Source organism: Capra hircus, chromosome 5 (assembly GCF_001704415.2).
Source record: "Capra hircus breed San Clemente chromosome 5, ASM170441v1, whole genome shotgun sequence".
In the NCBI taxonomy this organism is placed as follows: Eukaryota; Metazoa; Chordata; class Mammalia; order Artiodactyla; family Bovidae; genus Capra; species Capra hircus.
The window spans coordinates 55,305,830-55,869,682 of NC_030812.1; the positions used below are offsets into that span (position 1 = coordinate 55,305,830).

General features: G+C 47.8%; 19 protein-coding genes, 1 long non-coding RNA gene, 1 other non-coding gene and 5 pseudogenes across 43 annotated transcripts; 15 read left to right on the plus strand and 11 right to left on the minus strand.

Annotated features, from left to right (window-relative positions):
- ARHGAP9 (Rho GTPase activating protein 9) lies at positions 5,374-12,592 on the plus strand. Of its 2 annotated transcripts, XM_018048025.1 has the most exons (17): positions 5,374-5,885; positions 6,158-6,381; positions 7,368-7,592; positions 7,783-7,896; positions 8,099-8,200; positions 8,434-8,495; positions 8,619-8,709; positions 8,894-8,989; positions 9,153-9,251; positions 9,668-9,809; positions 9,886-9,993; positions 10,340-10,438; positions 10,577-10,654; positions 10,798-10,851; positions 11,104-11,238; positions 11,595-11,700; positions 12,305-12,592. In XM_018048025.1, exons 1-17 carry the CDS (start codon positions 5,555-5,557, stop codon positions 12,474-12,476), a joined length of 2,238 nt encoding a protein of 745 aa, XP_017903514.1. In that variant the 5' UTR covers positions 5,374-5,554; the 3' UTR covers positions 12,477-12,592. The 2 variants fall into 2 exon arrangements, with proteins under 2 accessions (XP_017903514.1, XP_017903515.1); XM_018048026.1 differs by lacking the exons at positions 5,374-5,885; positions 6,158-6,381 and adding an exon at positions 7,227-7,268.
- On the minus strand, positions 12,744-23,125 carry GLI1 (GLI family zinc finger 1). 3 transcript variants are annotated; one of them, XM_018048020.1, is made up of 13 exons: positions 22,992-23,125; positions 20,269-20,436; positions 19,746-19,894; positions 19,446-19,538; positions 18,986-19,181; positions 18,587-18,731; positions 18,163-18,252; positions 17,936-18,073; positions 17,472-17,621; positions 16,580-16,744; positions 15,856-16,086; positions 15,061-15,328; positions 12,744-14,678 (listed from the first exon to the last, which is right to left on the minus strand). In XM_018048020.1, the coding sequence occupies exons 3-13, from the start codon at positions 19,843-19,845 to the stop codon at positions 12,937-12,939; spliced, it is 3,318 nt and encodes a 1,105-aa protein (XP_017903509.1). In that variant the 5' UTR covers positions 19,846-19,894; positions 20,269-20,436; positions 22,992-23,125; the 3' UTR covers positions 12,744-12,936. The 3 variants fall into 3 exon arrangements, with proteins under 3 accessions (XP_017903509.1, XP_017903511.1, XP_017903510.1); XM_018048022.1 differs by lacking the exon at positions 19,746-19,894; XM_018048021.1 differs by having other exon boundaries at positions 19,746-20,436.
- On the minus strand, positions 24,885-27,220 carry INHBE (inhibin beta E subunit). Its single transcript, XM_005680287.3, has 2 exons — positions 26,619-27,220; positions 24,885-26,368 (listed from the first exon to the last, which is right to left on the minus strand). The coding sequence occupies exons 1-2, from the start codon at positions 27,010-27,012 to the stop codon at positions 25,620-25,622; spliced, it is 1,143 nt and encodes a 380-aa protein (XP_005680344.1). The 5' UTR covers positions 27,013-27,220; the 3' UTR covers positions 24,885-25,619.
- On the minus strand, positions 29,332-42,243 carry INHBC (inhibin beta C subunit). Its single transcript, XM_005680288.3, has 2 exons — positions 41,755-42,243; positions 29,332-32,171 (listed from the first exon to the last, which is right to left on the minus strand). The coding sequence occupies exons 1-2, from the start codon at positions 42,065-42,067 to the stop codon at positions 31,426-31,428; spliced, it is 1,059 nt and encodes a 352-aa protein (XP_005680345.1). The 5' UTR covers positions 42,068-42,243; the 3' UTR covers positions 29,332-31,425.
- On the plus strand, positions 50,829-213,291 carry R3HDM2 (R3H domain containing 2). Of its 13 annotated transcripts, none has more exons than XM_018048042.1 (28): positions 50,837-50,970; positions 82,448-82,568; positions 98,108-98,170; positions 168,077-168,276; positions 174,586-174,627; positions 176,636-176,722; positions 177,239-177,365; positions 178,361-178,439; positions 179,090-179,149; positions 179,706-179,846; positions 180,274-180,382; positions 183,128-183,223; positions 183,669-183,740; positions 186,104-186,135; positions 186,234-186,287; positions 190,822-191,054; positions 193,187-193,356; positions 198,148-198,249; positions 199,931-200,173; positions 200,510-200,636; positions 200,870-201,030; positions 201,491-201,645; positions 203,161-203,261; positions 208,422-208,591; positions 209,019-209,166; positions 210,835-210,932; positions 211,215-211,366; positions 212,251-213,291. In XM_018048042.1, exons 4-27 carry the CDS (start codon positions 168,112-168,114, stop codon positions 211,344-211,346), a joined length of 2,904 nt encoding a protein of 967 aa, XP_017903531.1. In that variant the 5' UTR covers positions 50,837-50,970; positions 82,448-82,568; positions 98,108-98,170; positions 168,077-168,111; the 3' UTR covers positions 211,347-211,366; positions 212,251-213,291. The 13 variants fall into 13 exon arrangements, with proteins under 13 accessions (XP_017903533.1, XP_017903531.1, XP_017903520.1 ...); XM_018048031.1 differs by having other exon boundaries at positions 50,844-50,970; positions 211,282-211,366; XM_018048032.1 differs by lacking the exon at positions 82,448-82,568 and having other exon boundaries at positions 50,844-50,970; positions 211,282-211,366.
- LOC108636012 (histone H3.3-like) lies at positions 104,835-105,506 on the minus strand. Its single transcript, XM_018048046.1, has one exon. The coding sequence runs from the start codon at positions 105,395-105,397 to the stop codon at positions 104,987-104,989; it is 411 nt and encodes a 136-aa protein (XP_017903535.1). The 5' UTR covers positions 105,398-105,506; the 3' UTR covers positions 104,835-104,986.
- Positions 215,111-221,434, plus strand: STAC3 (SH3 and cysteine rich domain 3). Of its 2 annotated transcripts, XM_005680302.3 has the most exons (12): positions 215,136-215,465; positions 216,188-216,248; positions 216,509-216,776; positions 217,013-217,110; positions 217,325-217,397; positions 218,266-218,363; positions 219,702-219,768; positions 219,945-219,994; positions 220,251-220,336; positions 220,523-220,574; positions 220,665-220,802; positions 220,973-221,434. In XM_005680302.3, the coding sequence occupies exons 2-12, from the start codon at positions 216,189-216,191 to the stop codon at positions 221,069-221,071; spliced, it is 1,089 nt and encodes a 362-aa protein (XP_005680359.1). In that variant the 5' UTR covers positions 215,136-215,465; position 216,188; the 3' UTR covers positions 221,072-221,434. The 2 variants fall into 2 exon arrangements, with proteins under 2 accessions (XP_017903534.1, XP_005680359.1); XM_018048045.1 differs by lacking the exons at positions 220,523-220,574; positions 220,665-220,802 and having other exon boundaries at positions 215,111-215,465.
- NDUFA4L2 (NDUFA4, mitochondrial complex associated like 2) lies at positions 227,778-230,156 on the plus strand. Its single transcript, XM_018048048.1, has 4 exons — positions 227,778-227,948; positions 228,317-228,405; positions 229,220-229,280; positions 229,404-230,156. Exons 1-4 carry the CDS (start codon positions 227,892-227,894, stop codon positions 229,458-229,460), a joined length of 264 nt encoding a protein of 87 aa, XP_017903537.1. The 5' UTR covers positions 227,778-227,891; the 3' UTR covers positions 229,461-230,156.
- On the minus strand, positions 230,123-235,488 carry SHMT2 (serine hydroxymethyltransferase 2). 2 transcript variants are annotated; one of them, XM_005680306.3, is made up of 12 exons: positions 235,344-235,488; positions 234,141-234,332; positions 233,392-233,471; positions 233,013-233,213; positions 232,628-232,709; positions 232,420-232,542; positions 232,144-232,283; positions 231,649-231,814; positions 231,351-231,450; positions 231,104-231,259; positions 230,915-231,022; positions 230,123-230,796 (listed from the first exon to the last, which is right to left on the minus strand). In XM_005680306.3, the coding sequence occupies exons 1-12, from the start codon at positions 235,374-235,376 to the stop codon at positions 230,669-230,671; spliced, it is 1,509 nt and encodes a 502-aa protein (XP_005680363.1). In that variant the 5' UTR covers positions 235,377-235,488; the 3' UTR covers positions 230,123-230,668. The 2 variants fall into 2 exon arrangements, with proteins under 2 accessions (XP_005680363.1, XP_013819384.1); XM_013963930.2 differs by having other exon boundaries at positions 234,141-234,347; positions 235,344-235,459.
- NXPH4 (neurexophilin 4) lies at positions 238,297-247,858 on the minus strand. The gene is made up of 2 exons (XM_018048049.1): positions 247,695-247,858; positions 238,297-239,859 (listed from the first exon to the last, which is right to left on the minus strand). Exons 1-2 carry the CDS (start codon positions 247,749-247,751, stop codon positions 238,990-238,992), a joined length of 927 nt encoding a protein of 308 aa, XP_017903538.1. The 5' UTR covers positions 247,752-247,858; the 3' UTR covers positions 238,297-238,989.
- On the minus strand, positions 251,687-332,223 carry LRP1 (LDL receptor related protein 1). Of its 2 annotated transcripts, none has more exons than XM_018048051.1 (89): positions 331,697-332,223; positions 323,181-323,303; positions 320,438-320,575; positions 318,251-318,370; positions 316,387-316,515; positions 316,004-316,267; positions 307,109-307,271; positions 306,793-307,015; positions 305,603-305,792; positions 305,048-305,191; positions 303,660-303,896; positions 302,284-302,464; positions 300,921-301,143; positions 299,590-299,791; positions 299,117-299,242; positions 296,421-296,561; positions 296,198-296,323; positions 295,660-295,776; positions 294,792-294,872; positions 293,027-293,194; positions 289,559-289,741; positions 288,980-289,180; positions 287,719-287,964; positions 287,321-287,518; positions 285,484-285,688; positions 285,150-285,314; positions 284,387-284,631; positions 284,096-284,227; positions 283,576-283,803; positions 283,213-283,387; positions 283,026-283,120; positions 282,586-282,735; positions 282,329-282,469; positions 281,894-282,028; positions 280,264-280,395; positions 279,909-280,043; positions 279,587-279,716; positions 279,337-279,463; positions 278,841-278,992; positions 278,624-278,748; positions 277,974-278,351; positions 276,535-276,724; positions 272,412-272,616; positions 271,865-272,057; positions 271,141-271,266; positions 270,828-270,956; positions 270,472-270,591; positions 270,137-270,250; positions 269,712-269,861; positions 269,512-269,634; positions 269,087-269,203; positions 268,781-268,909; positions 268,403-268,525; positions 268,182-268,322; positions 267,890-268,080; positions 266,877-267,060; positions 266,675-266,760; positions 266,415-266,534; positions 265,839-266,026; positions 265,499-265,704; positions 264,766-264,954; positions 264,055-264,203; positions 263,554-263,647; positions 263,316-263,432; positions 263,042-263,161; positions 262,568-262,690; positions 262,288-262,413; positions 261,685-261,801; positions 260,882-260,988; positions 260,668-260,800; positions 259,906-260,025; positions 259,632-259,754; positions 259,149-259,289; positions 258,929-259,063; positions 258,731-258,850; positions 257,527-257,795; positions 256,888-257,066; positions 256,310-256,416; positions 255,921-256,037; positions 255,294-255,470; positions 255,014-255,154; positions 254,730-254,903; positions 254,346-254,507; positions 253,784-253,958; positions 253,467-253,568; positions 253,261-253,325; positions 253,090-253,180; positions 252,832-252,976; positions 251,687-252,693 (listed from the first exon to the last, which is right to left on the minus strand). In XM_018048051.1, exons 1-89 carry the CDS (start codon positions 331,761-331,763, stop codon positions 252,553-252,555), a joined length of 13,635 nt encoding a protein of 4,544 aa, XP_017903540.1. In that variant the 5' UTR covers positions 331,764-332,223; the 3' UTR covers positions 251,687-252,552. The 2 variants fall into 2 exon arrangements, with proteins under 2 accessions (XP_017903540.1, XP_017903539.1); XM_018048050.1 differs by having other exon boundaries at positions 259,143-259,289.
- Positions 336,950-337,022, plus strand: TRNAG-CCC. Its single transcript has one exon. It is a non-coding gene; the product is annotated as a tRNA-Gly (tRNA).
- On the minus strand, positions 341,018-347,431 carry LOC102180828. Of its 2 annotated transcripts, none has more exons than XR_001295688.2 (3): positions 347,322-347,431; positions 345,076-345,191; positions 341,018-342,794 (listed from the first exon to the last, which is right to left on the minus strand). It is a non-coding gene; the product is annotated as an uncharacterized LOC102180828 (long non-coding RNA). The 2 variants fall into 2 exon arrangements; XR_001918070.1 differs by lacking the exon at positions 347,322-347,431 and adding an exon at positions 346,787-346,866.
- STAT6 (signal transducer and activator of transcription 6) lies at positions 347,379-360,835 on the plus strand. The gene is made up of 22 exons (XM_005680308.3): positions 347,379-347,632; positions 350,556-350,692; positions 351,105-351,243; positions 351,507-351,590; positions 351,991-352,129; positions 352,232-352,284; positions 352,457-352,605; positions 353,183-353,314; positions 353,441-353,629; positions 353,965-354,052; positions 354,179-354,301; positions 354,945-355,037; positions 355,372-355,578; positions 356,768-356,862; positions 356,959-357,095; positions 357,416-357,562; positions 357,786-357,849; positions 357,955-358,065; positions 358,590-358,682; positions 359,467-359,532; positions 359,643-359,771; positions 359,862-360,835. Exons 2-22 carry the CDS (start codon positions 350,577-350,579, stop codon positions 360,049-360,051), a joined length of 2,544 nt encoding a protein of 847 aa, XP_005680365.1. The 5' UTR covers positions 347,379-347,632; positions 350,556-350,576; the 3' UTR covers positions 360,052-360,835.
- NAB2 (NGFI-A binding protein 2) lies at positions 361,372-367,573 on the minus strand. 2 transcript variants are annotated; one of them, XM_018048052.1, is made up of 7 exons: positions 367,123-367,573; positions 364,785-365,658; positions 364,217-364,350; positions 363,821-363,872; positions 363,595-363,727; positions 363,204-363,395; positions 361,372-362,220 (listed from the first exon to the last, which is right to left on the minus strand). In XM_018048052.1, exons 1-7 carry the CDS (start codon positions 367,203-367,205, stop codon positions 362,111-362,113), a joined length of 1,578 nt encoding a protein of 525 aa, XP_017903541.1. In that variant the 5' UTR covers positions 367,206-367,573; the 3' UTR covers positions 361,372-362,110. The 2 variants fall into 2 exon arrangements, with proteins under 2 accessions (XP_017903541.1, XP_017903542.1); XM_018048053.1 differs by lacking the exon at positions 363,204-363,395.
- On the plus strand, positions 376,735-394,500 carry NEMP1 (nuclear envelope integral membrane protein 1). The gene is made up of 9 exons (XM_005680310.3): positions 376,735-376,864; positions 384,605-384,729; positions 385,887-386,106; positions 387,461-387,533; positions 388,770-388,863; positions 389,341-389,455; positions 390,157-390,382; positions 391,171-391,344; positions 392,089-394,500. The coding sequence occupies exons 1-9, from the start codon at positions 376,738-376,740 to the stop codon at positions 392,270-392,272; spliced, it is 1,338 nt and encodes a 445-aa protein (XP_005680367.1). The 5' UTR covers positions 376,735-376,737; the 3' UTR covers positions 392,273-394,500.
- Positions 400,149-424,944, plus strand: MYO1A (myosin IA). Its single transcript, XM_005680314.2, has 28 exons — positions 400,149-400,386; positions 401,948-402,126; positions 402,230-402,345; positions 402,601-402,695; positions 402,892-402,996; positions 403,189-403,235; positions 403,365-403,428; positions 403,629-403,727; positions 409,246-409,349; positions 409,467-409,614; positions 410,090-410,208; positions 410,288-410,374; positions 412,109-412,174; positions 412,334-412,438; positions 414,414-414,476; positions 414,678-414,878; positions 415,049-415,275; positions 415,844-416,044; positions 416,306-416,399; positions 416,861-417,010; positions 417,119-417,187; positions 417,838-417,912; positions 421,969-422,103; positions 422,961-423,067; positions 423,455-423,587; positions 423,711-423,863; positions 424,040-424,167; positions 424,449-424,944. Exons 2-28 carry the CDS (start codon positions 402,013-402,015, stop codon positions 424,573-424,575), a joined length of 3,132 nt encoding a protein of 1,043 aa, XP_005680371.2. The 5' UTR covers positions 400,149-400,386; positions 401,948-402,012; the 3' UTR covers positions 424,576-424,944.
- TAC3 (tachykinin 3) lies at positions 429,883-436,570 on the plus strand. The gene is made up of 7 exons (NM_001287572.1): positions 429,883-430,020; positions 430,572-430,690; positions 432,848-432,956; positions 433,148-433,177; positions 433,669-433,722; positions 434,106-434,180; positions 436,298-436,570. Exons 2-6 carry the CDS (start codon positions 430,577-430,579, stop codon positions 434,177-434,179), a joined length of 381 nt encoding a protein of 126 aa, NP_001274501.1. The 5' UTR covers positions 429,883-430,020; positions 430,572-430,576; the 3' UTR covers position 434,180; positions 436,298-436,570.
- On the plus strand, positions 449,379-457,227 carry ZBTB39 (zinc finger and BTB domain containing 39). Of its 3 annotated transcripts, none has more exons than XM_018048055.1 (2): positions 449,379-449,491; positions 450,975-457,227. In XM_018048055.1, exon 2 carries the CDS (start codon positions 451,019-451,021, stop codon positions 453,140-453,142), a length of 2,124 nt encoding a protein of 707 aa, XP_017903544.1. In that variant the 5' UTR covers positions 449,379-449,491; positions 450,975-451,018; the 3' UTR covers positions 453,143-457,227. The 3 variants fall into 3 exon arrangements, with proteins under 3 accessions (XP_017903544.1, XP_005680374.2, XP_005680375.2); XM_005680317.3 differs by lacking the exon at positions 449,379-449,491 and adding an exon at positions 449,674-449,961; XM_005680318.3 differs by lacking the exon at positions 449,379-449,491 and adding an exon at positions 449,674-449,925.
- On the minus strand, positions 459,315-461,431 carry GPR182 (G protein-coupled receptor 182). Its single transcript, XM_018048056.1, has 2 exons — positions 461,301-461,431; positions 459,315-460,777 (listed from the first exon to the last, which is right to left on the minus strand). Exon 2 carries the CDS (start codon positions 460,759-460,761, stop codon positions 459,580-459,582), a length of 1,182 nt encoding a protein of 393 aa, XP_017903545.1. The 5' UTR covers positions 460,762-460,777; positions 461,301-461,431; the 3' UTR covers positions 459,315-459,579.
- On the minus strand, positions 467,796-469,594 carry LOC102189557 (annotated as a pseudogene).
- LOC102183297 (retinol dehydrogenase 16) lies at positions 481,981-486,906 on the plus strand. Its single transcript, XM_005680319.3, has 4 exons — positions 481,981-482,293; positions 484,581-484,839; positions 485,689-485,852; positions 486,393-486,906. Exons 1-4 carry the CDS (start codon positions 481,981-481,983, stop codon positions 486,608-486,610), a joined length of 954 nt encoding a protein of 317 aa, XP_005680376.1. The 3' UTR covers positions 486,611-486,906.
- Positions 494,195-508,192, plus strand: LOC106501747 (annotated as a pseudogene).
- Positions 511,406-517,596, plus strand: LOC102189837 (annotated as a pseudogene).
- On the plus strand, positions 519,363-534,724 carry LOC102190108 (annotated as a pseudogene).
- Positions 562,224-563,853, plus strand: part of LOC102183574 — a 4,080-nt pseudogene continuing 2,450 nt past the window's right edge.

Here is a 563,853-nt window from a genome sequence, read left to right on the forward strand (position 1 = left end):
TTCGATCCCTGGATCGGGAAGATCCCCTGAAGAAAGAAATCGTAACCCACTCCAGTATTCTTGCCTGGAAAATCCCATGGACGGAGAAGCCTGGTAGGCTACAGTTCACAGGGTCGCAAAGAGTCGGACACGACTGAGCGACTTCACTATGTGCTTAGTCACTCAGTCGTGCCCGAATTACTTACGTTAGGGACACTAACTTAACGTTAGTGACAATTAAAATTTTTCATTGTCTTATTAACAAAAGAGAACGTGACTATTAAATACTGATTTAATACCAGTCTGAAGCGCATATGCACACTGGCAATCTCACTAAAGGGAAGGGAGCTTGCGTATAGAAAAGTAGATTGAGGGGACTATGAAGGCTAAGAGTTGGGCAACTGTTGTTTAGTTGCTAAAAGTGAAGTCGCTCAGTCGTAGTCGTGTCCGACTCTTTGGGACCCCATGGACTGTAGCCTATCAGGCTCCTCCCTCCATGGGATTCTCCAGGTAAAAATACTGGCATGGGTTGCCATTTCCGATTCCAGGAGATCTTCCTGACCCAGGGATCGAACCCAGGTCTCCCACATTCCAGGCAGTTGCTTTAACTGTTGAGCCAACTGTCTGTTTAGGCAGTAAGTGATGTCCAACTAAGAGAATGTGACTATTAAATATTGATTTAATACCAGTCTGAAGCGCATATGCACACTGGCAATTTCATTAAAGGGAAGGGAGTTTGCATATAGAAAAGTAGATTGAGGGGACTATGAAGGCTAAGAGTTGGGCAATTGTTGTTTAGGCGCTAAGGGATGTCCAACTCTTGTGACCCCACAGACTGTAGGCTGCCAGGCTCCTCTGTCCATGGCATTTCTCAGTCAAAATACTGGAATGGGTTGCCAGTTCCTTCTCCAGGAGATCTTTCCAACCCAGGGTTGGAATTCATGTCTCTACATTGTCAGGTGGACTCTTTACCATCGAGCCACCAGGGGCAATAAGTATATTCTATTCTAGGAAACACGTATCAGTAATTGAGAAAGGGACCTTCTTAATCATCTTTGAATCCCTTTAAAATTAATTAATACCTAATAGGAGTACTTATGAAGTTGGCACTGTTTATATATGTATATATATATATATATATTTCTCAAACTAATTTGTTTAAATGGAAAAAAACCCACATTTTTAATTTTCAAAAACCTCTGTGGTGGTTCTGGGCCTTTTGAAGCTAAGCCATAAGAAGCCTTGCAGCTTCTGCCCAGGCCTCTTGGCACACTCTGATAGCATTGAACTGCCAGGTAAGAAGTCTTACTATGAGATTGCCATGCAGGAGTGGTGTCATGTTGACATGCTGGTTGACAGTGCCAGCTGATCCCAGCATTCCATCCATCCTCATCAAGGTGTCAGGTATGTGAGTGAAGCTTTCCAGATCAAACCATCTACCTGATTGCTGAATATCACCAAGTGATCCTAGTCAACACTACATGGGACAGAAGAATCGCCCAGCTGAGCCCTGCCCAAGCCTCCGCCCCATAAAATCATGGGCTCTAAGAAAATAATTGTTATTTTTTAAATTACAGACTGTGTGGTAGCTTCTGTCATTCTCATTTTTCAGATGAGGAAAACTTTCTACCCCACAGAGAGGTTACTTTGAGCTATATAAAGCAATGAAGATACAGTTGTTCACAAAATAGGCTTCTACCTTAGCAGAGCTCACAGACTCTCTGGGCAGTCAGAAAAGTCAAATAACCTTAAAGTGTCATGAAAGTTATGAGGAAATGTAAAGCTTGCTGTAGGATCTCCTAGTTAGGGGCCCTACTTGACTGTAAGGAGTTAAGAGAGATTTTCTTGTACAAATGACCTTTCAACTGAGATCTAACTAATGAGTAAGAATTAGTCTGATAAAGATTGGTGGAAGTGGAGAGAGGAAGTGTTTCAGGCAGAAGGAACAACTTATGCAAAGGACCAGAGACCTCAATGCATTTTAGGAATGTGAAGAATTAGTATGTAGCTGGAATATGGAGTTTGTAGTGGGAAGTGTGAAAATGCTAGGCTAACAGGAGAAAGTCTCTGTAAACCATACTGTAAAATCTGGACTTTACTCTGAGGAAAATGGGAACCCTTTGAATGGTTAAGTCAGGGGAGTGGCAGGGCATTTTTATGTTTTGGAAGCATCACTGTGCCAGGAATGGACTGGAGAGGAACAGAACTATATGCAAGGAAACCAGTTCAGAAATTATATTATCTGGGCTTAAAAAGGCAGTACTTATAGGGATTAAAGGAAGTAGATTGCAAAGATTTAGCAATCAGCTAAATATGAGTGCTGAAGAAACAAGACAGTTAGGGTTGGCTGCTAGATTTCTGGCCTGGGCTATTGGGTACACCCTCTATGTGCTCCAACAGATGATAGTATTTCCTCTTTCATAGTGATTATCACACTGTATTTTAATCGTTAATGAGAGGGTAACAATTTTATTTTTGACTACACATCACAGCATGCAGAATTTTAATTCCCCAAACAGAGATGGAAGCCCTCCCTCCTGCAGTGGAAGGGCTGAGTCCTAACCACTGGACCACCAAGGAATTCCCTAAAAGAGGGCATCTTAATTGATAATGCCTGGCATACAGTTCTTGCCCTGGTATGTATGATAGTAAGCATTCAATGAATATTTATAAATTTAAATTTAACTTGGGAGTTCCCTGGTAGCCTAGGTTTTGGGATTCTGGGCTTTTACTGCCATGGCCCCAGTTCAATCCCTGGTCGGTGAAGATCTAGCAAACCGCTTGGTGTGGCCCCCCAAAAAAATTAATTAATTAACTTACTAGTGGTACTGCGAGAGAAACAAGTTTATGGGGGAAGCTGACAAGTTCAATTGAGAACATACTATGTTTGTGGTACCTGTGAAAAACCCAAGTGGAGTTTTTCAGTGGACAACGGATTAGACTGGAGCTCCAGAGAAAGATCTGGACTGGAGATACAGTGCCAGTGACATATGGAGGTCATTTGAGCTGGGGAGAGAATAAGACCACCAATGGTATATAGAAGGTAAAGGGCACAGGATCTTAGACAGACTTCTGGGGTTTAAGAAACAAGCAAAGTTCTTCCTTATGCAACAGAGAAGAAGTGAAGTAGCTCAGCCGTGTCCGACTCTTTGCAACCCCGTGGACTGTAGCCTACCAAGCTCCTCCCTCCGTGGGATTCTCCAGGCAAGAATACTGGAGTGGGTTGCCATTTCCTTCTCCAATGCAACAGAGAAGGAATTGCTAAAATAAAATAAAATAAAATAAAGGCTAAGAAGGACACCAGCAATGTTTGTAGGAGAGAAGGTTCAACTGTGTTGGCTGTTGCTGAGATGTCAAGCAACATAAGGACTGCAGAGTGTCTGTGAAGAGGCAGGCCACACCCTATGAGGAGTGAACTTGCAAAGGTGAGGGAATGAGGGAGAGGAAATAGAGACCTCCATGTGTAGGCACCTGTTTCAAGAAATTTGACTGTGAAAAGGAAGAGAGAGATAGGGTAGCAACTAGAGAGTACAGTAAATGAAGGGGAAGTTTGTCTAAAGATGGGAGAGACTTGGATATGTTTAAAATCTAATGGTAGGGTTTCCCTGGTAGTACAGTGGATAAGAATCTGTTAGCCAATGCAGGGGAGACAGGTTTGATCCCTGGTCTGGGAGGATTCTAAATCCCTCAGAGCAGCAAAGCCCATGTGCCACAACTACTGAGCCTGTGCTCTAGAGCCAGGAGCCACAGCCACTGAGTGCTGCATCTACCGAAGCTCATGGACCTAGAGCCTGTGCACCAAGAGAAGCCACTGCAATGAGGAGCCCATGCACTGCAACGAAGAGTAAGCCCTGCTCACTGTAACTTTGAAAAAGCTTGAGTGCAGCAATGAAGACTCAGTGCAACCAAAAATACATTAAATAATAAAATAAAAAAGAAATGCATTAAAAAAAATAAAAACTAATGGTAAGGAGTCAATAAAGAGGAAAAAGTGCAGGAGAGAAGGCAGACTGGAGAGGACTGCAGAGGAGCAGTCCCTGGGGACAGTTAGAGGATGAGATTTGAGCAGTTAACAACCACCAGATGAATGAATAAATGAATAAGAAAAAAAAGTGTTAGTCGCTCAGTCATGTCCAAGTCTTTGTGGCCCCGTGGACTGTAGCCCTCCAGGCTCCTCTGTCCATGGGATTCTCCAGGCAGGAATACTGGAGTGGGTAGCCATTTCCTTGGTCACTATTTTGGAAGTGGGAAGGGAGAGTGGAGGGGCAAGTTTCTCCACATGTTGAAAGTGGAACAAACTAAGGAGAGATCACCAAGGCAGACTCCCAGTACTGGCAACCCAGGCCTCAGATCAGGTGTCAGGGGAGGAGACCTGGCTCTCTGATGTCACCAAGAGGGTGGGGCTCTCCCTACTCCAAGTCTCCAAAGCCAGAGAGCAAGCCTGTGACTTGCAGTAGAGAAACAGAGAAGGGGAGAAGAGGAGTGATCAGGTAAGGAGGAAGCACTAAGTTCTGGGGCTTAAAGTTCTGGCAATAGACAGTGGGGGTCAGTTCCCATTTTCCACTAGGGAGAAACTGAGATCAATCCTCCATCCACCCCCATAAGCTGTCAAAACATCCTGTGCTATTTGTCCATAGTCCCTGATTCAATTGTAATTAATACATTTATTATGTCATTAGTTGATATCTGCCTTTAAGCTTTGAGAGGGCAAGGGCTATGTCTGTCTCCTTCCCTTCTCTCATCTCTAGTAGCTGACACTGTTCTTTTCACACAGGAGGTGGTCAGCCAACCCTTGTTAAGAGCATGAATTAATGAACCCACACACTAAAGTAGGGTCCCACCCAAGAGACTTACGTACCAAGGATCATATCAGTGTTTCTCAGCTCCCCAAAATACATCCTAAATTGATTTTACCTTTTCCTCAAACTGAGCACCTCTGTGTTTCTCCTAACCACTCTCTCTTTCTCTCCAATTTGATCTTACTATTTCTCTGGCTCTGTTTCTCTGTCTTAATGTTCTTCTCCATCTGCACAGGAAGCACACAGCTGCAGGTCTGTGGCCATCAGTAATGGAAATATTGGTCCTTGTGTAAATTTAATAAAGGGTCACAAATTTTTGTATCTTTGTCATCCATTAACTCTTTGCCTGTGTTCTGCCTCAAAACTGATTCTTTCTCTTCATCTTCCTGTGTCCATCTCAAGAGTCCCACCACCATTCAGGGCCAGCTCCTCCTGTCCCTAGAACTTCTGTTAGGCCCCAGAAAGTACTTGGAGGAAAATCACCCAATTAGACCCCCTCCTCTGACTTCCTGCCGTGCTGGTCTTGAAGCCCTGCTGACCACATCCTCTCTCACCTTACTTATGTACTTCCTCATTAGACACATCACCCAGGACTTCTCAGACCCCAAAACCTCTTACTGACCCCATTTGGGTCTTCTGCCTTACCCTCTCCTCTCATGACAGGGTTTCTGTTCTTATCTTCTGCCCCAAACTGCTCTCAGAACCATGTCTCTCTGCCTGCGAGCTGTCAGTCCTGTCTTTTTCTGGATCTCCATCACCCCATTTTCCCATAGGTGATGGTATTGACAACAATGCTATCGGGCCGGTGGTGGCCAAGCACCTGGGGAAACTTAGGGCTGGGGTCCCGAAGCCCTTCTCGGGGATCCCAGCTCTGTGCTCTCTATGCCTTCACTTACACTGGGGCAGATGGCCGGCAAGTGTCTTTGGCTGAAGGAGACAGATTCCTACTGCTTCGAAAGACCAACTCAGACTGGTGGTTAGCAAGGCGCCTGGGAGCACCATCCACGTCTCGCCCCGTCTTTGTCCCAGCTGCCTACATGATAGAGGAATCTAGCCCTTCCCACAGCCCAATGACCATCACCCCCAGCCAGTCTCTCTGGACTCCTGGTGAGTAGGTCCTCCCCCATCGCCTTCCTGCCTCCCTGGCTTCTGGGAATTATTGGAAAGATCTCCTTCCCCCAAGCTTCTGCTGACCCTCGACTCCTACTCCTTCTCCCCTCCATGGTGTCCCCATTGCCTCTCCTTCCTAGTCTCAAGCCTCCTAGATCTCATGTAATTTTCCACCTGCTGTTTTCCTGCTCTTTTCCTCAGGATGGGGGACCTAGCCAAGAACCCTGGGGGGACCCTGCCTCCAACTCTTCCCATTTCTCTGCTTCCAGGGCCAAAGTTATTTCCTGGCTCCCTGGAGGAGATGAACCAGTGTCAGGAACCCCCAGGCAGAGCCCAGGCTACATCGGAGCAGCCTCCTCCCCTTCCCCCTAAAATGTGTAGAAGTGTCAGTGTTACCAACTTGAGGCCCAGCCTCCTGAAGCCCTTCCGGGCAGGACCAAGTGGAAGATCCCTTTCCCAGGAAAACTTGCTGACAGAGACCGATGCCAACATGGTGAGTCATAGCACCTCTTTGGAGCAACTGTCACTGCTGGGCTCAGTTCTAGGCACATTGGCAATCAGGACAGACAGAATCTCTGCCCTCCAGGGATTCCCATGGGGATGATGAACACATAAATAAGAAAGCCTTTTAAACTAATAAGCACTACCAAGAAGCTAGATGTGGTGAAGGATGACTGGTCTAGGGAGGCCTCTCTGAGGAAATGACAAGGTTGAATCTGAATAAGGAGAAACAGCCCTGAAATAAACGAGACGAGAGATGGAATTCTAGCTCTAGGACAGCAAGTAGCAAAGATCCTGAGGGTATGTGGAAACTACGAAATGATAGAGGGACTGAAAGGCCTGCTCAGCTTTGCTTCTCTTGTCTCAGCCTCCTGACTCCTGGCCCAGTGCAGGGTTGTTTTTTTTTTTTTTTTTTTTTTTTTTGCTGTGTTCTGTCTTGCTAGCTCAGGTTACCAGCAAGTTTCCTCTAGAGATGTAACTTCTTTCTCTAGAGATGTAACTCCTTTGATCTTCCTGAAGATTTGGCTCCTCACCTCTCTCTTACTTACTAATGGGTGAAAAATGGCCCCTCCTCTCTCATACTCTGCCAGCTAGCAGGGCTCTCTGACCGCTCTCCATCTCCTTTTACTCTGGAAGATATGAGGGTGGGACGCTGCCCCTCCCTCCACACCGAGAAAAGCCTGTTCCCCTTTCCTGAGGTCCTCCGGTGGGGGCAGGGTGGGGGAGGAGGGAAGTTGGCAACAGGAAGTGAGGAGAAAAGCAAAGACTGTGAGGGAGGGAGTCAAAGAAAAAAAAAAAAAAAACCGTAAGAAAAAAAACAACCACTGGGGACTAGGGTTTCCTCCTCAGTACCTGGGTCAACCCAGTCAGGAGCTGGTGGTGAGAAAATGGTGGTGGAGAGAGGAGGGGGTGGTTAGAGAGGAGACTGGGGAGGGGCCCAGCAGAATAACAGGCTCTTTCTTCCCCCTTTCCTTGCAGGCGAGACCCCAGACCCTCATGTCAAAGGCCCCTGTGTACTGCAACCTGGTGGACCTTCGCCGCTGTCCCCGGTCCCCGCCCTCAAACCCTGTGTGCCCCCCACTGCAGAGGCTGGACGCCTGGGAGCAGCACTTGGACCCCAACTCTGGACGCTGCTTCTACATAAATTCACTGACTGGCTGTAAATCCTGGAAGCCCCCACGCCACACTCGAACCCGAGAGACGGTGAGACCTTCCCTCCTGCTTGTCCCTTGTCCCTTGAGTCTCCTCCTTTCCCCTCTTGATCCCCAAAGTAGTATGTTTTCTCACTGGGACTCTCGGAAGATTACAAGAATCAAAAAATTGTGAGAAGGGCTTTGAGAGCCAACGGAGGTGGCATCTCGATGGGTGCAGTTTTACCTTTTCCTTCCCCTAGAACCCTGGCTCCATGGAGGGGACACAGACCTTGAATAGGGACAATGGTATCCTGCAGCCTCAGGCAAAGGACGAAGAATCTGGTCCCAAGACATCAGAGATTTTTGACTCCCAGGTGAGATCCCTTCCTCCTCCTGATCACATTCAGAAAAGCTATCTTTTTTGACTTTCTCTTTTACTTGAGATATTCTCTTTACTGGAGACATTACCCCAGCAACCCCCTGCCTCACACCCACATCCACATCCCTCTTCGCCCTACAGCCAGGGACTCCTAAGTTAAAGGTTTCCCCACCTGTTTCTCCAATTCCCTCCCTCAGGGTTCACCCTACCTCTGCAGACGCACCTCCCAGCTGGACCCCGGCAAGCCTTCATCTTTGCAGTGCCCTCGGCCCCTGCCGACGGTCCTAGATGACCCCCACGTAAGTCTCTGTTTTCCTTGTGAACGCCAAGATCCTCCCTTCCCCAGCCCCCAGTTCCTGCTCCTGCAGAAAGGCCTTCCTCTTTCTGAGTGATCTCTGGGTACTCTCTCTCACCGAGCACCCATCCGGTCAAACCTTAAAGGACCTCACTCCTGAGAGATCCCCTGGGGGAAAGCCATGGTGACTGTGGGGGCGCTGGGTGACTTATTGAGGCCCTTCCTGCCACTTCCCAGGAGGTGGAAAAGTCGGGCTTGCTCAATATGACCAAGATTGCTCAGGGCGGGCGCAAGCTCCGGTGAGAACTGGGAACACAGCCCGGGCTGGGGCTGGAGGGTTCGCGGGTAGCGCGGAGGGTTGGGAGAGGCCCTCCTCTATGTGACTCTCAGTGACCTTTGCTCTATTACCACCGCCCCTGCAGGAAGAACTGGGGCCCCTCTTGGGTGGTATTAGCGGGTAACAGCCTGGTGTTCTACCGAGAACCGCCGCCGACCGCCCCCTCCACTGCCTGGGTGAGTGTGAGGGAGGGGCGCAGGGGGAAGCTGGAGGGGTTCCGGCACCCTTTCTACTCACCTTAGGCCAGCTGCGGGGGCGGAGGTGGGGCGGGCGAGGTCACCAGTCCTCGCAGGCCTCCGGGTGAGAGGGAGGCAGTGAGGGGAGCAGCGCCCTGGCCTCAGTTTCCCCCCTCGTTGCCAGGGACCAGCGGGTAGCCGGCCCGAGAGCAGCGTGGACCTGCGGGGGGCGGCCCTGGCCCACGGCCGTCACCTGTCCAGCCGCCGCCACGTCCTGCACGTGAGTGCCCGCCCTCTCATTCCCCCCTTCCCCCCCACCCAATGCGCACTAGCCCCGAGGGCGCGCCCCTAATTTCCCACTCGGGGGTTTCCCCGCTCGGCCTCCCTGCTTTTCTTGCTCCTTCCCACTGACCCCCTCCTGCTTTTCCCCGCGGGCCTCTCAGATCCGCACGGTCCCGGGCCACGAGTTCCTGCTGCAGTCTGACCAGGAGGCTGAGCTTCGAGCCTGGCACAGCGCGCTGCGGGCGGTCATCGAGCGCCTGGTGAGACGGGTGGGAGTGGGCTGGCAGAAGGAGTGGAGGAGGAACTGTAGGATGCAGGGGTCATGGATGAGGGACACAGTGGCCTACTGGTAGAGGGTAGGCCTGGGAGGTAGGGGACCCCAGCAGCCGGGTCGGCGGTGTAGATGGCTCTCTCCTGGCTCTCTTCCCACGTCGGATTCGGCCCATCTTGCCGTGCGGCTTCCCTGGTGGCACAGACAGTAAAGAATCTGCCTGCATTGCAGGAGATCCGGGTTCAATCCCTCCTTTGGGAAGATCCCCTGGAGGAGGGCATGGCAACCCACTCCAGTATTCTTGCCTGGAGAATCCCAAGGACAGACGATCCTGGCGGGTTACAGTCCATGGGGTCGCAAAGAGTCGGACACGACTGAGCGACTAACACTGCGGTGCGGATCTAGGATCGAGAGAACCCCCTGGAGGGGCGTCTGTCAGGCTCGGGACCTGCGGAACTGGAGGAGCTGAGCGCCGGGGAGGACGAGGAAGAGGAGTCGGAACCAGTGTCCAAGTCTCTGCTGCGGATCGGCGGCCGCCGGAGCTCCAGTAAGGGGCGGGCCTGGGGGCTTTTCCCCCTCTCCCTCGAGCCGCCGCCGCTCTCACGCTGCACTTGGTGCCGCAGGTCGGTGTCCCGAAACAGCGGAGCAGAACCGTGTGAGGAACAAACTAAAGCGGCTAATCGCCAAGAGACCGCCCTTGCAAACCCTGCAGGAGCGGGGTCTGCTCCGAGGTGAGGGGGGCTGGACCGCCTGGGACCCTTCCCCTTCGTTCGTGCCTGCTTCAGTGTTTCTGCAAGCACTTTTATTTACATTCCGGATCTGGGCATCAGCTTGTCCTGGATGAGAAAACTTCGGCGAAGCTCAGGGTAGAGCTTCCCAGAACTAGATCAGCGGTCTTCTGAGACCAATACTTCCCCTCGGCTTGCTCCCTACAGCTGATTGTTGCGGGGAGGGGGTGTACTTCCTTGCTCAGGCAGGCAGGAGAGCCAGCCCAGCTTTGGGATGAAGACCTGTGCTGGAAAGAGCCCGCATGGGTGACACAGTCACTGGCTTCCACCTCATTCTGTGTCTCCCCAGACCAGGTGTTTGGCTGCCAGTTGGAGTCACTGTGCCAGCGGGAAGGAGACACCGTGCCCAGCTTTGTGCGGCTCTGCGTTGCTGCTGTGGACAAGAGAGGTCACTTTCCCAGAGTCTCCTCCTTCTAACCGGCCAAAGTCCCACCTCCCCCACCCTTGTGTGCCCTTTGTTTCTCCACCCTCACCAGCACACATTTTAGATCAAGAATCTTTATCTGCTTCCTGCCTCATCTCCCAGGTCTGGATGTGGATGGCATTTACCGGGTGAGCGGGAACTTGGCAGTGGTCCAGAAGCTTCGCTTCTTGGTGGACAGAGGTGAGAAGGCTGTGGGCAGGTGGTGGTACTAAGAACTTCATGTCTCAGAACCCAAAGGTCCGAGTGAGAGAGCTGGCAGAACCGGGGAGGTCTTCTAGCTGGAGCTACATGTCTTAGCTCTTGATTTCTTTTACTTGTTGTAGAGCGGGCCATCACTTCCGATGGGAGGTACATGTTTCCGGAACATCCAGGACAAGGTACTTCCATGGAAGGCCCCTCCAACCTTTAAAAGTCTTCCATACCATCCCTGCTCCCTGTGGACTCCCCCATGTCCTGGTCCTGGGGTGGAGGGTTGTTCTCATCCCGATCTCTGCCCCACTGTGGACCCCCCTAGGTGCTCCATGGTGTGTCTTCACTGGATCTTTCCCTAAACTCCTGATCTCTTAGTCTCTGGGTCCCTGTAACCCTTCTTGAGCCCTGAGCCCCTCTGTACCTCCTTTTCCTTCCAGAAGGCCGATTAGATTTGGACAGTGCTGAATGGGATGACATTCATGTGATCACGGGAGCCCTGAAACTTTTTCTGAGGGAGCTACCCCAGCCTCTGGTGCCCTCACTACTGCTGCCTGATTTTCGTGCTGCCGTTGGTAAAGGATGGGAGCTTTGGGCAATAGCCTTGACACGGGGTGGAGGGCGGGGGGGAGGCATGAGTGATAAAAGAGTAGAGTAGAGGTTTCCTTCCACTCCTCTGTCCCAGCCTGAATACAGAGATGGAAATTAATTTTCAATTAATGTGCCCACTCCAGTTGTGTATGTGTGAGTGTTTAGAGGGCTGAGTTAAAAAAGAATTCTAAGATTGTAATTGGACTCAGTGAAAAAGAAAGCCATGATCGATTAATGATGTCTTCCCCAAGCACCAGAAAGGATACTGAGGTTACCCACTCTGCCTTAACACCTTTCCTAACCTCACTCCCATGCCCTTCCTGTCACTCTTTCTCTCTAGCCCTCACTGAATCAGAACAGTGCCTCTCTCAAATACAAGAATTAATAAGCTCAATGCCAAAGCCCAACCATGACACTCTGCGGTACCTCCTGGAGCATTTATGCAGGTCAGGAAGACTGAATATCTTTGTTCATGTCAGGGGAGGGTGGGGTGGGGCCTGCAGCCGGGACTCTGTGTTCAGATGGGGTGAAGGCAGGGAAACACCGAAAGTTAGTGGGTCATTGAGGAAATAGGCACTCTGTGCCGAGGATCGAAAACCTTTTTTTGCTCAGTCAGCATCAAATGAGGAACTAGGGAACAAGACAAGTCTAGGGATGATGTGAGAGAAATAAGGAAAAGTCTAACCTTCCTTCTGCCTTTGTCTTTCACTGGGACAGTGGGGATGACATTTGGCAGAACTGGGCAGTGACCTCTGAGAGAGGATAGCCATCTGAATGAAAACCTCCCAGATGATGATCAGAGAGGACTCTAGGGGCAGTCTCTGAAGTCGGGAAGAGGCGGGTATATCCTAGGTTGCGTCCTGAAGGTTGAATCCTGAAGGTTTCTCCGCTGGTCTCAGTTCTGTCCCCCTGGTTCTTTCCTTGGTTTTCTTCAGCTACTGCATGGAAGGCCCCCAAAGTGGATTCGTCCTCAAACTTTTGATGGGTTAGATTTATTTGAAGTGGCAAAGCTGCTATACTATGGTCCCGTCTCTTGGCCTTTACCCACAGGGTGATAGCACACTCAGACAAGAACCGCATGACCCCCCACAACCTGGGAATTGTGTTTGGACCAACCCTATTTCGGCCGGAGCAGGAGACATCGGATCCAGTGGCCCATGTCCTTTACCCTGGGCAGGTCGTCCAGCTGATGCTCACCAACTTCACCAGAGTCTTTCCCTGACTGGGGCAAAGAAGAGAAAACGTATTTCCTGCGATCTCTGTGGGGTAGCCTTTGGTGGGGGCGAGGGAGGGGGTCGTTCTGTTTTGAGGACATCCCTTTAAATCCTGTCTCCCAGATGGCCGTCTCCACCTTTGTGAGTCTGAGCTGAGGGCCTGGGTTAGGATGAGGAAACTTCTCTAAAGAGGAAGGTGGCTGGATTAGCCCCTGCTTCTCTAGCTTCTGGCCATCACCCCTCCCCCAAGATAGTCACAGTATAAAGCAGGGCTCTTTCTGATGCAGTTCCTTTATTATCAGGAAACAGTGTCATTATCAAATTCCTCCCCAAATATATTTAGACTGTGTACAGCCCCAGCCCACCCCCCCATCCCTGGGGCATCCCAGGGGGCTATGGCTCCTCCTCCGGACTTCCTCGTGGGGATGGAAACCTCTCAGGAAATGTGGATCTGTGGTCCCCCACTCCTTAAGCACTAGAATTGAGGAACTGTGTCTCCCCAGGCAGGGATCCCAGTAACACACTCATGTTGCCCACAGCCATGTTGGGGGTCCCAGAGGGAGGTGGGGTGTGTTCAGAGCTGTCCCTCTGATCGTGAGAAGGGGGAGGACTCAGCCCCTGGGCCTCATCCAGAATAGCCACAAAGTCCAGCTGCGTGTTGTCAAGATCAAGAGAGTCCAGAGGGTTACATACCTGCCCTTCAGGAGGAGGGTACAAGGCAGGGCCCCCTCCCAGCCTGCCCACCTCAGGATGGCCACAGCTGGGGTTGGTGCCCCCTGCCTTGAGGGGCCCATAGCAAGCTGGTAGTGGGGGTAGAAGTCGGGGTGGTGCTGCTGCCCTATGGGAAGCTTTGTTGGCCCCTACTGCAAAATTTTCATGGCATGAAGGGGTAGGATAGGCGCCCGGCTTGTGATTGGGCATATTAGGTGCAAAGCCAGGTCCATATGTGGCCACTGGGGCCTTGGCAGGGCTTGAGCTGACCTGGGAACCCCCCAGAAACTTGGGACTCTGATAGAGAGGTTCTTGGACTGGGGGGTCTCCCCTGCCCCCACCCTCCCACAGCAGCTCCTGTTGAGATTGAACATAATTACACACAAGCTGCGCCTTGAGGTGTCCTGTAGAATGAGTGGGGGACTCGAAATCCAGGCCGGGCCTGGCTTCTGAAGGCAGATAATCAGGAGGTGGCTGGGTATAGGAACCTGACTGGGGATACTGGGGAGGGGGAGGCTGTGGGTAGTGGGAGAACAGAGGCTGTGAGCGTGGAGGCCCCTCACTGGGGTGGGCATTGAGGCAGGGTGCCAGTCCTGTGGTGTCAGAACCCACGGGGCACCCCTGTTCTGGCTTCACTTGCACTTGTCCATAATGTTCAAGACGAGGACACTGGCTGTAGGCTCCAGCTGGAGCCTTGGGGCCTGAGTAGAGCCCAGAGTGGGACGGGAACTCACTCCATGTTTCTGGGGTTGGTTCAGAATAGGGAACCTGCGGGGGACAGGGGCTGGGGCCATAGTTGGTGGGTGGGCCAGGCCCAAGAGGCAGGGAGCCGGGCCCTCTAGCTCCATAAGGCTCAGCTGCTGCCGCCTCAGGCCCTCCATATCCCAGAGTATCGGCAGGTGGGAAGTCCATATAGGGGTTCAGACCACTGCCCATCATGGAGGTCCCAACCTCTGGCTCCTCCCGTAGCCCTCTGGTATCCAGGGAGACATTCTCAGTGATGCTGGGGGGCTGTGGTGAGTAGACAGAGGTTGGGAGTTGGGGATCGAAGTTCTGTCCTCCTCCTACCACTGTAGGGGGGCTGTGGACACAACCCAAACTCTTGAACCGCTGGACTCTGGCTGGGGCAGGGCGGTCAACCGACCGGGCTGGGTCACTGGCCCTCCGGGTGACCCCTACATTGGGGTTGTATCCTGGATACTCAGCTCGGCTTCTCCAGGGAGGTGCAGGAAGAGCCCCCGTCCGATCCAGGCTGGGTGCTGCAGTGGGAGGGGTACCACCTCCCCTGGCTGAAGCATATCTGGCCCGGAGCAGGTAGTGCTGGGCAGGCATGAGGCCAGGCAGGGAGGATGCCCCATTCTCTGGTGGGGAACCAGGGGGGAAAGGGGAGGCAAGGGAGGAGCGGCGGCTGACAGTATAGGCTGAGCTGACACTGCTGGAGCTGCTGCTGCGGTGGTCAAGAGATACCGGGGGGCCCAGACGGCGAGAGCCAGGAGTGCCTGTAAGAAAAGACAGGCTGGCCAGGGAGCCCTCTGAATTTCACCCTGCCTCTCCCAAGGGGAAGCCTTGTCCAGAATTCCAGGGAAGGCTCCTTAACTCTAGCCACTCAGTTCTCTCCCCTCCTTCTCCCATTCCCTTTTTGCTTCTGGGTCATCAGACATTCAGGGTCGCTGTGAACAGTCCTACAGATTGTACACTGCACAATCAAAGGGGACAGCATTCAAAAGACAACAATTTTCTGATAGAAGGAAGAAAAGTATCTTGAGGAAAGGGGACCTTTTTCTAATTGTACAGCAGCCCTGAAAGGTGAAGTCTTCCTTCCAGTCTCAGAGAAGGGCCAGATCTCAGCCTTGCAACCATGCCCCACACCCATCCACTCACCAGTGTGGGTCAAGCTGGGCAGTTTGAGGCCCCGGGGCCCCATCGGCCGGAACTGATGTAGCTGGTCCAGCCTGAGGTTCTCAAGGCGGCGAAGAGTAGACAGCCCAGTTCCCGCAAGGCAAGGCCCCTCGTCCAAGCTGGACAGGTCCTCCGTGCTGCCCCCTGCATTTCCAGTCATTTCCACACCACTGTCTGTATTGGCCGCGCTGCCTGCTGGGGAGTGGTCACTGCTGCAGGACGACTGGGCCCCAGGGCTCGGCTGTGGCTTCTGTGGGGAAGAGCAGGGCTGAAGGCGGCGCCCATCCTCCTTCCCCACAGCTCCTTGAACTTGGTGAGTGACTAGAGCCTGTGTCCCAGTGACTGTTTACAGGTGTAGAGAGGGCTGATCCAGTGAAAGACACAGGTGAACTGGGGGAAAGTTCCTAGAAAAGAACCTAGACTACCTCAGCTCCAATTTCTCCTCTGTAACCTTGGACAATTTCTCTGAGTTTCTTCATCTGAAAATGACAAGAGTAAGTTCCCTTCTCATGAAGTTGTTTTGAGGCGTACCTGAAATTATACTGGTAGAAGGCCTCAAATTATACAGTAATTTCTATATGAGCTGGTTGGACCCAGGCACTAATGAATTACAGTAAAATCCCTAGATTTGAGGTAGCCTAAGGAGCAACACTCGGATAAGGGACTGGGGACCAGCCACAGAAGAGAGATGAGCATAGAAGGAGATGGACCAGTTGGAAGGGGCTAGAAAGATGTCGGCAGGGCAGGCAGAGGTATGGAGGCAGGGCATTGCCTCACCATGGCACCCTCCGGCACAGTCAGTCTGCTCTCCTCCCTAATGGGGCCTCCATCCCGCTCCCTCTTGGGCTCCACTGAGGAAAGAGCCGGTGCCCGGGGCAGGGGGCCGTCTCCTCGGTGCCGCTTGGTCACGTGAGCATCAGGACCGTGTACTGTCTTGACATGTTTCCTGAGCGAGCTGGGATCTGTGTAGCGTTTGGTGCAGCCAGGGAGCTTACACACGTAGGGCTTCTGTTGAGTGGAGAGTGAAGACAGCAGGCAAAAGAATCAAACCGGGACAATGCCAGGAAATGGGAAAAAGTGGTGGCGTTAAGTGAAGACAAGGGGACTCAGGGAGGAACGCATAGCACCCAAGGAAGGAAGGAGAGTAGGGCCCTTGGAGTAAAGGATGAACGGATCAAGGGGAAGATTAGGAAAACGGATAGGCCTGGGAAAGGGGAGGGAATGAACCCAGGGCTGTAAGGCCTCATAAATTCAGGGGTTGAAGGTACCCTAGTTAGAATGGGTCTATTTTAGCTTAGCCCTTTGACTGGTTAGAGGTGGGGGAGGGATAGTAAGTGGAAATTCTTGGTTTCAGAAAGACAATCTCTGGGTGAATTATGCAGGTGGAGGGGAACTCACCTCTGTGAAGTGGGTGCTGAGCTAAGGGGTTTCTTATGGGGGAAGCTCCCAAGTAGGTGGCGTCTGTAAGTGGGGAGGAGGGTCTCCTGAGTGGGGCATTCACCTCATTGGAGTGGGTCCGATTCTGATGCTTGGCTCGGTCACTGGCATTGCTGAAGGCTTTACTGCAGCCCTCGTGCTCACACATGTATGGCTTCTCACCAGTGTGTGACCGCAGGTGCGTCTTCAGATTTTCCAGGCGTGAGTATGACTTCCGGCACCCCTCAAACTAGGGGATATGGGGTCAAAGGATGGCTCTCAGATAGAAGGACATGGAGATTAGCGGAACCCTGAATCTCAAAAGGGACATACATCAGAGAATATAATTCAAGCGTGGGACTTCCCTAGTGGCCTAGTGACTAAGACTCGGTGCTTCTGATGCAGGGGACTTGAGTTCAATCCCTGGTTGGGGAACTGAGATCCCACATGCTATGCAGTGTAGGGGAGGACGGGAGAGATGGGAGAGTGCTGGGACTATAGAATTCCCAAAATTCAGGGACAATGGTAGGCAAAAGCGGAGGGGACAGAAGTAGCTGGAGGCACTCTGCCTGCAGGGATGTGGAGATGAGGCAGTGAGTGCTCTGGATCAAGTCAGAGCACATCTCCCTGCCTGGGGAGCCCAGACTGTTAAGATGGGGTCATCCTGGTGTGTGTCCTCAGTCCAGGACTTCTCCATTAACCCAAGTTGCGAGCACAGTGCCTAGGTCCACTGTACTGTCTGGTGCCCACAAAAATGTTTTAATTTCTTTTAAAAAAAACAAGGGGGAAAAAGAAAGTGTTCTAACATGTAACGTCAATATGTTCATCTTTATACCAATGCGGTCTATACAACACAATTTTTAAATGTTTGTTTGTGGAGGAAGGGACCTGTGATGGCAAAAGTCAGATTGGCCCCTGCCTTTGTGGGGAGCCTTGATTTAGGAAGGGACCCTGAGCTTGGGGAGGGGGTGCCTCACCGTGCACTTATGTGGCTTCTCGCCCGTGTGTCTGCGCATGTGCACCACCAGCATGTACTGGGCTTTGAAGGGCCTCAGCTCCCTGGAGCAGCCCCCCCAATGGCACACGAACTCCTTCCGCTCTCCATGGATGTGCTCACTGTTGATGTGCTGAGGGAGAAGATGCAGAGGCTCTCCGAGGTTCCCTATGCCCCTGAGATCCAGAACAGACCTTCTCTTGACCTCCCCACCCCACCATATCCCTCCATGACTTCCTGTCATGGGGAAAGAAAAGGCAGGAAGAAGATCAGAGCCCACATCTCCGTTCCTCCCCGTTTCTAAACAAAGCTACAGCTCCTCTGAGTTTCTGCCTACCCACTGGGTATTCCATCTTTGACCCCCTGCCCTTAGCCTGACTCCACCATGTCCCACCCAGAATGCCCTACAGGCTCCAGCCAGCATTCCTGTTACCCCCAAGGGCTCACATGCACCAGCTGCTCCTGGGAGTCAAATTCCTGACTGCAGCCATCCCAGCGACAGTCAGTCTCATACACAGAGTCAGGCTCAGGCTTCTCTTCTCTCTCTAGGTCCTCCCGCCCATCCAGCATCCCCAGCAGTGGATCCTAGGGTAGGAGAGAAAACCCTAGGGTCACCTGGTGACAGCTTTTGTTTCATTCAGGTTCCAGAAGTAAAGCTCCCCGCTCCCCATTACCTGTGTGCTCGTGGAGTTGGGACTGGACATATCACCTTCCAAGGGCTCCTCCGGGCACTTGTTAACCAGCACACCCAGCTCAGACTTCAGCTTTCCCAAAGGAAGGTGAGGATGACGAAGACAGAAGTGGGAGGAGGAAAAGGGACCCCAGCCAAGTCTTCCAGCCCTGAGTGTCCCACCCTAGCAGCTGCAACCCCTGAGTTTGACTTCCTCCTTAGACTGCACTGGTGAATGGGGTGAGAGAAAGGTGGGATCTCACTTGGAAGAGACTGACAGAACCTCAAGGAGTCAACCCCCGGCATCCATATTCCTTTATTTTTCTGGCACTGAAAACTTTGACCTCCTCTATTCTTTCGCCTTTCCTCTAAAAGAAAAAGCCCACCACCCATCCACCCTGAACTGAGGGAAATCAGGTGATTCTCACCTGGCAAGTTGGGAGGGGTCCCTGGGACTGAGGATGCGGCATCATCCCACCCTGCATGGGGTCATGGGGACCACAGGGCTGGACCCCAAAAGAAGGCGAGGTCCCTTTCTGGTGGTTCATCTGGGGTGAGAATCCCAGAGATGGGCTGTGGAGGAGGAGGAGAGGCAATCATTTAGGACTGTCGTCTCAGAAAGCCTCAGGAGTTCCTGGGCTCTTTGGAAGGTTTCTGGAAGACAGTATGGGAAACAGTGGAGACAGCCCAGGGAAAGTATTGAAGAGGACTTCCACACCTTTGAAATGATAAGGATTCAAAGAGGATCAGGTGGTTTGGAAGGCTTTGAGGCTTCTAATGGGGTTTGGCAGGGTCTTAGGGGCCTCTTAGCTCGAGGCTGTCTGCACCTCATGGTGCCGATGGAGAGGTGACCATAGGAACCCCCCGGAGATGCACAGCGTGAGTTGATGAAGGCCACGAGGGAGCTGGGCGAGGTGCGGATAACTGTCTGCAGGTCCAGGCTGGCGTCTGACAGAGGGGAGATGGAGAGTGCCCGCTTCTTGGTCAACTTGACTGCACTCCGGGGAGGAGGAAACAGTGGCGCTGGGGCAGGAAACAGGGGAGGTAGATACGATAAAGGAGTAGGCCCCTCATGCATCCAACCCATGAGGACTGACTCTCAGCAAAAAGAAACAACACTAGACTCTACCCTGTTGACCTCATCTGTGACCTTCTGATCATGCTCTGACTCCTTAATCCCATCTCTAGGCATTTCCTTTTCCAAGGTAGATCCTCTGCCCTCCACACTCTCCCTCAGGACAAATCCCAAAGGGGCAGAAACGAAAGACAGGTTGCCTGAGGCCTCACCCTCTGCGCAGCTGTTGGCTTCTCTGGCTGGCCCATAACTGTGGGGGCCGGGCATGAGGGTGGCCTGATGGCAGAAGGGCAGGCCTGGCAGTCCTAGGAAAGAGATACAGCTGGGATGGGGCATGGGAATGAAGGGCACATACAGTCCACCTTGAAACCCCAAGTAAGGCCCAGTCCCATATGGCATGGGACCTCAATTCTTTTTGTGTATGGGAAACGAATTGGATAGAAGAGGGACCCCTGGGGCTGGGTGAGAGATCTGCCAGTAGTCAAAGTCCAGGGACTGGTGTATGTACTGACCTTCTGTCCCCATACTGGGGGCCCCCTGACTGGGGAGGGGCCGGAGACAACAGGGCTCGCCAAAGCTACTGACTGGTGGTGGGGTCATCGAGTTGAACATGGTGTCTCAGAGGAGAATGTGGGGGTCACTGCAGGAGGGGAAGGGAGACCTGCAAGTTACAAAGGCAGGAGGGAAATATGGAAGGTCAGATAAGTCACTCAGGCCCAGAACCCTGGGCAGATTACCTCCAAGACATCTGCCATGGAAAATCAAGTTGAAAGGAGTATCGCTCAGCTAGGGGAGGTTATGGAGAGAAGTCCCATAGAGACAGAGGCAGTCCTGGAGATCTTTTTAGGACTCCTTTTTAGGGAGGAGCTCTGCCTGGATGGAGTGTGTATGTGAGTGTGTGTGTGTTGGGGGAGTGTTGTGGACCAAAATTGTGACTAGGAGCTTCAAGTGCTTTTTATACCATGGGTCCTGTTCTGACCATGGGGCCAGCCTTCAGGGATGGGATGGGGGGACTCAGGAGGAGAAGTGACTGACCTCAAGCTCTGGGCTGGCTGATCAGCCTGAGCCCCTCTCCCTTTCCTTCATCTGTTGCTCGTGGACAGCCCGTCTACAACCTCTCCAGTGTCCAGCAGAGGGAGCCCTCGCCACAGCCCAGACAGGCTCACGGGGCCCGGAGGGAGCCTAGATGATCTGCCCTTTGCTCTGTAAGGCAGAAAACTGTGTGTGGAAGGAGAACAAGTTTCTGAGGAGAGCCTCCCAGGTCTGCTGGTGCAAAGGATGGAAGCTGGTGTTACTCAGGGGTGGTTTCAATCTGGGCGCTGACTTAACTCTTTTGGTTTGTTTTGGAGCAACTGGAAAGGAACTGTGAGGAAAAGCTTTGGGAGAATAAACACACACATTCGTGGGCGCACTCACACACAAGTCATCATCCGTTAGAGAGGAGAGAGGTAGTGAGGGAGAGGAGGGTGCCGCTGTCCACTTTTCTCCTCAGGCTCCAGATTTTGCTCCACCCCGGGTTTTCCGGTCTCCCGGGAATGAGGGTGGGGTGGGGCGGGGTAGGGTGGAGAACGACCGGGAGCGGGCCGGCCGGCGCGGTGGGTGATCCCGGGATGCTGGGATTTAGGGTGAGGGCGGGGTAAGATGGGGAGCGGAACCTGGACCCCAGGACCCAGCCGATCCCCGCAGCCAGGGCTGTACCCTTCCTAACTCCTCCTTTACTAGCGGAGATCCGGATCCTGCAACCAAGACCTCCCAAATCGACCTTGGCATTACGTTGGGGGGGGGGGCGGGCACAGCTGGCTGGCAGCTGGATGGGGGGACACTTCTCCCGCCTCCTTCCTCTATGACTCATCCAAGGAGGCGGGGGCTAGCAAACGACCCCCCAAATCTAAAGAGACTCCCCCAAACATGCCTACCCAGTCATCTTTCAGCCCCAATGTCCAGCCACAAGGGAACCGAGATGGAAATGGGGCGATATCCCTCCTCACCCACGCGTGCCACAGCCCACCCACGTCTCCCCTTCACGCTGGTGAAAGGAATATTTAGCTAACTTTTCCAGCTACAGAAAATGAAGGTTGTCGGCTGGAGCCCTGAATCATCTGTGTCTCCCAGTTTTCCAGAGTCCCCCCTTGCACCCCCGCTCCCCAACTCCCAGGAGTCGGCCCCGCCCCCTTCTCCCGGTCCCGCCTTCCCCGCCCCCGTGCCTCCTCGGCCCACCCAAGTCGCCGCCGCAGGCTCTGGCTGCAGACAGCTCCGCTTCCCCCGCCCGCCCCGGGAGCCTAGTCGAACGAGCCGCTGCGGAGTGGAGGGGGGGTTTGGATTGAGAGGCGGGATACATTCTTCCCTCCTCCCCTCAGTGTATCCAGAGAGCTGGCATTGGCGCCTGTGGCGGAGGTGGGGGGGGGGCACTGTTAGAGAATGGGAGTCCCCTTGGTGGGTGGAAAAGAAGAATCCAGAAACTATACGGAGAGAAAGTGACTAGGGTAAATAAGGTGTGTCTGGGGAGGGGAGGGGCCTGGACACCTTAGGTTCCCGGGTATCCCCGCTGGCTTCCTAAGGGTTAACCCCTCCAGACCCCCGGGAACCCCCTAGTGACGTCAAGGGCGGGGTCTATACTCCCTGGTAGGGGATGCCTGGGAGATAATGGGGGGGAGGGTATCTCGACCCCGCCTCCAAGAAAAAACCAACCTTGTGCTGGCCCTTACAAGTTCTCTCTGGGAAATTGTCCTGCCTTCTCCCTCTACTGGACCATAAGGGCCTATCCTATGAAGACCCCAGTTCTCCAGCGCTCTGAAACCTTGAGTCCCCAGTCCACGGGATTCCCTTTCCCTAATCCTGTCCCCAAAGCTAGGTGCCCAGGGCGGATTGTTTCGGGGTCACGGGGCCTGAAAGAGGCTTCAGAGCGGGGAGCAAGGGCAGGCAGGGTGGTCTGAGCCAGAGGAGGGGCCTCAGTCCCCAGCTCCCGTTTGGGAGGGGGGCCAACGGGGATGTACAGTCAGGCAGCGGCCAGTGGTCCCGCCCCGTCCCAGTAGGGGTCTCCTGGTGGTTGCCCTCGGCTGCCCTGGTGGTCCTGAGGTCAGAGGGTCAGGATAAGGTCTCCTCAGTTCCTCCTTAGCACCCTGCTTGCAGCCCTTGGGACCCAGGAGTCCACGTTCCTTGGAGAATCTTTCTCGGGCCTAAACTAGAGACTGACTGCCCCAGTCCCCTTCCGACCCCAGAAGACAATTCCTTTCCCTCAAAACACATGCACCAGCAAACACATCTGTCACAAGACAGGTCAGAGGTTCAAGCCCAGCCGCCCCCCAGTGGTCTTGTCACCTCACACACCCCATCTAGGACTCTCTCCAGAGCTGTTCCCTCCTTTCAGAAACACTGATGTCTTCCTGCCCAGCGCTCATAGTTACACCTGGGGTTCGCTCTCTACCACGCAGACCTCCAGCTAACCGTCCTCCCAACTTTTTCATCCCAACCTCATTAAAATGAGATGTTTCCAATATATGGGAGAGGCGGAGACAGACAAAGAGATCCACGGTTGTCTGAGACAGGGACACAGACTGTCAGAAGGAAAAAAGATAGAGAAAGGGAGATACATTTGAAAAAAGTCTCCAAACTTTCTAGTATCTTATCCCAGACTCTCCCACCTCTATTTTGCCTCTGGTCTCCCCCTCGGCAGGGCAGAGTCCCTCGCAAGTAGAGCATCCCCTCAGGTCCCTTCCCCCACTGCTCCCAGGTGGTCCCCCCCCTGCCCCCCTTCTCACCTCCGTCTGGGCGCAGGGCTCGGGATGCACGGTCCAGAGCTGGAGTCTGGGCTGGGGGGTGTGCGGTGGGGAGGGGGGGCGGACAGGGCAACAGCAGCGCAGCCTCAGGGCCACCCCCACCCCCCCCAACCTGGCCCCCAGCCCTCCCGCCGGCCCAGCCCGCCGGGCCGCGAGCCGGGACCACCCGTGAGAAGCGCAAACTTTTTTTTTCCCTTTTGCAAAAACTTTTTCTCGCTCTAGCCGCTGGCGCGCCGCCGCTCTTCCCGTTCGCCCCTCACCTCCCTCGTATGTCCCTCCCTCTTGCCGTTCCGGAGGATGAGGCGGGGTAGCTGGAAGCAAGAGAGGGGGTGCCGGGCTTATTGCACCCCCAGGACCCCCAGGATCCTCCCCCTCCCTTGAGGGACCCTATACTGCCTACCCGCCCCCCCCCCCCCCCCCCGCTGAACACGCTGCTGGTAGTGGGTAGTAAATCCCGGCCTGGATTCCTGGATGGGCTGCCCACCAAGAGGTCCTGAATCAGAGCCAGAAAAAACAAATTGAGAAATAGATTGGGGGGCGGAGAGAATGACCAAAAAACTCACTCAGGAAAAAGAATATTGGAAGTAGGGGTCGTCGACTTTAGTTGGTGCTAACTGAGCATTCCACAATCCTGTGGTTTTTCTGCTGGCCTCACCCTTTGGATCGAACATGAAGGGGTTGGGACAGAGTTCGGATGGAAACAAGGTTGGGACAGAGGTGGGTTGGGAGCCCTGGGCGGAAGGTAAGGGGTCCAGGCAGTATAAAAGGGAGGAGTTAGCGGCTGCGGCCCTGGATGTAGGGCAGGGTTTGTGTTCACAAAATTACTAAGGAACTCTGAGACGGAAGCTCTGTTCCCAGAGAACTGCTTTTCTTCACATCGAAGTTCTGGAGGCTGGGGCCACCTCTGCACCTCTACGCTGCCTGCACTCTTGCTGCTCAGCAAAGCTGCCTGCTCCCTCTGCTGGTCCTTCTGGTACATGACACCTTCTCCGAGTCTGATTGGAGGCAGATGAGAATGGGGGAAGCTTAGATTCCCCCCACCAAAGCCCAGCTGGGAGCCCATGGAAGGGTTATATAAGCCCAAAGAAACAGAGGGGTACACTGGCGGAGGCTCCTACTTCAGAGTGGTGGTGTCTGATAGGGGATTGCCCTTTCTTTAGGATTTGTGTTGCCATGGTTACCGGATGCAGGGGAAGGGGCAGCTATTTTAGTCTCTCTGACTTTTCTTTAGGAGAAAGGGGAGAAGACATGGGTTGGGGGAAGGAGCCTCTTCCATCACCCCTCAGATAGACCTCCCACATCTTAGTTCTGCTTCCAAGAACCACCCCTCCTTGGATTTGGAGGGTCAATTAGTTAACTCTTCAGTCTGAGGGTCAAGGGGAAAGGTGAAACTAGGGAGAGGTCTGAGGCCTGACAAATATATGTAGTAACTGTGGGAGGACAGATAAGGAGCCCTATTTTAACCTCCCTCCCCCACATGACTTTGACCCAGACACTAGTTAAACCCAGAGGGTCAGGCGAGATCAATGATGATTGGAGGAGGGACCATGCAATGTTCCTTCCAGTGGAGTTCTTTCAGAGTACACTGCTTTCTCCTCCCCATCCAAGACTCTAGATCAGCGATTCTCAATTTGCTTTCAATATCCCTTTACACTCTTAAAAATTATTGAGATTCTGTTTATGTGTTTATATCAACTTACCATGCTAGACATTAAAACTGAAAAAAAAGTTGTAACCCAAGAATACACAAGCACACATCCCACTAACAAAGATGTCAGAAAGATGACATAATCACATGTCCTCTGGCTTCTGGAAAACTCCACTCTAGACTATTGAGATGTTGAAAATGAAAAGGCAAGTACCATCTTAGTTTTATTGTGAAAATAGTTTTGACCATGTGAAAGGGTCTCAGGGACCTCCTGTGAGTTCCCAAGCCACACTCTGAGAACTGTTATTTTGGACCATCATCCCAGCCCTTCGTGATTCACACTTGATTTTTTTTCTTCATTTTTATTAGGAAAGTACAAACATTTGCCTCCCCAATGGGTCCTGTCCCAGAGAAAAACCAGAAAACTTTTCAGGCTTAGCACCGCTCTCTCTGGACTCCCATTTCTGGGGCTTCCCTAAACACCTCCCCTTAGCCCCTTGCCCAGGTCCCTGTTGAGCCTCCCTTCTATCACTTCCACAGCCCCTACCCTTGGCCAGACTGTCTCCCCCATCCCAAGGTTGCTGGGCTCTTGGTTGCTCCTTCCTTCCCTTACTTGAGGACTTTCTCTTCTCTGGAGAGACTAAGTGATTTTTCTCTGCCCTTTCCTTCCCACATTCCCTCCCATCTTCTTGGACAGTTTAGGGTAGGAACTCACTTTCTGGATAGACTCCTTTACAGGACATACTTTCCCCGTCTCCCCCACATATCAACCAGCCTGAAATGGGCCAGAGACTGGACACAAAAGTGCCCATTTGGGTCTCAGAGGGGTCAATCCAGTCATATTGCCAGATGACCCATGGGGTGGAGGTGTGGGTCAGGAACCTGATGCCTCCAGCCACAGAGGCCCTCTGCCTGGGGACCCCTAGGTTGATCTCTTCACTCCAGACCCCCAGGTCCTCTTGCTAGCTGCAGCCACAGGCCTCTACCACCATATCCGGCACATCTGTCTTGACCACGTTGCCATCACGGTCAAGGTAGAGGAGAGAGAGAGGCCTTCGGGCAGTAGGGACACAGCAGGAAGTACCCAAGGGCCAAGGGTTGTTGGCCTTGAGGAGGCTGAAAACAGCGGAATGGAAGGAGGCGGCAATGCCGGGGCTGCCAGCCAGGTGGGGGGGACACTGGCCACTGCAGAAATTCAACCGGTACCCCTCGGGTTGCAGGATCCAATCCCGCCATCCCAGCTCCTGGAAGTCTACATAATGGTCTCGCCGACAGCATAAGGGGGTCGCCGGCTCACAGCTGGGGGTCCTCCTCCTGGCCCGGGCTGCTCCAGGCCATTTGGGCCGAGTCTTAAGTTCCAGGAAGGGCCGCTGCTCTCCCGCTGAGTCCAGGAGCTGTGGGGCGACAGTGCGGTTGCCTTCTAGGGAACTGCAGTCCAGTCGGAGTTTCAAGACACCAGACTCCTCACGCTTCAGGCCGCTAGAGGGCAGAGTCAGGGCGTGCCAGCCCGGGGTTGTCAACTGGTGCTCAGCCAGAAAGACGCGGGACCCTCGGCCTCTCCTCCTGCCCCCCCATCGGAAAATCCTCAGGGAAAGAGGGCCGGGAAGGGTGGGGAGCACGTGCAGCCAGAGGCGAGCATGATACAGGTGATGGGACCGAGGAGTGGACAGGTGGAAGGTGAGCGTGGAGCTGCAGGTGGCGGTGGAGGAGTCTGCCAGAAAGATGGAGAAGGGATTGGAGAATGTGAGCGGAGATGATGCTGTCCCCTGAGACTCCCAAGAGCCCTGCCCGCCGCTCTCGCCAGCTCCCAACTTCGGAAGAAGCAGGGACTCCGAGGCCAGTCCGGCTCCAGTTCCTCCTCTTCCTTCCAGACCCGACTCCCTCTGCTCCTGCTATCATTGTCAAGTTCCCCTTCTGCCTCCCTGCCCTGTCAGCTCTCTGCCTGTCTCTCCCTCACCCACCTGTGAGGACTGCAAAGCTGATGACCTGCTCCCCATTCGCTGGAGCCGCTCTTCCCCGCTGCAGTCTCCGGAGAGCTCTGGTGAGCACAGCCTGGGGTGGAGGATGAGTCATCCGGGGACGACTGGTCAGCTGTAGTCCCTCAAGGATTTGCTGCTTGGCCAGCTTGAGGACCAGAGCTCGCTCTGCTTGGGGTGCCAGTGTGGGGCCCCCACAGGACGGACACGCAGACCCTGCCACCTGTGCCCACACCAGTGCCCACAGCAGCACCAGTTGGAGCTGGACCTTGTGGAGTCCCATGGCCCTGGTGAACAGCCCAGGGTCAGGTCGGGGGCCTTGGAGGACCGTTGCTCCTCCTGTGGAGTCTGGCTGCGTGGAGGCCAATGAGGAGGACATGGCAGCTGCAGCCACCAGTGCCACACCTACCCTTGGCCAAGGGTAGAGCCACCTGTCTTCTGTTGCCTGGAACTCAGGAAGGCAGACAGTGGATGGTCCAATGGGTAGCGATGTTCAGTGCAGTCTGCCAGTTCGACCCTCACAGCTCATGTCTGACTACTGACCGGGGCCTCTCTGGAGCCAGCAGCCTAGGGCTCCCTCACCTAGTGGTCAGCAGGCAGACCTACCCTCTGAGCCCCAGGATTGGCCAGCTGTGCTGCCCATCAGGCCCCTGCCGTGGGTGGAGGTTCCCCCCTGGAGCTCAGGTTTCACCATCTGGCCCTGGTCACGGAGCTTGAGGTAGGGGTGGGGGGGGTGGGGGGCGATGTGGACACGTATGATGCAAGAAGGAGGAGGATTTCACAGGCTCAATCCCCAAGGTCTGGGGCTCGGGGGAGGGAGCTCCATGTGAGCAAGGAGGGAAGGTCACTTCCCCCCATACCTCCAGTCTGTCTAGCTCCTGGCCTGCACTGTTGCAGCAGTTTCCATGAGGCAGCTGGGAGTCTCAGTGGTTATTTTTCTGGGCTAGAAGGAGAACTTGGTTCTTTTTTATTTCTAGCAATGGGGCTGGGACAAGGGCGAGAGGCCGGGGGGCTGGCGGTAGGAATGGAGTCCTCTTGCCCAGGCCAAGGTGGCAGTGTCATGGGGCACAGAAGTTACCTCCTGACCTTGCCTGTGCTGGCTGCCCAGAGTCCAGTTGGACCGGAGCACAACGTGGACGAGGGCTGGAGCCTGGGCGGGGGATGGCATGTCACTGTGATGTCTGGGGAAACCTGGAGAGGTGGGGGTGGTGGTGATGCAATATTACATCAGGGCAGAGTTCATCAAGAATGGCAGAAGGGTATGAGACTTGGAAGGGCCTGTCCCAGACATTGGTTCTCTTTCAGGGGACTCCAAGAGCTGCCTAGATTTGGGGTATCCTAGGAGTGGTGCCAGCCTCGGTTAATGGTGGGACATTGAAGATTTATGGGCTTTTAAGAACAAAACATAGCTAGTATAGCAACCTGAGTCCCAACCCCAGCCTTCCTTATCACACTCCTCACTGCCTTTAAATGGGAGGACCAAGGCCTCATGTCATCAGCCTTTCTCCTTATGCCCCAGTTTCTTCAAGAAGCTGGGAGGAAGTGAGTGTGTTTTGGGAAATGGGCCCCTGTTCCAGTTCGTTAATCTCCCGGCTATTCAGCCATTGGGGGCTCTCAAGATAGACTGCTAGACTCTGGCACAGGGGAAGAGAGGTGGCACTTTGGGGGCCGGGACTCAGTACCGCCAGTGTCCACCATGTGGCAGTGCTGAGCCGCTGGACAGCAGAGGGCTTAGCGCTGGCCAGCTTCCCAGGGAAGGGGCTGCTCTGGGATGTGGAGAAATTCAGAGGGCTTGCTTCCCCACCTCTCCCTCTGGGGACCCTGTCTCTACACAAGAAGAATGAGAAGCTGGTGCCTCAGCTCTCTCCGCTTGCCACTGCCGGAAAGCCGAGGCTGTCATCAGGACCACATCACTGCTACCTTCAGTTCGGTTTTGGACCTCATCCCTGACATGTGACAATGGAGGGCAGTGATGGGTGCCATGCTACAGCACCTGTGGTGGGGAGGGGGCCAATGAGACTTTTAGACCCTCTCTCCACCCTGCCTTTCTCCCTAGATCTTGAGTCATATTCAAGTCCCTCTGGCCAGGGCTCTCCCCAGCTGCCAGGGCCCTCTCTGTTGGTCAAGCTTGTGAGTAACAGCCCTCTCACCCCCTGGGGTCTGGACCCTAGAACTGCAAAGCTGAGGTTTCTGCCTGTGGCGCTGTCTCCGAGGGCTAACCTGTGGGTGAGCCTGAGTCAAGGGAGCCTCCAGAAGTGACTGCAGGAGTCACCAACCCCATTCCTCCCCTGCCCTCTCTGTCAGGTGCCCCCAATTTCCAGCTCTTCTTACCCTCTTGCTGCTGTGCATGGCCTGCCCCTACCTCCCCAGTGACACTTACGTCAGAACCCAGCTATAAATATGCTCTTAGCATCTTAGTCACTTTTCCCAAGAAGTGCTCCCAGGTTATAAATACCCCAGCCATCTGCCTCACAGGCCCGCCCTACCACCAACCTGGCTGGGGGCTGGGGGGTAGCGACAGGCTTGAGAGTGGGTGAGGAAGTAGAAGGAGCCTGAGTGAGTATCTTGCCCTACAGAGAAAAGCCTGAGGAGCCTAGTGTCAGGGGCCAGGGAGCGCTGGAGGCAAAGGTTGGGAAGAGGACAATTCCACTGTTTCTTTGTCAAAAGCAGAGCCAAAAAAGAGAAGGAATAGTACTGATTCCTGTTACATTTAGTTTATTTTAAAATTTGCTATTTTGTTCATCTCGGATATTTTTGCATTGATTTTTAAAAAAATATTGCATTAAAATATTATTTATCTTGACTGATGGAATTTTTGACATCCCCTTAAAATTCTGTCTCCAAGGCAAGTACCTCACTTCACCTCACCTTAGTCTTGACCCTGGGGACTGAAGCTATAGTTGGAAGGAGGGCGGTTAGATGTGGGAGGAGGTGGATTTGGGGTGGGAGACAGTGGTGGAAGAGGGCAGCCAAGCACCAGAAGGCTTCCTTAGATTCTCTCCTTAGGTTAAGATCTCATAAAGTCAAAGGACAGAGAACTTCTGAGCGAGTAAGCATTTGCTCACGAAGCCCGCAACTCAGATTTGCCTTTCTCCAGGAGGTCTTTCAGACTCTATCCTTTAGGGTGCCTTTTCCAGGGACCTCAGACCTGGATAGGAGGGGGTTATATGCTGAACAAACACAGACAGCACGTTTCCCAAAGGACACATGGGTTTTGCACAATCTCAGCCTTGGGTTGCAGACAATATCGACCCAATGGTTCAGGGCTGTCCAGCTAACAAGGGTGGGGGGGCGATGGTGGGGGAAGAGGGCAAAGGTCTGGAGAGGACCCAGTCTCAGAGCAAATACCTCCCTCTCCTCTCCGCAGACTTTCCTTTTCTTCTCCCCATCCTACTCAAGTGGCCCTTGGCCAGTTCCATCTCCCAGACAGGACTCCTGGCTGGAGCCCTGAGGATCAGTGAAGGAAGGCTGCCTCGTCTCTGCCTCCCACCATGTGTGTGCCCACAGGTTGTCACCTACTTGCTGGCTGAACAGTGATCTGTCTCATCTCTCAGACCGAGGACAGAGGGAGGAGAGGAGCAAGTAAAGCCCAGGTCTTTATTATCTGGAAGACCAGTGAAGATGGTTCTAGGAAGTAGGATGGGGCCTAAGAAAGGAGGCAGCCTAGGGAAGGAGGAGTCATGATGTGTGGGACAGACATAAAGTTCAGCCCTAAGGAGACTGTGAGGAGAGAAAAGTGGGCAGGGCAGGCAGGCTCTGTGTCATCGGGGGTACCAATCAGGGTCCTGGCAGGAAATAAAAGACCCACTCAGCTGTCTATGTTGGCATCACTAAGAAGACTCAATGAAGGACCTCTTTTCAGAGGTATGGGCAGGGTTAAGGGAACTGAGGAGGGATGTTGAAGCACCCAGGAACTAGCAAAAGGCAGATCAAAGGCTAAGAGGAGACAGAGGCCAGCGTGTTTCTTATTCCTTTCCCTCTGCCTAGGTTCCATGGTTCTGTATGACTATGGCTATGCCTATATCCCTACAACTCCTGTCCAGCTCCCCACCCCCTCCACAGCTCCAGCTCTGCCTAAGTTCTGATATCCTTGCTTCCACGCTCTTGGCTTGTAAGAGCTTTCCATTCTTGCTAGTTTGCTAAGCCAAACTCGGCAGGAAGCCAGAGGCCAAAGGAACTCAGGTGAGTCTGCCCCCAAGGGTACAGAGCCGGACGGAGAAGGACAAAGAGTGAATGAAGGCATGCCAAGAGAGGCTTCAGCAACCCACTGGGCAAGTCAGAGGGAAAAGGGCTCAAGACATAAAGAGGATGTAATGTTTGGTGAATCTAAGGGAGGGACTCACTGGAGATCCAGAAAAGCAAGGAACAGGGCTGGCCAATTCATCCTGTAGTGGGGGATGTGCAGTAGAAAGGGCAGGGAGGCACCGTGGATTGTGGGCGGGATTGCAGTGGGGCTGTGGGTGTCTGTCTGGGACTCAGATGGCACTGCTCATGGTAGGAGATGGATCAGAGTCCCTGGGGTGGCAGTTGAGCACATGGGGCTTGCTGAATGGACTCTGCCCCAGAAAGGGGCTAGTCATTATGAAGATGGTACCGTGGGTCTCCTTAGATGTGATCTAAGGTCTCCTCACATCAAAGTGGGGATAATTTCCCCAAGTTGCTCAGGAAGAGGGTGTCCATCTTCTGGACAGAGGCAGTAAGAGGGCCACACCCTACTATCAAGGAAGAGCACCTCCGTCAGGGCGTGTTTGCCTGTCCCCCCTTCCCCCCAGCTGCCTGTGCCACACACAGACTAACTGCACCCACAAGCCTCTACCACCATGTCAGGTATGTCAGTCTTGACAATGTTGCTGTCCCTGTCATAGTAGAGCAGAGAGAGGGGGCGCCGGATGGTGGGCACACAGCATGAACTCCCTCTGGTGGTGCCTGCAGCTGTGTTGACCTTGAGAAGATTAAGCACCGAGGTGTAAAAGGAGGCGGCGATGCCAGGCATGCCTGCCACATGCAGGGGGCACTGTCCTGTGCAGAAGTTCATCGCATAGCCCTCAGGCTGGATGATCCAGTCATGCCATCCGATCTCCCGGAAGTCCACGAAGAACTCCTGTCGACAGCACATCCTGGACCTGCCCTGGCAGTCGATGCCTCGACGACGAAGCCGGTGCTTGCCCCCGACCCTCACCCGAGCTGTCACGAAGGGCCTATGTGCAGCCCCAGCCAGGATGACTGGGCTCCAGGCCTCCTGTCCTTCGGGGGCCAGCTCCAGGGCCAGGTGCCCCTGGCTATAAGCAGTCTGAGCTTCAGGCCCCAGGAGAAGCTGGTGCCAGCCGCTGTCGTTTACCTCCAGCAGGTGCTGAGTGGCCGAAGTGAGGTTGGTGTCACGTGGGCTGAGCTCAAGGACCCTCACCTTCAGAGGGCAGGTGGTATTGGGAGGGAGCTGTACAAAGAACATGAGGCTGGCCTGCTGGACCTCCAAGCCACTCGCTGAGCTGTCAGAGGAGAAGTGGAAATCCAGACGAGTCTGGGTGGTGTTGCAGAGGCCTGTGGACACAAGAAGCCCCAGTCACTGTGGCCTTCTGAGTGTCAGTTCTACCTGCTACCTCCCTGTGAGTTCCTTCTCAACCACAGTCCTGGCACTGTTAAGAACCCTTTCCTTCTTAAAAATCTCTTCTCACAACTCTCTTAGGAGTCTTCCTTAATTTTCTTTACTGGCTTTTCTTTCTCTGACCATCCCTCCAGTACAAGAGTTCTTTGGTCTGTCTTTGACCTTCATTTCCTCTTTTTTTTTAACCCTTATTTCCCCAACCAGGGATTGAGCTTGCCCACCCCCATGCAGTGGAAGCTCGGAGTCTTAAGCACTGGACCCCCAGGGAAGTCCCATTTCCTCTTACTCTACACTGAGGGGAGCCCTGACCCACAGTTGTGGGCAGCCAACACAAATCTTATACTGGTGATTCCTGAATCTGACAGTCCAGTCCAGACCATTTTGCACCTTGGGAATCACCAAGCTTCAGGCCTGAACTTCTAACTGCTTAATTTTGCCACATTCTATGGAAATGTAGAAATCATGATTTTCCTCCCTATATATCTCTCTTTCTGTTCTTAGAATTGGTGGCACCATTACTTTGCTTATCATCTTTAGAAACCCTAAGATCACCTCCCTTATTCTCCACATCCAGTTCTTCACCAGAGTGGTTCTAACGACTGGCATAAGGACTTACCTGGCTGTCCAGGGGATAAGACTCCATGCTTCTAGTGTGAGGGGCATGGGTTCAATTCCTGGTCAAGGAACTAGGATCCCACATGCTGTGGAGCTCAACCGAAAAAAAATGGCTCTGGATTTCTTCTTGTGCCTATCACTGCTGCCCGATTCCCCCTCTTCATCTCTCGCCTGACCTACTGAAACACATGAATTGGATTTCTGCTCCCTCCACTCCTGCTCCTGTCAGGATCACTAACACCTTCCACACTGCCATATCCACATGGTTTCATCTCTATATTGGTTGGCCTTACCTGAACTTCAAGCAGGTGTTTGAGGCAGTGGACCGTTCCCTCCTTCTGGAAATACTTCCTCCTCTTGGCTTCCATGACTCTGGCCACTGTATCTTGGGCTCTTTGGCTGACAGCTCCTCTTCCTCTGCCTGACCTCTAAATGTTGGAGGTCCTCAGCTCCCTTCGTTTCTCTACCTGCACTCTCTCCCAGAAAGATCCCATCAATTCCCTTGGCTTTCAATTTCATCTATATGTTGATAACTCCCCAGACACCTCTATCTGTGGCCCTGACCTCTCCCTGAGCTTCAGTCTTGTATAACCAGCCACAGATCTGATATTCCACTAGGATATCCAATGCTATCTCAAACTTTTCAAGTTCAGAGAACTCCAGGTTTATCCTCCCCGACCCCCAACTCAAACCTGTTCCTTCTTCAATCTTCCCTTTCCCTATAAAGGTATTGCTTAAACCAAAGTCTTGCTTGCCCTCATTCCCTTCTTTGAAATTATCTGCAGACCTGTCAACTATATCTCCAGTTCATAATGTAATTTCACTTAACCCTACCTCCTCTACCATACATTAGTTCAACCCACAATCATCTTTTTCTTGAACTATGGCAATAGCTTGCCAAGTGGTTGGTTCACTCTTGCCCCCAAAACCATTCTTCACACATTAGTCAGAGTAATTTTTTCCCCCCCTGGCTGTGTTACGTGGCATATGGGATCTCAGTTCCCTAACCAGGGATCAAACTCACACCTACTGCAGTTGAAGCACAGAGTCTTAACCACTGGACCACCAGGGAAGTCCCAGAGTAATTTTTTTATAGCATAAATCTGATCAGCTTAATATCCTTCAAAATTTTCCCATTGCTATTTGAATAAAATCTAAACTCCTTAACAGGGACTTCCCCGGTGGTCCTGTGGTTAAGAATCCACCTTCCAATGCAAAAGACATGAGTTCAATTCCTGATCCTTGGGGAACTAAGATTCCACATGCTGTGGTGCAGCTAAGCCCTAGTGCCACAACTAGAGAAGCCTAGTCACCACAAGGAAGAGCCTGCACACTGCAATGAAGACTCAGAACAGCCAAAATTAGAATACATAAACCCCTTAACATCCTTGCCTAGAGAAATCCATGAACAGAGGAGCCTGGCGGGCCATAGTCCATGGACATTCAGAGTCAGACACAACTGAAGCAACTTAGCACACACACACAGCATAGAAAACTTGTATGACTGGGCTTTCTGCCACTTAACGACTATATTCTACCTATACTGCTGTTTTTCTGTTCCTTGAACTCTTACAAAGCATGGACCCACCTCATGGCCTTTGCATTTGCTATTTCCCCTGCCTGGAATGTCTTTCCAAGAATGTTGAATGACTGGCTCCTTCTTGCTATTCAGTTCAAATTCGCTTCTTTAGAGGGGCTTCCCTGACTGACTTAGCTAAAACAGCCTTCAACTTTACCCTCATCTCTTTAATACACTATCCTGTTTAACTGGTCTTTATATCCACTGTCGTTCTCTGTAATCATCTTGGCTTTTCTGTTCGTTTGTTGACTATATACTTCTCCTTCCCTCTTCTTCCCCCATCCCCACTCCCAGCCAGGATGTACACTCCACAAAGGTACAGATTGTGTCTGTGTGGCCCACCACTGTATCCCTAGCACCTGGTACATTATAGGCATTCGATAAACACTTTTTCAGTGGATGGCTTTTCATTCTTTTTTTTTTTTTTTTAATTCATTTTGTTTTTGAATGGACCAGTTTTAAAGTCTGTTTTGAACTTGTTACAACATAGCTTCTGTTTTATGCTTTGGTTTTTCGGCCGCGAGGCATGTGGGATCTTAATTCCCTGACCAGGGATTGAATTCCCACCTCCTGTGTTGAAAGGTAAAGTCTTAACCACTGGACTGCCAGGGAAGTCAGTTCTTTCATTCTTATTTTATGCTGACATCAGAATTATTTTCCAAAAGGTTAGGTCATAAAATTCATAGTTTAAAAAAACTTATTGATGAATACACCTGTTTTAGGAGGCAATTAAATGCCATTATGCTTTGGCCTTAGTGACCCTTTTTTATTTAAGGAAAGAATGCTTTATTGTGGGAATGTCACTGATACGCTCATGGGTGTAAAAGAGCAGAAACAAATTCAACTAGACTTGGTGTGAATCGTAAAGCCCGGAATCTGGTTGCTCTAGACAGCTCTGAAAGCCTGCAAGAGCTCAGTGACCTCAGTCTTCCTGTATGAGTCTACTCCCTTCTTCTCTTTCTGTGGATCCACCTCTTCTGCCTCCCTGTGAGCTTCCTCGGGTCCCTGAATGGTGGCCCCAGCTCCTGAGTCTACAGAGCTTTTGACTTAGCTCTTCCTAGCTAAGTGACCTGATTCTTCAGTGTTCCAATTCCAAAATCTTTAAAGAAGAGTCTAATTGGTCCAGCTAATCTTTTCTGGTTAGGTCGCTAAGCGCTCTTACCTTTTAGAACCTCGTAAGTCACCCCAGTTATAGCAGGCAGACACAGGACCAGCAGGGGCTGTGGTAGCCTTCTACATTGTTGACCATCAGTGAACAACACCTCCCAATATTCACGGTTTTGTGCAATCCCTTCCTATATTAATTCTGGGCTTGGCATGTGACTTGATTTGGCCAATGAGAGGTAGGCAAGCACGGTGCAAGTAGATGCTTAATAAGTACTTAATAAGTACTTTGAGGCTTCCTCCTCTTGGAAGGAAACTTTTATTTTAAATTGTTTTTTTCATTTGGCCGCATGTGGGACCTTAGTTCCCTGACTGGTTATTGAACCTGTGCCCCCTGTACTGGAGGTGTGGAGTCTTAACCACTGGACTGCCAGAGGAGACCAGGAAACCTCTAAATGCTTTAAAGAAACTTGGGCTAGACTACTGAATGATGAGGAGCCATGTGGAGAGAGACTTTGGAAGATCAGAGGCCATCCTAGAGATTTCAGCCCCATCTGAGAATGCAATTGCTTGAATGACCTCAGCGATCCCACATCAAGTGAAGGAACCGTCCAGAATAAGTCCAGTCAAACTACAAAATCACAGAAAATACTGATTTTTTTTTTTTTTTTTTGCTCTAAGCCTCAGTGTTTGAGCTGATCTGCTATATTAACGGATAACTAAAACAGAAATAAGTGTCCAAAGTGGGGTACACCATAGCAAAAGCTTAAAATATGCAGTACAGGCTTAGGGACTGGGTGGCAGACAAGGGATGGAAGGACAGCAGGGAGGCTGTTAGTGAAGGCAGGAAGGACAGTGAAGAAATCGCTGTTGGAAGCTAGAGAAAGGGGAACCTGTATTATGTATTGGCTATCGTCTCTGGTAACTTGGAAGCTAGAAATGGTATCTAACAAAGTTGTGAATTTAGCTAAAGATATTTCCAGGCAGAATGTTGAAAGTGCCAATTGGCTTATTTTAGCTGCCTATGATAAGGCATCTCAAGAGTGAGATGAACTAAAAAAGGAACTGTTCAATGTTCAACCAGAATTTAAAGAAAAACTTTCCAACAGGACTTGTTAAATTGAACAATAAAATATTTTTTCATTCCTCAACTCTGTCTGGCAAAAGGTTCTCAAACTAAGAAATGGTCTCAGGGCAAAAATCAACCCCAGGACACTGCAGGTAACACATGGCTTCAGAGTTATGATCAAAACAGTAAAGGGTAAGCTCTAAGACCTTTTGTTAGGATCTAACATCTTTGTTAAGATCTTTTTTTTTTTTCGGTCACACTAATTCCCCAGCCAGGGATGGAACCAGTGCTCCTGCAGTGGAAGCATGGAGTCTTAATCACTGGGCCACCAGGGAAGTTCAAAGATCTAAAATGTAAGATGTTTTTCTATAGATTCTCTCAACTAGACAGAAGGGCTTCTAAGAATCTTATCCCCCAACACCCTGACTTGTAACCTAAAGACAGGCATCTGTCTTGATAGAATGGAGTGCCTTTTGTCTGATTGAGTAGACTATAATTTATTATTGAGAAGGCTCACAGAGTGTTAAAGAGAATTTTAATAGTGAAAGAAGCACCAATTTGGACTAAAAGAGATAGAGATGACTCAGAATGAAAAGAAGTCTCCAGGTCTCCAGGCCCCCAACTTTTTTGGGCAGATGCAGGCTGAGAAAACTACTCTGCTGCAAACACAGGCTGCTTTTTATTTAAAAGGAAAGACATCTGGGGCTGGCACTAAGGGTCGAGAGAGCAGACCTAGAAGCCTAGGAGAGCAATGGTGGGCTCTTCTTACGAGGAGAGGAAAGTCGCAGAAAAAGGCCTTAATCAAAGGAGTTCCAGACTTAGGGTAGAATTTTCATAAACCAGTGACTGTTCTGCGTCTTCCTCCCCTGTCTCCCATTTTGAACAGGTGTATCTATTATGTCCCATTCCTGTCTCAGCATTGTACGTTAGGTATGTGGGAAGCAGATAACTTGAATTTTTAGGTCAAAGGCAATGTTGTGCTGGTAAATATTTAACAACTGGATTCCAGAGTGGGGGGAAAAGGCTCTGATTAATAGTGTTAGCCAATTTCTGAGGAATACATTCTCCTATATTGGCCAATTTCAGACTACCAATGTGATACCACTGAATACACAGTTGGCAGATGTTCACCATCAGGCCTCAGGAGCCAGTCTGAGCCAGTGTCAGGACACCACTGGAGGTTCTTCCCTGGCTTCTCCAGGGCCCCAAGCTCTTTCTCTTTGTATCTCCAGCAAGAACAATTCTCAGATCTTCTCTTTCACACAATGGTGGAGATGATAGCTTAAGCTGGAATGAAAACTTGAAACTAAAATATTTAAATGTAAAAGATAGGATCCAGGGATCAGTCATTCTCATCTCCAAAGTTCATTTTGGGTCACACCCCCCTCCAGCCTGAATGTTGTATTCATTCATTGATTAGCAAATATGGAAAGTATATAGACTTAAAGTCAGAGAGAATGGTGTTTGAATTCTGCCCTTTGTAAGCTGTATGACCTTGCTGCTACTGATAAGTCACTACAGTCGTGTCCGACTCTGTGTGACCCATAGACGGCAGCCCACCAGGCTCCCCGATCCCTGGGATTCTCCAGGCAAGAACACTGGAGTGGGTTGCCATTTCCTCCTCCAATGCATAAAAGTGAAATGTGAAAGGGAAGTCGCTCAGTCGCTTCCGACTCTTTGAGACCCCATGGACTGCAGCCTACCAGGCTCCTCCATCCATGGGATTTTCCAGGCAAGAGTACTGGAGTGGGGTGCCATCGCCTTCTCCGTGTATGACCTTGGCCACGTAAATTATCTTCTTTGAGTTTCAGTTTCTGCATTCTTAAGATGGGAATGATAAAATGTTAGTCGCTCTTTGCGACCCCATGGACTGTAGCCTGCCAGGCTCCTCTGTCCATGGAATTCTCCAGGCTAGAATAGTGGAGTGGGTTGCCATTTCCTTCTCCAGGGGGTCCTACTGGGGATCTTCAGGGGATCTACTCCAGGGGATCTCCAGGGGATCTTCCCGACCCAGGGATCGAACCCAGGTCTCTGGCATTGCAGGCAGATTCTTTACCGTCTGAGTGACCAGGGAATGATAAAGTCTACTTTATGCAAGGATTAACTGAGAGGAGGCAGGTACAATAAATACCTGGTAATGGTCATTACTGCCACAGTGTGCCAGGAACTGGGCTAAGCATCAGGGATACAAAGGTGAAAAAAACCAACCAGGAGGCACAATGGTAAAGAATCCACCTGCCAATGCAGGGGACATGGATTTGACCCGTGATCTGGGAAGATCCCACATGTGAGGAGCAACTAACCCCATGAGACGCAGTTACTGAGCCCACACTCTGGAGCCCATGAGACACAACTACTGAGTTCACGCGCTGCAACCACTGAAGCCCACATGCCTAGAGCCTGTGCTCTGCAACAAGAGAAGCCACAACAATGAGAAGCCTGTGCACAGCGATGGAGACCCAGTGTAAAAAAAGTAAAATAAACATTAAAAAATAAATTAACAAGGCTTGGTTGCAGATAGGATGGTGATAAATCATTATAAAATATTATAAAATCATTATAAAACAACCAGGATTGTGGTGTTCAAAGGACTCACGGCTTCATGGCCATTGTCCACCCTGTGTTCATCCACTCCAAACTACCTTCAACTCCAAATGCAGTCCGTTTCTTCATATTTTTGCTCATGTTTTTCCATATAGGATGTTGTTTACCATTCTTTACCCATTGAAGTCAAACTTCCTGTACAATCTAGCCTGTTTATAACCTTCTGAAAGACTTCCCCGTCCCGTCAGGTCCCAGTGACTGACTTTTGGCCATGAGGTGCTTGTGTCCTCATCCAGCATTAATTTCATTCTGCCTGTATTCTAGGTAATTTATTCCTAGCAGTAACAAACTCTTCATGGGCAGAAGCTGAGTCTTCTAAGTTCCCTCCCACCTTCTCCTTTCTAAGTGAAAGAAAGTGAAAGTGTTAGTCACTCAGTCCTGTCCAACTCTTTGCAACCCATGTACTGTAGTCTGCCAGGCTCCTCTGTCCGTGGGTTTCTCCAGGCAAGGATACTGGAGTGGGTTGCCATTCCCTTCGTCAGGGGATCTTCCCGACCCAGGGATTGAACCTGGGTCTCCTGCATTGCAGGCAGTTTCTTTACTGTTTGAGCCACCAGGGAAGCCCATGCTTTCTAAGTACATTAATTAGTTCACTTAATTCTCTCAACTATCCTCTCATTATCTCTGTTTTGCAACTGAGAAAACTATCAACAACCCAGGACATATATTAATAAGTAGCTGAGCAGGAATTTGAGCCCGGTTTATCTGGCTCCAGAGTTTGTGTTCTTAATTATGAGCAGAAACCCTTTTCTGAGCTGGAATAGGGTCTCATTCATCACTGGGGACTCTAGACATGGTCAAGCTGACCTGGTTTGGTTGGTTGTCAAGCATCTACTCTGTTTGCAAGAGGCAGAGTGGTATAATGGTCAAGGTCAAGGACTTGAGACTCAGGCTGTCTGGTTCCACCACTTACTGGTCATATGACTTTGAGCTAGCTACTCAACCTCTTTGAGCCTCAGTTTCATCACTTCTAAAATACAGACAACAATAGTATTTGCCTACCTGACTTGTGAGGCTCTCAAGGAGTTAGTATCTGTAAAAGGTTTAGAACACTGTAAACATTGTATGTGTGCGTGTTCAGTCGCTTCAGTCACGCCTGACTCTTTGTGGCCCTATGGATTGCAGCCTTCCAGGTTTCTCTATCCATAGGATTCTCCAGGCAAGAATACTGGAGTAGGTTGCCATGCCCTCCTCCAGGGGATCTTCAGGACCCGGGAATTGAACTCGAGTCTTGTGTGTCTCCTGCATTGCAGGCAGGTTCTTTACCACTGAGCCATTTAGGAAGCCCAAATATTGTATAAGTGTTAGTTATTTCTACTATATACTAGTCTCTGGTGACAATGTGAGGAATAAATGACAGTTCCTGAACTCAAGGGGTTGAATTCTATGGGAATACAGACTTCATAGAAAACCTGGAAACAGGCAGTTCCACAAGGAAGGTCCAGGTTCCGGGAGAGGGTATGCGAGCTTTAAGAGAGGGAGCCCCTCGGCCTCAAGTCAGGGTGGGTGTTTTCAGGATAGGGGTGCTGGGCCTTGAAGGGAGTAGATGCTGACTCAAGGAAAGGGACCAGGATTGGGGAGGGCCTTCTAAACCTAAGACAAAACTTTCAAGAAGCTCAGAGGCAAGAGAGACCACTTGTTTATGTTCTGTTTCTCAGATCCTGTCTCTGAAATTTTTTTTTTTGGCCCCGCCTTGAGGCTTCTGAGATCTTAGCTCCTCAACCAGGGATTGAACCTGGGCCCTCAGCCATGAGGGTGCAGAGTCCTAAACCGCTGGCATGCATGCTTAGTCACGTCCCACTTTTTGTGACCTCATGGACTGCAGCCTGCCCTCCAAGCTCTTCCATCCATGAAAATTTCCAGGCAAGAACACTGGAGTGGGTTGCCATTTCCTACTCCAAAACCACTGGACCACTAAAGAATTCCCTTGTCTCTGAATTCTTGATATTCTCTCCAGTTGCCCACTAAATTCTCTACCCCACCCTTGTTCTTTATTTATCCTTTAAATATCCTTCTGAGCCCCATTTTGACCCTGTTCTGATGTGGGGACCCAAGGTAATCAAGGCAAGAGGACAGGAGTCAGTGGAGCGAAATTGTAATTGGAGTGTTTCACTTCTCTACCTTTTACCCAAATGAGGTATCTGGGGAGGATGGGGTACAAAGAGGCTGGATCCTGGGGCCAGAGGAGGGACAGACTCTCTAGTTCCCAGACCCTGAGTCCAGGCTCAGGGAGTGGTTGGGGTCACATCACAGCCTGTGGAAGTGTGTGGGGCCTGCCGAGAGAGGAACCAGGGGAGATAGGGGTAGGCAGTCTCAAAGAAAAGTGAAAGGTACCCACTTCTCGGGTGCCCATTGGTCAAGTCTAAATTTATAAGGGAGCGCTTGGGTGGGTGGGGGTTGAGAGCCTGGGATTAGGAGACTATAGGCTGTGAGAGGCCAGAGTTGGGATGGTTTTGGGGAGAAAGTCAGAGGTTAGATATCGGGGAGGAAGCTTTTTGTTTCCTGAGGAGATCGAGTTTGGGGGAAGATCTACAGGCCAAGAACCCACCTGTCTCGGCAAAGGTGATGATCTCATACTCCTGTCCCCCATCGGCTTCCGGAAGCACCCCCTGTGGAGGCCCGTGGAGGCGCTGCAGGGCAGCCCGCAGAGCAACTCGGGACACAGGCCGGCCCAGGGTGGGGCGCTGGCTGAGGTGCAGCTTGTCCAAGATGCTCCTCTTGGCCAGGTTAAGCAGCAGCTCCCGGTGGCTCTCCACGTCCAAGGCAGGCTCCCCGCATGCTGGGCACTGTCTGTCAGCTCTGGGAGTGGCCACCATGGCTGCAGGCAGGACCAGGAAGGCAAGGAACAAGGAGCAGATCATTGCCAAGGGGCTTCCTTGAGCTATGCACCTGAGATAGAGCTGCAACCCCGGGGTTCAGGGTCTCAACAGCTGTGGTCTCAGCGCCTTTCTTGCTGGCTGCCAGGGGCCCCGGAAGGAGAGTGTGTCCAGCTGGCATGACTCCTGGTTGTAGGGGGTAGAGCAGTCAAACATCCAACTTGAGAGATGAAGTCAGTTACAGGTAGAATCTGGCAGAAGCCACATAGTCAACGAAAGTACAGAGTGGGGGATGTGAGGCGAGGTTGGTTGGGTTGTCCCTCGGCCAACTTTGGGAGAGGGTGGGTTACCCATGTGAGCTGCCAGGCCTGGGGACAAAGGTCAGAGATGAAATTCCTCTTCGGATTGATAGCCTTGCTCGGAAGCCTGGCAGTAGGGGGTGGGAGTGGGGTGTGGAGATCAGAGGTTTAAAGATAGAATGTTAAAACATGACTTTCAAACGTGAGGGGGTCATTGGCAGGACACTGTAGGTCATTGTCATGTAGGTTGTTGAGAGTTCATTTTCCCCTGCCTGGTCCTTCTCAAAGCCCTACCGCCCTTTCCTCCCTCCCAGAGGCTCACAGTCCAGACTCCTTTGTAGCCCTGGGTTGGGTTTTGCCCTGTGGGGCTTAAAATCACATCCAGTTGGAAGGTTAAAGAAGGGGAAGGGAACTGTTCTAGCCAGGTCTTCTGGGTCCTCAGAGGGAGGTCTGAAATGCAGAAGGAACTTGAGATATAGATTTCCTCAGACTTGGAGGTTTCTCCTCTTTAGGAAAATACATTCTGAGATTTCTCAGAATTCCTGGTGTTCTACCCCAAAGGTCCTGAGGAGTAGGTCTCCAAGGACGAGTCTCTGCATCTACAGCTGGGATTTACCTGGCAGGGTTGGGCAGGTGGAATTAGGAATATAGGTTTTTAAGCCAGATGGCCTGGGTTAAAATTCTGTCCCTTCCTTTTATAAACTGTATGACTGTGGGCAAGCAACTTGACCTCTCTTACTTCAATTTCCTCATCATAGAAATGGGAAAAATGATTATTTATGATTCCAAAATCCAAAAAACCTTGTAATCCATACTACCTTGGAGGTAGATCATATGGTAGCTGAACCTGACCTGAAGAGAAGTGTGGTTACTCGTGGTCTTTTAAAAACTCATACTGGAGACCATTTATACATTTTTACTCCAGAAGTATTATTTGATTATGCATGATATATATGTACCATTTTACTTTTCTATTTTTATTTTTTGGCCATGTACCCCATGGCTTGTGGGATCTTAGGTCCTGGACTAGGGATTGAACCTGTGTCCTTGGTAGTGCAAGTTCAGGTCAGTTCAGTTCAGTTCAGTCACTCAGTTGTGTCCGACTCTTTGTGACCCTCACGTCCATCGAGTCGGTGATGCCATCCAGCCATCTCATCCTCTGTCGTCCCCTTCTCCGGTAGTGCAAGTGCAGAGTCCTAATCACTGGACTGCCAGGGAATTCCGCATTTTACCTTTCTGAAAACTGAAATTTCCTGAACTCTGAAACATGTCTGGTCCTACAGATTTTGAATATGGAATTACAGATCTTTAATGACTTTCTGAGAGTTTTGAACTTTAAATAATTTTATAAAGTACTTACACTGGCTAGCACAGATAAGAGCTTAATTAAAGTTTTTGGTTTTTTTTTTTTTTTGCTTAAAACAACAGAAATTTATTCTTGCACAGGTCTGAAAGACAGAAATCCAAAATCTGTATAGTTGTTGTTTAGTCACTAAGCCATTTCTGACTCTTTGTGATCTTACGTAATGTAGCCTGCCAGGCTCCTCTGTCCATGGGATTTCCCAGGCAAAAGTACTGGAGTGGGTTGCCATTTCCATTTTCATAAAGTTTTTGTTGTTGTTGTTGTTGTTAATATTTGTTTTATTTATTTGACTGCACTAGGGTGTTTTTGTTTCATTGTTTTGGTCACCTTTTGTGTCATGTGGGATCATAGTTCCCCTCCCAGGGATCAAACCCATGCCCCCTGCAGTGGAAGCACAAAGTCTTAGCCACTGGATCACCAGGGAAGTCTCTTAATTAAAGTTTATTATCATTCTTGCTACATACTTTTCTAAAATATGATATTTTAACTTTGCATAGGGTAAAGTTTTTTTTAAATTTTATCTATTTTTGGCTGTGCTGCCTTGCTGCGTGGGGGCTTTCTCTAGTTGTGGTGTGTGGGCTTCTCTTGTTGCAGAACAAGGGCTCCAGAGCACAGGCTTAGAAGTTGTGGCATATGGTCTTAGCTGCTCCAAAGCATGTGGGATCTTCCCGGACCAGAGATCAAAACTGTGTCATCTGCATTGACAGGCAGATTCTTAACCACTAGATCACCAGGGAAGTCTGCTACATAGATTTGTTCGTGGGCCAGACTACCCTCACCTCTAGAGGTGCTGAAGAAATTCTGCCAATATTTGCCCTCCTGGACTCTGCTTTCTTAGATGCCATGCCCCCATTCACCATCTGTGGTGCAGTCACTTAACAAGTCATCTCTGCTGCCATTATATTCTTAGCACTGCACACAGGACCTATAATATAGGTGGTTAAAACACTTATTGGATGAATAAATGCTAGTGTACAGGCTGGTTATCAGAAATCACACGACTGAATTTTTGTGTCACAGTTTATTAGCTCTTCAACAGGGGCTCATCTTTTCTTCTTCTTTTTTTTTTTTTTTTTTTTGGCCATAAAGTATATGGGAATTTAGTTTCCCGATCAGGAATGGAACCTTCACCCCCTGCATTGAAGCACACAGTCTGAACCACTGGACTGCTGGGGAAGTCCCTCTTCTTCTTTTTTCATACCTGTGATAGAAGTAGATTTATTATTTAATTTCTAGTATATAGGCTTATTTATTTATAAAATAAGGGTTTTATTGAATTTTAATAAAAAATTCACATAACATAAAATTCAGCCTTTAAAGTATATAATTCAGCAGTTTTTAGTACATTCACAGAGTTCTGCAAAAATCACCGTTATCTAATTTGAGAATCATTTCATAATTCCCCAAAGAAACCCTGTACCTATTAGTAGTCATATTCTAGTAATCTTCCAACCTGTAGGAATTGGTCTTATATCTAACATTTTAATATTCCTAATTTCATTCTTGGGTATAACTTTCCCTGGAGGTTGGGAGAAATAGTTACATTGCTATTTGTTTCATGTCTTAACTACATTATGTACTTCCCAGACCCCCTCAGACTCTAAGATGATTTCAATTGCTTCTCTTCTCTCTGACAAATAGTTGGGAAATAAGAGGTTAGCAAAAGCAGGAGAAACAGAGCAGGGTTTCTCTTAGGGGTGGATGCTTCATGTTTCTGCCTTAGATGTTCTTCAATGACTGTATTTGTCCCTAAAAGACCCTACTAATTCACTCTGCATTATGAAACGTAGGTCCTTTGAAACCTGCCCTTTTTAGTTACATTTCTTGTTTTTAAATTTTATTTTATTATTAAAGTATAACTGCTTTACAACACTGTTAGTTTCTGCTGTACAATAAAGTGAATCAGCTTTGTGTATACATACATCCCCTCCTTCTTGAGTCTCTCCCAACCCATGCCACCACTCTAGGGCATTACAGAGCACTGGCCTGAGCTCCCTGTTCTATACAGCAGCTTCACACTGTTTTATATATGGTAGTGTATATACGTCAATGCTGTTTTCCCAGTTCACCCTACCTTCCTCTCTCCCCCACTGTGTCCAATTGCATTTCAAACAGTGTAGTGATTAAGAGCAGTTTACGAAGATAAAATGTCTCAGTTCAAAATCTGGGACTTTGTTGCCCCAGGGTTTCTTATCTTTTTTTTTTTTTAACTAGAGTTATTTTTCTCTTTCTTTATTTTTGGCTGTGCTAGGTTTTCACTGCTTTGGGGAAGGCTTTCTCTAGTTGCAGGGAGCAGGAGCTACTCTTCGTTGCAGTGCATGGGCTTCTCACTGCAGTGGCTTCTCTTGCTGTGGAGCACAGGCTCAGTAGCTGTGATACACGGGCTTAGTTGCTCCGCAGCATGTGGAATTTTCCCGGACCAGGGATTGAACTGGTATCTCCTGTACTGGCAGGCAGATTCTTACCCATTACACCACCAGGGAAGCCCAGGGTTCCTTCTCTTATAAAGTGAGTACGAGGGCAATAGCTACTGTTTTGAGGATTAAATTGAAATAACAGATGTAGAATACTACATATCCTATACTCCATGTGCATATATTGCTGTTGTCTAGTTGCCTTAGTCCCTAAGTTGTGTCCAATTCTTTTGCAACCCCATGGATTGTAGCCTGCCAGGATCCTCTGACTGTGGGATTTCCCAGGCAAAAATACTGGAGTGGATTGCCATTCCCTTCTCCAGGGGATCTTCCCGAACCAGGGACAGAACCTGCACCTCCTGCATATGTCTCCTGCATTGGCAGACAGAGTCTTTACCACTGAACCACCAGGGAAGTCCTATATACATACATACATACACAACATTAATACAAATATTAGTTATTATTTCCTCCTGGCTGTCACTGCCTCCTGCCTCCAACTTGAAAACCTGGAAATTGCTGATTTTTGAAGGAAAGGAGAATTTCTTATCTTTACAGCCTTGTTGGTTATCCATTGCCTCTCTGATGAACTCCAACTTATATTCTTCAAGGTTAGCTGAAATTTCACCTTTAGCATCTCTGTAGCTCATTTGATCTCTCTTACGTCTAAGAACTAAATGCTCCTTCTTGTGTTTCCACAGCACATTGAACACCTATTATAGCATGTGTTTGTTGTTGTTCTTTAGTCACTAAGTCATGTCTGACCCTTTGCAACCCTATGGACTGTAGCCCACCAGGATCCTCTGTCCATGGGATTTCCCAGGCAAGAACAGGCAAACGGGTTGCCATGTCCTCCTCTAGGGGATCTTCCTGATCCAGGGATCTAACCTGCATCTCTTGCATTGGCAGATGGATTCTTTACCACTGAGTCACCAGAGAAGCCCCATATTATGTGTGTATGTATATATATACACACACATATATAATATTAATACAAATATTAGGTGTTTGTCTCTTGAATCTCCTGCATTGATGGGTAAGTTCTTTACCACTAGCACCACTACATAATAAATATTTAATGACTGAATTCTATCCATGTACAACTACAATGCTTTGAGGGAATTAGTAAAGACATGATGCAAATACATGTAATCAGTAACTAAATTGATTCTGCCTAGGATGGACAGTGTGGGGGAAGTTGTAAATTTAAGATGCTCTTTTAAAAAAGAATTGTGTGTTAAAGGGTGGTGGTGTGAAGCAGTAAAACCTACTTTTAGTTCAGTTCAGTTCATTTCAGTCATTTAGTCATGTCTGACTCTGCGACCCCATGGACTGCAGCACGCCAGGCCTCCCTGTCCATCACCAACTCCCGGAGTTTACTCAAACTCATGTCCATTGAGTTGGTGATGCCATCCAACCATCTCATCCTCTGTCGTCCCCTTCTCCTCCTGTCTTCAATTTTCCCCAGCATCAGGGTCTTCCCTTCAGGTGGCCAAAATATTGGAGTTTCAACATCAGTCCTTCCAATGAATATTCAGGACTGATCTCCTTCAGAATGGACTGGTTGGATCTCCTTGCAATCCAAGGGACTCTCAAGAGTCTTCTCCAACACCACAGTTCAAAAGCATCACTTCTTTGGTGCTCAGCTTTCTTTATAGTCCAACTCTCACATTCATACATAACTACTGGAAAAACCATAGCTCTGACTAGACCGTTCTTGGCAAAGTAATGTCTCTGCTTTTTAATATGCTGTCTAGGTTGGTCATAGCTTTTCTTCCAAGGAGCAAGCATCTTTTAATTTCATGGCTGCAGTCATCATCTGCAGTGATTTTGAAGCCCCCAGAAATAAAGTCTGCCACTGTTTCCACTGTTTCCCCATCTATTTGCCAGGAAGTGATGGGACCAGATGCTATGATCTTAGTTTTCTGAATGTTGAGTTTTAAGCCAGCTTTTTCACTCTCTTCTTTCATTTTCATCAAGAGGCTCTTTAGTTCTTCACTTTCTGTCATTAGGGTAGTGTCATCTGCATATCTGAGGTGATTGATATTTCTGCCAGCAATCTTGTTTCCAGCTTGTGCTTCATCCAGCCTGACGTTTCACTTGATGTACTCTGCATATAAGTTAGATAAGCAGGGTGACAATATACAGCCCTGATGTACTCCTTTCTTGATTTGGAACCAGTCTGTTGTTCCATGTCCAGTTCTAACTGTTGCTTCCTGACCTGCATACAGATTTCTCAAGAGGCAGGTCAGGTGGTCTGGTATTCCCATCTCTTGAATTTTCCAGAGTTTGTTGTGGTCCACACAGTCAAAGGCTTTGGCATAGTCAATAAAGCAGAAATAGATGTTTTTCTGGAACTCCCTTGCTTTTTCAATGATCAAATGGATGTTGGCAATTTGATCTCTGATTCCTCTGCCTTTTCTAAATCCAGCTTGAACATCTGGAAGTTCATGGTTCACGTACTGTTGAAGACTTGCTTGCAGAATTTTGAGCATTACTAGCAGGCCAGGAAGCAGAAGTTAGAACTGGACATGGAACAACAGACTGGTTCCAAATCAGGAAAGGAGTACATCAGGGCTGTATATTGTCACCCTGCTTATTTAACTTATATGCAGAGTACATCATGAGAAACGCTGGGCTGGAAGAAGCACAAGCTGGAATCAAGATTGCCGGGAGAAATATCAATAACCTCAGATATGCAGATGATACCACCCTCATGGCAGAAAGCGAAGAGGAACAAAAAAGCCTCTTGATGAAAGTGAAAGAGGAGAGTGAAAAAGTTGGCTTAAAGCTCAACATTCAGAAAACGAAGATCATAGCATCCGGTCCCATCACTTCATGGGAAACAGATGGGGAAACAGTAGAAACAGTGTCAGACTTTATTTTGGGGCTCCAAAATCACTGCAGATGGTGACTGCAGCCATGAAATTAAAAGACGCTTACTCCTTGGAAGAAAGGTTATGACCAACCTAGATAGCATATTCAAAAGCAGAGACATTACTTTTCTGCCTAAGGTCTGTCTAGTCAAAGCTATGGTTTTTCCAGGGGTCATGTATGGATGTGAGAGTTGGACTGTGAAGAAGGCTGAGCGCCGAAGAACTGATGCTTTTGAACTGTGGTGTTGGAGAAGACTCTTGAGAGTCCCTTGGATTGCAAGGAGATCCAACCAGTCCATTCTGAAGGAGATTAACCCTGGGATTTCTTTGGAAGGAATGATGCTAAAGCTGAAACTCCAGTACTTTGGCCACCTCATGCGAAGAGTTGACTCACTGGAAAAGACTCTGATGCTGGGAGGGGTTGGGGGCAGGAGGAGAAGGGGACGACTGAGGATGAGATGGCTGGATGGCACCACTGACTTGATGGACGTGAATCTGAGTGAACTCCGGGAGTTGGTGATGGACAGGAAGGCCTGGCGTGCTGCGATTCATGGGGTCGCAAAGAGTTGAACACGACTGAGCAACTGAACTGAACTGAACTGAGCACGTGAGATGAGTGCAACTGTGCAGTAGTTTGAGCATTCTTTGGCATTGCCTTTCTTTGGGACTGGAATGAAAACTGACCTTTCCCAGTCCTGTGGCCACTGCTGAGTTTTCCAAATTTGCTGGCCTATTGAGTGCAGCACTTTCACAGGAGCAGCATCTTTTAGGACTTGAAATAGCTGAATTGGAATTCCATCACCTCCACTAGCTTTGTTCACTAGTGATGCTTCCTAAGGCCCACTTGACTTCACATTCCAGGATATCTGGCTCTAGGATGGTGATCAGACCATCATGATGATCTGGGTCATGATGATCTTTTTTGTATAGTTCTTCAGTGTATTCTTGCCATCTCTTCTTAATATCTTCTGCTTCTGTTAGGTCCATACTATTTCTGTCCTTTATTGTGCCCATCTTTGCATGAAATGTTCCCTTGGTATCTCTAATTTTCTTGAAGAGATCTCTAGTCTTTCCCATTCATTGTTTTCCTCTATTTCTTTGCACTGATTGCTGAGGAAGGTTTTCTTATCTCTCCTTGCTATTCTTCCGAATGGTTGTCTGAGGAGGCCTTACAAACAGCTATGAAAAGAAAAGTGAAAGGGAAAGGAGCAAAGGAAAGATATACCCATTTGAAACCTACTTTATGTCGAGTTAAATTTTTACATCAAAGAAAAAATGGACATTTACCTACTACCTGATCTTTATCCATTTATACTACAAGTATGTACTCCATATATCCTGTTTTGGGAGCAGGAGTTACAGTCCTAGGTGAAAGGCTATTTTGAAAGTACTCTGTAAACTTAAAAATTTCAGTTATTAGTATCATGTTTAAATCAAGGGTAACTCTGACAGGCTTGATCTGTTTCGGGTGAACTAAGGGGCGCAGTGGATCTGGATTGGCGGCTGAAGGCATAGGTAACGGAGCGGAAGCGACAGAGTTGAGAGCGTGAGTGAGCGCACGGGGTAGGTGGGTGAACACGCGGGGGGGGGGGTCTGCAGGCGTGGAGACAGGCACACAGGAAGCACAGAAGCGCCGGGCGCAGGACGCGGTGACGACTACGCCGGACGTGGTGACGTAGGGCGCAGGCCGCAGCGGGGGGCGGACTCTGGGCCTTTCTTCCCCTTCTGATTTTCCCCCTCCCCCCTTTTCTCCCTTTCCGGGTTTGGTTTCCCCCTTTTCTCCCCCTCTCCCCCTTCCTTCCCAAGCCCCTTTCCCCTCCCCCGCCCCAGTCCCCCCTGCTCCCCCGCCCTGGGTCCTGGGGAAACCCCCGCTGAGAAGAGCCCGCCCCCAGAAGCGCGCCGCCGCCGGCCGTCGGGGCCGAGCCGCAGCCGAGCGGCCGTGGGCCCGGGCGGCGGGCGGAGACGCTGGCGCCCTCCCCGCTACGGCCCGCGTGAGGTGAGGCCACCTCCGGGCCGAGGGGGCGGGCGACGCGGGCGGCCCGTGGGGAGGGGGCGTGGCGGCCGCGCGGGCGGGTGGGTGGCTGGGCGGAGGCCCCCTGGCCTGGGTTCCCCGCGCTGGCGCTGCCCGGACCCACGGGCGGTGGGTCGACCCGAGCCTCCGGTGAAGGACGGCTCGGAGGCCAGAGACGCCCCGGGTGTGTACCGGGAGCGCAGGCGAGAAGCGAGGGGCGCGGGGCGGGGGGTGAGGGGACTGGGGCCACCTGTGGCCTGTGCGGTGGGACCTAAAAACTTGCGCCCTTGTGCTCCAGGGTGACTAGTCCTATGTGTTTCTTGGATCTCCGTTTTTCTTCGAGCCTTGGAAAAATGGGAGGGAAAGATGTTGGAGTGTTTCAGATCTTGGTGGTGCCCGAGTTTATTAGAGGGACAGAGATTTGATTTGGAACATACAAGGAGATGTTTCTGGAGCTTAAAAGTTGGGCCTACGCTTCTTTTGCAGCTAACTCTTGAGGCTTTGAAAACTCTTCTCGGTTTTGATTATCTCTGGAGCCCCAAATTGCAACATTTAGCCTAGTAACTCCACAGAGTATTTATTCATTCAAAATGAATTGTTCTTGGATAATGATGAAAAATGACCGAATAACAGTCCCAGAGGTTCATTAAACCAGAGACCGGTGTGGAAAAATTTAAATTCAGCTCTCAGTTGGATGGATGTCCTTCTATGTTATTTTTTCCAAATAGACTTAACTAACATTGGGAAGCTTGAGCCCTGTGTTGTTGGTACGCAACATGGTGACTGGTGGAGGGAGGTGACAGGTTCCACTTGAGAACTTGCACAAATACCTAGCTTTTTTTAAAAAAATTGTATTTTTGGATAGTCAGATTGACATTTGACTCAGTTGCTTGTGCTCCTCTTTCTTCTTAATGCTTTTTTTCCCCCCTCGTTTTATTTCTCTTATCTCCCCGCCCTGAAGAGTCTGGGGCATCAAGACTAAAATGGCTTAAATAGTGGTAGAAAGTGCTAGTCAGTTCAGTTCACTTTTAGTTGTATTTTTCCTTCCCTTTGCATTTCTCCACAGGGCTGAGAGAACGGAGAACCTTTCTTGAGGGTCTGATGAACTCTCAGCAAAAGTTGTACTACTAATTTTCACTAACAGTTAATAATATTTTACAGTGTTATTTTTCAGTGGTTAAATTCCAGTTAAGTGTCCACTGTATGATTTACACTATAGATCTTCAGTTTTAAAACAAAATTTTAAAAACTTGCGCATGTAAGAATAGGATGCCTGATTTTTTTAAATCGAAAGGAGTCTGAAGAGATGGCTTCCTTCCTGTATCAGAATAAAACCCAGAGACTTTACAGTCGTCTTTAAAGTCCAAGAACTGTAGCAGCCTTACCTGCTGCCCCCTTCTTCCGCGCAGCAGCAAAGGCACTGGTCTCCTCACTGTTGCTTGAGCACTTAGGCACATCTGCCTCAGCAGCTGTGCTGGTGAGCCTTCCTGGATCACCTTTTTCTTATAAAGCTGCATAACGCTGTATCCTCACCTCCTTTAGGTCTTTACTCAAAAGTCACTCTAACAGTGACATTTCCTAGACATCTAAATTGCAAAGCCCTTCCTCCACATAGTTACATAACTTTCTATCCCACTTTGCTTTAATTTCCTCCTTACTCATCAACAGATAACATATATGTTTAGTCTCACCCTTTAGAAAATAAGCTTCATGAGGTTTAGATAATCTTTATCAGTTGCTGTATCCTCAGCTCTTAGCATAGCCCTTGACCTGCAGCAGGTGCTCGACAAATTTATTGACTAACTAGGTAGAGTAGTTTTATTCTTGAACGCTCTCATTGTCATAAATGAGAGACATGGATTTCCACTAGGCTTTTATAAGCTATTTATTGGAAGAACTTGAGATTTTTTTTCTGTCAGTTCTTACCACGTTTCTGTTTTGACAGAAGTCTTGTGTTTTCAGGTTTTTGAGTGAAAGCAGAGAGGACGGAGTGTGGTGTCTTAGAGGAAGATTATCTCAGATCTCATGTGGTCAGAATTTTTACTGTTTCAGGCTCTTCCTGGAGATTGGTTCACATCCTCGAAGAGACAGATATCACCATCCTTACCTCTTTGGCCTCAGAACTAAGTAGGCTGGTTCCACTGAGTTTTTCAATAGACTGAAGATGTTACTATTATAGTCTGGGCTGTATGGGTTAGATTCCGCTCCCCCCCCCCCCCCCCCCCCGCCCATTAATGTGGAGACAGTTGAGCTTGAAAACTTGTAAGAAAACCCTTCTCTAACAATGGTGGAGTGTTTGATTGTAGGGAACATCTGATCCTTCTTTGCACAAACCCATTTTTGGGGTCATTTTTAGCAACTAAATTAAGTCTGAGGATAAAGGAGCAGGCCCCCTGAGTTCTGTGGATTTTCTGTCATTTATTTTTTCCTTTCTTATTTCTTGATTGGTGTATTTGTTATCTTCATTGACCTTCTGGCTAAAGTGGCCTGGATGAGATTTCTCTCTGGGGGCAGCCCTGGCTACTGTTTTTCAGCTTAGGAAGGTGAAAGGGGTGAGAGAGTGCTTTTAACACTTTGTAAGAATGCTGGTTGCAAAGCTGTTTTTATTTAAATTTTTATCAGGACATTGAAAGCTTCCAATCCTATGAGAGAAAGGTTTGAGTTGGGGGTGAGAGTATGGGAGAATTGGGGATCATGTGTATATTGGATTGGGTCTGATGCTGTTATTATTAATGTAGAGAGGTATATTCTCGTTTTGTGAATACTTTCTGGTAAAATTTTGGCACATTGATAAAAGCTTCTACCACATTTGTTCATTTTAAAGTCCTTTCACAAAGTTTCTAGGAAGTCTGTCTCAGTACCTGGAGATACTCAAACATCTTACATTCTCACCTCTTCAGAGATAAATACTGTACTGAGTACTGATGTTTTAGTATAGGTAATGGTTTCTGAATGAGGTATTGCTTGTTCTATGCCAGGTCTCTTCATGAACTCGAGGAAAGCTTTTAGGAGAAAGCAGGTTTTGAGGAAGGGATGAAAGTGCTGCGTTTTCATTACATGGCTCCGGGAAGTACAGAGGAGAGAATTTTATGAAAGTCTGTGTGTGTGCAGATGGGTGTTGTTTTTATTTTATTTTTCCTTCTGTGTCTACTAGTGAGATGGGATAAAGGACTCTAACTGTCCCTCTGTGAAATGTGCTGCCAACTTACAAGTAGGGAAAATAACTGGACTCATGGCTTGAATATGTGTGCATGAATACAGTTGGTGGGTCTAATTTTAGAGACCGTCTTCATACACAGTGGCTTTAGTATTTTCCTCCTGCTGTATCCTTTCACCCTTTGTAGAAAACATTCCACTTCATTGTCTTTTCTGGTTACCTTTTGTTCTTACTATGGTTGCCACTTTGGTAAAGTAGCACTTGTTGCATCTCTCTGATGAAGTTATTCTGTCTGTTCCTTCTTAAATTTGAGTTTATTTCTGAAAACAGATATAGATAGGAAAGATTTCTTAACCTTGATCTGTTTTAATTCCTTTTTGAGTTCCCTTAGATTTCCTTAGCATGTGTGTGTTTTCTCCAACTCTTAAAAAAATAGGTGTTGAAAGCCCTAATTACAGTAATCTGCAGTGCTTCGATCATTTTTACTTGGGCTGTATGAAAGGAAAGATTTGGGGATGTTTTGTAAATCCAGGCACTTTTTGCTTTTCTGCAAGATCTGTTGTGAGTTGTTCAATCCAGTTGTTTGATGCTATACTGGGAAAACCGTTCTGCTTTCTAGTTTTTGTTTTTTTAATTAATTAGTTAATTTGGCTTCATCGGGTCTTAGATGCATCACGCGGAATTTTTCACTGTGGCGCTCAGACTCCAGTTGCGGTGAGCAGGCTTAGTTGCTCCAGCATCTGGGATCTTCTTGCCCCTGATCAGGGATCGAAACCTATATCCCCTGCATTGCTAGGCGGATTCTTAACCATTGGACCATCACAGAAGTCCTGTCAGCTTTCTAGTTTTGACAGTAAGTTTCCTGGAATGTCTTAAAAAAGAACTAATCAAATTGGGAACCCCAGCCTGGAGATGAGAGAGGATAAGGAGAAAAGGTAAAGAAAAAAACAAACACCCTAAAGCTCAGGCAGTCATGTCTCCAGTAGTCAAAACACTTCTGGTAATTTTTAAAAGACTTTATTCTATCCCTCCTTAATTTGTATACCACAAGGGACAAAAAAAATCTTTGCAGTCTCTTTAACTGCTAGGAGATGATTTTTAAACCTTTCTGGGTATTTTCTTGGGGGAACAAAATGGAACAAAATGAAGCCAGTTGTTAAGTGTTCTTCTAAGGTCTCTTCCCTGACTTAGACCAATGCACTAAAGGTGTAGTTTTGTTTTGCAGCTTGTGTTTGCTTTTCATTGAAGACTTAAGACTCTTTTGCAGGCAAGTAAAAACTGTAGTTTTATACCCATACAATTACTTTGAGGTCCCAAAATATCTCAGCTTGAGTCCTTATCCTGTAGAGCTAGAAGTGTAAAGATAAATGAGGTAATCAGCAGGGTTTAAAATAATCAGTCCAGCGATTAGGACTCTGTGCTTTCGCTGCTGAGGGGCTGCATTCAATCCCTGGTGGAGAAACTAAGATCCCGCAAGCATCGTGGCGTGGCCAAAAAAATAAAAAAATGAAGCTCTATAAGTTAAAAAAGAAACAGTTCAATTTCTTTTTTCTTTTTTAAATTAATTTTTATTGGAGTATAGTTGATTTACACTGTTGTGTTTGTTTCTGCTATATAGCAGAGCGAATCAGTTATACATATATCCACTCTTTTAGAATTTTCCCCATATAGCTCATTACAGAGTTATTAATTAATTACAGTTTATTTATTTATTTTTGGCTGTGCTGGATCTTCATTGCTGTGCAGGCTTTTCTCTGGTTGCAGCAAATGGGGGCTACTCTCTAGTTGTGGTGCTCACACTTCTCATTGCGGTGGCTTCTCTTGTTGCTGAGCAGGGGCTCTAGGGGGGTGGGCTTCAGTAGTTGCAGCACATGGCTCAGTAAATTTTTATTTGTGAGCCTGTGCTCTGGAGGATAGGCTCAGTAATTGTGGCACATGGGCTTAGTTCCTCTGTGGCAGGCATGTGGGATTGTCCCTGATCAGGGATCAAACCTGTGTCTCCTGCATTGACAGGCATATTTTTTATCACTGAGCCACCAGAATGCCCTTTAATTAATTTTTATTAAGGTATAGTTGCTTTGCAATGTTGTGCTAGTTTCTGCTGTATAGCAGTGAATCAGCTATGTGTGCACGTGTGCCAAGTCACTTCAGTCGTGTCAGACTTTCTGCAACTCTGTGGACTATTATAGCCTGTCAGGTTTCTCTGTCCATGCGATTCTCCAGGTAAGAATGCTGGAGCGGGTTGCCATGTTGTCCTCCAGGGGCTCTTCCCAACCCAGGGATCGAAACTGTGTTTCTTGCGTCTCCTGCATTAACGGCAGACTGCTGCTGCTGCTGCTGCTGCTGCTGCTGCTAGTTACCGCTGTTTACCATTAGCGCCACCTGGGAAGCCTGAATCAGCTATCAGTTCAGTTCAGTCGCTCAGTCATGTCCGACTCTTTGCAACCCCATGAATTCAGACTCAAATTGAAGAAAGTAGGGAAAACCGCTAGACCATTCAGGTATGACCTAAATCAAATCCCTTATGATTATACAGTGGAAGTGAGAAATAGATTTAAGGGCCTAGATCTGATAGATAGAGTGCCTGATGAACTATGGAATCAGCTATACATACACATATATCTCCTCTTTTTTAGATTTCCTTCCCATTTAGTTCACCACAGAGCATTGAGTAGAGTTCCCTGTGCTATCTAGTAGTTTCTCATTAGTTGTCTATTTTATACATAGTATCAATAGTGTGTATATGCGGATCCCCATCTCCCAGTTCATCCCACCCCTGAAATACTCGGAAACCCAGATTTCAGAGTATTGATTCCCTGTGCTGTACAGTAGGTTCTTACTGTTGTGTTGTTGTGTAGTTGCTAAGTCATGTCCAACTCTTTGGTGACCCATGGACTGTAGCCTGCCAGGCTCTTTTGTCCTTGGAATTTCCCAGGCAAGAATACTGGAGTAGGTTGATATTTCCTTCTCCAGGGCATCTTTACCACCCAGGGATCTAACCTGTGTCTCCTGCATTATTAGCAGGTGGATTCTTTTACTAATGAGCCACCTGGGAGGCCCAGATTCTTACTAGTCATCTATTTTATATATAGTAATGTGAATATGTCAATCCCAGTTTCCCGGTTATTCCTCACCCCCTACCCCTTTGGTAACTGTAAGTTTGTTTTCTATTTTCATGACTTTATTTCTGTTTTGTAGATAAGTTCATTTGTACCATTTTTTAAAAATTCTACATATAAGCAATATCATATAATATTTGTCTTTCTCTGTCTGACTTAGTTCATTCAGTATGATGATCTCTAGGTCCATCCTTGTTGCTGCAAATGCTATTTCGTTCCTTTTTGAGGCTGAATAATATTCCACTATATAATGGATCTTCCTGGTGCCTACAATGCGGGAGACCTGGGTTCAATCCCTGGGTCGAGAAGATCTCCAAGAGAAGCAAATGACAACCCACTCCAGTATTCTTGCCTGGAAAATCCCATGGACGGAGGAACCTGGTTGGGCTACACATATATACACACATATATATGTATCACGTCTTCTTTATTCCTCTGTTTATGGACATTTAGGTTGCTTCCATGTCCTGGCTATTGTAAATAGTGCTGCTCTGAACATTGGGATGCAGGTATCTTTTTGAATTATGGTGTTCTCCTGGTTTATACCTAGGAGTGGGACTGCTGGATCATGTGGTAGTTCTGTTTTTACTTTTTTAAGGAACCTCCATACTGTTCCCTGGGGCTTCCCTGGAGAAGAATCCGCTTCTGGGGCTCAGTGGTAAAGAATTGGCCCACCAATGCAGGAGATGCAGGTTTGATCCCTGGGTTGGGAAGATCCCCTGGAGAAGGAAATGGCAACTGACTCCAGTATTCTTGCCTGGGAAACCCCATGGACAGAGGAACCTGGCACACTACAGTCCATGGAGTTGCAGAGTTGGACATGACTTAGTGACTAAACAGCAAACAAATAATACTGTTCTCCATAGTGGCTGTACCAATTTACATTCCCTCCAACAGTGTGGGAGCGTTTTCTTTTCTCTATACCCTCTCTAGCGTTCATTATTTGTAGATTTTTTGATGATGGCCTTTTGACCAGTATGAGGTGATACTTCATTGTAGTTTTGATTGCCTTTCTGTAGTAAGGCAAATGTTGAGGATATTTTCATGTGCCTACTGGCCCTCTGTATGTCTTATTTGGAGAAATATCTATTTAGATCTTCCACCCATTTTTTGATTGTTTTTTTTTTTTTTAATTGGGCTTCATAAGCTGCTTGTATATATTTGGAGCTTAATCCCTTGTCTGTTGCTTCATTTGCAAATACTTTCTTTCATTCTGAGGGTTTCCATTTTGTTTATGATTTCCTTTGCTGTGCAAAAACTTTAATAAAATAACTTAGTTTGTTTCTAATTGGTATTTGTTGATTGTGCATCTGTGAGGCAGTGGGAAAAGAAAGAGAAAAAAGTGACTTGCAGACCAGTCAAGTTCTCACTTGATCCTAGTATTTATTTGTCTGTTTTTGGCTGTGCTGGGTCTTCATTGCTGTGTGGGCTTTTCTCTAGCTACAGCCAGTGGGGTCTGCTCTTTGTTACGGTGCGCAGGCTTCTCATTTCCATGACTTCTCAGTCTCTAGGGCGTGCGGACTTCAGTAGTTGTGGTTCCTGGGCTTGGTTGCTGTGCAGCATCCCTTCCCGTACCAGGGATCAAACCATGTCTCTCCTTGGCAGGTGGATTCTAACACTGAGCCACCAGGGAAGCCCTGGAGGTAATTTCTTTAAGTTAATTTTTATTGGAATATATTTGCTTTGCAATGTTGTGTTTCTGCTCTACAGCGAAGTTAATCAGTTATGCAAACACACGTATATTTATATGTAAATCCCACCCTTTTTAGATTTCCTTCCTGTTTAGGTCACCACAGAGCTCTGAATAGAGTTCCCTGTGCTATACAATAGGTTCTCATTAGTTTTCTGTTTTATATGTAGTAGTATATATATGTCAGTCCCAATCTCCCAATTCATCCCATCCACCCCCTTCCCCTTTGATATCCATAAGTTTTTTCTCTACATCTGTATTTCTGCTTTGCAAATGAGTTCATCTGTACCATTTTTCTAGATTCCATATAAAAGCATTAATATATGGTATTTGTTTTTCTGTTTGACTTAACTCCACTCAGCATGATGATCTCTTAATTCTGTCCATGTTGCTGCAAATGCACTATTTCATTCCTTTTCATGACTGAATAATATTCCACTGTATATATGTTTCACATCTTCTTTATCCATTCCTTTGTTGATGGACATTTAGGCTACTTCCATGTCCTGGCTATTATAAGTAGTGCTGCAGTGAATGTTGGGATGTATGTATCTTTTTTTGTGTGTGGGGGAAATATAATTGCTTTACAATGTTATGTCAGTTTCTGCTGTACAACAAAATGAATTAGCTATTTGTATACATACATCCCCTCCCTCTTGAACCTCTTTCTCTCCCATCCCACCCCTTCCTTCCACCAATGTAGGTCATCACAGAGGACCAAGCTGGTCTCCCTTGTTACACTGCAACTTCCCACTAGTTATTTTATACACATTAATGTGTGTGTATACATTATACATTATGTAGATTATTACATATACATACGTACATTATATACATTACATACAATGTATATATGTCAGTCCTGCATTGCAGTTTGTCTTAACCCTCAGCTTCTTCCCCATGTGTCCACAGTCTGTTCTCTATGTCTGTGTCTTTAATCCTGCCTTGCAAACAAACTCATCTGTACCATCTTTCTAGATTCCATACATATGAATTAATATATGATACTTGTTTTTTTCTTTCTGACTTACTTTACTCTATATGACAGACTCTTGGTCCACCCACATCACTGCAGATGACCTAGTTTTATTACTTTTTTATGACTAATAGTTCAGTGTATATATGTACCACATCTTTGTCCATTCATCTGTCAATGGATATTGAGGTTGCTTCCATGTTCTGGCTATTGTAAAGAGCGCTGCAATGAACATTGGGGTACATGTGTCTTTTTGAATTATGGTTATTATGGTTTTCTCAGGGTATATGCATAGTAGTGGGATTGCTGGTTCACATGTTATTTCTGTCTTTTGTGGTTTTTAAAAATATTTATTTATTGTTGTGCTAGGTCTTCGGTGCTGTGTGTGGACTTTCTCTAGTTGGGGAGAATGGGAACTACTCTCTAGTTGCGACGCATGGGCTTCTCATTGCGGCGGCTCCTCTTGTTGTGGAGCACAGGCTCTAGGCATGCGGGCTTCAGTAGCTGGACCACACAGGCTCAGTAGCTATGGCGCACTACTCTGCCGAGGCACGTGGGACCTTCTTGGACCAGCGGTCAAACCTGTGTCCCCTGCACTGGCAGGCAGATTCTTAACCTGGACCATCAGGAAAGTCCCTCTTTTTACCCTTTTAAGGAACCTCCATACTGTTCTCCGTTGTGGCTGTACCAATTTACGTTTCCACCAACAGTTTAGGAGGGTTTTCTTTTCTCCACACCATCTCCGGCATTTATTGTTTGTGGATTTCTTTCTTTCTTTCTTTAAAAATTTTCTGTGTGTGTGTGTGTGTTTTATTATTTTTAGATTTTTTTGATGATGGCCATTTTGGAGGTAATTTTGCTCCCACTGCTAGTCTATATAATTCTCGTCTAGTGTACAGCATAGAGGTAAACTTTTAATTATTAACTTGTTTCCTTTGCCACTTGATTCATTATCTACCTTATGTGATGTTTTTTATGTGTTTCATGTTGATAACATTTGTGCTGCAGTGTTTATTGTTAATAATGATCAAAACCATATTTCATATTTGCAAAGCATTTTCTTTTTCCTAAAAGCTCATCAAACCTTAAAGTGGTCAACATTCATATTAAAAGATAGATTTTCCAAGGATGCAGTTCATATTTTTGTGGGGGCAGTTTTTTTTGTTGCATGTGCCAGTTGCAAGGACTTTTGTCAGTTTTTAAGAATTTGTACATGGTTTTGACACATGGGCAACACTATGGGCGTTCTTTGTGCCTTGGAGAAGAGTGGTTCAGACTTCTGTAAGCTTTGTAACAGAACAAGGAGGAAAGTAATCAAGGCAGTGACAGCTCACACTTAATAAGTGATATATTTGAAATATAGTTTTCTTCCTATGCTCAGCAAATTATGTTGTCTCCTTTGTGATTCTGTGGGAAAAGGGAGAAAGATCTAGGACAGTGACCAGCTGATAACTTGCAGGAAGCAATGTGCTATGACTGTGTAGAAGGCGAGTGGCCACTTAGTGTTTCTAAACCATTGGTGGGGCTGCTCCCAGCAGCAGTCAACATCAGTGGGAAGAATATGGTGGGCCTTGTTAATTTAATGGATTTCTTTTCATCTTTAATTCAAGTTTTCTGGAGCATTTGTCACTTTTGACCCTTCTCTTTCTTAAAATGTTTTAGTGATACTACTTTCTTTTCCACTTGCATTCCTGGCCCTTTGTCCCCTGCTTATCCCTTAAATATGTATTTTCCTTAAGGTTACTATTGTATTCTCTCTCTTTACCTCTGATTCTTAAACCTAATGCCATAGCATCTCTTGGAGAATTTAGGAATGTGACTTACAAAAGCCTTCATGATCTCACCACTGCCAGCTGCTGTGAGTTAACTTGTGCCTCATTTCCCTGTTCTTACTATTCCTTCATTACAGTTCTGTTTTATTTGCTCCATAGCACTTACCACTATCTTAGTTATCTTGTTTGTTTTCTTGTCTATAGTCTGGCCATAGCCAAAACCTCAAACCTGTAAGTACAGGGGTCTTGTTTATTTTGTAACTGCTGTATTCCTTGTGCCTAGAATGGTCTTTCAGGACACATTTATGGAATGAATGAATGGGTGAAACATGGGTTCCTGGGCTTATGCCCAGGGGTTTTGACTTAGTGGTCTTGGGATGGAGCCCAGGAATTTGTGTATTAGCAGACATTCCAGATGTTTGTTATGTCTCTGGTCAGTTGTCTTGGATAACATTTAGAAGAATATTGACCTACATAGTTTGTCACATATCCACCCGGATAGCTTCACGTGGCATCTGTTATAAGCTGGCAATTTGTAATTCTCTGTGTCCAATTTGATATTTTACCCGAGGTGCTGCTGCTGCTGCTGGCTAAGTCGCTTCAGTCATGTCTGACTCTGCGACCCCACAGACAGCAGCCCACCAGGCTCCCCAGTCCCTGGGATTCTCCAGGCAAGAACACTGGAGTGGGTTGCCATTTCCTTCTCCAATGCATGAAAGTGAAAAGTGAAAGTGAAGTCACTCAGTCGTGCCCGACTCTATGTGACCCCATGGACAGCAGACCACCAGGCTCCTCCGTTCACAGGATTCTCCAGGCAAGAGTACTGGAGTAGGGTGCCATTGCCTTCTCCATTTACCTGAGCACTAGGTTCATTTATTCAGTGATCTTTTGAACATCTCCATATGACTGCCACACAGCATCTCAGACTCAGTATGACCAAAGCATAAATGAATTCTTTTTTCTTTGAATTATACTGCCTAGTTGTGTAAGCTAGAAACCTGGATATCATACTTTAGTCATTCTTACTGTTTGATATTAAGTAATCATGCAGTTAGGTAGCCTCTTATCTGCTCAATTTCTGATGAATCTTTTTAATTTCTCTCCATCAGCATTGCTACCATCATCTCTTATTCGGATAAGTGTAATGGCCTTTAACTGGCTTCCTTGCCCTAGTCTTATTCCTTCTAATATTTCATTTAGTTTTACCCTTCTGCCAAAGAAAACTGAAGTCTGTTGTTTTCTCCAGCTTAATTTTAAATGTCATCTTGCTCCCAGTACAAAGGCTCAGCCAAACACACACATACAGGGATTTCCCTGGTGGTCTAGTGGTTAAGGCTCTGTGCTCCTGATGCAGGGAGCATGGATTTGACCCCTGGTTGGGGAACTAAGATCACATGCTGAATGGCCAATAAATAAAATAAAGCATCTATATATGTATAATTTATTCATCTGTGCCAGGTCTTAGTTGTGGCATGTAGAATCTAGTTCCCTGATAAGGGATTGAACCTGAGCCCCCTGCATTGGGATCGTGGAGTCTTACACAGACACATACACACACGCACCCCTAGCTTGTTTTATCTTACCTACCTTATATTTTGCTCTTTTTCACTTTGCTTTCAGGGTTAAGCTTCAGCTACAGATGAATTCCTTGTTCATATACCTTCCCTGTTCTCACACCTTGCCACCCTTGGGTATACCATTGTTTCAACAGGGCACCTCTGCACCCCAAAACAACAGATGCCCTCCTTCGCTTAGGTGTAATGTTCTGGAACCCTTCGGGGCATCCCAGACTTCTCATTTTGTCTGCCTTTTTTGAACCAATTTTCACAAATCTGGATTCCTCCTTGTCTTTACCATATTTCCCTCTGTACATTCCAGTCTGAGTTTCCTGCTCACACAGAAGTTAAATTTTCTAGAATCGTCATCTCTCAAGTGCCAAAAGAGCTCTCTAGAGCATGTGATTTTTGTCTTATTCCTCTACTAGGTGTAAAGGAAAAGAGAAGAAAAATAATTAGATAATTTGAGGTATATGTTCTAGAGGTCTGTTGTCTAGATTGTGATTTGGCCAGTTTGCTGTTTTTTGGCTGTGCCACTTGGGATCTTAGTTCTCCAACCAGAGGTTGGATTGAACCTGTGCCCTTGCAATGGAAGCACATAGTGCGGTGGTGGCATTAGCACTTTGCGGTGCATCTCATTGATTTGCTGAGCATATTTTTCAGATGTAATGGTTTCCGCTGGATTCAGAAAGCAGTTGTGAATCAGACTGGCAGCAGACCCCCAAACAGTGACCAAGACCTTTTTTTGGTGCAAGTTTGGCTTTGGGAAGCGCTTTGCAGCTTCTTGGTCCTCCCACTGAGTTGGTCATCACTGATCGTTGTATACAATCCACTTTTTGTTGCCCGTCACAATTTGATCGAGACATGGTTCATCGATACGAGAAGATGACACTTGAAAAGGACGCTTTTTTGATTTTCAGTCAGCTTTTGAGGCACTCACTTATCAAGCTTTTTTACCTGTCCAGTTTGCTTCAAATGCTGAACAAATGGTCGACATTGAGTTCTTTGGCTGCTTATCGTGTAGGTATAAGAGGATTAGCTTTGATGATTGCTCTCAGTTGGTCATTGTCAACTTCCAGGGGCCGGCACAGTGCTCCTCATCTTCAAAGCTCTCTCTTCCTTTGCAGAACTTGAACCGCCACCTCACTATGTGTTCATTAGTAGTTCCTGAGCCAAATGCGTTGTTGTTGGTGCAAGTTGTCTCTGCTACTTTCCAACCCATTTTGAATAAGAAAATCACTCGAATTTGCTTTTTGTCTAACATATCCTTAGTCTAAAGTAAGTATAAAATAAATGGCAAATAATAAGTCATTAGCAAAAAACATAAAGCAAGAAATGCATAACATAACCACATTTATTTAAGAATGTATTCCAATATCAAACGGCAAAGTTCAGCGGTACAAAACCACAATTGCTACTGTACCAACCTAATATTTAAGCATTAGATGAGTTACTATTGTTAAAACACTCCCCTGCTCCATATTAGACAAGAGTTTCCTTCATTGCATGTAGACAAAGCGGGCTATAGGCAGGATAAACACATACTAGTCTAATATATTGGAGAAGGCAATGGCACCTCACTCCAGTACTCCTGCCTGGAAAATCCCATGGACAGAGGAGCCTGGTGGGCTGCAGTCCGTGGGGTCACTAAGAGTCGGACACGACTGAGCAACTTCACTTTCACTTTTCACTTTCATGCATTGGAGAAGGAAATGGCAACCCACTCCAGGGTTCTTGCCTGGAGAATCCCAGGGACAGAGGAGCCAGGTGGGCTGCCGTCTGTGGGGTTGCACAGAGTCGGACACAACTGAAGTGACTTAGCAGCAGCAGAAGTAGCAGCAGCAGTCTAATATATCACTGTGTCCTGTGAAACCTAGTCAGCATTAGTGGATTTTTACTAACAAATGAACCCTCTTTCAGATTCATGACACACACACACGGTTTATTCAGATAAACTTGTCTGCTCATACATTGCTGCTGCTGCTGCTACGTCGCTTCAGTCCTGTCCGACTCTGTGCGACCCCATAGATGTCACTGGGATTCTCCAGGCAAGAACACTGGAGTGGGCTGCCATTTCCTTCTCCAATGCATAAAAGTGAAAGTGAAGTTGCTCAGTTGTGTCCGACTCCTAGCGACCCCATGGACTGCAGCCCACCAGGCTCCTCCGTCCATGGGATTGTCCAGGCAAGAGTACAGGAGTGGGTTGCCATTGCCCTCTCCGGCTCATATATTGACCAGTGAGTAAAATAAGACATCTCTTCATAATGTCTTTTTACATTATAATTAGCTTTCTCTCCCAACATTGATTGTAAAATTTTCAAGCATACTGAAGAGTTGAAAGAATTTTACAGTTAATGTCCCTAATTGGCCTCTAAGAGCCAGTAATTAGTATTGTGCTCCATTTGCTATAGCACATATCCTAGCAGTATTTTTAACTGTAAAAAAACCAGGAAGGCAAAGAGGGTGTGCCCTTAGAGTATTTTCCCTAAATGGTAATGCAAAAATATTTTTTCTTTTTTCTTAATTAAGTGAATGTGATGGCTGAAAAATTAAGTGTAATTGTTAAGATAGGATGACTGAAAGGAGTCAAACCTGTTTAGTTTCTGTGTAGGGTTTGTGAGGGAGTAAAATCAGAGCCAGTGCTTGAGACTTGAATTTTTAACCTTATTTGAGGTTCTTCGAGGCTTTTCTGTGTTTACCCTCGTGAACTCTGCTGAATCAGTGTCTTTATATGTAAAATGGAGTTGATGGTCTGTTGCCTTTTAGGTTACAGGAAAATTGACTTTTGGAGGTATCTTAAGGTTAAGTATGATAATACTTCTTGATACATCTACTGATTTAAAATGTAAACACTTGAGATTGAAGGTGCCCTCAATGAATTCTTAGGCTAGCTTCAATATTGTACTTCACCTATAGTTAGTAGGTGATACAGAAGAGAGACAAAGAGGTATCTACAGATATCAGTGAGCATACTTTCCATGTACCTGGGATGTATTTACATCTCTCGGTGGCCACAGTCAGCAAGCATAGCCTACCTCACAGAAGGGTGAAAGTGAAAGTCGCTCACTTGTGTCCGACTCTGCGACCCCATGGACTGCACAGTCCATGGGATTCTCCAGGCCAGAATACTGGAGTGGGTAGCCTTTCCCTTCTCCAGGGGATCTTCCCACCCCAGGGATTGAACCCAGGTCTCCCCCATTGCAGGCAGATTCTTTACCAGCTGAGCCACAAGGGAAGCCCGAGAATACTGGAATGGGTAGCCTATCCCTTCTCCAGGAGATCTTCCTGACCTAGGAATCGAACCAGGATCTTCTGCATTGCAGGCAGATTCTTTGCTAATTGAGCTATCAGGGAAGCCTTCATAGAAGGATAGTTTATATTAAATATGATCAAATTACTAGTCTCTAAATGACGTTCTCTAGTGCTACTGAATAACAGAACAGCATTGAAGTTAATATTTGCAAAGATAAAATGGTGCTTTATTTCCATGCTTTGTTTTTTTTCTTTTTCTTCCTTTTTCTCTTTGGAATTAACATTGCTTTCATAACTGTTTTTCTGCCTATTGTAGACTGACTGGATTCAGCTATAGTACCTATTCAGATCCATAATGTGTTCTGAAAGAACAGACTCAGCTGTTCTTCTGTTCTTTCTGTTCTATCTTGTCCTTTATTGTAGACTTGTGCTTTGTTCATTTCCCAAAGTAGGGTACACAGATTTAGCCACACACATACATGTGCACACACAGTGCCACCTGAGGCCCTCTGAAAAGATTACAGATTTTATTTTTCTAAGTCTATTTATTTTTAAAAAATCGTTTTTGGCGGTGCTGGGCCTTTGTTTCTGCACAGGGGCTTTCTCTGGTTGTGGTGTGTGGGCTTCTCACTGCAGTAGCTTCTCTTACTGTGGAGCACACGCTCTGGTCACCTGGACTTCAGTGGTTGCAGCGTGTGGGTTCAGTAGTTATGGCTCATGGGCTCTAGAGCTTAGGCTCAGTCGTCGTGGCTCATGACGTTAGTTGCTCTGTGGCATGTGGAATCTTACCAGACAGGGATCGAACTGATGTCCCTTGTATTGCAAGGCAGAGTCTTAACCACTGGACCACCAGGGAAGCCTGGTTATAGATTTTCAATTAAGAATTACCAGCATTCACTTGCTACTGTTTCATCTTACAAACCCAGCTTTTCCTTTGGTATACCAAGAGCCTAGTACATTTCTAAGCTACAGTATTAGCTTAGAAATCAGAAGAACTCAGTTTACTATTGGTCTTTGTTAGAATAAACATCACCCATATGTTTTCTGTCCAGGTTAATTCTTTCTTAGAAGGTATTCTCTTAGTTTCTGGTTCTTCTCTATTTTTACAATAGAAAGAGTGATCTTCAAGTCAGGTTTACAGAACTGCTTCCAAAGTAATGCATCAAGAAAATTTATGAAAAGAACAACTCATTCATTTACTCAGCTGTTTAACAGGTACCTGTGATAGATTATATACTAACGATAAGATAGATGCGACATCATCCTTATTGTCAAGGATTGTCATCATTCCCTATTGTCCCTATTTCATGTTTTATTTTTATAGATTAAAAAAAAGTAAATAAACTACAAGGTCATGAGTGTTACAGTTCAGTTCAGTTGCTCAGTTGTGTCTGACTCTTTGCAACCCTATGGACTGCAGCACGCCAGGCCTCCCTGTCCATCACCAACTCCCAGAGTTTACCCAAACTCATGTCCATCCAGTTGGTGATGCCGTCCATCCATCTCATCCTGTCGTCCCCTTCTCCTCCTGCCCTCAATCTTTCCCAGCATCAGGGTCTTTTCAAATGAGTCATTTCTTCGGATCAGGTGGCCAAAATATTGGAGTTTCAGCTTCAGCATCCAATGTTTAATATCCACATGCCACAGAGCAACATCCAGTGTTCTTTCCAGTGAACACTCAGGACTCATTTCCTTTAGGATGGACTGGTTGGATCTCTTTGCAGTTCAAGGGACTCTCAGGAGTCTTCTCCAACACCACTGTTCAAAAGCATCAGTTCTTTGGTGCTCAGCTTTCTTTATAGTTCAACTCTCACATCCATACATGACAACTGGAAAAACCATAGCTTTGACTAGATGGGCCTTTGTTGGCAAAGTAATATCTCTGCTTTTTAATATGCTGTCTAGGTTGGTCAAACTTTTCTTCCATGGAGCAACCGTCTTAATTTCATGGCTGCAGTCACTATCTGCAGTGATTTTGGAGCCCAAGAAAATAAAGTTTGCCACTGTTTCCACTGTTTCCCCATCTGTTTGCCGTGAAGTGATGGGACCAGATGCCATGATCTTAGTTTTCTGAATGTTGAGCTTTAAGCCAACTTTTTCACTCTCCTCTTTCACTTTCATCAAGAGGCTCTTTAGTTCTTCTTCACTTTCTGCCATAAGGGTGGTATCATCTGCATATCTAAGCTTATTGATATTTCTCCTGGCAATCTTGATTCCAGCTTGTGCTTCTTCCAGCCCAGCGTTTCTCGTGATTTACTCTGCATATAAGTTAAATAAGCAGGGTGACAATATACAGCCTTGACGTACTCCTTTCCTGATTTGGAACCAGTCTGTTGTTCCATGTCCAGTTCTAACTGTTGCTTCCTGACCTGCATACAGATTTCTCAAGAGGCAGGTCAGGTGGTCTGGTATTCCCATCTCTTGAAGAATTTTCCACAGTTTGTTGTGATCCACACAGTCAAAGACTTTGACGGAGTCAATAAAGCAGAAATAATTGTTTTTCTGGAATTCTCTTGCTTTTTCGATGATCCAGTGGATATTGGTGATTTAATCTCTGGTTCCTCTGCCTTTTCTAAAACCAGCTTGAACATCTGGAAGTTCACTGTTCATGTATTGTTGAAACCTGGCTTGGAGAATTTTGAGCATTACTTTACTAGCGTGTGAGATGAGTGCAATTGTGCGGTAGTTTGAGCATTGTCTTTCTGGTTCCATCACTTCATGGCAGATAGATGGGAAAACTGGAAACAGTGGCAGACTATTTTCTTGGGCTCCAAAATCACTGCAGATAGTGACTGTAGCCATGAAATTAAGACGGTTGCTCCGTGGAAGAAAAGTTTGACCAACTTAGACAGCATATTAAAAAGCAGAGACATTACTTTGCCAGCAAAGGTCCGTCTAATCAAAGCTATGGTTTTTCCAGTTGTCTTTGGTATTGCCTTTCTTTGGGATTGGAATGAAAACTGACCTTTTCCAGTCCGGTGGCTGCTGCTGAGTTTTCCAAATTTGCTGGCATATTGAGTGCAGCACTTTAACAGCATCATCTTTTAGGATTTGAAATAGCTCAACTTGAATTCCATCACCCCCACTAGCTTTGTTTGTAGTAATGCTTCCTAAGGCCCACTTGACTTCACATTCCAGGATGTCTAGCTCTAGGTGAGTGATCACACCATCATGATTATCTGGGTTGTGAAGATCTTTTTTGTACAGTTCTTCTGTGTATTCTTGCCACCTCTTCTTAATATCTTCTGCTTCTGTTAGGTCCCTACCATTTCTGTCCTTTATTGTGCACACCTATGCATGAAATGTTTCCTTGGTATCTCTAATTTTCTTGAAGAGATCTCTAGTCTTTTCCATTCTGTTATTTTCCTCTATTTCTTTGCACTGATCACTCAGGAAGGCTTTCTTATCTCTCCTTGCTCTTCTTTGGAACTCTTCATTCAAATCGGTATATCTTTCTTTTTCTCCTTTGCTTTTCGCTTCTCTTCTTTTTCACAGCTATTTGTAAGGCCTCCTCAGACAGCTGTTACAAGGTGGTAATAAAATGTAATATGAGAGCAAGGAGAAAGAATGCTTAATTCTAAATGACAGGTTCAGAATCAACTTTTCAGAGAAGGTAAAATTTGAATTAGTCTCAGTGGACTCATTAATTCAACCAGCGTATAAATAGCTACCGGGTTAGGTGCTGCTGCTGCAGCTAAGTCGCTTCAGTTGTGTCTGACTCTGTGCGACTCCATAGACGGCAGCCCACCAGGCTCCCCCGTCCCTGGGATTCTCCAGGCAAGAACACTGGAGTGGGTTGCCATTTCCTTCTCCAATGCATGAAAGTGAAAGGTGAAAGTGAAGTCGCTCAGTCGTGTCTGACTCTTCCCGACCCCATGGACTGCAGCCTACCAGGCTCCTCCGTCCATGGGATTTTCCAGGCAAGAGTACTGGAGTGGGGTGCCATCGTCTTCTCCGGGATTAGGTGCTAGAGGTGTTAAAAAACAAGACGTAGTCCTTACCTTCAAACAGCATAGACTGAGAAGTCAGTATACTGCAGCCTGATGAACTCTGAGCTAGAGGAATGCACAAAATGTTCTGGAAGCACAGTAAAGATGTGGAAAGACTTCCTGTCAGAGAGTTAGGAATCTTGAAGGGGTGATAGGTAGTTAACCTGAAGGAGTTAACAAGGTGGACAGGTACTTAACGAGGAAGAGAGTCCTAGGGGAAGAACTACGTACATAAAGGGTGGGGGTGTAGAGCTGAACAGCATACTGCCTTTGTCCAACTTCAAGGACAGGTATGTGCCTTCATATGGGATGTTTATGGGGATTGTTTAGAGAAGAGGCTAGAGAGGTAGGTAGGGGCCTGATCTTGAAGGCCTTATTCATAGGCTGAAATGAATTTTGTGTTACAGTATGAAAACTATTGAAGGACTGTATTTTTAAAAGATTGCATGTAGCAATGTGGGAACTAGATTGAAAAGTAGACTAGAACCAGGGAGTCCAATTTAGGGGCTAATATATAATAAATAATCCAGATAATAGATTGTGAGGCTCTAACGTGGTCCTGCAAATGCATAGAGATGTACAGATTCAAGAGATGTTTAAAAGGTAGAATCTTTTAGACTTGGAAGTGTGTGTGTGTGTTGTGTACGTATGTGAGTATAGTTGTAAGTGAGAGGGATGAGCTCTTGAATGATTCCTAGTTTTCTGGATTCCATGCCATGGTGGATGGTGACCATCATGAGTTAGGGATGGATGTTTGGAAATAAAGGTGAGGTGTTTGGTTTTGGACTGGTTGAATTTGAGGTATCTGTAGAACCCTGTGGAAATGCGTAATAGGAAATTACATGGTTCAGTCTGGAATTGAGAGAAATCAGGGCTGGAGAGAGATTTAGGAGTCAACATCATATACATTGTAGTTGAAGGGATAGGTTTGGTTCCTCCAAGGATCATGTTAAGCCTGAAGGCCTAAAGGCTGAGAGAGCCTTGGAGGACACTGACAGTTAAAGATGTGATCGGTGGCAGGAGCCCTGGAAGAAAATTGAGGAAGCCAGGAAGGTAGAGGGGAATCCAGTAAAGTGCATGGTAGGATTTTAGAGGAGAAACTTTCAAAGAGGAGGAAGGTAATTGTGTTTGTGTGTAGTGGAAATGTCAGGTATAAAGACAGAAAGGACGTGAAAGTGTTGGTGTTGGTCAGTTGTGTCTGACTCTTTGTGACCCTATGGTTTGTAGCCCACCAGGCTCACCTGTCCATGGGATTTCCTAGGCAAGAATACTAGAGTGGATAGCCATTTCCTTCCGTGGGGGATCTTCCCAACCCAGGGATTGAACCTGCGTCTTCTGCATTGCAGGCAGATTCTTTACCATCTGAGCCACCAGGAAGCCCTTACTTGCTGGATTTAAGTCATTGTTGACATCAGTGAGAGCAGGATCACTGGAGTGATGAGAGCAGAGGCAAAATTGCATTGAGTTGAGGAATAAACAGAAGATGGAAAGAAGTAAACCATTTTTCAGAAAGATTACAAAGAGATGGAGAGAGGACAGTAGTGAGAGTAGGTGGAGTTCAGAGAAGAGTTTTTTTTTAAAATTAATCAACTTATTTATTTTTGGCCATGCTGCATGGCATGTGGAAGCTTAGTTTCCTCACCAGGAATTGGGGTGAGGATTGGGGTGAGGGATTGAACCTGCACCCCCTGCATAGGAAGTGTGGAGTTGTAACCACTGGATTGCCAGGGAAGTCCCAAGGAAAAGTTTTTTAAGGTGAGAGACTTGAGCATATTTAAAGTTGTTCAGAGAATGAACAAGACATTAGAGAGTGGTGATAATGGAGTGAAGTCCTTGAGTGTGAAGAGAAGATAAACTCCAGAGCAGTTCAGTTCAGTTGCTCAGTTGTGTCCGACTCTTTGCAATACCATGGACTGCAGCACTCCATGCTTTGTCCATCACCAACTCCCAGAGCTTATTCAGACTTAGGTCCATTGAGTCGGTGATGCCATCCAATCATCTGGTCCTCTGTCGTCCCCTTCTCCTGCCTTCAGTCTTTCCCCGCATCAGGGTCTTTTCCAGTGAGCCAGTTCTTTACATCAGGTGGCCAGAGTATTGGAGCTTCAGCTTTAGCATCAGTCCTTCAGTGATTATTCAGGACTGATTTCCTTTAGGATTGACTGGCTTGATCTCCTTGAAGTCCAAGGGACTCTGAAGAGTCTTTTCCAACACCAGAGTTCAAAAGCATCAGTTTTTCGGTGCTCAGCTTTCTTTATGGTCCAACTCCCATATCCATACATGACTATTGGAAAAATCATAGCTTTGACTAGATGGACCTTTGTTGGCAAAGTAATGTCTCTGTTTTTTAATATGCTGTCTAGGTTGGTCATCGCTTTTCTTCCAAGGAGCAAGTGTCTTTTACTTTCATGGCTACAGTCACCATGTGCAGTGATTTTGGAGCGCAAGAAAATAAAGTCTGCCACTGTTTCCATTGTTTCCCCATCTATTTGCCATGAAGTGATGAGATCGGATGCGATGATCTGTTTTGTGAATGTTGAGTTTTAAGCTAGCCTTTTCACTTCCATCAAGAGGCTCTTTAGTTCCTCTTCGCTTTCTGCCATAAGGGAGGTAGAATTATTTTTATGTCTTTCATTAAGATAGAGGAAAAGGTCAAGAAAGGGATGGGGACAAATGCTTGGTCACTGAACAAAGGAGTTTGAGGGAGCTTCTGACTTTAGGGCCTTGCTATTCCTTGTGATGGAGGAGACTTATCCTTTTGGGTTAGGGGGCTGGTATGTTCTAATAAGAGAGTCGGTAAAATAGAGTCCTTGAGAAGAGACATAAATTTGAATAACTGTTGAGAGAATGGGAAGGATAGTTGCAAAGGGTTTGTTTGGCTGGGATGGCAAAGGTAGGGTGAGGTGGTATAAAGGTGGGAATACATTTCAAGCAAATAGAATAGCCTGGGCAAAATCCCAGGACTGTTAAAGACTATGGTGTGTACGGAGAGGTAGCATTATTTTGATTGACTGGAGAGAATATCTGTAGAGCCTAATTTCATGGTAGGCTTTAAGAGTTATATTAAGGAATTTGAAATATTTTGAGGCAAAGAGGAACCTCTGAAGATTATCATCAGAGAAATGGAATGATTATTTTACAAGGGTAACTCTGGTACCAGTTTTGAAAAATACAGTGGCTTAAGAGTAAAGGGAGAGACATTTGTTAGGGGGCTATTGTAGTCATGCAGAAGATGTTGAAATCAAGATAGAGATGGGTATGGTGGTAAGAAACAACCCTCAGATCTAAATAGCTTGAAACAGCAGTTTATTTCTCACACTGCATGTTCATCAGGATAGATTTGAATTTTAGTTATTCAGGGATAAAGGCTAAAAGGCCAGCAGAGGCGCCACCATGGGAACATTGCCAGCTGCTTTGCTGGAGGAAAAAAAGAACTCTGGAGGTCTTGTCCCATTAACTGATTTCTCTGTCTATATATGATAGAAGTGGAGAAGAAGGGACAGGAGCTAAGACGATCAGATGGATCGAGGAGATGGTACCAGAGTTTGGAAATTAGTTAAATATGGGAGGAGAGAGAAGTAATTGTGAACAGATGACTCTCAGTTTCTGTCTTAGGTGACTGGGCGGTGTTAACAGAGATAAGAAAGGGGGCAGGTTTTAGGAGTATCTAATTATATAAAGTAAGTATTAACAGACCTAAAGGGAGAAGTAGACAGCAATACAGTAATAGGAGACCTTAATTCCCCACTTTTATCGGTGAGTAAGTCATCAAGACAGAAAATCAACAAGGAAACGTTGGCCTTAAATTACAAATTAGACAAGATAGACTTAACAGACATGTATGGAACATTCTATCCAAAAGCAAAGGTATATCCAAATACACATTCTTCTCAAGTGCATTTGGAACATTTTCAAAGATCATATGTTAGGCACAAAACAAATCTTAAAAAGTTTAAGATTTGAGTCATATTAGCAATCTTTTTGACCACAGTGGTATAAAACTAGAACTCAGTGACAAGAGGAAAACTGCAAAATTCATAAACATGTAGAGCTTAAGCAACATGCCACTGAATAATCAATGGGTCAAAGAAGAAATAAAAAGAAAAATTAATAAATACTCAGAGACTAATGAAAATGCAAATGCAGTGTACTAAATACAAAACCTATAGAATGAAGCAAAAGAGAAGTTCATTGAGAAAATGCCAAAGTTAAGAAACAAGGCAGATCTTAAATAACCTACCTCTGCACCTCTAGGAACTAGAAGAACAAGATGAATCTAATGTTAGTAGAAGAAAGGAAATAAATATCAGATTAGAACTAGAGTAACAATAGAAAAGATCAATGGAAGTAGGAGCTAGTTTTTTTAAAAAAGATAAACAAAATAGACAAACCTATAGCTAGACTTACTAAGGAAAAAAGAGGACTCAAATAAGAAATCAAAGAGGAGACGTTAATACCTCATACCTCAAGAGACTACTGTGAACAATTACATGCCGACAAATCGGACAACGAAGAAGAAATAGATAAATTCTTAGAAACATACTGCCTACCAAAACTATATCATGAAGAAATGGAAAATCTGAACCAAACCCCATTAGAGGTATACCTCATTTTTTTGAGATTGACTTTACTGTGCTTCACAGATACTGTGTGTGTGTGGTTTTTTTTAAAACAAATTGAAGGTTGTTGTGGCAACCTTGCATTGAGCAAGTCTCATGGTCCTGTTTTTCCAGTAGCATTTATTCACTTTGTGTCTTTGTGTCACAAATCGGTAATTGTTACAGTGTTTCAAGCTTTTTCATGATTATTTGTTTTGGTGATCTGTGTTCAGTAATCTTGTGTGTTACTATTATGTTATCCTGCCATTTTTTAGCAATAAAATATTCTAAAATTAAGGTATGTACATTGTTTTTTTAGACAAAATGGTATTGCACAATTAATAGACTACAATATAGTATAAAAGTGCTTTCATACGCACTGAAAGGCCAAAAAATTTATGACTTGCTTTATTTTAATATTTGCTTTATTACAGTGTTCTGGAGCCAAACCTGTAATATCTCTAAGGTATACCTATATTAGTAAAGAGATTGAATCTGGATCAAATAATCTTGATTATTGAGTAATCAAAAAACTTCCAACAAGCAAAAATCCAGGACCAGATGGCTTCACTGGTGAATTATTTAAAGAAGAACTATTACCAATTCTCAAACTCTTCCAAAAAATAGAATGGGAGGGTACACTTCAAACTCATTTTATGTGGCTAGCATAACCGTGATACAAAAAACAGACAAGAGCACTGGAAGTAAAGAAAATTACAGGCCAGTATCCCTGATGAATATGATGCAGAAATTCTCAACAAAATATTAGCAAACTAAATTCAACAATACATTAAAAGGCGCATTCACCATAATCAAGTAGGATTCATTCTGGAGCTGCAAAGGTGGTTCAGCATCTGCAAGTCATCAGTGTGATACATCATATTAACAAAATGAAGGATGAAAATCATACGATCATCTCAATGGTGCAGAAGAAGGATCTGACAAATTTGACATCCATTATGATACGAACTTTGAACAAAGTGGGTTATAGAGGGAGTGTACCTCAACATCATAAAGTCCATATTTTTTAAGAAACTTTTTCTTCTATTAAAGCAACTCTTTAAGTCAGAATTCTTTGCAAACTCCTCCTATGGATAAAAACCATATATTATAAGCCCTCAGCTAACATACTCAACTGAAGCTGAAAGCTTTTCCTTCCCACTTTTATTTGACATAGTTTTGGTGATCCTAGTCAGTGCAGTTTAGCAAAAACCAGGCAAATAATAAATTATTACAAAGGAATGAGGCATTCACATCAGGAGGAAAGAAGTAAAACTGTCACTATTTGCAGATGACATGATATTATATATAGAAAATCCTAAACACTCACTGTTAGAATTAATGAATGAATTCAGTAAAGTTGCAGGATACAAAATAGGTATACAAAAATCAGTTGTGTTTCTATATGTTAATAACTCAGAAATTTTCAAAATAATCTCACTTTCAATTGTAGCATAAAGAATAAAATACCTAGAAATAAATTTGACCAAGGAGGTAAAAAACATTTACAGTTTATTGAAAGATCTGTTAAGACATCAGTGAAAGAAATTGAAGACACAGATTAGTGGAAACATATTCTCTGCTGATGGATTGGGAGAATTAATATTGTTTAAAAGTCCATCCTGAAAAAGGTCCATACCACTGAAACCAATTTACAGATTCAGCCCCTATCGTATTTCTCATTACATTTTTTACAGGGAACAAACAATCCTAAAATTTGTGTGGAACCACAAAAGACAGCAAATAGTCAAAGAAATCTTCAGAAAGAAGAGCATAACTGATGGTATCATGTTTCCCGATACCAAACTATATTACAAAGCCATAATAATTGGAGCAATATGGTATTGGCATAGAAACAGATAAGTAGATTAATAGAACAGAATAAAGAGCCCAGAAATAAACCCATGCACTCATGGTCAGTTCATTTATGGCAACAGAGCCAAAAATGTACAGTGGGCAAATGATGGTCTCTTCAATAAATCGTGTTGGGAAAACTAGACTACTGTATTATACCAGACACAAAAAATGGTTCAGAATGGTTTAGAAACTTGAACATATGACCTGAAGCTATAAAACTTCCAGAAAGAAACATAGGGAGTAAGCTCCTTGGCATCAGTATTAGGATTCTTTGGATTTAACACCAAAAGCAAAGGCAGCAAAAGTAAAAATGAATTAAGTAGAACTACATCAAACTAATGGAGAAGGCGATGGCACCCCACTCCAGTACTCTTACCTGGAAAATCCCATGGACGGGGGAGCCTGGTAGGCTGCGGTCCATGGGGTCGCACAGAGTCGGACACGACTGAGCAACTTCACTTTCACTTTTCACTTTCATGCATTGGAGAAGGAAATGGCAACCCACTCCAGTATTCTTGCCTGTAGAATCCCAGGGACGGGGGAGCCTGGTGTGCTGCTGTCTATGGGGTCGCACAGAATTGGGCGCGACTGAAGCGACTTAGCAGCAGCAGCAGCAGCACCACATCAAACTAAAAAGCTCTGCACAGAAAGTGAAAGTGAAGTCGCTCAGTCGTGTCTGACTCTTAGTGACCCCATGGACTGCAGCCTACCAGGCTCCCCGGTCCCTGGGATTCTACAGGCAAGAATACTGGAGTGGGTGGCATTTCCTTCTCCAGTACATGAAAGTGAAAAGTGAAAGTGAAGTCGCTCAGTAAGGGAAGCGATCAACAAAATGAAAAAGCCTGCTATATGGGAGAAAATATTTACTTATCATATACTTGAAATGGCGATGGCACCCCATCAGTACTCTTGCCTGGAAAATCCCATGGACAGAGGAGCCTGGTAGGCTGCAGTCCATGGGGTCGCGAAGAGTCGAACACGGCTGAGCGACTTCACTTTCACTTTTCACTTTCATGCATTGGAGAAGGAAATGGCAACCCACTCCATTGTTCTTGGCCTGGAGAATCCCAGGGACGGGACAGCCTGGTGGGCTGCCGCCTATGGGGTCGCACAGAGTCGGACACGACTGAAGCGACTTAGCAGCAGGAGCATACTTGAAAGAGGTATAAATGATTATATATATAAGTTATAAGGATTTATTGGTACAACACAGGGAATATAGCCAGTATTTTAAGGTAATGGAATATAACCTTGAAAAATTATAAATTGTTATATTGTACACTTGTAGCTTAGGTAATATTGTACATAAACTATACTTCCAAAAAATTCATAATATTTGAAGAAAGGTTCGTATCCGAAGTGTACTCATGCAACTCAGTAGAAAAAAGACCAACCTGATTTTAAAATGGGCAGAGGAGTGTTGGTAGGAAGTTCACTTTTGGAAATATAATTGTCTGAATCTGGAGCTTTTCAGAGGGGCAGAGGTATTTAGATTTTGAAGTACTCTGTACATGAATGTTGTTCAATCATTTGAACAACAAGGTTATGATTTAACATGAATTTTGGGAGGATACATTCAGACCATTGCAGAGAGGTTAAGTTAGGTTATTCATTGTGCAGCCAGGACAACCCACTTTCATGCTGAAGAAATAGGGTCATGGAGACAAACTTACAGAATGATAAGAGAACTGAGAGGAAACTCCAGGAAATACCAGAATTTAAGAGGCATTTCTGGCCTGAGGGCATTGGATTTTAATGTAAAGATTAATATTTTGGGGACCAAAGCAGGCTAAATATGTTTCTGATATAGAACCCTTTCATGAGGAAGGAGCAGATGTAAGCTGTGAAAAGCTGCTGCTTTAACATGGTAGAGTATATTTGTGTTAATGGTGGACTTATTTTTATTGGTCCTTAGAGGGAATGCATTTTAATTTTTTATTTGAATTTGGATATATTTGGCAATTCACAAAATTTTAGTAAAGTTTTAGTAAAGTTATTATGGTAAATTTTAGTAAAGTTTTTATATTAATAGCTCATAAGCTAGTTGCCAGGACAGAAAAAGGCTAAGAAGTGATCTAGTCTCCCCATATACTTAGAAGGATTATAAGTGAACAGAGAATGTGATATCACAGAAGTATAATAGTAGCACATATTAGATGATTTAATTCTTAGAAGATAGTCCCTGTGGATCAGTACTATATTATCCCTATTTACAGGTGAGGTTCGGGGAGTGTCTTTTTCTGTTCAGGGTGCTATAACAAAATACTGGGTGGCTCATCAACAGAAATTTATTTCTCACTGTTCTGGAGGCTGAGAAGTTCAAGATCAAACATGGTCTGATTCTGCTGAGGACCCTTGTCCTGGTTAATAGCCTGCATCTTACTGTGTCCTTTCGTGGTGAAAGGAGCTAGCGATCTCTCTAGAATCTTTCAGTGTAAGACAGTAAGTTCATGACCTAACCACCCCAGAGGCCTCACCTCTTAATATATTTGGAGCTTAGGATTTAACATGAATTTTGGGAGGATACATTCAGACCATTGCAGAGAGGTTAAGTTAGGTTATTCATTGTGCAGCCAGGACAACCCACTTTCATGCTGAAGTCTGCACTTGTAAGCATCACCTGGAATTTCTTTTTATTAATAGAACACAGCAAAATTTATACTGTATAGGCAGGAGCTTGGGTTAAAGTTGCTGCTTGTCCTTTTTTACCTCTATGTTTTTATGTGTAATTCCAAACCTGCAGAAAAGTTGAAGGAGTGATACAATGAGCACCCGAATGATTTTACCTAATATTTACTGAATATTGTGTCACATTTGTGCTTTTACACCTTCTTTACCCACTTCCCTCCCTCCCTCCCTCTCTCTCCCTCTCTGTCACATTCCACTTCTCACTTCTGCTTCCCTCCCTATACATATACACATTATTATTATTAATTTGTTTTTACTGTGTATTAGGAAATTTCAGACATCAGGAAACTTCACCCAGAATTTCTTAAGCATATGTCACCTAGGAACAAGGTATTTTCCTATATTACTACAATATTGTTATAAAATTCATTATCTTATTTAAAATACTTTACAGTGATGTAATAATTATAGTGTATGCTCAGATTTCCTCAATCATATTAATAATTGAGATACTGTTTTATAGCTGTCCTTCTAATCTTAGATTTATTCAAGGATCATGAATTCCATTTAATTTTCATATCTTTATAGCTTTTTAGTTCAGAGCAGTTCTTTCCATTTTTGTGTCTTGGGTCATTGATACTTTTGGAGAGTTTAGGCCAGTTGTGTTGAAGAATGTTTCACAATTTGGATTTGTCATGATTATGTCGATTTTATTAAACAGTTTTGACAAGAATGCTGTTTAGGTAATGTTGTGTGCTTCTCTGTGCACATGATGTCATTTTGCTGCATTATTGGTGATAAGGTGATTACTTAGATGAATTGATACAGGCTGCATTTTTTCTTTGTAAAAGTGCCTTTTTCCCTTTGTATTTAAGAAAATATCTGTAGGATGGTGCTGTTAAGATTGTATGATTCTTTTTCTCTACGTTTTACCCAGTGGTGTTAGCATTTGTTGGTGATCCTTGCCTGAATTAATTATTACATTGGTGGTTACAAAATGTTGATTTTGTCATTCCTTCTCCATTTACTAGTTGGTGTTATTCTATAAAGGAGAATTTTATTTCCCCTGTTTTAATTCAAATGTTGCAGTCCTTTATCAATGTATAAAATACTGACAGTATTTAGTATTATACATACAACAATTGTTGTCAGTTTGGTCAATTGGAGCACCTTCAAACTAATTCCTATGCTTTTTTGACTTGTCCTGGTCAGGTTCTGAGAACTTCTTTACATCCTGCCACAACAAGGTATTTGGGGTTCACTCTGTACTTTACTTGCTCCAAACCTGGAATCAGTCCTTTCTGCAAGGAACCCTGATTCCTTTAGTGGGGAATGGTTCCTTTAAAGGGGAACTGCTCATATTTAATTATCTGTCCTTTGCTGTCTTTATGGGGTCAGATATTTCCAGTACAAAAAAATGAGTGGATTCCAGACCTAAGACCCTTCTGTGTCTTCCTAGAAGTACTCATTAATAAAGTGTCTAAATTGAATTATTTCTCAGAATGAAGTGAGTTACAGGCAATGTCGGTGACTTGCCATGGGAAATAATTGGATGTTGTTTAGAAAATTGGCATTGTATTTTTTTTCCCTCTAACTTGGTGGTGACATGTGAAGGTGAAAACAAGTATTTGTATCCTTTTTCCTCTTATATAATCCATGCTTTTTTTCCTGTGGTGTAGTGACTTAAGAGTTGTTTCCCTCTTTGTTATTTTCTGCTCTCTGAATTAAAATCTCCTTAGGTAGGGAAGCTTGTAATCCAGCTCTTTAATACTTTGTATTTTGAACCAGCATGTTGTATTCATCTGCACATACACTTTACACATTGGTTTGTGAACACAATCTACGAAACTCACATGAATTTAGGGTGTTTATTGTATTGAACATTTATGCTGGAGCCTGGTTTTATGGCTCCTTATGAGGTCTGATGTTTCAGAAAATCCAAAATAGATTTGGCCTGAGAATTGAGATCTTGTACACCCTAATGGCTAATGGTCCAACAACTTGAGAATGTCCTGCTATGGGACTCTATGTGAAATGAGACATGTCAGTCCTTTCTACAAAACTTTTTTTCCTTGATTTTAAAAAATTGAAGTATAGTTGATTAACAGTGTTGCGCTAATTTGTGCCATACAGCAAAGTGTACAAAAAGGTTTTGCATTGAAGGTGAAACTCCTTAAACCTATCTATATATTCCTTTGAAGTGGGAACAAATAAATAAGTTGTGAGGAAATTGCTATTAACATTAAATTTTTTTTTGGCCATGGCATGTGGGATCTTAGTTCCCGGACCAGGGATTGAATTGGTGTCCCCTGCATTGGCAGCATGGAGTCTTAACCGCTGGACTGCCAGGGAAGTCCCATGTTTTGTTGAAATATTTAAAACTCTCTCCCTGTGGAAGAAACATGGAATATATTTTTGGAGGAGTGATGGTGATCACTTCCAGAAGTTATAGGTAGTAAATATTTTAATTACATGGCTTAGGTATTTGTTCTTTTATATGTGGATGACTAGTCTAAGAGTACTTTAAAAATTAGCTGCCTGGCAACATAAACGTGCAGATATTAAAATGAATTGCATGCCTTCCAACTATTTCTGTTAACTTGGCTAAATTTAGAACCCTGTAGAGCTTCTGCAGAATTGAAATCTCAGGGGATTTTAATAGTGAAGACAGAAAATATTTGGCTCTTCGAAATAAGGTAGAAAAAGAATAGCTTCAAATTAATTTTTGCACTGTCACCTGGGCTACTTAATTAAGGCACTGAGGCCAGTGAAAAGTCAAACTGTTCTGAGAATTTTATTTGACTATTGCTGAAAATTTGTTGGCGTTTAGATTCTGGGTGGTGAAAGGGATAATTTTTTTCCTCCTCCTAGGTGAATTGCTGGAGGCTATCCACTCTCCTTTCTCCAATGTCTCTTCAGATTATGCTTGATAAGTGCAGTTCTTTATACTTCACCAGGATGGATGAGGCAATACATCTGAGTTAGAGATCAGGTGAGCATTATGGTTGGGTACTGGTGGGTGAGTTTTATGACACTAAAATTGTTTCGCTTATGTGTGGATTCAGACTAGTCTAGGATATTTTGAGGAGAAACTTATTCAGTGTATATTTAACTGTACATGAAATAAAAATCTCTTGGTGGAGTTGGATAGACATAAAAAGTAGCAAATAAAAGGAATGGTAGTTTGAGTAACTAATTTAAATGTAAGTTAAAATAGGGACAGATTTTATAGAGAGTGTATATGATGTGTTTACTACCTGACTTGGCAATTGGAAATGTAAGGCTTTGGTGCTACTATGGTAAGAAATTTTGTGGACATTAGAAAAATGCCCCCAAATTATTGTAAACCAAGAAAATTCCCAGAGTGGAATGTGGGGTTTTTTATTTTCTGGCCCTGAATTTATACAAATGGTGAAATGTAAAAAAATTGAAAGAGAAATCTGCATCTTATCTTCATTGTCAGCCCATGTGCCTTTTTTTCTTCCTGCTTTCAAAACCCTTACTGTTCAGTAAGACAAATGTCATGAGGAGGTAGTAGGGTGGTTTTTCTGTTATTTTTTTTGCTTATCTCTTCATAAATAACACGGATTTCTCTTACGATGAGATGGAAAAGTCAGTTATTTTAAAACATTTTTAAAAAGGATAAAGGGGCTATAAATCAACTCTTGATACTTGTAAGTACGCTGATAGACTTGTTTTCCAGTACTCTTGGATTCCAGTTAGGTGGTGAGTTCTTTTTTCCTGGGCTTTGTGACTATTTCTTTGGGCAGACTTTCTTTATATTATAGCTGAAAATTTGATTAAATAATTTCAGTGTGTTTAATCAACCACTTAGATAATAAACTTTCTATTTAAGCCTAGTAATGTATAATTTTGTTTTTGTGAAAGAGTATAAATACTCAAGTTTCCATTTGAATTCTGGGAGGAAAGCTTGTGCTTATTATCTTGCCCTAGCTTTCTGGAGACTTACCATTCTGATGTTCTAAAGGGAAACTCAGTTAAATTTGAAAAAGACAATATTATATGCTTTTACTAGAGTAAAATTTTAGTACTCTTTGGGGTGACAGGGAAGACTGAAACCCTAGGTCCCACGGATTTTCAGAGACACCTTGAGTATCAGATAAGGTATTTGGGACCATTAGAAAAGTCTTGGGACCATTTTAAGGCTGTGGGATCAAAAAAATTTTTATGTGCATTAAAAGACCTTACTGGCTAGCTGTGGAGATAAACTTGATAATTTATGAACAAAACAACAATAGATAGAGTAGGTTAGATTCTATAGTATAGATGGAATGTTGTAGAATTTAGTTGTATCTAACTGTGCAGTATGCTGCTGCTGCTGCTAAGTCACTTCAGTCGTGTCTCACTCTATGTGACCCCATAGACGGCAGCCCACCAGGCTCCTCTGTCTCTGGGATTTTACAGGCAAGAACACTGGAGTGGGTTGCCATTTCCTTCTCCAATGCATGAAAGTGAAGTCGCTCAGTCCTGTCCGACTCCTAGTGACCCCATGGACTGCAGCCCACCAGGCTCCTCCATCCAACAAATATAAAAGAAAAAAGATAGAAATCAATGTAGGAAGTAGGGATAGAGGTAGGAATTGAACTGGGCTTCAATAAAAGATTAATATATAAAATTTATTTCATTTCAGTGGGTATATTTCAAATATTTATATCTTTCTGAGAGTTGCTTATTTAAGTAACTTTACTATGGAAAATTTCAAACATGTGAAAGCAGTGGAATAGTTAGATGAACTTCCATATGCAGTTGTTAGCTTTTGGCTACTCTTATTTCATCTATAATTCTATCCCCTTTTCTGACTGTCTTGAAGAGAATCTGGTGTATAATTTCACTCTGAATATTTTAGTATATATCCCTAAATAATGACTTTAAAGACATAATATCAATACCATTTATACTTCTAAAGTAATTAACAGTAATTCCTGAATATTAAATATCTGGTGTTCATATTTCCCTGACTGTATCATATTTTCTAAATAGCTTGTATGTTTAGTCAAATAAAGTCTGTATCTTGTAGTTGGTCAGTATATGTTTAACAGCCACTTAATCCGAATAATTTCCCCTCTCCTTTTTTTCCCCCCCTGTGTATTTGTTGAAGAAACTTGGTTATCTGTCCAGTAATTTCCCACAAAGTGGATTTGATCAGATTCAGATTCAGTGTTTTTGGCTAGAATACTTTATAGTGTACTTCCATTAGGAGGAAGTGTGTGATGTCTGTTAGTCCAATTTTCATGATGTCAGCAGCCATTGATGAACCTTGTCTATGTCTTTTATTGAATTTCATTAGTGGTTATAAAATGATGATATTCAATTTGTATTATTTAAAAATTTATTTTAGCTGGAATTTTTTTTAGCAGTTTTATTTTTTAAAATTCATTTGTTCTATTTTTGGCTACTCTGGGTCTTCATTGCTGTGCGTGGGCTTCCTCCAGTTGAAGTGAGTGGGAGCTACTCTTTAGATGTGGTGTGCAGGCTTCTCATTGTGGTGGCTTCTTGTTGCAGAGCACGGGCTCTAGGGTGCACGGGCTTCAACAGTTGTGATGCATGGGCTTAGTTGCCCTGCGGCATGTGAAATCTTCCTGGACCAGGGATCGAACCCATGTCCCCTGCATTGGCAGGTGGATTCTTAACCACTGGACTACTAGGGAAGTCCTGGAATACTTTTATAAAGGGATACTTCCCTCATTATTTACTTGGTTACTTTCAGGTGTATCTTATACAGGAAAGGTGAGACAGTTGCTTTGAATCTTTATTTTAATTAATGAATCTTTATTTTCAAAATAGTTTGTTCACTAATATCCTGCAAAGGTGACTGATAAGTTTTTTGAATTGTCATTATGAACTCATCAATTTAAATATATTGATGTGTTTCAGTCTCATTTCTTTTTGATTCTTATTGATATCTCATTGATTAACTCATAATGGCAAATGGGAACCTCTTTAAGTTGGCTTTAGTGTCTGTTTGGCTGCAAGTTTTGTGGGATCTTAGTAGATTGAACCTGGGACCTTGGCAGTGAGAATGGAGTCATAATCACTGGACCGCCAGGGAATTCCCTCCAGTGTTCTTTTCATGTGACCCTCCTAGTTTCTTTGTTTTCTGGTCTGACCTGATATTCAGAGATCCTCTTTTCCATTTCCATTCATGGGCATGTAACAGCCATTGCCCCTTTTTTGGGAAATGATGTTTAGAAGCTACAGTCTGGGTGCAAGAGGCACTACTGCTTAGTGGATTGTTCGTTATTTCTTGCTGTTTTTAGTGAAGAAGGCTAGGAAATAAGGTTTCTGTCTGTTTTTTTTTTTTGAAAGAAAGTGTATTACAAGTTTGTATCAGTATTTCCAATTCAAAGACAGGACTATAGATTTTTAAGTTCAGTATCTTTAATCTTATGGATTTGTATTTTTCAAATTGTGAAGGTAATAATGTAGTTATCATAAGACATTTAAATAATTCAAAAAATGTGAAAGGTGAAGAACCTGACTCTACCCCAGAAACATTAGTTCACTACTTAACACAATTAATTTAAAGCCTTCATAGTGGGTGTTTTTTTCTTTTTTTAAAATTGAAGTATAGTTGATCTACATTATTAGTTTCAGGTGTACAGCATAGGGAGCCAGTATTTTTACAGATTATACTCAGTTAAAAGTTATTACAAGATAGTGGCTCTAATTCCCTGTGCTATATAGTATATCCTGTTGCTTATCTATTTTATATGTAGTAGTTTGTATCTGTTAATTCCATACCCTTAATTTGCTCCACACCCCTTTCCTCTCAGCTTTGGTAACCACTAGTTTGTTGTTTTATATCTGTGAGTCTGTTTCTTTTTTGTTTGTATTTTCATTTGTATTATTCTAATTTTTCCTTATTTTTCCTTTAAAATTTTTACTTATTTACTTTTAATCAAAGTGTGGTTGACTTACAATGTTGTTAGTTTCTGGTGTACAACAAACTAATTCAGTTATATATGTATATATATTCTTTTTCATACTCTTTTTCATTATGGTTTTTTATAAGATACTGAATATAGTTACCTGTGCTATACAGTAGGACCTCATTGTTTATCCATTCTATATATAATAATTTGCATTTGCTAGTCCCAAATTCCCAGTCCAACCCTCCCCTGCCCCCTATTGTATTATTTTTTAGATTCTGCATATAAGTGATACTCAGTATTTATCTTTCTCTGTTTGACCTATTTCACTAAGCCTAATATTTTCTGGGTTCATCCATATTGCTGCAGATGGCAAGATTTCATTCCTTTTTATGGCTGAGGAATATTTTTTGTGTAGTGTGTGTGTGTGTGTTTATCTCAGTCTCACATCTTCTTTATCCATTCATAGGTTGATGAACATCTTGTAGTGGTGGTTTAGTCGCTAAGTCATGTCCGACTCTGCAAGCCCGTGGACTGTAACCCACCAGGGTTGTCTGTCCACGGGGATTCTCCAGGCAAGAATACTGGAGTGGGTTGCCATTTCCTTCTCCAGGGGGTCTTCCCAACCCAGGGATCGAACCTGGGTCTCCTGCATTAGCAGGCAGATTCTTTACCATCTCAGCTGTGAGAGAAGCCATGAGCTTGGTTACTTCCTTATCTTGGCCATTGTAAATAATGCTTCATGGATATTGGGATGCATGTATTTTTTTGAATTAGTATTTTCATTTTCTTCAGATATATGCCCTGGAATGGAATTGCTGGATCCTCTGGTATTTCTATTTTTAGTTTTTTTTTTGAGGAAATGTCATATTGTTTTCTATAGTGACTCTTCCAAATTATTTTTCTCTGCATCCTTTCCAGTGTGAAGTAAGTCAGAAAGAGAGAGACAAATACCATATGATACCACTTACATGTTCATAGCAGCACTATTCACAATAGCCAAAACAATGAATACAACCTAAATGTCCATCAACAGATGAATGGATAAGGAAGATATGGTACATATCTACAGTGGAATACTACTCAACCACAAAAAGAACAAAAAAATGCCACTTAGAGCAACATGGATGCAACTAGAGATTATCATACTAATTGAAGTAAGTCAGAAAGACAAATACCTTATTATATCACTTATATGTAGGATCTAAAATATGGCACAAGCAAACCTGTCTACAAAACAGAAACAGTCTTGTTGACATTGAGAACAGACTGGTTGCCAAGAGCCAGGGAGAAGGATAGACTGGGAGTTTGAAATTAGCAGATGCAAACTATTATTAGGTTGGTGCAAATGTAATTGCGGTTCTGGACCATGAATTTTAAATACATATAACTAGGCTCAAAGAGTCAGACACGACTGAAGCAACTTAGCACACACGCAAGTATGTCTTTACTAATCAAGATAGGAACCGTTATAATCAACACATTTTTAAATTTTATTTTATTTTTCAATCAACACATTTTTGCCAGTGAAAAATGTTTGTTTATTCCTGTAGCGTGGATATCTGTGCTTCAGGATTCGACAAACTCTTGGAAAGCATTTTCTGCCTCCTGCTGGTTGTGGAAGCATTTTCCCTGCAAAAAGCTGTTAAGATGCTTGAAGAAGTGGTGGTTGGTCAGGTAAACGTGACAGATGAGGCAAAACTTCGTAGCCAATTTATTCAACTTCTGAAGCGTTGGTTGTCCTGGAGAAGAATTGGGTCCTTTCTGTTGACTGATACCGGCTGCAGGCATTGTAGTTTTCAGTGCATCTCACTGATTTGCTGAGCATACTTATCAGATGTAATGATTTCGCTGGGATTCAGAAAGCTGTAGTGAATTAGACTGGCAGCAGACCACCAAACAGCGACCATGACCTTTTTTTTTGGTGCAGGTTTGGCTTTGAGAATGCTTTGAGCTTCTTGGTCCATTCACTGAGCTGGTTGTTGATGACTGTCATATAAAATCCACTTTTCACGTCATGAGCCAGTTGCATGTCATGATCCAGTCAAGAAGTGGTTTGTTGTTATTGCCTAGAATAAGAGAAGATGACAATTCAAAAGGACAATTTTTTTGATTTTTGATTAGCTCATGAGGTACCCACTTATTAAGCTTTTTACCTTTCCAGTTTGCTTCAAATTCCAGATGGTCGATGTTGAGTTCTTTAGCAACTTCTGTAATTTTAAGAGGATCAGCTTTGATGATGGTGCTCAGCTGTCGTCGTTACCTTCCGATGACTGACCACTATGCTCCTCATCTTCAAGGCTCTCGTCTCCTTTGCAAAACTTCTTGAGTCACCACTGCACAATGTTCGTTAGCAGTTCCTGAGCCAAACGCGTTTTTGATGTTATGGTTGTCTCCTCTGCTTTTTACAACCCATTTTGAACTTGAATAAGAAAATCACTTGAATTTTCTTTCTGTCTAACATCATTTCCATAGTCTGAAGTGTGTATAAAACAAATAACAAGTAATGTCATTAGCAAAAAAACATAGAACAAGAAATACACATTAAAATGATGTATAACATAACTATATTTATTTAAGAATGTATTCCAGTATCATGACAAATTTCAACAGTGCAAAGCTGCAATTACTTTTGCACCAGCCTAGTGTGTGTGTGTGTGTGTGTGTGTGTGTGTGTGTGTGTGATAAACAACAAGGTCCTACTGTAGAGCACAGGGAACTATATTCAGTATCCTGTGATAAACCATAAGGGAAAAGAATATGAAAAAATATATAGTATGTGTATAACTGAACCACTTTGCTATACAGTAGAAATAAACATGACATTGTAAATCAACTATGCTTGAAAAAAATAAAAAATTTTAAAAAGACATTAGGGATTAACATTTTCTGAGGCTGGAAAAAGAAAGATGAGAAGTTATTCCTAACGTGAAAAATTACATATTTTTAGATTTGCTCCTTGAATTGGTGTCACATCTATATGGTATAAGGTTCTACTGAAAGAAAAAAGTAGAGTGAAATTTTCTTGTTCCTACAACATAAACCAGTTAGTTCCTCTTTCCAGGGGCAAGTAGGGTTACCAGTTTTTGTGTATCCTGTGCACTTACAAGCATGAAATATACACATACATGAAAATGTTTCTATGTTCTTTTCTTCCTTTTTTAAAAAATGATTGTCTCGCACTTTTCTTACACATACATCAAGTTGTACGTGTTGTTGTGATTCAGACTTAGAACATAACATCAAAAATTTCCTCATTCTTGTTTGCATCTGTACAGTATTATGGGCTGTGTATGAAGTTTCTATCATTTACAATATTTATGGTTATTATTGTGCTGTGTTACCAGTAAGGTTTTTAAGGCAAATCTCTACAATTTAAAATGCTTTTAGGGGAAGAGTTGAGCACAGGGGCGAATCAGGAGTAGTTATGTGTGTTTCTTATTTAAGTAAGTTACATACATTTTTGTAAGCATTTTCCCTACTCTTTTCATAGTGACTTGTAACTCCTCAAAAAACAAAGCATTTTGACTTTTTTCTCAGTTATAAACAGTGCTGCATGAATAACTTTGTACATATGTTATTTTGCATATTTGTAATAATTATTAAGATAATTTTCTAAAGGTATATACTTTGCAGTTTTTATAAACATTGTAAAATTGACTTGCAGATATATATGAAGTTTACATTTCCACCAGTAGTTGATTCAAAATTTGAAAGATAGGATTTAGTCATGGTGGACCATATAAAATAACCACTTTGAAATGTTTCCACACATGTATATTTGGTGTGCATTCAGCTTAGCCTAGTTCATTCAACACAGTTAACTGAGTGCCTCTGAACCAATGTAGTCTTTGCTCTCAGAAGCAACTATAGCTGATTAAGCTATCAGGAAAGGCTTTCTGCAAGAGCAGAGCCTTGAAGGACAAGTGGGGCAGGGGAAATTCTAGATCAGCAGTTCTCAAATCTTAGTCTGACTTTTTAACTCTTTAAAAAATTATTACAGACTCCAAAGAACTTTTATTTATGTGGGTTATATTTGCCAATATTTACTATTTAGAAATTAAAACTAAGGAAACATTTAAATATTTATTAATTCATTAAAAATAGTAAATTCCTTCATATTAATGTATGATACACTCTAATTTTTTATATATAATTTTAAATTAAAGATTGCACTTCATTTGCAGTTACTAAAAATATTGGCTATATTCCCTGCATTGTGTAATACATCCTTATATCCTATTTTATAACCAAAGAAATGCAAAAAAGCAAAATGGCTGTCTGGGAAGGCCTTACAAATAGCTGTGAAAAGAAGGGAAGCGAAAAGCAAAGGAGAAAAGGAAAGATATACCCATTTGAATGCAGAGTTCCAAAGAATAGCAAGAAGAGATAAGAAAACTTTCTTCAGCAATCAATGCAAAGAAATAGAGGAAAACAACAGAATGGGAAAGACTAGAGATCTCTTCAAGAAAATTAGAGATACCAAGGGAACATTTCATGCAAAGATGGGCACAATAAAGGACAGAAATGGTAGGGACCTAACAGAAGCAGAAGATATTAAGAAGAGGTGGCAAGAATACACAGAAGAACTGTACAAAAAAGATCTTCACAACCCAGATAATCACGATGGTGTGATCACTCACCTAGAGCCAGACATCCTGGAATGTGAAGTCAAGTGGGCCTTAGAAAGCATCACTACGAACAAAGCTAGTGGAGGTGATGGAATTCCAGTTGAGCTATTTCAAATCCTGAAAGATGATGTTGTGAAAGTGCTGCACTCAGTATGCCAGCAAATTTGGAAAACTCAGAAGTGGCCACCGGACTGGAAAAGGTCAGTTTTCATTCCAATGCCAAAGAAAGGCAATGCCAAAGAATGCTCAAAGTACTGCACAATTGTACTCATCTCACACACTAGTAAAGTAATGCTTAAAATTCTCCAAGCCAGGCTTCAGCAATACATGAACCGTGAACTTCCAGATGTTCAAGCTGGTTTTGGAAAAGGTAGAGGAACCAGAGATCAAATCGCAAACATCCGCTGGATCATTGAAAAGCAAAAGAGTTCCAGAAAAACATCTATTTCTGCGTTATTGACTATGCCAAAGCCTTTGACTGTGTGGATCACAATAAACTGTGGAAAATTCTTCAAGAGATGGGAATACCAGACCATCTAACCTGCCTCTTGAGAAACCTATATGCAGGTCAGGAAACAGCAGTTGTAACTGGACATGGAGCAACAGACTGGTTCCAAATAGGAAAAGGAGTACGTCAAGGCTGTCATGAGAAACTCTGGGCTGGAAGAAGCACAAGCTGGAATCAAGATTGCTGGGAGAAATATCAATAACCTCAGATATGCAGATGATACCACCCTCATGGCAGAAGGTGAAGAAGAATTAAAGAGCCTCTTGATGAAAGTTAAAGAGGAGAGTGAAAAAGTTGGCTTAAAGCTCAACATTCAGAAAACTAAGATCATGGCATCCGGTCCCATCACTTCCTGGCAAATAGATGGGGAAACAGTGGAAACAATGGCTGACTTTATTTTTCTGGGCTCCAAAATCACTGCAGATGGTGACTGCAGCCATGAAATTAAAAGATGCATACTCCTTGGAAGAAAAGTTATGACCAACCTAGACAGAGATATTAAAAAGCAGAGATACTACTTTGCCAACAAACATCCATCTAATCAAAGGTATGGTTTTTCCAGTGGTCATGGATGGATGTGAGAGTTGGACTATAAAGAAAGCTGAGTGCCGAAGAATTGATGCTTTTGAACTGTAGTGTTGGAAAAGACTTGAGAGTCCCTTGGACTGCAAGGAGATCCAACCAGTCCATCCTAAAGATCAGTCCTGGGTGTTCAGTGGAGGGACTGATGTTGAAGCTGGAACTCCAATACTTTGGCCACATGATGTGAAGAGCTGACTCATTTGAAAAGACCCTGATGCTGGGAAAGATTGAGGGCAGGAGGAGAAGGGGACAACAGAGGATGAGATGGTTGGATGGCATCACTGACTCAATGGACATGGGTTTGGGTGAACTCCGGGAGTTGGTGATGGACAGGGAAGCCTGGCGTGCTGCAGTTTATGGGGTCGCAAACAGTCAGACATGACTAAGCGACTGAACTGAACTGAGTTTCTGCCTCCCACTCTCCTACCCCTATGTTGCCTGCTCGTGCCCGCTCCCCACCCCTCCCCCTAGTAACCACTGATTTGTTCTCTGTATCTGTAAGTCTGCTTTTCTCTGTTCATTAGTTTTTTGTATTTTTTAGATTCCACATATAAGTAACATCACATAGTATTTGCCTTTCTCTCTTTGTCTTATTTCACTTAGCATAATGCCCTTCAAGTCTACCCATGTTGCTGCAGATGGCAAAATTTTGTTCTTTTTATGGCTGAGTAGTATTCCTGTGTGTGTGTGCACACGTGCCTACATGTATGTGTGTATATACACACCCAGTAGTAGTGCTGGGTCATATGGTAGTTCTATTTTTAGCTTTTTGAGGAGCCTTCCTACTGTTTTCCACAGTGGCTGCTCCAGTTTACATTCCTGCCAACAATGTATAAGGATTCCCTTTCCTCCTCATCCTTGCCGACATTTATCATTAATGTTCTTTTTTCTTATAACCATCCTGTGAGGTGGTGTCTCATTGTGTTTTTGATTTCTATTTCCAGTGATGTTGAGCATCTTCTCCTCTGCCTGTTGACCATTTGCATTTCCTCTTTGGAAAATTACCTATTCAATTCTTCTGCCCATTTTTTATAATATACTTTTTAATGAAAACACTAATTTTTTAAAAAAATTTATTTTATTGAGTATAGTTGATTTACAATGTTGCTTTAATTTCTGCTGTACAGCAAAGTGATTCATTATACAGAAACACACACATATATGTACTTATTCATATTCTTTTCCATTATGATTTATTACTAGATGCTAAATATAATTCCTATCATCCTGTATATGATAGTTTGTATCTGCTAATCCCAAACTCCAAATCTGTCCCTCCCCCACCCCCCTGACCTTGACAACCATAAGTCTATTCTCTGTGAGTCTGTTTCTGTTTTGTAGATAAGTTCATTGTGTCTTTTTGTTGTTGTTGTTTTAATTTTTGGCTATGCTATGCTGCATGTGGGATCTTCCCTGATGAGGGGTCAAACCCATACCTCCTGCATTGGAGGTGCAGAAACTTTTTTTTTTCTGGAGGTGCAGAGTCTTAACCAAGGACTGCGAGGGAAGTCCCCATTGTGCCATATTTTAGATTTCTCATACAAGTGATATCATATGGTATTTGTCTTTCCAACTTACTTCACGTAGTATGATAATTTCTAGGCCCATGTTGCCTCAAATGGTGTTATTTCATTCTTTTTTATGGCTGAATAGTATTTCATTGTGTGTGTGTGTGTGTGTGTGTGTGTGTATACCACATCTTCTTTATCCATTCATGTGTCAGTGGACATTTAGGTTGTATCTGTGTCTTGGCTTTTGTAAATAGTGCTACTTTGAACAAAAGGGTGCATGTGTCTCTTTGGATTACAGTTTTTTCCAGGTGTATAGCCAGGAGTAGGATTGCTGGATCATTTGGTAATTCTACTTTTAGTTTCCTGAGGAACTTCCATACTCTTTTCTGTAGCGACTGCACCAATTTTCATTCCTACCAACAGTGTAGGAGTGTTCCCTTTTCTCTACACCCTATTCAGCATGTGTTATTTGTGTGTATATATATATGTTTAGGTGCAAGGTCATAGTTATTGCACACAGGGTCTTCACTCTGTTGCAGCATACCAGATCTTTAGTTGTGGCATGTGGAATCTAGTTCCCTGACCAGGATCGAACCCTGATTCCCTGCGTTGGGAGTGGACCACCGGAGAAGTCCCTGAGCTCCACTTCCTGATGGGAATTGCTGCAAATAATCTATGGCCATGTTTAACCTATAACACTGGGCCTTCCTTTTCCTTGTTCCTCTTCTTTTTGTCGTCTTGCTCTTTCTCCCTCCTTTTCTCACCTCCCTTCCTTCCTTCAAGTTAAGTGGATAGTTTGTGGATTTTTAAAATTACCTTGCCTTGCCTTTTTCTTGAAATTCATGTTAGAACAAAGCTTACTTGGTTAAAGGATTTCTTCTGTGATTTCTTGGTGTGGCCAAGGACCAGATATTTTTAGGTCTTGACTTTGTAGTTTCTTTTCAAATTACCTTAATGATACCAAATATCTCTTAATGCAGGAGAGATTAGTTTTTTCTTCAGGTGATTTTGATCTTTTTAAAAAATCCTTTTATTTGTAATTGCTAAGGTTTAACATTCTAGTCCTTTTATGGTCTCTGTTCCCAGCCATTCAGTCATTCAGAAGTTACTTGTTAGTCATCCAGAGTTCCTGAAGTGGGGCTGAAATGGCAGCTTTTTTCCATGGCGCTCATTGAAGTCAAGAAAGGAAGGGTTCCCTATCAGGAGAAGGTGTCTGGATTGCAGTTGTCTTCAGTGGACAGTGTTTTTCACATGTGAAATCAGTAAGAATGTTGGGTAAGGTGCAGATGTCAGTGACCTGTCAGCCCATCAGGATAAATCAGCTCAAGTCCTAAATGAGGTGATAATGTCAGCACAGTGAGCCCCTTGCCCTGAGTTTATTGGGCCTCTAGTTAAGGTAGCTGTCAGAGCCCTTATTTTAAAGAAAAGTCAGAGTATTTGTTCAAGATTCAGCTGACTTTAAACATTATTTATTTTGGAGGGGGAAGGTCACTTTCAGTATAGATGTACCATTGAAAGTGACGTGTGGCTGTTCTTCAGATTATAGCCATTTTCATGTGCCCAAGTGTTACAGTTGTTTGCATCTTTTAAACTTGTCTCCAGGTGACTAGAGGCAACAGGTGACTGTTTCTCTGAGTAAGTTTAATTAATTGCCTTGGGTCCCAGACAAGTAGATTTGTTAACTGTAGTTTCTGATTTATCTGTTGCCCAAACTAGTGATAATTTGATAGGAATAGGAACTCAGAGGTGGCATTTTATTGTGAAAGATGGATATTGGTTGCTAAATGCAGCTGATTGGAAGGCTGGGACAAAGTATCTGTTTTCCTGGTGACAGGGTCATTATTTAGGCTTAATAGAATGTGCCACTAGTCTGATGACTAAACTAAATCTCCCTACTCCTGTGAGGAGTGCTTCACAGAACTCTTATCAACTATGATACTCTTACAAGGATTTGCAACTTGGTTCAGATTAGCCTGGTTGTTCTGCTCTTCCTCAGTGCAGTACTAGTGGCCAGATTTTTGGTACTTGCTGCTGCCTGAGAACGTTGGATCTGAACCCCAAAGACCTAGAGAACTGTGTTGCCAGATAAGATTGCATCTATTTTTTGAGTGCAAATTTTACTTTCAGAGGTACCTTCTCTCTTCCAGAAAGGAAGAGAGCTTTTTGAGAATACAGGACAGATTGTTAGAATGAAGAGAACATAGGGTTTTGAAGCCTGGTTGGTTTTTTGGCTGTAGAAATAACTTTTAAAAAGCCGAACACCTCAGAGATAGTACCTGGCTTTGTAAGTGAATCAAACAACTAGAAAACTGTTCCAGTGTTTATTGTGTGTCAGACACTATTTGGCATTGGAGGTACAGATATGAAAAAGACACATAAGACTTCTGCCTTCAGAGAGCTTACATTTCCTTGTTTGAGAACTTTGATAAAGAAGAAAATAAAGATATAAGATAATTAGAGAGTATAGTGCTGAAGAAAATTGATATGGTGATGTGATTTGAGAGTAAGAGGATACTTTAAATTGTGTGGTCAGATCTCTTCATAGTGACATATGAACTATTATTTGAAGGGGGGTTAGAACCAGCATTTCCTGATGGAAGGTTACTGTTCTGAGCAGGAGGAACAACAAAAAAAGGACTTATGGGGAGTATGTGGTTTGGTATGTTCAAGAATAGGCAGGGCCAGGTTTTACAAGGCTCTGTAGACCTTTCTTGGGATGATGGAAAGCCATTAATGGAAGGAAACTGGTTGAACAAGGAAGCTAAGTGATCTGATATACATGTTAAAAAGATCACTCATAACACATTGTAGATCAACTGTACTTCAATTAAGAAAAAAAAAGATCACTCTTGATTCTCTGGGAAGAACAGATAGCAGACTGCCCAGTACAGAAGTAGAAAGATCAGTTGAGAGGCTATTAGTGTAGTAGTATAGTATAGTGTTAGTCGCTCAATTGTGTCCAGCCCTTGATGAGCCCATGGACTATAGCCCTGGGCTATAGTCTGTCCATAGGATTCTCCAGGTAAGAATACTGGAGTGGGTAATCATTCCCTTCTCCAAGGGATCTTCTAGACCCAGGGATCAAACCCTGGTTTCCTGTATTCCAGGCAGATTCTGTTGCATTTGATTAAAAAATTACAATTATATGGAGGTTGAAGTGGATGGATAGCAAAAAAGAATTCAACTTCTTTTAGAAAGTATTTCATTTTTAATTTTGATAGATTACAGTTTGGGCAAGAAAACCATCATAGCAGTAAGTACTAGTGTGGGCTTTGAATTGTGTTGCTCTTGATTCTCTGACTCAGAGTTGGAAAGTGACTTTTTGGTGTGGCAAGGCTTCAACTTGAATCTCCTTTGCTCTCTTAAGAATAAGATACATCTGGGCGTGTCTTGAGGACCTTTAGGGAAAGGCAACCAGTAATTTCTTTGCATGAGGAAGAACAAGACATTTCGTGGGGAAAAAATTCACTGTGCAGGTAATTTTTCAGGACCAAGATTGGCGATGGGAAGGGCAGTATCCTCCAGTCATGCCTCCCAATCCTAACCAAACCACCACACATCTAATGCCAAAAGTCTGAGGGGAAGGGACTGTACAGAAACTGGAAGAGCTTTTTCATGGAAGTCTGTGTAAGATACTGAGAAGGTAGACTTAGTGATGTGATATTCATAAAATAGAGTTATAAAACAAAATGATGAATTGGAGATACTCCTCACTGTATAGATCTTAGGAGCGCTTAGGTTTTTTTGTTTGTTTGTTTGTTTTTGTTTTTTAGGGCTTAGGTTTTGGAGACAGGCTGGCTTGAGCATATTAAGGGTTCTGGTGGTGACACTCAGCACCCTGGGTTCCTAAAGTGGATTCAGCAGCAACCAGCCCTCAGAGTCCTGTAATAACAATAATAATAAATACTGCAGTTGAAGTGAGGAGATACTAAATTCTGTGTTTGTGATATTATTTCTGCTCAGAGAAGAAATTTTTTTCTCTGGCCACTCTACTTTTGCTTCGCATCTACCAAGACAGATGCTATTCTGCTAGCTCAGTTTCTAGATTTGTCTTGTGTAGAAGGATAATGGGTAAAAAAACAGCTGAAGTTCAAGGAGTAAGGCTGGATGAAAGTGGACGTTATTAGAAAGTAGACTAAGAACTGCTTATAAGTAGAAGGGATCAGCAGTGGGGGAGGAGCCAAATGACCAGTGTTTTATTGTGAATTAAAATAGGGGTAGATACCAAGAGTTCAGGGCAAAGTGAGGGTTATAAGAAATATTGTGAGCAAAAAGAATTGAGAAATAAAATATTAAGAAGTTGCTATGGATTTTTAAATAGATCTCTTTATTTTCTTTGAGAGTCTCAGTATATTAAGACTGAAATATTGCTTTTAACTTATCTTTTTTTTTTTTTTTTTCGAGATTAGACTTGTTACTTATATGTGACACCATTCCAGCACTGAACTCATGGAGGCTGAACATTTATTCAGGTAATAATAGTTAACATTTATGAAACACTTTTTATGTGCCAGGCAACAAAGTAAGTGCTTACCCATGATCTCATTTAATCCTCACACAACCTGGGAGTGTTATCGTACCCATATAATGGGTGAAGAATTTGAGACTCATTGTATATCAAGATTGAATTCATCTGAATTTTAATTTTTAATTTTTCATTAAAAAAATTCAAAAAGGCTACTGCAAAGTCAAAGTGAGAGATGTAGTAGCTTGGATTGGATGATGTTGTTATTCATTATCTGACATGAATATGAATATAAAATGGTTTTGATTGACTGTATAGTTCACCCTCATCTCCATAACTTTTCTCCATTGCTCAATACATCATACTTTCTGTTTGTCTTTAAAACAGTGAAAATATCTTTTGGTAAAGAAAAATTCAGTTTAGGATTTTTAACCTTAAAGCTTTTAAACTTTTTTTTTAAGTAGGTAAAAAGTTTATATTTTTTGATTAAATGTCTATAAAAGGTAAAAATCTATAATTGGGGAGTTCTTAAGAGGTGATAATACAGATTATAGTCTTTTTTATTGATTTTATCACACTTGGGGTACTATTCACAGATGTTTTCAAGTTTAAGGAACCTTATTAGAATTTCTTGTAGGAGCTTTTTTTGGTGTATCTAAATGCTTATTTACAGATTATATTAACTGTGTACTTGCCAGAACTGACAGTTTCTAGCAGTACCGACTGAAGATCTGTCAAAATTGAAGATGGAACATGTCTGAAAATATAATATAGGTTAATGGAAGTGTTTTTCCGTTTACAAAAATTCAAATGTATATGCTACTTTGAGTGGTTCTCTCTGTTTAATTTTGCCAAGAGTTGCCTGTACACTGAGCAAGGGAAAGTAAAACCACTCTATTAATGCCTTATCAATTATTGAGTGGCCAGCAGGAACACATTGTCCTCTCATAGTTTTTAAAAAAGAGCTTAATTAAGGTTTTTAAAAATTGACATACAGTAAACTACATATGAAAATACACAATTTGTTAAGTTTTGACGTGTGCTTATCATGAAACTGTTACCACAGTCAAGGCGTAATGAATATATTTAATCACCCCTCAAGTTTTCTTATCCCCATTTGTAATTCTCCCAACCTCTGTGGTCTTTGGACAACCACTGATCAGTTTTCTGTCAGTATAGAATAGTTTGCAGTGCCTAGAATTTTATGTAAATAGAATCATAAGTGTACGCTCTCATATTTAATTATTTTTGGTTTGGCTTTTTTTTTTAAGTTAATTATTTTAGATTCATATATGTTGTATGTATCAATAGTTCATTACTTGTTATTTCTGAGTAGTGATCTTTTATATATTACTTGTTATTTCTGAGTAGTGATCTTTTGTATAGCTGTAGCACAATTTGTTCATTCATGTACTTACTGACAGACATTTGGATTTATTCCAGTTTTCAGCAGTTACAAATAACGCTATGCTGTGAATATTTGTATACAAATCTTTGTGTGGACTTAGACTTTATTTTTCCCTCTAAGTTAATTTCTTCCTTTTTTTTTTGAAGTGAGTTCACATAGCATACAATTAACAATTTTAAAGTGTACAATTAATGGGTATTTAGTATATTTACAGTGTTCTGCAATCACTAACACTTTCTAGATTCAGAACTTTGATTATTCCATGAACCACCCCAGCCTCATTAATCTTTTCCCATTCTCTTTTCCCCCCATCCTTTGGTAACTTCTAATCTGCTTTCTGTTGTTATGGATTTGCCTAGTCTGGACATTATAATATGAAAGGAATCAGACAGTTTGTGAACTTCTGTGGCTGGCTTCTTTAATTTAGCATAATGTTTTTATGGTTCAGGTTTCCCTGATAGTTCAGTTGGTAAATAATCCACCTGCACTGTGGGAGACCTGGGTTTGATCCCTGGGTTGGATTCATCCAATTTGTAGCATGTATCAGTACTTTGTTTCCTGTTTAGGCTGTGCCACATGGCTTTTGGAATTTCAGTTCCCTGACCAGGGATTGAACCTGAGCCACAGCAGTGAAAGCCTGAAATTCTAACCACTAGGCCACAAGGGAACTCCCAATACTTTGTTCTTTTTTATGACTGAGTGATATTCTGTTGTGTGGTGAATATATCCTATTTTGTTTTTCCATTCATCGGTTAGGGGACTTTTAGGTTATTTTCCACGTTTTGGGTGGAAATATGAATAATGCTGCTACGAACCATTATATACAAGCTTTTGTGTGGAAATATGTTTTCATTTATCTTGGCTATATACCTCAAAGTCTTATTTGCTGAATCATAATGGCAACTCACTCCAGTATTCTTGCCTGGAAAATCGCATGGACAGAGGAGCCTGGCAAGCCACAGTCCATGGGGTTGCAAAGAGTCAGAGACAGCTGAGTACATGTGCACCACAGTAACTCGACGTTTAACTTGTTAATGGACTGTCGGATTGCTTTCAAAGTGGTTGCACTATTTTACCTTCCCACCAGCAGTTTATGAGAGTACCAGTTTGTCTGTCCTTATCAAACTTCTTATCTGACTTTTTGAGTCTGGCCATCTAGTGGATGTGAAATAGAATCTCAATGGTTTTGATTTGCATTTTCCTGATTACTAGTGATGTTGAGCATCTTTTCACTTACAGGTTGGCCATTTGTATATCTTTTTTGGAAAAATGTATATTTAAATTCTTTGTCTTTTAAAAAATTGGATAACTTGTCTGTTTTTTACTGAGTTGTAAGAGTTCTGGGTACAAATTCCTTATCAGATGCATGATTTGCAAATAGTTTTTCCATGGGTTTTGTTGCATTTTCTTGATGGTATTGTTTTGTTTAAAATATTTATTTATTGCTGCATTGAGTCTTAGTTGCAGCACATGGGACATTCATTGTGTCATGCAGGAGCTTTCGTTGCAGCACACAGACTCTCTAGTTGTGGCATGTGGGCTCTGGTATGTGCGGGCTCAGTAGTTGTGACGTGGGCTTAGTTGCTCTGTGTCATGTGGGATCTCAGTTCCCCAATCAGGGATCTAATCCACGCCTCCTGCATTCTTCACCACCACCACCAGGGAAGTCCCTTGATGGTATTGTTCATAGACAAGTTTTAAATTTGATTAAATCCACTTAATCTATTTTTTTAATTTAAATTTATTTTAATTGGAGACAATCTATTTTTTTGATTAAGTGGATCTTAATCTATTTTTAGCTCTTACATTTAGGTCTGTGATCCATTTTGAGTTAATTTTTGTGTATGGTGTGAAGCATGGTTCTAACTTTTATGTATAGATATCTACTTGTCTCATTACTGCTTGTTGAAAAGACTCTTGATCAGTTGTGTTCAACTCTTTGCAACCCTATGGACTGTAGCCCACCAGGCTCCTCTGTATGTGAGTATTCTCCAGGCAAGAATACTGGAGTGGGTTACTGTGCCCTCCTTTGGCCTGTTGGATTGATTGTCTTGGTACCCTTGTCAAAAATCAGTTGACTGTACATGTAAGGATTTATTTCTGGACTTTCAGTGCTATTCCACTACAATACTGTCTTGATTACTATAGCTTTGTGTAGTTAGTTGAACTTGGGAAATGTGAGTCCTCCAATTTTGTTCTTTTTTTTTTAAGATTATGTTGTTTGTTCTAGGTTCCTTGCATTTCCATATGAATTTTAGGATCAGTTTGTCAGTTTATGAATAAAAAAGCCAACTAGGATTTTGATAGGGATGCTTTGAATCTGTAGATCAGTTTTGGGAGTGTTATCATCTTGACAGTAACATACATTCCTTGGTATGTAAAACATGCCTGCTGCACAACGCTTCAGTTGTGTCCGACTCTGCAACCCCACGGACAGCAGCCCACCAGGCTCCTCTGTCCACAGGATTCTCCAGGCAAGAACACTGGAGTGGGTTGCCATTTCCTTCTCCAAAACATACATATCATCAAGGTAAGTCGCTTCAGTCATGTCTAACTCTTTGCAACCCCATGGACTGCAGCACGCCAGGATCCCCTGTCCTTCACTAGCTCCAGAATTTGCCCAGATTCACGTCCAGTGAGTCAGTGATGCTATCTGACCATTTAATCTTCTGCTGTCCCCTTCTTTTGCCTTCTATCTTCCCCAGCATTAGGGTCTTTTCCAATGAGTTAGCTCTTTGCATCAAGTGGCCAAAGTATTGAAGCTTCAGCTTTAGCATCGGTCCTTCCAGTGAATATTTAGAGTTGATTAAGTTTACATCTAAGTATTGTTTTTAAAAATGCATTTATTTTTGGCTCTGCTGGACCTTTGTTGCTGCACGGGCTTTTCTCTAGTTGCTATGCTTGGGTTTCTCATTGCCGTGGCTTCTCTTGTGGAGCATGGGCTCTCTAGGGCAAGTGGGCTTCAGTAGTTTCAGTTCCTGGGCTCTAGAGCACAGCCTCAATAGTTGTGGTGCACGGCCTTAGCTGCTCCACGGCATATGGGATCTTCCTGGAACAGGGGTCAAACTTGTGTCTCCTGCATTGGCAGGCGGATCCTTTACTGCTGAGCCACCTTTTTTATTTTTAATTTGAACTTTATTTGGCCAATGTGTCCAATTCCAATATTGTGGTAGAAATACCTGAAGAACTGTCACCATGTGATTCAGCTCAAATATCCTTGGCTGTCTCCCACCCTGGAAACGAAGGGTCCCGGTTCTGCCTGGCACAGGCCTCAGGCCACCCTGGACATCACAGAGCAATAAGGGCCCTGGCTTGGGGAAGGAGGGGCTGCTGGGCTTATCCTGGCTTGTCTTATTTTTCTTACTACTGTAAATAATTTTTTCCCTTAACTTCACTTTTGGGTTGTTCATTGCTTGTGTATAAAATGCAATCAAGTTTTGTATATTAACCTTGTATCTTGGAACCTTGCTAAACTTGTTGACTAGTTTTTAGTGGATTCCTTAGGATTGTCCGGATACAAGATCATGTTATCTGCAAATAGAGATAGTTTTTACTCCTTTTCCAATCTGGGTGCCATTTCTTTCTTCTTAATGTCTTATTGTCCTAGCTAGAACCTCCAGTGCAAAAGTGGATGTCTTTGTCTTGTTACTGAGCTTAGGATAAATGCATTCCATCTGTAAGTAGGATGTTATGTATGAGGTTTTGCAGATTTTTTTTTTTTAATGAAATTGAGCTATTAGGATTGCTCTGAGGATTATAGTTGACATCTTAATTTATAACAGTGACATCTTAATTAATACCAACTCAATTACAATTGTGTGCAAAACTTTGTTCCTGTTCAGCTCTATTCCCTCCCCTCTCTTTTGTGATATTACATGCAAATTATATCCTTTTATATTGCATGCCCATCAACAGTTTTATAATTATAGCTTTATTTGGTTTTCTTTGAAATTAGATAGACAAAGAGTTACATACAAAGCGTTTATACTATGTTTTATATTTACCTATATAGTTACTTTTACCAGTACTTTAAAGTTTTTTGTTTGGATTTGAGATATAGCCTAGTATCCTTTTCTCTCAGGCTGAATGGCTCTCTTTGGTATTTCTTATAGACTAGATTTGCTGGTGATGAGTTCTTTCATTTTTATCTAGGAATGTAATTTCTTCTCTGATTTTGAAGGGTGGTTTTGCTGGATATAGAATTCTTGCTTGATAGTCTTTTTCTTTTAGGACTTTGAATAAATCTTCGCATTGCCTTCTAACTCCCATGGTTTCTGATGAACTTCTTGGATATGCAGATTTAGTGTTTTAAATCACATTTGAGAAAAATTTGGATACTATTTCATTAAATATCATTTCTTTCCCTTTCTCTCCTATCATGGGACTCCCAAAATGAATTGTTATGTTTTGTGCTAAGACTTTGTTACTTTTTCTTTATTTTTTTTCTTTCTGTTCCTCCAAATCTAGCCTAATGGACCCATCTTAAAGTTTGTTGATTATTTCTTCTTGCTCAGATCTCATGTCAAACTCTCTACTGATGTTTTTAATTTCCATTATTGTAATTTCCAACTCCAAAATTTTCATTTGTGGTTCCTTTTTGTAATTTCTTTCATTCAGTATTCTGTTTTTGATGAGACATTGTTCTCATAGTTTTTCTTTAGTTTTTTAGTCATAGTATTTTTCCCTCCCTCTTTCCTTTTTGATCTTATTTAAAATGGCTAATTTAAAGTCTAATACCGAAATATAATTTAAACAATTTTTTTGAAAATTAAAAAAATATATCTAAGTCCAGTGTTTGGGCTTGCTAAGTAAGTTTCTCTTGACTGTCATTTTTCTTGTGGGCCATACTTTCTGCTTCAAGGTAATGTTATATTGTTAAGAACTTTACAATACTGAACCTCTGTTTCTTCCCTCCTGGTCATACATTTACTTGTATATATAAATTGTATAATATATTTTAATTATCCTTGCTTTGAATAATTGGTTATTTTAAAAAGGTATTTAGGTAATGAAGGAATAATTTTTTATATTTACCCACATTGTTACCACTTCTGGTACACTTCACTCCTTTGTGTAGATCCAGATTTTCTTTTTTTTTTTTTTTTTTCCAGAAAAATTTAACAGGTTTATTTATAATTGTTATAAAGTTGAACTGCTGAAACTTGTTCACTGAAACATTTTGACTTTCATTAATGCTTTATGTCCCCGCATTTATATTAAAAATTCACACACAAATGAAAATGGAAAAACTGCCAATACCTGATTTCTGTCCCCTATTTTCCACTTGCAATCATATACTTAGGTACCTTTTGACCCCATGGAAAAAAAATATCTAACGTTCAGAACTACCAATAACAGGAAGAAGAGATTTTTTTTTTTTTTAAAGAATGAAATGTTTCCCATCATAGTGGATTCTTAAGCACGTTCTCCACGTATGCGGCGTGCTAGCTGGATGTCTTTTGGCATAATTGTTACACGTTTGGCATGGATAGCACACAGGTTGGTGTCTTCAAAAAGGCCAACCAGATAGGCCTCACTTGCCTCCTGCAAAGCACCAATAGCTGCACTCTGGAAGCGCAGATCTGTTTTGAAGTCCTGAGCAATTTCCCGCACCAGACGCTGGAAGGGACGTTTGCGAATCAGAAGTTCAGTGGACTTCTGATAACGTCTAATTTCACGGAGTGCCACAGTACCAGGCCTGTAACGATGAGGTTTCTTCACCCCTCCAGTAGAGGGCGCACTCTTGCGAGCGGCTTTTGTAGCGAGTTGCTTCCTCGGTGCTTTACCACCGGTCGATTTGCGGGCAGTCTGCTTTGTACGAGCCATGGTATAGAGACCTCCTTACTTACCCCCCTTCTCCTTCGGCTGGAGCTCGGCGAGCTAGAGGCGGCGCTGGCGTTGGAGAGCGACGGCGGCGCGGCGGCGGCTGCGAACACAATTCCAGATTTTCATGTTTATACTCATTCATCCTGAAGGACTAGTACAGGTCTGCTGGTGATGAATTCTTTTAGTTTTTGTATGTCTGAAAAAGTTCTTATTTTGTTTTCATTTTTGAACAATATTTTCTGTGAATTTAGTATTCTTGGTTGGTAGGGTTTTTTTGTTTTGTTTTTTAAATTTCAGTCTTTTAAGATACCACTCCATTGTCTTCTGACTTGAATAGTTTCCAGTGAGAGTTCTGTTGTTATCTTCATCTTTGTTCCTCTATAGATAAAAAGTTCTTTTTCTTTGACTACTTTTAAGATTTACTCTGTATTACTTGTTTTAGATAGTTTGTTAATAATGTGTCTATTTTGTTCTTTGAGCTTCTTGGATATGTGTGTTTATAGTTTAATCCAATTTAGAAACTTGTAAGTAATTTCTTTAAATATTTTTTCATTTTCTTTGGAAATACCACTGACACATACATTAGTTAATTTTACATTATGCCACAGTTCACTGTGTTCATTTTAATTTTTTCTTCTGTTTTTGGTTAGTTTCTAGTCCTGTGTTCTCAAGTTTTTTCTCCTAATTTATTCTGTTAAAAATTTTAATCTGTTGTTAGTCTTACATAGTGTAGTTTTATTTCTAATATATCAGAGATTTTTTTTTTTTACTACTTCTTCTAACATGCTTAGTTTCTTCTTTAGATTTTTGCATATATCAGTTCAGTCACTCAGTTGTGTCCAAATCGTTGCGATCCCATGGATTGCAGCATGCCAGACTTCCCTATCCATCACCAACTCCCGGAGCCTACTCAAACTCATGTCCATCACGTTGGTGATACCATCCAACCATCTCATTCTCTGTCGTCCCCTTCTCCTCCTGCCTTCAATCTTTCTCAGCATCAGGGTCTTTTCCAAAGAGTCAGTTCTTTGCATCAGGTGGCCAAAGTATTGAAGTTTCAGCTTCAGCATCAGTTCTTCCAATGAATATTTGACTGGCTTGATCTCCTTGCAGTCCAAGGGACTCTCAAGAGTCTTCTCGAACACCACAGTTCAAAAGCATCAATTCTTTGGCGCTCAGCTTTGTTTATAGTCCAACTCTCGCATCCATACACTACTACTGGAAAAACCATATCTTTGACTAGACAGACCTTTGTTGGTAAAGTAATGTCTCTACTTTTTAATGTGCTGTCTAGGTTGGTCATAGCTTTTCTTCCAAGGAGCAGACATCTTTTAATTTCATGGCTGCAATCACCATCTGCAGTGATTTTGGAGCCCCCAAAAATAAACTCTGTCACTGTTTCCACTTTTTTGCCATCTATTTGCGGTGAAGTGATGGGACTGGATGCTATGATCTTAGTTGTCTGAATGTTGAGTTTTAAGCCAACTTTTTCATTCTCCTCTTTCACTTTCATCAAGAGGCTTTTAGTTCTTCTTCGCTTTCTGCCATAAGGGTGATGTCATCTGCATATCTGAAGTTACTGATATTTCTCCCAGCAATCTTGATTGCAGGTTGTGCTTCATCCAGTCCAGCATTTCTCATGAGGTGCTCTGCATATAAGCATCTGAATGCAGAGTTCCAAAGAATAGCAAGAAGAGATAAGAAAACTTTCTTCAGCAATCAATGCAAAGAAATAGAGGAAAACAACAGAATGGGAAAGACTAGAGATCTCTTCAAGAAAATTAGAGATACCAAGGGAACACTTCATGCAAAGTTGGGCTCAATAAAGGACAGAAATGGTATGGATCTAACAGAAGCAGAAGATATTAAGAAGAGATGGCAAGAATACACAGAAGAACTGTACAAAAAAGATCTTCACAACCCAGATAATCATGATGATGTGATCACTAATCTAGAGCCAGACATCTTGGAATGTGAAGTCAAGTGGGCCTTAGAAGGCATCACTATGAACAAAGCTAGTGGAGGTGATGGAATTCCAGTTGAGCTATTTCAAATCCTGAAAGATGATGCTGTGAAAGTGCTGCACTCAGTATGCCAGCAAATTTGGAAAACTCAGCAGTGGCCACCGGACTGGAAAAGGTCAGTTTTCATTCCAATGCCAAAGAAAGGCAATGCCAAAGAATGCTCAAACTACTGCACAATTGCACTCCTCTCACATGCTAGTAAAGTAATGCTCAAAATTCTCCAAGCCAGGCTTCAGCAATATGTGAACCGTGAACTTTCTGATGTTCAAGCTGGTTTTAGAAAAGGCAGAGGAATCAGAGATCAAATTGCCAACATCTGCTGGATAATGGAAAAAGCAAGAGAGTTCCAGAAAAACATCTGTTTCTGCTTTGTTGACTATGCCAAAGCCTTTGACTGTGTGGATCACAATAAACTGTGGGAAATTCTTCAAGAGATGGGAATACCAGACCACCTAACCTGCCTCTTGAGAAATCTGTATGCAGGTCAGGAAGCAACAGTTAGAACTGGACATGGAACAACAGACTGGTTCCAAATAGGAAAAGGAGTACATCAAGGCTGTATATTGTCACCCTGCTTATTTAACTTGAATGCAGAGTACATCATGAGAAATGCTGGACTGGAAGCAACACAAGCTGGAATCAAGATTGCCGGGAGAAATATCGGTAACCTCAGATATGCAGATGACACCACCCTTATGGCAGAAAGTGAAGAGGAACTAAAAAGCCTCTTGATGAAAGTGAAAGAGGAGGGTGAAAATGTTGGCTTAAAACTCAACATTGAGAAAACGAAGATCATGGCATCTGGTCCCATCACTTCATGGGAAATAGATGGGGAAACAGTGGAAACAGTGTCAGACTTTATTTTTGGGGGCTTCAAAATCACTGCAGATGGTGATTGCAGCCATGAAATTAAAAGACACTTACTCCTTGGAAGAAAAGTTATGAGCAACCTAGATAGTATATTCAAAAGCAGAGACATTACTTTGCCGACTAAGGTCTGTCTAGTCAAGGCTATGGTTTTTCCTGTGGTCATGTATGGATGTGAGAGCTGGACTGTGAAGAAGGCTGAGCCCCGAAGAATTGATGCTTTTGAACTGTGGTGTTGGAGAAGATTCTTGAGAGTCCCTTGGACTGCAAGGAGATCCAACCAGTCCATTCTGAAGGAGATCAACCCTGGGATTTCTTTGGAAGGAATGATGCTAAAGCTGAAACTCCAGTACTTTGGCCACCTCATGCGAAGAGTTGACTCATTGGAAAAGACTCTGATGCTGGGAGGGATTGGGGGCAGGAGGAGAAGGGGACGACTGAGGATGAGGTGGCTGGATGGCATCACAGACTCGAGGGACATGAGTCTGAGTGAACTCTGGGAGTTGGTGATGAAAAGGGAGGCCTCGCATGCTACGATTCATGGGGTTGCAAAGAGTCGAACACGGCTGAGCAACTGAACTGAACTCCGCATATAAGTTAAATAAACAGGGTGACAATACACAGCCTTGACGTACTCCTTTCCTGATTTTGAACCAGCCTGTTGTTCCATGTCCAGTTCTAACTGTTGCTTTGTGACCTGCATACAGATTTCTCAGGAGGCAGGTCATGTGGTCTGGTATTCCCATCTCTTCAAGAATTTTTCATAATCTGTTGTGATCCACACACTGAAAGGCTTTGGTGTAGTCAATAAAGCAAAAAAAGATGTTTTTCTGGAATTCTCTAGCTTTTTCAGTGTTCCAGTGGATGTTGGCAATTTGATCTCTGGTTCCTCTGCATTTTCTAAATCCAGCTTGAACATGTGGAGGTTCATGATTCACATACTGTTGAAATCTGGCTTGGAGAATATATTTGCATATATAGTTATAATAATTTTCTAAATGTCTTTCTTTACTAATTCTATAGTCTACATTGTTTCTTAGTCATTTATCTTTTCATTAGGAAATAAGTGTAATTTACAAGAAGTTGCACATGTTCCATGTGTTTTTCACACAATTTCTCCTAGTGGTATCAGTTTGTATATTTATAGGAGCATATCAGGCTAGCAAATTGATATTGGTATAGTCTGCAGAGTTTATTCATACCTGATCAGCATTTTAGATCTATTCCCATGTGTATGTTTGTGTGCATGTAGTTCTTAGGGAATTTCGTCACATGTGAATTTGTGGGAGTACAGAACAGTTTTATTCCCACAAGAATTTTTCGTGTTGCCCCTACTGTTTTTCTTTTGGCTGCACTGTGCAGCATGTGGGGTCTTAGTTCCCCAGCCAGTTCCCCATGCCTTCTGCATTGGGAACGTGGTGTTAACCCCTGGACCATCTGGGAAGTCCCTGTTGCCCTTTTAAAACCACCCCTACCTCCCTCCACCCCACTCATAAACCTGAAACCCTGACAACCAATATCTGTTCTCCATCTCTATAATATTGTCAACTCAAAACTTTTCTTTCACATTTGCCACTTTTTAATGATTTTGGCTTTGCTGGGTCTTCGTTGCTGCTCATGGCCTTTCTCTAGCTGTGGTGAGCAGGGCTACTCTTCGTTGTGGTGTGAGGGCTTCTCACTGCAGTGGCTTCTCTTGTTGCAGAGCACAGGCCCTAGGTGCATGGGCTTCAGTTGTTGTGGCTCTCAGCCTCTAGAGTGCAGGCTCAATGGTTTTGGTGCATGGGCTTAGTTACTCTTGAGGCATGTGGCATCTTCCCCAAGCAGGAATCAAACCTGTGTCCCCTGCGTTTGCAGGCAGATTCTTATCCACTGCGTCATTAGGGAAGTCCTCAGAATGTTATTTAAAAGGAATCATACACCATGTAACCCTTTAAGATTGACCTTTTTTCCCCCTTACTCAGCATAATTCCCTTGAGATCCAAAAAAGTTGTGTGTATCAGTAGTTCCTGTTGCTAAGTAGTGTTCCGTGGTATGGCTGTCCCAAGTCTGTTTAAACATTCATGTGTTGAAAGATTTTTGTGTTGGCTCCATTTTTAGGCTATTGTGAATAAGGCTATACATTCATATACATGTGAACATTCATATACATGTTTTTGTATAATTTTTTATTTTTCTGAAATAAAGGTCCAAATTATAATTGCTTAATAGCATGGTAACTGCATATTTCATTTCATAAGAAACTGCTCTACTTTCTTCCAGAGTGGCTGTGCCATATTATATTCCTACCAGTGATCTAGTTTTTCTGCATCCTTGCCAGCATTTGGTATTGCCAGTATTTTTTATTTTAGCCATTATGATAGATGTGTAGTAATATCTCACTATGGTTTTAATTTGTATTTCCCTAATGGTTGATTTTCAATATGTCCGTTCATGTCTACTACCCATTTTTAAAAAAATTTGTTTGTTTCTTTACTGTTGAGTTTGAGAATTCTTTATATATTCTGTATACAAGTCTTTTGTTGGTTATGTGGTTTGCAGATTTTTTTTTTCCAATCTGTGGCTTACTCTAACTCTAGACTCCCTTGCTCTCTCAGGCTCTCACTCCTGTGTTCTCCACTTAGGAAGTCTGTAGGAATATGCCTAGGTTTCCCTTAGACTCTTTCTTCCTTTTGATATTTCTTGAAAACTCTCTAGGCATTAAACTTAGGTAATATAGAGCTTGGTTGGGGCTTCCCAGGTGGCTCAGTGATAAAGGATCTGCCTGCCAACACAGGAGTCACAAAAGGCACGGAATCGATCCTTGGTTTGGGAAGATCTCCCTTCAGTAGGAAATGGCAACCCACTCCAGTATTCTTCCCTGAAAAATCCCGTGGACAGAGGAGCCTGACTGGCTACGGTCCATAGGGTGCAGAGTCAAACATAGACTGAGCACGCAGTATAATACAGAGCTCACCTTATTTTTTCCTCATCTCTCAGGAATCATTGTCCTTCACTGCCTCATGTTCAGTGTCTTAAACACCAGTGTTTTGCACATTTGTCTGATTTTTTAAATTATTTCTGCCAGGAATATAAATATCATTCCTGTTATTCCAAGTTAGTCAGAAGTGAAATCCCCATCCCACCCTCAGAATTTTCAATAACACTAGGAACATCCATTGTTATTAACTACTGTCCAAAAATTCCTTCCTTTCTCAGGTTGTTTTAAAAAGGGTGGGCATGAGGTGGGAATGGAGGCTAAATATAACTCAGACAAAAGATACTTCTGATGTTGTTCAGTGTCTCTTGAAGCTCAGGTCCTTTCAGAAGTTTGCGAATCAATCAGATACAGGTTTAGAGCTAGAAATAGGTCAGCTACCATAGAACACAATGATGATGTGAAAAGATTTTTGTGACACTTGTGTGTGATGATATATCCTTTCTTGTTCAGGTTTCTATTTGGATGTAATGCTAGATTCTGGATATTTTCGAATATCTTTATTCTTATCCTTACAGTCCTTTTCTTGAAAGAATGACCATATATTTAAGATCATAGTTTCTTTTATCTAAAGGGTAGAGTTAACCAGTTTAAGAAGCTGCTTTTTAAGCTTAGGTGCATCTAGCTGGGTAATTCTCCTTTGACCTTTATTATTAGTTTTGGAGCTTATATCAGAGCTTTTGATGTTTTAATATGTATACAAGTGTTTCTTAAAGAGTGTGCTCTGCATTTCAAAACTGCACTTGCCTATATAAAATTCAAAGAGATAAGCATCACCACAGGATCATGTAGCTATCAAACACTTGAAGGAAATGCTTCTTTGGAGTTATTTTGTGGAATGAGGACACATTTCAGCAATTAGGTAACTGAGCTCTGGAAATCTGCTAGAGCCACCTTTAGAATAGAGCTGTCTCTGCTTATGCTAGTCTCATTAGGAAAGTTTTACTTCTATTCCCAGTCTATTGCCTCTGCTGATGTACAGGGGCGTAGCTTGGTATATTATTAGTCAGCTGATTTTCCTCAGTGTGTATCATGGATGCATTGCACAGAATGGTTACTCAGTGAGTGAGTACTTGTTGCATGAGTGAATGAATGCCTTTTCATTGAGTCATCTTTCCTTTTCTTTCTATCTCTACCCTTTTGATCATTTTTTCGGTCTGCATTTCCTCTAGAGGGTGGAGAGAGAAGGCAAAAAAGATGAACCAGAAATCATTGTTGTTTGTAAATAACTCAGATAAGGAAAGAGTACTGTATGAGAAGAAATTGAAACTCCTGCCTAAAATGAGGTTTTTGAATTAATACTGGATTTCACTTCTCTATTTTCTTGCCGTTACTAATGCTGAACTGGTGTTTTGCTTTTCTTCAGCATCCTGAGCAGCTTTTTTCTCTTTAGTTTATCGCTGGTGATAAGAGAACTCCATGGACTGTATAGTTCATGGGGTCGCAAAGAGTCAGACATGGCTGCGCGACTTTCACTTTCACCTCACTTTCACATGCTGCTTTAGTTTTCATTTTTATTTCTAATTTTTGTAACCTTTTCTTTTCTATGTGGAGTTCTCTTCTACTTCTTTATTCCTTACATATTGGTGTATCCTGAAACCTCTGCTCACCTTTCTGGGCTTTTCTGCTGTTAATCTGCCAGTGTTCTCACCATGCACTCTCCCTTTAAAATCCAAGGTTTCAGCTCTGTCACAATCTGGTGGTCTAGTTATCCAGTTCCATCAGTGTAACTGCCTACTGGGCACTTTGTCAGTATATCACATATACCATGTTTTAAGTAGAGCTTTATTCTTTCTTTCTTTCTTTACAGACTGACTATTCTCCTTCAATATGCATATCTTAGAATACTGAGAAGTGTCTGTCTACCCAGGTTGTTCTCAAACTTTTTGGTATTATAATGTCTTTACAAGCTTAGAAATTATCAAAGCCTCCAAAAGAGCTTTTTTTTATGTAGGTTATATCTATCAATATTAATGTATTAGAAATTAAAACTGAGAATTTTAAAACACATTAGTTCATTTAAGTATGGTAATAAATCCACTACATGTTAACATAAAAGTGAACTAAATATTTTTCCCCACAACAGCAACAACATTTATAAGAAATGTGTCATTGTTTTTAATTTTTCCAAATAATTTAGTGTTGGGGTTAATAGAATACAGATGAGTCTCATATCTGCTTTTCATTCAATTAGTTGTGATATTATATGTCATGTAGCTTTCGGAAAATGCTCTTGTGTATCTTTGAGATACACGAAAAGGGTGAATAAGGTTTAACATGCTTATAAAAATGGTTTTGATCTTGCATATTCCTTCAAAAAGTCGTAGGAATTCCCAGGCCACACTTTGAGAGCTGCTTTTGTCTCTGGCTGCCTGGATGTCCTCTTTGACTTCTCCCTATCATCACACTTATCTCCTGTGTCACCATGTCTTAATGATTCTGCCTCCTTAATGCTTCTTGGATCAGAGTCCCTTCATTCTCCAGCCAGAATGCTTATCTCGTCTTTTCCCTAGTTAGTGTCTCTGCCTCTAGTTTATCTGCTTTCTTAACCCATTACTTTTGTAGCAAAAGTAATCTTTTTAAAATAGAAGTATAATCATGTGTCTCCTTTCTGGATGTCCTTTATAAGTTTCCCATTGCTTTAGTTAGTATACCAGATTTATGTACATATATATATATGTACATATATATATGTATATATATATATTTGGTTGTGCTGGGTCCATGTAGGATCTAGTTCCCTGCCCAGGAGTTAAACCTAGGGCCCCTGTATTGGGAGTGTGGAGTCTTAGCCAGAGGACCACCAGGAAGTCCCGCTGCACAAGATATTTCATGAGCCTGTTTCCGCTAACCTCTAAGTTCTTTTGTAGCCACTTTTCTGTGAGTGTCTTACGGTATAGCTTTTTTTATGCAATACTTGCAGTTCTGAGAAAGCATCATGGTGACCCATATATCTTTGTTAATGATATTATTGTTTGTTGGGTTCACATTATGTTCCTGGCATTATTCTTTGCATGTATTATCTCATTTAATCTTCACACAATCTTCCAAATGAAGTACTTTAACCATTTCATTTTATAGATGAAGAAACTGGAGTTTAGAGAGATTAAGTATCTGGCTTCACATCATCCAGCCATTAAATATGGAATCTAGATCTGTTTCTCCATTTCCTCTGTTTTGCTGTTTTTCCTTGAGGATTAGGCTTAAGCATCGCCTCCTTCTGAAAGCCTTCCCTCCAGTGTGATTTAGATGACTGCTTCCTCTATTCCCATTTAACCTTGTGAGCAGCTCTAGCTAGCACTTAGCACATGAGAATTTACTTATTTGTCTCCTATACCATTAATTTTCCTAATAGGTACAGGAAGGGAACTTCATTCTTCTGGCATAGGATAATTAGTCTGCATCCCAGAATATTTATCTCTAAAAGGAGAATGCATATTGAGGGCCTTAAAACCTAATGTCAGTCTGGACCTACTTAACTCTGTTCATTCTATACCAGCAAGGCCCTCAATTTCAGAGAAACCGTAAAACAGTTAAGAATATTTCTATTTTAATTCTTCCAAATTTAAAAAATAGTGTCCCTGATCTTAGTTTTAGTTTTTGTTGTTTAGTTGCTAAGTCTTTTTCAACTCTTTTGCGCCCCAATGGACTGTAGCCCACCAGTCTCCTTTGTCCATGGGATGTCCCAGGCAAGAATACTGGAGTGGGTTGCCATTTCCTTCTCCAGGAGATCTTCCTGACCAGGGATCAAATACACATCTTCTGCTTTGGCAGGCGGATTCTTTACCACTGAGCCACTCAGGAAAGCCCTAAGGGAAACTGAGGCACCAAGAAAATAAGGAACTTATCCAGCATCACACAGTTTTTAAGTGGCAGGTGTGGAATTAGAAATCTCTAAAAACTATACTGTACAGAATACTGAATCCTTTTTACCCAGGATCTCATAGTACAGTCATTGTTAGGATAAAGGTAAGTGAGGAATAGAGGTAAAATTATATGGTGCAACTCTACTGTCATGATCTTATAGAAAGTGATGATTTACTATAGATTTTAAAAAATGTGTTTTCTTTCTAAAGCACCATCTTTTTAGTATGAATGAAAGGTTCTTTCATGTTATCTTTATTACAAAATTAATATCAGTCTGAGCTTCCTGCCCAATTTAATTCTTACTTTCCCAGTGAATAATAGCAACAAGAAGTCTCACATTTTAGTTGAGACTTAGAAAGCTGATAATCATTTTTCTTCTCCTAGCAACTTACATTAGGTAATTCCAGAATCCTATTTTCTTAATTTATTTGAGAGAGACATCTCCCCAACCACCCCCCCCCCCAATCCTTTAAGCATTGCTGTGGATGTTTAATTTTGAGAATGCTAATTAGCTTCAGTAATCACACACCTTGAGGCATGTCTAGACATTTATAGCTTTGTATTTTTGGTTTGGAATAGGATGTGTTGGAACTTTTTGCCTTTTGTGTCTTTTTTTTCTTTTTTCAAGAAAGCTTTGAATTTAGTTCATGGAGGAGCTTGTTAATCTAAATTCAGTCATGGAATTTAGGGCTATTGCAGATTTATTTAGCCAGTATCCAGGAATATGATACTTATTTTTTGCTAATAGTATTTTGAAGTCACCAAAAGTAGTTCTTTAAGATGATGCCTTATGTTGTAGGTGGGTTTTGGAATCAGACCAATATGGAGAATGTAATTTTATTAAATACCCAGCCTAGTTTTAGGGTTTGGAATCCGAAAGCACATCCACAACAGGTCCCCTTTGTTGACACGTTTTTAATTCTCAGTTATTTAGGGTATACTGCTACACTATCTTTTTACCAGCCTGCCTTCTGTTTCTCTGAAAGTGTTAGGTACAATGTTGTCAAAGTTTTAGTCTGTTTCGGAATAGATTTGTTTCCAAATTACCTGCTTCTGCTATAATATTTTAACCTTTAGTTTGAAAATGAGCATTCACCAAAGAGATAAGTGGATTGGTTTAAGAAAATTTGAAAGTCATAATGTTTCTTAGGAAAGATTTTGTTTATTTATTTGTGACTGCGCTGGGTCTTCATTGCCAGGCAGGCTTTCTCTAGTTGTGAATGGGGGCTATACTTCGCAGTGGTTGCATGGGCTTCTTACTGCAGTGGGTTCTGTTGTTGCAGAGCACAAATATAGGGGTGTGGGCTTAAGCAGTTGCAGCTCTTATGGGCCCAGAGTACGGGCTCAGTAGTTGTGACAAATGGACTTGGTTGCTCCATGGCATGTGGAATCTTCCCAGACTAGACCTGTGTCCCCTGCGTTGACAGGCGGATTCTCAACCACTAGACCACCAGGGAAACCCCCATAATAATGTTTTTGAGAATGTGATGGGGTGCAGGATATGGTTTGTAGACTTACTTTGAGCTCTTTAAGAGCTGATAGGATTGGCCTTGGCAAGACACAGCGGGCTTAGGGAGAAAAGCATGAGACATGCAGAAAGGTGCTTTTTCCCTAAACTGCTCTTTTGGATATCTTTCTACTACATCCCATCATATTTGGAGCTTAAAATAAGAACTTCAGCATAATTTAGTTAATTAGATTATACTCTCTGGTAGGATTACATGTGAAGTTACTGAGTATTTTTAGTATCCCTGTGCAGGAAGGTGAGGCATCAAGTTAAGGAGGACAAAATTGTCCTTATACATACTCTACAGTTTCAGTTAGTTTCATTTTTAAGGAAACTGTTCTGAAATTAGAGGAAGCAGCTAAGTGAAACAGCCATATATAAATAATTCATTTTCTGGTTATGCCAGACTTGCTTACATGTGATATTGATGTTGAGGTATCAGGTAACCATTCCATACTCACTTTTTGTAGTCAATGGTTTATTAACAATGGTTTATTTGTTACGCCAGGAACTGTCTGAGAGTAAGGAATATAACAGTGAAAAGAAAAGGAAAAATCCTTGCCCTTGTACAGCTTACATTTCCCCCCCCAGTTTTATCTAGACACAATTGATATGCACCGCTGTATAAGTTTAAGATGTACTGCATGATGACTTGGAATAAGAAAGGAATACTGCAGAAAGTTTTATTAACATTCATCTCTTTGTGTAGTTTTAAAAATTAGAGCTTAACATTTTACTGGGAGAAATGATCAGCGCCATCAAACTTCCATGGAATTAACGCAGAATTCCTTAAAGTATACAGATGGTGGTGTTTTGGTTGTAGTTTCTCTGAAAATTGGCCCTACTTTTTTGTCTTTGGTACCTATTTTGCCCTTCCAGGGAGAAGTGTGATGGCAGAACGTGTAATAAATGATAGTTTCAGTTTGTCACAGATTTGCTGAGCATCAGGTGCCCTGTAAAATAATTTAAAAAATTATTTAATTGCATTAAAATCCTACAGTGGCATTTTTAGCTTGCTTATTTTACAGATCAGTTAAGTGAGGGTTATAGAGGTGGCTGCTACTCAGATCACACAGCTGGTGTGTGATGTAGCTAGGTAGACCTGTTCCTAACAGTTTTAAGTCCCAGGTTGAAAGTGTGAATGGAAGCATATATTCCATGTGTTTAGATATTTAAGTTATAAATCAGAATTTTATTTATTTATTTGGCTGCTTCTGGTCTTAGTTGCAGCACACAGGATCTCCACTGCGTCACGTGGGATCTTTCATTGCGGTGCACGGACTCTAGCTGTGCTCAGGCTCAGTAGTTGTGGCCTATGGGCCTAACTGCTCTGTGACATGTGGGATCTTAGTTCCCTGACCAGGGGTCAAACCTGCATCCCCTACATTGCAAGGCAGATTCTTAACCCTGGACCACCAGGGATTCCTGAAATCAGAATTTTAAACACAACTTTGGGGAAAAAAAATTGTCCTCCTGCTTAGATACATTTTCATAATGTCCTGGAAGGCCGGAATTCTTGGACTTCTCAAAGTTCTGAGACAGGAAGGGATGTCCTCTTAAGTCTAGTCTCTGTCTACATCCGTCTCGTCATCTGTCCCTTGCCCACCGTTCAGACCATGGGATGTGAACAACAAGTATTGTCTGCTGAGAACGGAGTTTGGGGAGAGACCCTCTGAAGGCCCTGGAAGTAAATTTGAGCCTTGGGCAGAGCATTCTAGAATCTAGAGACTATAGTTGGTGGTGGTAGACTCAGAGGCTTCTGGTAGGGCTGGCCCCTTGGTCCTATAAGCATCTTGCCCTGAGGGAATAGACAGGTCAGAAGAGCATCAGAGTGGATCCGTCTAAAATACAAGACTCAGAATAGGCTTTCTTTATAACAGCTAAGGGTGGTACTAGCACCAGGACTCAAACTTGGGTATATTTGACTATACTGTCCTTTGTCAACAGTGAGAAAGCGTGGATTTACATAGAGAGGACATGATTGTTTATTGTTTGGTGAGTGCAGCAGGTATGGAAAACAGCTAATTTGACCATGTTATGTCATGCTTGGAGAAGTGCTTTGAAGTTGTGTGTTTTTTTTTTTCTTTTGATATGGACCTTTTTTTTTTTTTTAAGTTTTTATTGAATTTGCTACAGTATTGATTCTGTTATTTATGTTTTGGTGTTTTGGCCAAGATGCACATAGAACCTGTACCCCCTGCATTGGAAGGCGAAGTCTTAACCACTGAACTGCCAGGGAAGTCCTGGAGAAGTGCTTTGAATGGAGCATGTTTTCAATAAGCCAGTCTGTTTTACCTTTTAACACACTATTAGTATTTAATCTTAGATTCTAGAGTATTTAAGAGTGGGAGAAAAAAAAACAAATGAAACTTGTTCCAAGTGTGTTCTGATCTTTCTGCAGTTTAAGCTGAATGACAGTTATGAGGAGACATAACCAATTTTTCTTCTGAAGATAGGTGAGGCAGAAACATATTGGTCTGTTTATGTATTGGTCTGGAGTCTGTGCTGAACAAGAATTTCTTCAGTACTGCTTGCTTTGCTTAGTTAGAGTGAAACATTTATAAAAGGACAAGATTATGGTTTCTGTTATATTTTATATTATACTTTAAAGGTAGATTAGGCATCATTATATAGTCTTAAAATTCTCAGTTGTCTGAAATTGATCTTAGAATTAGGAAGAGAGAGTGGTGTTTTGGTGGCTGTGAAGAATTGCTATTTGGATGTGGAATATTAGTTTTCATTATACAGATTGTTGAGTTTGTAGAATACATCTGGGTTCTAGTCATTCTTTGATTAATAGTCCACAGGATACCAGTCTTAAGATTGTCCAGCCACACTATTCATCAGATCCCATTCTTGAAGCATTCTTGAGTAGATTGAAACCTGGAAAATCTACATGAACCTATGATCTTGGATTATCCTCATCTAATTATAAATTTGTCCTTTTTTTTTTTTTTAATTGAGTTGCAAGGCTGACAGGATCTTAGTTTCCTGACCAGGATGGAACATGGGCCCTTGACAGTGAAACTGTTGCATGCTAACCACTGGACTGCCAGGAAGTCCCAAATTCATCAGTTTTATCAGACTTAGAGTTTAATTTAAATGTGGGAATAATATAGTTGTGGCTTCTGTTCAGTTTTCAAGGTGCTCTTTCTATTTTAGCAGGTGGTGTTTGCATGTGTTGCATGATCAGATCGGTTAGTGGTGGAAAACTGAACAGAAAAATCTTGAGTGCTGTGTACTCTCAATTTTAGAGGTATAGTTATTAGTAAGTCTAGATTGATGTTATACCTAGAATGTAGTGGTATGAAAAATAGAATTTTAATCCCCCTTCTAATTTTTTTCTTAAGAACATGTCTTCCCTATGTCATTTGGATTTGCTTTTTTTTTTTTTAATGATACCTACTATTGCCAAATAGTACTATTGTTTATTACCTGTCTTGTCACCAGCTTTGCCAAGTTCTTGGAAAAAGTACTTGTTTTTTGAAAAAACACATTAGATTTCTGGCATCTGTTTTGAGTGACAATTTCAGCAGCATCCTGTATTGCAGATGGCTTGGGAATTGTTGACATAAATCATTTTCTCTGACTCCTGATTCTTCCACCTAAGCTCTATTTTTAAGCCTTGCTGCTGTGCTCTATATTGCGGCAGTTCTTTTCCTGAATTATTTATCATTGTTTGGAGCTGAATGGAGCAGTATGTTTTTTCGCCACTGCTCATTAGAACCCACGTGTCTCTCTTCGACTTGGTTGACAGATTTGGTTCATGTTAAATCCCACTGGCTCATCCTCAGAAGGCTGCAAGGCAGTGTGGGTACAGGCCACAATCTGTGATGGCATTGTAAGATCATTCAGGCTTTTAGATTATTGTTATTTTGTTTTGGCAGCAATGGGAAAGATAGAACTATGCCATGTTCTTCCGTTAGTCTCTTTTAAAAGAGCGATTATTATGCTGATTTTTGTTACGGAGCTTATTTTATGTTTTTATAGTTATACTTTCAGGAGAGATGAGGAAGGAATCCCTACAAAAAGCATGACATTGAACCAAGATTCAAATTTAGTTGTAAATATGACCCAGATACTTGGGGGCATTTTGAAATTCTTTGGTCTTGGCATATGGGTTGTAGGGAATTAATTTGTTTTGTTTGAGAGTATTTCTTCTCATTGCCTATTCTTTCACCTTCTTAGAGATTCTGGACTTGGAAGAAGGGTAGCAAAATCTATTTTGACAGTTATTTTGAATGTTTCTTCCCTTTTCTGTTTTCCAGTGCATCAGAATTGGGTTTCTCTTTTGTCTCTGTCCTGTGTTTTTCCTTCATCTTTTTTATTCCTATTTGATATAGGAGCACACTACCATATGCATCTTCTTTACTTTTTAAAATATTTCCCCCTTTTATATCATTATAAACAGAAAGTACAGGTAGCTGTCACTCGCTTGGGCCAAAGAGAAACCTTGTTTGTCCCCACTGCCCTATTGTCTATCTCTGAGTTTGCTTTGGGCCTTTTTAGCAAAAGTAATAGTATAGATTTGGTTCCCATTCTTGGAGTAATGAAATGCTTTTATATTTTGAACTAGAACAAGTTTTATAGCCTTCTGTTGCTTCTCACTGCTCAGTGATTATAGGTTTTATCATTATTATCATTTTGGTACCCTGTGATAGTAGTTCTCAGTTGCATAAATCCAACATATCTCAGCAGGACCTAAGGACAGCCCCACTCACAGACTGTTCTGACATTTCATTAAATTCCTTTCTTTGGACTGTGTCAGCCAAGTTAAACAAAACTAAATTTACTGTCTTTCTCCATGTGCTTTTGCTCTCCTCTGACTTATGTTGACTAGCTCTCTCAATACATTTCCATGACTTCTTGAAAAATCCAGTGCAGAATTATGTTAAGGAACTTGCCATGGTTCAAACTACTCAGCTCTTATTAATTTGTATGTACTTCTAGTTTTTGTATTTATTCTATTTTCAAGTTGCTGATCATGTAAAGCATAGTCCTTGCACTCTAGGAAGTCTTTATCTTAGGAGGGAATCAGGGATGAATGCACTTACTTTTCTAATTATTTTTAACTTCTTTTGGTTTTAAATTTCACATATATATTTTTAAATTCTAGTTTTCACTTGTAAGAGCAGGAGCAAGTATCTTGTTTTCTCTAGAAAGAATCTTATGGACTGTTCCTGCTGCTCTTAGCATGTGGTGGACAGCCACTTGCCTTAACACAGGGCAGTCTCAGTGAATAATAATAGTTATCAGTGCAGGGAAAGAGGGATCCTAAATTCTGAATATTCTCTATTTTGTATCTTTTATAATGATAAGAAGACTAAGACTTTACAGTCTTACTTGGAATTATATTTTGGAAACTACAATGACACAGATTACAGATTGAAAGTCCAAAAGATATGCTTGGTTTCTGAAGTAGCTATCCAAGTTTTGTCTGCATAATGAAGTTAAAGCATATTTATTACTGGCATGCTAGAAGGATGGCTTACCTGAGCAAAAGGTCTATCCCTGACAGTCTGATGGTATAATTGTACATTCTTAATAGATTTGAATTCATCTTAGTTTACTGTGAAAGTCTTTTAGGTGACATTCAAAACTAGAAATGCATATTATCTGCAGAGCCATGATAGTTTACATGCATGAGTTTACCTTAGAAATCTTAATTCAGAGCTAATATCCCTGACCTTTTGAGAAGCGGAGCTGTGTTTCATTTTCCTAGCGCTTCTTAGATCACTTGATGATGTTAAGGTGCTTGGGTAGTAGGAGGGGGTAGAAAAAGTGAGATTTGGCAGGATGAAATTTCCTGAGTGAAGACTAGAAGGAAAGCTACCTGAGGACACGTATTTGCCTAATCCTTTATATGAAGTCAAGCTCCTGACTACTTATGCTGCCTTCTTAGCCCCACCAGCTGAATTCTCAGTCCCAGTGCTGTTGACTTTGTGCAGAGTTAGGGAATGGTCTCCAAACCTGCCCTCACTTCTGGCACCAATTTCAGAGTTTGAGGATCTCCAAGACCACCTTTGGGGTTCAGTAATTTGCTAGAAGGACTCACAGAACTCACTAAAAGCTGTTCCATTGAAAGTTATGGTTCATTTCAGCAGAAGGACACAGATTAAAATCAGCCAGTGAAAGAGACACACAAAGAGTCCAGGAGGGTTCTAAAACTGAGCTTCTAGTTGTTCTCTCCCAGTGGAGACATGAAGAGCATTAACTCTTCCTGGCAATGACGTTCGACAGTACACAAGGGCAGCTGCCAATCCAAGAAGCTCACCCAAGCCTTGGTGTCCAGAGTTTTTATGGGGACCCCATCATCCCCTGGATATGGTTGATTGCTTGGGTAGACAGCCTCAGTCTCCAGCCCCTCCTCAGATGGAGCTGATACTGTGTGACTCAAAGTTCCTGCCATAAATCACATTGTTAGGCTGTTTGGCACAGCTCATGGTCCCCTAGTAAACAAAGACTCTTATCAAACAAGATATTCCAGCAATTTAGGATTACTTCTAGGGTTCTAGAGGCAAAAACCAGAGCTTTTTTAGAGGCAAAGTTAAATTTTTTGCAACATACTATGCTAGTTCAGACCTTAGGCCCAACCAAGCAAAAGGGGAAGGGAACTAGTTGAGGTGTTTTTTTTTTTTTTTTTGCCACATGGATGTGGGATCTTGGCTCCCCGACCAGGGATTGAACCTGTGCCCCCTACAGTGGAAGCGTGGCGTCTTAACCGCTGGACAGCCAGAGAAGTCCCTAGTTTACATTTTTTGAACCACATATATTTATTTTCTGGTCAAAAAGCTAGAAAAATATAAACTGAATTTTTAAAAAAGTAGGTCCAAGTTGTTAGAGCTCCTAGGTACCTGAGAGAAGCAAACTCAGATCACCTATGGTGGAATATACCCCAGCTCTAGCTTCAAAGAATTTACAGAGATGGATTGTTAACAAATATGAGCTCATAATCATATAACCAGCAAACAAATTACTGTGAATAACTGTTAATAGAAACAATTGATTCAGGTCCACAGAAACTTCAGATATTGGGATTATTTGATAAAGAACATAAAATAAGTATATTTAATGAAATAAGAGTGTGAATAAAAACCATGAATAACAAAGAAGAGAAAAAAGCAACACTAGTTGATTTCTAAAACAAGCCATTAAATATTTTAAAAGTAAAAAAAATATTAATTCAGAGTTAACTCGATGCAAGAGAATGTATGCTTCTGGTCATGATGGAATAACAAGAAGTTGTTTTATATATGCTCTTCCCTTAAGCAGATAAATAACTGTCCAAAATCTCAGAAACTGCTTTCAGATATTGGACAAAGGGTAGCACAGAGTAGTGTTACTTGAAAGAAGGGAAAAAGATAAGTTGAGCCCTCTCCTGTTCCCACTTTTGCAGCTAAAGAGAGTTCCCAGACTACAGCACCTAGTATGGAAAGGGGTACCTAAACAAAGCTGGCAGTCTCCTTGAATTGAGACAGAGGTAAAAGTTCAGGGAAGCCACTGCAGCTAATTTGTGGGCAGAGGGTTTCATAGGAAAGAGGACTCCAGAGATTTGCAGAGGTTTCCCCTAAACCTTCATGGCCCAGTACTGTAGCTACTAACCACTTGTAGATATTTAAATAAAAATTCAGTTCCTTGGGTTCATTAACCACATTTCAGATACTTAGTACCAACAATTTCATCACCACAGTAACTTCTTTTATTGCCTTAATCTCTTTAGCTGAGTGTCAGTTCTTGATTAGTGAGGAAGCTAACCCAAGACCAGGAAAAGATTATTAGAAAGCATTAGTTAGAACTGGAATCTAGGGTCACAAATATTTTGATTCCACTAACCAGTGCAGAAGCTGCTCTGACATCTGGGACATTGAATAGAGTGCTCAAAAGGGCATTGCCTCAGTAATGGTGCCAGATTTGCTGCAGTTTAAAGGATTTGACTAACAAAGTAGAAAGCAAGCCTCAAGAAGGATCAAATTATTTCAAGTCACTGATTCATAAAACAAAGCTCAAAGTTAAAGAAATTTAAAGGAAAACCCTAGCAGCTAACAATGCAGAATTTACAGTGTTTGACATCCAATCATGAATTATCAGGCCATACAAAGAAGCTGAGACTACATAGTTCATTTGGAAGAAAAAGTATAGTCAGTAGAAATAACAGATGACAGACTTAGTAGACAATGATATTGTAGCTGTAATAACTATACCATAGGTTCAAAAGCTAGAGGAAAGATTAAGCATGTTAAGTAGAGACGTGGAAGATACAAAAATAACTCAAAATTCTTGAAGATTGCAGTGGCTAAAATGGAAAAATATAGTGGACGGGATTAACAGCAGATAGGTATTGCAGAAGAAAAAAATAGTGAACTTTAAGATACAGCAATAGAAGCATCCAGAATGAAACATAAGAAAAAGACTGGTAGTATAAATATACAGTGATAAGTGAATAATGAATAAGTGACATCAGAAAGTCTAAGAATGCATAATTGTAGTCTTAGGAATGTGGGCATGGGGACAGAAAAAAAATATTTGAAAAATGATGGCTGTGTGTTTTCTAAATTTATTGAAAACTAAGCTCACAGATTCAGAAGGCTCATTTAAGATTTTCTTTTCATCCTGATTTTAAGCAATTTGATTATGTTATGCTTTGGCCTCTCTTCATGATTTTTCTGTTTTGTGTTCTTTGAGCTGCTTGGTTCTGTGAGAACCCAAAATAGAAAAATCACAAAGAGAGCTGTACCAAGGCACATCTTAATCAAATTGAACAAAACTAGTGAAGAGAGAAAGTCTTCAAAGGAGGCAGGAACAAAAAAACCAAAACCCCCAAAACACTATATACAGAAATATTATGGGCTGAATTCAGTTCAGTTCAGTTGCTCAGTCGTGTCCGACTCTTTGCGACCCCATGAATCGCAACACGCCAGGCCTCCCTGTCCATCACCATCTCCTGGAGTTCACTCAGACTCACGTCCATTGAGTTGGTGAAGCCATCCAGCCATCTCATCCTCTGTTGTCCCCTTCTTCTCCTCCTCCCAATCCCTCCCAGCATCAGAGTCTTTTCCAATGATTCAACTCTTCGCATGAGGCAGCCAAAGTACTGCAGTTTCAGCTTTAGCATCATTCCTTCCAAAGAAATCCCACGGTTGATCTCCTTCAGAATGGACTGGTTGGATCTCCTTGCAATCCAAGGGACTCTCAAGAGTCTTCTCCAACACCACAGTTCAAAAGCATCAATTCTTCAGTGCTCAGCTTTCTTCACAGTCCAACTCTCACATCCATACATGACCCCTGGAAAAACCATAACCTTGACTAGACGGACCTTTGTTAGCAAAGTAATGTCTCTGCTTTTGAATATACTATCTAGGTTGCTCATAACTTTTCTTCCAAGGAGTAAGCATCTTTTAATTTCATGGCTGCAGTCACCATCTGCAGTGATTTTGGAGGTTAAATAGAGGTTAAATGATGGTTAAATAGAGCCTTTTAAAAATATATGAGTTGATAGAATTAATCACCATCAAACTACCATTATAAGAAACGTTAAAGGCAGAAGAAAAATATGCCAGTTGGAAATTTCAATCTACGTAAAAGTATGAAGAGGAGCAAAAATCTATATAGAAAATATGAGAATTCTCTTACTTGAAAAAAAAACACAACACTTAAAAGATAATTGACTATTTAAAACAAATGATAAAACTGTATTATGGGATTTATGACATGTGTAGAGATAAAACATATGATAGCAGTTGCCCAAAAGGTTGGGAAAAGTAAAATAGAAGTATACTGTTCTAAGATTCTTATAGCATACAAAGTGGTATGTGGAAGATGTATACCCTAAATGCTTAAGAAACTACTTTTAAAAAGAAAGCAAAGAGGTATAGTAGATAAGCCAATAAAGAAGATAACATTGAATCATAAAAATGCTTAATTAATATAAAAGATGTCCAAAAGGGAAAGATGAACAGATTGGACAAACAGAAAACATACACCGAGATGGTTGATTTTAATCCAACAATATCAGTAATCATTTTAAATGCAAATGACCTGAAACTACAATTAATAGGTGGAAATTATCACATTTCATTTAAAAGCAAGACCTGATTGGGTGCTGTCTATGAGAAACCCATTTTAAATATATTTAAAGACACAGACTAAAAGTACAGGGATGGATGGGAGAAGATACACTATGCATACACTAATCAGAAGAAAGCAGGACAAATTTAATCAATTTGTTTAATTAGTGTTAAACAAAGTAGGTTTCAGGACAAGGATATTACTATGGATATAGAACGTTACTTCGTGATGAAAAGAGGATCAGTTCTTCAAGATGACTATGGCGATGGTAGTGGTTTAGTCGCTAAGTCGTGTCTGACTCTTGTGACCCGACCCCGTGGACTCTAGTCTTCCAGGCTCCTCTGACCATGGGATTTCTTAGGCAAGAACACTGGAGTGGGTTGCCATTTCCTTCTCCAGGGGATCTTCCTGACTAAGGGATCAAACCTGGGTCTTTTCCTGCATTGCTGGCAGATTCACAATTGCAAATATTTATGCGTTCAATAACAATTTCAAAATGCATAAAGCAAAAGAAAACTGAAAGGAAAAATAGAGAAGCCACCGGTATAGTTAGGTATTTCAACACCAGTCTATTGATAATTGATAGAACAATTAGACAAAAAATCAGTAAGTAACTTGCTTGACCTAGTTGACATTTATAGAACACTCCACCCAACAACATCATGGTATATATTCGTTTTTGGTGTTCACATAATATTTACAAAGTAAACTATATTCTGGGCCATAAAAGTAGTTTCAATAAATATATGATTTAAATTACACAGAATATGTTATTGTATCACAAAGGTAGTAAATTGGATATCATAGAAAAATTACCTGGTAAATTCCCAAACATTTGAAAATTAGACACAGTGAATTAGATATAGTTCAAAGAAGAGCAAGAGAAATTAGAAAAAAAATTTTTAGAAAATAATTTTTAAAGAATGCAAATATGATAGCAAAATTTGTAGGATACAGCATTTAAAAGGAAATTTATAGCATTAAATTTTATATTAGAAAATAAAAATATCTAAAATCACTGACCTAAGCTTTCACTTTAAGAAATCAGAAGAACAAACTTAACTCCAAGGAAGCAGAGGAAAGGAAATTGCAAATATCAGAGCAAAAAAAATCAGAAAACAGAGAATATCAATGAATTAAAAAGCTAGTTCTTTAAAACAGTTAACAAAATTAATGAACTTTTAGCCAGACTTAGAAAAGGAAAAGAGTACATTTCCAATATCACAAATGAGAGATGGGGCATTACTGATACTTCTTAAGGTGTTACGAAGGTAATAATGAATACCACAAATTATTCTATGCTGGTAAATTTGACAATTTAGATTAAATGGACAGATTCCTTAGAAGACACAGATTGCGAAAGCTTAATCAAAAGGAAGCAGATAACCTGATCTCTGTTAAAGAAATTGAACTGTGGTTTAAAATTTTTCCACAAAGGGAAACTCCAGGCACAGAGGGCTTCACCACTGATGTCTACCAGCAGTTTTAAGGAAAAATTTATGTACCATTTCTACATAAACTTTTGAAAAACTCAGAGGAGCTCGGAATACTTCTAAATCATTGTATCAGCCCAACCTTATTTTGTTACCAAAACCAGAGATGTAAGAAACCACAGACCAGTATCAGTTATGAACATAGATGCAAAAATCCTTAGCAAAATTTCAGTAACTTGAAGCTAACAGTTTATAAAAATGACATACAGTATGACTGAGGAGGGTTTATCCCAGCAATTAATGGTTGGTTTAACATTCAAAATTCAGATGATGTCATTAACTGTATTAATAGACTAAAAAAGGAAATAACATATGCTTCACTCAAGGGAACAGAAAAAGCATTTGAGAAAATTCAGCTTTCATTTGTGTTAAAATTTCAACAAATTAGAAGGGAAACTTCCTCAATATGATAGAAGGCATCTTTGAAGAACCTTCTGTTAATACTATACTTAATGGTGAAATACGGAATTCTGTGATCCTAAGAACAAGATGTGAATGTTTGCTTTCACCACTTCTTTTCAATACAGAACTGATGATTCTCACCAGTGCAATAAACTATCTTCCCACTGCAGAGGACAGCATGATATGTATAGGAAATCAGAAAGAATTAAATTTAAGATGGTTGTAGGATACAAAATCAGTATATAAAAATTATGTTTATATACTTGGAAGAGCAATCTGAAATTAAAGTGGATGAAACATAGCATTTACAAAAAACATAAAAATATGAAATCCTTAGGGCTGAATTTGAGAAGACACATGTGATAGCTGTATACTAAAAAATAAAAAATATTGCCAATGAGAAGACTCAGTATTATTAAGATTTCAGTTCTTCCCAGGTCTGTAGATTCAACAGTCCCAGTCAGTTGATAGGCTGAATAAAATTTATCTGGAAATACAAAAGATCTAGAGTAAACAAAACAAATTTGAAAATAAAGATCTACACTGGAGGACTTTTACTACCTGATCACAGACCTATTATAAAAGTTTGTAATTAAGATAGTGTGGTATTGGTGTGAAAGTAAACATGTAGGTTAATGGAATATAGAAGTCCAGAAGCAGATCCACAGGTTTATGGTCAATTGAATTTTGATAGTTTCCAACACATTTCAGTGGGGAAAGGGTATCTTTTTGTAAGTAGCCCTTTAATAACTGGATAACCATTAAAATCTTTTTTCCTTCTGTTCTTCTCGGTTTTCAGCTGGTTCTCTTTAACAAAAGACATATTAACAAGAGAAAAATAAATTTATTAACATGTATCTCTTATGTACATGGGAGAAGCTCTTAGATAAGTAACTCAGAGGTTCAGTTAGAACTTAGGTTTATATAGCTTAACAAAGGAACAGTAAATTTTTTGAGATATGACAGGACAAAGTAGAAGGACCTTGAGTCTCTAAGGGTGGCAAACTGTGGAAAAGCAAATGCTAGTGAAGATTGTTACATAGATTGTTACATGTCCTCTGGTGCCATCTCCAGGCTGGTCAGGGTTGTCTTCCGTGTTTAACTTTTGTCTTTCCTGGTAGAGAGGGGAGGAGGATACCTTTATAAATGTAATTCCTGCTTTTAGGCAAATACAGAGAGCTTTCCTTGCATCTGTTTTTCAATTGGTTTGTCTTAAATAATCCTTAGAAGTGACATTTTTGCTTCTGCTACCCTTCATCACATTAAAAAAAAATTACAAAAAAAACCTCATAACCTTATTTGACATCATCAAAAAATTAACTCAAAATGGATCATAGACTTATATTTAAGAGCTGAAACTGAAATTCTAGAAGAAAACTTCTGAGAATATCATCATTATCATAGATTAGGCAAAAATTTCATAAGATGCACACAAAAAACACAAAGTATTAAAAAGTTTGATGTTTTATTTCATCAAAATAAAATTTCTCTTTTAAAGACAGTGGTAAAGAAAATGAAAAAACAGGTAACAGATTGGAAGAAATATGTCTAAGAATGTACTTGTTGGACTTCCCTGGTAATCCAGTGATTAAGAATCTGCCTGCTAACACAGGGGACACAGGTTCGATCCCTGGTCTGGGAAGATTCCACATGCCATGGGGTAGCTAAGCCTATGCATTGCAACTACAGAGCCTGTGTGCCTAAAGCCTGTGTTCCACAAGGAGAGGAGCCAACCTAATGAGAAGCCCAGACATTGTAACTAGAGAGTAGCCCCCACTCACTGCAACTAGAGAAAGCTGATGAGCAGCAGCAAATACCCAGCACAGCCCCCAAAAAGAAAAAAAGTACTGATCTTCAGCCATACCACTCTGAATGCACCTGATTTCATCTACGAGAAAATACTTGTATGTAAAATAAATGTAGAACTCTCATAATTCAACGGTGCTATGCTTAGTCGCTCAGTTGTGTCTGACTTTTTGTGACCTCATGGATTGTAGCCTGCCAAACTCCTCTGTCCATGGGGATTCTCCAGGCAAGAATACTGGACTGGGTTGCCATGCCCTCCTCCAAGGGATCTTCCCAACCCAGGGATCAAACCCAGGTCTCCCACATTACAGGTGGATTCTTTACCTTCTGAGCCACCAGAGAAGCCCCAGTAGGAGAACTCAGTTTAAAAATTAGCAAAATATGTTAACACTTTGCCATAGAAAATATGTGGTTGGCAAATAAACCCATGAAAAGATGTTCAGCGTTAGTCATTAGGGAAATGCAAGTTGAAATCACAAGATACCAGTATACAACTATTATTTGCATGACTAATCTTAAAAAATATGACTATTAAATGTTGGTGAGGATGGGGAGCAACTAGAACTCTTATATGTTACTGATAGGAATGTAGGATGGTGTAACTTTGAAATAGTTTGACTTAAAAAAAATACATTTATTGTAACAACATAGTCATTCCACCTCTGGAATGAATCCTTTTATGTCTCCCTCAGTATTTACATACATGAATGTTTATACCAGCTGTATTTGTAATAGTTAAAAATTGGAAACAGATCAACTCAGCAGATAAGTAAATGAACAAATTATGAGGTTTATATAGTGGAATACAGCTCAGCAATAAAAATTAACAGTCTATTGATGTACGAGTACATGGTATTATAAAACTATTCATTAAAAATATTTTTGGGGACAGTCTGTTGTGCATAACATGGTATTTCCTTGTATTAATTTTCATTTTCCTAATTACTAGTAGAAGGTGAGCTTCTCTTATTATTGGTGTTTTAGGTTTCTTCTCGAGTCTTTGCCAAATTTTCTGTTGTCTTTTTCTTTTTGTATACACTGAATATTTATCATAGATGTATGTTAAAATTTTTTTCAAATCTATAGTGTATCTCTTAACTGTTCATGATTTTTTAAGTGTAAAGTTTAAATTTTAAAAAATTCATTAAATATTGCAATCTTTTTTCCTACTTTGTGCTTCAGATTCTTATTTAAGAAATCCTTCTTTTGCTGAAGACATAAAGATTCTTGTATACATATTTCTAAAAGTTTTAAGGGTTTGCTTTTCATATGTCAGTTTTTTAATCCAGCTGGAATTCATATTTGTGTGTGGCAGTGAAAAAGGCTCTGATTTTTTTTTCCTGTATGGATAATTAGTTGCCCCAAGCCATTTGTTACTGAATGTTAGCGTTGCCTCCTATTATATCATCCAAGTTGTTGGGTATGTGTAGGTCTCTTCTAGGATCTCTATTCTTTTCCATTGCTTTGCTCTATTTACACATATTTTAATTACTGTATATGAAGCCTATGCCGAGTCAGGCAGATCTCCTTTGATCTTATTCAAATTCCATTGACATTTTTGATGGAATTGCATTGAATTTATAGATTAACATGAAGAGAACTGGTTTCTTTGCAATATTGAGTCTTTCCAGTCAGAGATATGGTCTCTTAGGTGTATCCCTAGGTAGTATTGGCTGTTGTTGTGTGTGTGTTCTTTTTTTCTATTGCTGTTAGAATATAGATACATTGTTAATTTTGCTACATTGAGCTTCATTTCACCTGAGTTCTTTTAAATTCTTAATAATTAGTCCTTGGATTCTGGATTCCACATTTTGTTTTTCTAATTCTTCTTTTGTTTCTTTTTTGTGTCTTGCTGCTATTGTTTAAGCCTTACCATTTAGTATTGAATAGAAACAGTGATGGTGAGCTTCCTTATATCATACCTCATTCTAATGGATATTCTTTTTCCTGTTAAACTCAGTAATAATAATACTCTCTTATTTAGCCGCCAAGTTGTGTCTGACTCTTTGGGAGCCCATGGACTATATATATAGCCTGCCAGGCTCCTCTGTTTATGGTATTTCGCAGGCAAGAATATTGGAGTGGGTTGCCACTTCCTACATCTTACTAAGGTTGCATACTTTGTGCCAGGTCCTGTGCCAGTGATTTTTAGTATCTTGGGAAGCAGGTAGTTACCCTCATTTTTATAGATGAGGTTCAAAAAAGTAGCCTGCCAGTTACATGATTACTGAGTAGAAAGCGTGCAGATCAGTCACTGTTAGTCCTTGTGCTTTACATCGAGGAAAATCTCTCCTTGAGAAGTAGAAGGAAATACGTACTAAAATGAAATATGTACTGACGTTTTCCTTATCTATGAATTTTCTGCCTGCTCTGTGCTATAGAAACAGCACATATGTGCTCCTTCAGTGCTCACCGTCTATAGACCTTAGTTATTGCTTCCTTTTATGTCCTGTTGATATGAATAACACTATTGATTTTTAGTCTTAATTATGACTTAATTCAGAATATGTCTTATTCATTATATAAGTATATTTTTACTGTCAGAATCACCAACGGTTTCCTGTTCTATGTATTGTTTTGGATTCTTTAGACATTCGATGTCTTATTTGCCATCCAGATATGGGGAAAATTCTTGGAAATTTATCTAAATCCTCACTCTCCCCATTCATGTAAACTTTCTTTTCAGTTTTTTTTTTTAATGGAAGATTTAAACATAAACGTACCAAAGAATAGTCTAAGGAACCACCATAATTCAATATCTAGTCAACACAGGTTTTTGTTATTGTTGTTATTACTGAAGTTGGACTATCTTAAAAAAAATCAACACATCATTTTGCCTGTAAATAATTCAGGATGTGTCTACAACTAATAATTACTTTAATAACTACCATACCATTTGCATATTTTATAAAATTAGCAATGATGATGATGTCATCCAGTACTTATTTCATGTTTGGTTTTCCCCAGTTGTCTGTAAGGTATCTTTTTTTATAATTGTGTGAATATGGATCCAAACAAGGTCCATATGTTTAAACTTCTTAGTTGAACAGATTGTGGGAACCAGTGAGTTCTTTAATTTTTATTTGAAGGTGCTGTTGTTGAATTTTTTTGTGATGCAGTGTAGAACTAGAGGACGTTTGGTGTAGTTATGATACTGTCCGTGTTAAAACTTATTGACTTGCTTTGTTCACAGTTATGAGGATCTGAGCACATCCTCGTTCTATAGCCCAGCTAAGATTCTAAATTCAGTTAATTCTAAATTCAGTTTTGAAGATTTGTTCTGTAAAGCTCACATTTAAGCCTTCTTGTACTGAGCATGGAGGGACCTAAAAATTGCCAGTTTCCTAATTTCCTTGTCATTGTCGTCTGTTAGCTCATGTAGACTATTTTTTTTAATATCTGATTACAGAATCAAGCCATGTTTATTAAAGACACTTTAGAAAATGTAAGTAAAACTATATAAAGAAAGCAAATATCACCTATAATCTCCTGAGAGAAAGATACTTGTTATATTTTTTAAATTTTATTATGTTTTCATAAATTTTTATAGTTAATATCATAATATATAATATACTTTTACATAAGATTTTTCTAGACTATCTTAAGTATTTCCTTTGTCATTAAAATATTTATAAATACAGCGTGAGAATAACTATAAAGTTCATTGATTTGAATTTGTCATCATTTATTATAATTCCTTTTATTGGTTAGCTATTTCTAGATTTTTCTCTGTTATAAATAATGCTTTTGAACATTTTTGTATGCAGATATTTTATATAATGTTCACTATTGAAGAATGAAATTTCAGTGAAAAACTTTCAAAATGCTTAAAATAGTGCCTAATCCATAGAAAACACTCAAAAATATTTTGGGAAATGTAACTTGCTTTTATCACTTAATATGACCTGGAGCTCTTAACATACTCCATCCAGATTTAGCTGATGATTCTGTAAAAGAATAACTTTGTCAAAGAATATTAACACTCAGATATATTTCAATCTGTCACATCTTAAAAAACCTCGTTTTGATCTCCCTGCTCTGGCTACCACCTCATTTCTATTTACAGCAAAATTATGTGAGTTGTCTATTCTTGCTAATACCAATTTCTCTCCTTTTTTCTTTCTTAATCCCACTCCATTTAAGCTTTCACTACCACTACTCTCTATTCCTAAACCTGATAATCAGTTGTAAGGTCTCATCTTATTTTGACCTAACCTTCTCTTTGAAACGCCTTTTTGTCAGGCTTCCAAAAGATCACAGTTTTCTTTCTCACTGGCCACTGCTTCTCAGTTTCCTTCACTGGTTCTCCTGACCTTTATTTTTAATGAAAATTTTCAAAAATATGAAGTAAATAGAATATTATAACAAATCCTCGCATGTACCCCTCAATAATCATCAACATTCTGCTATTCTTGTTCAATCTCTATATCTCCAGTCATTGATTACCCCTATTTGATTTTCTTATTTATAAAAGTCATGTTTATAAGATAATTTTACGTAGATTAACATTTACCCTTTTTAAGTGAACACTTCTATAAATTTTGACAGACATATAGCATCTTATAACTATCACCACAGTCCAGACAGAATATTCCGTCACCTCAAACAGTTCCCTTTTGCCTCTTGTAGTTGGTCTCTTTTCTTCATCCCCAGACCCTGGCACCTTCTAATCTGTTTACTGTTCGTATAATTTTTGACTTTTCCAAAATGTCATGTAAGTGGAATCCCACAATATACAACATTCTGATACTAGCTGGTCTCATTCAGCTTAATATCTTGGTTCATCCAAGTTGTTGTGTGTATCCTTAGTTCATTCCTTTTTATTGCACTGTAGAATTCAGTTGTATGAATATACCACAGTTTATCCATTGACTCATTGAAGGATATTTAGGTTGTTTCCTTTTTTCCTTTGGCAGTTATGAACAGATCAGCTGTAAACATTCTCACACAGGTTTTGTATGAATGTAGATTTTCTTTTCTTTAAGTTAAATAGCTAGGAGTGCGATTGCTGGGTCATATGATAAGTGTATTTTAACTGTGTAAGAAACTGCCCAACTACTATCCAGAGTAGCTTTACCAATGTATGAGAGTTCCAGTTGCCCCATATCTTTGCCAGAAGTATCAATATTTTATATTTTAAACCTTAGCCCATTTAAAAATTGTATTATTTTATTATCATTGAGTTTTGAGAGTTGTTTATTCTGAATACAAATCATTTGTTGGATACATAATTTGCATATATTTTCTTCCATCTGGTAGCTTATCTTTTTATTTTAGCAGTGTCTTTTGCAAAACAAAAGATTTTAATTTTGATAAAGTCCAACTTGTTGATTTTTTTCCTTTTTTATGTTGTGATTTTGGTATCTTTAGAGAACCCTTTACCTAATCTCAGGTCACAAAGATTTACTGCTTCTGTGTTTTCTAATAAACGTTTAAGTTTTACATTTTTCATTTAGATCAATCCATTTTGAGTTCATTTTTGTGTAAGTATAAGGTTAAAGTCAGTATTCTTTTATTTTGCATATAAATGTGCAGTGACTTCTGTACCATTTGTTGAAAAGGCTGTACTTCCTCCATTAAATTGCCTTTGCATCTTTGTGAAAAAACAGTATGTTTGTATGGATCTGTTTCTGTACTCTGTTGTTCTATTCATCTGTATGTTCTTTCCTTCACCAATTCTATACTATCTTGATTACTTTATAGTAAGTCTTTATAGTAACTTTATAGTAAGTCTTAAAATTGGTAATATAGTTCCTACAACTTTGTTTGTAAAAATCGTTTTCCCTATTTTGCTCCTTTGCCTTTCCATATAAATATTAGAATTAGCTTGTCTGTGTCTACAAAAAATCCTGCTGGAATTTTGAGTAGACTTACACTAAATCCACGGAGAAGGCAATGGCACCCCACTCCATTGCTTATATAGGGTATTCTCACGCGAAAAATTCGAAAAATGGGAGTTTCCGGGTTGGGAGACGTCTAATTGGTTACCGTCTGTGGAAGGGTTAGGTGTTGGGTTCTGATTGGTTTTCTTATTTCCACAGTAAATCATCACAAATGTAACTCATTACTTCCAAGGTAAATCACAGAGGTAAATCATTACTTCCAAGGTAAATCACAAATTCTTGAACTTAAAGTCAGGAGGTTTAACCTAAGGACTGATTGGCTCGCGCACAGTGGGGCAAGTTTAGGCAATATCCAAAGTCTAAGTCTGTTTGCCCGGAACTTTTACAAAATGGAGTTCTTTTACAAGATGGAATAGCTTAGGCTCTTCAGTAGCTTAGTCAATAAAGAATCTGCCTGCAGTGCAGGAGACTAGGTTTGATCCCTGGGTTGGGAAGATCCCCTAGAGAAGGAAATGGCAACCCACTCCAGTATCCTTGCCTGGAAAATCTCATGGACAGAGGAGCCTGGTGGGCCCCAGTCCATGGGGTCGCAAAGAGTCGGGTACGACTGAGTGGCTAACACTTAGTTACTTACACTAAATCTGTGTTGACTCTTCTAGTCTGTGACATAGACTAGAAAATGGTATATCTCCTTATTTATTTAGGTCTCATTTTTTTCATCAGTGTTTTGTAGTTTTCAGGATTCAGACCCTTACATGTTTTGCAAAATACATGCCTAATTATTTAATTTTGGTGGGCAACAATCATAAATGGTACTGTTTTTTAAGTTTTGGTTTTCAGTTACTCATTGTTAGTATATGTAAATTTTATTGACTTGGCAGTGTTGATTTTATGTCCTGTGATCTAAGCATCTAAAAATGTTTACAAGTTCTAGGTTTGGAGTGGTTTTGTGTGTGTGTGTGTGAATTCCTTGATATTTTATAGGTGCACAATTATGTTGCCTGTGATGGGAAACAGATTTTATTTCTTCCTTGCCAATCTGTTTACCTTTCATTTCTTTTTCTTGGCTTTTTGTACTAGCTGGGACTTTAGTATGATTTTGAATACCAGTGGCAGTGGTGGACAGCCTTGCCTTTTTTCTAATCTAAGGGAGAAGGCATCAGTCTATAGGTTTGTTATAAATGCCTTCTATCTATAAAGACAAGAGGAAATTTCTTTCTATTCCTAGTTTGTTGACAGTTTTTATTATGAGTGGTCTTAGAAAAACAGAAGACTGGTTCTTCTTGCTTCTTCTGTCTGCCTTCTGATGGAGGAGGCTAAGAGACTTGTGTAAGCTTCCTGATAGGAGGGACTGGGTCTTGCTTTGGTGGGCAAGGCCTTCTTCAATAAAGATGATTAAATCCAATTATCTGCTGATGGGTGGGGTTGTGTTCCCTCCCTGGGAGTTGTTTGGCCTGAGGTGACCCAGCCCTAGAGTCAACAGGCTCTGTGGTAAGGTTAATGGTGACCTCCAAGAGGAAGTAAGCCAGGGAGGGACCTTCTCAAACTACTGCTGCCAATGCCCCTGTTCCTGTGGTGAGCCCCTGCGGACCCTCACTGCTACAGGAGACTCTCCAAACACTAACAGGTAGTTTTGGTTCAGTCTCCTGTGGGGTCACTGTTCCTTTCCTCTGGGTCTTGGTGTGTGCAAGATTTTGTTTGTGCCCCCCATGACTGGGGTCTCTGTTTACCCCAGTCCTGTGGAAGTCCTATAATCAAATCCCACTGGCCTTCAAGGACAAGATTCCCTGGGATTCCTAGTCTCTGTCAGATAACCAGGCTGGGAAGCCTGACGTGGGGTTCGGAACCTTCACAACAGTGGGAGAACTTCTTTGGTATTATTGTTCTCAGTTTGTAGATCACTCAACTGGCAGTTATGGTGTTTGATTTTATCATGATTGCATCCCTCCTGCCATCTTGCGGGGGCTTTTCCTTTGTCTTTGGACGTGGGTATCTTTTTTTGGTGGGTTCTGAGACCATTTACCACAGATTGGGACTTGAACCCAGCCAAAACCCTTCTTGGGACTTGAACCCACGTGGCTGGGACTCAAACCCAGCCAAAACCCACAGTACCTGGTTTCAGGACCTAATGAAGCTCAGGTTCTTGATGTCTCATCACAGAAAGAATTCAGTGGGAGACAGAGTGATAGGTAAGTGGATTTATTCAGATAGAGACAGAAGCACACTGCACAGAGTGTGGGCCACTGCAGAGAGTGAATGTGGTGGCTGTGAAGTGTGGCGCGGTTTGTTTTTATAGGCTGGGTAATTTCTTATGCTAATGAGTGGAAGGACTGTTTCAACTATTTTGGGGAAAGGGCGGAGATTTCCTGGATTTGGGCCACTGCCCACTCCTTGGTCTTTTAACAGTGTCTTGGAACTGTCACCTCTGGGTGTGTCATTTCACTTGCTGATTCAGGATCAAGGTATAGTCTTGTCTGCTATCTTGGTCCCATTTGATTCTAATCAGTTTATGTTGTGTCCTTGGGCTATGTCATTCTTTCGAAAGTTGTGCCCTCCTGTTACATACTGTTCCAGTATCCTCCTGTCGATGGATGTTCACCAGCTAGCTGCGACTTTGGTGCCCTCACGGGAAGAGATGAGCATACATCCTTTGACTCCACTATGTTAAACTAGAGACCTAAAATGTGGTGTTTAATTTCTTAGCGTGTGGAGATGGACCTGATATATATTTATTATTGATTTCTAATTTAATTGCTTCTATCACCAGTCACATCCACAACTGGGTATTGTTTTTGCTTTGGCTCCATCCCTTCATTCTTTCTGGAGTTATTTCTCCACTGATCTCCAGTAGCATATTGGGCACCTAATGACCGGGGGAGTTCCTCTTTTGGTATCCTATCATTTTGCCTTTTCATACTGTTCATGGGGTTCTCAAGGCAAGAATACTGAAGTGGCTTGCCATTCCCTTCTCCAATGGACCACATTCTGTCAGACCTCTCCACCATGACCCGCCCTTCTTGGGTTGCCCCTCAGGCATGGCTTGGTTTCAATAGACAATGCTGTGGTCCTAGTGTGATTAGATTGACCAGTTTTCTGTGAGTATGGTTTCAGTGTGTCTGCCCTCTGATGCCCTCTTGCAACACCTACCGTCTTACTTGGGTTTCTCTTACCTTGGGCGTGGGGTATGTCTTCACGGCTGCTCCAGCAAAGTGCAGCCGCTGCTCCTTACCTTGGACGAGGGGGTATCTCCTTACCGCCGCTGTTCCTGACCTTCAACGTGGGATAGCTCCTCTAGGCCCTCCTGTGCCTGCACAGCCACCGCTCATCACCAGATGGTCAACACCGAAATCAGATTGATTATATTCTTTGTAGCCAAAGATGGAGAAGCTCTATACAGTCAACAAAAACAAGACCAGGAGCTGACTGGCTCAGATCATGAACTCCTTATTACCAAATTCAGACTCAAATTGAAGAAAGTAGGGAAAAACGCTAGACCATTCAGGTATGACCTAAATCAAATCCCTTATGATTATACAGTGGAAGTGAGAAATAGATTTAAGGGCCTAGATCTGATAGATAGAGTGCCTGATGAACTATGGATGGAAGTTCGTGACATTGTATAGGAGACAGGGATCAAGACCATCCCCATGGAAAAGAAATACAAAAAAGCAAAATGGCTGTTTGGGGAGGCCTTACAAATAGCTGTGAAAAGAAGAGGGGCGAAAAGCAAAGGAGAAAAGGAAAGATATAAGCATCTGAATGCAGAGTTCCAAAGAATAGCAAGAAGAGATAAGAAAGCCTTCTTCAGCGATCAATGCAAAGAAATAGAGGAAAACAACAGAATGGGAAAGACTAGAGATCTCTTCAAGAAAATTAGAGATACCAAGGGAACATTTCATGCAAAGATGGGCTCAATAAAGGACAGAAATGGTCTGGACCTAACAGAAGCAGAAGATATTAAGAAGAGGTGGCAAGAATACACAGAACTATACAAAAAAGATCTTCACGACCCAGATAATCATGATGGTGTGATCACTAATCTGGAGTCCGACATCCTGGAATGTGAAGTCAAGTGGGCCTTAGAAAGCATCACTATGAACAAAGCTAGTGGAGGTGATGGAATTCCAGTTGAGCTATTTCAAATCCTGAAAGATGATGCTGTGAAAGTGCTGCACTCAGTATGCCAGCAAATTTGGAAAACTCAGCAGTGGCCACAGGACTGGAAAAGGTCAGTTTTCATTCCAGTTCCAAAGAAAGGCAATGCCAAAGAATGCTCAAACTACCACACAGTTGCACTCATCTCACCTGCTAGTGAAGTAATGCTCAAAATTCTCCAAGCCAGGCTTCAGCAATACGTGAACCGTGAACTCCCTGATGTTCAAGCTGGTTTTAGAAAAGGCAGAGGAACCAGAGATCAAATTGCCAACATCTGCTGGATAATGGAAAAAGCAAGAGAGTTCCAGAAAAACATCTATTTCTGCTTTATTGACTATGCCAAAGCCTTTGACTGTGTGGATCACAATAAACTGTGGGAAATTCTTCAAGAGATGGGAATACCAGACCACCTAACCTGCCTCTTGAGAAATCTGTATGCAGGTCAGGAAGCAACAGTTAGAACTGGACATGGAACAATAGACTGGTTCCAAATAGGAAAAGGAGTACATCAAGGCTGTATATTGTCATCCTGCTTATTTAACTTGAATGCAGAGTACATCATGAGAAATGCTGAACTGGAAGCAACACAAGCTGGAATCAAGATTGCCGGGAGAAATATCAATCACCGCAGATATGCAGATGACACCACCCTTATGGCAGAAAGTGAAGAGGAACTAAAAAGCCTCTTGATGAAAGTGAAAGAGGAGAGCGAAAATGTTGGCTTAAAGCTCAACATTCAGAAAACAAAGATCATGGCATCTGGTCCCATCACTTCATGGGAAATAGATGGGGAAACAGTAGAAACAGTGTCAGACTTTATTTTGGCGGTTCCAAAATTACTGCAGATGGTGATTGCAGCCATGAAATTAAAAGACACTTACTCCTTGGAAGAAAAGTTATGACCAACCTAGATAGCATATTCAAAAGCAGAGACATGACTTTGCCAACAAAGTTCCGTCTAGTCAAGGCTATGGTTTTTCCTGTGGTCATGTATGGATGTGAGAGCTGGACTGTGAAGAAGGCTGAGCCCCGAAGAATTGATGCTTTTGAACTGTGGTGTTGGAGAAGACTCTTGAGAGTCCCTCGGACTGCAAGGAGATCCAACCAGTCCATCCTAAAGGAAATCAGCCCTGGGATTTCTTTGGAAGGAATGATGCTAAAGCTGAAACTCCAGTACTTTGGCCACCTCATGCAAAGAGTTGACTCATTGGAAAAGACTCTGATACTGGGAGGGATTGGGGGCAGGAGGAGAAGGGTCCGACCAAGGATGAGATGGCTGGATGGCATCACTGACTCGATGGATGTGAGTCTGAGTGAACTCCAGGAGATGGTGATGAACAGGGAGGCCTGGTGTGCTGCGATTCATGGGGTCGCAAAGAGTCGGGCACGACTGAGCGACTGAACTGAACTGAACTGAATTGCATTTTGGTGAGAGAAGATGGCTTCCCTTGTGGCTCAGCTGGTAAAGAATTCGCCTGCAAAGTGGGAGACCTGGGTTCCATCCCTGGGTTGGGAAGATCACAGGAGAAGGGAAAGGCTACCCACTCCAGTATTCTGGCCTGGAGAATTCCATAGACTGTACAGTCCATGGGGTCGCAAAGAGTTGGACACGAATGAACGACTTTCAGAGAAGATACTTTGTATGATTTCAGGATTTTTTTAAATTTGTTCAAGTTGTTTTATGATTTGGCATATATGGTCTATCTTGGTGATGTTTCATGAGCACTTGAAAAGAGTATGCATTTTGTTTATAGTTGGAGTGTTTTGTAAATGTCAACTAGGTCCTGTTGTTTGTTGATTTTATTCAGTTCTTTCTGTATCCTTGCTAATTTTTTTAAGTAATTTTTAAACTTTATTCATTTTTGGCTGTGCTGGGTCTTCATTGCTGTGAGAACTTTCCTCTAGCTATTCCAAGTAAGGGCTTCTCTCTAGTTGTAGTGCTGGGGCTTCCCATTGCATTAGCTTCTCTTGTTGCAGGGTACAGACTCTAGGCACATGAACCTCAGTAGTTGAGGCACACAGGCTCAATAGTTTCAGCTCCCAGGCTCTCAAGTACAGGCTCAGTAGCTGTGGCCCATGTGCTTAGTTGCTCTGCAGCATGTGGGATTTTCCCTGACCAGGGATCAAACCGATGTTTCCTGCATTGGCAAGTGGATTCTTCACCCTTGAGCCACCAGGGAAGCCCTTTATCCTTGCTGATTTTCGATCTAATGGTTCTGTCTATTCCTAAAAGAAGGGTGTTGAAATATTTAGTTGTAATTGTGCATGTCTGTTTTTCATTTCAGGACTTCCCTGGGTCTCAGCAGGAAAGAATTTGCCTGCTATGTGGGAGACATGGGTTCAGTCCCTGGGTTGGGAAGATCCCCTGGAAAAGGAAATGGCCACGTAGTCCAGAGGTTGCCTGGGAAATCCCATGGACAGAGGAGCCTGGCAGGCTGCAGGCCATGGGGTCACAAAAGAGTCAGACATGACTCAGCAAGTGACCAACAACAACAATATTTCATTTCAGTTATTAGTTTTTGTTTTGTGTGTTATGAAGCTGTGTTGGTAGACATTTATAATTGTTGTCATCTTGGTGAATTGTCCCTTTTTATCATAATGTCTACTTTGTCTGATACTGATTTAGCCCTTCCAGCTTTTTTTGGCTAGTATTTGTATAGTGTATCTTTTTCAACCTTTTAGAATTTAAATTGATACTTGTTTTTTGGAACAATTTTAGGTTTACAGAAAAATTGAGCAGAAAGTACACAGAGTCCCATATGCCATTCTTCTCCAATAGACACATGGTTTCCCTGTTAACACATTATTTACGGGGGAATTTTTCAGAAACTAATGCCTGTGGCTGGCAATTTGTTACGTAAGTGAATACTGAAAAATCTCCAGTCAGTAACACTTGGATAACAAAAGACATATTCATACATCTCTGGTCAATAATGTGTTAATAACCATTTTGCTTTACTGTGGTATATGAGTTACAGTTGATGAGCCAATAGTGACATGTAATTGTTAACTAAAGTCTGTAGTTTAATTTAGGTTTCACTCTTTGTATTGTACAGTTCTCTGGGTTTTGACAAATACATGTCATGTATCCACTATTAAAATATCATACAGAATAGTTTATTCCATTTCCTTTTAACTGACCTATATCACTATATTTGAAGTGGCTTTGTAATTTATTTGAACAGTCTCTCTATAATTGGCATATTTAGACCATTTACATTTAATGTAATTACAGATATTTTAGATTTAGGTGTATCATCTAATTTGGTTTTTGTTGTTGCTTCTGTTTTTAAACTGTGAGGATCCCCTCTTCCTGCCTTTTGAGTCATTTGAACATTTTGTAGTATTTCGTTTTAATCATTCATGTTTGTCTTCTAATTATTCATGTTTGTCTTTAAGGTTTTGGCCATCTTTGTATAATTTTTTATTGGTTGCTCTAGGGATCTATCTCTTGCTCTTTTTTCTCTCAAAATACACATGCAAACACAAATACACACATACGTATGTGTATGTGCAGTGCATGTCTCTCAGTGGTGTCCGGCTCTTTGGGACCCCATGGACTATACAGTCCATGGAATTCTCCAGGCCAGAATACTAGAGTGGGTAGCCTTTCTATGCACACCTAACTTTAATCTACTTAGACTCACTATTTCACCATTTCAGTTGGAATGTCAAAACCTTTCCAGGTTCCTAATGTTACAGTTGTCCTGTCCATTACGATTATCTGCTGCTGCTGCTAAGTCACTTCAGTCGTGTCTGACTCCGTGTGACCGCATAGACGGCAGCCACCAGGCTCCCTCGTCCCTGGGATTCTCCAGGCAAGAACTATGGAGTGGGTTGCCATTTCCTTCTCCAGTGCATGAAAGTGAAAAGTGAAAGTGAAGTCGCTCAGTCATGTCCAACTCTTAGTGACCCCATGGACTGCAGCCTACCAGGCTCCTTACATTTATCTACATACATTGAAAACTTAATGAGATAATCTTATAGTTCTTGTTTTCAAACATCAAAATATGTTTTAAAGAACTAAATAGGAGAAGAATATTATATGTAACTAGACGTCTAGCATTTTTGTTTTTCTTTCCTCATTCCTGGTATTCCACGTCTTTCTGTATTGTTTCCCACTTTTCTGAACTATCTTCGTTGGTCATTGTAGAGTAGGTTTGCTGACAGTTCTCTTAATTTTTCTTCATCTGAGAATGTCTTTTGTCATTTTTATTACTTAAGGGTCTTTTCTCTGGACACATGATTCTGTGTTTATGGTTCTTTCCTTTAAGCACGTTAAGAATGTTGTTCTACTTTGTTCTAGTTTTAATAGGTTCTGATGAGAAATATGCAGTCATTCAGGTCATTGTTCCCTTAGTAAGTCCTGCATCATTTCTGTCTTATTACTTGCCAAGATTTGTTCTTTGTCTGTAGTTTTTAACCTGTTAGATTGTGATGAATCCAGGAGTGGATTTTATTGTGTTTATCCTGTTTGGGGATTTCTGAGCTTCTTAACTCTGTAGGTTTATGTCTTCTGTCAAGTTTGTGAAGCTTGCAGCCATTATTTCTTAAATTGTTTCACCACACTTTCTCCCCTGCTTCTGGGATACAGATAGCCCAGATATTAGGCCTTTTTGTATTATTTTACAGGCCTGTGATAATCTGTACTTCCTACCTCACTCTTTTCTCTCTTTATTGTACATATTTGATATTGATTCATATTTGGTATTTCTATTGGAATTTGATCTGTCTTCAGATTCACTGACTCCTGTCTCATTTCTGTTCTGCTATTGAACTCATCAAGTGAGTGTATATGTTTTTGTTGCTTATTTTTTAGTTCTAAAATTTCCATTTGGTTCCTTTTTATAGCTTCTGTTTCTTTCCTGAAACATTCTGTTAGTTTCAGGAGTGATTTCTCTACATTTTGACAACATTTTTTGTAATAGATGATTTAATAGCTGTCAGAGAATTTCTTCATATATGTCAACTTCATGTTGCATCTATTCATCTCTCTTCGTATACAGATTGAGATTATTTTGCTTCTTTGTATTCTAAGTAATTTTGGATCATATCCTGAAATTTTTGAATATTATAAGGATCTGGATCTTGTTAAACGCTGTGGCAAATGTTGTCTTTTATTTTAGCAGACACTTGACCTGGTTGAGTTCAGCTTACAAATTCTGTCCAGCCGCCAGTGGATGGTGATTCCAATTGTTTCAGTTTTCTTAGCTTTTGCAGTGCTATTTAGATCTGCTTTGCATGTGCGCTACCCATTAACTCATATGGGACTTGTGTGTGTATTAATTGCTCAGTTGTATCCGACTGTTTGTGATCCCATGGACTGTAGCTCACCAGGTTCCTCTGTGCATGGAATTCTCTGGGCAAGAATGCTGGAGTGGGTTGCCATTCTTTCCTCCAGGGGATCTTGCCAACCCAGGGAGTGAACCTGGGTCTCCCATATTGCAGGTGGATTCTTTACCATTTGAGCCACCAGGAAAGCCCCCATATGGGACTTGGTTGGTGGCTATTCTCATAGTTCAAACAGTTAGGAGATACATGGTGAATTATTTTGGATATGAAAGGTCATTATGAGAATATCTCAAATAGTTCTGAAAAGAAGGTATACATACTGTAGCACGTATGTACTAAATCTGTATGTGAATCTGGGTGACTTGTACTATTTTTGCAAATCTCTGTATGTTAGAAACTTCTCAAACAAAAATTTGGAGGCAGAAAAAATACATACATACATACATATATATATATATATATATATATATATATATATATATATATATATATATGTCAGAAACATGTGGTCCATTTGGCCCTTCAGGATCAGCTTTTTCAAAACCCCCAGTGACTTCTCATCTCATTCAGAGTAAAAGCCAGATTCCTCCCTTTTTTTCCTTCTTCCATATGACCTTTAATTTATTTATCTTACATTCCTAGAACTCATTGTAGTGTTTGGCCTGTAGTAAGAACACAAACACAGAACAGACATGTTTGTATGAATGACTGACTAGTTGTGTCTCTGTGACAGATGTTATTGTTTTTCTCAGGATGTCTGAACCCCACTTATATGTTACTTTGTGATTCTGCAGACCTTGCACCACCTACAATATCTGTTACTTGCCTACTCCCTTTTGTTAGGCTCTTAAAAATTAGGACCTAATTAAAAAATTTTTTTTAATTCTTAAAAATTATGTCCCAGAGCCATTCATGCTTTCAAGAACTATTACTCTTCTTTCCTGGTGTCTTTTGTACCACTTCGTTTTAATCTTTTTATCCTCATCTCCACCCATGTGCTGTACTCATTCTTTTTCATCAGTTCTGTTACTGAGTTACCTTCATGGTTTCCTCATTACACCCATTTTATGGCCAGTCTTTTCCCCATCATTCTGGGGGCAGATATGGGAGAAGGAACAGATAGCCGCTAGTATCCTGTGTTCAAACTGAAAAATGATTGTTACATATAGCTTGCTGAAAAGAAAATTCTTTTTATGTAGATTTGCCCTTAGTTTCTAAAGTCCAGCCCAGTAGCTTTTTGGCAAAGACCATTTCTCAGACTTCACTTATTTTGCAAGTGAGAAAAAGGCCAAATAAGTTTAAACGTGAGCTTATAATTCAATACACATCCGTGACTCATTATTCTTCTCTAATAAGAACTGTCTTGGCATCTCAGCATGTATAGCCAAAAAGAGCTGGTGCTGTGTCTTTAAAAACTATCCTCCGAGCAGTGTGGAAGCAGGCATGTCACTGAAGTGCTTGAATGAGAGCGAGAAGAGGAGGTAGAAGGGGGTGCTCGTATAGCCTCTGTGTGTGTGTGTGTGTGTGTGTGTGTGTGTGTGTGTGTGTCTTTCCCTGCGCGCGCACATGAGTGTGACTGTTGGCAGAGCTCTGGGTGACATCCCTCTGAACAGCTGGGCCATGGTCGGCTTCAGAGCTGCTTGTCAGAGCAATTAGCTTGCTAGAGACGCAGCAGCAAGGATCAGTAGCGTTTCATTCAAGGGTGAAGGGGGTGGGAGGGGACTGTGGGCGGGGGTAGAGGCACAGGTTTCCCAGAAGGAATTTCTTCCGGCAAAATTCCGGCAGAACAGACTCTTACAATGAGGTCTCCATTAATAATGTGAGCTCGCTGTTGGTTTAAGTGCAGATCCATCTGGGGTGAGTTTTGGATAATTTTCTGTCTTTTATATAAAAGTCCTTGAACTCCACAGACTGGGTAGGGGAAAAGCTAGAAAGATATCTTTTGTATCTTGGCCAATTTAACTGTATAATACATTTAGGGAAATAACATAATTTTCAAATGTTAAGTTTTTGAGGATTTTTGTTTTTTACCTTGAAAACATTTTTAAAATTAGGTTTGCTAGAACTTCTCTGTAGTCAGAGTCTACCTTTTCTATGGCTATTTCAAGTGATGCTTCATTCAGATTCAGCTTATGAGAATAGTGGTGATTTCTGTTCTTTTCGGTGATGCTGTTGACGCACATTGCAGGAAGCAGGGAATCCCCTATAAATATCTTTCACTGTGTCATTCCACAGCTATCCACACCCAGTTGGTAAATATGTCTCTCTGTCCTATGTCTTTACATAACTGTCCCCTAGTCTTTGAATGTGTTAAAAAGAAACATGTCGCCTTTGCTGTGTCTCGGAAGCTTTTTTGATTATGAACATCTAAGGAGAATTTATTCAGCCTTTTTAGTGAAACGTGCCTTGTGACATTGAGGTTGTCATAAGAATTTCCTGTGGGTTTACTGCTTCTTATTTTGGATTACTTGTTTGTTTCTTATAATTGGTTTGATTTTGTTTGCTGCCCTTGGTTTCTAAAGGGTGTAGAGATGGGATTCCCTCTACCTCCAGTGACGTAGTGATTTTGTTTGCAGTCTTTTTCTTCTGAAAGGGAGGGGACAGAAAGAGGAAGAAGAAAAATCCATCTGAAGCGGTGCGTTCTCCCATCTATGCCTTGATAACTGGGTACCGTTGAACAGAACTGAAGCCAGAGTGGGATGCTGTTAATAACAGGGATGCTATTTTGTTTCTTTCCTTTTAGAATAGGCTGAGCCGAAAGTCAGGATTGCTGAAGCAGAGTGCCTGAATTAACCCTTTATGTCCTGCTGCTAATGAATTTTACTTAATTGCCTTTTCTAAGTATGGAATGAAAAGGGGGCTCATAAAGAGATTTCTTGAACCTACCAAACATGAGTAATTCTAGGTGGGGTTTTGGAATTTGAAATTTTTCTACTTTATTTGCGCTGGTCCTGAGCAGGCGGTTTGTACACTGTTTCTTAGACCTCAAAAATAGATAGTTATATAAAATTGCTTGCCACAGTAGTTACAGTGAAACTCTCGGTTTGAATGTATGCAGCTAAAGCAAAGATTTAGGAAGAAATTGTTATACTCTTAGGTGTGCATCTAACTTACCTTTTTTGGGGTTAAGTTTTTGGACTTCCACTTTCTCTTTATGCAACTCTATTTTAATAATCTGATCTCTGGAGGGCTGCCTGCAGAGGCCAATGTGAACATTGTACAGTAGAGTAGAGCCTAGGAATATTTTAGGTTTGCCTGTATTTGGATCTAATATGTGTGTGGATGCAGTATGTTGAAAAGTGCCTTTAAGAACTTGCTGGCTTATTTTCTATCCTGATATTCTTTTCTTTTCTGTGGTTTCATTTATTCTAAGTTCTCCATGTGAAATGAAAAGAGTAATATCTGCTTTTAGCTTACATTATACAGCCCTATTTTTATGGTAGTTCAGTTGTATTAATATTTATTACAGCCATAAATATTTCAAACTAACAAAATTCTAATTTTATTTGGAAATAAGTAGGGGTAAGTAAAGAAATACAGTCCTCGGGTAAGCCAAGAGCATTCTGAAAGAATAACCTATTTAGAAGCTTGCAAGAGACCAGGGCTATAAGGGTTAATAGAAATTCCACCGCATCCTTGCATCTAAATGTTGCAGCAAATATGTGGATAATTTCTTGCTAGCTTTTCAGGAAACCCCTGTGGTGGACAACCCTCATTAATCGTTGCCAGGAGACTGCTCTGACGTCACTGGGAGCGGTTCCCCGTCTGCAACGAGGACAGGAATAGCCTTTGAGGGGGAAGAAAGCTGCTGTGAAGTTAAAGATGATGGTTTTGTTAACTTGGTTTTCCTTCCATTTGGGAGTGGGTGGGATAGGCCGAAAGTCTTTCTTAAATGTTTCCGTCATTAGCATTGGAAAATTTACTGAGAGATCTTTTTGTTTCAGCTAAAAGTACCTTCTTATTTAATCTTTGTTTTCTAACCATCAAGATTTTAGAAAAGGTCTAGGAAAGAAAAGCTGTGAAAAAATATTGAAATAAGATTTATTTCTTTTTATCCTTTTTTCACTCACTTCTCCCATCCCCTAAAGAAAAGGAAAAGATCAAAAACTGCTTTTGGAAAAGATGTTTAGCATCACCTTGTTTGTGATAATTAAAATATAATATATGTTGGAAGAACTTTCCAGCAAAATTGAGAGGGACTGTTTCTATGTCTAAAAGTTACCTTGTAAATACTTCTCTCAGTTCTCCTCTCCTAGCCCACCTGTGGTATGTGTGGTTAGTCGCTCAGTCATGTCTAACTCTGCTAACCTTTGGACTGTATCTTTCCAAGCTCTTCCATCCGTGAAATACTGGAGTGGTTTGCCATTTTCCTCCTTCAAAGGATCTTCCTGACCCAGAGATCGAACCGGTGCCTCCCCTGTCTCCTGCATTGCAGGCTTTACTCTGCTGAGCCGCTGGGGAAGTACCCCTAGCCCATTTACACTCACTGATTTGTAGCCTGTTTAGGAACTTCTTTTTTTGGAAAAGCATAGACTGTAGCTAAATGCTTGGACTCGGAATTTAGGCTGCCTGAGTTCAGATCCTAGGTATGCCGATTGCTGGTTTTGTGACCTTGGACAGATTACTCAACTGCTCCACTTCTACATATGTAAAATACATGAAATGAAGATAATAATAGTATCCATCTCCTAGGCAATGGCACCCCACTCTAGTACTCTTGCCTGGAAAATCCCATGGATGGAGGAGGCTGGAAGGCTGCGGTCCATGGGGTCGCTGAGGGTCGGACAGGACTGAGCTACTTCACTTTCACTTTTCCCTTTCATGCATTGGAGAAGGAAATGGCAACCCACTCCAGTATTCTTGCCTGGAGAATCCCAGGGACGGGGGAGGCTGGTGGGCTGCCGTCTGTGGGGTCGCACAGAGTCGGACACGACTGAAGTGACTTAGCAGCAGCAGGATTGTTTTGAAGATTGAGAGTTAATTCATGTAAAACCTTTAAGATAGCTTCCTGGACTTAAGTGACTGTTTCCTTTGCCATGTTAAAAAATTCTAGGATCGTAAATGGACCAGATATCAAATCACAAATATTAAAATACCCAGTATGCCCACGTCCGTTTACCTTCTTTTAATTTTATATTAAAGACTTAGAGTATTACTCTTTTGTGGTTTTTGAGGCTTCCCCCTTTTGGATTGCTCTCTAAACTACCAATGTATACTGACGATAGCTAGTAATGTGTGTAACATTTACTGTGAAGAAAACAGCTTTATATGTAAAGTTTTCTTTCCTCCCTATTAATTTTCTTAGGCCAGTGAGTTTTAAGGAGTACTGGGTACATATCTTTTCTAGTGGACTATATGGGGAAGGAGAGTTAATATTATTAAAAAGGAAGGTGTAAGTTGAAGAAAAATAAAAAGTAAGAAGCACTGCCCAGGTGAATGTCCTCAAAGTCCAGCCACTGCCAAAGGATGTGCTAAGTGGACACTATGTGTTGCTGGGGGAACGTTGAGAAACACTATAATTAGATAATGTGACTGGCCTTGCTTCTGGAATGAACTAAGGGGGAAAATTTTTTATCTTCAAGACTCTTGGACATATTTATCCTATGGCGTTGATGAGAAATGTGAATAAAGATGTAGGTGCACAGATACCCATCACAGCCTTATTTTATTATAAAAATAAACAGCTTCCTGAATATCTAGTAAGAAGGAAATGGTTAAATAAATCATGGTACCAGTATGTAGTAGAATATTGGATAGTTGGTAAAAGTAATTAATAATGGTAGAAATGGTCACAGTTGTAGTAGTAGAAAAAAGCATGGTATTTTAAAAATGTTCTGTATACTGTAAATTACATAAAAATTGTTAGGTGTAGAAACATCCAAATGTATCCAAACATCCAAATTCCATTTGAATATGGAGACCAAGTTTTAAAAAGCATACCTGAAAACATTGGTGTTATTAGTAGCAGTTATCTCTGAGCTACAGAATATGGCTGATTTTTCTTTTCTATTTCTACTTGTGTGTCTTTTCTATAAGTATAAAGCCTATGTGTGTGCTTAGTCGCTCAGTCATGTCTGACTCTTTGCGACCCCATGGACTGTAGCCCACCATGCTCCTCTGTCCATGGGGATTCTCCAGGCAGGAATACTGGAGTGGGTTGCCATGCTCTCCTCCAGGGGTAACTTTCTGATCCAGGAACTGAACCGGGGTCTCCTGCATTGCAGGTAGATTCTTTTACCAGCTGAGCTACCAGGGAAGCCCATAAAGCCTATAGTACTTCTCTAATCATAAAAGTCTTTCTGTTAGCATCTGAAAGTAAAATTTCAGAATCTGTTAAAGTGAAAATAAATGATGATGTGTAAATTCCTAAGCATAGTGTTTGGAATGCAGTAAATGCTTGATAAACAATAGCTCCTATGTACTGAGGCAGATCACCTCCTGGATCAGAACCCTTTCATACTGGACAGAAGCATCGGTGAGACATATAGCATTTTGTCTGGCCTAGGATATTAAAACAAAACAACTTTTAGGACCAGAGTGAAGTGTTTTGGTGTTCTCATATGAAGGTGTAAAGGCAACTGATGTAGAGGGGGCCTAGTAATGATTTTTCTGCAGTGATTTAAAATTTTTTTAGCTTTGATATAATTTATGAGTCCCACTACAGGTTGCTTTTATCCCCTGTTGCTGGGTTGTCTCCTTAAAAATTCTTAGGAAGCTTGAAACAGTTAAGAATTTCCGTTGATTCTCATGTTAGTCTGCTCTTATGGACCTCTTGGAACTCAGCTGATGATAAAAAAAGAAATGTAGACTTCCATCTACTTTGGACATGCTTGGGAACTGAGATGTTAGTCACAGAAAAAATGACTATAGTCTTAACATCATGGCTTGTGTGCCTGAGGCCATTTTCTCTTCCAGAAGGCACAATAAGGTGAATGTACTTAATACTACTGAAGTTTACACTTAAAAATTATTGAAATGGTAATTTTTATGTTACGTGTATTTTACCACTGTTAAAACCAAAAACCCAACAGTGTGAACCAAATGAAAATGTACAGTTTCCCAGCTGTTTCTGCCCTGACACCTCAGATTCTGTCTACTTGTTAGCATTCACTTACCTCCATATACCAAAAGATATGGCCCAGAGTTGCTTATTACAGAGATATTGTATCACTTACTAGCAAAAAGCATGTGAGGAAAGGGGGATACCTTATAATACATCAGGTGGGTTTTAGAATATTAATGAGCACCACTAGGGAGAAGGATGTGCTTTTTGGTCTAGTCTCTGTATCTAGTTTATAATTGTCTTGAATCCTCTTTACTTCAAGGAGGTCTGCAACTGAGGGTGAAGGAATTGGGACATATAGACTGTGAAGAGCAAATATATTACAGTAGATCTTCCCTATCCACGGGGGATATGTTCCAAGACCCCGCTGTGGATTCCTGAAACCTGGATAGTACCAGGCAAAGTATATGCTATATACTTTTTTTTAGGCATCCATACCTATGAAAAAGTTTAATTTATAAATTAGACATAGTAGGAGATTAACAAAGGCAATTATATTAGTAAAAGTTTTCTCTCTCTTAGAATATCTTATTGTACAAATGTAATACCTTTTCCACCTTAAGTACTAAGCACTTACAGTGCTTAGCACTTATAATGCACTGGCCATAACTTTTACAGTGACAGCAAAATTAGCACAGTTTTATTTTTCCTTTTTCACAATTTCACAGACGATTCATTCTTAGCGACCTCAGCGTGGTTTTTTTTTTTTTCCCCTTATTAAGTTGAGAACTTTTACCTTTTCACCTAAAGGAAGCACTTTATGGCTTCTCTTTGGCATATCCAAATTGCCAGCATTACTACTTGTGTTTTAAGACCATTATTAAGTAAAATAGGGCTTATATGAACGCTAGTATTTGTGATACCATGACGGTCGATCTGCTAACTGAGAAGACTACTAAGTGACAGGTGGGATATGATGGACAAAGGGATGATGCCTGTCTTGGGCAGGACTTAATGGGGTGGCTGGAGATTTCATCGTGCTATTCAGAACAGCACTTATGAATTGTTTATTTCAGGAATTTTCCATTCAATATTTTTGGACTACAGTTGACTGGGTAACTGAAACCATGGAAAGCAAAGCTACAGAATTGGGAGTGGGATTCGGAAACTACTGCATTTCCTCCTTTGGACATAGCAGTTTTTTCTCTATGGATAGTGGAGGCTGATGAGGGAGGGGAGTGTTCAAAAGAGGACAGATACAGAATTACAGAAACTGTATAAACGGACTGATTTGAGAATATCAAAAACAAGAGCCTGAAATCTGTGGAGTTTGATGTTCGTTTTAACATTTCAAAGAAAGTTATGGGAAACTTAAAAAAGTTGTCCTCAGTTGCTTTAGTCGTGTCCTCCTCTTTGTGACCCCGTGGTCTATAGCCAGGCTTCTCTGTCCATGGGATTCTCCAGGCAAGAATACTTGTGTGGGTTACCATGCCCTCCTCCAGGGGATCTTCCTGAGCCAGGGATCAAACCCACATCTCTTGCATCTTCTGCATTGGCAGGCAGATTCTTGACCTACTCAGCCACCTGGGAAGCCCCCTTGCAAAGGTTGGGAGAATTTTTTTTTTTTTTTAATATAGCTGCTTTATACTGCTGTGTCAGTTTATGCTGTACAGCAAAGTGAATCAGTTATACATATACATATATCCCCTCTTTTTGGATTTCCTTCCCATTTAAGTCACCACGGAGCACCAAGTAGAGTTCCTTGTGCTACACAGTAGGTTCTCATTAGTTGTCTATTTTATACATAGTTGTGTATGTTTATATGTCAGTCCCAACCTCCCAATTCATCCCACCCACCCCTTTCCACCTTGACATCCATACAGTTTGTTCTCTATGTCTGTGTCTCTATTTCAGCTTTGCAAATAAGATCATCTGTATCATTTTTTTAAGATTCCATTAATGTGCAATATTTATTTTTCTCTTTCTGACTTACTTCACTCTTTATGATAGTCACTATGTCTGTACATGTCAGCAGATGACACAGTTTCATTACAGTGATTAGCAGTCTTAAAATGTTTAGCTTTCTCCATACATTGTGGCACGGGACACTTCAATATTGGAATTTCAGCTAGGCAGCACTTTACTTGTACTAATCCCACAATTTTTCCTACTGATGATTTTTCACAGTGCAAAGATTCCTGAATTTCTCCTTTGAAGCTAAACAAGAGACGATTTCTGGAGTTTGGGAGATCCCTCGTTATTTGCATAGATTCATTGTGATTGCTATTCACTTTCTTTCCCCTACTATTCATTTTTAGTGTATCAGCATTTCTTATTTGCCTATGAAGACTATTTTTTGACAATATTTGCAGCAGTTTCTGTGGAAAATGTTTTATTTTAAAAAAAAAGGTGGCGGCAAGGGGAATTTCATCTTGTAGCTTAGTGATAGAGCCTGTTGCCATGGAGTCCTGGATCAGATTGGCTGACCCTGGGCCAATGAGCAGTTAGAACATAAATACATCAACATTTAACCTTGCAGAATTCATTTATTCAGTGATATATGACATTAATACTATACTAGAGTTGTGAACTAAATTGTTTCAAGAATGGTATAAGGTGGTTTTCTCTTCCCTTTCAAAATTTTCTGCTTAATGTAAACAGTTGTAATAATACATTATCTTCTTGCTTTGATTTGACTGGGAGAAAATATGGAGGGAAATACCTTTCACCTGTCTGTGAATTGAGCTGCTGCTGCAGTCAGTTGGGCTTATGCCAAGTCTAAGTCAAACTCTGGCCTCTAGACTAGAGATTTGTCTTGATATCTGAAGCTGCCTTGCTTATTTTGGTAGCTTTAGAGCTGAGTCAGAAATTGGCAGCTTTTTTCTTGTTTTTTCTTTTTTCTCTTCTACTCTGATACGATAGTCCATGTAAATGTTATATTGCACATTATTTGATCTGGTGTTAGAGAATGATCTGGGAGTAGCTTCTGAGTTCTCCATCTTCACTTCTCTAGCTTGTTCATATTTATCAACTTAAAAGAGAGCGAGATTTGACTTAACTCAGTGTTAGTTCCTTATCACGGCAGATCATGGCATGGATCTTCTCTGTACCTTATGACTGAAAATGATTCATGCATATAAACAAAGTACCCCTTCTAGATCTTGCAAATGAGAAAAGAGTATTGTGTTTTTCTTCTTACATTTTGTGTCAGGAATACTTGAGAAATTGTGGTGGGTCTTGTTCTTCTCTCCTCCAGTGTTCCTATGCTTGGCTATTTACAGATTTGAAGGATTGAGAGAGACCTCAAAAGGTCCGTGAGTCTGTTCCCCTCCTTTGAACCATTTGAGTCTCTGTAAGTGAGCTGTGAACTTCTCATACGGTTACTTTCTGTCTCAGAGGAATAAAATGAAACTTCCGATTCATCTGTTGAGCAGAGAGGAGCAAAAAATCTGTTTGATACCTGACTAACTTTTTGTGGGGGAGGCCTTAGAAAAATAGGATGGGAAGTATTTGGGATTTTGTGATTTTAGTTATTGTGACCAGAAAAAAGCTCCCTGGGATGGCATCTGAGTAAAGGCCTGAAAAGGCTGAGTAACCAGGTAGAAGAAGGCACTGTGAAAGACACCCCTTGTTACTGTTGTTCAGTCACCCAGTCGTGTCCGATTCTTCGTGACCACATGGACTGGAGCACACCAGGCCTCCCTGTCCCTCATCTTCTCCTGGAGTTTGCCCAAGTTCATATTCATTGCACTGGTGATGCCTTCCAGCCATCTCATCCTCTGAAGCCCTCTTCTCCTTCTGCCCTCGATCTTTCCCAGAATCAGGGACTTTTCCAGTGAGTCGTCTGTGCACATCAGATGACGAAGATACTGGGGCTTCAGCTTCAGTCCTTCCAGTGAATATTCAGGGTTGATCTCCCTTAAGAGTGACTAGTTTGATCTCCTTGCTGCTCAAGGGACTTTCAGGAGTCTTTTCCAGCAGCACAGTTCAAAAGCATCAATTCTTTGCCATTCTGCTTTCTGCACGGTCCAGCTATCACAACCGTACATGACCACTGGGAAGACCATCGCCTTAACTATACGGACCTTTATTGGCAGAGTAATGTCTCTGCTTTTCAACACACTGTCTAGGTTTGTTTGTCATCACTTTCCTGCCAGGAAGCAGTAGTCTTCTGATTCCTGATTTCATGACTGCAGTCACTGTCAGCAGTGATTTTGGAGCCCAAGAAGATGAAATCTGTCACTAGTTCCATGTTTTCCCCTTCTATTTGCCATGCAGTAATGGGGCCAGTTGCCATGATCTTAGTTTTTGTAACCTTTAGTCTTAAGCCGGCTCTTTCTCCTCTTTCACCCTCATCAAGAGGCTCTTGAGTTCCTCTTTGCTTTCTGCCCTTACAATGGTATCTGCATATCTGAGGTTGTTGATGTTTCTCCCGCCTATCTTGATTCTGGCATTTCTCATGATGTACTCAGTGTATAGGTTAAACAGAGTGACAGCAGACAGTCCTGTCATACTCCTTTCTCAGTCTTGAACCAGTCAGTTGTTCCATACAGGGTTCTGACTGTTGCTTCTTGATCTGGATATAGGTTTCTCAGGAGACAGGTAAGATGGTCTGATATTCCCATCTCTCTGACAGCTTTCCACAGTTTTTCATGATTGACACAGTCAAAGATTTTACTGTAGTCGATGAAACAGAGATAGATGTTTTTTCTGAAATTCTCTTGGTATAATCCAGTGAATGTTGGCAACTTGATCTCTAGTTCCTTTTCCTTTTCTAAACCCAGTTTGGACATCTGGAAGTTCTTGGTTCACATAATGCTGAAGCCCAGTATGCAAGATTCTCATGATTCTCACAGTTATTCTGAGGTGGTTTGCATTCCCTCCTCCAGTGGATCATATTTTTCAGAACTCTCTGCTATGACCTGTCCATCTTGGGTGACCCTGCACGGCATGGCTTATCACTTTACAGAGTTATGCACACCCCTTCGCAACAAGGCAGTGATCCTTGAAGGGGAAGCCATCCCTAACTCACCCTTTAATGATGCTCAGCCTTTTCCTTACAGTCAGTTCAGTTCAGTTGCTCAGCCATGTCCAACTCTTTGCAACCCCATGGACTGCAGCATGCCAGGCTTTCCTGTCCATCACCAACTCCTGGAGCTTGCTCAAATTCTTGTTCATTGAATCGGTGATGCCGTCAGCCATCTCATCCTCTGTTGTCCCCTTCTCCTCCTGCCTTTAATCTTTCCCAGCATCAAGGTCTTTTCCAGTGAGTCAGTTCTTCCCATCAGGTGGCCAAAGTATTGGAGCTTCAGCTTTAGCATCAGTCCTTCCAATGAATATTCAGGACTGATTTCCTTTAGGATTGACTGGTTGGATCTCCTTGCAGTCCAAGGGACTCTCAAGAGTCTTCTCCAACACCACAGTTCAAAAGCATCAATTCTTTGGCACTCAGCTTTTTCACAGTCCAACTCTCACATCTATACATGACTACTGGAAAAACCATGGCTTTGACTAGATGGACCTTTGGTAAAGTAACAGCTGTTTTACTGCTTTTTAATATGCTGTCTAGGTGGGTCATAGCTTTTCTTCCAAGGAGCAAGCGTCTTTTAATTCCATGGCTGCAGTCACCATCTGCAGTGATTTTGGAGCTCACGAAAATAGTCTGTCACTTGTTTCCATTGTTTCTCCATCTATTTGCCATGAAGTGATGGGGCCAGATGCCATGATCTTCGTTTTTTGAATGCTGAGTTTTAAGCCAGCTTTTTCTCTTTCCTTGTTCACTTTCATCAAGAGGCTCTTTAGTTCTTCTTCACTTTCTGCCATAAGTGTAGTGTCATTTGCGTATCTGAGGTTATTGATATTTCTCCTGGCAATCTTGATTCCAGCTTGTGCTTCATCCAGCCCAACATTTCATATGATGTGCTCTGCATATAAGTTAAATAAGCAGGGTGACAATATACAGTCTTGACGTACTCCTTTCCCAATTTGGAACCAATCTGTTGTTCCATGTCCAGTTCTAACTGTTGCTTCTTGACCTGCATACAGATTTCTCAGGAGGCAGGTAAGGTGGTCTGGTATTGTTTTTTTATCATTTTTTAAGAGAGTGTGTGTGCTTTTAATATATATTACAGCAAAACTTAAATAGTATCTTAAACAAGACAAAAGAAGTCTTTCTCTTACATTCAGGAAATCCAGAGGTAGCCAGTCCAATCCAGGGTTGGTCTCATCAAGGAGTTAGGTTTCTTCTGTTGCCCCATTGTCTATGGTTTTCAATCCTATCATCTCACAGCCTCGGATGATGAGTGAAGTGCCAGCCTTTACTTCTGCATTCAAGACAGCAAGAATCAGGGATCAGTGAAGAAAGGCCATCTGTTTCCATTAAGGATACTTCATACAATTTGTGTTTTTATTTTTATTAGTTTCCTGGGGCTGCTGTAACAAAATACCACAAACAGGAGTGTATAAACAACAGAAATTTATTTTCTCACAGTTCTGGAGGCTAGAAGTCTCAAGATCAAGGTGTCAGCAGACTGGAATTTTCCTGAAGCCTCTCTCCTGGATTTCCAAATGGCCTCTGTTTACTGTGTCCTCCCATGGTTTTTTTTTTCTGATATCTCTATGTATTTTTCAGTTTCCTCTTCTTATAAGGATACCAGCCAGATTAGGCTTTAATTTAATCACCTCTTTATAGGCCCCATCTCCAAATACAGTCACATTCTGAAGTACTGGGGGTAAGGGAGTGGATAGGGCTTCAGCATGTGAATTTTGAGAGGACACAATCCAGCCATAATAATACTTCTTTCTTCTTATATCCCATGGACCGCAACCTAGTCACACATTCATTTAGCTATAATGAAAGTTAGAATATGTGCAACATTTTTACAGTCAGCCATGTGCCCAACTGAAAATCAATAGTTGTATTAAGAAAGAGGTGATTGGATATTGAGGAATGAACAGCAGGCTCTCCTTTGTAGGGGAGGCTTAAGGAGTAATGATTCTTAAAGTTTTCCAGTTCCTTCATGTGAAATTAGATTGTTCTTACCTTATTTCTCTGGCCAAACTCACATTCAGTTTTAGATTTTGAAAGATTATTTTAAAACTAAATTGTTGGCTTAAGTGCCCTCTCCACCTCATAGGTTGACCTCTGAGTTCATCACAGTGGGCAATACACACTTAGCTGCATAGTGTTTAAGTCTGCAAGAGAAGGCATCTTGAAATGCCATAAGCAATAGGTAAATTGTGATTTTTTTTGTTTTCTTTCCTAGCATGTCGTGTCTGGGTTTAGTTGGGAGCAGTTTTGCCAGGATGTGGGAAAAGACAGTGTGAACTTTCAAAGTCTTTTCCATTTCTAAAATTCTGTGTTATTTTCTACGTAGTGGCATTACTGTGATAAAGCTAAAGAAAATGGAAGTAGTAGAGGTGTTCCACTGTTGGAGCACTGCTGCTTTTTGTTTGAAAGAGGAGGAAATATGATTTGTTCTATTTTGCTCAAGGAAATAAAATGGGCATTTTTGGCCAAGAATGTAGAGAAGCCGATAAAACTATATTGAAGCCCAACTGACACTTCAGTCCATTAATCAGAGCACCTGCAGCTCGCATTTTGGGGCAAGTACAACCATAACAGATACTGAGCAAAGAAGGAGGGTACATGTTCAGAACATTTCAATCTTGTTTCTCTCTTGACGACAGAGGATGAGATGGCTGGATGGCATCATTGACTCAATGGACGCGAGTCTGAGCGAACTCCGGGAGTTGGTGATGGACAGGGAGGCCTGGCGTGCTGCAATTCATGGGGTCGCAAAGAGTCGGACACGACTGAGTGACTGAACTGAACTGAAGGAATTGCTGTGGACATAAGCCAACTGTGACCTCCCTTACACACCAGTGAATCCTTTTGCGTTTATAGAGTAGAATGGTTTTCTCATGCTTCCTTGATTTGGAGAATTGGCACAGTTGTTGTTGTTGTTGTTGTTGTTGCTTTTATTGGCTTAGTACTAGTGAAACCTATGACATTTGACTTCTGAAATCTTTGAAAGACTTGGTGACTGTCACATAGCTATAGCTTTACATGTTCCATAAGTACTTTATACTCTATTCCCCCATATTTTGCTTTCTCTTTGATCAGAAGGGAGTGTTGGACCTGTATCTCTGGTAACTCAGTACAGCCTTCTTTCTTGTCCTTGTCCCAAGAGCAGTTGAACCAATTTTCCTTTTCAGGCATACAGTTACCATGCTTTTTTGCTTTTTGTCCTTTGGACACTGTAGTGGAAAGAACATGGGATTTTGGAATCAAGAAGACCTGGTTTGAATTCTGGCTTCTTTTACAGACTGTATGGCCCTCAACAATGTATTTTATTTATTAAATGATGATATTTTATACCTTTAGAAGATCAAACAAGATGTTTTCTATAAACTATAAAAAATTCAAAGTCCTGAGAGGTGACTCAGATTGAGGCAAAAAATGGGAGAGTTTGCAAGCCCCAAAATACATCCCCCAGTGACACTCTCTGAAGGGAGACCTTGGATCAGGGCACTCCTTCCATCCCATACTTCATGTCCCAGAACACCCTTGAATGTCTACCTTGGGACACCTAGAACTTTGGTTTTGGGATCAGACACAGCTAGGCTAGAATCTTGCCTTTGCCCCCTCATTGTATTAACTTGGGAAAGTTATTTAATTCCTCAGAGCTTTGGTTTCTTCATCTGAAAAATACCCTAATGTTTTGTTAGGATTAAAGTAATGTATAGAAACAGTAATCAGAGTCATAGAAAGAATGCAGACTTTGGCATCAGCACCAGAGGTCTGATTCTGTCATTTAATAGTAGTGTGACCTTGGGTAAATTCCTTACCTACTCTTGGTGGATATAATTTGAAGTATATAAAGTCACCAGGTTCATAATTGTGCTCAATAAACATTAATGGTTTTTCCTTTTGTGCTAACTCTAGTGTCAAAGAGTGTATAAATAGGCTAAGCTATCATGAGTGTCTGGACAGTTTGTTTTTAACCTGTCATTTTAAACCCATGAATATTTTGTCCCCACTGTCTTGACTCCTAAGAGCATTTTTTTCTCTTTGTGTATGTATGTGTGTTTAAATAACATACAGTAAAATACACAAATATTAAGCACTCAGTTAATAACTAAGTTTTGACATTTATATACACCCATGTGACCACTACCCCAAACAAAGCAGAATATTTCCATCACTCCTAAAGGGCCCTTTATGTCTCTTTTGAATCAGTATTTTACCCCCAAACCTTTCTGATTTAAACCACTGTCAGGTACTTTTGCCTGTTCTTGAAATTCATGTAAGTGGATTTACATAGTCTATATTTTTAGGGAAAGAGATTTGCTTTCTTCTACCTACCATACAGTTTTGAAATCCATGCATGTTTTTGTGTATGTCAGTATACAGCCAATGGGGTCAGTGGTGATTGAATCAGTTGTTTCTTCTCAAGTCTCAAAAAAGAAACAGAATTACCACGCTTCATCAGCCTTCTTGGGGCTCAGGGATAGGGCACCTTCCCTAATCATGTGTCCTCCGAGGAAAGCAGATACCAAAAGTTCATTTTTTAAGTTGTTGAATAGTATTCTGTTATATGACTATACCACAATTTGTTTATCCATTCTCCTGAGCCCCTAGATTTTAAATATTTTTTCAATATGGGTATCAGTTGGGAGTAACTTACTGTTGATGTATAGATTAGAAAAGGATTAGAAAGTTTATAGGGATTTTGCCACAGAGTAAGTCAGAATATTTAGCCTCTAGTTATTTTCTTCTTTCTTGCATTCTCTCTGCGTGGTCATAGATTAAAAGGAAGAAAATTAAATTGCCCTTCTATCTCTGAATATCCTCTATATATTCTTTTTGGCACAATGCCTAGAAGGTTTTTATAGAGTAGATGGAAGGATATATAATCTCACTGTGCTCTGGAAGATACTTACCTTGGCAGTCAAAAAATTTATGGGGAATATGCAATATTCTCCCTGAAAAAAACTGCCAAATCTTGGCTTCCAATCTTCTTCTCCTGTATCATCCTATTTCCTCACTCCCTCTCCTTGCCCCTCGCTTCTGACAGTCCCACTGTGCAGCTTCGAGCCACTGAGTGTCCTCAGGAGACACTCTGCCTTAAAATTGTGCTATTTGCCAGGGTGAAATGTACAATGTACACAAATAGGTTGTAGGGAAGCACACCATCTAGGCTCTCTTGGGAGCTTACTGTCTTGCTTTGTTTTAGTCAAGTTATATATGAAATAGTTCCTTTCTTCATTGAATAAGCCATCTACAGTGGAAATTGTTTCTTTGCCTTTTAACCCTTATCTGCTGACTTTATTTTTGCTCTTTAAAGACTTTTCTTTCTTTTCTTCCTGCTAATAAATTATCTTGTCCCTTGGCTGCAACTTTTGCTTTGTTTTGGCCCAGAAAAAATTGTTTCCAGGGATCCTTATGCCCCAACAGATAAAGAGAGCCTTCTGCGTAGGATTACAGGGTTAGAAGTGACTGTAGTTAAAATTATAGAACAAAACAGAACCCCAGCGAAGTAATACAGCGTTGACCGCCAAGTATCTTGTGATGGGTAACTCTAGGATAGTAAGTAACACTCTGGCCTCTCATTACTAGCTTATTCTCTCTGATGCACCTTTCTCCGTGTGTTTGTAGGTTGTTGCAGTCCAGGCATCATCTACACAGAAGACAACCTTCAGCAGAAGAAAAGCATTTCTCTAGTGGCTTTTTTTTTTTTCTTTCAAATACAATGGCCTTTCTTTAAAGCCACCTACCCAGCAAAGCCCTCTCATGTCTAGCTGGTAATGATTGAGTCACTTGTCCCTTCCCAACCCATTCACAAAAGGAAACAATTACCGTGATTAGTCTAGCTAATTAGGATCCACCTCGTAGGACTCAGGGATAGGACCACCTTCGCCAGTCGTGTCCTCAGAGGAAGGCAAACACCAAGAGGAAATCTGGGCTAGAGAAGTGTGGGAGAAAGAGATTTGGATAGGCAGCCAATATAAGGTCTGCTGTACCGTTTCCTCTGCTGCTTCCTCTTTCCTTAGAGTAAGAATTACTTTGTTTTACACAGATCTTTAAGAGGCCTGTAGTCTCAGTGGAAATGACTGTCAGAATTCTTAAAAGTGGATGCATTAATCACTGTCTGTTTTATGGATGTCTTAATCTAAAGTTCAAGTTTTCCTGTTTCCCAGTGAGTGAAGGAAACCATGTGACTCCTTGCAACTGAAGTTGGAATGTGTGACCATATTCCATAGGTGGCTGTTATGAAAGACTGTTTTTTGTTTTTAGTTGATTTTTTTCGTTAGTGCTTTGACTGAATAACAGTGCTTGGACACCATGAAGTTATTAGTCCAGGTGTCCAGACAGTTGAGCCTTTTCTGCCTTAGATGGTAAAGAGGAGCTGCAAAGTTATTATTCTCAATTGACAGTATACCTATTTGGTAATTGAAGCTCATCCTGGAAAAAGAAACAACTGCTACTTTACATTTTTCCATACCACTTTCTCCCATGTTTTCAGTTTTATTGAGATTTAATTGATCGATAGCTCTGTATAAGTTTAAAGTGTTCAGTTCAGTTCAGTTCAGTCACTCAGTTGTGTTCGACTCTTTGCGACCCCATGAATTACAGCACGCCAGGCCTCCTTGTCCATCACCAACTCCCGGAGTTCACTCAGACTCATGTCCATCGAGTCAGTGATGCCATCCAGCCATCTCATCCTCTGTCATCCCCTTCTCCTCCTGCCCCCAATCCCTCCCAGTATCAGTTTTTTCCAGTGAGTCAATTCTTCGCATGAGGTGGCCAAAGTACTGGAGTTTCAGCTTTAGCATCAGTCCTTCCAAAGAACACCCAAGGCCGATCTCCTTCAGGATGGACTGGTTGGATCTCCTTGCAGTCCAAGGGACCCTCAAGAGTCTTCTCCAACACCACAGTTCAAAAGCATCAATTCTTCGGCGCTCAGCTTTCTTCACAGTTCAACTCTCACATCCATACATGACCACTGGAAAAACCATAGTTTAAAATGTACTGCTTAATAATTTCACATACATATACTATGAAATGATTACCACAATAAGTTTAGTTAACATCCATTTCCTAATAGACAGTTTCCTTCTAGGTTGATGAAACTGTTTTGCAGCTAGACAGAGGTGATGGTTACACAACATTGTGAATATACTAAATGCACTGAATTCACTTCAAAGTGCTTAATTTATGTTGAGTGAATTTTTAAAATTCAATTAAATACAATTCCAGGCCAAAAAATTTTTTTCTTTTGATGAGAACTTTTAGGAGCTACTCTTTTAGCAACTTTGAAAATGTACTGTGCAGTTAACCATTGTCGCTATAACTATAGTCATCGCTATAGTTGTTGCATCTCCAGCTCTTACATGTTGTTTCACTAGGAGTGTGTGCCTTTTGACCACCTTTATCCAGTTTTCCCCACTCCCCACCTCTAACTTTTCTTTCTGACAGAGTAATCTGTTTAAGGTTATTTAAGCCTGAAAAAGAAAAATATTAAAGATCTATCGTGTGGTAAAAGTAGTAAACTTAATTTTGTTTGACTCTTAAGGCAGATTTAGGGTCAGGATTGAAACAGGTCATAGCTTTCTATAGGGAGAAACTATACAACAGTAAAAGTGAAGTCGCTCAATTGTGTCCGACTTTGTCCATGGAATTCTCCAGGCCAGAATACTGGAGTGGGTAGCCTTTCCCTTCTCCAGGGGGTCTTCCAAACCCATAGATGGAACCCAGGTCTCCCACATTGTAGGCGGATTCTTTACCAGCTGAGTCACAAGTTAAGGCTATAAAATGGTGAGTTGATCCTGTCCTGGGAGTTTTCTAGAAGAAAGAAAGTTCCTGTCAGGAATTCGCACAAAGGAACTCTTCTTTGGGGAGGATGGGGATGATAGCATGAGGTTGTATCTAAGAACTCTTCCAATTCGCATCTTTATTGATGTTTCCCAGCTAAGAGATACAGAGAAGGGATGTACTAAGATTTACTATCCTTCAGACTGAAGAGAATTGAGGCTTGATTTATCTACGGAGAGAGAAGACAATTATATGTGTGTGTGCAGTTCCCATGTGCAGCCAATGACCATAAGCTCTGTAGGTTATAACTTTAAAATAAATTATTTGGCTGCGTTATGTCTTCGTTGTGGTGCGTGGCAGCTTCTGCTGCAGTGCTTAGGCTTCTCTGGAGTTGGGGCACATGGGCTTCAGAGTACATGGGCTCAGTAGTTTTGGCACATGGACTTAGCTGCCCCATGGCATGTGGGATTCTCGCTCTCTGACCAGGGATCAAACTCACATCTCCTGCATTGGAAGGTGGATTCTTAACCACTGCACAGCCAGGGAAGTCTTTTTATAGAAATCTCCAGACGCTGAATCAATTAAAAAATAAAATATCAGCCATTTTCCTTGTGTAGTCAGTATCTTCCAGTGTTTCTCATCTTTAAATTCAACTGTATGACTGATTGTATGAGTGACTCTGGCCTTTTAAACTAAGTCTCCAGGCAGCTGCTCAGGAGCTACCAAAAGGTGAACAAAGCAATAATCTTGCAGACTAATTTATGCCAGGTTGAGGTTACACATGCTTCTTAAGAACCTTCTGGGTCTTATCCTTGAAACTGATTTGAAGGAAGAAAAAATGTCCGGCATGAAAATTTTCTTGAAGCACTTCTGTTTGTTTAGCTTAGTTTCTAGGGTCACATGCCAAGAGACATGACATCTGAGAGGGTTTCCAGTCTTGCCTTTTTATTTTATTTTATTTTATTTTTCAGTCTTATCTTTTTAAAGAGGGGAAAGAATTATTTAGGATTCAAGTACAGTCAGTAATCCATGTAAGGAGATACCTTAAGTATCCACATAAGGTTTATAGCCTCTGTTATAAACCATTGTTGGAGCTAAGCATGTTTGACTTCAACAGTTGTTGAGAACATGAATCTTTGTATAGAGCATCAGCTTCTGTTTCTGAATATGTGCTGAGATTACTATGTTGACCTTATTACAGGATTTCTTGTAGCTATAGCAAGTGACAAGAGCTAGCAACCCCTGCATTATAAATCTCTGTGTCTTTGGGACGCAGTAAAGTGACCGAACTCAAATAGTGAATAGCAAAGCAAAGATTCTCCCTTCCTCCAGGGAGAGACCTGGTCTTTCTGAAGAGCAGATGACTACAAACTCTTCTTACCTTTTCAGTTTGCTTAAGATAAGGGAAAGAATTTAAGATTCTGTAAACATTGTCGGATTTTGCTGCTTTTTGATGGAGGAAACACTTGAAGTTGGTAACAGTATTGTGGTTTGTGGTAGCTGTAGGGGTTCTCCCCTGGGAAAGAAGAGTGATCTTCTCTAGTATTGAATAGAGCTTTATATTTTCCACCTTTCTGAAGAGTCTGGAGAGTTAACTCTGTGAAGTGCTCAAGCTGAAAATGTGAGCAAAATTTCTGGAGGGAAGAAGGGAGAGAAAATAAAATGCCAAAGGGACTTTATACTGCACTGCTTTAGAACTGAATCCTGGTGAATCTCAAAATAATTATGCTGAGTAAAAGAATCCATATAATATATGATGTACAATTCTAGAAAATGGAGACAGAACTGTAGTGACAGTGGTTGGCTGGAAATATGGAGAGGGGAGGACGGGTTTATAAAGGAGCCAGAGGAAGATTTTATAATAGGCCGACTATTTTGATTGTGACGATGTTTCACAAATTATGCATGTTTCTTAATTCATCGAATTGTACATTTCTTTTGGCTGTACCACATGGCTTGCAGGATCTTAATTCCCCACCAGGGATTGAACCTGGGCCCTCAGCAGTGAAAATGTGGAGTCCTAATCACTGGACTGCCAGAGAATTCCTGTGGTGATGGTTTAGTCGCTAAATCTGACTCTTATGACCCCATGGGCTATAGCCTGCCAGGCTCCTCTGTCCATGGGATTCTCCAGGCAAGAATGCTGGAGTGGGTGGTCATTTCCTTCTCCTAGTACATTTTAAATATATGAAATTTATGTCAGTTTTACCTCAGGAGACCTGCATTTGATCCCTGGGTTGGGAAGATCTCCTGGAGAAGGGAATGGCTACCCACTCCATTATTCTTGCCTGAAGAATCCCATGGACAGAGGAGCCTGGCAGGTGCTATAGTCAGTCCATGGGGTCAGAAAGAATTGGACATGGCTGAGCTACTAACACACCACACCCCAAAGTTTAAAAAAAAAAAAAGAAATGAAATTAAATAATCTAGGGGCAACATTTATCAAAGAACCCTATACTGGGTTATAGGAAGGCTATTGTAGGCTTCTGTATGAAATGCTAATCTTGTAAGTGTATTAAGTATAGATGCACAACTCCTGTTTAATGCAATTCATGTTTTTTTAGGAGTCCATAGAGGCTACTGTATTCTATTGAAGAAGATGTCTAACAGCAACACTACTCAAGAGACCCTGGAAATAATGAAAGAATCGGAAAAAAAGCTGGTGGAAGAATCTGTAAACAAAAACAAGTTTATATCTAAGACTCCAAGCAAAGAAGAAATTGAGAAAGAGAGTGAAGATAGCAGTTTGCGTCAGGAGACACAGGTAAGGATTAGAATACCATGTGCATTCTTTTCAGCAAAACAGAAATGTCCTTATGGATGGTATTGGGGATCTATAGGAAGCCAGTCACTTATACAGACATTTGAATCTCCCAAAAAGCCAAACTTCGGCTCTCAAGAAATATCTCTTCCACTTTTTGTCAGAGTCCACAATGAAGTTCAAAGAAAACAGTATGAAATCCCTAATCTGTTAGGACCTGAGTAACACTGGTTCTTGCTACATTTTGATATTTTTTAATGATAAAAAAATAAACTACATAGTGATATTTGATGTCATAATATGGCTTATAATAAACTCTTAAAATGAGAACTGCCTGGCTTTACACAGTGTTAAATTCATATTCTGGTTGTGTTAAAGCAGTCAGTATTTTCTGGATCAGAAATAGTCTCTGAACTAGCCACTTGGTAAATGTGCATGAGAAGAATTTTATTCTTTGGTTGCCATGTTGTTTTCCATCCAAATTCATACTGCATTGCAGATATGATGGCAGTAGATTGCCAGCCGAGCTTCTTCCAGGGCTCCTTTTTGGTACCCAGCCAGCCCGGCCTCTGAGCCTTCTCTAGCTTACCTGTTCCAGTTCTCTTCCTTGTGGTTACAACTCGTTTCCTCTGTTACCCAAGCCGAAGTAGCATAAATCCTTTCCTTCTTGCCCAGGGGTGAGACTGGTCTTTATTATATGCCCAGGAGGTAGACTGTTAACTGTAGATAGCTAGTTTAAACAATCAGACACCGCTCTGAAACATTTTGTTCGCTAGCTCCTGCTGTTTCTACGGTTTTCCTCTTACAGTTTGCCAGATCTCTCTCATGGCCGCTTTTCTCTCCATCATCTTTTGCATGTGAGTTGTCATTCCCCACCATCCTCCCAGAGTTTGGGGAGACAGTCTGCTGCTGTTGCAGCTCTACTTTTAGTTTCCACTGATACCAATAATGAATTTTAAATCCTCAGGACAGATAAGTGCTGAATATTTAATTATGTGCTGTCATGTTACATGGACGATAATAATTAAATGAACTTTTGGGTCCAAGCTACTCTGTTCTCAGGAGACTATTTTAAGTGGTGTTCTGAACTCCTGTTGTGTGTTCTTCTTGAAGATACACAGAAAAGAAAGGATGACTATAGGTTTTGTATGCCTTGAAGTGAAGTGAAGTGAAGTCGCTCAGTCGTGTCCGACTCTTTGCAACCCCGTGGACTGTAGCCTACCAGGCTTCTCTGTCCATGGGATTCTCCAGGCAAGAGTGCTGGAGTGGGTTACCATTTCCTTCTCCAGGGGATCTTCCCGACCCAGGGATCGAACCCGGGTCTCCCATATTGGAGGCAGACGCTTGAACCTCTGAGCCGCCAGGGAAGCCCTTGTATGCCTTATGGATACTTATTTGGTTTAAGAATGTCTTCACCTGTATATCCAGATAGGTTGTGTGGGAGGCTGGGAAGGGAACCTGCCTCCCCTCAAGACTCCTTTTGTGGCTGCTAGCACAGGTTGAGTTGCTGCTGCCATTTCCTGGAGCTCCTGCTCCTTCTACCAAGTCTTCATTCTTGGCCACCCTTGGCCACCCTTCAGAAGCCTTCTCCCTGTACCCGTGTTCCTCTTCAGTAACATGTTTGCTCTTTCTCTTATCTTCCCCTCAAGTCTTATGTCTCCCCAAGAATCTTACTGATGCTAAGAGTACCTGTTATGAGTTAGAGCTGGATAGTTGCAAATATTGTTCTGGAATATTATGAATTGGAGCTGGAAAGTTTGAGGAAAGGGTACTTTCATTACTTGTGCTGTATGAGACGTATTCTTAGAATCAGCAGTTGGAATTCAGAACATCTTTGGCATGAAAACAGTGCTATGTAAGACAGGTTCTGAGATTCAGTTTAGAATGGGCAAGCCTTGACGTAACAAATACTGAACTCTTAGGTGGGTCCTTTAAAGAACTGAGCTAGGCTTTCTGCCTTTATACTTGTAATCCCCTCTGATTCATTTCTGCTTTAGAAAGAGACTATTCATTCTACTTTATTCATTCTAATATTCATTCTGCTTTAGAAAGATGGCTATGAAATAATGATCTGATTGTGTTTATTCTCTTCAACCTTTCTGTGTCTCTTCATGCCCTAGGCTAAGTCCCAAATTTGTCAGCATGGCATATTGTGACCTAGCCTCTTGCCTGCTATCCATCCACCTCTGGCATTTTATGCTTCAGCCTAACGGATTCCCTGGTCCCTGTTATAAATTGGAGCTGAAAAGTTTGGAGAAGACATGCTTCTATACATGCTTTCTCTAACTAGAACGCCTACCTTGGTGTTCTTTCCCTGGCCTTTGCCAGGTCAGTTTAGTCTCATCATTGTATCTCTAAGGCCCAACACAGTTCCTTGCAGCCACTTATTATTTATGAACATGTGAATTTATGAATTCATGCATTGGAGAAGGAAATGGCAACCCACTCCAGGGTTCTTGCCTGGAGAATCCTAGGGACGGGGGAGCCTGATGGGCTGCCGTCTATGGGGTCGCACAGAGTCGGACACAACTGAAGTGACTTAGCAGCAGCAGCAGCAGGTCTTAGTTAGATACTTGCACTCCTATAGCACTTCATAAGTACCTCTGTAATGCACGTAATATCCTATATTGTAATTGTCCATTTGTCTGTCTTCTTCAGCAGAATTATAAGTTCCTTTTTGACAAGGTTTCTGTCTTTTATCTCTGTATCCTCCAGTAGTTAGCATGGGGTCTGATACATACTAGGCCTTCAGTATGTGTTTGACTGTTAAATGAAAATTATGCATTCTGAGAAATTCACAGATTTATACATTTTTGTAGAGATATAAATTGGTATTTATAAAGTTAGAGATACCAAGGGAACACTTCATGCAAAGATGGGCACAATAAAGGACAGAAATGGTGTGGACCTTACAGAAACAGAAGATATTAAGAAGAGGTGGAAGAATACACAGAAGAACTGTACAAAAAAGATCTTCATGACCCAGATAATCACAGTGGTGTGATCACTCACCTAGAGCCAGACATCCTGGAATGTGAAGTCAAGTGGGGTTTAGGAAGCATCACTATAAACAAAGATAGTGAAGGTTTTGGAATTCCAGTTGAACTATTTCAAATCCTAAAAGATGATGCTGTTAAAGTGCTGCACTCAGTATGCCAGCAAATCTGGAAGACTCAGCCGTGGCCACAGGACTGGAAAAGGTCAGTTTTCGTTCCAGTCATAAAGAAAGGCAATGCCAAAGAATGTTCAAATTACCACATGGTTACACTCATCTCACAAGCCAGCAAAGTAATGCTTAAAATCCTCCAAGCCAGGTTTCAGCAGTACGGGAACCGTGAACTTCCAGATGTTCAGGCTGGATTTAGAAAAGGCAGAGGAACCAGAGATCAAATTGCCAACATCCGCTGGATCATGGGAAAAGCAAGAGAGTTCCAGAAAAACATCTACTTCTACTTTATTGATTATACTAAAGCCTTTGACTGTGGATCACAATAAACTGGAAAATTCTTGAAGAGATGGGAATACCAGACCACCTGACGTGCCTCCTGAGAAATCTGTATGCAAGTCAAGAAGCAGCAGTTAGAACCAAACATGGAACAATAGACTGGTTCCAAATTGGGAAAGGAGTATGCCAAGGCTGTATATTGTCACCCTGCTTATTTAACTTATATGCAGAGTACATCATGAGAAATGACAGGCTGGATGAAGCACAAGCTGGAATCAAGACTGCCAGGAGAAATATCAATAACCTCAGATATGCAGATGATACCACCCTTATGGCAAAAAGTGAAGAGGAACTAAAGAGCCTCTTGATGAAGGTGAAAGAGGAGAGTGAAAAAGCTGGCTTAGAACTCAGCATTCAGAAAACTAAGATCATGGCATCTGGTCCCATCACTTCATGGCAAATAGATGGAGAAACAATGGAAACAGTGACAGACTTTATCTTCTTGGGCTTCAAAATCACTGCAGATGGTGACTGCAGCCATGAAATTAAAAGACACTTGCTCCTTGGAAGAAAAGCGATGACCAACCTAGACAGCATATTAAAAAGCAGAGACATTACTTTGCTAACAAAGGTCTGTCTAGTCAAAGCTATGGTTTTTCCAGTAGTCATGTATGGATATGAGAGTTGGACTATAAAGAAAACTGAGCCGAAGAATTGATGCTTTTGAAGTGTGGTGTTGGAGAAGACTCTTGAGAGTCCCCTGGACTGCAAGGAGATCCAACCAGTCCATCCTAAAGGAAATCGGTCCTGAATATTCATTGGAAGGACTGATGCTGAAGCTGAAACTCCAGTACTTTGGCCACCTGATGCAAAGAACTAACTCATTTGAAAAGACCCTGATGCTGGAAAAGATTGAAGGCAGGAAGAGGAGGGGACAGCAGAGAATGAGATGGTTGTACGGCATCACCAATGTGATAGACATGAATTTGAGCAAGCTCCAAAAGTTGGTGATGGACAGGGAAGCCTGGCATGCTGCAGTCCATGGTGTCACAAAGAGATGGATACGACTGAGCAACTGAACTGACTGAAATTGGTATAACTTCTCTGAAGGGCAATTTAGCAATACTTAATAAAAATTTTAAATGCACTGTACAGTATTTGCAGGTATACTCAATGATATAGTCATTGAAGCATTGTTTATACTAACAAACATGAGAAACATCCTAAATGGTACAGTTTGTGTATGGCCGCACAAAGGAATACCATGTAGCCATTAAGAAAAACAGTATCTCTTCTGTGGAGGTATATCCTTGAAGAGAAGTTTAAAAGTAAGGTTTAGGACAGTGTTTACAATATCCTTTTTTAAGTGTGTGTACACATGTACAATAAACTTACAGATTCATAAAAGATCTCTGGAAAGATTATAAGAAATTCAGTACTAGTTGATCCTTTAGGAGGGATCCGGGTAGCTGGGGAACACATGTAAGAGGAGACTTACTGTTCTGTTTTGTGCCATGTGTATATTCTTACTCATTTGGAAAAATAGCGACAAATACTGCTTCATATCGCTGGACTATTCTCTTACAAGTGTAACAGATCTTGCCACTGACCAGATTCACCGTCATTTCTTCCTCTTTCCATCCACCTTTCCAGTTCTCCATTTTGCATTGTAGCAGTGTTATTTGGTAACTAGTGAAGAGGACAAAACAAAGAGAAAGCCTCACCTACCCAGAACCATGCTGGCACTCTGCCTCCATCTTGTTTCCCCTCCTCCACCCACCAGCCTCAGTTTTCTCCACACCCCAGTGACAGTTCCATTCCAAACATCTTAGAAGCTCTGAGTATCATGCATAACCCTGCTGCTGCTGCTGCTGCTGCTGCTGCTGCTGCTGCTGCTGCTGCTGCTGCTGCTGCTGCAGCTGCTAAGTCGCTTCAGTCATGTTCGACTCTTATCGACCCCATGGACTACCAGGCTCCTCCGTCCATGGGATTTTCCAGGCGAGAGTACTGGAATGGGTTGCCATTGCCTTCTCCATGCATAACACTACCCAACCTCTTCTCCAGAGTCCCCATTTTGACTTCTCAGCTATTCAGAAAGCTCATAAATTAGTCATTTTTCCCTTCATCCCACCTCAGGCCCTCATTCATCTTCCTCAGCTTCTATCCTCCTCCTTACTCACTCTCCTTACTTCCCTTTGCTCTGGAGGCCTTGTCCACATCTTCCATGATCCTTTCTTTTTATCCTGTCCCATCTTATATCCCTGACCCAAACAGGCTATAAGAGCCAACAACCAGGAGCTTAGCACTGGGAGGATTCTCATATTCTAGGAAGTAGGCAGTTGCCAAGAAGAGCCTTCATTCCATTTCTGCAGCCATAGGAACAGGTCTTTCGAGTATCTGAAGTTAGAACTCTAGATGTGTTGTCCTACAAAGATAGTATTTTAAGTGATGCTTAGGGGCCATATTTCACATCCATTACAGGCTAAATAGGCTTCTGTTAGCAAAGTTTGGGAAAGAAACACTCGGCATGCTATGGTAGTAATATTTCTGGAACCATCCTAATCAGGAGAGGATTCCCTGGTTTATTCAAAAGTAATTTTTATCAATCTATGAACTAGGCCAACCAGTCAGTCTCTTTCTGTTTTTTATCTTCATGGTGAGTGATTTGTCTGTAGGTGGCCTGTGGTCCCCTCCATGTCACAGTTGCTAGAGTTGTAGCTTGGGGGACAACCACGACAACAGGGTCTCATCATAGTTTGGCTGTTACAGTAGTTTTAAAGTTAGTGCTTTTTCTCTGTAAATTTGTATTGCTTTTAACTTGTGTTTATTTCCTCTACCTTTAATATTTTCTAATCCCCTTCTAACAGAGGCGGACATCCAACCATGGTCATGCCAGGAAAAGAGCCAAGGTGAGAGCCCTTCCTCTGTAACTTCTAGTGTTATTAGTAGCACATTGTACCAATGGGCTTAACACTAATATCTAGTGTATTTAGGTTATATATATGTAAAGTTTTTTGCCTGTACTTTGTACCCTAATTGTGAACATGCATACACACACACACAATCACAAACATGCATTGCAAATATACATATGTCCTGTTGGAATGTCTGGCTTTATTTTTCTGTTATCTTTAGTCTATTTCAGTTACCTGAAAGGATACCCAGCCAAAGCCTCCCACAAACAAAAGCCTGAGCAGATTGATACTGGTTCTGTTGTAATGTTAGTTTCTCTGCTCATCTCTGGCTCTCTTATTTTTCCCCCAACAGTTCTGGGGATTTTTGCCATGAGAATTTTCTGTAAAATAAATCCTCCCTCATTAGTAAAATGGTTCAACATTTTTGGACATCCTAAAAATAGAGGCTTTGTTTTGTTTTGGTTTGGTTCACCTTTTAGTTTGGTTCAGGGAGGAGGATTTTGTTTTTAATCATTGTATGATAAAATTAGCACATCACAGATTATTTTAAGCAGTATTATCAGGGACGACTATAGGTGTTAGTGTGTGATAGCTTTTTAATTTTAATTAGGGAACAGTAAAATATTAAACTTGTCCTACATTGGGAAGAATTGTCAACAGAAGTAGTAATTAACGGTGTCCACCCTTTTCCCCTAGAAAAATAATGGTAGAATTTGGGAGTGTCCCAGCCAGTATGTAGCTTGGGTTTGAAGAAGACTATGATGTTTGATAAATTGGTTCTGTGGACGCCTTCCATGGCCTAATCCACAAGTAATGGACTTGACAGTAAAAAGGGTGTTCAGGATTTCCCTGGCGGTCCAGTGGCTAATTCTCTACACTTCCAATGCAGGAGGTAAAGCTTTGATACCGAGTCAGGGAACTAGGATCCTGTATGCTGCGTGGCACACCTCATAAAGGGGGGAGAAAAGCAAACCAGAGGGTATTTTCTGCTATTTCACTTCCTCCAAACTTTTGAAATAAGACAGAAAAGTTTAAAAAGTCACTATTGTTATTGTCTCCATTTTACAGAGGAGAAAACTTGGGCTTAATAGAGTTTGAGTGAGATTGACAAAGGACATTTATTAGTAAGTGGCAAAACTAGGCTTAAAGAACTCTCAAATGTTTATAGGTAGATTTTTAATGAGTCACTGTAATTTTTGACTATGGCGATCCCTGGAAGAGCAGTGATTTATAAAGTGAATTTCAGATTTTGGGGGGATTCTCCAGGTAGCATAGATAAACCAAATAGTTTAATTCTTTATTACACTGAACCCCAAGTGTTAGAAGGTTTTCTTTCTCTTTACTTTTTTCTTAGACACTTTTCCCATTACATTGCCACCTCAGGTTTAGAGTCATTTAGCATTTGTTGTCCACTGTATGCTAAACACTATTTATGGTACATATGTTTACGTATTTTATATAATTCTCACAAGAACTTAGGCATTTCTATCCCATTTTCATTGTGAGGAAAAAAAGAGGATCCAGAGAGATCAAGTGGTTTGCCGAAGGTCTCATATTTCATCGTTTGAACCAGAAGTTGAAGCTAGGACTTCTGCCTCTTAAATCTAGTCTTTCTACTAAGTTTTGCTGCTGTGTATTCTCAGTTAACTTCCCAGTCTAATGTTGGAGCACTGAGCTAGAGAGAGAGGAGAGCTAAACAAAGTGGCTTGCCTATCATCTAGCCAAAAGTAGTTGTTTCGTTGTTATGTATCTACTGCTGTAAGCAAGAGAATTACCTTTCAAGTGGATCAGGAATGGATGAGAAGGACCTGTTTGAAGAAGGAAAAAAAAATGTCTTTAATGGAAGCAGCAACTAACAGAACCAAAGAGAATGCCCTTTATTCAGTGGAAAGATTTCCAGATGTTCCCCAAGGGAATATGTATGTATGTGTGTGTGTGTGTGTGTGTGTGTGTGTGTGTGTGTGTGTATGTATATATATATATATATATTTTTTTTCCCCAGTCTAATTCCAAGCTGAAATTGGTGCGCAGCCTTGCAGTGTGTGAGGAATCCTCTGCTCCATTTGTTGACGGGCCACTAGAAACCCAGGTAGGTCCTTAATGAGTACATATAGCTTTTGAGTTTGGCAGTTGTTTGCTGAACAGTGGTGTCACAACCATGGCATCAACATTAGGCTTGGAAATTGGGGTAGAAAAAGCTTCAAAACAAGTTGTTGCAATAAAGTGGCATGAATGAGAGCATGAAGTATAGGTCTTCACACCTGGACCACCCAGGATGATGCAGACAAGGAGATTCCAGGGCTGGATCATGTTTTCCCAACCACACCTGTCCCTCTGGTGGTTAGAACCATTTCCATTCTAATTCTTATGCCAGAAACAGCCAGCATAACTTGAGCTCTCCAAAGAGTAGGCTGTGATTATTGGTGGAAAGGACTTGGCCTCTACCTTGTTGGTAGAACAAAAGCTAAAACAATTTAATTAAAATATTCTCTTTTTTAATACAATGCTGTCACCCTAAGATTTGCCTTCTTTTAGATTTTAAAGGAGCTGCAGGAGAGTTAATTGTTTTCCCTTTTGATTATATTTCTCTTTCTCCTTGTCCAAGGATATAATTCAATTGCACATCAGCTGCCCCTCTGACAAGGAGGAAGAAAAGTCCACAAAGGATGTCTCTGAAAAGGAAGACAAGGACAAAAACAAAGAAAAGGTCCCCAGGAGGATGCTGTCTAGAGGTGAAGACTTTACCCCTCTCATCTGTTCTAGGGCCTGGCTCTGCGGTGCCCTTCCCTTCCACCTCCCCACTGGCCTTATCGACCCAGCAGTGTACGGTGTCCTGCTGACTTCGTTGTTTGGGGAGTTGCCTAACTAGGTTACTTGCTTTGCTGCTTTATCCAGCTCTGCCTTAAGGGCTGACAGAGAGCTACTCTGTTAACATTGGGCTACCGATAGCAGGAGGACATTGCAGTCAATTCTGATTTTATTCTTTCTTTTGGAATAAATAGTGATGGATTACCACTGGTAGCAGATTCAATACCATTTGTAGTTTGGAGATGCTCAGAGTGATTTTTTTTTAATAATTAAATTTGCATGTAATTATTAAGCTCTCTTTGGTTTTAAATTCTTGGGCTGGTAGCAAAAAGACATGGTCCACAGAAATGGAGGGAATTCCCTAGCAGTCTAGTCATTAAGACTCAACTCTTTCACTGCTGTGGGCCCAGGTTCGATCCCTGGTCAAGGAATTAAGATCGCACAAGCCATGTGGTATAGCCAAAAACAAATTTTTTTAATGATAGTTAAGAGGGAAAAGGCAGTCGTAGTGTTAAAATTTTATAAGCAAATATAAACATATAAATAATCACCATTTGAATATATTTGCTGAGGTTCTGGAAAATTCAGCCCCATCAGACCTTACCTAGAATTTATTTTCTTTAACTAGAATAAAACCTTTGTTTTGGTCTGGCCTTTTGGTAAATACTTACTGATGGCAAGGTGACTATTCAGTGTAATATGAATAAAACACTGTGACCCAGATTCCACCTTCTGTCATTATGGGAAATTTTGAGAGGCTGGTAAATCAAGGTTACTCTCATTTTAAGCTAAAACTCCTGAAGTTTGATTCTACTTTTCCTCTTATGTCTCCTGATCAGATTATAGGCTTCTGCTTGGGGTTATATATCATACAAAGCAGTTTCATTTATTTCAAATTTATTTCATTGTGGTGTTCTAGACTCCAGCCAAGAATATACGGACTCCACTGGAATAGACCTACATGAATTTCTTGTAAATACACTGAAAAAGAACCCAAGGTAATAACATGATTTGATGGAAGGGGGAAAGGGGCTGGGATCAGCAGAATACCCAAGAAGCCAAGTAGCTTCTCCAAATTTTTCTATTATTATTAGAATCTGGGATGCCCATTTCCCCTACACCCCCCACCACCATTTTTCTCCAAAGTAGTTTTATATCTGTGGAGGGATTCAGAATACCCTTATATTGAGATTTCTGCTTTCAGAAGAGTTGAGAAAAATTCTGTGGAAGAATGGAGACAAAGAAATATCGAGGCTTAAGAATACAATTAAAAAGTACAGAAGGAAAAAGAATTGATTTGTAACAAAGCTAAATCATACTTGTTTACAAATTCTATAAATAACCAGATGAAGTATAGAATTACGATTAGTATAAGTATGAAGTATGTGTTTGTATGACTATGACTGCCAACAGAATTAGGTTTCTGATAAGGGAAACAGAGGACATGATTAGGAGGCTTGATTTTTTTAAAGTAACATAAGACAGGGCAGTGAGGTTGGCAGCCTTTGCATTTTTGATCCACTCTTAGAGTTTGGATTTATTCCTCCCTTAAGCTTCTATAGTGAGCAGGTTGTGTTTTCAATCTTTGTGTCAGTGTCTATGGGAGGGCTGCCTTTTGTTTTGTTTTGTTTTAATCTTTTTTAAACAGGGACAGAATGATGCTGCTAAAATTAGAACAGGAGATTCTGGACTTTATTAATGACAACAAGTAAGTTACTTGAATGAAATACACCTTAGAGGTGGGAGGGGGTATTGGAAAGAAACTTAGGTAAAATTTAAGGATATCCCTCTTTTATCGTTCCCTTAAAGTCTGAATTTTGAAGTAATAACTCACTAGGAACCAGGAAGAGTTGGGAAGACATAATCACAGTGAATCAAAATGTATATGTGTGGAAACTAAATCAGGTTTTTAAATTATCACTTAGACTTGAGTTGAAAAATACTTATATCTTTTCAGCAGCTAGCCCTTTGTCCCATATTTCACTATTCTTAAGTTTCTCCCTTTTTTCTTTGTAGACTATCATCCAGGTGGGTGAGACCTAGGGCTTTTTGTCTAAGGAGCAGTCTTAATGAAGATAGTGGGTCAGAGGGATCTACACAATACTGTAGATAAAGCTGAGAGAACTTGTTTGGTTACCATTGAGTAAATATCTATCTTCCTTATAATAATGTCTCGTAGGAATTTCTCCACTTTCAACAAAGAAAAATTACAATTGGCTATTATTTGTTCTTATTTCACTTTTCCCCCCTGGGTTTCCCTGCAGCAACCAGTTCAAGAAGTTCCCTCAGATGACCTCATATCACCGGATGCTATTACACCGGGTAGCTGCCTATTTTGGGATGGACCACAATGTAGATCAAACTGGAAAAGCTGTCATCATCAACAAAACCAGTAACACAAGAATGTAAGGGAGGAAACCACAGATTGGGAAGACTTTCCTAGGATAGCTCTGGGGTGGGAGAGGAAGATGCAGGATTTCTCTTTCTGGAGAGGGAACAGTGGAGGGAGTGGGTAGGTTATGTTATCAATTTCTACTCTTTTTGAAGCCTTGGAGATGGATTCTAGAGGCATTGGCATTTTGTGAAGACTGGCCCCTGGCTCTCTTCACCTTTAGTGATAGGATAGGAATAACTGTGGAAGAAGGTAAGTTATAGATGTATAAAGAACAGTCCTTGAGGATTTTGTTAAAACTTTCACATGACTTTCGGAATGGCTGACTTCAGAGATCTCCTGGGTGGGAGTTGTGGAATTTAAGAGAACTGTATAGAAGGTCTGCTTCCTAACAGAAGAGTCTTTCTTCCCTTCCTTCCACATTTCTCTCCCAATCCCAGCCCTGAACAGAGATTCTCAGAACATATAAAGGATGAGAAGAATACAGAATTTCAACAGAGATTCATTCTTAAGAGAGATGATGCCAGTATGGACCGAGATGATAACCAGGTGAAGACTGGAAAGGGTTGGGTCTATACAGAGAGATTGCAGTAAGAGAAACTGGGAGGGGAGAAGAGTTTTTGTGGGTTGGAGAAAACTCAAAATATCTTAGTATGGAAGGAAACTCTTGAGCTACACTGAGTTGGCTTTAGCTTAATGTTGAGGATTAAGTATACTTGTTGAGCTAAATGCCACCCTCTTAGCCCCAGAGTGACATGGTGCTGAGGTTTGCTGGGTTTTCTCATTTGGCCTGGAACTCCCTGGTTCTGCCACTGACTTCTAACTCCACTTCATTTTGGGACAAAGCAAGGTCCCTCCCTGCTTCAACCTTGATTCAACTGATGGCTCCATTCTTTTTTCCTTTAATAGTTAGGAATTTCTTTGGGAACAACCCAAAGCTACTTTTATCCCACTTGCACTCTTCCTGTCTCAGAGCTAGCCTTGAACTGGGAAAATTGTTATCTGATTTACCCACTTGTAAAGGTGTTTCTGATCCCTTTCTGCAAACCCTTTATTCTTTTCCCAACTCCTTCCAGCAAGGTGAGTGAGTCAGTTTGGCTTTTGATGCTTGAAACCTCAGGCTCCCCATTTTGATCCACTCCTGTGGGAATGAGAAGTGAAGAGTCTGCCCCATCCCTTCATTTATGGGCCTGGCTTTTGCCCTGACTTCTAGCGCATCCTTCAGATAGTGATTATTTGGAGTTAGTTTCCTAGCTTCATACAGGGTTAAGATCCAGCCTGCTTCTGCTTGGCCTCCAAAGGAGGTTAGGTAGAGAACCAGGATTGCAGTTTAAATAATATGGTGGGGTAAAGCCAATAAAATTAGTCTTGCTAATTCATGATAACTCTAGTAATATCTTACCTGTAGAGTCAAAATTAGTTTCCTCTCAATATTGTCTGGTCCTGAGACCAGGACTTTTCCTGCTTGCTACTTGAGTATCTGAGGGAGTCCTTTTGAGAAAAGTGCCGTTATCTATTGTGGACAAACATGCTGGGTCTGATTGAAAACAATGAAACATACAAAAGATAAATAAAATTTAAAAACAAGAAAGAGCCTTTCCATCCTGATGCCCTTCTCTCCATTTTCCCAAAACCCCTTTTCTGTGGATCAGGAATTATTCAGGCCTAGAGGCACATTGGGGTGGGATGGAATCTCTCCCTACTGTGAACTTTTCATCTCTCGGCTTCAGGCTTGATCCATAATAGCGTAGGCTCTATGTACTTTCTGTCTGTGATATTAATAATAAACACAGTAATTGCTATTACATTGAGTGTTTTCCCTCTGCTAGCCTCTGTTCTAAATACATTATATTCATTATCTCATTTAATCCTCTCCACAACCCAGTCTAGATGGGGATTATTAGCCTCGTTTTAAATGTAAGTAAACTGAGCTAGGAAATGTTAGGTTAGTTGCCAGTGACATTACTTGGAGGTAGCAGAGCTGAGATTCTGCCTGACCTCAAAGCCCATTATGCTCTATCTGTTCTGCCACTGGTTAACCAGTGCTAGGGGCTAAGGACAATATAGCACTTGAGGTCCTATATCTTCTTGGCATGGGATTGGTAAAAAGGACATTTAGTAGAATTTAGGTTCTTTAGGCTAGTGAGAGCTACATCTAGTCAAAAGTTGATACTCCTGAAATTATTCTTACTTCTGGCAATTGGTGAAGATCAGGAAGATCAGCCTAGACCAGTGGTCTCCTTGGTTGCTTCATCTGAAACTTTAAAAGCCTCTGGATTGAAGGTCAGAATCTTTGATAACCTGATGACATGCATTTGATGACTTACCTCCCTCAGAACACTTTGCCTTCAAGAGCAGTATGGAAAAAGGACATTCTGTAACATCCTACCCAGGACAGTGCTCACAACTCCCAGGCTAAGAAGGGGAGAGATGGTGGTGGAGAGTGGGGGGTAGGCTCGCAGATGTGGCGGTCTGCCCAGCCGTCCCCTCTGGTCTCCTGGCCGCGCTTTTCTGAGAGCACAGGGCTCTCTGTCCTCTGCTCTGTCACTGAGCTTCTCGCTTTCCTCGCAGCACTCGTTTGTCTGTCCCTTCCCTGTCCATCTTTCTTTCTGTTCTCCTTTTCCTTCTCTTTTCTTCTTCGTGTTGCTGTGTTCTCTTTCTACCGTGTATTTCTGTAAGCTCTCACTCTTTCCCTCCCTCCAGTAGCTGTAGTTAAGATGAGAAGAAATGCTTAAGCTCTGAGTTTAGCTTCGCCCTTGGGCTTTCACTTGCAAGGCCCTCTTTGCTGAGCTCTGTGTGACTTGGATCTACAGGCCATGGCATCAGTGACTAAAGGGATAAGGTCAGGTGCTAGTTCTGTAAAAACTTCTAAATTTAGCTCTGGTAAATAAATGCCTGTCTCTTCTCCTTTTCTAGCTTCCTCCTATCCCTTGCTTTCCCTCCAAAGCAATGCTGTTTATTCCATGGGCTATTCTCTTCATCCTTACAGACTGGAGAGTACCCTACTACATAAGGAAGCAACCTAATCCTTATCAAAAGTTACTGTTCTTGATACTCTGGTTGGGGCGGGTGGGAAGCTGGTGAGGCCCCAACCATCCAGAAAACCTGATCTCCCAAACTGCATGGTCAGATGTACCCAGTGAAACCTGTCCAACACTGGAAATTTTATTTCTTTTTTTTTTCCATTTTTTTGATGGCAACTATAAACTCTCCCGGTTTCTCTTCCTTGCTGGTGTGCAGTGAGCTTGCAGTACGAGGAGAACTTAACTAGCTTAATTCTGCTCATCGATCTAGATCAGAGTTCCATTGCAGGATGGAAGGAGGAGCAAGTCAATAGAAGAGAGAGAGGAGGAATATCAAAGGGTCCGAGAGAGAATATTTGCCCGAGAGGTAAGTGTAGCTTCTGAGAGTTGTCAGCCCCTAGCTTTTAGCTCTTAATCTTTGGAACTGTGAATGGAATGAACCCTCCATATATGTTTTGTTGTTTTTTTCTGATTTTGTTTTTAACCAACATCAGCCAGCCCCATATTTGATCTCTAAAATTAAATGTAGCTTATTAGAAAGCTGCAGATTTTTATTCATGTTATTGTTAATGCATATGGCCTATAAAGAGAACAAATGGAGTGGCTGAATTTGGTAGATTTGATTAGACTGAAAATAGAAATGGTTTTGGCAGGGCTTATAGAAGGGCCCTGGATCTTGCCTGTCAAACCCTCCTCCCGCTTACCCTCTTTCACTTCCACTATCTATTTTAGGCGTCTTTGCTTTTAAGTGGAAGACTTAGTGTCCACACAGCCTATATACATTCATCTTGTTTGGTCTGGCTCATTTTTAGGCTATGTTGGTGATTATCAGAGCACAGATGTGGCATCCATTCTCTGAGCTCCACATTCCACACGCACAGAGGGTACGGTACACTCACTATTCCGTGCAGTCTTGACCTGAATAGGAAGTCTCTTTCTTCCTATATTTCTTACCTTGTTTCTTAGAATAGGCCTGCTCTGTGGGCCAAAAGGCAACATGAGTTGTTATGGGCAGCTTTATTCTTAAGAACTGTTGGCCATATCAGATATACTTGGTATCCCTGTGTCTGGTGGCCTTTGCCTACCAGACTGAACAGAAGTATAGGAGGATTTCAGGAAGGGCAAGAGAGAAACAAATCTCCAGAAAATATATGATCCAGATAGTAGCACCATCTTACAGTCAAATTAGCCAACGAAGAAGAGCCAGCCTCCCTTTGTCATCAAAAGATGGCCAATTCTAATCAATACTTAGATGCACACTGCTCCCCTCCCACTTGCTCACTCTCCCTCATCAAGACAAAAAAAAAAAAACAAAAACATATCTTCTCATCATCACCTAGCTCAGAAAAATATTGTCTCTAACTTATAAAAAACCAAACTCCTCTGTGAACTTGTTCCATTGTCTTGGAAGACACAGTTGTTCAGGGAGCCTCACTGTGGTCAGATACACAGCAAATCTTCTGGCCTAAAGTCTGAGGAGAAGGACTCTTCTTATGTTATGTAGCTTTCCATTCTGAGTCAGAAAAACCCATCCTCCCAATTATCCAGCTGTGGCCCAGAGACAGTTTTTCTAACTTTATCTGAAAATCAGTTGAGTGGAATGCTAGGAGAGTGGTCATTTGTACATGGCTACAGCTGGTGAGGACCCTAAATTGTGGACAGGGCAGAATGGTGGAAGTTAATAGCAAACATTCATGTAGTGCTTATTATCTTTCAGACCCTGTCCTTAACACTTTGCACACAAAAATTTATTTAATCTTCACACTAGGCCTGTGTGATAGGTTACATTATCTACCTCATTTTAGAAATGAGGGACTGAGGCATGAAGAGGTTAAGTAACCTATGATCACACCACTATTTAGTGAGAGAGCCGATATTTGAATTCAGGCAGTCCTTGGCTCCAGAGTCAACGCTCTTAACCCCTTAAGTAAACCACCTCTCAATAGCTTGCTCTGCTCTGGGCTTTTTAAATTATGAAGTTCCCGTGACAGCATAGCTACCTGTGATGTGCTCCTCTGCTTCACCGACACATGGAAAATGACTGTTCCACCATGCCAGCCATTAGCAAAGCCATTCTGAAAGCACAGGTAACTTTTCATAGGACATTAGGGCTTATTATGTACAACACTGGACTGTATCTATACTACCATAACAAGGGAAGCTCTTCTCTCCTTTTTCTCTGATATTTAGTCTCTCAAGCCTCTACTAATATGTGTACTCTTTGTTAAATCCTTATGGATTTATCATTTTCGTTTTAGCACTTCCTAACTCTTGCTGTGGTAGAGGCATCAGGAATCTCAAAAGGTCTAAGCAGGGGGAAGTGGCCAAAGCCTACTATATGCCAGAGATTCCCATGTGGAGAGGAAAAAACCTGGCCAATCAAAGGCAACTGATTAAAGGTGGAGTTATGGGTTGCCGAAGAGGGGAGGAAGAGGCAGTCCAAAAAGAAAGGGAAGTGGCAAGAAGGGTGTTTGGATGGAAATGCTGCTGCTACAGCCTTCTCTGGAGCTGAGCTGTGTTTGGGAAAGCTGCCCCGCTCAGGCTCTGCTCCGCACGAAGGCCCCTGTGCTCAGCAGCTGGACACTCTCTGTACCTTTTTCTAAGGCTTGGGAGTCCACCATAATGCTCACTTCACTCAGCTCAGTGGCTTTGTCAGGAAATGATCCCCAAAAGGAATGTTTCAGGCTTTTAATTTTCTCATTTTTTCTAGGCTCTGAAAAGTACCTGCTTCCCCAATTTCTTACTCTCCTTGGGTGTCAGGTCAGAATGTCTTTCATTTTGGCCAGTGTAGAGGACAGAAATGGGATAGTCATTGAGATGATTTCTAAAAAAAACTAAATTTTTTTCTCTTCTCTCCCTTTTCCCTTTCTTTGAATACTCTTTAGGACCAAGCACACCAGTTATTATGCTCAGCTTACCTATAGAGAGAATAAATTTAGAACTAAAAAGGAATTAATAGTTAGGTTAATACTTTCCTCTTTCTCCTTTCCATACTCCTACCTTCATTGACCTCTCTTTTTAAACACTCTGTGGGAAGGCTAAAAACTCTGAACGCGCTTTCCCATTAAAGGTGAGAAGTCAGATTGGGTGTGTGGGTGTGGGTCATCCTGTCCCTGCTCCCTCTCTCCCTGTTGGGGGGTGAGCTTGGTTTGAGGACCGTGGGTATTCATAGCATCATGGACACCCTTTTTGGTTATGCCATGCTGTTTTCTTATAAGTTATTTTCCGTTTTCTCCCCTTCACCTAGACTGGCCAGAACGGATATCTAAATGACATCAGGTTAGTACCACTTAGCATGTTCCCTGCTTCTCATTGAGCTTTGTCAGTGAGGTTAATATAATCCTGTAATGATGCTTTTCTTTGATGTTAACCAACAGACTCTCCAAAGAAGCCTTTTCTTCTAGCTCTCACAAGAGAAGGCAGATTTTTAGGTACCTCTGTGTGGTCTTTATCTCTCCTTGTTTTTGTTTGTTTGTTTTTTTAATTTTATTTTGTTTTGCTGTAATCTTTTCAGCGGAGTAAGTTTGCTCCATGCATGGCTGCTTGTGGAATAAGTCAGTTTGTGGTTTTTGCAACATTGGATATTTTCCCCATTTAAAAAAAATGGCTAGTGCTCAATGACTTTACTTCTATTGTTGCTAATTTCGCTGTAAGTCCTGGATAGGTGGTGAAGGGGACCAAATAAGTATGTTTAGGATAGGTACTGCTCTGTTTCTGAAGTTTGCTGAAACTGAGCATTTTTGGAGGATTTCAGCATATATTTGAAAGTGAAAGTGAAAGTTGCTCAGTCATGTCTGACTCTTTGCGACACCATGGACTATATAGTCCATGGAATTCTCCATGCCAGAATACTGGAGTGGGTAGTCTTTTCCTTCTCCAGGGGATCTTCCCAACCCAGGGATCGAACCCAGGTCTCCTGTATTGCAGGTGAATTTACCAGCTGAGCCACAAGGGAAGCCTATTGAGGTAAAAGAACAGGTGTCATTTGGCTGGCTTTTCCAAATCTATGGAAAGATGTGAAGAACTTATCCCTCACCCAGCATAGGGGAATGTTTTGTATCCTTAAGAAGGAATAGTACATGCACATATTTTAAAAAAAACATACAAACACCTCTGTCTATGTGGTTTTCTCTTTGGAAAATGTAACGTGTAAGATGAGTTCAGAAAGGCCTTAGAATGGACTTAGGGCATGTCCTTTATATAATTGTCCATGATTATTCTTAATGTTGCTGAAAGCTACTGTACTAACTTCTGTGCCTCATATTCTCCATTTTCCGCAAAGCAGTTGTGAGCTTCTCTCTTCATCTCAGTCTCTCAATCCCATCCCAGACAATTACAAAGGCAATGTGAAAGAAGCACTTTAGGACCATATCCTGACCCTGATTCATTTTAAGTATATACTTTACATTTTACCAACAGAAAAACTATAGAGTACAGAAAACCTGACAATTTAATTCTAGGATTCAGGTCTCACTCTTTCCAAAGGGTTTATCTCTTTTCTCAATCCTAAGCTTGATGCTGCTTTTGCTTAGTCGCTTCAGTCATGTCTAGCTGTGTGACCCTATGGGCTGCAGACTGCCAGCCTCCTCTATCCATGGGATTCTGTAGGCAAGAGTACTAGAGTGGGTTGCCATGCCCTCCTCCAGGGGATCTTCCCTACCCAGGGACTGAACCCAGGTCTCCTGCACTGCGGGCGGATTCTTTACCGTTGAGCCACCAGGGAAGCCTCCTAAGCTTGATATGTGCTCACTAACACACATTAGTTACAGCTATCATCCCCAGTACTTTAGTAGTCCCTTCTCTATCACCCTTTCTAGAACTAATTAAACCATGTGGAAATTGGGATAGCAAGATTTCAACCCTTCCTGGGAAGGAGAGTTATCTCCCATTCCACATCTCTGAACTCTTTTTCCTAGACCAGCCTGCCCTGAGATTCATCTGAAAGCCCAAGCAAAAGGGCTCTGTGTCGTCGGTGGTAGTCAAGATAGAGTCTCCCTTAAAAAAAAATCTTACTCCGTAACCATTCCAGAATACCTTTAAGAAACAGAACTTTTAAATTAAAAGTGTGTTTGACAATGTGCAGCACTTTATAGTTGCCACAGTATATTGTATCTCATTGAATTCTCTGAATATCCTGATGTGGTGAGTTGGTTTGCATGTAAGAGAACAAAAGCAAGAAAGATTAAGTAGTTAGCCAAGTTTACATGGCTGTTAGTGGCAAAACTGGGACTGACTCTGTCCAGTGTTCTTTTCACCACACTACACAAGCTGTCTATAAATATCACGCCTAATTGATTCACTGATAAGAATGACGCCCTTATTAGTGCTGTGGAGCATCAGACTGCATCAAACTGTGCAGATAATGGCTTGAAGGAGCTAGTGAGCAGGTACAGCCTTCTCCTGTCCAGACCTCCTTTTAAGCTACTGCTTTCCATACTGAGTTTTGATTAAAGATCTAGGTCATCTAAAATGCAGCTCCATGGACTCTTCAGGGGGTAGCTTCTTCCTCTATTTGGGTACTAGTCCAGAGCTCAAATGATTAGAAGCCGATTTTCTCTAACTTTTAAACCTCTCTTCCCAGGTGTGTGAAACGAATACTGATATATCAGATTCCATTATCTCTGTTAGCAATAATGTGGATAATAATAATAACAACTATGGCAACTTCTCTGTTCTTTGGAAGATTCTACTCCACTGCACCATTGATAAATAAGCTACCTGAGGTTTACTGAGAAGCCCACCTCTTTCGTGGGCCTCTCTACCCAAGACCGTTATAAACAGGACTTTTCACCAGCACTAAATTTACTTGTAAAAACTAAGTCATCTCCTGATTGTGCTGTCAAGTGTGAATGTCTCTGTCCTTCACCTCCATCTCACCAACACATACACAACCCAGTCCAGTGCTTAGAATTAGATCTAGTAACTTTCCCTAATTGCCTTATGTTTAGTGAAGTACAAAGATGTGACTAGAGATTAGCTTTAGTTGGTAGAGAAATAGAATTGATCTGTCTTCCTAGTCCAGACTCAACTTGATTCTCCAGCTCTCAGGGGTGTAGTGTACTAACCCAGGTTAGAAGACCATCAGACAGTCCACATTTGAGCACTAGGCCGTTACTGTCTTGGGGGAACTGGATCAGTACAGAAGTGCTGCCAGTTTGGCTCAAGTTTCCCAGGTGTTTGGTTTAAAGTTGACTCATTTCACTGCCTATCCCTGGTAGAAAAAGAACGTAAATGGCAGAATTGCTCTAATAGAGAGTATAGTGTTTGATTTAGATGTAAAAGGCCATTAGGGCTTGTCTTACAGAATTCAAGTTCTAATGTCTAATGAGCAGCCTCATTCATTGGTGCTGCTGTATTCCCATATCCCACAGACAAACACATCTTTATTGAGTCCAGTCAGTAGATTTGAGCTGTTGGCTCTTACTTCAGGTTGATTCTGTTCCTGGAGAGCCCCTGAGTTATTCTTATGTCTTGTTTCCCATTCTACTTTTGATGTCCCCAAGAGAAAGGGGGTAAAGCATTGGGGAAACATTAATATTTTCCAGTCTTCTAACTGTATAGAGAGAAGCATTGAGGTTATATGTATCAATATATCTACTTAAGATTCAGAGAATTAGCATGTCCCTAACCATCTAGGCCAATATGTCTTAGCCCCGCATGATTGACTAAACACTAAAATAGTGACCCTAGTAGATATTTTGTCTGTTTTTCCTACAGTATCTTTGAAATAGATATTCTAATAAAGAAAAGTATTTTCTTTAATATTACCCCCTTAAGAAAAATAACTTTCTTTATTAGGATAACTCTGAGCCTGATGTCTTTGAAGAGCTGTGGGCTTTGGGATAGAGTATTCTGTTTGCTTTGGGTGGGAAAAGGAGGGAACCCAAGCTACCATGATTGTTGCTCAGTTGCTCCCCCGCATACATATCAAAATCATTATAATTGTTATCATTTGGTTTTCTTAGGTCATTAGTTATTGGAGCGGTGGGGGATCTGAAAGGAAGATTCCTGATTGTTGATTGCTTATCAATTAAGTGGCAGTAAGAGTCAACACTGAGGATTTTCAGGCTAACCTCAGATAGCCTGAGGAGCACAGCTATTTAGAATTAAAGTGATTATAGTATCAGGCTAACCCTGATGTTTCCAGAGTAAAATAAGAGGATGAATCCCTTTTCTCAGTAGCCTTGTGCCTTACCTAGGGCAACAGTGTTATTAATATGGAGGCAGCTAGGCACAATCAGCCCCCTCCTCTTTGCCATCCTGAGTCCTAAGGATATGTTTGCTTGATTGTGCTGAGGATGTCAGCCTTTAGAGACCCTGGAATAAATTGTTCTCAGATACTAACACAAGACTTCCACAAAACAGGTTGGGTTGATTCCAGACTATCAGACTGAGTTTTCTCTTTATCAGACTCAGTGCCCCTTTAGTCACTGTACTCTTCTTCCCAACCTTGAAAAAGTGGCTGTGAGCAACATCTCTGCTGGCTCAGACATGTGTTGTATGGAAGACCTGATGTGAGATTTATCCATGTCGTTGGCTACTGCTGCCTTCTAGCAATAGTAACTTCTTGGAGTCCTTTTGTTTCAAGAACTCCCAGAAGGAACTGGTACCCCTGTGCTCCCCACTATTTCCTGCATGTGTGGGACCCCTGCAGGGCCAGGGGAAGAGACCGCAGCCAATCTCAGCATCATGTACGTGGTTTCCCACCCACCTCTGGTCTGCTGTATTGAACTAGTTGCCAGCGCACTGTCTTCCAGATTTGCCTCTGCTCTCTGTACTGTACTGGATCTTGTTCTGTCTGCTCCCATCAAGTCTTGGTTGGCCAGCCAACTAACACAAAGTCAGTGTCCATCCTCCCCAACCCTCACCCCTTCTCTGTTACTGAAAGAATAGAAATGAACTCTCTCCTAGCCCTTCTGCTGAAGTGGTAGGTGGGAGGTGCTCTGACCACTGTGGTCTCTGCAGGGGGAACCGTGAGGGGCTGAGCCGCACCTCAAGCAGCCGCCAGAGCAGCACAGACAGCGAACTCAAATCCCTGGAGCCACGGCCTTGGAGCAGCACAGACTCCGATGGCTCTGTCCGGAGCATGCGGCCCCCTGTCACCAAAGCCAGCAGCTTCAGTGGAATCTCCATCCTCACCCGGGGTGACAGCATCGGGAGCAGCAAAGGTGGCAGTGCAGGAAGGATCTCCAGGCCAGGTACCACAGCTTCTCTCCTTCCATCACTGCTTGTGTATCTTCTGCAAAACATCACTGATAGTTACTTTTAACAAAACACTTGTCCCACATTGTGTCCCAGAAACCTCACACAGTCAGATGAGGGGAAGTTTGATTTCTTGGATCTATTGTCCTTTGAGTTCCTCCTCTGATTTCCTTTCTAACCTTTTTTCCTAATTGAAAAAAAAAAACTGATTGGGATTAGATTATTTTATGTGATTTCTGACCAAGGTGGGACAGCTGTGTCAACCCCGGTTCAGGTTATGTACTAAAATAAGGATGATTCTGAGGCCCCTTAGACTATAAAGAGGGTTTGTAAAGTAGAGGTTACCTTAGAGTTTGTAATTTTGTAATTAATTGGTAGCAGCCAATAGGCTTGAAATTTTAAGCATCACTGCTGCAACTGCTGCTCTGGAGCCCAGTCACGGAAAAGGAGCATGTGTTCCACCTGCCAGCCTGGGAGCACCCATCAGCTCTCCTGAGCTGCTTTGTAACTTTCTCCATCGATTTAGGCTGCAATCTTAGCAGAGGGCCATTCAGCTCTTTTTACCCAGTAAATCGCTATTTCACCATCCTCCTGCCTCTGAAGAATTTCTTGACTTTCATCCCCAAAGTTCTATTGGTCTTGTCCTCAAAAGACATCACTAGTGGCAAAGATTTTGCCTCTGTTTATGCTTCTCTGTTACCTCTTTTCTAATCCCTCTGCTTCTCCCTTTATCCAAGCTGGTTTCCCTGCTTTACCCTCAGCTGACCGCACTGTGTGGCTTGCAGAGATCTTAGTTCCCAACCCCAGGTTGAACCCAGACCCTCAGCAGTGAATGTGCATTGTCCTAACCACTGGACCACCAGGGAATTTCCTATTCTCAACCCTGTTTTGAGCCAGTTTACTAATCTAAAACATAGATCTAATCCCATCAGTCCTCCCTTAAAAACATTCATGGTTCTGCATTTCTTACGTAATAAAATCCAAATTACTTAATATAGCATAACTTCCTGACTCCAGTTTGCCATCTCAGTCTTACTTTCAAACATTCATCTTCTCCTGACCCTCCAGCCATTTTCTGAGTATGGCATTAGCTTTGTCTCCTCTTAGCCTGAAAAGTCTTCTGTTCATCCCTCAAACCTGTCTCTTCTGCCACTTCCTGTTTAAATCCTTCCCTCTAACCCTCCCAAGAGTTACGCTTCCTAATCTTTGCTTTCATACAACTTTATTCTTATCACTGATGCATCCTTTATCCTTGAAAGTGAAAGTCACTCTGTCGTGTCCAACTCTTTGTGACCCCATGGTCTATATAGCCCATGGAATTCTCCATGGCCAGAATACTGGAGTGAGTAGCCTTTCCCTTCTCCAAGGGATCTTCAGAACCCGAGGATCGAACCCAGGTCTCCCACATTGCAGGTGGATTCTTTACCAGCCGAGCCACAAGGGAAACCCTTTATCCTTATCAGATTGTAATCACATGGATTACAATCCATGTGTCTATCTCCATTGGAAGATCCTGTACTGTTCAAGGGCAAGGACTGTGTTTCCTTTACCTTTGTATCCTCAGTTCATTGTACAGTGCCTCACGTAGTACATATTCAGTAAAAGTATTTTGAGTAAATGCATTCATGGCTTGGACAGCCTGGAAATGAGGGAAATAGTTGAATGATGGCTGGGTTGGGGGGGGGTGTGCACAGGCATGTACTTGGAGGTTGCCTTCAGCAACTTTTATGAGATGCTGCAAGTTGAGAGGAAATGAAAAGAGAAGACAGGTCTCTTAAGGGACTAGGAATATATACCTTCCCAGGAAGCAAACATTCATTTTTCAAGCTGTCTAGTCATGATGGACTAGGGCACTCCAGGGGTTCATTTTCAAAACCCAACCTTGACAGTCAAGATGGTTATGGACACTGGGGAGTGGAAACCGGCTAAGATGAAGATTCCCATCAATAGGACATCTGAAATGCATCTGTGCTCATGCATGGATCTCCTAAGACAGTGGGAAATAGACAGAAGGGGAATGACGAGGAAAACAGCAAGGAAAGAGTCAGGCCCTACGACTGGGCCCTCCAGGGGTGGTATGTTCATGGCTTGTGCTTACAACTCTCGCTGGGTCTCCTCTTTGCCTTAGGTATGGCGCTAGGTGCCCCAGAAGTGTGCAACCAGGTCACCTCATCCCAGTCTGTCCGGGGCCTTCTCCCTTGTACTGCCCAACAACAGCAGCAGCAGCAGCAGCAACTTCCTGCTCTCCCACCCACGCCTCAACAACAGCCACCCTTGAATAATCACATGATTTCACAGGTGAGTCAGCACTCAGTGTTGGAGCCCCCCCTCCCCCGCCGAACTCTGATTCAAGCAAGCTCTGGAAGTACAGTCATGTCTCTTGTACTGTGGGTGGCAGGAAAGATCTGTTTTTGGAGACATGCCTCTCCCTCCCCCATTTCTTGTTTGTTAGTTGTGGGAGAGAGGAGTAAGGGCAGAGGTTTGGCCAAAGGGCTCTTAGTAGAGTCAGCCTGGGAGGTTTTGTTTTTTTTTTTCCCTGCTTAATATTTCCTTCTCTTCGTTCTGGGAATTGTCAGCGGGATCTTTTACCCTATCCCATATTTCTGCTGTACTCTGTCTCCCTCTGCATCCTGTGTAATTTCAAGGTGATTTTGCTTCCTACATCCATACATGGAGCTTGAAAAGATCACAGCTCCCACCATAGTCTGAGCTAAATGTATTTATATGACTGTTGAGCCATAAACAAATATTTATATATTGGTGTTTGGGGAAAAGTAAATAACACTTACCAAGACTCATGTACCATAAGTACATGCTCAGTCACTTCAGTTGTGTCTGACTCTTTGTGACGCCAGGGACTGTAACTCGCCCGGCTCCACTGTCCATGGGATTCTCCAGGCAAGAATACTGGAGTGGGTAGCCATTTCCTTCTCCAGGGGATCTTCCCCACCCAGGGATCAAACCTGCGTTTCCTGCATTGCAGGTGGATTCTTTACCCACTGAGCCATCTAGGAAGCCCAACCACAAAACCCCCCAGTGTTGTCTTCGTTTCCCATGCCATAAAAGAGCTCTCTTTCTCCTTCTGTTGCAGGGCTGTTAGACATTGGTACCAACTAGGGTTTGAGAAAGTTTTGCTTTTGTGGAGACCATGCAAGTGATAAGCATAAGAATCAGATCCTATTTTAAACTGGAACCTCCTACGTGTTTTAGGTTTAAAGTCTCTTTAATCCTCTGAGAACTGTGCTGAGATCTTCACTTACTCTTTTCTCCCATGAATAGAGCCTGCACTTTCTCCTGCAGTATTCTCTGGTAGTTAGGAAGCCAGTATGTCTGTACTTCTTTCTGCTGTAGTTTAAGTTCTTGTTTCGCCTCCCAGACTCTCTTACCTCCACACTCAATTAGTCCAGCTTGGCCTCAGATAGGTCTCTTCCATAGGTACAAGAAGAAGTCCTAAGCACTGATACCCCAAGGATTGGAAACCAGAGAGGGAACACTCCAGAATGGCTCATCACTACCCCATTCAGTATATTGGAAAATGAAACTAAAATAAAGAACAGTGAAGATCTAGGAAACTCTGCCTTGTAGCTTCACACACATGCCAGTCATTCCAAGTCTTTCATCTCAGTCCCTCAGCAGTTTCTCTACAGTCCTGACTTTCTTTCTTATTCTACCACCCGGCGTCTTTCTACCACCTCATTAAGTCTCATTCACATCAGCTTACCTCACTCCATACTGAAGCATAACATGTGTGTGTGCTTTCCCTGTCTTGTGTCTTAATTTAGACCTGTAAGTGAGTAAACTCTGAACTTCTCCCTCTGGCCAGCCCCTGCTGTTTTTGTGTATGTGCTTTACTTTTTTAAGGTCCCAGTATATTTTTTGAGTTTTAAAAAATGTGTGTATTTTAATACAGTTCTGTTTCCTTGTCTCCCTCTTAGTCTTCCATCTGTCTCCTCCATCCATCCATATCTAGAAACAGACAGCAAGAGTGGGAGGGGGATAAAGAGATAAGTAAAGAGTATAACCATTTGGGACTGAAAAACTTGTAGATAGAATGTTCAGGTGACTGGCCCTAAATCCCAAACTTTTACTCAGATTCTTTTCGTGCTTCTTGAGTCTTGAGGGTCAGTGGGTTGGTTGTTGGTATCGACTGATCATCTCCAGGCAGTACAGTGCTGGATTAGGTCCTGTAAATTGGAGACAGGGGAACATTATTTAGTACAGAGATATCAGAAATTTATTCTTGCACTTAATTGTGATCACAAACTCCAAACTAAAGAATCTTATGTTGGTTAATTTTGGTGTCTCTGAAGCACTCATGGTAGCTGCTAATATTATACCAGCACCACCCCACTATATATATCTCCTTTTCTCTTTATCCCTTTCTTCCTCTCCCTATTGCCTTTTTCTTTTCTTCCTTTCTCTTTAACCCTGTCTCTCAACACTGGTGGCTCTCCAAACTCAAGTTGTTAAACCCCAGAATACTTACCATTTCATTTCTCAGTGGTATGTAACAGGGAATGAAGGAAGTGACCACACGCACATACCACTGTGCTTACCCTAAAGGTTTTCCTTTTGAAGAAAAACCTTTAGCTTTGTAGCAACAAGCATTTGCCCCAGGCCTGGGGGATAGTTCCGCATAAACTATGCTCTTCCCCTTCTTGGCAGCCCCTGCTGTTAGAGCAGGCTTCCATATCACATATCAATAGAACCTTTGAAACCAGGGAGTGATTGTGAGGATTAAAGGGCCAGTGGCTACCTTTTGCCCAATTAACTGCGAGTAGACCTTATGAAAAGGAGTCCTCTGAGCCTCTCCCTGGAGTCCAGTCAGGATCCAAGAGCAATGATCGAGCCCAGAAGTCACCAGTAGGTGGCAGTCACGTCCCCCAGGGCCAGTCTTTGGCTTCCCTACCTGTAGTTCTTCAAAGTTCCCTAACTGGAGTTGGAGACTCTCCAAGAAGAGAACTGTGGCTGAGGGTAGTGGTAGATTCACTTAAAAATAGCACAGAGAACCCTTGCCTTTACCCCTCCCTTCCTTAGTCAGGAGAGGACGAACAGAAGAGCATTGTTTCTTTTCTCTTCACTTTTTTTTAAATAAATTTTTTTTTTATTGAAGGATAATTGCTTTACAGAATTTTGTTGTCTGTCAAACCTCAACATGAATCAGCCATAGGTATACATTTATCCCCTCCCTTTTGAACCTCCATCCCTCTCTTCACTTTTTATTCAAAACTCACAAACATGAGGACAGACAGGCAAGTTATTTTACCACTTCACTGTCCCTAAGGTCTCCCATTGTCCCCCAGAGAATGAAAGGCCTGAAATATGGCAGGCCATCCCTCAAGAGGAAGAAATGGATTCGGATCATAGAAAATGGCTAAAAGTTACCAGCACAGGTAGCTCATGCTGAGCAGGTAGGCCAGCAGTTATATTTGGAATGTCACCAGCTTACAGAAAATAGGTGTGCCAGAGTTGCTGAGAGCTTATTTTCAAGGCTGTGGCAGTATCTCACTCAGGTCACACAGTCGAAAATCGGTAGCTTTTTCCAAGATGATTTACATTGTATTTAATGCAGATATCAGGAGTATTCTCCATGTTGGGAGTCTTCTAATTTTTGGACTCTCTGCCTCTGGAGCTGTTAATCCCCTCTGAAAGGGTCTCCCAGGAGATATATGGCAGGCAGATATATATATTGATGCCTTGGTTCCCCCACAACTAACTCTTAATACTCTAAATTTGAAAGAAGGAAGGAGAATTATTCAAACAAAAAGATATATACGTAATTGTAGATATTTACATAATTGTTTGACTTCTCAGAGGTTAAAGCGTCTGCCTGGAATGCGGGAGACCTGGGTTTGATCCCTGGGTTGGGAAGATCCCCTGGAGAAGGAAATGGCAACCCACTCCAGTACTCTTGCCTGGAGAATCCCATGGAGGGAGGAGCCTGGTAGGCTACAGTCCATGGGGTCGCAAAGAGTCGGACACGACTGAGCGACTTAACTTACTAACTTACTTTACTGCTGGAGTGGAATGGAAAGAACATATGTCAGGCAAAACTAGGCTCCTGTCCCTGCTCTGCCACATTAGTTGTATGATCCTGGGTATGTGGTTTAATTTCTCTGAGCCGTATTATCTTAATTGCAAATATACGTTATCTCCCTATCAGATAATCGTGAGGTTGTAATGAGATAAGTGTGTGTAAATGAGCAGTGTATATCAGTGTTATTTCCCCCTCTCTTCATAGGGCTCCAGAAGCTATGACTGGAGAGCTGATGAGGTGATTGAAATGACTGGAGGGGAAGAAGAGAGAAAAAAATAACTCCCTATTAGTTGGTTTAGAACACACCATGTTCCTAATAAACAAGTCCTCCTGCTTGAGGCAAGTGAAGGAACCCAAGGAACAAAAGCTAAGACTAGGCTATTTATATTTTATTCCTAAATCCCTCCCTGTTTGCTTATGGGAGCATTTTTAATACTGCCCTGTCCGCCTGGAGGAGCGTAGAAGAATCATGGAGTAGGAGGAAGTAGCACATGAACTGGCTTATTTTTCCTTCTCTGCCCTCGGGAGGGAGATGATCCTTGTGAATGAGCACTCCTTCAAGAGAGCTGTGGTGTGAAGTCAGGATCCTGCCTGGGAGAGTTGAGCTAGACCTTGGATGACCCTTCCTACAGAAGCAGGAATCCCTTCTCAAGGAGGGTTATGCTCCCCAGGAATCCTGTGCCCAGGAAAAATGCTTAGGGAAAAAGCTGTGTTTAGAATCAGGCAGCAAACCCTGGCTCTGAGAGTCCTAAGACTGTATACAGCAGCTGCAGAGTTCTGAGTGGCTAATGGGGTAGAGTGTCTGCAGTGGGTCTGTACTGATAGGGGAGATTGCCTGTTTGTCAAAGATATGAAAGCTAGAGACCAAGTCCTGAACTTGGTCTCCAGCCTGCTCAGCTGCCTTACTCTTCATGTGAAATTTCTCTTAAGATTAACCTTGTTCTTCCTTCCCTTTCCTTCCCCTTCTCTGCCTCACCCCCACCCCCACCCCCGCCTCTCCCTATACCTCCCTTTGCTCTTGCCTTTCCACATGTCTCACTGCTGGTCCACAGCCAGTCCCGGCTCTGCAGCCCTCTCCGCAGCCTGTTCAGTTCTCTCCAGGCTCCTGTCCCCAAGTCCTTCTGCCAGTCTCTCCGCCCCAGCAGTACAACATGGTATAAACTCCATTCCCCCTTTTTGTCTTGTTCGTGTGTGGCCTGTGTCTGTGGGCCTGTCTGGGTCAGTCTGTGACAACCTTGCAAAGCAGTTATGCTTTTTAGAGGACCATTGTTAGGAACATATTTCTTCTTTAGGGGCTGGCACAGGCTGAACTATACTTCATTTCTAGTGAACTATATTTCATTTCACAGTACTCCAGGCTTCAAAGATGCCTAAATGTAAGACAGAGAACAGTTACTCTGAGTTTCAGGAGAGGGGAACAAAATCAGATGTTGATCTAACCTGGGCTCCTCGCTCTCTCTGCCATGTCCCTTCTTCATCTCATCTGCTCCCAGGCCATGGTGGAGGAATGCAGTTTATTCTGTACTGTAGAGAATGAGTCTCTATAATTCCCTTTAAAAATAAAAACACAGTTGCAGATTTCTCTAGTACCACTGGTAAAAGCTTCAAATGTTTCCCTGTTTTACATAAAAAAAATACCCTCTTCTGTTGTATAGCATGTGCTGTTTAAATTGTTTGTACTCTGACAACAAATCCTTTAAAAAGATCTGGTCTGTTTCATAGTTGGTGACTTCTATCATGGTTATAGGAGCCCTGACTTTTTTCAAATTTTGTGTTAATCACACCTGTCTGCTTTTTCACTGGAATCCCTTCTTTTCTCCCACCTCTTAGCTCCATACTGAAAAGTTCTAGAATATGAACCTCAAAATAGTAACTGCAATCCAGTGCTCTTGTCATCTGTTCCTTCCCACTAAGTTAGCAAAATAGCTAAGATCAGATCCCTGAAAGTTGAGTGAAACCACAGGAAAGTACTATCTTTTGTTTCTACTAGTTTCGTTTGTGTGTGTGTATGTATATGTTGATTACTATCCATGGAGCAAAAGAGATGAGAAAGTTAACAGAGTAACCTATCACCATATAAGTGAGAGATGGAACACCCTCACCCTTGCTGCTTGGAGAAGAGGGCTGAGAGAGAAGGCAATTACAGATTAGTCAGTCAGTCTCTCTCCCCAGCTCAGCTGCTCACCCTGGCCTCCTTTCAGAGGTGAGAATTGGAAGTGGTTTCTGAAGGGCAGGAGAACGCTAGGCAAGTGTCAGAGAACAGAGGTGGAAATGACTTCAAGAGGGAGTAAGGAGATAAGCAGCAGGAGCTGGGATCCCACCAGTCTTTCCAATGCATAGGCAGAGCTGGGGAGCTACATGAACCTACCAATCAGCCACACAAGGTGTTATCTGGGTCCTTTATTATAAAAATGAGATTTATGACAACATATAGGCCCTTTGCATGATTGGAGGCATGAGGAAGACAGGATATGGAAAGACTTAAATAGTCCTGTTTTTTCTATATATAGAAGTTGTGTCATTGCTCCTGTCTCCCCAGGATTAATTCTAATAAAGGTCATAATCAGAGTGGCCATTGTTACCTCATATGTGGTAGGGAGACTGGCTCTGGAGTTGGGCTTCAAACAGCTTTCAACTCATAGCAATTTGAAATACCACATGACAGAGGCTTAGGGCTAAAAAGTACCTCCCAGGGCACAGAGGTAGGAATATCCTCTGTGAAGGAAGGAAGGCGGTAGAGAGGGTTACTATTTCTGTCTGTCTGTCTGTGTTGAAGCCAAAGACCTGGGGCTTGATACGACCTCAGTCCTTGGGTCTCCCCCACTCTCTCAACAGGCAGATGATCTCAGCAACCCCTTTGGACAAATGAGCCTTAGTCGCCAAGGTTCTACTGAAGCAGCTGACCCATCCTCAGCTCTGTTCCAGCCCCCACTTATCTCCCAGCACCCTCAGCAGACTAGCTTCATCATGGCTTCTACAGGGCAGCCCCTCCCTACTTCCAACTATTCCACCTCGAGCCATGCACCACCTACTCAGCAAGTCCTGCCACCACAGGGCTACATGCAGCCCCCTCAACAGGTGAGTGGTTTGGGTTTCCAGTTTAAATCATGAATTCAATTTATCCAGTATTATAAACCTTTTTTCCTCTAGTTTAGACAGGCCAGAGGAGATACCTGCCCGCTACCCGCCTCCGTTTCCCCACCTTTCTCTTGAAAGTTGTCTTTCTAGTCAGAAACATCTATCAGACAAGTCCTTCCTCTTCGGTTTCAAACTTGTACGCTAATGCTGCAATTGCAGACCCCAAATTTTTCTGTTTACAGACTTCCGGAATCGACTGTGATGTATTTAGTAGCTGGGGGGTATTGGGGCTGAATTTGAGGAGCCTGCTCGTACATCTGTCTCCTCTCACCGTAGATCCAGGTGTCTTACTATTCCCCTGGACAGTATCCCAGCTCCAGCCAGCAATACCGACCTCTGTCTCACCCGGTGGCCTACAGCCCCCAGCGTGGTCAGCAGCTGCCGCAGCCATCCCAGCAGCCTGGTAAGAGGCACTGATGATGTAAGGAGGCAGCACGTAAGGGAAGGACAGCAACTGGGGAAGAATTACTTTCCCTGTTTAAAAAGCGGTGGGGAAGGGGAGTAGTGGCTGGAATGGTTAGGGTCCTAAAAAGGAACCTGTGATCTCCAAAAAAGAAGGAAAATTACTAAGAGAGTGTGACCTCCTAAACATTGTTGAGGCTATACTGATGTCTTCTCTGCTTTGCCTGTCCCTAGGTTTACAGCCCATGATGCCTAACCAGCAGCAAGCGGCTTACCAAGGCATGATTGGGGTCCAGCAGCCACAGAACCAGGGCCTGCTCAGCAACCAGAGGAGCGGCATGGGGGGCCAGATGCAAGGCCTGGTGGTTCAGTACACTCCACTGCCTTCTTACCAAGTGGGTGCATTCTGAATGGGGAAACCACCCAGTCCTTGGGATGAGGAAAAGGAGGACAGTTCCCATGTCTGTCCTCGAGTCTGACCACTCGAACACTAAAACACTGTTCACTGTACCTCTAGCACTTTTAGGTTTTCTTCCTCTGAAAGAAGGTCAAAAGAGTCTGAGAAGAGTCTTCATTTAAATTCTTTGGTCTTTATACCATGCAAATGAGTATATGCCCAGAAAAGTAGGATCTAGAGGAAATTAGGCTCCTTCCTGTACATCAGATGCCCAAAGGTGATGTTTGGAGGAGGGGAAATGGAGGTAGCACTAAGCGTTTCCTTTAGGTGAGGAGAGTAAGAGGATCTCTAAAGGTAGGGAAGGAGATTAGAGTGTCCCTGTCCAGTGATGACTAAGCTGTTTTTTGGATGACTTCATTGAGAGTAAAAGTGGTCATTCTCTTCTTGTCTTCACCCAGGTCCCAGTGGGTAATGACTCACAAAATGTGGTCCAGCCGCCTTTCCAGCAACCCATGCTGGTCCCTGCAAGCCAATCTGTGCAGGGGGCCCTCCCAGCAGGGGGTGTTCCAGTGTACTACAGCATGATCCCGCCAGCTCAGCAGAACGGTACAAGGTGAGGGCTCCCAGAGAGACGGGGTGCATCTCCTGCAGACCTTTAGCAACTGTTACACCATGGTTTTTATTCCACTGGAAAAGAAAAGCAGGGGTAAAGATCCCAGAGGTAGGGACTTCTCTGGTGCTCCAGTGGCTAAGACTCTGTGCTCCCAACGCAGGGGGCCTGGGTTTGATCCCTGGTCAGGGAACTAGATCCACATGCCTTAACTAAGACTTGGTGCAATCAAATAAATAAATGTTTATTTTTTAAAAAGATCAGGGGTACCCCAAATCAGTTAGAACATGAGGGAGTTTATTCTCCTTGTTAGTTTGATATCTGCTTAAGAATTCGTTAGCAGGAAAAAATTCCTGCTTCAGAAACAGAGACTTTATAATTTCCCCCAGTTTTTGTTTTTCTGAACTATGAAATAGAGACTGCTTGTTATTTTTTAAAAAAGCAGTTTGGTGTATACATATGTAAATTTTTCCATGTACCTCTATAGCCATGGATGAGTCTGAGGTGTTGTCTCTATATGTCTGTTTATATATCTTAGTATGTTGTTGTTTAGTTGCTAAGTCGTGTCCAACTCTTTGCGACCCCGTGGACTGTAGCCTGCCTGGCTCCTCCGTCTGTGGAACTTCGCAGGCAAGAATACTGGATTGGGTTGTCATTTCCTATTCCAGGGATCTTCCCGACCGAGGGATCGAACCTGCATTGATGGGTGGGTTCTTTAGCACTGAGCCACCAGAGAAGCTCGTATATCTTAGTATAATGATGTAATTTTAGAGATAGAAGTTTATCTTAGAAATATCTAGTCCACTCCCCTTGTTTTATTTTTTGCCCTTCTTCTATAAATGAGGAAATTCCAGCTAGGGATATTAAGAAGCTTACTCAAAGTCATACAGCTAGTTAGTAGAAGCAGAGCTGGGATTAGAACTCAAGTCTGGGCCTACGTCAGTGTATTTCTGTGTCTCTCTCAGTGTACATATGTTTATTCCTGTCTTTTTTTTTTAATGTGTCTTGAATTTTGTGAGGTTTCCCCCTGTTTTTCTTTAATTGATGATCTGTGTTTGCCATTAAGAAAATATCCTGAATCTCCTTAGTTGTTTTTTTTTGCCCATCTCTCTCTAGCACTGTAGCCCTGTGTGTCTGTTTCTGGCACTCTCCTTGTGAAAGAGACACACAGAGAGAGTGTGTGTATTTGTGTGTGTGTGTGTGTGCGTGCATGTGCACATACACTCGCATGAGTTATGTATTTGGTGTTTCTACACTGTTGGGAAGAGCATGTGTCACTAACATTCCATCTGTAGCACTGATTAGCAGCTTCCTAATTGAAAGATGATCAAGTACAGATATATATAATTAACTTTGAACTGATGAGTGATTTTAGAAATTGCATGGCAAATTGGTCTGGGAATGGCTTGGAGCTGCCTTGGCTTCCCACAGGGGAGGCCCAGGAGGCAACAGCTGTCTGCCAGGAGCTGCGTTCCTCCCTCTACCGCTTTACCACTCCCCTCTTCTCCATCTCCCCAGCCCTTCTGTGGGGTTTCTGCAGCCTCCTGGCTCTGAGCAGTACCAGATGCCTCAGTCTCCCTCTCCCTGCAGTCCACCACAGATGCCACAGCAGTACTCAGGTAAGAGCATAAAGAATGGAGGGGTCTTGGGCACTGGTGAGAGCAAAACACTGCTGAAGGACTTGTGCTCTAGAACTGGGTAGGGCAGAGAAAGTTCAGGGATTGGCTCTGTCCCCAGCTGTGACTTCATCAGGAGGAGAAACCAAAGTCCTGGAAACACCTGGCTGGTGTTTTCCAGAGGTGTTGAAATGGACTCCCTCAAGAGGGGAGGTGGTGTGCCTGATCCCTACCCCTGGGGAACCACATGTCGGTTGGGTTCCTTGTTTGCTTTCTCTTTCCTCCTTAGTTTCTCCCTCTCTGCTGAATCCAGCCCTGCGACTGGATTACGACTCACATGCCTTTACAACGTAAAGGGCTTATATCTCTGTCTCTTGCACTCATTCTTCCTGTAAATAGCTTTTCTTTTCTCTTGGGAGTGTGAGAGAGGCTGACAAAATGCTTTTAAAACTGTATCTTAGATTTGTTTAGCAATTTTTCATTTGTACTCACATACATTGTGTCCTTTTAATTCTCTCCACAGCTTTGTAAAGAGAAAATTTAAGACTCAAAGAGGGATAAATTTTGTGTAAGGTCACAATCCTAAAGCTTGAACTTGGGTCTTTTCACTTTCTGTAACCCCTGCTACAGCCTCGGACACATTTTCAACAGGTTTCTGTACTCTGTTCCTTTCCCTCCAGTGGAAGGAAAAAGGCCTTCTTTGGAGGGGCCGGTTATCCCAGGTGAATGCACTTAATGCTACACAGCTTGTCTGTCTTTGCCTAAAACCCCCCCATATACCAAGAACAACTGCTGTTTCCCTTTCACCCTACCCTGACATATCATTGCACTGCATTTAAATTGATTTCAAGGGGTCTGGAGGGGAGAGGGTCTTAAGGTAGCCTCCAGCCTTCCTCATTCCTCTCTACAGTGGGAATGTCAGAGTGCCCTCTTCTGGTGAGATAAGGTACTTTGCCAGTTTTTCATATTTTAGAAATGGGATATTTTTCACATAAGATTTTCTGTACTCTGTTATGGGTGCTGTGGAATAGATTCCAGAATCAATCTTGCTCACAAGACCTGATCAATTCTTAGCTTCAAGGATTAATAACTTCTGCCTTTATGCAGACCAACCATGGATCTCTTACAGGCTGAGGTTTTGAAATTCACCAGCCCTTACTACCCTTTACTCCATTATTGGTCTCTCCAGCTGTATCTCCTAGTGTCCGCCAGGGGCAGTTGACCTTGAAATTCCCAATGGGGTATGGAAATGATAGAAACTAGCTCCAAGAACTGCTGTAGCCTGTGGTGGTGCTTGATACCGCAGGGCATTTTCTCTCCTATTTGTTAAGATAAGTGTGTGCGAGTGCATATGGGTATAGTTGTATGTGAATGTCTGTGTAAATCCTTAGTGGCATATCAGTGTATCTACTGGGTCTCTGCATTTATACCTCTTCATATACAAATACAAGGTCTTTGAATTAGAAACAAATCAAGTGAAAATAATTTTGCAGTACCTACTGTGGACCTAATGATAAGTAAACTGAAACAGCTATTGGTTCTGAAAGTTGGCACTAGAGATCTGGACTGGAATTGGAAGGGAGATAATCTAGGTTCTTCCCCAAATTAATAAAAATAGACAAAACCCTCTTAATCATCTCATTTCCTTGCTGCTTTAGAATTTTCTAGTATATTTCCTTTCTTTCTAGCCACCCTGATTGACCTAGGCTTCTGACTGACCCCTTGTACTTTTCCTAGATGTTGGCCCTCTATTCCATCCACATCATCTAAGAGACCTATTCACCATATCATTGATCTTACAAATCTTCAATCCCAGGTCATGGGAATCTTAAGAGGAAGTGGAAGAAAAGAAAAAGTGCTTCTTTTGCCTTCCTTTCCAGTTTGCCCTTTACTGGAAAGCTAGAAGGCCAGCATTGCCCAGAAGGGCTGCTGTGTCACCTCCAGAGGACAGTCACCCGCCCTTCTCCCATGTAGCAGCATGGTCACTTTTCCAAAAATAAAGGCAGGGATTAGGGTTGACTGTTCCTGGAGCAACTGTTCTGGTTTATTAATACATTTTTGTAGTTGCCCAGTTTACCCCCAGGCCTGGACCTTAATTCCTTCACTATGATTTTAGATATAACCATAACCCTAGGAAATAGTTTTCTCCCCACTAAAATAATGACTTGCAGGTCCTTTGAGGTTTCTGCAGGCTTGTCTTGGGAAGATGCACACGGACATGAAATGGCAGTGAAACTTATGCACAGACTCTCAACTCACAGTGACACAGCAGCGTGGCCAGAGTGAGGTACATACAGAAATAGCTTCCCACATACTTACTGGCTCATTTTGTAGCTGAGGGCTTTCCAAAGCGGAGATAACTCTTTTCTCTCCCCAGTTCCTGAAGATAACCCTCTCCCCCACCAAAAAAGGGAAAAAGATGAAGATACTGTAGGATTATAGCCTGTAATTTGGGAAAGATGCCTGAGGGATTTTATTTCTCTGGACATTCCTTTCCATAGATTTCATTCCAGATGGTAAAGAAGAAGCCTTATCAGTTTTCTACCTCAGTGATTTAAAAAACAACAACAACAACAACTAAACAAAAACCAATTCTGCCAGACATAAATGTCATCTGTTTATATTTATGGGGTTTGCTCTGCCCAATCGACCTTTCTGCCCAGGTTTAACGATGCCACTTAAAAAGCCATTCACACGTCCCCTCTCTTTTCAGAGCTTTCAAGATGAAATTGATTTCCTTATTCAATTCCCTTCTCCCACTTCCTACTCTAACCCAGGCTCCTTCCCCCAGCCTGATAATATGAAAGGCCTGTCACTGGGCAGTGCCGTGGGGGGTTTTGTTTGGGGAGATTTGGACAGTTTTTTGCCATGTGCATTAAGAAGTGGCCACAGTTCAGCTGCTAATGGATGCCACCTGCTTCTGGCTTGAGGATGAGAAGCATAAAAATCAGCTCATCAGCAGAGTAGTGCTCTCTGTCCTCGGCTGAGTGAAGGAACAACGCTCCGGGCTAGCGGGGGAGGACTCAGTGTGGGGAGGAGCTCAGGAATGAAGCTGCGACTGAGAACTCTGCCTTTGTTTTTGTTAGGATCAGAGAAAATAATATGAGGACTTTGTTCTCTTTCCCGCTCCACTTTAGACCCCTAATAGCTCCTTATGGCTACATGTTGGCATTATAAAGAGCATCTACTGCCTTGCTTGTGCCCATACCCCACACATTCAGACATCCTCTACCCTTTCCTGGCCCAGGGCATTAGGCTTAGGTTGTATGTTGCCTTCCAGAAACGCTGTGGATTTGATTATTTTTGCGTTGGCCCCCTCAGCAGTGAGGTATTTGACGAAGGTCAGTTGCAGTTTTGTGGCTAAAGGACACTGGTGCAGGTGGGGCTCCTAGGATGGGAGATACAGGGCCCAGAGCAGCTGAAGTAAAGAGGGAGTTGTTAAAGGCATGCCGCTTCACCACTGCGCACTTCTCCTGCGGCCCTTCCACAGGCTGTGTTGGTGAAGACCCTGCCCCCTCTGGCAGGGGAAGGGAAGATGGGAGCCTGTTGTTGGGAGTGTTTGTGCTCTCTGATTAGATGAACCCTAGAGGGTGGGGGAGGGGCACAAATTGGGGAGTAGGATACAACAGATGCTGTGTCTCCTGAGCTGTTCTTAGACCTCCCCCCACTTCTTTCCTTTCCTTTGACCGATGCTACCTGAGAAAAGCAATCACGCTCACTTCCCAGCATGACTGGTGCCCAGGGCAGAGGCTGCAGCATTTCCTGTCACAGGAAGCAGTGTGATGCTGGCGGCAGTGGCAGCCCCAGGGCACTGAGCCACGAAGCAGCACTGCAGCAGGTTTTGATCTAGCGACCCCCAGCCCCGTGTCTGCCACCACACACACACGTGAACTTGGCCTGTCCATCCACAGGAATACAGGCTGCGGGCCAAGAGCAGACCCTCACGCTAGAGAATCCCCTGTGGGGAGGCGGAGCTCCTGCCCGGCTCTCCCGGCAGGAACTGTCCGTCAGACTGCTTCTCCCTGACCCCTTACCTTGTTTTTCACCATGAGGAAGATTCAGGACTTGGTATTCCTCCTCAGTGAGCCCTTTCCTTCCCCCAGCCTGTGAGAGGGTAAGACTGCATCCATGGTTGCCTGGACTAAAGCCCCACGGCTGCATCCTGTCAGTAAAACCTTCCGAGGGTCTCACCCTCCCCCTCCATCCCTGCTGTCGCTGCTCTAACTCATAGCCATTGTGTTCTGTTTCAGTAGACTTCTAACTAGTCTTCCAGTCACAGTCTCCCCCTCCCTTCGGCCATCTTACCTTTGGCCACTGGGGTTAGCTCTCTGAAGCACAAGTCCTATTTCCAACACCTCTGGGTTACAGCCCTTACCTGAATGTGCTTCGAATTCTTGACACCAGCTATTTGTTTAATGTCCAACTCTCTAATAGACTGCTCATTCCACTGGGGTAGAGACCAGTTTTTTTGTTGTTGTATACCCAGTGCCTGGCATAGGAACTGGTAAATGTTCCATAAATGTTTATTGAATAAGTGAAGAGATGTATCTCATCCCCTGGTGCTTCCCCTGCATAGCTCCTGGGCCTTCCTTAGCACCTTGAACTATTTGTCATTTCCTGAATGTGACATATCTCTATGCCATTCCCTCTACTTGAAGTGTTCCAACTCACCCTATCCTTGCCCAAGAATTAATGTCCTGGATCTGGTTTAGTGAAGCTGTGCACATTTATCTTCTCTTGAACAACCAGAGATCACTGACTTATCTGCAGCCATTACCAGAAAAGCCGGCACGTGCCTGCAGCCCTGGCCCAGGCTCCAGACTGGGGCCTGTACCACGCCCAGACGCTTGAGCAATCTGATCTGGGCATTTGGTAATACCTAACTATGACAGAATGGAGTAGTTTTCGGCCAAGCCTATCAAAGTACCCCTCAACCAGGGGAAGGCCAGGAGAGCATTGGCATCTTCCCCTCAAATTTCCACTGGTTTGAGGAGAGAGAGTCAGAGACCAAATCAGCAACTGTCTCAGATTCCTGGCAGGACACAGTTTAAGTGACCCTGAAGCCGTAGGTGGATTTGCTTACTGGCTTTCCCACTCAGGGTTAGCTGACAGGCTAAAATGAAGTTTGAATTCCCAACCAACTGCTTTTTCCCTGCCACTCAGGAGTGTCACCTTCTGGACCGGGTGTGGTGGTCATGCAGCTGAATGTCCCTAATGGACCCCAGCCTCCCCAGAACCCGCCCATGGTCCAGTGGAGTCACTGTAAATATTACAGCATGGACCAGCGGGGTCAGAAGCCTGGAGACCTGTACAGTCCTGAGAGTAGCCCCCAGGTGAGTCCTGCAACCCAGCTTTATCTTGGCAGGGAGGTGATCAGAGTCTTTTCAGGAAGCAATCTTTACCATTGACCATGCAGCCTCTCTTACTTGTGCGCTCTTTTACCCTGGACACTTTTCAGAAGAAACACAGGAAAGAGAGGAGGGAGCATCTTCTTTCAAGGAACCTAAGACCTAAGGTGGCAGATAGGACGCATGTTTAAAAACGCTAAGGGAATACGTAAAACAGGTTGTCAGGAAGTGAATATTAAAATAATACCAACTAATTAGGCACCCAGGGGCCAGTGTGAAGGAGCACTCTGACTTTGACAGAGTTCAGCAAGAGAAGCTTCCTGAGAGAGGTAACTTTTAAGCCGAGTCGTAGGAGCAATCCAGAGGGCAGAGTCTGGTGGATATGTGATGTGTACTCCGCTCTCTCCCACAGGCCAGCACACAGATGAGCAGCAGCCCTGTCACATCTCCTACTCAATCTCCAGCACCCTCTCCTGTCACCAGCCTCAGCAGCGTCTGCACAGGGCTCAGTCCCCTTCCTGTCCTCACACAGTTCCCCCGGCCTGGAGGTCCCGCACAGGGTAAGGGTTCAGTGAGGTGGGCTGCTGTCAGCTGTCAAATTCACCCGTTGCATCCCATTCCCAAGTGGGAAGATCAGGAAGGGAGCAGTAGACAGAGAATCACTGTGGCTGGCCCTCCCGTTCGTGGAAGCCAGCTCTTCCTTTAATGTCCCTGCTTGGGCCAAAGACACACCCCTCTTTAGTGCTGCCCATAGTTACCTTAACTCTAGATCTCCTTTACGTATTTAGTATTTCCTTTCAAGTCCCCAGAGACTGTGAGCCAGGGAAAAGAAGTTCCCTGAACTTTCTAATGAACAGCAAAGAGTTTAACCTATCAGTACTGAGTCTGAGGCCTGGGAATATGGGGTGTGTCAGAAACAGTATGGTTTTAGAAAAGGGAATGCTGGATTTGAGTGAAAAGACTTGGGTTCACCCCCAACTTACTGTGACAGACAGAAGCTTAGAACAGCTGCTCGTTGCTGTCTTTTCCCTGGTAGACACCAAAAGAGGGCTCAGCTGTGACTGTCGCAGGCGAGGAGGGAACGTCCTGGCACTTCTGCTGTTCTTTCAATCAGAATCACAAGTTATACGAGTCTGTTGAGATGCCACCCAGCTTGTGGGAGTCCTGCTCCCTGCACCTGGGCAGGTGGGGGACATGGCCCCTTCCTCCAGCCTGGGGTGGGTGGACCAAAGAACCTAGTCCCAAGCCACCGAGCCCCAGATGACCACCTCCCTCCCATGATCAGGAAACCAGAGGTCACCTTCCCACAGAAACTTTATTTTTCACAAATCTCAAGTGCAGAATATAGATGGCCATTTTAAAAAGCACAGTCAAATTTTTAACCAAGAATTTACAGGAATTAGAGTTTTATAGCTTAAAAACATACCGCCAATATTTTCAGAAATAACTCAATTTCTTAAAAAGTAAAAAAAAAAAAAAGACTTGAGTTCAAGTTCTAGTTCTACCACTAACTAGTTTTGTGAAGCTGAGTATGTTACCATGTTACTTAAACTTAGAACCAGACCTCAGTTTCCTAATACATAAAATGAGGTTAATCACATGTAAAATGGAAATAATCTTATCTGCTTTCTGCCTTGGCTATCAAAAGCAGTATAAAAATAAGATGAGAATATGGTTTAAAACTTCAGAGTGCTCTGAAATACAGTATTTATCACCAATAATAGGTAACACATAGGTGCTATATCTTATAATCATTTAACTGCACCAGTGCTGATGAGGGAAGAACATACCCAACATCCCCTCTTCAGTAACAGAGACAGAATTTGAATATAGTCTGACTACAGGTCTCTCTTGTCTACTACACTGTATTGCCTCTCATCTAAGTCAGAAACTTGAACCTTGGGTTTAGGGTGAGAAGCAACTATATGAGAAATAAAAGACAGTTATAAGGGTCTGTAGGTTTCCTCCAGGGCCTTTTGTCTTCAATGAACAGAGCCCTTCTTCAAAGATGAGGGAACCTAATAACCCCTTTTGTCCAAGATACAACTGAGAACCAAGGGGGTTAGAAAGAAAGACAACACTTAATCAGTGACATGGTCACTCCTATCAAAGAAACAATAGGAATAGTATGCATTGTTGCAGTCCCATCTCCAAAGCCCCATGAAGTCTCACAGAAGTCATACCAAATAGCTCAAACTCCCAGAAAACCACCTGTGCTTCCTCCCTAGGTGATGGTCGCTACTCCCTCTTGGGCCAGCCATTACAGTACAATCTGTCCATCTGCCCTCCCCTGCTCCATGGCCAGTCAGCTTACTCGGTGCACCAGGTAAGGGGGTCTTCCATCAGCCTCAGGGCCACTGGAATCTCCTTCTCATCCAGGCCCCTGCTTCTGAGCCATCACCTCAGCCAGCTGGGTGGACAAGGGAGACAACCCAGAGAGCATGGACGCAGTGGGAGGAGCCTTCCCCACTCCTGTGCTCATTCTTCTCACCCCTTCCCAGTGCCAATCGGGAGGGGCTCTTTATTTCTCACTGGCCACTCTCTGGCCGGTCTGACTGCCTGGTAGGGTGGGATCCTCAGGGTCGCATACTGTTCCTTAATCTCTCAGACAGACTGGGATGCAAGGCAGTCAATATTGTTTACCTGGAATGAGAGTTATCTTTCAAATGTTGAAGGGACAGAGCGGATTGAAGCATGGAAACCGGAGCAAGAGACAAGCACTCAAATCTGCCTCCACTGACCTGGGGACAACAGACGTTGGTGAGTGATAGGATGCTGAATCCCCACAAGAAGAGCTTAACCCTCTAGCTCTGCATTACCAGTCCAGGATGGTGAGAAAGGCCAGCTTAGGGTCAGCGGGGAGTCAAAAGAGGACCTTTTTGTATTCAAGAGCAAGGAGAAGTTGTGTCTCAGTCCTCCTTACCAAGCCATTCCAGGTCTTGGGGAAGATGAGGGTAAAAATTGGGAATAACACAATGATGAAGTTTGTTGAGCCTACTATTAACAGAGAATCTCGTGGAAGTGGTCCTGACCCTGATCTAGAATATCTGTCTCTGGTAGTCCTAGACCCAGTTTAGGAGAGGCTTGATGCTAGAACATGAGGGAGTAGCTCTCCTCCTGCAGGCCTTCCAAACTAGACATACAAGCTCTTTTGGAGGTTCCCTTGTTTGAAGCAATTTGCTAAACAAGAAAAGGAAGGGAAACTGACTTCCCTAGATGATAAGGAAGAGGAATCTACCTGGGGCAGCCTCTGGGAAGGAAATGGAACATATTTCAGACTGAGCTGTTAACTCTGTGAACGAACATCACTGAAAGCCATACTTCACAGTGTTGGCACCCTGTGCGAGAGCTGAGTATAGGTTTCCAGATCTTAACTCTGGCATTCTGATTCCCAGTCTCTTCTTGCCTACATCTCTAGGCTAAGAGAAGAGAAGGGTTCTTTGTGTGTCCTAGTTGCCCTGATCAGAGTCTGAATGGTGGTGAGTTGGATTGATGTGGGAAGGAAGGAAAGGACTGAGTGAGAAAGGCTGGGCTTTTGAGGGCGTTGTATACAGACTTAGTCAACTGGATCCTTGGCCAGGCCACTGTCCAGTCCTGCCTACTCGGCACCTCTCACAGCCGTATCTTCTCTCCTCCCCTTCCAGTTCTGGGACGGGTACTGGAGGTGACAGATCTCCCGGAGGGCATCACCCGTACCGAGGCAGACAAACTCTTCACTCAGCTTGCCATGTCCGGCGCCAAGATCCAGTGGCTCAAGGATGCTCAGGGGCTGCCTGGTGGGGGTGGGGGGGACAATGGTGGGACTGCTGAGAACGGCCGCCACTCGGACCTCGCTGCCTTGTACACCATCGTGGCTGTGTTCCCCAGCCCCCTGGCTGCTCAGAATGCCTCCCTTCGCCTCAACAACTCCGTGAGTCGCTTCAAACTACGAGTGGCCAAAAAGAACTATGACCTGAGGATCCTGGAGCGAGCTAGCTCCCAATAAATGGAGAAGAGAAGGGACCAGCATGGCAGGGGTGGGGGCAGGGTGGAGGGGGTCAAGAGGTCCTGTCAGACCACAGACAGAGGCAGAAAGTAAGATAAGGTCTACAGACAGACACTAACTGGAGCCTAAGACAGTGGGGATGAAGGTGGAGACAGAGACAGACACACTGGCGCTGGGCTTTCTCACTCCCCTGCCAAGGGTCCCTCCATTTTCCTGGTTGGCCCATGTCCGCTTCCCCCTCTTTCCCATACTCTCCTATCATTTTTTATCTCTTCTCTCACCATGAAATTAATTCATATTTTTTGGTCAGGTAGAATTGGGAGGGTCCCACACTCCCCCATTCTCCTATTTCCTTACCATCCCAAGCTCCCTTTTCTTTTTTGGTCTTTATGAATATATTTATATGGACAGAATTAAGAAAAACAAAATTGATTTCCCCTTTCTCTCACCCCATCTTGTCTCTCCAAACCCCACAGAGTTTAAACTTGGGCCTCCTTCCACCCCCCGCAGAACACTTGTATATTGTTTGTTTGAGGTTTGTGCCGCAGTAACAGACACAGTATTTAATTGCACATACAGATGTTTGCTGGGTATATTCACTGTAAATTTTATTTAATCTGATTTTTTGTTTGTTGGGGGTTCTTTGGGGGGGAGGTTGATTTTGTTTTTAAATATAAAAAAAAAAAAATCTGTTGCTGGACATCAGTCCCTGTTTTCTGTTCCACCCTGGTGTGGATGGGGGCTGGGTGGGTTTGGTATGGGCTGGATGGCTTTCTCTGGCATATGCACACATATCTGCCTAACACAGTTCCCTGCATCCCATCCTCCTAACAAGTGTTTCTGATAGATGGCTGGGTCTCTGACAGGACTCTGCCACGAACTGTGGTTTATCAAGCACATCATGCTAGACACTGGACCTCTGAGTTCTTACCAGTAAAATAAGAGACTTGGACTAACTAGGTGACCTCCAGGTTTCTTCTACCCTGTTAATTCTGTGATATTCATTTAGGGTTCTGGTAGCTAAGCCAGAGGGGTGTGAGTGAGGTCAAAACTGGGTCAAGATGCTGGCCTCATACATGCCCATCTCTTCTGAAAACTCTTCAGGGATGGAGGACTTGGGCATTTCTTTAACTCCAAAGCCAGAGGGCTGGGTCCTACCTGATAGGAACAGGATTGCATGTTTCTTAAAATAAAAGCTGTACCAGTTGAATGTGCTGTGCCAAGATGCCATACTGCCCAGGTGTGCTTAGCAGTCCCTGTCCTGTACAACTAAAGAAAGACAAAGAACAGAAGTCACATGCCCATAAGATAGAGCTCTCCTCTGTCTTCACAAAGCTAACCCTGTTGTTGAACCAGTCAGACCAGGGCTGTTAAAGAGCCTGTTGACCCAGAACCATCCAGCAGCCCCTTCTCAATGTCACCCTCCCCTTAAAGAAAGAAAAAACAGCAGTAGGTAGAAATGACAGCACACTGCCGTGGAAATCCCTGGGGTGTGGATAGCAGTGTCTCTCTAGCCAGCCTCCTCTGAAGTTAGTCTGACCCAACCTCTAACATAATCCTTTACTTTTTGCAGATACACCGGATAAAGCAACACGACATTATTGTCTCCAAATTACTCTCCTCTGAGATGGGAGTATCTCCTTTTTCAACCATGTCATAGCTCAGACTAGGAAAAGGCTGCATCCCTGTGAGATAAGGCTGCCAGATATATATTTGACCCCTTGGTTCATATGCCAGGGCAGCAGAGGAAGGAGATGGAATCAGGGAATCAGAATGACGAGGGAAGCTTGGGGCTTGGCCATCCCATCTCTTAAGAGTTTGCAGATGGGAAAGGGCACATTACTTACATATGACAAAGACTCCCTGTGTGACAGCTGTTGCTTTCCAACATTAACAGAACAATCTCTGTGATCATTAGACCCTCACTCCCCCAGAACCTCTCAAATGGAAGTCCCAGCCTGGCTTTTTAACATAGCTTTTAGAATTCTGTTCACCCCAAGGACAAGATTTTCGGGGGATAGGGGACAGATATCTCTGAGGGCTACTGCAGGGAACAAAGCAGTACCACAGGTTCTTCACTCCCTCACAGAATAGCAGCAAGGCACTCTTCCAGCTTCCTGTGGATAGAAAAGCAATCAAATTTTCCTTTCTTCACCAGTTTCCAAACCCTTTCCTTCCTAAAGTAGGAGGCTAGATCAGTGCTCGAGGGTATAAAAACATGTGGCCACAAGAAGACAGTGGCTGAGAGGCTGAAAGCTAGATTCCAGAGAGAGTAAAACTGGGGAGGTGTTTGGACCTTGGGATAAGGGGACGAAGAAGGCTGTTTATAATTCGTCTTTACCTTTAGTTATTTAAAGTCACTCTCTTGAGTGAATTCCTTGGCAGTCCAGTGGTTAGGACTCTGAGCTTTCACTGGGCCCAGGTTCGATTCCTAGTCAGGGAACTAAGATTCCACAAGTTATATGGAGCAACCAAAAAAAAAAAAAAATTTGATCCACATGAGTATGCAGTATGGACTGTGCCTTCCTGAATTTAGCCAGTTCTGACCTGCACACCATAGATGAAAACCTGGGCAACAGCACTCCGGGGGGTGGGAGGAGTTAGGGTCCAGCCCGCCCCGTGTCCAATTTCTCTGTGTCAGCTGTGTCGCTCAGCTGTCCACTTCCCTCTAGCCCTGTCATTTCAGCTCTGACACCAAGGCAAGAGGCTAGGAGGTCTACAAACACCGTCTGGGTAGCCGGTGTGAGTACAGAGGGTACTGGGGGGGCTTAGCCCCCAAGGAAGACGACCAGCCTTCCCTGAACACCACCATCAAGATCACAGGGGCTCCCTCTTTCCTCTGCAGGCTGTGAACTGACTTAGGGAATCCCAAACGTAAGTTGCCTCTTCATCCTCTTTCCATTTCCAGGATTGCTCACCCAAGCTTCCCCAGTCCATAGTCTATATTCAGCTTCTTCATTTCTCTCCTTGTTTGTGAGTAGTTTGGGTTTTAGGAGTGAATTTATTATGCTACTCCAGGACAAGAGCTAGGATTGGAGGGTGGGGTGGGGGTGGGATCAGGAGAATGGAGCAGTAAGGGAAGGAAAGGCTCATATTACTCTGAAAACTTAAAATAGCTAAAGCCTGAGGCAGGCTGGGAACTAGGCACTGGGCCCCCAGGGCTCACGGGAGAGCTAGAGGAGAACAACTGTGCTCAGCCCATCCCTCCACGCATGTTTGTGGACACACACATTAAACCTTTTGAAAGAGGATCTAGGAAGGTGTGTGTGTCACATTTCTGTTGCCCCAGGTTTCCAGGAGAAACAAAGTATCTGTAGGAAAACCCCTAAACCATGCAGCCTTGGGGCTGTAAACTTGGGTTGTCCCTCAGGGCAGAAGGATGCTTACTGATTTGAGGAGTTGGTTGGGAAGTTCTTTAGTCTGCTGGGCTTTTCTCTGGCCCTCCCTGCTCATAAATCTTGTGAAAGGATCTCTTTTTAACCAAATTTCTCACAAAGCCTCCCCTTCAAGGACCACCCTACTACAAGGGACAGGAATAAGGGAGGGAAGAATGGCAGCTGGGGATGAGATTTCATGGTGGGTCCAACTTCTTGCAGGATGACAGAAAAGGAGGTGCTGGAGTCCTCCTCTTTTCCATCAGAGACTCGGAAAGGTGGGGTGAGTCTGGGCCTCTGACCACCGGGGGTGGGAAGCTGGGGAGCCCCTGCAGCTCTTGAAGAAAAGTGCTTGAATTGATCTCACTTGTATATGTTAAAATCTCACTTACTGTTAAAATGCTCCATAGCACCTGCAGCCCCCACACCCCCTAATCCCGGAGTGTGGCCCTTGTCCCAGGTAGAAAAATGTAGAGATAGCCTCAGCCTCACCTGCTCTAGAAGGCAAGACAGTTCTTTCAACACTGGATCTCCCTCCCTCAGCTACAGCGGCTGAAACAGTTATTCAGGAAGGAGTCTACAGGGACAAAGGAGATGGAGCTTCCCCCAGAGCCCCAGGCCAATGGGGAGGCAGTGGGAGCTGGAGGTGGGCCCATCTACTACATCTATGAGGAAGAGGAGGAAGAAGAGGAGGAGGAGGAGGAGCCACCCCCAGAGCCTCCTAAGCTTGTTAATGATAAACCTCACAAATTCAAAGATCATTTCTTCAAGAAGCCCAAGTTCTGTGATGTCTGTGCCCGGATGATTGTGCGTGAGTCACGAAGGGAAGTGGAGAGAGTGCTGTTGAAGGCAGGGGTGGGGGAAAGGGTTTAGGAGAGAAGTATTTGTCTGATCAGACAGGCTGTGGCAAGATCTGGCTCTAGGAAAATACTTAGAGACAGTGTTGGCTCCCAGACAGAAAAGGGACCGGGGAGCTAGAGCAACAGCAGCCGTTCAAAGGGGGAGGGAAACCAGGAGCCTCACCCAGCATTCTCTCCATCTCCCAAGTCAACAACAAATTTGGGCTTCGCTGTAAGAACTGCAAAACCAACATCCACGAACACTGCCAGTCCTACGTGGAGATGCAGAGATGCTTCGGCAAGATCGTGAGTAGGCTCTGGGGAGCAAGAAAGTAGAAGGCAGGGCACATATGGCCAGCTTCCTCCTTTGCCAGTCCCTCCTCAAGTCACCCCACCCATTTCCCTGCTTTTTCTTCCTCAGCCCATCTCTCACTCCAAGAAGGGGCACACACTCGTGGGAGAGACAGGGTTCTGGGCCCTGCCTGGTATCGCTAATGTTGTCTCCCATCCAATCCTACAGCCCCCTGGTTTCCATCGGGCCTATAGCTCTCCACTCTACAGCAACCAGCAGTACGCTTGTGTCAAAGATCTCTGTAAGTGCCCCGTACGGAACCTGAGGGAGTGGGAAAGCCTAGAGGTGCTTTCAGCACTGTCTCCAGATTTGGAAGCCAAATTCTGAAACAGAAAGATTCTATTTCCCGTCGTTTTCACTCAATCTAGTGTTTCAGCCATCTTGGATACAAAGTCAGTATCCCCGTGTTTTATGGCTGGGGGAGATAAGATTTAGCTCTATATGGTAAGGAAGAGACTGAAACTTTCATCTGCCTGAACTCAAACTCTGTGCTCTTTCTATGCAAAGCCATTTGTAACCATGAACTACACTCTCCTCATCCCCTTATTACAAAATAATGCCAGACTCAGGGCCAGATAAAGAGCTGTGGGCATCCTGGGAAGATTCATAATTTGGCACCCCTTAAAAATATATTCATTGATAATTTGCTCAACCTTTATCTGGAGAAGAGGCTGAACTCTCTGTGAGGAGCATGGATGGAAAAAATGAAGAACCCACTGCTGGTAGAACCCCAGCTTGCACATGCCACTCAGAGGAATAAAAGCCAACCGTTACACAAAGGACCCACTCTCCTTGAAAAGAGTGATTCTGAGCATTCCCCAGCTCCCAAGCAACTTATTAGTAGAGTTGTCTTTCTAACAACATATAATGCTCGGCCTGGAAGGAGCACTGGTAAATATTTTTCTCCATCATATTTCCAGTGATGTCTTTAGAGTTCTTTATAAATTGATGATCTAGGTATTCCCAGCTGACACTTTTCTAATTCTAAACACACACACTCGGGTATCTATTACTCAATCCCATCTCTCCCTTACTTAGGTGGTCTCTCTTTCCTCCAAGCCTTTTTCTGCCTCCCCACTAATAGCTCTTTTTTCTCCCATTCCAACTAGCTTCTGCCAATCGCAATGACCCTGTGTTTGAAACTCTTCGCACTGGGGTAATCATGGCAAACAAAGAACGGAAGAAGGGACAGGCAGATAAGAAAAATGTGAGCACCCAGTCTTCCTACTGAGATCCGTTCCAGAGACCCCAGTGAGCAGGTCCTGTCTCCTCTCTGGAAAACTGACAAAAGTAGGGATCCTTTTCCCCTAAAACTGCACATAACCCAACAGACAAATTTCTGTGTGCAATTTTAAAGGGCCTCAGTTTAGCATCTCCTTACAGCATGTGTTTACTCTAGGAACTCCCTTTTGAACTTGTCAGATTAACCACCATAATTCAACTAAAGGCTAGGACCTAGGCCTCTGGCATTGCCAGGCAACAGAAGTGATCTATATGCTTTTGGATTTGGGAAGGAGAACTTGTCATGCCATTCTAGAACCCCATAAGGGCCCATGAAGACAATCTGTTCTGACTCATCTATCCGAAAGATGAGGAAACTGAGACACAAAGCTTGTGGCCAAGAGCACCTTCATTTCCTAGATTGGTAATACAATAGACTTGTATTCAGCTCAGCAAGGGATTTGTTAGCATATCCTTACATCTTTCTGGACAAGGATGGACTAATGTGGATAATGATCACAGTTAGATGGATTCGTAAAATTAGTTGAATGACAGCACCCAAAGGATCCTGGTCCTTTAGGGAGTTTCCAACTATAGGGAGGTTTCTGATGCTTTTTGACATGTTTTAGTCCTTGGTTCTCACCTACGGACATTTTTCTCACTGCTACAAATGAAGATATAAATGATATGTCCCATGAAGTTTGTAGGAAACCTATGAGGGAAAACTTATACACTGAATAATATATTCAAAAACCTTACAGACTAGCAGAAAGACCAAGAACTAATGATCCAAAATTTTTGTAAGGAAAAAATACCTAACTGTTCTTGGATCAAAAAAAAAAAATCAACTGCACAAAAACACAACTAGAGATCTGGCCTCAAAGTAGTTGATATGGAGGTTAGGTACAAATTAGGGATTTCTGTGGAGTGAGCCATGACTTCTAAGGCACTATCAGTGTGATCTGACTGCTTCCAGAGAGGCTAGCCCACTCAGGTTCTATTGTCTTAAAGGAATTACAAAAATTGTGCTGCCTGTTTTTCTCTTACACACTGTAATATTTTGAAAAGCAGACATTATGTAAAGGACATGGATTTTTGCAAGGTAGTGAGCTTCCTGTCACCTACATTCAAACACAATTTAGGTGGTAACCTAGCAGGATGTTTCAGAGCAAGTCCGTGCAGTAGGCAGGTGGTTGGCTAGATACTTCCTCCAAGGCTCCTTCCAAACCCGAGATCCTATTCTGTAGTTGTCTGGACTGACTTGACAGCCAGGGCAACGTGGGTTTTCGAGACAGCGTCTTCCTAATGCTGGTGCCCTCTCCAGTCTCTAGCGGCCATGATGGAAGAGGAGCCAGAGTCTGCCAGACCAGAGGAAGGCAAAGCCCAGAATGGTGAGTAACACCCACCTCCGTCCATTGAGATGGAGGAGGGTTGGGGCTCAGTCGTGGCCCCAGGGATGGAGAGCCAAAGGGAGATAAAGAGATAAGAGGCCCTGGAACAGAAAGGTAAGGGACTGAGGGCCACCGTCCAAAAGCCAGAGACAGTTTGTTGGTGTTTCCCATTCTAGGAAACCCTGAAGGGGATAAGAAAGCTGAAAAGAAGACACCTGATGACAAAGTGAGAATCTTTTCTCCCTAAGGGGACCCTGGTCCTCTCCCCAACCCAGGTCTGACAGCACTCACGTATTCCATGGGTTCCAATCCTTAACCTGCCTTCTTCACCACCTCACCCATACACATAACCAACACATTCCTCTCAGTTCAGGGGCACAGAAGAGAGGTGGAATGTAGCATGTCTGGAAAATGTCCCTTGGCCTCCTGCCCCTCGGTGTGGGACAGAGGAGCCCTGAGACTTCACCCCCTTTCACCCTTAGCACAAGCAGCCTGGCTTCCAGCAGTCTCATTACTTTGTGGCTCTCTATCGATTCAAAGCCCTGGAGAAGGACGATCTGGATTTCCCGTGAGAGACCTCAGAATTGGGGTTGGGGGTGTACTGGGAGTGGAGAGGGGAGAGCCCAGTTCCCTATGGGAAAGGAAAAGAGGGGACTCAGGGCATGGAGCCTATTTGGGGCTGGACCTGGGCACAGCCAAGGGACCGAATGTGTAAGGTCCCTAAATCTCAGTGGCCCCTTCCTTCCTGTCCCAGGCCTGGAGAGAAGATCACAGTCATTGATGACTCCAATGAGGAGTGGTGGCGGGTAAGAGAGGATGGCTAAGGCTCAGGTGGCACCTGGGTTGAGTTTAGAGCCTGAGACTGTGAGATTAATTCTTCCTACCATCTCCTCTAGGGGAAAATAGGGGAGAAGGTCGGATTTTTCCCTCCAAATTTCATCATTCGGGTCCGGGCTGGAGAGCGTGTGCACCGCGTAACCAGATCCTTCGTGGGGAACCGCGAGATAGGGCAGATCACTCTCAAGAAGGACCAGGTAGCTCTGGTGCCCCAACTCAAAGCCAGGCCCAGAGGCTCCTCTGCCAACTACTCTCCTTGCAGAATCGTAACTCATTCATGGGACTAGATTGGGCCTCCATGGCTCTGGGCTCCCTTGCTCAGCTGTTCCATTTTCTCTTGACTCTTCTCCCTCCTCTAATCCTTCAGATTGTGGTGCAGAAAGGCGATGAAGCCGGCGGCTACGTCAAGGTCTACACCGGCCGCAAGGTGGGGCTGTTCCCCACCGACTTTCTGGAGGAGATTTAGGCGTGCTGACGCCTGCCAGTGGGAGATACCCAAACCCCATTCTGGGCAGGCCCAGTGGAGGTTGGGGAGAAAAGGGGCGAAAGCAACTACATGGCTGGGTTGGGGAGGGCTGGGAAGGCCACCGAAACATGACGGGGCTTCCGGGAAGGGACTGGTTCCCGTCCTCCTCCCCCGCCGAGGGCGTCGGATTCTTGGTGCCTGGAGCAGCCTCACTCGCAACCCTCAGGCCCAGCCTTTTTTTCCAAATCTCGGGGTGGGGGGGCGGGTAGAAAGAATGCCTCTCTACTAGGGAGACGGGAGGGGTAGGGGGTTGAGACGAACCATAGAATATTGCGAATTTATTAAAGTTTTGACAAAAGTTAAGAAAAGTTTGCTGTTTAACTGGGGGCCGAGGGGAGAGGGAGGAGGCCTCCAAAGGGGTGTAGAATCTTCCCCAGCAGTCTCCCCTCACTACCATCGAGTAACCCGAGACCCACCTGGGCTGAGGCTGGCGCGAGGTGGGGAGATAGACGTGTCCGCTCGGCAAGGCCTCTGTCGTCAATGAAGAACGAGAGTCGGACTGAGGTCACTGTCCCCGCGCTTCTGCCGCTGGGAGCAGGATCCAGTAGCAGGGTAGCTCCCCAGAGCTCTGAGCGACTTCCCCGTGGGCAGCCCCTTGCCATTTTCAAGCCTGGCTCAGTTCCGAGCTAGGCCGCCAGAGGGCGATGCAAGATCTCGGTTGAAGTGCGAGGGATGGGATGGGCGGGGGTCGGGGGGAGAGGAGAGAACTGGAGACACCAAGCTCGAGACCCTCGGCCTGGGAGGGGGTGGGGTGCGTGCCGTCTCCATGGCAACACTTACTCAAATCCTCCGGGAACTGAGCTAGCGAGACCGGGGGGCCTAACCCCTCCCGCGCGGCCCCCCGCCCCAGCCCTTAGCGACAGGTAGAGAGAGAGGGCGCGGGGCAGACAGCTAACCGGCTCACGAGGAGCCGCCCCTGTGGTGTGCCATATGCAAATGTTATTATTTGCATATGTAAATATGCAAATGTATCGGCCCCGGTCACGGTGGCAGGTGGCCGGGAGCCGGAAGGTGTGGGAAAGGGAGCTGAAGGAGACGAGGAGTTTAGGGACCTGGGAGCGGAATAGAGAGAGGCAACCTGGGGTGATCCGCTGGAATGAGGCCGGCTGAGGGTCTTGAGCTTGATGGCGAGTGGGGGAGGGTCACCCTGGCCAGCCAAGAGATCCTCTTCTCTTCTGCTTGTTGTCTGCCAGGCCTGAGGTTGGCACCGCCTAGCAAGGTTGGCAGCGGGAGCCCGGGCACCATCTGCTGCTGGCAGGGGGGAGGGCAGAGGCTCAGCTGGGCTGGGGAAGAGGAGGGCCCAGGACGGGAGCGCCCCCCTTCCATCCAGAAGGCTGAGGTGCGTTGCGGGTAGGGAAGCACACGAGAAGACTCGTCTCAGAACCTGGTTCGGCTTCCTGTTCCCTTTGCCCTTGATTGTCCGGGACGCCTCGGGGCGGCGGCGGGGTCATAATGACGAGTCGGGCAGCCCCTTTGAACCGCACTTGGGCTGGAACGGGAGCAGATCACATGCCCCCCTCCACCGCAGCACACAAATCAAACCTTTTGCCCCCCATCCCTCCTTAGGATCCACCTACCACCAAAGGGTGGAGGGAGCAGGGACGGCTAGGGCGTGGGTCGCCACTCTTCGTCAATCGGTCTAAGGGACTCAAAACCAGAGCTCCCCAAGATCCTCGAGAGCACCCCCACACACACAATGCTGAAGCAAAACCAATTTACTGGCTCATTGGGCGGCAATGCTGGTGTGGGGGTACCGAGAAGCAGAGAGAGCTGCTGTTCTCTTCCCCTACACTGGAGGGGGGGGCACCCTCCTCCCCCTCCTCCCAGAGCCGGCAGCTGTCCCTAATTAGAGCGGCGGTTTAATTGGATTTATCAGCAGTTAATAGGAAATTAAGCAAAGGGCCCGAGAGAGGGAGGGCGAGAGGAGCGGGAAGTCTGACTGTGCCGAGCTCGAAGGACAGGGTGCTGGGCTATCAGGGGTGGGCACACAAGGCCCATTTATAGCAATTGAGCCCCTTGGTCACACCCTCCCCGCAGTACTTGCCCCGCCCATTGAGCCCTGGCCCGCGGCAGAGAACAGGTCTCAAGAGATGGAGGCAGGAGGGACAGCGACCCTGTGTGAGCCCCCAGAGCCCCTCACTCCCACTATCAGCCGCCTGGGTGATGGATGATGCTGCCTCAGGCTGCAAAGGTCATAAGTCTGGGCCAAGGAGCTGACTGAATTCAAAACAGACGGAAGGAGGGTTCTGGTTAGGAGGGTCCAAGATCACCCACATCCTACCCCTCCCCAGGGCCCCCTGGCTCTGAGCAAGAAAAGTGCCCCTTGAAGTGAGAAGCTTGGGCAGCACCAGATGCAAGCCTGCCTCCTGGCTGTACTGAGGATCCTGGCAGTCTCCCTGTGTAGCCTTGACACCCCTCTATGGCTCTCCTGCCTCTCCCCCAGCTTTGGGGCTTGGAGCCAGCAGGGCTGGCTGTAGCCAGAGAGGCCTGAGGCCCACACCACTGGCTCTGGGGGCCAAGAAAGGAAGTTTGTAGGCAGTTAAGCAGCAGGCGCAGTGTCCACAGCCCCAGGCATCTCCTGTCATCAGAACCTCATTACATGGCTAGACTAACAAGGCCTTCTTTGGGGATCCCAGTGACCTCTCTGCCACACTTTACCACCGCAGGGCAGAGGCAGCAGCTTCAGCAAGGGTGGGTGTGAAACTCTGAGTGTGTGAGGGGTGCCTCTGTGCCCCTGCTGTGCAATGTATGTGTCTGCCCTGAAGGTGTGAGGTGTGTCTATCAGAGTCCCAGGTGTTGTGTGTGTGTGTTGATGTGTGTACCCCTGGAACTTGTGCCCCTGGTGTGTGTCTGTGCCACTGTGTGTCTTGTCCCTATTCTGCTCCACCACCCCACCCTCTGAGGTTTTTGGCTGTCTTAGTCCCTGGGTGTCAGATGGGCATATGTGCTTTGATGTGTCTATGTGTCTGTGCATTTGCGTGTGCCCCAGGTGTGGGCATTTCCGTGCGCCTCTGCCTGCAGGACCATGTACTGTGAAAACCAGAAAAAGCCTCTGGTGAGTGTGTTGCTCTGGCGTCTCTGCCTGCAGGTGTGTGTCTCGGTGACAGTGCGTGGGCATGTGCCTGGGTGTGAGCCGCGCGGCGGCGTGTATTCGAATGACAGTGTGACGCACGCACGCTCGTGTGTGTGTGTGTGTGTGAGCGCGCGCGCGTGTGCGCTCGCCAGGGTGAGTCCCCCGCCCCCGCCCCTACCTCTCCCTATTTCTATTCCTCTCTCCTCTCCGGGCGGGCTTGGCTCCGCCGTCCGCATCATCTCCATCCATTATTGAAGAAACAGCCGCGTCCGCTCCAATCACATCAACAGTCCCCGCTCCCCTCCTTTCCGCTCGCCCCGCGGCCCCTCTGGGTGCTGGGGAGTGGGGGAGCCGCAGCGCGTCGGGGCTGCAGCCGCAGCTCCTCCGAGCTCATGACCCTGTGCCCAGAGCCGGGCCAGGCTCCGGGACGCCGGGGTCCCCAGCGGAAAGCGCTTTGCATAAACAGATGGCGCGGGCGTCTTTGTCTAGATGGTTCGTTCGCTACGAGGCTCCGGGCTCCGCGGCTGTCTGGCTGACGCAACCATGATCATCTCAGAGCCTCGGGACCCGGCGCCCTTAATAGCGGCAGAGGGGGGTTAGGGGCCCCGGGGCTCCCAAGCAGATGCTGGGCACTGTGTCTTCCCTCCCTAGCGCCCCCTCTACGCCCCACTGATGCAGAGGGAAAGCGGAGTCTGCGCCAAGGTGACGGGCATGTGGAGGTGACCACGAAGGGGACCCTGGGCAGAGCCCCGAGGTGTCTGCGGGCTGTCCCGTTGGACTTCTGCGGACCCCCAGGGGCAGCAAGCCAGAGCATAGGAATAGAACCAGGGAATGGGAGGGAGGAGAAAGTGACAGAGAGGCAGGCATTTATAAAGAAAGACACGGCGAGGTAGATGTAGAGGAAAGGAGAAACAAACGCAGGGAGACGCAGAGAAACAGATGCAGGCGGACGAAGGCAGGTAGAGAGCTGCGGAGGGAGAGACAGAATGGGAAGGCAGAGAGAGACAGTGATAAGGCCTGAAGAAGAGGCAGAGATCCTACTGAGGCAGGTAGGGTCAGAGGGCAGAGAAGAGTCTCGGCGCTGAGACGGAGCCCTGGGCACCTGGGGCCGCCCAGCCCCGCAAAAGGAGCCAGCCTGAACCTGGGATGCCCGCAGCTGGCGAAGTGGGAGCTTCTGAGTTCCCTCTCCTTCCCCCACCTCGGCCCCTCATCACAACGGATGAGTGGAAGTTGCTGGACTCACTGCCCTGGCGGCGGGAGTGACGAGAGCTGCCAGCGGGACCCACACTCCTGGCAGTAACTTCCCTGCTGGGAAGCCGCGAGGCTCAGGGCCGCTGCGGCCCGATAGGGGGCGCCCGAGGCATCGCCCCTAAGAATTAGAGAGCAGCTCCGCCTCCAGGGGGCGCCCGCGCCCATGGCCCCGCGGCCTGCTCGCTCCCTCGAGTCCAGCTGCTTTTGAAGTTCAGCTCCACCAGAGCGCGGATTAGTGTCCTGGGCGGGTTAGCTTTGAGACAGATCCCAGCGGGACCCCCGCCCGCCCCTGGCCACGCCTAATCCGCGGCTAATGACTTCTGTCTGCTCGGTCAGCAGCGTAGCCTGAGTCCTTCTGGTGGGAAGAAATTAGATCTGGAATTCAAGGAGTTCTGGGTCTCATTTCGGCCCCGGGGACCAAGATCCAGAGACGGGAGGAGCCTTAGAAATAGGGTCACAGACAAGGGGTCAGAGACAAGTACCAGAAGCAGATGAAGGGTCAAGGAGCCCCGAAGAGGCAGAAGCAATAACGTAGTAAGAAACTCGAAAAACAAGGGCGGAGGCCCAAGGCAGGAGGATCACTAGGGCTGCCAGGAAAAAAGCCGGGCGGAGAGCCCGGAATGCGCGAGGCGCGGATCACTGGGACTCAGAGAAAGGGCTCTGCAAGAAAGGTGAAGGTCCAAGAAGTAAAGGGGCGCGGCACCGGAGCCAGAAGTCCCTATCGCTCCAGCTGTGCCACAGGAGTCAGATGTGCAGCCCAGCTGTGCGGCCCCTGGAGCTCTAGCTCCAGGATTGATTTTTAGTCCCAGAGACTGGAAGGCTACGGGGCACAGGTGACAGGACACCCCAGCCCCTGACCCGGCCCAGGAAGTGCAGGTACTCAGGGCCAGGCTCTGAGCTGCTCCAGGCTCCGACGTCCCGTCAGTCCCCCGCCCCCGCCTCCGCCTCGCCCCCGCGCCCCCCCCCACCACCACCACGTAAGCACCGAGTCTCTGTCTCTTTGTTCTCGCCCTGTCTCTGACACTTTATCTCATTATCCGCCGGAGGGAGGCGGAGAGCTCGGGACCCCGCAGCCTAATTACAGCCGCGCTTGTCAGCGCAGGAGGTGGGGGAGGTATCAGGCGCGGGAGGGGAAAGCAGGAGGCCCTCAGGAAGGGACCCCTACCTCTCTGTAATCTGAAAGGCACAGCAGCGGGTGCACGGCTCGCCCCTGCCTGGGCACCACGAAGCTTTGGAGGGGAGAAGTGGGAGCTCTCTATAGGAATCGGCTGCCAGGACAGCAGTAGGGGAAGGAGGGGATAGGTTAGCGTGAAATGGGGAGAAGTGGTTAAGGCTCAGCTCTTGCAGGGCTCCCTAAGACCCCAGTTCCCCAAAGGCAGGGGCAGAGATAGCATAGCATCCCACCTGATAGCACAGCATGCACCAGAGTTGATCATCCAGTGGGATGCAATCACTCTAGCTTCTGTCTCTATGTTCTCTTCTCTTTCAACATCTATCTTTCTTCCACAGTTTCCTTCACTCCATTCTCTTTCTCTCCATCATAGTCAGAGGCAGAAGTTGTCTCCTTGGATGGATACCCGAGGTAGGTAGGGGAAGGAAGTCTCTTAACCCCTAGATTTAACCAACTGATTTACTCTATCCTGAGCCAGGCTTGCGGAGAAGGCAATGGCAACCCACTCCAGTGTTCTTGCCTGGAGAATCCCAGGGACGGGGGAGCCTGAGGGGCTGCCGTCTGTGGGGCCGCACAGAGTCGGACAGGACTGAAGCAACTTAGCAGCAGCAGCAGAGCCAGGCTTGAGATAACGCCTGGCTCCCCTGGCCTCCACACTTTTTCGGGCTAGCCGAGACACAAGCTGGAGAAGCCACCCAGGACTAGAGCGGCTGGGGTCTGTCTGTCCCCACCCCCTGCCTTCCCACTGTTCTTGGAGGGAGGTGGCCCTGCTAGCTCCTGGGTGGCTCTATAGGGGTGTCAGGGAAACACTACAGAGGCCCTCACTTGTCCCTGACCCCCATCCCTCCACCTCCTCCGCCCGACTTGTGAACACCCTGCAGATGCACTTTACTGCAGGTCTGTCTGCCTGTCCCCTGTTGAGTCCCTCCCCTCATTTCAGGATCGTCCTCAGTCGGGCTCTCAGTTAGAGTCTGGGAGGCCTCTCCCTTGGACCAGCCCAAAGCATGATAATGTCTCCTGGGCCAGAGTCGGACCCCTTGGAGTGGAGAGTGGATGGGCAGAAATCCCCCTGCTCCCCAACAATTCTCTTCCTGGCCGATCCTGGAACTGCAATAAGGAGAGAGATGGGGGTTGGGGTGAGTCTGATGAAGTTGCCGGGGCTGGGCCTGGCTGGGCTGGGCTGACCCCTCCCCAGAGAGGGGCGGGACCCCAGGAGGAGCAAGGGCTCGGGGCTGCTGGAGAGGAGCAGACACTGGAGAGGCGCTATGGCGGGAACCAGCCTCGGAGCCCGCTTCTACCGGCAGATCAAGAGACATCCCGGGGTAAGTTTGGTCCCAGGAGCCATGATTCTACCTTCTAACTCTCTAGCTGCCCTTGCAGCCCCGAAATCTCCCCGTACCCTGCCTATTGCTAAGTTTCCCCAAAACTCCTAGTATTTCTCTGCAGTGCCCTCAATCCATCCCTGCAATATGTCCCCGTGTCCCTTGAAATCACCTCAAACAGGTTAGCTATAGGTTGAGGGAGACTACGGCAGGAAATGTGGTGGGAGGCTGTAGGTCCTGTCTCCCCAAAGGGAGGGAGCGCCAGACCTGGGATGGGGTGGCGTGGGGGTTGGCCGAGCAGAAAAGCTTGTGAAAGGAGATTGGGAGGGGGCTGTCCCTGAGAGAAAGTTCTTTCTGTCTTCCCGCAGCTCATCCCGATGATCGGCTTCATCGGCCTGGGCATGGGCAGCGCTGCGCTCTACTTGCTGCGACTTGCCTTGCGCAGCCCCGACGTCTGGTAAAGGCCAGGCTTGGGACGCAGGAAGGGGTCCTGGGTGGGGCAAGATGGGACAGGAATCCACAGGACTCTCAGGAATGATGGGAATGATGGTCCTCGCGGGGACTCCCAGGCAGGTGACATCTCGGGACTGGAGCCTGCTCCTGACCTGGGAGGCCCCCGCCTCCCCTCGGGCCCACCCTCACTAGCTGGAGATTCTGCCGGCTTCGGGCTGCGGAACTAGCACCGCTCCCGGCCGTGTTACCATGACGACGCCGCTCTGCCAGGCGCTGGCGGCCTTTGGGTACCTCTATCTCGCTGCCCAAGCGCTGGGGGTGTGGCCGGGTGAGCTGCTAGGGTCGCCTTTGGAACCAGGGGAGCGCGGAGACTCCAAGCCGCGCCAGAGGCGGCAGGAATGGAGGGTCTGCCATTAGGGAGGAGCACCCATGGCGTTGTCTGAATTCGAGTCACATCACTGCAACCCCAGTACCTCGGGATTTCGGGATTTCTGCCTGATTCCCACCGCCCAGCTCTGTGGGGCTAGCCTAGGGTGGCACCAAAGAAGAGGTGGGAGTCCTTGGACCAGGTTGTCAAGTCTATCACCTGGCCCCACGCTGACAATGCTGACAGCCTTCTTGCCTCACTTGTCAGCACCCGCTAATGGGCCCCCTTCCCTCTCAGTCTCTGGGAAATGCACACACCCCCATCCCCCGGGAGGATGCAGGGTGCTGGGGTGGGGGCACAGACATTATGGGTCCCCTTAAGCTCCAGAGTCCTAGCTCCCAGAGGGGAAACCCCAACCAGCGCCCCACCACCACCACCTCCATCTCCACAGCTGGGACAGAAAGAACAACCCGGAGCCCTGGAACCGCCTCAGCCCCAATGACCAATACAAGGTACCTCCCAGTGGCCTTCGGGTTGAACCGCCATCCGCTCTTCTCTTGATCCCAGCTGGGCACCTCCCACCCCAGCAGAGGGAAGAATGGGGCACTCAGTGCAATCCCCCTTTCTCTCCATAGTTCCTTGCAGTTTCCACTGACTACAAGAAACTGAAGAAAGACAGGCCAGACTTCTAAGCCTGGCTGCAGTGCCAGTCGTCGTGAACCACCACCAGCCAGCCTACTCATTTCTTCCACTCTCCACCCTCAACCCCAAGGCGCCACGCTAGCCACCCTGTCCAGTTTCTGCTTACACAGCCGGGTTCCCACGAGGAGGGGAGGCAGCCCCACCCCCCTTCCCTTGCTCCCAGCAGCGGAAGCGCCTCTGACCCTCAGCTTCAGTCCCACGAGGGGGAGGAGCAGTTAAAGGGCAGGGAGTAGCCTAACCCAAAAGGCTCATGCCAGACCCTCTGCCCCATTACTCTGGCTTTGGAGGGCGGGGTCCATGCTACATGTTGAGCGTGGCCTACGTGAGAGACAAGACCAAGCAGGGGCCTGAGTGCCAAATGACGTGGCAGGCCCCACGTTAGCCCAGGCTACAGGATCCCTGGCGCCAGCCTGGGGGCGGTGCTACTCTGGCTTGCTGGGCTCGACCAGGCTCGTCGCTGACAGTACAGCCAGCTGGAGGCACCTACACTCAGGAAGGTGGGGCTTGCTTCTCCCGTGTCTGCGCTGCTTCCCCCGCTTCCCTCCCGCTTTTGGTACCACTGGACAACCCCCCCCCCCCCTCGCCTCACACCTGGGCCTCCCCAACCCCTCCCCTACTTCCCTCAGTCCCCAGGGATCAAACAGAAGCAGCCTTGGGCAAAATACAATTTCATTTAACAAATTGAATTTGTTGCGCCTGCTAATCACGTCTGGTGTCGCTTCTGATCAGAGGGAGAGGAGGAGGCAGCCTTGGGGTCCTTGTGGTGGTGGTGAGAGGGAAATGAGGAGCACATTGAAGGAGAGGAATCACCACCTGGCTCAGGGGACCCCCAGGCCCCCCCCCCCGCCCTAGTAACAGAAGCTCGGGGCAGGTTAGTATTTTATTAGATAGAAACAGAAAGGAGGGTGCCTACCCACCCCTTCCTCTCGCTCAGGAGAGGAACTCCCCCCTCCCTAAGAAAGGGCAGGGGTCTATAATACTGACGTAATGGGAGAGGTTAGGGCAGAAAGCTCCAAGCCTCCTCCTTCTCAGTTGTATTACAAGAAGAAACCTCAGCTCCACGTTCTGAGAAGGGGTACCTTCCCTCCGCCAGCAGAAAGCTGGAAGAGGAGCAGTTACCACCCCCTCCCCAGGTTGTCCAGGAAGGTGAAGAGGGAGACATGTCAGTCCGCACGCAGGCTTCATTTCTTAGGTGCCTTCAGTGATCATCAAAGCCAGGCATGGGGAAGGCCCTGGCGAACTGCTCCACCCGTTGCCTAAGGTCGGCCAGCTGATGACTTGTTTCTGGGTCTTTGAGCAGGAAAGATTTGAAATCCTGGAGTTTGGCTAGACACAGGTGAGGAAAAAAAAGTGGTCAGAGCTTAGGGGAAGGCAGTGAGATCAGCTGGAGGAGGGGGAGATAGTGTGAACTGGCTGGGGGGCAGGGGAGGTCTTATCCACTCACTGGTCTTGCTCTTCACTTCCAAGCCAATGTTGACACCTTCATCTATAAAGCCTACAACTTTCCGGAAGTCATCTTCACGGAACCCTCGAGAAGTCAGGGCTGGGGCCCCTGCGAGAGAGGCAGAAGAGGATTAGCACAGCCCCAGTCCATCTGGCAGTCATCGGCCCCCTACCAGAACGCAGGTCTTACCCAGCCGCAGGCCCCCAGGTGTGATGGCACTTCGATCTCCAGGACAGGTGTTCTTGTTGGCCGTGATGGATACAAGTTCCAACACCCGTTCTGCTCGAGCTCCGTCCAGGCCCTTTGGCCGCAGGTCCACCAGCACTAGGTGGTTGTCAGTGCCACCTGAGGCGGGGAGAGTGAGCAGGGAGTGGTGAGTCCTGGGCCTCCGAGGCTACCGGGGCTTGCACCTCCCCCTCCCCACCCCCTAGCTCACCAGACACTAGGGAGTAGCCTCGCTCCAGCAGGGCATCAGCCATGGCCTGAGCGTTCTTCAGAATCTGCAGGGAGTACTCCCGGAACACGGGGGTGCAGGCCTGGAGAAGAGGCGGCAGCACTGTTGCCTTAAGCCCGGCCCCTCCTGCCCCACCACCCCCAGCATACTTGGGACCCCATCCCCACGCCCTCCCAGCCTGACACCTCCCTTCCATCTGCTCCAATTTCAGCTAGCAAGGTGCAGGGTCTGAGCCTCTGGGCCCTGCCCCCACCCACCCCACAAGAGTAGGCTCCCCAACCTGCTTTAGGGCCACAGCCACTGCAGCAATGGCATGGTTGTGGGGGCCCCCCTGCAGGGATGGGAACACAGCAAAGTTGATTCGGTCCTCAAATGTGTAAGGGATCTCTCGGCCAGTTTTGGGGTCCACAGCCTGCACCCCCTTCCGGTAGAAGATGAGTCCTGACCTGTGTGGGAGGTAAGGCGGTCAGAATCTAAGCTGACGAGAAAGAGCATGGGGGTGGGGAGAGCAGAGGAGACTGGCTGGCCTGGCCGCCACTGGCTCTCAGAGTCCAGCCCAGTGGTGTTCAGTGTGCTGGACTCCAGGGCTTGAGGGCAGCAGACCTCACCTCCACCCCCAAACCCCCTGCCGGGGAACTGCCACCAAGGGCAAGAAAAGAAGAAGTATCCTAGACAGGGCTTCCGGTGGGAACAAACTCACATCCAACCCCAACCATGCCCTGGGGTGGGACATGAAGACAGGGAGAGGCAAGGAAAGACCTCAGGGAAGCCTGACCTGGCCCCTCGAAGGGTCTTGTGAGTGGTCGTGGTGACGATATCTGCGTGCTTGAAGGGTGAGGGGATCACCTTGGCAGCCACCAGGCCACTGATGTGGGCTATGTCTGCCAAGAGGTGTGCCTTGACCTCGTCACACACCTAGGCGGGTACAGAGGAGGACAGAGATAGGCCTCAGCCTGGGGAGGGCCCAGACAGGCCTGCCCAAGGCTTGTCCCTCCTCCCAAGTCTCCTCACCACCCCTTGGGGAGGGCAGAGATTCCAGCCCACCACTAACTTTTCTCATGCAGGCGTAGTCAATGAGGCGCGCATAGGCACTGGTACCAGCTATGATGAGTCGTGGTCTGAAGAGCCGAGCAGTGAGTGCCAGCTGGTCATAGTCAATGAGGCCGGTTTGGGGCTAGACAGACAGACAAAAAGCTAAAATTCTAAGAGAAAGCAGAGCAGCTCCTCAGAGCTCCCTCCTCACACCCCAGAGCACTCACGTTCAGCTTATAAGGCATAGACTCGAAGAAGATGGATGTAGCTGAGACCCGCTTGACATCAGTCATGTAGCCATGGGTGAGACTGGGAGGAGAGGAGAGGAGAGGAAGGAGGCAGGTTCAGAATATAGGAACTCTCCAACTCAGCCACTGGCTTTCTGCCCCGCTCCAAAGGCCGGGGTCTCTGGAACACTGCTCCTAGCAAGTTCTACCCCTGTGGCTCTGAGTAACACTTATGGGGTCTTATCTTCCTCAACCACTCCTGGACTGGGAGATCTCTGTTCCATCTGCATGGAACACGGTAGGTGTTCAATAAATTACTCTTCTCCCATGCCCATACTGCCTACAGCCCACCCGCCACCCCACCCGCCACCCCACCCACACTCACTGGCCCCCATCGGGCAAGTCCAGCCCCATGATTCGGTCGTGAGGCTGCAGAAGGGCTGTGTAGGCAGCCAGATTGGCTGGGGATCCGGAGTAGGGTTGGACATTGACTCCCCACTGAGCAGGATCCAGGTCAAAGGCCTCCAAGGCCCGGCGCTGACACAGCAGCTCTATCTCATCCACTACCTCTGCTCCTCCGTAGTATCTGCAAAGGGAGGGGCGCAGATCAGGGCACAGAGAAAGGGTGCCCCCATCCCCTGGACCAGCAGCAAAGGACGGGGAAGGCCATCCTCTAGACACACTGGCAGGGTGCAGGTGGGTGTCCCCCACTGGGAGCGCGATCCCTGAGGTTGTCCTCCAGCCTCGCGGTGCCTAGCCCTCACCTCTTGCCAGGATAACCCTCGGAGTACTTGTTGTTCAGACAGGACCCCAGGGCCTCCAGCGCAGCTCGGCTGCAGAAGTTCTGGGGTGGGGGAGGGGCAGTGTCAGAAGGTACTGAACCCTCTTCCCTGGACCCCACAGCCCCCTCCTGCCAGAGCCCCAAGCTGCAGGGAGGAGCTGAGTTCTATAGAAAGCTCTGTTCATTGAGGATTCCTTGCCAGGTCAGGGACAGGGCCAGAGCATCCTCCTCAGAAACCCAACTGCTAGGACTTCTCTGGTGGTCCAGGGGCTAGGACTCTGGGCTCTCAATGCAGGAGCCAAGGTTCAATCCCTGGTTGAGGAACTGGATCCCATGTGCCGCAGGGAAGATCCTGCATGCTGCAACTAAGACCTGGCACAGCCAAATAAATAAATATTAAAAAAAGAGAAACCCAGCTGCTGTGATAGGTGTTTCCACCAAGGCCTCCTGTCCACTCAGCCTGTGCTTCCAGGCTTGCTTCTGTTTCCTCCTCGGATGGAAGAGGGACCAGACTAAACTACAGGAGCTCCAGGAGGCTCTGGTGGGCTTCCTAATGCCCCTGCCCATAACCCAGACTGCCCCTGCCTTTGCTTCAGAGATCAGCAGAAGATTTGGAGATGAGGCCCAGCAGGAAGGCCCTGAGTTTGAAAGGGAGATCTGGAGAAATAGCAGGAAGATGATCTGTTACTTCCAGCTGTGGCGTAAACCCTGGCCCCTCTCCCCAGGCCCCACCTCTGAAGCAATGAGCTCCAGGCCACGACACTGCCTGTCCTTCTCTCTCCGCAGCAGCTCCCACATCTCAGGGTCACTGTCTGATAGACTCTCCTGGCCTGACCAGCCCTTGCTTGCTTCTCCAGTCTGAGTCGCCTCACTGTGCTGGCACCGTATGGCCATCCCAACCAGCTGACCACATCTCCGCAGAGGCTAGGGAAACAAAAGCTCGGGTCAAAGAAAAAGTGTCCAGATGAGAAACAGTTAACAGTCCTCAGTTATGCTTATCAGATCCTCAGCCTCCGTACCCGCATTCAGTTGTAAAGTCAGTCTGCCAAATCCAGAATTCAGTTGAAAAGCCAGTCCGTCCAGTTCTCAATAACCCCATCTTCAAAAACCAGGTCTAGACCCAAGGTTGAGATCAACATCCAGGGGGTGGTTCTGATTTGATCCTTTCAGCTCACCTCAGAATCTCCCTCCACCTCTGCCCTTAAAACACTCTGCAAAACCTCAGGGCAAAGTTTGTTCTCTAGAAGCCTGTGTCTCTGGAACTCCAGGCAGTCCCACAGAAACACATGGTTTTCCTGAAGAGCCTTAACAAAGTGATACCGTAGGCAGGGGGGGAGGGGGCGTGGTGGCGACCAAGCTGGCAAAGATTAGGGCAATAAGCTATACAAGTGGTTTCCAGAGCAATGGAGGTGGGAACACAGACCTTTAGCAGCCTCTGGGGAAGAGGGCCAAAACCTGTATCTTGTCCTCTGTGCTCCCCACTCTTTCCACCTCCTTCCAGCCCAGAGCCGCTGGACCCCTGATGCAAGCAGGGGTGACCAGTTGCATCATTTGCATGGCTCAGATCTGGCAAGAAAGACTCAGCTCGAGGGTCCAGGCCAAGAACCGTGCTGGCTGGCCAGCACAGGGTCCACGGGACATTCAGTATGGTTCTCTTCCCTAATGCCACGTCAAACGGACAGTCACAAGGCCCTGGGGCATCTGATTCCCGGAATGAGAAGGGCCCCTAATCACCCTGCGTGCACCGGGGGTCTCAGGGATCCTCTAGTTGCACATCCGCACTCCCCTCCGCTCTCCCCTCCCCGAGGACACTGACCACGTGCGTTTAAAAGCCCAGAGAAGCCCAAGTTTGTGAATCGTTAGAATAGGACTAACTGGGATAGGTTGAGAACTTACTTTCTACGGGTCACCCACTCTCTGGAGCCCCATCCTTACCCGAGTCGCCCAAATAAAAGAGAAGGACAACATCGCAACAAGAGATTGAAAGTCGCACGAGATCCGGGTGCCAACTCCGGCTGGGGAAAGCAAGGAGTCGAAAGGCGACCGATCGGAGGGCGCAGGCGCGAAAAGAGCTACCGGGAAGCCACGGAATTAGGGCGGGACCTACGCATGCGTAAGGTGGGCCCTTTAGGGTCTTTTGGGAATTGTAGTTTTTTCTCTCTTCAGTTTCGTTTTCCAACCGGAGAAGCTCTTGCCTGAAAGGTGAGAGATCCACTGCCGTCCTGTCTCCTCATTGTCCTAAAGCTCTTCAGCGTGGTTTTTTTTTTTTCCATCTGTTCAGACAACAGCAATTTACTGGGTATCTACTGAGTGAATGTGTTGTGCTTAGTTGCTCTGTCGTGTCGGACTCTGCGACCCATTGAACTGCAGCCCACCAGGCTCCTCTGTTCATGGGGATTCCCCAGGCAAGCATACTGGAATGGGTTGCCATGCCCTCCTCCAGGGGATCTTCCCAATCCCGGGATCGAACCCAGGTCTCCCACACTGCAGGTAGATTCTTTACCATCTGAGCCACCAGGGAATCCCAAGAACAGGGTAGCCTATCCCTTCTCCAGGGGATCTTCCCGACCCAGGATTCGAACTGGGGTCTCCTGCATTGCAGGCAGATTGTTTACTAGCTGAGCTACCAGGGAAACCAGTATTATTAGGCTCACTGGGAAATACAGACTCCTGTACAAGCTGGAAAGCGCCCTGGATTGGAAGGGTGAGAGACCCGAGTTCAAGTCCGCACTCTGGGACTAACTAACGAATTACTGATTTAAGCCTCAGTTTCCCCACTTGCAAATCAATAATAAAATAACATGTGGTGGGGATTTAATGAGACTGTATGTAAATTTGCTGTTGGATGGATCACACCCTCACCTCATCCTCACAAACCTGCCTCCTCTGTGGCCATCTCCTCCTTTTCTGGAACATGTGGGAGCTGACTGAGGTGCCCCCTCCTCACTGAACCTGTTGACTTTTGTTACCAATTCAGTCTGGATGCTCCAGCAATCAGTGAGCTCTCTTTGTACCCTGGGGCTATAGGTTCTTGGAGCTGGAAGGGATTTCCTTATAGCCTGACTTCATCTGGACTTGTGCTTTAGGAGAGGGACTCACTGATCCCTGCAGGAGTAGGTTCTCAAACCTGGGTATCAGAATTGGCTGTGTGATATAAATATATGAGTGTTGAGAGTTTCCTCAGAGGTTCTAAGTCTTAAAGAGTGGATCTTAAAGAGTGGGCATTTGCCCACTCACTGACACACAACAAAACTTCTTAGTGATTTTATAAGCAGTGGTTTTGAGAACCACTGCCTTACATAGCAATATTACACATTCATTGAATCATTCATTCATTCGGCAAACACACTGCACTCCTTCACCAGGCTAGGCATGGCTTAGCCCTGGAGATATCAGAATAGATCCCTGACTACCAGGACATCAAGAGGTGAACAAGTGCAATTACCAGCAGGAGCATCTCACTCTGCTCCCAGGTGTCCAGACATCCTAAGAACAAGGAAAGGAGGAGGAGAGGATGATGGTGGAGGCAATTTGTGAGTCAGAGGCGGAGGATAATCCATCGCAAAGCATGTTCACTTGCAAAGTCTCTTTTAGTGTCCAGAACTATTTTATTATTGCATCACAAGTGAGGAAACTGAGGCCCAGATGAGCTAATTTGCTAATTCCAGTTATTCCCACTTGGTTCTCATTTCAGACCTTAGAAGTCCACCCTTAGTTAGCTCTAATCTCCTTCCCTCCCACTCTAGCCTCAGGTGCTTTCAGCTTTTTCCAATAATAGGCTTGGTGTCCGGAGTCAGCCCAGTTCCTGTCCCTCTTACAATCTCTGACCCAGAACCACTTCCAACCTCCCTCTTCCTTTCAGTTCGTTCATCCATCCATCAACCCACCCACCATCCATCCATCCATCACGTATTTATTTCCCCCTTACTGACTTTCCACTCCTCCAGTGAGACTCAAGGTGTCTGGGTGAGACTCACCTCTGACTCAGTTTCCTGGTGCAGCCAGCGGGCAATCCTCCGGAGGACACTGCTGCCTCCCAGTTTTACCTTGACCCAGGACTCAAAGCGAAGCAAGGCTACAGAGGAGGTGTCGTTCTGTGCCTCAGCTTGTCTGTACCTCCTCCCTAGCCTCGTTGTCAGGGGTCCCCCGAGGGGAAGGGGGCTGCTGAGCTTGAGAACTGCTAATGAAGCCGCAGCCAATTAACGCCCGGGCCAGGGTTGGGGGCGGATAAAATTAGCAGCTGCGTCTGCAGGGGTGGGAGGGTGGACAGCTGGCTGAAGGGGCCCTTGTTTGCCTTTGCAGACGGCTAGTGCGAATGGCGTTGCCCAGTCCTCCAAACTCGCAGTCGTCCCTTCCCCCACCCCCTCGTCTCAGGCCTTTCTCCCTCCCTCCCCCAACCGTCTGCAAACTCAGCGCCCACGAAATTAGGAAGGAAAAGGAAGATCGATGACTCCAGATGCCGCAAACTCTGTTTCCCCTCCCCCCCCCACCTGCCGCCTCCCGCCAGCCCGCGGAGCTTAGCAGGTTGTCAGCGCTCCGCCTACGCGGTCCCTCCATCTCCATCCATCCAGTTCAGGGCTTTATACCTCCTCCCCCAGAGAGCCCGCTGGTGGCCCCCTCTCAGGTCTAATCCCCGTCCCATTTTCGGCTTCACCCCGCCCACCTCTGGGAGGAAAATTCCCACCTCCTGCAGGGCTCAACCCCAAGGGTCGTCCTCCTCGTCTGAATCTGATCTCGTCTTGGATAACCTCCAAGGTGACAGCTACGTCAATATTTGCCTCAGTTTCCCCATGAGCCGCCGAGGGAGGAGGCCCTGGCCAGGTCTCTGCCAGACAGAAAGGCACACCACCACCACCACCCTCTTGCCTACAGGTCTCACACAGACGCGTGTTGGATTTCACTTTATTTTGTTCCCTTTCCCGTCTGTTTTGGCGTAGGAAAAAAAAAAAAAATCACCGAGAGGAAGCTGCCGGAAGGTGGAGCAAGGCTGGCAGGGACTGGAGGGAGGAGAGGGCAGGGGAGTGGATCGCCTAAGCACAGGAGTTTTGCTTCCCCTACCCTAATTATTGGGGTTCGGGGAAAATGGGGACAGGCATACGACAGGCAGAGGAATTGGGAATAGGCCACGGTGTATAGGCCTTTATGGTCTTTACGTGGGTATAGGGTGGAAGACAAGCGCCTGGGAGTAAGAAAGGGGTGGGATGAGGATGCCAGGCAAGGCGTTATTAAAGCTGCGGGCAAAGGGAGTATCCAGCCCAGCGTCAGAGGCAGGCGTGAAGAGGACTCAGTGGGGACGTAGAGAACGCGGGGACCGCCTCCAAGCCCCGCCGATTCTGGGGCTGCCTTCTGGGCCCTCCACTTGAGGCTGTAGCCAACGGGGGGCTACTCCCAGCCTTGTGGGCACTCCCCATAAGGAAAAGGGGATCCACACCGGCTGAGTCTCGGAAGGGCTGTTCCTCTCCACCCCCAGAGTGGAAGGGGTGGACGCGGCCACAGGAGCTGGGGGGTAGGGGCAAGGGTTCCGCTTGAGGGAGTCCGGGATTTCGCGGGAAGCTCGGGGCCCCGGGCAAGGGCGGGTAGGCTATCCAAAGTAGGGGTGCTCGCTCTGGAAGTTATAGTCTGGGCACACCTTCTGCACCAGTTTGTAGTCAAAGCTGAGGAAGGAGACGAAAATGCAGATGACTTTGAAGGGCTTGGCACACAGCCAGGCGGCCTGGCTCTGCGTATGCTCGGTGAAGCACACCTGCGACGGGTCGTACAGGCACGGGCGGTGCTTGCGCGCGCGGTTCGTCTTCTCGTACTCCACGTGGCAATTGAAAGCGCGTGACTCTTTGGCCCCAGGCACTCCCAGCGCGCCCCCGAGCGGACCCGCCAGCGCACCGCCGAGGGTGCCCCCGAGCCCCGGCCCCGCCGCCGCTATCCCCAGCCGGGGCCCCAGCCCAGGGAGCACCCCCTCCAGGGCCAGCGTAGACTGCAGCGGGTGGGGGACGGGCCCGGGCAGCCAGACGCCCCCAAACTCTACACGCTTGGAGGGCGGCACGATACTGACGCTGAGGTTGCCCAGGCTGGACGAGTTGTGGCGGAAGTAGACGCTGAAGGTACCGTTCACATGGTCCACGATCTTACCCGTCACCAGCAGCGAGAACTTGAGAGTGTGCACCCGGAAGTAAAAGTCCCCCCAGCCAAAGATCTTTTTGGCGCGGGCGGCTTTGATGGACGGCTTTCTCTTCGTGCGCTGCGCTGGCGCTCCCGCCGCCCCAGCCTGGGCCAGTGTCCCTGTGTGGTTAGCCGGCCAGGCCCAGCTCCAGGCACGCGCGGTGCCCAGGCCGTTGGAAGACTTTGGCGCTGCCGCTGCCGGGAGGTGATGGCCAGGGGCACCACCTCCGGCCGTGGCCGGGCGCAGCTCCAGGTACTGCGGCCTCCTGGACTCCGGTATCTGAGCACTGACGGCCTGGGGACCAAGAAGGAGGAAAAGAGAGACGCTGGAGTTGTCTGGGGTCACCCGCCAGGGCCACGCCGGTCCCTGTCCACAGCCGCTGGGAGAACAAATGGAATCGGGTTGCCACAGCAGTGGTTCAGGGAATGCCCGTTGGAATGGGCCTGCGGCTCTTTCAAGGTGTGTGGTCTCCACCTCAGTTTCTACATCTGTGAAATGACACTAGAATCCTAGTCTTCTCACGGAACTCTGACGAGGGCTGAGAAAACTAAAAGAGCCAAAGCAGTGTAGGCTTGAAAGGGACTGGAGCTAGGAACTCTGGCTTGATTGGGAGTAATGCACCATGGAGAAGCTGGACTCAGGCAAGGGACACCATGACCACTGTCAGTGCCCAGCGTCAGGAAAGAGTGAGACCTCCCAGCACATCTTTGCCAAGACTGGAGCCCCCACCCAGGCCTCAGCCTCTACTTCCTTGAGGGGTGGAGCATGGGAGACCAATGGAGCTGAGGAGAGCAGCGGAGAGTCTGCATGCTTGCTGTAAGCTGAGGCTTGGGGGCTACTAGTGGGCACCTCTCTCCACCTCCAGCACTCCTGCTCTTGGGGAGGCCGCCTGGTGGTCCTCCCCTGGGCTAGGAGGGATACAGAGGAGGACTGCCCTGCTTGCCCCCCACCCGCCTCTGTGTCTCAGGTGGCAGCCGATCTGGGAGACAGCGCAGGGCGAGTACAAGATGGATCGAGAGGCGGGAGCGGCAGGGCCAGGCCCGGGCCATCAATTATCTGGGGCGGGGTGGGGGGGTGGCCCCGAGTGAAGGAGACGTGAGAGTGCGGAGAGGAAGAAATATGGAGATGCTGCTCCAGCGAGGGGAGTGGAAAGGAGAGGAGCTGTGCGTGTCAGAGTGCATCAGTCAGACCGTGCTAGCTGTGGCCATTCAGTGTGGCCCTTACTGCTTGTGGGTTTGTGTGTTGGGGGAGTACCATGTGTGAGTCTGGGGTGATTGTATTTCTGTTATATTGTATGTATCTGTCTATCTGCCTGGAGTGATGAGTGTGTGTGTGTGTGCGTGTGCGCGCTCGCGCATGTGCATGCTCAAGTCTCAACCTCTGGTGATGGGTGTGTGTGTCTATGCGTATCTGTATGCCCTGTGTAGCAGTCTGAAGAGGCTGTGTTGTGTGTGTCTGCCTGCTTGTGGTGGCTGAATGCCTGTTGTATCAGTCCCTGGTGGCTCTGCACAGATGTCTGGGTTGTTATGTGTGCCTAGCTTGGTTGTGTCTATGCGTCTGGATCTGAGTGAGGCTGTTTCAGGTTGTGGTAGTTGCCTGTCTGTGACTGGTGTAGTCGTATGCCTGGGTTGGCTATGTATCTGAGGGTGGCTGTGTGTGATTCACTGAGGGTGTCACTTTCCCTCTGTGATCTCCTCTCATCCTCTGTCCATGTGTCAAGCTCTTTCTCAAGGCTGGGTCAGTGTAGTCATGATGATATAACAAGTGTGGTCTCATTGTGTTCCCCTGGGGGGGGTGCATACATGTTGGTTGTATACAAATGTTCCTGGGGGGGTGGGGAGATCCCCACACTGGCCTACAGGACGAGCTTTGAGTAGGTAAAGAGGCCGGGCAGCATGGGTGTCCCCCTCTGTTTGCATACACCATGTGTCCACAGGGGACAGGAACAGCAGAGTCAAGCTGCTAGAGAATCTCCACCGCCCGGTCCCATTCCGGCAGCTCTGCGATCCTGGGTTATTAATGCCGCCGCCACCCGCTCATCATACATATTTATCGCCCCCCTCATTCCTCCTCCCGTCCATCTCTCCTCCCAGCTCAGGTGTGGGGGGCGGGGGCGCTAAGAGAGACTGACTCAGACTGACAAGCTTGAGCTGGCAGCTAACACCCAGAGGGTGGGCCTGAGAGGGGATGGGGGAAGGGGTCCTGGGCTGCAGAGGAGGGGACAAGGGCCTTCCAGCAGGAAGGACCAAGGCTCCAGGAGGTGAGCTTAGAGAGGGCAGGGCCTGAGCCCTGGTGAGGGCATTGGAGGTGGGAGTGTACCGAAGCTTCCCGTGGAAGTCCAAGAATGGCTGGGAGGAGTCATTTGAATTCTGACACCTAAACTCCTTACCCTTCTGGGCCCAACCACTAGCTCTTTCCAGGGGCATCCATGAGCCCCTACACCTGCTGTTATGACCTCAAATACCTCTGAGCCCACCCCCGCCCCCAGCACACCCCAACAGCTCTAGACATCCAGCACCCAGTCCAGGACCTGTCCACTGCTTCAGTGCAGCCACTCTTCCCAGGCAGGGGCTGGAGAGGGAAGGAGGTTTGGCTGGGTGGTGAGGGGCTCCAGGTGTCCCCCCCACCCTGATCCCAGACAAATTGCTGTCTACGCTTCTCTGATCCTGGCAAATCCCTGGGCTCTGGGCACCCGCACCCCCCACCCGCCGCTGGAGACAGCCAAGATAAAAGGGAAGAGTTGGGGGAGCGGCCGAAGCGACCTTGGGGGGAGAACTCAGTCAGGGAGGGGTGAGAGTCTGCGAGGAAACGAGCCGAGAAATGGGAACATGGAATAAAATAAAATCAAACCCTCCCTCTGGCTTCCCAGCTCTCACGCTCGCTCTCCCTCTCCCTCTCTCGCTCTCACTGTTTTTCCCTCTCCCTCGCTCTCTCTCAGTCTCTTTTTGTCTCTGTCTCTAATTTTCTTCTGTGATTCTGCTTTTCTGTTTCTGTCTGTCTGTCTGTCTGTCTGTCTAACTGTGGTTCTCTCCCTCTACCCTTCAGGTGGTCTGTCTCCAGCTGTGGGTGGGGGTGGGAGGGAGGGGGAAACGAAGTGATAAGGGAGCCCCTGTTTGCCTAGAATCCACGGTGCTGTCCCTCCCCCTCTACAATTGAGAGTGGGAGCAGGGTGTTGTCCGAGGAGGGGTCCCGGTCAATTCGGAGCTGGTTTAATTAAGCTAATTGGGCGCAGTGACATTTGCGAAGGGGAGAGGCTAGCCTGGCTGTCGGCTTGGGGGGGCGGAGGTGTGGTGGCAGGAGGGAGTGGGGGGGTGCGCTTCACCAGGCGCCTCTGGGCCCTAGCCGGGTGGGAGCTGAGCCAGGAGTGCTTTGCCCCCCAGGCAGCGAGCCCACGCATTGGAGGGGAGTTGAGGATGCCTTTTTCTGCTGAACAAACTCCACTTGGTTGGGGGTCGCTCTTTGGGGATGGGACTGCCGGGAATGGGGGAGGATCAGGCTGCGGCCCCCCATCCGCATTGCAGGGTGCACCTCCCCAGGCCTCCGGACTGCTCGGTGGCTTTTCTCCTGCTGTGTGGGTCAGGTGGCCGCTCAGGACTCTGACTGGGGGAGGGGACTGCACCCAGTAGTTGGGGAAGGAAGAGTGCTCCAGGCCTGGGTCCGGGAAGGAGAGGGAAGTGCGTACTGAGGCCTTGCACCTAGAAAGAGGTGGGGGCGCCCCGCAGCCAGGGTGGGTAAAATAGGCAGGGTCTGGCTGGGAACCAGAGATGGAGATGGGGGTGAAGACAGAGGTGAGGTGGACAGGACAGGCTTCAATGAGGACTGGGCCAGAGATGGAGGGGGACTGGGACTGAGGCCTGAGCAGGCACAGGTACATGGTGCAGAGATAAGGATGGAACAAGGATACGCATGGAAACAGGAAAGAGGAGGTCAGAAATGGTGGACAGGCACTGGGCAGAGACTGGGATGCAGATGGGATAGGGGCCAAGGCAGTGAAGATGGGGAACTGAACAAGGTGGGAACTAAAATGGGAATGGGGATGGGGGAGACAGGGATGGTGGATGAGGGATGGGCACTGGGAGGAATGAGAGTGGGACGGGGACTGGGAGATGGGGGTGGGACCAGATGGGGGTGGGACCAGAAACGGGGGGTGGGAAATGGTCACTGGGCAGAAACAGGGATGCTGAAGGATGCAGAGGCCCAGGAGGTGGGGATGGGGAATGTGAATGGGGGCTGGAATGGGAAATGGGAGACAAGGAAGGAGATAAGAAACAGGGATGGGGAGACGGGCTGAGGACAGGTATGGGAGGCAAGCCAGAGAAAAAGGCAGAAGACCGGCAGTATCAGGCCACAGAGGGGTCTCGGCAGGTGAAGATACCTTCTTTCAGACCCTACTGTAGCTATAGCGTGAGGGGGCGGGGATGGCTGCTGGGGCGGGCTCTGCCCTTGGGCCGGGCGCCCCCTCCCCCTCAGCCCCGCCTGCCCGCCTGCTCCTGGCCTGCAGCACAAGGCTCACCGTTATCTGAATTTTGATTTTATTTTATTTTATTTTATTTCCCTGCTTCCTAGAGCCGGCGCAGTCCCCCCGGGAACGACCGCCCCCCGCCCCCCGCCCCGCGCCTCACTTTATTATTGCAATAAATGTGCCTATAAAGGCGCGGGCTCCGGGGCGCGGTGGGGGGGGATGGGGGGGGTGGGAGCCGCGGAGCTGGGATGTAATTTCCCGAAGCCGGAGCCGGAGGGGGAGTGGGCGGGGTGGAGGTGGAGGAGGGGTAGGCCAAGGAGAGGGGGAGACTCGCCAATTTCCAGCGCTCAAGGCAAGCGCTCCCCACTCCCCATCCCTGGCCCGCAGCTCGTTCCCACCCCAAGCCCTGGGACTCGCCACAGCGCCCAGCCAGCCGGGAGCCCTGGGATGCTTCCCCCACGACAGACCCTGCCCTTTCTCCGTGACCGTGTCCCCCGCCCGCGCCCACGTGGAGTTCTAGGGCTCGGTCCAAAGTTCCGCACCTCCTTCACCATGACTTCATCTCTGACCCCAATGATGCCCCCTCCACTCACCGGGTCTCTCTCAACGTTTATCCCGCCCCTCCCCAAGGACACTGTCTCTGAACCCAGTGACCCTTCTTTTTACCTTGTTTCTGTCCCCAAATTACCTCACCTCTTCTGCAGCCACCCAGTCCTGGACCCCCAGCTCCTCCCTCACCCCAAACCTAAGACAGTCTACCTTCTCCTTTCCGTTGGGTGCCCCTCCCTTACTCGGGGGCTCTTACCCAAGGGAGCTATCAGCACCCCACCTGGCCTATGCTCCTGGCTCAGCTGCGGCCCCTGATCCCCGCGAAAGCTCTGGGCCCTGGCCCAGGCTGCACGTGCCTAAGTGGCCTAGCCAGAGATTAGCTGGGGGGTTAGAGGGGGATATGGAGTCAGGAGGGGGTGGCTAGATGCGGGGCTGGGGCCAGCCAGTGCTGAGAGACTCAATTCAGCTTAATCCTTTCCTGAGGCAGGCTAGAGCTCGAGGGTCCCTTAGGGCCCCGCCCCTGCCCTCCCCCAGCTAATTAGTAATTAGTGATTAGTGATTAGTGACTATTGATCGCCTGCTGCTTCTCCCAGTAGGCAGCTGCTTTGGCAAGGGATGGGGAAGACAGAGACAGAGAGGGCGAGAAGTCAGAGACGGTGTTGGAAAGATCCTGTAGGAGGCCTGGGCCAGAGCCCCAGGGGCAGTGGAAGCCAGGAGTCGCAGGCCCCATAGGAGACCAGGAGCCCAAAGCAAGGAGGGAGGAGGGAGAGGGTGCCTGCAGGAGGGGCCCATGAGCAAGATGGGAGAAGGCAAGGTGCTTAACATGGGACAATTAGGGTTTCCCTGCAAACTGTCCCCCACCAGCCTCTTACTCAATGTCAGCCCAGTGCCAGCCCTAGCACTGAGACAGCCCTGAGTGCACGCACACACACACAAGCCACATTCGGATACATGAACACATCTTGAGGCTCACAATCCCATTATTGTTGTTTTTGAACCTAAATCGTGTCAGACTCTTTGTGACTCCAAGGACTATAGCCTGCCAGGCTCCTCTGTCCGTGCGATTTCCCAGGCAAGAGTACTGGAGTGGGTTGCCATTTCCTTCTCATCCCCACACTCAAATGCACTCAAGATGACAAGAACGCAGACACACGCAAGCCTCGGAGACTCACATACAGACAACACAGGCACCCCAACACATAGATATGCACCAGAGTCACACCTTGATACTGTGAGGTGTGCATACACATGTGCACACACCATACACCACACATGAGCATACAGAGGTAGTCAGACACACACTATCCTACACACATCCCCCTTCACAGTTATACACATGCAAACACAGTCTGTATGTACATGCAAACACAGATTCTCACATGCATACAAGCCACACTAAATGGCAGACACCCTCTCCTCCATGGACTCCAACACGTAGGCCCAGAGCAGCAGCTCTCACACACTCAGATCCCCATTGCTCACATCCTCACGCTCACTCTCCCTCAAGTCTTCACCAGATGTTTCATTCCCCTTCAGGGGGCAAAGGAAATTAAACCAGATCTGTCCACAGGGGAGTTTATTTGATGGGAAGATTGGAGAGGAGAGTGGGGAGGAGCAGGAAGGAGGGGCAGGGGAGGACCATCCAGCCCCACTACCTCTCCCCCGGGGGCATTCACATCCCAGTGGGTTGTGGGGCAGAGACCCCCTCCCAGAGTGCTCTATGAGGGCAGAGCTAGACAGCAGGTCCCCAAGAAGCTCCTGCCAGTGGAAACAGTATTTGTGGAGGGGGCTTCTCCACCCACCTTCCAGCCCCTCAAGGTCACCAGGCTGGTTTGAGAGAATCAGGGAGCTCTGTCACCAGCTTCACTAAGGGCCCCCGCCCTGCTGGAGCTGCTGAAGGCGATCTGAATGAGCAGGTGGGAGGCTAAGTGTGTGTGTGTGGGGGTCTACACCTCTTCCAGACTCTGTAGGGTCTGAGGGCTGGGATGCAGGGAATAGGGCTTTGGGGAGCTACCTGTCTGCCCCTAGACTGGGTGGGTCACACTTAGGGTAGGAAACGGGAAAGTCAGAGGCAGGGGCCTGGTGTAAGAAGATAGGGGTCCAGGGCCTAGGCCCCCATTGTGGGATGCACAGCGGGGCACAGATGGCTGCACTGTGAAGCAGGGACTCACGCTCACCCCTTCAGAGCCAACACGACACTCCACACCAGCATACACACACCCTGGACGCCAGCACTAGACACGCAAGCCTGGCTGCCCGGGACACAGGCACACACACAGGCGCACACGCTGACCCACACACTCCACACCAGCACACATGAGCACCCGGTGTATTCGAATTGAAACCTCCAAATCTGGAGGGACGCAGATCAAGTCTGGGCCCCTTTAGCCTGTCTTCAGCCTGGAGCTTCAGGGAAACAGGCCAGGCTCGGGGAGATGGAGCGAGGAGAGGACGGGAGGAGAGAGTCTGTCCAGACAGCCCACACCCCCTACCCGCCGGGCGCGCGAGAGGGGTGTGTCTGTGAGGTTGTGCAGGGGAGACAGTGTCTCCGCAGGAAATGCGATGGGAGATGGTAGCCAAGTTCGGCGGTATCTGTGTGGGTCCGTGTGTGCGCGCGTGTGTTCGGGCCGAGTCTGCTCAGAGCACAGTGCCCACCTGGCATTGTGACAAGAGCAGAGGAGAGAAATGAGAAGGCGGGGGTGGAGGGGTGGAAGGACAGACAGCGAGGAAGGCGAGTGAGGTTGGCGCGGAAAGACGGCAAGGCTGACACCCTGCTGGCTCGTCTGTCTGTCTCGCACTCCCGCTCCGTCTGGCACACTCGTGGGTCTGGCTTCGTCCCCTCCCCCGCCTCGCCTGGAGCGGGATCCGAGTCGGGCCTCCACCCGGGCACCCCCCATCCCACCCCACCCCACCCGGGACCCTCAGCCAACTTGCGCTGGGAGAGCGCCTATCCCGAACCGGGAGTCTGTCTGTCCGCGTACCCCCCTTCTCCCACCCTGAGCCGGGCAAAGTTGGGACGCTCTGCGCTGTAGACGAGGCGGGCGCACGGAGCCCCTCGCACTCTGGGACCTTGGCGTCCGGGACGCCCGCTCTCGCGCTACCTCCCAGCTACCCTTACCTTCCTCAGGAGCCACGGGCCAAAGAGCAAGAGAAGCCATTCCGGGAGCAACCGCATCTTCCCGGGCGGCCGGGCGGGGCGGGCGCCGGGCCTGGGGACTAGGGGCCCCGGCGGGCGTGCCGCGGGGTGGCTGCCGGAGCGGCGGGAGCGGGCGGCGCGGCCCGCGGACTGAGCGGCGAGAGGCGCGGAGCGCGGCGCTGGGGGCGGGGCGCGGGCGGGGGAGAAAGTTGGGTCGGACTCGAGCGGGCGGGCGGGGGGGCGGGGCTCCGCGGTGCTCCAATCCCGGCCGCGCCCCGCGCGCCCCCTCCCGCCCGGCCGGGGGCACCGAAGGTGACTTTCACCCCGACACGCCCCAGACACGCCCCCGGCCCAGGTGCGGAGCGGAGCGGGCTGCGGGGCTCGGGGGCCGCGCACCCGAGAGGCTGGGTGGGTGCATCGCTGAGGAACAGGGCCGGGGGTGGGGCTCCCGGCTCCGGGACCTTGTTCCCGAAGCGGGGCACGGAGAATGGGGAGCCTGGCGAGGCTCAACAGCCCAGCAAGACCGGGGTCCCTCGGAGCGTTCCGGCCTCTTCAGTGCTCCGGGCCCTGGAAGGTCCCCGGGCAGGAGCAGGGCAGGGGCCGAGGTGAGGGCGGGCGGGGCCCCAGGCGACTGCTGCCGCGCGGCGCTGACGGGGATGGATGGGCGCCCCGCGGCTCATTCTGCCCGGAGATGAGTATCATTGATCACGGACGGAAACCCCATCACGTCTGTCAATAGGGCTGACAAACGGCGCCCGCCGCCCCCACCCCCGCCTTCACGGCCCCTCTGCGGTCTCAGGACCCCTCCGCTAGACGCGCCGTTCACCTTTGCCCCTCGCCCCCTCTGCTGACCCCCCACGCGTCCCAGAGCGTCCCCGCGTGGGGGTTGGGCAGGAGCCGCACCAACGGCCCGGCTTCTTGGTACGATCTCCATCCATCCCTTTCCGCCCAGGGTCCCATCTTTCACCATCAGTCGCTCTAGATCCTTCTCCCCTTTCTCCTCTAGCCCTGTCCTTTCTCTGTCCCCAGTCTGGTTCTGTCTCTGTCCCAATCCTCTTGGCTGTTTCTTCATCAGCTCCCTCCTCCCCCTAGTCTCTCTCTCTCTCCTGCCCAGGGAGTCTTCAGCTGTCAGCTGTTGCTATGCACTGAGGCTGTGGCTGAGGTTGTGGTATGACCGACACCTCGACAGCAGGAGAGATAGGGACAAGCAAAGACACAGAGACAGATGCATACCGGGAGACCCCAACACATGCCCCCAGGCATGCACGCAGGTGCCTCGCAGGGGCAGGCCACACAGTAAAGGCGAGCATACAGGCAGAGTGAAACACATTCACACAGAGAACAGCGCACACATACACAGACAGGTGCATGCCTAGCGGCACTGGTCCACGTAGATGGACACCGTCGGTTTACACAGAGTGTGCATACACAGAGACCCAAGAGATAAATGCAACTTTCATCAAGAGACAGGCATACCCAGCCAGGTACTCAGAGCTGACCCTGCCTTCCTTGCCTTGGCAGAAAGGTGGACATTCACAGACAGTGATGGACACACACAGGTGTCGGCTGGCACTGGCAGTCCAAAAGACAAGCCCGGGCACACATAAGCAGACAGACAGACACATGGATGTGACAAGACACGAAGCAAGGGTCAGGGATGCTGAGAAGTTGAAGTGGACGCAGAGACTCTGGGAGAGACAGACAGGAGCCTGGACCAGGAACCTGGGTGTAGGTGGGGCAGAGAGGGAGGCGGGGAGAGTCAGGAACAGCCAGGCTCCATCCAGAACCCTGAGCCTGAGTGCCAAACACAGGGGCTGCTGAGGGGGTAGTGGGTAGCGGGGGCAGGGGGCACACTCAGGCCCATGGTACCCAGGACAGAAGCCCATCCTGTTTTTCGGGAGTCCTGACCCACCCCACCTCGCCTCCTTTTGCTAGTCTCAGGCCACAGCTTCCTCTCTCCAGCTTCTTCACTCTCATACATACACACACACCCCACTCCCTGTCTCCATCTCTGTCTCTGTCTCTCATTCCTTCTGTATCAGCCTCTGGTTTTGCCCCTGTCTCTTCTCCATCTCTGTCTTAGGTCTCTCTGCCATCCTTGCCAGGTGGGGAATTTTTGAGCCTTCAGGTAAACCCTCTCCTGGCCGTCCTGGTGGGCAGAGGAAGGATGCTGACTGGAGGGGTGTGTGTTCCAAGCCGCAGCTGGGGGCCCCTCTCGCTCTGTCCAGGATCTTGAGGCGACAGGCAGAGAATCAGTGGCTCCCCGGGGGCGCCAGATGCGCGGCTGGCAGAGGGAGGGAGTGAGGGTGTGGGGCTGCTGGTGGTGGGGAGCAGACAGGCGCTGGGGGAGGGGGAGGAGCCGGCTGGAGGAGAGTAGAGGGGGTGTGGCAGAACAGCCCCAGCGAAGGAAGTGAGAGGCCGGACTGGGGTCCGAGGGCAGGGGCATAATTAGTGTGCTAGGGAGGGGGCTGTGCTGGCCTTTCGAATGAGCTGCGCTGCAGGAGTGTGTACGCCACCTGGTGGACAGATGATGACACAAGCCTCCCTCTAAGCAATCAACAAGGACGCCCCTTTTCCCCAGGAGGATGGCTCTGCTCTGGGGCCCTAGGGAGCCCGGGGAGCCAATGGAAGATGGCAGAACTGGTTTGGAAGCTGAGGCTGGAGCTGGGACCTCAAGGCTAAGAGGGAAGGGGAGGGCTCTTGTTTCTGGAGGTGGATGGATCCATAGCTTCCTCAAGAGAGGAGGAATAGACTGAGAAAGTTGAGCCAGGGATGGAGGGGGAATGAAAAGCAATGCTCTTTTGTGAGTTGGGTAAGGGTTCTTTGGGCTTCCCTGGTGGCTCAGAGGGTAAAGAATCTGCCTGCAATGAGGAAGATCCCCTGGAGAAGGGAATGGCCTCCTGCTCCAGTATTCTTGCCTGGAGAATTCCATAAACAGAGGAGTCTGGTGGGCTATAGTCCATGGGGTTGCAAAGAGTTGGACACGACTGAGTGACTAACACACACACTAGGTTTCTTTAGATGCTTAAAGCTGCCTTCCTTGAGCATATTTGCTACTTTAGGAAAAGAGCTGTAACCCTTTCTCAGTCTAGGATCATGTAAAGCAGTGTGACCTTCTGCACAGGAATTGTAGACCTGGGCTTCCCAGGTGGCGCTAGTGGTAAAGAACTTGCCTGCCAGTGCAGGACACATGAGATGACGGTTTGATCCCTGGGTCAGAAAGATGCCCTGGAGGAGGGCATGGCAATCCACTCCAGTATTCTTGTCTGGAGAATCCCATGGACAGAGGAACCAGTCCATAGGGTTCCAAAGAGTTGGACACAACTGAAACCACTTAGCACATTTGGGACCCCCTCTGACTGTAGCAGTCATCAACACCTGGGATGTGAACTGGGTTTGTTGGTGGCCCTGAGACCTGGAAAACTGGTCTTCCCAGCTTTAACTACAAATGCCTTCCTTTTCCTGAACCCAGGGTTCTTACTCTTGACATCTGATTAATTAGTCTCTATGAGGTGTGAGATGTTAATGCTTCAAGAGCAAACTTAGCTGAATGGGAATGGGACCATCCTGAAGCACTAGAAAGTCGTTCACAATCCCAGTGTGTTCATCTCTTATTGTGGGATTTTTCACCGTGGAAGAGCATTTTAAGGATGGGTGGCAGTGTTGTCTCTTAAAAGTGACAGTGCAGAGAAAATACAGATCCTTGAGTTAAGTGTCCAACGGCCAGAGAGATCACATGTTTCAGAGAGGTGAAGTCACTGGCTCAAGTTGACACAGCCAGGAGAAGTAGGTTTTTCTGGTCAAGTTACATGCCACCCGCTTCCTTGCCGCAGCCCAGCCGGAAGGGATGGAGGCCAGAAGGGCACTGAAGACCAGATGCTACAGCCTTCCTCCAGTACAGAGCATGGCTCCCTCTGGTGGCTGGAGCATGCAAGCACAGGTCAGCTCCAGAGTCACATTCAGACACAAACGCCTTTTTTTTTTTTTTTACAATTTTATTTATAACAATATCTGTGTTATTTAGTTGTAAAGGAATTCAGCAAAAATTATTAAAACGTTCATGTCCCCAAAACGGGGCTGCCCGCTTGCCCTTCCTTGGTGTGCCCCACTTCCTCCTCATCCCCAGGGGAGGGGAGCCTGGGGGGACTGTTTACTAAAGAAAGTCTCCAGCCCTGGGAGCCACAGTGGGGGCACTGGAGAAGGGGAGGGCCTGTCTGGGAGGGAAGCTGAGCGTGGCCATCTCAAGAGGTGCCCCTAGAGTGGGGGCTGGGGCATGGGATGGCCTCCCCCCAAGAAGAACTAAAAAACTCCATCCTTCCCTTCCTACCTCAGCCAGAGCCAGATCTTCCAGACAAGGGCAGCAAAGGACTCACCCTCCTCAGGATCCCAGAATCAGCCCTCAGGGGACTGGCAGGATGGGTGGGGGGGGCGGCGGGGGGGTGTGAGAGGGGAGAGCCTTGACAAAGTGTCTTGTACAGGGAGGGGGACACAGCACCACCAGCTCTCCCAGTGGGGGTGCGTTTTTGGTGGGAAGGTGGGAGGCAGGGCTCCCTTATACCTGTAATTTGCAGGAGCCCCTTTCCTGTTCCCCCCCTCCCGGAAGGCAGCATGGGGGGGGGGGTTTTGCTGAGGAGCAGGCAGGAAGGAGAACGGAAAGAGATAATACTGTGCTCGCTTGCTCGCTTGCTCACTCACATATAAAAAGTAATTCCTTCATTTTTTACATTTATACATCCCAGCAGGGCTGGGGAGGGGTTGGCTGGGCAAGAGGGGGGCTCCTTGAAGGACTTCTCTGGCCGGGGGCAGGAGGCTCTCTGGGGAAGTCCGATGGTCTAGGACCCTACGCCAAGGGGTCCCCTATCTCATCCTCAGGGCCCCGGCCCAGGAGTTCTCGCTTCTCGTCCGTGCTGGCCAGGGAGTGGCGGCTGCCATGACCGCCCATGTACAGTGTGGCATACACGGGGTTGGTGAAGTTGGTGGGCTGCAAGGCAACAGAGGGTTCAGATTGGGCTCAGGTACCTTCTACCTACCTCCATTCATTCCATCATCCAGCCCAACACACTTGGTTGCCCCACCCACAGCCCTCTGTTCCTGTCCTGGAAGCCCCCTCCCAGCCCACCTTATCAGGGTCCAGGGCGAAGTCCGCATCCAGTAGGCCCCCTACATCATCAGGCTCCCCGCCTTCATACATCTTATAGGTGGGATTCCCGATCTCCACGTTCATGGCCCCGTTGGTCATCCGCTGGTGCTGGAAGCCCTTAGCCCTGGGTGGGTGGGTGGGGGGGAAGGTGGGAGCATGAGGGCAGGGATTCTAGGAGGGGGTGGGACTAGGGCAGTAACATCGTGGCCCTAATTTTCCAGACTCCCCACAACTCACCCTCGGACTCGCCGCTTGTACCAGAATACCACTCCGGCTACCAGAAGCATCAGCAGCAGCAACAGCAGAGGAATTAGGATGGAGGCCATATCTAGAGGCAAAGAGGAGGGAAGCTGAGTCCAAAAGGCCTCAGAGGCACAAAGCCCTCCATCCCACGTCCCTTCCACCTACGTCCAGGCTGCTGCTGGCCGACCACTTGTTCCTCACATCGGGGTCCCGCCATGTGGGGTGGGCACCTGCAGATGGGAGGGGCAGAGCTGAGTGGGCATGCCATCCACCAGGGAAACTGGGAGGAACCATAGGCTCCTGCTGGTCTGGCTCAAACTTGGGGGAGGGAAGGCTGATCTAGGCCTTGGTGAGGCACAGGCCCAACTCACTGGCACTCAGGCATCATTTTGCTGTTCATGGTGCAGGAACCGCCATTGCTGCAGTGGCCAACGCAGGTCAGACAGCTGGGGGCCACCCGGCCATCGGAACAGCTGCGGGGAGGAGGGCAGCGGCTGGGCGGGGCTGGTGGAGGGTGTCCAAGAGGCTGGGAAGGGGCGGGGCTGGGGGGGTGTCCAAGGGGCTGGGAAGGGGCGGGGCTGGGGGTGTGTCCAAGAGGCTGGGAAGGGGCGGGCTGGGGTCGCGAGGGTGGGTTAGGCTGGTGGGGAGCGGGTAGAGGTGGGACAGACTGGGAGTGGGCCCCACTCACTTGCAGGTGACATCCCCGCTCTGCTTGTTGACCACACAGGCCCCGCCGAGACAGCGGCTACACTTGTTCACCTCACACCTGGGCCCCTCAAAGTAGGCGGTGCAGCGGCACTGGCGGGAGCCGTCGGCGGCCATCTGGCACGTGCCGAAGTTCTCGCAGTAGCCAGAGCACTGTCCTGTGGTTCAGGGGATGAGAGAGGAGGTGCCTCAAGCCCCACTGTCATGAGGGTCCTCTAGAGGTGGGGGGGGCCTCTGGCCTTTGGGGTGACTTCCACCTCCTCCTGAGCCCCCCACTGTCTCCATGTCACAGGCTCCAGGGTTACAAAGATGTCTGGGAGCATCCCAACAGGGCACTGCTTTTGCCTGAATAATCCCGATGCCAGAGGGTTCACTACCTCCGGGCAGCGGGGGTGTGCTGACCTCTCCCTGGGGAGAAGCCCTGGTACCTCGAGCCTGGCTGAGCTGCGAATGGCCTCCTTCCCTAGAACTAGCCCCTGTGACCCACAGACCCCCCACCCCCGCCTCCATCATCCCTGGCTGGGGCCCAGGGGTGGCTCACTCACGGTACTGGCAGCGGTCCCCCAGGAAGCCGGGCAGGCATCGGCACTGGGGCTGGTTGCCCTGGTTGACCGTGCAGGTGCTGTTGTTGGCACAGTAGCCTGCACACACCTGCTGGGTGCATTTGGGGCCCGTGAAGCCTGTGGGGCACCGGCACGTGGGCATGCCTGGCGGGAGACGACGTGTGAGCAGGACCGTGGCCCACTGACCGCCTGGCCCTACTGCAGGGGAACAGGGCTGGGAGGCAGGCAGCAGAGGACAGCAACGCTGGGGTTGGGGGCAGCAGGTGGGAGGGCAGCAGAGGCGAAGTAAGGCAGGGCAGAGGTGGCTTGGGGGCAGCAGGGCCCGGGGGCCGGGAGGAGTCCTGGCAGGAGAACCAAGGGCCATACCCGAGGGAGAGGCGGCGCAGGTGCCCCCGTTGCGGCAGTGCTCCCAGCACTGGTCCAGCTCACACTTGTCGCCTGTGTAACGGGGCTGGCATCGACACTTCGGCTGCCTCCTCGCGTTGAGGAAGCAGCTGCCACCGTTGAAACATTGTAGGTTGCAGGTTCCAGGCCGAGGAGCTGCAGGAAGGGTTGTCAGGGGCAGAGCCGGCGTAGGGGGTGGATTCAGGGGCTGTAGGGAGGAGGGTTCCCGGGCAGGGATGAGGGGCCAGGGAGGGGCGTGAGCATACCGTCCGGCGGGGGCGTCGGCGAGGGCACAGCCACACAGGTGCCATTGTCCAGTCGCTTCCCATTGGGACAGGTGCAGACGGGCCCACTGGGACTCAGCAGGCAGAGCCACTCGCACTTTTTGCGGTCACAGGGGTTGGTCACTGCAGAGGTGGGCAGCGTGGGAGAAGGCTGAGTCCTGTGACCCAAACCTCCCCTTCCCACCAAAACCTGAGGCTGCAGCCTGGAGATAGCACCCCTGGGCCTTCCCTGCCCCGGCCCGGGCTCTCCCTCTCTGCCCACCTTCAGGCTGCTTATGCTGGTGGTACAGGACCACATCAGAGGCGTGGCTCAGGCCCCCAGTCAGGTTGATCAAGGGGCTATGTCCGAACTTATGGATCTTGAAGACACGATTATTGATGTAGGTGACGCCATAGATGTAATCCTCGAAGACATCAATGCTGAAGGGGTGACTCAGGCCTGGGGAGAAGTCAGAGGGGACTTAGACCTTAGTCACACTCTCCTGTCACTGGGTCCCAAGGCTCTCGGGGACCTCAAGCTGAACACGTCCTGTTCACACCACCCCTCAACCTATTCCTCCCACTGGCAACAGGTCCCATCAGCCTCTGAATTGTGGGGTCAGGAGCGACTTCTGCTCCCCCTCCCCACGTGTGCTAAGTTCCCATTATCACCCATGTCGCCTCCACGCAGCTCAATACCTATTGGTAAAATGAATGAATGTAAAGGGGGCCCAGAGGGTCAGGGAAGACTCAGGCCTGCAGGACTGGTCCTGGGGGTGACTGGTTGGGAGGGGCCCAAAAGGCACTGCAGGACTGCTGAGGGCCAGGTGAGGAGGATGGCAGGCACTCGGTGAGGCCTTGGGCCCAGAGGGGAGGGCAGAGGCCTGAAAGACTGCTGGTGGAGGCTGACCTCGTTTGCTGTCAGCAGCCACGATGGGGTCCGTGCCGTTGAGCCGGATGCTACCGATGACTGAGAGCTTGGCATCCGCCCAGTAAAGCCGTTCATTGTGATAATCCACGGCCAGGCCTGGGGGAGCAGAGAGCCCTGTGAGGGCCTGGCCTTCCCACCCCAGGCTTGGGGAGCAAGCAGGACGGTGTCCATGTTTGGGACGGCTCCACCCTGTCCCCATGGTCACGCGCAGTCACCTTTTCTGGGAAAAGCCTCCACAACCCCTCTGTCCCATCCCAGTCCAAGCCCCCTCCCCTCCCCAACTTTTTCTTTGTTCCCTCCCCAACTTTTGTGTGGCCCTGAGCTCAGCGAGTCCACCTCTCCTCCATCCCCGCCCCTGCAGCATGGACCTGTGGGCCATTGGATGTTGTCCTGAACCAGCGTCTCCCGAAGGGTTCCATCCATTGCTGCTGTTTCAATCTTGGGGTGGTTCCCCCAGTCTGACCAGTACATGGTGCTGGGGAGGGACAAGAAGTGAGTGTGGGTAGGACGTGGGTTCCCAGAGGAGGTCACTCAAGGGGAACACAGAGACTGCCGGGTACACAGAGAGGAGAGTGTTCTGTCCATCCCCTCCATAGACAGTCAAAGGAAGTCAACCTCCTGACCAGGTTAAAGATCTCTAAAACTGCTATGTGCTGCTTGGGTCCCAGTTCAGTACCCCTGGAGCAGAGGAGAAGCCCAGAACCTGGCTGCCCATGACAGCCAGCCCAGCAGAAGCCAGGCCCCAGCTGGGCAAGCCAGTATGACCCCAGGTGACATCAGGGAGGGCCAGGGCTGGACGGAGCCTGGAAGACCCAGGGGCCTGCAGAGGACACTGACCTCAAGCTAGTCTGGGAGGAAACACCCATGCTGGCGGCTGGGCACCCACCTCCATCCCAGGGGCTTCCTAGCCTCAGCCCAGATGCCTCCCCACAGCACCCTCGCGCACCCTCTCAGTGGGTCCACCACAATGGCGTGGGGCTCGTCGATCATGCCGGAGATGAGCGTCTTGCGGTTCTCGCCCTTCATCTGTGCAACCTCGATCACATCCCGGCCTGAGTCGGTCCAGTACACGTTCCCAGCCACCCAGTCAATGGCGATGCCCCTTGGCATCTTGAGCCCTGAAATCTGGATGGAGGGGTGTCACAGGTTCAGAGGTTGCCGCCTTTGGCCTTCCTGCCCATTATCCATTCCCCCACTCCCGGTCCCTGCTGTTACCATTACCCTGCGTTAAGGAGGAACAAAGTGAGGCCCAAAGAGGCTCAACAGCTTGGCAACATGGACCTGGTGTGCCGGCTGTGACATTCAGGAACTGAACAGGGCTCTGACGCTGAAGGCCAAGTGCCCATGGTGCCCCGCAGCCTCGGGCCGCCCCGTGGCGGCGCCACCTACTGACGACGGTGCTGCTATGCCTGCCTGCCTGCTGTTCATGCCCCAGGACGCCATCTGAAGGTCACCCCGCATGCCAGCCTCAGCCTTTGCCCCTGCCACTGTCCTCTGCAAACTCTGCTCTGAACCGTCTGCTGTTTGCAGACTTCCCACCCAGTCTGTGCCTCCACGTAGGTCCCACCCCAGGCTGGGTGCTCACATTGAGGTGGGTGACGCCCCGGTCAATCTGTCGCCGGTGGCGATTGGAAGTGGTGGGAGGTGCAGCAGGGGGCAGGCTGCGGTAGGAGATGGTGCCTGTGTGCCAGTTGGTCCAGTAGACGCGGCCAGCCTTGACGTGGACATCCATGGCATCGATGCGGACGCTCTCGTCACCCTGGAAGGCCTGCTCGTAAGCCGAATGGGGGTGGCTGGGGAATAGGCTGCGGATCTCATTGTCGTCAGCGATATACAGGACCTGATACTCAGAGCCTGGAGGGACAAGAGTCCAGATGTTGGAGGGGATGGAAGCGCGGGCTAGGGGCTGTCGGGCCTGGTGCTGGAAAGAGCTGGGCAAGCTGTGCTCCCTCCCCAGTCCCACCCCTTTCACATTAACAATGTCTCTCTCCTAATCAAGCCATCTGACGTGGCCCGAAGCGTCTGCTCATCCCACCCCAGTGCCAGGCTTAAGGGCTCCAGCCTGAGTCCTTGAACTTCCTCCTCTCCTGAGGTGATCTAGGGTGACCTGCTACTCCAGAAAGCTGTCCCCCCTCTCAAGCCTCAGGGACCTCTGCCTCCTCACGGCCTCTGCAGACATCACCACACTCTCTGCTCCATAATGTCTGATATCTGCTCATAGGTGCACACACATGTGGGCGTGCATGAGCACCGCCATGGAGGCGTGTAGGTGTGCATGGGCAGCTGAGTGCACTTGGACATATTTGGGGTTGTGTGTGCCTGGGTGTGTGTACAGGGATATGAGGTGTCTTTGTATAGCGGCATGAGGAAGGTGCAGGTGTGCATCAAAGCATGTTCGCACCAAAAAAAAAAAAAAAAGTAAATATGTGAATGAAGGACGTGTTAATTAACTCAATAGGGGGAATTCTTTCACAAGGTGTATGTACATCAGATCATCACCTTGCATACATTAGATATCTGACAGTTTTGTCACTGATACCTCAGTAAAGCTGATAAAAACACAATGGGAAGATGCAGGTGGGGTACTCTTGACTGTGTGAGTGGTGATGCTCTCGCCCCAGGACCTCTGGCCTCTGCACGGCTGCCAGCCGTGTTCAGGAAGCTGGCCGGTGGGTCTGGAATCGCAGGCTTGGGCAAGGGTGCCCAAAGGAAGACACCGCATCCCAGGTTTATTTACTATCCCGGCGTTGTAAGCCCCGCCCCTCTCTCCGCCCTCTCTCCGAGCCTACCTTCCGCCTTGCAGGTGTTGTGCGTCTTCATGAAGTTGCGCGCACAGCTGCACAGGTGGCCGCCCTTGGTGTTGTTGCAGAGCTGCGAGCAGGTGCCGAAGCGCAGGCACTCGTTGATGTCTGGGGGTTACACGCCCGAGTCAGGGAGAGTCTTGCGGCGGGGGGCTTCTGCCCGCCTCTTGGACTCCCCCTTCCTACCCTGGCATCCGGGTTGGCCTGGCACCGTGTGGAAGCCAGTGCGGCAGGCACAGTAGGCGGCTTTCTCGGTGCGCACGCAGCGGGCCTCATCCCCGCAGATGCTGGCGTTGGTGGCGCAGCTGGTCAGCTTGGGGTCTGCGAAGACAATGAGTCTAGGCCGGGGCTTCGCTCTCCCTTCCCCCGGCCCCCGCCCATGCCAGCACGTGGGTCTCACCCTCACCCATGCTGCAGTCCTCCTCGTCAGAGCCGTCCCCGCAGTCATCGAACATGTTGCAGCGCAGGGAGGAGGAGAGGCAGCGCTGGTTCCGGCACAGAAACTCCTTCTTGTCTTTGCAGTGGGAGGTCTGGGTCGTGGGCGGCTCTGGAGGAGAGCGGGGCTTCAGGTCCTGGTATTTACCACCCTGCCCCCGCTTCCCGCAGGAACCCCCCCCCCGGCTCAGTCACAGGTAGAGGGGCCCCAAGCCTGGCTCTCAAGCCTCAGGGGAAGTTGGTTAAACTGTTCAGATTCCCAGTCTCCGCTTCAATGCCTTCCCCAGGGGTTTCTCTCCTGCCAAGTTGGGCCCCCAGGCTCCCGGCAGTGGATCCTCCCCTTTACCTGAATCGATCTACCAGATACAGCTCCCACTTGGGCCACCCCCACCGCTTGTGCAGCATCCCCACTCCAGGCGCTCCCCAGAACCCCCCTCACTGGCCCCCTGCTCACCACAGTCCTCCTCATCCGTCCCATCCCCGCAGTTGTCCGTGCCGTCGCACTGGCGCCCGATCCATAGGCAGACGCGGTCGTTCTTGCAACGGAAGGGCCGGTTTGGAGGACACACAAACCTGGCTGCAGCGGGGGCGAGAGGACAGAGTCAGAATCAGTCTCAGGGGTCCCCCCACCCCGCTGAGGGCCTCCAGGGAGCGGGAGAGCCCCGCCCCGTCTGGAGCCCCGCCCCACCCCTCCCCCTTTGAGCCGGGCAGCCACGCTGGAGCCTCACCGCACTCCTCTGGGTTCTCGTCTGAGTTGTCCCCGCAATCGTCCTCGCCGTCGCATTTCCATGCCAGCGGCTTGCACAGGGTGTTGTTGCACTGGAATTCGTCAAGGGGGCAGGTCCGCACTGGGCGCCGGAGAGAGCAAAGAGTAAAGAATGAGCTCTGAGCCCCCAGTTTACTGGGGGCCGGGTCTCGTGGCCAGACCCCTCCTTCCATGGCGACACCTAGAGGGCACTCCAGGAAAGCAGTGGAACCACCACTGGATAGAACCTAGGCTTCCTCATTTTCTACCACTAGCCAGGTAGCTGGGCAGAACTGCCTCCTCTGGTATTTTGGGGAGAAGAGGTCATTTTGGGGAAGTGTCCAGAGAGCCCTGTTTCTGGTGTTGGGGCAGGGCCCAGGGCCTACTGTCATGAAGTGGCAGGTACAGAGGAGGACCCCTCGCTTGGGAGTCAGGGGACTTGGGTTCCAGTCTCTGGCCTCAGTCCACCAGCCCAGAGCCAGGATGCCCTCACTGCTCCAAGCTCCAACCTTCCGTCACTCAGGCTCTCCATGTCCCGCTCTGGACTGTCGAGCCCAGGCCAGCAGCAGGTGCTGCCTCACTGCTCCAGGAAAGGACAAATGAGCAGGGACTCAGCTTCTCAGGATAGCCGACTAAGCCATGCTGGAACTTGTGGGGTGGGGCCTGGATGGATACGGCCCTCAGGTTTCTGCTGGATTTCAACTGGCTCCTTGATTAAGTGTTACTGTGGGGTGGGAGGGCTCACCGCCAGTGCCACAGGCCTCCTCGTCACTGCCATCCATGCAGTCTGCATCTGCATCACAGCGCCAGCGCAGCGGGATGCAATGGCCACTCTTGCACTGGAACTGGTCCATGTCACAGCGGGGAGTGCAGTCTTTCTGTGGGCACGGGAGCAGATGTCCTGATCAGACCTGACTCTTCTAAGTCCGACCCTCCCTCCATCTGGTCTCCCTGCCCACCTCGTCTGAGCCATCCGCACAGTCATGATCCCCATCGCATTTCCAGCGCCCAGCGATGCAGCGGCCATTGGCACAGGAGAACTCACTCTCAGAGCAGGGCCGGGGGGCTGGGGAGGGACAGGGAGAGACAGGCCCCAGGAGGGTGGGCATAGGGACTCAGCCTCGAGAGCATCTCCAGCCCTTGCAGGGCAGTGTCCCTTGTCCCTGCACCCCTGAAAGTCACAGTGGATTGGCATGATGACCAAGATGCCCAACCCATCCCGGGCAAGCCAACTGGCTGCCCTCGTGGGACCAGCCGGGCCCAGAGCACACTCACACTTAGCGCTCTGGGACAGATACACGAGAGAGGGCATGGGGTCCCTGGCCCTGCCCTCAGAACAGACTGTGTGTGGGGAGGGATGGGGAGGGACAAGACCACCAAGACAAGCACCAGGGTTCAGGGAGAGGCCAGTAAAGGATGACGGGCTGGCACAGCACGGGGACAGGTGGGCTCTGGGGCAGTGGCAGGGATGTGTCAGGGCACGGGCACGTCAGAAACACCTACCTCTGCAACCCCGAGAGGACAGTGTGAAAATGGAGAGAAACACGAGATGAGATGAAATGGCACAAACTCAAATACACAACATGAAGTGGGGGCGGGGCTGAGGCAGGAGGGGCCGGACCCTCAGCCCCGGAAGGCGGCCACCTGCCCTAGTGCAGCCCGGTGGCGATGGGTGGGGGAAGGTGCTGAGCAGGGGGGTGCCAGAGGTCTCCCGGGGAAGGGCACCTGTGGGCCGGGGGGCGGGGGTGGGGCGGGGACATACTGCAGCTCTCCTCGTCGGAGTTGTCCCCGCAGTCGTTATCGTAATCGCACTGCCAGCGGCCTGGCACGCAGCGGTTGTTCTTGCAGCGGAACTGGTAGGGCTCACAGGTGCGCTCATCTAGAAGGGGCAAGATTGGGGGGCCAGTCAGGGACAGCGTAGGGGGCAGACCTCAGGGTCTCGGGAGGTGCAGTCAGGATGGCCAGTGGGCGTTCCAGCCTGACATAGGTCAGTAGTGGCAGCCTAGGCCGTGTTCTGAGATGTGGGGGCAATGGGAGCTTCGTGGGCAGAGGGGACACGAGCTGGGGGAGCTGCTTTAGGGAGTGGAGCCACAGAGCCCAGATGGTGGGCAGATGTGTGCTGATGAGGCGCCAGTGGGAGTTGTTCAGTCACCGAGTTGTGTCTGACTCCGCGACCCCGTTGACTGCAGCACGCCAGGCTTCCCTGTCCTTCCCCATCTCCCGGGTTTGCCCAAGCTCATGTCCATTGCCAGTGGGGGTGGGGAGTTAGGAGATGGTGGGCACAGGCTGTGAGGGGACTCAGGCAGTGGGCAGCCCCACCCCTCCCCAGCAGGCGCCTCTCCCGAGCAGGCTCGGGGATGCTCACCACACTCCTCTTTGGGCTCGTCCGAGCCGTCCCCGCAGTCGTCCTCTCCGTCACACTTCCAGCGCGCTGGGATACAGCGGCCCGAGTCCTTGCAGCGGAACTCGTCCACCCCGCAGGTCATCTGGGCTGCAAGGGGGTGGCCGGGGTGAGGAGGAAGGCTCCTTTCAGGAAGGTGCTGTGAGGGTGAGGGCTGGGTGGGAGTGGCCGCCGAGGGGGCCACGCGCGGGGGTGGCGGGAGCTGCAGGCCCTGTGGAGGGAGGGTGGGCTCTGGGAGACTCACTGCAGTTGGCAGGCTCGTCACTGCCGTCTACACAGTCGTTGTCCCGGTCGCACACCCAGACTCGGGGGATGCAGCGCTTGGTGATGGAACACTGGAACTGGTTGGGGGCACAGGTCACCTCGGCTGTGGGGTTGGGGAGAGAGTGAGGGCCGGCCCGCTTCGCCTCTCCCCACAGCTTCTCTCTCTCCCAAGCCCTGGCCTTGTCCTGGTCCTGCCAGCAATTTCTTGCAGGAAGAGACAGTTTATTTCTAATCTTGGTGATTTTGTCTTTGGGGTCTGCACATCTCTATGATGTGCACGATGATTTTATGAGCAAACCGAGTCACACCCCATATAATTCATGTTGCTCATCTAATAGCATAACTTGAGAATGGCACGGTCCCTAGAAGAAGCAGGGGCTGGACTTCAAGGTGAACCGTGTTTCCATGCCGGTTCTCCAACACCCCCGCCCCTGCCAGTGCCCGGGGCACTCACGGCAATCCCTTTCATCCTCGCCATCTCCGCAGTTGTCCTGTCCATTGCAGCGGAAGATGCCGGGGATACAGCGGTTGGTGTTGGTGCACTTGAACTGACTGGGCAAGCAGACGTGGATGTCTGTGGGGGTGGGAGGAGGGGAGGGTAACTGATGGTGGGTGGAGGCCTCAGGCAGGGTGGGGACCCCTCTCCCACAGGGAGAGGCAGTGAGGCCGAGCTCCCTTGGCCTGGGGGCTCAGACACCCAAGCCCAGATCCTAGGGAGGGCCCTTTACCGCAGTTGGCCTCATCACTGTTGTCCTGGCAGTCGTTGTCCCCATCACAGATGAAGGCGGGGTTTGTGCAGATGCCCGTTGAGCACTGGAACTGTCCTGGGCGGCACTTGAACTCGGCTGCCAGGAAGGGATGCTCAGCATCAGGACGCTGGGGGTGGGGTAGGCGCAGACCCCTGGGGCCTCGGGAGTCAGGGAGCCCTGGTGTAGGACGCCCTCACCACCCCGCCCGGGCACTCACGACAGTCCGGGGGCTCGTCCGAGTGGTCCCCGCAGTCGTCCTCCGTGTCACACTTCCACCAGAAGGGGATGCACTTGTCGTTCTTGCACACAAACTGGAGGGCAGGTTGGGGCGAGAGGGGTTGGTGGGGGTCTGGGGAACTCAGGAGATTTTCTTTTGAGGGGCTGGTGTGTCTCCTAGAAGCAGCAGGGTCAGGTATCTTGGGGGGAGGGTGAGCTGGATGGAAGGCTGGGATTTGGGGACTGCAGGGAGGCCAGCCGGGGGGGTATCTGTGTGGAGCTTGGGGCTGGGGGTACTGGCGAGGAGGGGGTCAGGGTTAGGGTGTGGGGGTGTCTGTGTGAGGTGACGGGTATAAAAGTATTGCTGTGGGGAGACAAGAGGTAGGCAAGAAATGTGGGGGTGTTAGCGTGAGAAAACCAGATGCGTGAGGACATTCGAGCGGGCGGTGGGGTCCGAGGAGGAGTGGGGTACTGGTGAGTGGGGTCTGGGGACGAGCCTCACCTGGCTGGCCGTGCAGTTGGACACACAGTTGCGCCCATCGCCGCCCAGGTAGAAGTTGGTAGGACAGGCACACTTGTGCCCACCTCCAGGGGACAGCAGGCAGAGGTTGCTGCAGCCGCCGTTGTTGACCTTGCAAGGGTGGTTGGGCACTGCCGGGGGAAACGGGGTTAAAGGGTGGCAAACGGACCCAGGTTATGGGCCACTGCTCCCAAGGCTGCCAGCCTCTGGTGGGGTGAGGGCAGTGCTCACTGGGAACACTTTTTCTGGTCTCTCAAAGGCTGCCTAGCCCATCTGTCCTGGGCGGAGGTAGGGTAGGTTCAAACCCTGCTCTTTCGGAAGGGAGCTGAAGCCAGAGATAGGAGAGGACTCTCTTGAGGTTTCAGGGTCACGCTAGGCCTCCCTCAGCTCCGGCCTGTCTGCCTTCAGGGCCTGGCCTTGGGGGTTTCCCCCCAAGACTTGCTCTGCTGGATGGCCTTGGGACCTTGCTGCTACAAGATCCAGGGCTGGACCCAGCTGGGCTATAACTCCTGAGAACCAGACCACAGCCTATCTACCGCCCCCCAGATCACCGGGTGTCTACAGGCACTGCTCAGTCAGAGCTGGGGAAGGACTAGGGTAGCAACCCCTGCTGAGACAGTGGGGCCCCATCTCACCCCAGGGCCCCTCATTCCTGGCTGGCCGCTGGCCAGCTCTCAGGCCCCAGCCGCTTACCGTCAGGCTGGCGCAGGGCGTGGAAGACGTGTAGGTCCATGGGCCGGTGCAGTGTGCTGATCAGGAGTGTCTTGTTGGCACCTGTGGTCTTGTGGGCTCGGTTGATGGATTTTGTCTCCCAGTCGGTCCAGTAGACATAGTCTTCAAACAGGGTCAGTGCAAAGATGTGCGGGATGTCCTGGCTTAGCACTGTGGGGGGCCGCAGGGCGTGGGGGTCAGGCCCAGGCCGCTGGTCAGCACTGGGCAGCATGAGGTGCCTTCCCTACTGGGCCCTCAACTCCACAGCAACCCTGTGAGGTGGGCATAGCCCTGCTGCAGCCCCTGGTCACATAGCAAGTGAATGGCAGAGCTGAAACTCAACTCCAGGCCCATCTGATGGCAGGGTCCTGCCCCTGTATTCTCCATTGTTCCCTGTCGGGAAGTGGGGGCATGCTGCGTACCCCAACCCCAGTCCCCTGCACCTTCTGCAGGGCCTATCATCTGGAACTGTGCCTGGGAAGGCGCCTGTCTCTCGCTGTCCTCAGGGAGCTAGTGGTGGCTTCGTGCCTAGGTGGGTTCTGGGGACGTACCCTGTGGTGCTCTGAACCCCCAGACCCTTGGTGGGTGGTGTCCTCAGGCCATGCCCTCTAGCTTTTAAGCCTACTCTTGCCCCAGAGGTCTGATCCCCTGAAGTTTCAGAACCCCCGTCCCCAGCAGGTTGGCTATGCCGGGGCAGCTTCACTGGCACACTGACCGACGTGACGGTTGGAGCCGTCCAGGCTGGCAAACTCAATGTAATCCTCACGGGCATCAGCCCAGTAGATGCGCTCAGTGACGTAGTCCAGCGTCAGGCCATTGGGCCACGTGATCTTGGTGTCCACAATGACACTGCGGCTGGACCCGTCCATGCCAATGCGTCCGATCAGTGAGTGGTCTCCCCAGTCTGTCCAGTAGAGGTACCTGGCGGGCCGGTGGGCAGGGAGGCAGGAGAGATCCCGTGACTGGTCCCACCAGGAGCCTGCAGGGAGGCTGGACCTGGGTGCCCGACTATACCAGCTGCTCTCAGACCTCCCTGACCCTCCTTGTCCACATACCCATTCTGCACGTCCACCACTAGCGCCCGGGGCTCACGGAGGCCGGAGCTGACCAACACTGTGCGATAGGCCCCGTTGAGCTTGGACACTTCGATGGTGTCCCGGCCTTTGTCACACCAGTATAGGTTGCCACCGACCCAATCCACAGCCAGCCCATCAGGGTTGCTGAGGCCCGTCCGGTGCAGCACCTGCGGGCAGGGGAGGAAGGGCCCTGGGTGACATGGGCCAGGACTCTCAGCCTCTCTGGGAGGACAGTGGATGGAAAAGGCCCAGCCCTGGACATGGTGTCAGCCTGGGCTCCAGGAGATGGGTGTTTAGATGACAGAGACCACACCCCAACCCCACAGAGCCTGGGAGCACAGGTGTAAGAGAGGTCAGACTAAGGAGAACTCACTGCTAATTAGGGGAAGGGAGAGAGAGGAGTCTCTTAGACCCCACCGCTCGCTGGGCTCAGAGGGGAGAGAAGCGAGATGAGCGGAGTCGTGCAGTGGCTCAGTGAGGAGGAGCAGAGATGGCCTTGAAACAGAGAGGGTCCTCTGGGCAGGGACAGCGGCTGGCTCCCGGCCCCAGCCTCACCTGCACGTCACTCCCATTCAGGTGCATCCTGCGGATCATGCTGCCCTGGGTCGTCACGTCCGTCCAGTAGATCATCTGCTCTCGGTAGTCGAAGTCCAAGGCAACAGCGTTGTTGAGGCCCTGCATTTGGGGGGTGAGCAGAGGGGTGACCAGAGAGTCAGCACATGGAAGGCTGCTCAGGTGGGCAGGGAGGATGGCCCCGGGTCTGAGCATGGAGAGCACGGGGCTGGACGGCGGGATGAGGAGGGCAGGTCTGGCACCTGCTTGAGCAGCGTGTAGTTGGAGCCGTCCAGGTTGAGCTTGCGCAGGTAGTACCGGTTGGCGAAGATCAGAAACGGCTCCTCGTCTGGAGACAGAAGATGCCGGCTCAGCTGCTGGCCAGGGTGCATTCTGGCACCCAGTCCTCCCGCCACTACCCCCAGTGGCCTGGGCCAGCGGCACACGCCCAAACCCCCGTCTCACCGGTCACGGCCTTGCAGCTGTGGGGGTCGCCGCCGCGGGGCGCGTAGCCCTCCGCGCACAGGCACTTGTAGCTGCCGTGGGTATTGATGCAGCGCTGGCTGCAGGGGAATGTGGTGCTGCACTCGTCCACGTCGGCGCATGTCCGGCCATCATCCTTCAGGCGGAAGCCGGGGCGGCAGCGGCACTGTGGGCATGGGGGGCCTGGGGTGGGCATGGGCAGGGGGCTGGGCTGCCCCAGGGACTGCACACCTCTCACCCTGAGACTGAGGGGCCCCTCCGGCTCCCTTCACCCTGGGTGGCTGGCTGGCACAAGGAAGTTGAGGAAGCCGGCAGCACGGAGGCCTGCCCGTAAGAGGAGGCACTGAGCTGGCCCACGCCAGCCATCCAGCTCTCGCTCCTACCCGGCCACTGGTGTGAGTCCCCAGTGACCGCCACGTCTCTGCATCCCCAGCTTAATGCTCAGGCCTTGTCTTATGTGATCCGTGGGCATCATTTGACAGCTGAGTACCTCTTCCTCCAACAGTTTCTTCCCTTGGCTGTCCTCCTGCCCTGGCAGCTGGCCCTGCTCAGGCTCCCCTGCTGCTCCCCTCCCTACTCACCTCACCACCCTCAGTGTGGCTATGCACAGGGCTCAGGCCTCAGACCGCCCTCTTTCCATCTGCACTCGCCCCCATGAGGGTCTTCTCCAGACGCCTGACTTACATGCTGTCTCTATGGTGACAGCTCCCAGACTCTCCCGTCTGGCCTCTCCCCTGAACCGTGAACCTGCGCATCTGGGGCCTGCTTGACATCCACACGCCCCTCCTCCTCTCACCCCCCGACCTCATCTGCCAGCACCGACCAGAACCCGACTAGGAGAGACTTCTGCTGTGCTCAACACTGTATCCCCAGAGCCTAGAATGCTGCCTGGCAGGACAGGGGCTGAAATTGCCTTTGTCGATGAACATATGAATGAGGGGCAGAGAAAGGAATCCCAGCCAGGCCTGGGGTACAGAGGCTCCCGCTCAGCATACCTTGAAGCCGATCTTGAGGTCCTCGCAGTCCTGGCTGCAGCCACTGAGCTTGTGGCTGAGACACTCGTTGACGTGGCAGCCCCGCTCGTCTGAGCCGTCGCCGCAGTCGTCCTGGCCGTTGCAAAGCAGTGCCTCAGCCACACACCGCCCGCTGCTGCACAGGAACTGTGAGGAGGCGTTGCACTTGTGCTCTGGGGGGTGAGGTGGAGGGGGCGAGTCAGCTGGGTCCCGGGCCGCCTGGGGGCTGGGGCCGGGGGCTGAGGGCAGGGGGGGGAGCCACTGGGGGGCCCACCTGGGCTGGTGCAGTGCGGGTTCTTGGGGGCTTCATCGCTCTGGTCATGGCAGTCATTTTCGCCGTCGCACTCCCACTGGCGGGAGCTCAGGCAGCGCCCATTGGCGCAGCGGAACTCGTTGGGGCCGCAGGTTGGGTACTCTGTGGTTGGAGGGGGCAGGTGAGGCTGGCGGCCTGTGCACTGAGAGCAGGGCCCCCTCCCGCTGCGGCCCCGGGCTCACCACACTCGGGGGACTCATCGGAGCCGTCAGCGCAGTCACGGTCGTGGTCGCACATGAAGTGCTTGGGGATGCACTGGCGGTTCTGACACATGAACTCGCGGTCATCACAGGTGCTGTTGTACACTGTGGACAGAGGCAGACACAGCCCCTCAGCACCCACCGATCTGCTGCTGAGTGTCACCCCCCGACCTTCCTGTGGTGTGAGCAGCAGGGCGGGCAGAGCACTGGACAGGACGTCTGGGCACCTGGACTGAGGATAGAGCTCTGCCACTGCTGCCTGAGTGACCCCTTGCTCCCCGTGACCTCGGTTTCCCCTTCTGCACAGCGGGCCTGTGGCCACGCACCGTCCGCCCCACTCCTTGGGGCCCCGCCACTCACAGCAGCCTGCCGCAACACTCTCGTCAGCGCCGTCAGCACAGTCCTTGTCCCCGTCACAGAGCCAGCGCTCGGGGACGCACACGTGGGTCCCAGGGCAGGAGAAGGAGTTGGGGCCGCATGTTTTGCCTTCTGTGGAGGGAACAGGGAGACACTGAGAGACACAGGAGCAGGCAGAGCCGGGCCGGGCAGCCAGAGAGACATCTCTGCTGCTCTGCTGTCACGCGGTGGGGTTTGTTGTGGGGGAGGGGTCTGTCCCTTCCAAGGCCACCTCCCCAAGCTGACCGCAGCCCCCTGCCCCCGCCTCACCACAGTGAGCCGCCTCATCCGAGCCGTCCCCGCAGTCATCGCTGCCGTCGCACAGCCACTGCTTGGAGATGCAGCGATGGTTCTGGCACTCAAATTGGGCCTCGGAGCAGAACTTGTCTGGGGCAGCCGGACAGAGGTCACAGTTAGATCGGGAAGGGATGAGGGGCTGCAGATAGGTGCCACAGGATGGATGGGGGAGACAGTCATGGCACCCGCTAGGGGGACTCAGCAGGAATGCAGAGACGGTCCCCTCTCAGAGCCTGAGGGTCTGGGTGGGAGGCCCCTGGTGCACCTCTCAAAGGAGGGCATTTCCTGTGAAGGCGTCAAGAGGGCGGGGTCCGCACAGAATCTCAGCGGGACGGTGAAGCCCCGCCCCCCGCGGGTCCTCTGGATGCCGGCTGGGGAGTGGGCCTGTGGTCACTCACTGCAGTGGGTCTCGTCCTCGCCGTGTTCACAGTCATCCTCCTTGTCACACGTCCAGCTCATGGGGATGCAGCGGCCGCTGGGGCAGGCGAAGTAGTTCAGGGGGCACCTGGGGCGCTTCACACCTGGGGGCGAGGCAGGCGTGAGGGCACGGCCACCTCAGGGGTCCGCCGCCCACCGCACACCTGCCCACCGGCCGGACCTGGGCAGTCGCGCTCGTCGCTGTAGTCCCCGCAGTCATTGGCGCCGTCGCACACCCAGCTGGGTGCGTAGCAGAGGGAGGTCCGCTCGCAAGGCTGGAAGCGCACGCCTTTCACCCCCAGGCGGAAGTAGCTGCTGCAGTCAGTGGCGCCTGGCAGGGGCGGGTGGAGGGGTGGCACCGGTTCCCCCCACAACACCCTCCCCGCAGAGCTGCTGGCCCGCACGGCGCCTTCATGTGTTTTAGAAAGTTGAGCCATGTCTTTTGGTGGATGTGGCCTGTCCATGCATTCCACTCCCTGCCCCTCCTTGAGTCCCAGGGGAGCCCAGGGCTGGGGTGGGCTGGGAGGGGACTGCATCTGCCCTGGGAGCCCAGAGGGAAGGCAGAAAGGAGCTGGGGCCAGAGGGCAGGGAGGGGGCGTCGCTCACTGCAGTTCATCTCGTCCGAGGCGTCCTCGCAGTCCACAAACTGGTTGCAGCGGCTGGAGTTCCCAATGCAGGTGCCGTCCCGGCAGCGGAACTCGCCCGCACCACAGGCCGTCTCTACAACAGTGCCCGCCCCGTGCCATCAGCCGGGGCCTCCCCGTGGGGGCCATGCCGGCCCAGGCCAAGACCTCCCGGCCCAGAGTGCCTGCCCGGGGCCACTATACCGTACCCTGAACCAGAATCCTTGGGACCTGGGGACCATAGCTCAGCGAGGGCGGGGCTGGGGCGGGGCTGCTGGGGGTAGGGGGGGTCTGAGGCCCGGCCTGGGCCCCACTCACTGTTACAGGGAATCTCATCCGAGCCGTCCCCGCAGTCGTCCGCCCCGTTGCACCACAGCATGTTGGACACACAGCGCCCGTTGTTGCACTGGCGGAAGGTCTTCTTGCAGCGGCGGGTGTCTGCAGGTGGGAGCAGGCCGCAGTGAGCAGCGGCTGGGGGCTGCCTCTGACGAGACCCTGCTTCGGGCCTGGCATGGGTCTCACGGTGGCTCTCCCCTTCACAAGCTCCGCACTTTCTCTCGGGGATGCAGGGAGGGCGGGGGCTTTGCTCCTCTCACTCCAATGCCCCACCCAGTGGGGACTGAGGCTGGTGACTCAGAAAGTGGCGGCCTGGGGGTACGGGCGGGGGCCCTTACTGCAGTAGGACGGCTTCTCGTCAGACTTGTCCTTGCAGTGGGAGACGCCGTCGCATGTCAGGCCAAAATTGATGCACTCGCCGTTGGCACACTCGAACTCGTCTTGTGCACGGCAAGAGGAATTCACCGCTGGGGAGAGAGGCGAGGAGCTTCCTGAGCTGGGGCTTGAACGTCTGTACCCCTTCTCCCCGCCAGGAACTGAGGCTTCGGGGGGCTGGGTTGTTGGTGGGGGCTGGGCTGTTGGAGCATCTGGGGTGAGATGGTTCCCATCTGTGCCCAGGACCCCCACGCAGTGCCCTGGTCCCTCTCTCACCCTGGCAGGTGAAGTCGTCCTGGAGGATACGGCCCCCACGGCAGGAGCAGTTGACATGGCCTTGGTGCGTGAGCAGACACAGGTCCTGGCAGCCCCCGTTGTTGATGCGGCAGGGAGAGAGCTCGCCTGAGGCAGGGGTAGAGGAGAGTGGGCCAAGGGTGTCCTCCCCTGTGCGTACACGGAGCACCCCCACCCCCAACCAGGCAGCTCCGCTGAGCTTCCTGGCACCGCCTGTGACACAGTGGCTCACAGCTGGCCTGGGGCTGCTATGGGAAGGCCGGGTAGGAGCATTCGGGGTAGGCCTGAGCTTGAGGATGTGTGTGCTCTTAGGTGGGGTGACTGGCATTCTGAGCTGTACACTGGGGAGACTGAAATCTAAGGAGCCCTGAGGTCATGTATGTGGCGGGGACCCCAGGGCATGTGTGAAGAGTGTGTGAGAGGCTGAGAAAACTGCAGATCTGTGTGGCGGACCCTCGGTGTCAAGCCAGTGTGGGACCACGTCTGTGCCCACGCACGCAGATGGTGGAGCAGGCAGTGCCTGGGATGGGTGCAGGGTCAGGTTCCAGCGGGTCTGTGTGGTTCTGCGTGGGAGGAATGACTACACCACGTGCTGGGTGTGTCCAGAGATGTGGATGGGTCTAGTTGCGTACGTGTGTGTGTGTATGTGTATGCATGCTGGCACAGTGGGCAGGTGGGCAAGGCTGGTGGCAGCGGCCCCACTCACAGCTGTTGGTGTCATTGGCCACGGCGATGATGCCCATGGGCTGCTGGGGGATGTCCACGCGCAGCAGCTTCATGTCACTGCCCACATACTTGTTGGCCCGCTGCACGGCCCGCCGCACCCAGTCAGTCCAGAAGATGTGTTCCCCGTACACGGCCAACCCGAAGGGGTGGACCGGCTCTGACTTCAGGATGACCTGCGGAGACACCCTCAGCATTGTCAGAGGTATGGCTCTTGCCCCTGCCTCCACCCCCTGCAGCTGCTCTGGGGAGCAGCGGCCTGGCTCCCTAGACACAGTCACACAAGGGGAGGGTCTGCAGAGGACTGCAAACACCTCCCTCATTCAGCTGCCGGGGAAGCCAAACCGGGAAGGTGGAGGATGCTAAGTGGCGAGGTCAGGACGCCTCACTGTCCTCCCGGCTCTTCCTGCTCCACCGGGCGGCCTCCCTTTCTCCTGCTCTGCAACTGGGCAGTGTCCTCCTTGGCTTCCCAGCAGTCTCCCGGCACCAGCCCCCTCCTGCTGCCCATCCTGCCTGCCCTGGAGACTCACGTAGCGACGGGAGCCGTCATACTCGCACCGCTCAATCTTGTCCAGGGTGGCGTCGGAGAAGTAGAGCTTCTCAGCCCGGTGGTCGATGGCCAGGCCGTTGGGGGTGCGGATGTCCTTCTCGATGAGAGTCAGGACGTTGGCTCCTGACAGGGCTGCCCGCATGATGCTGGGGTGCTGCTCGTTCCAGTTGGTCCAGAACATCAGGCTGCGGGGAGAGAGGCCACGGAGATCAGGACCCAAAGCCAAGGAGCCAGCCGCAGTGACCCCAGGCCAGGGCGTGCAGACAAGCCAGACCCAGAGGTCCGCCAGCACGCGGACTAGGCCCCAGGCAGCCTCAGGACACCAAAGCCAGCATAGCCCCGGTGCCCGGGAAGGATGGCTACACAGACAGCGTTAGTATGTGTGTGCACACGTGTACAAGTGTTTCCGTGTCTACACTTGCCTTTACTGAGACAGCGGGCTCTGGGATTCTGATCCTGGCTGCTAGGGACCTCAGCAGGCTCCTTAACCCCTCTGATCCTGGCTGCTAGGGACCTCAGCAGGCTCCTTAACCCCTCTGTGACTCATTTTTCTGCCCCATAAAACAGGAATGACTAGCACTATTGATACTATCCGCTCCGTGGAGTGAGTTGAGGATTAAACGACAGTCGTGTGTGCTATGGGAAGATTTTCTAGTATTTTTTTTCCTTCGTTTTTCTCTTCTCCTGGCATCCTGAAGACCCTTGGGTGTCCAGTGTGTCCCAGGTCCTGGGGACACATGGGTTTTACCACCAAGTTCCTGAGAATCACCTTCTCCATAATTTAAGGCCTGTATACATTTGGGATCTGAGTCCTAGCTCTGCCACTTACTAGCTCTGACCTTGAACATGCCTCTTGGCCTCTCCTTTTTTTTTTTCTCTTGGCCCCTCTGAGCCTAGGTTTCCCTCAGTATAGGAGGTGATGGGAATGGCCAGCCATGCTGCGCTTCTCTTGGGTGGTGGTGGTGGTGGTAAGGTCCTAGAGATGGGTGTGGAAGACCTCAGTCCTGGTCAGGCCCTACACTGGGTATGACACTGTGGTCCTCTGACCGCCTACAGTGGATGGGGATTCCTAGATCTTTGTTCCAGATTCACACGCAGTTAGGAAGGAGGGAGACTGAGGAGCCAGACCTTCCAGTGCTCCCCAGGCCACCCTCACCCACCCTGGAGTTTGAGAAGCACCGAGCTACACCAGGGCTTCCCAGGAGGCGCGAGTGGTAAAGAACCTGCCTGCTAAGGCAGCAGACACAAGAGACCCAGGTTCGATCCCTGGGTCAGGAAGATTCCCTGGAGGAGGGCATGGCAACCCACTCCAGTATTCTTGCCTGGAGAATCCCACGGACAGGGGAGCCTATCTCTCCTCAAGGTACAGTCCACGGGGTTGCAAAGAGTCGGACATGACTGAAGCAACTTAGCAGGAGCTACATCAAAGCCACTTGAATTGCAAGGAAATCAAACCAATTAATCCTAAAGGAAATCAGTCTTGAATAGTCATTGGCAGGACTGATGTTGAAGCTGAAACTCCAATACTTTGGTCACCTGATGCAAAGAGCTGACTCATTGGAAAAGACCCTGATGCTGGGAAAGATTGAAGGCAGGAGGAGAAGGGGGGCCACAGAGGATGAGATGGTTGGATGGCATCACCGACTCAGTGGACATGAGCTTGAACAAACTCCAGGAGATTGTGAAGGACAGGGAAGCCTGGTGTGCTGCAGTCCATGGGGGCGGGGGGGCGGGTCACAAAGAGTCGGACATGACTGAGCCACTAACACCACCAAAGCTAGACCCCTTCAGTTCCCTCACAGGACCTGCTCTCTGCTCCCTCCACCCCAGGCCTGTGTCCCTCACCCCTGGTCTGTTCTGGCAGCAGAGCTGTCCTCGGCAGCCAGACTTGTCTCCTCAAACCTCTCCAGGTCTCACTCTTTGTAACAATCCCCCCACCCCAAGTGTCTCCACCCTGCCACTATGCTCAGGTAAAAGGCTTTTCATTAGGGAGGCTGACTGTTCCTGAGCCCATCAGGCTCTGGTTTGAAAGGCCTCCTCTCCTTTCAGGGGAAGGGGCGGGGTTCTGGTTCTTGGAATCAGGATGGGAGTGGATGGAGGCGTCTCCCGCTGGCCTCCCCCAGAGAAAACGGGTGTCCCAGGGCAGCTGTTAGAGTCATCTTCCTTCCCACCAGGGACGCCTACACCCTCAAGTACAGTCTGGCTCACTGCATGCTGGGAAGTACTTCCCTCTTGTCACGACAAACTGCTGCACGTGGCAGATCGAGCCGTGCTCCCAGGACTCCGGTCACCTGACCGGGAGAGGCCCCACCCCCTCCATCTGGGTCCACGCTGGCTCCCTCACGCTCCTCCAACGCACTCGCTCTTTTTGGCCAAAGGAGGGCCACTCCCACACAGTTCAGCCCTTTATCCTGTGTTCTGCCTGGCTTCAGCTCACCCTGCTATTTTGCAGACCTGGCTCACGCACTGCCCTCTTGAGGACACGTTCCCTGATTTCCAGCCTGGCTCAGGTCCTCGTCACCCAGTTGTTGAGCTCCCTGCGGCCTCATTAGGACAGACATCAAATACGCCAGCGGCATGCGGCTAACCCAGCTTTGCTCCCCGCCAGATCCTCAGCACATCACTGGTTCTCAAAAACCATTTGCTGGGACTTCCCTGACAGTCCAGTGGCTAAGACTCTGTGTTCCCCAGGCAGGAGGCCTGGGTTCAATCCCTGGTCAGGGAACTAGATCCCGTATGCTGCAACTAAAGAAAAAAAAGATCCTGAGTGTTGCAACAAAAATCAAAGATCCTGTGTGCTGCAACTAAGACCTGGCGGAGCCAAATAAAAATGAAAACAAACAAAAAAGGCACTTGTTGAATGGAGGGCTTCATCCCCTGGGCTCACAGCAAAGAAACTTGGTGGGCTCTGCATTGAAGATGGGAGGCAGGCGGGGGCCAGAGCATGGCCCTTCCGTGGAGGCTCCAGGCCCAGGACGGATGAGCCCTGGGACCAGCCTCAGGCAGGTGAAGTTGCCAAGGGTCACGGCAGGGAAGACGGGGTCTCTGTCATAAGCCGTGTACACGCGGGACAGGACTGAGGTGGGAAGGGCCCTCGAGCTGATCAGCAGGCCAGGCAGGGGCCAGGCTAGGGCTGGGCGTGAGTTACATCAGGGTAAGGAATCTAGGTTCAGTGCACTCACTGTTTCTAAGTAGCTGCTTTGGGGTTTTGTTTGTCCCTTAGTTTCCTAGTAAAACTTTAGGAAAACATTCCAAGAGCTGCAGAATTCAGGGGCAAAATGGTTTGCTCATATGAGGGCCAAGAGTGCCAAGGTGATGGTGGGGGTGGGGCTGCCCCTGCAAGAGGGTCGAGTGGATGGAGGCTGCGGGTGTGCACCACCCAGGGGGCTTCCTCCCAAATTCTCCATCTGCAACCTTAGCTCAGTCTCCTGTGCTTCCTCAGGCCTACGCCCTCTGCCCCCTTGCATGCCCCCTCTGCCCCCTTGCATGCCCCCCAACCCACAGAGACTCAACTGGGCTGGGCTCAGGCTCTTCCCCTGCCTGGAGCCCTCCCTCCTCCCACGCTTGCTCAAAGCTCTGCCCTACCCAGGCCGCCCTTCTCTGGCTTTTCCACTTGCAGGCCCTGTGCCAACCCACCGCCCCTGTGATGCCTCTCCGTCATCACACCCAGCCCTGTGCCGTCATCCGTTTCCCACCAGGGAGTTCTCTCCCCAGTTAGGTGGCTGGAACAGGCCCAGCTCAAGGCTTCCACACAACAGATGTTTGGTGAACAAACTTTGCTTGAAACTTGGAGACCAAGAAATACAGAGGACCTGCTGTGTGCCTTGAGCATGGCCCTGTGATGAATGAATCCAGAGAGCCCGCCAGAGGCCTCTCACTCTCTCCTTGATGAGGCGTCTGAGATGGTACTGTCTTTATATTACAGATGAGGAAACAGAAGCTCAGAGGGTCTTGCGGCTGGTCCTAGGTCTCACAGCAAGAAAGTGGCTAAGCTCAGGTTAGAGCCAGACCTTCCCTCTTCTGCATTCCCTGCCCCAATCTGTCTGGGGGCAGTTTCTGCCCCCCTGTGCCCACCCGTCCCCACACCCTGGGCTCCCACTCACTTCTGGCACTCGTCCAGCACAAAGGCCCTGGGGTGATCGTCTCCAGACATGGTGATGACCGTCTCACGCTCAAAGGCCCCTGGGCGGGTCTGGTCCACTGTGTGGCGGGTGATGGTGGATGTGGTGTAGCTTGTCCAGTAGAGTGTGTCCCAGCCCCGGTGATAGGCCAGGCCTTCCACAGAGCCCACGTCTACGGGGAGATAGGAGCAGCAATGGATCAGGACAGGGCCAGAGAGCAGAGCACAGGGGCACCCAATTGCCTGCACACGGGGGAAGTGCGGGAGCTGGGGTGTGTGTGTGGGGGCGGCCCTCAGCGCCCCCAGGCCCTCCTGCACCCAAACGATCTGCGGTCCATCCCCTAACCCTTCTTCCGGTGTCTCCCCACCGCTGGCTAGATTTGGCTTTATGCTACGGTACACCTCCTGGAGCCAGAGTTCTGCCAAGTTGGGTGCAAACTGGATTTCAGTAAATCAGCTCCCACGTGGGCTGTACTGGGGAGCCTCCAACTTCTAGACCCTGAACTGGATTGACTGGTAGACACCTGAAGCTCAGGTTAAAGAATGGAGAGCGTGATGAGAGAGACGCGGCAGAACTTAGCTTAAGAGAGACAGACTCAGGGGTTTCAGCGGCTTCAAGATGTCTGGTGATGTGGTTGCCAGAAGGCTGCGTTAATAGAACTATTGTAGCCCGAACAATAGCCCGGAGAAGGTGACAGCCCTGCCAGGCTCTCCAGATAAGCTACGATTACAGAGTATCGAGTTCCGCTTCGGACACTACATTTTCAGACAGATGTGGGGACGGGGCTCTGGGAGGCAGAAAACGGCAAGGAGGTTGAAAGGACAGCTCTGCGTTTATCACCACGGTATACCTAGCACCTAGTAACGCGCTTGGCAGGTCTTTACGGACAGGAGTGACAAATGTATGAACAAGTGAATGAGGCAAAGGACCTGGGGCATCCCGCCCAGAGCAGAGAAGACTAGCGGAGCAGAACAGAACTTCCCCAGGAGCATGCAGGCTGTCCCGGAATGCAGCTCTAGAGCCTCCCACCTGATGTCTCAGATCATCCTGTTCTTTGCCAGATGAGCAATCTGAGGCTGTGAGAGCAAAGAAAACTTGCCCAAGTGACTGAAATCCTGTGTCTGGGGTTGACCCACCCGGTCTCTGCAGCCTGTTCTATGAGTAACCAGATACACAAGCTTTCGCTTATTCTGTCTACCTTGAGGGCAGAACGAGGACCGGAGGGGACCAACTCTGACTCCAACGAGAGAGACTTTCAGTAACACGCAGTGGGATTCACTGGCTGTCAGGGACGCCAAGGCAAGTGGAATTCAGATCCGGGGCAGGGCTGGGTTAGCCAGTGTCCACGGCGTCCCTGCCCTGAGTCTGGACCGACCCTCCCTGTCCCCCAATTCCTGGGAAGAAAGGAAGTCTGGGCTCACTCTCCACAATGGTGGTCCTGCCCGAGCCGTCGTCATTGATCTGCTGGATGTTCCCAAAGTGGATGTCGCTGAAGAAGATGCGGTTGGGGGTGCCCGGGGAGGTGCCCGCTCGGTAGTCGAAGGCCAGGGCGATGACGTTCTTCATGTGCTCGGGGTCCTCGAAGGGCTGCACCGGCGCGTTTAGGTTGCGCTCGTCGGACAGGTGCACGCTCTTGAGGATGGTGCGCTCTGAGTAGAGCAGGTAGCCCGCGTACTCGCGACACGACGCCCCGTCCTCAGCCAGCATCCCGTGGGCGCAGGCGCAGGCCCGCTGCCCATTGCCTCGGTACAGGCACAGCTGCTGGCACCCGCCGTTGTCCACCGCACACACATTGGTTCCTGGGGGGGGGCAGCCACAGGGAAGGCAGAGGTCACGGTGGGCAGGGCCAGCTGGCTGCCCCTGTCCTGTCAGCTGAGGTGGAAACTCTGGGTGGCGCCCTGCTCTGCCTCCACGTCCCCACTTCAGACAACCCTCCAGGCCCTGGCACTCAAGCCCTTCAGCCTCTCCTCACCACCCCTTGGTCTCTCTCATTGTGCTCTCCTGGAAGTTGCCCTGCGGTCTAACTTCTTCCCCAGGCCCTCTCTTGCCCAGCCCAGAGCCCCAGCCTTGCCTTTCTGCCGGTCCCGGTTGAAGACTTTGATGTCTTTGAGCTGGACACCGATGCCTGTTCGCAGGGGCACTGAGTCGGTGGCATTGTCCTTGCTCCCGCGCTTGATGGAGCCGTTGGCATGAGTCCTGTGGGGAGGCGAGGGGCCATGAGCAGGTTGTCAGCTGGGGCTGAGCAGGAGGGGACGATGGCCCAGGGGAAGGCCAGGACAGAGGCCCACCTGTCACTCCAGTAGATGAACTCCTCAAACACGGACACTGAGAACATGTCCATGTTGTTGCTGGACAGCACTACCTCGCGGTCCTCGCCCGTCTCCAGGTCGATTCGCTCAATTTTGTCTGTCCGGGCGTCGCACCAGTATAGCTTCCCATCCTGCAGGCCAGAGTCGCCCACCTCACTGCCAGCTCCACGTCCCAGGTGGCATGGGGCACTCATTCCCGCCTCACTGTCTCCTCCCTCCTTGCTCTACATCCTCCCGCTCTCTGACCTGCGGCTCTGCTGGCCTCCCTCTAGCGCCCACTTGAGTGACCTCCCTGACCATCTCCCGGGTGGTGGAACCCTACTCTGCATGGGGCCTGGGCCAGAGGACCCCATGACTCCTTGGTCCATTTTTTCCCACCAATGGGCATGTCACATGAGATTCAGTGGGGAGCTGCCCCTCCCCGCAGAGCGCGAGTTCCGCCTCTTTGGCCCTAGGGCTGAGCCTGCATCCAAACCTGATAGTCCACGGAGATGCCGTTGGGCCAGCTGATGCTAACGTTAACCAGCACCACTCGCTCACTGCCATCCAGCCGAGACCGCTCAATCCGCGGGTACTGGCCCCACTCAGTCCAGAACAAGTACCTGGGGTGAAGGTGGAAGAGGGGGTCAGTCCCCAGAGCACGGAGAAGAACAGGCCTGTGGCCAGAGGGCCTGGACCAGACCAGAGCCAGGAGTGGGGACTGGTCAGCCCACCCTGCTCCTCACCCCTTCTCCGGGTGGACTGTGATCGCCCGGGGCTTGTCCAGACCCTGGGAGATGACCACGTAGCGGAAAGAGCCATTGAGCCGGGCAACTTCGATGACATCAAAACCCTGGTCCGTCCAATAGATGTTGCCTGAGGAAAGAGGAAGGCAGGGGGCTCAGGGGGGCGTGTGGGGACTCATGTACCTCGTCCCCTCCAGCCTGAGACCCCCGCTTCTCCCCATCTGTTCCTGCCTACCCCTTCTCCTCAGACCCCCTCCTCCTGAGACCCCACTGCCCCAGTCCTCTGCCTCACCTGCAGTCCATCAGCCCCCCTAGAGCTCACCGGCGATCCAGTCCACTGCAATGCCCTCCACGCGGCCAATGCCGTTGGTCACCACATCCTCACGCCACGTCTGGTCCCGCTTAGCCCGGCTGATGGTGCTCAGGCCCATGTCCACCCAGTAAATGGTGTCATTCTCTGGGGGCAGAGGAGCCAACATGGGGATGCTCACCGAGGCAGGGGACAAGGTAGAGGGGTCAAAATCACAAGGGGATGACTGAGAGCTGGGGAGACCAGTGGCTTGGGACGGTATAGCAGGGTAGGGCAGCTGTGGTCAGGCAACCTCTCCCTGGTCCCCCAGAACACTTCACCACGAAGGGAAGGCCATGTCCCGCCCGCTCCTGCCACCATGGCTCACCAGCATGGAAGTCAATGCCGACAGCCAGCGAGGTCCCCGACACTGGGACCAGGGCGTCTGACTTGTCGTTCGGATCCAGCGGGATTCCCCGGATCCCCTCATGTACAGAATACAGGAGAAAGGAGCCCACACCTGAAACACAAGCACACTGGGCATGAGCCTCGCTGACACCCTTTAAGCTTGGCTCTGTCACCCACAAACCCTTTTGATACCTCCTCCCACCCATCACACCTCCCCTCTCACCACACACCCTAGCTTGGGGCCTGGGTGGGGACAGGTCCAGTCAAGTCACCTGGCCGGCTCCAGGGAACCACCTGTGAGACCCCTTAGTGCCCACTAGAGGGCAGCAGAGACCAGGCTTTCACTTCACACAACCAGCTCTGCCTCACTCTCTGGGTCACACAACCCTTCAACAACCCTAAAGGTGTTAGGGAGGATCTGGAGAGGTTCAGATGAGTCAACAGGACCAAGTGACTCCCCAGTCTAGATTTTCACCCTAGTTTCCTCTTTGTCCTCGTCTGTCTGGTCTGTATCACATCCTTGGGTCTCTAGCACCCGGCTCCTGAGCCAGCCTCCTTCCCAGTTCCCCATTTCTTATAAGGTGCCACTATCCATGCACCCTAGAATTTCCCCTGCCTTTATCCCCTTGCAAAGCAAATCCTCAACTGAATCCCCCTAATGGGCCCTGGTTGCTCAGGATCCTTGAAAAAAAAGGATTCATGCTCGAGACTGGGGAGACTCCAAACACTTAAGAGTCTCCCCACAGAAAATTCTCAGAGCAGATGAGCATATGGAAGGCTCTGAGAAGTTCTGCAGCAAAAAAAAAAAAAATCCACTTAAACTTAATTCAACCCAGTGTTTCTTTCTGTAACATCGACCACATCAAAGAGGGAGGTTCCTAGGAGTGCACTTTGGGAAATGCTGTCCTGGGGCGGGCTTGTAAATCAGTCAGCAAGTTCTTGCGAAACAGCTCTGAGTTTCATCCCTTCTCTTCAACCCCGCTGCTGAGCCCCAGCCCAGGCTAACAGCGTCCTGACTGGTCTAACTGCCTTGGTCTCTCCCTCCCCTACTCAGCCGGCTCTCTGCCGCCAGGTTAATCTGCCCCAAACACCACTTTCCAGGTGCTCCTGGCTGAGAACCTGCAGAACCCCGCCTGCCCCACAGCCTCACCCATGAACCCCACACCCTGCCCGCCACTCAGGCTGGCACCTCAGGGCCTTGCACCGACCCTCCTACTGCTCTGGACCCCTTGCCTGGCATGTTGTCCCTTCTCCTTCAAACCACACACTCAAATCCTCTGTGCCCAGCATACTTCTTGCATGAAGTGACCCTGGTGTCCCCTCTGACATCTATTTCTCCAGAGTCCTACTGAAGTCAGAGCCACTTCATGTCTCCCCTCCCCCACCTTTGGTTAAGCCTGCTGAGCACAGGGACAGGGACTTCTGTCCCCTGCCTCCCCCATAGCAACCAGCACAGTGAATGCTGACTAAGCATCTAACCCAGAAGGCACTTAATACACAATGGACTTGTCCTGCACCCAAGCTGAGAAGAGGAAGGTGGGCTGTAGACAAAGACAAGTCAGGTTGGGGACCGGGGTCAAGGGGAGGGGAGCAGAGGCAGGGGCACTGACCCTCGCAGGCCTGCTGACCGCTCCGGAGGCTGTAGCCGGCCGTGCACATGCAGGAGCGGGTCGTCTCGGACGTGGGCAGGCAGAGCTGCGAGCAGTCGCCGTTGTTGACGCTGCAGGGATTGGTGCCCTCGTGGTCTGGGGGCGAGCGGGAGGCACAGAGAAAGGGTTACTGGCTCTCTTCAGGACCTCGGCGTCAGGCCTGAGCATGCCTTGGGACAGGACGGTCACCCCTTGACCCCAGACCTTGTGGGGGTCACCACCCCTACCCAGAGGGTCTCCAGTCCCGCAGGGCCCCTGGCCCTTGTGAAAGAGGGGCCCCATGGGTGGTGAGCAGAAGCTAACCCGTTCTCACTCCCCTCGCGTGCGCAGGGCTCCTCCTGGCGCAGCCCTGGCCTCTGACCCCAGCCCACTGGCCCTGCCCTCGCCCCGCCTCACCCAGCTGGACGCTCTCATCGTAGACCTTCATGTGCATCACCAGGGTGGTGCTGTTCCGCAAGACCACGGACCCCGAGCCGTCAGCCTTGCTGCACGTGCCCATCTTCTCCGACACCTGATCTGCCCACCACAGCTTGTCCCCTGGGGAGGCAGGAGGGGATGAGACCCCCGAGGAAGGCCCCATCCCGGGCCAGCCCTGTCTCCCTGGCCCTGCCTGCTCTGCTCCAGCCCCTGGCTCCCAGGCCAGCGGCCCTCACCCATGATGGCCAGGGCGGTAGCCTTGCCCAGCTGGTTCCGCATGGTGTCGATGACCTCTAGCTCGCTCCCATCCAGGTTGCAGCGGTTGATGGTGTGGTTCTTGGAGCTGATCCAGTAGAGTTTGCTCTCAGGGAAGTCGATCGCCAGGCCTAGAAGAAGAGGGGTGTCACAGCCAGAGAGCCCAGCACCCACCAGGGCTGGGGGCCAGGAGCCTGAGTGGCTGGGGTCCTTCTCACCTCTGGCGATGGGCACAGTATGTGTGAGGTTTAGGGGGAGGGTACTGAGAATAAGCACTAAGCTGGGAGCTCAGGGAGACGGAGGAGTGACAGGGAGGAATCCCTGAGAGCAGAGGGGCAATGGTGGGGGGGATCCCTGAGGGCATCTCCGGCTGGAGGAATTAGGGGAGGAGGGGCTGCAGAGTAGCAGGACGGGCCCGTACCCACAGGGCCCCTCTGGCCACTGAAGAGCAGGGTGCGGTTGCTGCCGTCCATGTTGGCCATGCTGATGTTGTCACCGTCTGTCCAGTAGAGCTTCCTAGGGGCGCCAGGAACCGGGGACAGTCAGAGTCCTCTTCTTCCCCCGCCCCACACCCCACGCCCTTCAACCTGGGGCCCCGCAGGACATACCCACGCAGAGGGTGGACGACCAGCCCGTGGGGCTGCTCCAGGCCCTGCACTACCGCATTCTTGAAGGAGCCGTCCAGCCGGGCCACGTTGATCTGCTTCTTGTTGGTGTCATAGCTCGTCCAGAACAGGTTTCGGGACACCCAGTCGACAGCCAGCCCGTGGGCGTTTGGCAAGTCTGGGGACACAGTGGGGAGCTGTGGTTGGGTGTTTGCAGGACACAGGTCAGGGGGCTCGAGGGGAGGGCACCGGCTGGTTTCTGGGGGAACAGGGATCATGACCCAGGGATGGAAACACTCCAGGGGAAAGGATTCGGAGAAGGGACAGCAGGACCCAGGGAGCCAGGGGGTGGGGGCTGGACAGAACCTGCAGAGACGACTGTCTCCACGCCGGTGCCATTGATGAAGGCCCGCTTGATGGCCTGGGTCCGCACATCGGACCAGTAAACGCGCTGCTCGCGGGCGTCGTAGTCCAGCACCGTGACGTTGTCGATGTCAGGCACCGTGAAGGAGATGATGTAGTTGTAGTAGGGGGCGTCCAGATCCACACCCCGGATCTCCATCTGACGTGCGTACAGCAGGAACTTCTTAAACTCTGCAGGCACAGGGCAGGTCACTGAGGGCAGCCTCCTGCCTCCACGCCTTCCACCCACCCAGACTGTCTCGGCTCCTTCTATCTGCTGCCGGCCCCTGGCAATCAGAGAGACCCCACCGGGAACAACCTTCCGGTCGGGACGCCAGTCTTTTCTGACAGCAGCTGTCTCCGGAGCCTCTCCCGTCAGGCCCCCCCCCCAGCTGAGATCGCCTACCTTTGCTCAGAATCCGCAGCTGGGATAGCCCGACCCTCCCCCATCAGCCTCGGTGTCCCCCTGGCTCGGGGGCCCTACCGTAGCAGGTGGTGTTGTCCTTGTGGAGCTTCATGAGGTGTGGGCAGGCACAGGAAACCGTCCGGTTGTAATCGATGAGACACAGGTGGGAGCAGGGGCCCCGGCCCCCGTTGGCCTCACAGGGGTTGGGAGCTGGCGGGGAGGGGAAACAAGACCATCCAGTGACCCTGCCGGCCTTGCTCCCCTGGCCCACACCCACTTCCTGTCCCCATGTTGCTGCCACCGCCCCAGCACAGACCCCTCCTGTCTGCGAGGCTTCTGTGGAGGTTGCTGTCCTGTCCGGCCCCTTACCCATGGGCTGCCGGGAGGGGTGGTACACCTGCAGGTCAAAGGGCTGTGTGTTGGTTCTCTGGACCACGGTGACATTGTGGCCCGTCCACTTGTTGGCCTTGGCCAGTGTGTTTGTCCGCCAGTCCGTCCAGTACACCTCGCCTCCGTACAGCGTCACTGCAAACGGGTGCGACAGGAACTCGTGTCCCCGAAGCACCTCCATGTGACCGGAGCCGTCGTAACGGGCAGAGTAAATGGCGTCTGACCTGAGAGCGTGGTTCAGGGCAGAGTGAGGAGCCAGTGGGAACCTGAGACCTCAGGGCACATGGCCCGGAGTTCCCACCTTCCCAGCCCTGGCCCTCGGCACCGCGTGGAGCAAGAAACACATGACTCAAGGGCTGGGACCCCAGCTCTGACCCCAGTTCCCCTGCCCCTTCACTCTCCCCAGCACACAGGGCTGGGGTGAAATTTAGAAAAAGATGCCCCCTTCAGGGACATCAACTAAAAAAAGTCCCGCCCCCTCAAGCAGAGCTTACAGATGTATGAGCAAGCATGGTGTTGGGGGCAGCCCTGCCTCTGCCCTCCTCCATCTGCACCTCTTTCCCAGCCCAGCCTCTCCCCCTGCTCAGTGCTCTTCCTGGGCCCTTGTCCGGCTCCAGCTCCAGCTCCACTTCCGTCCTGGCCTTCTCACCATGCTCGAGGCTACTGGGTCCTGGGACGCTCAGCCCCGCCCTGTCCCCAGGGGGCGGGGAGGACAGGGCTCCCAGGAGGTGCAGGTGCTGACCTGGCGTCAATCCACAGGATACGCTTCTCCAGGTAGTCCACGGTGAGGCCGTTGGGCCAGCCCCCGGAGCCTGTCTCCCGGTGGATGGTGCGGCGCCCGGCCCCACTCATGGAGGCTGCCTCGATGCGGGGCAGGCTGGCGTCCCAGTCCGTCCAAAACAAGATCCTGGGGGAGTGGGGAGGGGATCAGGAGGGCCAAGGTCGAGGCCTGGAGGAGGGGTTGCGGGAGGATCCTTGGTGAAGGGTGGAGGAGGCAAGGAGTACTGGGGAGATGGGTGTGCCTGGTCCCTTCAAGGGAGTTTCAGGGCCAAAACACGTCTGGGCAGGGCCCTCACCCATCCCGGGGATCCAGTGCAATCGCCCTGGGGTGCTCAATGTCGCCGGCCAGCAATGTGGTTCGGAGGGTCCCATCTAGCTTGGCCACCTCAATCTGGTCCAGGTTACTCTCCACCCAGTAGATGTTGCCCGCAATCCAGTCTACAGCCAGGCCCTCGGGTGTGGCCAGGCCATACTGAATCACCACCTCGAAACTGGTCAGGGCTGAAGAAGAGAGGTCGCAGGAGGTTAGATTCACCTGGGGTGGGGGGGGTGAGCTCATGATACATGCTAGGAATCCTGGATGGCCCACCCCAACCTTGACACCTCTGTGAACACCTCTGGTGTGCCCTGAATTCAACAGAGCTTCCCAGAACCCCCACTCTCCTCACCCAGGCCCCCTGCCCCAGGAGGTCAAGAAGAAGCCTGGCTTCTAGAACCCTGGAGAAGGGGAAGTGGCAACTATCTTCTGCCTGTGACTCTCTGAAGGGCCAACTCCTGGGAGGAGGTGTGAGCAGAGGGTGAGGGCTTTGGGGAACAGACCTAGACTCAATATGAAGCAGACAGAATTTTCTAGAAGTCATTCCACAGATGGTCTTGGAGGTCTTTCCATGGTTTTATATATATATATATATACACACACACACATACATACACACACATTTACTGTGTTGAATGCTAACTCTTTTCAACCCTATGGACGGTAACCCACCAGGCTCCTCTGTCCATGGGATTCTCCAGGCAAGAATACTGGAGTGGGTTTCCATGCCCTCTTCCAGGGATCTTCCCAACCCAGGGACTGAACCTGGGTCTCCTGCGCTGCAGCCAGAATCTTTACTGTCTGAGCCACCAGGGAAGCCCTATATACATATATAATAATTTAGAAACTGTTACATAATGTGAACATTTTCACAGTCTACTTAACCATCTCCTAGTTGATGGACATTTGAGATGGTTCCAGGTTTTCTCTATGGGCCTCTCTGGTGGCTCAGATGGTAAAGAATTTGCCTGCAACGCAAGAGATCTGGGTTGAGTCCCTAGGCTGGGAAGAGCCCCTGGAGAAGGGCATGGAAACCCACTCCAGTATTCCTGCCTGGAGAATTCCATGGAGAGGAGCCTGGCGGGCTACAGTCTATAGGGTCACACAGAGTTGGACACAACTGAGAAGCTAACACTTCACATTTTTCTCTATGACAATACCACCTCCTCTAGTGAAATGCACTTCTTTCAAGTGTCTGCTCAGATGTCAGCTTCTCAGGGGGCTTTCCATGACCATCCAGTTTAAATGCCACCCGGGTTCTCCCGCCCACCCTGCCCCCTTTCTCCTTATCCACAGCACTACACCCTCCGCCAGTCTGCGCTGCACTCGTTCCCTGTGTTTCTCTCTGATGTTCCCACTGGTGTGTAGGCTCCATGAGGGCAGACATTCTGTCTTGCTTGGCTCCCTGCTGTTTCCCCTGGGCCTGGAGTGCGTGGCAGGGGCTCAGGAATGAGCGTTATTAAAGAAGCAAGTCTGTGATGGGTCAGGCCGCTTCAGGACAGAAGGCAGGGTTCAGGTACCCCACCCCTAAATGGCTTTTTTCTTGCAAGCCTGCAATTCTGGCCATTCCAAAGAAAGGCTGATCATTTTGTTAATTATCAGGCTGGCAGCTCTGCTGACGATAATTACCGGGCGTCAGACACTGAGACCCACAGCAAAATCTAACCCAATTAACAAGAGTGTGGGGGATAGGGGAACTTGGGGCCTCTGCTCCAGGCAGTCTGCATCTGGTCCCGTGGATCTGAAAGCCCAAGGCCCGGGTCTGGGGTGCACTGGGGCCCCACGTGGGCGTCGGTCTAGGGGCAGGCGGGGGTCACCTCCGTTGTCCAGCAGCTTCCCGCGGTAGATCTTGTCCTCCACCACGTCGGTCCAGTAGAGGGCGCTCTGGCTGAGGTGGAAGTCCAGGGCGATGGTGTTGCGCAGGCCGGGTACCAGCACGCTGTAGTCCCCTTTGTGGAGGTCGATGCGCCGGATCTCGTGGCGGTTGGAGAAGATGATGAACGGCTTGAAGGGGTCTAGGGAGGGGTGTGATGGGGTCACTTCTTGCCCCCGAGCCACCCTGTCCAGGAGCAGACAGGGTCTCCGTGGGCCCTGGCACTGGGCCCAGATGGAAACCTCAGCCTCCCCCTGTAGTTCAGCCGCCGCACCACTCCCCCCTGCCACCCCCCTCGCCCCCCGCCCTGTTCCCCCCTCCTCGGTCTGGACTGCCTCTCACCCAGGCTGCGGCAGCTCTCGCCATCCGGCTCTAGCACCCAGCCCTCGTAGCAGGAGCACTTCACGCTGAACTTGTTCTGGTCGCATTTCTGGCTGCACTTGAGATGCTTGGCGCAGTAGCTCTGGATCTGGCAGGTGTGGTTGTCAGGCCCCAGCTCCATGCCCAGAGGGCATGAGCACACAATGCCTTCACCAGGTGCCACGGAGCAGTTGTGGCTGCAGCCGCCGTTGTTCAGAGAGCATTGGTCTGGGGTGGGGGGCAGGGAGCAGGGGACAGGATCAGGGTCAGGATCAGAGGGAGGCAGGTCCTTTCCATTCCTCTGCCTCCTTGCTTCCCAGGCACCCCTGGGACAGGGTTCGGATCCCTGCACCCATTGTGTGGGTGGTCATTTCCTCTCTCCAGGAGCACCCCTCCATCATGGTCGCATCTTTCTCTCCGATCTCTTATTTCCCAGCCTCTTCTTGAGCCACGGTGAGGGCCCCAGCCTTTTGCCTCTCTCTGAGGCGGGGGGTGGGGGTTTTTTTCTCTATCTCTCCTGATGCGGGTGTGATTTGGGGGTGGGGTGCGGTAGGGAATGTCCTGCTCCAGGTCCTCGGACACACCCCAGGACCTGTCTGCCCTGACTGATGACCCGTCAGTGTTTCTTAGGGCTGGTCCTTATCTCCTGCTCTTCTCCAAGGAACCAGCCGGGCTCAGAGGCGATAAGGGGCTCTGCTCCTCATCCTGGAGTCACACCAGGCGGCCCTCCCTGACCCTCGTCCTTTTGATCTTGAATGCACAGCCTCCTCCCCCAACCTTCTCACTCACTCAGCAGGACAGGGTGCCTGCCCTCCTGACTGCATCAAGCCCCAACCCTGGTGCCTTCACCCTGAAAGCCGGCTGAGGGAGGGGGCTGGGCCTGCAGGGAGGGGCTGCACTGCAGGGTCTCCCCTGCACTTCATGGGCTGTGTGACTTTGCACCAGCTCTTCAACCTCTCTGAGCTTCAGTTTTCTCATGGGTAAGATGGGGGTGAGAATTGTATGTGTCTCACAGGGCTGCTTTATGGATTAAATGCTGTAACAGTGGTAACACTGAGCATAGCCTCTTGGAAGTGGGTTTTTTAGTAATAGCTCTGAGGACTGCTCGCCCAGCAGCCAGATCTGCCCTTTCTAGCCTGAGACCCCCTCCCCACAGAGCTTGTCCTGTTGCACGGCCCCGGCCTGGCCCAGCCTCCTTGTCTAGCTCCCTTGCCCATTTGTCTTTCCTGGGCCCAGGACTCACCACAGAGCTCTCCCTCATCTGAGCCATCTCCACAGTCGTCGTTGCCATCACACAGCTTGTCGGGCGGCAGGCAGACCGAGGTGTTGTTGGCACAGGGGTGCGAGGGGGGCCTGCAGGCCAGGGACTCACAGTTCTCCTCATCTGAGTTATCCTCACAGTCGCTGTCGCCGTCACACACCCATGCTTTGCTGATACACCGAGCTGGGGAAGGGGTACAGTATCAGGGGCCAGGCCTGGCCAGCAGGGCTCTCTGCACCCTCTTCCCCGACCTGGTGGGCTTATCTAATCAGGCCATAACTATAATGCCTTGGGGTCCACTAGGAACCTTGAGGCTTCTTCTGTCAAATTCACATGGGCAACAAAGAAGGCACGAACCTACAGGACGTGCTGACATTCAGCACTGGAGAGGGTTTTGGTTCCCAGGGCCCCTACTGCAGGCTCTGGCCCCTTCATACCTCCCCCATGCATCTGGCACAAGCTTTTTTCTGTACAGCCTTTTGCCTCACAGTGTCCCCCTTGCCCTTGCCCTGCTCTCAGTATCATCTGTCTGTGCAGTTTCTCTTCAGTCCTTCTTTTTACCAGAGTCTTTGCAGCCAAACTTGACATTGGGATCACAGACGTGGGTCACTCCCTCACAGCTCTTCTCGTCACTGGAGTCCATGCAGTCCGTGTCCCCATCACAGCGCCACCGCAGGGGGATGCACAGACCATCCAGCCGGCACTGGAACTCATCACTGTGGCAGCCGCCAGGAGGCCTTGTGGCTGTAGGGGCACAGGTGGCAGGCTCCGGATCAGCCATTCCCATCTCTACCTTTCCATACCCCTCCTGCCATACCTGGCCCGGGGCTATGAGCTGAGGCAGGCTGGAGAGATCTCTGAGTCCCACTGACTTTCCCTGCAAGTGCTAACTCCGAGTCAGGGCCGTGACACCTTCCAGGGCTTAGAAATCCTCTTGTTTCACCTCCCTATTTCACACATGTGAGCTCGGCTGGATAAGCAATTTGCTAGGTCAAAGCTCAAATGACCCCCACCTTAGCCTAGCCTCTGCTGCACTCGTTCACTTCACAAACACTTACTGAGCACCTACTGTGTGCCAGCCACTCTCCCAGGAGCCAGCATGAATAAGACAGCATCCTCACCCCTGTGGAGCTGAAGTTCTATCAGGGAAGAGAAACAATGAAGACGCAACATGGAAATCCAGAATGGAACTACAGGTGGTGATCAAGGAAAGCTATGCAGACTAAGCCGGGTCAAAGCTAGGGAGCATGGGACGCTACTTGAGATAGAGTCAGGAAGGGCCCCTATGCAGGAGATGTTTGAGCAGAGACCTGAATGACGGGAGCTGTGAGATTAACCATGCATCCCAGGAAGGGAAACAGCTAGCGCAAGCCTCTTGAAACAGGACCACGCGGGGCGTACTCGGAAAATGCCCAGGGTGTATTTAAAGCTGCGCAGCTGGGGCAGGTGATGGAAGAGATGAGTGGCAGGAATGCAGGTCAGAGAGGTTGGGGGAACCCTGCTGGCCATGAAGCAGGGCTCAGTACGGATTCGAAGTGTACAGGGAGCCAGGGCAGGCTCGAGGGCAGGGCTGGGGAGTGATCTGATGCGTAGGATGTGATCTGGCGGCTGTGCTGTGACTCAGGAGGCCAGGGAAGGAGTGCAAGCGGTAATGGGAGGCACAGGTGACTGTGCACAGCCTCGCCTCGCACTCACGCTCCACCATGAACATGGTCCACGTGCTCATTTCCTCCCTGGACTTCAGCACCAGCCTCCCAGCTGATCTTCCTCCCTCAGGGTTTCTCCCCCGAGCCTCTTCCCAACCTAATGTCCTTCCAGGATTGTCCTCTGAAACACCTTCCAGCTCTGAGACCCTTCGCAGGTCCCCAGTGCCGGACCTGCGGCTGTAGTCTGTGCCCTCTGGGTGCTGCCTCGATGCCTGCTGTCCCCTCCAGTCTGGGGGCCCCGACCCACAGCCCGATGACCCCTGCAGGAGCGCTCACTTTCACCTTCTAAGTTGTACTGCTGGCTTCTCCAGGCTGTTCCCACCATCCCTGTCTGAAGACCCTCCCTCTTGTCCATAGCCTAAGCCCTCACTGGGGCCCAGTTCAAACCCCACCTCCTCTGAAATGGTCCCTGACATTCCAGCTCACAGACACAGTTCATAATTGTGACACAATACCCCTGCTCCCATGGGCCAGGCCCCCACATATCTCCTCTCACTTCACAGAGGACACAAAGGAAGACGCCAAGTCTCGGGGGAAGCAACCTGTCCAAGTCTGCCCAGCTGGTGAGGGGCAAAGAGCTTCCCCACCTTGCCACACCTCGGGCCGCCAGGGGTTCTCAGAGTCCCAAGGCACTGTGACCTGTCCCACTCACTGGCCCTTCTCAGACACCCCTTGAGACACAGTCACTGTTTCCGGGTCTTGGGCGACCCTCCCCATCCTCCCTCTCAGTGCTGGACCCACAGCGCACACTCGGTGCTCAGTACTGTTCCCACTGTGTGCACCTTAACTCCACCAGGCGGAGGCTGCAGGGTGCTAGTGCAGGGGCCAGATGAAGCCTGGAGAGAGACTCTGGTCTGCCATATTTTCAAAACTTTTCAAACAAATTGCCAGTTGTTACGGCTTGACTTGTGTTCCCTAAAAAGATACTGAAATCTTAACTCATAGCACCTGTGACTAGGACCTTATTTGGAAATAGGTCTTTCTTTGCAGATGATCAACTTAAGATGAGGCCATTAGGATAGGCCCTGATCCACTGTGACTGCCTACTTATATCAAGAGGGAATCTGACACAGAGACCAACACGCACTCATCGGGTTTGCCATGTCAAGATGAAAGCAGGGACTGGGGTGAAGCTTGTACGAGCCAAGGAACACCAAAGATTGCCAGCAAACACCAGAAGCTAGGAGAGAGGCCTGGAATAGAGTCTCTCTCCTGACCCTCGGAAACTGACTCTGCTGACATTTTGGTCTTGGACTTCCAGCCTCCAGACTGTGAGACATTCGATTTCTGTTGTTTAAGTCACTTAGTTTGTGGTGCTTGGTTATAGCAGCCTTAGGAAACTAATATACCAGTGTGTTAAAATGGGTAATTTCAGGCTTCCCTGGTGGCACAGTGGATAAGAATCCGTCTGCCAATTCAGAGGACATCGGTTTGAACCCTGGTCTAGGAAGATCTCACGGGCCGCGGGGCAGCTAAACCTGTGTGCCACAACTCCTGAGCCTGGCACCACAAGAGAAGCCACTGCAATGAGCAGCCTGTGCACCACAGCTGGAGAGTAGCCCCCGCTCGCTGCAACTAGAGAAAGTCTGAGCACAGCAACGAAGACCCAGTGCAGCCATAAATATATATATATATCTTAAAATGGGTAGATTTCACGCAAAATCTGCCCTCCTGAAGCCAGGGCAATCTGGGGGCTGCATTATTCCATGGCAACAATGGGCCAGGGCTGAAAAATCAGCAACCCTTGAGAAGGTCTGTGCCTTTCATTAACCCCAGTCCCCATGGGCCCCTGGTCCTTCCATTAACCCCAGACCCCATAGGTCCTGGAGGCCTGGGCACTGGGGTCCCCCACAGAGCTGACTCCTCTCTCCTTTGGTGCCCACTGTGCTCATCCTCCCTTAGCCCTGTGGGCATCCCTTTCTCACGCTACCAGTGACCGAACACAGGCTGTGTGCTTTCTGTGCATGATCTCACGGAACCCCCACGTCAAGGCGATAATGCCCTGCGCTATTATTATCCCCACTTTGCAGATGAAACTCACAGGGGCCCACAGAGATTAAGTAACTTGCTCAAGGCCACCCAGATAGTAAGTTGCAGAGCTGGAGCTCAAACCCAAGGCCACCTGACTGCAAAGCCTGAGATCTTAACAGTGTGTGACATTGATTTGTCCACAGCTTTCCTCTCCCACACGACTGGAAACTCCTGAAGGATAAGAGCTGCTTCAGGGTTATCTCTGGTTCCCAGATGGTGGTGGCATGCGGTGGGGAGGATGGATGGAGGGTGGATGGTCTGGCCCCCACCCCGCTGGTCCCCAGGCGCCCACCCTGGTTGGTGCAGTTGGCGTGTGTCTCGTCGCTGTAGTCCCCGCAGTCGTTGTCCCCGTCGCAGGTCCAGTGCTCGGGGATGCAGCGCCCGCTGTTGCACTTGAACTGGGTGCTAGAGCAGGAGTGGCTGCAGCCCGCCTCATCGCTGTTGTCCCCACAGTCATTGTCTGGGGGGGGCGGCAAGAAGGGAAGAGGCGAGCAGGGGGTCAGCGCGTGACTTTCTCTGTGACCCCAGCGTGGGGTCCCCGCTCCCTCCTCCCCATTCCCAACCTCGACCCACCCCAACCTCCCCACCAAGAAAATAAAAAACAGAAAAGACACAGAAACTGCATAGACTGCAGCATGCACCATGGCCCACGCGGTGGGGGACAGGGAGAGGTGGGTGAGCTCCCGAGGGCCCTTCCCTCAGTCTGCAAGACTGGGGGTGGGGACAGGACGCATTCCTTTCCCCTTTTGGCAGTGGGTGGGAACAGGGGTCTGCTTGCCTAGGGGAAAGGAGAGGGATTTCTCTGGTTAGGGAGGGACAGAGGTGGCAGAGTACAGGTGAAGGCTCTGCTGGGGGGACAGGGTTAGCGAGGACTCGCCCAGAGCCCGAGTGTGGGCATCACCGGCCGGAAGTCTGGGTGAGGGACACTGCCTGCAGCTGGGAAGGCCAGGGGCCACCCCCTGAAGGCATGAGGGGTGACTGAACCAGTGTCCTGCCGTCTAGGCCTGGTGGGCAGGGCCACCAGACTTCTCTCCATGTTTTCAGGACGCTGGAGAAGGCGTTTGGCTGTCCCCTTGGGCTGCGCTGCTGCCTCTTTCCCAGCCGCCTTTGCGTCTCGGATGCTCCCCTCCCGCCATGCCTTGGTCTTCCTGTCCCCACCTCTCTGTCATCTCCTCTCCTGGGAGAGCTCCTTCTGCCCTCTCTGCTTTCCCCTCCACTGTTTTCTTTCTCCCTCTGTGGTCTCCTCTCTCACTTCTCTTTGATTTTCCTCCATATCCTAGGAGCTCTGGGGAAGGGAGCTGCATGAGGGTCCTGGGGGGTGGCCCAAGGCCAGCTGGGGCTCTAGGGTGATGGTGCATGTGCTTCTATGCACTGACCGGCAGGCTCAGGACAGGTCTTTTCATCAGAGCCGTCCCCACAATCCTTCTCTGAAACACAGAAACCGCCAGGGCAACCATTGGCACACGAGACAAGGCAAAGACGAGGGGCAACGTGGCGCTGACCCAGTACATCCTCACACACGTTAGCTAGGGCTCGAGCCCCTGCTGCGACACATCACCACACCACACGAGACAGGACCAGATCCCAGAGACAGCACACACACAACAGTCCACCGGCCCCCGGCTGACATCACCTGGTCCAGGGCTGACCGCCAGGTGGGCTCCCGAGTCTGGAGCCGGAGCCTGGAGGGGGCACCGAGGACCCCAGAAGATGGTTTGTAGGGAGAAGGGAGCTGGGCGTGGGCCCTCCTTGCTCTGCCCCTCTGGCCCTTCCTGCTCATCTCTCCCTGGCCCCTGAGCCTCGGCCAGGGGATGGGCAGCTCTGCCCAGAGAGGAACAGCGCTGACAGGCAGTGGGCGGCCTCTCCCCTTGGTTATCCTGGCTCCCCTACAATGTTTCTAGCTCATCCTTATCTCTTCCAGACAACCCGGTGGGGCATCAGAGACTTGGAGAGAGGCCCTGGCTTGATTCTAAAACCCCTCACCTCCCACCCAGGACCTGGCTATGGGTTCTAGCTTTCCCAGGAATCAGGGCAGGTGAAGGGAAACAAGCCCTTACCATTATCACATCTCCAGTTGATATTGATGCATCTGCCATTGTTGCAGGTAAACTGAGTCAGGGGGAAGCAGGTAGGATAGGCTGTCAGAGAGAAAGACTAGCTGAGTGGGGTTCTTAAGCCTATACAGCATCACGACACGAGCAGGTAGGTGCAGGGTCCCCACCATAACCCACAGTCCCCTGCTCAGCTAGGTGGGGGAGGGAAGGCTAAGTAGAGGGGCCTCGGCCTGAAACTGCCCATTCACCCCTACCCCCACTAAGCATCCTTTTTTCTTTTTTTAACTTTTTATTTTATATTGGAATATAGCCAGTTAAAAATGTGATAGTTTCAGGTGGACAGCAAAGGGACTCAGCCAGACATACACATGTATCCATTTCTAAGCATCCTTCCTTCAAGCAACTAGTTTCCAAACACAAGCTGTGTGCTGAGTGCTTTCCATGCAGATCTCACTGATCCCCAACATCAATGCTGGGATGCGGGTGCCATTATTAGCCCCATTTTGCAGAGGCTTCCCTAGTAGCTCAGATGGCAAATAATCCACCTACAATACAGGAGACCTGGGTTGGATCCCTGGGTCAGGAAGATCCCTTGGAGAAGGGAATGGCAACCCACTCCAGTATTCTTGCCTGGAAAGTCCTATGGACAGAGGAGCCTGGTGGGCTACAGTCCATGTGGTCGCAAGAGTCGGACACGACTGAATGACTCTCACTTGCAGATGAAATTCACAGGGGTCTACGGAGATTAAGTGACTTGCTCAACGCCACCCAGGTACTAAGCTGCGGGGTCTCTCCAGCATCCCCGCCCCAGGGCCCGTTCTGGTGGACCTTCCCTCCCCGTGCCAGCCTGGCTGTCCTCCGTCTCACTCACCACAAGAGGCTGACTCATCGGAGCGGTCCCCACAGTCATCGTCCAGGTCGCATGTCCAGGAGATGGGGATGCAGCGGCCACTGGCACAGGAGAACTGGTTGGGTGGGCAGGTGCGAGCTGGGGACAGGCGTGGGTGTGAGTGCTCATAGTCCAGTCCTTGCTTTAGATTTTATTTTCTTTCCTATTATTCTCTGGCTCTCTGGAAGTCTTCCCAAGGATCTCAAAGCCATTTCTCTTAGAGACGTCATTCAAAATCACCCGTGTGACCTCACAGTGGACACTTGATCCCATCACTGGAGGGGTCGCTGGTGTCCTCCAAGAAGACTCACCCGCCTTGCTTGTCATCCCCAACCTGGAGCTGTGCTCTGTCTCCTTGCAAGTGGGGCCTCCCAGCCAACCCTGTCCTCCCTCCCCTCTGCCCTGGGTGCCCCCTGCTCCTTTCTCTTCCTGAGGCCCCTCTGTCTCCCCAAGCCTGGCTCCCCTGTCTGCCCTGCCCCGGTGACAGAGCCGGGCCACTCTGGTCTCCCCCCTCCCACACCTGAGCAAGTAGCATTGGATTCGTCTTCACTGTTCCCGCAGTCGTTGTCCCCGTCACAGAGCCAGCGGTTGGGGATGCAACGGTTGTTCTCACACTTGAACCGGTCCGAGGGGCAGGTGTGCTGATCTGGGGAGGGATGGGTCAGGGGTCAGCCAGAGGGAGGGGACTCAGCTCTCTAGCTGCAGCCCGAGGGTCGCTGTCCCACTGCATGGCAGGCACTCACGGCAGAGGGCAGGGGCCTCGTCGCTGTTGTCCAGGCAGTCGTTGTCCCCGTCACACTTCCAGCGCTCCTGGATGCAGCGGCTGTTGGAGCAGGCGAACTCGCCAGGCTGGCACTGGGGTGGGGGCACGTAGGATGGGTTCGCTGCGGGCACCACCGGACATGAGGGGGAAGTCAGACCCAGGTCACGGACAGGTGCTGAGCGCCTGTCCTCTGCTTGTTTCATGATTTTAAAATAATATACACTAATTTTTCCCAGGGCATAGTTTTTCAGGAACATATGATCTGGATGGAAGCTGCAACTCTTTGTCAAACCACACGGTGACGCCTGCTCAGCTGTTTCCAGCTCTGCAATGTGGTCGAAGAATAAAGCAGCTTCCAAGAGAATCTAGAACTCCCTTCTGATCCCAGCGAACAGATCACCTTTGCCCCTCCCTGCCATCTCCATGAACTTGGAAGTCATCTCAGGGACCCCCTAGGCCCTGACTTGGTCCCTGGACTTTTCCTTCAAAAATGTGTCAATTCTACAGGCAGGAGAGAAAACAGAACCCTGCCAACTCCTGTCCCCAACACTCACACCGCCATCTGCCTTCAGCTGCCAGCAGTAAAGTCACTGTGTCCTGTCTGTGTTTTCACAGGGTGGGCTCTGGAAGCCCAGGAACGCCCATGGCAGTCCCTGGCTCTGGATCCCACAGCTCTGCTCACGCCTTTCTGACTCATCTCTTACCCTCTCTAATCCTGTGGGTTCCATGGACCACTGGGTCTGGAGGCTGCAGGTGTCCCCCTTGTTCCTCACCTCTGCTTCCAGACCATTCTCCCTCTCTCCTCTCTCAAAAATCAGTGTTGACTTTCATGTTATAAAACTATATAAGCTCCTACCACTACGGGCCCCAGCATCCTTAGAGTTTTTAGCTCCTGGCTCATAGTCACTTTCTCTATAGTCGTTCCCTTTAATTCTTGGTGATTTTAATGTCCATGTGGATACTCTTTCATTGCAGTGGCCTCTCAGCTCTGAAGCTCCTTTCCACCAATGCTTTTGCCCTGCACCTGGCCTCAGTCACTCACTCTTAGCTGTACACTATGGCCCACTGACCCATTTTCCTTTCTTAGGATTGTATCCTAAGGAAACTGTCCTGAATCTGGGAAGGCATGAAGGTATAAGAAATAGCAGAGCTATAAGAAATAGAGCAGGTGATTAATAACCAGACTCTGGGCCAGACTTCCTGGGTTCAAACAAACCCCCGCTCTCACTTTGGGCCTCAATTTCTCCATTTATAAATTGGGATAATAAAAATACCTTCCCGGGGCTTCCCTGGTGGTCCACTGGTTAAGAATCTGCCTTGCAACGCAGGGGATGCGGGTTCGATCCCTGGTCAGGGAATTAGGATTCCACGTGCCATTGAGTAACTAAGCCCGTGCACCTGAAGCCCACAGCCACAACTAGAGAAAGCCCGAGTGCCACAGCGACTGAAGCCCACAAGCTCTGGAGTCCACTCATCGCCACTGCTGAGCCCTCGTGCCACTACTAGAGTCTGCACTGCAACAAAAAATCTCGCAAGACGCAACTGAAACTCCACATCTGCGACTAAAACCCAACGCAGCCAAATAAAGGAACACTAAAAAAAATCTTCTTTAAAGAATATTTAAAGGAGTAAGTCAGTTACTGCATGGGGAGTACTTAGAACCATGCCTAGTACATAGTTTGTGTTCAGTAAATGCTGGCAGTGATCCTAATAAAAAACTGGAAGCAACCTAAACATCCAACAGGAGAGAAAGGGCTGAGTAAATTATGGGATGTTTACTAAATGAAACACATTTTGGCCATTAGAAATTCTGCTGATGTACGCATGACACCCTGTCAAGTGACAAGCTCAGGAAACAACAGCAGGTGCAGAGTGGTTCCGTTTAAGTGAAGCAAATGAAGAGAGATCCGGAGAGTGCTCCCTGGACGGTAACAGCGCCAACTATGGGTGGTGGAATTGGGGGTGATTTGTACTTCTTTGTATTTTTCTATAGCGCTTGCTTGTTTTTACAATGAACATGACCCACTTTTATCTAAAAACGGGGCTATTTAAAACAATGCAATAATAACACAGAAAATTTGCGGCATATATGAGCCAAAAAGGGCAGAAAACATTTATATACACTACGATTTCCAGCCATGTAAAAACCCACCTAGGGGAAAAGGATGGTGTTCACTTACCACCAGGCTAACAGCACAGTGGTGGTTTGCTAGTGAGACTGGGCTTTCCCCCTCCTCTCTAATTTCCAATATTTTGAACTATTATATTACTTGAACCATGGAGAAATAAACGTAAAAGAAGTTAAGAATGCTTTTCCCTTTCCAGAGCTGTCCTGCTCGCCTCTCAAGTTCCCCTTAATCTTCACGCCCTCCCCAAACCCCTAGACCCTGGTCACCGTAAAACCCTCCAGCACCTGGAGCCTTCACTCAGTCCATCCTTCAACTTTTTTTTTTGGTTGCACCATGGGCTCTTAGTTCCCCAACCAGGGATGGCACCCAGGCCGCCTGTACTGGAATCACAGTCTTAACCTCTGGACCGCCAGCAAAGTCCATCCCTCAACTGCTATTGCATCCCTCAGGGCCCTCTGCCTCCTTCGTCTCCGATCCCCATCCGGACACTGTGGCCTTCTGCTGGAGTCTGCTCCCCGACCTCCCACCCCAGCTGGGCCCCTCGTACCCAAACAAGTGACACCGTCTGCGTCCAACACCTGGTCCTCAGCACAGGCACACTGACGGCTCCCAGGGGTGGCCAGGCACAGGCTGCTGCAGCCGCCGTTGTTCACCCGGCATTTGTTGGTGCCCACTGTGAAGGAGGGGCCATGGGCGCAAGGAGGGAGGAGCAGGAGGACAGGAGACGGGTTGTGGCAGAGTCAGGAAAGGCCAGAGAAGGGAGACGAAAGGCCAGGGGAGGCGGTGCATTAAAAGGAGAAGACAGAAAGAGGGAATGTGGCGGGGTTGAAGATGAGGAGATGGAGGCATGGGGCAGGAGGGGCGATGGGGAACATGGAAGGTCAAATTGGGGTGGGGGCCTCTCTTCTCAAGAGCCTCAAAAGTCAGAGCCTAGGCTCCCTGGGAGTGCCTTCACCCCACCCACAGGCGCCTCGCCCACCGTCCAGGTCCCACCCCGTCCCAGTCCTGGTCCAGGGGTACCTTGCTGCTGCTGGGCATCATACATGCGGATCTCAAAGATGGGGGGCCGCTCGCTGCGCAGAAGGGTCACAATGGGGGCCGCCCCTCCTGTGCCCCGCTCCAGGCGGTAGACACTGCCGCTCCGGTACTCAGTCCAGAAGAGGTAATTGCCATGGTGACAGAGGCCAAAGGCGTGGTTCAGCTCAGGACCCTCATACACAATCTAGGAACGGAGAGGGGCTTACCCAGCAGCTGAGAGAGTAGGGGTGCCTCAGGGAGGCTTAGGGGTTCACTGCTTTGTACACTCTTACGTCCACAGCCTGGGTGTGGGCTTGTCTCCCCCATCAGCCCAGAAGCCCCGAGGATGGGAGCTTTGCACACAGCTAAGTGCCAAACCCTGAACCCAGCGGACACTGCGAGGGCTGGCTCACACTCCTCTCCTTTGCTGATTCATATTCATTGATACCCCTCCAACATACGCGCACGTGCGCACGCACACGCAAACACAGAGCAGTGGGCTGACAGCCAGACTCCATCCATTCGTTTCTTCACCCGCCACACGTTTGCCAGAATCTGTTAAGGTAGCACTCAGAAACAGAGAAGATGTGGTCCCTGCACTGGAGCCGCCACTGTCTCAGGAAAGGCACTCAGGGGCATCAGGGTGGCAGAGGGTCTGGAGACAGCATCCCAGTGGAGGTGGCCCCTGAGAGGTGTGCCAGGTGAGGAGGGGCTGGGCAGAGGCTAGAAGGTCTGCACGAGCAACAGCACAGAGGGCAGAGCCTTGCCGTATACTGGGCTCATGAGTTGTCTAATGATGCTGTCCCAGCGCTGGGAGGTGGGAAGCAGGGAGAAAGACGACCACAGAGATGGTCAGGACCACACTGCAGTTGGCCTTAAATACCGTGAGAGCTTGGGCCACACGCCTAGATGTGCACGGAACTCACGAATGAAGCATGCACCACCCGAATGAACGCGCGTACGAATATACCATCTCTAGGCATCTTGCACCTGTACACAGGCACGCGGTCCAGGCACACACCAGCATGTGCTGCGTGTACGTGCACAAGCAGGCTGAGCTGCACACGATGTGTACGCTCAGGCGGTCAGGCCCGCAGGTCATGTGCACAGTCACAGAGATACTCTGAAGAAGCAATCCTTAAACAACCCAAGACACAGGCACACAAGCACACCGAGGGACATACCCACAAGCTCACAGGCAAACACCCATGCAGCCCTCAGGCCTGGACTCACACGGATGCCCACACATTCAGACACCCAGCCTCGGTCACACACACACACGCGGTCCAGAAATGCACACATGAACACCTACACACAGCTGCATGCCTGCCCACCTTCCGGTCGGTGCCATTGAGCAGGATGGTTTCGATGCGGTCATAGAAGGCATCCACCCAGTACAGGCGCCCAGCTGGGATGTCCAGGCTCAGCCCATTGGGCCAAAGTACTGTCTTGGAGGTGACGAAGATGTCTCGGTGTGAGCCGTCCATCCAGGCCCTCTCTAGCCGCCCTCGCCGACTGTCCTTGGGGTCCTCCTCCCAGTCAGTCCAGTACATCCACCTGTGGGCAGTTACTGGTCAGCATCACATGGGCCACCCCTGCCATCAGCATCCTCCCCTGTGATCCTAAGCCAGGCAGGCCCTCCCAGAGCTCCTCACAGGGTCCTCCTGCCCTGCTCATCCCTGCTGCTCCTACTGCTGCTAAGTCACTTCAGTCGTGTCCGACTCTGTGCGACCCCATAGATGGCAGCCCACCAGGCTCCCCCATCCCTGGGATTCTCCAGGCAAGAACACTGGAGTGGGTTGCCATTTCCTTCTCCAATGTGTGAAAGTGAAAAGTGAAAGGGAAGTCGCTCAGTCATGTCCGACTCTGTGCGACCCCATAGACGGAAGCCCACCAGGCTCTTCCATCCATGGGAGTTTCCAGGCAAGAGTACTGGAGTGGGGTGCCATCGCCTTCTCCGGCTCATCCCTGGCCCACACGTTCCATTCATTCACTCCTCCATTCAACAAGTAGGTGCTGAGTGCCTACTGAGTTGGGCACAGCTCTGGCACTGGAAGTGAGACCAAGGCTGCCAAGGCCCCTCTCTCGTGGAGCCCATGTCCCACCCAGGACACAGACAAGAAACAAGTCAGCCAGGAGGGCCACACACACTGGAAAGCGATAGAGGTCAGGAGGGACTCCAGGAAGGGGGACAGCATGGAGACCGAGAGTGCAGCTGGTGAGGAAGGCCTCTCCCAGGAAGCAGCATTTGAGCTGATGTGAACACTGAGAAGCAGCCCCATGTGTAAATACTTGGGAGTCCCAGGCTAAGGAACTCCAAGAGCAAAAAGCCCTGAGGGAGGAAGGGCTGGATGCTGGCTTGAGAAACAGACAGCAGGCAGTGGGAACAGAACTTCCAGATGCAGGAAGTGAGGTGCAGAGGTCAAACGAGCTGCAAGCAGACCTTGCAGGACCTCAGGGTTGAGGAGGGCACAGGGAGCCAGGGGAGGGTGCTGCTGGGAGTGACAGGACCAGATTGTTTCTATGTCTCACTCCCACTGCCCTGTAGATAAGGACACCTTTCCCTCCTTCGGTCAAATTTTTGCTGCCCTCCCCCATCCACTCTCCGTCTTACTCCCCAGTCCTGAGGCCCATGGGACTCAGGCTCTGAGTCCCTGGCTCTCCCTCTCCTCGCCCCAAGGCCCTGGGAGGACTCACCCATTGAGTGGATCCACCACAATGGCCCTGGGGTGTGTCATTTTGCCCTCGATTAAGGTCTTGCGGGTCTGAGCAGCTTTCTCCAGCCTGGCCACGCTGATGGTCTTCTTGGGTCCATCATCCGTCCAATACAAATTGTCCCCCATCCAGTCCACAGCCACGCCTTCCACATTGTGGATGCCTGCAACGGGGCGGGAGGGTGGGCAGAGGGGCAGTGTCAGAGGAGGCTCAAAACTGCCTCTGGTCCTTAGGATACCTACACTTTGGAGCCCTTGGCTACTGGGAGCGCAAGGAGCCTCCTGGCCCGAGATGGTGGTGAGGCTGGGCTTGGCTAGGAAGGTGGAGGAAGGGGATGGGAGGTCATTTGTGCTGCAACATCTGTGTTGAGGCAGTCTCTCAAAACTGGACATGGCAGCGAGGAAACCTCCATGGCGTACACGGGCTCACTCGGGAAGGTATGTCAGGGCCTGAGGTGGGTGGAGAACTGGGACAATAGACACGTGACTCTGGGTACAAGTGCAACACTACATGCCAGGCCTAAAAACCCTGAGCTAACAAAACAAGCAAGTTAGGGAGTGACTTCTCACTTAGCTCCATGCTTCATCTCCAGCTTAAATAGCAGTTCCCTGGGAGGGGGAACCCCAATCTTTTCCTGATGAGGAGTTACTTTTGGTTTCCCCAGAGTCTTATGGTTGCTGACTGCTGAGGTTCTCTGAGTCGAGGTGGGGTGTGGGGAGCAGGACCAGGGGTGGTAACCAGCGTCAGTCAGACGGATTGGTCAGGAGGACAGGCTTGGGAGTTCAGAACACCCGGCAGGCATGGTGCAGCACTCAGGGGCTCAGAGCCTCCACGCAGGTGGGTATTCAGAAGACAATGCACTGCTGACCTGCTGGGGCAGCTCAGAGGGAAAACTGGATTCCATTCGCAAAACATGATTTTCTCAGGGCATGTAAGCCTGCAGCTCTCGGCGGCCGTGAAGTCCGGCTATACAGACTCTGTGTGTGCACATGTGTGCCTGCTCCAGTTCGGAGCCTCAGGCCTCTCCCTGGCTGTGCGCTGCGTGCAGCTCCAGGGCTCAGAGCCAACGGGAGAAAGACCCTGAGTTTTCCCAAGGGCTGGCAAGGATGCTGCCTTACCCATCCATCCTCCTGCCTCTTTTCGGCTCAGCCAAGAAGGGGGTCACCCAGGGGTCAATCTGTCTATCCCCTCATCTCCATGCCAACCAGACCAGCCAGCCAGTCACCAGGGGACTCTCCACGCTGGGAGGGAGGGCATGGGGAGACAGATGCCCAGGCCCCACATGGCTTCCTGCTTCCTCAGGTGCACGCCACCTCCCGGGAGTCCCGACCGTCCACCTCCCACTCTGGGGCCCTTACCGTCCTTCAGGATGGTCTCCCGCTCGGTGCCATCGATCTTCTGGCGGCCAATGAGGTAGCTGGTGGTGTCGGCAAAGTAGATGAAGCCGGTCTCAGCGTGGAAGTCCAGGGCCCGGGGGTTCATGAGGTTCTCAATGGGGATCATATGCTCGTCGGGAACCTTGGCCCCCATGTCCATGCCCCGGATGATGCCAGGCCGGCCCTTGCCATACACGAGGAACAGCTCGTGTTCTGGCTCTGGGGCAGGCACAAGGAGGGGCACAAAGTCAGACAGACAGACACACATGTGCACACGACCACCACCCAGCTGATGCTCCGCCTGCAGTGAGTGGGTGGGGGCAGCACGGGGATCTGAATCACATGGACAGACACAAAGCCTGTAAGGCCCAGGGAACAATGCCCTGGGGGGTGGTTTCCTGCAGACTCCAGGGGTGGGAAATGGAGCAAAAGTAGCAAGTAGCATGTTTTCAGTAAGTGCCCACTGTTGAGTAGTGAAATTAGTGACCCAAATAGGTTGGAATCTGATCCCTTTTGACCACTTCCTCTGCTGCCATCCCAGTCTAAGCCACATCACTTCTTGCCTACGCCGCAGAAATAGCCTCCTGCCACTTCCCTGCTGCCCATCCTCCCCCCAGCAGCCAGCACGACTGTTTTCACAAAAGTGAGTCAAATTTATAAAGCCACCCAGAGCTCCTCATCCCAGTTAGAACACAATCCAACCTGGGTCCTCATCTCCCTCATTCGCGTGGCTCCCCCACCCCACCGCCTCCATGTTGCTCCCCAGCACTCCAAGCTTACAACGGCCTCTGAACCCTGGCACTGCAGATTCCCTCCGCCACAAATGCTCTTCCTCCAGGTACGTGATCCACTTCCTCACTTCACAGGGAGTTTGACTCTAATTTCAATTCCACAGGGACGCCTTCCCTGAGGGCCGACTCAGCGGGAGCCTGGGCTGTCATCATGAGCGCCATGCTCCGCTCTATTTTCTTCCTAACACCTACCAGCACCCGAAGTCATTTTTGTGTTTGCCCACCTCCTCTGCCAGACTATAAGCTCCACGAGGCCAGAGACAACATCTATGTTGTTCATTGCTGAACCCTTGCTACCAGGACAACGCCAGACAGTGCGTGCTCACCAGATACTTGATGAACAAATGAAGGGCTGAAACGGGCCAGCTGACAGTGTTCTGAGTGGGAGCCTGAGTGGGACAGTGGGAGAAGCCCTGCTCTCAGATGGGAGTTCAAGTCCCGGTCTGTCCCTCACTGGTGACGATACTTTGGTTAAGTCCCTCCATCTTTCTGCATCTTAGAGGGAAGGAGCTGGGCTATGGGAGGCAGACCCCTCCTGTCTCATCCCAGCAGGCACCCAAGCCCTTCCCCAGCACTCACTCTTGCAGGACTTCCCGTCACTGCCCAGGCTGAAGCCAGAGCGACAGCGGCAGGTCCGCGCCTTGTGGCTGTTGGCCAGCAGGCAGATGTCAGAGCATCCGCCTGGCTTCCCGTACTGGTCGTTCTCGCAGGCATGGCTCCTCACTGGGGCAGGGTGGAGAGCCGGTCAGGACCCCTCGAAGTCTCCGTGCCAGACCCTGAGAAGGCTTCCTCAAGTCTGACCACACTCCCTCCTGCTGCTGTCTTTGTGTCTGCTGTCCCCTCCAGGGACTTGGAAGCCGCAGGACTGGGATTCCTCTACCCTCACACCACCCTTGAGACTCAGGTGGGGACTTTCGTGGTCAGGGGACACTGCTGCTCACAGCCAGGTGCCAGTGAACCGGGAGGGGTGATGGACATCCTGAGCAGAATGAGGGCAAGGGCTCCCGGGTGGGATTCGGAGACTGAGGGGCAGGCACAGGGAGGCATTCTGGGGTGGATGACTCGGAGAAGCAGTCATGATACAAGAGAAGTGCCCACCAGAGGGTCCCGGAGGGGGTGCGGCGCGCCGCTCACCTCGGGGCTGACGGCGCTGGTGGTAGATGTGGAGGGCACCGCCCTTGTCCACACGGGTGACCACCTGGTAGTCAGTGCTGTTGAACCGGTTCACACGGATCACACTAGTCTTCTGCTGGGCGTTGGCATTGTCCGAGTTGGTGGCGTAGAGATAATTCTCAAACACGGTCAGGCCATACAGGTGCTCGATCTGCGACGGGCAGGCAGGAACCGTCAACACGAGAGGAGAAGAGATTCCTACCTCCACCGTTGGAGAACTGGTCAGCTTTGCATCCAGACTCCGTGACTCGCATTCCTAACTCATCCCCCCATTATCCAACTCCGTGCTTTACTCCTGGACTATCTTCTCTGGACTATCCTTTCTTGAGATTTGCTTGTCAAATCCCACTCATCCTTCACAGGGCATCTCTTTGAAGGGCTTCTGGAATCTTCTAACCAGAGATGATGGTCTCTGCTTCCACACTCCATTTCTGGCTGTAATCTACTGTCTGGTGATCTGTGGATTTACTCTATCCCCTCGGCTCAAACCCCTTGAGGGAGGAACCAGACTCCTCCCTCTCAGAATCAGGCACATATCTGCTGATGGAGTGACTTTGCACTGACCTTGTTGGATCCTTCCCTCTGTCCACAGAGAACATTCTTAGCCCGCCTTTAGCTCCCAGCTTTCAGGAGGGTTGAGAGGACAGACTGGCCCCAAGCAAGCCTGATAACAGCCCCCATTACCTGCATAATGTATCTAAGGTGACCTTCTGTCCTGTTTGTCCAAGACTGACCCCGGGGGACTTCAAGAGTCAAAACTGGGACAGTCTGGGGCAAATCAGGATGGATGGTCACCCTAATTACCCCAGAACAGAGATGCCATCTTTGGGCTGGAAGGGCTTCTAGACCAGGCTCAAATGCTATTTCCCAGTGGTGTGACCTCAAGCAAATCACTTAATCCCTGTGAACCCTGAGATTCTTCAGCTGCCAAAGGGGAACTGAGTCACCCTGCCAGCTCATTCTCCAGGGGTTGCTGTAGGGACCACATGAGAAAAGGGAAGTGAAAAAGGTGTTCTCTAAAACGACTGTGGCCATCCAAGTGGCAGTCATGACCTGTCCTCTTCCCCCAGTGCTTGTGCCAACCCCTCTCATACTGTCCCCCGTCCCGGGAGGCCTAGGGAAGGGTCCCAGAGCTGAGACTTCCTCCTCACCAGGATGCCCTGGATGATGGTCTGCCGGCCCTTGCCCTCGTAGTCCACCACCTCAATGTAATCCAGGTAGGCATCAGCCCAGTAGACAAGGCGGCTGACGAGGTCCAGCGTGATGCCGTGAGGAAACACGATCTTGCTGTCAACCAGCTTGGTGCGGTTCTGCCCGTCCATGTCACAGCGCTCCACTTTGGGGATCTGACCATAGTCAGTGAAGAACACCTTCCTGTGGGCAGACAGCATGTTACACCGGGTCTGAACGTTGGGCACCCTCCCTTCTACCAGGGCCTCTGCCTCTACCCCTGCCTGCCCCGCTCACCCCATGGCAGGGTCCAGTGCAATGCCCTTGGGGTTGTACAGCTCCAGGTCTAGGAGAGTGACACACGTGTCCCCGTTTCGGTTGCAGACAAAGATCCTGTCGTCAATGTCATCCACAAAGTAGAAGTTGCCAGTCAGCCAGTCGATGGCCATCTGTTCGACATCTGGAGAGTGGGAATGAAAGGGCTATGGGGGAGGTCTTCCCCTGACATGCCCATCTCCTCTGGGGCGCCCTACTTCACCACCCAGACCACGGCTGTCTCTCCTCCCTAAGCTCCTACAGGAACTATCGGCAGTGGCGTATTTTGCCTGGTGTTGTTGGCAATCCTTCACCACCCGCGTCTCTCCAAAGACAAGTCTCTGAGTATACTCCTTCACAGCCCTGATCCCCAGGCCGAGCTCAGGGTGGCACACATGGGCAGCAGGAAATCACTGGCTGGCTGGCTGACTGACAGGTTTCCCAACTCTAGCCCCTGCTTGAATGGGCCCATCTTCCTGCACTTCTGAAAGGCACTGAGGACAGGTCCACAAGGTCACTCCAGAATTTTTAAAATTTGCTTTTTCTTGGAATAAGAGCACTCAGGCTAATAAAACATCACACATCTCTGCTTTTTATCAACTCTGTATGGTGAGTCGGCTTATCTCACGCCAGTCAGGAGCACCAACCAGAAGCTATACGTGTTTCCTGACTTTTCAAAATGGAAAAGCCAGGCATCCGTCAGTAAATCCAATCTAAGAGAAGAGAATGTTCAAATACAGGGCCCACGAGATGGAAAAGGGAAGGCCCATGGTGGCAAAAGATTGGGACCAGTGACATGGGTCAGACTTCCTGTTCTCATTTCCATGGCCGATGCTTCTACTTCCCTATTGCACAATTTCCTCTCTCCTGGGGAGGGTGGAAGGAGTGGGAAATAAGACATAGGGCTGGATAAGAGAGCACAGAGGAGGAGAACCACTAAAGGACTCTGAAGGTAAACTGAGGCATGACTCATAAAGATGGGGAACTTCAGGAGGGTGGGAGTGTGGGAGGAGGGTGCAGGCCAGGTGCCCACACTCAGTCTACATCAAAAGGACCTCAGACTCAGGGGTGGGCCAGGGTAGCAGAAGTCCAGGATGCAGGAAGTCTGGGGATGGGACCCCTGCTGTCCTCCTGGTGGTGAGACTCCTTCTCTGCAGGACCCACTGGCTCCCATCCATCCATCCACGGCCCTCTCCAAATACTGCTATCAGAGGTGATGCCTCTAGCAAGCTGGGACATCTCCAAGACAGTGACTCCCTGGACCCCTGCCTTGCATTCTACTTCCACCAGTTTCCCCAATAGGCAAAGGAATCTTTGGACCATCTGCCTTTGGCTGAAACTTTTTTTTTTTACTGGAAACTCCCACTAGCGACAATCAACCCAGTAAGGACTTCAATTCTTGCACAGCTACAGGTATAATGACTAGGCTTTCTGCTAATCCTCCCCCTTCCCCACAGGGATTCAGGGGCTGTTTCTTAACAGAGGATGGGGGTTGCGGGGCCAAGGGAACGGGAACATGGCTCCCAAGGAACTTGGCCAGGCCCTGACACTGACTCACAGTCACAGGACTTAAGCTGAGGGAGGAAGGGAAAGAGCCAATTTGAGACTTTCATCAAACTAGTTTCCTCTTCAGGTCCCCCCTGTTGCACCCCACCCCAAGACAACTGGAAGGAGAAGTCACAGGCATGAGCTGTTACCCCGTGAGTGCTCAGGTGCCCCTAAACCCAGCCACTGTCTCCTCTGCGCCCAGTACTGTCCCGTCCTGACAAGGGCAGAGAGAAGGGGCTCATGGGTCCCAGGCCAGGGCAGGGGTTAGGCGAGCAAATGACCCTGCACTGTTATCTTGGAGAAAGCAGATGAAAATGAAGTCTGCTGGGCCACATCCAGAGGAAACCAAGGTCCCAAGTCAGGGTGAGGGGGGGACCTGCCACAGTCCCAGGCAGCCAGCAACGTGGCTGAAAGGCAAACAGATTAAAAGGCAAACAGGGCTGTGCGCCCTTTACTTGATGGGCACAGTGGGGGTCTGGGGGCTGCTGGCATGTAGATGGACCTTCTCATTCGAAGCTGTTTCCCCAGCACCAGCTGGTGCAGCTGTGTTCTTCTCTCCAACTTCCTGAGGCTTCCCTGAGTCACTGCCCAGCTTTAAGGCTGGCAATACACTGCCCCTGCTCCCCCATGTGCCCTTCCCTCAGCAAGAGGGGAGGAGGAAGAAACCTGAAGGGATCTGATGCCCCCGTTTCGGATGGAGCTCCACATCCTCTCCTCCAGACCCAGGATGTGCTGACCTTCGGGCCTCCCTCCTGGCCTGGGTTCCTTGCCAATTCCGGGAAGGAAGGCAGAAGGGATTGTCCTCACTCTCTGATATTCACCCTTGGCTGGTCCCCCCTTCCACCTCCCAAAGGCCAGGCAAGGCGCCGCTCAGCAGGCCGGTGAGGACTTGGCAAGAACAGGAGTCCCCGGCCTAGCCTAGGCTCCCCTTTGGTATTTTTGCAGCTGGAGACTATTAGTTGCAAGCAAAAATCCTTTGTTATCCAACCCCCCTCCATCACATTATTTTCCTTTCTTCTCAAGTCCAAACTCCTCTGCCCACCACACTACATACACTCACAAACAGGCACACACATACACACACGCTTGGCCACTCTTCCCACTCCAAGCGTAAGGAGATGGGCTCAAATGGGCACCTTCCCTCCGAAGGCGGTGCTGGACTGTTGCCCCCTGTCCCGGGGCACAGAGGGGACAAGTGGAGTCCCCTGTCCCATGGCATGGAGGGGACAAATGCAGTCCTGGGCTTTGGCCTAGAGGACCTCACATTCTGGTCCCACACACCCAGAGAGCAGCTGTCCCCTCGTGGGCCATCCTTCTCAGGACTGACCAATTCAGAGACCTTCCAGAAGGCCCCTGGCCAAAGACCCCAAATCCTGAAGATAGGAGAATCTCAGGTAAACCCTAGGGGAGGGATGCTGTGTGGTGGTGGGAGGAGTCTGGGGCTGGTCTGAGAGCTGAGGGGCCGGCGGCCGGGAGGGCGATGAGACAGAGGAGAGACCACAGCCTGTCAGTGACGTTGCAAAGGACTTTCAGTTCCAGGCCCCAGAATAGACCTGGGGTGTGTATGTGAATGCTCAGGCCTCCCTGAGGCCCCGCCCCGATGCTCAGCACTCTGCACTCCCCACAACTCCAGCTTTTCTCAACGTCTCCATCCTTCACATCATTCAAGAAGCATCTCCCTAAACAGTGGCTGCTTTTCCAGAAACACCACCACCCATCTCATTCCCATGAAGACCCTAGCTTCAGCCACAGGATTTAAGACACTCTTCCTAAAGTGATCCTGGGGAAGAAAGAGAGCCTCTATGCCTTGGGGGAAATATCCCCCAACACATCCACACACCTGGAGATTGCAAATAGAGTACAAGGTCCCTGGGCAAGGAAGGAAAACCACACTTCCAGCTTAACCACACCCCGAGGAACACACGGACTTCTGGGCCTTGTTCCAGGAAACTCTCCCACCACTCTGCTGCACCCTGGGCCCAGCCAGGCTCCAGACACTGACAACCCAGCCCAGGTTTGAATCCTGGTTCTGTCACCTTCCCACTGTGGAACTATGGGCAAGTTACTTGATGTCTCTGAGTCTCAGTCTGCTGATCTGGAAAATGGGATGATGCCATTAATAGCACTCAGCACAGGGTTTGGCACATGATAAACGCTCTACTAACGGGAGCTGCCGTTCACACCATCCCCTGATCCTCCCCACCCCCCAATCCCATCCTTCCTGCCTTTTCCATCTGTGCCTTCAGCCAGAGCCATGCGGCCTCCTGACTAAAGGTGGGCAATTTGGGGCTGACGCCTACTATTCATCAAGACAGTTCAGGCCCCCAGGAGGAAGATCTCTGTGTGGCAGGCCTTCAGAAGCCCCAGGAGTTCCTCTTATCACAGCCTGTTTACCTGATGACAAATACCATGAGGGCAGGGCACTGTCTTTCATTTTGTGCCCAGTGCCCGACACACATGTACTGATTCATTCAACAAATATTTGGCGAGTACTGAGTGCTCATGCTGTTGTCCCAGTGCTGGGACATCAGTTTTTCCCTTCCCTGCCTCTTCCAGAATCCTCCTTCTCTGGCCTGAGGATGCCCAAGACAGACAACCTTCCTGCTTGTCAGAGCTACTCTGGTGTCTCACCCAGGGGCTGGGAGAGATGCTCGGGGGTCAGGGCCCTCGCAGGTAGGGAGGAGACCACTGGGCGGGCCTGGCAGAAGCTTTGCTAAACAGCGTGTCTGCATGCTCCTGTTTGCTGCTGGGTCCTGACTTCAGCTTTTCTCGTTCCACCAGCAGGTCTGGGGATCAGCCACGTGGGGTCAGCTCTACCCCCCGGGCTCCCTCCCTGCCCCGTGTGTGCTTCCAGCCCCACTGTCCTCCTCTGCCTGGCCCAGGCCCACACAGGCTCAGTCCTGGGTCCCGGGGTGAGACGCTCGGACTCTGAAGCTCCGATTCAAAGTCAGAACCAGGGTCTTCCCACTATTGAGAAATGCTGGCTGGGCTCTAAAATGCATCTCTCTTGCTTAAGTTACTTCCTTTGGCTTGAAAACAGGGAGGGGGTTGTTGGGAGCAGGCTGGGTGGAGAGGCAGCTTCAAGGAGACAGCGGGGGAGGAGAGCCCTGGGCTGGAGCCGCGCCGGGAGACGCAGGGCCGGCCCTGCCTGGCCAGGAAGAGGAGCAAAGGGCCATTAAATGTGAGGAAACTGGGAAGGGGAACGGGAAGCAAAAGCACCAGGATGTGGGGAGCTTGAGGCCAATGAGTGGGCTGGCGAGAGCCCCTCGATATTCTGACAACCGGCAGGTGGGAAAGGCCAAAGAAGCCAGTGGCTGGCTTTCCTCTGTGACACTGAAGGGTTCTGTAAGCTGGGGTGGGGGCTGAGAGGGTCGGGGTAACCCGCTCCGTGGGAGGGTGGCTCCCCTGCCAGCCGGGAGGCCAGCTCATCAGACTCAGAGGATCAACTCTCTCTCTCTGCCCCTCCTCTAGACAAATCACTGCCCTATTTCCTGTTGTGATTTTAAACACACACACACACACATACACACACGCACGCACACATGTGAGGGAGGGAAAAGTGAAGTTGGCCAGCTGGACTTAGGGACCCATTTCGCAACCTCACAGCCTGCAGCCTAGGAGGCCTTTTCTAGGCCTCCCAGCCAACCTCTTCTTTCCCTGTGCAGCAAGGTACCGGGGAGAAACCTGAGGACCTCTGAGGGCACCTCTGGAGCATCCCCCCATACACAGCTCCAGATAAAGTGACTGCAGCAAATCTTATTTCCCTCAAGGCCTCTGTTGGCAAGCTCAGAACCTCCTCTCAGCATGCACACACATCCTCCCAGGACCCCAGTTCTGAGGACTGTGCCCGTTCTTTCTACAGTGGAAACATCCTGGTAGCCCAGGTCAGAGGAGCAAAGCCAAGGTCACGCAGGGCTGCGGTGGGTGGGGGAGTTCGTACACTTGACCTCTAGCCCTGCCCAGGGGCGGCCCTGCAGGGGGCTGGACAGGACCTGAGGTTCCTTCAGAGGGTGGTCAGAGGCGGGGTGGGAGGGTGGGCAGGCCAGGACTGCTGACCTCTCAGGGCCTCGGTCTTTGGTCTCTCATTCCCAAAATGCTTGATGTGTTTATGCACAGCTTGCTCTACCATTTATCTACCATTTCTTTACATCCATTCACTTTTCTCATCTTGCTGCGTCCTAAACAATCTATGAAATCAGAGATTTGACTTGCCAGTTGTAGGAGTTTCCTAATAGGTATTAGAAAATAACATAACTATTAATATAATAGTAAAAAAACGCCATGTCCACACACAGCCTAAACATGAAGGCATTCCCACTTGGGGAAAGTGTCAGTCACTCACTCATGTCCAGCTCCTTGCGACCCTCTGGACTGTAGCCTGCCAGGCTCCTCTGTCCATGGAATTTTCCAGGCAAAACTACTGGAGTGGGTTGCCATTTCCTTCTCCAGGCCCACTTAGGGAAAGGCAGTCGTAAACCCTGAGTCGGGGCAGGGGGCCCAGGGTCTTCCCTGAGGATCTCCTGGCTCTCCCCATCACGTTGTCCAGTCATGGGATCAGAGTCCTCAGAAGCCTGACCATCCTGCCACGCATGGCAGGGGAGGATGGGCCCTGGGGTTACATTCCAGGAGGGAGGGAAAGAGATAAACACTGAGTCCCCAAGACCCAGCTCCCACCCAGGCCAATGAAAGACACAGGCTGGGGAAGGAAGGGCTGGCAGCCCAGCATGTTAAGGTAGCAAAGTGCTCACATGCACACACACACCTGTCAGGACGAGTGAGGACATGGGCAGTGGATCTCTTCCCACTTGAGCAGAAACGGATGGAAGGGCCTGGGCTCAGACAGGAAACAGCAGGACCTCAATCCTAAGCCTGTTCCACAGAGCCTCGCATGAAGCTGTGCTGACCACTGTGGGGCCCGGGCGGGGCCCTTCAAGGGCTCAGGACTCAGAGCAGGTCTGGCTCACATATACGCCCCAGGACCCATGTGAAACAAGCTCACTTCCTGGCCTCCTTCCTTCTTTCTATTCTATTTCTGTTTCCAGAGTTTTCTCCAGGGCAGTCTCCCCCCTGTGCCGCCTTCTTCCCACACCAGCAGGCAGGCTTCTCTCAGCCCCTGGGCTTTGGGCTCCAGCACCTCTCCCTTGTCAGGCTCCTTCCTCCCACGTGGGGCTCAGCCCGGGGGCCCGATGGAGGTCACGGTCAGCCAAGAATGGCATGATTGCAGGGAGGGCTCCCCCAGAGGGCCAAGAGAAAGCAGGAGAAAGCAGCAGCCTTCTTCTTCCTGCCCCTGGGGGAGCTAATTACAGGCCAGCAGCCCCCCTGCACAGGTGAGTGCCTGGGGCCAGCCACGCTTGCTCTCACTGGCACTTGGGCAGGCCATCAGCCTCTCCTGGGAAGGGGGATGAGCTGGGGGTGGGGGAGGGTGCTGGGGAGAGACACTTCCGACATCCTCAGCTCAGGGCCCATAATTAGTTTGTGGGATGAGAGCAAAACAACCATCTTCAGGGTGACAGCCAGACAGTCAGGCGGCATGGGCGGTGGCAGGGCCTAAGGAAGGGACAGAGGCCGGCCGAGAGGAACCCATTCATTCACCCCGGTAGCATTTCTCCCCAGAACCTCCTGGTCTTTTCTGGCCTCCTGGACTCTGCCCCAGAGGGGCCCAACGAATCTAGCAGACTCTGAAGGTAACACTCTCTGTTTGCTAAGGGAAGGGTACCCGCCTGAGGTTATTTCCTGCTTCTCCTGGGGAGGAAGGCAGGAGAGGAGCCAGGTCAGAGCAAGAGCAGAGAAGGTTCCCATGAGGGCATCCCCACCAGGCCACCTACCCACCAGCCCATCAGCTCATCGTCCGCCCTGAGGCAGGGCCAGGGAGGGAAGGGCTGGAGCTGTTTGCCCAGACAGGCCTGATGGGTGGGGCTACTGACAGGGAACAGGAGAGGGCAGCTGTCTCATGGGGTCTTGCCCTAATCCTACCCCACCTACCATGGGGTTCCTGAGCTGCCTGCCCCTCAAGAGCTCTGCTGGCCAGGTGTTGGCTAAGCCCCCAGCCCAGCACTCCAAGGATGACAGGTCTATCACAGGCAGGCTTTGGTCACCAACAGCCCAAGGACCCGCCCTGGGATGCTGTGGAGGGGCTGCGGCTGAGCTGTGGACCATTCGATGAGGCTGCAGGGGAGGGGGGCTCTCGGAGGAACTCCTGTTCCCACCAGAACTGAGCCCTTGGGTCCTCCTGGGATTTCTGTGCAGATCATCACGTAGGGACCCATGGAAGAAACTTCAAGATCTCCTGAACAGGCCCCACCCAGTTCACCATCCTAAACCTCCTGCATGGCTTCTAGTGACTTCTGGCTTTCACTTCAATTTGTCTGATCTTGCCAGACAAGCTCAAGCCCACTATGCAGATTAGGAAACCAAAGCTTGAGACAGGGAGTTCTGGTTTACTCAAGGTCACACACAGATCAAGTTACCCTCTCTCCCAGGGGGTCAGATCAACCACAGGTCAGACCTCACCCTCAGCCCTGTGGTGCATTTCCTGGAGATGTGATGACGCAAAGGTTTTGTTTGTTCATGTAGCATCTGAGATGAGCAGAAGTGCTCGAGGCACCGGATCTCTGCCCTGGCCCTGTCCCCAGCCACACCCCACCTTCCACCTCTGAGGCATCAGCGTACAGCCTGGGGTGGGAGATCGAAGGGGAACATCCAGGATATCTGAGAGCATTCCTGGTGGGGTCATTCCTGGCACAGAGCCTGTCTGCCAAAAACAGCCTCAGGACCCCCACAGCCACGCTGCGGCAGGGAGTCAGTTCTGGCAATGCCCTCAAGGGAAATGACAGACACGGAGATGGACCCAGCTTGGCCCCGACTCCTCTGCCCTCAGCCACAACTTAGCAAGGCTCCTCTGGCTCCAGGCCCCTTCTTTCCCTTGCTGTGGCTCCCGCCATGTGGGAAAACCCCTCTGTGGACAAATCAACACTCTTCTCTCTGAAAAGGGACAGTCCCTGGTCTCTGGAGGTTGACCAGACATTGTCCTCTCAGGCACTTCTCCTAGGAGGCCCTTCTCTGCCCTGGGCCAGAAATGCTGGAGCCATCAGAGGCTCAGCTCAGAGAGACGAGAGGAAGCATGGACATAGCTCTGCCCCAGGTCCAAACAAACGTTGCCACATTCAACTCGCTGCCTCGGCCTCAGTCGGGGGCTTTTGTCTAGGCTCCTGGACCAGTCAGGGGTCATCCTGTCCATCCACTCCCCCGACCCAGCTTGTCCCAGACAGGCTTTGCCTCGCCCATCTCCCCCACCCTTGCTGGCTCCGTGTGCTGGAGCAGGTGACTCACGGTGCAGGCTGAGGGAGATGTTGATGGTGTACTCATCCACGAAACCCTTCAGGCCAGGCATGCGGGCGCACTTGAGCTGTGTCTGGGCAGCGCTGTCGCCAACATGCACCCAGCACACCGTCTCGTTGGCGTAGCTGAAGTCCATGGCTGTGGTCTGCCGTGTGCTAGTGGGCGTGATGGTGGAAACCTGGGCCCCACTCAGGTACGTGGCCAGGATGTTCTGTGAGTTGGCAATCAGCAGCACAGGGGGCCGGTCAACCGGCTCTGGAGACACAGGAGAGAAGGGTCAGGGCAGCAAGCGGCGCTGCAGCGCTCTGGCCTCTCCCCGTCAGGGAACGACACTGTGGGTGCCTAGCTATACGGTCGCAGGTAAGCCCACCTACCATTCTTGGCCTTGCAGGAGCGGTTGTCTGGCTGCAGCAGGTACCCTTCCACACAGCCACACGTGAAGGAACCATCTGTGTTGGTGCACAGCTGGCTGCAGGTGCCATACACCGAGCACTCGTCGAAGTCTGCCGGGAAAAGGCGAGAGCGTGGTCATTTCCAGCATGCCGAGGGCAGGGAAGGGAGTGCCCTCAGACAACACCTGGGGTGTGTCCATCCCTATGGCTACTTCGGAGAACAGTTTGACAGAATCTACTGCAGCAAGAAATGTGGAAACGTTACCACCTAGCAAGTCCAGACCTGGGATCCACCCTAGAGACGTATCTACACCTGTGCTTATCATCCATTCATTCAGAAAAGATTTCTGCAGTGTGCCAGGTACAGTCTTAGGCTCAGGCGACACATCAGCAAAAAAAATAGATTCAAACTGCTGCCCTTTTAAAACTTAAGTTCCGGGACCTCCCTGGTGGTCCAGTGGTTAAGAATCTGCTTTGCAATGCAGGGGACGTGGGTTCAATCCCTGGTCAGGGAACTAAGATCCCCCAAGCCATGGGGCAACTAAGTCCGTGTCCCACAACTGAGACCCAACGCAGCCAAATAAATGAATAAATAAATATTCTTTAAAGAACTTAAATTCTGATAATAAATGAAATGTTGCTATTATAATAATAAACAAAATAAAAAGGTAAATGACATGTTAGAGGAGTTAGTGCGATGGGAAGTAGCTGGTGCTATGAAAAAATACTAAGCAGAGAAAGGGGACAGAGAATGCAGGCAGTGGGGATGGGATTTTAGGGCTGTAAGGAGAATCTCACTGAGAAGGCCACATTTGTGCCAAGACCGAAAGGAGGTACATTTAAAACAGAAAAGTTTGCATTGTTTGTAACAGAGAGAAACCGGGAACATCTTACTCATCCAAAGGGAGATGGCCAAGTGAACTGTGGTAATAGTCATACATCACCGTGGTTTTTGAAAGAATGGGGTAGATCTCTACACATTAACATGGAAAAATCTCTAGAACATAGTGGGTGAAAAAACTGGACAACAAATATGTACAGTATGTGCGTGCGTGCTAAGTCGCTTCAGTCATGGCTGACTCTTTGCCACCCCGTGGACAGTAGACCCCCAGGCTCCTCTGTCCATGGGATTCTCCAGGCAAGAAAACTGGAGTGGGTTGCCATGCCCTCCTCCAGGGGATCTTCCCAACCCAGAGATCAAACCCATGTCTCTTAATGTCTCCAGCATTGGCAGGCAGGTTCTTTACTACTAGGCCACCTGGGAAACCATATACAGTATGATATTTATGTAAACAAGATCACACGCACATAAACAATACTTTCAATTAGATTCTGTAAATACATGTATAGCTGGATAGAAAAAGGCCTGGACAGAGAAGTAGCACACTTTTAACAAGAGCTGATTTCCAGAGAGATGGGGAAGGGGCCGTAACTAAAGAGGCTTTGTTAAAGGGGACTTTGGTTTTGTCTGTAATGCTTTAAACCTTTTTTAACAAGAAAACTCACATATGACCTATACATATATATTTTTTGGCTGTGCTGTATGGCATGGGGGAATCTCAGGTCCCCTACCAGGGATCAAACCCATGCCCCCTGCATTGGAAGTGCATCTTAACCACTGGACCACCAGGGAAGTCCTTGACCTTGACCTATATAATTTTTAAGATGAGTTTTGAAAAGTCTGGCGGAAGCAAGTGGTTAGGGCCCACAGTCACGCCCTGAAGCTATAAGGCGTGTGGTAGACCCGCCTCCTGTCTTGCACTTTTCAAGCTTTCTCCTCCCCAACCTAGCCCACTGACCCCCCAGCACGTCATGAACCCCAGTATGTGCACGTGTTCACACTTACCTTTGCAGGTCTTGCCGTCTGCCTGTAGTTGAAAGCTGTTGTTGCAGTAGCAGGTGGGCCCGTTGAGTGTGGGGACACAGTGGTGCTGGCAGCCCAGATGGGAACACTGTCCTCGTTGCTCTGTGGGTGGGGGTGGGGGGTGGTGGGCAGGTGACACATGCTCAGGCCCCCAGATCTGGCAATCATACCCAGACAGCAACCTTCCCTCAACCCCAGTAACCACTTCCCAGGCCTGCAGGGTCAGAGATGAAGTGGCTTAGGAAGCATCAAGTATATTTTGTAAGTGAGGAAACTGAGACTGATGAGGGTATAAGACAGGTCCAAGGTCGCATTGCCAATTGTGGCTCAGAACCCGCATCTTCCTGCTCTGGCTGCCCCGACCCGCTCCTTTCCTAGTTTGCTGGTCAACAGCACGTGGGGACTAACTCTGAGCTCCTTCACATGCCTCCTGCCTGTAGCGCCCGAGGACTGCAATTTTGGCTTTGGGGCTGAAGGGGAAGCGCTGGCAGGGAATCATGTCTTGCCACGCAGGACCCCAGGTCTGGTCTGGAAGCACGCCTGCAACCCAGCCCTGGTGTCCGAGAGGGCCCAGAGAGAAGGCCCGAGGCCCAGGTAGAGGACAGGAGAAAGAGAAGCAAACCTGGCTCCCCCGGGATCTTTCTCTAATCTTCCTTCTGCCTCTGACCCACTTCCACAGGGGAGACAGAAGGGAATGAAGCAGGAGGGGGAAGAGGTGGGGGAGCAGCTACCTCCCCAGACCAGTGACCCAATTAATGGCCTTGCGTGGGGCCAGGCGGCCTGGCCACAAAGACCCCTTTGTCCAGTTGCCTCACACCCCTGCTCCCCCCCTCCCACCTAGGAGAGAGCGCTGCCCAAGATGCTAAGACGTTTAGAGGCGCTAAGCCTGCCAGGAGGTGCAAAGATGGGGAGCCAGGCCCTGGTTAGCCTTTCTCCTCCCCACCTCTGTCCCAGAGTCTGAAGGTGCTTCCCCAGTCCAGCCTTGCCCCCCAAAGAGGGGAAGTAGTGTTTGTTTCTAGAAAATCTAGAAAAGAGGTTCTCTTCTGGATATGGGGTAGAAGGATGAGGAGGTCCAGCTTCTGTAGTATCAGAGAAGGAAGTTCAAGCCCTAGGTTTCATATGTTCTTGGTTGTTTGTCATGCTGACCTTGTATGCAAAAGTGGGCGAACTTGAACACGTACTGTCCGATAAGATGGGACGTGCGTGGTAATTGAAGTCAGCCCCCTGGGCCCACATTCTACATCCCATTCCAGGAGCTTCTGACAAAAACATGCAGACTCAACCAAAGGAAAAGGATAAAAATCTTCCACAAACTCCCTGCCCTCAATGAACAGGATCCAGATGTGTCTCTTCCCACAGGCAGATGTTTTCTGACACGCGTTATAGACACAGGACAGGGTCTCCACCCCCAGGGGCTTGCCTAGGGCCTCACAAAGCCAGCTTCCTGTTCCAGGCCCAGACCTTGAGGGCAGTAGAAGTTCCTGTTCCCTGAGGTGCAGGCCTGAGCTTCCTCCCCCTCCAACCCCCATCCTCGGGAATCTCTCCCATCCTCAGGAGAGATCCAGACTCCCCCTGGGACAGAAGGGTCTCTAGAGGAAGACCTGCGGAGCTGGTGGGCCTGAGATGCAGGTGGGAAGAAGTCTGACCTACTGTCTTAAAGTTCCCTCCTCAGTTGGGGGGTCGGAGGAGGAACCCTTCCCATGAAGCAGCTTCCAAGAGCCTCAAAGACCTGCCCTTCCCAGGGGATGACTTCGGGGGCCCTGGCAGGGGAGGCAGGCAACAAAGCTCCAGACCTCCCCCCCTCCCGGGGCCCCGCTTCAGTGACAGCATCTGCCTGTCTCTGCTGCTCATACTCAGGTTCCCTATAAGAAACTGTGCGAAGAAACAACCCCACTGTTTACAAAACTGAAGAAGTATGAACATGCTGATCTAGTAGAGAGCTCTCGTTTCACAGGTGGGAAACGGGGGACTGAAGAGGGGTAGTGACACGTGTGAGCACACACAGCCAGAGACGTGCCCGGGGCACAGGGCAGCAGGTCAGGCCTCGTGCCCTTTGCAGTCCAAGGACAGTGTGCAGACGGTGCTTCGCAGCAGCCCTTCAGACCCGTCAGGTGCCCGGCGGAGAACTCACAGCGTCCACCTGGGAGAGCAGAGGTGAAGAGCCCTTACCTCGGCAGTGGGGCCCCTCGTCCGAGCCGTCCGCGCAGTCCTGGACCCCGTTGCAGAGGCGGGACATGAGAATACACAGCTCGGTGCCAAGGCAGTTGTGCTCGTTCGGCTGACATCGCTGGGCCTTACTCTGCGGACCTGGGGGCAGACGGAAAGGTTGCTGTGGGCATGCTGGCTACAGAGGCTGTCTGGCCAGCTACTCACTGAGGGAGGGGCTGGGACTGGGGTTTCAGGCACCTGCAATTTTTAGATCTCAGGAGGCCTAGGGCCTGTGTTAGACTCTTCAACCTTGGGCTCATCTATGCTACTCCCCATAGTAGCCACACCTGGGATCCGCCAGGTAGAGGGGATAACTAGGTTTCAGCAAAGAATCCACTCCCCAGATGCCACATTCTACACCAGGAGACAAAGCACTCCTCCTTCCCATAACATCCTGGGTCACAGAGCCTGGGCGGAGAGCTGGACCAAGTCTTCTAGAAATGCACTTTACAATATGAAGCATCATACATGGCTATTCAGCACTTGAAACGTGAACAGTTCCAACTGGAAGTATAAAATGCACTGGCAAAAACAAACAAACAAAAAACCATTATAGCTCCCTGGCGGTCCAGTGGTTAGGGCTCTTTCACTGCAGTAGCTCCAGGTTCAGTCCCTGGTTGGGGAAATGTCATCCCACAGGGTGTGTGGAGGGGCCATAAATAAATAAAATGTACACTGGTTTTTGAAGACTTAATACCACAGCCACAAAAAAGAATGCAAAAGGCCTCAATACTTTTATACAAAAAAATATGCTGAAATGATAATATTTTGTACACACTGAGTAAAATAAAGTTAAAATTAAATTCATCTGATTATTTTGATCTTTTTGGTTTGTTTTTTTTTTTTAAGTAGACGCTTATTTTTTTAGCCACATCCTATAGCATGTGGGATCTTAGTTCCACAACCAAGGACTGAACCCATATCCCCTCTATGGGAAGGAGGAGTCTTGACCACCCAACCACCGGGGAAGTTCCTATTTGGACCTTTTTTTGAATGTAGCTACTAGAAAATTTCAAAATTGAAACGCATGCCTTCCATTATATTTTTATGCAACACACTATGCTAGACCTCCACCCCAGAGCAGCCTGCCTGATGGAGGACTTCGGGAACTGTCAAAGGTTGTGGCCCGCTGATGATGTCTCCACTTTCCCTGTTGCCCAAGAAGATGGGCTGCAGGGAGGGCGGGACAGAGCTCTTCAGGGGATCCTAAGGAGGCCAGGATCTAGGACACTGGCAGAGCCTGTGGGCTGGTAGACAGATCACTGGCCATGGGTTTCCAAGCCCAGACAAGATGTAAGAAGGTGCTTGCATGCAAGCACATCTGTCTGTCTGTGCTGGGGAGGAGTCACATGCAGAGGTAGGGGAGGTGTGCACCATGGAGCAAAGTGGTGAGGAGTGAGGTGAATCTATGAATCTCCACGTGTGCCGGTGCTGCCGGCCTCAGTATGCACATTTCCAGGTCCTCTTGGGAGCAGGTCTGTGTGTGAGTGTCTGGGGCATCTGTCTGCGTGCAGGTTATGTCTCTGTATCCTCGTTTCAGAGTGGTGACTCTGCATGGCTGCGAGAATGTGTTTGTGCCAGCGTGTGCCTCTGTGTGTGTATGTCGGCAGGGTAGAGGGAGTGAGTCAGGCCCCAGGAGCAGCAAGTGTGAGTGTGATGGGTCTAGGAATGTGCACGAGTGGGGACAGTGAGCGGATATGTATATCTGCATCTAACTAAAGGATGGATAAAAAGAGCCAGATCTGGCCCCTCTGCACGGCTTTCTTGATCTTCAACACCAAACACTGGGGTCCGAAAAGTGGGGCATAAAGGTGGCCTGAGATGAGCAGACACTCCAGGCTGAGCCACCATAGAAACGCTTGTAGAATGTCCCTGGATCCCACACCTCCAGAGCAGGGTATCAAGGTGAGGCAGAGAGAACTAGTGGTTTCCTTTTCTGGCCCTAAAATTACCGCTAATAATTATGAGTGAGGGTGTGGAGATGGGGCTGGGACACGATAAACCCCAACAGAGAACAGAGAAAGACCTAAGAATGCAGGGTCCCCAGACCCCTGCCCAGACTAGCCCAGCAAGGGAGAGGCTCTGAAGGCGGAGACTTTGCCAGCTGCCCAGGACTCCAGGGTCCCGCCAGCAAGTTCTCCACCCCCCACTGGCAGGGTAAAGGCTGGGTGGGGACCTTTCTCCCAGTTTAAACAGCTGCCTCTGATTACACCACTTACTGAGGGTAGGGGGAGGGAGGAGGCGGGAAATGCTCAGGGGTGGGGCTTCTGGTACAGAGATTGAGCCAGAGCCAGTGGCCTTTGGCCTGGGAACCTGAGGACAGGAAGGGGACCCAGCAAGACCCAGGGGCACCCATCAAGGATCAGGAGGCTCAGAGGTGGGAAGAAGCGGAAGGAGCCAGAAAGAAGGGAGGGGAACCTTCCAGCAAAGCTGTCAGCCCAGAGAATATGGTCTCAGGGAGGCTGGGGTTGGGGGCGGGGACAGTGGCTGAGGAAGCTCATTTTTGAGCATACCAAACACCTTGCCGGGCTCTTTGAAGAGCAGGGGGAGGACAGTTGGACAGTTTTAGCTGTGTCATGTACAAACAATCACAGAGCAAGGTCCACACCAGGCTCAAGCTCAACTGTCTTCATCCTAGACTGCTGGGCCAAAAGGAAAAGGGAAAAATCAGCGATGGGGGTAGGGATTTAGAAAAGGTACTTACAAATCTCGGGAGCCTCGTCAGATCCATCCGGGCAGTCCCTCTCACCATCACACCGCCAGCCTTTTGAGATGCAGGTGATCTGGTCTCTGCAGGCAAATTGCTTGGGGCTGCAAGTCTTAGGGACTAGGGCCAAGGGAAGAAAACAGGGGTGTGAATAGGGGTGGAGGCCGCTCTACAGTCTGAAAGCCCTCAAGGGTTCCTCCTCCTTCTTCAGGCAGTAGCAGTCTCCATCCGGCCCAGGCTCTAACCCAAGCTTCATGTGTGGAGCAGGGGTTGGGAGGGAGGGGCTGGGGGTCACTTCTGAACACTGTGTACCTGAGATGGGGGAGGGGAAGGACGCAGGGAGCACACTGCTGCTGCCTGACTGACTCCTGTAGGCTGCCCATTGGGTGTGTGCTCTCCCAGCTCTCAGGGCCAAAGCCCTTGTGTTCTCTGATACTCTGGTCAGACCACAGCAGCCTCCACTCTGCTGACTGAGAGTGATGGGGCATTTAGGTTTTTGACAGGTTTTCTCTTTATCTTCTCCATCCCACTAGAGGTCCAGAGCTGGTCTTTACTAACCTCTCTGCTCCTTCACCCTCTGGGACACTCCTGGTCCTTGGAACACATCACCCCACACATCTCCAACTCCTAACCACCAGGCCCTCCCCAGACAGGACATGTGTTTGGGGTGCCCTTGGCACATGGGTGTCTCAGAGATGGCATCAACAGAGGAGTTCTGCCTCCACATCCATTCTCTAAACAGTCTCCCTTGCGAATGCCCTCAGAGTTAATAGGTACCTAAGACTGCTCAAGCCGACAGGGCTGGAGAGCCGAGGCAGGGGGATGGCTGGGGTGACCTGCAGGAGCTGGTTTCAGACCAGCCAACCCAAGAAGTTCCTATATCCAGGACCTCTTCTTTGCCCTAATCCCTCACCCCACCATCTGCTCTCTACACCCACCCCATTCTCTTACCTCATTCTCCAGGGATGAATTAAACATGGTAACACTAACTCTCATTGTTACCTCAGTATGTGCCGGGAAGTGTGATCAACCAGTTCTTTCCATATATCATCGCATTCAATCCTCTCCACAATATGACAAATTAGGTACGAGTAATACTATTTCCCAGATGAGGAAACCCAGCCTCAGAGGATGTGGGGGTCACACAGCAGCCAAATGTCGCAATCAGGACTTAGACCAGTTTAGCCGACTCTAAGCTGTGAAGCAGCCAGTTGACACCAGGCTCCCCATTTCCACTGAGAGGTCTTCAGGCGCTATTCCTCCCAACCCTGTCAGCATGTCCTCCTCGGGAGGGAGGCAAGCCCCACCTCCTTCACTGCTGCCCCCCAGTCTCCCAGCCCTGCATTGCCTCTTCCTCGATCTGCGTCCATCCCATTTCTCTTCGGCTGTCATGCACCAGAGCCCAGCTCTGTGCCGGGCAGTAAATGAGGCACTGGGGTGCCCAGGAGGGGCGGGGTGGCTCCTCAGGAGCCATGGCGCCCCAGGAAGACCGCAGGGCAGAGTGAGCTCAGGGCTGGGACGGAGCAGAAGGAAAGCGTGCCGGGGCTCTGAGCAGGGAGGGATGGGCTCTGAGGAGAGCCACACTGGGAAGACGTCCTCCCCCCAACCCCCGCCTCTGGCAGAGGGGACTGCGCTCAGGCCGCCGGCCAGGGTGAGAGCCAAGTTCAGGAAACACATCAAGGATGGCCTGGCTAGGCCCCCCACCCTGGAGCCCCCTCCCCTGCCCCCCCCCCCAGCAGGGAATAAAGGCCCCTTGAGGAGGCGCATAATGCTGAGTTCATTGCCCCACTGGGCCAGCTGTGAGGTCTTCCCGGGAAACTGCTAGGCAGCCTAGTTAGCATGCCGAGAACGGTCCTCTTCCCCTGGCTGGCCGAGATGGGCTGGGGTTGGGGGGGAGAGCGGTGGTAGAGGGGGCTGGAATGGGATTCAGAGGCAGATGGGCTGTTTGGAGCCCAGACAGGTCCCCATGCCCATCCCTGCCCCCACCTGGATTTAGCAGTCCATGCCCCCACTCCTCGCCGGGTAGAACTCACAGCCCAGGCCCGAGGTCACTGGTTGGTCACTCCAATCTCCCCTCTATTCCACATCCCAGCCACGATCCCCCCTGCTTTGGCCCTCACTTTCTCACTTTGTCCCCTTGCTGTCCCCCACCCCCATTTTTGGCCTGAGCTCGACAGAGGAAACAGCAGCTGGCAAACTCCAAAAGCTGGAATGAGAGAGATTCACAAACCAGATGTGCTCTTGCAAGGGAGGGGAGTGGGGGATGGGGAGTGAAAGGAAGAGGAGCCCCTGGGGCCCTGGCCCACAGCAGACCCCTCCGGCCAGGGCGGGTGACTGGGCGCACACCAGGGCAGCACAAGGACCTAAGAGATGCAGGAAGCACTTCCTTTCTGTCAGGGATGGTGGAGAAAAGACCTGAGTTTGAAGGCTAAGGCCTGTCTTTGATTTCCTTCATAGGGAAAGGGGAGGAAAGGAACAAATAACCTACTTTGGGGCAGTCTACACGGGCCAAGGGAAGCCTCATTCGGAGGTGGAGGGTGTTGCAGTGGGGGTGGGGTCGGAAACCTGTAATCTGCTTAGAGCCCGCAGCCAACCCCACTCCCCTCAGCTGCGCCTTCTGCGTCTGATGCCAGCACCCAGAAAACCCAGCTAGGTGGCCCCAGATGAGGGAACAACATGGCCCTACATTAGGGAGCAACTAGTGGCCTCCCCTGGCTCCCACCCCTTGGGAGATCTGGGGCTTCCTAAGGATATGAGCTAACACTTTTCAACATGGTGACTCTGCGTCAGCACCTGGGCTGAGACACTTTGTACATATTAACTCATTTAGATCCTCAAACCCTGTGACGTGGCTACGGTTGCAATCCCCATATACAGATGAGAAAACTGAGGCATAAAGCAATTAGTAACTGAACAGGTGATTTCTTACTGGCCATGACAGCAGAGCAGAAGGATGAAAAATGGAAATGGCAGGGTCCTCTGGCACTGGGAGTGGGGATGGGAATTACAGGAGGTGGCCCTGGCCTTCAAGGCTCCTCAGAGAGGGGAGACAGTGGAGAAGATGGAAAGGGATAAGAACAGGACAGCAGAGGGAAAAAGGAAGGAGGAGAGAACTACAGAGGGAGAGCGAGCGAGGCTGCAGAGAGAACACCAGGACACAGGGGCTGTCTGTTCTCAGCTTTGCCCGGAGATGAATGTGACCGCCATGCTAACTCTGGCCAACACCCCTGCACCCCCCCAAACCCAGGCACCCAGCCCAGCCACGGCCCCCAGGGCCACCAAGCTGGAGCCGGAACAGGAGGTGTCGGGTTGGGTGTGCACCCAGACACAACACGGACCCCACTGCCCTGCTTGAGCTTTGGCTGTGTCCTGTCCCATCCTGAGCCCTTGGGGACAGGGTGGGGAAGGGTGGCAAGGTTGCCTGAGCAGAGAAGGGAGGGCAACAAGCAAGTAGAGCCCTGAGGGAGACTTCTAGAGGAGGGGACCCGTCGTTTGATCCCTCAGGAGCAGAGACGGAGAGGAAGAGAAGGGGGTGAGATTTCCTAAAGACCCAGGAGACCTGAGGCAGGGTGAGGGTGAAGGAGAACCCTGAGGCCCTTTGCAAGAGCAGACACAGCAGAGGGAGAGACAGGCTGTGTACGGGGGGATGTTTTCTAAAAGGAACCACATGATAAAGCTAAGGGGACAGAGGAGCCAGGGGGTGGCCAGGGAGTGGGGGGGCCAGAGCCTGCAGGAATCTAAACTTTCAAACATACGGGGGTGGGGCGGCAGGGGCCTCCCAGGCCCAAACCCAGAGCTTTTCACTGAATTTTATGTATTTTGGGTGTTACCCGGTGGCTCCTTCCCCGCAGCTCAGTGAGGCTCAGACACATTTTTGTCATTCCTGAGTCTGGGCCTCTGCTTTGCGGCCTGGACAGACAGACAGGATGGCTTGGGTTGCTGGGGGGAGGGGGATGGTCTCCCCCTCCATCCTGAGTCAATATTGACTCAGCGGGACATTAGCCTGACCTCCCCACCATCTTTTCCTCCCTGCTCCCCCCCCCCCACCCCCGCAAGTAAAGTCCAGACCCCTCAAATGCCTCCAGAGGTCAGCATATCTCTCACCAGGCCTTCAGAAGCCCTCTTCATCTACCCCCAACCCCCTGCACACACAGCCATAAAAATAAAAGCTCTAAGCTCCTGACCAAGTCCCCACACCTCTCTCCAGTTCTCAAGTCATGAGGAAGTTCTGCCAGAAGTCTAACTTCCCTCCGCCTTTCTGAATTATCTGCATTCTCCCTCTTATTCAACCCACAAAGGGTATCAAGTTCCCTTCTTCCAGAAACATTCTCTCCCAAATTAGTGGAGGGGGAAAAAGAGAGAGGAACTTGGAAGAAAGTGGAGGGAGAACTTCTACTGCCGAAATGGAGATTCCCAGTTTGGCCTGAGATGGGAATAACAACTCCAAAATGGAGAGCACGGGGGAGAGCCCAGGATAGATTTCTGCTCCCAGATAGCTTTTGGGATACCAAGAGGCCTGGATGGAGGTGGATGGAGACAGGCAGAGACAAAGCAGGACACAGAGACTGAGAGAGACTGGACAGAGAACGCCACAACAGGAGGAGAGAGGATGAGATAAGAGAGATTAGCTAGGAGAATGAGAGACAGAGGTTCTTGGAGGCCAAGACAGCACATACCAATGATAGACAGAGGAAAAAACCTAGGAAGAGGGTCTCAGCCCAGAGGTTGCCAAGATAATGGCACAGCTGTCTTGGGATGAACCTGGAGAAAAACATCCCTGAGATTCAGGGTGGGGAAGCATGTATCTTTACTCAGGCAAGTGGAGTCCCGGCCCTACCACTGTCTGACCCCAGGCAAACTCAGAATAGGGGCCATTGCCTCCCACAGAATTGGGAGGGTGGTAGGAAGGAAGATGGAAGCTCTTCGACGGGAAGGCCAAGGCCTCAGAGAGACCCTCATCTCCCCTGTGGTGCAAGAGGGGTAAATGTTGCCCTCCACTGTCCCTCGCCTCTTTCCCAGGGAGGCTTTACACTGGGGCCTGGGGCCACTGCACCGGAAGCAATCCCAGAGTCAACTACTTCCTTCTCCAAACAATGTGGGATCCTGTTAAAAACTGGGCTGAAATCTGGGACTGAACACAGTGGGGTGGGCTGAGATGCTCCAAACACACCCAGCACACAGTTCCACCAGGTCAGGGACCCTTGCATGGTCCCACTGCATTCAGATTGCCCAAGGGTGAGAAGCCCGCTTCAAGAGCTGGAGGACTTGAATGCTGGAGAGCTCACAGAGGGCTGGGGGCTGGGGCTGAGAGGAGGCTACTGAGGCGGGTAATAAGCCTTAAGCTTGGGGTTTTGATATGCAAAGGCTGAGGCTACAGCAGGAGGAAAGAAAGTTAGACTAGGTAAGGGCTTCCCAAAGGAGTTTTGAAAAGTCGGGGGTGGGAGGGGGATTTGGACAGGATCTGGCTCCGGCCAGCACCCCTCCTGCCCCTCCTGCCCCTCTCGCCCGGCTGACATCCTTAAGAGGCCCAGTGATGGGGAGTGGCTGGGGGGAAAATAATAGAGAAAATGGAGGAAGGGGGGTGGCTAAGATTGGGAGAAAAGGAAGTTTTGAGAAGCAGTCTCAAACATCAAAATATACCTCCATCCTCAAATCAATGTCCTCACGTTCCTGGTTTAAAAGACAAGGGTGAGGGGAGATAATCAGGCATCTGGGTCTGACCAGGGCAGAAAGGAGTTTGGAACCATTCTCACAGAGCCAGGAAGCTCAGCCTCATAACTAAGTTCACTGTCCAGCTTGTCTGATAACAGGTAATATACTGGCTCAAGGGGGTATGTGGAGATGGGTAGGAGACAGGGAGGCAGCCAGCCCTCCCCACTACAAAATTTTCCTAATCTCAGCAGAGACCTCAATGACCTCTCTTCTCACTCTCCAGCCCATCTGTTTCTCCAGCCTCCCAGGAAGCAAGTAGACCCAGTTCTGTCTACTAGCGAGGAGTGACATCGCTCCCCAAAGAGAAGGGGACCCTGGGGATTGGGTTCAGGCACAACAGAGAAGGCGGAAGTGCTGGAGAAGGACCTAGGGCTGCTCCCCTGAAGGCAAAGCAGCAGGGTCCATGCGAGCCAGCAGCAGGAAGGAAGGTTAGACACTGAGGGAGGTAAGCTGGAGCCAGGACATGCCCTTCTCTGGGAAACGAAGGAGAAAGTTCTGTGTCTGTGGGCCCCAGGCATGAGGGCAAGGGTAGGATATAGGAACCCCTGGGCGGTCCTGGACGACATTGGCCCTACAGGTCTGTGCAGTCTCCCTTTCCCACTCCCCATTCCCACTCTGGATGAATCATATTCCCACCCCAAAGGTGAGAGCAGTAATGTGAGTTTGGGGAGGGGTCCTCTCCCTAGGGGTGTCTCTGGTGGCTCATCGGTGAATACTTCGCCTGCAATGCAGGAGATGCAGATTCGATCCCTAGGTCCGGAAGAGCCCCTGGAGGAGGAAATGGCAACCCACTCCAGTATCCTTGCTGGGAAAATCCCATAGACACAGGAGCCTGGCGGGTTACAGTCTGTGGGGTCTCAGAGTTGCCCAGGACTTTGGATAGAGTTTGGCTTGAGCTGGGGTTACAGCTGTGGGCTGGGTGGAAACTTACAAAAGGGTGGGAGACCATTAAGGAAAACATGTCCAGTCTCCTTCCTCCACTCACCACCCACCAACTTGGTGGGGTAATTACCCGAGGGGTGAAGCTCCCTGGGGCCATTCCTGACTGCGCTGGGGCCCTTGTCTGCTTTCCACAGAGACCCCCTCTTCTTTCTGCCTAACTCCATCCTCCTTCCATCATGGGGCCCTTGACGCTCTTGATGCGTCACTCTTTCCATCAAGTGACGCTCTTGATGCGTCACTCTTTCTCTCTTAAAATGCTTTTCTATCCCTTCCAGATCTCTCTGCCTCAGTTTCCCCTCTCACTTAACAGGATTAAGAACAAGAGGAAACAACACCCATAACTGAGGAAATCACAGGCAAGGGCTGGTGGTCTGAAGGGTATTCCGGGTACAGCTTCTTTCCTCTTCTCCATGAGGGGTGAGTGGTAGGTGGACAGAGTCCCCAAGATGGTATAATTGAGAGCTACTGAATATACTGTCCTATATATTTCCTGTCCCCCAACACCCCTCCCAACTGAAGCAAGTTGCGGGGAGGGGAAGAGTTAATCCAGTTTCAGAGAAAAACTTTCCCAATCCCAATCTGGCAGAATTGAGAAGATGGAGGAGGGGTGCACAATGGTATTGGGTGCAGATTTTTTTTCCTGAATGAGAAGATTTAAGTGACGGGAATGGATCAGATCCCACCCCTACTCAAATCAGGGGCCCAGCCCAGCCCAACCCCATGACCCCAGCCCAAATCTTGAGCAAGACTTGAACCAGTGACTCACGAGTAAGAGGGAAAATAGCTGACACTAAAAAAAAAGCAAGAGGGCACCTCTTTCTCCAAAAGGACACAGTTCTTGCCCAAAGCTAACTGCAATATACAAAGTGTGTGTGTACGAGGGGAGGAGGGGAAGTGGTGGAGAGAAATAAATACATCTACCTAAGGAGCAGGGAATTAGGGGTGGGGGCATGACATAACCCCATCCAACCTCCAGCTCTCCTTCTAGTCCAAACTGTGATCAAGCCAGAAGTCAGGGAGAGAGCAGCCTTCTTCCACCCTCCCACTTCAGCATTCCAGGCCATTCTCCAGTCCCCTTCCCCAATGATGACATCTGACGTTTTTTCATCTCAAAGCTCCCAGGAATTAAGAAGGAAAATTCAAAGTCATATAGCTTCGCCTGCCCCCACCCGCTACACCCCCCAGTACAGCTCTTTCCAGGCTACTGACAGAGGCCCTGAGAGGGGGAAGTGCTCATTTCGGAACCCAGGCTGGCAGCCTGCTAAATCCTGGACTCAGGCCTCCAAGCCTGGTCTCCAAGGGCCCAGATTCCACACCCAAGCAGGGGGCCTTCCCGTGGCCCTCCCTCTCCCGACCCAAAGCCAGTCCCCGTCTAGCCTGCCCTCTGCCCAGCAGGGCACCCGGACCCGGCTCTCCCTTCCAGATTCAGAGGCCACAGCAAAAGGACCCCCGCCCCCTTTTGCAGCCAGTACATTGCAAATCCGGATTCCTTTACAATTTAGATGGGGGTGGGGGGGTAGAGGATGTAGGGGAGGCAGAGGCCCTCCCCGAACAGAGATAGGAGAAGGCCTCTAGATTCCAGGATCAGAAAAAGGGGGGGGTCCCTCTTCTCCCTTCCCAGGCCTCTGGTCTTTGTTTGGGCTGAGGGGGGGGGTCCCCAGAAGCATCATTTGCCCAAGGCCCCCATCCTCCAAATTGGACCCCCATCCCCGCCCCCAGCTGGGCCGCTGCAGTGTCAGCTGGACTGGGATAACAAAAGGCACCCCCTCCCGCGACTCCCTTTCCCATCCGAAAGCAGGAGTGGGGGCTGGGGAGTGAGTGTCCCCAAGGGTCCAAGGGGGCCGCGGAATCTCACTCACCGTCGACAGCGGCCGCGACCAGAGCAGAGAGCAGGGGCAGCAACAGCAGCAGCGGCGGGGTCAGCATGGTGTGGGCTGATGCCAGCAGCAGCCCCTCTCCTCTGGTCCTGTTACTTCTCGCCGTCGCCCCCCCCCAATTGGGGGGCCCCCCTTTTTCCTCCTCCCTCCCTTCTCCTCTATTCTTATCCTATCCTTCAGCAAAGCGCACCAGGGGCGTGGGTGAGGATGTAGAGTTCGGAGCCCCTTGGGGAGGGCCTGCAGACGGGGCTGCACTCTTTGCCCCCAAATCCAAACCCTTCACCCCCTGCTTTTCTCTTCGTTCCTCTTTTTCCCCCTCCCGGGGCGAAGCTCACAGCCCCATCTCCGAGCCGCCTCCGGCTGCAAAAACGCACAATTGGGAGGAGGCGGGGTGGGGGGGTGGGGGGCGTGGACCGGGTGGGGGAGCCTTTGGAAGGGGCCTGATGGAGCTCTGGGGGCTCCCCTCGTTTCCGCCTCCTCAGTGCACGGGCCTGGAGCTCGCACCACTGTTCCCGGGACTGAGGTGCCGCGGGGCGGGCTGAGTTGGGGGGGGGAGAGGGAGGGGACCGGGAGAGGAGGGAGGGAGAAAAGGGGCGGGGAAAGAAAAAGCCGGGGCGGGGGGTAGAAAGAGCTACGCGGCAATCCTCCGAGTGCGCATGCGCTGATTTGGCGCGCTGCCCTGGGGAGGGGGAGTCAGAGGAGCGACAAGATTTGGAGCTCTGGCGAGCGGTCCGAGAGCGGGGGTTCCTGGGGCCCCGCTGGTTGGTTTTGGGCCTGGAGTGCCCATTCCCCTGACTGGGCCCTTCTGCCTGGCGCTTGAGAACTGAAGCGGCGAGAGGGATTGGGCAGGGGGCGAAGAGAGCTGAGCCGCTTGGCTTTGAAACTCGGTGTCTCGCCCTAGGATTTCAGGCCCCGTCTGGGGATCTAAGATCAGGAGGTGTGGACCGAGCCCTGATCTCCTGGGGGAACCCTGACTGTGACTCCCCTGCCTGGGGTGGAGGCGGGTTGGGGGCCGCCAGACCGTGGGGAAGATGCGGGGAGAGGCTGAGCTTTGATTTGGAGGCATTGTCAGACCCGGACCGGGATTGGGGCCTGCGGCGGAGGGGGGCGGGGTGGGGGAGGGGCCGAGAAGGCCCGCCCCCACCTCGCTCCAGGGCTTGGCGTAAACAGGGGCACCCGCGGGGACACGCCGGAGCTTGTCCGCCTGCCTAGGGCTTGGGGATGGAGCCCACCTTAGCACCCGCCCTGTCCTGCTCGCCTGGCACTGGGCGCGGGAGGGGCAGGCCCTGGTTAGGAGGGCGGTGAGTCACCAGCGGGTGGGGCTGAGGAAGGTCCACCCGCTTCGTCCCAAGAGGTCGGGGCTCATTTATTTTTTTGTTTGGTGTTTTGTTTTTTTATACCTTCTGACTGGCTTCCCACCAAGTCGGGGTTTTAAATTCCGAGCAACGGGGATTTGGAATAAGATGAGGGACTCTTGGACCTCTGTTTCCAGGTCTCGAGTTCTTCTAAGGAGGTGTCTGCTGGGTCCCGGACCTTTGTCCTAGGCAGAGTCCACAAGGGACTCCTAGCTCGGGGTCCACGGGGCGCCGGGCGGCTCCCGGAGCCCAACACCGTGCTTCTGGCCGCTGTCCCCTTCTGGGCGGTGTTTTCCCGCTGTACTTCGGGTGTCTGACTTTCTGGTGTCTGGAAGTCGGAGTTCAGAGAGACAGCCAGCAATGCTGGCTGCCAGAAACTGACGTTAGAGTTGAGGGAGGCTTGCGCCACCCTTCTCCCTCTTAAAATTCTAGGCAAGGAAAGGCCCCACATCTTCACTCCAGTCGGGCCCTGGCAGAAAGCAGAGCGGCATGGAGGGCTTGTCTGTTGAGAGAAGCGACAGCCAGAGAAGAATCCAGAAACAGCTAGACCTTTCCTCCAAACCAGAGCTTCCTCCAGTCGAGCTTTGCTCAGGGCCAAGGCCACCTGCCTTTAGTCTCCCGGGCCGGAAACCTTAGACTTTTTGCCAACCGGTCTTCTGGGCCTTTATCTATCTTACAAACCTGGGCTCAGGACTTACCATTTTTTCCTTTGAAATAGAGCTCAGATTTTTCCTCCGTTTCCACTGCCAGAGTTTCTCTCGGTCCGGGGTGGGGGTCTTATTCATCCCTTCATCCAGACCTCATGGGCTAACACATGTAACATGGGTCACATGGCAGGAACTTACTAAAGGTTTTTAATGAACACCTACTAGGTTCCTTCTCCCAGAACCCCTTCCCCATATTGTCATCCAAGTAAAGTCAGATAGAAACAGAGTCCAGGGGACTTCCCTGATGGTCCAGTGGATAAGATTCTGAGCTCCCAATCCCTGGTCAGGGATCTAAGATCCCGTACACTGCAACTACTGAGCCTGTGCACCACGACTAGAGAGCCCACACGCACTGCAGTTAGAGAAGCCCAAGCATTGCAGCCAGACCCAGCACCGCCCAAAGGAAAAAAGAAACAGACTTCAGGCAGCTTTGAAGGGAAAAAGCTAGCTGGAGTGAGCATACATAGCCTGAGAAGGTTGTGAGGGGGGCAGCCCTGTTTCTCGGCCCTCCCTGATACCTCTCTTATGCAGGTGAATCTTCCTGGAACTGCTTCCTCTGTTTCCTCCTGGCTGGGGAACCTCTATTGGGTGTCCATAGACAACAGAATGATCACATGTCAACTCTTCTTCCAGTCTTCTTCCAGGATCTGGCCTCAGTGGACACGTCTCACTTGTGAACCTCCCAGTCCCTGCTGTCTCCTGGATATGACTGTGTGTTTATTTTTATTAACTTTATATTGTAAATAATAATAATACTACTTAGTGGTTGCAGAACTCAAGAGTATACAAGGTGAAGAGTAAACTTGCCACACTTCATGCTCCCATTCTTCAGTCCCACTCTCAGAATAACCACTACTAAGAGTTTCCTGGGTCTCCTTCCAGGAGATTTTTCAAAAACAATAAACAGAATTCCCTGGTGGTCCAGTGGTTAGGATTCCATGCTTTCACTGCCAGAGGCCTGGGTTCAGTTCCTGGTCGGGGAACCAAGATACTGTAAGCTACTTGGTGCAGCCAAAATAAATACATAATAAACAAATATAAATAAACATCTTTTAAAACTTCAAATCAGCTCATTAAGTATATACTGTTCTGGAACTTGCTTTTTCTCAATTACCTCATCTTGATCCCTTTCCCATTGTACACACACACCTAAGTCGCTCTTTACATGGACTCCTTGGGACCTCCTTCTTGGATACTCCATAGTCTACTGGGATTGTTGGGCACTCGGGTTATTTCCAATGTGTGAAGTACTGAGGTTGTCACTATAAGACGAGAATGCATATTTCTACCTGAGCCTTTACTTATCCTCTTCTCTCAGCTCCTTCCTACTCTCCTCAGCAAGGCTCTCCTGTTATTCTCACTCTGCGCATCTCTCTACCAAGCTTGCTCTGAAGACAGCCTCAGTACCTAGAATTTGGCACTTAATTTCGTGATTTTGTTTCTACCATCAGACCATAAACTCCCTCTGGGCAGGTATCATGTCCCTTTACTTATTTGTATCCACACAGTGTTAGGACCTCTTGATTGTTAGGTTGGTGAACTTACAGGAGTGTTAGGGGTAGGGGTGTCTGCACTGGTAAAGGAGACCATCATGATTACCATCAAATGGGATGTGACTGTAAGAACTGTCTCCGTAGTTCTCCTATAGCACCCATTATGCGATCGCTCTCTGCCTCGACTTCTTCTCTTTCTCCCCACTTCTGCTCTAAAGAAGCTTTTTCCATCTTCAAATCCTTGGGTTGGAATTATAACCAAATAGGGGAAACCACAGAGGAATTAATTCTGTGCAATCTATGATCAGGTTATCAAGAATGGTGACAGCAGGCAAAGAAATTGGTGGAGAGAATACCTCGTTTTCTTGGGATCTCCCAGCAGATTATTAAACATGTTCCTTTCCTTCCCTGGTGGCTCAGAGGGTAAAGCATCTGCCTGCAATGAGGGAGACCCGGGTTAAATCCCTGGGTCAGGGAAGATCCCCTGGAGAAGGAAATGGCAACCCACTCCAGTATTCTTGCCTGGAGAATCCCATGGATGGAGGAGCCTGGTAGGCTACAGTCGTGGGGTTGCAGAGAGTTGGACATGACGGAGCGACTTCACTTTCCTTTCCACTTTCCTTTTCCTGAGTGTAACAGGCACTGAGAAAGGGGCATTAAGAGGGCAGCCCTGGAATTGAATGTCAGGCCAGAGGCTGGCACCACCTAGCGGTCAGATAAAGAAGTGTAAACAGGAAAAATGGGAAGGGTTTGTTGAAAGATGGGAAGAGAACCAAGATTGAGTACTTTCCATATACCAAGACCAGGCAGTAGATTTTACATGGATTATTTCATTTAAGTTTTACAACTACCTTGTGGCATAGGTGTTATTTTCAGTTTGTAGATATGGAAATAGTCTCAGAAAAGGCAGATTTGAGGAATCTGCCTCAAATCACAGTGTGGATTGGAGCCCGGTTTCCTTTCATTTAAAAAACATTTATTAGGTACCTCATATGGGCTACCCTGGTGGCTCAGAGGGTAAAGCATCTGCCTGCAATGCAGGAGATTTGGGTTCAATCCTTGGGTCAGGAAGATCCCCTGGAGAAGGAAATGGCAACCCACTCCAGTATTCTTGCCTGGAGAATCCCATGGATGGAGGAGCTTGGTGGGCTATAGTCCACGGGGTTGCAAAGAGTCGAACACGACTGAGTGACTTCGCTTTCACTTATGTGCCAGTTACATTGGTAGGCACTAGAGATGAGATGGTAACATGCAGTCTCAGCCTTCAAGGTGTGTGCAGGTTAATGGGGTTGAGCAACTAGATCACTGACAATTACAACAAAGGACCTTAATGCCTGGGATAAAGGCACATGGCACAGAGGGCCATGAGAACCAGGGCAGGATACCAATCCCAGATAAGAGGGTCAAAGCAGGGCAGAGTGGATGATACCAGGCTATGTGTTGAAAGAGAGGAAGGAGATGGCCAACAACGACAGAAGGAAAGGATGTTTTAGGCTGCAGGACAGGCAAAGACATGTAGGCATGAAGAAATTTGAAACACTTAAGGCAAATGTGGTATGGTGGAAGCTTAAGGTACTTGTTGGGGGAGATAATGGATGAAGTATCAGAGAGCCTAACCACAAAAGGTGATGTTAGCCACACTAAAGACTTAGAATTTTTATCTGAAAGTAGCGGGGGGATTCCCTGGTGGTCCAGTGGTTAAGACTTTGCACTCCCAATACAGGGGGCCTGGGTTCGATTCCTGGTCAGGGAACTAAATCCCACGTGCCACAACGAAGACTCCATGCAACCAAATAAATAAAAAATAAATATTAAAAATAAATGAAAGTAGAGGGGAACCAGGTGAGAAATTGAATGAAGCCCTTAATGCACCAGCCCCAGAACTGAATAGGAAGAGGATTCCAGGCTAAAGAGGCAGGATCAAGTATACTAATTTGCTTATCATGTTGGCCTAGAGGATAGTAACAGAGCAACAGGGAAAGCTGGGTCTAGAAACTGTGGCTCACATTAGAATGTTCTCAAGTTTTCAGATTTTGGCAGCACATTTAGATCAACTGGGGAGCTTTTAAAATCCCAATGCTAACAGAAAGATAAAAATAAAAACAATTCCTCAATGCCAGAGGACTTTACTACTTGACTTTGAGACTTGCAGGCTATGATAATCAAGACACTATAGTTCTGGGATGAGGTCTGACAAACAGTTCCATGGGATAGACTAGAGAGCCAGAAATAGACTAACACACTTGAAGGTCGTTTAATCCTTTCTTAAATTTGGCTTGTGCTGGGTCTCAGTTGTGGCACACGAGGTCTTCGATCTTCGCTGCAGCATATGTTGCAGTGTGCAAACTCTTAGTTGGCCTGTGGGATCTAGTTTCTCAATCAGAGATCAAATCCAGTTCCCCTGCGTTGGGAGCTGGAGCATTAGCCACTGGACCAGTGGACCACTGGACCACTGGACCAGGGAAGTCCCACAGGTCATTTAATCTTGATGAAGATGTCAGAGCAATCCACTGGGGAAAGGAATATCTTTTCAGCAAACTGTGTTGGAACAATAAGTGAATCACGACCCCTACCCCACATCATATGCAGGAATTAATTTAGATTAATCATAGACCTAAGCCATAACAGCTAAAATCATGAAGATTTTTAAGTGAAAACACAGACTATCTTCCTGACTTGGAAGTAGGTAAAAATTTATGTTATAGAAAGCAATAACCATAAAAGAAAACAAATTGATGTAGGAAACATCAAAATTGAAAATGTCTGTTTATCAAAAAACACCATTAGGAAAATGAATAAGTAAGCCAGAAAATAAGCAAAATATTGATTTCACAAAGAACTGGTATTCAGGATACATAAAAATTCCTATAACACAGTAATAATAAAAACACCCCATTTAAAAAAATGGACAAAACATTTGAACAGATACATCATAAAAGAACATGTATGAATGCCCAATAAGCACATGAAAAGTGCTCAATATCTCTAGCCATCAAGAAAATGCAAATTAAAACCACAGTGAGATAATTCTCCACATTCACCAAAACGGTTTAACTTTTAAAAACTGACAATACCAAACGCTGAGAACGTAGAGCAACAGGAATTCTCTTACAGTGTTGGGAATGTGCTATAAATTTGGAGTAATATATAGCAGCTTCTTATATTAAGCATATACCTACCCTATGACCCAGCAATTATACTCTTAGTTATTTATTCAAGAAAAGTGAAAACATATGGTTACACAAAGATTCGAAGAATGTTCATAGTCGTTTTCTTCATGATAGCCAAAAACTGGCTGTGGCTCAGGTGCCTATCATCTTTTTTTTTTAAAGGACAAAGCATCTGTGGTATATCTCTACCATGAGATATTAGTAATAAAATGGACACATTATGGGTACATACAACAACACAATAAATCTCAAGACACAGTGAGTAAAAGAAGCCAGACATGAAAGCACATCCTGCTTTATTCCATTTATATGCATTCTAAAATAGACAAAACAAACCTATGGTGGAAAGAATCAGAACAGTGGCTCCCCCAGGGGGTGTGTTGAGGATAATGATGTACATCTTGGTAGGAGTGTAGATGTCATACAGAAATGAACGGGTAGGGCAAGGATTTGAAGCCAGGTGGCCTGGCGCCAGAGGCCATGGTTTTAACTACCATGCTACACTGCTTTTCTCCGTGTATGCTGCAGCCTCGGGTGTGGATGAGATTACGCAGGAAGGATAGCCTGTGAAGACAGGAGACTGAGAAGGCGCACCAAGACAGGTAGGAGGAAGACTAGGAGAGAGGGGCCGTGAAAACCAGTGGAGGAAGTGCTCATTCAAGAGTGGCTAGCAGTGTTGAAAACTGCTGAACGGTCCGGCAAGAGAAGGACAGGGGCAGGTCATTATTCTAGGAGGGCATGTGTGACATGGGCCAGGGCAGTTTCATTGGACTGGTGGAGGTGGTAGGCAGCTTGCAGTGTTCTGAGGAGGTGAGGAAGGGAAGACAGAGAATGTGAATAACTTTCCCAAGAAGTCTGGCTGCTCCAGGGAAGAGAGAAAGGCAAGACAGTAATTAGAGTGCTAGTTAGAGGGCTAGAATGTCCTTGCAGAGGCTCAATCCTGACCACAGCTGACTCCATCCAGAGACGCCCGCCTTTGCCCACCCACCAGGGCTTCTACTTATCCTTCTGTGGAGTGAAGGTCTGTTGGCCACAGTTGGCCCCTGACAGCCACAGAGCTTCATTTGAGAACTTGAGATCAGCCGACACCACCATTGCTCATATCCTGTATCCTTGGCAGGCCTCAGTGGGCGCCTACCCTTCTCCACTCAGCCTAGTCCTTCCTCTTCCTGACCACCCTTGTGCTGCTCCCCAATCTCTTCCTTGTACAAGGTCCTGGGCCACTCTTGGCTCAGATTATCCTTGTCCCTCTTTACTTGTCTGAAATGTGGCTCTTCCCTGAGGACACTTTTTTTTTTAAAGATATATCATTTATTCTCCCAAGTGAACAAGTCGGATGACCGTGGGAGCATGGACAGTCAGCCTGCTCTGTGCTCACCATTTCTTATAGTCAGTGTGGCTCCACCAAAGTCTCAGGGATGCACTGAGCAGCAAGTAACAGAAGACCCAATTAAAGTAGACTGAACAAAGAGTTCTAGAACAGACCTGGGACTGCTTGATTCATTAAGAGTTTTCTACCTCTTCACACTGCTACTCTGTCCTCAATGGCTGATGGTCTCTTTCCTCAGACATCACATGTAGTCTTCGTAATGAAGTAAAACAAAATCTTTTCCAAGCTCCCCACAAACTCCTATTAGCCAGGACAATGGAAACACCATGATTGGTAAGACCAATGAGATTCATCCCCTAAATGCATGGGAGGGGAACACCTGTATATAATCCAGACTTTGCCAACCAGGGAGAAAGACTCGCTGCTGAGCAGGCATCATCAGTGCTTGCCTTGGTAGTCATACAAATTCCTCTTCCTTTTAAGGGTCAGCTATTGCACGCTCCGTTGACAAGATGTGTGGCATACTGCTTAAGGGCAACAGGGCTTGTGCCAGACTAACTGGATGCGAATCCCAGCTCGCTTGCCAGCTCTTCGGCTGTGGGCAGATCACTTAAACTTTCCACACTGCAGCTTCCTGATCTGTAAAACAAGGGCTACTAGCACTATCCAACAGAAGTTTCTGTGATGATGGAAGGAAATGTCCCATGTCTGTGCTAATACAGTAGCCACTAGCCATATGTGGCTGCTGAGTGTTTGAAATGTGGCGAGTACATGTGAGGGACTGTTTTTTAATGTTTGTGTATTTATGTATGTATGTGGCTGCACTGGGTCTTAGTTGTGAAACATGGGAAGTTTAGTTGCAGCATGCGGGATCTAGTTTCCTGACCAGGGATGGAACCTAGGTCCCCTACACTGGGAGCGTGGAGTCTTAGCTGCTGGACCATGAGGGAAGTCCCAAGAACTGTTTTTTTTTTTTTTTTAATGAAAATTAAATAGTCACATTTGACTAGTGACTTGGCTTCCCTGATAGCTCAGTTGGTAAAGAATCTGCCTGCAGTGCAGGAGACCCTGGTTCGATTTGAAGATCCACTAGAGAAGGGATAGGCTACCCACTCCAGTGTTCTTGGGCTTCCCTTGTGGCTCAGCTGGTAAAGAATCCACCTGCAATGAGGGAGACCTGGGTTCGATCCCTGGGTTAGGAAGATCCCCTGCAGAGGGGAACAGCTACTCACTCCAGTATTCTGGCCTGGAGAATTCCATGGACTGTATAGTCCATGGGGTCACAAAAAGTGGGACATGACTGAGCGACTTTCACTTCACCACACTGGGCACATAGTTCTAATTCATAGTACTGTTGTAGGATAAAATGTGCAGTTCTTGGATGATTTAAAAAGCAGGAATTGAAGTAACACATAAACTCTCATTAAATGTTAGTTATTACTTTTGCCGCCATCCACTGATGTCCCGGTCATTTGCCCACTCTCCTTGAAGAAAGACTATGGCATCTGATTCACTGTCTTCCTTGCCACCTCAGGTCTTTAGCAAACCCAGGTGGCTTCAATGTTCATGCAGGTAGTCCAGCGGCACCCTGGTCTCTTCAGCTCCAATGACTCACTTCCATTTTGCCAGAGCCACTCACTCCCATAGCCACAACCTCTACCACACCCTCCCAAGGGAGCTCAGTGGAATCTCACCCCTTTGTCTCTGACTACATATGCCAACCTTTCAATTCCTTCCTTCTCTTGCTCCCAGGAAGTCTGATCTTTAGGTTGGTTGAGACTTCCAGTTCCTTGATTCTATTCTTTCCTTTCCCACTGGCTCTTGTCTTTACTTCTCTTCCTAACCAGGTTGATTCCACAACGCTTCACTTCTCCTCCTCCATATGGTACTCTTCTTCATTATTATTAACCTTCTGAACAGTTCTCCCGGTTTCAGATTTACTGTTCAAATCCATTCTCCACACTGCAACCAGGGTAGTCTCTCTACTCAATCTCATCATATTGCCCACCTGCCCTAAATCCTCTGCTGTTCCCCACTGCCACCTATCACCCATTTCCAGAGGTACCATGCTCCCACAGCATCCATGTTTTTGCACATGCTAGACTCCCTTCCTGATGTACCTTTCCTCTTGTTCTTGGCCTGAATAACTTCTTTTTTCCCTTTTAGATTCAGTTTGTCTGCACATTGTTAGAGCTTGGAGTTGAGGCCGCTGGCCAATGAACTCACAAGCGTAGGTAGTGTTTTACACGAGGGGCAAGTTTTTCACTAACACCACAAGGGTCTCTGGCCAATGAGTGGAGTTGGATAGTAATACTTGCTACAAAAGTATGATTTTAAGGAATGAGAGCTTATTTAAGCAGAGGCGAAAACATTTTAAAAATAACCTTTTTTTTTCTCTCTTCTTCAATATTTCTAACTCTTCAGGCAGTACTTGACTCTTCTGTTTTCTCAGTTCGTATATTCTACTTGAGATCCTAAAAAGGGAGCGCACTCAGCGGGTCTGATGTGGATGCACGCCCGGGAAGTTCTGCGCATGCGTGGCACCATCACCCGAGAGCACCCATGGGAGGTCATGCCGGATCTCTACTTCTACAGAGATCCTGAAGAGATTGAAAAAGAAGAGCAGGCAGCAGCTGAGAAGGCTGTGACCAAGGAGGAATTTCAGGGTGAATGGGCTGCTCCAGCTCCAGAGTTCACTGCTACTCAGCCTGAGGCAACAGACTGGTCCGAAGGTGTGTAGGCGCCTTCCGTGCCTATTCAGCAGTTCCCCACTGAAGACTGGAGTGTGCGCCGCCTCCCACTGAAGACTGGAGTGCTCCGCCTCCCACTGAAGACTGGAGTGTGCGCCGCCTCCCACTGAAGACTGGAGTGCTCCGCCTCCCACTGAAGAATGGTCTGCAGCTCCACCGCTCAGGCCACTGAATGGGTAGTAACCACCACTGAGTAAGCTGTTCTTCCAAACACCTGTAGAACGTCCACAAACTTCCACCAAAACGGAAATCTGGTTGATGGAAAATAACTGTTTCTAAAAAAAAAAAAAAAAGATTCAGTTTGGGCGTCACCTCCCTGATCTCTGCTATCCCCTAACCTAGTTGAGGTGCCCCTCCCACAGGCTCCCATGGCATCTGTGCTTCACTGGAGGCACAGTCCTAATGATGCTGGGCTGTGATATAAGATACCATTGTTAACAAATCTGACTCCCTGTCTTGGCTATGAAAGCCTGAGAACAGACACCCAACAAATTGTTACTGAATTGACTGGACATAGATTTTGGGAAGATTGCTTGCTACCAATTCAATTCACATTTTTAAAGGTGGAGGGATTTGAATGTGTTTGTATGTTGAGGGTTAAGAGCTATAATAAGGAACTGCCTGGTGGTCGAGTGCTTAGGACTTGGCACTTTCACAGCTGAGGGCCCAGGTTCAATCCCTGGTTAGGGAACTAAGATCCTGCAAGCTGTGAGGTGTGACCAAAAGAAGATGGCCTGCAATAATTAGTGAATGAGAGGCAGGAGATTTGGAGGACAGAGGGGACAATGACTGGAACAGTGCCCGGGGAGGCAGGTGAGGTCCTGAGCACAGATGGAGGAACATCCTTCAGGCAGGGGAAGAGACAGGCTCTCCTGCCTGTTGAAATGTCTGTTGTCAGGGAGCAGGAAACTGGAGGAGTTTCCAACTGACAAGTCTCTGTTCCCTCTAATCTAAATGGTGAGTTGGGATCAAGGTGAATGGAAATTTGGGGGGAAGAGCAAAGGCCTGGGAGACACAGCTGCCTAGGGACCCAAAGCCACTTCCCACACTTCTGTGAACTTTTCCTCTGATCCCTCAGTCTCCCACCTACAAATCCCAGGCTGCTGTCCAGTGCTCCTGAATGCGGCCTGCATTCATCTTGGCTGTGAAATGTACTAAGCCCCTGCCTTTAATCCATCACTAAGTTTAGTCCTCATATAAGAGAGTATATGTAAAACAGCCCACCCCAGGTACACAGTAAACACGAGGTAAATGGTAGTCTTTGTATTGACTAGCACGGATAAACTTGGTTTTTCTAGCTGCATAGCAGTGTTTACAGGATGATACATGCCTCTGCCCTCCAGGAGCTTATTTCCTTGTCAGAGAAGGATGTACCCCATGATAATTAAAAAGCAATACAAAGTGATATGTGATAGTTATTGTCTGGTCGCTACCATGTCTCTCTCTCTCTCTTTTTTTTTTTTCCATGTCCAACTCTTTTGCCACCCCATGGACTATAGTCCACAAGTCTCCTCTGTCCATGGGATTTCCCAGGCAAGAATACTGGAGTGGGTTGCCATGCCCTTCTCCAGGGTATCTTCCTGACCCAGGGATTGAACCTGTGTCTCCTGCATTGGCAGGTGGATTCTTTATCACTGAGCCACCAGTGAAGCCCCATGTGATGGTTACCAACACCCAAATGGCGCTTTGTTTTTGACCACAACGAGCACTGAAAAGTATCTTTTCCATCAAGACCTAGAACTCAAATCAATATATAAAGTGAAACAAATTTCACAGGAGAAGGGGACGACAGAGGATGAGATGGCTGGATGGCATCACTGACTCAATGGATGTGAATCTGAGTGAACTCCGGGAGTTGGTGATGGACAGGGAGGCCTGGCGTGCTGCGATTCATGGGGTCGCAAAAAGTTGGACACGACTGAGTGACTGAACTGAACTGAACTGAACTATCCTTACTTTGTGTCATGCATTCTGGTATTTTCTATTGTATTCTACTTTGTTTTTAAACAGTGGTGGTCAAGACTCACTGTGATGGGTTGAACTGTGCCTCTCAAAAATTCATATATTAGTATGTTGAAATCATATATCCCTCAAAAATTCATATTCATAGGAGGTACCCTCTGTCCCTCAGAATGTGACCTTATTCAGAGATACGGTCTTTACAGAGGAAATCTTTAGGGTGGGCCCTAATCCAATATGACTGGTGTCTTTAGAAAAAGGGGAAATTTGTGAATTCGCTGGCAGTCCAGTAGTTAGCACTTGGTGCTTTCATTGCTGGGGCCCTGGGTTCGACCTCTGGTCTTGGAACAGGATCCTATGTGGCTTGGCAATAGAGGGGGGAAATTTGGAGACAGACTTGCATGCAGGGAGAATACACATGAACAGGAAGATGGCTATGCACAGGCTAAGGAGAGAGGCCTGGAATGAGTCCTCTCAGTTCTCAGAGGGGACCAACCCTGCCAACACACTGATCTTGGACTTTTAGCCTTCGGTACTCTGACAGAGTGAACTCCTTTGGTTGGTTAACTCCCTGCCTCAGCAGAAAAATACACTCACCTGATTGATTTCGTGACTCACTATTGGGTTGCAACCTGCAGTTCCCAGACTGCAACATTCTTTTCTCTCTGCTTTTCCTCCTGCATTCTTCACAGCCACTGGTGGGATGGCAGGGCCTGGAGGAGGGGGAGGCGAGCAAGGAACCAGCTCTCAGGGTCATGCAAGTGGGGGAGGGGTTACCAGTAGTCTAGCCAGCTCCACACTTATATGACCTGAAGGTGAGCACCTCCTCCAACTCAGCACCCTCAACACCTCACCCTGGCCTAGGCTGTGTCAAGTAGGTACAAGCCTTGTCTCCATTTGAGAGGTTGACGCACAGTCACAAAGCTTTTAAGTGGAGTTCGATCCACGTCAGATATGCCTTTAATTCCTCTGATGACATCACAGTCTCCCCATTTGTGCAATCAGTTAGAGAAGATGATAATAAATACTGTTTTACTATTTGTATGTGCTTCTCACCTTCCTATCCCCCAAGGGAGTCAAAGTTAAAGACTCAAGTTCATGCCTCCTCTCCTCTTGCCAAAGTTCTGAGGGACACGGCCCTCTGGAGACCCCTAGGTGGCAAGGCCTAAGTTTAGTCACTGTCTCTGGATGTCAGCAGGCAGAGTGGAGCGCACACAGAATGCACGTGTCGTGAGCGCCTTTGTGCACATATTGTGATCGATCGCAGCACTGCCAGCTGTATAAACCCAAGGACAGCGTTCCTGCCTGCCATCTCCGCCCCAGCTCTCCCTCCTTTCCAACTGGCTGCCTTACAGACACAATAAATATATAAACACACACCTCCAACAGCCTCTGCCTTTGTGGCATTAATATTACCCTCAAATCTGGGGATCCTATGTAAGATAGAGGCTCTTCTGTCTTTCTCCTGCCTGGCTAGTTCTGGGACAATAAAATAACGTCTAACATTTCCTGTGTACCAGGCATCATTCACATGTATTATTGCATTTCACTCTCACAGCTTTGTAAGTTAAGGCTATTATTTGCTCCATTTTACAGACAACAAAACTGAAGCACAAAACAGCCCAGAGTTGTGCAGCTAGCAGTGCTGGCAGGATCTGAACCCATGCAGCCTGTCTCCAGGGGCCAAGTTCTTAACTCCTACCCTCTGCCTAGCTGGGGACTCCGACCTGCACATACTTGCCCATCCACGTGGATGGGAGGGGGAGGAGCCAGGTTCTGGGAATCAGATGGGACACCAGGGGGCAGCATAAGCCTGGCTTTGGCCCCTGAGCCCAGCCCTGTTTGGGGAGAGAGGAGGGGAGTAGAAACTGCCTCCCACCTTCTACTGCTCCTCAGAGACCACCCTTTCCCCATACACGTCTCTCAGGTTTGGGGGCTTGAAGGTCCCTTGGCCTCCTCCAGCTCTTCCTTCAGCCAAAGCTTCAAAAACCATCCAGTAGTGACAATGATGACTCAGAAGCTGAGCAAGCCTTGTGCGTGTGAGTGTGTGTCCTTGTGACTACATGTGGCTCTGAGTGCTGACATGTCTGTGAGCCTGCCTGCACGTGTGTGTAAGCATGTGTGTGTGTGGGAGGGAGTGTCCTTCTGGCTGGGGAAGTTGTCTACATGCACGTTTATTTCTGGGTGTGTCTCAGTGTTTACTCCAGAAACAGATAGGAACTTTGCCAAGGTTGCACAGCAGACTCATATTCAAACTTGTCCCTTGGGAACCTACGGGCAGCAACTCCAGCTTGCCGCTGGCTCCTACCTGGGTCCCCGGAGTAGTACCCCATGAGGAGGTGGCGGAAAGGATTTTCAGTTCCAGGCATCCCTGGAGGCCTGCAGGATTGTGAGCTTCACAGCCCCCTCCCCCACTCCCTCCCATCAGCGGGTCACGAGACCTCTAGGGCGTTCCCCACCCAGCAGGGAGGGGAACCGAGGAGTCCCAGCTCCCCGGCCGCTTTCAGGGTCTTCCACTGGAGGGAGCACAGGGCCAGAGGGATTTCTTTTTCCAGAGCCCCCCGCCGTACCCCCCACCGGGGGGGTGGGGAGCCCAGTCCCTCTTGAGCCCAAACCTCCGGCCCTTGCAAGAGTTTGAGTATGGGAGCTGTAGTTTGGGGTGGCTTGTCTCTGCTTGATATTAGGTGACTTTCTGGAGGAAAGTTGATTGTTTTTGATGGGGGACAGAGTAAGTGGGGATCAGCCTTTCCTCCAGCCTGGCGCCAGGGGCCCCCAAGCCCCAGTCCTGGCTCCCCCTCCCAGCCCATGCTCCCCTACTCCATACCAGAGGCACACATGCTCACCCCACTTTCTTCCTCTTCCTCCTCCAGCCCACTTTCTCTTCTCTGTGTCGTCAGAGCTCCAGGGAGGGACCTGGGTAGTCGGAGAAGCCGGAAACAGCGGGCTGGGGCAGCCACTGCTTACACTGAAGAGGGAGGACGGGAGAGGATTGTGTGTGTGTGTGTGTGTGTGTGTGTGTGTTTTCTTTTTGGTGGTGGTGGAGGAGGAGGGGTGCTAGCAGGGCCAGTCCTGAACCCGCTGGACAGAGCTACAGACCCATGGGGCCTGGCAGAGCCCGCTGAGAGAGGGAGACGACAACAGAGGGGTTGCCAAGGTGAGGGGATGCCTCCAAGGAGGGAGGGTGGGGGGCCTCTGACTACCAATGTGGGGGGCGGAGGGGAGTGCTTTTCAGGATCCTGCCTGGGCAAAATGGATGGTCCCCAAGAAATTGTTTCAGCTGGGGCTGGTGGCTGGTGTTACTGAGTTTTGGCAGTTTCGAAATATCAGAGGAATCTGGAGTGGGTACAGGCCCAGCACTTGCCCTGCTCCTCCCCAGCATGGGTCACTTTTTCCACACACCCCATCCCCCGCAATCCAGGGACGTGTTAAGGCAGGGGAAGGAGGGCAAGGAGGTGCCCCTCTGCCCTCTGGGTTTGGGGGAAGTGGCCGCCCCTCCCTATAGAAAACTGATGGCAGGGGGCAGTGGGTCCTCCACAGACCCCTATCCGGGCCCCCCACAAAGGTTCCTCTTCAAGGGTGTGGCCAGCGGGTGAGCGTGTCCCAGAAGTAGAACCTCATGGTGCCCCAGAGGAGGGGGAATTTCCCCCTCAAAACTGCTCCACGCTGGGCCCGGCGGCGTCACGGAGTTAACCCTCCCGGTGCCCAACTGGCTCCGCCTCCCCGCGCCCCTCCCCGCCCCCACCACAGCACACACACACTACACAACTCAGAGAAGCTCTTTTGACGTCTGATCCTGTGGTCCCACGGTCAGAGGGCCCAGGAATGTCGGGGGTTGAGGTGAAGTTTAGGCCACGAAGCGGGGCTGATGAAGATCCTGGACTTCCCTTCCCCATGGGGAAGGGAACGCGGGCCCCGCCCCCCCCCCAGGCCGTGGCTCCTCCCTCCCTGTCGGTATTCTGTGGGGTTTACAGCAGAAGATGCCCCTGGCCTGGCTGGCCGATTGAGCCAGCCTGGTTATTGGCTGGGAGTGGGGGAAAGTCTGGCCCCTCGTTGTCTGAGGATGGAGTAGGGGAGATTTGAAGGCAGGGCCATGCCAGGAAGCTGGTCACTCTTCCTAATCTAGGGGATATGGAGGAAAGGGGAGCTGCCTCTGACTTAGGGATCACCTCGGTCCCCCAGTAGGGTAGAGATAGAGGTCAAAGGTCTGAGCACCCTGAGAAACAGGAGTGAAAGAGGGAAGAGAGGAATGGAGTCCTCCCTTAAGTTTGAAACACAAACCAAAAGGTGCCCCACCCCAAGGTGGGTGTAGAGAAAGGTCTATGAAAGGACCCTGAGCAGGAGGGGGAGGATTCTGCCTTTGGGAGAAAAGAGTTCAGGGGGATATAGGAACTGGGGGAGGAGCACGGATCTCCAGAAAAGGGGCCTCTCTGTTCTCTGTTCCTTTGGGAGTCCTGGGAGAGGGGAGAAGCTAACGTGCCGCAGCAGAACTTGGGGCTAAGTGGGTTGAGGGAGACCTAGGGAGTTTCCATCCCCATCCTTTCTGTCATCTCTGGGAAGAGAAACATGAACTGAGAGACCCCTGGGGAACCACTGGTTTACCCACTCTGCCCTGCAGTCCACCTAGGATGGGGAGGCAACTACCTCCTCCCTATTCTCCCATCTCCTTGCCTCTTGCCCCTTTTCCTTCTCTTCCTTGTAGTCCGCTAGCCTCTCCGCCCCTCTTCCAGGCTTTTTGCTGCAGGCTAATTAACCTCACTTTTTCTCCTTCCTGAGTTCTCTCTACTTTTCCTCTTGCTCCATCTCCTCTTCTTCAGTTCTCCTTCCATGTCCCCCTCCTCTTGGGATTATGAGATCTGGATCCGGAAGGGATCCTAAGGGCACAGAGTGGTGGTTTATCCCCACTTGGGTTCGGATCGCTTGCAGAGTGGCCTTGGCAAGTTGGAGAACCTCCTTGAGCTCAGTTTCTCTACCTGTGACGGGATAATTTTATATTTTAAAAATTGTTGCAAGATTCTAGTGAGGTAAGGCACTCAGTGTAATGCCTCGTACATAGTAAGTGCTTAATGAATGATAGCTATTGTTACTTTACCATCTTCTTCTTCATCTAGCCAGGCAGTTTTCAGATTGCTTCATGGAACCCTAGAATTTTGAGGGATTTCTCCAGGGACACCTTTGGGGTCCAGAGGTGGAGAGAGGGAAGCAAGAAGTTGTAGAATTCCAGGTCTACCACACTTGATTTCAACAGAGAAATTCAAATTTTACATAACTGGCTAAAATGGTCTACTTCTTTAAAAAATTTGGAAAGTTCATACTTTACCCAAGCCTCATATTTTATAGATGAGAAGATTGAGGTCCACGGAGGGGAGGTTTCTTTTTGTTTGTTTGTTTTTAAAATCTGGTGAGCATGCCACAGGTCATGTGGGATCTTAGTTCCCCGATCAGGGATTTGCTCCCTTCATTGGCAGCATGGAGTCTTAGCCACTAGACCACCAGAGAAGTTTCAAGGGGAGGTTTCCTGCCAACAGAATCAGAGCTGGGTCTAGAGCTACAACCCACATTCTCTGCCTTCTCTCAGAGAGCTTTCCCTACTGCCGCATTGCCCCTGTCTCTTACCCCCCGCCCCCACCCGGCCCTGACCCACACCCACAACTGGCTGCAGCTCAGCTCTTCCCACTCCATTACCCTCAGGCCTACTGTTGAAGAAAATACCTTGTCTCAGGCATTGGCCAAAGAGGTTCCTGGTTTGACATAGCCTGGCTGAGAGTTGTGGTGCTGATGGTCTCTGAAAGGGCTGTCTATGGGAGGTCCTTGGCTGCCCCCAAAGGCCAGCTTTCAAGTAACCTTGTTCTTTTTCTTCAGTGTTAGTGTCAGTCGCTCAGTCATGTCCGAGTCTCACAACCCATGCACTGTAGTCCACCAAGTTCCTCTGTGGAATTCTTCAGGCAAGAATACTAGGGTGGCTTTGCCATTCCTTTCTCTAGGAGGTCTTCCTGACCCAGGAATCAAACCTGGGTCTCCTGCATTGCAGGCAGATTGTTTACTTTCTGAACTACCAGGGAAGCTCTCTTTTTCTTTAGGCACCCTCCAAACCCCAGATCATGTCTCTGTGGGGTCTGGTCTCCAAAATGCCCCCAGAAAAACTGCAGCGGCTCTATGTCGACTTTCCTCAACACCTGCGGCATCTCCTGGGTGACTGGCTGGAGAACCAGCCCTGGTGAGTCCTAGCTGTCCCCTTATCAGTCCCCCAGGGCCTGCCCCACCTACCTTCCTTCTCATTAGGTTTTCTTCATCCCATTTTGAGACTTGGGACTCATTATTCCACATGGAGCGGTCCAGATTTAGCCAGGAGTCTGTACCGCATCAGCCAGACTACAGCGTGTTGACACGTGGAGTTCCCCACCCCCTTAGGAACCTGAGCCAAAGAGGAGGGAGGTCAGAGCTGGGGCACGGGCACCACCCACAGCAGCTGGAAAATTGGGGAACATGGGGCACAGCTGAGGACTATGGAGGGCCTGGATGGAGGATAAGAGGGGGAAGGAGCTCCTGAGCTGTTTGCTGTGGGGTGAAGAGACAGTAGAGTCGAGAAAGCCCTGACCTGAGGTGGCCTCATCCTGATCTTCCTGCAGGGAATTCCTTGTCGGCTCAGACACCTTCTGCTGCAACATGGCCAGCGCCCTACTTTCTGCCACTGTCCAGCGTCTTCAGGCCTCAGCTGGAGAGCAGGGGGAGGGGAGCACCGTCGTGCAACACATCAACACTCTGGAGGTGGGGGCAGGAGGGAGGGCCAGGGCCAGGGTGGGGCCCGGAGCTGGGGTGAGCACTGGATGCTGGAAGGAAATTGGTGTTCCTCTGGTTAGTTGTTAGCTAGCAGGCAAATTAGACTTTAAAAGCATGCAAATGCATGCAAACTTCTGGAGTCCATGATTGTGCTGCCTTTTAGTTCCGGTGTGAATGGGGAGGGGGATTGGTGAGGGAGAATGACATGAGTAAGAGCAAGGATAACCCCATCTACGACTCTTCATTTCTAGACCATATATCAGAGGGACCCCCTGAAGCTGGTGGCCACTTGCAGACACATACTTCAAGGTGAAAAAAAAGCTGTTATGGAGCAGGTATTGTGATACCCCACCTCCCACCCCAACTCAACCCCCTGGAACTTTAGCCTGAGCCATGAGAAATTAGAAGGGGTTTGAAGTTCAGGAAAAGCTCCGTGTTCTAGGTCCAAGATGATCAAAGGATGTTCCTGGGCTCAGAGTGAGCCCCAAGTTAAGCTCAGAGAAGATTCCAGTGAGGAGCTGAGGGTAGTGAGGGGTCTGGGGCAAGTGATACAGAGCTGTTATCTCCAGAAGATTCCAAAATGTCAGGAAGAACTGTCAAGGAAGAGAAAGGAGCGAGACAAGGGAAGTGGTCTGTTTTCTACAGAGCACGGCAGTGGGCACCCCTTTGGGGAGTGGAGGCTGAGTGAAAAGGGATGGGCAGAGTATCTCACCTGTCGCCTGTCCTTCCTTGCAGTTCCACCACCTGCCAATGTCCTTCCACTGGAAGCAGGAGGAACTCAAGTTTAACACAGTCCTACGGAGGCTGCAGCACCGGGCGGGAGAGACCCGCCTTCTCCGGGAGGCCCTGCAGCCTGGAGCTGAGGCTGGCCAAGGTGGGATTCTGGGGAGTGTGTGGGAGCGACCCCCTCTTGGATCTCAACCCTGATTGAACCTCTCAAATCTATCTGCACCTCGATTTTTGCCCCTACCCTCAGTGTCTTTGCACAGCTTGATAGAAACGCCTGCCAACGGGACTGGGCCAAGTGAGGTGAGTCATGGACTGAGACGTGGAGACTGAGCTCAAAGTGCACACTTTGAGGGTCTCAGATCTGTGGAGGGATGGTGAGTAGTCCTCTGAGAGGTGAGAAAGGGAGGCCTACCCTCCAGAGCTGGGCAAAGAGGAAGCGTGTGGCTCCGGCTCAGGCCCCACCTGCCCACAGGCCCTGGTCACGCTGCTGCAGGAGACTGTTGGCGAGCTGGAAGCTGCTCAGGCTCTGGTGCTGAAGAGGATCCAGATATGGAAGCGGCAACAGCAGCTGGCAGGGAATGGCGCACCCTTTGAGGAGAGCCTGGCTCCACTACAAGAGAGGTGGGGGCAGGGCTGACAGGGAAGCGGGATGCGCTGGGGGTGGACACCTGCTCTCCCTGCTGGAGGTGTAAGAGAGAGAGGTCAGGCCAGAGGGTCTCGGGGTGGGCCAAGACTCGGAGAAGCCAGATCCAGCAGAGCCACCCTTACTGTTGTTCAGGTCATGTCTTGCACACGTGCACCAGGCTGACCCAGCATGAGCAGACATTCCTCCAACCTATACTTTTTTCTTCGAGTTCCATGCCCAGAGGACTGGGAATCCTTTTGGTTTATTGGGCAGGGCATCTTTTAATGTGCGCAAAAGCATCATGCATGCTGGCCTCGGACCTGGGTATCAGACCCCTGGGGAAAGGGCAGCTCATTTCCACAGAGCTTCCAGGCACTGAGCGGGAACCTTGCCCCAGAGCCAAGGCATGTCCCACCACCCCTTCAGCCCCGATGCCTTGCAGTCACACCCATTGCTCATCCCCAACCCTCCACACACACTATCCTGCTTTCTTCCTGGGTTGAGGGGTGAGGGGCAGTCTGGGCCGGGAGCAGGATGGAAGACTGCGCCCCCTGACCATGGTCGTGGCCCCAGGTGTGAGAGCCTGGTGGACATTTATTCCCAGCTGCAGCAGGAGGTGGGGGCAGCTGGTGGGGAGCTTGATCCCAAGACCCGGGCAGCATTGATTAGCCGACTGGATGAAGTCCTGCGCACACTCGTCACCAGGTATGAGACCCCCTGCCTGATGGAGAGCAGACCCCAAGGAAGCAGGAGGGTCAGAGTTTTAGGGGGGAGGCGGTGCCCAGAGGGACCCAGCTGTTCACTTCCCTGTGTCTTCCTTACTCCTCCCAGCTCTTTCCTGGTGGAAAAGCAGCCCCCCCAGGTTCTGAAGACTCAGACCAAGTTCCAGGCCGGGGTTCGATTCCTGCTGGGCCTGCGGTTCCTGGGGGCCCCAGCCAAGCCTCCACTGGTCAGGGCCGACATGGTCACGGAGAAGCAGGCGAGGGAGCTGAGCATGCCCCAGGGGCCTGGAGCTGGAGCGTAAGCCAGGGCTGGAGAGGGCCTGAGGGGGTGATGGAGGCCAGAGGGGCCTGGGGGACCAGCACAATGAAGGGGGCTGGGTGATGATGGGGAGGGAGGACCGTGGGATATGGGGGCCCTGTATAACCATCAAGGGAGAGGGTGGGGAGGGACCCACCAGCGCTGGAATGGGGTGGAAGCGTCCTGATTTGGCTAAGATGGGGGTTTCTCCCTCAAGAACCCAAGTAGGGAGATGGAGATTAGGGACCAAGAGTCTAGGCCATTCACCTGTGGACTCAAGCTCCTGCCACTCCTGGGCCAGTCGGGATGAGCCCCTCTCTGACTTGCCCTGGCAGAGAAAGCACCGGGGAAATCATCAACAACACTGTGCCCCTGGAGAACAGCATTCCTGGGAACTGCTGCTCTGCGCTGTTCAAGAACCTGGTGAGAGGCCTTTGGGGAGCAGTGGGCGGGCATCCTCAGGCCAGGCAAGTGTCCTCAAGAGGGTGTGGGGAGCCCAGGAGACGCAGTTTCTGCCTTCATCCTCCTTGCCCTCACCCCATCCCCCAGCTTCTGAAGAAAATCAAGCGGTGTGAGCGGAAGGGCACCGAGTCTGTCACGGAGGAGAAGTGTGCTGTGCTCTTCTCCACCAGCCTCACGCTCGGCCCTAACAAACTTCCCATCCAGCTCCAGGTGAGCCTGGGTCCCAGGTGCCCCGGCCACATACCAAGGCCTGGATCCTCACTCATGAATCCCCTGTACCCTGTGGGTCTGGGGTTCACGCATGTTGGGGCTCCAGGGGGAGTGGGGAGGACGAGAACTCAAGTGCACACTCCAGGGAATGATGGTGTGCGTTATTGCATGTGGCCCTGTGGGATTGTGTCCTAGTTTTTGCAATAAGAACTATTTTCCTTAGCCATGCCAATGGCTAAGGCATTGAGGCACTTTTCTTAGACCAGGGCACTGTTTTAAGTCATACGCATGCACACACATGCAGGGTTTGCACAGTTAACATTATGAGGGAGTTATTCTTACCAGCCTCATTTTACAGATGAGAACACTGAGACACAGAGACTGACTACTTAGCCTGGGTCACACAGCTCCTGAATGTTGGAGCTGGCATTTGAAACCTGGAGGTCTGACTCTATAGCACTGACTCCTCACCACGTCTCAGCAGGGAGGCCATAATTCAGCTTCAGAAAGCACTTGATCACACACCATGAATTTTTAACTATGTGGTGGGAGTTCAGGAGCTTCTGGGCACCCTCAGAGCCAGCCCTCTGCAGAGGCCCCTTGTCCCCCAATACCAAGAGCTCCCTTTCCTCACCTGCTTCAGGCCCTGTCTTTGCCCCTGGTGGTCATCGTCCATGGCAACCAAGACAATAACGCCAAAGCCACCATCCTGTGGGACAATGCCTTCTCTGAGATGGTGAGGCAAGACCCGGAGTTGGGGGAAGGAGGGGCTATAACCTGGGGTGTGGGTGTAGGCTGGTGGGGTGGCTGGTATGTCCGCATGAGAGTGGCCATAACTCCTTCTCAGAGACTTGTTTCTGTCCTTCTGACCTCCTTTTGTGCCAATCTTAACACTGATTCTGTGGTGGCACTTTAGACTACTGTTGGAAAAGCACCGTTTTTCTTGGGCTGACTCAGGGGGACAAGGCTGTCGAGGGACAGTCTTGGGAAGGGGGGGAGGATGCAGGCCCTTCTGAGAAGGAATGGCTATGTCAGCCTGAGGCTCCTCACCTTCTCCCCTCCCCTCCCAGGACCGCGTGCCCTTTGTGGTGGCTGAGCGGGTGCCCTGGGAGAAGATGTGTGAAACTCTGAACCTCAAGTTCATGGCTGAAGTGGGGACCAACCGGGGGTTACTCCCAGAGCACTTCCTCTTCCTGGCCCAGAAGATCTTCAGTGACAGCAGCCTGAGTATGGAGGCCTTCCAGCACCGTTCTGTGTCCTGGTCACAGTTCAACAAGGTCATTCCCCTGCCCTTTGGACCTCCCGCCCCCAAGCTCTTCATCCCTGGGGCACTCAGGGGCTCCCCAACCTCTGCCCAGGGACCAACTGCTAGGATTTTCACAGTGCCCCGCCATGTTCATCAGGAGGGCCTCTGCCCTGGCCCAGGCAGGAAAACCCCTTGGCTCTCTGGCATCCCCCTAGTTTTTGTCTGGGGGCCCTCTGTCTTCCCTTTTGCTAGTGATTTGCATGACTCACCCAGATTGTGTGTAAACACAGCTTTGATTCAAAATGACTTTGACCCATTGGGAAAATAGTTCTTATTGCAAAAACCAGGATGAAATCCCACAGGGACAAATGCAATAACACCAGCAACCGTGAGTTGACAGCTTAGTATATGCCAAATTGTACTTGAGCACTGTATGTATGCTATCTCACTTAACCATCACAAGAGTTCTTTCAGGTAGGTACTATTATACCCATTTTATAGAGGATGAACTGGCTCAGAGGTGTTAAGTAGTTTCTCCAAGGCCTCCTAGCAAGTGAGGCCTTATTTCTGACTCTTGCTCTTAGCTACTACATTTTACAGCACCCAAAATAAGGTGGCTCAGGACTGGATCTGTTACAAAAACAGGGAACAATGGAGGTCTGGGTGTCTTGGTTGAAGACCAGCTGAGTCAAAGCTGTCATGTACTGATCTCTTTTTAAAAAAAGGAAGAAAGAAAAGCCCACACGACCAGAGGATGTGTTAGCAAAGGGAGCAGGACACTTACATCCTGCAAGCTGCCTTCTCTGGACACCACTTCCGCCAGGCCTCATTCAGGAGGGGGTGGAGCACAGTGGTTATGAGGGGGCCCAGGCCAGACTTCCTGGACTAAATCCCAGCTCTACTTTTCACTGGTTGTGAAAGAAGCAAGTTATTTGATCTTTCTAGGTTTTCATTTCTTCATCTGTAAGATGGGATACTCATGAGATCTTCATCCATAGATGTGTAAAGATTGGATACAGTAATTTATGGCAAGAGCTTGGACTAGTGCCTGGCACATGGGAAGCTTGAGTGCCGGCCACTGTCGTTGATGGGGTCTCATGTGCAGGGTGGCCCCTCAGTCCTGTGACTCTGTCGTGTCGGTATTCACAGCCCAGTGGCTGGCCTAGCCAGACTCCTGCTCTGGCCCGCTCCTGCTCACACCGGCTCCCTTCTGCCCACAGGAGATCCTGCTGGGTCGTGGCTTCACCTTTTGGCAGTGGTTTGATGGTGTCCTGGATCTCACCAAACGCTGTCTCCGGAGCTACTGGTCGGACCGGTGAGTCCCCGCCCCTGGTAACCTGAGGATCTGGGCCTCCAGATCCTGCTCCACATGCTACACCCCCACCCACATCCTCTCCTTCATCCTGGCCAGGTTGATCATCGGCTTCATCAGCAAACAGTACGTCACTAGCCTTCTTCTCAACGAACCTGATGGAACCTTCCTCCTTCGGTTCAGTGACTCAGAGATTGGGGGCATCACCATTGCCCACGTCATCCGAGGCCAGGATGGTGAGGTCACCCCCGCCAGTCCTCTGCCTCTGTGCCTGTGCCCTCAGGGGTTTCTTCTGAGAAAGGTCCTGGCCTTCTTTGATGCCAACCATGATCTTCAGGAAGTTCTTCCTTAGGTTCAACTTCTCTTCTTCCTTCTGTGGCCTAAACTTCTACCTTCTCACTTGGAGTTTGGTGGGAATGGGGACTGGTGGGACCCTCACCCCAGCTCCTCCTCTCCTTGCCTTGGTAAACTGAGAATGAGTCCAACCATCGGGGTAGGTTGGGGAAGGGGAAGCAAGTCTGGACAGAGGGGACTCATGGCCTCATTCCTTATTTAGGCTCTCCACAGATAGAGAATATCCAGCCATTCTCTGCCAAAGACCTGTCCATTCGCTCACTTGGGGACCGAATCCGGGACCTTGCTCAGCTCAAAAACCTCTACCCCAAGAAACCCAAGGATGAGGCTTTCCGGAGCCACTACAAACGTGAGCTGTGAGCCGGGGCTGGCAGCTCTGACTCCTTCTGTGGTCCACCTCCTCCCTGCTCCTGGCTACCCCCACCCCACCTGCTGTGTGTCATCCCTGACTTCTTCCTCCATTGTCACTTCCCTGCTTCTGGATCCTGCCCATCATCCATGCTCACCTTTTCCAGCTCCCTTCCTCCCTAACCCGGAAGCATTCCATGGCTCTCCTTTCCTCCCCACAATAGCTGAACAGATGGGTAAGGATGGCAGGGGTTATGTCCCAGCTACAATCAAGATGACTGTGGAAAGGTGAGTGTGCTGGTGTGGACGGAGGGTGGGGTTGATACTTACTTGTAAGCAGGAAGTGTGGCATCAACCCCTGGTCAGTCACACATGCCTCCTCCCCTCCTCCAGGGACCAGCCACTTCCCACCCCAGAGCCCCAAATGCCTACCATGATGCCCTCTTACGATCTTGGAATGGCCCCTGACTCCTCCATGAACCTGCAGCTTGGCCCAGATATGGTGTAAGAAGCTTCAGAGATAGAACTGGGAGTGGTCTGTGCCAGCGGGCATTCAGCATGGGCATGGGGAGAGTTGGCCCTGGGGGTTGAAGTAGGGAATTTCCTTTGCTTGAAAGGGATCCCCCAACTTTTGTTTAAAAATAGAATTTTGAAAGCCTATTTTATTTTTGGCTCTGCTGGGTCTTCCTTGCTGGGCAGGCTTTTTCTCTAGTTGAGGCGAGTGGGGGCTCCTCTCTGGTTGCAGTGCGCAGGCTTCTTGTGGCGGTGACTTCTCTTGTTTCGGAGCGTGGGCTCTAGGGCAGTTGTGGCTCCTGGGCTCTAGAGCACAGGCTCAATAGTTGTGCTGCACAGGTTTAGTTGCTCCATGGCATGGGGATCTTCCTGCAACAGGATCAGACCCATGTCTCATGCATTGGCAGGAGGATTCTTTACCATGGAGCCCCCAGGGAAGCCCCAGGATTCCTGGGTAGGGGGTTGGGAGTGTCCAGGAGAAGGGCTGGCCTCAGGAGTCTGCTTTCTTTCCCTAGGCCCCAAGTGTACCCACCACGCTCTCACTCCATCCCCTCATATCCAGCCCTCCCCCGGGAAGAATCAGTCAATATGTTGCCAGCCTTCCAGGAGTAAGTGGGGTCACCTCTGGGGAATGGGTTGGGTCACCCCCTGCAGTGGGGATTGGCACTTGTATTTGTGAAGAGAGGCTCTTCAATGAGAAAGGGGTGGCAAAAAGCCAACACCTGTGTCTCTTCTGTCCACTCCATTGAGGTGTTAATAGTTAAGATCCAGGTTCAAATTCTAGCTCCACCACTTGCTGACTTTGGGCAAGTTACTTAACTCTGATGCCTCATCTGTAAAATGGAATAATGATGATAATAATACCTGCTTCACAGGATTATTGTGAAGGTTAATTTGAGTTAGTAGTATGTATAAAGCTAAACGTAGAACCCGGCTCCTAGTAAGAGCTATGCAAGTATTAGTATTCTCTCTCCTGCCTCTGAAATCTACTGTCATTTTTCTGTTACCTTGATTTGTATATATTTATCTTTCTGGCCTGGAAGTGGCATAGACATTTTTGTTCTCCAGGTAGCACTCAGGTGTTTACTGACTCTCAGTCAAGGCAGGACATCTTCCCCCCATAGGAGCTGAGGTAGAGGTGGGATCTTAGAACCAGCAGAGTTCAGATATTAGCTAATCTATCCTTCCTCTGTCCCCCGCTCCAGTCCCCAGTGCATATAATAACATTTATACAGAGAAGAGGACCAAACTCACAGGTAGAAATGACTTGCCCAAGGTGATGCCGTCAGGATGAGGAACTGGAAATAGTTTCCTTACTCAATAGGCTTGACTTTGCAACAGCTGCCTTGGTCCAGCTTTCCTTTGACTGTGCCCTCCCCTTCCTGCTTCCAGACCTCACCTGCCAATGCCTCCCAACCTGAGCCAGATGAGCCTGCCCTTTGACCAACCTCACCCGCAGTGAGTGACCACCCCCACTCCCATCCTGAGCTCAAGCTCCTCATTCATTCCCAGCCTCAACCCCACCCTGACCCCCATCACCACCTCATTTACTTCTCTGGGGCTGGCAGGGGCCTGCTGCCGTGCCCACCTCAGGATCATGCCGTGTCCAGCCCTGAACCCTTGCTCTGCTCAGACGTGACCATGGCAGAAGATAGCTGCCTGAACCAGCCAGTGGGAGGGTTCCCTCAAGGCACCTGGTGAGTGTCAGCCTGGGGGTGGAGGCTGGGTGGGGGGTTGAGGTGTGGGTACCATGCCTATCCCACTGGCTCTCCACTTCCTCCCTGCAGGGTCCGTGAAGATATGTTCCCGCCCTTGTTGCCTCCCACTGAACAGGACCTTACCAAGCTTCTCTTGGAGGGACAAGGGGAGTCAGGGGGAGGGTCCTTGGGAGCCCAACCCCTCCTGCAGCCCTCCCCCTACGGGCAGTCTGGGATCTCAATGTCCCACTTGGACCTAAGGGCTAACCCCAGTTGGTGATCCCAGCTGGAGGCGGAGCCCAGAGAGACCACTCTCCTGCCCCACAGGCCTGCTCTGGGCACCCGCCCCTGCTCCTGCCCAACAGCAGAGAGGGAGGGTTTGTCCTCCTCTCCCCACCCACTCCCTGCTCAGAAGGAAAAGACTGCCAAGAGAAGGTACACTGGGTGGAACATACCTACTCCTTCCCTTCCAACACACCCCTGCCCTTTCCCTCCCAGATAGTGGAAGGGAAATTCAGGTTCCAAGTGAGACACACCCCAACATGACTGCACAGGCAGCACATGCACACACACACACACCACACACACACACACACACACACAGCTGGGTGGAACATACCTACTCCTTCCCTTCCAACACACCCCTACCCTTTCCCTCCCAGATAGTGGAAGGGAAATTCAGGTTCCAAGTGAGACACACCCCAACATGACTGCACAGGCAGCACATGCACACACACACATACCACCCACACACACACACACACACACACACACACAGCTCTCCTTGGAAGATGGCACTCAGCAGGAAGAGGGCTGGACAAGAGCACAGGTGCAGGCAGGGGGGGATTTTTCTGCCTGCCCCAAGCTGGGGCTCACCACTCACGGGTGGAAACACCCACACATGCACACATCTGCTCCACAGACTGAGGATGGCAGTATGGGCTTAGGCCCCAGCCCTGGAGAGATGGGAAGCAGTTCAGGAGACCCTGGGAGGGAGGGAGGGTGGGGACTGTACATTTGGTTACAGATGTGGCTTTTGCCCAGATTAAAAAAACAAGTCCCAACCAGCTCCAGATTCTTGTCAGTCAGCTGCAGGCTTCAGGATACGTGTGTGTGATTGTGCAGAAGTATAAGGGCTGCATCTGTGCACAGCCAGGTGAAAGCATGTGCACTTGGGACATGTTAATATATGGATGTCACCCATGTTAGTTGTATGGCTACATAGAACATTGATCTCTCTGACTTTGCCTGTGTGACAACACAAGTTAGCAAGTATGAGATACTGCACACAAGACCCCAGTGAGTATGCTGGCCTCTTGGACGTATTCTAACCCAAATGTACTCAGTTCTGGGCATGACTGTGCTCACGTGGGTCTACGGGGCTGCAACATCTGCGTATCAGGCTGTAGCTTTGGTGGCTCACCACCCCCAGTCCTGCCTGGAGGCAGAGTGTGAATTTGGGGTCCAGACTCAGGTGTGTGGTCCCCCTGATGTTCTGGGGGCCCTACCTGCTGCTTCTTTTCTATTTCCCCCACCCACAGCCAGCTTCCCTCCACCTTCCCACCCCATGCCACCCTTTCTCCATCTTGGGGGTCAGAGATCCTAAGCCATAAAATAAATTTTATTTCAAAATAACAAAATAAATAATCTACTGTACACGATCTGAAAAGAAAGACGCTCTAACTGCTCAGACAGGTGCTGCGGCCCAGCCCCCAGCTGAGGGAGACCCTGAGTCCACCCAGGCCTCCCGAGGGGGCCGGTGAAGGGGACCCCACACCCCCTAGAGAGGGCAAGAAGGAGAGAACGCTGAGGACTTGGGGGGGAAGACAGGGGTCGGGGGCAAACTGCAGCACTTGTTAAATTAAAGAAACAAACTAGAAGCACAAAAATGGGGGGGCAGAGGGGGAGGAGCATGTCCAGTGTCCCAAGGCCCCCAGATCTGGGGGAAAATGTTTCTGTTTTTAGCTGCTGGACCCTCCCAGAGAAGTCCCCCTTTCCCCCATGTCCAAACTGAGTCCAACTGCTCATGTCACTGGTTCAAACTAGAGAGAATGGGAGTGTGCTGGGTAGGGGAAGGGGGACCCCAAGTGCCCTGGGGGCAGAGTTCTCGCCTCCTTGCTCTAGGCAAGGGGGAGGGGGCACCGTGCTCCCTCCCTGTGTCCTCTGACCAGGCCCCTGCTCGTTATTGCTTGAAGCCCCATAGTCCTATGCCCATGGGGCAGTGGGGGAGGCAGGAGAAGGGCAGGGGAAGGATCCAGGGTCGTGACTAGAAGCCAGGGTGAGAGTGGAGGGGTCTGTATGAGCCAGAAGCCTGGGGTCTGAGGACGCCAGTCCGCCCCTCACTGCCGGCTGGCCTCAGCCTCCACTTTCACGCTGTTCCTCCGACCTTCCACCAGCGCAGGATGCGGTCCTGGGGCCGGGCATCGGTCCAGAAGCCCCTCCTCGAACTCTGCAGGGAGAAGGGCCAGGTCAGGCGGCTGTGGGGTAAACGTCGCACATAGAAGCGGCTGAACACAGAGACGGGGCGGAGAAGGCTGCGAGGATGAGCTCGGTTTACTGACTCCGGCCCACTTCCTGTCCGGGGCGGGGCCGGGGTTCCATACCCAAGCGTGTGCGCCCCCCACTCTTTCTGGCTGTGTGTAGCTCTCTGTCTCTCTCTGTGTGTGTCTCTCCTTCTCTGTCTCTCCCGCCTCCGTTCTGCTGGAATTTCTGGTTCTGTCGGAGCTGTGGGGGCGGCTTGGCTCTGACCTCTCCCCCTCCCCCCTCCCCAGGCTCTGCCACCCCCACTCTTCCCTGGCCTCCTCCCAGGCCCCACCCACCTTGCCAGGCCCCCCAAGTTTCTTAGAAGCCAAAACAGGGGGAACACAGGAAGTCAGCCTCCCAGCTCCTCCTCCAAGAAAAGCCCCCCTCTTTCAGTCCCCACCCCCACTTCCCACCCACGCACAGTTTAAAAATACCAAGCTAGGGTTGGTGGCTTTGGCTGCTGCGTCACTCTCAGCCCAGCCGATGCCCAGCCCTCTCTGCCGGCCTACTTGCCTGCCCCCCTCCCCATCCACACACAAAGCATCCCCCATCCCCTTCAGGCTCTTCCAGTTCCCAGCTGGCAACCCCACTCCAGCTCCTCGCCTGCTCCACCCTCTTGCATTGGCCCAACTTCCAGCCAAGCTTCCGTTCTTGGTGGCTCTCCTCTTCCTGCTCCCCTTTGTCCCCTATTCTCTGTCTCCCTGCTCCCCTAGCTTCACCCTCACAGATTAGGGGTTGGACTCTCCCTACTGGGAACAGCCCTGCAGGGCCCCCCTCCCCAACTCAAGGCCTGCTGGCTGGAGCCCCACCGTCCTGCCCTCCTCCTCCCAGCTGGCCCCAGGACACCAGGATTGCTGTGTGGGGCCTGGGTAGTGGGGTGCCTGGGGACAGCACTGCTTGCTGCCTCACCTGCGAGAGGCGGCTTCGCAGGCACACAGGGGCTGAGGCGGCCCACGCGGTCATGGGAGACGAGGCGGGCTAGCCGCAGCCCCTCATCCATCAGTGTCTGCTGCAGGATGTGGCGGCTCCACAGCCCGTGGGCTGGCAATGCCAGAGGCAGGTCAGCAGGGGGCGGCGTCAGCCTTGGACATGACCCCACAGCTGCGGGCATGGGCACGGGTCAGGTAAGGGACCACAGCAACAGAACCCCCACCCTCAACCACACAGCCAGGCCCAGAGGCCCATGTCCACTGGCCCCTATCCGGCCGGCCTCCCAACCCTGCTCCAGGCAGTTGCCTCCTGGTGCCCTCCTCCCGTGCCCTCTACCCCCACAGTAAGAACGGTTGTGATACATACTCACCCTGCAAGTGCCCATCCAGGCTCTCCCCAGACAGACTGGCGCTGTCTTCCTCCAGGCTGGGGCGGAATGGGGGAGCATAGGATTCAGGGCCAGGAGGAGGCTGCTGGATTTCAGAGTGACTTTGTTCTCCAACCTGTGGATGCCCCAAATAAGGAAATGAGGACTGGCAAGGGAGTGGGCTGGGGACGGCTGCCCTAACCCCCGATCTTTGCCCTGGAAAACCCACCTCTTGTTTCAGTTTCTTCAGTGGGGGGCCTCCCAGTTCTTCAGGGTGGAGCCTGCAAAGATTGAGAAGAAGGACAAGGACAGTGAGGCTGGGGAGAGACACATGGCAGACACAGAATCTAAAATGCAGTTTTCAGAATCTGGAAAGAAGCTAGCTAAGCAGGTGTACCCCGCGCAGGCGCCACTGTTGCAGGGGGTGAGGGGGTCTGAGATGGATGGGAGGAGGGGCCAGACCTCAGACAAGTGGAGAAGGGGCCGGACCTCACACATGTGGACTTGGTCAAAGCAAGGCGGGTGGGAAGCAGGATGAGAGGCACCTGAACAGGAAGGCAGGATGTGACCCAGCTCCTAGGCACAGGAATCTGATAGAGGAAGAACCTAGAGAAGGGGGTCTCACCTGGAACCCTTCAAGGAGGACAGGTAGGTGCTCTCTCGGGCCACTTGGCGGGACAGGGAGAAGAGTTCCACCCTCCGCAGTAAGAGGGTGTTGTCCCTCATGCAGAACTGGGCAGCAGCCTCGTTGATGGTTAGCTGTAAAGAGGACCACCAGAGCAGTCAGAATCCTGACTCACCCTTGCCCAGACCTCCTCCCACCCCTTCTCCATCAGACAAATGAGACCATCCATCAGATGCTTGGTTGGGTTACTGACACTACCAGGAGTTTCCTGGGGGAGGAAGACAGAAGGCAGCACCCAGAGCTTCCTATGAATGCCAGGGACCTCCTCCAATCCTGTGGGGTCCTGGGTGGCATGGAACTGGACAGCTGGCCTCTTGCCTGTGTCTCTGCATCCCCCTCAGTTGAGCAGGGAAGCACAGTAGCAGCTGGGGTTGGTGGAGGAGGGGATCAGGACTTTGGGTCCTGGTCATGGGGCAATGAAACAGACTCGGCAAATGTGAGGATTCTCAGAGGTAAGCAGGTCAAGCTCTAGATGTCCCAGGCAATCCTGGTAGGCTGGGGCCCTCACCTCGTGCAGGCTGAGCTGCTTGCCCTCCCGCCGCTTGGAGTCAAAGCGGCCGTAGATGATGCTGTACTTGCGGATCTCCTCTTCCTTCTGGCTGTCATTATCGTCCATCTCAAAGATGTGGCCCACACTCCGTGCCAGCTTCTTGTTCAGCTTCAGGAGGGATGTCACCTCCCCAGCATCCCCCCTCGGGAAGCTTCGGAAGATCCTCTCCACGCTCTCCACCACCATGCGCACCATCTCTGGCTCCAGTCGATCTGGACCATTCCCAGTCCCAGCTGCTGCCAGGCCCCCAGCCCCAGTCCCCTCAGGGCCGCCTCCCCCTGCTGGTGGGGAAAACGGGGGTGAGCCAGCCTCCTCTTCTCCTCCTGCCCCAACATCAGACTCTGGAGTGCTCCGGCCTGGCCAGATCCGGGGGTCCCCCGCCCCAGGGCCCCCAGGCAATGGTGACAGCTTCTCTCCAAGTTCAAGGGGGCTCTTGGGGCTAAAACTGCGGGCACTGCCCGCCTTTTCCCCCGGGCTGCCATGCCCATTGCTCATGCTCCCTTTCCGGGTCCCTGCCGTCTCAGAGATCTTGAAGAGTGGGATGCTGGAGACAGGCACTGCAGGCACAGGCTGGCTGAAAAGCCCTGGGTTGGTGGCCCACTCTCTCAGTGCCTTCTGCAGGCGTCGGACGTGGAGGGGCTTAGTGGCCATGCCCACGAGCGCCATGATCTCCAGGAACTCCTCCTCCCCCGCCTCGCACAGCTGCTGCACGTCGTCCCCTCCCTGCTGGATGAAGGTCTCGTAGTAGGAAAGAAGGTTGGCACGCTGAAGGACCCGGTACAGCTGCAGCTCCCCCAGGGTCCGAGGCAGGGCCATGGCTCGGGAACTGGGCCTGGGAAGGAGGTGCACAAGGTTGGGGGGGACAGTCAGTGCAAGTTCCCTGCTGGGTACCAACCCATCCTCACAATTGTCTTCTCTTTCCTGCCTGCTTCTCTTCCCCTCTTTCGAATGCTCTCTCTGCTGAGACTTGAGCACAGACTAGGCGAACCAGCCACTGCTCAGCAGCAGTGCTATCCCAGACTGGCTAGAAGTACCAGAAGCCAGATTGGTCTTTGTGGGAGTCAAAGGCTCCAAGCTCCCCCATCTTCAGCTTTTACTTTTGTGGTCTGGGGCAAGGAGACCATGAGTATGAGGCCAGTCAGTACACCCCTGGATTAGCTGGACCAATGTCTCTTCCAGAACACCATCCTCACCTTCCACCCTACACACCTAACAGTCTTAACAATACAAAGTTAATGTCCACGCTGAGGTGAACATAGGACCCTTGTCCTCCCTACAGGGGAAACTAGGACCACTGCTGGCCAGCTTTATTCCCTGGTGGCATCCTGCTCATGTGGCTGAGCAGGAAAGGTGTGGCCTCTTCCCCTGCCCTTTCTCACTGTGAGCCAGGCAGACCATCCATCCTCTGCTCCCTTTTCCCACCCCTGCTCAGCTTTTCCCACGGCTTAGGCATTCTTTGCACCTTCTTGCTCTCTCCCCAGGACCTCCCCTACCTTCCAGACTGTCCAGGGCCCCTCAGTTGGTCCCTCTCCCAGCAGTGACCTTCCCACCTGCTCCATAGATAGGGCCATCCCTTCAGCTCAGGCACGGGGGAGGGGAGGGGTGCCTCAATTGTTCTGCTCTGGGGCCCGGTGCGCCCCCACACACTCCCACAGTGGTAGCGTCTGTGGGCGAAAACCGCCGGGGGGGGCCTCCCGCCTACCCTTCTCTCCTTCATTTTTCCACCCACATCTTCAAGTGTGGGGGAGCGATTCAAGGCCTCTTGAGGGAGGGGTTGCACATCGAAACTCCCCTCCCCACTCTGTAAATAAAGCTACAGAAATGAACAGACGCCTAAGGCTTGCCCCGCGTCTGCAAAGCTCCTCTGATGCTCTCTTGGTTCAAAGGCGCCGGCTTATCCCCGATCCCGGAGCCCCGCGCTCGGTACCAATGACGCGCTGAGCCAGCTGAGCGGCCCTCCGCCGGCACTATTGTCAGCTAGAGCCCCAGGGCTTCCCCTGCCGCCTGGGAGCCCCCGCATTCTTTGCAGGGGGCTCACATGCCAGGTCATGCCCCCCAAATAAACGGGCAATGCAGAATTAGGTACTATTCTTTCTCTAGTCTCTCCAGTTGCATCAGATCTCTGTCTGCTCTCAGGGCCCCCTAATTCGAAGACGCACCCCCTTTCCCTCAGTCTCCACCCCCCACCCCCGTCCTGCTTCCCCTCGTCCTCTCCTCGACCTCCGCCCTCCGGACCCCTCTCCCGAGTCCAGCTCCACCCATCTCCACTCCCCGCCGCTTCCCTTTGCCCACTAACTTGAGTCTGGGCTGCGGAGTCCGGCGGGCGCTGTCCCCTCCGCCCGGCGGCTGCTCGGCTGTGGGGGAGGCAGCTCTGTGCATGGACGGCTGGAGACTACCCGGGGTGCCCTTCTCAGTGCCCGGCGTTCAGCGCCTGCTGCGCGCTGCGCTCTTCCCCGCGCGCGAGGCCGTGTCCGCCGCTGTCCGGGCTCCGTCCCTCCCTCCACGTCTCCTCTCTCCGAGCCTCCGCGCCTCTGTCTGTGCCTCTGCCCCCCCCCTCCCCGGCTGCGCTTGCCGCCTCTCCGCGCCTCCGCCCCCGCAGGACGCACGGGGAGCGAGGCCCGGCGCAGCGCTGGCTGCCGGGCGGGCGGAGGGCGTGGGCCGAGCCGGGGGCGGAGGCCGGGGGCGGGGGGCGGGCGCCCGGGTCTCTCCGCCGGGCCGGGGAGACGCCGCGGCGGAGAGACGGAGAGAGGCGGAGATGTCGGGGGAGGGGAGGAGTGTGGAGATGGAGGCGGGGGCGGGGACTCAGCCCGGGGCGCCGAGTTGGAGACTGAGGTGACCGAGGCCGGGCTGTGGAAGGCGGGCTTGGGGATCCAGCGGGCGGGGCGAGGTCGCTCCGTGCCGCCCACGCCGGATGCACAGCCGGCCTTCTCCGCGCCCACGTACCCACGTGAGCGCCCAGCCGGCGACATTCTTACTCCCACTCCCCCTTCCCCTCCGAGAGGAGAGCGGAGTTTCACAACCACGCACAGGTACACAAAGACACCGAGCAGCGCAAAGGACGGGCACACGCGTCTAAACAGCTATGCGGACGCCTGCTGCCCACACTTGAACCTCGCGGTGCTGTACTTGTAAACGTTAGGAGTGAGCCGGGAAAAGTTGTTGGAGACTCGGGGTGCGCGTCTCCTTTCGTGCGTCTGACTCCCATAGAGAGTGCGCTTAAGGCAGGTCTGTGAGCGTGGGGCTCCGCAGGAGTCTCTTCCATCTCCAAACGCACTTTCCCAGCCCCTAAAGGAGCTGTTTGAAGAGGCAGTTCTCGGAAACCCAGGCGCCCTTCCATCCGGGCCTGGAGTCCACGTCCAAGTTTGGGAAACAGGAATGGGCGGGGCTTGTTAGAAGCTCCACTTAGACGCGCGCCGATTACAGTCGCGACGGGTTTTGCTAGATCATAGGTCAGGCAGGCATGGGAGAGGTACCCCGCCTTCCTCTACTCGTCGCACCCTATTTGCTGAGGATGGGGACCTGTTCCTGGGAAACTGTTGTGGCAGCCCTGGGAGAGAGAGGATACCCTTTCTAGGGACGTCTGTTAGGGCACTTGGCCCGCAAGAGTCCAGAGTTAGATGGGCAGCAGGCCGAGTGTGTCCAACGTGGCTCCCTACCGAGGAGTGGGAGGGAGGAGCTCCTTCGAGGAGCCTACCCCTCTCCGAAACCCACTCCCTACCCCCTTTGTTTCTCCCAGCTCCATCTGGTTCCCATTACACTCCCGCCCACGGCTGGGAGGGCGGACAGGCGGGGGCTCTGAGCGCCCGGCCCTGCGGCACTAGGCCCCGAGGAAATGCAGGAGGGTGGGGGGAGGCGGCGGGAAGCGAGCCGGCTGGCCTGAAGGAAGGTTCCCCCTAGTCCAAAACCTCGGCCCCGCCCACCCTTCTGCACTTCTGAGTGGCCCGGGGCGGCCTGGAGTGGGTGGCGTGGGTCAGGGCTGGTTCTACATTCCGGCCTGGCGAGGGGACCTTTCGGCCTTTAGTGGAGGGCCGGAGAGGAGGGGTGGGGGTGCATCGCATCACCGGGGGGAATTTCGGTAGCCCAGATTCTCTTCTCCATTCCATAATGCCACAAACACGGGGGTGGGGAGTGATAGGAACGAGCTGAGTCCTCCGTCCCGCAACTGGAGGGCGCGGCGACACGAGGTCCCTCCGGGGTCATCCCCGACCCTCCTTAGGTGTGTGGGCGCCCCTCCCCCATTCTCCTCTCCGGTTATTTTAGACCCTGGGCTGCCAGCGGCTGGCCCCGGGTTTCCACGTGCCTCCTCCCTCCCTCTGCCCACGCTCCCCGTGACGCACATCCTCCGCCCACGCAGCCTCTGCTCAAGGCGCCCCCCTCCCTCCCACCAGGCCCTCCTTGGGGCGGTGCCGAGCCCCGGGATCTGTGGGGAGTCGCGGGCCCGCGGGGGAAGAGGGCGGAATAGGGAGTGAAGCAAGGGGGCGGCAACCGACTGGGCGCTCGGCCTTGGGTCCCGGCCCAGAAAAGAGAACGCGGAAGGGACCTGGTCCTGGGGCCGGTACTAGGCCAGAGAGGGAAGAGGGGAGAAAAACCCCGCGCACTGGGCCAGCCCATGCCCCTCGGGGTCAGGAGGAATCTGTTTGGGTGCGACCGTGTGTTTGAGAGTGAAACTCCCGAGTGTTTGTATCTTTGTTTCTCAGGGTTGTCGTGAGGTTCAAGTGAGAGTGTATATGAAAACTGTAAATTGTGAAATGCTCAGAAGCAAATTTAAGACCCTGGAGAAGGAAATGGCAACCCACTCCAGTATTCTTGCCTGGAGATTCTCATGGATGGAGGAGCCAGTCCGTGGGTTCGCAAAGAGTCGGACACGACTGAGCGACTTCACTTCACTCCCAGTTTGTACTTCTGTACCCCGAGGTTGTGTATCTATACGTTTCTTTACCTCTACTTGTGTGTCTGTGTCTCTAGGTTTGTGAGCCCCTCTGCGTGGATTTAAAAATATGTACATTTTAAAAACCATTGACTTGTCAAGCCCCGCCAGAGGCCCAGACTCCCCCGCAGCCGGAGCTGCTGAGATGTCTGTTCTTCGCTTCCCTCCCACTCCTACCACCTCCAGCTCCCCTCCTCCTCCCTTCCGTTGAGAACAAGGAATTTCCAGCCCTTAGGAAATGGAGAGAGAAACAAAAAGACCAAGATTAAGGGAAACTACGGAAAAACAACAAAGAGACAGGTGCGGGATGATTGACAAAGAGGTGCATCAAATTAAAAAAAAAATAATTTCTTCTCTTTTTCTCCTTGATATAGGACTTCCCTGGTGGCTCAGGCGGTGAAACGTCTGCCTACAATGCGGGAGACCTGGGTTCAATCCCTGGGTCGGGAAGATCTCCTGGAGAAGGAAATGGCAACCCACTCCAGTATTCTTGCCTGGAAAATCCCATGGACGGAGGAGCCTGGCAGGCTACAGCCCATGGGGTCACAAAGAGTCGGACAGGACTGAGCAACTTCACTTTCACTTTTCTCCTTGAGCCCGGTGTTCCCCAGGGTGGCTCAAGCCGGCTTCTCTACTGGGCTCACCTGCTTACCCCCTCCTTCCTGGGCTGTGTTCTCAGAGGGACACAGAGCTGAGCGGTGGGTCCCATTTAATCAAGTTTAATGCTACACTGATCTCTTCCAAGAAGGGAAACTATCCTCTAACAATTTTCCAAGAACAGAGGAAAAGATTATGAAGAAAGTGGGTGGAAGAGGAGTGAGGAAATTGCTAACCAGAAGGATTGTCATTACTAGGCACGAGTAGATTTGCATCTAGCAGACTGCCCTGCTCACCAACGACCGTCCCCCAAGTTTTCACCTGGGCGAATGCAGCACAAATGTCACCTTTCTGGTCCCTGTTCTTCCTGCAACTCCTCTAGGCAGAATTAATTCCTCCGATCCCTCAGTGACCCCCTCCCCTCCCCTGGCCAAGCCTCTTTGTACATGTTTTAATTACAGTTGATTGTTTCTATCTCTAGCCTAGGACTTCTGATCTGGTATCTGGTGGGTCCTCTGAAATGAGTGAGTTGATGATGCTATTTCCAGGCCTGAGCAGCTTTAAAAAGGGCAGTTAACCCAGAGGGGGCTGAACATGGGCAGAATTGTTCAAGTGGTGACAATTGTTTTCCATGTCTCCTTCCTTTTTAAAGTTGCCAGTGAGTCTCACAAGTCTGGCTCCTTGGCCTTCTAATGTTTGCTATTTTGGTAAATTAATTCATACTCAGGTGCTAAAGGTAAAGTCTGAAGTCCTTGCTGGTAACAGAAAAATATGTTAGAATTGTAGTTGAAGTATTGTCCTTCAGTTTAGTCATCTCATCAGAGATGCTTCACCCTCAAAGACAAACCTGATTTCTGTGTTTAAGGAGCCACATAGGTAGTGGGGGAGGTAGACACATAAACAATTACAGTATAGTGCAATAATAGGGCTACAAACAGTGATAGAGGCATGGGGCAAGTGATATTTTCTGCTTGGGGTTGTGAGGGGCTGGTTGAGACAGGCATCCAAACGAGGTGATGATGCGGCCTAGAATTTTGAAGTATAAATAGATTTCCAGGAAGAAGGGAGAATCAAGTCACAGAAAACAGAGTTTAAATTTACATGGAAGTATGAAACAGAATGATACATTGGAGAAATGAGACATTGTTCATTATTGCTGGATGGGGATTGCTGGTGATTAAAAAGGAGCCCTGGGAGGTGTACAAGGCCATTTCATTTAGGATATTCTAGACCAGAGCTGCTCAACCTATAGTAAAGGACAAGTTTTTTAAAAATTATTTATCTACTTATCTATATATTTTGTGCTGGGTCTTCATTGCTGTACTCGCTTTTCTCTAGTTGTGAAGAGCAGAGACTACTCTCTAGTTGCGGAGCTCGGGCTTCTTATCGCAGTGGCTTCTCTTGTTTCGGAGCACAGGCTCTGGAGCGCAGGCTCAATAGTTGTGGTGCACCAGCCTGCTGCTCCACAGCATGTGGGATTTTCCCAGACCAGGAGTCAAACCCACAGCTCCTGCATTGGCAGGTGGATTCTTGACTACTAAGCCACCAGGTAAGCCCAGGACCAATTTTTAAAGCAATTTAGAATCACTATAGAGTACACTACTCTCTAAAAAACAGTAATAACATGAATTATTTTTTAATCCCCATTTTATTAGATTCAATAAACATAAAATTTTGCTGTTAAATTGCTATAGAAGTTTCTAAATGCCTACACTTAATTTCTGAAATTGTTTCATTGCAGATTGGTAACAAAATTTGGACAAGATTGTTGGATGGCATCATCGACTCAATGGTCATGAATTTGAACAAGCTCTGGGACATGGTGAAGGACAGGGAAGCCTGGAGTGCTGTAGTTCACAGGGGTGACAAAGAGTCAGATACAGCTGAGCGACTGAACAACAAAAATAACAACAAACTTTGAGTGGCACTGTTGTAGTTAAAATTTGTTTCTTTTATTTAAGTGATAAGCATATGAGGTACTCAGTGAGCACAGAGGATGGCCTTGTTTGTGTTTTTATTTATTTGGCTGTGTTGGGTCTTGGTTGCAGCACTTGGGATCTTCATTGCATCATAGGGGATCGTTCACTCTGGGCATGAACTCTCTAGTTGTGGCTTATGGGCTAAGCTGCTCTGTGTCATGTAGGATCTTAGTTCCTCAACCAGTCATCAAACCTGTGTCCCCTGTATTGCAAGGTGCATTCTTAACCACTAGACTACCAGGAAAGTCCCCAAATTTGTTTCTATACATCTGTATTTAGGTGATATTAGGACCATGGGCCATAAAGTATCACAGGAGATACCATGGAACCATAAAGACTTTAACATGGGAGTGACATGGTCAGATCTGTATTTAGGAGTGGTATGGAGAAAAGGTTTTATGGATGTTAAAACTGCAGAGAGGTCAACTTGAAGGAAACAGAAGTGCTCTGAGAAAGAGGGCAAGGTGCTAGACTAAATCACTGGTGCTGGAGATGGAGAGGAAAGGACAGATTTAAAAGATGGTCATCAGGGCTTCCCTGGTGGCTCAGAGGTAAAGAATCCACCTGCCAATGCAGGAGCCATGGGTTCTATCACTGACCCACGTGCTGCAGGGCGACTAACCTTGCTCTGCAACTATTGAGCCCGTGTTGAGGAGCCCAGGAGCCACAACTACTGAAGCCCCAGGGCCCTAGAGGCTGTGCTCTACAAGAGAAGCCTCTGCAGGAAGCCTACACACAGCAACTAGAGCATAGCCCCTGTTTGCCACAACTAGAGAAAAGTCCACACAGCAATGAAGACCCAGCATAGTGAAAACTCAAATACATAGAGAATTATTTTTCAAAAAAAACTTAAAAGATCATCATTGGGTAATATGAATAGGACTTGATGATTGGCTAAAGGGTTGGGGGAAGAGAAGAGTTTAGAGTAACTCTCAGGCTTCTGGCTTGGGTGACTGACTGGATAGAATGGAGCATCGTCATCAGATAGGCACCATCTGCAGTCTTTTTCCTAAGTTAAGAAAGTTATGGAAACCAAAAATTTTCATATCTCTTTTGACTACAAAACCTAATCTGACTTGAACTTACTTTGTGGCGGAACTCCTAGCTTATCAAGGCTGTATATTGTCATCTTGCTTATTTAATTTACATGCGGAGTACATCATGTGAAATGCCGGACTGAATGAAGCACAAGCTGGAATCAAGATTACAGGGAGAAATATCAATAACCTCAGATAAGCAGATGACACCATCCTTATGGCAGAAATCGAAGAGGAACTAAAGAGCCTCTTGATGAAAGTAAAAGAGGAGAGTGAAATAGCTTATTAATACATAAGGTTATTTATAGTTTCATTTATGCCACTTTCATTTATACCAATGTGAATATTCATCTCTCATTGCAGAAACATTAATTTGTTTATGAGGTACTGTCCCAGACCCCACTGAGATTGCTGGCTTATTTATTGCATATGCACCATATTACATTTCTAAAATCCAAAAAATTCTGAAACACATTTACGATCCAGATTTCCTGCCCCATTTACTCATCAGCGTTGGCCTGAGTTTTTTTGGCTATTTGCATAAATCAGATCCACCTGCAGATAATGAATATTCATTGAAGTGTGTGCTATAGACTCTGAAGATGATTCTCAAAGTGTTTTGAGCAGTGTTCATATTATTAAAACAAGGCTAAAAGCTTCTTGAATTGAGTACCTGGAAGTGACGGAACTCATTTGGATGATAAGGTTTAATGTGTTTATGGACAACCAGTTTTATTACTGTACACTGCATTTACATATTTTAACAGTCAGTGGTGGGAATTCTCCAGAGGTCCAGTGGTTAGAACTCATTGCTTTCACTGCCAGATCTGGGTTCAATCCCTGGTGGGGGATTGAAAAAAAAAAAAGTCAGTAAATGACCCTCTGGAATTAGTTCCCCTGTTCTCTGGCCTTTGTTCAAAACCGAAGAGCAAGCTCTGAATGTTAAGAATTTGGGACCTGGTAGAAAATGAAGTATGTTTGTGTGTTGAGGGGTGTAGGTGTATAAATTATTTTTTAAAAGTTTTAGACTTACAGAAAAATCGAGAAGATAGTACAGAGAGTTGTCCTTTATTCCCCATCCGGTTTCTACTGTTACTATCTCACATTAGTACTGTGTGTTTACCACCATTAATGAACCAGCATTGATAACATTAACTAAAGCCTATCGTTTACTCAGATTTCCTTAGTTTGTACCTAATTTTTTTCTATTTCAATTTTTTTTCTATTTATATATCATGGATCCCATCCATGATACCATGTTACATTTGGTTTCCATATTTTATTAGGCTCCTCTTGGCTGTTAGTTTCTCAGAATTGCCCTGTTTGTGATGACTACAAGGAGTATTGATCAGGTATTTTGTAGGTTGCCTCTTTGTTTTGCTGTATCACACATGGCTTGTGAGATCTTATGGTTTTCCCACCAGGGACTGAACCTGTGCCTTCGGCAGTGGAAGTGGAGAGTCATAACCACTGGACCACAAGAGAAGTCCCTAGTTTACCTCTTTATCTGAAATTTTTAAGTGGCTTCCCTGGTGGCTCAGATGGTAAAGAATCTGCCTGCAATGCAGGAGACCCAGGTTCCATCTCTGGGTCTGGAAGATCCCCTGGAGAAGGAAATGGCAACCCACTCCAGTATTCTTGCATGGAGAATTCCATGGACAGAGGAGCCTGGCAGGCTACAGTCCATGGCATCAAAAAGAGTCAGACCCAACTGAGAGACCTAATAATAAAAGTTTATCTCAGTTTTATGAGTTTTGAGGAGGAAAACCATAGAAATACCATTTTCTCTACACACTATCAAGGGTACACAGTAGCAGCGAGATGTATTACTGTGGATACTGACCTCTTTAGGTCAGCGAGGAGTGTGTGGTGGAAGGGTGTGAGAGATAGGATGACTGTTGCACCAGAGGTGGCCTTGAGTTTTCTTTCTGAGAATGAAATTTCTTCTCTTGCCTGTTGCTCAGCTTCATTTTCACTTTTTTAAAACCCCTGTTTTGAAAGCTTGAACCTTCCCCAGCAGTTACCTCCTCTGAATTTTTTATAACTCACTGGACTCCATCATCTCTAGTATTCCTACCTACCACTATCAGATCAAAGCTATGGTTTTTCCAAAAGTCATATATGGATGTGAGAGTTGGACCATAAAGAAAGCTGAGCATTGAAGGACTGATGGTTTTGAACTGTGGTGTTGGAAAAGACTATTGAGAGTCCCCTGGACTGCAAGGAGGTCCAACCAGTCAGTCCTAAAAGAAATCAGTCCTACATAGTCACTGGAAGGACTGATGCTGAAGCTGAAGCTCCAATACTTTTGCCACCTGATTCGAAGAACTTCATTAGAAAAGACACTGATGCTGGGAAGGATTGAAGGCAGGAGGAGATGGTTGGATGGCATCATCGATTCAATGGACATGAGTTTGAGCCAGCTCCAGGAGTTGGTGATGGGAAGCCTGGGGTGTTGCAGTCCATGGGGTCACACGATTGAGCAGCTGAACGGAACTACCAGATCCTCTAAAAAATAAGATGCTTCAATTTCGACTAACATTTACTGAACACTTATTATGTGCTAGGCCCTTTGCTAGGCTTTCACCATATGAGTCATTTAATTGGAAGCACCTGATGCATAGAAAGAACTCATGCTTTGGGGTAAGACCTGGGTAGGAACCACAGCCCAGCCCAAGAAACTGCAATCTTGGGTAGGTTCCTTTTTCTGTCTTAATTTTGGCTTCTTTATAAATGAAGCTATTTATCTTCCAGGGTGTTGTGAGGAATAAAAAAGATTCTCTTAATCTTCGCATGGATTTAGCTCCCTGCCACCCCCCCTACGACTACATTTTTAAACGTTAATGTTTATTCCTTATAGAACTGTCAACTGAATTTTTTGTATAGCTTCCGTTTTAAATCATTTAAGACTTTGGAAGACAGTCGTCTTAAGTTTCCCAGAACAGAAAGATCATGGTGAACAGCAAAGAAAGAAAACAGAAAGAATCTGAGACAGTTTCGATGGAAATAACAAGTTTGGTCAAGAATGGCTCGCCCATTCTGATTTTCTATTGGTTAAGCTTACCATCAATCAGTCCAGTTGTAAATAAAGTGGAGACGGAAGCATGTTGTTAAGGGGCGGGATCTTCCTGTCGCCATTGCTAAGGTGAGAACATGTTTTCTTATAGGCTGAAAGATACCATTTTCCGCCCTCCCGCATCAGTTGCTAAGAGGCGGGACTATAGGGTGCAAAAACGACTGAGTGCTCGAAGCACCGCCCATCCGATTGGTTGATAGGGGGCGGGCCTTGTAGCGGATAGGCTGCTGGTCCTGCCTGTTCCGGGTTAGTTGCCGGGGAGAGGCACGTGAAGAGGAGGCGGCGTGAGGCGACCATGGCGGGAGGAATGAAAGTGGCGCTCTTGCCGGCAGTTGGTGCCGGGACCTGGAGTTGGGGGGCCGGGGTTGGTGGGGCAGTGCGGCTGCTTCTGGTCCTCTCCGGCTGCTTTGTCTGCGGCTCAGGTACCGCGGGCAGCAGCTGCCAAGGGGGCGGGTGCCGAGGGTTTATGTTCAGAAAGGTGGAGTGTTCCCCGGGCGTGGGCCGTTATTCTGCTGAGGGGGGCGGGCGTGGTGCGGAGAAAGGATCTACATCCCTGGCGAATGGGCGCCTGCCTTGAGGGGCCAAGGGCCCTGGGGGCGGTTTGCGGGAGCTATCCAGAATCGGGAGGAGCCTGGAGTCCTTTTGGCGGAGACAGGGAGGCCTGCACTGGGTGAAAAGCGGTCCTGGGGGCTCCGTCTTGCTTCACTGGCTTCCTCAACTTCTTTCTTAAAAGGAAGGTGACCCGAGGACCGAATGGACGGAGAGCCCTGCCACTGGAAAGGGACCAACCTGTTCATTCAGAAAATTAGCAATACCTGAGCATATGCTGTCAGGACTCAGGGCAGAATGGCTGAACAGATGATTGTAGTTCGCTGAAATGTAATGATCTTTTTATCAATATCTTGCGCACTTGTAAGATCCTGGCCCCTACCGGCCTTATGGAACCGATCTGGAGCAGTTAAATTACAGTTTCCGAAAAGAGAGAGACTTTAGTTAACGTCTAGTAATTTTCTTTTGTAAATTTATTCATTCCTCAAGCAAACTTTCTTGATGCCTGCTGCTGCTTAGTTGGCTTTGGACTGGGATGAAATTATTTTCCTTTTCCGCTCTATTTCAGAAAACCTAGGGTGTGTTTGTAAAAAACAACCTCCTTCGAACCTTGTTAATTGCACAACAGAAAGATAAGTTTGGAAGCTTCCACTGGAGGAATTGAGACTCTTGGGGTTAAGGATAACCATATCTTGTAAACACACATGCTTTCTCTCCTCTCCCATCGTTTGCTGCCTCTTTCTTCTTGTCACTTAATGATTATGATGAGCTACAGCTTTAAGGTTATCTCTCAACCTTAAGGATCCATAGAACTAGTTTCAAAGCGGCTCAGATGGTAAAGCGTCTGCGGGAGACCCGGGTTCAATCCCTGGGTCGGGAAGATCTCCTGGAGAAGGAAATGGCAACCCACTCCAGTATTCTTGCCTGGAAAATTCCATGGACAGAGAAGCCGGGTAATCTACAGTCCATGGGGTCGCAGAGTCGGACGCGACTGAGCAACTTCGCTTCACTTCACTTCACTTCACTTCACAGCTTTAAGGTTATCTCTCAACCTTAAGGATCCATAGAACTAGTTTCAAAGCGCAGGGACCGTCTGAAACAGTTTTTTTTTTAGGGAGAGGGATATAGGTATCCAAGAAGACACTTTTTCCAGAGTCAGGGCCCAGAGTATCATTTGAAGGACTGCTTATGATCTGAATGACCTTTGACCAGACCGTAGAGGTTTGTGTACTGTGGAGATGAAAGTATTTATTCCAAAATGCTCCTCCTTAGTGCTCAGTCAGTAGTCTCAAGGTTTCTTTAATAAGGAGATGAACGGGGACTTTTGGCTTGGAGAAGGGTAAACTCGGAATAGTTGTTCTTCGTGGCCTAGTGGATGATGTAGGTGGTAGCTACAAAAGACAGTCATGTAATGGCTTTCTAAAGTGAGAGGTACCTAAAGAGAGAATGGAGTACTTCAAAAGACAAGAGTTCTTTCTCACTGAAGATTGTTGAATTCGATTATAGAAATGATTTGAATTTATTGTAGACTATTTGACAAGAACAATTAAGCATAAAGAAGTAGAAAAAACATTCACTTTATTTTGTCAGAGGCAGTCCGTTAAAGCACTCTTTCTTCTGGTCTATTTCCATGTGTTTTTAATTTAAAATATTTTCGTTGAATTTACAATACATTCATAAAATTGTCAGCAGTCCTGTTCTCTTCCTTGGAGGCCACCAGTTGTTACCAGAGGTAGTTTTCTCATTTGGTTTTGTAGCATAAGCGTTTTCCTTTATCATTTAAAAGTCTTCATTAAAGTTATTCTACTTTTATGTTATGGACACAATTTTTTTGTTTGTTTTAGAATAGATCTTAGAAATGGCTAAAATATATTTAAGACCCTTGAAACATCTTGCTAAAATATTTTTCTGAAAATATGTGCCAGTTTATACCACTATCAGCTCTGTTTGTTTGTGACCCGTATCCTTGCCAGCCCTGGATCTTCCAGACTGAAACACCTTTGCTAATTTGGTAGATTGAAAGTGGTATCTTAATTATTTTTAATTTCTTGCATTATTTGTGAAGTAGCATCTTTCAAGTGCTCATTAGTTATTTAATTATCTGTTTAGACTTACATTTTTTAGAGTGCATGTCCTTTGCTCTTGGTCTGTTTATTGTGATTACTATTTATTGGGATTTTTGTGTACTTTTAAAATCAATTGATGAACCTTTTTGACATGTTAAGGATATATATTTTATAATTATTTATTACAAAACTTTAATGTTTGTCCCTTTTTATCTTTTTTCTTTAGATCTTTTTAAATAGAAGATTTATATTTTTATGTGGTTGCTAGATTTTATTCTTTTAAAAATTTATTTGGTGAAACAGAACCATGTGTGGTCTTAGTTTCTTGACCAGGGATTGAACCCAGGCCCTGGCAGTGAAAGTGTGGAGTCCTAACCCCTGGACTGCCAGGGAGTCCTAGGCATTTTAGTTCCCCAACTAGGGAGCAGACCCACACCTTGTATTGGAAGCATGGAGTCTAACCACTGGACCACCAGGGAAGTTTCTTGATTTTATTCTTTAGATTTATTTCCATTGCTTTTACACTTAAAGAGCCTTCCAAAATTGAGTTTTTATATGTGTATATTTTGTAGTATAATTTAATTATTTTTCATTTTACTTTTTAACCAATGATTAATGTTAGCATTTGGTGTGAGGTGAGTAACTAGATGAATTTTGTTTTCCAGATAACTGTCAATTGTCTCAGCATCCCATTGGATAATCCTTTGCTAAGCCCACTAACTTAAAGATGCTAGTTTTTAAGGAGAATTTTAAAATGCTTTTAAGTATGAACTGGATTACCTCTTGACAGAAATGATTAGAGGCTATTTAAGAATTAGAGGAGGTGGTTTTTCATGACTTTCTAAGGTCTTTTTCTGGTCCTCACATACTAAGAATCATTTTCATTACCTGTCCTTACATACTGTGAGTCATTTTCATTGCCTTCTGCCAGTAGATGTTAAAAGATCAGTGTTGTTGATTGAAAAGTTGATGAATATAAGTAAATAAGTTTCTAACTTTTGAGTAGCTAGTTCATGGGTAAATATGTGCAAGCAAGTTGTGATCCACTAAATTCCAAGAAGAATTCGATCTTTGGGCTTAAGAGGCATTTTTAAATTTACTTTTTGACTACCTTGTGGCATGGGAGATCTTAGTTCCCTGACCAGAGATTGAACCCATGTTCCCTGCTGTGGAAGCTTGGACTCCTAAGCACTGGACTGCCAGGGAATTCCTCCCAAAGTGCTGCCTCTTACAAATGTTTTATTTCTTTAGGAAAATGACATTGAATTTGTTTATTTAGTTTTATCTTTTTATTCATTTGTTTTTGGCTGCACTGGCTCTTTGCTGTTTGAGGGCGTCTTTCCTAGTTATGGCAAATGGGGGCTACTCTCTAGTTGTAGTGTGGGCTTCTCACTGCAATGGCTGCTCTGGTTGCAGAGCCTGGGCTCTAGGCACTGGGCTCAGTAGTTAATGTCACATGGGCTTAGTTGCTTCTCTCCGTGTGGGATCTTCTGGGATCAGGGATTGAACCCATGTCTCCTGCATTGGCAGGTGGATTCGTTACCATTGAGCCACCAGGGAAGCCCCTGAAGAATTTTAAAATTGTCTTAAAAATACTAATGCCTTTTCCAGGCATTAAGTTTTTCAAATGGCCTATGCTATTGACATATTATTTGTATCTTACTGTTTCCCTGTGGCTCAGATGGTAAAGAGTTTACCTGCAGTGCAGAAGACTCTCCCTGGGTTGGGAAGATCCCATGGAAAAGGGAATGGCAACCAGTATTTTTACCTGGAGAATTCCATGGACAGAGGAGCCTGGTGGGCTACAGTCCATGGAGTCTTACAAAGAGTGACCGACTCACACACACAACTTTCTTGAAAATGGGTTTAAAGATATGTTGTGTTACATTACTTGCTGTAGGAGAGGAGTTAATAAAGTATGACTCTTGGGCTTTTAAAAATTTATTTGTAAACAGACTAGTTTTAAGTTTCACAGAATTTTACTTTCTTACAGTCTCCAGAAGAAAATAAACTCTTGATCCAAATTTGTGAGTGGGTGTTCTTTCAGTATATTTGTGGATTTGCTAGTGAAACAAATGTCAGTAGAATTTTGGAAAGGTTTCACTTTGTGAAAAACAGGCTTGGAGGAAATCCAGACTACTATTGAACACTAGTGAGAAGTTGATACATGGGGTTCAGGACATTCTACCCCAAAATATGGCACCTTGGCATACTGAATATTTGAAGCTAAAGGGAGTCTGAGAAAACAACAGAAGCTGAAAAGTCACTCTGACCTTCCCCACTTTGCCCTTTTTCCTTGAAATAGGCCATAAAATCCTCATGTGAGAGGTGCCCTCCCTTACCTGAAGGAAAGGAGCATCCCTAGCTTTGAAGACAAAGGGATACAAAGAAGTATCCTAATAAGCAGGCCTTGCTCAGTTTCCCCTGCTTTACTACAGTTACCTCATACCCAACCCATCTTATTCCTCTGTGATGATGCACTCTTCGTCAAACCTAGCATAAAAATATGTGGGTCTGTGTTTCTTCAGGTCTTTATTTCCCTAGAGGCTTTCATGTTACATGTGAAGTGAAAGTCGCTAGTCGCTCAGTCGTGCCCGACTCTTTGCAGCCCCATGGACTATAGAGTCTATGGGACTCTCCAGGCCAGAATACTGGGGTGAGTAGCCTTTCCCTTCTCCAGGGGAATCTTCCCAACCCAGGGATTGAACCCAGGTCTCCCGCATTGCAGGCAGATTCTTCACCAGCTAAGCCACAAGGGAAGTCGCATAAAACATTAAATAAATATGTATACTTTTCTCCTGTTAATATGTCTTTGTCAGTTTAATTTTCAGGCCTAGCCAGAGACCCTTAAGGGGTTGAAGGAAAACTTTTCCTTGCCCCCAACAAAATCAACTGAATTTTAAAATATTGAGATACAATTCACATACCATAAAATCCTTTCATTGGTTTTTGGTATGCAGTTGACCCTTGAACAACTCAGATTTGAATTGCATGAGTCCACTTACATATTTAGATTTTTAGTTTCAGTATGTGTATATACTGTATGTATTACAGTACTTCCTGGTCTTTGGTTGGTTGAATCTGCAGGTGCGGAACTGTGGGTCCAGAGGGCTGGTTTTTGACTGAGCAGAGAGGCGGCATCCCCACACATCTGTTGATCAAGGGTCAACTGTATTCATAATGTGCAACCATCACCACTAATTCCAGAGTATCTTCATTATTCCAAAATGAGACCCAATACCCCAGAGCAGTCATTCCCCATTCTCTTCTCCCAGCCCCTGACAACTACTAATCTGCTTTGCTTATTGTGGATATTTACATAAATGGAGTCATTTAACATGTGGCCTTTTGGTTGACTGGCTTTCATTCAGCATGATGTTTTAAAGGTTCGTGTAGTATGTATCAGTACTTTCTTTTTGTGGCTGGATAATATTCTATCATATTGATAATACCACTTTTTGCTTATCCATTGATCAGCTGATGAGATTTAGGGTGTTACCACATTTTGGTTATGGACATTGCTGCAGTGAAGTTTTATGTACAGGTTTCTGTGTGAACATGTTTTCAGTTCTCTGGTGTATACAGAGGAGTGGAATTGCTATGTCTAATAACTGTTTTTGTTTTTGAGGAACTGCCAAGCTGATTTCCAGAAAGACTACCATTTTTTATTCCCACCAGCAATGTGTGAGGGTTACAGTTTCTCCACGTCCTTGCCAACTGTGGTTATTGTCCTCTTTTTTTCTTTGGTTATAGCCATCCTACTGAGTGTGAAGTGGCATTTTATTGTGATTTTGACCTGCATTTCCGTAGTGATTAATGATGTTGAGCCTTTTTTCATTGTGCTTATTGGCCATTTGTATATTTTCTTTCAAGAAATGTCTATTCAAATCCTTTCTGCAGTCTGAACAATTTTTTTTCTCTTTTTGTTGTTGAGTTGTAGTAGTTCTTTATATATTCTGGATACTAGACCCTTATCAGATAAATGACTTGCAAATATTTTCTCCCACTTTGTGGGTTGTCTTTTCATTTTCTTGATAGTGGCTTTTGAAACAAAGAATTTTTAAATTTTTTGAAGCCATTGTCTAATCCAAGGTCACAAAGATTTACACACTTGTTTTTTTTTCTTCTAAGTATTTTGTAGTTTTTGCTCTTAATGTTTAGGTTTAGAAATGAATTTAACTTCAAAATTAGTCTTCAGTTCAGTTCAGTCGCTCAGTTGTGTCCGACTCTGCGACCCCATGAATCACAGCATACCAGGCCTCTGTGTCCATCACCAACTCCCGGAGTTTACCCAAACTCATGTCCATCGAGTCAGTGATGCCATCCAGCCATCTCATCCTCTGTCATCCCCTTCTTCTGCCCCCAGTCCCTCCCAGCATCAGGGTCTTTTCCAATGAGTCAACTCTTCGCAAGAGGTGGCCAAAGTATTGGAGTTTCAGCTTCAGCATCAGTGCTTCCAGTGAACACCCAGAACTGATCTTTAGGATGGACTGGTTGGATCTCCTAAAATTAGTCTTAGCTTCACTCTAAATTCGTGTCATTGCCTTTGTGTGTGTATAACTTTGGCTTTCTAAGTTTTGGTGGAGGTTTTTGTTTTGGGGTGTTTTGTTAGTTTATTTAGATCTTTCCCCCTTTACACTAAGAACGAAAGTGATAACTACATTTCCACTTAGAGTGGCATTTAATGAGTTGATACATACAATGTGGAGCAAGGAAGATATTGAAATGATCTGTGGTAAAGAAGGTAGCTTGTGCAGACTGAGGTGGGAAGATACTGAGAGTGGTCACCTGTTAACCTTAACTTAGCTGAGTTTGAATATAAACTCCGCAGGGCACTTCTTCTGTTTTGGTAAAATCTGAGGGACTGCATATATTAATTGGCCGCTTTTAAAACTTGAAACAAAAACAGCTAGGAAAAAGAAACTTTGCAGTCTTTTAGTATCTGTTTGAAGTACTTTAAATACAAAAGATGTTGCTAATTTTGTTCATCCTACTCAGGAAAGGAATAGAGGAAATCACTGGATGGGTTACTTTAGCTATGCCTTTATAAGGAAAACAGGACCTGGTATGAATCTCACTTAAGCTATTTATTAGCTCTGTGGTTTTGGACTAAGTACTTAATTGTTCCTAAATATCAGTTTCCTCATTTATAAAAATGAGTATTATGAGAGTGCCTACCTGATAGCATTGTTGGGAGGGTTAAATGGAACACTTTTTGTCTGTCTTAATACACACATAATAGTGGATTTTATTATTACTCATCCTGGATTAGTGACTATTTATAATATTTTTTTAAATTACATTTGACAGAAACAAGACTCTGCCTTACTCCTTCTCCCATCTTAGTTTTCTTCTTTGTGTCAGTGCCTGATATTTTAACCCAGCTTTTAGAAAGTAGTCTGTTTAATTCTTTTAAACTATAGAAAGTTTAAAAGCTTTTAGAAAGTAGTCAGTTTAATTCTTTTTATGAAATGAGTTATGGTTATAAGTTTGTTTTGTTATATTTAATTGTTATTTTCTTTTTTTTTTTTTTTTCTTTGCGTGAAGCCGAAATTGATTTAAAGGTGGTCACGCTTCAGGAGTCCAGAGTTCATTATATGAATACCAGTAAACAATCCTGTTACAAAAATGTGCTTATCCCAAAGTGGCATGATGTATGGACACGGATACAGGTAATGATTTGGAGACTCTGGGGAGTGGCAGATTTTGTGAATATCTGATAAGTGAGTACTTTGACACATTCTTCCCTTTTCACAATTAAAAAAAAAAGTATGAATATATAAAATTAACAACCTTGATAAGATTGCAGTTATTCTTAATCTCATCAGTGTTTTCATCAGTAAAGCATTTATCCCTACTTTGTGTTCCTCTCTCTGTTCCTTTAAGTGGCCCACAATACTTGACCCTGAGGTAAACTTCCTTCCTCCTTTCCCCACCGCACCCCCCAGAGATTATTTTCTTCTCTTCCCCGGCTCCTTTTACACACACACGCCCCTTTCTTTTTAAAGGCCTTATGCCTTCTTTGGGCTGGAAACTGTTGCATGCTTGTCAGGAGGTACACTCTGCCTGCTACTCCTATTCTGTTCTGATTCTGCACAAGATGTTGCACAAATGCCCTGAACTGGTTTCCCCTTGATAGAATGACTTTGGTCTCTTATTTCATAACACTGTTGAGCCACCTGGCAAGCAAGAGTGTCTGGCTGTACTGATTAAACAAAATGAGTCCTTTGGAAATGTTTCTGCTGCTATAAGCATAGTCACTGATCAGAGCATTTGTTCACATCCAAAAAACACAAGGGTGGGCTTTTTCAAAAAATTCTCTTTTTTCATTGTCTGATATAAAGATCATATCCCATCTGGGGCACATTATAACCAACATTTACCCATAGTCAGTAATTTGTGACAAAGGGTTGAACTCAGCCTGTCATTATGGGAGACGTTTTTGGTGCTGTTTATGCCTGGCAGTTTTCTTTATATTCTGGACCCTTGCTTTGTATGATTTCTCATAAATAGCTGTACTGGTAACTCTTTCAGCTTAGAAGTCTTTTTTTTTTTTTTTTTTCACCCCTATGTTCTAGCCTAATAGTAGATTCAGATTATGTTAACAATAAGACATTCTAACAGCTGCCTCTCTGAACCATGTGCAGTGCTATTTGCCCAATTATCTTTTAGCTGCTTTTATTTCCATATTTCTCATAAGCCTGTGAAAAGCCAGTGCCATTAATGATTCAGCTATTTATGCTAAAGGGTTTTTATTTACAAATTGTATTTGGAAAAAGTTTAAATTCCTACTTCCTTCTTTCTCATCCTGATTTTGCTTGTGTTACAGATCCGGGTAAATAGTTCCAAACTGGTCCGAGTCACCCAGGTGGAGAATGAAGAGAAACTGAAGGAGCTAGAGCAGTTTAGTATCTGGAACTTTTTTTCCTCCTTTTTAAAAGAAAAATTGAATGACACCTATGTTAATGTGGGTCTATACAGCACAAAAACCTGCCTCAAAGTTGAGATTTTAGAGGAAGACACCAAGTACAGTGTCACTGTGACTCGGAGTAAGTCTTACCTCTGTTTTTCTGATGGATTCTATGGTGAGAAGAGACTGAGCTTTGGAGGGTATAATTAGTGAGAGAAGTCAGCCCAAGACAGCTCCATTTTGGTTCTGATTATAACCCGAATATACCACTGCTCCAAACATTGCAGAGAGACTCCACCTCTCATAGAAGCCTTTAGGCCTAGATTTGAGGCTTCACCATAAGTCTTTCATTCTGAGTGCTTCCTTACTTGGATTGTGAAGGCTGCATTCCTAATACTTCCAGTGGCTCTGAGCTGATATACCTAGTATTCTTCAGAGTTAGATAGATGTATTCCTGTCTTCTGGGCGCTTTCACTGTAGGCCTGTATATTTCAGCCTACATTTAAAGACATGAATGGTTAAATCAAACTGAAAATAAAATAGACCTGAATACCTCACAAGCAAAAGAATATATGTGGAACCATAAGTATGAAGATCACTGCAGTTTCAGGCTTATTCAGTATAACTGGGAGTTTTCCTTTCTCTGGATGTGTCTGAGAAAGTTTCACGGAAGAGGCAGATTGTTACCCTGTTGAATTCTCTATGACTTTTGGTCTCTTCTTGGTTAACGACTCGCCCAGGAGAGTAATGTGAGCAGTAGCAATGTTCCTGGGTTTTGCTACGAAATTTGCTGTGCGCTTCTAACTGTCCTAGAGTTCCATAGTTCTTTGGTTGAACAGGATCAGCCTCTTTTTTTGGTGTTCCTTTTGCATTTACTGATCCCTCTTGCTCCTGTTTGTGGACCTCCCCTAGACTCAGCTCTTGAATGTGAAAGCTGTGGGAGTGACTGGTACACCAGTAAAGGACCTGTGCTTGGGCCCCCTGGTCCTGGGCGATCAGATTGAGTGTAGGCTTTTCCAACACAGTGCTCAGATATCATCAAAAGAAGTAGGTGGTGGTGGTGGTGGTCAAGAAAAGCAGCCCCTTAGAGAACAACAGAGGGCCCTGACCCAGAGTTCTGGGCTAATCGGCTGAATCTGAGCCTGTGTGACTTAAGGCTTGTAAACCAGGGTGGTGGAGACCCCTTGTGGGAAGTTGCATGAAGTGATGATGATACTATCGCTCCAACCAAAGCAGAGCTTAGCTTCCTTTAGCCTTAGCCTAGGTAGCCAAAACAAAATAAACTCTTCAGGGAAGTATAGGTTAGACAGAGACCTAATTATACTTTCTTTTTGGAAGGGTGCCCAGGCTTTGTGTGGAATGCTGTTAAAATGCTATTTAGGTGGGCTGTTTGCATTTATTAGCTGACCAGTGATGCCAACATTGCCTTTTATTCTATAATGCTTTAAATTGTTTGGTTCCCTTGTTAAGCAGAAATATTTTATTTATTTCAGGATTTGACCCCAAACTCTTCCTCATTTTCCTCCTTGGACTTACACTATTTTTTTGTGGAGACTTGCTGAGCAGGTAGGTTCTAAGGCTAGAGAGCGGAAGGAGGATGCTCAGACCTACCTGCTTGACTTCTATCATAAAGTCTTAAAGTGCTGCCATTCTGTTTATGGATGGGCTAAGTCATTATCTGCTTCAATCATTAAAAAATACTTTAATATTATTTTTATTTTTTCTTGTATTAATAAGATTGGCAATAATGAAATTCCCCTATTAGGTTACCCATCATGTGATGGGATTTAGCCAATATATCACCATCCTTCTACCATTAGCCATGTTTAGCCCTCATTTTTACAGGGTTATATTTTACATTTTACAGGATGAGTTTCATGCTGTTCAGAAGTAAAGAAGCAAGGATCAATCACTTAACTCATTTCCTGCCTGTAGAAACCCACTAGCTAAGATAGGTGAAACAGACATGTACAAATACAAAGGAAACATACAGTCTCCCTGATGGCTCAGATGGTAAAGAAGCTGCCCGCAATGCAGGAAACTGGGTTGGGAAGATCCCCTGAAGGAGTGTACGGCAACCCACTCCAGTATTCTTACCTGGAGAATTCCATGGACAGAGGAGCCTGGTGGGCTACAGTTCATGGGGTTGCAAAGAGTCGGATATGACTAAGAGACTAACCCCCACGCACACAGATAACAAACATTCCGCAGAGATAGAATCGACATTAACTTTGTATACAAGGAGAGTATTTGTGAAGCAGTGAATGAAAGCTTAACCAATTGAAGTTCAGCTGGAGTGAGGTTGTTGGAAGTTGTTCCTTATTTTGGGGACCCTGAGAGAAATTCAATATGAGGGAGGAATATTTGGTAGAAAGAGCCTAGACTGGGAGTAGGAACTCTCTGTTCTATGCCCTTTGGGGTAAGCAGTTCAGTTCTTATTATTAGTTCCCACTTGGCAGTCGTCTTATACCTTTCTTCTCCCCAGAGAAGCTGTGCAGTTCCCAGAAGAAAGATTCCCATTAAAAATTGGGTGGGGAGCAGTACCGGGGATGGGAGCTGGAGACTAAGTAGAGGTTTATTTTTGGGGTGTATTTGAGGGGCTGTCATTGGTACTAATCCTTATAATTTGGCAGCAACTATGCTGTACTGATCTCTTTAGTTTTCTGACCTCAAAGGTTGAGCAAATACCTGTTCTCATCTTGTACCTTTTTTCTACCTTTTGGCTGGGATTGTAGTCTGGTTTGAACAGTGCTGTGTGTGAAGAATACAAACGTAGTAAGGAAATGAATTTTCTCTCTGCAGAAGTCAAATCTTCTACTATTCTACTGGGATGAGTGTGGGAATTGTGGCATCTTTACTAATCATCATTTTTATAGTGTCCAAGTTTGTGCCCAAGGTAAGTGGCAGAATCCTCACATGCAATTAGGATGAGCTTGGATAGATGAAGGATTGTTTTCTTGGATAATCTTACAGCACTGAAAATTTGCACTGATGGCTGATAAGTCAATGTCCTACTCTTTCCTTGTTTCAGAAAGATACTTTCCATGATGAAACTTGGAGCCTGATGACATACAATCTCTCCCTTTTTATTTGAAATCCTGGGTACAGTGTGTGTGTGGGGGGTGGTTAAAGTGTTTTTCCTGTTTATTAATTATTTACATTATATAGCCAGGCTTTTAAGTTATTTAGCATCTCATTTTCCCAGTGTTCTTTGCACTGTATAATTTTAAGTGTAAAGTACATATTTTTAAGAGAGATGTTTTGTGCATTTTTAGTAGGTTGAATTTTTTTTTAAAATTACACTTCCATTTTGCTTCTTGTATGTAGGGAAAGCCTGTTGTAACTTTTTGCTTTCACTTCTACTCTGTTTTAGAAAAGTCCCATTTACATCATCCTGGTAGGAGGCTGGTCCTTTTCTCTGTACCTCATTCAACTAGTTTTTAAAAATTTACAAGAGATCTGGAGGGGTTACTGGCAGTATCTTTTAAGTAAGTGTTATTGGTTTTGCTTTCCTTTTTATATGTTTATAAGCTGTTTTAGTTAATTTGATCATGAAAAGATGTTGCCTGCTTGTGGAGTTTAATAGTCTATGCCATTTTATTAACTTGTAAAAATCATAGTTTTTATTTCTAACTCTACAGTTGTCACCTTTTCTTAAATTAAGATGATGCTGCTAGGGAGAAGACTAATTTGTTGGGGTTTATAAGTACATCTCTCTTTATGCATAGGCATCTTTCTGAAAAGCTGTAAATTGACTTTTTGAATATAATCGTATTTTAAATTCACTTGAGGACCTTAAGTAAAGGACTCTACAGTGAACACTATCTGTAAAACAAGAAAAGAATCCTTTGGTTGTAAAGATAGTAACTCTTAATCTATCCTTTGAGAAGGAATTAATTTGGATTTTCATATATTAGGTTTTTGAAACAGACTATTTTAGAGTTGTTCAGCATGTAGCTTTAATTCCCCATTTGAGAATTAAATAAGTTTGAGACAATAGAAATGATAGAAACTTAAAAGAGATTAATATATATGAATAATGAAGGAAGTATGAATAATTGAGTAAAGATCTTATCCATTTTCCTGGTTCAGTAGGTGCTATATAGTGAATTTACTGCTGCTCCCCAGACAGGATATTTTTACCAGTTGTAGATGAAAAAAGAATGTCTTCTGATAACTCTTCTCATAGGCTATGTCCTCGCAGTTGGATTCGTGAGTTTTGCAGTCTGTTACAAGTATGGGCCTTTGGAGAATGAACGAAGTATCAACCTGCTGACCTGGACCTTGCAGCTGCTGGGCCTATGTTTTATGTATTCCAGTATCCAGATACCACACATTGCCCTTGCCATTATCGTCATTGCACTGTGTACTAAGAACCTGGAGTACCCTATCCACTGGCTGTACATCACCTACAGGTGACTGAAAGGCAATGTAACTTTGTACTGAAGCATGCAGTGTGGGATGCAGGTGCAGCAAAAGGAAACAGGTTTTGACCTGGGAGCCTCTTTGTTAATGTCAGTTTATTGTATTATGTTTCACTTGTGTTTCTTTCAAGTCTTTCTTTTTAGATTCTCTGTAAACATTTTAAAGAACTTATAAATTCTAATCATTTATATAAAATAAAAACGTCTGTTCCTGTTACCACTAGGTGGTGCAAAGTATATTACTTTTATGCCACATGCCTCAGTCACCTGGTTTCGGATTATGTCACACTGCCTTTCAGATTGTTCTGGGAGTCCTAGTCTTGGTTTAACGTGTAATTCAAGCATGTGGTCACTTTTACCTGGTGACTATGGAATGGTCATAGGTTCTGAGGTTATCAATGGTTTTTCTTTCTAGTACAGATAGTCAACGTAATGCCTTCAGTTCGTGGAGGGGGGGGGGGGTGGTCCAGGTTAATGCACCACAATCTTATGCCATCATTTTCTTGTAGTTTTCCATTTATTGGGAGATAAATATTTTGTCTATCACTTATAAGTGAATTTATTCACATTAGTGAATAATGTTGACTACTCTGACTTGTCAGTGGTCTAATGTGTCAGGGGTCCATTATAACTAAGGATGTCTGTGGAATAAAGGTGGGAGTGATGACTCAATGATTTAGGCTCTCTGCTATATGCCTGACCCACTGAAGGGAGTTAAGCGATAACAGTGGACGTAAATTACTGATTAATCATTCATGATGTTATTTTGGTGAGCACAGAAAGATGTGTAAGGCAACAGAAAAGACTGTCCCCCCTCGTCTTCTGACAGAAGAAGAATACCGGCTACAAGGAGAGGTGGAGACCCGAAAGGCTTTAGAGCAGCTTAGAGAATACTGCAACAGTCCAGACTGCTCAGCTTGGAAGACTGTTTCTCGAATTCAGTCTCCAAAGAGGTAAACAAACTCTCGGCCAGAAGTACCAGGCATCTATCAGGGTAATCATGACCCTAGAGTTTTAATGAGATATATTTCTATAATCATTTTGTATTTGTGGCTTTGTTTTCTTGTTCTTCTAGGAGTAGTCAAGGGAAAGGTACGTATATCATATGTTGAGTTGTAGCCATTTTCTGATTCCTCAAGGAACTATTTACTCTAACTTTGATTGTAGCATTGAGATGAGAAGACTCTAGCACGATATTAAGTTTCTCCTCTTACAGTTTTGTGTTGGTCTCTGAATGTTTAATATATTTTTTGAGGGGGGAGGGATCCTTTATTTGGAAGCAGTCATACCAATGAATATATGAAACTTCAGTTTGGAATCTTAATGGCATAAAGTTTATAGGGCCATAAACACAAATAAATGTGTAATGCTCCTTAATCTTATCAAGGATTACAGATAACTGAAGGAACTTTAGCACATCCATAACTAAAAAGGGTAAGCAAACTTCCATAACTTGAAAATGCTTGTTAAGCAGGATGGTGTTGCAGGGAATGTCAGCCTACGATCCTAGTTTTCCTTCTCTTCTCATTTCTTGCTTTAGTCTACTTACCTGCTAGAGTAAGGATAAGGCTGGGGGCTAAGCTCAATATCATTTGAGCTGAGAGCACATCAGGGTTTCAGTTTGTTCTTATTTTGAAAGAAAACAGGATGGAAGGGAGCTTCTAATGAGTGAATGAGTATTATCTTCTCTTTTCCAGGTTTGCTGACTTCGTGGAAGGTTCTTTCCACCTCACACCCAATGAGGTTTCTGTCCACGAGCAGGAGTACGGCTTAGGGAGCATTATAGCCCAGGACGAACTCTATGAAGAAACATCCTCTGAGGGGGAGGACTCAGATTCTCGGTACCCCCTTGTCGTACAACAGAACAGCTTCCTGACTTAGGTGGATTGACTTCGTACCTCAGGGGTCCAGGTTGCGTGTGTTTGGTGTGCAATTGCTTTTCAAATCTTAGAAGCTGGGTGAGATAACTGCAGAAATTCTTCCACTGAAATTAGAGGCCTGAGTAGACCTCCCTCTGGAAATGGTCTCTATGGGGTCCCGAGGAAGCAGAGTGGACAATGTAGTGACTGCTTCCCAGTGCATCCTGTTGGTTCAGTTCTCAGCCCACTTTATATTTCTGAAGAAACTGGATTGCCGCACCTAGCCCAGGGCATTCCAGTTCCTCTTTGAAGTTGGTTCAGTTGTGGCGCTTCAGACTCGGAAGTGATAACTGTTACATGTGAATTAATGCTTTCAGACTATGGCAGCATCTTCAGAGACAAATCCACAAATCTGAGCCTTTTCTACTTCTGCTTTCATTTTGTGACTTTAGCATAATCCTTGTTTTAACTATTCTAAGAGGAAAATGGATTATTATTTGCCTGTCTTGTTTTTTAAATTAATACATTAAAAAAAAAAAAGTGAAACTTATGTTCCAGTAATAGCAAGTGCTCCAGAGTGACAAGCCTCCCACACATTTATTAATATGGATAGTCCATTACAGCCCCAGTAACTCCTGTGCTGAACTTTGAATTAATTCTCACACCTATGATATTCTAAGTCCTGCTTACTTTAGGAACATGCCTGCAAGCCCTTCTGTAGATGAGGTCTGTTGGGGTTTTTATTATATTGCATTTGCCAAAAAGTTCGGGATTTTCTGTAAGCTCCTTATGGAAACAAATTTTTTGACCAACCCAGTATTTAACTTCCATTTCCAAATAGGCTTTCAGGCATCCCTTCCAATTCCTCTTTGTCTCCTTTGCCCTTTCAAGAAGGGTCTATTCTCTCATCTCTGATTATGTACATTTCAGATTGTTTTATTTCTTATATTCTCTTCTCTTTGATTTATAGCATTATTCCCACTAATTAGGAGAAGTGATCTTACTTAGGGAATTTAAGTGCTTTTTACTGGTTCTCTTATTTTTCCTGTCCACTGGTCACACATCTTTGAGTTGTTGTGAGATCAAGAAATTATCTCCTTTTCCTTCCCCTTCCTTTGTCTACCCATTCTATTAATACCTATTCTTAATAGTCTTTGCTTGGCACCTGTCCCTCTCCCTGCAGGAAGCCTGGCTCATTTGTGGGCCCTGGAACTGTCTATGAAGGCTCTTGACGCAACGTGCATGTTGTAGCTATGTGGCTGCCGCAGTTTGCATTGCCAGGAGACAGACTTCCGGATCATCCTTGTGCCTCCGGGTGCTTGCGCGGCCGTCAGGATCAGATGTGCTCTCCTGTGAACTTCTTGTACTTGATTTGCAATTCCATTTCTGACCAGAGGTTCCTGCTGCCTTTTATTATAGTGGCATTGGTTTCACATTCTTTTGCCATTGGAAAGTACCCTTATAAACCAGCAATGCGATTTATGAGGGAGCAAATTCCCAAGTCTGTGTCATTCACTTGGTTCTGTCTTTGTGATCCTCACCCTTGCACCTTGGAGAAAGCTGTAAAAAGCCAGGAAGATAGACACTGATGCAGGAGCATAGCATTGAACTGACTGACTCACCATGTGCAGAAGACAGATGATTTTTATTAAAAATCTGCAATGAATGACTCCTTCAGACCACCCATTTAACAGATAATTTTGAAAGGCTCTGGGCTCCATTACTGACTTCAAGAATGTCAGCTCCGAGACTCCCCTCCAGGTGGCCAGTTGATTTTTTCCGACAGTGTTTCCCACAGCTTTAAACTGTCCTAAAATGATAACTACCTCAATTGGCAAATAGACTTATAGAAGAAAGTGGAAAATACAGTATTTGGACAGATGACATGGGTTAAATGCTTTACATTAGGAAACCTTTCTACCTTTTTAGTTATGTACATGGTAGCATTCTATCCCTCTGCAGAAAACTATTAAGGCTTCTGAATTTTACTTTTTTTTTTGCCTCATTTATAGAAATTGAAACAGCATATGTTTAAGCATAATCTGATTTGAAAAAATAATGCAGCTGTACAAGTGGTCTCAGGGTTCCCTTGAGACTTTGGTACCTTCCCCACATGGCCACTTAGGGATATGGTCACTTGCCTCTAGGCTAATACTTCCTGACACCTGTCTTTATTTCAGTGAGAAAGCACTGTGAAGTAGAGAAAGACTCTCATCTGTTTCTGTTTAGTAAACTCCTTGTGATATACCACTTCCATCTCAAGATGAGTTTTTCTCACTGTGTTTGAATTTGGGGTGAGTGAAACCAAACTCGGTTTATTACTCCCTGTCTGGTAGTTGGAGAACTGAGCTGTAGGCAGCGTCAGTGACAACAGGTCCCGTTGTCGTGAGAGCTCCTCTCAGACAGCAAAGGACCGTGTGGCTGGTGTGCAGGTGTCCTTGGCCTGCCCTCCTGTGCAGCTCTCCCGCAGATGCATCTGAGCCTCTGTGTGCCCGGAGATTGCTTGACTCGGGCCACCTGTAGGAGCTGCCTTTGTCTCCTGCTTGGCCACTTAGTCTGCTGGCTCAGTCACTAGTTGAGGCCCTCGTTTAATTTTCTCTGGCAGTTACAGCTCTTGCAGCTTCAGCATAGTCTTGTCTCTCAGACCGATCTCATCAGGAAGAATTGAAGGGATAAATGGAGTGAGCTGGACATCGGAGCCCTCGTCTGCCGCCACGTCAGCTGCACAAATATCAAGCTGCAAATTGGCCCTCGGAGTCAGGGTCTCGTCAGCATCAGAAATCTATGGCCTCTAATGGATCTGATCAAGTTATATAGAGCATGCCTTCCATTAATGGGAGTACAAGTCAACTGGCTTCAAGCACTTTCCCTTCACTTTCCCAGTCGGATTGCTTTCACGAGACCAATGGAACCAATGACTGAAAATAAGGAAAATTTAGCACTTTTGGTATCTTCTAATAAGAAATTCCTATCAGCCACCTCATGCCCCAAAACTAGTTTATTTCATCCCCCTAAATTCATGACTTTTATATTCTGTTGCAGAATTTTGCTGATGATAGACTTTTCAGTACTGATTTTGTGCTGATAAAGTCCATTCTAGGGCCCAGCCTTTTCTTCACTGACTTGTGTTCCCTTCAACCCAATCCCCACTTTGCATGTATGATAGACAGTCGATGAACGAAAGCACCCAAATAGGCGAGATAGTTCCCCAGGCCCTGATTTCCGTAAAAGGCTTGGGAGTGGATTATGCAATTGCCTTTCATATTTTTGTTGTTCCAGAAAAAAAGATGGGCTCAGATGGATGCCTGTGTAAAAATGGTTCCTAGCTTTGTACTCATAACTTTTCTCTGAATTGAGTAGTGAAAGTTGAAGTAGGAGGAAAGGAAATTAAATGTCCTAGTATTCCTTTGGACTCAGGTCTGACATGACATATGAGATAATAACCTATATTGAAATGCCAAGAATTTTATCTGAACCAAGGAGAGGACAGTTTGACAGATTTATTATGCCTTCATGTTACATAGGCACTGAAACAAACTAATAAGCATAAAATAGCCATTGTACAAGGCAAGTGCACCTAAAACGTTATGTTTTGGTGTAACAGAAATTGATCGTTATTTTTTTAGGGAAGACTATGCAATTGTGGTGATCCAGTGGTGTCTCTTGATAACTCAGCTTATGTATTCAGTTGCTGTGGAGGTAGATTCTAGACAGTAATTAACTTGAAAAGGGAGTTTGGTGCCTTATATGATGGGAGTCAGAGCCTGCTGGAAATAAACAAAGCAAATTCACACCAGTGTCAGTGCACAGCTTGAGCAGGGAAGGAAATGGCACACAGCACCCCCACATTTGGGGCTTTTGGCTCCCACACCCCCTGCCCATGTGCATCACCATCCTTTTCACACTTGACAATAACTTGAAAATGGTGAACTCACTATCCTGCATTTTTCTACAACATGGGCAATCTTCTTGTTAACATAATAGGTAGCTCTTAATGTATTAGAACTGTTACAGCCTGCAGTTGCCTCAGTTTATCATGTTTCTAGGATTGATGGTGGAATAGGAAATTCCTGGGTAAGTTTTAGCCTGTGGGTAATGCCTTAGTGTTATTTTAAAAGATTTGTCATTTATATTTAAAATAAGTGTTCATGAATGTTTGAAAGGAACAAAATGATCAGGGATGACTCTTTGCCATGGGTCTCATTTTCACTCTTTTCTGTAAGAAAAATAAGCAATGTCTTATATATTTTTTCATTTTTATTGTACAAGTTTATAAGTAATCCCAATTTTAATAAAGTTTTATATACTATGTAGTGGTTTCTTTTAATGAACATGTACTTTTCTTGTTAGGATCTCTTGTTTTCAGGTAATCAGCAATTAGCTCTTCTGTTTCATCTTTCTAGAGATGTGTTTTGCATGTTATTTATTTTCCTTTAAAAAAAAAAAAAAACACCCACTTCTTCCCTTGGGATTTCCCAGTGATCTAGTGGCTGAGACTCCATGCTCCCTGTACAGGGCCTGGCTTTGACCCCTAATCAGGGAACTATCGATAGATCTTGCACGCCACAACTAAAGACTGTGCATGCCCCGGTGAAGACCGAAGGCCCGCATGCCAGAACTGAGGCCTGGGGCAGCCAGATGAGAAATGTTTGAAAAATAAACCCCTGCTTCCCATCTTGGGTCTGTCTTGGTCTACTTCCTTGGACTGAGTGGTTGCCAGGATGCCAGATCTCTAAGAGGTATTCTTACAGGAGCAGAGCATTATACCACTGTACTGTCTCAGGAAAATAATGTATAGCTTATTCCTGGTCCAGGGAGCTACTTTGTGCTCTTCTTTTTTTTTTTTTTAATGGTATAAAGGATCTTTTTCTCCACTGAGGTGAGGAGAAGACCTGTGGATCCAGCTGTGAGATGCCCACCAAGAGCTTTCTGTTGGATGAAAGGGAGCAGGGCTTTCATGTAGTGAGCATTAGGGGACATGGAATAAAAACTTCAACTGTGTCTAGGCCCAGCTTCTGCAGTAGGAAGGAGACTGGTCCCTTCCATTTTCTGTTTTGGCTATTTTTGCTCTGGGAATCCATTCTAGACTTTGCATTAATTCTGTACCTGTCTCTTCTTATTCAGGCCACATGGAAATCTATTGTCTATTTTTTAAAGACTATGAAATAGGATGGAAATAGGATGTGGACCATATATGAATTTATGTAGATTAATGCACAGTGATGACATCTTTTCATTCTATAACCCAACTAGGTAAATCAGAGTCATTGGATGATCATCAGTGGTTGAAATAATAAAATGTAATTGCCAGATTTATCAGATTGTAGGATTAAAAAAGGTGTGTAAAAGTAGTTCCTTTCAAACTTCAGCATGCATAGGAATCATCTGGGGAGCTTGTTAAACTGCAGACATGGGATTCAGTAAGTCTGGGTTGAGTCCCAAGATTCTGCATTTCTAATAAGCTCCCAAGTGATTTAGATGCTGCTGGTCAGTGGACCTCACTTTGAGTACCATTCTGCTTGTTGCCTGGCACGTGGTAAGTATAGCTAACTCTTCAGCAACCTGGGGAGGGGGGCATTGGTTAGGTGTGCTGACCCTCTGTGCAATCAAAGTCTATCCTATAATTTTACAGTTGATGGGCCTCTGTACCTGCCATCCCACATCTGCAGACTCAGCCACCCATGGATCACGTAGTAGCAATATGTACTTACTGAAAAAAATCTGAGTGTACATGGATCGGAGAGTTCAAACCCATGTTGTTCAAAGGTCAGCTGTACTTGATCAATGTTACTAATTGATACCAGATAATTGATGAGAGTCAAAAGACCCTCTACTACCAAATATCCTCTCCACCATATCTTTATTGTGTGACATCTTTTTAAAAAGTGAGTGTTCCTGGGAGGACCAGTGAGTGGGAATTCAATAAGTGTGAGGGCAGGTTGCTGTCTGCTCAACTCAAAAATCAGCATCCAAGGGTTTAGAATTGCTGTTGCTTCTAGTTCTTCTTTGCCATCTTTCTGAAGTATAATTTATAAAATGATACAATTCACTAGTTTTAGATTTTGCTGAGTTTGACAAATGGAAACAGTAGTAACCAGCACCAAAGTCATGATCTAGAGCATTTCCATCACCCCAAAAACCTCCCTCATGTCCCTTACACAGACTAGAAATTTTACTGGGAGAAGGAAGGGGATTTAAGCTCCAGTTGCTTCAGTTTTCCTGAGAAGCAGGAGGTCAGGATCCTGCATCCCCCTGTCTCCTCCCCATACCAAGAATGCTGACAGATCTTGTAATCCCAGCTGGGTCAGGTGTGTATTTTGTACCTTGTAAATTTATGCTGAACCACTTGTTTGCCAAGAACTTTCTGGGTTTTAGCACTCGAATACTCATGTCCAGAAAACTCATCTCAGATCCTAGACAAACCGGGATGGTTGGTCATGTCAGTGGCTGTGACATTCATGCCCTTGTTTCTAAGCCTGAGTTTCTTATTTTAGAGTCAGTTCTCTCATGGGAGCACAAAATAGGCACTCAATAAACAAGTCCATGGGTGGACATAAATGAACCTTATTGTAGGCGGCTGCAGATTCCTGGCCTGGAGAACACAAGGCCTGGGTTCTGGTCTTGGCTCTGCCAGGTCTGCAGTGGTATGATCCTGGAAAAGTGGTTTCTCACTCTAGGTATGTTTCTTCCACTGCAAAACAGGGGATCCTTAGTCACTTCTGCCTCTGCTGTGCCTAGCTCTACCCATCCATGGAGTTATGTTCTGATGTCACTTCCACTCAGCTTTCTCTTTCTTTCTTGCCTCTTGCCATTTCCCCCCTTCAAATATATATAGTAGGTCAATAAATTATGTAAGGGCAGGTTCATAATGGAATTGCTGATGGGCCAGGCTTACGCAGAGTGCCGTGAGAGCAAGACAGTGTGGACTTTGAACCAAGCAGCTGTGGCTGGGAGTTGGAGAGTCAAGTCTCTATCTTCAGGTAAGTGTTTGTGATTACCTGATTTGCTCTTTGTGCATTATTGGGAAGGAAGATGGTGGGGATAGGGAGCCTGCTGTTTAGGAATTTTCTTGGATGGATGAAGAGGTCCCATGGCAAAGAGGATTTTATATGCTTCTTGTCTAGTGGAGGCAGTGATTTCCAGCTGAGCTAGTGCCCAGGAAACAGCACCCAGGCTGTTATTCAGTGTTCTAGCACAGAAGAAGGAGTACAGAAATACCAGAACTGGCCCAAGCTGGACTCTGTGGCCAACTTAGGCTCAGGAAGCGGCCATTCTGTTTCTGGTTCTGCCGCATGCTGTCTGTGGAACTTGGGGCATGTTGTGTAACCTCTTTGAGCCTCTGTGTTTGTCTCTAATTTTCCTTTTTGGTGGAGAAATTCTGCACTGCCTGCTTCACAGGGTGGGGTAATTCAGTGAGATGACATAGGTGGGGGTTCACTGAAACTGAATAAATGCAACGTTGGGTGTTATCCTTACCTTGGAGGCAAATGGAGAGACTTGGGGGTTTTGTCTGCTTCTGTCTGTTCCTCCAATAGTGTCACCAATACGCCCTGACTTCCAATAAGATAAGACGGGTAGGTGTGAGGAAGGTAGTATTTCTTTGGTCAGAAGACACCACAGCCTGACAAAATTCCTGATTTCAAGAGAGCTTTTCCTTGGCAATAAAGTCTGCTCCTTCTGCCCTCATTTCCAAATTTGGGGGGCAATGGAGCCAGAACTCCGCTTCAACCCCTCAGCTCAGGCCAGCCAGATACTCTTTCCTACCTAGAGGGGGCTTTCTCATGTGGCCAAGCATCTCCCTCTGGGGCTGCAGGCCTGTGAAGGGTTAAGCGAGCCACACCCTCAGCAGGAACAGCCTCGGACTTTGTGCTGAGCAGCCATCTCTGCCTCGCCTGGCTTGGCTGGCACAGGGAGCCCTGGCTGGGGGAGGCAGGACAGAGGAAGGTCAGAATCGTGGATACGGGCTAGAGGGAGGGCAGAATCTTTCCTGTCTTTCCCGACACCATGGACAGCTCCCATTAACGAGGACGCCTCTCCACCCTTGGGGCCTGGGACTCCTATGCCCCCTTCCTGTCACACTAGGATTTCAGCTACCATTTCTCTGACACTGAAGTTACACCCTGGTTCCAGCGTGGGGTGAGTCCCGCCTTAACCTGTTCCTCTTTTCATATCTTAGGGTGCCCTATGTGGGGGCTTCTTCCCTGCCCCCCAGCCTCCAACCAATCTTATTCTCATTCCTTTCAAATCTAAATCCAAAGATGCCTTCTTCCCAGCCCTGCTTCTGCTTCTTACCTTGCCTGCCAAGTTATTTAAAATCTTAACTTTTTCTCAAATCTAGAAAATGTGGGGCGATGATAGTATCTGCTTCCTGGAGATATTGTAAGCAGCAAATGAATGCTGCTGCTGCTGCTAAGTCGCTTCAGTTGTGTCCGACTCTGTGCGACCCAGTGGACTGCAGCCTACCAGGCTCCTCCGTCCGTGGGATTTTCCAGGCAAGAGTACTGGATGAGGATGTGTAAAGTCTTTAGAGCCTGCCTGGCCCATAGTGTTTACTACCTGATTGCTGTTGGCTGCTGTAATCAGTATCCTCATAGTTCCCTCAGTTGTCTTTACAGGAAGTGATAAGTGCTAACTTTTCTTGGAGCTTGGAGAGGCAGAGTGGAGGGAGAAGGCAGCCTCTGTTCCCTTTCTGCCCCACTGTTCTTCTGGCTCTCCTCCCTTCCCCCACTCAGGTTCAGCAATGCGGGAGGGGAGGATATGGCTGTTTCATTCCTGTTAGGGAGTGTCACTGACCATTGTACTAATAGTTTTGTCCTGCACCAGGGCACCCCGCCTGCTCAGTCCCGCAGGAAAGGCTGAGGAGGGTTGGGTCTCCTCCTTAGGGAGCACCTGCCACTTGCCTACTGTGTGGGGCCGAGCCTCTCTCACTCTGCTCTTCCTTGCTCATCCCCACCAGTTACTAAAAAGCTAGGTGTGTCCCTCTGGGGCAGAGTCCATGCCAGAAGCTTAAGGGCATGGATGTAAACGTTGGGGATCGAGATAGAAAAACGGGGACAGACATGAGGCCCATCCAAAGTTCCCGATCACTGCTTGCTTGCTGGGGAAAACAAATCTCATTTTCATTTTCTTTGGGGCACTCCAGCCTTTAACGGAGGAGCTCCTGCCTCTGTCCTGGGGCTCATCACCTTGTCCAGGCCCTGTTTAAAAACTGAATCTCACTGTAACAATGAGAGGGGAAGGAAAACTTTGGAGCAACTTTGGAAATGAGTATGGGTGTGCCGGGTGAGGAAACAGGGGCTGTGAGAAGCAAGGAGTTGGGAGGGAGACGGGGCAGTGTCAGGGAAACTGGACCTGGGCCAGGGCCTCAGTGCTGGAGGGAGGGAGCCTCCAGTGTCTGGCTGTGGCATGAACTTTGCTTCCCTTTCCTCCCCAACCCTCTTCCCTGCAGAACAAGGATATTCCCCCTATTGGGGCCCTTCTTTACCCTGGTGGTTGGAGGCAGGTGGTCCCGCCTCACTCCCACCAACCCTAATTCAGGGAGCAGAGGATCCCTCCCATCCCTGGCTTCCCTGCAATCTCCACACTTAGCTTGGGCTGGTCTGGAGTCCTCTTTCAGCTGGCCAGGGGCTCTCTCCAGGGCCAGGACTAGGGGGAGGGGAAGGCTCTCTTAGGTCCTCTGCCTTCCTCCCCTAAATAGTTACTGGCTGCGAAAGCTGAGGAGACACCAACAAACTGATTCCAGGACCAATAGCTCCTCTGGACATGACCCTTCTGGAAGGTTCTGTGGGGGTGGAGGACCTTGTGCTCCTGGAACCCCTGGAGCAGGAGTCTCTGATCAGGAACCTCCAGCTGCGCTATGAAAAGAAGGAGATTTATGTGAGTGCCTGTGGGTGCCCCCGGCTGTGGATGTGTGGCCAGAGAGTTCTTGGGCCTTTCCCAGACCCACCCTGGCTCACTCCATCATCTCCCACAACTGCAGACCTACATTGGGAACGTGTTGGTCTCAGTGAATCCCTACCAACAACTGCCCATCTATGACCTGGAGTTTGTTGCCAAATACCGGGACTATACATTCTACGAGCTGAAGCCCCATATGTGAGTAGAGGGACCAAGGGAAGGTGGCAGGGCCCAGCTCGCCATGATGAGACATCCTCATTTCCTCTATCCTTTCTCCTGAAGGAGGCTCTCTAGCTGCCCCTTCCTCCCTGGCCCTTTGGAGGCCCCTTACTAGGCCTGTTGTTTGCCATGGTCTGGTCCAAGTGGGGAGGGTGAATGAGTCTGGGGAATAGAGTGAAAGATGGTGTCTTGAGCTGACCCCACACTAGTCATCACCCACTTCCTCCCTGCAAGCTATGCACTGGCAAATATGGCATACCAGTCACTGAGGGACCAGGACCGAGACCAGTGTATCCTCATTACCGGCGAGAGTGGAGCTGGGAAGACTGGTGAGGTGCCGGGTGAGGGGGGCGGGGAAGCCGTGGAGTTGCTGCTGGAACTGCCCCCTTGTCTCTCTCCAAGACAGAGCCAGTCCTGCCCCCAGACCCTGAAATTCCTTCCTGGGTTTTTCTGAGTGGTGTGAGGTGCTGCAATGAGGGAGATTAAGGGCAGTGGTGGGGATCCATGCGGGGGTTTCTCTTGCAGAGGCTAGTAAGCTAGTGATGTCTTACGTGGCTGCTGTCTGCGGGAAAGGGGAGCAGGTGAACTCTGTGAAGGAGCAACTGCTTCAGTCGAACCCAGTGCTGGAGGGTGAGGAGCCCAGTCTCTGTCCTCTCCATCCCCACCCCCACCCTACCATCCCCTGTATTCCTGAGATCACTGTTCGTGTTCAGCCTGAAAAATCTGAGACTGGCCTGATGGCTGGAGGACCTTACCCCTTCCTGTCCCTGAAGTCCTTCTCTGCCCTCAGCCACCTAACTCCTTCTCCCCTCATCTCCACAGCTTTTGGCAATGCCAAGACCATTCGCAACAACAACTCCTCTCGATTTGTGAGTGAACATCTCCTTGGCCTGGGACAAGAGGGTGTGGGGTCTTGAGAGGGAGGAACATGGCCCAGATGCCTCCTGGACAGGGTGATGAGGAAAGGCGGAAGCCAAGTCTCTCTCTGCTCTCTGAAGGGAAAATACATGGATATTGAGTTTGACTTCAAGGGATCCCCCCTCGGTGGCGTCATCACAAACTGTATGTGTCTCCCATCCCACTTACCCCCTCTCCCGCATGTCCCATGGTGTCCCTTTCTGCTAATCTACTGCTGTAGGAAGGAGGAAGTTTAGACTAACAGGCTTCCTAACCACTGGAAACACCAGGGATTAGGACAGAGTTAGAAGGAAGTTGTGGTACCTCCCAGATCCTCAGAACATTATTTTCGAATTTTCTGTCAGATCTGCTTGAGAAATCCCGTGTGGTGAAGCAACTTGAAGGAGAAAGGAACTTCCACATCTTCTATCAGCTCCTGGCGGGAGCAGACGCACAGCTACTGAGTACGTGCCAGCACCTGACATGCAGCAGAACATCCTCAGCCTCCATTCAAGCCCCAGAACCACTGGCCCCTCTGGATCCCTAAAGCCATCTTCCCTTGACTCTCAGGGCAGTCCTACCCTGATTCTCACCCACGTACTGTTGGGAACAAATCCCTTGACATCTGTGTTCTCTTCCTTTTCTGGGATTTTAGTCTAGGAATAAGCCTTCTTACCTCTTCACCACTCTTATTTCTCTGAACTGCCTTGATTCCTTTTTCCCCAATTCAGTTCAGTTACTCAGTAGTGCCTGACTCTTTCATCCCATGGACTGCAGCTCTCCAGCTTTTCCTATCATTCCTTCACCAACTTCCAGAGCTTGCTCAAACTCATGTCCGTCAAGTTGGTGATGCCATTCAATCATCCCATTCTCTGTCGTCCCCTTTTCCTCCTGCCTTCAATCTTTCCCAGCATCAGGGTCTTTTCTAGAGAATCAGTTCTTTGCAAGAGGTGGCCAAAATATTGGAATTTCAGCTTCAGCATCAGTCCTTCCAAAGAATATGCAGGACTGATTTCCTTTAGGATTGACTGTTTTGATCTCCTTGCAGTCCAAGTTACTCTCAAGAGTGTTCTCCAACATCATAGTTTAAAAGCATCAATTCTTTGGCGCTCAGCTTTCTTTAAAGTCCAATTCTCCCATCCACACATAACTACTGGAAAAACCATAGCTTTAACTAGACAGACATTTGTTGGCAAAGTAATGTCTCTGCTTTTTAATATACTGTCTAGGTTGGTCGTAGCTTTTCTTCCAAGGAGCAAGCATCTTTTAATTTCATGGCTTCAGTCACCATTCACAGTGATTTTAGAGCCCCCCCAAATAAAGTCTCACTGTTTCCATTATTTCCTCATCTATTTGCCTTAAAGTGATAGGACCGGATGCCATGATCTTAGTTTTCTGAATGTTGAGTTTTAGGCCAACTTTTTCACTCTCCTCTTTCACTTTCATCAAGAGACTCTTTAGTACTTCTTCACTTTCTGCCGTAAGGGTGTTGTCATCTGTGTATCTGAGGTTATTGACATTTCTCCCAGCAATCTTGATTCCGGCTTGTGCTTCATCCAGTCTGGCATTGCGCATGATGTACTCTGCATATAAGTTAAATAAACAGGGTGACAATATACAGCTTTGACATATTCCGTTCCTGATTTGGAACCAGTCTGTTTTAATTGTTCTAACTGTTAGAACTGTTGCTTCTTGACCTGCATACAGATTTCTCAGGAGTCAGGTAAGGTGGTCTGGTATTCCCATCACTTGAAGAATTTTCTGCACTTTGTTGTGATCCACATAGTCAAAAACTTTGATGTAAAAAATAAAGCAGAAGTAGATGTTTTTCTGGAACTCTCTTGCTTTTTGATGATCCAGCAGATGTTGGAAATTTGATCTCTGGTTCCTCAGCCTTTTCTAAATTCAGCTTGAACATCTGGAAGTTCATGGTTCACTTACTGTTGAGGCCTGGCTTGGAGAATTTTGGACGTTACTTTGCTAGTGTGTGAGATGAGTGCAATTGTGTGGTAGTTTGAATATTCTTTGGCATTGCCTTTCTTTGCAATTGAAATGAAAACTGACCTTTTCCAGTCCTGTGGTCACTGCTGAGTTTTCCAAATTTGCTGGCATATTGAGTGAAGCACTTTCACAGCATCATCTTTTAGGATTTGAAATGGCTCAACTGGAATTCCATCACCTCCACTAGCTTTGTTCGTAGTGATGCTTCCTAAGGCCCACTTGACTTCACATTCCAGGATGTCTGCCTCTAGGTGGGTGATCACACCATTGTGGTTATCTGGGTCATGAAGATCTTTTTTGTATAGTTCTTCTGTGTATTCTTGCTACCTCTTAATATCTTCTGCTTCTGTTAGGTCCATATCATTTCTGTCCTTTATTGTGCCCATCTTTGCATGAAATGTTCCCTTGGTATCTCTAATTTTCTCAAAGAGATATCTAGTCTTTCCCATTCCACTGTTTCCCTCTATTGCTTTGCATCTATCACTGAGGAAGGCTTTCTGGTCTCTCCTTGCTATTCTTTGGAACTGTGCATTCAAAGGGGTATATCTTTCCTTTTCTCCTTTGCCTTTAGCTTCTCTTCTTTTCAGCTATTTGTAAGGCCTCTTCAGAAAAGCATTTTGCCTTTTTGCATTTGTTTTTCTTGGGGATGGTCTTGATCACTGCCTCCTATACAATGTCACAAACCTCCATCCATAGTTCTTCAGGAATTCTGTCTATTAGATCTAATCCCTTGAATCTATTTCTCACTTCCACTGCATAATCATAAGGGATTTGATTTAGGTCATACCTGAATGGTCTAGTGGTTTTCCCTACTTTCTTCAATATAAGTCTGAATTTGGGAATAAGAAGTTCATGATCTGAGCCACAGTCAGCTCCCAGTTTTGTTTTTGCTGACTGTATAGAGCTTCTCCATCTTTGGCTGCAAAGAATATAATCAATCTGATTTCGGTGTTGACCATCTGGTTATGTCCATGTGTAGAGTCTTATCTTGTGTTGTTGGAAGAGGGTGTTTTCTATGACCAGTGATTTCTCTTGGCAAAACTCTGTTAGCATTTTCCCTGCTTCATTCTGTACTCCAAGGCCAAATTTGTCTGTTACTCCAGGTATCTCTTGACTTCCTACTTTTGCATTCCAGTCCCCTATAATGAAAAGAACATCTTTTTTGGGTGTTAGTTCTAGAAAGTCTTCATAGAACCATTCAACTTCAGCTTCTTCAGTTTTACTGGTTGGGGCATAGACTTGGATTACTGTGATATCAAATGGTTTGCCTTGGAAACGAACAGAGATCATTCTGTTGTTTTTGAGATTGAACCCAAGAACTGCATTTCAGACTCTTTTGTTGACTATGAGGGCTACTCCATTTCTTCTAAGAAATTCTTGCCCACAGTAGTAGATACAATGGTCATCTGAGTTAAATTCGCCCATTCCGGTGCATTTTAGTTCACTGATTCATAAAATGTTGATGTTCACTCTTGCCATCTCCTGTTTGACCACTTCTAATTTACCTTGATTCATGGACCTAACATTTCAGATTTCTATGCAAGATTGCTCTTTACAGCATTGGACTTTACTTCTATCACCAGCGCATCAACAACTGGGTGTTGTTTTTGTTTTGGGTCCATCTCTTCATTCTCTCTGGAGTTATTTCTTTACTCTTCTCCAGTAGCATATTGGGTACCTACCGACCTGGGGAGTTCATCTTTCAATTTCATATCTTTTTCCCTTTGCATACTCTTCATGGGGTTCTCAAGGCACGAATGCTGAAGTTGTTTGCCATTCCCTTCTCCAGTGGACCACATTTTGTCAGAATACTCCACCATGACCCATCCTGGCTTCTTGGGTGGCGCTAGTGGTACAGAACCTGCCTGCCAATGCAGGAGATGCAAAAAACAGAGATTCAGTCCCTGGGTCAGGAAGATTCCCTGGAGAAGGAAAGGACAATCCACTCCAGTGTTCCTGCCTGGGAAACTGCATGGCAGAGGAGCCCAGCAGGCTACAATCCAAGGGGTTTCAGAGAGTTAGACACGATTTAGCGACTAAATCTCCTCTTTTCCCCCAAGCTGGCTTCAAAAACAACACTTATTTCCATCTGCCATGCTTTTCTACCTTTAATTTAAGGGACTTTATCCACAGCTCAGCAGGAGATCGGACAGGATGTTATAAGTATTCAAGAACTTCCAATGAGCTCTAGTTGAAGTTGTTTTGGGTCTATATCTGTCTCACCCATGACCTTGTCCTTGGTTTTTTTCTTCTTGGATAGTTCTATGGAGGTTCCATTCATTCATTCATCAAATATCTCTTGAATATCTAGTATGCTTGACCATCCTGCTAGCTTCTAAGGATACAGAGTCGAGTAAGACATGGACCTTGTCCTTGAAGAAGTCTTCTTCTAGGGATGGCAGATATGTGAGCAGATACATCACAGTGCAGTGTGGCTGTTGCCAATATGCTGTGCAGTTGGCTATAGGTGCAAAAGTCGTGGAGCACCATGCTTTTTCTTAGGGAAGAGACCATCTCAGCCTGGATGCTGGCTGGGCCTTACTGCAGGGTCTGATGGGACTTTAAGCCCTGCCAGAGTTTCCTCTCTAAATCCCACCTCTGGCTGTGGGCACTGTGGATATCTGATGCCTAAGAACTTATGGCTTTGATTTCTGGTTATTCTGTGCTGGACTTGTGCCTGCCTCCTTTCACCCTCCTGGAGATCTCTATGGTTTAAGAGCCCCCGCAGGTATCATCTTCCCTCCTGGTTTAATAGTCTTGATTGTATTCAATTTGTCTGAATCAGACACTGGAGTCTTGCTCTGGCTGATTCTTGCTCATTGGTTTGAGGCCGGGTGGGGCCTCCCTTCCTGGTGTCATCATCCCAGGGCCTTTCTGACTCATTCTCCTTCCAGACACCCCTCTTTATCAGCCTCCTGTTTCAAAATTTTTGTCTCAGGGGAAGCTGCCATTAAACTCTACTTTGAGAGTCACTCTCTAATTCTCAGATCTTTTGAGTAACAGATAACTGATACAATTCAAGCTCTATGATTAATTCATTCTTTCCCACCTCAGTGAATGGCTTTGTCCATTCCCTTGATTCATTTATTAAAAGAAAGTTCTTGCATGCCAGTCAGGCACGCAGAATATGAAGATGAAAAACACAGTCCCAACACACAACCTGTTCATTGGTAAGAGGAACAGGAAAAAAACCCAAAACCTAATCCATGATATGTAGTCTGGGGTAGGGATGCACCATGTGGAACACAGGAGAGCCATTTGGCTCAGCCCCAATCTGAGAAAACCTTCCAAAAGGGGGTCTGGTTTGGGGAACATAGTGTCTGCCACTTGATTGGTGTTTTGTGAACAAATAATGAATGCCCCAACCTGGGCAATGGGCAACGTGTGGAGGCTGGGGGTGGGTGGGAGATAGGTGCTCACCCTTCTTTCCTCGCCTTTGTTCTCCCAGAACCACTGAGAACTGAGCAGCATGGAAGGTTTGCTTTCTGGTTTTATTGTTTAGAACCCTGAGGGTGGAGAGAAGAGTAGAATGGGGCTTTTATTTCATAAAAGTTGGGGAAAACCTCAAGGATTATGAACACCCACTTCCCTGGTAGCTCAGCTGGTAAAGAATCCACCTGCAATGCAGGAGACCCTGGTTCGATTCCTGGGTTGGGAAGATCTGCTGGAGAAGGGAAAGGCTACCCACTCCAGCATTCTGGCCTGGAGAATTCCATGGACTGTATAGTCCATGGGGTTGTGAAGAGTTGGACATGACTGAGTGACTTTCACTTGCAAACCCTAGATACAGCTTAAAAAACTAGTCTATAATCATAAGAATTAATGATCCCAACACAAAGAAGACACAGGGAGAACCTAAAACAAAAATGGCTCCTCTGAATAAATGAATGAACCAACCTAGAGCAAGGGCCATGAGGGTCAAGGTTGGAGGACACAGAGAGCCTGTGTACTGACCCTTTTCCCTCATGCTGGTCCTTGCAGAGGCCCTGAAGCTTGAGCGGGACACAGGTGGCTATGCCTACCTGAACCCAGACACGTCCAGGGTGGATGGCATGGATGATGATGCCAACTTCAAGGTCCTCCAGGTGGGTACCCAGGATGGGCCATTAGGCCAGGCCCTGAGTCCAGGCTCTGGCTTTGGGAAGGGAGGCAGGCATTGGACTGGCCTGAAGTTCAGCTTCCAATTCTCCTTTCTTTCCTAGAGTGCAATGACTGTGATCGGCTTCTCTGAGGAGGAGATTCGGCAGGTGCTAGAGGTGGCGGCCCTGGTGTTGAAGCTGGGGAACGTGGAACTGGTCAACGAGTTCCAGGCCAATGGGGTACCAGCAAGTGGCATCCGTGATGGGAGAGGTCTGCACCCAACCAGCTCCCTGAATCTCCTACTGCAATTTCTATTCTCCCACCGTCTTCAGCATAATAGACTTCACTTGATTAAGCCCCCTCTGCCCACTCAGAAGTTCCTCCCCAAACATACTTATTCAGAATGCCCTGTGAGACAAATTGGAATGAAGTGTGGATATTTCATAGACCTTGGTTCTGGGACTCTCTGAATTCTCAGTGGATTCTTTGCAAAAATGGGATAATTACACTCATTTCAGGAGATTCTCATATTAAAGGAGATAATACATGCAAAGTGCCAAGATCTCCCTTCTCTCCTCCTCCTCCCCAGATGGCCCTCCAAGGCCATATTCTGGATGGGCTGTAAGGACTTTCCCAGTAAGACTCAGGAACAGCAGGCCCCCAGCAGTTTCACACGTCAACCCTCCCTCCTCCCCTGGGAGTAAACCCTCTCTCAGGCCATGTTGTATTTCCTCATCACTCCCAGGTGTTCAAGAAATTGGGGAATTGGTGGGTTTGAATTCAGGGGAACTAGAGAGAGCTTTGTGCTCAAGAACCATGGAAACAGCCAAAGAAAAGGTGGTCACCGCACTGAATGTCGTCCAGGTGAGGGGCTCTTGGGGAGGAGGCTGGGTTCTGAGTCTGTTCTGTGGCAGTCACACTAACCAGCAGCCCCGCCCTCCAGGCTCAGTATGCCCGGGATGCTCTGGCTAAGAACATCTACAGCCGCCTTTTCAACTGGTTAGTGAATCGAATCAACGAGAGTATCAAGGTGAGAGATTGCCCTCCTTCCTCGATGATCTCCTCTGCCTGCCCTGTGCCTTGGGTTCTGAGATGGACCGAGGAAGAATGATAGTGTGTTTTCTTTTATCTACTTATTTTTGAATTTGTGTTATTTTGGAAATACCTCTTTTTTATTTTTTTTTAATTCAACTATCTGGATTCTCTATCAGCTGCACAAAGATTCTGAGCCTCAGTTTCCTGATTTGGGAAATGGACACTAACATTTACATGTTTCCCAAGATTTAGTGAGGATCACTAAATTAAGTGCTTCCTTGGTAGCTTGTTCGGTAAAGAATCTGCCTGCAGTGCAGGGGGCCTGGGTTTGATCCCTGGGTAGGGAAGATCCCCTGGAGAAAGAAATGGCAACTCACTCCAGTGTTCTTGCCTGGAAAATCCTACAGACAGAGGAGCCTAGTGGGCTACAGCCCATGGGGTCACAAGAGTCCTACACAACTTAACAACTAAACCATCAGTGATGATCAGATAAAATTGTGTACGTGATTACCATATACTCCAGGAATTCTACTCCCAGGTATATATCCAAGAGAACGGAAAACATGTCCACATAAAAGCTTGTGCGTGAATGCTCATAGGGGCATTAGTCATAATAGCCAAGAAGTGGACACAACCCAAATGCACATCCTCTGATGAATGGATAAACAAAATGTGGTGTATCCATATAGTGGTATATTATGTGGCTATGAAAAGGCGTGAGGTACTGATACAAGCTCAACATGGATGAAGTTTGGAAACATGTTGAGTGAAAGAAGACAGACCCAGAAGGCTACATTTTATGTAATTCCATTTATATAAAATGTCCAGAATAGGCAAATCCATATGGATGGGGAGTAGGTCCATGGTTACCAGAGGAATAGGGAGTGACTGCCAATGGGTCCATGTACAGTATTTCATTTGGGGGTGATGAAAATAGTCTGGAATTTAGTGGTGATGGTTGTACACTTTTTGAATATACTAAAAAAAAGCAACCACATCACTGAATTGGTATACATTTAAAGGGTACATTTTATGGTGTACAAATTAGGCCAAAATAGAGCTATTGTTTAAAGATTACAAAAATAAAAAATAAAGAAATAAAAATTACATACACGAAAGTGCCATCAATTTAGAAGCTGTTACTGGAAGGCAGCAGGGTAAAATAGATTTGAATCCAGATTTGGCAGTTGTTTGGCTACGCTGTGCAGCATGTGGGATTTTAGTACCCTCCGGCTCCCCCCTCCACCCTCCTGCCTCTAGCAGGTATTGAACCTGCACTCCTTGCCGTGGAAGCATGGAGTCTTAACCCCTGGACCAGGGAAGTCTCTTAGCTCTTTTGAAGTTTGATTTTTTTCACTTGTAGAAAGGGAATCATCACACCTTATAGGGATATACAGATTAATGAAACAAGATCTTAGGATTTTTTTGTAAAATGGTCTACACATATAAGGGATGGTTATTTTCCTGGGATTTTAATGCTTTTCTACTTTGTGCCATGGGAGCATTTTCTTGGAATCTATTTGCATCTTCCCTTCCCTCCTTCCCTCCCTCTTGGCTGGTCCTTCAGCCTGTAGAGGAAAAGGGAGCATGAAGTCACCCCAATTCCTCTCCAGCATGGTCAAGTTCACTCGAGTGCTGTCTGCCCCCTGCTTCACTCTCATCCATCCAGAGGGGCCTAGGCACATGTGCAGAGGGCTGGTCCTCAGATGTATCTTTTCCTCCTCTTCAGGTGAGTACTGGGGAGAAGAGGAAGGTCATGGGGGTTCTGGATATCTATGGCTTTGAAATATTAGAGGTGAGAGAGCTCCAGCAACCTTAGCACCCTGCTTCCTGAGGGTGAGGGGTGGCAAGCTCGAAGCGGGGTATGGGAGAGGGGAGGTCAGGCCGAGATGGAGGAAGCGTTTTGTGCTGAGCTGGTCTCTCTCTCTCTCTCTAACCTGTGTACCCACCTCAGGATAATAGCTTTGAGCAATTTGTGATCAACTACTGCAATGAGAAGCTTCAGCAGGTGTTCATAGAGATGACACTGAAAGAGGAGCAAGAAGAATATAAGAGAGAGGTAAATGGAGCCTTCCTGCTTGCCTTTCTCTCAGATGATGTAAGGCATATGCCAGACCTTTTTCTCCTTTGTCACAATTTCCTCTCAATTGTCCCCAGATGGGAACACTAAGGACAGAAAGTTTCCCTTGCACAGCTGAATATGCCAGCATTACCAAGAAGCCCTAACTGTCTGCTCTCCACCCCCAGTCCCCCCGCCCTTCCACTGCAGGCCAGGCGAGGAAGGGGGCAGATTGATGGGAGGGTGTCAGGGCTAGGTGGGAGCGGAAAGAGTCCTGACAGGAGCGAAGCGACAGCTGTGCTTGGCCCAGGGCGGACTGTGAGCCGCATTCAGAAGGCGCATTTCTCCTGGGCTTGCCACCCTACCCGTCCCTTTTGGTGCCCTTCTCTGACATCAGAATCTTTGTCTCCTCCAGGCTGGACTGATGTCGCTGTCGTCTTTTGTAGCAGTCCGATCCCAGACTTCCTCTTCATAAGTGCCCTGTGGCTCAAAATTTCCACACTCCTTCCCCTGGTCCCCATTTTTCTGTGGCTAAGTGTTAGAAAAGCTCTCTGATGGAGCTAATTCACTCCAAAGTGTGAATGGCTGTGTCTCACTCATCAAAGCCCTCCCAGGGATGTTCCTTGTGAACTCAGGAACCTGCTGTGGCAGCATTTCAGGCAATGTGGTCACGACTCAAAGGTTTTTAAAAAATTTTCTATGTTTTGACTTTAAGAACTTATATTATCAAGTAGATAAATTGCATCCATGCTTCCAGATTCAAAAAGCTTAAAAAGGTGTATAGAGAAAAATCTTCCTCCCACCCCCTTTTAGTTCTCCCTCCCATCCAGAGGCAACTGAAGTCAGCCTCCTTCCGCAGCAAATCTGTAAATACATTTTCCCACAAGATTTATTCAAGCAGCCACAAATACACTCCATTCTGCATCTTGCTTTTACCAGTCAACAAGAGACCTTTCTATATAAGTTCATAAAGATGCTTCTCTACAGCTGCCTAGGATTGTAAGGATATCCTCATTCATTTAACCAGTTGGGAGAGGTATCTGGGGGATGAAGCGGGAGGGCAACTTTACTTAATTCCACTCTGTATTCCCTAAAGACCTGTGAGGGAAGAAGAAGAGAAAGGCTTGTGTTCCCCAACCACACCTGGGAGTGGCCTGAACTGAGGAGGTCTGGCCCTTGGGTGGTCAGGGGGTGTCTGTAGGCCTGATGCCCAGGAAATCTCTTAATGACCGATTCATGGTCTTTCGGTCCTCTGCTTCTATACCATTCTTGCTTTTTAAGAAACAAATTATACAGCTCCAATGTATCACGTGAATCAGTGGTTCTGAAAGTGTAGTCTTGAGCCAGCAGCAGCAGTGGCCCCTGGGAACATATGAGAAAGACAAGTTCACAGGCCCTGTCCCAGGCCTGCCAAGTCAGAAACTGGGGCTGAGACCCAGAAGCCTGTGTTTTAACAAGCCCTCTCAGCGACTGGGATGAACGCTTGAGTCTGAGTATCACTAATGCAGGTCTTTGAAGATGCATCCAATCAGCTTTGTTGGTTGATAATAAGCCTTTGGCTTACTTAAGTGCTTTTGTTCTATGGTTTGTTGCCAGAGCGGTATGGCAATTTGCTCTTCCGCATACTCAGGGATCCTTTCCCCCTTTCACAGTGGGGTAATTCCAGTCCCAGTCTTTACCGAGCATATTACTCTTCCCTCCCCAACCTACAGCACCCCCAGGGCTCTCTACACTGTCTCACCCCCTCTCCCAACTGCTCTGGGTCCTCCCAGACACCTGTCTACCCACCCCACAAATTCTCCATCAACCCTGGAGGGATGAGGGTATAATAGAAACCACACCAGGGACCCTGTGAACTATAGGGCTTTCTGATGGTCCTTGGTGGGGTGAATGAAAGGGGGCCTGGTTCTGGTGGGGTCTTGGAAGTTTCATCTTGGACCTGCTGCATGTAATTTTTCATGTCTCCCCTTGCCAGGGCATACCGTGGGTGAAGGTGGAATACTTTGATAATGGCATTATCTGTAACCTCATTGAGCATGTAAGTTCTGCTCTTACCTCTGGGACCTCCCGCTCCAGACTGCTTGAACACCCTTCCCCTGTCTGTCTCTCCCCCTCCCACCCTACTTGATAAGAATGGTAAGGAGGGCAAAGGATGCCCTCCTTAAAGAGGGGCGGCAGTGAGGTGTGGACATCTTAAAGGGCAAGGTCTAGGTTGGGCTATTCTTCTTCCCCTGGCCAGAATCAGCGAGGCATCCTGGCCATGCTGGATGAGGAGTGCCTGCGGCCTGGGGTGGTCAGTGACTCCACCTTCCTAGCAAAGCTGAACCAGCTCTTCTCCAAGCACAGCCACTATGAGAGCAAAGTCACCCAGAACGCCCAGCGCCAGTATGACCACAGCATGGGCCTCAGCTGCTTCCGCATCTGCCACTATGCCGGCAAGGTGATGTGACAGGCCTGGATGGTGAAGATTAGGGTCTGGGCACAGACTGAAGACAATGCGGGGAGGCACTGGGGGAGGATGGGAACCAGGAACATTCAGTGAGACTGGGAGGGCCAAGTGCACGTCAGACAGTATGGCGGAAGCTCCAGACCAGTGCTGTTCCTGCACAGGTGACCTACAATGTGAACAGCTTCATTGACAAGAACAATGACCTACTCTTCCGAGACTTGTCCCAGGCCATGTGGAAGGCCCGGCACCCGCTCCTTCGGTCCTTGTTTCCTGAGGGTGATCCAAAACAGGCATCTCTCAAACGCCCCCCAACTGCTGGGGCCCAGTTCAAGAGTTCTGTGACCATTCTCATGAAGAACCTGTATTCCAAGAACCCCAACTACATCAGGTGACATGCTGGGCACATAGGGGAACATGCTGCTTTTGCGATGACATGCACAGGGTCCATGCATGGTAGAACATGTACATGCGGGGAGGGGGGCTCCCTGGAATAAGGGTACCAGAAACCCTTTCCTCATGGAGAACAGCCCACTGAGCAGCCAAATGTCCTGCAAGGGGGAGAGCAGTGTGCTCAGGCAGCGACATGCTCTAGTGAGTGAAACTGGGAAGGCTAGTGTATCTGCTTTCTCTGGAATTTTTCAGCTAAGGAGTGTGGGCTTCCCAGGTGGCACTAGTGGTAAAGTACCCACCTGCCAATGCAGGAGATGCAAGAAATGCGGGTTCGATCCCTAGGCCAGGAAGATCCCCTGGAGACAGGCATGGCAACCCACTCCAGTATTCTTGCCTGGAGAATCCCATGGACAGAGGAGGCTGGTGGGCCACAGTCCATGGGGTTGCAAAGAGTCAGACACGATTGAAGTAACATAGCACAAGCACAAGGGGTGTAGAGACTAGGATGGGTGACACTGGCAAGGATGGACCTCCTGCAGCCTGGGCCCTGCCCTACCTCTCATCAGGTGTATAAAGCCCAATGAGCAGCAGCAGCGAGGTCACTTCTCTTTTGAGCTGGTAAATGTCCAGGCTCAGTACCTGGGGCTGCTGGAGAATGTGCGGGTGCGACGGGCAGGCTACGCCTACCGCCAGGCCTACGGGTCCTTCCTGGAAAGGTACCGATTGCTGAGCCGGAGCACTTGGCCGCGCTGGAATGGTGGAGACCAGTAAGATTCAGTGGGAGACTGAGGGGCAGGGCGGGGCAGTGCAAGGAACCTGTGGGGAGGAGACCCCTCAGCAGTGCCATGGGCATTGCTAGAGTTTGGCAAATGGCTACTGGGGGACATGAATTGAATGATGACTTTTCAGAGGCTCTGAAGTCTATTGAGCCCCGAGCTCTTCTCTCTTCTTAGAAGAGGTAGAGGAAAACTGGGAGAGGCTCCTCCCCTGGGATGCCCCTGGACAGCTTTCTTCACCTGACTCGGCAGGGAGGGGGTCGAGAAGGTCCTGGGGGAGCTGAGCATGTCCTCAGAGGAGCTGGCCTTTGGGAAGACAAAGATCTTCATCAGAAGCCCCAAGACTGTGAGTTGCAGGGGGCACTTGTGTTTGGTGGGGCTGGACAGCGGAAGAGTTGGAGAGCCCACCTGAGTGAGAGGCTGGGTGAGGGTAGCTTCTAGAACCTGGAAGGGATAGTGGGTGAGGACGTCTTTCTGCAGGGGTTGTATCCCTGGGAACTGACCCCTTGGGGCCCCAGCCCGCCTGCCCTGGGCCCTGGAAGTTAGGTGTGCTTGCCTTGCCAGTCTGAGCACCTCTACCTGAAGCAGGGCTCCTTGAGAGTCATCTGTCTGAGTGTCCAAGTCCTAGTGCAGTGCCTGCTCAAGAGTTAGGGCTCATGGATGTGTGGATAATTAAATGAATGGATGCACAGATGAGGAAACTAAGAGGACAAAGGCATGATTGAATAAAACACTGGCTGGGAAGCCATTGGTGCCATGGGTTCCCCCTAGGCCAGCCTCTCTGTGCCCCCCTGCACCTCTCCACAGCTTTTCTACTTGGAAGAGCAGAGGCGCCTTCGACTCCAGCAGTTAGCCACGCTCATACAGAAGACATACCGAGGCTGGCGCTGCCGCACCCACTACCAGCTGATGCGCAAGAGTCAGATCGTCATATCCTCCTGGTTTCGGGGCAACATGGTACCAGTTATCCCTGAAGTTCTATCCCCCTCACTCTGATATGAGAGCAGGAAGTAGAGAGGTGGTTCGGGAGGTGGAGTTTCTCTAACAGGCTCATTGTTTCTACAGCAAAAGAAACGCTACGGGAAGATGAAGGCGTCAGCGTTGTTGATCCAGGCTTATGTGAGAGGGTGGAAGGTAATAGGGAGGGGAGAGGGGTTTCATCCCCACACATGGCTCCCTGTGCCAGCTACTACTGGGGTGGGGGGAAGAATGTGTCATGTTCGGCCCTTTAAGACCCTATAGACTATAGCCCACCGGGCTCCTCTGTCCATGGGGATTCTCCAGGTAAGAATACTCAAGTGGGTTGCCATGCCCTTCTCCAGGGGATCTTCCTGACCCAGGGGCTGAAACCACAATGTCTCCTGCATTGGCAGGCGGGTTCTTTACCACTAGCGCCCCCTAGGAAGCCCAGGGGTGGCAGGGGAAGAGTAGCAGAGAGCAGATCCTGCCCCAATCCAGGACACATCTCTGTGTGACCGCACGTCTGTGTCTGGGCGTGTTTCTGAGTCTGCTCTGTGTGTGTAGGGGAGCATGGATGCATCTTGGGGAGATCTGAACACATATCTGGGTGTGTTTCTGACTTAGCTCTGCCTTCTGCTCTGAGTGGCCTCCTGGTTGCCCACTTGTGTGACTTCACTCTCTCCCTCCAGTTAAGAGTCTCAGCTCTTTACCTTACTCTGTTCTTTGTGTGATTGAAGAATAGAACCTCTTCTCAGCCTATCTTCTATCTTCCAGGTAGAACTCACTATCTTTACTTTGGCTCCGTTCTTGTGTGTCCCTGCCAGGCCCGAAAGAATTACCGAAAGTACTTCCGGTCAGGGGCTGCCCTCATCTTGTCGAATTTTATCTACAAGAGCATGGTAAGTGGTGGGGGTTGAGGAAGGAAACAGGGCATTGAGGAGGGAGGGACAGGTTGGGAAGAGGAAGTGTGTGGGGCTCAAGATGAGGTGATCTGAAGCTTTTCCCCAAGAGCCTCCTCTGTCTGCTGCTGCTGCTGCTGCTGTTTACTCGCTAAGTCTTGTCTGACTCTTTGCAACCCCGTGGACTATAGCCCACTAGGCTCCTCTGTCCGTGGGATTTCCCAGGCAAGTTTACTGGAGTGGCTTGCTATTTTCTTCTCCAGGGGATCTTCCTGACCCAGGGATCGAACCTGAGTCTCCTGCTTGGCAGGTGGATTCTTTACCACTGAGCCACCTGGGAAGCCCCTCCTCTGTCTGTGAGGGGATAGGGCTGTAGGAGGAGGGCCCCAGTGCCTAGGACCCAGGAATAGAATCAGGGCACGTTTTGGCGTGAATGGACACTGCAGCAACCTGTGGCAGGAAGGGGTCCCAGCACATCCACTGACTAGTCCATGGTGAACAGGCTGGAGAAGAGACTGGGGCTGGGTGGTTAATGAGAGTTGAAGAGTCTGAGCCTCATGGAAGAGCAGAGAGAGGACACACACAGGGTTAAGTAACCCAACCTCCCGAAATTCATTTTAGGGTTGAGGGGGTGATGGTGGAGGAATGGTATCTTCCTTCTATCACTTCAGACACTGTAGCAGGCGAGGCTGGAAGTGAACCTCAGGAAAGATCTTGATTCAAGAAGACTCAGGTCGGGGTGAGCAGGAAGAAGTCAGGAGCAGGCCTGGAGGTTCAAACTATGAACAGTTTCCAGTGAGAGGAAAATGGGGACAGAGAGGGGTGATTGCCAGAGACATATCTCCAACAGTGATGGTGCTTCTGAGAAGTGTTGGAGGGAAACCAGACGGGGGGAGCAGGACTTCCAGTGAGACCTTGGGAAATACCAGAGAGAAGAGCAGGCAATTTTGGATAGAGGGCTGGAGTGACTCTGAACTGACCTCGGTTGCTTTGGTCATTGACGGTTGTGAGGACTCTTACTGACTTTGCTCACAGAGTCTTGAGATGCAGTCACTGGTGCTCCTCTCTGTTCCCTTGGCTGAGGTGAGGGATGGGGGCTCTGGGCCTCCTCCTCGCCTCCCTGAGTCTTCACTGTGTCCTCCGCCCTCTCTCAGGGAAGCTCCGCCGTCTTCCTCCTGGGCCTCTTCCGGTGCCGGGCTCTCCTCAGGCAGGCTCCAGCGTGTCTGCCTCACCAGAGTACGTGCTTTCCTGCTGCACACCTGAGCCTGCAATCTGATTTTGCTCTTATCACCTGATTGACCTCTCATCTACCTTCACTCTCACCTGCGTATTATCAGGCATCTGCAGAATGTCACCACAGGAGCTGCTGGGTTTAAACCAGCATTTCAGTAAATCAGACCCACTATGGAATTCTGCTCGCAGGGAGCCATTGGGCACTGATTGCCCCAGTGTTTCTGACTAGGCCATTACCTTGCCTATACTATTACCTACTTAGCTAATGCTACTAATGCTAATACCTGCTTTTTTTTTTTTTTTTGATCACTTAACTGTACACTAAGCCCTTTACAAGCATTAATTTGAATGGTTTCAACAATCCTGTGAGGTAGGTCCTCACATTTCCCCCATTTTATTCTATTTTTAATTAATTTATTGAACTTTTTTTTTTAAAAAAGCACAAAAACCTTACATACTAAAATTGTACATATCAAGTATTGGTCCAATCTGATATTAATCTATTTACAATTAAACAGCACCTGAAGATCCCCTGGAGAAGGGAAAGGCTACCCACTCCAGTATTCTGGCCTGGAGAATTCCATGGACTGTATAGTCCATGGGGTCACAGAGAGTCGGAAATGACCAACTGACTTTCACTTTCACTTGGTTTTCTCACCTAGGTTAGGAAACACTCCCAGAGAATTTTATTCAAAGTATGCATGCTAAGTCACTTCAGTAGTGTCTGGCTCTTTGCATCCCTATGGACTGTAGCCCACCAGGCTCCTCTGTCCATAGGATTCTCCAGGCAAGAATACTGGAGTGGGTTGCCATGCCCTCCTCCAGGGGATCTTCCTGACCCAGGGAATGAACCTGTATCTTTTATGTTTCCTGAATTGGCAGGTGGGTTCTTGCCACTAGTGCCACCTGGGAAGCCCATTCGAAGTATATGGTCCTTTAAAATAAACCCATTTTATTGTTAAAAACTAAGGCCCAGAGAGGGGGCTACCCTCGTAGCTCAGTCAATTAAATAACTGCTTGCAATGCAGAAGATCTGGGTTCGATCCCTGGGTTGGGGAGATCCCCTGTAGAAGGAAACGGCAACCCACTCCAATATTCTTGCCTGGAGAATCTCAAGGACAGAGGAGCCTGGCAGGTCACAGTCCATGGAGTCACAAGAGTTCAACATGAACATTTCACAGCTGGTGTGTGGTAAGAGCTGGGATAAGCACACACTTAAGTGTGTGTTTAAGTTTCAGGAGAAAAGGTCATGATAACTGTGACCTACTTTAGGATGCTATAGTACCCAAGATTTGTACATATATGTGTATTTATATATTTATGTGCATTTGAATATAAGTGTGTGTTAGAGAGAGTGCAAAGATAGGGTAAGGTACTCTCAGTATGTGAATTAGTTAAGAAGTATATATTATTCAGATGCTCACTGTAATCTTTTTTCAACTTTCATGCAAATTAAAAAATTTTCAAAATAGGAAAATAAATTGTATTACATTTTAAAAATTAAACAAATCAAAATGTAAACTCTTAAGTCAGATTATGTCACTCTTCTTCTAAAACTCTCTAATGGTGTTCTGTTTCAGCCAGATTCGTGTCACAGCCTACAAGGCCCTTTATGATCTGTCTTTGGCCAATGGTGTTCTGTTTCACTCCATATAAAAGCCAGATTCGCTGTCACAGCCTACAAGGCCCTTTATGATCTGTCTTTGGCCAACCAATTTTCCGATCTTCTCTCCTCTCACTCAGCTTAGGCCAGTCACACTGGCTTTCCTTCTGTGTCTGGAATATGCTACCTCTCATTCCTGTCTCAGGTCCGCTTCTTTTGTATCATAGCGCACAGAATTCCTTAATGTTGTGTTCTGTGTTTATTTGCTTGTGGGCTGTCTCCTTCTCCAGTCCCAGTAGGACATACACTCAGTGAGAAGAGACTCTGTTCACTCTGTTGACTGCTGTGTCCCCATACTTAGAACAGTATCAGCACAGAGCAGATTCTCAATGATGTTGAATGGTAAAACCACCCAGGACCTGGGATCCTGACTCCCAAAGACTTGCCCTATAGAAGAAGGGGAAGAGTGCCATGCAGATAACAGTAGCACAAAACCCAGAAGTATAGACAAAGTACTAAGGGACTTCAAAGGAGAGACACCCTGGCCCAGGGAATCTGGGAGGGCTTTGAGCTCCGTCTCAAAGGATAAGTAGAATCTGGGTTGGCAGAGTTGAGCTGATAGCAGCATTAGCAAAGGCAGAGAGTGGTAATACATGGGCTGGGCAGAGGGCAGGGCAAGGAGTCCAGTCTGGTTAGTGTGCCAGGGTAACACAGGGGATCCCATGACAAGAGGTTGGATTATAAGTAGAGGACTTTGAACAGAGTCCTAGAGACAATGCAACCAGGACACTGCCAGGTTGCAGTGTTGGGCTTGACTGGGCAGAGAGGAGGGAAGATTTGGTACCTGTTCAATGGCTAACACAGTGGGGCAGCCACCTGTAAACAGTTCAGAGTCTTGAGAATAGGAAACTGCAGGAGTAAGACATTAAGACCAGTTTTCATATTGGCTCCTCCTACCTCACTAAAATGGTTAGAAGGTATCTGCTTGGATCTAACCCATCTCTCCCTTCCATCTCCCATTCATGCTCCTGCCGCCCAGCCTCAAGCCTACATTCACACTGAAGGAGAGGGGGAGTGGACTTGCCTCCACCTCCTCAGCTCTGCTTGCTGCTTCTCCTTGTGGTGGCCTTCCTCGTTGAAGGGGCAGGATCTGGGTGCAAGTTTACCTATCAGGAGGTCTTCTCATAATCTCACTCCCAACCCCCTTGTTCCCAACCCAGGTACAGAAATTCCTCCTGGGGCTGAAGAACAATTTGCCTTCTCCCAGCATCTTGGACAAAAAGTGGCCATCTGCCCCTTACAAGTACTTCAACACAGCCAACCATGAGCTCCAGAGGCTCTTCCACCAATGGAAGGTGAGTGGGGCCTGGGCAGCTCTCCTGGCACCCGGGCAACTCTTCTCTTCATCTTTTTTCTCTTTTCCTTCCTCTGATTTTCCTCTTCTGCCTCCCTCTTCCACTCCAAAAAATTTTTTTGTTTATGGTGGTAAAACATAACATTTACCACTTTAACCAAGAAAAAAATTCTTTTGGTCACACCCCACAGCATGTGGGATCTTAGTTTCCTGACCAGGGATCCAACCGGGGCCTCCTGCATTGGAAGGTGCAGTCAACTACTGGACCACCGGGAAGTCCCCATTTTAACCATTTTAAAATAGACAGTTCAGTGGCATTAAGGGCGTTCACACTGCTGTGTGACCATCACCACCATCCATCTCCATACTTTTTTTCATCATCTCAGACTGAAACTCTGTACATGTTAAGGGAAAACCCTCTGTTCCTCCATCCGCTCAGTCCCTGGAACTCATCATCTACTCTTTGTCTCTATGAATTTGACTATTCTAGGTACTTCATATACGTGAAATCACACCACATTTGTCCTTTCATCTGGCTTACTTCACTTATCACAGTGTTCTATTCAGAAATACTCTTGCGCTCCTGTCTGGGACTATGCCTGAGGCTGTGCGCTGGGTGCACCGCCCTCCTGGGGCTTGAATGTGATAGTTTCCATTCCCTCCCCCAGCACCCCACAGCTCCCCCCTCCCCAGTGCTCCTCCAGCCCTCTCCAAAGTGTCTGCTCCCTGTCCTTTCAACTCTGGCTCTTTCCAGTCCCTGTGCCTCTCCCCACCTGTCTCTCAGCATTCGCCCCACCTCACACCCCAGCCCTGCTCTCTTCCTCCACGACCTTAGCTCCTTCCCCTTCCCCATCACAGTGCAAGAAATTCCGGGATCAGCTGTCCCCGAAGCAGGCAGAGGTCCTGAGGGAGAAGCTCTGTGCCAGCGAGCTGTTCAAGGGCAAAAAGTCTTCATACCCCCAGAGGTGAGGACCTCCCAGACCCTGTGCAGCTTCATCAAGAGCAAAGAGAAGCTTCCCCAGGAAGGATAATGCTGTAGTCCTCAAACTTCAGTATGCATCGGAGTCACCTGGTAGGCTGGATAACAGCCAGATGGCTGCGTGCCCTCCACAGAGTTTCTGATTTAGGAGGTCTAGGGAGGGGCCGGAGAATTTGCCTTTCTAACCAGGTTCTAGGAGATGCTGATGTTGGTCCTGGATGACATCTAAGAGCCGCTGAGACAGAGGATGCACTGGAAGATGAGGGATGGAGATGGGAGGACTGAGATGGGAACTCCGTGGGGGAGGTGCAAGGACGTTGGGGGTCCGAGGTAAGGACCTTGTCTCCACTGTATGCTTTCTGTGTGTTTTCAGTGTCCCTATTCCATTTCACGGTGACTACATCAGGCTGCAAAGAAACTCCAAGCTACAGAAGCTGAAGGGTGGGGAAGAAGGGCCTATTCTGATGGCTGAGACTGTGATGAAGGTCAATCGGGGCAATGGCAAGGTGAAGGCCCACACCCTGACCCCCCTCCCCCACCCCCGCAGCCTGATCCAGAGCCCTGGCTGGTCGCCGGAAGGATGAGGACTAATTGCCACCTTCCCTCCCCTTTTCCTCTTCTGTCCCTAGACTTCCTCTCGAATCCTCCTTTTGACCAAGGGGCATGTGATCATCACAGACACCAAGAATCCTCAGGCCAAGACTGTCATCCCACTAAACAGTTTGGCCAGAGTGTCGGTCACCAGCTTCAAGGATGGGCTTTTTAGCTTGCATCTGAGCGAGGTATCAGAGCTAGGTGGGAGCAGAGCCCAGCCTGGAGAAGACGGTGGGCATAACAGGGCCAGGCCGAGCTGGAGGCGAGGGGGACCAGACCTCTCACTCCAGGCCTTTGATATCTCCCAGGCTGCTCCTAGGAGAAAAAATGAGTCCCTTCCCTGCTGTTTTCTCCCCTCCCTAAGATCTCCTCTGTGGGCTCCAAGGGGGACTTGCTGCTGGTCAGTGAGCACGTGATTGAACTGCTGACCAAAATATACCGGGCTACGCTGGATGCCACGCAGATACAGCTTCCGGTCGCCGTGACTGAGGAGTAAGGCCGTGAGCCGGGGGTGAGGGATGACTTGGGACAGACGACCAAGCTGGTCACTGTGACCGGGAAAATTTGGCCTGTCAGAAAGTGAAGCGTACTGTGTCAGGTCAGGGCCACCCAAGTTCTCTGCAGCCTCGAGTCTGCTGGCATAGGGGGCTGGGGAGTAGGAAGGGGGAATGTACTTGCCTCAAGCAGGGGAGGGGAAGCCACTGTGAAAATACAGGAGTAGGGGTGAGGGGACGAGGGTGCTAGCTTTGCCTTTCTATCTGTTCCTGCTCCAGGTTCTCAGTGAAGTTCAAGGAGGGCAGCTTGACGGTCAAGGTCATCCAGGGCCCTGGGGGTGGTGGGACTGGCAAGCTGAGCTGCAAGAAGAAGGGGAGTCGTTGCCTGGAGGTGACTGTACAATGAGGAGGTGCCGCAGTTTCTTCCTCCTGGACGGGCACCGGCCCCACCCCCACCTGCCCACCTTTGTGGGGGATCTCAAGTCTGAACCCCCTGATGGGCTGTGGGGTCGGAGACTGAAGAACCCTTGAAGAGGACCTTGCTTCTCCCAAACCTTCCCAGAACTCTCTCCAAAGTTAGCTTCCTCCCACCCTCAGCCTCTTTGCCCACTAATAGTATGACAAGAGACTTCGCAGATGTTTGATCATGTGGGTAGGTCCCTATTCCCGCATCCTTCCACCAGCTTGTACTTAGATCCTCTGCCCCCTCCCTTTCCTCTACTGGGGCTCCTTGGAGCCAGATAATGCAGACAATAAGAATGAAAAAGAAGGGAAATTGTCTCCGGGGCTCCTTGACCGGCTGAGCTCTGGCGGGGTCTGGAGAGACTGGGATGGGGGCAGGGCAGTCCAGGATGGTGCTCAGGTCGCAGGTGGCCAATGAGCTGATTCATTAAGTGCGTCCCTGGAGGGAAGAAGTGAGGATCTCTGTCTCATCAGATATTGGGATCCTTTCGAGATTTAGCCTGAAAGGGGGCTCAAGGCTGGGGGGCTCATGTGAGCCGAAGTGAGCAGGGTCCATGGCTCCATGCATGGTCCCCTCCGTCCCAAGCTCAGCACTGGACTTCCTCACACCTGCCGCCTGTAGCCCCCTGCTTTTCCATGCACCAGAGATGTCAGGCTGCTGCCAACAGTCACCTTGCTAATCACTGCCCCACAGCTGGGGCCGACAGCTGGTGGCACTTGACAGGGGGCCGCTCCCCCGCCCAGACGCTCTCATCCCCATGACTGACGTCTTCCCTCTTGCCTTCATTTGTTTTCCATGTGTCATTGACATTATTTCTTTCTTGGTTTCCAACTGTCTCACACCATCTCATTGTCCCCGTTTCTGTGGGCTCTGACTAATGTTAACACGTAATATTTTGTATCATGCTTTAAATATCCCCCCACTTCCTCTGTATCTGTTTCCTCCTAGATGCTGTATTGTCTCAGCCTCTTCTGCTCTGGTCTCTACCTTTAGGGACCAAGCAGCTCCTTTGTTTGTAGTAAGGTGTAAATCCCCGCTTGTGAGAGCACACACATGGCTGCCTTTGTTTCTGTCTGGGCGGCTCTGCCTCCTTCCACGATCTCTGCCTTCTCTGCCTCTGCTGAGCTCACTGTGCCTTGAGAATGGGGCCTCCCTCCACCTCAGCTTCCATTAGCAGGCAGCTCACGCCCCAGGTGATCTGCTGGCGGGAGACCTGGTTAACTCCTCGTCTCGTCTGCAGACGAATCTAACGCTCAGGGCACAAGCCAGCCCTGAGTCCTGGCACACCCTGCCTGAGCTGACATAGGGCCCAGGGAGGCAGCTCTTCCCTGTGGGTGAGGGTCTAGAGCTGTCATTGGTAAGGGGACTCTGTCCTGAGCTGGGGCTCTGGCCACCCTTCCGCTGCCCCAACAAATCCCCCATCCTTGACTTCTCAGAATCAGGCCGAGAGGGGCTGGTGACCAGAGCCTGACCGCCCCAGCTCTCCACCTCATCTCCTGCTCCCAGGGCCCAAATTGTCGTCACTTTCCCAGTGAAGTGTCTGGTCATTTTCAGAAGCAATTTCAGGAGACTCTGCAGCTGCTGCTCCCTATCCTGCTTTTCCTTTCCTAGGGCTGAAGGCACTGTCAGCTCTCCGGGCTAGGGATAGGGGGAGAGGGAGGGGGGAGGGTTCCTGACCTCCTTCCTGTCCTCCCCCATCAGTCATGTGGATGGATGCTAGTCTAAGGAAGGCATGTGGGGATCCTCTCTTCTTTACTCTCCCATCTCTCCCTCCCTCCTCCTCTTTCCTGTCTCTGCTTCTCTTCTCTTCTGGAATTCAACAGCATGTGTTTTCATCCCTTGAAGCCTATAGGGGCTGTTTCCCTACCCTTGTCTTAGGGCTTGAAGTGGCTGTATCATGATGGGAGAAGCTGAAGTTCTGCCTCCCACTCCCCATCACTAGTCCAGCTCTCTCAGTCTTGGCTGTTTGAGCCTCTGATAGGCACAAGTCTTCCCAGTACCCCCTAATCCCAATGAGGAGTCATTCTGCTGTCTCGTGGCACAGACCAGCTCTCGCTCAGCCCTCCTGGCTCGCCCCGTTCTGCGGCCGGCTCTGAGGGACTCCTGTTCCTCGCGCTGCAGGTTGTTTCCCAGCTGTGTCCTGGCCAGGGGGTTTGGCATCCTTCCATTCCTACCGGTATCTCTCCACCCAGTGTCACCTGTGGCTCTAGCCCCTCCCACAGCATCCCGCAGCACCCCTCTAGGATGTTGAAGGGGTCCATGTGTTGCCCTGCAAGCTGTGCACGTGGTGGACATACACAGGTCATCTCATGAGCACAAGTACATACTCCACCTCGACCCCCGGGATGGGCTGACTAGCCCTTCTCATCTCAGCTCCCCCATTTCCTGGCCTCACCTCCAACCTGAATCAGCAGTAAAGAGAGGGGCGGGACCCAGAGGGGATCTTTCTAGGGATTCTGCTCCTCTAGGTCAGTGACAGTGTCTGAGACGTGGCTCAAGTCGCAAGTGTTCAAAGGAAAAAACACCCAGGTTCTTTGCAGCTGCAGTACCTGCTTTACATGCTATTTGCATATGATCTGTGGGCAAAGTGAAGCCCAGCCTGTCCTTGCCTCCCTCCTTCATCACCTCTCTGACTTAGCACCAGCTCTTTCAAGTCTTTGTTAATCCCAGAGATCAAGGGGTGATCAATTCTCCCTGCCATTCCCTTGCTCCCCCCGATCCCTGGCTCCTGCCATCCTGTGAGATGCCTTATCATCAAAGGACATTATTCATGTTGGACCTTTGCTGAAGCCTTGCTTCCCTGGTACCAGGGCAGGGGGGCAGGGATGAATGGGGTGGTGGAGGGCAGGAGGCTGACATAGAGATGGGACCCAGGAGACTTTAGTCCTTGGCCCTCATCTAATGTGTTCTTCCTCCTGCACTGCTAATACCCTCCAGCCTGTATGGCTTGGACCTCCTTTTCCAGATTGGTGAGAGGAGGAGAGGAGGTGGGAGATGTCCAGGTCCAATTAAAAATAGCACCTGAACTTCTCAAAGGCATGAACCAGTCATATTGTTTACATGTAAACAGCCTTCCCCTTCTGCCCTTTATCCCAACCCTGAGTCCGGGGCCATGGTTTCCCCAGAGAGCCAAATAATTAGCTGGGTAAATTACATGAGGCCCCAGTGGCCTCTCACGTAATTCCATGGGGTCTCAAAGAGTGGGACACTGAGCAAATCAGCATGTAGGAACATGACCTAGCTGCTACCCTCACTTGGGGATGAAGCTGGAGTCCCGTGCAGCCAGAATGACTTCTTAGTATGGCCCAAGACCGAGGGTGGGTGGGCTGGGGAAGGAAACATTTCAGGACTCTAGCAATGCTTGAGAGGCTTTATGGAAGATCCACATGGTGGGCTGCAGTGCAAGAAGCTAGACTCAGGCTACCTTTTTTGTTTTATAAATAAATTTTTGTTGAGCACCTATTATATGCCAAACATTATAGAGCTAGGAATCCAATAGCAAACAGATGAAAAGTCCTTGCCCTTCTAAAGATGACATTCTGGTGGGAGGTGAGGTAGACAGACTTTATAAGTAAATTTGTAGTATGTTTGATGTAATGTATGAAGAAAAGAAATGAGGGGATATGGAGAATAAAGTGGTAGTAATTTTATTAAAAATTTTCTGGCCAAGCTGAGAGGGATGTGGGACCTTAGTTTCCCAACCAGGAATTGAACCTGTGCTTCTGCATTGGGAGCTCAGGGTCTTAACCACTGGATTGCCAAGGAAGTCCCTAGTGGTAGTAACTTTAAATAGGGTGATTGGGAAAGGTGCTGGTGAGCAGGAACCATTATAATAAATATGCAACAGAGCTATGATTCTCTTCCAAATCCCAAGATATAGAAGAGCACCCGATCCCAATCTCTAAGTCTTTTCGGGAGGTGGACCCCCACCCTTCTGGGGGACCTAAGTCTCCCCTTACTGGTCAAAGTATAGACCAGTGCAGTACAATGAAGGGGAGGTTGGGAGTGAGAAACACCTGGATTTGAGGCTGTTCTCCAGGAGCTATATGTCCTGAAGCATGTGACTGAACTTTTTGAGCCTCAGTTCCTTCATCTGAAAATAGGAATGTTTCCTACTCACACGGCGGAGGTGATGAAAATCAGTTGAATTGCTCTCTGCTGAAGCTCCTTGCAAATGTTCAAATTCTTCCTCCATTATAAATAAACACTGAGAGTGACGACTGCTCTGAAGCCGGCTTTCACTTCACCTCCCCTCATCTCCTCTGGCGGCATTCTTTTTCTCTGGGTCTGTCTCAGATCCTGACTCTGACCCTCCCCTGGGGCTCTCTTACCTTTTGGGGGCTGAAGTGAGCACAGTGAAGCCTCTCAACTGTGGGGCATGAACTAGAGGCTTGAAAGTTCAGGGGAGAAGATGCCTGAGTTGTTTGGAGACAGAGTGGGGGATAAACGAAGCAAAGGAGAAAAAGAAGCAATTAAGAGATCGATGCTGGGGCAGGGGCTGGGGAGCAGCTTAGCCATGTCATCTCTCAGAGATGACAGCAGAAGGATGGAGGTGAGAACCCTGAAAGGATGCAACAACGTCAGGCTGGTTCAGGGGTCAAGAAATGGGGTGGGAGGCCCGGGGAGGGGCACTGGCCCTGGGAGGCGATGGAGGGAGGCAGACGCTGGAGGTTTTGCACTAGCGACTGGGGGGAAGTGCTGACCCTAAGAGGTTGAAGGGCCAGTGCGATGAGTCAGCTCCAGCTGGGAGGAGGACAGAGGGACAACTGAAGACTGGAGAGGTGCCAGACTCACCTCCCAATCATCTGGGATAGGATCTTGCTCATCCTGGTGGTGGGGTGGCGGGGGGGGGGGCGGTGGTGCAGAGAAGAACCTGCCAGAAATTGGTTTGGCTTGGCAGTTGAGGCTGGAAGTTTAAAGGGCAAAGAGCTGGTGCATGGATATGGAGGAGAAAGAGCCCAGGGACCTCAGCTATTGAGTTGCATAAGCAACATCATTGCTTAGTGCGCCCAGCTCCAGGGCTGCTGGACTGTGAGTTGCTGGATAACCTCAGCTCACTGCTGGGTTTGTGGTGTGTGTATGTATGTGTGTGTGTGTGTCTGTGCGTGTGTCTGCAGCCTATATCCCCCTTCACCCCCACCAGCCTCCCGCCCCGCCAGCCACCCTGGGATTGGTGATTCTCAGCCCCTCCCCCGGCTCCCCCAGACCCTCCCAGAGCCTTTATCAGGGAGCTGGGCCGGAGTTCCTGCCACTTCCCCAGTCCCTCCACTCCCTGTTTCTCCGTTCACAGCAGCAGCACCAGCAGCGTTTGTGGGGAGCGGGCAGTGCTTCCGGCCAGCTCCTTGATCCTGCTAGACCATCTGTCCCAGGCTCCAAGCTGCTCCACAGGTAGGCACAAACCAGAGAATGTTGGATGGATAGGAGCTGGCACCAGAGGACAGGGGTGGAGTCAGGAGGGAATAAACGTGGCAGCCTTTGATCAGGGAGTAGGCTACTGGGCAGGTGAGCCGAAAGAGGCAATAGGGGTTGATGTAGTGATGCCTGTAGCCTGTGTGTACAGACTGATTCTTCCAATATTTAGAAAGTTTTGGCCTAAGCCTTAGGGTATCTAGGGCTGGAAAATAGCATTCAGGATCCCTCCTCCAGATGACGAACAAAATAGACCCGTGCAGGTCCCGTCAGTCTATTATCTTCCTGGGGAGCTGGAGCCCCTGGCATTGTTGGCCGTTGCTCATTGCCAGGTGCACAGACTGGGGGAACACGTGATAGAGGCCGGGAGACTGAGCCCCTCCAGCTCAGAGACTCTCCCTGACCAAGGCTGGGGTGGGAGAGTAGGGGCTGGGGAGGCAGGGTACTGGTGGTGAGTGCCTCCTGCATTTGTGCCTGAGTTGCGTCCTCCTCCTCCCTGCCTCCCCTGTCCTGTCTCTCTGTCCTCCTAGGCATCATGCGGAGCGCCCTGCTGTTTGCAGTCATCTTGGCCCTCAGCTTGGCTCGGAGTTTTGGTGCGGTCTGTGAGGAGTCACAGGAGCATGTGGGGCCCGGTGGGGGTCACAGCAAGGTAAGGTTCCCCTCTGGTTTGCCACCCTGGCAGAATACCAGACACCATAATGGGGGCCACACTCTGCCTGTCCCACCTCTGTAGTGAGGAAGGTGGGATGGGTGGGTGGGGAGTTACTTGGATTATCCACCAGAGGGCTGGACTGCCCTGCCTCTCTGGGGGCCTCATGTTCTCTCAGTATGTCTGTCAGTGTCTCTGTCCCTCTGCATGTCTTTGACACCTTGTATGTAAAAGGTGCCCCACTGAAACGTTGTTTGTTTGATTGTCTGGTGACCTGGTGAGTGGATGGTGCTGGATAAGGTGGTCTCAGGTTCTGTCCCTTTGCAGGGGGTCAAGTCTTCCTCATTGCCCAGATGGTATGAAAAGGTCAGAATTTCTCTCCCAAACAGTTGTTCGTATTCTGTTACCTGTCAGTTTTATGTATTGTGTTGTTTTAAAAATTCACATAAATTCCCTTATCATCTGCTCTTCCATCATCAGTAACCTCAGGTGCTCCTAAGATCCCAACCCTTTCTTTCCTCCTGTCCCCCTCTAGCCTCTGCTTAGTCAGGATGGGAAACAAAAAATCACAAAACAAGTTGGGCCCCAATTTCTGAAGTTCCTCTAAGAAAAGGAATAGGAGTTGTCAGAATAGGAGTACTGGGGGAGAACAAGGAGGAAGTCTTTTCAAGGTTTTGAAAAGACAGCAATTATATTGGTACGAGTGCTTTTAAGATGATTACAGGTGGGACTTATTACAAATTCAGCATGCGAAGTCTAACTGCCTCTCCAGCTTGGATCTGTTTAGCATCTCATTATAGGAGGTGCGCAGAGTATCTGAACAATTTGGGGAAGTGGTTGCGTGGGAAGCTGTGGGCTGGGCAAAGAGAGACATCATCAGCTTTTGTCCAGCTGGTGGGGTGTCCCAAGGCATGATGGGCTGGCAACCTTGCAGGTGGTAGCCGCTGCAGCAGCTCCAAAAGGCCAGAACCAGTTCAAAAAACACAGAGCGAGTGCCAGACAAAGGCTGGACACTGTGTTCGGAGCCAAAGTTCCAGCTGGGTCTGTTACTCTGAGACGAATGTGCTTTGCGACCTTGCCCCTCTTGTCCAGTGAAAGAGAGGTTGCCTTCCTGCCCCTTCTCCCTACAGGTCCATGAGGATGAGAGAAATTGGGATGAGATGGGAGTAGGATGTATGTGTGCCTGGGCAACCAGGTTGGCATGTGTGAAACCACCAAGATGATTAAGAACCCCTGCTCAGCATCAGGGCTACAATGGGGTTCAGCTGTGGAGGGGAAGAGGCTTCATTCTGAGCATGCTGCCTTCTGAAATTCTAAATCTGGGGCGGGGTGGTGGGGAGAGAGACAGAAAACCACAGGCAGAAACCAATGGAAAAGAGAGGGAGCGGCGGTGGGGAACACAGGGAGAGAAACACCCACGGACTCAGTGGAGAGTGGGGCGATTCCAGGATGGCTGGCGGCCCCGGGTGCCTACACCCACGTGTCCCCAGGACCAAGTCCTGTCTGTGGCTCAATCATGGAGCACAGACCAGAGCATACTAGCTCTGTCTGATGAACATTTCTCGGAAATTCCTGGCTCACTCGATTAGTGGGGCAACTGGATCCTTGGTCAGATCGGTTCCGGATGTGCCAGGGTGAAAAATAACCAAAGGCCCTTTTCACTGAGAGGTGGCAGGAGCTGTGAGGGGGCCTCAGGAGTCTGTCCCCTTTGAGCTTGGGAGATAGCATGACCAACTGTCCTGGTTTTCCCAGGACTGTCCCAGCTTGAGCACTGAAAGCCCCACACACCTGGGCAAACTGGGACAGTTGGTCAGCCTACAGGGATACCCAATGTGTTCCCTCTACATGTGCCTCCCAAATCTTGCTGTGTCTATAAATCACCTGGGAGCCTGGTTAAGACTCAGATTCTGTCTCAGTTGGTCTGGTATAGGACCAAGTTTAGGCATTTTTAACAAACTCCCAGCGGTTATGCTGCTAGTCCACAGACTACAATTTGAGAGCCCACTTCTCTTCTAGTGTGAACCAGAGGAAATCCGGAAAGAAATAGGATGTCAGGTTCAGCTGTGATGAGCTCAGGAAGAGGCCATTCTTGTGGGAAAAGAGTGAGAGGACTGGGGGTGAGCCTCCTCCTTGGCCCTCTTTGTCTCTCTTTGCCAGAAGGACTCAAATCTCTACCAGCTGCCCCCATCATTGCTCCGGAGACTCTATGATAGCCGCGTGATCTCCCTGGATGGATTGCTCAAGATGCTGAGCAAGGCCAGCGTAGGTAGGATACAGCCCCAGGGAAAGGGGTTTGGGGGGCAGGATTCTGAAGATTAAATAGATCTGGGAGGCCCTTCAGGAGGGAAGGAGACTGGAGATGGCTTCATGAATGATTGAGGGTTGTGATCTGAACCCCCTCCAATTGTCTCTTTGCAGAGCCCATCCCCCAGTTACATGCTTGTTCTTGGTTCACAGGTCCTAAGGAGTCGCCACTTCCCCAGAAACGTGAGTAGCCTCCTCTCCCTCCCGACCTCTGCTGACCGCTTGCCCAGAACTCCATGGGCACAGGGCCCAGTGACTATTTTGGCTGGCCCCGCTTCCACTGGTGCACACAGCATCCCAGCTGCAACTGCTCAGTCAGCCTCTACAGAGTGTGAGATGCCCCTGGGGGCCAGAGGAAGCAGGTGTCGGGGGCCTGGTGAGGTCTTCCTCCATGGGCGTGGTGGTGCATTTCAAGAGGATCTCTTGGTGGCTGTCAAGATTCTAAATCAGGCACCTGCTGGGTGGGAGGATTTTAGAGCTCTTGAAAGGTGGGGGAGAGGGAGGTAGACAGAGAGGGTGGGCTAAGGGGATAGCCTGCTAACTGTGGGGAGGCAAGCTGTGGTGGGATACAGAAACAGAAACCAGAACCCAAGCTCAGAAGTCTTGACACCTGTCTGGGGAAAGATATCAACCCCTCATCGTGATGGTTGACCATGTTGGCCCTTTTTATGCAGGTGACATGCATGACTTCTTTGTGGGTCTCATGGGCAAGAGGAACCTCCAGCCAGGTAGGAGCATGGTGGAAGGGCTGGGGTGCTGGCAAAGGTGTAGCAGGAGTCATCTGCTTCACATTTGTCAGTGGAGGGAAAGACAGGACTTTCCCTAGCTACAGTGAGGGCTCCTCCACCCCTTGACTCAATCGGCTTGGACCCACAGTCCAGCCCTCCCCAGGAGCAAAGCAGGGAAACCTTTCTAAGAAGGTCCTGCTGCAGCTGGGAAAGGGTCAGAGAGGCTTTGCTTGCCCCTCCCCCATTTCCCAAACAGAGAGTCCCTCTTCTTCCTAACTCTGTCTTCCAAAGCTGTCCTGCATAGCCAGCCCTTTGCTTTTGGGCTAGGGTGGCGGTCATAGTCAGAAAAATCCCTCCTAACTACACACTTTACATCCCCCCAGACACTCCTGTTGATATAAACCAAGAAAACATCCCCAGGTTTGGCACCTTCAAGTACCCCCCCAGTGTGGAATGAGGTAAGGACTTACTCAGGGTGAGGAGAAGGGATTGTGGGTATGTGGTGGGGTAGGAGGGGTGTTGCCAGAGGATCATTTCCTCTGATACTATGGGCATTAATGCTCATAATTAATGCCCTAAATACATCCCAACACTTAGAAGTGTGTGCTTGTCTGTGACTACACACACACATACCCCTCTTTCTCATCTCTTTCCAGCCTCATTGATCCCGGCTTACAATTGAGCAGGAGTGAGTGGGGGGAAATGGCAAGGGGAGGTTTTCCCCTGGGGTTTCTTTGATGGACAGCTTCTGTTGTTTGGACTCTATTCTCCTGTGATTTGTGCAAAAGATGGAGAGATCATCATTGGATAATTGTAGGTACCACATTTATTCGCACGTGAAGCATTTTGCTTCCCAGGGAGGCTGAAACCATCCAGATCATCCTGAATCTTGGGTTACTGGGTCCACTATAGAGTTCTTTGCAAGGATGATTCTTGCGTTTCTTTCTAGAAATGCAAGAAAAACCTCTGAAATCTAATGAGGAGTGGCTGGAAACTGTATCATAATCGCTCTGTATAGAGTAATGAATAAGAGCATGGCCTGACTTTGAATCCTGGGTCTGTCACTCACTAGCTGTGTCCCTTGGCCAGGTTACATAATCCTTCTGTGCCTCTGTTTCCTCATCTGAAAAGTGGGGATGATAATATTATCTCACAGGGCTGTTGCTTTGAGTCTAGGTCAAGTGTTCAGAACAGTGCCTGGCACACAGCATTGTACTTTGGCTTCACTGTGACTGTCGCAGTCTGGGAGGTATAGGGAAGGTTCGTTCCAGTGTTGCCTCGGTGGGCTCTGGTCTGTCTGTCTGAAGTTGTCTGGGCTGGACCCTAGGCCTGAGTGGGCTGACAGTTCTTCCACTTGGTATGTGAACGTGAGTCCCCCCGGGGGAAGTGTCTTGTCAAAATGCGGAACCATCTTCCTCGACACCAGCTTCCCACACATAGCTCACTGATGGCTTTCTTTGCACCGGCTTCCCAAGAATGGTGTTGGGGGAAGCAAAGGGAGGGGTCAGGAAGCCTCTGTCTTCCTAGAGACTCCTGCCCCTCTCCCTGCGGCCCTGTTACCCCCTCTCATTGGTTTCAGGGGAGACCCAAGGACCAGGAGCTGGCTCTCAATGAGACTGCCTGTGCATGACTCCCAGGCCCAGAGTCATGACTGTGCCCCCGATTCAGTGTTGGGCGAGGGGGCACAAAAAGCTGTAATAACCGTAACTCGCTGATTACATGGTACTTACTGTATCATTTTGCCCTCATTAGATTGTTATTTCAGTCTTGCCGACGGCCAGATAATTATATGGGCAGCTATATCTGGACGACATACTCTCCCCAACGTTATGCATGGGCCGTAAAGATAATTACAGTGCAATTTTGCCATAGTATTTTATACAAATGGCAGAAACAAGCACATTATAGAAATCTACTTGTAATGCTTTCTGGTGAATCTAGGGTTTTTTGGAGAGACTGAGCTCATAATTGCTGCCCTCATAATCTCACCACGGATGGCGCATTCTGAACCTGTTAGGTACTGGGGAGAATAGACTCAAGGCCCCTGGGGGGTGGCATGTAAAGATTAGATGAGATGGATCAACACAGATCATCATGCCGTCTAATTTCACTCATGTGAAACTGCTGAAAAAGGAAGTGATCCCTAGACCTGTCCTTCCTCTGGGAGGTTTCTGGAAAGAGGAGGAGGGACTGGGTGAGGCCAGGGGAGCATTAGCTCCAAGCTGCATTGGACAGGGCTGTGTGTATGCCCGGCTCATAGGGATGCCAGGATGATATGAAGTTTGCCACTACGTCTTTCTGTGTGGGCCCCTCAGATCACACACATGGTGTTTATGAAAGGGTAGTGTGATGCACATGGGAGCTGGGAAGACGCAAGCAACTGTAGCTAGGAGAGTTTTTCAATCCTCTAGTTCAAAGGCTATATGGAGAGCTGAGGGCTAAGGCTTCCATTCTATCTACTGCTCCCTTACAGAGGCCCCTCCCTTTCTCCCCCACCGCCCCCGTAGGTGGTTGCTGGGAGTTTTAAGGACAGAGATGTGATCTGATTTTTTTTTTTTTTTTTTTTGGTCCTCAGCACTCCTCTCCTGGACTCCTGGGCTACATCGTGAAGACACCCACCCCTAGATGCAAACGCTTCTATTTCCCTTCCTTCTCCCCACCCCTGTAACACTCTTGTGCTTTGACTCCTTCTTCTCTCTGTCCCACTGGCTGCAGAAACTGCCTTGTGAGCATCCCCAGTCCCTGTAACAATTGACTACAGATTGCCCTGGAATTTCTGTAGCATCCTACAAATATGATGTCTCTCTCTATTCCTCAACAATAAAGGATTTTTACATATTATGACCTATAGGATGTATTTGGTTGGTGGATGGGTTTTTCTCTTTCTTGACTCTTTTGGTTGTATCATACACACACACATATGATACACATACTTATATCATATATAAATGGAAGTTTCTTTATTTTGTACACATGTCAATTTTCCCAACAGTGTCTTACTCATTGCTTCATATAGTTAGTATGGAAAGATTTATTTAGTGATTGAACAGACCAGCTTTAGATAAAGAATAAAAACAAGGATTTCCAGGGTGGTCCAGTAGTTATGAATCCCCTTTGAAATGCAGGGGACCCAGGTTCAATTCCTGGGGGGCGGAACTAAGATCCTGTGTGCTGAGGAGCAATGAAGCCAACGTGCAGTAACTACTGAGCCCAAGGGACACCAGGGAGTCTGTGCACCACAAGGAAATATCCTATATGAGGCAAAAAAGACCCCGCATGTTGCAACTGAGACCTGATGCAGCCAAGTAAACAGATAAATATTAAAGAAAAACCAGATATTCTGTATTTCCAGGATGGGCCTGGGAGACATTAACCCCTGACTCCTACTCTGTAGAGAAAGGAGATGGGGATGATGGCTGTGTAAAGACCCAGCCCCAAAGAAGGATGCATCTGTAGCACTACTATTTCACTATCCCCAGATCCTACGACAGGTAGCGGGATGAGATGGTGACCCACCAACAGAGTTTACAGGCTAGCAGGGCTTTGGGTCAGCAAACAGCACTTGATCTTGCTAGGCTGGAACATAGACAGGAAAGTTACTGTAGGAGCCAAGAGGGAGGAGAGCAAGATCTCTTGAGCTTTAACTGGTTGCTTTAGTCATAAAGGGAAATGCTTATTTCCGACTCTTCTGTAATGCAGCTCTCACCAGCCTTTGTAACGGTGGTCTAGTAGTCTGCAGTGTATGTAAGGCACTTAAAGGAGGTATGTGTGGGTGTCTCTTATTAACCTGATGTGCCACCCATCGCAGTCCACAGGTCCCAAATGGGCGTTCTGTACCCTAATGGAAGAGAACAGCCTGAGAAGTCCTCAGGCTCCCTGCCTTAGCTTAGTGCAAGGGTCTTGGCCATGACCCTGAACCACCCTCATACAAAGGGCGGTGCAAAGCATTTAACAATAAATAAAATTGTTAAAAATAAACAAAAATTAAAAGATTGGCATCTGGAGATGTAGGGATGGGAGGCGTTCTGTAGGACTGAACCTTCACCTTCATCCTATGAAATCCGATACTATCTCCAGGTAGATAGTGCTAGAACATTGCTTGTTGGTGTGGGAGATCTCAACTAGGTGCTCAGCTTTCCCAAGGCTGGGAGAAGGCAGGGCCATGGAGCCAGAGACTTCTTCCTGCAGGTCCTTCACCCCAGTGAACATTCTCTCTTCCCAGAACCTGACTAGGGCAGTTTTGGGCCCACAGCTCCATGGTGGGGACACTTACCACTTATTGTATCCCTGGTGTCTGGTTTACTGCTAGAAGTCAGAGAATCTACCTGCAATAAAGGAGACCTGCGTTCGATCCCCGGGGTTAGGAAGATTCCCCTGGAGAAGAGAATGGCAACCCACTCCAGTATTTCTACCTGGAGAATTCCATGGACAGAAGAGCCTGGAGGGCTACAGTCCATGGGGTTGCAAAGAGTCAGATACGACTGAGCGACTAACCTTTTCACGTTTCAAAGAATACCCTCACCCCAAATCTTGAAGGCTTTTCTCAATGAGTTATCATGTTAGCATTTCAAAATTATCTACCTAGATTGTTTAAAAGTGGGATACGTTTTGCAGAGTCTGGGTGATTTATTTGGGTCATGAAAGCTTCTGCTCAGACTTGAGAGTCAGGCCTGTGCTTTGCCTGACACAAGTACTTTGCCAAGTAGGAGCATAAACACAGAAAGGTTGCTCTCTGGTGGGACTGATGAAAACTGCAGTACTGGGGATTCCAGGAAAAATGAAGACCAGCTTTAAATCCGAGTCCTGGTTTTGTGCTTGGAGAATGTGTGAAGGAATCCTGGCCTTCTTCTTCCTATTGGAAGGATGTTGATGCCCAAGAGGGCCTTGAATCAACAAGACCTTGGCCTAATTCTGGCTTTTCTCCATTTAGTTTTGTACATCTGTGTTATTGTGATTACATGGTGATTTACTTCAAAGACTTCTGTATTAAAGGTTCTAGACCCAATTCAGTACATGTGGAGGGGGAGATCTCTCACACCAACAAACAATGCTCCAACCCTGTCTACCTGGAGATAGTATCAGATTTCACAGATTGAAGACTCAGGCCTACGGAACAACGTCAGATGCCAATCTTTTAATTTTTATTTATTAATTTAAAAAATTTTTGTTTATTTAAAAATTAATTTTAAATTGGAATATAGTTGGGTTACAATGCTGTGTTAGTTTCTGCAGTATAGCAAAGTGAATCAGTCATACATATACATATATCCACTCTTTTTTATATTCTGTTCCCACATAGGTCATTCAGTTCAGTTCAGTGTTAGTCGCTCAGTCCTGTCTGACTCTTTGTGACTCCATGGACTGTAGACTGCCAGCTTCCTCTGTCCAGGGGATTCTCCAGGCAAGAACACTGACTGGAGTGGGTAGCTGTTCCATTCTCCAGCGGATCTTCCCAACCCAGAAATCAAACCCAGGTCTCCTGCGTTGCAGGCAGACTCTTTACTGTCAGAGCCACCAGGGAAGGCCATATGGGGCATTACAGAGTATGACAGAGTTCCCTGTGCTGTACAGTAGGTTCTTATTAGTTTTCTATTTATATAGAGCAATGTCTATGTGTCACTCCCAATCTCCCGGTTTGTCCTTCTCCCCCTTTCCCCCTCGGTAACCGTAAGTTTGTTTCCTACATTGTGACTCAATTTCCGTTTTATAAATAGGTTCATTTGTACCATTTTTCTAGATTCCACAAACAAGTAATATCATGTGATATTTGCCTTTTTTACAGTTTTGTTTATTTATTTTTGGCTGTGCTGGGTCTCCCTTGCTGCATGAGGGCTTTCTCTAGTTAGGTGACAGGGGCTGCTCTCTAGTTGTGACGCGCAGGTTTCTCGCTGCGCTGGTGTCTCTTGTTGCAAAGCGTGGGCTCCAGGGTGCACGGGCTTCAGTATCTGCTGCACTCAGGCTCAGTGGCTGTGGCTTGTGGGCGCTATAGTGTGCGCTCGGTAGTTGTGGTGCATGGGCTTAGCTGCCCTGCAGTACATGGAATCTTCCCAGACCAGGGACCAAAACCATGTCCCCTGAGTTGGCAGGTGGATTCTTAACCATTGGACCATGAGGGAAGTCCACTTTTTCTTTTTTGTGTTTGTATCTATTATAGTTTTGGGATTTGCTATTCCCATGTGGTTTTGATTTAGCAGTCCATATATGTACAAGGTTGCTTTAAGCTGTTGGTCTCTTTCCTACCTGGAGAAGTTCCTTTAACATTTATTGTAATGCTAGTTTGGTGGTGCTGAATTCTCTTACCTTTTGCTTGTCTAGAAAGCTTTTGATTTCTCCTTCAAGTCTGAATCAGAGCCTTGTGTAGAGTATTCTTTGTTGTAACTTTTTCCCTTCAATTATCACTTGAAATATATTGTGTCACTCCCTTCTGAAAACTTTATGGAGATTCCCTTGTATGTTATTTGTTGCTTTTCCCTTGCTGCTTTTACTATTTTTCTGTTTATTTAATTTTTGTCAGTTTGATTACTATATGTCTTGGCGTGTTCCTCCTTGGGTTTATCCTCTATGGGATTCTCTCCACTTCCTAGACTTGAGTGGGTGCTTCCTTTCTCATGGTAGGGAAATTCTGGCTATAATATCTTCAAATATTTTCTCAGACCCTTTCTCTTCTCCTTCTGGGACCCCTATAATGCTATTGTCGGTACGTTTAATATTGTCCCAGACTGTTCTTTTCTGTTCTTTTTATTCCTCTTTCTGTATTCTGTTTTATGGCAGTGATTTCCACCACTCTGTCTCCCAGCTCACTAATTTGTTCTTCTGCCTCAGTTCTTCTGCTGTTGATTACTTTTAGTGTATTTTTCATTTCAGTTATTATAGTATTCATCTCTGTTTTTTCTTTAAATCTTCTAGCTTTTTGTTAAACATTTCTTGTATCTTCTCAATCTGTGCCTCCATTCCCCCCCACCCCGCCCCCCCGCCACCCAAGATGTTGGATCATCTTTGTTATCATTGCTCTGATTCTTTTTCAGGTAGATTGCCTATCTCCTCTTCATTTAGTTGTTCTTGTGGGTTTTTCTCTTGTTCCTTCATTTGCAACTTATTTGTCATCTCATTTTGTCTCACTTTCTGTATTCATGGTCTCTTTTCCGTAGGCTGCAAGATCATAGTTCCTTTTGCTTCTCGTGTCTGCCCACCTTAAGGGGGGTGAGGTTGGTCCAGGGGCTTGTGTAGACTTCGTGGTGGGAGGGATTGATGTCTGCCCTCTCGTGGATGGAGCCAGGTCTTATCCCTCTGATAGGCAGGGCCGTAAGGGGTGTATTTTGAGGTGGCTGTGAGCTTGGCTTAGCAGTAAAGAATCTGCCTGCAATGCAGGAGCTTCAGGAGACACATGTTCAATCCCTGGGTCAGGAAGATCCCCTGGAGAAGGAAACAGCAACCCACTCCAATATTCTTGCCTGGAGAACCCCATGGGCAGAGGAGCCTGGCAGGCTATAGTCCATGGGGTCACAAGAGTGACTAAGCCACTGCCATTCCTCCTCTGGAGTTGTTCACCTGTAGGTGAGCTTTGTGAGCTTTGTGGTGGGCTTTGTGGTGAGCTTTGTGAGCCCATTGTGCGAGCTCTCTGTTTACACTGTTGTTGGCACTGCTCTCAGCCCCACCTTAACTGTGGGTATGCTGGCAATTGACCCTATGTCTTTCAGATATTATTTTCACCAGACCACCAGCATAGATCCTCTGAAGTCAGATCCCAGGATACCAGTATTCATGGATCTGGACTCTTTGTGCTATAGGGGCAGTTCAAACTCTAGCCTGGCCCACCCACTCCTTGTATGTCCCCACAAAATCTATAGGTGCTAAAACTGGGCCCATCTTGGCTGCAGGAGCACTCGTGGCCCATTCAGATGTTCTGTAGGTGCCTGAATTTACAAACTCGGCCACATGGGTATCATTTCAGGGTTTGTGCAGCTGCTAGGACAGATTTCAGCCTTTTTCCTTGGTTGCACACACTCTGGAGTTCAGACCCCACAAAGGCCTACTCTCAAGGCTGCCCTGGAGCACACAAGTCTGCCTGGTGAGGAGCAGGTGTGGAGGTGGTGTGGTGGCCCAGGTTGTGGGAGCTCTGGCAGTAACAGGCACACAGGGGAGCACACATGGGCACAAGAGAGCTCGACCCAGCGGGGGCCTTTCTTAGTGCCCAGGGAGGCAGGGGCCAGCATGCGGGGGCAGAGCCTGCAATGGAGGCTCCATCCTCATTCAACAATGGTGCTTTGCTTCTACGGCAGCTGGGGTTTCCTCCTCAAGTGTTCTGGGTTGCACATGTCCTCACTCCCGTCCCCTCAGGCTATCTCCTTTCAGCTAACATCAGTCTTCTCCCTGGGTTTGCTCTCCAAACCTTATGTTCCAGCCCCAGTCCCTATGTGTGTTAGCAGATACATGTCTCAGGTTAGGGGGTTCAGGGCTGTGGCAAGGACCATGTGTTTAGGTCTCACTCTGTTCTGCCTGCCACAGACGAGTTACTGCACTCTCCTCCAATAGCCCCCAAAGCTCCTCTTCTATCCCAACTGATCTCCCTGCTGTTGAGGGGGCTTCCCTGGATGCAGGAATCTTTCCACTCCTTCAGCCCCTCTCTTGAGGGGCACTGATCCAGTCCTCCTTCCTTTCTGCTTTTATTGGGCTTCCTGGTGACTCAGATGGTAAAGAATCTGCCTGCAATGCAGGAGACCTGGGTTGGATCCCTGGTTCAGGAAGATTCCCCGGAGAAGGGAATGGCTACCCACTCCAGTGTTCTTGCCTGGAGAATTCCATGGAGAGAGGAGCCTGGTGGGCTACAGTCCATGGGGTCACAAAGAGTTGGACAGGATTGGGCACCTAACACTTTCATTTTATCACCCTAGTCCATTCTGTAGGGATTTTTCTTGTCCTTTTGGGCATCCATGGTCCTCTGTTAGTGTTCAGCTAGGGTTCTGTGAGAATGTCCCATTTGTAGATGTAGTCTTGATGCATTTGTGGGGAGAGATGAACTCCACATCCTCCTACTCCGCTGCCATCTTGACCTCTGCAGATGTCAATCTCAAACCCAAGTTGTTAACTGTCTACAGATTGGAGGGTCCCACAACTCTCTCATGTTCCACTGATTTGTTACTGTGGTTCATAGAACTCAGGAGACCTGTTTACTCACAGATCACCAGTTTATTATAAAAGAATATAACTTGGGAACACCAGATGGAAGAGATGCATGAGGCATGGGGGAAGGGGTGTGGAGCTTCCATGCTCTGAGCATGCCACATTCCTCTCTTTGAATGTCTACATTTTCACCAACTCAGAAGCACTCCAAATCTAGTTCTTTCAAGATTTTATGGATGAGTCATTACATAAGTATGATTGATTAAATCATTGACCAGTGATAACTGATTTAACCTCTAGCTCCTCTTTCCTCCCTGAAGGGCAGAGGCTTTAGACCGAAAGTTCCATTTCATCATAAAATTGGTTCTCCTGGCAACCAGCCTCTATCTTTAGGTGCAGTCCCAAAGTCACCAGTAATGTAACTAAAGACATCATTATACCTCTCATCACTTAGGAACTTCCAATTGTTTTAGGAGCTCTGTGTTAGAAATGGTGTACTTGGTTGCTCAGCCATGTCCAACTCTTTGTGACCCCATGGACTGTAGCCCACCAGGATCCTCTGTTCATGGGATTCTCCAAGCAAGAATACTGGAATGGGTTGCCATGCCCTCCTCCAGGGGAATCTTCCCAAACTAAGTATTGAATCCAGGTCTCCCGCATTGCAGGCAGATTCTTTACTGTATGAACCACCAGGGAAGCCCCAAAACACTGAAGTGGGTAGCCCATCCCTTCTCCAGGGGGTCTTCCCGACCCAGGAATCGAATGGGGGTCTCCTACATTGCAGGCAGATTCTTTACCAACTGAGCTATCAGAGAAGCCCATTAGAAATGGTGGTGAAGATCAAATACATATATTTCTTATTATAAATCATAATATCACAAGTATAAATGATATAAACTTTAATCTACAACTTTAGGGGATGTGTAAACATGTGAAGTACGTTTACAGCACTCCAGAGATGGTTAAGGCAGTTGGTCAGAAATACTGAACAGGCCCAAGACTCAAGTCTTGCAGCCTAATGTCTGAGTCATGCTAGAGCTTATGAGTCTACTGGTTGTGTTAATAAAAGAAACAGCCCCAAATGGAATCACTTGTACTAAGTCCCATGTCAGTTATCCAAGACTTAATGCCTACCTTAACTGCAATTTTAGCCTCTCCCAGGAATGTGGCCTTTAACCAGGCAATCTGGAATTACCTGGAGTTACTTAAAGGAAGGAAGACAAAGTGGATTGCCTGAGACAATCCACTCTGTTTAAAAGCAAAATTCAACTAAGTTTGGAGATCTGACTTTATTCAATGATCTATGAATCAAGTGGGCTTCCCTGGTGGCTTAGATGGTAAAGAATCTATCTGTAATGCAGGAGACCTGAGTTGGATCCCTGGGTCGGGAAGATCCCCTGGAGAAGCGAATGCCTACCCACTCCAGTATTCTTGCCAGGAGAATTCCATGGACAGAGGAGCCTGCTGCTGCTGCTAAGTCGCTTCAGTCATGTCCAACTCTGTGCAACCCCATAGATGGCAGCCCATCCGGCTCCCCCATCCCTGGGAATCTCCAGGCAAGAACACTGGAGTGGGCTGCCATTTCCTTCTCCAATGCATGAAAGTGAAAGGTGAAAGTGAAGTTGCTCAGTAGAGTCTGACTCTTCACGACCCCATGGACTGCAGCCTACCAGGCTCCTCCGCCCATGGGATTTTCCAGGCAAGAGTGGGTTGCCATTGCCTTATCCACAGAGGAGCCTAGCGGGCTGCAATCCATGAGGTTGCAAAGAGTTGAACATGACTGAGCTTCTAATTGTATCTTATTTGAGTCAAGTGGCATTCCATCTGGTAAATAGAATGGTGCTCTAAAGAGTTGTTTAAAGAAGTTTTTGAAAGCAGAAAGATGATGGGACAAGGAAGTCACAAATAAAAGAAAGGATTGTTTCATACAAGACCACCTTCCTTTGGGGGAAGGTAAGTGTCTATGAGGTGATTACCTCACTTGTGCTGGCTAGGTAATTTCACATCAACCGATTAAAAGTCACGTTCCAGGGAGAGGCTGAAATAGCAATTAAGATTGTTTTGCTGGCATAGAGCTTAGCACAAGTGACTCCATTTTGTGCCTATTTCTTTCCTTTTTTTAAAGAACTCTTTGATAGAAACTTCCTTTTCCTGGTCCCTTTGCCTATAAAAGCCTTCTATTTTGTACGGTTCTTTAGAGCTCTTTTCTATGTGCTAAATGGGACGCTGCCCAGTCCTGAATTGTTGAATAAAGCCTATTAGACCTTCAAATTTACTCAGTTGAATAGTTTTTTAAGAGATTTACTGTCAACAGTAGGACTGAAGGAGACCTCTGATGGCTTCAGACACAATAAGAAACAGGCATGGTCCCTGCAAACCCTTTTGCGTTCTCTGTCTCTTGCTGTTTCCAAGGGCCACAGATAAGTTCCTCTCAGTTCTGAGCTCCACTCTGTGTCAGCCTCGTAATGTAATTGGTGTTCCAATCCAGGGCAGTTCAGCTTGAGCTAGCAGATGAGTCCAGCCAGAACCCAATCCCCTAGCCCTCTGTTCAGACCATAATTCCCTGACTTGAGTGGAAAAACTCAGCGGTTGGTTTGTCCCCAGACTCCACAGTGGGAACTGCTGGCATTTAGTCTGCAGTTCCAATTTGTTTGACATCTTTCCCAGATTGCAAGCTGGGAACTGCTGGTAGCAGCTGCGGTTCCTCATTTGTTTGGAATCAGTCTGCAGCCCCCATTGTTTGGGGTCTGCTGGTTCAGTCTTTTTTCCAGTCCCCAGATTCATGGGAACTGTTGGTGGGACACATAGGGACTTTTCTTGGCCAAGCTGCAGTGACATTTCTTGGTTGCTGCTGGTGGGTTAAGATGCACATGCTTGTTTGTCTCTCTTAGTGTAGATAAAGGCTATTGTTAACGGGAAGCTTTGAAGCCAACAAGCCGCAAAAACTGATGAGCATTTAAAAGCTGTTAGAGTGCTCATCACCTAACAGAGAGACTCCCGTTTTAGGAAAATTTGGTTATAGAATGCCAACATCAATAAAATTTCCATGCAAAGAGATATACTTGTAAAACATCACACAATCTCCAACCTAGAGGCAATTCCTTCTAGGTATTAGTTTAGCTTCAAGAGACCCAAAATCTTAGCTAAAAACATAACAGGATTCTTAAACTCCAAAGAGTGAAGCACGCCACCTTCTGGTATACCTGCCTATTTTATGTCTAAGAATGATGGTTCCAGAAGCTATAAATACCTACAAAAATGGCAAAATCTTACTAAAAACACAAAAAGTATCTAGAACAACACCCAGGCCTCCCCTATTACATCTCTATGCCAAAGCCTATGACTGTGTGGATCACAATAAACTGTGGAAAATTCGGAAAGAGATGGGAATACCAGACCACCTGACCTGCCTCTTGAGAAACCTATATGCAGGTCAGGAAGCAACAGTTAGAACTGGACATGGAACAACAGACTGGTTCCAAATAGGAAAAGGAGTACGTCAAAGCTGTATATAGTCACCCTGCTTATTTAACTTCTATGCAGAGTACATCATGAGAAACACTGGGCTGGAAGAAGCACAAGCTGGAATCAAGATTGCAGGGAGAAATATCGATAACCTCAGATATGCAGATGACACCACCCTTATGGAAAAAGTGAAGAGGAACTAAAAAGCCTCTTGATGAAAATGAAAGAGGAGAGTGAAAAAGTAGGCTTAAAGCTCAATATTCAGAAAACGAAGATCATGGGATCTGGTCCCATCACTTCATGGGAAATAGATGGGGAAACAGTGGAAACAGTGTCAGACTTTATTTTTTTGAGCTCCAAAATCACAGATGGTGATTGCAGCAATGAAATTAAAAGACGCTTACTCCTTGGAAGGAAAGTTATGGCCAACCTAGATGGCATATTCAAAAGCAGAGACATTACTTTGCCAACAAAGGTCCGTCTAGTCAAGGCTATGGTTTTGCCAGTGGTCATGAATGGATGTGAGAGTTGGACTGTGAAGAAAGCTGAGCGCCAAAGAATTGATGCTTTTGAACTGTGGTGTTGGGGAAGACTCTTGAGAGTCCCTTGGACTGCAAAGAGATCCAACCAGTCCATTCTAAAGGAGATTGGTCCTGGGTGTTCTTTGGAAGGAATGATGCTAAAGCTGAAACTCCAGTACTTTGACCACCTCATGCGAAGAGTTGACTCATTGGAAAAGTCTCTGATGTTGGGAGGGATTGGGGGCAGGAGGAGAAGGGGACAACAGAGGATGAGATGGCTGGATGGCATCACCGGCTCGATGGACATGAGTTTGAGTGAACTCCAGGAGTTGGTGATGGACAGGGAGGCCTGGTGTGCTGCAATTCATGGGGTCGCGAAGAGTCGGACACGACTGAGCGACTGAACTGAACTGAGGGGCCCATCATCAAAATGCTTCCACAGGGATTGATATCTCAGTTGTAATCAATGGGGATGATGGAAAAGAGATTGTTCTTTAAGGCTCTATGCAAATTCTTCACCTCATTGCGTCAACTCCCCTGAATTTACATCATCAAATTAGAAAGGACCTACCAGGAGGCTTTCATGATTCAGGATTTGCTTACAAGAACCTCTGCTCCTGGTTAGGAGTGAGTACAGATGAGGCTATATGATCAGGAATCTCTCAACTCTGGAAGATTTTGCTGAATGTACTGCTAGAGCAATACCGGTCCAACAAAAATCCTTCAAGTCTCTAGCCAAAGTTGTTTAAGATTTTCTTTTAGCTGAACAAATAGGTATCTATGCTATGGCCACCACCACCTATCATATCTAAATTAACACTTCTGGGGAGGTTGAATTCAGCTACCTAAGATTACTGAATAAGCCACTTCAAAAGGTGATCCCTCTAAAGACCCCTCAAAAGGGTCTTTCTTTGACTGGTTTGACTTGGATTCCTTTGGGTCTTGGGGACCATGGCTCTGAAGTGCACTCCAGACATTGGGAATTGTCCAGCTTGTAATCATCATAGTAGTCCCTCTGGTGTCCTATATTCTCCTAAAAGCTTTAAATGTGTGTCCTCAGCTGCTAACCACCGAGCCAGTGATCCCTCCAAGACTGGAATGCCAAAAACGGAATCAAAAGTATGATCGACTGAAAAACCTGTGAGCCTGAAGTCATGACCTGTGAATACCGTAAAGATTCAGCGAAAAAACCTTCATGACCTGTGATCGTCACAGTAAAAGCTATGGGGAGAACTTCAGAGTGATAGCTGGCAATGGTGCTCATGCCTTAAGTTTTGAACACATCTCTCAGTGAAACTCAGGCAAAGTTTTTGTTTGATGACACATCTTGGGCAGGAACATCTGGGGAGATTTGGAGGGTAACTGCTGCACTAAAGGGTGGAAGCAGAGAAACGGAGCTCTAGAAAGAGTTGAGAAAGTAGCGGAGGAAAAATAATTTCTCCCTCTACCCTTCTAGGTTCTTGGCTGAGTAAATAATAAAAGGCAGCGTAACAGGAAAAAAGAAACAGAAGTTTAACAGTACGTATACTTCCTATATACACGGGAGATACCCAGGAAAACTAAGACTTTCTTGACATTATCTACCCTTCTCTTCCCTGTTCAGAGACAAATGGACATTTCCCTTGTAAATGGCTCTTACAAAAGGGTAACCTCTACTCATTTTTCAGAGCTTCTCTGCTGCCTGCTGTTCCTTAAAAATAGTCCTTATGCCAAAGAAGCATATGTTGGGGTGTCATGTTCTGCTCCCCTCCAGGAAGGACAGGCTGCCCGAAACAGGCCTGCGCTGCCAGGGTGCAGTGGGATACGGTGAAATCCTTCATTTGGCGGTGCAGCTGGAAGGAGGGTCCACAGTGAACTTTCAGAGGGTGGTCCACCGGGAGCCCAGGCCTCAAGTACTTGTTCTTCATTCAAACAGGCTTTGTTAAGCTCCTTTCCTATGAACCAGAAGCCTGTGTGTTGGGGCGGCGGCGGGAGGGAGCAGCGGAGACACAGCCGTGTGCAGAACAGCCCCTGCCTTCAGGAAGCTCACTGCCTAGCGGAGGAGACAAATAGTTAAAGTGGCAATCTTACAACTGTTTCTGAAACTACACCAGCAGACGTTCTGAGAGTAAACTTTTGGGACTGTGAGATGTAGAACAGGGGAGGCGATTTAAGCTTAGCCTTGGGATAGCGTTTTTCACTTCTCCAGGTACTAGGGCGAGGAGGGAGTGGTCCAGCACTTACAGGATGAGTGCTTCAAAAAAAGCCAGGCTTGGGTGGTGGCGGCGGTGAGGGCTGGAAACGTCCTGGCAAATGCCCGCGGGGGCCCGGTGGCGGCGGCCCCAGGGCCTCGCGGGGGTCAGAAGTGGGGCGGGGGTCCCCGGTGGCCCAGTGGCTTCGGCCAGCCTGCTTCGCTCCCGGCCCCACCGTGTGGGGGCGCTGCCTCCTCCCTGGCGGCTGGGGGCGCTGCGGCCGAGCGGCGGGGGGCGCTGCCTCCTCCGGGACGGCGGGGGGCGCTGCGGGCCGGGCGGTGGGGGCGGCCCGGGCCGGCGCGGCGAGCGGCGCGGCGGATGGAGAGTCTGGCCGCGGCCGGCGGCGCCGCCTCCTCGTCGGGCCGGGCACGGCGGGCCGGGGCCTTTGTGTGAGGCGGCGGCGGCGATGGTGCTCGGGCCCCGCGGAGCCGGGTAAGCGCGGCCAGGCCGAGGGCTGCCCTGGCCGAGGCCCGACCCTCGTCCCGGCCTTTCTCTCGCTCTCTCTGGGCTCCCTCCCGCCCGCTGCCCTCGGCCGGATCCATCCTCCCCCGCCGCGCGCCGACCCCCGCCGGCCCCGCCGCCGATCCTTTCGACCCCCGGCCGGCCCCGCGCCCCGCCGCCACCCCCTCGCCCCCGCCCGAGGTCGTCTTGAGGAATTCCCGGCTGTTTGGGGGAAGGGACCGAGGTGCTCGATGCCCCCTAGATGGAGTGCCCCAACCGGATCCAACGCCCTTCCTCCCGAATTCGACCCTCCAGAAGGGAGACCGTGGCGCCGCGCGGTTGTTGGGGTCCCTTCTCAGAAGTTCCGAATCCGTTCCCTCCCACTGCCGCTCGGGCTTCCCGGTGCCCCGACCTGCTGACCGTTGGTGTGTGGCCATCAGGGCCCCGGAGATCCTTCGCTGGTACCCAACAAAGCTCAGAGGCTTCCTGGGCCCCAGAAAAAGTTGGGAGTTAGTCCAGTGTCGTGAGGTGGAGCAAGGGGGCTGTGTTGCACAGGGCGAGTCGTGAGGCTGAAGGAGAGGGCAACGAGTTTGGCTTTTTTCTGGTCTGCAGGACTCAGAAAGGGGGGGAAATGGTACTGCGCAAGCCTTCAGGAGTTACCTGTGTAATTGGGTAGCTTCTTATCCCAAACCCTATCGCAAGGCATCAGGTAAATCTCTCAGTTCCGGTCAATATAAGCATAGCTCCTGAAAAGGGTGGGGAAAAAAAGACCTGAAGAGTATTTAGGTAATTCTAAATACCGTAGTTGTGTTCTTTACTTCTGGGGCTTCACCCACAGGCTACAGAGAGTGTGATAGAACACTATCTGAATGGCCCTGGGCTAAGACGCAGGTAGCTTAGATAGGGAAAGATGGGAACTCAAGAATAAACAAGTGATTTATTTTAGAGCCTGAAAGAACACAGCAGTAAGAGGAAAGGAAAGAGTAAAGCATCTTTTCCCTAGTAGCTAATGGAGCTTGATAATTGTGTTCACCTATGTGTATGGCATTTGGCCTAGTAAGGGAAGAGAATATACTCGGTGAGATAGGAAAGCTTGTATTCAGGAAGAAATTAGGAAATTAATATGAGAAAAGTTCGAACCAGTTGCTTGGGTAATGAAATATAAGAAGGTATCAAGAGAATACTTTGGCTTTAAAGCACTAGCTTCTGTCCAGTCAGGCCTCCAGCTTCTCTTAGAGAAGAATTTATCAGATTTTTTCCAATATTTTTAGATTTTTTTGTGATCACTCTCTTGGGGGATGTGCAGGGAGAAAGGTTACTGCCCCATCACTTCTGCTGTCATCGTCCCCTCCAGCAGAATGGAGCAAGTGTATGTCCATTCACGCTTGCTCTCTACCTGGGGCTATTGTCCCGCAGAGCTCTTCACCTACAAGGATGTGTTTGGCCATCCACCTTATCCTTTTGCTATCCGCAGATTAACTGTGCTGATAAGGAGGCAACTTCACAGGAGCTGCTAAGATGGGCATGAGGATCAAACTGCAAAGCACCAACCACCCCAACAACCTGCTGAAAGAACTCAACAAGTGCCGGCTCTCAGAGACCATGTGCGATGTCACCATCGTGGTGGGGAGCCGTTCCTTCCCGGCCCACAAAGCCGTGCTGGCCTGCGCAGCTGGCTACTTCCAGAATCTCTTCCTCAACACTGGGCTTGATGCTGCCAGGACCTATGTGGTGGACTTCATCACCCCTGCCAACTTCGAGAAGATTCTAAGCTTTGTCTACACGTCGGAACTCTTCACGGACCTGATCAACGTCGGGGTCATCTACGAGGTAGCAGAGCGTCTGGGTATGGAGGATCTCCTCCGGGCCTGTCACTCCACCTTTCCTGACCTGGAGAGCACTGCCGTGGCCAAGCCCCTGACCAGCACCAGCGAGAACCACTCTGGTACCCCGAGTTGTAGCTCAGCAGAACCCCCCCATCCCCTTGGAGAACTCCGGGGGGGTGGGGAGCACTTTGGTCCTGATAGAAACTATGCGTTACCTAGTGATGCTGGAGGAAACTATAAAGAGGAGGAGAGAAATGTTACCAGTGACACTAACCAGAGCCTGCAGCCGCTGCCGCCAAAGACAGAAGACCACGATGCCCCTGCTCCGTTCACCTCTGTCCCCAGCGTGGTGACCCAGCCAGGCCTGGGCACTGTCAGCACGGGCATCCAAACCAGCACCAGCTCCTGCCAGCCATACAAAGTCCAGAGCAATGGAGACTTCAGTAAGAACAGCTTCTTCACTCCTGACAATGCAGTAGACATTACCACTGGGACCAACTCCTGTCTGGGCAACAGCGACCATTCCAAAGACCCAGGCTTTGGACAGATGGATGAGCTCCAACTGGAGGACCTGGGGGATGACGACTTGCAGTTTGAAGACCCCACCGAGGAGATTGGCACAGCTGAGGAGGTGATTGAATTGAGTGACGACAGTGAGGATGAGCTAACTTTTGGAGAGAGTGAAAACCGAGAGAATAAGGCCATGCCCTGCCAGGTATGCAAGAAGGTTCTAGAGCCCAACATTCAGCTGATCCGACAACATGCTCGGGACCACGTGGACCTGCTGACTGGCAACTGCAAGGTCTGTGAGACCCATTTCCAGGACCGGAACTCCCGGGTCACGCATGTTCTCTCCCACATCGGTATTTTCCTCTTCTCCTGCGACATGTGTGAAACTAAGTTCTTTACCCAGTGGCAACTGACCCTCCACCGACGGGATGGAATATTTGAGAACAACATCATCGTCCACCCCAATGACCCCTTGCCTGGGAAGCTGGGTCTCTTTGCAGGGGCAGTCTCTGCGGAGCTGAAATGTGCTGCCTGTGGGAAGGCATTGGCCAAAGATTTCCACGTGGTCCGGGGCCATATCCTTGACCATCTGAACCTGAAGGGCCAGGCCTGCAGCGTCTGTGACCAGCGCCACCTCAACCTCTGCAGCCTCATGTGGCACACACTTTCCCACCTTGGCATCTCTGTCTTCTCTTGCTCTGTGTGTGCAAACAGCTTTGTGGACTGGCATCTCCTGGAGAAGCACATGGCTGTGCACCAAAGCCTGGAAGATGCCCTCTTCCACTGCCACTTGTGCAGCCAGAGCTTCAAGTCAGAGGCTGCCTATCGCTACCATGTCAGCCAGCACAAGTGCAACAGTGGCCTTGACACACGGCCTGGTTTTGGACTCCAGAACCCAGCCCTCCAGAAGCGGAAGCTGCCGGCAGAGGAGTTCCTGAGTGAGGAACTGGTGCTGCAGGGCCAACCTGGGAACAGCAAGTATAGCTGCAAGGTGTGCGGCAAAAGGTTTGCCCACACGAGTGAGTTCAACTACCACCGGCGGATCCACACGGGCGAGAAGCCGTACCAGTGTAAGGTGTGCCACAAGTTCTTCCGAGGCCGCTCGACCATCAAGTGCCACCTGAAGACGCACTCGGGGGCTCTCATGTATCGCTGCACAGTCTGTGGCCACTACAGCTCTACCCTTAACCTCATGAGCAAGCACGTCGGTGTGCACAAAGGCAGCCTCCCACCTGACTTCACCATCGAGCAAACCTTCATGTACATTATTCATTCCAAAGAAGCGGAAAAGAACCCAGACAGCTGACTGGGTCCCAGCAGAGCCAGGGGGAGCTCCAGGCGGCAGCCAGGACATTGGTTTTCTAATGGCTGTTGGTCCTGCCCCAGCTGAAGTTACAGTTTTGCCTTGCTAGGAATTCTGTTCTGTCCTGTGTTTAAAGAAGACAAAATACATAGCACATGAACACTAACTGTGTCTGAGAAGCAGCGGCCCTGTCATGTTTACCTCCTTACCTGTTCTTGTCCGTGGAGGGCTGTGTCTTTGATTCTTTGGAGGCTGGTTTTGGGATCTCATCAGGCAGTTGGTGTCAGCTAGATTCCCTTCCCCAGCCTCTTGAGTTTTAGTTTACTGATAGGTTTTATGCTGCTAAGAATCCAACCAACAGCCTCACTGAACAGAGGAGGTGGAGAGAGGTTTTCACTGTGGGTATTACTGCCGGACCTCCAACCGGGACAGCCAGCTAGGAGAGATTTTGGGAATGTGGTCATTCAGAAAAGAAAAGGCAGCTCACCCTTGGGTGCTGGTCCCATCCCTTAGCAGGGCTGTCAGGGATGAGGGGCCTGCTTGTTCCAGGGCTCTAATCTGCTGATTGGACAGGAAAATCTCTTGGCAGCTAGATCCAAACCGGGGACAGAGCTTTGTGTTTAGGTCTGAAAGCCTTGGGATGAATCCTTGCCAGCTGCAAGAGGTGTCCTGCAGTGCTGCTGAAAGCAGCAGCCTGGGATGCACAGGAAGGGAGATTTCTCTTTTCCCCCCAATTCCAAAGAAATGGGATCTTACAGAGTGGTAGCCCAGGATGTCAGGACTTCCCCGTGGGCAAAAGAGACAGGGAGCCACTTTGATATAGTCATCAATCATCTGGCCTCCCTCGACCCCGAGTTGCTTGGTGGAAGGGTGGGGATGTCTCTGAAGCAGCAGCCTTGCCTTAATTTGCATCCAGTCTCCCACCTAGAAGTGTTTTTGGCCTATAGTGTAGATGCGAAGACCCCATGAGGTGGAGGGGTGGACTGTGAGCCCTTCAGGATTAAAGGGACCCGAGTAGCTGGATGTACATTCTGTCTGTCCCAGTCAGGTAACCTATTGTTTACTTTGTGCTAACTGGGCCAGAGTTTTGGCAGCTCACCTTTGACCTGCTGGATTTATCCTGGTCTGTCATTGCATGGCCACCAGAGGGCGCTATTGACCAACAGCTGGTTCAAGCCCTCTCCAGGTGACTGGGTAATGGATCTGCCCAGTCGTGGTTGCTGGTTGACTCTGTTCTTATTTGCCTTTTGAGGGGATCTTGCCCAAAGAAGGCTTGAGGGAGAGAGCCCTCGGAACTCGCATCTCACAAGGTGGCACCTCCAAAACCCATACTACCTCACCTGCTCAGGCGAGCTCTGGGGGTCCCTGGCCCTGACCCTGCCCCTCGTGGGACTCAGCAGCACTCCGGGCTGTTTTACAAGCAAGTAGTTTTAATTAACTCACAAAGCCTTTTTGGACATTAATATTTATTTATTTTTGTTTTTGTGTACATATTACCCAGCATCTCTGTTGGCTAAGAGACTTCAGGAAAATGAGCTTCTCCCCAGCAAGTAGCCATATTCCAGGGGACAGTCCTGGCCAGATATTTGGGGAACAGGGGCTTGAACTAGGGGAGAACAGGTCAAGCCTTTAAACAAGCAAATGCTTTTCTCTCCAGATAAGTCTCTTGCAGAATAAACCCAGGGAGCCCTTTAGGGAATGGATGTAAATTCTAGAAAGTTAAGGCTTGTTAAATCCTTGGACCTTTTATCCCCTTCCCATCCTGTGGTTGAGTAGGTTGGGGGCTGGGTTGGGATAAGATCACGTGAAGGCCCTGTTTGCATATTTTCTCATTCTTCCTGAAGTTGGGAAGTTATAGTAACACGTACAAGTAAACCAAAGCCCTGGCCCTTTTGGACTTGCCCCCAGATCTCCCCCCAGCCCTAACTGATAAAGCCTTGGAGTTTTGTGTGCATAGCTGTCCAGTGAGGTGACCATTACTTGAAGGGACTTGTCAAGTGGCCGGCTTTCACTATCAGAATCCAATGAGTTAAATGTTCCCTTGGGACATTCTTGTTAGAAAGCAGTGCTGAGACTTTTCATCCCTGACTGACTGCTTCCTTTCTTCCCATTAGTCGTTTCAGAAGGAAAGTGTGTAAAAGACCACAGTCAACTATCTTTTCAGCTTTTCAAGCCTGAGTCGTTTCTCCCAGATTGTGGGTGAGGACTGAGTTTTGAATGGCCAGATTTGATAGTGGGGCTACTCCCTAGAAGCCAGCTGGGTAGCTGAGAATGGATCAGTATGCTGGAGAAACCCTTTTCCTTAACAGAGGGTTATCACTGATGCTGGGTAGTCTGTATACTTAACCTGAAACTGTGAAGTTTTCCCTTTTTGCCAGTAAACCAAAAAGCAAATCCTTGAAACTTTACCCCTAACACTAAAAGACTGCACCCGCTGACCCTCCTGAGGCCAAGTGGTTGACCAGGGTGGCTTGGTTGGCTGCAGTCAGACATGTAGCAGGGTCAGTAGCTCATGAGGCTCATTGACCAAACACTGTCCCCCACGTGTCCCCCATATTCACACCTCAACCCTTCCTGTTTGGAGTCATGTTTGCTTCCTCTGCCACCAGCCACTCTTCTGTACTCTTTTACTTGAAAAACTATATTGTGGCAAAGGGCACTCTAGGATACCTGGTGGAAGGTATTAATTTTATTCTGAATTTAAAATATTTTCAATTGTCTGTTCATTGGGTCGTGTTGCCCTCTGCCCTGGAGCCCAGTTTAGCACTGTCTTCTGCTGTATCGTTCCAAGGTTCGTTCTGTTTGATCCTTGAATGTCTCTTCTTTTTCATCCCCCACCTTTTTTTCTTGTTCAGTACTCAGGACTGGCTACATAATTTATAGAGCCCTTTGTTTAAAAACGGTTAAGAATTTTGTGGCAACTAGAGCATTAAAGCAAACACAAGGCCATTCTCATCTTGTTTCCTAAGGGAAAGGGTGGTACTCGAATGTTCTTGTGTTAGTCGCTCAGTCGTTCTGACTCTGCGACCCCATGGACTGTAGCCTGCCAGGCTCCTCTGTCCATGAAATTCTCCAGGCAAGGATACTCGGTGGGGTAGCCATTCCCATCTCAAGGGGATCTTCCCGACCCAGGGATCCAACCCAGGTCTCCTGCACTGCAGGCAGATTCTTTACCATCTGAGCCACCAGGGAAGCCCCTGTTATTCTAATGGCACACTGTAAACAGCTGCTTGTGGCCAGAGGAAGGGATCAGTATCGTGGCACTCCTCTGCCCATCCATGACTCACTGATGCTACAGGACCTGCCGGGAAGCTCTGCTGTACCCTGGTGTTTGGTCCTAAAGTTTCAGACTCCACGGAGTCTCTAGTTCATGGCTAGTTGGGAAGAAAGGAGGTGGGGATGGGAGTCAAGAAATAGGTAAAAATTCTTTTTGACATTCTTCTAGTCTATATGAGTACCCTTTTGTCTCTAGGAAACCTCTGAGTTTAATGACCTTCTCCCCAGTCAGGTTTTGCTGCTGGTGAATATTCTTCTGACCACCTGCTGTGCCCTATCACCCTCCGACCCCCAGACTATTCAACTTTGGAAGTGAATTTACACTTCTTCATATACGGACATGATTTTATTGGCATGGAAGTGGACTGTGCAGAAATGTGCCCATCTGGGAATCCTCGTGTGTCCTTTCCCCCAAATCCTGCACTGAATGAATCAGGAAGCAGGGCACACAGCGTTTGTTTCAATGTGCTTACTCATGGTAAACTTCATATCAGAATGAAAATGAAACTTTTACTTTGGATGTTTTCTTTAACACCCTTCCCCTGTCCAGTCCACCTCCCCTCCCACCTCTACTAGCTACGTCTCTTATGAAACTGAGAAGAGTTGTTGACATTTAACTCCTTCCGTTAAATTAATAAGTACTGACCTCCTAATATTTAAGTGTTTACTATCTATTGCTGTAAAGTTTTGTATATTTTGTAAACTTCTTTTCTCAAATAGTAGATGTCTAAAATCGTTGTACATCTGATTCTTTTATATTCCATTGTTCAGCACAAAGTGTGGTTTTTATTTAGAATAAAAAAAAGGAAATTTGAAATGGTAGTTCTTTTCCTATTTACTGTGGTCTGCTCATCCCTCACAGTTCAGAGTATCTGGGCCATCACCCTCTCAGTAGCAATATTCTGCTCAGCGGATGCCAGAGTTCTTTCAGGTAGCACATTTCCTTTCCTGTAGCTGGAATTCCCCGGGGTTGACTTGATCTGTTTTTAGTGGAAAATTAACTCAATGACCCAACCTTTTCAGAGGGACCATCTCTAAGGGGAATCTTTTATTGGCCCAGAGAGAGCAGTGGGACTCTACTAATGTCTGGTTGGACCACAGAGTTGGTCACAAATTGTCTTGCTGGTGCCATTCAACATGACACGGTGTGTCGGAATGGAGAAAGGCAGATTCAGAGATGGGGCAGAGGTTTGGCCTAGTTTCGTGAGGTTGGTAACCAACGTTCCCCTACAGAGAGGAGACAGACCTGGAGTTAGGACGTGACATGGTCCCCTTGGTCTCAGGGCACACGGATTTGACCTGGCGCCCATCAGTGCTCAGCAAACACAGAGCTGGGGGCCTTGCTGCCATCAGCCCCTTGCTTGCTTCTCAGGCCCTAAGGAAGTACCTGTGCTATCAGAGTGATCACTGGTTCCCGAAGTGGAGTCTGTAAGAAAAGATGTTGGGAAAGTGGCCTCAGGTAACCAAGAATGTAACAGATGTAGATCTGGGTTTCCTTGAGGGAACTTCTAGAGCCTGATTTGGGGGCGGCAGTGATAAGGGCATTGGATCTGGGCTTGGGTTTTTATGTGGGCACAGGGGAGGAAAGTCTTTATAACACATTCTCTGCATTGTTAGGTTCCTGGAATTCCCTAGTTGAAAAAGGCTTCAGCTCTGTGCTACTGAGCAGCGGTTTGTAGCATGAAGACCCTTTATATAAAAAGACCCTTTTTCAGGTTTGGGTCCAGCGAGCAGAGGGAGTTAAATGGACTTCCCTTGGTGCTCCTGACAAATGGGTTCATACAGTTCTGGAGCACATGTTTAATGCATCTGGTGAATCTGTTTAATGCATCTCAGATTTCCAAGAGCAGAGGGGGAGGCCCTCCAGGTCAGTGAGTAGCTATTCCAAATTAAACATTCCAGACATAACTGAGCACTTGAGCAGGACAGAAGGTCTCAGTGATTGTGTCCACAAGCCCCTCAATTCTCCACCAGCAGGATGCAGAGGCGGAGGGCTCAGGACTGGTGGGCTGGGGCCTGCTCTGAGGCTTTACTTCAGTCAGAGCACTTCGTGGACAAGATCCTAGTTTCCCAAACTGGTATATAGAGCCCTTTCCAGAAGACCTCCATGTTCGCAAGAGGACTTCCGTTCCTGTCTGTAGGCCAACTGTGAATAGAAGTTGCTGGACAGGAAAATTATGAGGAGACTTGGCCAGGAAAAAAGAAGTCTGAGGGTCAAAACTGACTTAGGAGACACCAGGCCTCTGCCCTGTGACAGAATGGAGTATTTCCACTTCCCACCCTCTGCAGGGGCAAGACGGGGGCAGAGCACCCGTGAGTGCAGCTGCTGCCCATCCTGAAGTCTGCTCCCGGAATGGTTGTCCCTTGCTATTTTCCTGGGATCCAGAGAGAAAGGGAGGGACTGGGGGCAGAAGTCTGGAAACGTGCTAGACCCAGAGCTGGGGGCAGAGGGGCTATGAGCAGCATGGACTTAGGGACAGCTCCTCTGCTAGTCGGGGGAGGGGGATCAGGATGGACAAGGAGGAGAGTGTCAGCAAGCCCTTTTCTGAATGGTGGGGGAGGAGAGTCCTCCTAGCGGCCCAGCTGCAGGGTGCCTGTCTCAGACCTCGGCCTCACCCGCCCCTGCTGTCCCCACCCGCTCCATTTATCATCGCATTGAGGATGTACTGCTGGGAAACAGCCTGCTGAGGCCTCCTGGCTCCTTGGCCTCTGGCCTCTTGTCCCTGCAGCCTGCATGATGTGCTGGGAGGTCAACAAGCGCAAACACAAAAGGAAAGTTGTGTGCGGTTCCTGTGGAGCTCACTCTTTCCGGCCGGGGTGGTTTTTGCTGAGCATCTCTTTGGCCTCAGCTCCATTCCCAATCCCAGCTTGCAGTGCAGACTTGTTCAGAGATTCAGAGTCGTGTCTCTCTCTATTCTTTATTTCACCTTTTCCCCTACATCTCTCCCTTCGGCACAGGGATGGTTTCAAATAGTACAACGCCCAGGATCTGCTCTCTTCCCCCGCCTGCCTCCCTCCCCATCCCCACCTCAATATTTGAAGACATACTCAATATTGGCCATGAGCGCTCTGACCTGCTCCCATGCTCCCCCCCGCCCCCCCACGCAGATCTCTCACCTACTTCCAGCTTTCTGCTTCACTGGTGGAGGGCACTGGACCCTTCCTCAGCTGGCTACAAGAGACTGGGGAGCGGAGGTGGGTGGGGTGTTTGCTGCCTGGAAGTTCAGGCTTGGGTGGTGGTGGGGGCCGGCTGCAGGGGCCTGGATGCCCTCCTTGGTGATGATGATGGAATGCTGGGTGGAGGAGGAGGAGGAGGAGGAGGCATGTCTGCCCTCCCTGGCCTGGACCTTGGGAAGGTAATGGACCACGGCGTTGAGGAGCCGGCCCCGGAAGCTCGGGCTGAGGAAGTTATAGAGGATGGGGTTGACAACACAGTGGAGCATGGAGAAGCAGTCAATGATGTCGTAGAAGAAGTAGAGCAGGTGGGCCAGGTAGCAGTGGAGGGAGATGTGGGTGCCGTGGAGTGTGAGCAGCAGCAGGGTCAGGTGGTAGGGCAGCCAGCAGATGACAAAGACGGCTATGTAGGCGCACACCAGCAGGCAGTGGCGCCGGCCCTCGGGCTGTCCTGTCTGCCGGAGCCGGCGGGCCGTCAGCACGTTGAAGATGGCGATGAGGGGCAAGGGCAGCAGGAAGCCCAGGATGGTGGTGGACAGGGCCACCACCACGGCCCACGTGCTGTATGTTTCAAAAGGTGCCATGAAGAGGCACATGGGCTCAAAGCTGTCCACCAGCCGGATGTGGACCACCTCGGGCAGCGGGATGAGGGCCGAGAGGACCCAGACCCCGGCACACACGGCCCGGCGCCCTCGGTGCTGGTGGCGCTGCCAGGAGGGAGAGGCATTGGTGAGGGTGACGTAGCGGTCCACGCTGAGGCACACCAGGAAGAAGATGCTGCTGTACATGTTGGCATAGTAGAAATAGTGGGTGAAACGGCAGGAGAAGCTGCCCCAGAGCCAGGTGTAGTCCAGCGTGGCCTCCAGCATCCACACGGGCAGAGACAGGATGATGCCCAGGTCAGCGATGGCCATATTGAGCACGTAGAGACGCAGCAGCCCCGCGCGGGCCGAGCCCCGCCAGTTGACACAGATCACCAGGAGGTTCTCCACCAGCCCGACCACGAAGATGGCCAGGTAGAGCACAAAGAGGGCTACGCGCTTGGTGTTCTCGTTGAGCTCCATGTGGCACTCGGGCAGGGTGTGGTTGAAGAAGTGGAGCAGCTCCGTCCAGTTGTAGATCTCTCCCACGTCCCTGGTGGGCACCACGCTGGGCCCTGAGGTGGCCGACATGAGGACTGGCAAGTGCCTAATGGGGAGAGGGAGGGCTGGAGGAGCAAGGGAGCCTCGAAGGCAGCCTCGTGTCCCCAAGGTCACAGGCCACGGGGGCCAGGAGGTTTTGGGGAAAGATCCTGAGTCTGAGAGGAAGAAAGGGAAGTGTAACATTCAAACCATAAATAATTAGCACACAACTCACTGCCAGCTTTGACCCACAAACAGAAATATTCTGTTAAGGGGTCTCCGTGGTGGGAGAAGCCAGAGCCCAACCGCTTTCTTCCCAGCGACCAGTCCCCCTGGGTGGGTTCCATCTCCACTTCTCTCCTGGAGCTTCACTGCTTGGCCCTTTCGTGCAGGCCTTCCTAAGGGGCTCCTGCTTTGTCTCGCTATTTGGGCCTTGCGTGTGGGACACACACACACACACACACACACATGCACACATACCCACACACACACCCCTCCGCTTCATCCTTGGGGACATCTGTGGATCATGCAGGAAAACCAATCACCTCCAGACCCCACGCCCTGCTTCTCTGAGAGAGGGCGACCCTCACCTGAGCTTCCCTGTCGAGAGCACCTCCAGTTGGGGAGGGCCGGTGGGTCTGGACCGTTGGGGAGCGGCAGGGAGGCTGAAGGGACCGTGGCTGCGGAGCTGGCTCTGCTGCAGGCTTCAGGGCCGCCCTTCTCATCCGGGAAGCAGTATCACTGGCTGAGGCTCTGTGGGAGAGGGTCGGGGTTTTTCCTGCCTTCTCCCAATCCAGTTAGAGGGGAAGTCACAGCAAAAGTTCCAGTGTGGTGGTGACAGGGAGGAGTCAGGCTGCAAACATTAAAATCCAGACTCCTGTGGCTGGGTGAACTTACCTCTTTAAGCCTCAGTGCTCTCCTCTGCAAAATGGGGCAACAATCGTATCTCCTAATAAGGGTGCTTGTGAGAATTAAATGAGCCATCAAAGTGACATGCTAAAGCTTTATATATGTATATATTTTCCACTGATAAACGGGATTGGAATCCCACTCTCCCCTGTCTGTCTTGACTCCTACTGAAATAGAACTGGATGGGGGTAGGAAAATAAGTCTGAATATAATCACTCTGGCCCTTCTGCTGAATGGCCACCCTGCCATTCCTCCAGCCTTCATTCTGTGATCTGAGGTGTGACTCTGGAGAGAGAGAGATAAGACTGAATGGGGAGGGGACTGTGCTGAGCTTCAGGGAGACTCCTGGATGGTGAACAGCATTCTCCAGCCTCCAAGCTCCACACTGCTCCAGCCAAGGCTTCTTTCTCCCTCCAAGCCGAGGGGAAGGCTCGGAGCCCCAGATGTGTGTTCTTGGTGAGCATCTTGTGTCAGCTGAGCTTTTTCATCTCAGTCATTTGATCCCCCAGGAACCCCTGTGGGGAGGGAGGGTGGGCTTCCTTATCCAGAGATGTTGCCTGTCTCACACAAGCCACACAGCGGCATCGAAGTAAGAGCAGAGCCACCTGGAGCTGGGCCCATGCTTCGTGGAGCCAGGGGTGTGTTGGCTGGAGGGGATTGGACATATACAAATTAATCGAGGTGAAATCCCTATGACAATATCAATATTTTGAAGTGTACACTTCAGTGGCATTTAGTATTCACATTGTTGTGCAACCACTACCTCTATGTAATTCCAAAGTATTTCCGTCACCCCAGCAGAAAGTTTTGTCACTTCCGTTAAGCCTGCACTCTCAAGTCCGCTCTCCCTTCAGTCCTGGCAGCCGCTGTTCTGCTTTCTGTCTCTCTGGCTTTACGTATTGTGCCCAGCTGCTCAGTCGTGTCCAGCTCTTGGTGATCCCATGGTCTGTAGCCCACCAGGCTCCTCTGTCCATGGAATTTTCCAGGCAAGTGTACTGGAGTGGGTTGCCATTTCCTCCCGCAGGGGATCTTCCCGACCCAGGGATCGAACCCATACCTCTTGCATCTCCTGCATTGTCAGGTGGATTCTTTACCACTAGCACCACCTGGCAAGCCATTTATGTATTAAAGATAATTAATATCAGTTGAATCATACAATGTGTGACCTTAGTGTCTTTTCTTTTTCACTTAGCATTATATTAAAAGATTTAAAAAATTGAAGTATGGATGATTTCCAGTGTTATGTTAGTTTCTGGTATATAGCAAAGTGATTCAGTTATATATATATATATATATATATATATATATATATATATATATATATTTTTTTTTTTTTGACCATGCCACACAGAGAACCTTAGTTTCCCGACCAGGGATCCAGCCCATTCCCCCTGCAGTGAAAGCATGGAGTCATAACTGGACCACCAGTGGTTATAGCTTTTATTATAGGATATTGAATATAGTTCCTATGCTATACAGTAAGACCTTATTGCTTATCTATTTTACACATGGTAGTTTGTATCTGCTAATCCCAAACTCCTAATTTATTCCCCCCACCACCTTTCCCCTTTGGTAACCATAAATTTGTTTTCTCTGTCTGTGAGTGTTTCTGTTTTGTAAATAAGTTTACTTGTATCATATTTTAGATTCCAATCTAAGTGATGTCATGTGGTATTTGTCTTTCTCTGACTTCACTTAGTATGATGACCTCTAGATTTATCCATGTTGCTGCGAATGGCATTATTTCCTTTTTTTATGGTTGACTAGTTATTCCACATTTTCTTCATCCATTTATCTGTTGATGGACATTTAGGTTGCTTCCATGTCTTGGCTATTGTAAATAGTGCCACTATGAACATTGGAGTGAATGCATCTTTTTTGAAAGAATTTTCTCTGGATATGCCCAGAAGGGAATCATATGGCAGTTCTAATTTTAGTTTTTTAGGGAACCTTCATACCGTTTTCCGTAGTGGCTGCACTAATTTACTTTCCCACCAACAGTGTAGAAGGGTTCCTTTTTTCCACATCCTCTCCACAATTCATTATTTGTAGACTTTTAAAAAACAGCCAATCTGACTGGTGTGAGGTGATACCTCATTGTAGATTTGATTTGCCTTTCTCTGATGATTAGCAATGTTGAGCATCTTTTCCTGTTCCTATCAACCATTTGTATGCCTTCTTTGGAGAAATGTCTAAGTCTTATGCTCATTTTTTGATTTTTTTGTTATTGAGTTATACAAGCTGTTTGCATATTTTGGAAATTAAACCCTGTTAGTTGCATCATTGGCAAAAATAATCTCTCCCATTCAGTAGGTTGTCTTTTCATTTTGTTTATGGCTTCCTTTTCTGTGCAAAACTTGTAAGTTTGATTAGGTTCCATTTGTTTATTTTTATTTCTATTCTATTTCTATTCTATTTTTATTTCTATGTTTATTGGAGACTGACCTAAGAAAACATTGCTATAATTTATGTCAGAAACTGTTTTGCCTATGTTCTCTTCTAAGAGTTTTATGATGTCATGTCTTATATTTGTCTTTAAGCCATTTTGAGTTTTGTATGTGTGTATGTGTGTGTATGGTGTGAGGGAGTGTTCTAACTTCATTGATTTACATCACTTGGCATAACATTTTTGAGATTCATCTGTGTTGTCCCTTGTGTCTATACTTCATTTCTGTTTATGGCTAAGTAATATTCCACTGTGTGGATATAGTGCATTTTGTTTATCCATTCAAAGAGTGGTTTTTTTTTTTTTAAGTCTGCTAACTGACCTTTTTAATTGTGGTAAAATAAACATAACATCAAGTTTACCATTGTGGCTATTTTAAAGTATATAGTTCAGTAGAATTAAGTACATTCACATGCGCTTTTTAAAATTCTTTTAAACTTTTAATTGGAAGATAATTGTGTTACAGTGTTGTGTTGGTTTCTGCTGTACAATAATGTGACCACAATGTGACAATGCAACCATCACCACCATAAATACACATACGTCTCCTCCCTCTTGAACATGCCTCCCACCCCGCAACCTCATCCCACCCCTTTAGGTTGGCACAGAGCACCAGATTGAGCTCCCTGTGTTATTCAGCAGCTTCTGCTGGCTACCTATTTTACATACGGTGATGTATACTTTTCAATGCTACTGTCTCAATCCATCTTACTCTCTCCTACTCCCACCCCCGGCCGTGCCCAGAAGTCCATTCTCTGTGTCTGCATCTCTATTCCTGCCCTGCAAATAGGTTCATCAGTACCATTTTTCTAGATTTCATATATATACATTAATATACAATATTTATTTTTCTCTTTCTGACTTATTTCACTCTGTATAACAGGCTATAGGTTCATTCACCTCACTAGAACTGACTCAAATTCATTCCTTTTTATGGCTAAGTAATACTCCTTTATCCATTCATTGCTGATGGACATCTTGGTTGCTTCCCTGTCCTGGCTACTGTAAATAATGCTGCAATGAACTCTGGGGTACATGTGTCTTTTTGAATTATGATTTTCTCTGTATATGTCCAATAGTGGGAATTATGGCTTTCTCAATATACGCCCAACAGTGGGATTTTAGTGTCTGACTCTTTGTGACCCCATGCACTGCAGCCCACCAGGCTTTTCTGTCCATGGAATTTTCCAGGCAAGAATTTTGGTGTGGGTTGCCATTTCCTCCTCCAGGGGATCTTCCTGACCCAGGGATTGAACCCACATCTCCTGCGTCTCCTGCATTGGCAGGCAGATTCTTTACCACTGTTGGGTCATATAGTAGTTTTATTCCTAGTTTTTAAATATAATCTCCATACCATTCTTCATAGTGGCCACATAAGTTTGCATTCCCACCAACAGTGCAAGAGGGTTCCCTTTTCTCCACATCCTCTCCAACATTTATTGTTTGTAGGTTTTTTGATGATGGTTTTCTGACCAGTGTGAGGTGATACCTCATTGTAGTTTTGATTTGCATTTCTCTAATAATGAGTGATGTGGACCATTTTTTCATGTGTTTATTGACCATCTGTACACTCACATGTACTTAATGCCACCGTCACCACCAACCATCTCCATGGAAAAAGATATTTTCAGTTTTCTTAAAGCTTTCTCTACTCATGACACTTTTGACACCAAATGTGTAGAGTTTCCCCCCAACAACAACCAGTTTTCCAACTCTCCAGACATCAAATGCTGCTAAGTCACTTCAGTCATTTCCGACTCTGTGCAACCCCATGGACGGCAGCCCACCAGGCTCCCCTGTCCCTGGGATTCTCCAGGCAAGAACACTGGAGTGGGTTGCCATTCCCTCCTCCAGTGAATGAAAGTGAAAAGTGAAAGGGAAGTCGCTCAGTCGTGTCCGACTCTTCGCGACCCCATGGACTGAAGCCTACCAGGCTCCTCTGTACATGGGATTTTCCAGGCAAGAGTACTGGAGTGGGGTGCCATCGCCTTCTAATTTAAGTCAATTCTGACACCAACCACCTGGAGTTAGTGTCAGACTCCACAGTATTCTTGCCTGGAGAATCCCATGGATGGAGAAGCCTGGTAGGCTACAGTCCATGGGGTCGCAGAGTCAGACACGATTGAGTGACTTCACTTCACTTCACTACAGGTTTAAGGGCTCACAAGATTGTCCTTACTTAAGTTGCAAGCAATGGGTTCCTCTAGGTACCCACACTTCTATCCAAAGTGACTACAAAGTTGGGGGTTCCCACAATCCCCTCCTGCCAGTTTTCATAACTTGGTAGATTGACTCACAAAACTCAGGAAAATATTTACTTATGTTTACTGTTTTATTGTAAAGGCTATAAATGAAGAGCCAGAAAAAGAGGTACATTGGGTGAGGTCTGTCCCCATAGAGTTGAAATACACCACCCTCCTGGCACATGGATGTGTTGTTCACCAAACTGGAAGCTCTCTGAACCCCATAGTTTAGGAATTTTTATGGAGGCATCATTACACAGACATGATTGATTATTAATTTAGCCTCCAACACCATTCTTCTCTCCAGAGGATGGTGGGAGTGAGGCTGAAAGTTCTAAGCTTCCAATCAAGGCTTGGTCTTTCTGGTGGCCACCCCCATCCTGAAGCCATTCAGGAGCTGGCCAGGAGTCTCCTCATTAGAACAAAGACATTCCTATCATGGCCAGGAGTCACCTCATTAGAACAAAGACATTCCTATCACCCAGGAATTTCCAAGGAATCTGGGAAATCTGTGTAAGATGCTCTTATCACTCAGGAAATTACAAAGGTTTTAGGAGCTCTGTGTGAGGAACTGGAGGCAGAGACAAAATATATATTTCTTTTTGTTTAATTTCAGAGTTTTATTGTATTGCACTAAAGGAACAGCTGGATGGTTATACAATGTTCTGTCTCATTCAGTTTTGAAAATCTAAAGTACTTGCAAATTCTTAAGAATACCTTTATTATAACATTAAGTATAGTAACCAATTTCTTAATAAGTAAAGTCTCACAAATTAAAGCATATTTAAAATAGCTTTAAATGCATTCTTCACAAGTCAGCATATATTTTTGTATCATGTTCACTTATGCTTAAGAATTAAAGCAAGTATATTATGCTGGTAGAAATATGAGAAAATCTCTCATTCATGCAATATATAGGGATAGTATTTCAAGTCCAATGGGAAAAAAATCCCACTCATTATTTTTTTAATGCATCCATATATAATCATCTACATGATAGATAAGGAAACCCATGAAGTTTCCCACAGGTCAGATACATATTTTCAGTTCATCAGAAGCACCTGATATCTACAGCTAATTTCTAATTAGATGGCATTTCAATAAAACCAAAATGAGCCCTATAAGCACCTATAAACAAAAGCTTCCAATGGACTAAGGACAGTCAATAATTAATGCAATCAATCATTCAAGGGATTATGGCTGTTCCTTAAGGAATGCAAGTTCCAACCTGTCAACACCAGAGGCATCATTTTATATTAATTTATATGTAATTCCATTTAAATTCTTTATCCAAGTATAACACATGAAAACAGTCTTTCCAAAAGCAAAAAAAAATGTGGAAACATTTAAAAACTAAGAAATCATTTTTTAAAGTAACTGGTCAGATTCCATAGGCCACTCTTGGAAACAGGATCTTGCTGGATAGAATCCATTCATTGGTGGCTTTTTGCATGCACTTAACTGGACCAATTCTTCTGAGCGTTGTTCTAAGAGCTCACCAAAGCATAGATCATGCCATGTAGGTAGTAAAAAAAAGGCTAGAAGAGAAAAAGCTAATTTGCACCATCCTTCTTTCTGACAATATGCTAGAAAATGTGCATTCATGATGGCTGTAGGATCATAGAGTCCTGGTCCACTCATCACTGGTCTACTCATATACTTCCAAATATATGCCAAGAGGGGCATATCGACACCCAGCGTAAACCACTCTGCTACATAAAGAAACATGACACAGAAGAAAGCATGAAAAAAAAAAAAAAGAAAGTAAGCATGGATGAGAGGATTCAGGGTATTACACTGGTCTGTAGGATTCTTGTAATTAGTCTTCAGCTCATCCAATGCTATAATCAAATGGCGAAGAAGATGAACGCGGAGGTGAGCAGCAGCGCCAACCAGCATATAGCAGAAGGCCGCGAGAGTGAATGCAATGGCCTGGGAGAAGGGAGCAGCGCTTTGACAGCGGAAAAAGGCTGCGCAAGGCCCCCTGAGTAAAACCATTCACTTCCTGAGGCCACATCCCATACCTCCGCTGCCGCTGCCACTGCCGCTGCCTCCGCCGCCGCCAAAATATATATTTCTTACTGTGTTACACCTCCACTCACATATCAGATCACTCCCAGGTCCAGAAATCTGTCACGATGAGCTGTGACGATGTAAAATGTGGCGCCTGGGGGACTTCCCTGGTGCTCGGTGGTAAAGAACCTGCCTGCCGCCAATGCAGGAAACGTGGGTTCGATCCCTGGTCTCTCAAGATCCCACATGCTGTGGAGCAACCAAGCCCATGCGCCACAACTATTAAGCCTGTGCGCTAGAGCCCAGGAACCACAACTACTGGACCCCGGGGGTCCTAGAGCCCGGGCTCCGCAACAAGACCAGCCACCGCAGTGAGAAGTCTGTGCACCGCAGCTGGAGAGCAGGTCTCGCTCTCTGCAACTAGAGAAAAGCCAGAGAAGGAGCAAAGACCCAGCACAGCCAAAAGTAAATAAATAAATGAATAAGTACGTTCTCTCCATCATGGCCGACTCTTTGTGACCCCATAGACTGTAGCCCTCCAAGCTCCTCTATACATGGAATTTTCCAAGCAAGAGAACTGGAACAGATTGCTATTTCCTACTCCAGGGGATCTTCCCGACTCAGGGATCGAACCTGTCTCTGTGTCTCCTGCGTTAGCAACTGGATTCTTTACCACTGGCACCAACTGGGAAGCAATAAGTAAATAAATAAATTATTTTTTAAAAGGCAGAGAGGAACAAAATGATTTAAAAAACAGATAAAATGTGATGTGTGTGTGTGTTTGCCATGTTGTGTGGCTTGTGGGATCTTTGTTCCCTGACCAGGGATCAAAACCCAGGCTCTGGCAGTGAAAGTGCCCAGTTCTAACCATTGAACTGCCAGGGAAGTCCCTAAAATGAGGTTTACTTTTATTTTCCAGACAGTTCTACTCTCTCTCTTTAGGATCTCAGTTTCTATTCTATGGGCTACCTCTTTTCAGTAAGGAACCTTCTGAGAATTTTCACTTCCTTCTTCGTTGCCTTTGACCCACACAGATGGAGGCTCCACTGGACTGCACACCCTCCAGAAAGACCTTTAGTTCTGGCTTCTGTTCTATCCACGTGGACCACACATTCTGATCCGTGGTTGTTTCCTTTCCTCTCAAGATTGCGTTTTAGTGGCTTGCTCCCAGGTCTCTGAATCTTCTGTCAAGGACCTCTTCCATCCCACATGGAGACATCACCCCTTGGTTCCTCACCTCCACCTGCTCCCCAGTCCCCTCCCCCACCCCCATCACCCAACTGTGTTAATTTTAGCAAGAGGAAATGCTGGTGGTTCCTTCTAGCAGAGGGCCAGAGGGAAAGCTGCTCCCTCAGGAAGGAATAAGTGATAGCTCGGCAGTTTTCTTGTGGGTGTTTTTCTTAGGAGGGAGGAGGTAGGCAACTGGAAAGAGAGACTGGAAGGGAGTGGGAAAGCGAGGGGCAGGAGCCCAGGCTTCTTTACAAGCTGGGCAGGAGGAGGGGGCAGCAAACAGCCTTGCTCCAAGCAATAAGAGCAGCAGCAGCCAAACAATTCCTGGAAATTTACTCTTTCCTCTCTCTCCTCCCAACCTCCCCTCTCCTCCCCCTCTTTTTTTTCAAAAGTATATAGACAAGACATTGTAATCAACAATCAGAAAGGAAGGAAGGTACCAGGAAGGAGTTATTTGGAGGCACAGATAAAGGCAAGCAGCTTCCCAGGGTCAGTAGGGGGCCAGGGGCTTGTGTCTGGACATTGGAAAAAGGGGCAAGTGTGAGCTGTCCCAGGAATTGCCCTGCTTGCCCGGCCTGTGTGGCCAAGGACCCTACTTCGTGTGCGAGGGCAGGTGGATTGTGGGCAGGTCAAGGCAGAGGATTTTGGCAACAACTGCCCTTCCTTCCCCAACCTGAGCTTCCTGAAGGCCACTGAGTGCAGAAGCCAAGTCTAAGCCTGGAAGTTGCTTTGTCTGCCTGCAGCGGCTCCCCCTTGTCAGATCAGGGGCTCCCCAGGCTCCCCAGTGATGGATGCGGTCCAGCGACCGGATCCTGGCTCTGCTCGGTTCTTCTTGCTTTTTCACTCATTTTGGAGATGGTAGAGAGAATCCTAGCTTGGGGACCAGACCTAGCTTTGACACCTTGTCCCACCAGTAAGTAGATGTGTGACTTTGGGCAAGTCATTTTATCTTCCTGAGCCTACATTTTTATGTATAAAATGAAGATGATGGTGCTTCCTTGCAGGATTATTGTATGAGATACTTAACAGTGTATATGCAAAGCGTCTGGCATAAGCACGCCCCTTTTTCCACTTCTTGGAAAAATACCTTTTTAATGGAATTGACCAAGATCCTCTCCACATTCCCAAAAACACTATCCATTTTTCCCCCTCTAAATTGGCTCAACTGGAGAAGGAAATGGCAACCCACTCCAGTATTCTTGCCTAGAGAATCCCATGGACAGAGGAGCCTCGTGGGCTGCTGTCCATAGGGTCGCACAGAGTTGGACACAACTGAAGTGACTTAGCATGCATGCGTGCATTGGAGAAGGAAATGGCAACCCACTCCAGTATTCTTGCCTGGAGAATCCCAGGGATAGAGGAGCCTGGTGGGTTGCCGTCTGTGGGGTCGCACAGAGTCAGACACGACTGAAGTGACTTAGCAGCAGCAGCAGCAGCAAATTGGCTCAACACCACCTTCCTCTTCTACTTAGTTATCCTATGACAGTGTGTTTCTTACATAGAAGGTGAAGAACCCTCAATGAGTAACAGTTACAGCTCACAGCTACTACCTTTACATTTGCCAGTTGCAACTACTTCATTTAATCCTCACAATTTAAAGAGGTGGGTTCTATGTAGACACACAGAAGCAGAGAGATTAAACAACTTGCCCGAGTCACATTGCTAGTAGTTCAGTAAGTAAACTCTTACTATAAGGATTTTTGAGCTGGATGCTGGCACCTAATGGCTTTAGATGGTCTGTGAACTCACAGAGAAGTACATACAAAACCCTGTCTGTTGTGTGAAGTCATTTTTATGGGGCTTTGAGCCTTCCTTGGATGCTCAGAGGGGTCCATGATGTCCAGAAGGTTAAAAATGATGACCCTAGAAGAGCTTCTCATGGATGAAGGCTAGGATAAAAAACAGTGGGGGTAGGGCTGACGCTTCCAAGGAGGGGACTCAGCCTTTGGGAGTTCTGGGACATTTCTTGAGTCGGGGAGAAGCCCCTTTTATGGAAGCTGAGAGAAGAGTGGTTTGATCTGTGGAAGGACGTGAGAAAGGGGAAGTGAGTTGCCTTTGCTCCCAGCCCTTATCCTTCCACGAGATGAAGGACAGCCGTTTCCTTTCATGGTTTCCCAAGAAAATGTGTGTGGGGGTATGCACGTCAGTCTAAGGAAGAGGAAGCTTGGAGAGACAGACAGAGACCAGCAGGGCCCCGGTACCGTTCCTCCAGAGAAACCAGCCCCACCCAGCAGCTCCTGGAATGCCTCAGCATTCCCTTCCTTCACTTGTCCACCCTGCCCCTTGCTTCTTTTCCTCCCTCAGATTCCCCCCCCTCCTGACCCAAAGCACCTTCCTGGGGTCTCTGTAGATTTTCTGACAATCCCTTGCTGATGGCATATTTATTCAGTTTCTACTAACTTGTGTGTATGTGTTAGTTGCTCAGTCAAGTCTGACTCTTTGAGACCCCATGGATTGTAACCTGCCAGGCTCCTCTGTCCATGGAATTCTCCAGGCAAGAATGCTGGAGTGGGTAGCCATTTCCTTCTCCAGGGGATCTTCCCAACCCAGGGATCCAACCCGGGTCTCCTGCATTGCGGGCAGATTCTTAATCATCTGAGCCACCAGGGAAGCCCCCTGCTAACTCATTTTGAGCACCTAATGTGTGCTGGACAGAAATTCCCCTCAAATTCTCTGGTGCTTCCTGAGACCTGACCTTCCTAAAGTTTCACACTTTTGAAGACAACATATGGATTCTTAGACTCCTGGAGAGCTGGAGTGGAGAGGATTTGCTGAGGCCTTCCGCATTCCCTCCTTTATAATAAACATGAGGAGATGGAGGCTTTGGGGGATTTCATCTTGTCAGACAAGGTCAGAAATGCAGGGGGAAAAGGAGAGAGAAAGAGGATGTCGCAGGAAAGGTTCATTCATTTCTGTCAGATGCCAGGCACTGCCAGGTTCCGGAAATAGAAGATGAGGAGCCTCAGCCCTTGCTCTCCAGGGCTCTGAGGCCGCAGTTCTCTAGCACCCAGCACAAGCAGCACAGTCCCCGTAGGTTCAGTAACACTAAGCCATTGCTTCGGCCTTCACCTGGGACTTTTTGATGCCTGTCATTTCTCTTCCCCTCAGATAAAGACTATTGTAGCCCTGGGGGGAAAGATGTTCAAGAGGTTTGGCCCAGCTCTGGGAATCCTCTCCAGAAGTCAGGGAATGGTGGACTGATTAGGACTCTGCTTTCTGCTAGTACTTCCTGAAACACAAACCACCCATGCATGCTTCTTGTAGGGTTACAACTTGGGAGCCAGTCACTGTGGAGGGAGAACCACATCGGCAAAGAAGTGTTTCTTCTTGGAGACCCTGGGAGCCTCAGCGTGCCTCACCGGCCTCCTGAGGGTGCTGGCTTTTTCCCTGAAGGGTGGAACAGGTCGCGTTGGTGACTTGAACAGGGACTGCAGCCCCATTCATCAGAGGCTGCAGGGGTGCCAGGACGGAGGCGCCCCACTCACCAACTCTGTTCCACTTAGAATTCCACCCCCATTCCTGGATGGTGTCCTCCCCGTCATGGAGAAAGCCCCTCCATGCACAGCTGCTCTGGGGTCCAGTCTCGGGTCCTGTCTTCAGTCTCCAGGGCGGGCAGCTGGCTCCTCCTCTCCACTGTCACCCTCATACAAACTGAACTAATTCCTTCCCAATTATTGGGCTTTGCAGCCCTCCGTGCTTGGGGGGAAATTAGCATTCCGGTTAATGATGTCACAGTTCAAATCAGTCTTTTCTTAGTGTCTGCGTGGTCTGGAATCTGTGTGTGTTGCCGGGCAGGGCAGGGTTTGAGCACAGAGCAGAGAGAGGGCAACAGAGCCAGGTACCCAGAGCTGTGGGCAGGGCATCTTCACACAGTGAAAGGGGAACACCTGTTAGAGCAGCTTTGTGTGACCCGTCCCAGCATCTGGGAGAAGTCTCACCATTGCCTGTGTCCCCTCATTCCCTTCGTGTCCCCTCTCTTTGCTTCAGACACCCTCACTGCTCTTCTGAACACCTTTCTGGTCCAGGGAACCAGGTGAGATCTTATTCCCTTTTGCCTTCTCCTTCTAATCCTAGAGAGGAGTCTTTCAGGAGGGAATTCTGTGAGCTGAGCCAGAGGAAGAAACCTGGTCAGAGGCTAAGCCAGCTGCCCAAGGTCACATAGCTAGTTGGCAGCAGAACTGGGTTCGAAACCACACGTCTTCCCTTATAAGGTGTATTCCCTTGTAAGAATCTCCACTAAATCTGGGAGACCCAGGTCATAGACTTCAATACGAAAAAGGAAAGAATTTAGCTGTGAATTATGAAATCTGGATGTAAGGGTTCTAATCTGTGCGGGTAAGGATGGGGGTGGAGAGCAGAAGGTGGGCCAAGGGAACAGGGAGGACTAGGAAAGTGAGGTTGGGAAAAGTATTGTCATCCTTAAGAGTTTGTGTTTAAAATGCAATGACATCTATTAGAAATGACGTAAGCATACCAAGGAGCATGCATCGAGGTCAGAATCAGTCATACTCACTGAAGACAGTGAACAAGAAAATCTTGGTAACTCCATGCCAGACAGCCTGGAATCTGGTTGGCCAAGCATCATCATGCATATTCCTAATTCCTCCTGTCTGTTCACTAGCCAGACTCTATTTCACCTCAGCCTGTGTGTGCCTGTCCCCTTCAAAGCCATGTGGCTGTTCATGGCGGTCCTCATGGGCCTGTACTACCTCCTGCATTGGTACCAGGAGAAGCAGATGGTGAGCCACCTCCGGGACAAGTTCGTCTTCATCACGGGCTGTGACTCGGGCTTTGGGAACCAGCTGGCCAGGCAGCTGGACCTGCGAGGCTTGAGGGTCCTGGCTGCGTGTCTGATGGAGCAGGGGGCCGAGCAGCTGAGGAATCAGACATCAGACAGGCTGCAGACAGTGATCCTGGACGTCACCAAGACAGAGAGCGTCGTTGCGGCCACCAGTGTGTAAAGGCATGTGTTGGGGACAGAGGTACCACCCAGATTTCTTTTGTATTTATTTCTTCCCTCAGTGTGAAGGGGAGATCCTCTGTCAAGAAAGATTCCAAGGTGTTTTCCAGGACTTGAAGTCCCACCTGCCTTCTTCACCTCACCCAGCTGACAGAGGAGCCTCTTTCACCACCTACTCTCATCTCTGACTTTGAAGTTTTGCAGCTTCGGGGGAGAGTTTCCCCTGATGAGAATGTGTCCTTGCAGACTTCCCATCTGGTGTCCTCTCTTCTCTTCTCTTAGCAGGTCTGGGTTTCTTGAGTAGGGTGATGGGGTTGCACTTCTGGAGGAGGGGAGGAGACGGGAGCTCTGGTTGGAAGGCTGCATGGTGGCTGGGGCTGGGGGCAGGGCTGGAGCTGGGCTGTGTTCTCAGCCCTGATCATGTTCTTGCTGGTCACCCATAGCTGTCCTACTTGGGTTTATATGTCACTCATTTTCAGATGATGGCGCAACTGTCAGGACTTGTGTAAAGATGGTCAGAAAAGTACTATGGGGTCACTTTCTCTTCCTCTTTTTTGTTCACACAGTTCTGCCTGTGGTTTATTGGTGAAAGGAAGAACATTAATTTCTTTTATCTTGGTATAAATGTAAAACATGATCATTGTGGCTACAGAAAAGTACAAGGATGAAAACCAAATTCACCCCAAATCTCACCACCCATGTATACGTACTGATAACTTTTTGACATACATAGTACTGTATTTTGGAAATAGTGTTATTGTACTTCTTTTCATTAAAAGAAGGTAGTCAATTTTATAACATAATAGAAACATTTCAAAAACATAATTATTAATGATGGAATATTCTATCCTGTAAGGTAGCATTACTTACTAAAGTGGTATGCAATGGATATGATACATAATGGTTTCCTAGATTTTACTCATTGTGTTGAACATAAATGATATCTTGGTAGACTTTTATTTACCCAATTTTCTAGTATAACCATACTTTTGCTTTTTTTGGGGGGGTTTGGTTGGTTATGTTTGTTTGTTTTTGCCTTGTTAAAATTTTTTATTTTTTATTTTACAATTTTTAAAAGTTGCACTCCACTACACTTATTACAAAATATTGGCTAACATTCCTTGTATGGTAGAGATTCCCAGGTGGTGCTAGTGGTAAAGAATCTGTCTGGCAAAGCAGGAGACACAAGAGACATAGGTTTGTTCCCTGGGCTGGGAAGATCCCTTGGAGTAGGAAATGGCAATCCACTCCAGTATTCTTACCTGGAAAATTCCATGGACAAGAGGAGCCTAGAGGGCTACAGTCCATGGGGTTGCAAAGAGTCGGACACGACTGAGCATACACATACGTAAGCCTTGTGTGGTACAATAATATGACCATATATATTGATTGGGTGTTTAGTGTCAAATATGGTAGGAAAATATACATTCTGAGGGCAGGTTTAGTGCTAAGCAGTGGAGGGACTAATTCTGTGTGTTAATAATTCCGACACCCTGTTCCCAACTGTCCTGACCCTGCTCTTCTGCCCTGAGTTCTGTTAGTTGATAAGTCTTTAAGTTCTTGGTATTTGTCTTTGTGTCCCCCAGATAGGTTTCCATGAAGCTGGGCACCTGTGAAATGAGGGGCCTGGGGACAGAGTGGCCTCCTATGGGTGGGGGAGAGGGTGGATTTTTCTGGCACAAAATGTGAATTCTGATTTGGGGAGAGTGGTTAATAGAGGCAGCCCTGCCTCCCCTTGAAAGCCTACCCTTGGAATTCTCCAGATTCCTGTAGGAACATTGCTCAGTATTGGCATGGGTATTTCAAAACCAGGCCCTAGAGGTCAATACCAGGCCTATCAACATATTTGCATAAACTTGGGGTTTCTGGTTTTTGTTTTTCAGTTTTAAAATTAGATTATAATTGCTTTACAATGTTGTGCTAATTTCTGCTGTACAAGAAAGTAAATCAGCTGTATGTGTACAGACATCCCCTCCCTCTTGGACCTCTCCCCTTCCTCATTCCCACCCATCTAGATCATCAGAGAGCACCACGCAGTTTCCCTCTAGCTATCTATTTTATACATGTTACTATATATGTCAAGTAGTACATAATAAAATGGAATATTACTCAGCCATAAAAAGAATGAAATTGGGTCATTTGTAGAGATGTGGATGGACCTAGGTCTGTCATACAGAGTGAAGTAAGTCAGGAAGAGAAAAACAAACACCGTGTATTAACGCATATAGTGTTATTTGCTCAGTCATGTCCAACTCTTTGCAACGCCATGGATTGTAGCCTGCCAGATTCCTCTGTCCATGGGATTTCCCAGGCAAGAATACTAGAGTGCGTTGCCATTTCCTTCTCCAGGGGATCCTCCTGACTCAAGAATCGAACCCAGATCTCCCGCACTATGGGTGGATTCTTTACTGCGGAGCTACCAGGGAAGCCTCAAAATTAACGTATATATGTGGAATCTAAAAAACAGTACAGATGAACCTATTACGAGGGCAGGAAAAGAGACACAGATGTAGAGAATGGTCATCAGGTCTGTTTTACCCAACTAGTCTGCACCAGACCACACTCATCTTTTTGTTTTTGTCTTCTATCTGTCGTCTCTTTTCTTCCTGAATTCCCCTCCCTTCCTCATTGTCTCTCTCTGTTTTCCTCATACTGATTGTTGAGCATTCAGTCCAAAATGTGTCAGAAAATCTGAAAAAAGAAGGGGAATATAATGTATATACTATATAATATAAAATAAAGTGGGGGGGTTGGGAAATGAGAATATATTTGTATGAGATTGCCTTCTGGATAGTCATGAAGTCAATTGAAATATTGAAGCCAAAATGATCTAACACTCTTGAGGAACTCCATGGAGCACGCCTCCACGAGCCACCTCCAGATCCATTACTCACCTGGCCTGAATGGCATGCTCACTCATCTCCCCATAAGCTACATGCCCACCTTCCTGACTGATTTCATGATATATTGGAGATGCATGAGAAGCCCATGACATCAACTTAAAAAAAGCAATAAAAGAAACCCCACAATGTAACAGCTGTGAGTTAAGCTGATTTAGTGTCTTCCTGAGGACAATGCCCCATGAGGACAATGTCCCAGGATAGAGTTTATAGGATAACTCTGAGGCCCTGCCCCAAAGAGGCAGAAACAGAAACCAGTAATTTTGGTTGAAGGATATATGCAATCAAGCATACACCTCAGTAGAAGGTTATTGTTAGTCCCAAGAAATATATATCTCAGCTATTGATTTAAGTGCTTTGTTAAGTATGGAAAGATGCAAGATTCCCTGGTAATAAAGAATTTCTTTTGAAATATTTCTATCTGATGGCCTATCAGCTGTTTTTCCCAGAGCAGAGTTCCTTTTTCTGCTCTTTGTGTGAGTTTCTTTCATTGGACATTATAAGCCAGCAGTGTAGTGATGAATGGCTTAATCCCTGTAGAACCAGACTGTGAGTGATAGTCCTTGCTGTTTTGTTTCTTATAACCCAAGACTGGGGTGCATGGTAGCAAGGCGTTGGGTACTGGGAGGGGAGAGGATGCATGGGGGGAGGGAAATAAGGTGGAGAGTGGGGTTCTCATGTTACTAGGACACCCATCCCACCTCACTCCCACCTCCTCCCCAGGCTTCTTTTGGGACATTACTTAGGAAGAAACATGTTTTGTAGTGAGAAACTAAGATGAGTAGCTCTTGTCTGTGTTGTCTTCCTTGATCAGCCTCTCAAGGCTCTGAGCCTTATGGTCCTCCTGCGACCCAGAGGAATCCACATTTAGGGAAGGGTTGAGCAGCTGGGAGGGTCTCAGGCCCCTACCCTCTGCCCATGTCCACCTCTTCCAGGTTCGCCTTGGCCCTGGCCAGGCTCCCCCTCCCACTGCAATGCGCATGGGAGATAAAAGCCCTTCTTCCCTAAACATACTTGTAGTCAGGGGTATGTGTGGAGGATGGACCAGCAGCCTGACACACCAGCCTAGGTGCCAACTCAGCCAATCTTGGCTGGAAAACGGTGTCTTCAATAGGGGGACACAGAAACCAATTTTTGTTTTGTCTTGAAACCATGCATTTCCATTGATTATATTCTCCTTAAAATAAAAGGTGAAAACTTTATACAGGACGAGTGACTGTGACCACGGCCTTGGGCAGCAGTGGGTGTGTGTCTGTGAGAGGAAGGTGCCCTTGAGGAGGTGTAGGGGTGAGTAGGTGACCTGAGGAGGATTTGAAGAAGGAACTGAAGGCATCCCTTTGTCTGCAGAAGTAAGGGGCTAATGTATATTTCTGGGGCTTATCGTGTGACCTGGGGTCTTAGGATTAATGCAAGGATGGCCAAGGCAGGGGAGAGGCAGGGCCCGAAACCCTTCCCTGGGGGCATGTAGCCTCTCTCTCACCAGAAGCCTCCCTGTGGTCCTCCTGCCATCCCCTCCTGTGGAATCACTACCCTCCATCCTTTGCCACCTGCCAGGTCCCCCAGCCTCCTCTTCCCCCACCCTCCAGTGGAGGAGCGTGAGAGTCACTTCTGGAGCCCGGTCTTATGTTTTCTGCTAACGCTTACTGAGCACCTACTATGTGCAGGGCAGGAATTCCCTTGATGTCCCAGTGCTTCCAGAGACCCTTGCTCTCTGTATGTCCTTTGCTGTCATGATGGTCTGAGTATGGACTCAGTGGAGAAGGCATTTGTACAGTCATACAGATACCTGGGCTGAAGGCAAATTGGAGTGGGAGGGACTTCTCCAGGAGTCAACTAAAATACTGAAGTTTTATCTCTTTTTGTTCAAAATTGATATTACGGCGTGTATAGGGAAACCTTACGTTATAGAACAATATCACCATTTTCAAGCAAACAGAGAGCAAGGTGAGATGCTGCAGGACCCCTGAAACTCAAACCTGTTTTAAAGGCTTGGTGTCAGAGAGGGGACTGCTGAAGAGATGAACATGACCAAGAGGATCCTCAAGGATCTCTGAATCCTTCAGACTGTGGTGTGTCAGCCCCTCAAGGTCGATCCACGTTCTCCTCTTCAATGCAAATCTAGAGCTTCTTGCTTGACCTGAAGACCCCAGATTTTCATATAATTATTTACGCACACACACACCGCCAGACCTTCCAAACCAACTGAAATCAAGTAAAGCATCACTGATACACTTTATGCCTTGGGAGTATGTGTTCAGGAGGTCTGGACTCATCTCCAGCAATCCTCTACAGAATGTCAGAGGACTTGTGAGGTTACAAACCCTGACTCTCCTTGCTGGTCCTACAAGGGATTGGGGGACACAGAGCTGCACTGAGATAAGTTCCATGGCCAACTCTGGGGACTGTGACTCACCGCCCCCAACTCAGACAAGGCAGAAGAATAAACGCACTGGAAAAAAGGTGCAGGGCACACCAGCTCACGTTCTCAGCCTGGACCCTCAGCAGAGCCCCATTCCTCCTTTTGCCAGGCCGCCTTCCTTGAGGGGGGAGCTAGGTCTGCTCTGATGGACGTATGCAGGGGCAGGAACCCATGCTATGAAGATCGACAGGAGTGCCAAAGGGAAGGTGCTGTCACTCTTTCCCTGGGCTGTCCTGGCTTTTGTGAGTTGCCTGTGGTCAGTGACTCCCCACCCCCTCCAATCACCTAATCACACTGATCAGTCTCTACATTTTAGAGTCTCCACTTCAGACAGTAGATCTGGAAACAAGCTTGCACAGTTTGCCCTCACTCCCTACCCCTTCCTGCTCCCCCATTTGTTACCTACACCCCCACATGTTCAGAGGACGTGTCCTGCGTGTAGAACAGGCAGTTGATGGAGGGAGGCCTTAGCTTGACAGTGGTCCCCACTGAGATACTCTGGGGCTACGCCAAGGGGTATGTGCGTCAGAGGTTCTGCCCTGGAATCTGGCCAAACTACCCCTCCAAGGACATAAGAGGCAGAGATTCTTGTCAGTGAGTCTCCGTGACAGAACTGCCTCTGAAAGTTTTCTTGCTCTGGTCCCTGCAGATCCCAGGTGAGTGTCACCCCAGCTTCTGCCTCTTACTGCTCTCTCCCGACCTGCTTGTCATTGTACCCACCTGGAACAGGAGTTGGAAGCTCCTGAGACCCCACAAGTCATCAGGTGACTTTCAGATGGGAAAAGGGAAGATGATGATGTGAGGAGTGGGATGGGGCTGCTACATGGACCCGTGGGAATTTATGGTGAAGGAATTCATGGTAGAGAAAAAAATCTCCTGTTTTTTCCAAGTAAAGAAACCACCACCTTCACCCTTAACAGGGTTAGTGTTTGTATAAGACTTGCCTGTTGCCCCAGCTTCATGACAGTTTCCAAGGCACCATCCTCCATCCTGGCCTTCTTCTTCCTCACCCTTTGGGAAACCCCTGTGGAAGGGTCCTGGTGGTCACCCAGGAAGCAGGCACAGGCTGCTTTCTTCAGGACCATGCTTTCCATTACTGCTGCTGATTGCCACCTGAGGGACAACTCCATTCAGGAGGCAGTCAGCACCCTGCAGGTGGCAGTGACCACAAGAGGCTGAATCTGTCCTCCTCTCTGTGTATCTCGGCTGCTGGGGTGGGCTCGAGGGCATCAGTTTCATTGTCAAAGCTGTGGTAAAAGTGGATGGTAGGGAGATGCCCAGAGCACTGACTGGCAGGGGAACACCTGTTAGAGCAGCTTTGCGTGAGTCCTTCCAACACCCGTCCCAGCATCTGGGAGAAGTCTCACCATTGCCTGTGTCCCCTCATTCCCTTCGTGTCTCCTCTCTTTGCCTCACACACCCCCACTGCTCTTCTGAACATCTTTCTGGTCCAGAGAGCCACTGTCTCAGGAGAAACCTTATTCCCTTTTGCCTTCTCCTTCTAATCCTAGAGAGGCTGAGGGGACTTAGTCTTTCAGGAGGGACTTCTGTGAGCTGAGCCAGAGAGGAAAGCTGGTCAGAGGCTCACCAGCTGTCAAGGTCACACAGCTAGTTGGCAGCAGAGCTGGGCTTTGAAGTCATGTGTGTCTTGATTCCAAGTGTATCCCATTATACGAATCTTCATTAGAAAAAGCCTCCTGTAACGTAAAATAACCTGGGGGACCCAGGTCACAGGCTTCAGTAAGAAAAAGGGAACAATTTGGTTGTGAACCATGAAATCTGGAATGCAAAACTTCTAATGTGTGTGTGGGTGTGAGGATTGAGAAGGGAGAGGTGGGCAGAGGGAAACAGGGAGGAGTGGGAGGACCAGGAAAGTGAGGTTGGGAAAGGTATTGTCATCCTTAAGGTTTTGTGTTGGAAATGCAATGGTATCGATGAGAAGCGGGCTAAGAGTACCAAAAAGCAAGCACTGGGATCGTCGTCAGCAGTACTCACTGAAGAAGGTGAACAGGAAAATCTTGAGACGTCCATGCCAGAGAGTCTGGAGCCTTCATGCCAACCTGCTTGGTGCCTGTTCTTAATTCCTCCTGTCTGATCACTAACCAGACACTATTCACCACAACCTGTGTGTGTCCGTCTCCTACAAAGCCATGTGGCTGTACCTGGCGGTCCTCGTGGTCCTGTACTACCTCCTGCGCTGGTCCCGGGAGAGGCAGATGGTGAGCCACCTCCGGGACAAGTTCGTCTTCATCACGGGCTGTGACTCGGGCTTCGGGAACCAGCTGGCCAGGCAGCTGGACCTGCGAGGCTTGAGGGTCCTGGCTGCGTGTCTGACGGAGCAAGGGGCGGAACAGCTGAGGAAGCAGACATCAGACAGGCTGCAGACGGTGATCCTGGACATCACCAAGACAGAGAGCGTCGCTGTGGCCACCGAGTGGGTGAAGGAGCGTGTGGGGGACAGAGGTACCGCCCACATTTCTTGTTTGTTTACTTCTTCTCTGTGTGAGGGGCACTGGTTGTCAGGACCCTGGGGAAGAGTCCAAGGTGTTTTCCTAGACGTGAAGTCCCACCTGCCTTCCTCATGTCACTCAGCTGATCAGACGAGCCTCTTTCAACTCTCACCCCTACCTCCTGACTTTGAGGGTTTGCAGTCTGGGGAGACATTTCCCTGATGAGACTGTCCTTGCAGACTCCCTGTCTGGTATTCCCTCCTGTCTCAACAGAAAGTCTGGGTTTCTTGCTACTGAGTGAACAGGGTGATCAGGGTGGACTTTCTGGAGGAGAGGTGGAGGTGGGGGCTCTGGTTGAAAGGCTGCAAGGGGGTCGGAGGGCAGCACTTGAGCTGGGCTGTGTTCTCAGCACTTGATCATGTTCTTGTTGGTGACCCATAGGCATCCCACTTGGCTTTAAATGTCACTCATCTTCAAATAACAATATCGAGTTCTCAGGGCTTGTCTAGGGGAAGTCAAGTAACTACTATGGAGTCACTTTCTCTCTCTGCTTTCTGCTTTTCTCTACTGTTTTTTTTTTTTTTAATTCCTACAAATCTGCCTATGTAACTAGAGATATGCCAAACACTCTAAAAATCTCACCACCCAGAGATAAGGGTTATTAGCGTTTTGACATACGTGATCTTATATTTACACATATTTATCCTTTTCTTTCTACTATATAAAAATAAATAGATTTAGAACATGATAAAAATTTCTTCAAAAACATCATAAATTATGACTGAGAAAATACTACACATTAAAATAGCATCACTTACTAAAAAGTATTTCATGGTATGATACATAATTATTTCCTATCTTGTATTCACCATACTCCACAGACATGATATTTCTGCAAACTTGCTTCTACCCAAGTCCCTACACTATAATCATGTACGGTGATTGTGTCTTTGATAACAGATGGTTGGACTGTATTCATCGTACAAGTCAAGCATGTTGCTGAACAGGGTAGCGACTCAGCTCTCTGTGTGGAACTTCTGGTTCCTTACCCCAGCAACCTCGAATGCCTGCTGCTGCTGCCATGAGGCCTATGGTTGCTAAAGGTTTACTTTAAAACCTTGGGATTGTGTCTTGGATTCTTGCAAGTGGTTTCCTTTAAGCTGGGTGAATTTGCACCAAGAAGATGAAGCCAGGGTGGCCTCCTGTGTGAGTGGGAGGAGAAGGTGGAGTTTTCTGGGGTAGGGGGTGAACTCTGTGCTCTGGGTGTTAAGGGTAAGGAGAGGCATCCCTGCCCTCCCCCAAAATAGCCCTTGGAATTCTCCAGATTCCTGAGACACATTGCTCAGTACTGAAGTGCAGGTGTTTCAAGCCCAGGTCCTAGAGGTCAATACCAGGTCTGCCACTAAGTTCCTTCAATCCTGAGATCTCAGGTCTGTTTCACCCAACCAATCTGCACTCAGTTACGGTCATCTTTTTTTGTTTTTGTCTTCATCTCTTGATTCCTTTTTTCCTAACTTCCCCGCCCATCCTCATTGTCTATGTTTCCTCTCTTTTCCTCATACTAACTGTTGAGCACTCAGTCCTGAAGCTGTCAGAAAATCTTGAAAGCTGGGGAATATTTATTAGTGTTCAAAGACACCATTGATAGCTCAGTTGGTAAGGAATCTGCCTGCAATGCAGGAGACCCTGGTTCAATCCCTGGGTCAGGAAGACCCACTAGAGAATGGATAGTCTACCCACTCCAGTCTTCTTGAGCTTCCCTGTGGCTCAGCTGGTAAAGAATCTGCCTGCAATGTGGGAGACCTGGGTTCGATCCCTGGGTTGGGAAGATCCCTGGAGAAGGGAAAGGCTGCCCACTCAGTATTCTGGATTGGAGAATTCCATGGACTCTATAGTCCCTGGGGTCACTAAGAGTTGTACACAACTTACTGACTTTCACTTTCAAAGACACCATGGACTGTGAAAACCCAAAACTTCACTCTTGAGTTCCAGACTATAGACCCACTAGATTTCCTCAAGCTCAATACCTGCCTTCATCAACACTGGGATACTTCTTCCTTGTCACCAGGCCATGGGCAGGGTGTGAAGACCGAGTCGGGAGGAAGGCGCACCTCCTGTCCTCCCACTGCTCACAGGGTCTGGACTCCCCAGACCCCCAGGAGTGTGTTGGTCTCTGCTCCAGCCCCTCCCCTGCAGCCTCTCTCCTAAAGTCCTTCTGGGTCGGAGGGTGAATGGCACCGTGGCTCAGTCCTCTCTCTTGGGACAACACAGTGTTGCCCTCTCATCCTCACTCTTCCCAGGACTCTGGGGTCTGGTGAATAATGCCGGCATTTGCACAATGATGGTACCCAATCAGTGGCTGACCAAACAGGACTTCATGAGTTGTCTGGAGGTGAACCTGTTGGGAGTGATTGATGTGACCCTGAGTCTGCTGCCCCTGGTGCGGAAGGCGAGGGGCCGTGTGGTCAATGTCTCCAGTGTCACGGGCCGGTTGGCTCTCCTTGGTGGAGGCTACAGCATGTCCAAGTACGGCGTGGAGGCCTTCTCGGACTCCCTCAGGTGATGGTCTGGGAGGGAGGCCCTTCTCTTCTTCTCCACATATTCACTGAGGTAGGGAAGGGGGCAAGAGGGGGTGTTCTATAGGGATTTTCATATATCACAGGCCTAATGCATCTTCCTTCTAGGTCCCTCTCACTTACTGTGTATGTCTTTTGATGGGAAGCATGTTCATGTCTTTTGCAACCCCAGTTGGTCCCAGACCTATAGAGTTTGATTCAACTTATTACTGTCATGCAGGAGGGCCCATAGTCAGAAATTATTGGAGGCACAATCATGGATAGTTTTGTCTGTGCAGGCCTTTCATGTGCTCAGCTGCTGTGGTATTTAGGCTCTGGGAGCCCTTGGGGGAAGTGTACCCCTTGAAGCAATTAGTCAAGGGAGCCACATAGTCAAATCAGTGGTAGAGACCTCTGGTTGCAGAGAGAGGGTGGCTCTGATGTGTGGGAATTCTGTCCACAGGCAGGTGGATGCTCCTTAGAGGACAGAGGGGTTACTGGAGTGAGAGAGGGGAGACTGGGGATGTGGACTATGGAAAGACATAATATACAGACATGGTGATTGATTGGAGTGAGAGGAATAGGAGGAGGCAGCGTTTAAGCGATGCTCTGCAGCACAGTTTGTCAGATGTAGAGCTGATAGGCACAGGGTGTATAATAATTGGGAAAATGGTCAAACTCTATAAAGAAGCAGTAACATCACCATGAGCTTCTCTCCCTGGCTTCTGTGCCTCTCAACTTCTGAGAGCTCCCAGCCCATCTCACCCAGGCCTGTACTGGTGTCTGACTGTTCTTTCATGTTCTGCTTGCACAACCTCTCAAGTCCTTGCCCCTCATCCTGTCTACATTCCAGGAGGGAGCTCTCCTACTTCGGAGTGAAGGTGGCTATAATTGAGCCCGGTTACTTCCTGACCAATCTGACCCAAGATGAGGCATTTCATGAAAGTCTTCGGACAGCATGGAATCGTTCCAGCCCAGAGATCCAGGAACTCTATGGAGACAACTATCTTCCAGACTGTGAGTAAACTGTGGGCTTTGGAAAAATATTCAGAAATACATCATTAGTACCTCCTATAGTCTCAGTCCTATCCTCCACGCTCTGAGTTACCCACAAAGAGGAGATATGAGCTCATCCCCAAGGTCTCTGTTTGGTCAACTGGTGACAGAAGTGAAGGATCGAGGCTTGGTAGATCTAGAGAACAGTTTCGCTTCGAAACGCTTTTAATTTGGAAAGGAGACTGATGCCGCAGAGGGATACATCCCTGGAATCATGGCAAGCTTGTGTTAGTACCTCCCTTTTTCAGGTGCCTCTATTTCTAGGGTGGGTAGAGACCTCCAGTATGTAGTATTTGTATTCCTTGGAAAGGTACTAGAGGGTGCTAACTTAGTGTTGAAGTGTATTTTTTGCAAAGTGCTAGGACATATTGCAGTGAAATCTACTGATATGATATGGACCATGATTTTGGAAGAGAACAGAATTTCGGGGAAGTCAAGTTGATCTGAAAGTGGGAGGGCTGGAAAATGAGAATAACTAGGATGGTGTCTCCTTCTGGACAGTAATGAAGATGTTGGATTTTCTGAAGGCACCGTGGGCTGGAAATCTGTCCTTGGTGACCAACTGCATGGAGCACGCCCTGACCGCCTGCCATCCCCGCAGCAGATACTCAGCTGGTTGGGACGCCAAGTTCCTCTATCTCCCCATGAGCTATATGCCCAGCTTCCTGGTGGATCTCATGGTGTACTGGAATTACCCCAAGCCTGCTAAGGCCCTGTAATCCAAGAGTGGGGTGCGTGATAGGCAGGAGTTGGGTTGTGGGTGGGGAGAGGATACATGGAGGGAGGAAAATAGAATGGAGAGGGGGATTCTCACGGAGCCAGAACACACATTCCGCCTCACTCCTCACCCAATCCCTAGGCTTTGTTTGGCTCATTGCTTAGGACTCTAAGAAATTAGGAAGAAAGAGACATATTGTGCTTGAGGAACTGGGGTCAGATGCTCACGTCTTCATTCTGTCCCTTGTGCGTTATGACACACATTATCTGTGAACAGCCGTACTGTGGGGAGGACATGAGACACTGGGGCTTTCAGTCCCCTGTGCTTTGGCTCTGTCCACCTCTTCAGATGAATCTTTCCCACGTTCTGTCTCCCTCTTTCCCAGGATGGAAATGATGGGCAGGGGGATAAAAGCCCCTCTTCACTGAAGGTGTCTATTGACAGTGGAGGGTGTCCATCAGCCTGATCCAATAGCCTGGGTGCCAGTTTGGTGGCCTTGGCAGGTTTGGGCACATAAACCAGGCTTTGATCCATCTTGGAAAGAATTTCTGTTGATTATTTTTCCCCTAAAATTTCATTTGAAAAGTTCACCTATTAGAATGCATGCTAGGGCTTCATGGTTAAACTGAAGGCACTTGATTTTCAAATTATTATTTATGACACATACAAATAGTACTAGTCTCAGCAAACCAAATGAAATCAAATAAAGCATCATTGATTCACTTTATGTCTTCGGAGGGTGTGTTCAGAAGGTTTGGAATCACCCCCTGGAATCCTTTCCGGAATGTCAAGAGGGCTTGTGAGGTTATAAAGCCCTGATGCCCATTGCTGGTCCCACAAGGGGTTGGGGGATGCAGGGCTGCACTGAGATGGGTTGCACGGCCACCCGTTTGATCTGTGACACAAGGGCTCTAACTCAGACAAGGCTGAACAACAAATGCATTGAGAATGAAGTGCAGTGCATACCAGCTGAGTCTTCAGGCTGGGCCCTCAGCAGATTTCCAGTTCTCCTCCTTCCAGGCTGCCTTCTTTGGGGGTGGAGCCAGGTCTGGCATGATGGTTGTGAGCAGGAGCTGGAATCCATGCCAGAGACCTCACAGCAGCCACAAGGCAGCCTCCCTCCTCCGCCCCTTGGCCATGCTGGTGGTTTTGGAGAACAAGCTCAGTGGCTCCCCAACCTTAATACCATCTCCATGCCAGAATCAGACCCTTAGGACATGAAGACAGGACTTGTCTGTCCATTTTGAGAATGAAATGTGGGCCAGCTGCAACTCCCAGGATCAAAGATGAAGAGATTTTAGTCAGTGAGTCTCTCTGACAGGGTGGGCCCTGAAACATGTCTTCTTGTGGGCTCTGCAGCTCCAGGGTGAGTGAGAGTTATCCCAGCCTCCTGTCTCGGGTCCCTACTGATCTTCCTGTGGTCTTCCCCACTTGGAATGTAGTGTGGAGCTCCTGACAAGCCCCAAACCCACACTGTAACTTTCAGGATTCACAGAACAGAGGCAGATGCCCTGAGGGCTGGCACCAGTCTGCTGCCTGGCCCTGTGAGAATTTATGGTTGATGCTTTCAAGGTCACTGAGGAAAAAAAAAAGTCTTGTTACTTTGAGTAAAGAAACCACAATCTTCTCTCAGCCGGGTTAGTGTTTGTATAAGACTTGCATGTCCCCCCAGCTTCCTGACAGTTTCCAGGGCACCATCCTCCATCCTGGCCTTCTTCCTCCTCAACTTTTGGGGAGTCCCTGTCAGAGGGTCCTGCTGGTCACCCAGGAAGCCGGCAGAGGCTGCTTTCTTTAGGACCATCCTTTCCATTACTGCTGCCAACTCCCTGCTGAGGGACAGCTCCTTTCAGGATGACGATCAGCTTCCTGCAGGTGAAGTGACCACTCAAGGCTGAATGCGTCTTCCTCTGTGTTTGTTGGCTGCTGGGATGGGTTTCAGGAGCATCTGAGCCTCTGTGTCCTTGCGGAAGCCTCTCCTTCCACCCAGGACCTGTAGTCTTTCCTGACTCGGCAGTCAGAGCTGTGATAAACGTGGATGGTGAGGGGATGCCCAGGACACTGACCCCAGCTCCTTCTGTCCCTGCTCCTCTCACCAGCTCCATGCCCCTCGTGGTCCAGCCCCATTCCTGGATGGTATTCTCCCCCTCCGCATGGACCCCCTCTCTGCCTAGCCATTCTGAGGTCCAGTCTCAGGACCTTTCTTCAGTCTCCTGCGCGGTCAGCTCTCTCCTCCTCTCCACCCCCTCATACAAATAAGCTGATTCTGTTCCAGTCACTGCGGTTTACTGACCTCCCTACTGATGACCCCATCCCATGCGTCCATGGGCACTAAGTTGCCTCAGTGTTTGGCTCTCTGAAATCCCATGGACTGCAGCCCACCAGGCTCCCCTGTCCCTGAGTTTCACCGGGCAAGAATACTGGAGTGGCTTGCCTTGCCCTCCTCCACAGGATCTCTCCGAATCAGGGATCAAGACCACATCTCCTATGTTTCTTGCTTTGGCAGGCAGGTTTTTTACCATTAGGGCCACCTGGGAAGCCCACCCCATCCCATAAAAAAATAAAAAAGTTGCTCAGCCGTGTTTGACTCTTTGCGACCCCTGGACTATACACTCCATGGAATTCTCCACGCCAAAATACTAGAGTGAGTAGCCTTTCCCTTCTCCAGAGGATCTTCCCATCCCAGGGATCAGACCCAGGTTTCTCGCATTGCAGGCAGATTCTTTCCAGCTGAACCACAAGGGAAGCCCACCCTGACCCCTGGTCCCTGTGAAACCAGGCTTTTCCATCAGTCTTTTCTCCATGTCAGAGTGGTCTGGTTGCTGGGTGTGGTGCTTGGCAGGGCAGAGTCTATGCAGAGTGTGTAGAGGGTGATGGAGCTTGGCACCCAAGCCTGTGAGCAGGGAATCTTCATGGAATGAAAGGGGAACAATTGTTAGAGCAGCTTCGTTTGAGTCCTTTCACCTCCCATCCCAGCATCTGCGAGAAGTCTCACCATTGCCTGTGTCCCCTCATTCCCTCCATGTCCCCTCTCTTTGCCTCACACATCCCCACTGCTCTTCTGAACACCTTTTGGGTCCAGAGAACTGTTGTATCAGGAGAGCCTTATTCTCTTTTGCCTTCTCCTTCTAATCCTAGAGAGGCTGAGGGGACTTAGTCTTTCAGGAGGGAATTCTGTGAGCTGAGCCAGAGAAGGAAACCAGGTCAGAGGCTAAGCCAGCTGCCCGGGGCACACAGCTAGTTGGCAGGAGAACTGGGCTTTAAAGCCACGTGTGTGTGTGTCTAGATTCCAGGTGTGTTCCCTTTGTAAGAAACTCCACTAGATTTGGGAGACCGAGATTTGAGACTTAACCAGGAAAAAGGACAAAGATAATTGTGAACCATGAAACCTGGGATGCAAGGGTCTAACGTGTGTGTTTGTATGGGGGAGGGGGAATTTAGAGGGAAGAGGTGGGCAGAGGGAAACAGGAAGGAGTGCGAGAACCAGGAAAGTGAGGTTGGGAAAGTATTGTCATCCTTAAAAGTTTGTGTTTGAAATGCAGTGGTATCAATGAGAAGTGGGTTATATGTACCAAAAAACAAGACTGGGATCAGAGTCAGTCATGCTCACTGAAGAAGGTGAATAAGAAAATCTTGAGAACTCCATGCCGGAGAGTCTGGAAGTTGACTGGGCAACCAACTTGGTGCATGTTCTTAATTCCTCCTCTCTGGTCAATAGCCAGATTCTATTTCACCCCAGCCTGTGTGTGTCTGTCCTCTGCAAAGCCATGTGGCTGTACCTGGTGGTCCTTGTGGGCCTTTACTAACTCTTCGGCTGTTACCAGGAGAGGCAGGTGGTGAGCCACCTCCAAGAAAAGTTCATCTTCATAACGGGGTGTGACTCGGGCTTTGGGAACCTGCTGGCCGAGCAGCTGGACCTGCGAGGCTTGAAGTTCCTGGCTGCGTGTCTGTCTGAGTAGGGGCCCTAGCAGCTGAGGAATTAGACATCAGACAGGCTGCAGACGGTGTACCTGGACCAAGTCACCAAGACTGAGAGCGTCGCTGCGGCCACTGAGTGGGTGAAGGAGATTGTGGGTGTAAGAGATACCTCCCACATTGTGAGGGTAGACTGGGTGTTAGCTCCCTGGGGAAGAGTCCAAGGTGTTTTCCTGGACGTGAAGTCCTACCTGCCTTCTTCACCTCACCCAGCTGACCACACGTTTACCCAGGCCCGGTGACTGTGACCACGGCCTTGGGCAGTGGTGGGTGTGTGTCTGTGAGACTAAGTCAGGTGACCTTGCGGACGTGTAGGGGTGCGTGGGGCGACCTGAGGAGGGTCTGAAGAAGGCAGTGAGGTCATCCCTTTGTCTGCAGAAGCGAGGGGCTAATGTGTCTTTCTGGGGCTTACCGTGTGACCTGGATCCCAGGATTAGCACAAGGACGGGCAAACAAGGAGAGGTCTGTAAGGGAGAGGCAGGGCCCAAACCCTTCCCTGGGGACATGTAGCCTCTCTCTCACCAGAAGCCTCCCTGCGGTCCTCCTGCCATCCCCTCCTGTAGAATCACTACCCTCCATCCTTTGCCACCTGCCAGGTCCCCCAGCCCAGATAATCTCCCACCGCCCTCCAGTGGAGGAGTGTGAGAGTCACTTCTGGAGCCCAGTCTTATGTTTTCTGCTAACGCTTACTGAGCACCTACTGTGATCAGGGCAGGAATTCCCCTGATGTCCCAGTGCTTCCAGAGACCCTTGCTCTCTGTGTGTCCTTTGCTGTCATGATGGTCTGAGTATGGACTCAGTGGAGAAGGTATTTGTATAGTCATACAAATACCTGGGCTGAGGGCAGATTGGAGTGGGAGGGACTTCTCCAAGAGTCAACTAAAATACTGAAGTTTTATCTCTTTTTGTTCAAAACTGAGATTATGGCATGTTTACAGGAACCTTATGTTATAGAACAATATCACCATTTTCAAGCAAACAGAGAGCAAGGTCAGATGCTGATGACCCATGAAACTCAAACCTGTTTTAAAGGCTTGGTGTCAGAGAGGGGACTGCTGAAGAGATGAACGTGACCAGGAGGATCCTCAAGGATCTCTGAATCCTTCAGGCTGTGGTGTGTCAGCCCCTCAAGGTCGATCCACGTTCTCCTCTTCAATGCAAACCTAGGGCTTCTTGCTTGATCTGAAGACCCTATATTTTCATATTTTTATTTACACACACACACTGCCAGACCTACCAAACCAACTGAAATCAAGTAAAGCATCACTAATTCACTTTATGCCCTGAGGGTTTGTGTTCAGGAGGTCTGGACTCATCTCCAGCAATCCTCTACAGAATGTCAGAGGACTTGTGAGGTTACAAACCCTGACTCTCCTTGCTGGTCCTATAAGGGGTTGGGGAACTCAGGGTTGCACTGAGATAAGTTCCATGGCCAACTCTGGGGACTGTGACTCACCGCCCCCAACTCAGACAAGGCAGAAGAATAAACGCACTGGAAAAAAGGTGCAGGGCACACCAGCTCACATTCTCAGCCTGGACCCTCAGCAGAGCCCCATTCCTCCTTTTGCCAGGCCGCCTTCCTTGAGGGGGGAGCTAGGTCTGCTCTGATGGACGTATGCAGGGGCAGGAACCCATGCTATGAAGATCCGCAGGAGTGCCAAAGGGAAGGTGCTGTCACTCTTTCCCTGGGCTGTCCTGGCTTTTGTGAGTTGCGTGTGGTCAGTGACTCCCCACCCCTTCCAATCACCTAATCACACTGATCAGTCTCTACATTTTAGAGTCTCCACTTCAGACAGTAGATCTGGAAACAAGCTTGCACTGTTTGCCCTCACTCCCTACCCCTTCCTGCTCCCCCATTTGTTACCTACACCCCCACATGTTCAGAGGACGTGTCCTGGGTGTAGAACAGGCAGTTGATGGAGGGAGGCCTTAGCTTGACAGTGGTCCCCACTGAGATACTCTGGGGCTACGCCAAGGGGTATGTGCGTCAGAGGTTCTGCCCTGGAATCTGGCCAAACTACCCCTCCAAGGACATAAGAGGCAGAGATTCTTGTCAGTGAGTCTCCGTGACAGAACTGCCTCTGAAAGTTTTCTTGCTCTGGTCCCTGCAGATCCCAGGTGAGTGTCACCCCAGCTTCTGCCTCTTACTGCTCTCTCCCGACCTGCTTGTCATTGTACCCACCTGGAACAGGAGTTGGAAGCTCCTGAGACCCCACAAGTCATCAGGTGACTTTCAGATGGGAAAAGGGAAGATGATGATGTGAGGAGTGGGATGGGGCTGCTACATGGACCCGTGGGAATTTATGGTGAAGGAATTCATGGTAGAGAAAAAAATCTCCTGTTTTTTCCAAGTAAAGAAACCACCACCTTCACCCTTAACAGGGTTAGTGTTTGTATAAGACTTGCCTGTTGCCCCAGCTTCATGACAGTTTCCAAGGCACCATCCTCCATCCTGGCCTTCTTCTTCCTCACCCTTTGGGAAACCCCTGTGGAAGGGTCCTGGTGGTCACCCAGGAAGCAGGCACAGGCTGCTTTCTTCAGGACCATGCTTTCCATTACTGCTGCTGATTGCCACCTGAGGGACAACTCCGTTCAGGAGGCAGTCAGCACCCTGCAGGTGGCAGTGACCACAAGAGGCTGAATCTGTCCTCCTCTCTGTGTATCTCGGCTGCTGGGGTGGGCTCGAGGGGCATCAGTTTCATTGTCAAAGCTGTGGTAAAAGTGGATGGTAGGGAGATGCCCAGAGCACTGACTGGCAGGGGAACACCTGTTAGAGCAGCTTTGCGTGAGTCCTTCCAACACCCGTCCCAGCATCTGGGAGAAGTCTCACCATTGCCTGTGTCCCCTCATTCCCTTCGTGTCTCCTCTCTTTGCCTCACGCACCCCCACTGCTCTTCTGAACATCTTTCTGGTCCAGAGAGCCACTGTCTCAGGAGAAACCTTATTCCCTTTTGCCTTCTCCTTCTAATCCTAGAGAGGCTGAGGGGACTTAGTCTTTCAGGAGGGACTTCTGTGAGCTGAGCCAGAGAGGAAAGCTGGTCAGAGGCTCACCAGCTGTCAAGGTCACACAGCTAGTTGGCAGCAGAGCTGGGCTTTGAAGTCATGTGTGTCTTGATTCCAAGTGTATCCCATTATACGAATCTTCATTAGAAAAAGCCTCCTGTAACGTAAAATAACCTGGGGGACCCAGGTCACAGGCTTCAGTAAGAAAAAGGGAACAATTTGGTTGTGAACCATGAAATCTGGAATGCAAAACTTCTAATGTGTGTGTGGGTGTGAGGATTGAGAAGGGAGAGGTGGGCAGAGGGAAACAGGGAGGAGTGGGAGGACCAGGAAAGTGAGGTTGGGAAAGGTATTGTCATCCTTAAGGTTTTGTGTTGGAAATGCAATGGTATCGATGAGAAGCGGGCTAAGAGTACCAAAAAGCAAGCACTGGGATCGTCGTCAGCAGTACTCACTGAAGAAGGTGAACAGGAAAATCTTGAGACGTCCATGCCAGAGAGTCTGGAGCCTCCATGCCAACCTGCTTGGTGCCTGTTCTTAATTCCTCCTGTCTGATCACTAACCAGACCCTATTCACCACAACCTGTGTGTGTCCGTCTCCTACAAAGCCATGTGGCTGTACCTGGCAGTCCTCGTGGTCCTGTACTACCTCCTGCGCTGGTCCCGGGAGAGGCAGATGGTGAGCCACCTCCGGGACAAGTTCGTCTTCATCACGGGCTGTGACTCGGGCTTCGGGAACCAGCTGGCCAGGCAGCTGGACCTGCGAGGCTTGAGGGTCCTGGCTGCGTGTCTGACGGAGCAAGGGGCGGAACAGCTGAGGAAGCAGACATCAGACAGGCTGCAGACGGTGATCCTGGACATCACCAAGACAGAGAGCGTCGCTGTGGCCACCGAGTGGGTGAAGGAGCGTGTGGGGGACAGAGGTACCGCCCACATTTCTTGTTTACTTCCTCTCTCTGTGTGAGAGGAGACCCATTGTCAGGACCCTGGGGAAGAGTCCAAGGTGTTTTCCTAGACGTGAAGTCCCACCTGCCTTCTTCACCTCACCCAGCTGATCAGATGAGCCTCTTCCATCCCTCACCCCTACCTTCTGACCTTGAAGGTTTGCAGTTTAGGGGAGACATTTCCCTGATGAGACTGTGTCCTTGCAGACTATCTGTCTGGTGTCCCCTTTTCTCTCAACAGAAAGTCTGGGTTTCTTGCTACTGAGTGAGCAGGGTGATCAGGGTGGACTTTCTAGAGGAGGGGTGGAGGTGGGGGCTCTGGCTGAAAGTCTGCAAGGGTATCTGGGGGCAGCACTTGAGCTGGGCTGTGTTCTCAGCACTTGATTGTGTTCTTACTGCTGACCCATAGACATTCCACTTGGGTATAAATGTCATTCACTTTCAAATGACGATATTGAGTTCTCAGGACTTGTCTAAAGAAACTCAGTTAACTACCATGGAGTTATTTTCCTTCTCTCTTTGGTTTCTGTTTTCCTTCTATTCTCTGTGCTTAAAAATATATATATATATATATATATATATATATATATATATATATATTATTGAAGTATAGTTGACTTAAAATTTTTCAAATACACACAGTGTGATTCAGTTGTACACATACACATGTATTATTTATGAAATCATTTTCCATTATAGAGTATTCCAAGATATTAACTATAGTTCCCTGTGCTATTCAGTAAACCTTTGGTGCTTGTTGTATATCTCATTTTTTAAATTAGAAATTAGCATTCTATTCATACTAAGTCATACAAGTGGAATCAAAATGTCACAAATTTTTTAGTTAGGCAAAATCCATGAGTTTTATGGCAGAAAGCAAAGAAGTATAGAGCCTCTTGGTGAAAGTGGAAGAGGAGAGTGAAAAAGCTGGCTTAAAACTCAGCATTCAAAAAATGAAGGTCATGGCATCTGGTCCCATCACTTCATGACAAATAGATGGGGAAATGATGGAAACAGTGAGAGACTTTATTTTTGGGGACTCGAAAATCACTGCAGATGGTGACTGCAGCCATGAAATTAAAAGATGCTTGCTCCTTTGGAGAAAAGCTATGACCAACCTAGACAGCATATTAAAAAGCAGAGACATTGCTTTACCCACAAAGATCTGTCTAGTCAAAGTTATGACTTTTCCAGCAGTCATGTATGGACATGAGATTTGGACTATAGGAAAGCTGAGCGCTGAAGAATTGATGCTTTTGAACTATAGTGTTGGAAAAGACTCTTGAGAGTCCCTCAGACTGCAAGGAGATCAAACCAGTCAATCCTAAAGGAAATCAGTCCTGAATATTCATTGGAAGGACTGAAGCTGAAGCTGAAACTCCAACACTTGAGGCGAAGAACTGAATCCTTGGAAAAGACCCTGATGCTGGGAAAGATTGAAGGCAGGAGGAGAAGGGGACAACAGAGGATGAGATGGCTGGATGGCAACACTGACTCAATGCACATTAGTGTGAAGAAGCTCCGGAACTGGTGATGGACAGGGAAGCCTGATGTGCTGCAGTCCATGGGGTGGCAGAGTTGGGCATGACTGAGTGACTGAACTGAACTGAACTGACTGATATACATGTATACAAAAGGTTTTCTACTACTCTTGATAAAAGCTCGAGAAAGAACATCATAAAAAGAACAAAGAGATGGAAAAATTAAAAAACATAAACTAAATGAGATGGGAGCACTGAATATGAAATAGAAAAAATGAAACAAACTAGATAAAAGTAAAAGATCATCATCTAATCCAGATGGTTTTAAACAGAGCTGTTCATCAGAAATATATCTGGAGATTTGGAGGAAAAAAAAGCAATACCTGGGCATTTGTATTTTTCAAAGACCTCTAAGATAATTCTGATATGCATCTGAATTTTAAAGTGTTTATGGGTTTTTCTATTAAACGGTAGTTTTGAGGATACAGAACCTATTATTTTTCTGTTGACCAATCATGATACAACTGTATTGAGTAATAGTTACACAGTCAAAATAGTAAAAGATGTTTATCATTTTTCACAATCAATAGCCAGATTAAAATAAAAGATAATTACAATTGCAAGGTATAATGGGAATATGATTAGCCTAGCAATATAAAATAATTATATACAATTTGGGGAGTCAAGCAGAGTGATGTGATAAGTAGAAGTGTATACAAGCACATGTTTTCATCCACCCAGCCAGTCTATGTCTTTTGGTTGGGACATTTAATCCATTTACATTTAAGGTAATTATTGATATGCTGTGCTGTGCTTAGTTGCTCAGCCATGTCTGACTCTTTGCGACCCCATGGACTGTAGCCCACCAGGCTCCCCTGTCCATGGGTATTCCTCAGGCAAGAATACTGGGGTGGGTTGCCATGCCCTCCTCCAGGGGATCTTCCCAACCCAGGGATCGAGCCCAGGTCTCCCACGTTGCAGGCAGATTCTTTACTGTCTAAGCCACCAGGGAAGCCCAATAATTGATATCTGTGCTCCCATTTTCCTAATTCTTTGGGCTTATTTTCTGTTAGATCTTTTCCTTCTCTTATGCTTCCTGCCTAGAGATGCTCCTTTAGCATTTGTCATACAGCTGGTTTGGTGGTGCAAAGTTCTGTTAACCTTTGTTTGTCTGGAAAGCTTTTGATTTCTCCATCAAATCTGAAGGAGAGTCTTGCTGGGTAGAGTATTCTTGGTTGTAGTTTCTTCCCTTTCATCACTTCAAATATATCGTGCCATTCCTTTCTGCCTTGAAGCATTTCTGTTGAGAAATCAGCTGATAACTTGATAGGAGTTCCCCTGTATGTTATTTGTCATTTTTCCCTTATTGCTTTTAATATTTCATCTTTGTTTTCAATTCTTGTCAGTTTGATTACTCTGTGTCTTGGTGTGTTCCTCTTTGGGTTTATCCTGATTCTCTGTGCTTCCTGGACTTGGTTGAGATTTCTTTTCCCATATGAGGGAAGCTTTCAGCTATTATCTCTTCAAATACTTTCGCAGGTCCTTTCTTTCTCTCTTCTCCTTCCTGGACCCGTGTAATGCAAATGTTGATGTGTTTAATGTCATCCCGGAGGTCTCATAGGCTGTTTTCATTTATTTGTTTGTTTTTTAATATTTCATTCTGCAGCAGTGATTTCTACCGTTTTGTCCTTCAGGTCATTTATCCATTCTCTTGCTTCAGTTATTCTGCTAGTGGATTATCTCTGTTTGTTTGCTTTTTAGCCCTTCTAGATGCCTGGCGAACATTTCTTGCATCTTCTCCATTGTTTTCCTAAGATCCTGGATCATCTTCACTATCATTATTCTGAATTCTTTTTCTGGAAGGTTGCCTATCTCCACTTATTTAATTGTTTTCTTGGGGTCTTATTTTGTCATCTCATCTGGAACATAACTTTCTGCTGTTTTCTTCTAGATTACTTTCTGTAATGTGGTTTTTGCTCTACTCCCTGGGGGATTGTGGTTCTTCTTGCTTCTTTCTGTCTGCTCTCTGATGGAGGATGCTAAGAGACTTGTTGTGTAAGCTTCCTGATGGGAGAGACTGGGTCAGTTTTTCCTTGCTCAGTGAAGCTTTAATCCAATTATCTGCTGATGGGTGATGGATGGGGGTTGTGCTCCCTTCCTGTTTGTTGTTTGGCCTGAGGCGACCCAGCCCTGGGGCCTACAGGCTCTATGGCCGGGTTAATGGTGACCTCCAAGAGGGCTTATGCCAAGGAGGACTTTCCAGGACTGCTGCTGCCTGTGCCCCCATCCCTTTAGTGAGCCCCTGCCAACCCAAGCCTCCAATGGCACCCCACTCCAGTGCTCTTGCCTGGAAAATGCTATGGATGGAGGAGCTTGGTGGGCTGCCGTCTATGGGGTCGCACAGAGTTGGACACGACTGAGTGACTTCACTTTCACTTTTCACTTTCATGCATTGGAGAAGGAAATGGCAACCCACTCCAGTGTTCTTGCCTGGAGAATCCCAGGAACAGGGGAGCCTGGTGGGCTGCCATCTATGGGGTCGCACAGAGTCGGACACGACTGAAGCGATTCAGCAGCAGCAGCCAACCCAAGCCTCCATAGGAGACTCTCCAACATCATCAGATAGGTTTGCTTCAGTCTCCTATGGGGTCACTTCTCCTTTCCTCTGGGTCTTGGTGCACGCGAGGTTTTGTTTGTGCCCTCCACGACTGGAGTCTGTCTTTCCCCCAGTCCTGTGTAAGTCCTGTAATCAAATCCTGATGGTCTTCAAGGTCAGGTTCCCTGGGCATTCCCAGTTCCTTTGTCAGATCCCCAGGCTGGGAAGCCTGACGTGGGCTCAGAACCTTCACAACACTGAGAGAACTTCTTTGGTATTTTTTCTTCTCCCGTTTGTGGGTCATCCACCAGGGGGTTATGGGATTTAATTTTATCATGATGGCGTCCCTCCTCTGGTGTCACTGGCTTCTTCTTTGTCTTTGGACCTGGGGTATCTTTTTTTGGTGGGTTCCGGCATCCTCCTGTGGATGGTTGTTCAGCAACTGGTTGTGATTTTAATGTTCTCGTTGGAGGACATGAGTACACGTCCTTGTACTCTGCCATCTTGAACTGGAAGCCTCTACTAATTTTTATTTTTATTTTTTTACTACAAATCTGCTGATGTTTGGCAGGGGATAGAGAGAACTTTAGATTTTTTCTTCTAAGTATAAAGGTAAAGCATAATCATTGTGGAAACTGAGAGACATGCAGGGATTAAAACCAAACACTCTAAAACCTCACCACCCAGATAAGTGTTGTTAATATTTTGGGGTACATGGTCTTATATTTTGCAGATATTTATCCTTTTCTTTCTACTATATTAAAATATATAGATTTAAAACATAATAAAAATTTCTTCAAAAACCTCATAAATTACCATTGAGAAAATGCTACACATTAAAATAGCATTACTTATTAAAAAATGCTTCATGGCTTGAGAAATATTTCCTACCTTTTAATCACCATATTGAACGTAACCAATATCTCGTAAACTTCTTTCTACCCAAGTCCTTTCACTATAACCATGTATGTTTGATTGTATCTTTTTTTAAAAAGAAAGATATGTTGTTTGTTTGTTTATTTATTTATTGTTGGCTGCGATGGGTCTATCTTTACTTGTGGAAAGCAGAGGCTATTCTCTATTCGAGGTGTGTGGGCTTCTCTTGTTTCAGATCACTGCTTTTATGTTGCACGGGCTTCAGTAGCTAGAGCTTGTGGGCTCTAGAGTACAGGCTTGGTAATTGTGGCACACGGGCTTATTTGCCCAATGGCATGTGGGATCTTCCCGGAGGAAGGGTCTAACTGGTGTCCCCTGCACTGTAAGGCAGATTCTTAACCACTGAAACAGCTGGGAAGCCCTTGATCATTTCTTTATAACAAATGGTTGGATCGTATTCATCCTACAAGTCAGGCATGTTGCTGAGCGGGGGAGGGACTCAGCTCTCCGTGTGGAACTTCTGGTTCCCTTACCCCAAGCAACCCTGAATGAATGCCTGTTGCCACTGCCCTGAGTCCTAGGGTTGCTAACTGTAGCGTGTAGTCACTCAGTCGTGTCCGACTCTGCGACCCTGTGGACTATAGCCCACCAGGCTCCTCTGTCCGTGGGATTTTCCAGGCAAGAATACTGGAGTGGATTGCCATTTCCTTCTCCAGGGGATCTGCCCAAGCCAGGGATCAAACCTGGGTCTCCCGCATCACAGGCAGATGCTTTACCCTCTGAGCCTAAAGGTTTACTTTAAAACCTTGGGATTGTGTCTTGGATTCTTACAGAGCTTTCCTTTAAGCTAGGTGAATTTGCACCAAGGAGGTGAAGCCAGGGTGGCCTCCAGTGTGAGTGGGAGGAGAAAGTGGAGTTTTCCGGGGTAAGGGGTGGACTATCTGCCCTGGGTGTCAAGGGCATCCTGTCCCATCCCCCCAAAAATACCCCTTGAAATTCTCCAGATTGCTGCAGACACATTGTTTAGTATTGAAGTGCTAGGGTTTCAAGCCCAAGCCCATGCCTGAACTACCAAGTCTGTCAACAAGTTCTGCCAAACCTGGGATTTCAGGCCTGTTTCACTCAATCTGCACCCAGATATAGTCATCTTTATATTTTGTCTTTAATCTGCTGATTCCTTTTCTCCTCTCTTCCCCTCCCTTTCTCATTGTCTTTTTATATTTCTCATTCTTCTCCTCATGCTAGCTGTTGAGCACTCAGTCTTAAAGGTATCAGAAAATCTGAAAATGTAGGCGAATATTTATCATGTCTGCAAAGACAACATGAACTGTGAAAACCCAAAACTTTACCCTCCAATGTCCAGATTATGGACCTACTTGATTTCTTTGTCTTCATTCCTCACTTCCACCCTATTTGGGGTTCTTGCCCTTTGTCAGCAGGCAGTGGGCTGGGCCATAAAGACAGAGTCAGGAGGGAGGCACGCCTCCTGTCCTCCCACTGCACACAGGGTCCGCTCTCCCCAAATCCTCAGGAGAATGGAGGTCTCTGCTCCAGCCGCTCCCCCTGCAGCTTCTCTCCTAAAGTTCTCCCCGTGTTGGAAGGTGACTTGGCACCATGGCTAAGTCCTCACTCCTGGGCAGCACAGTGTTGCCCTCTACCCCTGATGCTTCCCAAGACTCTGAAGTCTGCTGAATAACACTGACATCTCTACGCCCATCTCAACAACTGAGTGGCTGATACTTCATGAAGATACTGGACGAGACCTGTTGGGTGTGATGGAGGTGACCCTGAGTCTACTGCCCCTGGTGCAGAAGGTGAGGGGCCGTGCAGTTAGTCTCCAGCATCATGGGTTGAGTGTCCTTTGGAAGCTGCTGCATGTTCAAGTATGGCATGGAGACCTTTTCAGCCTCCATCAGGTTACAGCCTGAATGGATGGGTCCTCTCTCTCTCCCTGCTTCTGTGCTTGTAGGGCAGTGTTTTTCAGGGGTTTCCTCTCTCTGGAGTTTTAGAGACCATTCCTTCCAAGTGCCTCTCTCTTGCTCTGTGTAGGTCTTTCACTGGGAAGAATATTTTTATCTATTTGGTGTCCAGTTGGGTCTGAGGACTAAGGGGTTTGATTGAACATATTACTGCCTGCATGAGGGCCCACAGTCACACAGTTTTGGAGGCAGAATTGGAACTGAAATGATTTGACTGTGCAGTCATTCCATGTGCTTAACTGCTACGTATATAGGTTTCAGGAGCCCTGTGGGGAGGGTACCCATGAAATAAGTAATCAAGGGAGCTACTGTACCTCAGTTGCGGGTGAGACCCCAGGGTCTGTAAGGAGAGGGTGCTTCTAAATGTGTGGGAGTTGTGTCCACAGTCAGGGGCATATTCCTAGAGGAGAGTTGGCCATAGCATTACTAGGGGAGGAGAGCAGCGAGAGGATAGGGTTGAAATGTCACTGCAACTCCAACCTGTTTTGAATGCTCGGTGTCAGACAGGGGACTGCTGTGGAGTCAGCATGACCAGGAGGATCCTCAAGAGTCTTTGAGTCCTTCAAGGCTGTAGTGTCAGGCCCTCAGGTCACTCCATGTCCCCTACTCAGAGGCAGACCTAGAATTTAATGCTTGATCTGAAAACTCCAGATTTTCATATTCATATTTACATATACACACACACCGAGTCAGACATACCAAACCAACTGAAATCAAATAAAGCATCATTGATTCACTTTCTGTCTCAGTGGTATGTGTTCAGGACCACCTTGGGACTCACCCTTAGGAATCTTCTTCAGATGGTAGAGAACTTGTGCTGTTAACCCCCATGACGCTCCTTGCTGATCCTGCACTGGGGCTGGGGTGGGTGGTGAAGGCTGCACTGAGATGGCTGTCACGGCAGACAGTGTGCACCATGACACAAGGGCCCCAGTTCAGACAGTGCAGAACAACAGACGCTTTAACAGAAAGTGCAGTGAACACCAGTGCACGCTCTCAGCCTGGACCCTCCACTGAGCTCCTTTCCTCTTCCTTCCAGGCTGCCTTCCTTGGGGAAGGAATCAGGTCTGGTCTGACGGACTGGTGCAGGGGCAGGAACCCATGCTATGAAGATCCATGGTAGGGCCACAAGGAAGCTGTTGTATCTCTTATCCTAGGCTGTCCTCAGCTATGACCTCAATCAAATCCCTTATGATTATACAGTGGAAAAGACAAATCAATTCAAGGGATTAGGTCTGATAGACAGAGTGCCTGAAGAACTATGGACAGAGGTTCATGATATTGTATAAGAGGTGGTGATCAAACCCATCCCCAAGAAAAAGAAATTCCAAAAGGCTAAATGGTTGTCTGAACACACCTTACAAATACCTGAGTAAAGAAGAGAAGTAAAAGGCAAAGGAGAAAAGGAAAGATATACCCATCTGAATGCAGAGTTCCAGAGTAGAGCAAGGAGAGAGAGATAAGAAAGACTTCTTAAGTGAACAGTGCAAAGAAATGGAGGGAAACAATAGAAAGGGAAAGACTGGAGATCTTTTCAAGGAAATCAGCGATACCAAGGGAATATTTCATCCAAAGATAGGCACACTAAAGGACAGAAAGACCTAACAGAAGCAGAAGATATTAAGAAGAGGTGGCAAGAATACAGAGAAGAACTATACAAAAAAGATCTTAATGACCTGGATAACCGTGATAGTGTGATCACTCACCTAGAACCAGACATCTTGGAGTGTGAAATCAAGTGGGTCTTAGCAAGCATCACTACAAACAAAGCTAGTGGAGGTGATGGAATTCCAGTTGAGTTCTTTCAAATCCTAAAAGATGATGCTGTGAAAGTGCTGCATTCAGTCTGCCAGAAAATTTGGAAAATTCAGCAGTGGCCGCAGGACTAGAAAAGGTTAGTTTTCATTCCATCCCCAAAAAAGGCAATGTCAAAAAATGTTCAATCTACTGCACAATTGCACTCATTTCACATATTAGCAGAAAAATGCTCAAAATCCTTCAAGCTAGGCTTCAACAGTATACGAACTGAGAACTTCCAGATGTACAAGCTGGATTTAGAAAAGGCAAAGGAACCAGAGATCAAATTGCCAACATTGGCTGGAACATAGAAAAAGCCTGAGAATTCCAGAAAATCATCTACTTCTGCTTCATTGGCTCTGCGTAAGCCTTTGACTGTTTAGATCAGAACAAACTGTGGAAAATTCTTAAAGCGATGGGAATATCAGACCACCATACCTGTCTCCTGCAAAACCTGTATGTAGTTCAAGAAGTAACAGTTAGAACTGGACATGGAACAACAGACTGGTCCCAAATTGAGAAAGGAGTACATCAAGGCTGTATATTGTCACCTTGCTTATTTAACTTCTATGCAGAGTGCATCATGCGAAATGCCGGGCTGGATGAAGCACAAGCTGGAATAAAGATTGCTGGGAGAAATATCAGTAACTTCAGACACTCAGATGACACAGCCCTTATAGCAGAATGCAAAGAGGAATTAAAAGGCTTCCTGATGAAGGTGAAAGAGGAGAGCAAAAAAGCTGACTTAAAACTCAACATTCAAAAAACTAAGATCATGGCATCCAGTCCCATCACTTCATGCCAAATAGGTGGGGAAACAAAGGAAACAGTGACAGAAACTTTATTTTCTTGGGCTCCAAAATCACTGTGGATGGTGACTGCAGCCATGAAATTAAAAGATGCTTGCTCTTTGGAAGAAAAGCTATGACAAACCTAGACAGTGTATTGAAAGCAGACACATTACTTTGCCAACAAAGGTCCGTCTGGTCAGAGCTATGGTTTTACAGTAGTCAGGTACAGATGTGAGAGCTGGACAATAAAAAAGCTGAGCACCGAAGAACTGATGCCTTCAAACTGCGGTGCCGGGGAAGACTCTTGAGAGTCCCTTGGACAGAAAGGAGATCAAACCAGTCAATCCTAAAGGAACTCAGTCCTGAATACACACTGTTAGGACTGATACTGAAGCTGAAGCACCAGTATTTTGGCCACCTGATGGGAAGAACTGACTCCTTGGAGAAGACCCTGATGCTGGGAAAGATTGAAGGCAGGAGGAGAAGAGGACAATGGAGGATGAGACGGTTGGATGGCATCAATGACTCAATGGACATGAATTTGAGCCAGCTCCGGGAAATGGTGAAGGACAGGGAAGCCTGGTGTGCTGCAGTTCATGGGCTCGCAAAGAGTTGGACACGACTGAGCCACTAAACAGCAACTCCTTCCACCCAGTGCCCGTCGTTTTCCTGACTTGGCAGTCGGAGCTGTGATAAATGTGGATGGTGAGGAGATGCCCAGGGTGCTGACCCCGGCTCCCTCTGCCCCTGCCCCTTTCACCAGCTCCACACCCCTCGTGGTCCAGCCCCGTTACTGGATGGTATCCTCCGCCTCCCTGTGAACCCCTCCTTGCACAGCTGTTCTGTGGTCCAGTCTTGGGTCATTTCCTCATTCTCCTGAGGGCTCAGCTCCCTCCTCCTCTCCACCATCACCTTCTTACAAACTGAACTAATTCCTTTCCATCATTGTGGTTTACATCTCCCTGTTTATGGGTGGTCTGCACACCCCAATCCATGGTCCCTGTTCAAGTCAGTATTTTCCATCAATCTCTTCTCAGTGTTTGAGCAGTCTGGATTCTGGGTGTGGTGCTGGGCGGGGCAGGGTGTGAACACAGGAAGAGCAGAGGGCAATGAACCCAAACACCGCGGACTGTGAGCAGGGCATCTTCACGGAATAAAAGGGGAACAACCGTTGGAGCAGCTTTGTGTGAGTCCTTCCAACACCCATCCCAGCACCTGGGAGAAGTCTCACCATTGCCTGTGTCCCCTCATTGCTTTCGTGTCCCCTCTCTTTGCCTCAAACACCCCCCACTGCTCTTCTGAACCCCTTTTGGGTCCAGAGAACTGTTTTATCAGGAGAGAACTTATTCCCTTTTGCCTTCTCCTGATCCTAGAGAGGCTGAGGGGCTTAGATTTTCAGGAGGGAATTCTGGAGCTGAGCCAGAGGAAGGAACCAGCTCAGAGGCTAAGCCAGCTGCCCAGGGTCACACAGCTTGTTGGCAGCAGAACTGGGTTTGAAGCCATGGTGTCTGTTGATTCTAAGTGTATTCCCTTGTAAGAATCTCCAATAGGTTAAGAAGACACAAGCCCCAGACTTGAATTGTCAAAAGGGAAGAAGGTAGTTGTGAACCATGAAACCAGGAATGTAAGTGTTCTAATGTGCGGGGTGTGAGGGCGGGGGTTGAAATTTGGGCAGAGGGAAACAGGGAGGAGTGGGAGGATCAGACAGAGGTGGTTGGGAAAACTATTGTCATCCTTAAGAGGCTGTGTTGTAAATGCAATGACATCTGTTAGAAATGGGTTAAGTGTACCAAGAGCATGTATCAGGGTCAGAGTCAGTCATAGTCACTGAAGAGGGTGAACAGGAAAATCTAAATCACTATGGGAACTCCATCCAGAGAGCCAGAGAGCCTGGAGGCTGACCAGCCAACTATCATTGTGCATGTTCTTAATTTCTCCTGCCTGACCACTAGCCAGCCTCTGCTTCACACCAACCCCTGTGTGTCTGTCCCCTGGGAGCCATGTGGCTGTACCTGGCGGTCCTTGTGGGCCTATGCTAACTCCTGCGCTGGTACCAGGAGAGGCAGTGGGTGAAGGAGTGTGTGGGGGACAGAGGTACCACCCACATTTCTTTTGTGTTTCTTTATTTCTTCTCTCTCTGTAAAGGTTGAGACCCCTTTTCAACTGACTGGGAATTCCCAAGGTGTTTCCCAGGACTTGAAGTCCCACCTGCCTTCTTCACCTCACCCAGCTGACAGAGGAGCCTCCTTCATCCCCCACCCCTACCTCCGGACCTTGAAGCTCTGCAGGGGCTGCCAGGGGGTGCAGGCTCGCTGTCGGGTGGCCCCTCTGCTCTCGCAAAAATACCTGGTTTCTTGCTGCTGAGTGAGCAGGGTGATCAGGTCTCAGTTTCTGGAAATGGAGTGGAAATAGCGACTTTGGCTGAAGTCTGCTCAGTTGCCTGGGTTGTGGGCAGCCGTGGAGCTGGGCTGTGTTGTCAGCACTTGATCACGTTCTTGCTGCTGAAACATATTAGTCTGACTTGGATTTAAATGTTACCTATTTTGGAGGATGACACTGCGCTCTGAAGACTTGTCAAAGGAAGTCAGAAAACTACTATAGGGTCACTTCCTCTCTCTCTTTTTTTCTGTTTTTCTTTGTCTGCTTTTTCTTTTTATTACTACAATTGTTCCGAGTTTTGCAAAGGAAGGAAAGAATTTTAATTTCTCTTATCTTACTAGAAACCTAAAACATGGTCATTGTGGAAACTCACAAATGTGAAGGGATTAAGAACAAACATGAATATCTCACCTTCTGAGGTAAATTAACATTTTGACATACATGGTTTTCTGTTGTCACATGTTAGTATCCTTTTCTTTACACTAAATGAATATCTGTAGATTTAGAACATTTCAAAAATTTCTTCAAAAGCATCATAGATTATGCTTGAGAAGATACTATACTTTTAAATAGCATTATTTACTAAAAAGTATTTTATGGTATGATGCATAATTATTTCCTACCTTTAATTCACCATATTCAACACAAATGATATCTCAGTAAGGTTGAGATGTTTTTACCCAAGTCCCTACACTATAACTGTATGTGCTGACTGTAAATGGTTGGAGAATATTCTTCCTACAAGGCAGGCATGCTTCTGAGAAGAGGAGGAACTCAGCTCTCTGTGTGGATATTTCTGGCACTCCTGCCCCAGCAACCCTGAATGCCTGCTCCTGCTGCCCTGAGGCCTGTGGTTACTAAGTGTTTCCTTTCAAACCTTAAGATTTTCTCAGTTCCTCCCACCCTCTCCTTCCCCACTGTGTCTGTTTGCTCTGTCCATGTCTCCATTGCTACCCTGCAAGAAGGTTCATCAGTATCAGTATAAATTACCATATGTCGGATGGGTAGCTAAGGAAATTTGCTGTATGACCCAAGGAGCTCAAGTCAGGTGCTCTGTGACCCAGAGAGGTGGGATAGAGTGACAGGTAGGAGGGAGGTTCAAGAGGGGTGGGACACATGTACACCCATGGTTGATTCATGCTGATATATGACAGAAACCAGCACAATAAGCTCCAGGCTTGGTAGATATGGGGACCACTGTCTTCATGAACCCCTTATTATTATTGGAAGGAAACTGAAGCCAGAGAGGGAAGACCCTGTGTAGTCATGGCAAGCTGACCTTGGGACAGCTGGTTTTCATGTTGTGACATTTGTTGTTTGTAGACACCTGCAGTTTCTGTAGTCCAGATATTCTCAGAATGGAGTTAGATGTGCCTTCGTGTGGAACCATTGCTCTTGATGTAAGAGTTGGGGGACTCATTTGACAATGTAGGTTGATTCAAGTTAGGTGGTCTAGGGATTCTTAAGAACATTGCTACATAAGTTGATCCCTAAGTCAGAATGGTTGGAGGTAGAAATATATCTGGATTCTGTCTCCTTCTGGACAGTCATGAAATCAGTCGACTTGTTGGAGACAACCTGCTGCCAGGATCTGTCCTTGGTGACAGAGTGCATGGAGCACGCCCTGACTGCCTGCCACCCCCGCACCCGATACTCACCTGGCTGGGATGCCAAGTTCATCTACCTCCCCATGAGCTACCTGCCCAGCTTCCTGGTGGATCTCATGGTGTACTGGAGAAACCCCCAGCCTGCTAAGGCCCTGTAACCCAAGACTGGGGTGCATTGTAGGGGGGAGTTGCATACAGAGTGGGGAGAGGATGCGTTGGGGGAGGGGAATAGAGTGGAGAGCGGAGTGTGGAGTTCTCATGTCACCAGGACACCCATCCCACCTCACTCCCACCTCCTTCCCAGACTTCTCTTGGGACATTACTTAGGACTCGGGGATAGTAAGAAGATGTTTTGCAGTGAGAAACTGAGATCAATAGCTCTCATCTGCGTTCTGTTCCTTGATCAGCCTCTCAAGGCTCTGAAACTTATGGCCCTCCTGCCACCCTGAGGAATCTGCATTGTCTGGAGGGTGTGAACAGCTGAGAGGGTCCCGGCCTCCCCATCTTCTGGCCCTGTCCACCTCTTCCAGGTGTGCCTTGGCCGTGGCCAGTCTCCCCTTCCCACTGGATGGAAATGGACATGGGAGGTAAAAACCCTTCTTCCCTAAAGATACTTGTAGCCAGGAGTGTGTGTGTGGGCTGACCACAAGTCTGACATACCAGCCCAGATGCCAACTCAGCCAACTTTGGCTGGAAAGCAGTATCTTCAGTGGAGGTCCAGACAGAACACAGAAACAAATTCTTGTTTTCTTCTTGAAATCATGAATTTCCATTGATTATATCCCTTAAAATAAAAATTGAGATGTTTACCCAGGCCTGGTGACCACGGCCTTGGGCAGTGGTGGGTGTGTGTCTGTGAGACGAAGAGTCAGGTGACCTCGCGGACCTGTAAGGGTGCGTGGGGCGACCTGAGGAGGGTCTGAAGAAGGCAGTGAGGTCATCCCTTTGTCTGCAGAAGCGAGGGGCTAATGTATCTTTCTGGGGCTTATCGTGTGAACTAGGATCCCAGGATTAAGACAAGAACGGGCAAACAAGGAGAGGTCTGTAAGGGAGAGGCAGGGCCCAAACCCTTCCCTGGGGACATGTAGCCTCTCTCTCACCAGAAGCCTCCCTGCGGTCCTCCTGCCATCCCCTCCTGTAGAATCACTACCCTCCATCCTTTGCCACCTGCCAGGTCCCCCAGCCCAGATAATCTCCCACCGCCCTCCAGTGGAGGAGTGTGAGAGTCACTTCTGGAGCCCAGTCTTATGTTTTCTGCTAACGCTTACTGAGCACCTACTGTGATCAGGGCAGGAATTCCCCTGATGTCCCAGTGCTTCCAGAGACCCTTGCTCTCTGTGTGTCTTCTGCTGTCATGATGGTCTGAGTATGGATTCAGTGGAGAAGGTATTTGTACAGTCATACAGATACCTGGGCTGAGGGCAAATTGGAGTGGGAGGGACTTCTCCAAGAGTCAACTAAAAAACTGAAACTTTATCTCTTTTTGTTCAAAACTGAGATTATGGCATGTTTACAGAAACCTTATGTTATGGAACAATATCACCATTTTTGAGTCAACAGAGAGCAAGGTCAGATGCTATAAGACCAGTGAACTCAAACCTGTTTTAAAGGCTTGGTGTCAGAGAGGGGACTGCTGAAGAGATGAACATGACCAGGAGGATCCTCAAGGATCTCTGAATCCTTCAGGCTGTGGTGTGTCAGCCCCTCAAGGTCGATCCACGTTCTCCTCTTCAGTGCAAATCTAGGGCTTCTTGCTTCATCTGAAGACCCTATATTTTCATATTTTTATTTACACACACACACTGCCAGACCTACCAAACCAACTGAAATCAAGTAAAGCATCACTGATACACTTTATGCCTTGGGAGTATGTGTTCAGGAGGTCTGGACTCATCTCCAGCAATCCTCTACAGAATGTCAGAGGACTTGTGAGGTTACAAACCCTGACTCTCCTTGCTGGTCCTACAAGGGATTGGGGGACACAGAGCTGCACTGAGATAAGTTCCATGGCCAACTCTGGGGACTGTGACTCACCGCTCCCAACTCAGACAAGGCAGAAGAATAAACGCACTGGAAAAAAGGTGCAGGGCACACCAGCTCACGTTCTCAGCCTGGACCCTCAGCAGAGCCCCATTCCTCCTTTTGCCAGGCCGCCTTCCTTGAGGGGGGAGCTAGGTCTGCTCTGATGGACGTATGCAGGGGCAGGAACCCATGCTATGAAGATCCGCAGGAGTGCCAAAGGGAAGGTGCTGTCACTCTTTCCCTGGGCTGTCCTGGCCTTTGTGAGTTGCATGGGATAGTGACTCCCCAACACCTCCAATCATCTTAACACACTGACCTATCTCTACTCTTTAGAGTCTCCACTTCAGACAGTGGAGCTGGAAACAAGCTTGCACAGTTTGCCCTCACTCCCTACCCCTTCCAACTCCCCCATTTGTTACCTACACCACCTGCTCAGAGGACGTGTCCTGGGTGTAGAACAGGCAGTGGGTGGGGGGTGGCCTTATGCTTCACAGTGCTCCCCGCTGAGATGCTCTGGGGCTACACCAAGGGGTATGTGCGTCAGCTCTGGGTCACATGTGGGTCAGAGGTTCTGCCCTGGAATCTGGCCAAACTACTCCTCCGAGGACATAAGATGCAGAGATTCTTGTCAGTGAGTCTCACTGACAGTGTCTCCTCTGAAAGTTTTCTTGCTCTGGTCCCTGCAGATCCCAGGTGAGTGTCACCCCAGCCCCTGCCTCTTACTGCTCTCTCCCGACCTGCCTGTTATTGTACCCACCTGGAACAGGAGTTTGAAGCTCCTTGAGACCCTGCAAGTCATCACATGACTTTCAAGACTCACAAAAGGGAAGCTGATGGTGTGAGGAGTGGGATGGGGCTACTGCATGGACCCGTGGGAATTTACAGTGAAGGAATTCATGGTCAGAGAGAAAAATCTCCTGTTTCTTCCAAGTAAAGAAACCACAACCTTTTCCCTTAACAGAGTTAGTGTTTGTATAAGACTTGCATTTTCCCCCGACAGTTTCCAAGGCACCATCCTCCACCCTGGCCTTCTTTTTCCTCACCCTTTGGGAAACCCCTGTGGAAGGGTCCTGCTGGTCACCCGGGAAGCAGGCACAAGCTGCTTTCTGCAGGACCATCCTTTCCATTACTGCTGCAGATTGCCACCTGAGGGACAACTCCTTTCAGGAGGCAGTCAGCACCCTGCAGGTGGCAGTGACCACAAGAGGCTGAATCTGTCCTCCTCTCTGTGTTTCCTGGCTGCTGGGGTGGGCTCCAGGGGCATCTGCACCTCTGTGTCATTGGAGAATCCTCTCCTTACACCCAGTGCCCATCGTCTTTCCTGATCTGGAGTCGGAGCTGTGATAAACATGGATGGTGAGGAGATGTCCAGGGCTCTGACCCCGGCTCCTTCTGCCCCTGCCTCTCTCACCAGCTCAGTGCCCCTGGTGGTCCAGCCCCGTTACTGAATAGTATCCTCCCCATCTCTGTGAACCCCCTGCATGCACAGCTACTCTGGATCCAGTCTCCGGTCCTTTCCTCAGTCTCCTGAGCGGGCAGCTCGCTACTCCTCTCCATCATCAGTTCAGTTCAGTTCAGTTCAGTTCAGTTCAGTCGCTCAGTCGTGTCCGACTCTTTGCGACCCCATGAATCACAGCACACCAGGCCTCCCTGTCCATCACCAACTCCCGGAGTTCACTCAGACTCGCGTCCATTGAGTCAGTGATGCCATTCAGCCATCTCTTCCTCTGTCGTCCCCTTCTCCTCCTGCCCCCAATCCCTCCCAGCATCAACCCTCATACAAATTGAACTAATTCATTTCCAATTATTTAACTCCCTGCTTGGGGGAGTCAGCATTCCAATTAATGATAAGATATCAAGGTTCAAATCAGTCTTTTCTCCACGTCTGTTTGGTCTGGATTCTGTGTGTGGTGCTGGGCAGGGCAGGGCTGAGCACAGAAGGGGAGAGGGCAATGGAACCCAGCGCTCAGGTATGTGGACAGAATTTCTTGGAGTAAAGGGGAACACCTGTTAGAGCAGCTTCGTGTGAGTCCTTCCAACACCCATCCCAGCATCTGGGAGAAGTCTCCCCATTGCCTGTGTCCCTTCATTCCCTTCATGTCCCCTCTCTTTGTCTCAGACACCCCCACTGCTCTTCTGAACATCTTTTTAATCCAGAGAGCCACTGAATCAGGAGACACCTTGTTCCCTTTTGCCTTCTCCTTCTAATCCTAGAGAGGCTGAGGGGACGTAGTCTTTTAGGAGCGAATTCTGTGAGTTGAGGGAGAGGAGGGAACCAGATCAGAGGCTAAGCCAGCTTCCCAGGGTCACACAGCTAGTTGGCAGAAAAGATGGGTTTTGAAGTCACATGTGTCTTGATTCCAAGTGTATCCCCTTATAAGAATGTTCCTAGTGTAAGAGACCCAAGTCATAGCCTTCAATAAGAAAAAGGGAACAATTTGGTTGTGAACCATGAAACCTGGGATCCAAAATTTCTAACGTGTTTGTGGCTGTGTGAGGACTGAGAAGGCAGAGGTGGGCAGAGGGAAACAGGCAGGAGTGCAAGGACCAGGAAACTGAGGTGGGAAAAGTACTGTCCTCCTTAAGGGTTTGTGTTGGAAATGCAATAGTATCAATGAGAAGTGCATTAATTGTGCCAAAAAGCCAAAAGCAAGTACTGGGATCAGAGTCAGTCATAATCACCGAAGAAGGTAAATAGGAAATCTTCAGAACTCCATTCCAGAAAGTCTGGAGGCTGACTGGCCAATCACCTTCGTGCATGTTCTTAATTTCTTCTGTTTGATCACTAACCAGACACTATTCACCCCAACCTGTGTGTGCCTGTCCCCTACAAACCCACGTGGCTGTACCTGGTGGTCCTCGTGGGCTTGTACTACCTCCTGCACTGTTACTAGGAAGACAAGTTTGTCTTCATCACGGGCTGTGGCTTGAGCTTTGGGTGCCTGCTGGCCAGGCAGCTGGACCTGCGAGGCTTGAGGGTCCTGGCTGCGTGTCTGACAGAGCAGGGAGCCGAGCAACTGAGGAAGCAGACAGCGACAGGCTGCAGATGGCGATCCTGGACGTCACCAAGACAGAGTGTCTCTACGGCCACCAAGTGGGTGAAGGAGTGTGTGGGAGACAGAGGTACCACCCACATTTTTTGTTTGTGTACTTCTCTCTGTGTGAGGGGAGACCCGTTGTCAGCTCCTTGGGGAATAATCCAAGGTGTTTTCCTGGATGTGAAGTCCCACTTGCCTTCTTCACCTCACCCAGCTGACTAGACGAGCCTCTTCCATCTGTCACACCCACCTCCTGACTGAGTGTTTGCAGTTTGGGAGAGAGATTTCCCTGATGAGACAGTGTCCTTGTAGACTATCTGTCTGGTATCCCCTCCTGTCTTAGCAGAAAGTCTGGGTTTCTTGCTGCTGAGTGAGCAGGGTGATCAGGGTGGACTTTCTGGAGGAGGGGTGGAGGTGGAGGCTCTGGTTGAAAGGCTGCAAGGGGGTCGGAGGGGAGCACTGGAGCTGGGCTGTGTTCTCAGCACTTGATCATGTTCTTGTTGGTGACCCATAGGCATCCCACTTGGCTTTTAATGTCACTTACTTTCAAATAATGATACTGAGTTCTCAGGGCTTGTCTAGGGGAAGTCAAGTAACTACTATGGAGTCACTTTCTCTCTCTGCTTTCTGCTTTTCTTCTTTTCTCTACTGCCTTTTTTTTTTTTTTTTTTAAATTCTTAGAATCTGCCTATGTTTTGCAGTGGAAGGAGAGAACTTCAGTTTCTCTCTTCTAAGTGATGAAAGAATGATCATTGTGGAAACTGTGAGATATACAAAACACTGAAAATCTCACCACCAGGACATAAGGGCTATTAGCATTTTGATATACATGGTCTTATATTTGCACATATTTATCCTTTTCTTTCTACTATATGTAAATACATAGATTTAGAACATGATAAAAATTTCTTCAAAAACATAAATTGTGACTGAGAAAATACTACACATTAAAATGATGTCACTTACTAAAAAGTTCTTCATGGTATGATACATAATTATTTCCTACATTTTATTCACCATATTCCACATAAATGATATCTCTACACTATAACCGTGTACATTGATTGTGTCTTTGATAACAGATGGTTGGACTGTATTCATCGTACAAGTTAGGAATGTTGCCGAGCAGGGCAGGGACTCAGCTCTCTGTGTGGAACTTCTGGTTCCCTTACCCCAGCAACCTCAAATGCCTGCTGCTGCTACCATGAGGCCTATGGTTGCTAAAGGTTTACTTTAAAACCTTAGGATTGTGTCTTGGATTCTTGCAAGTGGTTTCCTTTAAGCTGGGTGAATTTGCACCAAGAAGATGAAGCCAGGGTGGCCTCCTGTGTGAGTGGGAGGAGAAGGTGGAGTTTTCTGGGGTAGGGGGTGAACTCTGTGCTCTGGGTGTTAAGGGTAAGGAGAGGCATCCCTGCCCTCCCCCAAAATAGCCCTTGGAATTCTCCAGATTCCTGAGACACATTGCTCAGTACTGAAGTGCAGGTGTTTCAAGCCCAGGTCCTAGAGGTCAATACCAGGTCTGCCACTAAGTTCCTTCAATCCTGAGATCTCAGGTCTGTTTCACCCAACCAATCTGCACTCAGTTACGGTCATCTGTTTTTGTTTTTGTCTTCATCTCTTGATTCCTTTTTTCCTAACTTCCCCGCCCATCCTCATTGTCTATGTTTCCTCTCTTTTCCTCATACTAACTGTTGAGCACTCAGTCCTGAAGCTGTCAGAAAATCTTGAAAGCTGGGGAATATTTATTAGTGTTCAAAGACACCATTGATAGCTCAGCTGGTAAAGAATCTGCCTGTAATGTGGGAGACCTGGGTTCGATCCCTGGTTTGGGAAGATCCCTGGAGAAGGGAAAGGCTGCCCACTCAGTATTCTGGATTGGAGAATTCCATGGACTCTATAGTCCCTGGGGTCACTAAGAGTTGTACACAACTTACTGACTTTCACTTTCAAAGACACCATGGACTGTGAAAACCCAAAACTTCACTCTTGAGTTCCAGACTATAGACCCACTAGATTTCCTCAAGCTCAATACCTGCCTTCATCAACACTGGGATACTTCTTCCTTGTCACCAGGCCATGGGCAGGGTGTGAAGACCGAGTCGGGAGGAAGGCACACCTCCTGTCCTCCCACTGCTCACAGGGTCTGGACTCCCCAGACCCCCAGGAGTGTGTTGGTCTCTGCTCCAGCCCCTCCCCTGCAGCCTCTTTCCTAAAGTCCTTCTGGGTCGGAGGGTGAATGGCACCGTGGCTCAGTCCTCTCTCCTGGGACCACACAGTGTTGCCCTCTCATCCTCACTCTTCCCAGGACTCTGGGGTCTGGTGAATAATGCCGGCATTTGCACAATGATGGCACCAAATCAGTGGCTGATCAAATAGGACTTTGTGAAGATTCTGGATGTTAACCTGTTGGGAGTGATTGACATGACCCTGAGTCTGCTGACCCTGGGGCGGAAAAGGAGGGGCTATGTGGCTAACATCTCCAGCACCATGGGCCAGCTGGCTCTCTTTGGCGGAGGCTACTGCATGTTCAAGTACTGCGTGGAGCCCTTCTTGGACTCCCTCAGGTAATGGTCTGGGGGGGAGGCCCTTCTTCTCTTCTCCTCCTTCTGAGCACTGAGGCAGGGAAGGGGTTAAGGCGGGGGTTCTACCAGTATTTTCATACATCACAGACCTATTGACTCTTCCTTCTAGGTCCCTCTCGCTGTGTAGGTCTCTTTGATGAGAAGCATGTTCATATGTTTTCCATCCCCAGTTGGTCCCAAACCTATAGGGTTTGATTCAACTTATTCCTGCCTTGCAGGAGGGCCCATGGTTGGAAATTATGGGAGGCATAATAACGGATATGTTTCGGCTGTGCAGCCTTTCATGTGCTCAACTGCTATGGTATTTATGTTCTGGAAGCCCTGGGGGGATGTGTACCCCTTGAAGCAATTGGTCAAGAGAGTTACCCTGTCAAATAAGTGGTAGAGACCACTGGCTCTGATGTATGGGAGCTCTGTCCACAGACTGGTGGATGCTTCTTAGAGGACAGGGGTTACTGGGGTGGGAGAGGGGAGACGAGGGATGTGGTATATGGAAAGACACAATGTGCAAACATGGTGATTGATTGGAGAGCAATAGGAGGTGACAACATTTAAGCGATGCTCTGCAGCACAGTTGGTAGGATGTAGAGCTGATAGGCACGGGGTGTAAAATAATTGGGAAAATGTTCAAACTCTATAAAGAAGCAGTAACATCACCATGAGCTTCTCTCCCTGGCTTCTGTGTCTCCAACTTCTGAGAGCTCCCAGCCCATCTCACCCAGGCCTGTACTGGTGTCTGACTGTTCTTTCATGTTGTTCTTGCATGACATCTCTAGCCATTGCCCCTTGTCCTGTCTACATTCCAGGAGGGAGCTCTCCTACTTTGGAGTGAAACTGGCTATGGTTGAGCCCAGTTACTTCCTGACCAATATGATCCAAGGTGAGGTGTGTAATGGAACTGTCCAGGCATCATGGGATCATGCCAGCCCAGAGATCCAGGAACTCTATGATGACAACTTCCTTGCTGACTGTGAGTTAGCTGTAGGCTTTGGGAAAATATTCAGAAATGCATCATTAGTGCCTCCTCCAGTCTCAGTTCCATCCTCCAGGCTCTTATTTACCCCCACAGTGGGGATATGAGCTCATCCTCAAGGTCTCTGATTGGTCAACTGGTGACAGAAGGGAAGAATCGAGGCTTTGTAGTTCTAGAGAACAGTTTCTCTTCAGAAACACTTTTAATTTGGAAAGGAGACTGATGCCACAAGGGATACACCCCTGGAATCATGGCAAGGTAGTGTTGTGAAAGTAAGTCACTCAGTCGTGTCCTACTCTTTGTGACCCAATGGACTATAGAGTCTATGGAATTCTCCAGGCCAGAATACTGGAGTGGGTAGTCTTTCCCTTCTTCAGGGGAACTTCCCAACCCAGGGATCGATCCCAGGTCTCCCGCATTGCAGGCGAATTCTTTGTCAGCTGAGTCACACTGGTGTTAGTACCGCCTTTTCTCAGGTGCCTCTATTTCTAGTGTGGGTAGAGACCTCCAGTGTGTAGTATATGTATTCCCTGGAAAGGTACTAGAGGACACTAACTTAGTGTCCAAGTGTATTTTTAGCTATGTGCTAGGATACATTGCAGTGATATCTATTGATTTGATATGGACCATGATTTTGGAAGAGAACAGAATTTTGGGGAAGTCAAGTTGATCCGGAAGTGGGAGGGCTGGAAAATGGGAATAACTAGGATGGAGTCTCCTTCTGTACAATCATGAAGACATCGGATTTACTGAAGCCACTGTGGGCTGGAAATCTGTCCTTGGTGACCGACTGCATGGAGGATGCTCTGACCACCTGCCACCCCCACACCAGATACTCAGCTGGCTGGGACGCCAGGTTCTTCTATCTCCCCATGAGCTACCTGCCCGGCTTCCTGGTGGATCTCATGATGTACTGGGGTTACTCTGGGCCTGCTAAGGCCCTGTAATGGAAGAGTGGGGTTCATGGTAGCGGGAAGTTCGGTCCTGGGTGGGGAAAGAACACATGGAGGAAGGGAAATAGAGTGGAGAGGGGGATTCTCAGGGGACCAGAACACACATTCCACTTCACACCCTGCCCACTCCCCAGGCTTTGCTTGTGTCATTGCTTAGGACTTGGGGAAATTAGAAAGAGACATATTGTGCTTGAGGAACTGGGGTCGATGCTCACGTCTTCAATCTGTCCCTTGTGCGTTATGACCCATATCAGCTGTGAACAGCCATACTGTGGGGAGGACATGAGACACTGGGGCTTTCAGTCCCCTGTGCTTTGGCTCTGTCCGCTTCTTCAGGTGAATCTTTCCCATGTTCTGTCTCCCTCTTCCCCAGGATAGAAATGATGAGCAAGCTGATAAAAGCCCCTTTTCCGTGAAGGTGTCTGTTGATTGTGGAGTGACTATCAGACTGACCCAATAGTCTGGGTGCCAATTCAGTGGCCTTGGCAAGTTTGGATACAGAAACCAGGTTTTGATCCATCTTGGAAACAAGAATTTCCATGGATTATTTTTTCCCTAAAATTTCATTTGAAAAGTTCACCTACTAGAATGCATGCTAGGGCTTCATGGTTAAACTGAAGGCACTTGATTTTCAAATTATTATTTATGACACACACAAATAGTACTAGTCTCAGCAAACCAAATGAAATCAAATAAAGCATCATTGATTCATTTTATGTCTTGGGGGTGTGTGTTCAGGAGGTTTAGAATCACTCCCATGAATCCACTCCAGAATGTCAAGAGGGCTTGTGAGCCCTGACCCTTGTTGCTGGTCCCACAAGGGGTTCGGGGATGTGGGGCTGCACTGAGGTGGGTTCCACGGCCACCTGTTTGATCTGTGACACAAGGGCTCTAACTCAGACAAGGCCGAACAACAAATGCATTGAAAAAGGAGTGCAGTGCACACCAGCTGAGTCTTCAGGCTGGGCCCTCAGCAGATTTCCAGTTCTCCTCCTTCCAGGCTGCCTTCCTTGGGGGAGGAGCCAGATCTGGTCTGATGGATGTGAGCAGAGGCTGGAACCCATGCCAGAGTGCACAAAGCAGCCACAAAGCAGTCTCCCTCTCCTCCCCTTGGCTGTCCTGGTGGTTTGATGAACAGGTTCAGTGACTCCCCAACCCTAGTACCATCTCCTCCAGGAATCCGATACTTAAGACAGGAGGGGAGGGTTTGTCTGTCCATTCTGGAAGCTCACTCAAGTAGGTGGACAGCAGACAGATAGGGCTGGAAGCAAGGGCGCACAATTAGCCCTCACTCTTGGCGCCTTCCAGTCCCCTGTCTTCTAAGCCTCTCTCTCTCTTCAAAGGACTCTTCCTGGGAGATGAGGGGATGGATGTGGAAAGACCTGTGTCTTGACTGTGGTCCTCCTGAGACTGGGAGATTGCCACCAGGGGCGACTCCCTGATCCTTAGCATATAGTCTTGACAGTTGCTGCCTTGGTATGTGGCCCAGCTGAACCTCCCAGGACCAAAGGTGCAGACATTTTAGTCAATGAGTCTGCCTGACAGGGTGGCCCCTGAAAGACGTTTTGTTGTGGGTTCTGCAGCTCCCAGGTGACTTAGAGTCACTCCAGCCTCCTGTCTCGGGTCTCTCCCGATCTTCCTGTGGTTTTCCCCACTTGGAATGTAGTGTGGAGCTCCTGACAGGTCCCAAAGCCATGCTGTAACTTTCAGGATTCACAGAACAGAGGCAGATGCCCTGAGGGCTGGCACCAATCTGCTGCATGGCCCTGCGGGAATTTGCAGTTGGTGATTTCATGGTCACTGAGAAAAAAATTCTCCAAGTAAGAAACCACAACCTTCTCCCTTAGCAGGGTTAGTGTTTGTATAAAACTTGCATGTCCCCCCAGCTTCCTGACAGTTTCTAGAGCTTCTTCAGCCTGATCCTTTGGGGAGCCCCTGTAGGAGGTTTCCTGCTGGTCACCTAGGAAGCAGGCAATGGCTGGTTTCTGTAGGACCGTCCTTTTCATTATTGCTGCCGTCTGTCACCTGAAGGGCAACCCCTTTTAGGATGACAGTCAGCTCCCTGCAGGAGACAATGACCACTAAAGGCTGAATCTGTCTTCCTCTGTGCTTGTTGGCGGCTGGAGTGAGTTCCAGGGGCATCTGAGCCTTTGTGTCCTTGGGGAAGCCTTTCCTTCCACCCAGGAACTATAGCCTTTCCTGACTCGGAGTTGGAACTGTGATAAACGTGGACAGTGAAGAGATGCCCAGGGCACTGACCCCAGCTCCTCCTGTTCCTGTCCCTCTCATCAGCTCCGCACCCCACATCATTCACACCCACTCCTGGATGGTATTCTCTCCCTCCCAGTGAACCCCTCCATGTGCAGCTGTTCTGGGATCCAATCTCGGGACCTTCCTTCAGTCTCCTGAGTGGTCAGCTCCCTCATCCTCATACAAACCGAACTAATTTCTTTCCCTCATTGTGGTTTACAGATCTCACTGCTTGGAAGAGGTAGCATTCCAGTTAATGTTTTTCAGGTTTCCAATCTGCTTTTTCTCAGTGTCTGACAGGTTAGGATTCTGGGTGTGGTGCTAGGCTGGGTAGGGTCTGAGCACAGAAAGGGAGAGGGCATTGGGTCCAGGCATCCATGTCTGTGAGCAGGACATATTCACAGGTTAAAAGGGGAACAATTTGAAAGTTTGTTGCTGAACCACGAAAGATGCCAGGATTCTTGGCTTCCAGAGGTGAAGAATTCAATCCCGGGCCAGAGACAAGGCTTGACTGCTCAGAGTTTTTGTGTAATAAAGTCTTATTAAAGAATAAAAGAGATACAGAAAGCTTCTGACAAGATATCAGAAGGCGGCAGAAAGGGTGCCCCGCTGCTAGTCTTTAGCTGGATGTTATATAGCTACTTCAGTTCAGTTCAGTTCAGTTGCTCAGTCGTGTCCGACCCTTTGAGACCCCATGAATCTCAGCACGCCAGGCCTCCCTGTCCATCACCATCTCCCGGAGTTCACACAAACTCACATCCATCGAGTCGGTGATGCCATCCAGCCGTCTCACCCTCTGTTGACCCTTCTCTTCCTGCCCTCAATCCCTCCCAGCATCAGAGTCTTTTCCAATGAGTCAAATCTTCACATGAGGTGGCCAAAGTACTGGAGTTTCAGCTTTAGTATCATTCCTTCCAAAGAGCACCCAGGACTGATCTCTTTTAGAATGGACTTGTTGGATCTCCTTGCAGTCCAAGGGACTCTTAAGAGTCTTCTCCAACACCACAGTTCAAAGGCATCAATTCTTAGGCGCTCAGCTTTCTTCACAGTCCAACTCTCACATCCATACATGACCACAGGAAAAACCATAGCCTTGATTAGACAGACCTTTGTTGGCAAACTAACATCTCTGCTTTTGAATATACTATCTAGGTTGGTCATAACTTTCCTTCCAAGGAATAAGCATTTTTAAATTTCATGTCTGCAATCACCATCTGCCATGATTTTGGAGCCCCCCAAAATAAAATCTGACACTGTTTCCACTGTTTCCCCATCTATTTGACGTGAAGTGATGGGACCAGATGCCATGATCTTCGTTTTCTGAATGTTGAGCTTTAAGCCAACTTTTTCGCTCTCCTCTTTCACTTTCATCAAGAGGCTTTTTAGTTCCTCTTCACTTTCTTCCATAAGGGTGGTGTCATCTGCATATCAGAGGTGATTGATATTTCTCCCGGAAATCTTGATTCCAGCTTGTGTGTCTTCCAGTCCAGCATTTCTCATGATGTACTCTGCATAGAAGTTAAATAAGCAGGGTGACAATACACAGCCTTGACATACTCCTTTTCCTATTTGGAACCAGTCTGTTGTTCCATGTCCAGTTCTAACTGTTGCTTCCTGACCTGCATATAGGTTTCTCAAGGGGCAGGTTAGGTGGTCTGGTATGCCCATCTCTTGAAGAATTTTCCACAGTTTATTATGATCCACACAGTCAAAGGCTTTGGCATAGTCAATTAAACAGAAATACATGTTTTTCTGGAACTCTCTTGCTTTTTCCATGATCCAGCAGATGTTGGCAATTTGATCTCTGGTTCCTCTGCCTTTTCTAAAACCAGCATGAACATCAGGAAGTTCACGGTTCACGTATTGCTGAAGCCTGGCTTGGAGAATTTTGAGCATTACTTTACTAGCTTGCGAGATGAGTGCAATTGTGTGGTAGCTTGAGCATTCTTTGGCATTGCCTTTCTTTGGCACTGGAATGAAAACTGACCTTTTCCAGTCCTGTGGCCACTGCTGAGTTTTCCAAATTTTCTGGCATATTGAGCGCAGCACTTTCACAGCATCATCTTTCAGGATTTGAAATACTCAACTGAAATTCCATCACCTCCACTAGCTTTGCTCATAGTGATGCCTTCTAAGCCCCACTTGACTTCACATTCCAAGATGTCTGGCTCTAGGTGAGTGATCACACCATCATGATTATCTGGGTCATGAAGATCTTTTTTGTACAGTTCTTCTGTGTATTCTTGCCACCTCTTCTTAATAGCTTCTGGTTCTGTTAGGTCCATACCATTTCTGTCCTGCATCAAGGCCATCTTTGCATGAAATGTTCCCTTGGTATCTCTAATTTTCTTTTAAAGGATCTCTAGTCTTTCCCATTCTGTTGTTTTCCTCTATTTCTTTGCATTGATCGCTGAAGAAGGCTTTCTTGTCTCTTCTTGCTATTCTTTGGAACTCTGCATTCAGATGCTTATATCTTTCCTTTTCTCCTTTGCTTTTTGCCTCTCTTCTTTTCACAGCTATTTGTAAGGCCTCCCCAGACAGCCATTTTGCTTTTTTGCATTTCTTTTCCATTGGGATGGTCTTGATTCCTGTCTCCTGTACAATGTCATGAACCTCCGTCCACAGTTCATCAGACACTCTATCTATCAGATCTAGTCCCTTAAATCTATTTCTCACTTCCACTGTATAATCATAAGGGATTTGATTTAGGTCATACCTGAATGGTCTGGTGGTTTTCCCTACTTTCTTCAATTTGAATCTGAATTTGGTAATAAGGAGTTCATGATCTGAGCCACAGTCAGCTCCTGGTATTGTTTTTGTTGACTGTATAGAGCTTCTCCATCTTTGGCTGCAAAGAATGTAATCAATCTGATTTCGGTGTTGACCATCTGGTGATGTCCATGTGTAGAGTCTTCTCTTGTGTTGTTGGAAGATGGTGTTTGCTATGACCAGTGTGTTATCTTGGCAAAACTCCATTAGTCTTTGCCCTGCTTCATTCTATATTCCAAGGCCAAATTTGCCTGTTACTCCAGGTGTTTCTTGACTTCCTACTTCTGCATTCCAGTCCCGTATAATGAAAAGGACATCTTTTTTGGGTGTTAATTCTAAAAGGTCTTCTAGGTCTTCATAGAACCATTCAACTTCAGCTTCTATAGCTTTACTGGTTGGGTCATAGACTTGGATTACTGTGATACTGAATGGTTTGCCTTGGAAACAAACAGAGATCATTCTGTCATTTTTGAGATTGCATCCAAGTAGTGCATTTTGGATTCTTTTGTTGACCATGATGGCTACTCCATTTCTTCTGAGGGATTCCTGCCTGCAGTAGTAGATATAATGGTCATCTGAGTTAAATTCACCCATTCCAGTCCATTTTAGTTCTCTGATTCCTAGAATGTTGACATTCACTCTTGTCATTTCCTGTTTGACCACTTCTGATTTGCCTTGATTCATGGACCTAACATTCCAGATTCCTATGCAATATTGCTCTTTACAGCATCGGACCTTGCTTCTATCACCAGTCACATCCACAACTGGGTATTGTTTTTGCTTTGGCTCCATCCCTTCATTCTTTCTGGAGTTATTTCTCCACTGATTTACAGAAGCATATTGGGCACCTACTGACCCGGGGAGTACCTCTTTCAGTATCCTATCATTTTGCCTTTTCATACTGTTCATTGGTCTACTAGCAGTCTGCTGATTAAAGAAAGGAAGTGTCTCAAAACTCAGAGAATGGCACTAGATGAGTCATCCAGGGGCAAAAAATGATTGAGATGAATCTTGAAGAAAGGCAGATCTCCATATAAATATACAGTTTTATTAACATATTTTAGGAGAACAATGTATGAGTATTGTCAATGTACAGCTTGTCAAGTCGGTTCAGAGCCTTTAGGGGGAACCGACTTGGAGACAGAGTTGAGGGTATACATAGTACATTAACATAGCTTACAGGAAACATTTCCATAAGAAAAATGCATTGGTTAGCTCAAGGTTTGAGAAAAGTTATGTTCAGGTGGAACCAGGTGTCATTATGGCAACACAGAATTTTAAGAGAAACCTGTTTTTAAATTTGTATAGAGAAGGGGAAAAAATATAACACTAGTTTGTTTCTCCCTGCCATTGAAGAGAGAGATAAAAAATGTCTGACTCTTGCAGCCTATTTCCTCCTTTTGGAGACCCCTGGCCTTCCAGCCTGTTACCCTCTCAAACTGTTGGAGCAGCTTTCTGTGAGTCCTGCAAACACCCATCCCAGCATCTGGGAGAAGTCTCACCATTGTCTGTGTCCCCTTACTCCCGTTGTGTCCCCTCTCTTTGCTTCAGACACCCCCACTGCTCTTCTAAACACCTTTCTGGTCCAGAGAACCACTGTTAACGGGAGAGAAACTTATTCTCTTTTGCCTTCTCCTTCCAATCCTAGAGAGACTGAGGGGACTTAGACCTTCAGGAGGGAATTCTGTGAGCTGAGCCAGAGGAGGAAAACAGGTCAGAGGCTAAGCCAGCTGCCCATGGTCCCACAGCTAGTTGGCAGCAGAGCTGGGTTTGAAGTCAGGTGACTTGATTTCACTGTGTTCCTTTTATAAGAACGAGGAGATCCAGGTCCCAGAGGTAAATAAAATAAATGTAAAAAGATGGTTGTGATCCATGAAATATGGGATGTAAGGGTTCTATATGTGTGGGTGTAGGGGTGGGGAGGGGAGTTGTGGCTGGAACGAAACAAAGAGGAGTAGGAAAACCACGAAAATGAGATTGGTAAACTACTATCAGCCTTAAAGTTTGTTTTGCAAGTGCAAAGTCATCTGGTAGAAATGGGTCAAGTGTATTTAAAAAATAAAAAATATGTGTTGGGGCCAGAATTTATATTAACAGTAGTCAACAAAGAGAATGAACAGGATAAGCCTGAGGACTCCATGCCAGATGGCCTGGAGCCTGACTGGCCAACCAACATCATATGTGTTCTTAATGCCTCCTGTCTGAACACTAGCCAGATTCTAGTTTCACCCCAGCCTCTGGGTGTCTGACCCCTGCAGAGCCATGCGGCTGAACCTGGTGGTGTTGATGGCTTGTGCTACCTGCCCTGGTACCAGGAGAGGCAGATGGTGAGCCAACTCCACAACAGGTTCGTCTTCATCATGGGCTGTGGCTCAGGCTTTGGGAACCTGCTGGCCAGGCATTGGACCTGCAAGGCTTGAGGGTCCAGGCTCTGTGTCTGATGCAGTCTGGGGTCGAGCAGCTGTGGAACCAGACATCAAACAGGCCAGAGAAGGGGATTCGCCACATCACAAAGACAGAGAGCAATGCTGCAGCAGCCCCGTGGGTGAAGGAGTGTGTGGGGGACAGATGGTTCCTGTCTCTGTGAAGGGGAGACCCCTTGACAGCTCCCGGGAGAAGATTCCATCCTGTTTCTCAGGATGTGAAGTCCTACCTGCCTTCTTCACCTCACTCAGCTGATCAGATGAGCCTCTTCCATCCCTGACCCCCACCTCCTGACCTGGAGGCTCTGTAGTTTGGGGGACAGTTTTCCCTGATGGGAATGTGCCTTGCAGACTTCCTGTCTGATGTCCACTCCTCTCAGCAGAAGGTCTGAGTTTCTTGAAGCTGAGTGAGCAAGGTGATAAGGGTAGAATTCCTGGAGGAGATTCTGGTTGGATGGTGGCTGGAGGCAGGGCTGGAGCTGGGCTGTATTCTCAGCACTTGATTGTGATCTTGCTGGTGACCCATAGTCATCCTACTTGGGGCTCAGTGTCACCCAATTTCAGTGTTGACACTGAGCTCTCAATCCTTCGTTAAAGCAGGGCAGAAAACTACTATGGGGTCACTTTCTCTCTCTTTTTTGTTTTTCTCTTTGTGTGTGTATGTTTGAGTTTCACCACAGTGTTTACGTATCATAAGAGAATAAGAAAGAACTATAATTTCTTTCCTTCTAGAATACATATAAAACATGATTATTGTGTAAAATGGGCAGGGTACACAGATTAAAATGACAGTCACACCAATCATACCACCCAGAGATGAACTGATAACATTTTTCACATCCATGTTACATTTTGCCTATAATGCGTAGTCTAATTTTCCACTGAGAAGGTAAACAACTTTACACATAACAAAAATTCCTTCAAAACCAAATAAATGATGATTAAGAATATTATATACTTTAGAATAGCATTGCTTATTCAGAAGTACATCATGGCATGAATGTAATTGGTTCCCACATGTTATTTACTGTATTCAACATAAATGATGTCTTGGTAAACTTCTTTCTAACCACTTACCTACACTCTAATCACATGTATTAATTTGATCATTGGTCAAATATAGTGGGAGGATATACATTCCTCCAAGTGCAGTGTTGGAACTGAGCAGCAGATGAACTAATCTGTATGTTAATAATTCCAACAGCTCATACCCAGCTCCCATGACTCTGCTCATGGCTCTGAATTCTGTTAGTTCAGTTCAGTTCAGTTCAGTCCCTCAGTCGTGTCCGATTCTTTGCGACCCCATGAATCTCAGCACGCCAGGCCTCCCTGTCCATCACCATCTCCCGGAGTTCACTCAGACTCATGTCTATTGAGTCCATGATGCCATCCAGCCATCTCATCCTCGGTTGTCCCCTTCTCCTCCTGCCCCCAATCCCTCCCCACCATCAGAGTCTTTTCCAATGAGTCAACTCTTCGCATGAGGTGGCCAAAGTACTGGAGCTTCAGCTTTAGCATCATTCCTTCCAAAGAGCACCCAGGACTGATCTCCTTCAGAATGGACTGGTTGGATCTCCGTGCAGTCCAAGGGACTCTCAAGAGTCTTCTCCAACACCACAGTTCAAAAGCATCAGTTCTTAGGTGCTCAGCCTTCTTCACAGTCCAACTCTCACATCCATACATGACTACTGGAAAAACCATAGCCTTGACTAGACGGACCTTAGTTGGCAAAGTAATGTCTCTGCTTCTGAATATACTATCTAGGTTGGTCATAACTTTTCTTCCAAGGAGTAAGTGTCTTTTAATTTCATGGCTGCAGTCACCATCTGCAGTGATTTTGGAGCCCGAAAAAATAAAGTCTGACACTGTTTCTACTGTTTCCCCATCTATTTCCCATGAAGTGATGGGACCAGATGCCATGATCTTTGTTTTCTGAATGTTGAGCTTTAAGCCAACTTTTTCACTCCCCTCTTTCACTTTCATCAAGAGGCTTTTTAGTTCCTCTTCACTTTCTGCCATAAGGATGGTGTCATCTGCATATCTGAGGTTATTGATATTTCTCCCGGCAATCTTGATTCCAGCTTGTGTGTCTTCCAGTCCAGCGTTTCTCATGATGTACTCTGCATATAAGTTAAATAAGCAGGGTGACAATACACAGCCTTGACATACTCCTTTTCCTATTTGGAACCAGTCTGTTGTTCCATGTCCAGTTCTAACTGTTGCTTCCTGACCTGCATACAGATTTCCTAAGAGGCAGGTTAGGTGGTCTGGTATTCCCATCTCTTGAAGAATTTTCCACAGTTTATTGTGATCCACACAGTCAAAGGCTTTGGCATAGTCAATAAAGCAGAAATAGATGTTTTTCTGGAACTCTCTTGCTTTTTCCATGATCCAGCAGATGTTGGCAATTTGATCTCTGGTTCCTCTGCCTTTTCTAAAACCAGCTTGAACATCAGGAAGTTCATGGTTCACGTATTGCTGAAGCCTGGCTTGGAGAATTTTGAGCATTACTTTACTAGCATGTGAGATGACTGCAATTGTGCAGTAGTTTGAGCATTCTTTGGCATTGGCTTTCTTTGGGATTGGAATGAAAACTGACCTTTTCCAGTCCTGTGGCCACTGCTGAGTTTTCCAAATTTTCTGGCATATTGAGCGCAGCACTTTCACAGCATCATCTTTCAGGATTTGAAACAGCTCAACTGGAATTCCATCACCTCCACTAGCTTTGTTCGTAGTGATGCTTTCTAAGGCCCACTTGACTTCACATTCAAGATGTCTGGCTCTAGATTAGTGATCACATCATCATGATTATCCGGGTTGTGAAGATCTTTTTTGTACGGTTCTTCTGTGTATTCTTGCCACCTCTTCTTGATATCTTTTGCTTCTGTTAGGTAGCTGTGAAGAGAAGAGAGGAAAAAAGCAAAGGAGAAATGGGAAGATATAAGCATCTGAATGCAGAGTTCCAAAGAATAGCAAGAAGAGATAAGAAAGCCTTCTTCAGCGATCAATGCAAATAAAGAGGAAAACAACAGAATGGGAAAGACTAGAGATCTCTTCAAGAAAATTAGAGATACCAAGGGAACATTTCAAGCGTGTGGTAGTGAGAAGGAAAAAAGAGGAATGAGTTTTTCTCTTTTCCATTCCTGAGAACAGGCCTCAACATTCCTAGCTTTCTTTTCTTTTCTTTTTTCTAAGACTTGTGTCTGTAACTAAGTTTGCTTTTTGCTCCCTAACACATTAGAAGCTACAATTCACATTTTCTTCTTTGACTCTATGCTAAATATATCCCCTATCAGGTGTTTACCCTTATAACATCCTTCCCCTTGTAGTTCCATGGCAGGAAGAAGACCACAGAGCCACCAAATTGCCACACTCAAATACTGGGTTACTGACACTGGTGGTGGTGGTTTAGTTGCTAAGTCGTGTCCGACTCTTGTGACCCCATGGACTGTAGCCCGCCAGTCTCCTCTGTCCATGGGATTTTCCAGGCAAGAATACTGGAGTGGATTGCCATTTCCTTCTCCAGGGGATCTTCCTGACCCAGGAATCGAACCTGGGTCCCTTGCATTGCAGGCAGACTCTTACCGACTGAGCTATGAGGGAAGCCCGTTACTGACACTAGTTTATGACTGTCTTTGAAATAATGCAAGAGGAAGAGACCAAGATCCTATCACCTTTGTTCCTCATCACTGACTCCTGACTGTGAGCCCTTGCGTTATGTAAGCCCCCACACTCCTCATGGAATGGGGGTGGGAAGGGCACAGTTCTTGAGACATGAGCCTACTGTGTTCCCCTCTCCACTGGCCGAGAGTAAAAGCCACCTTTCTATTTCCTCCAAACTCTGTCCATATTTTTCACTGGGCTTCTGTGGACAGAGAAGGCCAAGATTTTGGCTGGCCACAAGAGGATGCTTTGGGGTTAGAGTCAGTAATACTCACTGAAGAGGGTGAACAGGAAAATCTTGAAAACTCCTTGCCAGAGAGCCTGGAAGCTGGTTGGCCAAACATAATCATGAGTGTTCTTAATTCCTCTTGTCTGATCACTAGTCAGTCAATTTCACTGCAGCCTGTGTGTGTCTGTCCCCTGGAAAGCCTTGTGGCTAGACCCAGTGGTCCTCGTGGGCCTGTACTACCTCCTCCTGGCACCAGGAGGTGGTGACCACCTCCAGGACAAGTTCATCTTCACCACGGGCTGTGACTCAGGCTTCGAGAAACTGCTGGGCGGGCAGCTTGATATATTACAGAAACCAGCACAATATTATTCTTCAATTAAAACTTTAAAAGAAAAAAAAAATAGGGCAAAAGAAAAACCCTTAGGATTGTGTCTTTGATTCCTGCAGGGTAGTTTCCTTCAAGCTGGTGAACCGTTTCCGAGGAGATGGGCTAGAGTGATCTCTTATATGAGTGGGAAGACAGTTGGGGTTTTCTGGGGTAGAGGGTGAACTCTGAGTTCTGTGAGTGATGGGTAAAGAGAGGGAGCCCAACCTCCCCTCCAAATACCCCATGTAATTCCCCAGATTCCTGCAGGGACATGACTCAGTATTGATGGGGTGTTTCAAGCCCAGGCTCTAGAGGTCAATATCGGGCCTGTCCACAATTTCCCCCAAAACGAGGATTTCAAGTCTGATTTATCCACAAAATCTGCATCCATACTATAGTCGTATTTGTTTTTGTCTTTTATCCAATGTCTCTTTTTTTGTCTCTCTTGCCCTCATTCTCTGACTGTCTCTCTCTCTTTCCCTCTCTTTCCCTTATATTAGCTGTTAACCACTCAGTCCTGAAGGTGTCAGAAAATCTGAGCAGCTAGGGCATATTTCTCATGTCTGCAAAGACAACAGGGACTGTGAAAGACACAACTGCACCCTCTGAGTTAGAGACTATAGACACACAAGTTGTCCTCAAGCTCCATACTTCCCTTCATCAGCTCTGGGGTGCTAGTTCCTTGTCACCAGGCAGTAGGCGTGGTGTGAAGACTTGAGTCAAGAGGGAGCACACCTTCTGTCCTCCCACTGCTCACAGGGTCTGGACTCTGCAAACCCCCAGGAGCGTGTTGGTCTCTGCTCCAGCCCCTCCCCTGCAGCCTCTCTCCTAAAGTCCTTCCGGGTCGGAGGGTGAATGGCACCATGGCTCAGTCCTCTCTCCTGGGCCCAGCTCAGTGTTGCCCTCTCGTCCTCTCTCTTCCCAGGACTCTGGGGTCTGGGGAATAATGCCGGCATTTGCGTTGGCACCCAACGAGTGGCTGACCAAACAGGACTTTGTGAAGGTTCTGGATGTGAACCTGCTGGGGGTGATTGATGTGACCCTGAGTCTGCTGCCCCTGGTGCGAAAGGCAAGGGGCCATGTGGTCAACATCTCCAGTGTCTTGGGCCAGGTGTCCCTCCATGCTGGAAGCTACTGCATATCCAAGAAAGGCGTGGAGGCCTTCTCAGACTCCCTCAGGTAATGGTCTGTGGTGGATGCCCTTCTTCTCTTCTGCTTCTGTGCTCTGAGCCCGGGGGTAGAGGGTTGGGGTCGGGAAGTGGGGTGGAGGTTCTGCAGATTTTCATCACAGACCTAATGGCTCTTCCTTCCAGGTCCCTCTCCCTTACTCTGTGTATGTCTTTTACTGGGAAGCTGGGAAGCACCTTCCTATGTTTCACATACCCAGTTGTTCCTAGACCTGTAGAGTTTGATTCAACTTATTCCTGCCTTATAGGAGGGCCCATGGTCAGAAATTATTGGAGGCACAATAATGGATAGATTTGACTGTGCAGGCCTTCCATGTACTCATCCTTAAGAGACTGTGTTGTAAATGCATTGACATCTATTAGAAATGGGTTAAGTGCACCAAAAAGCACACATTGGGGTTAGAGTCAGTCACCCTCTTCTCACTGAAGAGGGTGAACAGGACAATCTTGAGAACTCCATGCCAGAGGGCCTGGATCCTGGTTTGCAAACAATTATCCTGTGTGTGCTTGATTTGTCCTGTTTGATCACGAATCACTTTATTTCATGCCAGTCTGTGTGTGTCTGTCCCGTAAAAGGCCATGTGGCTGTACCTGGCAGTCCTCTTGGGCCTGTACTACCTCCTGCACTGATACCAGGAGAGGCAGGTGGTAAGCCACCTTCAGGACAATTTCGTCTTCATCACAGGCTGTGACTCGGGCTTCGGGAAGCTGCTGGCCAGGCAGCTGGACCTGGGAGGCTTGAGGGTCCTGGCTGTGTGTCTGACAGAGCAGGGGCCTGAGCAGCTGAGGAACCAGACGTCAGACAGGCTACAGACAGTGATCCTGGATGTCACCAAGACGTCCAGAGAGCATCACTGGAGCCACCGAGTGGGTGAAGGGAGGATGTGGGGGACAGAGGTACCACCCAGATTTCTTGTTTATTTCTTCTCTGTTTGTGAGAGGACACTGGTTGTCAGCTCCTCGGGGAGCATTCTAAGGTTTTTCCATGACTTGAAGTCGCACCTGCCTTCTTCACCTAACCCAGGTGACCAGCCAAAGCTCTTCCACCCCCACCCCCGACCCACCTCCTGACCTTGAGGCACTGTAGTTTTGGGGAGAGATTTCCCTGATAAGACTGCATCTTTGCAAATTACCTGTCTGGTATGCCCTCCTATCTCAGCAGAGAGTCTGGGTTTCTTGCTGTTGTGTGAGCAGGGTAATTGGAGCGGAATTTCTGGAGGAGGGGTGGAGAGGGGGCCTCTGGCTGGAAGGCTGCATGGGTGGCTGGGGACAGGGCTGCAGCTGGGCTGTGTTTTCAGTATCTGAACATGGTCTTGTTGGTAACCTATAGCCAGACTACTTGAGGTTAAATATCACCCATTTTTGGTGCTGACGCTGAACTCTCAAGAGTTGTCTAAGGAAGGCCTGAAAACTACTCTGGGGTCACATTCTCTTTTTTCTTAATTTTTATTTTTTCTCTATGTGTGATGTGTCTCTTTGTGGTACTATAGTTGTGCCTGTGTTTTATGGGAGAAGGAAAGAACTCTAATTTATCTAAATATAGATTTAAAACATGATACTGTGGACAGTGGGAAAAGTATTTGGATAAAAACCAAATCACCCCAAATCCTACCACCCACAGATAAGTGCTGATAACATTTTGACATACATGATATTACAATTTGGACATAGTCTGTAATTTTCCAGTGAAAGAAGGTGAACAATTTTATAGGTAACAAAAATGTGTTCAAAAACATAATAAATAATGATTGAGAATATTGTATTCTTTAGAATAGCTCTACTTCATAAACAGTACCTCATCATATGAATGTAATTGGTTCCCATCTTTTATTCATTGCATTGAACATAAACGATGTCTAGGTAAACTTCTTTCTACCCAATTCCCTAGGCTCTAATCACGTATATTAATTTGATCATTGGTCAAATAATGAGGAATATACATTTCTACAAAGGCAGGCTTGTGGTGCTAAGCAGTGGAGGGACTAATTCTGTGTGTTCATTCTGACACCCTGTTCCCAACTGCCCTGACTCCACTTTTCTGCCCTGAGTTCTGTTAGTTGATAAGGCTTAAAGTTCTTGATGTGTCTTTGTGTCTCACAGATAGGTTTCCATGAAGCTGGGCGACCTGTGATCCAAGGGGACTGGGGCCAGAGTGGCCTCTCTTGTGAAGGAGAGGGTAGATTTTCCTAGGAAGAGGTGAAACTCCTATTGGGGGAATCATGGCTTCTCTTGAAAGCCTACCCACTGAATTTCCAAATTTTTGTGGGAATATAGCTCAATATTGATGCAGGTACTTCAAGGCCAGGCCCTACAGGTCAATACCATGCCTCTCAACAAGTTCCCCCAAGCCTGAAATCTCAGATCTCTATTACTCAACCAATTTGCCCCTAACCTTCACTCTGGCTTCCCTCATATCTCAGTTGGTAAAGAATCTGCCTGCAATGCAGGACACCCCAGTTTGATACCTGGGTTTGGAAGATCCACTGGAGAAGGGGTCATGACCTCCTTATTGCCAAATTTAGACTTAAATTGAAGGAAGTAAGGAAAACCACTAGTCCATTCAGGTATGACCTAGATCAAGTCCCTTATGATTATACAGTAGAAGTGAGAAATAGATTTAAGGGATTAGATCTGATAGACAGAGTGTCTGATGAACTATGGAGAGTGGTTCATGACATTGTACAGGAGACAGGGATCAAGATCATGCCCAAGCAAAAGAAATGGAAAAAAGCAAAATGGCTGTCTGAGGAGGCCTTACAAATAGCTGTGAAAAGAAGAGAAGCAAAAGGAAAGATATACCCATTTGAATGCAGAGTTCCAAAGAATAGCAAGGAGAGATAAGAAAGCCTTCCTCAGCAATCAGTGCAAAGAAGTAGGAAAACAATAGAATGGGAAAGAATAGAGATCTCTTCAAGAAAATTAGAGATACCAAGGGAAAATTTCATGCAAAAATGGGCTCAATAAAGGACAGAAATGGTATGGACCTAAGAGAAGCAGAAGATATTAAGAAGAGGTAGCAAGAATACACAGAGAAACTATAGAAAAGGGACCGTATGACCCAGATGATCACAATGGTGTAATCACTCACCTAGAGGCAGACATCCTGGAATGTGAAGTCAAGTGGGTCTTAGGAAGCACCACTACGAACAAAGCAGGTGGAGGTGATGGAATTCCAGTTGAGTATTTCAAATCCTAAAAGAGGATGCTGTGAAAGTGCTGCACTCAATATGCCAGCAAATGTGGAAAACTCAGCAGTGGCCACAGGACTGGAAAATGTCAGTTTTCATTCTAATCCCAAAGAAAGGCAATGCCAAAGAATGCTCCTGCTACCGCACAATTGCACTCATCTCACACGCTAGTAAAGTAATGTTCAAAATTCTCTGAGCCAGGCTTCAGCAATACGTGAACTGTGAACTTCCTGATGTTCAAGCTGGTTTGAGAAAAGGCAGAGGAACCAGAGATCAAATTGCCAACATCCACTGGATCATGGAAAAAGCAAGAGAGTTCCAGAAAAACAACTATTTCTGCTTTATTGACTATGTCAAAGCCTCTGGCTGTGTGGACCACAAAAAACTGTGAAAAATTCTGAAAGAGATGGGAATACCCGACCACCTGATCTGCCTCTTGAGAAATCTTTATGCAGGTCAAGAAACAAATTAGAACTGGACACTGAACAACCAAATTGGGAAAGGAGTTCATCAAGGCTGTATATTGTCACCCTGGTTATTTAACTTATATGCAGAGTACATCATGAGAAATGCTGGGCTGGAGGAAGCACAAGCTGGAATCAAGATGGCTGGGAGAAATATCAATAACTTCAGATATACAGATGACACCACCCTTATGGCAGAAAGTGAAGAAGAACTAAAGAGCCTCTTGATGAAAGTGAAAGAGGAGAGTGAAAAAGTTGGCTTAAATCTCCACATTATTCTTAAAAACATTGCTCCATAAGTTGATCCCTAAGTCAGAATGGACAGAGGTCGAAATTTATCTGGATTCTTTCTCCTTCTGGACAGTTATGAAATCAGTTGACTTGTTGGAGACAACCTGCTGCCAGGATCTGTCCTTGGTGACAGAGTGCATGGAGCACACCCTGACCGCCTGCCACCCCCGCACCCAATATTCACCTGGCTGGGATGCCAAGTTCATCTACCTCCCCATGAGCTACCTGCCCAGCTTCCTGGTGGATCTCATGATGTACTGGAGTAACCCCCAGCCTGCTAAGACCCTGTAACCCAAGACTGGGGTGCATTGTAGGGGGGAGTTGCATACAGAGTGGGGAGAGGATGAGTCGGGGGAGAGAAATAAGAGTGGAGAGTGGAGTTCTCATGTCACCAGAATGCCCATTATGCCCCACACCCACCTCCTCCCCAAGCTTCTCTTAGGACATTACTGAGGACTCAGGGGTAGTAGGGAGTAACATGTTTTGTAGTGAGATCAATAGCTCTCATCTGTTTCTGTTCCTTCATCAGCCTCTCAAGGCTCTGAGCCTTATGGCCTTCCTGCCACCCTGAGGAATCTGCATTGTCTAGAGGATGTGCATAGCTGGGAGGGTCCTGGCCTCCCCATCTTCTGGCCCTGTCCACCTCTTCCAGGTGTGCCTTGGCCCTGGCCAGTCTCCCTGTCCCACTGAATGGAAATGGACGTGGGAGATAAAGGCCTCTCTCCCCTAAAGATACTTGTAGTCAGGAGCTGAGGTGCACATCCAGCCAACTTTGGCTGGAAAGTGGTGTCTTCAGTGGAGGTCCTGACAGAGAACACAGAAATTAATTCTTGTTTTTTCTTGAAATCATGAATTTCCATTATTTTTCCTTAAAATAAAAATTGAGACGTTTACTCAGTCCCAGTGATTGTGACCACAGCCTTGGGCATCAGTGGGTGTGTGTCTATGAGATGAAGACTCAGGTGACCTCACGGACATGTAGTGGTGAGTGGGGTGACCTGAGGAGGATTTGAAGAAAGAAGTGAGGTCATCCCTTCATCCACAGAAGAGAGGGGCTTATGTGTCTTTCTGGGGCTTATTGTATGAACAGGGGTCCCAGGGTTAACATAAGGATGGACAAATGAGAGGTCTGTAAGGGAGAGGCAGGGCCCAAACCCTTCCCTGGGGACATGTAACCTCTCTGTCACCAGAACCCTCCCTGCGGTCCTCCTTCCATCCCTTCCTATAGAATCACTGCCCTCCATCTTTTGCCACCTGCCAGGTCCCCCAGCCCAGATCCCCTTCTCCCACCCTCCAGTGGAGGAGCGTGGGAATCACTTCTGCAGCCTGGTCTTATGTCTTCTGCTAACACTTACTTAGCACATACTGTGATCAGGGTAGGAATTCCCCTGATGACCCAGTGCTTCCAGAGACTCTGACTCTCTGTGTGTCCTCTCTTCCCATGATGGTCTGACTATGGACTCAGTGGAGAAGGCATTTGTACAGTCGTACAGATTTCTGGGCTGAGGGCAAATTGGAGTGGGAGGGACTTCTCCAAGAGTCAACTAAAACACTGTTTTTATCTCTTTTTATTTAAAATTGAGATTATGGAGTGCTTACAGGAATCTTATGTTATAGAACTGTTGTAGCCAAACGTTCCAGGAAACAAACTCACTCAGAAGGACAATGAAGATAGTGGAGTGCAGTCTATTACACCAGCGGGCCCAAGGCAGAGTCTCCTCTTAGCCAAGGACCCTGACCAGTTTTGTGAAAACCTTATATACCCTAAGTGTATATGAACAAACCCACCTCCCCAAATTCCCTGACAATCAAAGATAACCTGTGATTCATATGCCTGAAGCCTAGGTAGTTAACAGTGGACAATTATCAATAGGCCTGTGGTCATACCCAGTAAGCATAATAGAATGTATGATTCTATTTGGTTACGCAGATAATTAAGGTATTCTTTTAAGTGATGGAGAGCTCTGGGACTCTTCCTTCCGGGGGCCTGGTTTTCCAGTTGGTATGTTGTTTCCATAGATACTGGGCATATAGCTCAAAGTCCACAGTCTGGCCCAAGATGGAGTCCTGCTTTCAAGATAGAGCCTGTTCTGTTTCCTCCTTCATTCCCCCCTGTTGATGCTCCCTGGCTCTCCGACCACCAATTTGGGAGAATGACACCAAACTTTGGATTACAAAGTTCATAATACATTGTAAAGTACAGGGTCCACAAAGCAGAACTATCAAAGCAACTATAGCAATGTTCTACCAATCACCCTTCACCCAAGATAGGACCGAAGTCCAGAAAGGAATGTTCCCATTTAACATTGCTTTTGGCTGGTTTTTCATGTCATCTAAAGCAGCTGATACACTGCCAGATAAATCAGGAATATATACACAACATTCACCCTTAATTATAGCACAGGTCCCTCCTTGAGCAGCTGTGAGCATGTCCAAAACCATTCTATTTTGAATTATCGCTTTTGTTACTTCTATGAAACTGGTGTTTACATAATACGTAACCCCATGACCCAAGTCTATTGACTGTAGGTCTGGCTTACACCAAGAGAGCAGAGAGAGATTATGATTGACAAGAGAAAGGAAACGTCTCTTTTTGTTGTCCCAGAAAAGAGCAGAGTGGTTTAAAATCCCCTTGGCTGAGCAGTGACACCCACCAGGAAAGTCCATCCATCACAGACAGAGAGAGGCACAGCCCCACGTATCCACCAGTTGGAGGTGTTGTGGAAGTCGGAGTAGGAATGTGCATGTTGATGAGGTAAAGCAGCAGGAGTTGATTATTCCTTCATTCCAAAGGGGCTCGTCCGGGATCTTCTTTTCCTTCTTCTTCTTAAGGATGATCTTAGTCTCTTGAGGGTCAATGGGGTCCTTCTGTGAAGTCAGCGTTTACCGGGTCTGTGTGGTTTGCTCTCTTCACTCTCGTATGATGGCTCCAAGGGGCAATACCTGCAACTTTAACTGCAGTAGGGGTAGTTAGAAGAACAGTATAAGGGCCCTTCCACCGAGGGGCTAGTAAATCATGTTTCCAATCTTTGACCCATACTTGGTCACCAATCGTAAACTCATGAATCTGTTCCCCAAGGGGGAACTGCACCCTTTCTTGTACAAATTTAGTTACCTTAGTTACTTAGTTCAGTTCAGTCGCTCAGTCGTGTCCAACTCTTTGTGACCCCATGAATTACAGCACGCCAGGCCTCCCTGTCCATCACCATCTCCCGGAGTTCACTCAGACTCAAGTCCATCGAGTCGGTGATGCCATCCAGCCATCTCATCCTCTGTCGTCCCCTTCTCTTCCTGCCCCCAATCCCTCCCAGCATCAGGGTCTTTTCCAAGGAGTCAACTCTTCGCATGGGGTGGCCAAAGTATTGGAGTTTCAGCTTTAGCATCAGTCCTTCCAGTGAACACTCAGGACTGATCTCCTTCAGAATGGACTGGTTGGATCTCCTTGCAGTCCAAGGGACTCTCAAGAGTCTTCTCCAACACCGCAGTTCAGAAGCATCAATTCTTCAGTGCTCAGCTTTCTTCACAGTCCAACTCTCACATCCAAACATGACCACAGGAAAAACCATAGCCTTGACTAGACGGACCTTAGTCAGCAAAGTAATGTCTCTGCTTTTGAATATGCTATCTAGGTTGGTCATGACTTTCCTTCCAAGAAGTAAGCGTCTTTTAATTTCATGGCTTCAGTCACAATCTGCAGTGATTTTGAAGCCCCCCCCAAATAAAGTCTGACACTGTTTCCACTGTTTCCTCATCTATTTCCCATGAAGTGATGGGACCAGATGCCATGATCTTAGTTTTCTGAATGTTGAGCTTTATTTTATTTTTTAAAAAAATTTTTATTTTTACTTTGTCTTGCTTTACAATACTGTATTGGTTTTGCCATACATTGATATGAATCAGCCACAGGTGTACATGAGTTCCCAATCCTGAACCCCCCTCCCACCTCCCACCCCATATCATCTCTCTGGATCATCCCCATGCACCAGCCCCAAGCATCCTGTATCCTGTATTGAACATAGACTGGAGATTCATATCTTACCTGATAGTATACATGTTTCAATGCCATTCTCCCAAATCATCCCACCCTCTCCCTCTCCCACAGAGTCTAAAAGTCCGTTCTATACATCTGTGTCTCTTTTGCTGTCTTGCATAGAGGGTTATCATTACCATCTTTCTAAATTCCATATATATGTGTTAGTATACTGTATTGGTGTTTTTCTTTCTGGCTTACTTCACTCTGTATAATAGGCTCCAGTTTCATCCACCACATTAGAACTGATTCAAATGTATTCTTTTTAATGGCTGAGTAATACTCCACTGCGTATATGTACCACAGCTTTCTTATCCATTCATCTGCTGATGGACATCTAGGTTGCTTCCATGTCCTGGCTATTATAAACAGTGCTGTGATGAACATTGGGGTACAGATGTCTCTTTCAATTCTGGTTTCCTCTGTGTGTATGCCCAGAAGTGGGATTGCTGGGTCATAAGTCAGTTCTATTTGCAATTTTTTAAGGAATCTCCACACTGTTCTCCATAGTAGCTGTACTAGTTTGCATTCCCACCAACAGTGTAAGAGGCTTCCCTTTTCTCCATACCCTCTCCAGCATTTATTGCTTGTAGACTTTTGGATCGCTGCCATTCTGACTGGTGTGAAATGGTACCTCACTGTGGTCTTGATTTGCATTTGTCTGATAATGAGTGATGCTGAGCATCTTTTCATGTGTTTGTTAGCCATCCGTATGTCTTCTTTGGAGAAATGTCTATTTAGTTCTTTGGCCCATTTTTTGATTGGGTCATTTATTTTTCTGGACTTGAGCTGCATAAGTTGCTTATATATTGTTGAGATTAGTTGTTTGTCAGTTGCTTCATTTGCTATTATTTTCTCCCATTCAGAAGGCTGTCTTTTCACCTTGCTTATATTTTCCTTTGTTGTGCAGAAGCTTTTAATTTTAATTAGATCCCATTTGTTTATTTTTGCTTTTATTTCCAATATTCTGGGAGGTGGGTCATAGAGGATCCTGCTGTGATTTATGTCAGAGAGTGTTTTGCCTATGTTTTCCTCTAGGAGTTTTATAGTTTCTGGTCTTACGTTTAGATCTTTAATCCATTTTGAGTTTATTTTTGTGTATGGTGTTAGAAAGTGATCTAGTTTCATTCTTTTACAAGTGGTTGACCAGTTTTCCCAGCACCACTTGTTAAAGAGACTGTCTTTACTCCATTGTATATTCTTGCCTCCTTTGTTGAAGATAAGGTGTCCATAGGTGTGTTGATCTATCTCTGGGCTTTCTATTTTGTTCCATTGATCTATATTTCTGTCTTTGTGCCAGTACCATACTGTCTTGATGACTGTGGCTTTGTAGTAGAGCCTGAAGTCAGGCAGGTTGATTCGTCCGGTTCCATTCTTCTTTCTCAAGATTACTTTGGCTATTTGAGTTTTTTTTGTATTTCCATACAAATTGTGAAATTATTTGTTCTAGCTCTGTGAAAAATACTGCTGGTAGCTTGATAGGGATTGCATTGAATCTGTAGATTGCTTTGGGTAGTATACTCATTTTCACTATATTGATTCTTCCAATCCATGAACATGGTATATTTCTCCATCTATTAGTGTCCTCTTTGATTTCTTTCATCAGTGTTTTATAATTTTCTATATATAGGTCTTTAGTTTCTTTAGGTAGGTATATTCCTAAGTATTTTATTCTTTTCGTTGCAATGGTGAATGGAATTGTTTCCTTAATTTCTTTTTCTACTTTCTCATTATTAGTGTACAGGAATACAAGGGATTTCTGTGTGTTGATTTTATATCCTGTAACTTTACTATATTCATTGATTATCTCTAGTAATTTTCTGGTGGAGTCTTTAGGGTGTTCTATGTAGAGGATCATGTCATCTGCAAACAGTGAGAGTTTTACTTCTTCTTTTCCAATTTGGATTCCTTTTATTTCTTTTTCTGCTCTGATTGCTCTGGCCAAAACTTCCAGAACTATGTTGAATAGTAGCGGTGAAAGTGGGCACCCTTGTCTTGTTCCTGACTTTAGGGGAAATGCCTTCAATTTTTCACCATTGAGGATAATGTTTGCTGTGGGTTTGTCATATATAGCTTTTATTATGTTGAGGTATGTTCCTTTTGTTTCTGCTTTCTGGAGAGTTTTTATCATAAATGGATGTTGAATTTTGTCAAGGCCTTCTCTGCATCTATTGAGATAATCATATGGCTTTTATTTTTCAATTTGTTAATGTGGTGAATTACATTGATTGATTTGCGGATATTGAAGAATCCTTGCATCCCTGGGATAAAGCCCACTTGGTCATGGTGTATGATCTTTTTAATGTGTTGTTGGATTCTGATTGCTAGAATTTTGTTGAGGATTTTTGCATCTATGTTCATCAGTGATATTGGCCTGTAGTTTTCTTTTTTTGTGACATCTTTGTCAGGTTTTGGTATTAGGGTGATGGTGGCCTCATAGAATGAGTTTGGAAGTTTACCTTCCTCTGCAATATTCTGGAAGAGTTTGAGTAGGATAGATGTTAGCTCTTCTCTAAATTTTTGGTAGAATTCATCTGTGAAGCCATCTGGACCTGGGCTTGTGTTTGCTGGAAGATTTCTGATTACAGTTTCAATTTCCATGCTTGTTATGGGTCTGTTAAAATTTTCTATTTCTTCTTGGTTCAGTTTTGGAAAGTTGTACTTTTCTAAGAATTTGTCCATTTCTTCCACGTTGTCCATTTTATTGGCATATAATTGCTGATAGTAGTCTCTTATGATCCTTTGTATTTCTGTGTTGTCTGTTGTGATCTCTCCATTTTCATTTCTAATTTTATTGATTTGATTGTTCTCCCTTTGTTTCTTGATGAGTCTGGCTAATGGTTTGTCAATTTTATTTATCCTTTCAAAGAACCAGCTTTTGGCTTTGTTGATTTTTGCTATGGTCTCTTTTGTTTCTTTTGCATTTATTTCTGCCCTAATTTTTAAGATTTCTTTCCTTCTACTAACTCTGGGGTTCTCCATTTCTTCCTTTTCTAGTTGCTTTAGGTGTAGAGTTAGGTTATTTATTTGACTTTTTTCTTGTTTCTTGAGGTATGCCTGTATTGCTATGGACTTTCCCCTTAGCACTGCTTTTATAGTGTCCCACAGGTTTTGGGTTGTTGTGTTTTCGTTTTCATTTGTTTCTATGCATATTTTGATTTCTTTTTTGATTTCTTCTGTGATTTGTTGGTTATTCAGAAGCGTGTTGTTCAGCCTCCATATGTTGGAATTTTTAATAGTTTTTCTCCTGTAATTGAGATCTAATCTTAATGCATTATGGTCAGAAATGATGCTTGGAATGATTTCAATGTTTTTGAATTTATCAAGGTTAGATTTATGGCCCAGGATGTGATCTATCCTGGAGAAGATTCCATGAGCACTTGAGAAAAAGGCGAAATTCATTGTTTTTTGGTGAAATGTCCTATAGATATCAATTAGGTCTAACTGGTCTATTGTATCATTTAAAGTTTGTGTTTCTTTGTTAATTTTCTGTTTAGTTGATCTGTCCATAGGTGTGAGTGGGGTATTAAAGTCCCCCACTATTATTGTGTTATTGTTAATTTCCCCTTTCATGCTTATTAGCATTTGTCTTACATATTGTGGTGCTCCTATGTTGGGTGCATATGTATTTATAATTGTTATCTCTTCTTCTTGGATTGATCCTTTGATCATTATGTAGTGGCCTTCTTTGTCTCTTTTCACAGCCTTTGTTTTAAAGTCTATTTTATCGGATATGAGTATTGCCACTCCTGCTTTCTTTTGATCTCTATTTGCGTGGAATATCTTTTACCAGCCCTTCACTTTCAGTCTGTATGTGTCCCTTGTTTTGAGGTGGGTGTCTTGTAGGCAGCATATATAGGGGTCTTGTTTTTGTATCCATTCAGCCAGTCTTTGCCTTTTGGTTGGGGCACTCAACCCATTTACGTTTAAGGTAATTATTGATAAGTATGATCCCATTGCCATTTACTTTATTGTTTTGGGTTTGGGTTTATATGCCCTTTTTGTGTTTCCTGTCTAGAGAATATCCTTTAGAATTTTTTGGAGAGCTGGTGCTGAATTCTCTCAGATTTTGCTTGTCTGTAAAGCTTTTGATTTCTCCTTCATATTTGAATGAGATCCTTGCTGGGTACAGTAATCTGGGCTGTAGTTTATTTTCTTTCATCACTTTAAATATGTCTTGCCATTCCCTCCTGGCCTGAAGAGTTTTTATTGAAAGATCTGCAGTTATCCTTATGGAAATCACCTTGTGTGTTATTTGTTGCTTTTCTCTTGCTGCTTTTAATATTTGTTCTTTGTGTTTGATCTTTGCTAATTTGATTAATATGTGTCTTGGGGTGTTTTGCCTTGGGTTTATCCTATTTGGAACTCTCTGGGTTTCTTGGACTTGGGTGATTATTTCCTTCCCCATTTTAGGGAAGTTTCCAACTATTATCTCATTAAGTATTTTCTCATGGTCTTTCTTTTTGTCTTCTTCTTCTGGGACTCCTATAATTCAAATGTTGGAGTGTTTCATATTGTCCTGGAGGTCTCTGAGATTGTCCTCATTTCTTTTAATTTGTTTTTTTTTTCCTCTCTAATTCATTTCTTTCTTTCTTTTTTTTTCCAAGTTATGTCAAGATCCTTTATTCCTTTTTGTTAAAACCCATCACAACACTAAGCTTCTGGCCCACCCTGCTGATACACAAGCCACAAACGCTTGCTCAGCAGTTGAAGCCTTTAGTAGCATGTTTGAAAAGTGAATAAAAATCCATATAAAACAAATATTCAAATAGTTTCCATAGGAACACAGATAAGTGTGACCCCATCTCCCAGTCTTCCACATTGGTGCACCTGTGCCAACCCTACTCACATAGACATCTCAGAAGTAGCAGTAATTAAGTTAAATGGTTCCCCCCAAACCCTTAAATCAAGCTAAACTGATTCATTTATTTCTACCATTCTATCTTCTGTTTCACTAATCCTATCTTCTGCTTCAGATATTCTACTATTTGTTGCCTCCAGAGTGTTTCTGATCTCATTTGTTGCGTTATTCATTATATATTGACTCTTTCTTATTTCTTCTAGGTCCTTGTTAAACCTTTCTTGCATCTTCTCAATCCTTGTCTCCAGGCTATTTATCTGTGATTCCATTTTGATTTCAAGATTTTGGATCATTTTCACTATCATTATTTGGAATTCTTTCTCAGGTAGATTCCCTATCTCTTCCTCTTTTGTTTGGTTTGGTGGGCTTTTCTCCTGTTCCTTTACCTGCTGGGTATTCATCTGTCTCTTCATCTTGGTCATACTGCTGTGTTTGGGGTGGCCTTTCTGTATTCTGGGAATTTTTGGAGTTCTCTTTATTATGGAGTTTCCTCACTGTGGGTGGGGTTGTATCAGTGGCTTGTCAAGGTTTCTTGGTTAGGGAAGCTTGTGTCGGAGTTCTGGTGGGTATAGCTGGAATTCTTCTCTCTGGAGTGCAGTGAAGTGTCCAGTAATGAGTTATGAGATGTCTATGGCTTTGAAGTAACTTGAGCTGCCTGTATATTGAAGCTCAGGGATGTGTTCCTGTGTTGCTGGAGAATTTGCATGGTATGTCTTGCTCTGGAACTTGTTGACCCTTGGGTGGTGCTTGGTTTCAGTGTAGGTATGGAGGCATTTGATGAGCTCCTATTGATTAATGTTCCCTGGATTCAGGAGTTCTCTGATGTTCTCAGGATTTGGACTTAAGCCTCCTGCTTCTGGTTTTCAGTTTCATTTTCACAGTAGCCTCAAGACTTCTCCATCTATACAGCACCAATGATAAAACGTCTAGGTTAAAGATGAAAAGTTTCTCCACATTGAAGGACACCCATAGAAGTTCACTGAGTTACATGGAGAAGAGAAGAGGGAGGGGGTAGTTAGAGGTGACTGGAATGAGATGAGGTGGGATCAAAAGAGGAGAGAGCAAGCTAGCCAGTAATCACTTCCTTATGTGCACTCCTCAGTCTGGACCGCTCAGAGATGTTCATGGAGTTATACAGGGAAGAGGAGAGGGAGGAAGTAGACAGAGGTGGCCAGGAGGATAAAAGAGGGAAATGAAAAGGAGAGAGACAGATCCAGCCAGTAACCAGTTCCCTAAGTGTTCTCCATCGTCTGGAACACACAGAGATTCACAGAGTTGAGTAGAGAAGAGAAGGGGGAGGGAGGAGACAGAGACAACCTGATGGAGAAAAAAGAGTGTCCAAAGGAGGAGAGAGTGGTCAAGCCAGTAATCTCACTCTCAGGTAAACTTGGGTACTGAAGACTGGGTTTTTAAATGTACAAAATTGACAACAAATACCAAAAAGCAAAGATTAAAAATCTAGAGTAGAGGTTGGATTCTCAAAAATACAATATTGAAGAAAAGAAGAAAAAAAAAGTCATGAGAATTATTAAAACAACAACAACAACAACCACACACACACACACACACAAAATATATATATACAGCATTTGCTTTAAAAATAGGGTCTTTTTTTTTGAAAAGTGATAGTAGGTTATAAAAATTAAAATTAAAGGAGAAATAGAGGACTTAAATTTTTTAAAAAGTTAAAAGAAAAGGAGAAGAAAAAGAAAAGAAGAAAAAACAATCAAACAATATCAACAACAACAACAAAAAAAGAGAATGGTCATAAATATAGTAAAGATATTTCTGGGAATTTCTCCGGTGTTGTGGGCAGTGTGGGGTCACTTTCAAGGCGGTTCCCTCTGTTTAGCTTCTTCTGTTTGCTGGTCTCTTCAGTGTCTGATTTCCGCCCTGTCACAGGGGGGGCGGTGGTGGACACTCTTTTTTTTAGGCTCACTTGTTCAGTCACGCTGTGGGGAGGGAGGGATGCTGCAAACAAATAACACTGGCGTGTGCTCACAGTGTCTCGGCCACGCTGGGCATGCCCCTGCACACGGCGCACACCACTCAGGCTCTACGTTGCTCTCCCGGGAACCGTCTGAGGCCGGCCCTAGGCTGCATGCACCTCCCCGGTCTAAGCCACTCAAGCTCGGCTCTCAGGTAGCCCTCAGAGGCACAGATTTCGTTGGCCCTGTGTTTTGTGCCCTTCCCAGAACCGAGTAGCTCAGGTGTTTGGCGAGCATGGTCGCTGCGACTTTTCACCTTTCCCTGATGCTCAGTTTTCTGGGTATAGCGCTGGCGCCCCTTGTCAGGCAGATGGTGACTGTCCAGAACCCCAAGAAGTCTTAGTTAGCAAACAAGCCTGCTAGCAGTTTGGTAGGTAAAGTCTCTCCGGGGCTGCGATTGCCCCTTTCCAGCCCTTATGGCTCTGGCTGCCTGTCACCGGTGGGGGATGGTCTGCAGCAGGCTATATCTGTTCCGTCCTTTGTTCTGTGCACGGTCCTGGCAGTGTCTTATGTTAGAGCTTTTTGCGTGGTAGCTATCCCAGTCTGGTATGCTAGCCCAAGTTAGTTCACTCTGGTTACACTCGGGGCATTCTGGCCCATTCTTAAAAAGCACTGCAGCCCGCGCCTCCCTGCCCAGCCCCCACTTGCTAGTGGTGGATGCAGGCGTCTGCACTACTTCTCCTCTGGGGCAGTTACTGCTGGGCTCGTAATCTGTTGGTTTTAATTATTTATTTATTTTTCTTCCCTGTTATGTTGCCCTCTGTGCTTCCAAGGCTCGCTACAGACTCGGCAGTGAGAGTGTTTCCTGGTGTTTGGAAACGTCTCTCTTTTTAAGACTCCCTTCCCAGGACAGGACTCCCTTCATGGGATAGAGCTCCCTCCCTACCTCCTTTGTCTCTTTTTTCATCTTTTATATTTTTCCTACCTGTTTTTGAAGACAATGATCTGCTTTTCTGGGTGCCTGATGTCCTCTGCCAGCATTCAGAAGTTGTTTTGTAGAATTTACTCAGCATTGAAATGTTCTTTGATGAATTTGTGGGGGAGAAAGTGGTCTCCCCATCCTATTCCTCTGCCATCTTCTGAATTCCCCAAATGTTGAGTTTTAAGCCAACTTTTTCACTCTCCTCTTTCACTTTCTTCAAGAGGCTCCTCAGTTTTATTCACTTTCTGCCATAAGGGTGGTGTCACCTGCATATCTGAGGTTATTGATATTTCTCCCAGCAATCTTAATTCCAGCTTGTGCTTCCTCCAGCCCAGCGTTTCTCATGATGTACTCTGTATATAAGTTAAATAAGCAGGGTGACAATATACAGCCTTGATGTACTCATTTTCCTATTTGGAACCAGTCTGCTGTTTCATGTCCAGTTCTAACTGTTGCTTCCTGACAACAGTTCTTAGGATTCTCAAAGTTAGGGCTTTTCATGGGATAGCTATCCCACAGTCTGGGTTGCTATCTCAAGTTAGTTCCCTCAGATTGCCCTTGAGGCATCCAGGCCCAGTCCTTGCCCTAAGCAATGCAGCCTGTGCCTCCCTGTCCAGCCCCCCCTTGATAGTGGGGGATGCGAGTGTCTGGGCTGCTGCTCCACTGGGAGTTGCTGTTAGGCATGTAATTTGTGGGTTTAAATTATTTATTTATTTTTTCTCCTGGTTATTTTGCCCTGTGAGATTCCAAGGCTCACCGCAGACTTGCTGGAGAGAGTGTTTCTTGGTGTTTGGAAACTTCTTTCTTTTTTAAGACTCCCTTCCTGGGACAGATCTCCATCCCTACCTCTTTGTCTCTCTTGTATCTTTTGTCCTACCTCCTTTTGAAGACAATGGGCTGCCTTTCTGGGTGCCTGATGTCCTCTACCAGCATTCAGAAGTTGTTTTGTGGAATTTTCTTGGCATTCAAATGTTCTTTTGATGAATTTGTGGGAGAGAAAGTGGTCTCTCCATCCTGTTCCTCTGCCATCTTAGGACCACCCGCTCTCTTCTTTATTTTTAATATCCTTTCTGTTGGCTGTCAGAAGATGTCTCTCTTTCTATAAAGTCCCATGCACATGTAAAGCAGCAAAAGCATACCTGGAGTCTGTGTAAATGTTTCTCTTCTTACCTTTTGACAGCTGGAGAGCCCAGATTAGAGCATATAGTTTGACCCACTGAGCAGACCAGTGTGACGGCAGAGAGCTAGGGACGATGTCATGAGTACTGTATATCCTGACAGTTGTTGTCCTTGTTTCACCAGGCTGGTGCCATTGGTGTATAGGACCCAATCTGGGTTCAGTATTGGCTGGTCTCTCAAGTCAGGTCTGCTGGCATAAACTTCTAGGAATTCCTTGTAATCATGTGATGGCCCACCTTCCCCCAAGAAGGATTGTGGCCAGATTCAGGGTATGACAAGGCTCAATAGTACCATAGAGGTTCTCACATAACAGTCTCTGGTATTGAGTAATCTGGGATGTCGACAGCCATTTATGGGGGTCCCCTCGTTGAAGAGTGTTGACCTCATGCAGGACTTTTACAATCAAATCTTGACCCAAAGTCAGCTTGGTTGCCTCTCAGACCAGTAAGGCAACTACAGCAACTGCCTGGAAGTATCTCAGCCGCCCAGTGGCAACATTGTTCAGCCATTTTGGGAGATAAGTCACGGGTCTGTCCCATGTCCCCATAGTCTGGGACAACACACTCATAGCCACCTTGTCCTTTTCAGTCACATAAAGAGTAAACAGCTTAACAAGGTCTGGCAGGCCCAAGGCGGGTGCTGACATAATTGTACTGGGTTTGAGTTTTATTACCACTGGGACTTGTTTTGCAAGCCTGGGAGGGTTGTCTGCTGCCCAGACCTCAGCGAATATGTTGAGCCCATCCGGTTTTCCTTCCAGGAGATTGTGTAACCTCTATTCATCTTGAAGGGTTACCGAGAGGAAGAGTAAATAGGTGGTTGAGCCCACTCAAAGAGTGGGTCTTTTGTGGGGGGAAAGGTCACTTTTGCCCCCAATTTAGACAGCAAGTCTCTTTCCAACAAAGGTACTAGGCATTCAGGGATGTATAAAAATTCATGAGTCACTTGGGGCCCACTCCCCATCTGACATTTTCAGGGTAGGCTTGAGACACAAAGTCTGCATTTATCACCATCTGAGACCCAGCAGCCTCTGGGTCTATTGGTGTATAAAGTCTACAGGCCTCACAGTCTTTCATAGAACTCAGAGGGTGACTCACTTTTCCTTAGAATCACTTCAGAGGGTTCTGCCATATTCATAGGTTTTTGGACCCCCTTCTTGAGGCTTTGTAAAATAGCTGCCCGATATCTCTCCAGGTGGCCCCGCCTTTCCCGTGTGTGTGTTACAGTCTCAATTGGGCCTCTCATCGGGGGTGACTAGTTCTGCCCACTGCTGCATGTTTACAATACCCTCAGGTGCCATTTCTCTTAACCATTTTTTCTGGCCTCAGTTAGGATCATGTGTCTTTCCTCAGTGCTGAAGAGGGAGACTAGTAGTTGGAGTATGTCATCCCATGTTGGGCGGTGGGTTCGAAAAATAGTCTCCATTAGCCTAATCTGGTAATAATAGGCTACAGGAGGCTGACACTAGCGGCCGTCTGTCTCATGAACCAGAGGCTGCTGTAACTCTCTGAGGGGCATTTGTAGCAGGGCCCTTTCTTCTGCCTCCTTAGCGGAGCACAGCCTCTGTTTGATTCTGGTGTCTCCTTTCCCCTTCCTGTTAGTACTCACAGGGAGAGGTGGGTATAGCTTGGGAGATTTAGCTGGAGCCGGATCCTGGAAGTGTTGGCCAGAGGCATCTGCCACCAGAATCGGAGCCTGCTGAGGTGGCAGCTCTATGACCTCTGACCTCCAGGAGAGCTGGTGGAGGAGCAGCAGCTGCTGCAGGAACTTCACCTGGCCCTGGATCGTGCATTAAGGTGGCCTCTGGTCTTGGTGGAGCACTGGGCAGGGGGGAGCATCATCATCCAGTATGGGGGAGGGGCAGGTCATCCTAGTCCAAATCCTGCCAGATCCCAGAGGGAGAAGGGGGATGGGCGTGTCTTCATCTGCCAGTCAACATGGCCAAAACAAAACACCACATGGTCTGAGACTGTTTCTTCCTTAAAGTCTATTCTGCCTTGGTGGGCTTGATCAGGTGCGAATGAAAACACAGATTTAATTTTTTTTCTTAGATTTATTTATTTTTATTTTTTATTTTTTTTCAGTTATTCAACACACTTTATTTATCTCTCCTGAGCAAGTCTCTGGGTAATTGCCAGGCAGTGAGTTCAATATGTATGGTCTTTGCCCTTGTAGGATCCCACGTCCCAGGTCGTCTCTGGAAAAGCCAATTCATACTCACTTATGTATCCCACTCCTTCTAGCCTGACAATTTTGAGGGGGTCAAGAATTTCACAGCAGACCAGACACCTCCTGGGGGAGGGTAGAATATGAACACACGAGGACCAAGTTTCTTCTCTTAAAAAATCTCCTGGTGATTGCTTGGTGGTAATTTTCCCCAGGATGGTCTGGACACCACCTCCTAAATGACCTTCACAAATTTCTTTCTTAAGCCCTAACATGCTCGTCAACCTGTGTACCAAGCAATCACAGTTATCTGCCTATTCCAGACTCCCATGGGTCTGTGCCCCTTCTAGTCTCTCCCAGGGGGGTTATCAGGACCCTATTCCACCCCGCCAGGTGGGCTCCTTGTCACCTGAGCACTCAGTTCCCCTGTTGCTGTCCACTACCTGCTAATGTGAAAGGTCTGGGCTTTGAGAAGCAGAATCCTTTCAGAAGGGCGAGGCACCTTCCCCACTGTGGAAGATTCAAGCTGCAAGGCCTCGGAGTAGTCCCAAATGGGACTTATTTCCTCAAAATGGGGAGTTTCCCAGCCAATGCACCAAATGCTGTTGCCACACACTCTGGGAAACAAACTCGTTCAGAAGGACATTGCAGATAGTGGGGTGCCATTTATTACACTGGCGGGCCCAAAGCAGAGTCTCCTCTTAGCCAAGGACCCCGACCAGTTTTTGTGAAAACCTTATATATCCTAAGTGTATAAGGTTCCTTGAAACTAGTCTGAACAAAGAAAAAGAAACATACAATCAAAGTTAACCCTTGATTCATATGCTTTAAGCCTAGGTAGTTAAGAGTGGACATTTATCAATAGGCCTGTGGTCATATCCCAATAAGCATAATAGAATGTATGGTTCTATTCAGTTACACAGATAATTAGGATATTCTTTTAGACAACGGAGAGCCCTACAGCTCTCCTTCCAGGGGCCTGGTTTTCCAGTTGGTATGTTGTTTCCATAGATATTGGGCATATAGCTCAAAGTCCATAGTCCAGCCCAAGATGGAGTCCTGCTTTCAAGAAAGAGCCTGTTTTGGTTCCTCCTTCAGCCCCAGAGCCATGCTGAAACCTTCAGGATTCACAGAATAGAGGCAGATGCCCTGAGGCTGGTACCAGTCTGCCGCAGAATTTGCGGTTGATGATTTCATGGTCACTGAGAGAAAAAAAATCTCCTCTTCCAAGTAAGAAACTACAACATTATCCCTTAGCAGGGTTAGTGTTTGTATAAGACTTGCATGTCCCCCTGGCTTCCTGACAGTTTCCAGGGGACCATCCTCCATCCTGGCCTTCTTCAGCCTCACCCTTTGGGGAACCCCTGTAGGAGGGTTCCTGTTGGTTACCTGGAAGCAGGCAGAGGTTGCTTTCTACAGGACCATCCTTTCCATTACTACTGCCGACTGCCACCTGAAGGACAACCCCTTTCAGGATGACAGGCGGCTCCCTGCAGGGGACAGTGACCACTAAAGGCTGAATCTGTCTTCCTCTGTTTTTGTTGGCTGCTGGGGTGAGTTCCAGGGGCATCTGAGTCTCTCTGTCCTTGGGGAAGCCTCTCTTTCCACCCAGGACCTGTAGTCTTTCCCACCTCGGCAGTCAGAGCTGCAGTAAACGTGGACAGTGAGGAGATGCCCAGGGCACTGACCTCAGCTCCTTCTGTCCCTGTCCCTCTACCAGCTCTGCGCCCCTCGTGGTCCACCCCCGTTCCTGAATGGTATCCTCCGCCTCCCAGTGAACTCCTCCATGTGCAGCTGTTCTGGGATCCAATCTCAGGACCTTCCTTCAGTCTCCTGAGTGGCCAGGTCCCTCGTCCTCTCCACCCTCACCCTCATACAAACTGAAATAATTTCTTTCCATCATTGTGGTTTACAGATCTCACTGCTTGGAAGAGTTAGCGTTCCAATTAATGTTTTTCAGGGTTTCAATCTGCTTTTTCTCAGTATCTGACTGGTTAGGATTCTGGGTTTGTTGCTGGGCTGGGTGGGGTCTGTGCACAGAAGGGGAGAGGGCAATGGGTCCAGGCACCCATGTCTGTGAGCAGGACATCTTCACGGGTTAAAAGGAGAACAACTTGAAAGGTTGTTGCTGAACCACGAAAGACACCAGGATTCTTGGCCTCTGGAGGAGAAGAATTCAATCCAGGGCCAAAGACGAGGCTTGATCTCTCAGAGCTACTGTGTAATAAAGATTTATTGAAGTATAAAAAAGATAGAGAAAGCTTCTGACGTAGACATCAGAAGGGGGTAGAAAGAGTGCCCCACTGCTAGTCTTTAGCTAGATGTTACATAGATACTACTGCTGCTGCTGCTGCTAAGTCACTTCAGTCATGTCCGACTCTATGCGACCCCATAGATGGCAGCCCACCAGACTCAACCGTCCCTGGGATTCTCCAGGCAAGAACAGTAGAGTGGGTTGCCATTTCCTTCTCCAATGCATGAAAGTGAAAAGTGAAAGTGAAGTTGCTCAGTCGTGTCTGACTCTTAGCGATCCCATGAACTGCAGCCTACCAGGCTCTTCCATCCATGGGATTTTCCAGGCTGGAGTACTGGAGTGGGGTGCCAGTGCCTTCTCCATATATAGATACTAGCAATCTGCTAATTAAAGAAAGGAAATGTCTCAAAACTCAAAGAATGGCACCAGGTGAGTCATTCAGGGGCAAAAAATGGTTGATAATATTTTTGAAGAAAGGTAGGTTTCCATATAAATATATAGTTTCATTGACATAGATTAGGAGAACATGGTATCAGTATAACATACGGGCTTGTCAAGTCGGTTCTGAGCCTTTAGGGTTAACCGACTTGAAGACAGAGTCGAAGGTAAATACATAGTATGTTAACATGGCTTAAGACAAACATTTCCATAAAAAAAAAATGCATTGGTTAGCTCAAGATTTAAGAAAAGCTAAGTTCAGGTGGAACCAGGTGTCATTATGGCAATAGAATTTTAAGAGAAACTTCTTTTTAAATTTCTATAGAGAAGGGGAAAAAATATAACACTAGTTTGTCTCCTCCTGCCATTGAAGAGAGAGATAAATAATGTCTGACACTTGCAGCCTATTTCCTCCATTTGGAGACCCCTTTCCCTCTAGCCTGTTACCCTCTCAAACTGTTGGAGCAGTTATGTGTGAGTCCTGCAAACACCCATCCCAGCATCTGAGAAATCTCACCATTGCCTGTGTCCCCTCATTCTCTTCGAGTCCCCCTCTTTGCCTCAGACACTCCAACTGCTCTTCTGAACATCTTTCTGGTCCAAAGAACCACTGTTATCAGGAGAGACCTTATTCTCTTTTGCCTGCTCCTTCTATTCCTAGAGAAGCTGAGGGGACTTAGACTTTCAGGAGGGAATTCTGTGATCTGAGCCAGAGGAGGAAAACAGGTCAGAGGCTAAGCCAGCTGTCCAAGGTCCCACAGCTAGTTGACAGCAGAGCTCGGTTTGAAGTCAGGTGACTTGATTTCACTGTGTTCCTTTTATAAGAACGAGGAGATCCAGGTCCCAGAGGTAAATAAAGGAAATGTAAGAAGATGGTTGTGATCCAAGAAATATGGGATGTAAGGGTTCTATATGTGTGGGAGTAGAGGTGGGGAGGAGAGTTGTGGCTGAAAGGAAATAAAGAGGAATAGGAAAACCACTAAAATGAGATTGGGTAAACTACTGTAATCCTTAAAGGGTTGTTTTATAAGTGCAAAGTCATCTGGTAGAAATGGGCAAGTGTATTTAAAAAATAAAAAATATGTGTTGGGGCCAGAATTTATATTAATAGTAGTCACCAAAGAGAATGAACAGGATAAGCCTGAGGACTCCATGCCAGATGGCCTGGAGCCTGACTGGCCAACCAACATCATATGTGTTCTTAATGCCTCCTGTCTGAACACTAGCCAGATTCTAGTTTCACCCCAGCCTCTGGGTGTCTGACCCCTGCAAAGCCATGTGGCTGAACCTGGTGGTGTTGATGGCCTGTGCTACCTGCTCTGGTACCAGGAGAGGCAGATGGTGAGCCAACTCCACAACAGGTTCGTCTTCATCACGGGCTGTGACTCAGGTGTCAGGAACCTGCTGGCCAGGCATTGGACCTGCGAGGCTTGAGGATCCTGGCAACATGTCTGATGGAGTCTGGGGTCGAGCAGCTAAGGAACCAGACATCAGGCAGACCAGAGAAGGGAATCCACCACATTACAAAGACAGAGCAATGCTGCAGTAGCCCCGTGGGTGAAGGAGTGTGTGGGGGACAGATGGTTCCTGTTTCTGTGAAGGGGAGTCCACTTGACAGCTACCAGGAGAAGATTCCAAGGTGTTTTGCAGGATGTGAAGTCCTACCTGCCTTCTTCACCTCACTCAGTTGAACAGAGGGGCCTCTTCCATCCCCCACCACCACCTTCAGCCCTGGAGGCGCTGTAGTCTGGGGGAGAGTTTTCCGTGATGAGAACGTGCCTTGCAGACTTCCTGTCTGGCATGCCCTCCTCTCAGCAGAAGGTATGAGTTTCTTGAAGCTGTGTGAGCAGGGTGATCAGGGCAGACTTCCTGGAGGAGATTCTATTTGGAAGGTGCATGGCTGGCTGGGGGCAGGGCTGGGAGCTGGGGTGTGTTCTCAGCCCTTGATCATGATATTGCTGGTGACCCATAGTCATCCTACTTGGGGCTCAGTGTCACCCAATTTCAGTGATGACATTCAGCTCGCAAGCCTTCATTAAAGAAGGTCAGAAAACTACTATGGGGTCACTTTCTCTCTTTTTTGTTTTTCTCTTTGTGTGTATATGTTTGTGTTTTACCACAGTGTTTACATATCATAAGAGAGTAAGAAAGAACTATAATTTCTTTCATTCTAGAATACATGTAAAATATGATTATTGTGGAAAATGGGAAAAGTACACAGATTAAAATCTACAATCACACCAACCACACCACGACAGATATGAACTGATAACATTTTTCACATCCATGTTACATTCTGCCTATAATGTGTAGTCTAATTTTCCACTGAGAAGGTAAACATTTTACACACACAAAAATTTCTTCAAAACAAAGTAAATAATGATTAAGAATATTATACACTTCAGAATAGCATTGCTTAGTCACAAGTATGTCATGCAATAAATGTAATTGGTTCCTAGATTCACTGTATTCAACATAAATAATATCATGGTAAACTTCTTTCTAACCACTTCCCTACACTTTAATCACAAGTATTAACTTGATCTTTGGTCAAATATGGTGGGAGGATATACATTATATACATTCCTTCAAGTGCAGGGTTGGAACTGAGCAGCAGGCAGACTACATCTGTGTGCTAATAATTCTAACAGCTTGTACCCAACTCCCATGACTCTGCTTTTGGCTCTGAATTCTGTTAGTTGATTGGTCTTTAAGCTCTTGGTATTTGTCTTTGTGTCTCACAAACAGGTTCCATGAATCTGGGTGACCTGTGAACTGTGGGTAAAGGGGCAGAGTGGCCTTCTGTGGGTGGGAGGAGAGGGTGGATTTTTCTAGGGCAAAGTATAAATCAATTTTGGGGGAGGCAGGTTAATAGAGGCAGGTGTGTGCCCCTGACAGACTATGCTTAAATCCCCAGATTCCTATACGAGTAAGCTCAGTTTTTATGTGGTGGTTTCAAGGCCAGGCCTAGAGATCAATACCACCTATCAACAAGTTCCCCAAACCTGAGATGTCAAGTATGTTCTACCAAACCAATCTGCACTCAGCCTTTTACTCATCCTGAAGGTTTCAGATAATCTGAAAATGCAAGGGAATATTTATCAGGACTGCAAAGACAACATGAACTGTGAAAAGCCAGAACATCACCCTCTGAGTGTCAGATTATGGACTCACTAGATTTCCTCATCTTCATCGCCTACTTTCATCCTATTTGGGGTTCTTGCCCCTTGTCACCAGGCAGTGGGCTGGGCCTTGAAGACAGAGTCAGGAGGGAGGCACATCTTCTGTCTTCCCACTGCTCACAGGGACTGCTCTCCCCAAACCCTCAGGAGCATGAGGGTCTCTGCTTTAGCTGCTCCCTCTTCAGCCTCTCTCCTAAAGTCCTCTCTGGGTTGAAAGGTGACTTTGCACCAAGACTGGGTGCTCTCTCCTGGGCCCAGCACAGTGTTGCCCTCTCACCCTTCACTCTTCCCAAGACTCTGGGATCTGTTGAATAATACCAGCATTTCCACACCCACTGCACCCAACCAGTGGCTGTTCAAATGGGACTTTGTGAAGATTCTGGACATGAACCTGTTGGGGATGATTGACGTGACCCTGAATCTTTTGCCCTTCATGCAGAAGGTGAGGGGCTGTGTGGTCGATGTCTTTAGTATCATGGTAAGAGAGTTTTACTTAGCTGATAAGTATTGATAAGGTTGATAAGGAGTCTTATCAATACTGATAAGTATTGATAAGCTGATAAGTATTGATAAGGTTGATAAGGAGTCTAGGGTTCTCAAGAAGGAAAAGAGGACAAACATTTTTTTTCTACAATGTTTTGTCTTAGTCACATGAAAATTGTTTTCTTTAAGCCCAGAGCCAATGATTACAAACTGCCACCAGAACATACACAGACCTGGGGAAACAGACTCTTGGAGGGCACAAACAAAACCTTATACACACAAGGACCCAGGAGAAAGGAGCAGAGAGCCCACAAGAGACTGAACGAGACCTGTCTGTAAGTGTCTAGAAGGCTGTGGCAGAGGTGTAGGTTGGCTGTGGCCTGCTGCAAGGCCGGGGGCGCTGACTGCAGCAGTGCATGCATGGGACTTTTTGAAGGAGGTTGCCATTAACTTCATTACCTCCACCATACTTTGGTCTCAAGTCAAACAAGAAGGAGGAAACAGAGCCTCGCCCATCAACAGAACATTGGATTAAAGACTTACTGGGCATGGCCCCACCCATCAGAACAAGACCCAGGTTCCCCCTCAGTCAGTGTCTCCCATCAGGAGGCTTCCATAAGCTTCTTATCTTCATCTCTAAAAGGGCAAACAGAATGAAAACCACAATCACAAAAAACTAATTAAACTGATCCCATGGACCACAACCTTCTCTAACGATGAAACTATGAGGCATGCCCATGTAGGGCCACCCAGACAGACAGGTCATGCTGGAGATTTCTGACAAAATGTGGTCCGCTGAAGAAAGGGAATGGAAAACCTCTTCAGTATTCTCGCCTTGAGAACCCCATAAACAGTATGAGAAGGCAAAAAGATAGGACACTGAAAGATGAACTCCCCAGTTCAGTAGGTGCCCAGTATGCTACTGGAGAAGAGTGCAGAAATAATTCCATAAAGAATGAAGAGACAGAGCCAAAGCAAAAACAATGCCCAGTTGTGGATGCGACTGGTGATGGAGGTAAAGTCCGATGCTGTAAAGAACAATATTGCATAGGAACCTGGAATGTTAGATCCATGAATCAAGGTAAATTGAAAGTGGACAAAAGGAGATGGCAAGAGTAAACATCCACATTTTAGGAATCAATGAACTAAAATGGACTGGAATGGGTGAATTTAACTCAGATGATCATTGTATCTACTATTTTGGGCAAAACTCTTTTAGAAGAAATGGAGTAGCCCTCATAGTCAACAAAAGAGTCAGAAATGCATTCATTCAGTTCAGTTCAGTCGCTCAGTCGTGTCCGACTCTTTGCAACCCCATGAATTGCAGCACCCCAGGCCTCCCTGTCCATCACCAACTCCCAGAGTTCACTCAGACTCACGTCCATTGAGTCAGTGATTCCATCCAGCCATCTCATCCTCGGTCGTCCCATTCTCCTCCTGCCCCCAATCCCTCCCACCATCAGAGTCTTTTCCAATGAGTCAACTCTTCGCGTGAGGTGGCCAAAGTACTGGAGCTTCAGCTTTAGCATCATTCCTTCCAAAGAGCACCCAGGGTTGACCTCCTTCAGAATGGACTGGTTGGATCTCCTTGCAGTCCAAGGGACTCTCAAGAGTCTTCTCCAACACCACAGTTCAAAAGCATCAATTCTTTGACACTCAGCCTTCTTCACAGTCCAAATCTGACATCCATACATGACTACTGGAAAAAACATAGCCTTGACCTTAGTCGGCAAAATAATGTCTCTGCTTTTGAATATGCTATCTAGGTTGACCATAGCTTTCCTTCCAAGGAATCTTTTAATTTCATGGCTGCAGTCACCATCTGCAGTGATTTTGGAGCCCCCAAAAGTAAATTCTGACACTGTTTCCACTGTTTCCCCATCTATTTCCCATGAAGTGATAGGATCGGATGCCATGATCTTCGTTTTCTGAATGTTGAGCTTTAAGCCAACTTTTTCACTCTCCTCTTTCGCTTTCATCAAGAGGCTTTTTAGTTCCTCTTCATTTTCTGCCTTAAGGGTGGTGTCATCTGCATATCTGAGCTTATTGATATTTCTCCCGGCAATCTTGATTCCAGCTTGTGTTTCTTCCAGTCCAGCGTTTCTCATGACGTACTCGACATATAAGTTAAATAAGCAGGGTGACGATATACAGCCTTGATGTACTCCTTTTCCTATTTGGAACCAGTCTGTTGTTCCATGTCCGGTTCTAACTGGTGCTTCCTGACCTGCATATAGGTTTCTCAAGAGGCAGGTCAGGTGATCTGGTATTCCCATCTCTTTCAGAATTTTCCACAGTTTATTGTGATCCACACAGTCAAAGGCTTTGGCATAGTCAATACAGCAGAAATAGATGTTTTTCTGGAACTCTCTTGCCTTTTCCATGATCCAGCGGATGTTGGCAATTTGATCTCTGGTTCTTATGCCTTTTCCAAAACCAGCTTGCACATCAGGAAGTTCACGGTTCACATATTGCTGAAGCCTGGCTTAGAGAATTTTGAGCATTACTTTACTAGCATGTGAGATGAGTGCAATTGTGTGGTAGTTTGAGCATTCTTTGGCATTGCCTTTCTTTGGGATTGGAATGAAAACTGACCTTTTCCAGTCTTGTGGCCACTGCTGAGTTTTCCACATTTGCTGTCATATTGAGTGCAGCACTTTCACAGCATCATCTTTCAGGATTTGAAATAGCTCAACTGGAATTCCATCACCTCCATTAGCTCTGTTTGTAGTGATGCTTTCTAAGACCCACTTGATTTCACATTCCAGGATGTCTGGCTCTAGATGAGTGATCACACCATCATGATTATCCGGGTCGTGAAGATCTTTTTTGTACAGTTCTTCTGTGTATTCTTGCCACCTCTTCTTAATATCTTCTGCTTCTGTTAGGTCCATACCATTTCTGTCCTTTATCGAGCCCATCTTTGCATGAAATGTTCCCTTGGTATCTCTAATTTTCTTAAAGACATCTCTAGTCTTTCCCATTCTGTTGTTTTCCTCTATTTCTTTGCATTGATCACTGAAGAAGGCTTTCTTATCTCTTCTTGCTATTCTTTGGAACTCTGCATTCAGATGCTTATGTCTTTCCTTTTCTCCTTTGCTTTTCACTTCTCTTCTTTTCACAGCTATTTGTAAGGCCTCCCCAGATAGCCATTTTGTTTTTTTGCATTTCTTTTCCATGGGGATGGTCTTGATTCCTGTCTCCTGTACAATGTCACGAACCTCCGTCCATAGTTCATCAGGCACTCTATCTATCAGATCTAGTCCCTTAAATCTATTTCTCACTTCCACTGTATAATCATAAGGGATTTGATTGAGGTCATACCTGAATGGTCTAGCAGTTTTCCCTTCTTTCTTCAATTTAAATCTGAATTTTGTAATAAGGAGTTCATGATTTGAGCCACAGTGAGCTCCTGGTCTTGTTTTTGTTGACTGTATAGAGCTTCTCTATCTTTGGCTGCAAAGAATATAATCAATCTGATTTCGGTGTTGACCATCTGGTGATGTCCATATGTAGAGTCTTCTCTTGTGTTGTTGGAAGAGGGTGTTTGCTATGGCCAGTGCATTCTCTTGGCAAAACTCTATTAGCCTTTGCCCTGCTTCATTCCACACTCCAAGGCCAAATTTACCTGTTACTCCGGTATTTCTTGACTTCCTACTTTTGCATTCCAGTCCTGTATAATGAAAAGGACATCTTTTTTGGGTGTTAGTTCTAAAAGGTCTTGTAGGTCTTGATAGAACCGTTCAACTTCAGCTTCTTTAGTGTTACTGGTTGGGGCATAGACTTGGAATACCATGATATTGAATGGGTTGCCTTGGAAACGAACAGAGATCATTCTGCCATTTTTGAGATTGCATTCAAGTACTGCATTTCGGACTCTTTTGTTGACCACGATGGCTACTCCATTGCTTCTGAGGGATTCCTGCCTGCAGTAGTAGATATAATGGTCATCTGAGTTAAATTCACCCATTCCAGTCCATTTTAGTTTGCTGATTCCTAGAATGTCAACGTTCACTCTTGCCATCTCTTATTTGACCACTACCAATTTGCCTTGATTCATGGACCTGACATTCCAGGTTCCTATTCAATATTGCTCTTTACAGCATCAGACCTTGCTTCTATCACCAGTCACATCCACAGCGGGGTATTGTTTTTGCTTTGGCTCCATTTCTTCATTCTTTCTAGAGTTATTTCTCCACTGAGCTCCAGTAGCATATTGGGCACCTACTGACCTGGGGAGTTCCTCTTTCAGTATCCTATCACTTTGCCTTTTCATACTGTTCATGGGGTTCTCATGGCAAGAATACTGAAGTGGTTTGCCATTCCCTTCTCCAGTGGACCACATTCTGTCAGACTTCATCATGACCTGCCTGTCTTGGGTTGCCCTGCAGGCATGGCTTAGTTTCATGGAGTTAGGCAGGCTGTGTTCCTAGTGTGATTAGATTGACTAGTTTTCTGTGAGTATGGTTTCAGTGTGTCTGCCCTCTGATGCCCTTTTGCAACATCTACCAGCTTACTTGGGTTTCTCTTACCTTGGGTGTGAGGTATCTCTTCACAGCTGCTCCAGCAAGGCGCAGCCGCTGCTCCTTACCTTGGATGAGGGGTATCTCCTCACCGCCACCCTTCCTGACCTTCAATGTGGGATGGCTCCTCTAGGCCCTCCTGCGCCCATGCAGCCACCGCTCCTTGGACCTGGGGTAGCTCCTCTTGGCCGTCGCCCCTGACCTGAGACGCGGGGTGGCTCCTTCTGGCCGCTGCCCCTGACCTCAGACACAATGTAGCTCCTCTCAGCTGTTCCTGTGCCGTCACAGCCTTGCACTGTCGGCCGCTATCCCTGACCTCAGACATGGGGTAACTCCTCTTGGCTGCCACCCTTCGGGCATGGGGTCCTCCCGCCTTCTGCCCCTGACCTCGGACGTGGGGAAGCTCCTTTTGGCTGTGCTTAGTGCACCAGTGGCAGCCGCCTAAGTGACAGGCAAATTTGGCCTTGGATTACACAATGAAGCAGGGCAAAGGCTAACAGGGTTTTGCCAAGAGAATGTGCTGGTCATAGCAAACACCTTCTTCCAACAACACAAGAGAAGACTCCACACATGGACATCAACAATTGGTCAATACCAAAACCAGATTGATTATATTCTCTCGGTATATAGATAGTTGTGAACCATGAAACCAGATGTGTAAGTGTTCTAATGTATGGAGGTGGGGGTGGAGAGGGGAGAAATGGGTAGAGGGAAACCGGGAGGAGAGGGAGGACCAGGCTTAGGTGGTTGGGAAAACTATTGTCATCCATAAGAAGTTGTGCTGAAAATATAATGGCTTCGATTAGAAATGGGGCAACTGTACCAAAGAGTGCTGTAGTGAGAAGGAAAAAAGAGGAATGAGTGTTTCTCTTTTCCTTTCCTGAGAACAAAGAAGATAAAACAGTAGCAGGCATCGACATTCCTAGCTGTTTTTTCACTTTAACTGTTTTTAACCCTGTATGTCTGTAACTAAGTTTGCTTTTCTGCCCCCGAATTCATTAGGAGCTACAATTCACATGTTCTCCATTGACTCTATGCTAAATACATCCCTTATCTGCTGTTTACCCTTACAACACCCTTCCCCTTGTGGTTCCATATCAGAAAGAAGGCCACAGAGCCACCGAACTGCCAGACTCAGTTACTGGGTTATTGACGCTAGTTTATGACTATCTTTGAAATAATGCATGAGGAAGAAATCAAGATCCTATCAGCTTTATTCCTCTTCACTGACTCCTGACTGTGAGCCCTTGCCTTATGTAAGCCCCTACACTCCTCATTGAAGAAGGCAATGGCAACTCACTCCAGTACTCTTGCCTGGAAAATCGCATGGATGGAGGAGCCTGGTAGGCTGCAGTCCATGGGTTTGCAAAGAGTCAGACACAACTGAAGCGACTTAGCAACAGCACACTCCTCATGGAATGGGGGTGGGAGGGCACAGTACTTGAGGCATGAGCCTATTGTGTTCCCCTCTCCACTGGCTGAGAGTAAAAGCCCCTTTCTATTTCCTCTAAACTCTGTCTGTATTTTTCATTCGGCTTCTGTGAACAGAGAAGGCCAAAATTTTGGCCAGCAACAAGAGTATGCTTTGGGGTTCGAGTCAGTAATATTCACTGAAGAAGATAAACAGGAAAATCTTGAAAACTCCTTGCCAGAGAGCATGGAAGCTGGTTGGCCAACCATAATCCTGTGTTCTTAATTCCTCCAGTCTGATCACTACTCAGTCTATTCCACCCCAGCCTGCGTGTGTCTGTCCCCGGCAAAGCCATGTCACTGTATCTCGTGGTCCTCATTGTCCTGTACTGCCTCCTGCGCTGGGACCGGGAGAGGCAGGTGGTAAGCCACCTCCAGGACAAATTCATCTTTATCACGGGCTGTGACTCCGGCCTTGGGAACCGGCTGGCCAGGCAGCTGGACCTGAGAGGCTTGAGGGTCTTGGCTGCATGTCTGACAGAGCAGGGGGCTGAACAGCTGAGGAACCAGACAACAGACAGTCTACAGACAGTGATCCTGGACGTCACCAAGACTGAGAATGTCACTGCAACCACCAACTGAGTCAAGGAGCGTGTGGGGGACAGACGTAACACCCAAATTTCTTCAAAAACATCATAGGTTATGATTGAGAAAATACTATACTTTTAAATACTTATGAAAAAGTACTTTATGGTATGATACATAATCATTTCCTACCTTTTATTCACCATATTCAACATAAATGATATCTCAATAAACTTCTTTTTACCCAAGTCCCTACACTATAACCATGTATATTGATTGTGTCTCTGATAACAAATGGTTGGAGAATATTCTTCCTATAAGGCATGCGTGTTTCTGAGCAGAGGAGGAACTCAGCTCTCTGTGTGGATATTTTTGGCAGTCCTACCCCAGCCACCTTGAATGCCTGCTCTTGCTGCCCTGAGGCTTCTGGTTACTGTTTTTACCCTAAATGAAACCTTGAGACTATCTCGATTCGTCCCACCCTCTCCTTCCCCACTGTGTTCACAAGTCTGTCCTCTATGTCCCTGTCTCCATTGCTGCCTTGCTAATAGGCTCATCAGTACCAATATAAATTACTATATGTCAAGTGGGAAGCCAGTGGAAATTTGCTGTATGATGCAGGGAGCTCAGATCAGGTGTTTGGTGACCACCTAGAGGGAGTGGATAGGATGGGAGGTGGGAGGGAGCTTCAAGAGGAAGGGAACTTCTGTATACCCAGGGCTGATTCACATTGAAGTATCGCAGAAACCAGCACAATATTAACCTTCAATTAAATAAAGTATCTTGCAATTAAAACTTAAGAAAAAAAAGAGCAAAAAAGAAATCCTTAGGATTGTGTCTTTGATTCCCGCAGGGTAGTTTCCTTCAAGCTGGTGAATCTTTCCCGAGGAGATTGGCTAGAGTGATCTCTTATATGAGTGGGAGGAGAGGTGGGGTTTTCTGGGGTAGAGGGTGGACTCTGAGTTCTATGGGTGATGGGTAAAGAGAGGGAGCCCAACCTCCCCTCCAAATACCCCATGTAATCCCCCAGATTCCTGCAGGGACATGACTCAGTATTGATGGGGTGTTTCAAGCCCAGGCTCTAGAGGTCAATATCGGGCCTATCCACAATTCCCACCCAACCCAGGATTTCAAGTCGTATTTATCCACACAATCTGCATCCATACTATAGTCGTATTTGTTTTTGTCTTTTATCCAATGTCTCTTTTTTGTCTCTCTTGCCCTCATTCTCTCACTGTCTCTCTCTCTTTCCCTCTCTTTCCCTTATATTAGCTGTTAACCACTCAGTCCTGAAGGTGTCAGAAAATCTGAGCAGCTAGGGCATATTTCTCATGTCTGCAAAGACAACAGGGACTGTGAAAGACACAACTTCACCCTCTGAGTTAGAGACTATAGACAC

Bases quoted from the DNA above. Each gene is read 5' to 3' on its own strand.
- ARHGAP9 (XM_018048025.1), top strand. From the start codon at position 5,555: ATGGTATTGACAACAATGCTATCGGGCCGGTGGTGGCCAAGCACCTGG. The intron at 9,810-9,885 runs GTAAGGGGCGGG...TTGGTGCCGCAG, and splicing joins CGGCGGCCGCCGGAGCTCCA to GTCGGTGTCCCGAAACAGCG. The intron at 10,439-10,576 runs GTCACTTTCCCA...CTCATCTCCCAG, and splicing joins TGCTGCTGTGGACAAGAGAG to GTCTGGATGTGGATGGCATT.
- GLI1 (XM_018048020.1), bottom strand. From the start codon at position 19,845: ATGTTCAACTCGATGACCCCACCACCAGTCAGTAGCTTTGGCGAGCCC. The intron at 18,732-18,985 runs GTGCAGACAGCC...CCTCCTCCACAG, and splicing joins CTCTCCATCGGCACCATGAG to CCCATCTCTGGGATTCTCAC. The intron at 17,622-17,935 runs GTGAGCCCTTGG...CTTCTCCCTCAG, and splicing joins CCCAGGAGCAGCTGGTGCAT to CACATCAACAGTGAGCACAT.
- INHBE (XM_005680287.3), bottom strand. From the start codon at position 27,012: ATGTCCTCCTCATTGGCCTCCACGCAGCCAGACTCCACAGGAGGAGCA. The intron at 26,369-26,618 runs GTGGGTGAGGGA...TCTTTCTGGCAG, and splicing joins CAGCTTTGCAGTCCTCACAG to ACTCCTCCACCGCCACCTGC.
- INHBC (XM_005680288.3), bottom strand. From the start codon at position 42,067: ATGATCTGCTCCTTGTTCCTTGCCTTCCTGGTCCTGCCTGCAGCCATG. The intron at 32,172-41,754 runs GTGGGTTCTTGG...TTGTGTCCACAG, and splicing joins CATCACCTTTGCCGAGACAG to GCCTCTGCAACACCACCCAG.
- LOC108636012 (XM_018048046.1), bottom strand. From the start codon at position 105,397: ATGGCTCGTACAAAGCAGACTGCCCGCAAATCGACCGGTGGTAAAGCA.
- R3HDM2 (XM_018048031.1), top strand. From the start codon at position 168,112: ATGTCTAACAGCAACACTACTCAAGAGACCCTGGAAATAATGAAAGAA. The intron at 174,628-176,635 runs GTGAGAGCCCTT...TTTTTTCCCCAG, and splicing joins ATGCCAGGAAAAGAGCCAAG to TCTAATTCCAAGCTGAAATT. The intron at 208,592-209,018 runs GTGAGTCCTGCA...TCTCTCCCACAG, and splicing joins GTCCTGAGAGTAGCCCCCAG to GCCAGCACACAGATGAGCAG.
- STAC3 (XM_018048045.1), top strand. From the start codon at position 216,189: ATGACAGAAAAGGAGGTGCTGGAGTCCTCCTCTTTTCCATCAGAGACT. The intron at 219,769-219,944 runs GTGAGTAACACC...TTCCCATTCTAG, and splicing joins GGAAGGCAAAGCCCAGAATG to GAAACCCTGAAGGGGATAAG. The intron at 220,337-220,972 runs GTGAGAGACCTC...CTAATCCTTCAG, and splicing joins AAGGACGATCTGGATTTCCC to ATTGTGGTGCAGAAAGGCGA.
- NDUFA4L2 (XM_018048048.1), top strand. From the start codon at position 227,892: ATGGCGGGAACCAGCCTCGGAGCCCGCTTCTACCGGCAGATCAAGAGA. The intron at 228,406-229,219 runs GTAAAGGCCAGG...CCATCTCCACAG, and splicing joins TTGCGCAGCCCCGACGTCTG to CTGGGACAGAAAGAACAACC. The intron at 229,281-229,403 runs GTACCTCCCAGT...TTCTCTCCATAG, and splicing joins GCCCCAATGACCAATACAAG to TTCCTTGCAGTTTCCACTGA.
- SHMT2 (XM_005680306.3), bottom strand. From the start codon at position 235,376: ATGTTGTCCTTCTCTTTTATTTGGGCGACTCGG. The intron at 231,260-231,350 runs GTGAGCTAGGGG...TCCCCGCCTCAG, and splicing joins AGGCTACTCCCTAGTGTCTG to GTGGCACTGACAACCACCTA. The intron at 230,797-230,914 runs GTGAGTGGATAA...ACCTGTGTCTAG, and splicing joins GGAAGTGAAGAGCAAGACCA to CCAAACTCCAGGATTTCAAA.
- NXPH4 (XM_018048049.1), bottom strand. From the start codon at position 247,751: ATGCGGTTGCTCCCGGAATGGCTTCTCTTGCTCTTTGGCCCGTGGCTC. The intron at 239,860-247,694 runs GTAAGGGTAGCT...CTTGGTCCCCAG, and splicing joins GCCCGTGGCTCCTGAGGAAG to GCCGTCAGTGCTCAGATACC.
- LRP1 (XM_018048050.1), bottom strand. From the start codon at position 331,763: ATGCTGACCCCGCCGCTGCTGCTGTTGCTGCCCCTGCTCTCTGCTCTG. The intron at 295,777-296,197 runs GTGTGGGAGGGG...GCCTGTCCCCAG, and splicing joins ATCCAATGCTACTTGCTCAG to CTCGCACCTGCCCACCCAAC. The intron at 287,965-288,979 runs GTGAGTCCTGGG...CCCCCACCCCAG, and splicing joins AGATGAGGGAGAGCTCTGTG to ACCAATGCTCTCTGAACAAC.
- STAT6 (XM_005680308.3), top strand. From the start codon at position 350,577: ATGTCTCTGTGGGGTCTGGTCTCCAAAATGCCCCCAGAAAAACTGCAG. The intron at 351,244-351,506 runs GTGGGGGCAGGA...CTTCATTTCTAG, and splicing joins AACACATCAACACTCTGGAG to ACCATATATCAGAGGGACCC. The intron at 352,130-352,231 runs GTGGGATTCTGG...CCCTACCCTCAG, and splicing joins TGGAGCTGAGGCTGGCCAAG to TGTCTTTGCACAGCTTGATA.
- NAB2 (XM_018048052.1), bottom strand. From the start codon at position 367,205: ATGCACAGAGCTGCCTCCCCCACAGCCGAGCAGCCGCCGGGCGGAGGG. The intron at 363,728-363,820 runs GTGGGTTTTCCA...GGGCATCCACAG, and splicing joins TGAAGAAACTGAAACAAGAG to GTTGGAGAACAAAGTCACTC. The intron at 362,221-363,203 runs GTGAGGCAGCAA...TTCTCCCTGCAG, and splicing joins TGCGAAGCCGCCTCTCGCAG to AGTTCGAGGAGGGGCTTCTG.
- NEMP1 (XM_005680310.3), top strand. From the start codon at position 376,738: ATGGCGGGAGGAATGAAAGTGGCGCTCTTGCCGGCAGTTGGTGCCGGG. The intron at 384,730-385,886 runs GTAATGATTTGG...CTTGTGTTACAG, and splicing joins ATGTATGGACACGGATACAG to ATCCGGGTAAATAGTTCCAA. The intron at 387,534-388,769 runs GTAGGTTCTAAG...TTCTCTCTGCAG, and splicing joins TGTGGAGACTTGCTGAGCAG to AAGTCAAATCTTCTACTATT.
- MYO1A (XM_005680314.2), top strand. From the start codon at position 402,013: ATGACCCTTCTGGAAGGTTCTGTGGGGGTGGAGGACCTTGTGCTCCTG. The intron at 403,429-403,628 runs GTATGTGTCTCC...ATTTTCTGTCAG, and splicing joins CGGTGGCGTCATCACAAACT to ATCTGCTTGAGAAATCCCGT. The intron at 415,276-415,843 runs GTGACATGCTGG...ACCTCTCATCAG, and splicing joins AAGAACCCCAACTACATCAG to GTGTATAAAGCCCAATGAGC.
- TAC3 (NM_001287572.1), top strand. From the start codon at position 430,577: ATGCGGAGCGCCCTGCTGTTTGCAGTCATCTTGGCCCTCAGCTTGGCT. The intron at 430,691-432,847 runs GTAAGGTTCCCC...TCTCTTTGCCAG, and splicing joins CCGGTGGGGGTCACAGCAAG to AAGGACTCAAATCTCTACCA. The intron at 433,723-434,105 runs GTAGGAGCATGG...ACATCCCCCCAG, and splicing joins CAAGAGGAACCTCCAGCCAG to ACACTCCTGTTGATATAAAC.
- ZBTB39 (XM_018048055.1), top strand. From the start codon at position 451,019: ATGGGCATGAGGATCAAACTGCAAAGCACCAACCACCCCAACAACCTG.
- GPR182 (XM_018048056.1), bottom strand. From the start codon at position 460,761: ATGTCGGCCACCTCAGGGCCCAGCGTGGTGCCCACCAGGGACGTGGGA.
- LOC102183297 (XM_005680319.3), top strand. From the start codon at position 481,981: ATGTGGCTGTACCTGGCGGTCCTCGTGGTCCTGTACTACCTCCTGCGC. The intron at 482,294-484,580 runs GTACCGCCCACA...CACTCTTCCCAG, and splicing joins GGAGCGTGTGGGGGACAGAG to GACTCTGGGGTCTGGTGAAT. The intron at 484,840-485,688 runs GTGATGGTCTGG...TCTACATTCCAG, and splicing joins GCCTTCTCGGACTCCCTCAG to GAGGGAGCTCTCCTACTTCG.